The 475,996-nt window shown below is 59.0% G+C and overlaps 32 protein-coding genes and 3 long non-coding RNA genes across 89 annotated transcripts; 17 read left to right on the top strand and 18 right to left on the bottom strand.

The window, feature by feature from the left end:
* Window positions 1-9,311: 9,311 nt before the first annotated feature.
* EMC10 (ER membrane protein complex subunit 10) lies at window positions 9,312-13,411 on the bottom strand. Its single transcript, XM_037517116.2, is given in 9 exon segments — window positions 9,312-9,349; window positions 9,524-9,597; window positions 9,600-9,609; window positions 9,991-10,084; window positions 10,170-10,351; window positions 10,560-10,664; window positions 11,648-11,757; window positions 12,321-12,390; window positions 13,269-13,411. Coding segments are annotated over 8 exon segments (759 nt in total). The 5' UTR covers window positions 13,383-13,411; the 3' UTR covers window positions 9,312-9,349.
* A 270-nt stretch (window positions 13,412-13,681) lies between these two features.
* Window positions 13,682-18,488, top strand: GARIN5A (golgi associated RAB2 interactor 5A). 2 transcript variants are annotated; one of them, XM_037517122.2, is made up of 5 exons: window positions 13,682-13,766; window positions 13,926-14,044; window positions 14,547-14,677; window positions 17,499-17,775; window positions 18,280-18,485. In XM_037517122.2, the coding sequence occupies exons 1-5, from the start codon at window positions 13,709-13,711 to the stop codon at window positions 18,334-18,336; spliced, it is 642 nt and encodes a 213-aa protein (XP_037373019.1). In that variant the 5' UTR covers window positions 13,682-13,708; the 3' UTR covers window positions 18,337-18,485. The 2 variants fall into 2 exon arrangements, with proteins under 2 accessions (XP_037373019.1, XP_037373017.1); XM_037517120.2 differs by lacking the exon at window positions 13,682-13,766 and having other exon boundaries at window positions 13,817-14,044; window positions 18,280-18,488.
* A 442-nt stretch (window positions 18,489-18,930) lies between these two features.
* On the bottom strand, window positions 18,931-38,886 carry MYBPC2 (myosin binding protein C2). Its single transcript, XM_037517148.2, has 28 exons — window positions 38,856-38,886; window positions 37,744-37,836; window positions 37,166-37,252; window positions 36,863-37,011; window positions 36,308-36,425; window positions 35,582-35,630; window positions 35,344-35,403; window positions 32,913-33,109; window positions 32,549-32,681; window positions 31,371-31,495; window positions 31,160-31,265; window positions 29,983-30,155; window positions 29,547-29,712; window positions 27,766-27,872; window positions 27,457-27,486; window positions 27,102-27,241; window positions 25,946-26,105; window positions 25,762-25,866; window positions 25,200-25,388; window positions 24,916-25,050; window positions 23,114-23,281; window positions 22,846-22,934; window positions 22,569-22,764; window positions 22,213-22,352; window positions 21,076-21,235; window positions 20,818-20,954; window positions 19,383-19,569; window positions 18,931-18,972 (listed from the first exon to the last, which is right to left on the bottom strand). Exons 1-28 carry the CDS (start codon window positions 38,872-38,874, stop codon window positions 18,962-18,964), a joined length of 3,429 nt encoding a protein of 1,142 aa, XP_037373045.1. The 5' UTR covers window positions 38,875-38,886; the 3' UTR covers window positions 18,931-18,961.
* Window positions 38,887-42,075: 3,189 nt separating this feature from the next.
* On the bottom strand, window positions 42,076-46,557 carry SPIB (Spi-B transcription factor). Of its 3 annotated transcripts, none has more exons than XM_037517123.1 (6): window positions 46,535-46,557; window positions 45,687-45,714; window positions 44,418-44,490; window positions 43,943-44,157; window positions 43,652-43,802; window positions 42,076-42,374 (listed from the first exon to the last, which is right to left on the bottom strand). In XM_037517123.1, the coding sequence occupies exons 1-6, from the start codon at window positions 46,555-46,557 to the stop codon at window positions 42,076-42,078; spliced, it is 789 nt and encodes a 262-aa protein (XP_037373020.1). The 3 variants fall into 3 exon arrangements, with proteins under 3 accessions (XP_037373020.1, XP_037373021.1, XP_037373022.1); XM_037517125.1 differs by having other exon boundaries at window positions 42,322-42,374; window positions 43,656-43,802; XM_037517124.1 differs by lacking the exons at window positions 43,943-44,157; window positions 45,687-45,714; window positions 46,535-46,557 and having other exon boundaries at window positions 44,418-44,483.
* A 789-nt stretch (window positions 46,558-47,346) lies between these two features.
* POLD1 (DNA polymerase delta 1, catalytic subunit) lies at window positions 47,347-60,952 on the bottom strand. Of its 2 annotated transcripts, none has more exons than XM_037517035.1 (27): window positions 60,885-60,952; window positions 57,501-57,706; window positions 57,112-57,225; window positions 56,487-56,633; window positions 56,271-56,396; window positions 56,008-56,176; window positions 55,840-55,921; window positions 55,632-55,761; window positions 55,211-55,377; window positions 54,914-55,018; window positions 54,016-54,156; window positions 53,822-53,932; window positions 53,503-53,694; window positions 53,318-53,406; window positions 53,131-53,247; window positions 52,878-52,991; window positions 52,467-52,614; window positions 51,251-51,346; window positions 51,033-51,170; window positions 50,179-50,354; window positions 49,682-49,834; window positions 49,453-49,555; window positions 48,748-48,880; window positions 48,424-48,537; window positions 48,132-48,184; window positions 47,955-48,052; window positions 47,347-47,526 (listed from the first exon to the last, which is right to left on the bottom strand). In XM_037517035.1, the coding sequence occupies exons 2-27, from the start codon at window positions 57,700-57,702 to the stop codon at window positions 47,421-47,423; spliced, it is 3,324 nt and encodes a 1,107-aa protein (XP_037372932.1). In that variant the 5' UTR covers window positions 57,703-57,706; window positions 60,885-60,952; the 3' UTR covers window positions 47,347-47,420. The 2 variants fall into 2 exon arrangements, with proteins under 2 accessions (XP_037372932.1, XP_037372931.1); XM_037517034.1 differs by having other exon boundaries at window positions 57,501-57,703; window positions 60,885-60,938.
* Window positions 60,953-62,020: 1,068 nt separating this feature from the next.
* NR1H2 (nuclear receptor subfamily 1 group H member 2) lies at window positions 62,021-67,252 on the bottom strand. 5 transcript variants are annotated; one of them, XM_054697355.1, is made up of 10 exons: window positions 67,089-67,252; window positions 66,843-66,976; window positions 66,241-66,302; window positions 66,030-66,119; window positions 65,453-65,743; window positions 65,065-65,360; window positions 64,721-64,900; window positions 64,057-64,156; window positions 62,796-63,004; window positions 62,021-62,588 (listed from the first exon to the last, which is right to left on the bottom strand). In XM_054697355.1, exons 3-10 carry the CDS (start codon window positions 66,281-66,283, stop codon window positions 62,442-62,444), a joined length of 1,356 nt encoding a protein of 451 aa, XP_054553330.1. In that variant the 5' UTR covers window positions 66,284-66,302; window positions 66,843-66,976; window positions 67,089-67,252; the 3' UTR covers window positions 62,021-62,441. The 5 variants fall into 5 exon arrangements, with proteins under 5 accessions (XP_054553330.1, XP_037372985.1, XP_037372987.1 ...); XM_037517088.2 differs by having other exon boundaries at window positions 62,023-62,588; window positions 66,030-66,161; window positions 67,089-67,248; XM_037517090.2 differs by lacking the exons at window positions 66,843-66,976; window positions 67,089-67,252 and adding an exon at window positions 66,766-66,805 and having other exon boundaries at window positions 62,023-62,588; window positions 66,030-66,161.
* A 6,156-nt stretch (window positions 67,253-73,408) lies between these two features.
* Window positions 73,409-78,692, top strand: LOC119249667 (napsin-A-like). The gene is made up of 9 exons (XM_037517126.2): window positions 73,409-73,482; window positions 74,844-74,985; window positions 75,080-75,200; window positions 75,392-75,510; window positions 75,844-76,040; window positions 76,913-77,035; window positions 77,281-77,425; window positions 78,184-78,282; window positions 78,468-78,692. The coding sequence occupies exons 1-9, from the start codon at window positions 73,418-73,420 to the stop codon at window positions 78,687-78,689; spliced, it is 1,233 nt and encodes a 410-aa protein (XP_037373023.1). The 5' UTR covers window positions 73,409-73,417; the 3' UTR covers window positions 78,690-78,692.
* Window positions 78,693-81,867: 3,175 nt separating this feature from the next.
* Window positions 81,868-93,164, top strand: LOC119248679 (napsin-A-like). The gene is made up of 12 exons (XM_054697519.1): window positions 81,868-81,944; window positions 83,842-83,983; window positions 84,075-84,195; window positions 84,407-84,525; window positions 84,900-85,099; window positions 86,824-86,946; window positions 87,177-87,321; window positions 88,745-88,843; window positions 89,042-89,237; window positions 91,950-92,100; window positions 92,186-92,351; window positions 92,739-93,164. Exons 1-12 carry the CDS (start codon window positions 81,871-81,873, stop codon window positions 93,162-93,164), a joined length of 1,962 nt encoding a protein of 653 aa, XP_054553494.1. The 5' UTR covers window positions 81,868-81,870.
* Window positions 93,165-93,625: 461 nt separating this feature from the next.
* Window positions 93,626-101,048, top strand: KCNC3 (potassium voltage-gated channel subfamily C member 3). Its single transcript, XM_037517039.2, is given in 5 exon segments — window positions 93,626-94,279; window positions 98,149-99,256; window positions 100,515-100,706; window positions 100,939-100,965; window positions 100,968-101,048. Coding segments are annotated over 5 exon segments (2,040 nt in total). The 5' UTR covers window positions 93,626-93,640; the 3' UTR covers window positions 101,042-101,048.
* On the bottom strand, window positions 99,467-182,763 carry MYH14 (myosin heavy chain 14). Its single transcript, XM_054697311.1, has 42 exons — window positions 182,750-182,763; window positions 167,577-167,987; window positions 163,844-164,000; window positions 160,848-160,875; window positions 160,629-160,731; window positions 160,030-160,053; window positions 159,032-159,124; window positions 158,665-158,728; window positions 157,475-157,573; window positions 156,576-156,716; window positions 149,492-149,587; window positions 146,838-146,956; window positions 145,540-145,692; window positions 145,245-145,418; window positions 144,487-144,660; window positions 142,897-143,011; window positions 139,197-139,384; window positions 137,937-138,058; window positions 136,947-137,016; window positions 136,651-136,811; window positions 135,580-135,688; window positions 134,948-135,079; window positions 134,161-134,367; window positions 132,792-132,929; window positions 130,463-130,586; window positions 129,781-129,952; window positions 128,143-128,355; window positions 127,495-127,639; window positions 126,691-126,897; window positions 125,727-125,831; window positions 125,487-125,639; window positions 124,162-124,410; window positions 121,289-121,501; window positions 120,196-120,408; window positions 119,027-119,188; window positions 117,731-117,859; window positions 116,740-116,828; window positions 116,530-116,653; window positions 113,301-113,509; window positions 111,122-111,230; window positions 109,477-109,649; window positions 99,467-99,497 (listed from the first exon to the last, which is right to left on the bottom strand). The coding sequence occupies exons 2-42, from the start codon at window positions 167,982-167,984 to the stop codon at window positions 99,473-99,475; spliced, it is 5,889 nt and encodes a 1,962-aa protein (XP_054553286.1). The 5' UTR covers window positions 167,985-167,987; window positions 182,750-182,763; the 3' UTR covers window positions 99,467-99,472.
* Window positions 117,770-129,970, top strand: LOC129146101 (uncharacterized). The gene is made up of 5 exons (XR_008552577.1): window positions 117,770-117,879; window positions 119,576-119,807; window positions 120,158-120,421; window positions 123,678-123,787; window positions 129,948-129,970. It is a non-coding gene; the product is annotated as an uncharacterized LOC129146101 (long non-coding RNA).
* Window positions 174,858-199,065, top strand: LOC129146102 (uncharacterized). The gene is made up of 3 exons (XR_008552578.1): window positions 174,858-174,927; window positions 175,463-175,667; window positions 198,835-199,065. It is a non-coding gene; the product is annotated as an uncharacterized LOC129146102 (long non-coding RNA).
* A 1,757-nt stretch (window positions 199,066-200,822) lies between these two features.
* Window positions 200,823-205,036, top strand: IZUMO2 (IZUMO family member 2). Of its 3 annotated transcripts, none has more exons than XM_037517142.2 (4): window positions 200,823-201,054; window positions 201,204-201,278; window positions 202,847-202,921; window positions 204,821-204,857. In XM_037517142.2, the coding sequence occupies exons 1-3, from the start codon at window positions 200,823-200,825 to the stop codon at window positions 202,906-202,908; spliced, it is 369 nt and encodes a 122-aa protein (XP_037373039.1). In that variant the 3' UTR covers window positions 202,909-202,921; window positions 204,821-204,857. The 3 variants fall into 3 exon arrangements, with proteins under 3 accessions (XP_037373039.1, XP_037373038.1, XP_037373037.1); XM_037517141.2 differs by lacking the exon at window positions 204,821-204,857 and adding an exon at window positions 201,377-201,504 and having other exon boundaries at window positions 202,847-202,886; XM_037517140.1 differs by lacking the exon at window positions 202,847-202,921 and having other exon boundaries at window positions 204,821-205,036.
* A 1,781-nt stretch (window positions 205,037-206,817) lies between these two features.
* LOC119249691 (uncharacterized) lies at window positions 206,818-211,792 on the bottom strand. 2 transcript variants are annotated; one of them, XR_005126194.2, is made up of 4 exons: window positions 211,673-211,792; window positions 209,572-209,708; window positions 208,534-208,793; window positions 206,818-207,914 (listed from the first exon to the last, which is right to left on the bottom strand). It is a non-coding gene; the product is annotated as an uncharacterized LOC119249691 (long non-coding RNA). The 2 variants fall into 2 exon arrangements; XR_008552575.1 differs by lacking the exon at window positions 211,673-211,792 and adding an exon at window positions 210,389-210,428.
* Window positions 207,165-222,046, top strand: LOC119249615 (zinc finger protein 883-like). Of its 2 annotated transcripts, none has more exons than XM_037517043.2 (5): window positions 207,165-207,239; window positions 213,895-213,982; window positions 214,715-214,841; window positions 215,439-215,540; window positions 216,579-222,046. In XM_037517043.2, exons 1-5 carry the CDS (start codon window positions 207,214-207,216, stop codon window positions 218,426-218,428), a joined length of 2,193 nt encoding a protein of 730 aa, XP_037372940.1. In that variant the 5' UTR covers window positions 207,165-207,213; the 3' UTR covers window positions 218,429-222,046. The 2 variants fall into 2 exon arrangements, with proteins under 2 accessions (XP_037372940.1, XP_037372941.1); XM_037517044.2 differs by lacking the exon at window positions 207,165-207,239 and adding an exon at window positions 210,676-210,705.
* A 2,460-nt stretch (window positions 222,047-224,506) lies between these two features.
* ZNF473 (zinc finger protein 473) lies at window positions 224,507-235,160 on the bottom strand. Of its 2 annotated transcripts, XM_054697312.1 has the most exons (6): window positions 234,962-235,160; window positions 234,575-234,810; window positions 231,679-231,874; window positions 231,035-231,161; window positions 229,616-229,705; window positions 224,507-228,622 (listed from the first exon to the last, which is right to left on the bottom strand). In XM_054697312.1, exons 3-6 carry the CDS (start codon window positions 231,685-231,687, stop codon window positions 226,239-226,241), a joined length of 2,610 nt encoding a protein of 869 aa, XP_054553287.1. In that variant the 5' UTR covers window positions 231,688-231,874; window positions 234,575-234,810; window positions 234,962-235,160; the 3' UTR covers window positions 224,507-226,238. The 2 variants fall into 2 exon arrangements, with proteins under 2 accessions (XP_054553287.1, XP_037372934.1); XM_037517037.2 differs by having other exon boundaries at window positions 234,575-235,160.
* Window positions 234,791-260,959, top strand: VRK3 (VRK serine/threonine kinase 3). Of its 6 annotated transcripts, none has more exons than XM_037517094.2 (15): window positions 234,791-234,985; window positions 236,048-236,109; window positions 237,362-237,501; window positions 239,405-239,554; window positions 240,653-240,847; window positions 244,329-244,405; window positions 245,881-245,947; window positions 246,515-246,599; window positions 246,839-246,944; window positions 248,538-248,630; window positions 251,660-251,792; window positions 252,726-252,846; window positions 256,034-256,092; window positions 257,979-258,127; window positions 260,567-260,605. In XM_037517094.2, the coding sequence occupies exons 3-14, from the start codon at window positions 237,363-237,365 to the stop codon at window positions 258,125-258,127; spliced, it is 1,374 nt and encodes a 457-aa protein (XP_037372991.1). In that variant the 5' UTR covers window positions 234,791-234,985; window positions 236,048-236,109; window position 237,362; the 3' UTR covers window positions 260,567-260,605. The 6 variants fall into 6 exon arrangements, with proteins under 6 accessions (XP_037372991.1, XP_054553332.1, XP_037372994.1 ...); XM_037517093.2 differs by lacking the exon at window positions 234,791-234,985 and adding an exon at window positions 235,228-235,367; XM_037517096.2 differs by lacking the exon at window positions 234,791-234,985 and adding an exon at window positions 235,632-235,705.
* A 2,553-nt stretch (window positions 260,960-263,512) lies between these two features.
* On the top strand, window positions 263,513-298,227 carry NUP62 (nucleoporin 62). Of its 10 annotated transcripts, none has more exons than XR_008552569.1 (3): window positions 278,929-279,159; window positions 297,344-297,424; window positions 298,148-298,227. XR_008552569.1 is itself a non-coding variant. In XM_054697347.1 (2 exons), the coding sequence occupies exon 2, from the start codon at window positions 293,826-293,828 to the stop codon at window positions 295,404-295,406; it is 1,581 nt and encodes a 526-aa protein (XP_054553322.1). In that variant the 5' UTR covers window positions 263,513-263,834; window positions 293,765-293,825; the 3' UTR covers window positions 295,407-295,450. The 10 variants fall into 10 exon arrangements, 3 of the variants coding, with proteins under 3 accessions (XP_054553322.1, XP_037372979.1, XP_037372980.1); XR_005126181.2 differs by having other exon boundaries at window positions 278,931-279,159; window positions 298,165-298,227; XR_005126180.2 differs by having other exon boundaries at window positions 278,933-279,159; window positions 297,344-297,456.
* SIGLEC11 (sialic acid binding Ig like lectin 11) lies at window positions 264,072-270,413 on the bottom strand. Its single transcript, XM_054697518.1, has 10 exons — window positions 269,969-270,413; window positions 269,735-269,808; window positions 269,516-269,609; window positions 269,314-269,361; window positions 269,085-269,238; window positions 267,494-268,206; window positions 267,122-267,415; window positions 266,798-266,894; window positions 266,343-266,397; window positions 264,072-265,113 (listed from the first exon to the last, which is right to left on the bottom strand). Exons 1-10 carry the CDS (start codon window positions 270,411-270,413, stop codon window positions 264,931-264,933), a joined length of 2,157 nt encoding a protein of 718 aa, XP_054553493.1. The 3' UTR covers window positions 264,072-264,930.
* On the bottom strand, window positions 275,561-279,198 carry ATF5 (activating transcription factor 5). The gene is given in 5 exon segments (XM_037517106.2): window positions 275,561-276,396; window positions 276,399-276,686; window positions 276,689-276,757; window positions 277,578-277,874; window positions 279,085-279,198. Coding segments are annotated over 4 exon segments (825 nt in total). The 5' UTR covers window positions 277,756-277,874; window positions 279,085-279,198; the 3' UTR covers window positions 275,561-276,106.
* Window positions 298,228-298,275: 48 nt separating the features above from the next.
* IL4I1 (interleukin 4 induced 1) lies at window positions 298,276-306,565 on the top strand. Its single transcript, XM_037517063.2, is given in 9 exon segments — window positions 298,276-298,311; window positions 301,299-301,332; window positions 301,427-301,665; window positions 303,664-303,776; window positions 304,126-304,327; window positions 304,911-304,979; window positions 305,194-305,330; window positions 305,565-306,010; window positions 306,013-306,565. Coding segments are annotated over 8 exon segments (1,749 nt in total). The 5' UTR covers window positions 298,276-298,311; window positions 301,299-301,319; the 3' UTR covers window positions 306,543-306,565.
* A 518-nt stretch (window positions 306,566-307,083) lies between these two features.
* Window positions 307,084-316,100, bottom strand: TBC1D17 (TBC1 domain family member 17). Its single transcript, XM_037517030.2, has 17 exons — window positions 315,882-316,100; window positions 315,383-315,484; window positions 315,107-315,181; window positions 312,824-312,947; window positions 312,144-312,351; window positions 311,698-311,809; window positions 311,435-311,593; window positions 311,014-311,142; window positions 310,821-310,924; window positions 310,303-310,397; window positions 309,818-309,934; window positions 309,629-309,729; window positions 309,449-309,548; window positions 308,277-308,374; window positions 308,060-308,176; window positions 307,493-307,579; window positions 307,084-307,414 (listed from the first exon to the last, which is right to left on the bottom strand). The coding sequence occupies exons 1-17, from the start codon at window positions 315,900-315,902 to the stop codon at window positions 307,214-307,216; spliced, it is 1,950 nt and encodes a 649-aa protein (XP_037372927.1). The 5' UTR covers window positions 315,903-316,100; the 3' UTR covers window positions 307,084-307,213.
* Window positions 316,101-316,153: 53 nt separating this feature from the next.
* Window positions 316,154-323,317, top strand: AKT1S1 (AKT1 substrate 1). 2 transcript variants are annotated; one of them, XM_037517031.2, is made up of 5 exons: window positions 316,154-316,992; window positions 320,222-320,607; window positions 321,804-321,881; window positions 321,964-322,133; window positions 323,094-323,317. In XM_037517031.2, exons 1-5 carry the CDS (start codon window positions 316,940-316,942, stop codon window positions 323,235-323,237), a joined length of 831 nt encoding a protein of 276 aa, XP_037372928.1. In that variant the 5' UTR covers window positions 316,154-316,939; the 3' UTR covers window positions 323,238-323,317. The 2 variants fall into 2 exon arrangements, with proteins under 2 accessions (XP_037372928.1, XP_037372929.1); XM_037517032.1 differs by lacking the exon at window positions 316,154-316,992 and adding an exon at window positions 317,054-317,506 and having other exon boundaries at window positions 323,094-323,287.
* Window positions 323,318-324,816: 1,499 nt separating this feature from the next.
* Window positions 324,817-329,899, top strand: PNKP (polynucleotide kinase 3'-phosphatase). 3 transcript variants are annotated; one of them, XM_037517029.2, is made up of 17 exons: window positions 324,817-324,916; window positions 325,166-325,325; window positions 325,910-325,956; window positions 326,446-326,547; window positions 327,112-327,191; window positions 327,263-327,320; window positions 327,391-327,498; window positions 327,730-327,801; window positions 328,350-328,398; window positions 328,482-328,552; window positions 328,638-328,730; window positions 328,805-328,901; window positions 328,987-329,048; window positions 329,210-329,319; window positions 329,401-329,488; window positions 329,578-329,639; window positions 329,711-329,899. In XM_037517029.2, exons 2-17 carry the CDS (start codon window positions 325,175-325,177, stop codon window positions 329,826-329,828), a joined length of 1,368 nt encoding a protein of 455 aa, XP_037372926.1. In that variant the 5' UTR covers window positions 324,817-324,916; window positions 325,166-325,174; the 3' UTR covers window positions 329,829-329,899. The 3 variants fall into 3 exon arrangements, with proteins under 3 accessions (XP_037372926.1, XP_037372924.1, XP_037372925.1); XM_037517027.2 differs by having other exon boundaries at window positions 326,254-326,547; window positions 329,711-329,898; XM_037517028.2 differs by lacking the exon at window positions 324,817-324,916 and having other exon boundaries at window positions 325,145-325,325; window positions 326,254-326,547.
* Window positions 329,900-330,327: 428 nt separating this feature from the next.
* Window positions 330,328-336,205, bottom strand: PTOV1 (PTOV1 extended AT-hook containing adaptor protein). Its single transcript, XM_037517026.2, has 12 exons — window positions 335,876-336,205; window positions 333,805-333,942; window positions 333,592-333,674; window positions 333,467-333,524; window positions 333,285-333,392; window positions 332,120-332,275; window positions 331,907-331,996; window positions 331,756-331,829; window positions 331,627-331,684; window positions 331,326-331,430; window positions 330,524-330,721; window positions 330,328-330,400 (listed from the first exon to the last, which is right to left on the bottom strand). The coding sequence occupies exons 1-12, from the start codon at window positions 336,044-336,046 to the stop codon at window positions 330,389-330,391; spliced, it is 1,251 nt and encodes a 416-aa protein (XP_037372923.1). The 5' UTR covers window positions 336,047-336,205; the 3' UTR covers window positions 330,328-330,388.
* Window positions 336,206-342,707: 6,502 nt separating this feature from the next.
* On the bottom strand, window positions 342,708-360,214 carry MED25 (mediator complex subunit 25). 3 transcript variants are annotated; one of them, XM_037517023.2, is made up of 18 exons: window positions 360,023-360,214; window positions 359,886-359,931; window positions 359,079-359,203; window positions 353,039-353,137; window positions 352,634-352,754; window positions 352,216-352,378; window positions 351,973-352,103; window positions 351,638-351,725; window positions 351,345-351,538; window positions 350,918-351,046; window positions 350,576-350,661; window positions 350,437-350,494; window positions 350,221-350,328; window positions 348,236-348,427; window positions 347,619-347,690; window positions 347,289-347,507; window positions 346,836-347,016; window positions 342,708-344,850 (listed from the first exon to the last, which is right to left on the bottom strand). In XM_037517023.2, the coding sequence occupies exons 1-18, from the start codon at window positions 360,154-360,156 to the stop codon at window positions 344,606-344,608; spliced, it is 2,391 nt and encodes a 796-aa protein (XP_037372920.1). In that variant the 5' UTR covers window positions 360,157-360,214; the 3' UTR covers window positions 342,708-344,605. The 3 variants fall into 3 exon arrangements, with proteins under 3 accessions (XP_037372920.1, XP_037372921.1, XP_037372922.1); XM_037517024.2 differs by having other exon boundaries at window positions 351,973-352,043; window positions 360,023-360,196; XM_037517025.2 differs by lacking the exon at window positions 342,708-344,850 and adding an exon at window positions 346,260-346,391.
* Window positions 360,215-365,526: 5,312 nt separating this feature from the next.
* Window positions 365,527-370,218, top strand: FUZ (fuzzy planar cell polarity protein). 3 transcript variants are annotated; one of them, XM_037517021.2, is made up of 12 exons: window positions 365,846-365,960; window positions 366,208-366,329; window positions 366,582-366,666; window positions 366,835-366,903; window positions 367,085-367,189; window positions 367,832-368,029; window positions 368,222-368,317; window positions 368,568-368,674; window positions 368,747-368,811; window positions 368,888-368,962; window positions 369,092-369,197; window positions 369,747-369,782. In XM_037517021.2, the coding sequence occupies exons 1-11, from the start codon at window positions 365,850-365,852 to the stop codon at window positions 369,154-369,156; spliced, it is 1,098 nt and encodes a 365-aa protein (XP_037372918.1). In that variant the 5' UTR covers window positions 365,846-365,849; the 3' UTR covers window positions 369,157-369,197; window positions 369,747-369,782. The 3 variants fall into 3 exon arrangements, with proteins under 3 accessions (XP_037372919.1, XP_037372918.1, XP_037372917.1); XM_037517022.2 differs by lacking the exon at window positions 369,092-369,197 and having other exon boundaries at window positions 365,527-365,960; window positions 369,747-370,218; XM_037517020.2 differs by lacking the exon at window positions 369,747-369,782 and having other exon boundaries at window positions 369,092-369,739.
* Window positions 369,988-396,178, bottom strand: AP2A1 (adaptor related protein complex 2 subunit alpha 1). Of its 2 annotated transcripts, XM_054697310.1 has the most exons (24): window positions 396,003-396,178; window positions 385,853-385,921; window positions 385,590-385,732; window positions 385,258-385,451; window positions 379,452-379,581; window positions 378,618-378,719; window positions 377,191-377,299; window positions 376,031-376,181; window positions 375,619-375,787; window positions 375,337-375,474; window positions 375,050-375,232; window positions 374,594-374,691; window positions 374,094-374,325; window positions 373,838-374,005; window positions 373,598-373,761; window positions 373,224-373,289; window positions 372,830-372,886; window positions 372,646-372,728; window positions 372,462-372,550; window positions 371,343-371,467; window positions 371,149-371,265; window positions 370,984-371,053; window positions 370,633-370,767; window positions 369,988-370,432 (listed from the first exon to the last, which is right to left on the bottom strand). In XM_054697310.1, the coding sequence occupies exons 1-24, from the start codon at window positions 396,067-396,069 to the stop codon at window positions 370,355-370,357; spliced, it is 2,937 nt and encodes a 978-aa protein (XP_054553285.1). In that variant the 5' UTR covers window positions 396,070-396,178; the 3' UTR covers window positions 369,988-370,354. The 2 variants fall into 2 exon arrangements, with proteins under 2 accessions (XP_054553285.1, XP_054553284.1); XM_054697309.1 differs by lacking the exon at window positions 373,224-373,289.
* A 1,346-nt stretch (window positions 396,179-397,524) lies between these two features.
* TSKS (testis specific serine kinase substrate) lies at window positions 397,525-415,283 on the top strand. Of its 9 annotated transcripts, XM_037517013.2 has the most exons (12): window positions 397,525-397,798; window positions 402,698-402,798; window positions 403,714-403,939; window positions 410,338-410,433; window positions 410,597-410,680; window positions 410,926-411,036; window positions 411,578-411,864; window positions 412,330-412,524; window positions 412,877-413,050; window positions 413,659-413,794; window positions 414,854-414,978; window positions 415,108-415,283. In XM_037517013.2, exons 2-12 carry the CDS (start codon window positions 402,755-402,757, stop codon window positions 415,262-415,264), a joined length of 1,635 nt encoding a protein of 544 aa, XP_037372910.1. In that variant the 5' UTR covers window positions 397,525-397,798; window positions 402,698-402,754; the 3' UTR covers window positions 415,265-415,283. The 9 variants fall into 9 exon arrangements, with proteins under 9 accessions (XP_037372910.1, XP_037372914.1, XP_037372908.1 ...); XM_037517017.2 differs by lacking the exon at window positions 397,525-397,798 and having other exon boundaries at window positions 402,780-402,817; XM_037517011.2 differs by lacking the exons at window positions 397,525-397,798; window positions 402,698-402,798 and adding an exon at window positions 403,101-403,356 and having other exon boundaries at window positions 410,953-411,036.
* Window positions 415,284-418,931: 3,648 nt separating this feature from the next.
* CPT1C (carnitine palmitoyltransferase 1C) lies at window positions 418,932-435,308 on the bottom strand. 3 transcript variants are annotated; one of them, XM_037517007.2, is made up of 19 exons: window positions 435,099-435,308; window positions 434,339-434,602; window positions 431,560-431,699; window positions 429,376-429,547; window positions 429,086-429,187; window positions 428,861-428,998; window positions 425,546-425,623; window positions 425,202-425,309; window positions 425,023-425,107; window positions 424,552-424,747; window positions 424,250-424,432; window positions 423,442-423,547; window positions 422,259-422,375; window positions 421,490-421,654; window positions 421,147-421,281; window positions 420,390-420,542; window positions 419,893-420,006; window positions 419,691-419,783; window positions 418,932-419,276 (listed from the first exon to the last, which is right to left on the bottom strand). In XM_037517007.2, the coding sequence occupies exons 2-19, from the start codon at window positions 434,477-434,479 to the stop codon at window positions 419,091-419,093; spliced, it is 2,412 nt and encodes an 803-aa protein (XP_037372904.1). In that variant the 5' UTR covers window positions 434,480-434,602; window positions 435,099-435,308; the 3' UTR covers window positions 418,932-419,090. The 3 variants fall into 3 exon arrangements, with proteins under 3 accessions (XP_037372904.1, XP_037372903.1, XP_037372905.1); XM_037517006.2 differs by having other exon boundaries at window positions 434,339-434,485; XM_037517008.2 differs by lacking the exons at window positions 434,339-434,602; window positions 435,099-435,308 and adding an exon at window positions 431,828-433,052.
* Window positions 435,309-437,276: 1,968 nt separating this feature from the next.
* PRMT1 (protein arginine methyltransferase 1) lies at window positions 437,277-445,049 on the bottom strand. Of its 4 annotated transcripts, XM_037517002.2 has the most exons (11): window positions 444,891-444,995; window positions 442,669-442,722; window positions 442,020-442,121; window positions 441,126-441,281; window positions 440,911-440,974; window positions 440,188-440,330; window positions 439,650-439,737; window positions 439,442-439,557; window positions 438,835-438,985; window positions 438,642-438,763; window positions 437,277-437,616 (listed from the first exon to the last, which is right to left on the bottom strand). In XM_037517002.2, exons 1-11 carry the CDS (start codon window positions 444,924-444,926, stop codon window positions 437,533-437,535), a joined length of 1,116 nt encoding a protein of 371 aa, XP_037372899.1. In that variant the 5' UTR covers window positions 444,927-444,995; the 3' UTR covers window positions 437,277-437,532. The 4 variants fall into 4 exon arrangements, with proteins under 4 accessions (XP_037372899.1, XP_037372900.1, XP_037372901.1 ...); XM_037517003.2 differs by lacking the exon at window positions 442,669-442,722 and having other exon boundaries at window positions 437,278-437,616; window positions 444,891-445,049; XM_037517004.2 differs by lacking the exons at window positions 442,669-442,722; window positions 444,891-444,995 and adding an exon at window positions 442,349-442,463 and having other exon boundaries at window positions 437,278-437,616.
* Window positions 445,050-445,875: 826 nt separating this feature from the next.
* BCL2L12 (BCL2 like 12) lies at window positions 445,876-451,042 on the bottom strand. Of its 3 annotated transcripts, XM_037517001.2 has the most exons (7): window positions 451,022-451,042; window positions 450,312-450,594; window positions 449,966-450,108; window positions 449,074-449,160; window positions 448,894-448,985; window positions 447,865-448,152; window positions 445,981-446,284 (listed from the first exon to the last, which is right to left on the bottom strand). In XM_037517001.2, the coding sequence occupies exons 2-7, from the start codon at window positions 450,413-450,415 to the stop codon at window positions 446,234-446,236; spliced, it is 765 nt and encodes a 254-aa protein (XP_037372898.1). In that variant the 5' UTR covers window positions 450,416-450,594; window positions 451,022-451,042; the 3' UTR covers window positions 445,981-446,233. The 3 variants fall into 3 exon arrangements, with proteins under 3 accessions (XP_054553283.1, XP_037372898.1, XP_037372897.1); XM_037517000.2 differs by lacking the exon at window positions 451,022-451,042 and having other exon boundaries at window positions 450,312-450,920; XM_054697308.1 differs by lacking the exons at window positions 447,865-448,152; window positions 448,894-448,985; window positions 449,074-449,160; window positions 451,022-451,042 and having other exon boundaries at window positions 445,876-446,284; window positions 450,312-450,920.
* A 167-nt stretch (window positions 451,043-451,209) lies between these two features.
* On the top strand, window positions 451,210-457,172 carry IRF3 (interferon regulatory factor 3). Of its 5 annotated transcripts, none has more exons than XM_037516998.2 (8): window positions 451,210-451,423; window positions 452,299-452,471; window positions 453,352-453,523; window positions 453,609-453,679; window positions 454,186-454,363; window positions 454,477-454,857; window positions 455,402-455,517; window positions 455,951-457,172. In XM_037516998.2, the coding sequence occupies exons 2-8, from the start codon at window positions 452,307-452,309 to the stop codon at window positions 456,116-456,118; spliced, it is 1,251 nt and encodes a 416-aa protein (XP_037372895.1). In that variant the 5' UTR covers window positions 451,210-451,423; window positions 452,299-452,306; the 3' UTR covers window positions 456,119-457,172. The 5 variants fall into 5 exon arrangements, with proteins under 5 accessions (XP_037372895.1, XP_037372891.1, XP_037372894.1 ...); XM_037516994.2 differs by having other exon boundaries at window positions 451,210-451,463; XM_037516997.2 differs by having other exon boundaries at window positions 451,210-451,606.
* A 13-nt stretch (window positions 457,173-457,185) lies between these two features.
* On the bottom strand, window positions 457,186-470,351 carry SCAF1 (SR-related CTD associated factor 1). The gene is given in 13 exon segments (XM_054697307.1): window positions 457,186-457,598; window positions 457,834-457,962; window positions 459,765-459,983; window positions 460,203-460,285; window positions 460,875-462,122; window positions 462,125-463,687; window positions 466,003-466,118; window positions 466,217-466,317; window positions 466,635-466,729; window positions 467,379-467,436; window positions 467,663-467,776; window positions 467,851-467,886; window positions 470,339-470,351. Coding segments are annotated over 11 exon segments (3,912 nt in total). The 5' UTR covers window positions 467,771-467,776; window positions 467,851-467,886; window positions 470,339-470,351; the 3' UTR covers window positions 457,186-457,406.
* Window positions 470,352-471,978: 1,627 nt separating this feature from the next.
* On the top strand, window positions 471,979-475,642 carry RRAS (RAS related). Its single transcript, XM_037516992.2, has 6 exons — window positions 471,979-472,131; window positions 473,853-473,940; window positions 474,056-474,158; window positions 474,243-474,351; window positions 475,063-475,181; window positions 475,260-475,642. Exons 1-6 carry the CDS (start codon window positions 471,979-471,981, stop codon window positions 475,342-475,344), a joined length of 657 nt encoding a protein of 218 aa, XP_037372889.1. The 3' UTR covers window positions 475,345-475,642.
* Window positions 475,643-475,996: the final 354 nt, after the last annotated feature.

The following is a 475,996-nucleotide window of genomic DNA, read 5'->3' as shown; positions in this document are numbered from 1 at the left end:
CTGTGGGAGGAGCTCAGGGGAGGACAGGCCTGTCTTTCCTCAGCCTCCCCAGGAGCCTGCAGCCCCGCTCTCGGGCCAGAGGAAGACAGCGGGTTTGCGGGCTCCTGTGACGGGCCTTCATGGGGGTGGTCCCTGTGGGGCACTGTGGAGGTGACAGGAGCTGGGGACCCTATAGAAAGACCCAGAGAAGCCAGCTCTAGAAGCTGAGGGAAGCCCCAGAGGGCAGGGGGCGCTTTCAGAGGCGGAAGCTCCTCTGATGGGCCTGGCAGGTGAGGGGGACCTGCCTGCTCAGGTAGGCTGAGGGCCTGGGCTTATCCGGAAGCAGCAGGCCTAGGCCGGTACTGTGGGCCAGGAGGGCTTGAGGCCTGAGCCAGGACCCTGGGGACACAGGTGACAAAAAGAAGGGGGACAGCTCTGGGCCTGGCAGGTGGCAAGAGGGTGCTCGGGAGTCAGGCTGTGGGACCCCAGGGGGCCAGGGCCAACAAATGGGAGCAGAGGGTTGGGGGACCCGCCGCCTGGGGGTGTGGGGAGGGCATGGGCTGGTGGCATGGGAGGAGGGGAGCCAGCACAGGGCCCCAGATGGTTGGCGGCAGGGCTGTGTCAGGGCTGAAGGCAGAGAGGGGTCTGGGCAAAGCTGGGGTCTCTTTTTCGGCACCAGGCAGAAATGGGGGCCTAGTAACACAGGGAGGCTGTGGTGTGGAAGAGGAGAGGCCAGCCAGGTCCAGCTTGGGGCGTCTCCCCAACTCAGCTTCAGCAGGGCCGCACCCAGATGGTAAATTCGTCCCTGACACCCCAAGGAAGGCGGGGAGCAGGTGTGGGCCGGGACGCCCTTGTAAAAGCTGCCTGTGATGCAGGCCTTGGCACTGGCGGGTCCTGGGGCCCAGGGGTCAAAGGGCAGCTGGTAAAGGGGAAAGTTCGATAGCACTGGAGGGGGAACAGGTGGTCGGGACACCCCACCTCGAGGCACCCCGCCGCGTCCTTCTAGGGCCTCCCTCCTCGGTGCCCGCTCCCCTTCCTGGGCCCTGCCCTCTCCGCCTTTGTCCGCCTTTGTCCTTCTGAGTCTCTTTCTGGACATTCCTCTCAGCCTCTTCTCCTCTTCCTCAGGCCGCTGGGCCCCCCTCCGTCCCCCGAGCTGTCGAGCCGTGGCCTGTCCCCTGGAGACCAGACAGCCCGGCCCCGAGTGTTTCTATTCTGGGGCTGAGTGAGCTCCCCAGGTGCTGCACAGCTGTGGCCTAATATGGTCTCCCTGGGCCTGGGGCTTGGCAGGGCCCGGCCCGCTGCGGTGACAAGCAGGGGGGCTCCCCCCAGATGCATCGGGCTGCCCCTCACACAGCCCCTGCTCCCCCTCCGCCCCCCACCTGAGCACACCTGATCAGGGGTCCCTGCCTCAGGGCGTCCAGTCGGCTTGGCCCAGAGTTTCCAGTGGGGGGGCTTCAGGGACCCTGGTAGCCCTTGGGGGTGCCCAGGCAAACGGGGGGGGGGGGGGAGGGAGGGGCTGGCCGGGGCAGGTGGGAGACGAGGCCACAGCAGCCCTCCCCGCCGACAGCTGAGGCCCGATTTAGCTCTGGCGCAGGGCTGGCCGAATAAGGCAGGGGGCAGCTCCTGGCCCGCAGCCCTTAAATTGCCACAGGGGCCTGGGGAGCCGCCGCCAGCGCCGCCAGGTGAGACTGTGAGAAGGGGCCCGCCGTCCTCCACTCCCGACTCCCGCAGCTCCTGCTCCTCTGCCTCCCTCTCGGCCTGGCCTGCTCTCTCCTTCCCCCCTCCCGTCTCCCTGCCCCCTCTCTCCTCTCTCTCCTTCCGTCTCCCCCCTTCCATCTCCTTCCTCTCCCTGTCCCCCCACTTCCATCTCCCTCCTCGCCCGGCCCTCCTCGCCCTGTGCCCTGTTTCCATCTCCTTCTCTCTCCCCGGCCACCCCGCCCCTCGCCCCTGCACCCCATGTCCCCTCTGTGTCAGTCTTGGGTCTGTCATTTCTCTCCCCTTCCTCTCCCCAATCCACCCACCTCCGCCTCTGTCCTTGGTCTCTTCTCCCTCCCTCCCTCCTCCAGCCCCCCATCCACTCTGCTCCCCCACGGTGTCCTCCCGCTCCATCCCCTCCCATCCCTCCAGTGGCTCCATCTAGCCCCTGCCATCTGCCTTCGCTCCTCCCCTCCCTCCCTCTTCCTCCCCTCCTCCTCTTCTGCCCGTAGTGCTCCTCCTTCCGCTTCCCTTCCTCCTCGTCTCCTCTCCCCCTCTCCGCCCCTCTCCCCTGCTCCCTCCTCTCCTCCTCTGCTGCTCCCTCCTCCTCTCTCTCTCTCTCCTCCCTCCTCCTCTCCCTCCTCTCCCTCCTCTCTCCTCCTCCTCTCCCCTCCTGTCCTCCTCTTTCCTTCTCTTCATCCTCCTCCTCCCTCCTTCTCTCTCCTCCTCTCCCTCCTCATGCTCTCCTCTCCCCTCCTCTCCCTCTCTCTCCCTCCTCCTCTCCCTCTCCTCTCCCTCCTCCTCTCCCTCCTCCTCTCCCCTCCTGTCCCTCCTCTTTCCTTCTCTTCATCCTCCTCCTCTCCCTCCTCCTCTCCCTCCTCCTCTACCTCTTCCTCTCCCTCCTCCTCTCCCCCTCCTGTCCCTCCTCTTTCCTTCTCTTCATCCTCCTCCTCTCCCTCCTCCTCATCCCTCCTCCTCCCTCCTCCTCTCCTCCTCCTCTCCCCTCCTGTCCCTCCTCTTCCTTCTCTTCATCCTCCTCCTCTCCCTCCTCCTCTCCCTCCTCCTCTCCCTCCTACTCTCCTCCTCTTCATCCTGCTCTCCTTCCTCCTCTCCCTTTTCTTCCTTCATCTCCCTCGTGCTCTCTCCTCCTCCTCTCCCTCCTGCTCTCCTCTCCTCCTCCTCTTCCTCCTCCTCCTTTTCCTCCTCTTCTCCTCTCTCCTCATCCTCCCTCCCTCCTCCTCCTCTCTCTCCTCTCTCCTCGTCTCCCTCCTGCTCTCCTCTTCTCATCCTCCTCTCCTTCTTCCTCTCCCTCCTCCTTTCCTCCTCTCCTCCTCTCCCTCCTCCTCTCCTCCTCTTCATCCTCCTCTCCTTCCTCCTCCCTCCTCCTCTCCCTCCCTCCTCCCTCCTCCTCTCCTCCTTTCATCCTCCTCTCCTCTCCTCCTCCTCTCTCCTCCCCCTCCTCCTCCTCTCTCCTCCTCTCCCTCTTCCTCTCCCTCTTCCTCGCCCCTCCCTCCTCCTCTCCTCCTCCTCTCCTCCTCTCCCTCCTCCTCCTCTCCCTCCTCCTCCCTCCTCCTCTCCCTCCTCCTCTCCCTCTTCCTCTCCCTCTTCCTCGCCCTCCTCCTCCTCTCCCTCCTCCTTCCTCCTCTCCTCCTCCTTCCTCTTCTTCGCCCTCCTCCTCTCCCTCCTCCTCTCCTCCTCTCCCTCCTCCTCTCCCTCCTCCCCCCTCCTCCCCCCCTCTCTCTCCCCTACTCTCCAGCCCCCCAGGAGGCCGCCCCCTCCGCTGTTTCCTGCTGAATAAAGCCGTTTCTGTCCTCACCTCTCTGCTCTGGCCTCCTTCCCGCCTCACTCCTCTGCCTCTGCGCCCCGAGCCGAGCCGGGAGGGGGGCACCCGGACTGGGGCTGGGCCCCCCCCACCGCCAAAGACAGCGAGAAGCCGGGCTGGAGCCGGATGCAGAGGCGGGAGAGACGGCGGGCGCGGACCGGGGTCGTGGGCCGGGGTGCAGCGGGCCGTCAGAGGGCCGGTGGGGGGCGGGCGGGCGGCAGCCCTCCCCCAGCCAGGCGAGCGGCCGGGACAAAGGGTCCTTGTCCACCCGGCGGGACAGCTGGGGGTGCGCGGTGGGGGCGGGCGGGGCGCCCGCCCTGTGGCTCCTGGCGGTGGGGGAGCCCCCAGCCGCCCCCCCCCCCCGCATGCGCTCACGCCCCTCCTGCCCGCGCGCGGCTCCCCGCTGAGAGGAGAGGGGCGTTCTTAGGCCCCCCGGCTTTCCCCGGAGTCGGCCTCGCCCCCCAAGTCCTCGTGGCGCGGCGCGACTCCCCCGCTCTTCGGCCACCCCGCGCCCCTGTGCGCCGGCTCTGCCTTCTCCCTGCTCCGCCTGCTCTTTCTCGGGAAAGACCAGCGGTTATGGAGCACCTGCTGTATGCCCGGAGTCGCGTCTCGGTTCCTCCTGCTGCTTCCTCTCTGCCCAGCTGCTCCGCCGGCTTCTCCTTCCTCCCTGTTCTCTGGGGAAGAGTCGGGGCGTTTATTGAGCGCCTCCTGAATGCCCCTTGAGTTGCCTTCTCCATTCCACCCCACCACCTCCTCCGCAGCCACTTCCCGGCTTCCTCAGCTAATGCCTTTCCCCCCTTGTCCTTGTCGGCGCCTCCTTGTTCTCTGGTTCTCTCACCTCCAGGGAAGACGATGTGCATGTACTGAGTGCCTTCTGTATACCACCACTCGCCTGCCACCCTTCCACGGTCTCTCTTCTCCCTGGCTCCTCTCCGTCCGTGTGTCCCCCCAACCGACCGCCACCCTGCCAACCTTCTCCTGGGGGGAGGGGGAAGAAGCATGTATTGAGCGCCTGTTGTATGCTGCTCCTTCCTGTACATCCTCTGTCTGGCATCGCTTGCCTCACAGGCTCAGCTCTTTCTGGTCTCTTCCTCTCTGCTCACTTCCCTCCTATCTGCTTTCGCTGAATTCGCTTCAGGGAAGGGGAAGGGGCATTTATTAAACACCTGTTGTGTACTCACTCTTCACACATCTTGTCCCCTCTTCACAGCCTCTCCTGTTCATCCCTGTTGGGGGTTCCCCCAGTCCCCTCTCCTCCTCCTCGTCTTTCCTTCCTCCAGGGGAGAAGTGCTAACACCTACCAAGCACCAACTGTATGCCTGGTCCTTCCCACCCGTGGACCCCTCTGCTCCGGCCCTCTCTCCTGCCTGGTCTTTGCGGTGGAGTGGGGGGGTGGGTTGTCTTTCTGGCACCGACTGGCCACCTGCTGCGCCAGGCTGGTGATGACCAAGGCCACCCCCTGCTTTTCTTCTCCCTTGGCTGCCTTTCTTCTTCCCTTGGGAAAGGGAAGGGGCACTGATTGAGCACCAGCTGTGTACACACTGCGCCTCTTCCCCTTGGGCCCTGTTCTCCCCACCCTTTCTGTCTTTCCATCTCCCTATTCCGCGGTGGAAGCCCTGACTTTTGCGGATAGAAGGGGTCTGGGTGCCAAGGGCCAGAGCCTCCCCACCCCCATGCAGGGCACACCCAAACCACCAGATTTGCCCTGCAACTTGATTTCCTCGTGGGGCAGGTGTGGGTGCCCCTCCCCACTGCCTGGGGCGGGATGGCAGGGGCTGCAGGAGCCCAGGGGGAGACAGGACAGCAAGTGCTGGAAGGAGGCCAGGGCAGCACCTGCTGGAGTTTTGAGCTGCCACCTGGGAGAGCCTGCCAGAGAGGCGGACGAGGAAACTGAGGCTCAGAGGGGATGGAGAACCGAGTGCCTGCTGTGTACCCCGCCAGCTCTCCCCCCACCTCCGGTCTCTCCCGCCCTCCCTGGCAGCAGCAGGCTGTCTGTCTCTGTGCCTTCCCTGCTCTCCTCCTCCTCCTCCTCCCTCCTCCCTCCTCCCTCCTCTCTCCTCTCTCCTCTGGTCCCGCAGGCCTCTCCACTTCTGCCCTCTGGCCTGGCCTGCCCTGTGTCTGTCTCCCTGGCTCTGCCCCCTCCTCTGCCCACCTCCTGAGGGGCCTCTCTCCACCCTCCCACCTCCTTGGGCTTCTCTGCCTCTGGGCGCTCCTCTGCGGCTCTCCCTGTGGGGCAGGCTCTGCGGGGCTGCTGCTCCCCCTCCCTTCAGGCAGGGCCTCCCCGCAGGCTGCCAGGCCCCACACCCCGGCTCTTCAGGCCACCCCTTGCCCCCTGTGTTTCTCCCCTTCCCCCTTCACCCCCTTTCTCTGTCTCTCAATCTCTGCCTCTGCCTGGCACTCCTCAGCTCCTCCCAGTCTCCCCTTCCCACCCTCCTGACCAGGCCTTCCTCCTCCCCACCTAGTCTCCTCCTGGCCCCCGCCCCCCTTCACTGCTTAAGAAAATTCCTGCAGCTGCTGCCCCTGCAGCATCCCTGGCCATCGTCTGTCTGTCTGTCTGCTCTGGCTGCTGGGCCTGGGGGGCCTGAGGGGTACACAGGCCCTGCCCAGAGTGGAAGGGCCTGGAGCACAGGCCTGAGGGAAAGCAGCCTGAAGACCTCCCCTCGGGGCCCTGCCCGGCCTGGGCCAGCGCCGCCCTCCCCCCGCCCCCCCCATCTGTCCGTCTGTCTGTCTCCCTGGCCCTGCCTTCTCCAGTCCCAGCTGTCCTTTGCTGTCCCGAGCCCATGGGGTCACATGTCTGTCAGGGGGCACACCGAAGCAGGGGAGGCGTCCAGGATGTGCTCCCACTCGCTTTCCCCCCTTCCCTGGGTAGGACCCATCTGCTCCCACCTTCCAACAGCCTCCTCCCCAGGGGCTCCTCCCCAGGGCCTGCTCCCCAGGGCCTCCTCCATGCCATCCTCCCCAGGGCCTCCTCCCATGCCCTCCTCCCCAGGGCCTCCTCCCCAAGGCCCTCCTCCCCAAGGCCTCTTCCCATGTCCTCCTCCCCAGGGCCTCCTCCCCAGGGCCTCCTCCCCAAGGCCCTCCTCCCCAGGGCCTCCTCCCATGCCCTCCTCCCCAGGGCCTCCTCCCCAAGGCCCTCCTCCCCAAGGCCTCCTCCCATGTCCTCCTCCCAGGGCCTCCTCCCCAAGGCCCTCCTCCCCAGGGCCTCCTCCCATGTCCTCCTCCCCAGGGCCTCCTCCCTAGGGCCTCCTCCCCAAGGCCCTTCTCCCCAAGGCCCTCCTCTCCAGGGCCTCCTCCTCCCCAGGGCCCTCCTCCCCAGGGCCTCCTCCTGTCAGTCCCACCATCTGGACCCCAGCTCCCTGGGGTGACACCATAAACCCCCACTGGGGAGGGCGCAGGCGCCAGCCCCGTAGGCCCTTCCACTTGAACCTCTGGCCTCGTGCCCTCTGCTCTGCTGCCTTCCGCACACCCGGCTGGGCGGCGGCCTCCTCAATCCTGTGCTCTTCTCCGCCATGTCTCCCTCCCGCCCCTCAGCCTCACCCCCCAGTCTCCAGCCCTGCTCCCTGCCTCGCCCGCAGCTCTCCTCAGCAGTTCTCCTCCTCTCTGCTGCTCTCCCCTTCTCTCTCCTCCTCCTCCAGGCTTCCCTCCTTCCTGACCTCCTCTCTCTGCTCTCCTTCCCTCTCCTCTCCCCCTCCCTCCTTCCACCCTGCCACACCTCCTGCTGTCCCCCCTCTCCCCTCCAGTCCTGGAGGCCCAGCGCCCCCCCCTCCCCGCATCTCTCCCACCACCCCGGGATGGGTCTGGGCTGAGCTCCCCTTCTCCTCTGGGGGCTGAGGTTCCAGGCCTGGGCAGGAGGTGGGTGCCCCCCACTCCAGCTCCTTGGCAGGACGCTGTCCAGCCGGGAGCAGGCGTGCAGGGACCTTGGTGACACCCTTTTCTCTCTCGTCTGTCTGCCCCAAACTCTGGACACTGCCTGGAGGAAGCGGTCCCAGGAAGGAGGTGGCGGGAGCGCGTGGCTGGACCCCAGCACGTAAGTGGCAGGGCCGGGATGGGCAGGGCTCTGGCTGGCGGGCGCTGCTGCCCCAGGCTCTGGTCTGAGCCTGAGAAGGGCCCTGGCTTCCTGCTCAGTTCGCTCCTCTCCCAGCCTCCAAGGTCTCCTCCGGGCAGCATGGAGCACACCGGCGCTGGGAGGACCTGGCCCAATCCCCATTTCACAGCCGAGGACCAGCCTCTGCTCGGACCCAGGATTCCAGGGAGCCCCGGCCTTTCCCATGACCAACAATGCCCCCCACCCCTGCAGGACGCTTCTCTCCACCCAGAGGGACAGCGAGGGTCTGCCCGAGGCCTCAGTCAGACTGGGGGAGACGATCGCCACCTGCTGGCAGACGATGGAACGGCAGCCCGGGGCGGGGGAGGGGTCCCAACATGGAAGTATCAGAATGCGGGGGTGGGCGGGTGGCTATTTTGGGGGGGAGGATTTGCCACATTTTGTGAACATTAAAATGTTTACTCCTGGTCAAAGTGTAAACACCACGCTCTGGAGCTCCTCGGTATGACGACTTCAACCTCCTGCTTTGCGTTTTCATGTCATTCTGGCCAAGTGGCCCGTTCCCCACCCCCCCCCCCCCCCCCGCCCTGGGAAGTGCATCTGGGGTCGCCACGGGAAGGAAAGGACACGCAGTTTGGTTTCCGCAGCCTGCGTGGAGCCAACCCCAAGGAACTGGGCCCAATCAAGTGTGTTGCCTCGTTGCTGCACAACGTTTGTGAGGGGAAGGTGGGGGCAAAGGTGGGTGACTGACAGCTAAGCGTTGCCCCCCCATCCTCACGGAGGCGTCTCTGACCACCTAAAGGGGCCCGCAGAATCGCTTCCACAAGTTCCGAGCTACAGTGCACAATTTGGGGCAGAAAAGAGGCTTTAAAATACCGACATCAGCCTTAGGTGTTTTTTAAAAATCGTTTATCATAAACTTCTGTGCTGAGGACGCCCCAATGCCAGTGTGGAACCCCAGGCTGGGAGAGGGGCATTTCCTCGGTGCCAGGAAGTGGAGCTCTGGTGGCAAAGCAGGGCGTGGGGTGGGGTGGGGGGCAGGACCCTGAGGACAGTCCCCTCTGTGGGCAGCTCCCGGCAGGGGCTCTCCTTATGGGCCCAGAGGTCAGGGGCTGGGCTGAGGAGGAGGACGGGCCAAGGAGGTCTAAGCAGCAAAGGCCTCCAGGCCGGGGCAGGATTCTGTTGTCACCCCCGCCTTGACTCCCCCAAATGTTTAGTCTGTGTGACCTGACACTTCATCGCCCAAGTGCACGCCTCCCCCATGGGAAGGTCCCTCGGAGCCTCACAGGCTGGGACCCAGGGGCCCCCAAGGGCAGACAGACATGGGCACCCAGCGGCGGAGTCAGGGAGCCATCTTGGCCAGCGGGGGGCAGGCGGGTGAGGCCACAGACAGGCAGGAGGTTGCAGAGAACTTGGCTTGTTCCCGGACTCCCGGGGAGGGGACGAGGGGAGCAGACACACAGGTCAGGGCTGCCCCAAGACTGGGCTCAGCCTCCTGGTTGGGGGCCAGGAGAGGCCCGGCCCCGCCACCCTCCTCTGACCTGGGGGGTGGGGGAGGCGGGGCCTGGGGGGCCTCTGAGGAGGGCCTCTCCCCTCATGGACACAGGAGGCAGGAGGGCTGGCGGGTCCTCCGGGGTGACGGGGGAGCGGACGCTCGGGCAGGCGGCGGGGAAGGGCAGGGGCTGACCGCCGGCCTCAGCGGCCGCTGCCCCCACCACCCCCGCCGCCGCCCCCGCCCCCACCCTGGCCCCCGCGTCCTGCGCGCCGGACATCATGAAGAACAGCACGACGGGAATGATGTACATCCACTGCAGGCCGCGCGGAGCGACAGACAGACGGACAGACAGACAGAGAGGAGAAAGGAGGACGTGAGTGGCGGCCCGAGGCGGGGCAGGGCCGGCGCGAGGGAGGCTGCGGGAGGGGGGCCGGGTCCCCTACATCACTACGGGGGAGGGCGCGGGGCGCAGGGGGGCTGTCCTCACTCAGGCCTCCTGTGGCGGCGGCGCGGGCCCCGGGGCGGCAGGACGCAGGGCTGTGAGCAACACGGCCCCCCCAGGATGAGGTGCCACTGAGGAGGGAGGGCGCAGGTCAGGGGGCAGGCGGGCGAGGGGGCCCTGGCTCTCCGCTCGGGTCCCTGCAGCTCGGGCCCAGCCCCGCACACGCGCGCCCCAGCTTTCCGCCTCCGCGGCCCAGCGCCTGGGCAGCCCAGGGAAGCCCGGCCTGGGGGGCCGGCCCAGGAGCCCCACGGGCCGCTGCAGAGCCTGGGTCCCCTTGCAGCCCCCGCTGCCCCTCCTGTCCAGCCTGCCCCCCCCACCGCCCCTGCCCGCCCCGCCTGGTCGCCCCGGGACCCCGGGCAGGGGTGGGGTGGGCGCCACAGCCTCGCCTGTGGGGGGAGAGGGGAGCGGGGCGCGGGTGGGGTGGGGCGCGGGCGCGCGGCTGGCCCACTCACGTATTTGGCGAGGAAGGACTTCTGCTCCTGCGGGTTCTTGGCCTTCTGGGCCTGCTCCATCTCCAGGCGCTCGATGAAGGCCGCCGTCTCGGGGCTGGCAGGCGGGGAGGACACAGGGTGAGCGGCGGGGCCCGGCCCGGGGGCTGGGGAAGGAGGACCCCGCGGGGAGGACGCCTCACCCCGGCGCCGTGAGCGGCGGCTGCAGCTGCACCGAGGTGTTGAACAGCTCCAGGTCCACGTCCTCCACCTCGTGGCCGCGGCAGCCCCCGGGGTGCGTCACCACCGACACGCCCACCACGTTGCCTGCCACGTCCACGTGCAGGGTCAGCTGGTCCGAGAGGTGCGACTCCACCAGGGAGCACTGCGGGAGGGCGGGCGTGAGGGGTTCAAGGCCCAGCCCACGTCCTCCAGCCCCGGGGGGATGCCCTGCACCTCCCCTCGCAGCACCCACCACCCCGCTGGCCCACGGCACAGGACCCCGCGAGGGCAGGCCAGGTCTACGCGGGAAGGTAGGGGCGATCAGGGGAGGCCGGAGGAGCAAGGCCGGGCCCGTCCTGTCACTGACTCACCGCGGGGACAAAGGAGGAGACGTAGCCACCAGCATCTGGGCCCTCAGGGGCCCCCGGCCGTCGGGGCACCCGGACCCGGTACAGGCCATTCAGGGCTGCCACATCCTGCAGAGCAGGAGGGTGTGAGAGGGCTGGCGCCCCACCAGCTCCGAACCCCACAAAGGCCACAAAGGCCCTGCTCGCCCAGGGTACGCACCCAGCATCCTCCACCCCCCCGGCCAGGTCAAGCAGTCTCTGCCCAGGACCCCACGCACGGGGCAGCACAGCTGGTGGGTGAGGCCACAGCAGGAGGACAGAGCCCCGCCCGCCCAGCCATGGAGTCGCTGGGCCCCTGCTCAGAGCCTGGACCCCGTGCACCTGCTGCCTGCGCCAGACGGCAGATTTGCGGGGGGTGGCTGTGGCAGAGAATCGGGAAAGCTGCTGCCCCATGGAGGGAGGCTGCTGGGGCGGCTTCCGCCCTGACACCTCCCACTGACACCTCCCACAGGGACAGGACCCTGGGCCCGGGCTGCCAGGATAATGCCCAAGCCCCAGCCCCCCTCCAGCCGCAGCCGGCTGCACATGGGAGGAGACCAGCAGCTTTTGCAAGTTTCCCTACAAGGTGGCTGTTCCCTTGGCACCTCCTTTCCCCCTCCTCCAGCTGGTGGCCTAAAGCCCCACTGGGCTCTAGCGTCTCCTCTCGCTGCACCGCCTCTGCAGGGGGCTGAAGGGGGCCCTCGGGAGAGCCCTGGTGCGTGAGGAGCTAGGATCAGGGCTTCAGAAGTGGCCACTGCTGTCCTGGGGAACTTTCTCTTCATAAGCAAATCTCATCCCAAGGCTCCAGATCATGAAGAGGAGCCAGTCAGGTGGGAACGGTGAAGGGGGGAAGAGCATGTGCGGGCAGGGAACACAGGCAAAGGCCCCGAGGCCATGCCATGCTCCAGGGCACACAGACTGACAGGCAGCTGCAGCCTGGAGCGGCGACAACAGGGAGAGGAAGGCAGCAGGGAGCTGGGTTCCCCCGGACCTGCAGAGCTTGAGGACATCAGGCAGGGAAGCAACAGGCCAGGGAGCAACCTCCAATACCCCACCCCAGGGTCCCGCCTCACCCGCAGCCGGCCCCGCTCCTCCTCATTAAGCTGCCGCTGTGATAGGGACAAGGTGCCATCCTGCTGGTTCCAGAGGAGTGAGCCCCGCTTCCGGAAGTGGGCGCTGTCATCTGTGGGGAGCCTGGGCTCAGCCGCCACCACCACCCCCTTCAGTGCAGGGAGCGACCAGGTCGCTTCTCCATCCCCAGCTCCCATTTTTCTACCTGCAAATTGGGAGCACCCTCACCCGCCTCTGCAGCAAATGCCTGAACCCGACAGCTCCTGAGCTCAGGGGCCCAGTCACATAAGCTAAGCCTCAGTTTCCCCAAATGTAAAAGTCAAGGTCTGCAGAGCTCGAGTGCCAACCACGGGGCGTATCAGACTGGTAGGCCCTCCGGAGAGCAGAGGCTCAGGGGGGCTGGCCTTGTCCATGTTTGTGACAAGTGTGGGGGTCTGGGGCCTGACCTGGGGTCGGACCACGGGGAGCCCGCACTGTGAGCTGCGCTTTGGGTGGGTCCGGCCCTGCCATTCCCTTACAAGCCCTGAGCCTCATTTTCCTCTTCTGGAAAACCGCTGGACACTAACAGCTTCCCCATGGTGAGAATGTGGGCGTTAATGGCCACAGGGCACCTAACCAGCAGTGCAGGTCTCGGGAGGCTGGTGAGGAGTGCGGGAGAGAACGGTGTGGACTCACCGATCTCAAACGAGTGTTCCAACAGCAAGCCCACGGAGCTGCAGCCCTCACCCTCTCGGCCATCCCCAGCCTGCAGGAGAGATGAGGGCCCCCGTGAGGACCATGAGAACCCTTGGCACAGCAGGACCCACAGACCCCCGAAGCAGACAGACTAATTTGAGGAAGCAGTTTTATTTTCATATTCATATCCCCAAGGGGATCCATGCATGTGCTTTAATGAAAATGCCCCATCTGGCTGCTTTCCCGAAAACCAGGGCCTGCAAATCGGCCTAACTCCGTTTCCAAGGCAACTATTTCCAGGTCACTTTCCGTGCCCTGCATCATTAAAATTCATGGTTAGGTGCACCCCGCTTCCTTCCCAAGCTAATATCCAGTGGCCTCGTTTTCACCCAAAAGCCACGACGCCCGGCCTCCGGGTTCCGCCACGGGCCACTCTCCTCGCTTTCCGTCTCTCCAGCTCTGCAAGCCTCTCCTACTTCTGCAGCCTCCACTGTCCACCCCCGCACCCGCTCAACCTCGGTCCCCGCCGATTTCAATCGGCCGCTCGAAATCCGGCCGTCTCCTGCACAGTCAGGCTAGAAGCCCCCGCACGCCTGATGTGTCCAGGCTCCGGCCGGCCACACCTTCTCATGCACCTTCACGGAGCGGTGGCCAAGCGCTGGGACCTGGAGGCTGTTCCCCAACCTTCTTCGGGGGCCCTGTTTTCACCGTAGAGCGCCCCAGACGCCCCTGAGCCCCGTCTCTCGGGCATGGTCACGACTGACCCTCCCTAACTGGCCTCTGGCTGCCTCCTGGTGCGTGTGCTCGCCCGCAGCCTGCCCTGCCCGGCCCCTTCACCTCTTCTTCCGCCACGGCCCGGCGCTCGCTCGATCCCACCTTGACCGACCTTAAGGCCCGCGCCCCAAGATTTCCTTCGGCCCCGCCCCCTCGCAGTCAAGGCGCACTCACCCCCCGCGCAGCGGCCCCGGACCGGCAGCCACTGCCTCGGGCGCGGCTGGGGGCGGCTGCCGCCAGGAGCAAGAGCAGGAGCAACCGAGTCGCCCCGGGGCCCGCAGCCGCCATCTCGGCCCTTCCCCGCCCGCCCAGCGGCAGGTGCGAGCCGAGAGCGCGGAGCACGTCGGGAGAAAGGTGCACCCCCCCCCCGCCGCCCTTGCGCCTGCGCTGGATTCCCGAGCCTGCGCACTGGCGCCCGCCGGCCCCCGGGCCTGAGGCCCGCCCTCATCCGGGCTCGGGCCCTGCCTCCTGATGACGTCACCACACTGGGCGTGCGTCTCCCCGTGACGCGACAAACCCCGTTCGCCGCGTTGTGGCATCACAGAGGCCGCGGCCCCGCCCCCCCGTTTTCTGCCGGGGCGCGCTCCCCCGCCCGCCAAGGGTGGGGCGTGGCGATGAAGCGGGGGCGCGCGCCGAAGCCGGCCCTCGCGCGAGCAGGCGTGGCGGGACCAGGTGGGATGGCAGGTGAGAGGCGGGTGTGGACCCGGTGAGGGACCCGGTGAGGGATGGGGCCGGCCATGCCGAGGCCGGTGGCCCAGAACCCCCTTTCTTCGGAGCGCTGTTCCCTGGGCTCAGCCGCCTCGACTGGACCCCCGAACTTCGCCTCTCTAGACCGCCCCCTGGTGCCCGCCTGTCCCGCGGGCCGGCCCGGACGGCTCCAGCGCCACCTCCTGAGCGGCGAGTTCGACCAGCTGCGAGACTTCCCCATCTTTGAGAGCAACTTCGTGCAGGTGTGGAGCCCCGGGGCCCTCCTCAGCCTCCTGATTTGGAGAACCCCCGCTCCCCCTGCTTCGATCGCTCTCCAGTAACGTCCATCTCTCGGGACTCCGGACTGACCCCCCCCCAATACCTCTTGATTTTTTGTGTGTGTGTGTGTGGGACCCTCGCCTGTGGCTGGGGAACGAACCGGCGCGGCAGAGGCTGCCCGCAGCCTCACAGCCCAGCGCTCAACCGCTGCGCCACCAGGGGAGGCCCACCTCTTGATTTTTAACTTCCAGGAATCCCGGCTTCTGATTCCTTTGGCCAGGTTTTCCTGGCTTTACATCTATTTTATTCTTAACTTTTGACCCCAGGATTTCTAACCGCCCCCCCCCACACACACACCCAATTTTTGACTTTCTTGGTTCCCCACCCTTAACCCTACCGGGATGCCTTACCGGGATACCTGACGGTGACCCCTACCCAATCCTTGCCCCTTCCACCCCGCCTCTAACCTCTGACCCTTGGACCCAGGTGACCCGTTTAGGAGAAGTTGCCAACAAGGTCACCATGGGGGTGGCTGCCTCCAGTCCAGCCCTGGAGCTCCCGGACCTGTTGCTGCTGGCGGGCCCCGCCAAGGAGAACGGACGCCTGCAGCTCTTTGGGTGATTGCCCTAGATCTCCCTTCCCAGATCTGGCTGCTGGGCCCCCCAGTCCCTCCTGGCACCCAGACAACCCCCAGGCCAGGAGCCTTTGATGGCTGCCTGCCCACTCTGGGCTGCTGTGCAGCCAGGAGAAGTAGGACAGGGAAATTCCCAGGGGCCAGAAATCAGGGACTAGAAAGACATGGGAGGATAGTGAGCTCACCCCTGGAGAATGGCCATTACTGCAGCGCCTCCTGCCTGCCTGCTCTGGGCCACGCACATGGGCACAGCCCTCAGACTGTGAAGTGGTGGGACCCTTAGCCCCATCTTCCAGAGAGATAAATTGAGGTCCAGAGAGGCAAGTCCACAGTGGGTTCTGGTAGGGGTAGAGGACTGAATTGGGACCTCAGCTCTCATGATAGCCAGCCTCTCAGTTCTTGGGCTCCCGCTCCACACTGATTCTTCAGGCCTTTGAGTTTGATTTTCCCATGAAAAAGTAATGTAGGTGCCCCCCCCTCAAGTTATGAAACACACAAACTGCACCTTTCTCCCATCCCCGACCCCCCGACCCCCACCCCGCCTCCCAGTGCAGCTGCAAACACCAAAATGCATAGAGGTTGACAGAGACATCCTGCCGGTCCTTTGCACTTTTTGGACCACATTTCAATTAATGCCAAAAAGAGGGAGAGAGAAAAGAAAGGAGGAAGGAAAGGCGGGGGAAGCACTCACATCATGACTCACCCACAGGCCCACACTTTACCTGCAGTTCCAAAATCCAAAAAGTGGTGGCTGGATCGGGTCCCACCCAGAGTACCTCAGGCCACTTGCAGCCTTATCCACCCCCACCCCTCCAAGCTTAAAGCATTTTACAAAGCTGGGTTCTGGCACCTTATTGGACCCCTGGATATTTTCTCTTCCCAGTTCCTTATCCTTTAGGTGCTAATTGTGTCCCCCACTTCAGCCACTATTGGCGGAGTCATGGCTGCAGTTGTGGGGGGGGGGGCAAGGATGTAGTGCCGGTGCAGAAGGGTGGATGGCTCTGACCCCCACAATCCCTTCACCACACTCACGCCCCTGCCCCAAGCTAACATACCCTCCAAGTAAAAAGACTGGATTTGCTTTCAGATCTCAGCCTCCTCCAACCCACCCCAGGCCCCGTGTCCAGTCCTCGCCATTGGCACGTGGTGGGGGGTTTGCCCTTTTAAAAAGGGGCACAGGCTTCCTGATCATGTTCACCTCCAGTCAGCAGGATGCAGCCACCTTTCACAGACACTCAAACTGAACAAGCTCTGGCCCCTGGACACACAGCCTGCCTCCAGGACAGTGCAGTGTAGACAGCTTGGGTTCAAATCCTGGCTTCGGCTAACTTCCCTAACCGCCTGCACCTCAAGTGACCTCTCTGAGACAGGGGGATAAGAGGAGCTTCCACTTCAGGCTGCCGTTTATCCAAGGGGATAGATGGGGTATATGTTTATCAAGTTTGTTGGAGCCACATGGGGCACAGTAAGTGCTGAAACGGCTGAAACTCTTCTTTGGGGTAAGGTAACACCTGCAATGTGGCTGAGGGACGCGGCAGGGGGTGGGTGATAGCCAGTGTGGCCGGCAGGGGGTGTGCAGTGCCTCCCTAGATGGGTTTCCAGTGGGGACTGCTAAGCCCTGTTGGGGTTAAGCCCATGGATGACTTGGACTCACCTCCCGCGTGTCCCTGACCTGGGTTACCCACCCTCCCTGGATTGTTTCCTCCTGGAGTTGGTTGACTCTTGAATCAGACAGGCAGCCAAGACGTTTCCCATTCTCGGCAAGCATCTGTTGCGTGCCTGCGAGATGTCAGCTAGTACAGGGACAAGCAGGGAAGGAAAGCAGGCCCAAGCCTCCACCGGCCTAGTGGGAAGCAGGCCGAAGAGACGACAGTGGGTCCCGCGGGGAAGGTCTGTGGAGACGTGACAGGGAGGGTCATGGCACCATCTGCCAGGGTGGAGGTGGCTGTAAAGCAGCTGGGGAGGCCTCCCTGAGAAGGTGGCTCTGGGACTGAGCTGAAGGAGCCCAGCCGCGGGGGGCGGGGAGGTGAGGGAGGAAGACTCCAGGGAGAGGGAACAAGCCGGTGCCAAGGTCGGGAGGTAGGACCGGGACTGACAGGTTTATGGAACAGGTGGGGCCAGTGAGGCAGGAGCCACAGGAAGGGGGCCGGTTGGAGGTGAGGGTGGGAAGGGAACATGGGGCAGATCCTTTAGGGTGAGGGCCCTGCCGGGACACCCTGAAACAGCCAGAAAGGGCAGGGGGAGGGCCCGAGGAAAGCAGCAGAGGCAGCGGCGGGCCTGGAGGTCAAGTTGAGGACCTTGTTTTTCCCCGAGCCCAGGAGCGCCTCGCGCTAACTTAGGCGTCAGCCCGCGCCCCCTAGCGGCTGCGCGGGGAACAGACGGGCGAGGGCGGCAGCGGGGAGCCGGGGGACCGAGGGCTGGAGGCCCCCAGTAGCGAGCGGACGGTGAGTACACTTTACCTGAGCCAGGACTGGCAGCGCAAGTGGCAGGATGCGACACCAAGATTGTTGACCGAGCCGGGGCCACTAAGGTTTGGGGCGCAGGGAGCTCAGGTGTGCCCGACATCGACCCAACATCCAGATGCAAGCTGCAGGCAGGCAGCGGCGCCCTGGAGCCTGAGCTCGGGAGAGGCCCGCGGCGGACGCGAGCAGCCGGGTGGGTGGAAGTCGGGAAGAGTAAAAAAGTCACCCGAGGCCAAGAAAGGAAGCGTTTCTTCTGGCCGAGGGGGGGTGACCCGGACCCCGAGGGCGCCCGGCGGGGGAGCCAGAGAGTCAGACCCTGAGGCCGCCCCTTCCGCCCGCCAGGCTGTTCCCCTTGCAGTTCGTCCAGCTCTTCGTCCACGATGAAAGCCGCTGGCAGCTCAAGGTCAAGTTCCGCACGGGCCGCGCTTTCTACCTGCAGCTGCGGGCCGCGCCGGAGACCCGCGACCGCGAGTTCGGCCAGTGGGTGCGGCTGCTCTACCGCCTGCGCTTCCACTCGGCGCAGGGAGCCGTGCCCTTCACGCAGGACGACTGGGCGCTGGAGGACGGGGAGGACCCGGACGGGGAGCTGGACGACGCGGAGGAGCTGTTTGCGCGGGAGGTGAGCGCCGGGGCCCGGGGAGGCGGCGCGCGGGGGCGGGGCTGCGGCCTGGCTCGGGGTGGGCGGAGGGGCTGGGAGGGCCCGAGTCCAGAAAGCTGGGAGGAGGCCAGGGGACCTCCTGCGCCTGAGAGCGGAGGTGACCAGGGTCCCTGAATCTTGGGTACTATAAGCGGATTTAAAGTCTGTGGGGGCTGCTGTGCTAGCTCAGGCGCTAGCTAAGCTTCCCTAATTGTGCAGCCGCCCCCTCGCCCCACCTTCTGCCCCTTGACCTACAGCACTGGGATCTGGGGCGCGAACGCCCAGGCCCTAAGCGGGGGTCAGCTGGGCCAGATGCCCAGTTCCCTGTCAGGTCTGAGGGAGGGCAGGGTGCCTGGAACCCCGGGGGAGGGGCTCTTTTTGACATACCCTACCCCGCTTCTTCCCAGTAAGTACAAAGCCCCCCACCCCCCACCAAACTGCACACTTGGTGCCGTCAAAGCCCCTGAGACGACCCTCTCTACCCAGCTTCAAACCATGGAAGCAAGACTCAACCCTCAGTCCTCTGAGCTCTGGGGTCTCTGACCTCCCCAGCACCCCTTGAGGCCGACTGCGGACCAGAGAGCAAATACCCCACCCCAGGCGGACAAATGAGTTATTAAAGTTAATAAAGATCAGCCGCTTAAGGACCAGCAACCACAGCTCCCAACTGGACACAACTGCCCCTGCCAAGGGAGCCCTCTGGTTAGGCCACCGTGGGGGTTGTGGGCGCTTTCCTGGGGTACTTGGCGCCAGTTGTCTGTCTGGCTTCCTCAGCGCCATGGGGCCCTGGAGCCGAGCTCCCTCCCGGTGCTTCCAGTGCCACCTTGGGTCCAGCAGCAGCTGCAGGCTGCCTGCCTCCCCCCCACCCTAACCTGGAAGGTTTGGTGGTTGCCAGGGAACTCAGCGGCCCCAAAGTAGCCCCTCTGGGTGGAGGCCTGAGCCCCTCTGGGCGGTCTATCCCACCAGGGCTGCCTTATCTGGGTGCCAACCCAACCCTGCTGCCCCCCAGGAGACCCTCCGGGAGCGGAAGTGAGCCACGGAGTCAAGGACAGACACTCGCAAGTCCGACAAGACTGTTTTCTTCTCAGGATGACCCCCGAAACGGGAACATTGGGGAGCGGGTCTGAGCCAGAACTCGGCAGCCAGTTATCACGCAGATGGGAGTGTTTCACGTCGGCACTGTGGGGGGGTGGGAAAGAAAGGGGGTGAGTGGAGGCAGGGCCTGGGTTCTGGAAGCGCGAATGCCCCCTTCGCCGGCTGCATCCGCGTGACCGGCAGGGGGCGCCAGTTCACCTGCGCCGCCAGCTTGGGGGCGGCCTGTCAACCCAAGCTCCTAAGTGCCCTGATTCTGGCTCGCTGAACCCCAAAGCGGGGCGTTCTGATGGGGGTTATCTGAGCAGCTGCTGACCACTTGCCATCCCTGGGGTTCTGCAGTAGGCCGCGGGGAGCTGACGGGATCGCGCCTCTCCGCGGCAGCAGCGGGCGCCTGGCAGCTAGGGAGCGGCCTCCCCTCCCTGCCTTGCCTGGGGAGATGGAGGACTGGAGCCCCCGGCAGAAGAGAGGTGAGGAAGAACTGCCGACACGCTCACCTTTGACGTCCAGCCTGCACTCGGCCAGCGCCTCCCCCAGCTCGTTGACCGCCCGGCAGGAGTAAGTCCCCGAGTCGAACGGGGAGGGGCGGCGGATGCTCAGCGTCAGGACCCCCTGGTGGTTGGTCATCAGGTACTTGGGGTCCTCCCGGATTTCCATCTTGTTCTTCATCCAGACCACCTTGGGCTGTGAGGGTGCAGGAGAGGAAGCCAGCTCAAAGGCCTCCCCCCCAGGTGCTGGCCTGATGGGTCTGGGAAGGCCAACTTAGCTCCTAGTCCTGCCTGTGCCGCCTCCTAATTTGGTTGGATGGCCTCGGACTAGTCGCTTCCCTGCCCTGACCCTCAGCCTCTTCCTCAGGGGTGGGATGAGAGCTCCCGGTTGTCTTTCATAATAGAGCACCCCTCCTGGTGGGAGTGCAGAGCCCCTCGCCATGCCATTCGGGCGTCCCCTCGACCCTCACCTCCCTTCCTCTGCTCAGCCACGCCACCCCCTCAGCACTTTGCACTGGTTGTTCCCGCCTGCAACACTGCCCTTCCCACCTCTCCTCACCCAGTCAGTGCCCTTCTTTCGGGTCTCAGCTCATGTTACCCCCAGCGCCCCCGCAGGAACAGGAACGCCTCTTTGGCTCTCTCATAACTCCCCACCATGCCCGCCACCCTTGCAAATTTTATGGCGATTTGCGCAAACATCAGCCTCCCTGATGGAGAGGAACTTCGTGTCCAATTCACCCAGCACGGAGAAGGCCTCTACAGTGTGTGTCGGGAGTGAATCATGGAAGGAGGGAATGAATGAATGACGTGAATCGATGAACGAGGGGATGAATGATTCATATAAGCAAATGGAGCGAATGAATCAACCGAGTGGTGCATGAAAACGAAGGCCTGAGAGGAGTTAGTGAACGCAGAGGCTCGATGAGGGGGAGGAGTGAGCTGGGGGTGCAGGGCCCAGGCTAGCCATGGGTCGGCACTTGGCAAAGGCCCAGGGTCAGCAGTTTGGCTTCTCGGGCCTGTGGTCCTGCAGCCAAGGCCAGAGCGAGTGGGCGCGCACAGCCTGGGGCCCCAAAATGGTTCAGGGATGCAGGCGGCAGCAGGTGAGGCCCAGGGGCCGTCATGCACCCGGCCAGGTCTAGGCGAGTCACTGGCCGGGGCTGCCCACATCCGGTCCCTGCTGGTGCTCTGGAAACCTGGAGGGGGCAGGAAGACCTGGGCAGCCCCAGGTGGGAAGACTGTCCCCCCAGAATGTTTCCGAGGGACATCGGAGTGTGATTGTCTGAGACTGGGGCTCCAGGCAGCAGGAGAGACGGAAGGTGAGTGAAAAGGTAGCCAGGACCGTGCAATAGAGAAAGAATGCGCAGGGAAGGGGCTTCGCCTGGGAGATCTCCCTTGTGCATGCACATGGACGGACGCACACACACACACACACACACACACACACCCTTGGGTGGCCCCTGACGGCGCAGTTGAGAGCAGCAGAGTAGCCAGCCACCACCACCCGGTCTGGCAGCGGCGTCAGGAACTTGGGAGGCGTCCGGAAGTCGTGCTCCTTGTAGGCCAGGGGTTTGAAGGACAGATCTGGGAGTGGGGGGAAGTGCGCCCATCAGGCCACCCCTCCTGACAGTCCCCCTACCACCGTCCTCTGTCACTAGGTGCCATCAACTTTTGAATGGGGGGGAGGGTAGTGGGGGGGTCCCACCTGTCTTGAGGATCTTGGCCGTGTTCTTGGAGACCCCAGGGGTGTCGCTGAGCCCGCAGATGTTCTCGCTGAAGACGCGGAAGTAGTACTCGTTGCCCACAATGAGGTCAGACACGGTGCAGTGGGTGGGCCGGTTGTGTTCGTAGACGTTGAACCACTCCTAGCGTGGGGACACAGGCAACAAGGGTTGCCACCAGAGGGTGAGAGAAGCACACCCAGGCACGTGCCACACGGAGCAAACACACTATTCACAGCAGTGGAGCTCCCCACGCACCCCAAATGTCCTGCAAGGGATGGCTGGAGAAAAAAATAGAGTAGCTTCGCATTGTGGAGTATTACTCAGCCATGAAAAGGAATGAAGGGCTGATGTGTGTTCCAATGTGGAGGGACCTTGGAAGCAAGATGCTAAGTGACAGAAACTAGACACAAAAGGCTACATAGCACATAGCTCCATTTATATGAAATACACAGAAGACTCGAGTCCACAGAAAGGAAGCAGGTGCTGACTGCCTGGACTGGAGAGGGGCAGGGGCAGGGAGTGGCTGCTTGTTTCTCTTCGTATTTTTTAAAAAGATTTATTTATGCATTCAAGAGCTGGGGTACAGGCCGGAGATGCAGGGGGTGAGAGGATTCACTCACCAGAGACAGAATGTGGAACAGAACAGACTGACTGAAACAGGCAGACTGACTGAAACACACTGCTGAGGGGAGCAGCAGGGGGCAGGAGAGGTCTGCTGCCCCATGTGGGTAGCTCCCTGGCCGGGGACGGAACCCACGCTGCAGTGGCTGCGGACAGCTTCATAGTGCTGACACTTAGCCCCTGCGCCACCAGGGAGGCCCCTCTCCACGTTTTTATTTTTCCTTTTGGGGAGTGACTGAACACATCTGGCGTTTCCGAATGATGGCACTGCCCAGGAACTAGATGGAACATGCCACACCTTCAAGTGTTGCTGGTTTTGTTATACCAACTTTGCCACAATGTGAAAAAAAAAAAGAAAAATTCGCGCACCTCTCTCCACCCAAAGGCGATACCCCAGCGGTTCCCCCAGTCGCCATGCCTCTGGCTCCTGGCTATGGAATCAGGACACGCGCCCAGCTTTTCTCCCCCAGGCCCACCGCGGCCCGCCTGCCTCTCACCATGGTTTTCTTGTCGGCTTTCTGGATGAAATACCCGGTGACCTCGCTGTTGCCGTCATCCCTGGGGGGCTGCCACTCCACCAGCGCATTGGTGCCCCACACCTCCTTCACCATCACGTTCTCGGCCGGGCCCGCTTTCTCTGGCAGGTGGCATGGGGGGTGAGCGCAGGCCCAGACCCCCCCACCGTCCGCTTCATCGCCTCCTCGCCCCCCTCCGACCTCCCAGGCCTCCCAGGCGCCCACTTCCTCGCCTTCCGGCGCCAGGCCAGCCTCCGCGCCCCCTCCCAGGCCAGCCTCGCCCCACGCGGCCCACTGCCCGGCCCAGCCCAGCCCAGCCCAGGCCTCGGCGCGCGCACCCACGACGCGGATGCGGATGGTGGCCTCGTCCTTCATGTTCTCGATCTGCACGCTCAGCTCGTACTCGCCCGAGTCGGCGCGCGCGGCCTGGCGCACGAAGAACACGGTGTCCAGGTCTGTGGTCCGCACGTGCACGCGGCTCGCGTCCAGGGGCGCGCCCGCCTTGGTCCACACCACCTGCGGCCGGGGCTTCCCCTGCGCGGCAGCGGGGGCGGCTCAGCCGGGGTGACCGGCGGAAGCGCCCGGGCCCCGACCCCACCCGACCCCGCTCGGCACCTGGAAGGGGACCACGAGGTTGATGGGCTCCCCGACTTGGCGGATGTAAGTCTGGCGCAGGTGGCGGGGGAGGCGGATCTTGGGTTGCTCTGGGGGCGCAAACACAGGGGGCGGCTCAGCGGGGCCCGGGGGGGGGGGGGGAGGCACCCCAGGGAGGAAGAGAGGCGGCGGCCGAGGCCCTTGCGGGAGGACCGTATGGTGGCCAACAGGGCGGGTGGGGCGACGCCAGCTCGGTCTTTGGGCTAGCGGGGCGGGCCGGGGCGCGCACCCACAATCTCCCGGATGGTGACGGGCTGGGCCAGCGTGGCCGGCTCGCTGCGCCCCGCGATGTTGACCCCAACGACGCGGAAGGTGATTCTCGCTCCGGTGGGGAGGTTCTTGACGGTGAAGCCGCAGCGCTCCACGGGCTCCGTGTTCGCGGGAAGCCACTCCTCGGCTAGGAGAGAACAGCCGCCCGGCCTCGGTCTCCAGGGGCCGCCCCCTCCTGAGAGGGGCGAGGGCAGGAGGCGAGCGCAGGGGTGGGGCCGGACGAGCGCCTGCAGTCCCGCCTCTTGGGCAGGTCCTGCTGGGGGGGGCAGTGTGGGCGGGGCCGGTGGGGAGGCGAGTGTGGGGGTGTGGGCGGGGCCGGCATGGGCGGGGCCGGTGCGGGAGGGGCCGGTGTGGGAGGAGCAGGTGTGGGAGGAGCAGGTGTGGGAGGAGCAGGTGTGGGAGGGAGCCGTGTGGGAGGAGGGCCGGTGTGGGAGGAGCAGGTGTGGGAGGAGCCGGTGTGGGAGGAGCCGGTGTGGGAGGGCCGGTGTGGGAGGGCCGGTGTGGGAGGAGCCGGTGTGGGAGGGAGCCGGTGTGGGAGGAGCAGGTGTGGGAGGAGCCGGTGTGGGAGGAGCCGGTGTGGGAGGGGCCGGTGTGGGAGGGGCCGGTGTGGGAGGGGCCGGTGTGGGAGGGGCCGGTGTGGGAGGAGCAGGTGTAGGAGGGGCCGGTGTGGGAGGGGCCGGTGTGGGAGGAGGAGGTGTGGGAGGTGTGGGAGGAGCCGGTGTGGGAGGAGCCGGTGTGGGAGGGGCCGGTGTGGGAGGGGCCGGTGTGGGAGGGGCCGGTGTGGGAGGAGCCGGTGTGGGAGGGGCCGGTGTGGGAGGAGCAGGTGTAGGAGGGGCCGGTGTGGGAGGGGCCGGTGTGGGAGGAGCAGGTGTAGGAGGAGCCGGTGTGGGAGGGGCCGGTGTGGGAGGAGCCGGTGTGGGAGGAGCAGGTGCGGGAGGGGCCGGTGTGCGGGAGGGGCCGGTGTGGGAAGGGCCTGCCCAAGGCCGGCTCTCCAGGAGCGGGATCTGAGCCCTGGGGCTTGAGGGCGGGCGCTGAGGCTTGAGGGCCACAGGTGAAGGGAAGGAGCGGGGGAGTGGCCACCCCCATCGTGCCCTGCCTCGGCCTCTGCTCTGAGCGGAAGGCACTGCCCGGTCAGGCAGGGCCGAATCCGCATCTGTCTGGTGCGGCCCGGGGTGGGGAGGGGGGCGGTGTGGACCCGTCCCGGCTGTCCTCACGGCGCAGTGACCACGGCAGCCGTGTCCTCAGCCACAGCCCTCCCGCCCGCGGTTGTGGGGTGTGGGATACCCTGGAATACAGGGGGGCAGGCGGACATGCCATGGGGCGTGGGTACTGACAATGACTGGGCGGTCACCCAGGCGGAAGGCCGAGGTGAAGAAGTACAAATGGGTGATGAGAGGGTGGTGAGAGGGTGGTGAGAGGGTGCTCCCGGGTGGTAGTGGGATGATCTGAAAGGCTTCGGGGTCGAGGGGTGGTTGGCCGGATGGGCGTGAAGAAGGCGGGAGAAGGAACCCCGGAGAGAAAGGGAGGGAGGGAGGAGGGGCATGTGCGCAGCTGTGGGCAGAGATGGAAGATGGAGGGTGAAGGGGAGCGCCGTGGGAGGGGAGCGCAGGGGCGGCAGGAGGGCGAGGGAGGGGACAAGCACGTCAGGGCCTGGCTTGGTCCCCCGGGGAATCAGGTACCCTCTCGCCCTGGATCGCCCCGTGCCCCCTGGGGACCATCCCCGCTCGGGCCCACGGCTGCAGGCGCGGGCGAGGCACTCACAGCCCTCCAGGCAGTACTCCACCAGGTAGCCATCGATGCCGCCCGCCCCGATCCTGTCCGGGGGCCTCCACTTGAGGGTGGTGGTGGTGTCCGTCACGTCCTCCACCGTCAGGTGCTGGGGCCTGCTGGTCGGTGCTGCCGGGACCAGGACAGGGAGCGGGTGAGGAGGGTCGGCTGGCGGGGCAGGAGGCCGAAAGGGACGGGCGCGGGGAGCGGGCGGGCGGGGGCGCGGGGTGGGCGTGGGGAGCTGTGGGTGAGGGGACGGCGGGGCGCGGGCGGCCCACCGATGGGCATGAAGGGCTGGCTGTTGACGCTGGGCTGCGAGACGCCGATGGCGTTGACGGCGAAGACGCGCATCTCGTAGAGGACGCCCTCGATCATCTTGGTGGCCTCGTAGGTGGTCTCCGTGAACACCTCAAAGTTCAGCTTCATCCAGCGCTGAGAGCCTTTCTTCTTCCGCTCCACGAGGTACCCTGGATGCCCCCAAGTGGAGAGAAGCGGGGGGTCACAGGTCACAGGTCAGAAAGGGCATTGGGGGTCACATGACCCAGAAGAGGTCGAGAATCCTGGGCGATCGCAGGGTCACAGAGCGGTCATAGGCCCCTCCTCATAGGGTGGGGTAAAGCAGGGTCACAGGTCGGGGTCACAGAAAATGCCGCTGTTGACCACAGTGAGAGCTCCCGGTTGTTGGAGAGTAGGGAATGATGGGGGAGACCAAGAGGGTCATGAGCGGAGGCGGGTGGAAAACCAGGTCTCAGGGGAGGCTGAGACCCTGGCAGGTCAGGAGGTCGCAGGTCAGAGGGGTCAGAGGTCAGGGTTCATAGGATGCTGGCCCGGGGCGCTCACCTGTGACAGGCTGCCCCCCGTCGTACTTGGGCGGCTCCCAGACAAGGATGGCCCAGTCCTCTCCCACCGAGGTGACGCGCACGTTCTCCGGGGGGTCCGGGACGTCTGGGAAGGCAGGAGAGTCAGGGGGCCCCTCTCCACCTCGGGAGCCCTCACCTGGGCTCAGCCCTCACTCTCTGCTCACCCACAACCTTCAGGAAGAGGGAGGCCACGTCCTCGCCGGCAGGGTTGGTGACCTTGATGGTGTAGCGGCCCTCATCCCCCCGCTCGGCGCTCTCGATCACGAAGCTGCTGGTCTCCAGCCGCTGCTCTATGTGGGTCCTGCCCTCGGTGGCAGAGAACACCTGGACACAGCCCCCCATTGGCCTCTGCCCTCCCTGCTTGGCACCCCTGTGGTTCCCATCCCGGCCCACGGACAGGCCTTGATCCAGCCCAAGAAGATGCCAGATCTACCCCCGGCCTTGTCCTTCCTCCCGCCCACCTCACCCCCAACACCACCGTGTCCTGCCCAAGCCCCACTCCTCTCTCTGCTGTACTCCTACACATCCCTTAGCACCCGCGGAGAGGTCGCCTCTTCCAGGGAGCACTCCTGGATGCCCTCGGCTGACAGTGGTCGCCCATGCCCTGAAATCTCCTAGGCCCAGGACCTCCCTTTATCTCGGCCCCAGTCACCCTGCACTGTGTGGGTATGTGTCTGCCTCGCTCCAGATGTGAAGGCGTCTGGAAGGCAGGGCCTGCGTCTGATTCGTGGCTGTGTCCCGTGCACAGAGCCTGGCATGGGGGAACCTCAGAGTGTTTGCTGAGTGGAGGGGTGAGTGGCGGCTGTGTCAAGTCTATCCATTTTACAGAAGAGGAAACTGAAGCCCAGAGGAGAGAAGAAAAATTGAACTGTCCCCGGGCCTGGAACATACAAGGTGAAAATATCTGTTGGGCGGATGGATGGTGAGCGGGCGGGTGGATGGATGGATGGTGACAGGTAGGTCGAGTGATGGAGAAATGGACAGATTAATTATTGATGAGTGGATGGCTGCATTAATCAATCAAGTAATTGATGGGTGAATTAATTACTACTAGATGGCTGGCTTGGCCGAGTGGTTCGTTAGTGGACAATGAATGGAGGGATGGAGCGCCCCCACCCTCCACCCCCCGCCCCCTGTGCTAGGTCCCTACCGCGTGACAGACACATCATCTCCAGTCAGCAAAACAGGCCTCTGGAGAAGGAATCCTCATCCTCACTTTACAGACCGTGAAATGGAAGCCCAGAGAGGGGGAGCGACGTGCCCAAAGCCGCAGAGCAGAACGGAGAGGGAGAAAAGTCAAGGTACAGGGGCGCCCCATACCTCATCTCCCCTCAGCCAGGTGGCGACCGGAGGGGGTTCCCCTGTGATGGCCACGTCCAGCCTCAGCTTGTTTCCAGCCACAACCACAATAGAATTCTCGGTGGCCTTTCCCGAGCAATCCAGGTGTATCTTCGGTGGCTCTGATGGCAGCGAAGAGACACGGGGGAACGTGGGCGTGGGCACCTGGGCCGTCCAGTCCCAGCAGAGGGCTCCCTGAGATGCAGGCCTCCAACAGCAATACCCGCTCGGCCCGAGGTCCCCTCAGACCTGGGGGTCCAGGCCCCAGCTCCTCCCTCAGACCCGGGGGTCCAGGCCCCGCCTCTCCCTCAGACCCGGGGGCCCCCCCGGTGCTTACCTTGCTTAGGGACATACTCCACCTTGATTTCTGGAGGACAGAGAAGGCTGGAGGTTAGGTGCGCAGCCAGGAGGCCCCATATCCCACCCTCACACCCCAGCAGGAGAGGCTCAGGGGCGGTCTCAGGCCGTGAGTGTCCCCGTCCACGTGTCCCCGGAGAACATGGGGCTCCCTCTGTCTTCTCATCCGACCCCCGTGAGAGGGACAGATGCCGGCGGTCACCCCAATGCAGTTAGGGAAGGAAGCCCGAAGGGACGTCTGGCTGAGGGAGGCGGGTGCTAAGGCCCCGGGGGCCAGAGGGTTCTTCACCCAGGAAGTTGAGCTTGGCCGAGAGGGACAGGGCGTAGCCGTCGGGCACAAATGTGTAATCAGCCTCATCCTCGGGTCGCACGTCATCGATCACCAGCTTGTGGATCCTGAGGGGGGCGCGGGATCAGGCCGGGTGGTTCTGGGGACACCACGGAGGGGCGCCCTCCTTCCCCGCCCCTTTTTTTTTTAAAGATTTATTTTATTTATTTGTGCATAAGAGCTGAGGTGCAGGCCAGTGATGAAGAGGGTGAGAGGATTCCCCAGAGACAGAGTTGGGAGCAGAACAGGCGGATCTAATGAAACCCACTGCTGAGGGGAGCAGCGGGGAGACAGGAGAGGTCTGCTGCGCCATGTGGGTAGCTCCCTGGCCGGGGATCAAACTCATGCTGCAGAGGCTGCGGACAGCTTCATAGTGCTGAGACTTAACCCCTGCGCCACCAGGGAGGCCCCTCACCTGCCACTTTATTCCTGGTTTGGGAATGCTCTCACCCGGCTTCCGGTCTCCCTGCCGCCTGCTAGCTGTGTGACCGCGGGCAAGTCCCCTACCCTGTCTGTGCCTCAGTTCAGCTAGAGAGTCAGAATAGTGCCTATGTGGACTCTAAAGACACAAAACAAGGGAGCAAAAAAAGCAAACCAAACCCTTGAGATCTGAGGTCAGAATGGAGGCCACCTGTGGCGGGGGGTGACAAGCTGGGGGGGGCGCAACCCTGCAGTGGAGGGTCATGGGTGCTTTGATGATGGGCGTGGATAAAATGGGAGTGACAGTGACCCTGTGCGCCTGGGCGGTTGTGAACAACTGGAGAAGCCTTGGGCGCGTGGCATGGTATTAAGATTCACTAGGACCTTGCAGCCAACGACTTCCTCTACCTGGTAGAATGTGCCAGAAATGCTCCCAGCCCAGAATGTGCCAGAAATGCCTCCAACCCAGGCTGTGGCGGCCTCGTACATGTCCCCTCTCCCGGGACCCCTGCTTCTGCCAGGCGAGCATGTCAGGCAAGAGAGGGGGACAAGAGGGGCCACCCTGGTGGCACAAGGGGTTGAGCGCAGCGCTGTGAAACTATCAGCAGCCTCTGCAGCGTGGGTTCGGTCCTCGGCCAGGGAGCAACCCACACAGCACAGCAGACCTCTCCTGTCTCCCCACTGCTCCCCTCAGCAGTGTATTTCTGCTCCCCACTCTGTCTCTGGTGAGTCCTCTCACCTCTGGCCTGTACCCCAGTCCTTGTATGCATAAATAAATCTTTAAAAAAAAAGAGGTCACAGGGCCTCCCCTGGTGGCGCAGCGGTTGAGCGCTGGGTTGCGAGGCTGCCCGCAGCCTCTGCAGCGCCAGTTCGATCCCTGGCCACCGGCGAGGGGCCCACAAAAAAAAAAAAAAAGAGGTCACAAGGGCTGAAACAGGCATCCTGACTGCCCTGGGGGGTCCCGATGGCATCCAGGCAAGATGGGCAGGGCCAACGGGCAGCTGACCACAGTGGCAGGAGAGAGGCTGCTCCAATCAGCCGCCCCAACCACACCACAGATGAGATGCAACACGGGCAGGCGTGGCTCAGTGGTGTTTCGGCAGCATCATGCCACCCCTGTGACCAGTCCCCCCAGGCCGGGCCCCTCGCCCAGGTAGGAGGCGGTGCCACCATGTAACCACATGCAAGGACGCCGGCCTGGCAGTGGCGCTGCCTCACGGAAATTCCTCAGACTGTCCGTCATTAAGGGACACCCGAGTGTACGTCTTGGTCTGTGAAGCCCCCAGTCTGGGGTCATCAGCACGCAGGGTGCCCGCACCTACCTCCCCACGTGGGAGATGGTGATCCGCTTGCTTGGCCGCACCTCCACCCCATTCTTGTACCACTTGCCGGTCACCTTCTCGTCTGACACCTCGCACTTGAACACGGCCTGGTCGGAGGCCTTCACTGTCAGGTCCGCGATGTCCTGCAGCACCTCCAGCTGCTTCTCTGGGGATGGGGGGGGGGCTCTCACAACGCCAGCCAGTCGAGGGTAGTGAGCACCCTCCCTGTGCCCAGGACTATCCCAGGCGCTGGGGGTGCGCAGCCCCGCTGTCAATAGCCCAGAGACTGCACTGGCCTCTTGGAGCTCACGGGTAGTGGGGAGACATGGAACTGGTTTATCAGGGGGTGCAGCGGCATGTGCAGCAGCCCTGAGGAGGCCAGCATGAGCAGAGCAGGTGGCAGGGCAGGCGGGGGTGGGGGCTGTCGTGCCCCTACCTTCCACGATGAGCTCAGCCTCGCACTGGCCGCCGTTGGTCATGACCTGGAAGCGACCGCTGTCCTCCAGGGACACGTCCGAGTAGATGAGTATGTGGCGCTTGCCGTCCTTCTTGAAGCGGTACCGGGCCTTGTAGGAGTCCTCCCGGGTTATCTCCACCCCATCTTTCATCCTGGGGGGAGAGGGGGCAGTGAGGGGTCTCTTGGCCCGGGTCTGGGTTTCAGAGGGTGTCAGGGGCCGGACAGTCCAGAGAAGAGGTCAGGAGGGAGGTCATGGGTCATCGGTGAGGGTCAAGGAAAGAGGAGGAGAGGAAGTCACAGGTCTCAGAGGGGCCAGTTGGAGGTCGGGACACAAGAGGCCCCGGGGAGGGTCAGAGGATGGAGGAAGCTCAGTGCTCAGAGATGCCAGATGTCGTGGTGTGCCCCCCCGAGACTCCACCCACCCCACTTCCACCTCCTCATCACACAAACCTCAGCTCCATTGTGACCTCCTCTAGGAAGCCTCCCGAGGCCACGGCATTAGATACTGCCCGTCTGAAGTGCTGGTCCAAACAGAGTGTTTATCTGTGTTTGACTTGACTAGAGCCTGTCCCCACCTCCTCCATGAGCCCCAGCTGCGCCCACATCACGCGCTTCAGGCTGCTACATCTCTTCCCCGGTATCCCCACTGTGTGGAGAGCCGCCGCGCAGCAGGTGCTCGGAAAATAGTGTTGGGCGAGTGAACAGATGCAGGAATGAATGAGTGGGTGGTAGATGAGTGGGTGGGTGGGTGGATGATGGATGTGTGGATGGATGACGGATGGATAACGGTTGATGGATGGATGATGGATGGGTGGATGATGGATGGGTTGGTGAGTGGATGGATGATGGACAGGTGGGTAGATGATGGATGGATGATGGGTAAGTGAATGGATGATGGATGGATAAATGATTTAATAGATCTGAAATATCAGGGACCTGGAAAAGGACCCTGAAGAGGCTGTAGATTCTAGGAATTTGTAGAGAAGTTAGTGCCTTTAAGAGAAAAAAAATGTTTTTGAAATTCTAGGAAGAGCTCATAGGTGAAGGTAAAGTCTCCTGGTGCCTGCTGGGGCAGGTCAGAAAACTCCAAGAGACGCCGTAAAGATCACAGCCCAGGCCCCGGCCAACTGGAGGCCAGGGGTCAAGAGTCACTTACCACATGAGCTGGGCGCCCTCTTCTGACACCTCCACTGCCATTTCTACCCGGTCACCCACATACACCTGCTGGTCCTCAAGGGGCTTGACAATCAGGACTGGAGGTTCTGGAGGGTGATTGGGGGGTGGGGGGGTGGAAGGTCAGTAGCGGCAGAAACCCCCCTCCAGAGCTCCGTTCCCCAAGCTCAGGTCCAGATGAGTCCTGGCCTCACCTTTGACAAAGAGCTCAGTGAAACACTTCTCGTCCTTGACGGCGACCTCATAAGCAGAATCATCCGCCAGCGTGCACTTGTTGATGGTGAGAATTCGCTTCTTACCAACATTCTCAAACACGTACCTGTTGCACAAGGCTCCGCTCAACCCCGGGCTGCGGCAGATCCCAGCCCTGGGTGGGGCCCGAGCCCGGGGGTAGACCTGCCCAGCAGTTCTCAGGGAAGCCTTTCCTCCCGGAGCCGAATTGTGCAGGAACTGGCTCAACTGCTACTATCCTGGTAATCACGGAGGACACGCTAACTGTCCACCCTGTCCTGTCTGGCCGCGCACAGGGCTGCCCAGCTAGAGAACTACATTTCCCAGCCTCCTTTGCGGCGGTGGCCGCACGCTCTGCGTGGCCCAGGGCGGTGGGCGTGGACGTGAGGGTCGTGATGGCCGCTCCCTGCTGCCCCTGCCTGTCCAGCAGACACAGACACGCCCGACACCCGGCTTCAGTGATGCCCGTGAGGACAAAATATGGGACCTGGTCCCCCAAAGGCCCCGGCGAGGAGAGCCAGGCAGCCCGCCCGCACCAGGAGAAGGACGACCTCTAGCTGCTCCCGGTGGGGCCTCACAGTAAACACCTGCAGTGTGCGCCCTGGAGGTGCTGCACCCCGCGCCTGCTGGCGAATGGCGACCTGCCCTCAGGGAGCGCCTCTGTGCTGTGGCAGCATTTTGAAAAGTCTGCCCAGTCGAGGAGCAGAGACTATTGAGTTGCTGTGTCATCGTCACCATCGTCACAGCTGACCCTGAACAACACAGCGGGTGGGGTGCCAAGCCCCCCACGTAGTCCAAAACCCACGACTCTCCCAGAACTCAACTACGAGACCTGCTGTTGGCCGGAAGTGTCAGGGCCACCCCCATGGGTGAACAGCGACCCTGCAGGTCCCGTGGCACACACGCGCTGCGTGTGCTCTGTGCACGTGTCGTGAGACTACGCACAGCGAGGCCAGCCAGAGACGGGGCCGTCACAAGGCAATCAGAAGGAGGGACAGTGACAGCCTGGACTGGGCTGAGCGACACAGAAGCTGACCTGGCCCCACACGTCTTCCAGGACACAAAATGCCCTGGATGTCCATGTGTCTGACTCACCCTGGGCTTCAAAACGGAAAAGGCGACGTGACAGAGACATGCGTACTTGCTGCTCGGCTTGATCTCCTGGCCGTTCTTGTACCACTTGAGGGGAAGGTCTGGGTCGCTGATCTCCACCACCAACTTGACCTTGTTGCCCCTGTCCACTTGGTAAGCGGGGTCCAGCTTCTTTGTGAAGGCTAGAGATTGAGGGATGTGGCGGGGGTGGAGATGAGGGATGCTCCCTACCTGGGCCACCCCAGACCCACCAAGTCTCTCTTCCCGGACTCTCCAAGGTCAAGGCCAGGAAGCCTCCTATGAAGTTGGGGGTTCTTGAAAACGGGGCTCTATGACACCTCAGATTGGGGCCTCCAAAAGCTAGGTCCAGGGCCAGACAAAAGATACCCCTCTCCCCTCGGGCCAGCGCTGACCTGCACTCTTCTTGACCTCGACCTTGGCCTTCTTGAGCCGCTTGAGCATGCCCCGGAGGTCGGTGATGCCGTACTGGAAGGCGATCTTCTCATACTCGCTCTTCTTGGTGGCTCCTTTGAGGAGTTCCCAGATCTCAGGTGGGATGCCGAGGTCGTCTTCATCCTTCTTCTTCTTTTTCTCCTCCTCAACCACCTCCCTGAGGGTGAGAAGAGCAGGCCGCAGCCACCGTGGGGGTCTCCCTCTGCCTTCTGTGCCTGCTTGCTGTGTGACTTGTCCCGGTCACCTTTTTAGTACAGTGACCTCTCTGGGTCTGCACCATCTCTATCTTCTCCTGCCTGGACCATATCTATTCTCTCCTGCCTGGACCATCTCTATTCTCTCCTGCCTGGACCATCTCCCGAGCCTCCTCCATGGTCTCCATCCAGTGTCTTCTCTACCAGTGTGTCCCCTCACATGGCCCAAGTGGGGTAGTTCTGACACCCACATTAGCTGCCATCCGTTTCCTGCTCAAAACTCTTCCATGGCTCCCTAACCCTCAGGAAGCCCTGGTCACTTAGTCTGATAATCCCAGCCCCGTCCAGGTCCCATCACACCCCTGCAACCGTCCAAACCATGCTACTTGCCTTCCCCTGAACTCCCTGGGCTCTCTCCCTCCTCCCAGACTCTGCAAACAGTATTTCTCTGCCTGGACAACCCCTCCCATGTCTGCTTCCTGCTGGACTCCTCTCCATCTTACAAGACCTAGTGACAAAGCCCTCTCTTCTGGGGGTGGGGACACTCCTGTCTTCCCAGACAATGAATTCTCTCTCTCTCTCTTTGGGCTCTCGTGGCCCAGTGGGCCCCTCTCTGACCACGCGAGATGCTCCTGGTCTGTGTCCAAAACTGTTGAAACAGACCCATCTCACCAAGGCAATGCCCAATCGGTGTCAGGAATCCAGTCAAACTTCTCTGCCCCCTGATCTCAGCCCAGGGCCTCAGAAGTTGTTTGACAGGTGAGAGAGTGAGGAGACTTGAAAAATAGGAAAGAGGGATGGGGACCCCAGGGAGGATAGAGCAGTGGGTGAATTGGGGGGCACGTGGATATTTGGACTGAGAAAAATACAGATGGGGGGCTGATGAGCAGAGGGCTGGAGGGGTTGCTGGGCAGCTAGGCTGAGGGACAGGTGAGTGGAAAGATCAATGCATGGGTGGACGGGTGGGTGAAAATGTTGAGTGGTGGCTGGGAGAGTATGTTCATGGAAGATGGCTGCGTGACGACAAACAGATGACTCTAGAAATACGCAGAGTTGTGGGGATTTGCTGTGGGGTAGGTGAGTGAGAAGGAAGACTAACAGACAGTACATAGGTGTACGAGTAGACAAGCACCGCGAGGATGGCATGAAATGGCCAACGTCCAACCATGTTGACCTGCAGAAGGTCACTTTTGTGTGGATTCATCTATCGGGGTAGATGAATGTGGATTATTCTATCAGGGTGGACGAATGTGGATTAATCTAGCACGTGGAGGAATGTGGATTAATCTGTGGGTGGAAGAATGTGGATTAATCTATGGGGTGGACGAATGTGGATTAATCTATCGCATGGAGGAATGTGGATTAATCTGTTGGTGGAGGAATGTGGATTAATCTATCGCGTGGAGGAATGTGCATTAACCTGTGGGTGGAGGAATGTGGATGAGTCTATGGGGTGGACGGATGTGGATTACTCCGTCGGGTGGGAAGGTGTGTCACTGAAGAGGTGAGCAGTGGGTAGAGAAATGGGTGGCCGCTGAGCTCGGCTGGGGAGGGGTGCAGGTACGGATGGACAGACAGGTGGAAAGCGGGGGAGGGTGGCGGGCAGGCAGCGGGATGGCTGCCTCTGTAACGGGGAAGCGGAGGATCTGCGGGCGAGGGTGGCGGAGGCCCTCAGGAGCGGATGGCTGAGTGTAACGGCAAACGGGGAGACGATGCTGGGCAGACGTGCGGGGGTGTGGTAGAAGGACGGACAGACGGACAGGTCAGCGGGTGGATGGACTGGCAGGCGAATAAATAGGCAGCTGGTTGGAGGGATGGACGGTGCACAGAGTGATGGGTGGCAGGGTGGGCCAGTGGATGGAGGGATGGCTGGACAGATGGAAGGCTGGATGGTTGGAGGAGTGAAGAGCTGGGCGAGGAGGTGAGCCGGAGCCGGAGTAAACAGGAGAGCGGGTGTGAAGACACTGGGAGGGCGGGAGGGAGGGAGGGCGGGCAGGTGCATGGTGGGCAGATGGCGGGGGGTGAGTTTGTCACTAGGGGTCTGGGCGGGTGGGCACGTGAGTGGGTGGGCAGTGGGTGGAGGGTAAGCGGGCAGTCCTGCTGGCAGTGAGCAAGCAGCCAGGTCACAGGGCCTCCCCTCCCACCCCCTCTGCCTTGCGCTCCTCGTCCCCCGGCCACGCCAGCTGGCTGCGCTCACCTCTTCTTCAACAGGCTGCTGAAGTCCAGCTCACCCGCGTCTTCTGACTTCCCTTCATCCCTGTGGCCATGGAGAGAGGGGGTGAGCCCCAGTGAGATCTTGTCCCCGCAGACTCATCCTGGGTCCCCTCTCTTCGCTTCCCTGGCCCTCTTCTCCCCCTGCTCCCTCTCCCAAGGGAGCACCTCCCACAGTCTTTGGAGCTAGGAGGGACCCTCTGCCAGGGCGCAGGGCCACTTACGAGCGCCTGAAGCTTTCTAGACCCTGTCCAGAGGTGTCCTCACGGTGTGCTGGGAAAGACAATGTGGGGAGGGGTAGTGAGCTGTGGCAGGCCTGATCTAAGACCAGGAACACCCCTTCAGACCTGCACAACCTCCCCCAGACCTCTCTATCACCACCTCTTGAACCAGCACATCCTGTCAAGCCTGGACACTCTACTTCTAGACTAATTTTCATGGCTGCCAGGCATCACCCTCTCTCAGCAGCCCATAGCCCTTCACACATGGATCAGCCTGGACAATCTCGTTCCCTGTGCCCATGCTATTTAAGCCCCCACATATCCTGGGCTGCAGGTCCCTAGAACCTGTACACACTCATGGCTCCATATACATGGCCCCAAATCTGGGTCATCTCCTATTAATCCTCTATGCCCCTAAGCCCGCCCACCCTTGCTCTCTTAACCGGGACACTCTTACTTCCCAAGCTTTTACTGCTGCTTTCTCAAGCCTGGACACTGAGATCCTGGCATCCACATAATTCACCTCCTGATCCTTCTCATGCACTCCACAAAAAACTGAACCCTTTCATCCTCAACTTTGAATACCCTGAATCCTGAATCTGTACCCCTGCCTCCAAAAACCTGCGTCTGCCTCACGCCCACATCTATTCACTCTCCTACCCCTGGCTGATACATCCATCTCTCCCACCCCAGACCCAGACCACTCAGCCACCACCCCTGCCAGCACACCCTCCACATCGATGTTGAAGCCACAGCTGTCACAGACGTCCTTGGCTTTGACTTCGAGACGGTAATCCCCACGGTCCCCCAGTATCACCTTCCCAATTCTCAGCTCCAAGGTGTATACCTGGGGGTGAGAGCCAGGGGGGTGGGTGCACGTGACCACCGCCCAGTGCCACCCACCACCCCTGGAGCCCATGTCACAGCCTTCTGAGTCCTCCCCTCACACCTCAGGAGGGGCCACTGAGACCTAGAGTGAGGAACTAGAGATGGCGGCACCATCTTTCCCCAGGCCAGGACAGTCTTGACCACTGGAGGCCCTTGTCCCTGACCCTGAGACCTTTCTTAGAAGGCACACTCCATCCCCAAGAGCACCCTGCTCCAACCCAAACCTTCTCCCCTCCAGCCCATGCCCGCACCACCTCTACCAAGCAGCCCTGCACAAACTCCAGCCCCACCAGCTCCGGGTCCACTGCTATGCCTCAGACGACAGGGCTTGTGGGAAGAGAGCTGCACAACGTCCAGCCCCCGCCCTCATGCCTGGGGACCCCAGAGGGTTCTCACATTGCTGGCAGAGTCGTGAGACTCCTTGAAGGTGAACCGGGCCCCGCTCTTGCTGCCCAGCTCCAGCCACTTCCCCTTGAACCACTTGATGGTGGGTTTGCCTGGGAGCTCCTTCCCGTTGATTTTGGCCACAATCACTGCATCCTTTCCTGGGAGCGAGGGGATTTGAGAGAGCAGGGAGGGGTGAGAGCAGTGGTGGGGGGCCCTAGACTCGACCAAGAGGAGTGTGACTTCAGGGGCTCCCGGACGCCTCCCTCAGCCCCGGGAGTCCAGCCCCCGGCCCCTCCCTCAGGCCCCCATTACCAGCCTCCACCGACACAGAGTCCGGCTTCTTCAGGAACACGCCGGTGGGCTCTTCGGCAGTGGGGGACTGGTCCTCAGGCGGGGCTTCTGCTCGGGAGATAGGATTGGGGGACTGGGGCGGCTGGGAGGGGGGCGGTAGACCGTGTTGGGGACAGTGCCTAGAGCCAGTGAGTGACCTTCTGTTCAGAAGCCACAGACGGTGGAGAAAGTGGCGTTTCCTCCCCGGGAAAGGCCCGGATCACCAGGGGACGCGTGACTTGGGCAGGCTTCTCCCCCACACCTGCGGCCCTCAGTTTCCCCCTGTGAACTCGAGGGCGGTGGGCCGGCTGGTCTGGAGCGGGTCTTTGGAGTAGGAGAGGTGTGAGGACAAGCCGGGCTGTCAGAGCCGGGCAGGAGCGGGAGCTGGCCAGCCCGGGGCGGGGTCTGTCCTGGGGCACCCGGGAGCCGCAGAGGACCGTGAGCAGGGAGAGGAGGGTCAGCTCCGGGGCCTCCAGGAGGACGGGAAGGGTACAGATGAGCGAGGGAGCACGGAGGATGGGATGCCAGGTTCTGCTGGGCTCCGGGGAACTCCGGCTCACCTTTGGGGAGCTCTTCGGGGGCCTCCTTGGGGGCCTCTTCCTTGGGAGCTGGTTTGGCAGCCTCTTTGCCTTTGGGGGCCTTTTTGGCGGCCGCTGTGAGGCAGATGATCACAGCTCTGGTCTTCCAGACCCGGGGTCCAGCCCCCCAACTCCTCCCTCAGACCCGGGGTCCAGGCCCCCAGCCCCCCCTCCGCAGAACAGGAGTGCAGCCTTGTCCAGGTGTAAATTGACCTCTAATCCCGAGAGCCTGAGATCAGGTTTCCTCTGGGCAGCACGCTGTGCCCCATCCACGCAGGCCACCAGGCCTGACCTTTTGGGTCCTGGGGGTAAAATTAGCTCTTCCGCGGTGGCAACCACACGCTTCTCGCTGACACAGCATCTTCACCTGCCTTGCCTGCCGCCTCCTGCTCTGCTGAGGCCCCAGCCACAAAGGGGGGCTGAACCCCCACCCCATAGCCTGGTTGGCCTGGCCCAGGAGACTGCCCCCCAATGGGAGGAGGGGCCCCCCGGGGACTCGGTGTCTTTTGGGTTTACTTCCCCAAAGAGAGAAAACCCCATGTCCATATAAAGAAATACCCTCGGGCCCACGCAAACAAGCACCCCCAAACTGCACATAAATAAGACAGGCCAGCCCTGCTGAGAAGAAACTCTCATTCTTACAGGGGGGAAGCCCAGGCCCTGTAGAAGGGAGGGGCAGGGAAGAGCCCCCCTCACCCCTCATCTCTATGCACACAAGGGCCCTGACCCCCTATGAGAAAGGCCCAGCATTCACTCAGAGCCGGGGCCCCTATTCTACCCAGAACACCCTTTCCTGAATGTAGAGCACCCCACTCACCAGGCAGCTCCCCAACCTACACCAGGGGGCCCCATCCCCACCAAGAAATCTGTCACCCAGAAGCCCCATCAATATCCAGAGATAGGCGCCCCCAACTCCCTATACAGAAGGGAAGTCGCCCCACACAGGGAAGGCGATCCCTCAGCAGACAGCCCCACCCCACACAAGGAGGGAAGCCTTCCCCCCAGCCCCTCAACCCCTGGAGAGAGGCGCCCCGAGTCCCCATTCAGAAAAATCCCCTTTAAATCCCGCTCCTCCGCGGGGAGACCTGGCCCACCTGGTTTTGCCTCAGGCATGTCAGCACTGGCCTCTGTCCTCTGACCCTCTCGCCTGGGCCCGGGGAGGACAGGTGGGCCCCCAGGGGGGCCCTTTAAGGAGTCCAGAGACTCCCAGGAGGCTCTGGGAGGCATCAGAGTGCCTCCCCCACCTCCCCTGCTGCCCCACATTCCATTAGCAAGTTCTAAAGGGCGACAAATAACAGCTGGATGAGGCGCCAAGGCCCAATGCCAGGGCCTGAGGGGGGGTGGGGGCCTGGACTCCTGGTCTGCAGGACCAGGCCCAGGGCCTCCTGGACTCCAGGGGCTGAGGGAGGAGGCGGGAGGCCTGGACCCGGGTCTGAGAGAGGAGGAGGGCTGAGGGCTGGACTCCTGGACGTGGGGACCTGCGGCAGAGGGAGAAGGTGAGGGCCTGGGGGGGGGGAGGGGAGAGGGGGAGGCTCAGAGTCTGGGGGTCTGGAAGCGGGGAGGTCCGGGGAGGTCCGGGGAGGTCCGGCAGCCGGAGCGCTGGCGCGGGGCTGGGGGCAGGGTCTAGGAAGCCATTCTTAGCATCTGCGAGTCAGGAGTTTTCGGGAAACCAGAGCCTGGAGGGAGGGTCTGGTTTCCCAGGGCAGGCAGGTCGGCCGAGGGGGAGGTTTTCGTGCCCGCAGAGAGGACACTGGGGCTCCGGGCTCGCGCGCCCCGCCCCCCGAGTGGGCGCGCCCGGGGGTCACCGCGTCCCCGGGGCTCCAGCCACCTGGGGCCCGGGACTGGCCGCCGCGCCTCCTGGGACCGCGCCCGGCTCCTCGCGACGCTTCCCGGAGCGGGCACCGGCACAGGAGGGGGGTTGCCCCGGCGGGGACGGGCGGGGACGCCGGGAAGGCCCTGGAGGGCTGCCCGGATGCTGGCGCGCTTCCCGGCAGGGACCTGCGGCGCTCGGAGCCGGGTGGCCGGACGCGGGGGGCGGGGGGCGGTGGACTTGGGGGCGGGGGATGGGGCAGAGTCTCGGGGAGACCAGGTGTTCTGGGGAGAAGGGCGAGGTGAGTGTGAGCAGGCGGGATTAAGGAACGCTGGGTGAGGGACCCCACGGCAGGGAAACAAGTACCTCGGGGTTTTCTTCCCGCCTTCTCCGTCCCCCCTCTTTTCCAAAACCCCCTAGGAGCCGGAATCGCGCCCGCCCCCCGGGAGCGCCCAACCAACCCGGAGGCAGCGCCTGTGGGACGTCACGAGTTGCCAGGTGCACTCGCACGCCAGCCCGCGAGCCCCGGGTGGCCGGGGTGACAGCGGGGCGCCCCACCCGCCCTGGCAGCCCCAGGGCTGTATCCGGAGAGAGGGGGACAAGGACGCAGACCGGAAGGGGGGGGGAGGGTGGAGAAGAATGCCGGTGGTCAGGGAGATCAGAATTGGACCGAACCGCCCGTGCACGCGTCCCAAGCCGCTGTGCACGGCCTTCAAGGCGCGGCCCGCCGGCCTCATCGCCTCCCGTCTTGCCCTCCGCGCCCTTGTGTCTCTGAGGACCAGCAGCCCCCCGGGGCACGGCAGCACCCCGCCCCCACAAAGGGTCTTAGGAGGTGTGTTTACCTTGATTTGTTTATTTTATTCCACACATGGGTGATTATAATTTCTGCAAAAGGTGTGTTTGCAAGAGGAGGTCCTGAGGGGACCTTCCGTCCCTTCTTCGTGCCTCCTACCCTGCCCCCACCCTGGGGGGTCTGTCCCTAGAAGGCAGGCAGCCCGGGCTGTGAAGTCGTCGCTGGCTGTGTCCCCCACGAGGACCTCTTCCTTCTCCCGGTGCTTGGAGCTCCCTCTTCTCCCTCCTCCCAGCCACGGGGGGGGGGGGTAGATTTCAGGAGATGCGGCGAACGTCCAAAGAGATTTTGTGATCTTCCTCCTCTCCCCTTTCACAGAAGGGACAAACTAGTCTTTCACCCTAGATCCCAGCCACCCAGGCTGAAGGACCTGGGACTCCGGCGGCTTCAGATGCCCCCTCCCACAAGCCTCCCAGTCCATTCAGGCTTCACCTCCAGCTGAAGTTGGGGCAAAACCCTAAAGTTGGGGGACAAGTGGGCAACTGACAGGGTCTGGAAGTGAGAGAAGCCACGGGGGTGAGACAGGCAGGGGTAGCGGGCACTGGGCAGAGTGGAGAGTGGATGCCTTACTCCAGCCTCTCCACACCCCAAAGCTGGCCCATCCTTGCTGCATTGTGCAAAGTCTCCCTCTTTTGAAATGCCAGCTGTTAACTCGGATCCTCGGATCCCGGTCCAAAGGAACCAGTACAGTCAGAGAAAGCAAACACACCAGGGCCTGATTTACCCCAGGAGGTGTGAACCACCTCTCACTGGGCGCTCACCAGTTAGAAAGGTCAGGGGAGGGCTACCAAGATCACCCAGGAGCCAGCTGTGTGGCCAGAGCCATTCCCTGTCCTTCCCCCACCCCACAACCTGGAAGAGACCTCAGGAGAGGGAGTGTTTCTCCCGGACTGCGGGCTGCTGTGGGGTCTCAGAGGGAGCCAGATATGATAAGGCTCACTGAGATCACCCCCTCTCTGATAGGGGTGATTTTCAGACACGACAAAAGGATCCCAGAGGGGTCCTAGGTGTGATTGGAGTATCCAGACACGACAAAGTGACAGCAAGCTGGTCCTGCAGAATTGGGGGGGGGGGGGTCATCTCAAAAATGACAAGGGGCTGGGGAATAGATAGGACAAGGAAGTCACAGATGGATGCGGACATCTGAGACATGATAAGGGGTTGGGGGAGGCAGACATAACTAGGAGAGCTCAGATTTGACGGAAGGGACCCAAGACTGTACAGGACTTGGGGTTGCTGGCAGCACCTCCCCCCATCCTGTTGAGATGACCTGTGGGCTCCCCCAGATGAGAGGGAGGAATTGCAGAGAGGTCCCGGGCCTGGTTGGGGTATCTCAGACATCACAAGGAGATCCCAGAGAAGCTCTCGGGGTTCTGGAAGCCCTGCCCCGCCACGCTTTAGACAGGCGCCGGGTAGCAGTCTGTGGGTGGGTCCCCTGGCCCACGGCAGGGGGATCCGGGGGATCCTGGGCATGCGAGGAAATCCCAGAGGGGCCCGGCCCAGACCCGCCTGGGGGTCCCAGAGAGCCCCAGACAGGGCTTAGGGATGAAGGGGGCGCCCCTCCCCCACGTGGTGGGGCTCCCCGGGTCCTCTGACCGAGGGCGTGGGGGCGCGGCCGGCGCGGGCGCGGAGCCCCGAGAGCCCCGCCCTGGGCTCAGGCCCGGCGGGCGGCGGGCAGCAGCGCGCTGTCGAACTGGTAGGTGAGCTTGCGCTTCACCTTGCGGATCTCGCCGGTCTTGGCGTAGTTGCGCAGCGCGCGCGCCAGCTTCTGGTAGGTCATGCGCTTGCGGTTGCCCTTCTGCTGGCCCCAGCGCCGCGCCAGCAGCTCCTTGTGCTTCGACGAGAACTGGAAGACCCCGGCGCCCGGCTCCACCCACCACACGCACTCGCGCATGTCCCCGCGCGTCAGCAGCCCCAGCAGGAACTGGTACAGGCGCAGCTTCTTGCGGGCCCCTGCGGGGGATGGGGCGCGTCAGCGGCCACCCCCCCCCCCCCCCGCCCCCCAGCCCCCCGAGGAGCCAGGGCGCCGCGAGAGCCGAGCCGGGTGCAGTTGGATACACCCACCTGGCTCAGTCTGGCCCCGAAATCGGGGCAAATCCCCCCCAGCCCCTGCAGCGGTGGCCCCAGAAACCCCAACCCTCTTCCCTGCTTTCTTTTCCAGGATGGGCGCCTGACCTGGGCTCTGCTCTGTGCCCCGCACAGCAGTCCATGCCCATGCGGGGGAGAATCTGAGTGGGGCCCCTCAGAGGCTTCTTACAGAGACTGACTGCTGGAGAGGACCCCAGAGGGGGTTCAGAGCACCTGGCCAGTTTCTCCAGCTCCGGGCCTTCCAGCCTCCGTCCCAGGAGGGCTGGCGTCGGGGAGAGGTCAGTGGGTCTGACTCTTGGGCTCCTCCAAGCAGCCAGGGCCCCCACGGAGCCTGGGGAGGGTGTCAAGAAACGCACTCTGCCGGTTGCCAGCTGTGTGACCTCGGGGCGCTGACTTCACCTCTGGACTGTGAAGGAGGCCAGCGTGCGTGTGTTGTATTTTTACAAACCTTGGTGAGGCTCCGTGTCAGGGGCTGCCTCGGGAGCTTCACAGCTGTGAGCTCATTCCATGGTCATCTTAACCCCACAAGGGGGGGATGGTGAAAATGACGCCCTTTTTAAAGAAGGGAAACTGAGGCCAGATAGGAAAAGTCACCGACAAGCCCCACTGCCTGGGGTTGAGCACAGGGGTACAGGTGGAAGCACGGGGGGGGGGGTTGTGTGTGTGTGGATACGGGGCTGATGTGTGTGGCTCTGGGGTGGATGATGACAGTGCGCACCCTGTGCCCGGAAGCCCATCGTGTGTACACGGGTCTCCCTCGCCATCTTAAAGTGGCACGGGCCTATTTGGTATGATTAGGGGGGTCCCTTTTGGGGTGTGGGATTGTTCACAACTTTTTCCATAAACATGGAAGGCAGTAGCATTCCTGGACCTGGCAAAGTAATCCACCACATCATGCTTTCAGATAATGGGGGAAACCTGTGTCCTCTTACCTCCCCCATGCCCCAGGAGCCCCAGGAGGGCAGACATCACTGTGGTTCTCTTTGCACAGACAGGAAACCACAGCGCGCAGAGGCAGAGGCACTTGCCCCAGGTCGCACAGCCAGCAGGTGGCAGTCCTGAGAACTGCGGTTGGCCCTGGGTATGCAGTAGGTGCTTGGGAAGCGGTAGCTCCACTTGGGGTTCTCCCCAGCCCCACATACCTGCCTCAGATCCCCTCCCCTCGGGACCAGCCGTGAGGGCCTCATCTGACTCGCTGTCCGAGACCTCCAGGGCAGGACTGTCCAGCAGAAGATCCTCCTCCTCAGAGAGCACGGGGCTGGGGTACGGAGCATAGGTGGGGGGGCCCAGGGTCTGTGGAAGGTCAAGGTCACCTGTGATCCAGGCCCCTTTCTCTGCCCCCCCTGCCGCCGCCTCCTGCCCTGTTTGCAGCCTGCGCTCTGGACTAGGCTCTGGTCTCCTGACAGGACCAGGACTGGGGCCCCGCCCCTCACCTGGCTGGCGAAGTCTTCGGTGGGGTACGCTGGGAAGCCGGGCCCTGGGGCCTCTAGGCTGGGGATGGGGTCGAGACTCCCCGCAGCACTGTAGGTGGAGGGTCCGTAACAGAGCTGGATGCCCTGGGGGTGGCCGAAGGGAACAGCGGACGGGTCGAAGGCTTCATAGGAGGCCGCGGGCACGGGCGGGGCCTCGGTCCAGCCCCACAGGGAGTCTGGGGAGGGGCACTGAGTCAGGAGCCGGCGGGCTGGCCGCCCCTTCCCCCTGCAGCCTGCAGCCTGGGCACAGAGGGCCATTGTGGGGCGTGCAAATCTCTGACCCCAGGATTTGCATGGGAAAGCGGGGTGTGGGGAAGGGGGAGGGGAGGAGGCCTGTGCTCCCCCATCCTGCTGTGCGAGGGACAGCCTGCTCTGGGCCTCGGCTCCCCCAGCTGTGAAATGGGCCCAAGTGGGGGGGCGGGGCAGGATCACTCACCGGGAGCCCCCTCGGAGTCGGGGTAGCCGGGGTGCTTGCAGCTGTCCAGATCATAGAAGACTCCATCTGGGTACTGGTGGGAGGGGTTGGGGGGAGAGGTCATCTGGCTGCAGGGGCCTCTGAGAGGGCGTGGGGAGAGCAGTGAGGAAGAGAAAGAGGCGGATGCAGGAGCTAAAAGACACGGAGACGGTGAGAGAAAGACAGAGAGGGCATGACGGGGGCAGAGAGAGAGACAGGGACTGGCAAACACGACGCGGGTGGGCGCGGGTGGGCGTGCACGGGGACAGAGCTGGGGCGGGGAGGGGGCTGCTGCAGCGAGCGCCCAGACTGCAGGGGACCCCAGCACCGTGGGGCACACCCTCGCGGGTCACAGCGCCCCGTGGAGAGCCCCAGCCTGGCCTGCCCTGGGCGCGGGGTGAGAGGGCTGGGAGCATCCTGAGAGGCAGTCTCGGGGCATCTTTATCGGCCTCCATCTTGCTTCCATTGGCCCCCAGAGGGTGCCCAGGCCAGAGGCTCCTCCCCTGCAGCCTCTCTCCCCCTCTCCCTTGGCCAAACCCCCAAATAGCCTTATTCCAGAACAGTCAGAGTTGCCCTGTGAGGAGCCCCAGGCAGGAAGGCAACCAGCGCCCGCGGGAAGGAGACTTGGGGGGCCTGGGGGACGAAAATGTGTACATGGAGGCAAAAGCGCCTCGCCAGCCGCGGGCGGGTGTGGCTGGGAAGGGGCAGGAGGCAGCTTCCAGTTGTCTGGGACCGGGGTGCCTGGCTCAGGCGGGCGCACCCGGTGCTGCCCCGAGCTGCCCGTCGGAGTCCCACTGCTGCCTTGTGAGCAAGCACAGCACAACAGAACAGCAGGAGGGGCCCCATTTGGAGGGGCGCGTGGGGGGGCATCCGTGGGGGTGTCCTTCAAGCACCTGAGTGACGCTGGGGGTGTCCAGCCTGGGGCATACGCATCCCGTGTCTGAGATCTGCAGCTAATATTTCGCAAACATGAAGCAGAAATGGGGTGTGGGACCCACAGCTTGACTGCATGTGGGACGGATGCAGGAGGGACAAGTCAGCAGAACCCCCCAGCCCTCTCAGTGCAGGAAGTGAACGCAGAGCCTGAGGGAGGGAACCAGCTAATGAGAGAAGAAACCCGGGCGATGGAGCGGGGATGAGGTCGGGGGAGGGGCGCGTTGGAGAAAGTGACAGGGCAGAGAGGGAGAAACTGAGGCAGGGAGGCCCCAGGGGTCCCTGTGCCCGTTTCTGGCCCCTAGGACCCCGACTTACCAGGCAGCTGAAGTGCGGCCCGTCCAGCCTGCAGGGGGAGAGGCACAGGGGCATGTCAGGTGCCGCCGCCACCTGAGCGAGTGGTTGAGGGCCGCTGGGGGCGCCCGGGGGAGGCAGCTGCAGCTGTGACCACCGCAGCTGTGTGTCCGTGTGTGAGACCAGCCCCACCGCACTCCCCCACTGGGACAGGAAGTGAGGGGTCGGGGCCAGGCAAATGTCCCCCCTCCCCCGGGATTTGCATAGACCAGGGCTTGGGGGGCAGGGAAAGTGAGGGAGAGAAAGTCCCCAGGGAGGAGGTGTGGGCGCAGCGGGGCGGGCAGTGGGGGCAGGGAGGGCCTCCATTAGCCTGTGGGTGCAGCGGGTCCCCTAGGAAGGCCAGAGGCGAGCAGGGGGTACAGGAGTCCTCGCTGAGTCCCGGGATAGAGACGGATGGGGTGGGGAAGAGACAGGACGGGGGAAGGGGGGCAGAGGGGGACAGACACAGACTCGGGGCAGCAGCGAGAGGCAGACGACAGTGACCTAGAAGCCAAAAAAGAGGTGGCAGGAGTGGGGAGCCGCGGGGTGAGCGGGCTGAGTGTAAGATGCAGCGAAACTGGCGGGTGGAGAGCCAGCTGTCGGGGCACGCCCAGGGGGCCCGGCGAGCGCCTGCTGGGGAGCCCAGGATGGGATGGAGGGCGGAATGCCAGGTGGGAAGAGGAGGGTTCCTGGAGGAAGCAGGTAGCCGCCCCTCCCGCCTGCCTGCCAGTGCCTCCTGGGTGGGCCGCGGGCGCCCCCCAGCCTGTGGGGGCGGTGGGCAGAGGAGCTGTGGGGGGGTGGGGGTCCCCAGGCCACTGAGGGGCCCCACTTACTGTGCAGCCTCCAGGGCGAGCATGGTGGTGCCGACGGCTAGGCTGGGCTGGCCACAGCTGCAGCCACCAGCCCTATTTATACCTTGGCCCGGCCCCCTGGTGGGGGGGGGCAGGGGTGCAGGCAGCGGACTGGGCCCTCCTCAAAAATCCCCTCGGGGAGGGGGTCAGGGCAGGGGGCTGGATTGCACAACCCCTTGGTCACGTGGCAGGGAGGGCGGGTCCAGGGGCCAAATGGATTTGGGGATCCCCATGGTCAGGGGTGGGGGGTCTCACTGAGGAATGGACATGGGAGAGGAGCTGGATTTGGGGTGCACTCTGAAAGAGTAAAGGAGGGCTGAAGGAGTCCCGTGGTTAGTGAAGGGGGGTAAGTGGGATGTGGGGGCCCATACCCAGGGAGGAGCGGGTGCTGGAGCTGGAGGGCGGACTTGACACAAGGGTCCCCAGGGCTCTCGTGGACTGGGGGGGGGCCCTGAAGAAAACCAGGCCTGAGGGGGGTGAGGACCCCAGGTGGAAACATCGTGGGTGTGACTAGGAGGGGGCCCCCCTTGGGGTGCCAGGGAGGGGCTGCCCCAGGCCTGGAGGAAACAGGTGGGCACCCGGGAGGTGGGGCAGCCCCAGGAAGGCAGGGAGGCAGGAGCCGGCCTGAGGCGCCCCCCGGAGGGCCCGGGAGACTGAGGCGGGGCCGGCCTCTGTGTAGACAGACCAGGGAGCCGGGGCCTGCAGGGAGGGTGCCGAGGTCAGGTGTGTGGAGGTGACCCCACGGCCCACAACTGGGCAGCAGCCTTGTCCCCCCAGAGACCACAAAACGCCAGGTAGCAAAAGGTCTGAACTTTATTCATCGCCACCCCTGCCTGCCCTCGGGGAAGCTGCTCTGGGGGGGCTGGGGTCACCAGGCCTCGGGGCCAGGGGGCCCGAAGCGGCGCAGCAGCTTCTCCTGGTCCTCCAGGTCCTTGCGCACCTTCTTGCGCATGTAGAAGATGGGGCAGTCGCGGCTGCGGGGGGGGGGGGGGGGCAGGTGGGGGTCAGGGCCGTCCCCACGTCCCCTGCCCGCCCATGATGGGGTGGGGGCCATTCCCAGGACTTTGGCCCCTGCCCGCCGCCCACCCACCCCTCCCAAGGCGGGCTGTTTGCTCAGCGGGCACGGGGGAGCCGATAACAGCGGGTGCTGCCGCGGCGCAGGGCCGTATATCACCTGTCACCCGGCGTGGGAACCCGCCCCGCCCACCTGTTCCCTGGGGAAAGCCCGGCACGCCCTGGGGGAGGGGGCCAGGACTGCGGGCATATGTGTGTGTGTGGACAACGGGTGCCCCCCAATTCATTCAGCAGCCCACAGAGGACGTGGGGTGGCCCGGGGGGCCCGGAGCTAGGCTTTGGCCTCGGGCCAGGGGCCGGAGGGCAGGCGGGGCAGGAGGAGAGGCACCTGGTGCAGATGACGTCCTCGTGCAGGCTGCCCTGGCAGCGCTGGCACTGGGTCCAGAGGCGCGAGAAGCGCTCCTCCAGGGCATTCAAGTGTGACACCTGGGACAGCAGGACCGGGCTGAGCGCCTGGCCCAGCCCTGACCCTCCTTCCCCCCAACCCCCCGGCCCCGGGCCTCACCTCCTTCTGGTACAGCTCCGACTCCCGGGGCTGGCAGAACTTGCACACGGCTCCTGGGGGTCAGCACGGGGAGCTGGGGCCGAGCCAGGCCACCCCACCCCTGCCCCTTCCCCGCCCGCTGCCCAGCCCGCCTTCTGAAAGTCCCTGCGGGCCGGAGAACAAGGGAGCAAGTGTGCGGGGAAAATTCCCCGGGGAACCCCCGGGGCGGGGGGCCCGGGACCCTCGGTGGGGCTGCCTCGGGACAGGAGCCCCACTCGGGGGTGGCTGGCGGGGTGGCGGGGCCCAGGCTCACCCTGGTGGCTGAGGACGGTGCGGCAGCCGATGCAGCAGCTGCGGCGCTTGGCAAAAGCCAGCAGGCCGCCCACCTTGCCCGTGAGCACCGTCTTGCAGCGCGTGTGGTCCCCGCCTGCGGGCCGGGAGTGGGGGGGGGGTCAGTGCCATCCTGTCCAGGGGCACTCCTACCCTGGGGGCCCCGCCCGAGCACCTCTATGTACCTCGTGCCTGGACAGTGCCCCCTGTGCCCTTCCACCGCACCAGTGTACCCCATGACTAGGCAGCGCCCCCTGTGACCCTCCCCCAGCGCCCCGCCCAGGAGCCCTCTCCAGCACCCCCATACGTAGCAGCACGGCTTCCGCGCGGCCCTCGCCCAGGATGGGCTCAAAGATGCGCAGCAGCGGCTTGGCCAGCTGCTGCTCCAGGTAGTACTGCGTGTCGATGGGCAGGCTGTGCTCCAGCACGAACAGGGGGTCCTGCGGCAGAGGGGTGGGGTGTGGCCAACGCCCGCAGCCAAGGGGCTCAGCCCCACATGGGGGGCAGGGCCCTGCAGGGTTTGGCCTGGGCCACGGGTCTAGCATAGAATCAGAGGGCGGGGCATGGGACCCACTGGGGTCCACAGTTGGGGGCTGTGGGGTTGCCAAGGAAGGGTCAGAGTTCACGACGGGCCGTGAGGTCAGCGGGATGGCGGGAGGAGAGCAAGCAAGGGCCGGGGCTGTGGGAGAGTCGGGGCTCAGGTCACTGGCTGCCTGGGCAGCAGCGGGGGTGTGAATTCAGGGGAACCTGGGGCCCAGGAGACGGCGGCGGGGGACAGGCGAGCGGGCTGCACGGGGAGGCCCGGCCTCTGCAGGGGCAGGGAGGAGTCCCAGTAACGGGCCCTCCAGAGGGCGCTGGGAGGCCTGGGAGCGAGACGACTCCCAGGGGTGTGTTGGGGGCGGTTCTCGCCCCCCTGGGGCCCCGGAGGGAAACACCCTCCCCACCCGGCCTGGAAAGCAGAAGTGAGAGTCGGGGAGAGCTGGGCGGGCGCGGGCAGCCAGGTGGGCCTGACCTCGGACTTCATGTAGGCGGCCACGCCCTTGGCGGCACTGATGATCACGTAGGGGACGCGGTCACCCAGGCTGGGGGCGCTCCCGGGGTCCCGCTTCCTCATCCTGCGGGGAGACGGGGGGCGGCGGGGTGAGGCAGGTGGGGCGGCGGGGGCGGGGCACAGGAAGTGGCGGCCCAGCTGGCAGGAGCGGCTATTTCTGGACAGCCCCCCGCCCGCCGGCCCCGGCCACCTCTCGGCCAGCTCCACGTGGGCCTGCTTGCCGGCGTAGTCGGCGGCCGCGCGGGTCAGCTCCTTGGTGATGACCAGCTGCGAGATGTCGATGCGGTTGCACAGCAGGTCCGAGATGACTTCCTGCGCATGCGCCACGGCGCCATCCGGGTCTCTGCGGGGGCCGCAGGGTGGGCGTCACCCCGGGGCGCCGGGGCCAGGCTGACTTGCCCACCGGCCTCTGAGGCTGGGGGCGGCCGGGTGGAGGCTGGGGCAGGAGGCCGTGGATGGGGAGGGGCCTGCCCAGCCTCAGGCTGCGGCAGAGGCGGGGCCTGGGCCCACAGCTGCCCAACCCCACTCGGCAGCGCTCCGCTGCGGGAGGAAGAGCTGGTCGGACACCTGCGTCTCCAAGGGCGGGGGGCTGGGCCTGAGCCCCCGGCCTGACTGGGGAACTGGACTCCTGGCTCTGAGGAAGGAGGTTGGGGGCCTGGACTGTCTGGGGAGGAGGGTCCAGCTCACCTGTCAATTAGCAGGCGGCGCAAGGAGGCAGTGACCAGATTGGCCACTAGGGGGCAGTTGTCCCTGCGCACGGCCTCCAGGCCCTTGCAGTCCATGCGGTCGTGGGTGTCCGGCCGGGAGGAGAAGAGCAGGCCGGCATAGCGCTTCTTGCTGATGAGCAGGTAAGGGAAGTAGACCTGGGCGGGGGACCCAAGGCAGAGAACCCTGTGACTGTGGGGGCTGGTCCCCAATCTCAAGACCACTCCCAGAAATTGAGGACACCGGGTTGGCCCCCATGACACAGAATCCCAACGCTTGAGGAGAGGACCCCTGAGACCCTAAGGCCCAAGCCTGGCGACGCCTGAGGCGTTCCTGTACCCCCTGAGAGGAGACAGGCCCTGCGTGAGCCCTGTGGCAGGATGTCTTGAAAATGGGAGGCCCAAGCCTGAGAACTGGCATACCCCCCCTGCCCCTGCCTGCCCCAAGCTTGAGCTTGGGATAAAATATGGTACGGGAGGCCCGGATGATGGCGTCCCAATCCAGGACACTGTCCTGTCAAGGCCCCTAGGAAACCCCAGGCCAGCAGCGCTCAGAGGCTGACAGGGTTTTCAAGGAACAGAGCCCCGGGCTCCAAAGCCGGGTCCCCAGACTCAGGAGGATTCGGGCAGCAAAACCCCTTGAAACAGGGGCTTATGAGCCTGACGAGAACTGGGAGACAGTTCAGGGTACCCCAAAATGGAGAGACCCTGGGCAACACCGGGGTACCCCAGATGTGGGAACCCCACCTAGGTGCATCCTTAAACTCTGCGGACACCGGCGGAGCAGAGGCCACAGCCACCCGCTGCAGGCCCAGGCATGAGCAAGGCCCCACTCACCTTCTCGAACTCCAGCCGGATGGGGGCGGGGAAGTGGCCTGACACCCAGTCCGCGGCCTCCCGCCCCAGGGCCATGGCCTCGGCCACAGAGGTGACTCCGAATCGGCACATGACGGAGTCGGTGTCTCCATACACCACCTGGGAGGTGCGTGTGTGAGCGGGAAGCTGGGGGCTCCCCACCAGTACCCCCCATCCAGCGGTGGCGGCAGCCCCCAGACCTTGGCGTCCGAGCTGTAGCCTTTCTCTATGGTGTACTTGGCCTCCACCAGCTGCTTTGTCTGCTCAATCATCTGGCGTCCGAAGCCAGTCACGCTCTGTGGGGAGACTCCACAGTGGGCTGGCCGCACCCCCGGGGCTGCGTCCCCAGCCTGCCGGAGGGGCGGAGGCTGCCCCTCAGGGATGTGGGGGTGGGGGCAGCGTGCCCCTGGCTTGGTTGTTCGGAAGGGTCAGAAATCTGACTTTCAGTGTCATGGCTGATTTATTTGGGTCTAACCTGACTCCTCTGCTCCCCGCCTTCTATGCTGCCATCTTGCTCCCCTACTTCCAGAAGGCCTCAGTCATCCCACCCCGTCCCCTTAAGCTTGAGAGAAACAGCAGAGAAGAGAGGAACAGAATGGAGAGGCAGAGGGGGTGGTGGAGACAGGCTGAGACCAGGCTGGGGCAGCCCAACCGCCCCCCACCCCCTACTCTCTGCCTAGGGGCTGAGCCTGATACCCAGACACTGTTTTCTGCCCAGGCAGCTGGCGGGGCCCGGACCCAGAAGGCCAGGAAGGGGCCTGCCCGGCGACAAGCATCCTGTGCCTGACGAGTGTCTTCGCACCAGTGCCTGGACCCCAGGACCTGCACCGACCGTGACTCATGGCGGCCCTGAGCCTGAGCAGCCAAGGTCAGTCTGTGACTTGGGATCTCCGCCTCATGAAGGACCCTTCCCCAAACCCCAGCACCCCAGCTGGGTGAGCCTCCCTAGCGATGTTGCTGCTGGGAGAGGAAAGCCCCGTCTGCGCCTCCACAGGGAGGGACGAGGGGACACCCAGGCCTGGCCCCCCAACTGACCTAAGTCTCTGTCCTTCCTCTGTAATAAATCCCAACCGTGTGTGTGATGCCGTGAGTTCTGAGTCCTTCTAGTGCATCACTGGGTCTCAGGGTGGTCTTGGGGGACCCGCTCAAGCTGCAGGAGGTTATGAGGGTGTACCCCTCACTGCCATGAGGCATCCCCACCAGGGCCATTCTTCCCAGCCTTCTGCCTTGAGAGCCAGGCCCTCGTGGGAGGGAGCCCCCCATGGCTGGAGGGAGCCAAACCCCAGAGGAAGGGGATGGCTGGGGAGATTTTGCAAGGTCCCCTCAGCTCACGGGCAGAGGACAGAGTCCAGGCCTTGGCCTGCCAGAGGTGGCCGGTCTGCCCCCAGCTGCCTGCCACGGAGGCCGAGCACCCACCTGTGAGATCTCCAGGCACGGCAGCTTGCCCACCTGGGCACCGGTGAAGCCGTATACCGAGTTGGCGCTCACTTTTAGTGCCAGCTGCCGCCCGTCCAGGACCTGCCGCCGCAGGGGGTCTGTCTCCTTGGCCAGCTCAGCTTTGGCCCTGGAATGTCGGGGGACAGAGGTCACTCGGGTGCCATCCTAGGTCTCAGGGGGAGACTAGATGCCTGGGCACTGGTCAGGGTCTCTCTGGAAAAGGCCCTGTCCCGTCGTGCATGCTGCACACTGCACAAAGGGGTGGCAGCAGAGGGGTGGGAGCTGCCTGAGGGGGCGCCCTGTTCTGAGTCACGCAGGGGTTGGCCTGAGGTGACTAAAGGATGGGAAGGCGCCTTCGCCGGCCTGAGCTCTGAGGGGCTGAGGACCCGCCTCTTCCGGGCGCTGAGCAGGTTCTCTAGGATCTGGGGCAGCAGCCCCTTCCGCACCGACGCCTTCACGAACTCGTCCCCCGTGGGCGTCTTGATGAACTGATCCTCCGTCAGGCTGGGGAAGGGGAGCAGAGGGTGACACGGGGCCGGGCCTCCAGCGCCCCCACCTCTCCCGTCTCACCCATCACGACTGGGTCCCCAGCCCTAGCCCACCGAGGCCAGCCCCTGGGTGGTGCTGGAGGAAACCGCCGTACCCCAGCTTCTGGGCGGCCCCAGGCCGCAGGAGCGTGGTGTAGCACAGGTTGTGGGCCATCATGATGGACGGGTACAGCGAGGAGAAGTCCAGTGTGGCGATGGGGACGTCGTAGTATCTGCAGGGCAGGGGGGAGGGTCAGGGTGTGTGTGGAGGGCCCGACGAACCCCCCGGGCTCCGGGCCTCACCCTTTCAAGGGCTCGATGACGGTGGCTCCGGTGTAGTCCTCGCTGCCCTCCGTCTTCACCACAGGCATCAGCAGCCCCTCGCGCATGGCCTGGGGGCGGAAGGGGAGGCGGGGTGGGCGGAAGAGGGCGGTCAGCGCTCTACAGGGTCTTGCGTGCATGGGGCGGGGGGACCAGTGGCCACTGACCTGCCGCAGCAGCTGGGACACGACCTTGACCTGCTGGCCGCGGCTGAGCAGGTAGCCCAGGGGCACGCCAGTGACGCGCGCCATCTCCACGGCGTTCACCAGCACCATGAGGCGCTCGAGCAGCCGCAGCGGCAGGAAGGCGTCCTTGAGGCAGTACACGGCCAGGCGGCGGCGCGTCTGCTCGTTGCCGTTCTGGGGATGGCAGGGGAGTCAGGGCGGGGCGGCAGCCCAGGTCGGAGGCAGAGGGGTGAGGGCGGCTCCCGAGGCCCGCGGGGCCCGGTGGTCAGGGCGTGGGGGCGGGACGGGCGGGTGGCGGCACCTGCAGGTCGGTGATGATGCTGTGCTGCACGTCCTCCTTCTGCTCGCCCAGGAAGTGGAAGCTCACGGCGTTGAGCGTGTAGGAGCGCAGCTTGTGCTCGCGCAGCAGCACCTGGGGCGCAGGGCGGGGGGTGGTGGGCGCAGGCCGGAGGCGGGGTTGGCGCGGTGGGCAGAGCCGGCCCGGTGGGCCCCTACCTGCAGCATGTCCATCTGCACGCGGCCCACCATGCTGACCACCTTGCTGTCCCGCCGGCCCGTCTGCTTGGACTGGAAGGACGAGTCCCGGATGTTGGAGCGGAGGCCGGACACGCGGCCCAGGAAGGGAAACTTGTCCACCTGAGGATGCAGTGTGAGACCGTGCAGAGACCTGTAGGAGGGGGGTGGGGGACCCACAGCAGGGGAGGCCAGACTCCCCCAGGACGCCCCTCCCAGGCCCTGGGGGCAGCAGATCTGGGTGCAGGAAGACTCTGTGGGGCTGGTGGGTAGGCTGACTGAGGGGAGATGGGGGCGCTCAGGGTGCCCAGTGTCTGCTGGGCTGCACCGAGCTGGGGAGTAGTGGGCTTGGGGGTGATGCTGAGCTCAGCGAGGAGGGACCAGCCACACCGACGCTGAGCTCAGCCGGCACGGAAGGCACAAGGAAGGGGACAGCTCGACAAGCCCAGGGACAGCGAGGCTTCACAAGGCGCCCAACCTCAGCACCTGGGGGCAGGCTCCCCACAGCTCCTGTGCCCCCCACTCCTTGGGCCAGCGCCGAGCTTGGGGTTCTGCCTTATGCTTCAGGAAAGTCTCCTTTGCCCTCGTTCTTGCTGCCCCACCTTAAAGCCTAGAAGACCAGTCTCAGCACCCCCACATGCTCCCTTCCACACCTCGGGATTCACAAGACCCCACCACCACTGCCCTCCACGGCCCCTGCAGAAGGCCCAGCAGCCTCCTGGACTGGGAGCGGGGCAGGGACGGTTTTGGGGGTGGTCTCTGGAGCTGCTGGCACTGAGTAAGATGGGCCACCCCAGGAGACAGAGCTGCAGGGGGAGAGAGGAGGAGAGGCAGGGTAGCCGTCTGCACCCCGGGCCCAAGCACCCCCCTGCGCTCCCACCTTGAGGGTCTGGGCCCGGGAGATGAGGTAGGGCAGGTCGAAGTTCTGGATGTTGTAGCCAGTGATCACGTCGGGGTCCATGGCGCGGATGAAGGTGGACCAGGCCTGGGCGGGAGGGCACTCGGTCACCCTGTGCTCTCCCTGGTCACTCCCCAGCCTCAGCTCCCCATGGCTGCTGCCAGAACATTCCACGAGAGCGGCCCTAGAGCCCTCCAACCGGTGGGGAAAACGGGGTGCATGCAGGCACATGGAGGTTGGGGTGGGGTACTGAGGACAAGGGGGGTCTGGAAGGGTCACCTGGAGCAGCTCCTCCTCCCGCTCGTAGCTCTGCACCTGGGCGCCCAGGATGGGGGCACAAGGCTGTAGGGTGAGCGCCAGGCGCAGGAAGGGCTCCGGCTCACCCCAGCGCAGTCCCAGAGAGCAGATCTGGATCACGGGGTCCTTCTCGGGCTCGGGGAAGATGCCTGCACAAGGGAGGCAGCGTCACAGGGGACCTCACTCCTGCTCGTCCCTCCAGGTGGCTGCACCCTCAAATCCCCCAGGCCTGCAGACCCCGGCACCACTCCCCCATCCTGCTCCACTCCCCCATCCTCACAGGCAAGGCAGGGTCATCCTGCCCCAGGACCTTTGCTCTTGCTGCCAGGTTCTCCCCACTCCGCACCCCTTGACCTGCAGGAACACCCGGGGGCTTGGGATCTCAGCTCCCTGGGGGACAGACCTTTGCGGCCAGCGCACTCAATGTCAAAGCTGAGCACCCGCAGGGGTGCGATTCGCTGCCACGGCCCTTCCGGTGGGTGACTGATCACATCTGACCACCACACGTCCACTTCCAGCTGACACAGCGTGGCCTGCGGGCACCCGGCACATTGGGTGGCTGCAGCGGGGTCCCGGCTCCCCGCCACCCCACCCCGGGCCCTCGCCGGCACCTTCTCAGTCTGCCTCAGGAAGTACTTCCCCGCAGGGAGCTCCAGCCAGTTGCAGCCGACGATGTCCGTGTCCACCATGAACCTGGAGGGGGTGAGGGTCAGCGGGCCCACGGGGGAGGGGAGATTGGGGGCTGGAGAAGTGGGGGGGGGGTGCGGGGCAGGCAGTACCGGATCTCAAAGTCGATGTTGGCCTCATAGGGCGCGAAGCTGGGGGTGCCCAGGCCGGCCACGCGGATGCCCTGCTCCAGCAGGCGGCGGGCGGGGGCCACCAGGCGGGGCAGCGCCAGCGCGATGCGCAGGAACGGGGAGGGGCCGTGCCCGTGGTACCCGAACATGCCTGCAGGCCGAGGAGGCGGGCGGAGGAGGCTGGCCCCACCCTGCTCGCGCAGAGCCCCCCGCCCCCGCCCGGCCCAGCCCGGGGTCCCACTCACTCTCCCGGGAGCAGAGCAGAACGCCCAGCACCGCAGGCCCCGAGAGCTCCTTCCCGCCGCGCTGGTCCCGGCTGATGGCCGCGTTCAGCTCGCGCTGCAGGTCGGCCAGGTGCTCAGGCCTGAAACCTGAGTATGGGAGGGCTGGTCAGAGCTGCGGGTTGGGGGGCCTCCAGGCGGCCGGGGCAAGGAAGGGTCTTCCGCATTGGGGCCACTCACCAGGCGGGGCCAGGGTGTAGAAGTAGGGCGCGAAGCCGTGGATGTGACAGCAAACGGAGACGCCCTCGTCCGTGACCCCAAAGGCTCGGAGCACAGGCACGGAGTTGCAGGGCGATGGGGGCGCCCCAGGCAGGGGCCGAGCTGTACCTGGGGAGGCCGGGGGTCAAACAGGGTTGCCTCCCAGGTTTATCCCCCCAGGCCTGTCTTGCACTGGGGCACGGCCCTGCAGCTCCTGTGGCATACTCCTCAGCGCACTGACCCCTCACTGCTGCCCTCTTTATCCTGCCTCTGCTTCTTGAAGGGGAGCCCCTGAGAAGCCAGTGCAGACAGGTTGTTCCTGACTGACCAGATGGACGGATGGACAGGAATGGGTGTCAGAACACACCTCTCTCCGCTCTGCAAGAAGCCAGCTCTTTCTGCCTCTGGCTCTTAATTGGAAAATGTTCCCCTCCTCCAGGAAGTCCTCTTAGATGCCTGCCCTTGCCCTAGCCAGACTCCTTGCCACCCCCTACCCCATCCCTCCCTCTCATAGCCCTGGTCATCTGGGTGGGAACTGCTTACGTCCATCCCATCCCCACAGAGCCAGAGAGGTTGTCCTGTCTCAGCCTTTGACCCCCAAACTCACCCACATAATGGTCGATCTCCAACTGCTGGAAGATGAGGGGTTCTGTCAGGGGGTCCAGGGCGGGTGGGGAAGGTCGAAGCCAGCGGGGATCAATGGCTGTTGGGGAGAACAGCCCTGTGGGGAGAAGGGAAGTGGGGCTATATGGAGTCATGGCTCCTCCTGCAGACACAGGTGACATCTGGTTTGCAGGAAAGGCAGGCAGAGGTGGTGGCCTGGCTCATGGAGGAAGCTGAGGAGAAATCGGGGGTCAAGGTCAAATAGAAGCTGCAGGCCACAGACATCAGATATCTGCACGGGTTCAAGGTCAGCCCTTGGAGCTCAAACTGGGGGTGACAGGTTAGCTCTAGGCATGACGAGAGGGGTGCAGGGGTTCTGGCTCTGGGGCTCACCGTCTGCAGCCCCCTCCAGGGCAGGCTGCAGCTCCTCCTCCTCCTGTTCCTGCAGCCTGTGCTCCGCCTCCATCTCCTCCATCAAGGCCAGCTCCGCCTCGAACTGCGATGGCGGCGGACCGTCATCATCATCCCAGAGGCTCCCACGGGCCCGCTTGGGGGGTACCCCGGGCCCAGGGCCTGGCCGCCGCTTGCCGTCCATCCTGCTGGGTGAGTCAGGGTTGGAGAGGGTTCTGAGCAAGGGGACCCTCCCCAAACTGCTCCATGGTCTCCCAGGCACCCACCGTGACTGTGACTGTGGGCCTGTTCACCACACTGAGGGCTCCCAGATTCCTCTCCTCCCCATCACCCCTTCCTCACATGCTCCCCATCCCCTCGCTTGTTTCCTGCCCTGCATGCTCCCCCCCACCCTGTCTGCCCAGGTCGCCACAGCCCATCAGCCGGGAGGCACCTCCTGCAGACCAATCACTGTGTTGGGTCCCAGACACAGAGCTGACCAAGTGCCCCCGACTCAAAATACACCAGAGGCTTCCTCTGGCACTTAAAAGCCAAATGCAACCCCCAACTCTATTCTGAAATGCTTTAAGGCTCTACAGCTTCTGATTGCCTTCCTCTGGGGTCCCTAGTAGTGGACACAGTGCCACACTGGCTACCTCACCCCTCCCCAGCAGAGCCTGCATCCATATTATTTATCGTGACAAACCACTGGTGAGTGAGTGCAGACACTATGCCCCCGCCCTGCTTCAGCTAGAGAGAGTCCATGCTGGGGAACGCCGAGTGACTGCTGACAGGCATGGGGATCCCTTTTGGGGTGACACTAATGTTCTGGATCTAGAGGTATTAGCTGCCCGACGCAGTGAACGTACCAAATGCCACTGAATGATACAATTTAAAATGGCCAATTTTGCCTCAATTAAAAAGAAAAAGAGCACATATAGTATAATGCCGGCTATGCCATGTTCTAGTAATTTGGCTAGTGGCTGCTTCTGGGGTGGGAGATACTAATACCGGAGGGGGCACGAGCGACCTTTCTGGGGTGATGGAAATGGACTGTGTACACCTGTCTGCTTCACAAGACCTGCACATTTCCACTAGGGGTGAGTTACTGTTTGATTGAAAAAGGTGGAGAGGGCGCGATTCTACTGCCAGGGGTTTCTGCTGCAGAGACACTATCACATCAGAGAAACTGCCCTCACGAGGTTATTTCCGGCACCATTGTTTGCTATCACAAAAGACTGGAAACCACCTAAATGTCCTTCTGGGGGACATTTTTTGTTTAAGTAGATTACATTTATTCGGGTCTGTGGAATATTATGCAGCTGTATAAAGGAAAGAGGAAGCTCTCTATGTACTGATAGGGCGGGCTCTCAAAGACCTATTGTTCAGTGGGGAAGGTGAGATGCAGGTGGGGAGAGGCTCACAGAGCCTCTTTTGTATACTAAAGATAAAAGATGTGTAAGATGTCTAATGTGTATTCTCCTCACTAGGCTTGCAAAACTGCCCCTTCAGGAGTCTTCCAAACTGCCAATGCCATAAATGCGGAGAAAGGGAAAGCCAAGAAGCTGTTTTAAAGTACAGGCTACAGGGTCATGATGAAGAGATGATGCAGTGGGGAATTCAGATCTGATCCTGAATTCAAACACCGGCCATCACTATGAAGGGTACTCTCAGGACAGTTAGAATCAGGGCAGCCCACGAGGTAACAGTTCAGTAGCCTGATGGTGAGAATTAAACTGTGGTGACATGGTGGGATACCTGTTCTTAGAGCTATCTGCTGGCATTTCAGAGTCTCAGGAGGACTCTGATTTTGAAATAGGTCAGCCCCCCAAGAAAGATACCCGAGCATGTGTATAGCTGAGGCAATGGGTGAAGAAAGCAGCGAAGCAGGGCAACAGGTGGGCCAGGGTCCACTGTTACTGTCTTGTGACCTCTCTAAAGGCTTGAACCTTTCAAAATAAAAGCTGGGACCTGGGATATATACAAACAGAAAATAACTCTAGCCACCACTGTGTTGTCCCCCTTTCTCGGCCCTTCTGTGACAAACGCTAAACAATGACTGCAGTGGAGACATAAACATTGGGGCTCACTGGGACCAGACTCTTGTTTCTCTGGGACCTTCACTCTCACCCTCGTGCAGCTTTATTTTTATTTACTTATATATATATTTTTTATTTATTAAATTTTATTATTATTTTTAAAATTTATTTATTTATACAAGCACTGGGTACAGTCAGAAGCACGGGAGGGTGAGAGGATTCACCAGAGCCAGAGCGAGGAACAGAACAGGCAGAATGACGAAATACACTGCTGAGGGGTACAGCAGGCACAGCAGCAGAGGTCTGCATGCCATGTGGGACCCTCGCCGGGGGCCGGGGATCGAACCGGCACTGCAGAGGCTGTGGAAGCTTCACAGCCCAGTGCTCAACCGCTGCGCCACCAGGGGAGGCCCCTCTCTTGCAGCTTTAAATGTCGCCTCTGCCTGTGCGTCTCGGGCCCAGACCTCTCTGCAGAAGCCAGGCTGACAGAGTGACCAGCCCAGAGTGAGGCCATCACCAACCAGCCCAGACCCCAAGGTCCGGCTCCTGATGTCCCCCAAACCTGCTCCTTGCACTCCCCTCTCTAATTCAGTGCTTGGCAAGCTAACACCCTAGGAGTGCCCCCACTTCGGTCTTCCCTTCAGGCCACAGGTCTGCAAGCCCCATCAGCACTGGCTTCCAACAGGCCTGGGCCCTGAGCCCCGCCCACCCTGGGCCCAAATCGGCGGCTGTGGCTCCTTCCGTTTGGGCACTGCTGCCTGTCTGTCTCTCCTGCTGGAAATGAGATGGGGGTGTGTGGGGATCGAGCTGTGTGGGGTGCTGAAGTAGCCCTGAGCTCCACTATAGTGTCCGGCACATAGAAGACGCTTTAGAAAGCCTGTGGGATGACTGACTAGGCCCCCACCCCGGGAGGTGGGGGGGCGCGTTCAGGAGCTGGGGCCTTCTAACTTCTTGTGGGCGCACCAGATTCTCGAACAGTGGCGGGCAGGGAGTACTCAGCATGGAGTGAAAACCATGGCACCAAGCCTCCACGTGCAGCATCCAGTGCCCCAGTGCCCCGGATCCCGGGGCCCCAAGGGCCCCTCAGGGTGGAGTCCCCGCCACCGCTGCAACTCCAGTGGCGCTCAGCGCCTGCGCCCCCTGCGCGCCAAGGGGCCCCCACCGATCGCCTTCCCGCGCGCCCCTGCGCCCACGGGCCCTGGTCCCCTTCCGCGTGCGGAGGGGCACCCTCTCGCTGCCACGCCCCGCGCGATCGCCCAGCACCCTCTATCAGGTTGCGTGCCCGGCCCCTCCAGCCCCGCTCCCCGCCCGCCCGAGTCCCCGGGAACTCTAATCACCCCGCACTCACCCGCTTCAAACAGCGTTTCCCGCCACAGCCGACGCCACCGTGACCCCTGACTGCGGCGCGCGCAGGCCCAGAGTGGCGGCGCGGGAGCCTGGCCACGCCCCCTGTCCATGTAGGGCGAGGCCACGCCCAACAGCCCAAGCTCCCGCCCCATACCTCCATATAGGGGGAGACCACGCCCCTCTCCGTGATATGACCATGCCCCCTCGCTTACGCGTTCTCGCAAGCCCGCCCCCTTTGAGGCCGGGATAATAAGCCACGCCCCTCGCGCGGCTGTTTTTGTCGCCTCGTGCCCTCTGCGCGCGCAGCGCCCCGCCCCCTCCGCCCGCGCCCCGGGCGCTGCGCGCGCAGCGGCCAGTCTCCAGCCCCGGTCCTGTCGCGGGCCGGGTCGGGCGGGCCCGTGGGTGTTGTCCGTGTCGCCCTCTGAGCCGCGGAGGCCGGCTGCTGCGAGCCCGGGTCCCGGCCCGTTCTGTGAACTAGACTGCGCTGGTGGGCGCACTTGCGGGGCGCAGGTCCGCTGCTGGCACGGCCCCCCTTCTCCGCCCCAAGCACGCCTGCCCAGCCCAGCCCTCCAGCAGCCCCTGGCCGCGCTCCCCGGGAATGTCCGTCCAGGTCGCGGGGTGTCCCCTCGCAGCCGAGTATTCCTCACTCGGAGCTCTCGGGCTCTCTCGTCCTCCACGCCCGGCACAGCCCTTCCCTCAGCTTGGGGGGCCAGCCTGCTGGTTCTCATGGGTCAGGTCCCAGCTCCCCAGGCCTTCCCCGGTGCTGCCCCCACGAAACGAAATTCCCATCCCCTCATTCTGTCTGCATTCAGCCAGCCCGACCTTGGAAACCTCTGGGCAGGAACCTTCCCCTGCTCGCTGTTCCCCGCTTGCAACCGCCCGCGCCCAGCGCCCCCCAAGTGCTGGCTGGATCGGAACACGAGGCGCAGCGCTCGCGCAGTGGCTTCAGCACCTCCTGCCCGCCCAACGGAAGCCCGGGTGCCTCGCGCGGGTAAGTCTTCGCGTCCTTCCAGGGCGGCTCTGGCTGTGGGGAGGTGGCCTCGAGGGTGTCATGTCACACTGGGCCCGGGGGTCCGCGTCTGACCCCCCACCAGCCAGGGGCCTCTCGGAGGCCTGTCCACGCCAGGCCGCCCACCTCCGACTCACTCCGGCTCCGGGCAGGTTCTATCCGTATTTTATTTTCCTGTTTTTTTAATTTTTTTTTTTTAGTTTTTATTAAATAAAAGGAGCAGAGGGAGAGGGGGGCCTGTGGTCTCTCGGCTGGGCCGGGGGGAGAGCCAGGGAGCGCCCCTCCCTCCGTTCAAGGTGCATGGCGTGCTGGGCTGGAGGTGTAAGCTGGCAGGGAGGGCAGCTGGGAGTGCTTGGAGAAGTCAGAGGTCGGCCCCTGTGCCCACTCCCGCCCAGGAAGACTGCGTGGGCAGGGAGGGGGCCTCCTGTGCCGGGCAGGGGCTCTGAGTCACAGGGTGGTCCCCGACTGGCCGGCCCCTTCCCATCCAGGAGGAAGGGGCGAGTGTCCATTCATTGGAGGATGCAGGGCGTGGCCGGGGCCACGGGTCCCTCACTCGTGCACGTCCCAGATCTCCGACAACAGAGGCGGCAGCTTCTTGTCCTGGAGCCGCAGGGCGAAGACCTGCTCCGAGTGCACGGAGCTCAGCGTGCGTAGGCTCACCAGCTTCATGAGCATGCGCGGGAAGCGCAGCTGGTCCTGCGGGGAGAAGGGGCGAGCGTGCTGGTGGGCCTTGCTGGGCCAGACCAAGTCCTGGGCAGCTGACTAGGCCTGGCTCTGGTTGAGGGGCCAGAGCTGAGGGCCTGGGGTAGGGGGGAGTGGCGAGGAGGGGGGCTCGGCGGTGGGCTGGACCTCCTGTCCCCTCCAGGGCCTGCGGGCTCCATGGCTCCGCCTGGCCGGCCATACCTGCGGCCGCTTGATGCGCGTGTAGGACAGCAGCGCCTCCACGTAGGGCTGCTGCAGCGCCTCCACGCGGCCGGGCTCCTGCACGTTGGGCCGGTCGGCAGAAAAGATGTTGATGGCGATGAGGAGGGCGTACTCCGCGTCGTCCAGGCCCAGCCGCCGCATGGCCCGCGAGAACTCAAAGATGGGGTTGATGAACTCCACCTGCAGGCCTGGGGGTGGGGGACCGGCTGACAACTCCCCCGCCCTGCCCCCCATCAATGGGGGGAGGAAAAGCATTTCTGTTTGCCTCAGTGTCCTTTACTTGCCGCCTGGATGATGCAACGAGCCACAAGAGTGGACGTTTCCAGGATTTTCTACTCTCCCCTTGCCTCTCCTGCTCTCAGGCCACCTCGCCCCTTCAGAGAGGCAGAGACAGGCTTTAGACCTGGCTCACTGCCTCGTCAGGGCGTGTCACCCCGGCAATGGCTTCTCTCTCAAACATGCACTCGAAAGGGACCATCCACCCACTCCCCAAACCCACCCACTCATTCCTGTGCCCCCACCAGGCCGGTGGGGTGGTGTGCCAGACCAGGTTCCCTGGGTGCAACGTAGATTTGGGGTGCAGGGCACAGGTAGGAGAGAACACACAGGCGCCCAGCCTGTGAGGTTCGGAACGAGGGCGAGGCAAGGGTGAAGGGGCAGTAGAGAAGAGGGGCCTCGCTGTAGGGGGGTCTGAGCCAAGACCTGAGGGAGGAGGCCGGCGCACAGGGAAGGTGAGGGTGAGTTCCAGCACGTCCCAACGGCCAGTGTCCAGGCCTGGGGCTGCCTGGGGACTGTCAGGGTTAGAACTGGGAAGGGCAGTCACACCCCCTGGCTCCAGGCAGAAGGGCAAACCCACAAGGACTGAAGCATTGAGACTGCAGCTCAGGTTTGAGTGAGGAGATGGATGGAGAAGAGGGAGCGAAGGGAGAGGCGGGGCTGGGGCCAGACCCCATGGCAGGTGGGCCGTGGTGGGGACTCTGGGTTTTTCCCCAGTGAGCTGAGAGACAGCCCCCTCGAGTGAGATCAGGTTTGGGGGCTGGGGGGATCCTCTTCCTAACTCCACACAGCGGGCCTGTGTCTCGCCCTACACCGTGTCCCACCACCCAGAACCAGCGACTGCACGCTGCTCACACCTCCAGGCTGGCTCAGCCCTTACTTCGGAGATAAATGAACGGTCAGACAGGGACAAGAGGACCAAGAGCTGCTAGCAGGGGCCCTGCAGGACCACCCATGGGCGTACCTGCGCGGTGGAAGTCATCCTTGCTGTAGGTGAAGTCCTTCAGAAAGGTGATGCACTCGGTCTCATGGTTGTAGCGTCTGGCCGTCTCCAGCAGCATGATCTGCGTGTGGCAGAGGAGCACAGGGGTCTTTGACCCTTTGGGCACCTGTCCCTCCTCTCGGGCTCAAATGGAGGGCCTGGTCTCACTGGGACCGACCCTGTGCTCTTAGCCACAACAGCCTGTGGTCTGGACACTCCAGCTCGCCGCCTTCTGGGTCCAGCACACTCGCACTCCTGACCCGGGCCACTCCGGGTAGTCAGGAGGCCTGGGGGCGGGATTTCTGTCTGTCCCGTTCACTGCCACCTGCCAACCATTTAGAATGGGGTGCAGCATACAGCAGGCACTCAATACTTAATCATTGCCGTTATTTTGAGTCAAAATAGCTTGTTGGCAAAAGCACGCCCCTCCAGCCCATCCTCAATTATCCTCCACCTCAGCCAGTTTCCCTCCCTGTGGCTCATGGGAGGCTCTGACGATCTTGTTTACTGCTCTGACATTCCCAGCAGGTCACCTCCAGCAGGCAAGGGCCAGAGGGGGGGTGTGCATCGCCAGGCTCCCAGCCTATCTGGGGTTCCTGGTGGGCGGGAGGAAGGGGCTTGCTGAGGACGGTGGGCTGGCTGGTACCTCTATGGTGGATGCCTTCAGAAGGGCGATCTGGTCCTCGCGGCCCAGCTGCAGAAAGCCGGGCACCTGCTTGGCGAAGTCCACGATCTCCTGGACTGAGATGATGGCCAGCTCCGTGAAGTGGGCAAAACGCTGCTGGCGGGCGTCGCGGGACTGGGGGTCTGCACCCAGGGGCCAGGGCTGGGGACACAGGGGCCACGGTGACTCTCAGAACTCCTGTGAGCCCCAGGCACCCTGAGGCCAAGCCCACACCCAGCAGACACTCGTGTCCACACCCCTGCCCTTGGACCGCCTCCCTCCCCACGGGGGCTTCGGCCTCAGCGGGAGGCCACAGGAGGCAGTACCGTGACTTTGGGCTGGTCGGAAAAGGAGCGCTTGTTGCACTGCAGCTGGGCTGCCACGAGCTGCTGGATCATGAGTTCCTGGGCAGCTGTTAACTGCACGCCCTCACTGTCCCCGGAGCCCGGGCCGCCCACTTCGGAGCCTCCAGGGGAGGCTCCAGGCCCCGGGGCTGAGCTGCTGCCACTGCCGCTGCCACCCGGGGCCCCGGGTGATGACTGCTGCTGCTGCTGCTGCTGCTGCTGCTGCTGCTGCTGCTTTCTAATCTTCTTCTTCCGGATCTGTTCTTCAGAAAGGACACCTGGGGGGCGGGGAGGCACAGGCTTGAGTGGAGCCCCTGGGCCTGGGCAGCTGCCAGGCCAGCCCCACCCCTGTCCTGGTGCCGACACTCACACTGCTCCCTCATCCCGGCCTCCTTGCACTTGCGCAGCCGGCACTGCTGGCACTTGCGCCGCATGAAGGCGTCCATCTGGCACGTGCCACCGCCCCGGCAGGCGTAGCGCCCCGCCCCGCCGCGGACCACACTGCGGCGGAAGAAGCCCTTGCAGCCTTCGCAGCTGAGCACGTTGTAGTGGAAGCCGGAGGCCTTGTCCCCACACACGCGGCACAGCTCGTGGCCCAGCATCTTCGGAGCTGGGCCCTTCTTGCGCTTGCGCTCTGGCTCCTCGGCGGGGTCAGGAATGACTGGGGGGAGTGCACAGCCAACGTGAGGGCCAGAGCCACAGTGAGGACAGCAGCGAGAGCGACAGGCCCGAGGACAGAGGACGGAGGGTGAGCCCGGGACACAGGGATCCAGCGGGGAAGAGGTGTCAGCGGAGGAGCCCTCGAAGGAACGGGTGTCATGGAGGAATAGAAGAATATAATAAAGGAGAAGTCTGGACCTCCTCCCGTTTCGGTTCCTTCCCCCTTCCCTGATCTGACCCGAACCCTTCTCCCCAATAACAGCCCATGTCCCTAGACCCCTTCTCACCCATGCTGCTGGCTGAGTCCGTCCCATTAGTGCCTGGGACATCAGGGTCTGGACCCCCTGGCCACGGTTCAGGACCCTCCTCCTTTACAGCTGGTGAAGAAGAGGGGGTGCTGGTCTGAGGGGGGTCATTTCCTGGAGAAGGAGGCACGGTGAGTTTTTCCTGATGAGTATGTGATGGGAGAACGTTGGGGTGAGAAAAAGGGTCACTCACCAGGCAAGGGGGTGTCCAGGGAACTTGTGGTGGGGGTGGACATGGTGGGGTCACGGAGCAGCCTGCGAAATACAGGGGGACTGAAGGGAGAGCCTTGTGGAGTCAGAGAGGGTCAGCCATAGGCTTGCTGGGGGCACCTCTCCTCCATCTCTCCCAAATTCGTCTCCCCCTTCGTCCCTCCCACAGACACCTCGCTCAGTCCCGGCTAGCCTGCACCCCCACCACCAATTCCCACTGGGCCCTGCCTGTCTGCTCCAGGACAACCTTCAGCTTAGCCTCAGGTCCCGCCCCCTTTTAGGCTCCGCCCCAACTCCTCCCACCGGCTCTTCGCAGGTCTTGCCCTTTCAGCTTCATCCTTGCCCCTTCCCACTGTTTCATGATCAGATCCCACCCCATCCCACCCCATCTCCGCCCAGGAAGCACCCCACAATTCTCAGTCTGACCCCACCTACTCCGAATGCTCCGCCTCTCTTCTCCCTAGGTCCCGCCCCGTCCCTTTCGGCCCCTCCCTCACCCCGCCCATACCGTGCCGGCCCATCACTTGGCTACCTCCCTCCCAGCCCCGCCCCCACCTCCTCCCGCCCCTCAGGCCCCGCCCCCACCTCGCTCCAGGTCCCGCCCCTCTCCGAACACCAGTGGGGGGCGGGGCTCATGGCTGCGCGCGAGGGTCTCGTGGGCGGCCTCTCGCGGGGTCTCCTACTCCCGTTGCCCTGGAAACAGCCGGGGGCGGCGCGAGCTGGGGAGGGGAGGGGGTGGAAGGAGAGAAGGGGTACTGATCAGCAGCGCGGGGAACGCCGGGAAGACCCGGGCCCGGAGCTCCTCCCGCGTCTCCCCACACTCCAGTGCACCTGCCTCCGTCCCCTTGCTCTGCTTCTCTTCCTCCTCCTCTGTGTCCCCTGGCGCGCCACTGCTGCTCGGGTCCCCTCAAAAGTAACTTCGCCACTTCTTCCGGCAACCCCACCGTGCATCACTTCCGGAAAAGGGCGGGGAGTGAGAGGTGACGGATTTCCGGTTCATAGGGGCTCGCCGAATCCGTTGTCCCGTGCGGAAGTCCCACAGCCACCGGAAGTTTATCTTACCGGGTCGCTCCCCTGGAGGCTGGCACAAGGGTTCCGGGCCCGCGGGGGCCCGGGCTGGGCGAGGGGCGCGCTGGAGTGTCGTCACCTCCCTGCGCGCGCTGTGTGGCTCAGCGCATCCCCGTGCCTCTCAGGGCTGCAGCCAAGGGGGTGCTCGCCCTGAAACGCCCCAGCTCTAGCTCCCTTTCTCACGCAGCTGATTTGAGGCAGGCGTCTGCGTTCCGGGCGGCGGGAAGCCCGGGGCAAAAGCGGGAGGCTTGAGAGAGACAGGTGTGCTCCAGGAGTTCAGCTCCAGCCTCCAGGGAGGTAACGTTTAAGCATTGCTACCTTGGGGAAGGTGCTGGCAGTAAATTAAGGTAAATGAGGAGACTGGCTCTTCCCAATGACCAGAAAACTCGTCAGCGAGCACCGCCGATGGGCATCGTCGTGGGTAAAGTCAACCACTCAGTAGCCTGTGTACTCAAATTTTTTAAATTTCAGAAAAGTCATGAAGTTGTACTGTTTGGATTCATGTAGGATAGACTGCGTAGAAAATATTTTTCCGTAGTACCGAGAGGAGAGTAATTACAGAGCCTTGCGTTTGTAGTTAGTTGGTTTGTAGTTTGAGTAAATCGCGAATCTGCACTGGGAGAACGGGCCACACCACCCCCGTGTGGCTATTTAAGAATTTGCAGGGAAGACCCAGAAATCACTAAATTGCCCAAGAGGGACTAGGTGATGGGGAATCGGGGTGGGGGGATCCTGAGGGTTCAAGAGTGACTATGTCGGCTGCTGAGACACAAGAGGGGAAGATGCGGTGAGAGTTACTGTGGAGAAACAGGATTTCCTGTTGACTGTGTCAGGGAAACCCCCCAGACCAACGCATGCACGAACGGGTTCTTTAGAAATATTTATTGAGCATTTACAAGGTGCTAGGCACTCTCCTAGGTGCCGGGAACACGATGGCTAAGGAAGCAGACCAAGACCTCTGTCTTGGTGTAGGTTAGATTCTAATGGGGAAACAGGCAATCAAGGTAAAAGGTAAATTATCAATATAGACAATATCCCTGATTCTAAGATGCACGTGACACAGTGGCATCTTAGAGTTAATGAATGCAGCAGGAATGAGCGCTGTGGGGCAGGGAGAGATATCAGGGCAAAGGAGACTGGATATGCTGGGGGAGGATGGTTGCCTTGCTCAGTAGAGGGGTCAGGGTAGACTTCACCAAGAAGATCACATTTTTTAAAAAAGGTAACACTTAAGCAGAGATTTGAAGAAGGATTAAGGTGCCCTGGAGGAAATCTTGTGCAGGGAGCCTCCCTGGTGGCGCCAGAGCTTAAGTCTCAGCACTATGAAGCTATCAGCAGCCTCTGCAGCATGAGTTCAACCCCTGGCCAGGGAGCTGACCCACATGGCGCAGCAGACCTCTCCTGTCTCCCCGCTGCTCCCCTCAGCAGTGTGTTTCAGTCAGTCCACCTGGTCTGCTCCCCACTTTGTCTCTGGTGAGTCCTCTCACCACCACCCCCGTCCGGCACATCTGGCCTACACCCCAGTTCTTGTATGCATAAATAAATAATAAATTTATTTGAAAAATAGAACAGCTTGTGCAAAGGCCCTGAGGCAGAAGCGGGTTTGGAGTATGGAGTGGGTGAGGAGGCCTATGTGGCTGCAATGAAGGGAAAAGATGATGTCAGAGAAGGAATGATGTCCCAGCCTTAGGGTCTTTCCATTCTGTGATTCCATTGGTATCCCTGATCTTTTGCTGTAATTGTCCCCCCCCTTTTTTTTTCTTTTACATTTTCTCCTCCTCTAAACCCTTCCTTGACCAGTATAGTCTGTGGTCTCCACAACCATTGTCACAGCGCGTGCAACATGAGCTCCCTTGCTTTCTCCCTCAGTCATACTCTCCTGGCAAAATGAACTCCGCCTCTCTGCCTACTCACAGCCGCCAGGCCTGTGCGTGGACACATCTCACACGTGTGAGTGCAGGCCTGGAGGGACACGGACAACCAGCCTTCCATGGCTCACTTCTCCATTCTCTAACAAACTGCTTGGTTCCTTCCCTGTCAACACTCCAGCCTACGCCCCCTCTTCTTTCCCACTTCTCCTTTTGATGAATGAAGTGGAAGCAATCAGGAAATGGCCGTGTGCTCCCCCCGGACGCTGCTGGCTCATCGGCAGAGGTTCAGAGACATTGCTGCCCCCCACGTTTGCGCAATCTGTAAGAGGCCAAATCCTCCACTTGGGCACTGAATCTCCTCACCTCTCCCTACTTGAAACTTTTCCTCTTACAATGTTTCCTTCACTCTCTTGCATCATTATTTGTGCAACGCCTGAGTCTTTGTTCCTGTAGGATTCCCCTTCACTTAATGCCCACCTTTCCTCTTGGGGCTGCTGAAGGTGCTTCTTGAAACCTGGAAGTCACAGCCCCATCTCTCTGGCTGGGCCCTCGCAACTTCTTTGAAGATTCATTCCCTCCAGGGTCCACCTAAGGGACTTTCCTGTTACTACATCTCAAAGGGGAACTGAAGTTCAAGAGGGAGACCCTAGATTTCATCCAATGCCTTTTACTTATGGGGTGGGGCCACTACCTCCAGCCTCAGAGAGAGATTAGTCCTGGAATCTGCAGTCAGTCCAGAGAGGTTGTCCTGAAGACCCATAAAGGGCTGTGGGATTGGTGGACGCAATGATTGACAGGTGGAGGCGGGGCCGCTGGAAAGGCTTGGAGAAGAGAGGGGAGGGTTTTGCAAGCACTTTGATCCCCAGAAGATGGGGCCAGTTTTCTTGTAACAGAGGAGACAGACAAGAGGCAAGACAGGAACAGCGATTGAAAGTGAAGGCCAGCTCTGCGGCGCCGGTTCGATCCCCGGCTGCTCCCCGGCCACCGGAGGAGGATCCCACATGGTGCGCAGACCTCTCCTGCCGCCCGCTGCTCCCCTCAGCAGTGTGCTTCAGTCCCTCTGCCTGCTCTGCTCCCTACTCTGGCTCTGGTGAGTTCTCTCACCCTCCCGCGCTTCTGACTGTACCCAGTGCATGTATAAACAAAACAAACAAACAAACATAATAAATAAAAACATGCCTCTATAAAAAAAAAAAAAGAAAGAAAGTGAAGGCCAGGTAGCAGTCCATCTCCCCACCTCTGGCTGTGCAGGTGCTTCTTCTCACCAACTCTCTCCCTCCCCAGGGCAATGGCCTCCTGCCTGCCTGTGACCTGCACCTGCTGGGGCTTCTCCTCACTGACCCCCCCCTCAGTGGAGGCCGCTCTCCTCAAGGCTGCCCGCCTGAGACCATGCAGGCCTCTCTCAGCAAACCTGTCCCCTCCGGGCCAGCTCTTCCTGCCCTCTGGTGTCTCTGCAAGTGTCTTTCATTCTTCTGTCCCTTTCCCTAATAAACCTGTTTTTTAAATATATATATATATATATATATATATGTATATATATATATATAAAGAAAGAGAGGACAAAGAGGCACTTAGTGGAAATCTGGGACCCTAATTGACAGTTGAGAGGGTGAGTCTGCAGAGTGATTGATAGGTGATTGAATCCTTGTCTTGGAAGGGTAGGGCTTGGGCTGTGAAATTACAGTTCTTCAAAATACTGAAGGTGTGTCTTCACCAGACCCAGGTTATCCTAACCAGACTAGCTTCCTGGTCACCCGGATAGTTTACAATATCACGTGAGCATCCTAGCAGAGGGCAGTCAACAGTAATAGTTAGGATTTCCATTATCCCAGCAGGAAATAGAAGGAATTGAAATAACTGACCACATAGGAAAATATTTTCTATTTTTCTTTGTTTTTCAAAAATTTCTTCTTGTTTTGAAAATTACCTTTCTATGTGACTAAAATCACCATAAACATGATTAAGAATAAGGTGGCAACCTGAGAGAAAATATTTGCAACACATGGAACAGATGTTTAACAGTGCCTAGAGTTTGATTACCAAGTGAGACGTTCTCTTCGGACCTCAAAATCCACCCAACAGAAGTCGACCCCAGTTGTGGGGCTCTGAAGGAGATTGCAAACACAAGTGCAGTGCTGGACTCTGGGCAACCAGCCTCCAAAATGGCCCCCCACCACCCCTTTCTTCTGTGTTCACACATTGCGTTGTCTCTTCCTCGGGGTGAATCAGGATTCTGATTGTATCAAAATCTACAGCTCCGTGTGGTTATTGTAAAAGCAGTTGTAGTTCTCTGTGTGGACTGACAGATAGCATGGAGCAAGCACTCAGCACGTGCAGTCAGGACCAATTCTGCAGGGTCGTTTATCATACTGAAAACAGGGAACAACAGACATAGGACATCAGTTAGAGAGATAGTGTCACATTCCTACTCTGGAGTACTATACAGCTGTTTAAAAGACACTTGCTTCATTCCGAAGGTATCACTTGTCTGCAGCTTACTAGGAAGGCCAACAGACACCTGGAGAAATGTTCATCGTTGCTTTCAATGAATGAGATGGAGGTTAAAAGGACACCAAGATACCATCTCACACCCGTGAAATTGGCAGGTATTGAAAACATCCCCAGCAACAAGGGCTGGAGAGGGTGCGGAGGAAGAGAACCCTATGATGCTATTGGTGGGAGTGTGAACTGGTATTTTGAAATGTGATCTGGATGTACCTTAAAAAACTAAAAAAAAGTGAAAATGAAGTACGATCCAGCAATCTCATTCTTGAAACCATCCAAAGGATGTGAAACCAGCAAGCCAAAAAATGTACATTCTACATGGCGCGCAGACCTCTCCTGCCGCCCGCTGCTCCCCTCAGCAGTGTACTTCGGTCCTTCTGCCTGCTCTGCTCCCCGCTCTGGCTCTGGTGAATTCTCTCGCCCTCTCGCGCTTCTGACTGTACCCAGTGCATGTATAAAACAAACAAACAAACAAGTAAAATAAAATAAAATAAAAAGCATGCCTCTATAAAAAAAAAAAAAGCATTCTATAGCGTTTAATGCCGCGTTAGTTACAATGGTGAGGACTTTAATACATGGAGGAAGATTTCTGAGGTTAAGAGGGGGTGGGAGGAGGAAGGGTCAGGAGGAAGGCACTGCACATCGATGGTAAATACAGCATAGGAAAAAATATTCACCGCTTCATTGGGGAAGAAGGGCCAGATCAGTAGACGCTGGTTTAGTTTTTGGCCTTTTCTGTGAGGTAGGGCGGTGGGGGTGTGGATTTCAAGTGTTTTCCAATTAGAATAATGAGTAAGGGGTCCTCACCCTGGAGGCCCCACTAAAGCTGCCGGGGAGAGTGTCTGCTCTGACCCTCTCTCCCGCCAAACCCTTCACCTACTCCCCACCGGCCCCTTCACGGCATCTGGGAAGAGTGAAGTCATAATTGTAAGAGGGATACTAGCTGTGGAGTGTGCGTGTGGCAAGGGGTGGATGCTTCAGCTGAAGAGAACCCCAGAGCCACCACCCCAGGACCTGGAAGTGACAAGGGCCAGTCACGCAGAGCAACGCTTCTAGCCCCTTCCCTGCAAAATGCCCAGCCTCCCACTCCCCTGGCCTTGGCCCAGCCTCCCCCAGCCCAGGCCATCAGCTGAGACTCCAGGCCTCAGCACCCCCGTGTCGCTGTCCCCCCAGAGATCACGCAAACCCTAAGTGTTTCCACGATGAAACCAACAATGGCCCTGGTTGGGACAGGCAGGACACTGCACAGCCGGCAGGTGTGTGCGAAAGACACTCCAGCAGGTTATTCTCACTGCGGATGGGGCAGGGAGCGACAGTCACCCCACGTGTCCAGTAACTTTGCAAACGCGCCGCCCATCCCTTGTCTGGGCCGACGAGAGGCTGTGGTTAACGAGATTTGAAAAAGTGAAGTGAAAGTACTTAGTAAAAGCGATAGTAGCTAAAGGGTGGGGGAGGGGTTCTGGCTGAGGAGACCCCCCCTACCGCCACCCCCGATTTTGAGAGAGGAGGGACATGCACGGTAATACTTCTGGGGACCCTCCACCAATGTCTGTACATTCCTCTGCTGTCCCAGCCTCTTCCCTCTGCGTCTCACACCCACACACTCCAGCTCCTGGGTCACCTCCGAAGCCCAGGGGGAGGTGGTGAGCAGGGCGGAGTCTCGGGGTGAAAGAAAACCAGGCAGCAAACGCCTGGGTTGGCATCCGGGTCCCAGAGATGTCACCGGTACCTTTGCTGCTGCTGCTACTGACCCTGGACCCCACAGGGGCCTCGCTGATGCGGTAAAGGGGACCCCAACCCAACCTAGGAGGCCCTCCCCCCTTTCCTGTCATATCTGGAGCTCCCCAATTCAATGGCTCCCAAACCTGGCACCTTTGTATCCATGACTCCTATCTCGTGGGTCCCCAGATCTGCCACTGGGCTCATCCCTGAGGATGGCACCCCGATATCGGCTAAGACCCCAGTCCTTATAATGCTAGATCCTCTGACTCCTGATGGGGGCCCATCTCCCCACTGTCCAGATCTGGAGGGCCCTGCCAATCCCCCCTTAAGCTCTGACCATCTGGTACTGGGGTCTCCACACTTGGGGCCCTCTCCACGCAGATCTTAGAGACCCAGATTGTGGTGTTTAACCTGACTCCCTCAGAGTCACATCTTTCGGTCTCAAGAAACCAAATTTGGGGAACCCAATTATCTCCCCCTCTGTTGTCTTCCCTCAGTTTCTCCTCTCCTCTCTTCAGCCCCTGAAACTTTTGATAGGAGGAAGGGGGTACTCTCCCAGGAAGCTTTTTCCCAACTTACATTCCTGAGCTCTGGAGAAACTCAGAAGCAGAGAGCAGGCATTATTCCTGAGGTTTTTTTTTTTTTTTTTTGCCTTTTTAAAAGATTTTATTTTTGCACAGAAGAGCTGGGTGTAGGCCAGAGGTATGGGGTGGGGGGCGGGTGAGAGTGTTCACAGATCCACTGAAACATACTGCTGAGGGGAGCAGCGGGGAAACAGGAGAGGTCTGCTGCGCCATGTGGGTCGCTCCCTGGCCAGGGATCAAACTCCTGCAGCAGTGGCTGCCGATAATTTGATAGCACTGAGACTTAACCCTTGCGCCACCAGGGAGGCCATTATTTTACATATTTTTTACATATGTATTTATGCATACAAGAGCTGAGGTGTAGGTCAGAAGTGTGGGGGGTGAGATGAGTCACCAGAGACAGAGTGGGGAGCAGAACAGGCAGACTGACGAAATACACTGCTGAGGGGAGCAGCAGGGAGACAGGAGAGGTCTGCTGCGCCATGTGGGTAGCTCCCTGGCCAGCCGGAAATTGAACTTGTGTTGGAGTGGCTGCAGACAGCTTCATAGGTTGAGTCTTAACCCCTTGCGCCACCAGGGAGGCCCTACTTTACATAATTTTTAATGTCTCCTATTGAAAGGTTTGGGGAAGGTCTGTTGGGGATGGTTTGCTCAGTCTTTGGGGAAATTTGTCATGAGGGATTGGCATTTCCGGGAAGGTGAGTCTAGCCGGGAATTCAGCAGTGACTGCGTAGGGCCCTGAGGTGCCCGATGGGTCATGTGCCCCGCTGGGGACGTCTGCACAGAGCATGTCCCGGAAGGGCGGCTTCTGCCCGTCAGTATCCTCCTCCCCACAGGATCCGTCTTCACCGAGCCCACACTGGACGAGGGACCTTGAACCCACTGAGAGGATGGGGGAAGCCATCAGAGCCCCCCGGACTGGGCACCCCATCCCCTGGGGGCAAGCCCATCTCTGTGCCTCTCTCCAAGATATTCAACGTGAGTCCCAGCCCCACACAAGTTCCCCACAATCCACATTCCTTGGTCCTCATGCCCAGCTCCTCACTGACGCTGTGTTCTGTTTTGCCATCAGGCCCAGTATTACGGAGAAATCGGGCTCGGAACGCCCCCCCAGAACTTCACTGTCATCTTCGACTCTGGCTCGTCCAACCTCTGGGTCCCGTCCACGAAATGCCACTTCAGTCTGCCCTGCTGTGAGCTTCTGTGGGGGAGGACAGGGCTAGATGAGTGGGGTTAGGGCTAGATGGGGCGGGGGTAAAAGATGATGGGGGGGTTTGAGGCACTGCCCTCTCTGACATGCCCCCTCAGGTGAGAAGATCAGAGGGGTGGGAGATATTCTGCAGCTCCCCTGCCCCGGTGACACTTCCCTGACCTTCTGACCTAGGGTTCCACCGCCGCTTCAACTCCTCAGCCTCCAGCTCCTTCAAACCCAATGGGACCAAGTTTGCCATTCAGTATGGAACTGGGCTGCTGAAGGGCTTCCTGAGTGAGGACAAGCTGACCGTGCGTGACCTCTGACCCCAGGAGGGCTTGGGCCTGGGGGAACCCCCAAGTCTAAGATGACTTGTGTTAGGGAGCTGGTTTGAGGAGAAGAGGCTTTCTGGGGAAATGGATGAGGGGCGGGGCTTCCCTGGAGGGGCGGGGCTTCCACAAAGGCGGGGCTGCCGGTGGGGGCGGGGCCAAGGGGCGGGGCTTCTCAAGGCAGGCGGCTCTGCCCACCCCTGCAGTGGGCATTGTTTCTGGGCGCCCTCACCTGAGGTTCCTGCTTTGGGTTGGGGAAGCCCACGGGTAGGGATGTCCTTCCAGAAGTAACTTCCTGCTTCACTGTGTCCCCAGCTCGGAGGAGTCACAGGGGCGTCGGTGACCTTCGGGGAGGCTGTGTGGGAGTCCGTGCTTTTCACTGCCGCTTTAAGTGATGGGATATTGGGCCTCGGCTTCCCCACTCTGGCCGTGGGAGGAGTTCGGCCGCCGCTGGACGTGCTGGTGGACCAGGGGCTCCTGGATAAGCCTGTCTTCTCCGTCTACCTCAACAGGTAACGGGATGGGACTGCCTTCCTGCGCCCTGGTCCCCAAGGAGGGTGTTCTAGTCATCTTGAGAAAGTCCCTTCCCCCATAAAGGTTGTCGCCCCCTCCATTCAGGAAGTCACACAGCACCCCTCTGCACAGGACATCACCACCCGCCAGACGAAGGCCCAGTGCAGTCAGGAAGCCGCCTGAGCAGGATAAGAATCACCTGGGCCTTCTTTAGCAGTTTCGCTCCCTAAGCAGGGCTGAGGACATACGAAACTCACCGTCACTTAACCTCCATGTTTCCAGCTCAAACCAGGAAATGACATTTCCATTCCACTCCCACTGGGTAGGGGAGGGACTTCCCTGCCCCAACTCAGGAACCCTCAGTTCACCGTAAACACCCCACATTCCACTTGAGAACACACATTCGGAGTCAGCACTGCCAACCTATTCCCAGAAGCTCTGCCTCTGGCAGGAAGCTCACACCATCTGGGAAGTCCCCATGTCTCCCTGAGCCCCCCCAGGCACAGGCAGGAGTCCTGCGCCCCTCTGTCACTCCGCCTCACACCTGCTCAGGAGCCCTGCCACCTCGTAGTGGCTTCTGCCTCCTGCGCCTTCCATGGGGGGGACCCTGCCTCCCACACCTCCTGGAGTCCTGCCCCTCTGCCCCTCTTGGCCAAATCAGGAAGTCAGGTTCCCCTGACCGTGGAGACACCCCAGGAAGGCTGTTCACCTGGCGCCTTTCTTCCGCACCCAATATCAGCGCCCACTGATTCCTACCACCCCACTGAGAGTGCAACCCCATACACACACACTGGCAGGAGGCCCTTCCTCAGCCTCTGCCCTGCTGGCAAGGGACCCAACCCCAAGGCACTGACAGCCCTGTACCCTGCAGGGACCCCAAAGCGGCTGACGGAGGAGAGCTGGTTCTGGGTGGCTCAGACCCCGCGCACTACATCCCGCCCCTGACCTTCGTACCCGTCACAGTCCCTGCCTACTGGCAGGTCCGCATGGAGGGGTGAGGCGCCTCCTCTGGGCCGGGGGTGGGCTGGCCCTGATCCCGGTGTCTGGGAGGGGCTGGGACTCCGACTTCTGGTGAAGGATAGGCTTGGGCTCAGACACCTGAATTTGAGAAAGAAGCACTGGGGTCTGGACCCCTAGGTCTGAGGGAGGAGGCTGGGGGCCCTGGACCCCTGGGTCTGAGGGAGGCTGGGGGGCCTGGACTCCTGGGGTGCTGGCTCTGATGGCTGACGCCTTGCACAGGGTGAAGGTGGGCACAGGACTGACTCTCTGTGCCAGGGGCTGTGCTGCCGTCCTGGACACAGGCACACCAGTCATCACAGGACCCAGCGAGGAGATCCGGGCCCTGCACAAGGCCATTGGGGGACTCCCCTTTCTGGGTGGGGAGGTGAGGACCCTGTGTCTGCTGGGTGTGGGCTGGGGAGGCTGATGGGGGTGATGGTGGACACTGGGTTTGATGTTAGGCCTGAGAACATTAAAGGACAAAGTCACTGGGCATGGTCAGTGACGGTTGGGGTACAGGTGGGAAGTAAGGAACTCCCTGGGGTGCTCCCAGTGCTTGGTGGATGGGAGGGGATGATGAGGCAAGTTTATCAGGATTGGCTGATAGCGAGAAGCTTGGGGGTCTGGGGCTTCTGGAAGAGGCTCCAAGGGGGCCAGCAGTCAGCCATGGAGGAGGGGAACCCTCAGAGGTGGGCAGCCCCCATGGGGTGAAAGTGCAGACAGCTGGAGCAGCTGGAGGCCTGGGAAGAGCATCCCAGGGCCGCATAGACAGTTGAAGCCTAAAGTGGGACTTGGCCAGGGGCTCAAGAGCTGCCCCGCACCCCAGCACTCAGGAGGCCCTGCAGGGGTCTGGGGAGGGACTGTGTCCTTCAGGTGATTTCTGACCCCCCCATCACTGGGCCCTCTGGTGCTGCTGAGACGGTGGTGAAGACTCGGGGGTGAGGTTGTGAGCTGAAGCTGAGGGCGGTGACACCATCATGTGGGGATGTAGGCGAGTGGGAGGCTACAGAGGGCAGCAGAGCCGGAACACATGGCCCCGCGTACCCAGCTGCCCGCTTTGGACAGCCTCATGGCACCCGGGAGGCTCTGAAGCGAGTGCGCAGGCCAGGAACCTGCCATCACCACTGTGCTCTTCTCCCTCAGTACTTCATCCCATGCTCGCTAATCCCAAAGCTCCCCACAGTGTCCTTCCTCCTCGGGGACGTCTGGTTTAACCTCACGGCCGAGGATTACGTCATCCAGGTAGGTGGGCATCAGGGTGCCTTCGGAGGGAAGCCATAAAATGCAGCTGCAGAGGTGGAGCTGGGGGTGCCCCCTGCCTGGGAGGGAGGAGGGCCACAGACACCCCTCCAGAGCCCGGGCAGGGTCTGGATCTCTGGCTCCCAGTTGGGGGCCCGGTGGGCGTGACACCCCATGTGGCCTTGCAGTTTCCTCAAGGTGGCCTCCCTGTCTGCCTCTCCGGCTTCCGGGCAGTGGACGTGCCTCCGCCAGCGGGACCCTTCTGGATCCTCGGCGATGTCTTTCTGGGCGCCTACGTGGCCGTGTTCGACCGTGGGGACCCAAAGGGCGGCGCCCGGGTGGGACTGGCGCGTGCACGCTCTCGGGGTGCTGCCTCACAGGGCGATGCACAGGGGCAGCCGCGGGGGTGAAGGCCTGTGGGCCGCGTGGGCACTGGGTCATGCCACAGGTTCCCCCCTAAAACAAGCACTGGCAGTCCTCTCCCTCGCCCCTGCTCAGTAAAATTTTCTATTTCATTGAATCCTCCTGGGTCACTTTGTTCTTTTTTTTATTTTTATTTTTTTTATTTTTGGAAGTTATGGAACAACCCAGTTCCTTGTGTTTAATGTGCGCTTTTTGGGGAGAAGAGTCGATTCCCTCCCTTGGGCCTTCCTCCGGGGCTGGGGTGACGCTGGTGCAGGTACCCCAGTAGGCACCGCTGCTGGCCGCACTCCTGCAGTCACAGGGATGCCAAAGAGATGGGCTGAGGGTGGGGGCAGAATTCCTCAGGCTGGGCACTATTGATACTTTAATGGAGGGATGATTCCTGCTTGGAGGGGGTGTCTGGTGCATTGTAGGATGTTGAGCAACTTCCCCGGCTGCTGCCTGCTAGATGCCAGTTGTCACAACCACAAGTGTCTCTGGTGACCCATGTGCCCTGTAGGTGGGGGCAGAAGCCCCTCTGAGGACCCCATGGCTAGAGGTGGATGGAAGGGTGACCCCAAAAACACAGTGACCCAACGGCAGGGGCGGGGTGGGTGTCTGCGCACCAACAGAACGGTTCTGTCAGCTTTTTTGTTGTTGCATACAAGAACTGGGGTATAAGCCAGAGGTGCTGGGGTGAGAGGATTCACCAGGGACACAGTGGGGAGCAGAACAGGTGGATCCACTGAAGTACACTGCTAAGGGGAGCACTGGGAGACAGGAGAGGTCTGCTGCGCCCTGTGGGGAACGACCTCAGGCCTTTACAGTGAATAGTGCTTAGGGCCTCCCCGGTGGTGCAGCGGTTGAGCACTGGGTTGCGAAACTGCCTGCGGCCTCTGCAGTGCCGGTTCGATCCCCGGCTGCTCCCCGGCCACTGGAGGAGGGTCCCACATGGCGCGCAGACCTCTCCTGCCGCCCGCTGCTCCCCTCAGCAGTGTACTTAGGTCCTTCTGCCTACTCTGCTCCCCGCTCTGGCTCTGGTGAATTCTCTCACCCTCCCGCACTTCTGACTGTACCCAGTGCATGTATAATCAAACAAACAAACAAACAAATAAATAAAGCATGCCTCTATAAAAAAAAAAAAAAGTCTTACAGTGAATAGTGCTGAGACGTACCTACACCAACAAGGAGGCCCCGATTCTTTCAGCCTTGCTGTATGTTGGCTTTTTTTCATAATGAAATTTTTTTAATGTGCTATTCAAGAACAGGCAAAACTAACCTAGGAGTCAAGGTATTATCTTCCTTTGGGGGACACTGGCAGGAGATGGTGGGAGCAGGGAGTCACTGGCCACTCTGCATGTGGAAGAGTGTGCCAGACTGATGATGTAAAGATGTGCCCGGGTGTGAAGAATGTGACGTCTCCATCTTATTTGAATGATGCATGATAAAAATAGACGGGTCCTGGGTGGATAGTGGGTCGAGGTGTGATGAGGAAATTTCAGCAGAATAGATTAATTGTACAAATGGAGGTGGTAGCTAATGGGGACACACTATAAAATTATTTTTTTAGGATTTATTTATTTATGCATACAAGAGCTGGGGTGTGGGCCAGAGGTGTGGGGGGCGGAGAGGACTCACCAGAGACAGAGTGGGGAGCAGAACAGGAATATCTACTGAAATCCACTGCTGAGGGGAGCAGCGTGGAGACAGGAGAGGTCTGCTGTGCCGTGTGGATAGCTTCCTGGCCGTGGACTGAACTCGTGTTGCAGAGGCTGCGGATAGCTTCATAGTGCTGTGCTTAACCCCTTGCGCCACCAGGGAGGCCCCGGCACCCTATAAAATTCTTTCAATTTTTCTAGATGCTTGAATATCTTAATAATATCATGCTCAGGGATATAATGAAAACCAGGCCATGGAGCACATCAAAGTTGTTCCTGTTACTATATACACACATCATCTATTTCTTTTGAGCACTCCAAGGTATAAGGTTAAGGGAGGAAAAGTTGCAGATCAGTAAGTCAATTATGTTAATGTTGACTTAAAAATATACAGGTTGGGACCTTCCTGGTGGCCTAGGAGTTAAGTCTCAGTGCTATCATTGCTAAGGCCTGAGTTCCATCCCTTGCCAGGGAGCTACCCACATGGCACAGCAGACCTGTCCTGTCTCCCTGCTGCTCCCCTCAACAGTGTATTTCAGTAGATCCACCTGTTCTGCTCCCCACTCTGTCTCTGGTGACTCCTCTCACCCCCTGCACCTCTGGCTTACAATCCAGATCTTCCATACACACACACACACACACTCACACACACACTATGCAGGCGTCTAGTGACACATAACTGTAAGTTAAAAATCCAAAAAGATGGGGTTTCTCAGCAAAGTTAATGGCCGCATGATGGATGGGGTTGTTCAAAAATATGTGTTCTTGGGCTTCCCCTTTGGCGCAGTGGTTGAGCGCTGGGTTGCAGCCTCTGCAGCGCCGGTTCGATCCCCGGCCACTGGGCGAGGGTCCCACATGGCGCGCAGACCTGTCTTGCCACCCACTGCTCCCCTCAGCAGTGTACTTTGGTCCTTCTGCCTGCTCTGCTCCCCGCTCTGGCTCTGTACCCAGTGCTTGTATAAATAAATAAATAAACCTTAAAAAAAAAATATGTGTTCTTGGGCTTGGACTCTGGAGTCAGAAACTCATTACATTTGAGAAGCTTAATCAGGGGGCCAGGTGGCAGCTGAGACAGAGAGCCCGCAAGTGATTTTCAGGCTTCCCGAGGTGGTAGGTCTGGGGTGATGTGTATGTTTCAATATTTTTTTGAATACAGCAGTAGATCGGGGTCCTTACACTCTGGGAGCCCCACTTAAGCTGCTAGGGTGTGCTCTGACCTTCTCTCTTCCCCTTCACTGACTCCCCGCCCGCCCTTCACTGCTGAGCAAACACTTGTGGTGAATGAGTCTCGGAAAAGTGAAGTGAAAGTCAAGAGTAAAAGTGATGTAGCTGAAAGGTAGAGGGAGGGTGCTTGGCTGAGGAGACCCCGCAGCGCCACCCCGATTTTGAGTGAGGAGGGACATGCGGGGTAATACTTCTGGGGACCCTCCACCAATGTCTGTACATCCTTCAAATGTCCCAGCCTCTTCCCAGCACAGGGCGGAGTTTCGGGGTGAAACAAAGCACCTGGGTTCATACCCAGGCCCCAGAGATGTCGCTGCCACCTTTACTGCTGCTGCTGCTGCCGCTCCTGATCCTGGACCCTGCAGGGGCCTCGCTGATCAGGTACTGGGGACCCCACGCCATCCCTGGGATGACATTCCCCCTCTTGCCCTTCATATCTAGAGCTCCCCAGTTCAGTGGCTCCCAAACCTGGCACCCCTGGTTCATGACTCCTATCTTGTGGGTCCCCAGATCTGCCACTGGGCTCAGCCCTGAGGACAGCACCCCACATCAGCTAAGACGCAGTCCTTATAGTACTAGATCCTCCAACCCCAGACTCCTGATTGGGCCCATCTCCCCGCTTTCCAGATCTGGAGGACCCTGCCATTCCCCCCTTATGCACTGACCATCTGGTACTGGGGTCTCCACACTTGGGGCCCTATTCTCCGCACAGATCTTAGAGACTCAGATTGTGGCGTTTAACCTGACGCCTTCAGAGTCACATCTTTAGGTCTCAAGAAACTCATTTTGGGGTAACCCAATTATCTCCCCTTCCGGTTTCTTACAAAAGCTGGGATACAGACCAGAGATGCAGGCGGGGGAGGGTGTGTGTGTGTGTGTGTGTGTGTATTCACCAGAGACAGAGTGGGGAACAGAACAGGCAGACTGACTGAAGTACACTGCCAAGGGGAGCGGCAGGCAAGTCAGGAGAGGTCTGCTGCGCCATGTGGGTTGCTCCCTGGCCGGCTGGGGATTGAACTCCTGCTGCAGAGGCTGCGGATTGCTTCATAGTGCAGTGTTTAACCCCTTGTGCCACCAGGGAGGCCCCACCCCTTGAAGCTCTTGATAGGAGGAAGGGGGCACTCTCCCAGGAAGCCTTTTCCCCACTTACATTCCTGACTTCTCAAGGACTGAGTCAGGTGGGGTTGAGGTGACCAAGGAGCCGGGCTCCGGGAAGTGACAACAGCCAGGTCCAACCTGGCTGCAACCTGCTTTTGACATGTGACTTCTCGTGGCCATTTCCTGGGTCATTGCAAAGCTCTGACACCCCAAGTGTTGTCTCAAGAACAAATTACCAGTGAATGTGTTAGATGCAAATTCTCAGGCTCTCTCCCAGACCCACTCAAATGGAAACTAAGAGAGTTGAATGTTGTTTTTTTTATTTTTTTTTTTAATTTTTTTTTTATAGAGGCATGTTTATTTATTTATTTGTTTGTTGGTTTGTTTTGTTCATACATGCACTGGGTATAGTCAGAAGCGCGGGAGGGTGAGAGAATTCACCAGAGCCAGAGCAGGGAGCAGAGCAGGCAGAAGGACCGAAGTACACTGCTGAGGGGAGCAGCGGGCGGCAGGAGAGGTCTGCGCGCCATGTGGGACCCTCCTCTGGTGGCCGGGGAGCAGCCGGGGATCGAACCGGCGTCGCAGAGGCTGCGGGCAGCTTCGCAACCCAGCGCTCAACCGCTGTGCCACCGGGGAGGCCCGAATGTTGTTTTTTTTAAAGGTTTATTTATTTATGCATACAAGAACTGGGGTACAGGCCAGAGGTACAGGGGGCTAAGAGGATTCACCAGAAACAGAGTGGGGAACAGAACAGGCAGAGTGACTGAAATACACTGCTGAGGGGAGCAGCAGGTGAGTCAAGAGAGGTCTGCTGCGCCATGTGGGTAGCTCCCTGGGGGTTTGAGGAGGCTAGATTTTCTGTCATGGAAAAACTTGTGAATAATAGTTCCCTGGGGATAACTTATTTTACATTATTTTTATTTTTAAAGATTTATTTATTTATGCATACAAGAACTGGGGTACAGGCCAGAGCTGTGGGGGGGTAAGAGGAGTCACCAGAGACAGAGTGGGGAGCAAAACAGGCATTGGCGTTTCCAGGAAGGTGAGTCTAGCCGGGAATTCAGCAGTGACTGCGTAGGGCCCTGAGGTGCCCGATGGGTCATGTGCCCCGCTGGGGACGTCTGCACAGAGCGTGTCCCGGAAGGGTGGCTTCTGCCCGTCAGTATCCTCCTCCCCACAGGATCCGTCTTCACCGAGCCCACACTGGACAAGGGACCTTGAACCCACTGAGGGGATGGGGGAAGCCATCAGAGCCCCTGGGACTGGGCACCCCATCCCCTGGGGACAAGCCCTTCTCTGTGCCTCTCTCCAACTACATGAATGTGAGTCCCAGCCCACACAACCCTGCACAACCCACTGCCTCAACCCTCACATCCAGCTCCTCACTGACGCTGTGTTCTGTTTTGCCATCAGGCCCAGTATTACGGAGAAATCGGGCTCGGAACGCCCCCCCAGAACTTCACTGTGGTCTTCGACACTGGCTCGTCCAACCTCTGGGTCCCGTCCAGGAAATGCTACTTCACCCCGCCGTGCTGTGAGCTTCTGTGGGGAAGAACAGGCTGAGTGGGGCTAGGGCTAGATGAGGGGGGCTGGGGTGCTGGGGGGGCTTGAGGCAAGATGTGGGGGTGAGGCACAGTGAGGCACTGCCCTCTCTGACATGCCCCCACAGGTGAGAAGATCAGAGGGGTGGGAGATATTCCGCAGCTCCCCAGCCCCAGTGACACTTCCCTGACCTTCTGACCTAGGGTTCCACCGCCGCTTCAACTCCTCAGCCTCCAGCTCCTTCAAACCCAATGGGACCAAGTTTGCCTTGCAGTATGGAACTGGGCGGCTGAAGGGCTTCCTGAGTGAGGACAGGCTGACCGTGCGTGACCTCTGACCCCAGGAGGGCTTGGGCCTGGGAGAACCCCAAAGTCTGAGATAATCAGTTAGGGAGCTGGTTTGAGGAGGAGAGAATTCTAGGGACGCAGGAGGGGGAAGTGGATGAGGAGTGGAGCTTCACGTGGAGGGGTGGGGCTTCCCATGGAGGGGCGGGGCTTCAAACGGAGGGGCGGGGCTTCAAGCGGGGCGGACCTTCCTCTACAAAGGCGTGGGGCCGGGCTTCTCCAGGCAGGAGGCTCAGCTTCCCCTGCAGGGAGCATTGTTTCTGGACGCTGTCACCTGACGTTAGTGCTTTGGATTGGGAGAGCTCGCAGATAGGGGTGTCCTTCCAGAAGTAACGTTTGACTGTGTCCTTAGCTCGGAGGAGTCACAGCACAATCTGTGACCTTCGGGGAGGCTGTGTCGGAGCCCAGCCTGGTCTTCACTTTTGCTCGCTTTGATGGGATATTGGGCCTCGGCTTCCCCACTCTGGCTGTGGGAGGAGTTCGGCCGCCGCTGGACGTGCTGGTGGACCAGGGGCTCCTGGATAAGCCTGTCTTCTCCTTCTACCTCAAGAGGTACGGGGTGGGTCTGCCTTCCCGCGCCCCACTCCTTCGGAGGGTTCCACCTGACTTCGAGAAAGTCCGTTACCCCCCACCCTCCCCCCAATAATCCATGGAGGATGTCCCTCCTCCATTCGGGGAGTCACAGGGCTGTGTAAAGTGATGGGGTCTTAACAACAATTCATCTTACCCTCAAGGTGATCCAGTGAGTAGAGCTGTATGCTCCCCGAGTTTTTACAGATACACAATTGGTGTTAGTGGATTCTGCTTCTTCAGCTCAGCTCTCGACCAATTATATGTAAAATAGACTTTGTCAGCATCTTTTTATTTTTTCCCATTTTAAAAAAGGACAGGCTTATTAGCAATGGAAAGGACAAGATGTCAACGTGTGTATTTTTAATGTGCGCTGTGCGGGGGTGCTGATTCACATAGATTGGTCTTAATATCATCAACAGACTAAACATGTATTTTTAAAAATTATTTTTATTTATGCATACAAGAGCTGGGGTGTAGGCCAGAGATGGAGGGCGGGGGGGGGGTGAGAGGATTCACCAGAGACAGAGTGGGGAGAACAGGTGGATCCACTGAAATCCACTGCTGAGGGGAGCAGCGGGGAGACAGGAGAGGTCTGCTGTGCCATGTGGGTAGCTTCCTGGCCGTGGACTGAACTCGCGTTGCAGAGGCTGCGGATAGCTTCATAGTGCTGAGACTTAACACCTTGTACCACCAGGGAGGCCCTCTGAACACGTATTTTGGGGAAAAGGATCAGTGAACTTTTCAGAAGTGAATCTTTGACAAAAAAATGGATTCCTAGTTGATGCTAGGAATCACCCCACACAGGAAGCTCCTCCTGTGCTGAGGAAGCTGCTCTCCCAGTGTAAGAAACATGTCAAGCCCTGCTCACAGAGTGACATTGTGATGCATATGAGAGTCACCGTCCTTTAGATGCTCCCCGCTTGCACCTTAATGCAGTAAATGCCATCCCCCACCCAGCATTCGACTTCACAATCACCTCTTCATACACTGGCTACATTCCGTTTGGGAATACTCCTTGGGAGCCAGCCACAGCCTGGCTCCATAGACGAAGTCCTGCCCACATTTTAGGACACTCAAGCCCCAGCTGCTCCAGCCAGGAAGTCTCTGCTTTGCTACTGGAGGCCCTTCCCCTGCAGCACACCCTGTGCCAGTCAGCCGCTAGGAGGTCCAATGGCTCCCATTCCGGGCCCCCCCTCTTACTGGACTCAGCTCCCCACTCTGTGCAGGAAGTCAGGGTACTCAGGAGTCCCAGCCTTAGCAGATCCTACCCTCCTGTACCCTGAGAAGTGCCAGCCTTGTCTTCATTCCTACTCAGCCAATTCTGGAAATCAGATGCCTCAGAGCTTGGAGACACATTCAAGAAGTCTCAGCTGCTACCGGAAAGCCACGCATGACTACACAAAGACTTCCAGAGCCAGTGTACAAATCCCAACTGTCCACTTAAATTTCTCCAGCCAAATCAGAGTCTGTCACCACACCGGAAGGCCCCCCCCCCCATCCTAACTTCCTACCCTCTATCCCATTTCTTTTTACCTCACAGCTTGCTTCCAGTATCAACACCGGCCTCCCCACCCCAGATTCCCACATCCCATCTAGAGCACTTACCCACACCCCCCCACACACACATTGGCAGGAGGCCTTTCCTCAGCTTCTGCCTTGCTGGCAGGGGAACTCCAAGATGCTGACAGCACTGTGCCCTGCAGGGACCCCAAAGCTGCTGATGGAGGAGAGCTGGTTCTGGGCGGTTCAGACCCCACACACTACATCCCGCCCCTGACCTTCCTGCCTGTCACTGTCCCTGCCTACTGGCAGGTCCGCATGGAGGGGTGAGACGCCTCCTCTGGGCTGGGGGGTGGGGGCGGGTTCAGGCTGGCCCTGATCCCTGTGTCTGGGGGAGGGGCTGGGACTCGACTTCTGGTGGAGGATGGGCTTGGGGTCAGACACCTGAATGTGAGAAAGAAGCACTGGTGTCTGGACCCCCAGGTCTGAGGGAGGAGGCTGGCGGCCCTGGACTCCTGGGGTGCTGGCTCTGATGGCTGATGTCTTGCAATGACAGGGTGAAGGTGGGTGCAGAACTGACTGTTTGTGTCCAGGGCTGTGCTGCCATCCTGGACACAGGCACGTCCCTCATCACAGGACCCAGGGAGGAGATCTGGGCCCTGCACAAGGCCATAGGAGGAATTCCCTTTCTGGGTGGGCAGGTGAGGACCCTGTGTCTTATGGGTGTGGGCTGGGGAGGCTGATGGAGGTGTGATAGTGGAACTGGAGCAGGATGCTGGGGCCAGAGAGTGGTATCAGGCATCCTAGGATGGAAGGCACGAGAAGTGGTGACAGGCTGAGGTTGGAGGACACCGCTAGGGGTGTGCTCTGAGTGCTTGGATGGGAGGGGATGATGAGGCAGATTTCTCGGGACTGGCTGGGAGTGAGAAGCCTAGGGGTCTGGGGCTTCTGGAAAAGGTTCCAGGGACATTTAGGGACCAGCAATCTGCCCCGGAGGAGGGGAACCCTCCAGAGATGGAGCAGCTTAGCACTCAGGAGGCCCTGCAGTTTCTGGGGAGGGGCTGAGTCCTTCCAGGTGAATCTGTCCCTCCATTACTGGGCCCGTTGATGCTCCTGCGACAGTGAAGACTGAGCGTGGGCTGAAGGCCTACGTGTGGGCAGGGCCAGAGGTTGACAAGTCACTGAACATCCCTTTTCCTCAGTTTCCTCATGTCTGAAATAGAGGAACTAACACCACCACTAAGGTATGCTGTGAGGACTACTGGACTCATGCACTCACAGTGTGAGCAGTGCGGGGACGGCTGGGGTTGCTGCTGTCGCCCCTCCTTTCAAGAGTTAGACACTGTCGAACTCGTCACCGCTCCCTGGCCAGAGCCATCCCGCTGCTTTTCCAGGAAGCTACACTTTGGGGGTGTTATTCCTAGCAGTTTAATACTGTTTTCCAAGGTGCTTGGGAGTGATGGGATTGGAAGACACTGGACAGAGTGTCCCCAGCTCAGAAGGGCAGCTTCTGGCCACTCAGCTCCAGACAAGTATTGTCATGTAGCGAAAGCCAGTTCTGCCTGGCTGATTGGTGTACCTGAAAATAGTATTTCAAGCTCCTGGTTTGTAATCAACACTTGCGCTTCCTAAGTGTCAGGCATTCTTCCACGCTACTCATTTTTTTCTCACCCAATTCCCTATGAGGTCTATATTATGTTAGTCCACAGCTTCAGATTGGAAACTGAGGCACAGAGAGGTTAAGTTACTTGGCTGATGTTGCACAGCAGCAGACTCCATAGGATACAATCGGAGCATCTTGGTCTACAGTTGGTAATTAATTTTGAAAACAATTTCGACTCAGTTTAAGGCAAACTGAAGAACCTGTGGACCTACTGTGGCCTGTGGGCCACCAGTTCTTGATCTACTATTCAATAAAGAAGGGTTTGATGAAAGGAAGCCGAGGGCGGCGACACCCATCATGTGGGGGTGTAGGTGAGTGGGAGGCCAGAGGGCAGCAGAGCCTGAACACACGGCCCCGCGTACCCAGCTGCCCACTTTGGACAGCCTCATGGCACCTGGGAGGCTCTGAAGCGAGTGCGCAGGCCAGGAACCTGCCATCACCAATGTGCTCTTCTCCCTCAGTACTTCATCCCATGCTCGCTAATCCCAAAGCTCCCCACAGTGTCCTTCTTCCTCGGGGACGTCTGGTTTAACCTCACGGCCGAGGATTACGTCATCCAGGTAGGTGGGCATCAGGGTGCCTTCGGAGGGAAGCCATAAAATGCAGCTGCAGAGGTGGAGCTGGGGTGCACCCTGCTTAGGAGGGAGGAGGGCCACAGACACCCCTCCAGAGCCCGGGCAGGGTCTGGATCTCAGGCTCCCAGGCGCGAGGCGTCACGAGGGGGCGTGACACCCAGGGGGCGTCGTGTGTATTTGCAGATTGCACCGGTTGGCGCCTTCCTCTGCTTGTCAGGCTTCCAGGCTCTGGACGTTCCTCCGCCGGCGGGGCCCCTCTGGATCCTCGGCGATGTCTTCCTGGGCGCCTACGTGGCCGTGTTCGACCGCGGGAACTCGACGGGCGACGCCCGGGTGGGGCTGGCGCGAGCTCGCCCTTCCCCCGCGGGAGCGCCGGCGGGTGGGCTCGCGCAGGCGCAGTCCTCTAGTTGAGGTCCTGGCTAGGCGCATGCGCCCTGGGTGGTAGCAGTGCAAACCCCCCCCCCCGCCCCGCTACTAGTAAAATTGCGCTCTTTCCATTGAACATATCTGGGTTGCTTTTTTTTTTTAACGCGCACACTTTTGGGCGAGAAAAGGTTCTGTCCGCACGTCTGGAGTTAAGACACGGAGGCAAAGGTGATCACTTCCCTCCACGGCGCACACCGGCACGGGGCCGCACTAGCGACCGGGGAGCCCGCGCAGGCGCGCCGTCGTCACGACGCGGAGCATCACGGGCGTTGTAGTCCAGGCGGCGTTCACGCCCCGCTGGGGGCGGGCGTAGCCACAACATGCGTGGGAGGCGACAGGTCGCGACGCCAGCGACAGGTGGCTGTGGGGGGCGGCCGAAACCGTCAAGTGTTTTCCAACCCTTGTTCTAACGGAATAGGATATCATTCCTGCACACCTCGTCTCGAGTTCTTCCTCAACCCGTGGGATTTCTGGACCCCTGGGTCGGCCATAAAGGCGGGGCTTGAAGCCCCCGGGTAGGGGGGAGCCGTGCTGCCCCTCCTCCGGCGATGATGTCACTCCCCCCTCTGCAGCCTCCCGCTGTCCAGAGCTGCTGGGGTTGGGTCACCCCTCCCCCCACCGCCAGCCCCGGATTCCCCCAGCCCCGCCCCGCCTCGACTTGGGGTGAGTACGGGGTTGGGGGAGAAGGCTCAGGGTCCGGGGGCGGTAAAACAGCCTAGATCTCAATTTGGGAGTGGGAGATTCGGGAGACAGGGATCCAAAGATTACAGCGGAGGGACTCCCCTCAATAGCGAGCTTTGGGGGGAATATTGGTCAAGGTACTTGGAGATTCTGTGCAAGGATTGTAGGCAGAGTCCCCATATTTTTACCTTTAACTTTCATGTCATGGAGAGGCTTTTCCTGGGTTTGGGTCTGACAACAATGGGTGTGGAAGAACGAGGAAGGGGTCGTAGACGTCATGAGGAAGCCCCTTCCCCAATTCCAGGGCTTTGGGGTTGGGGGAGGGAGAATTGGGCATGGGTGCTGAAAAGGATGGAGATGGGAGTTTGGAGCTTTCAGGAATTTTGTGGTTTGAGGCCCTGGGAAAGGATAGATTGGGCAGGAGGAGGGATGAGAAAGGGTCTGAAAACATGGACAGAGGTTGGCTTCTTCCTCCTGGTGTCCCTGGCAGAAAACCAAGTCTACTTCTCCCTGGTCTATTTGCAGAGCTGGGTGTTCTGTCACCTTGCCTCTCTTGTCGCCCATGGGTGGAAAATTCAGGTTCACAGATCCCTCACATTCCCCAGTGGGGTCTGGAAGGGGCACAAGGAAGTGATGGCATCCAAATTTCCCAGGACCAGGCCCCATCCTATTACTCCTTGCTGGCTGCCCTCACCCTCCTCCCCAAGTCTCCAATCCTGAATCTCATCCCATAGTATCCACTATTCCAGCCTCCCCCTCCCAGCCCCCACTTTTGCTTCTATCTTTTGACCTCTGCAACAAATGCTGATGTGGTAATTTGATCCCCAGCTTGGCTGCTGTCAAAAGCACAAGAGAAAAGCAGAATGGAGGTGGGGGTGGAGGACACAAGGGGGGACAGTTCACTCTCTTACCCTAGTCCCTACTTCTGGACCCCAGTGCCACTCAATTCCTGCCCCAGCCTCCATCCACACCCTGGACTTGTCCAGACGCTTTAGTCAACCCAAACCCTCACCTCAGGATTCACTGCTTCTGCCTGGAGATACACCAGAATTGGGACAGAGAGGAATATGAAGTCCTGGTGTCTTTTTTCTGCCCTCCTGGTGCCCATCTGGGGCTTATGGACAGCGCGAGGACACTGGATCCAGAGCAGTGAGGGAGCCTGGGCCTGGGCAGTAAGGGCTACTACTTTCCTGGTCTGCAGGACAGGTCCCACTTCTGCAACTCTCTGCAGTGACGCAGCCTCCAGCCCTGGCCAGGATGAGAGTTAGAGGGGGTGAAGGGAGGGGGTGTGGAGAGCCTGAGAGAAAGGGAGAGAGAGTCAGAGAGGGACAGAGACCAAAGGACAGTGAGACGAGTCCCAAAGAAGTGGGGACGGGGCGCTCGAAAGAGGCGCACAGACTACTTAGAAGTGGGTGAAAAAGCCGGGGGGACTAGAGACCATGAAGAGACAGAGAGAAAGAGAAAGGGCAGAAAGAGAAAAGGCTGACAGAGTGGGGGAAGACCCCCAGATGAATGGGCAGAGACCCAGAGAGAGCAGGAACAGCTCCTGGGGGCGGGGAGTAGAGGACAGACACACACAGAGGAGGGACAGAGATGTTCAGGGGCAGAGACCCGAGAGAGAGTGGCAAAGAGCCGAGAAAAAGATACTGGGGCGAAGGAAGAAAGATTGGGATGGGGGGACTGAGGCTCAGCGGGAAGAGGAGCAAAGATTCAAAAGGGGCGCAGATTCCGAGGGCAATGGGACAGGCCCAGAGGGAGGGCCGAGACTTTGCAAAGAGGGGCAGAGACGGGGTGGGGTGGCGGGGGAGGACACGTCCTCAAAAGAGGGGAGAGAGACACCGGGACACAGACGGGGGCGGGGAGCGGGGTCGAGGGGGAGGTGCCGATACTAACCCGCCGCGCACCTGCAGAGGGAGGCGGCGGGCCAGGGAAGGTGCAGGGCCGGGACGCCCGCAGCCCTGACCCGCCCCCTTCGCTCCCACAGGCTCCGCCTCCTCCCGCCGCAGCCCGAGCCGCAGCCGCTGGCCCCGCCCCAGCCCCGCGCCTGCGCCCTGCGTCCCGGCGGCTAGCCCGGCCTCGGGGGCGGGGCCGGACCCGCTCCGGCCCTGTCCGCCAGGTTATGGCCCCGCCCCTTCGTTAGCCCCGCCCCAGCCAACTCTCCCCTCCCATTGGGCGTCCCTGAAACCCAATCCCGCCCCACTTCCCATTGGCCCCGCCTAGCTTCAGCCGGGCGGGCCCTCCCGCCTCCCTGCTCGCCCGTCCGCCCCTCCGCCGGGCCTCCGGCCTGCAGTTCCCCGTGATTTGGGCCCCGACCCCTGTCCCTCGCCTGTGGGAAGGGCTCGCGCTGCCCCCTAAGGCCCCGCCGGCCCTCCTGGCCCTCTCCCGGGTACTCTGGTCCCCAAGGGCTCCGCTCCAGGTCCACCCCCTCCTCGCGGCCCGCAGCACGGAACCCGGCGGGTGTCGCCTCTCCCGGTGGGCGCCTCCCTCGCTCCTCCAGCCTCTCCGCAGCCCGCCCCGCTGCCGCCCAGCTCGGCTGCTCTCAAGCCCGACCCTCCCTCAGTGTCGCCCCCCCCCCCGCCCAGTCAAGGTTTTCTGGAATTCGTGGCCCGCGCCCCCCCTCAGTCCCGGCCCCTCCAGCCTCACGCCCCGTCCCACGTCCCAGGCTCGTCCGCCAGGGCCTCGGCCCGGCTTCCCTCGCCTCCCCCGCGCCCTCCGCCCGTCTCCCGGGACTCGGTCTCTGTCCCCCTGACGCGTCCGCTTTCCGTCCGCCTAGTGCCGTTTCGCGCGAGTCCTCGAAGGTCCCCACTTCCAGTTCCCGCGCCTCGCCCGGCCCCGCCCCCCGCGCTCCCGGCCCAATCGGGGCCGCGCTCCTTTCCCGGGCCCGCCCCGTGTCAGGGCCGCCGCCTCGTGCGGGCTGCGCCGAGAGCGCGGCCCCGGCTCCTCCCGCCCCCCCGGGTCGGGCTCCGCTTGCCCGCGCCTTAGGGCCGGGCGGGGCTCGACTGTGTCGGATCAGGGCCAGCGCCCCTGCACTGTGGCCCCAGCCCTCCCCGCGCCCGTCACGGCCGGCCGGCGCGCCCTGGGGAGCGCAGACTCCACTCAGTGCCCGCGGAGCCTGTCCCGGCGCGGCCGCGCCCCCGGCCTCCTCGCGCGGCCGGGCCAGGCCAAGGGAGCGGCCCGCGCCGCCTCCTTTAACACCTAGCTCGGCCCCGCCCCTGTCTCGGAAAGAGCCAATCGGCGCGTTTCATCTGCGGCCCCGCCCCAGCCAGCCAGGCCCGTCCCAGCCCTTCTCCGCGCTTCCACCCCGCCCCAACTCCCCCGCGGCCAGTCGCGTCGGCTCGCCTCAGCGCGGCCCCGCCTCCTCCCTCCGTCGCCTCCTCCCGCCCAATCGCGCCCGGCGGTGCCCTGCGGCCCCGCCCCCTCCCGCCCCGCCCCTCCCGCCCCGCCCCCCGGCCAATGCTGAGCTCAGTCTGCGTCTCGTCCTTCCGCGGGCGCCAGGGGGCCGGCAAGCAGCAGCCGGCGCCGCCGCCGCAGCCGCCCGAGTCCCCGCCGCCGCCGCCCCCGCCGCCGCCGCCGCCTGCGCAGCCCGGCCCCGCCGCGTCCCCGGCGGGCCCCCCGGCACCTCGCGGGCCCGGGGGCCGGCGCGCCGAGCCATGCCCCGGGCTGCCGGCGGCGGCCATGGGGCGGCACGGCGGCGGCGGCGGCGACAGCGGCAAGATCGTGATCAACGTGGGCGGCGTGCGCCATGAGACGTACCGCTCGACGCTGCGCACCCTGCCGGGGACGCGGCTGGCCGGCCTGACGGAGCCCGAGGCGGCCGCGCGCTTCGACTACGACCCGGGCGCCGACGAGTTCTTCTTCGACCGGCACCCGGGCGTGTTCGCCTACGTGCTCAACTACTACCGCACGGGCAAGCTGCACTGCCCGGCCGACGTGTGCGGGCCGCTCTTCGAGGAGGAGCTGGGCTTCTGGGGCATCGACGAGACGGACGTGGAGGCCTGCTGCTGGATGACCTACCGCCAGCACCGCGACGCCGAGGAGGCGCTCGACTCCTTCGAGGCGCCCGACTCCTCGGGCGCCGCCGGCGCCGCCGCCGCCGCGGGCGCCCACGACGCGGGCCTGGACGACGAGGCGGGCGCGGGCGGCGGCGGCCTGGACGGCGCGGGCGGCGAGCTCAAGCGCCTCTGCTTCCAGGACGCGGGCGGCGCCGGGGGGCCGCCGGGGGGCGCGGGCGGCGCGGGCGGCACGTGGTGGCGCCGCTGGCAGCCCCGCGTGTGGGCGCTCTTCGAGGACCCCTACTCGTCGCGGGCCGCCAGGGTGAGCGCGCTCTCGGGGCCCCCATCCCCTCGCGTCCCCCAGCGCCCCCACCCGCGGGAGCCTCCTCATCCCGGCCCTCAGAGCCCCAGCCCGGCCGCGGCGCCTCTTCTCCGCCCCCGGCCCCTGCGCGGAGTCTCCCGTGCTCCTCCGAACACACCCCCCTGCCCGGCTGTCCCCAGATCCCCAGAAGATGTGTCTCCAGCCTTCAGAGCCCCCCAGATCCCTCCGAACCCCACTCTGCCTCTCTAGGCCCCCCTGGACGCGTAGAAGTTGCCTTCCCCACCTTGCCTGCTCCCCTCCCGAGCCCTTCCCCAGTGTAGTCTCGTGAGCCCTGCTCAAGCACGTTCTCCCGGCCGGCTGGCCAACCCTCAGAAGACCCCTCTCTAGCTCTCAGGGTCTGCACTGTCCCGGACACTCAGAACACACTCCCCTGTGCCCCAGCCCGGGGAACCTGCCGGTCCCCACACCCCTCCATCAGCCCCTCTCCTGGGCCAGCCTCTCCCAACCCAGACCAGAGTCTTCCTCTGGCCCCCTCCCCACCGCTGCCCTTTCTCCCAGTGTCCTGACTATTCTTGAGCACTTCTGTTTCTTCCAGCCTCAGAGTCTCAGAAGACACCCTCTCCCCCCCACCCCGCCCCACTCTGTGCCGCTTGGACCCTCTGATCCTCTAAGCCACTTGCTCTAGCTGCGACATTGCCCCCTCCCCTTCACTGCAACCCTGAGAGGCGTGGGTGCTCTTCCCTCCTGGGACCCTCCAGCACCCTCCGTGTTCCTGTCCCTGCTGCATCCTCCACACTAACTCCCAGCCCAGACTTTCCCGGAAAGCTCCAGACTTGTCCCAAGTCTTTTCCACTCCTCCTCAATGTCTCCAGCAGAGTCCTGAGCTCCCTCGATGTGCCTTTCCTCTGCCAGGCCTTCCACGGGTGCCCCAGAATTGCTTCTTCCTCACACAGCTTCTCCCTGCCATCCCTGGGGCTGCACAACCCACTCCCAGTCTCTCCAGAGCTTCCCAAGCCCCTTTCCTAATCAAACCACTTTCCCTCCTACTCCAGAATCCCACCTAGCCTCTACCCTTGGGACACCCCTCATGCTATCAGTTCCCCAGACTTCCTCCTTAAAATAGCTCCTAATTCTTTCTGTCCTGCCCTGGTATCTTTCCACACACCCCCCCCCCCCCCAACTTCCCCTTAACCCTCCAGTCCAGAGCCCAGGACAGGGCTCCTCTGCTCCCTGCCAAAGTGAGCCGAGAATCCCCCCCCTCCCTTGTCTCCCTCCAAATTACAGATTTCCCCCCAAAGCTTTCTTCACCTCACCTCAAAACTTTCCACAAACATTTGTAACTTCCCAAACCCAATAGGTACCCTCCCCTCTGATTCTGCCTTGAATCCCTTCCTCTTCCTAACTTCCTCCCAGAGTCAGAAGAGACAGTTCGAATAGGGGGAATTAGAAAGTTCGAAGTAGAAAGAGGAGCGATTGCAGGACCCCCCCCTGCCCCCCCAGCCTCCTGGGGACCCAAACACCCGGAGGAGCTGGTCGGCCCCCTCCCCCCACCGTGCCGCGTCCTGGGCCGGGAAGGACGCGGAGCCGCAGTGCCGCATTCGCGCCGGGGGAGGGAGCGAGGGGGGGGCCGGAGGCACCGCATAAAGTTTGGTCCCCGGGAAGCGCTGAGTTGGCGAGATTTGGGGTTGAGTGGGGGGGAGGTGGGAAGGAGGAGTTGCGGCAGGGACCTGATCCCAAATGCCCCCCGGGCCTTTGCGGTCCCCTTCTCCCATGACCCGGGGCGCCCTTCCCCCTCCTGACCCCCTTGAAGGGTGCTGGGGTGCAGCTTGGGGTCCGGGACAACTGTGGGGGGATTACTCATTTACTCCATAATTTATTTATTTATGTATTTATTTACTTATTTGTTTGTTTATTTGCGTGTCCATAGTATCCCAAGCGCTTTCTGGTCTCCGAGTGAGATGACTTGAGAGTCGGGCGCTGAGGCCAGAGAGAAGTGGAGGGTCCCCCCCTCGCCCCACCGCTCCCGGTGTCCTAACCTCTCCTCTCCTTCTTACAGGACTCCACGCTCTCACGCCCCTTCTACTTTTGCGCCATCTCAGAGCAAGGGGTTAAAGCAGCCCCCACGCTGTCCAGCCTCTGCAGCTGCAGCGGGCGCCCACCTTCCCGCTAGGCGCTGGGCGGCCGGGAGTTAACCGAGCTCCTGGCCCGCGGCCTTCCGCTGGGAGGCGGCAGCACTGCGGCTGCGCGCCGCCTGCTCGGCTCCGGCCGAGAAGGGGTTAAAACCGGTCCCAGCCACTGCGGCTGCGCGCTCCGGCGGGGGAGCTGTCCGCGGTGCTGGCCGGCCCGCGCCCCGCCCCCAGGCCCGGCCGGCCCGCCCCCACTGCGGTGCCGCAGCCTGAGCCTCGCGCCCGGCTCGGCGGGGCGGGGGAGCACCGGGCATGCGCTCTGCGGCGGCCCCTGGCCTCTTAAACCACTGCAGAGAAAGGAGGGGGGCAGGTCCGGAAGAGCCCGGGCTCACCCCGAGTTACTAGATCCTCTTTGCACCCTGGCCCTAGTCCCCGTCTCTTCTCAGTCCTAGACTTTTCCTCTGCTCACTGGAGTAAAGACTCCTCCTTGCCGGGACACCCATCCCCTGCTCTCCCGGGACCAACCCTCCGCTTCCCCGCTCACCACCACATGTTTGGTGAAGCCCGCTGTTGCCTGCAGGGGCCTGATCCCCACCCCCTCGAGGTTTCCACCAGAACCCGCACCACTTTGTGCAGTCCGCGGTCCTCTCCCATCCCGGAATCACCCAGGTGCCTCACCCCCGACTCCCTCCACCTCTGACTAACGCCCCTCATCTCTCTGTAGCCCTAGCCCTGCCCTGTCCTCATGTCCATACTCCTGAACCTCCCTTTCCTCATCTCTAGTTCCCCATTTTGAAATCTTGATCCTTTACTTTCCCCTTCCAGGTCCTAACACGTTCCCCATCTCCCCTCTTCCTGCCCCCTCCCCTCCTCCGCCCTCCCGTCCCCCTGGGTCCACTCTTGTGCCGTCCTCTGGGTGAGGGTCTTCCCCAGCCGTCTCCCTTTTCTGGGGCCTGGACATTGGCCTTGCATCCTTAAGCCCTGGCCCCTCCCTGAGGCCTTGCAAAAGAGCCCCACTAGCTGATGCCCCCACACCCTTTGGGTCCATCAAACCAGCCCTGACACTGTCCAGCCTCTAGAGCGCAGATCTCCTTGCTGAGTTCCAGACACCGAACCGAGCTCTTTGGCGATAGTTATCTGACTTAATACAACAATTCTGGAAAAAAGAAATCAAAACCCACAAAACCCCTGAGCTCTGGAAAGCTTCATCTCCTGACCCAAATTAGGGGAAAGTCGGGTCCAGACCCAGGCAGTCTTACTCTCAGCCACCTCGTGATTCTGCCTCGAGCCCATCTTCTCCCCAACTTCCCTCGGCTCCAAGCCTGGCCCCGACGCCTCCGAGGCACAGAGAGTGTATGTTCTTAGTCTTCCCTCCCTCCGTTAGCAGAACCCTTGGACCCTGCCAGTGAGCCGAGAGACAGGACACAGGAGCAGGAGGGTGCGTGAGGCGGTCTCCGAGGACAGGCCGCCGGAATGACTTTTCCTAGAAAAAGTTGCCTTTGCCCCATGTCCTGCTGCTGCTGGGGTCGGCTTCTAGTCAGGGGGGAGCTGCCTCTGGCCCGTTCCCTCTCTCTTTATGAGCTCTAGAGAGGAGAACAGGACGTGGGAAGTGATGAGGCCACTGGGTGGGGTCCCCTGGCTTCCCCCGGAGCTTGGGGCTGGGTAGGGAGGGGCTTGTGGAGGTGCCTCATCGACCAGATGTCTGGGTCACCTGTCGCCCCTCTCTTCCGCCCTGTCCTGCAGTATGTGGCCTTCGCCTCGCTCTTCTTCATCCTCATCTCCATCACCACCTTCTGCCTGGAGACCCATGAGGGCTTCATCCACATCAGCAACAAGACGGTGACCCAGGCCTCCCCGATCCCCGGGGCGCCGCCGGAGAACATCACCAACGTGGAGGTGGAGACGGAACCCTTCCTGACCTACGTGGAGGGCGTGTGCGTGGTCTGGTTCACCTTCGAGTTCCTCATGCGCATCACCTTCTGCCCGGACAAGGTGGAGTTCCTGAAGAGCAGCCTCAACATCATCGACTGCGTGGCCATCCTGCCCTTCTACCTGGAGGTGGGGCTCTCGGGCCTCAGCTCCAAGGCCGCCAAGGACGTGCTGGGCTTCCTGCGGGTCGTCCGCTTCGTCCGCATCCTGCGCATCTTCAAGCTCACGCGCCACTTCGTGGGGCTGCGGGTGCTGGGCCACACGCTCCGCGCCAGCACCAACGAGTTCCTGCTGCTCATCATCTTCCTGGCCCTGGGCGTGCTCATCTTCGCCACCATGATCTACTACGCCGAGCGCATCGGCGCCGACCCCGATGACATTCTGGGCTCCAACCACACCTACTTCAAGAACATCCCCATCGGCTTCTGGTGGGCCGTGGTCACCATGACGACGCTGGGCTACGGAGACATGTACCCCAAGACGTGGTCGGGGATGCTGGTCGGGGCGCTGTGTGCCCTGGCGGGGGTGCTCACCATCGCCATGCCCGTGCCCGTCATTGTCAACAACTTTGGCATGTACTACTCGCTGGCCATGGCCAAGCAGAAGCTGCCCAAGAAGAAGAACAAACACATCCCCCGGCCCCCCCAGCCCGGCTCGCCCAACTACTGCAAGCCCGAGCCACCCCCGCCGCCCCCACCGCCCCCTCACCATGGCAGCGGTGGCATCAGCCCCCCGCCGCCCATCACCCCGCCCTCCATGGGGGTGACTGTGGCCGGGGCCTACCCTCCGGGGCCGCACACGCACCCCGGGCTGCTCAGGGGCGGGGCGGGCGGGCTCGGGATCATGGGGCTGCCGCCTCTGCCGGCGCCCGGGGAGGCTTGCCCGCTGGCCCAGGAGGAGGTGATCGACATCAACCGGGCAGGTGAGGACGGTGAGCGGGGCGGGCAGGCGGGCGGCCTCGGAGGGGGGCGCCGCAGGATGTCGCCCGAGGGACAAGGTGGGCGGGCAGCGGGGAGGGCGAGGGAAGCCACAGGCGCACCGGAAGGGCCTGGCACCGAGAACCCGCGTTTGCTTGAAAGAGACAGTCTCGGGGAGACAGACTTGCCGCCGGGCTTTCGGGGGGACCAGGATGGCGGGGTCATCGGTTGGACGGTGAGCAGGCCCTAGAGACGGGGGAGAGAGGGGGCTTGCAGAGATGCGGGCGCAAAGGGGGTCTCCCCCGGGCTGGAGACCGAGGGCCGGTGGCGGCATCCGGCTCTCCCCGAGGCCATCCTGAGAAAGAGGTGGTCGCTGAGCGGAGAGGTGGGGGGCGCCCAGGGGACCGAAGCTCAGAGTCCAGGTTTTAGCAGACCCAGAAAGGGCTCGAAAGCTGCGAGCCAGGGCCAGCTGCCCCGGGAACAGCGGGGTCACTCGGGGCCCAGGGCCCCACGTGGTCTGGCAGCAGGACACGCGGCCAAGGGAGAGTTCGGGAAGCGAGGCGGGGAGGTGAGGAGGCTGGCGTGTGGCTGTCCGTGGGCCCCCCAGCCTGGGCCTCAGAGGCAGGGATTTGGGTGTCCAGGAGGAGGGAGAGGCTGGTGGGCCCCACCCCCATGCCGTAAGTAGGCCAAGAAAGGGAGCTGGCCCCCATCTTCTCCCTCAGCTGCTGACCCAGTTTCACACCAATTAAAAATAACTCGAGTCAGAGCCTGGGGGACCCCCACCTTCCCCCTCCCTCACCTGTCACCTTCCCAGCCCTTCCCCACCATGCCCTTTCCAGCGCTCGCGCCCCTCCCTGAACACCCAGCCCCAACCCCTGCGTCCCCTCCGGGCATCCCTCCGGACCCACCCCGGCCACCGCCACCCTGGCCCAGTTCTTCCTCCCCAGCACCCAGCTCCTGGCCCGACCGCCGCCCCGGGGCCTCCCCTGACGCACCTCTTCTCGTGGCCACCTTCCGGCCCCCGGCCCTGCCCTAGATGTCTCCCCGACACAGCCCGCCCCTGTGACCCCGGCCCCGGGCCCTGCAGCCACGTCCCCAGCACCTCGCCCCGAACTGTGCCCCTCTGCTGCCTCACCTGCTCCCAGCACCCTGCCCTCCGCGCCCAGGTGCCCCCGACACCCTCATCTCGCTGGTGGGGTCCCCACCGGGTGTTTGCCCACCTCACTCCCTCTTGTGTCTCTTTCTGGCCCCCTGGGGATGCAGATCCCCGCCCCAACGGGGACCCAGCAGCAGCTGCGCTTGCCCACGAGGATTGTCCGGCCATCGACCAGCCCGCCATCTCCCCCGAGGACAAGAGCCCCATCACCCCCGGGAGCCGGGGCCGCTACAGCCGGGACCGAGCCTGCTTCCTCCTCACCGACTACGCCCCTTCCCCTGACGGCTCCATTCGGAAAGGTGAGGAGCCTTCCGTAGGCCCCGGGGCCTTCCCCCCTGCCCCCCCTCTCCCGTGGGGAGGGGGGGGAGAGGGGAGTGGAGGGAGGCATCGGACTTCCCACCCCTCGGCCCCCAATTGCCTCTGTCCCAGAGCCCCCCCCCCAAAGTCTCCTCACCACTGACCCTTCACCTGTCTTTATTCCATCTCCATTCCCCCCCACCTGGACCCTCTGCCCTCTCCCCCCACCCCCAGCCACCGGTGCTCCCCCACTGCCCCCCCAGACTGGTGTAAGCCAGGTCCCCCAAGCTTCTTGCCCGACCTCAACGCCAACGCTGCAGCCTGGATATCCCCCTAGTGGACGAACCCCCTCCCCCCGGGGTAAGTAGCCCCCACCTCTGGTCCCCCATCCCTCCTGACTAACCCCTCTAAGAACATGCAGCCCCCACTGACCGAGACTCCCACCCCCTCACTATGAACAGCTCCATTCAGTTAACCCCCACTCCTGACACTGACCCCAGGACCTGCTGTGCCCCCCACTAACCCCCAGTACTAACCCCAGCCCTCCCCACTGTGTGCCGGACCTCCGTCCCCCACCCTCACGACTGACCCCCATCCTCATCCCCATGCACACCTCTCCCTGCCCCCCTCCCCTGCCTTGTGGATGAAATCCAAGCAAGAGAACTGGGTGGGCGCTTAGGACACTCATCAGGTGCAAGATGCGGGGAGAAAGCCTCAGCCCGATCCAGGCACGGGTGACGCGCCCACGCGTCGGGCATGGGCATTCAGCAAAGTCACACGCCCAGGAGCTCCCAGTTTGCTGGGAGACGCAGAGAGAGCCAGAAAGTCACTCCTGGAGGTGGTGCATGCTGGAAGGGAGGGAGCACAGGACATGCAGAAAGAGGGACATGCCGAGCTCCCCAGGGTGGCCTCCGCGAGGAACCCAGATCTGAGCTGTCCTGGCCATGAGCGAGGGAGTGATCTCATTAGACAGTGGCGCCGCAGGGGTCCCCCACCCCCAGCTAGGAGCAGGGGAGGGGCAGGAAGACTTTGTCCAGACCCCTGGCGGGACAGTCAGCTCTCTAGGCCCTGTGGGGACGGGCTGAGGCCCGGAGGACGGAGCAGGCGGGCAAGAGTCTCCATGAGCCTGGGTCGGGGCTGCAAGGATTGAAAGGAAGGAAGAGGCAGAGAGAGTCGGGGGTCAGGGGCCTAGAGGGGCGGGGCGTGGAGTGAAGAGGTAGTTGGCAGATGAGGACTTCCACAACCACGAGCGCGGAGATGGGCGCAGATTCCGCAGGCCTCGCGAAGGTCCGCTCACCCCTACTCGCGCTCGCGTGCGTTCACCCAGTCCTCAGTGAATCACCAAGGACTCGGCCCGGGCCCTGGAGGCCTGGCAGCGCGCAGAGCAGGAAGCAGCTCAGGCCTGACAGCCTCCAGCAGCGCGCAGCCCCGCGTCCATCTGCCCATCAGCTGCTGGTAACTCTTACCGGAACAGCCCCGGGGGAGAGTTGGCCCAGAGACGCGTGCTGCAGCCGTCCTGGTCGGAGACGGCGGAAGGCAGGCACATGTCGCTTCCTGCCAAGGGTTCTGAGAAATGCATCCTTGGGCACTTTGTCCTTGGGTGGACGCCAGGGAGTGTAATTGCACACACCTCGATGGTGCAGCCTGTCGGGGCCGTGGCTGGCCGGTCTAAGCGAAGCCTGACTGTAAACAAGTCGAAATAAATAAGTAAATAAAGAACAAGGTCGATACTATGGCCACTGCGGATAAGGGGGCCTGGGAAGGCCTTTTTGGAGAGGCAACATGAAATCTGAAAGGCCAATAGATCCAACCAGGTTGAAGGAACAGCGTGTGCTAAGGGCCTGGGGTCCTGAGGTAGGATGAGCTTGGTTAGTTAAAGGAATAGCAAGGAGGGAAGCCAGTGACCAAGAGGGGACGGGTGCCAGAAATCGGGGTGGGGAGGAAGGATCATACGGGATTTTTGGCCACAGTGACCACAGGCTGAGTTTTATCTTTAAGGTGAAGGGAAGCCAGCTGGAGGAATTTGAGCCATCACTTATTCATTCAACAAACCGGTAGATTTTTTTCCTTAGAAATACAGAGCTAGAATCTGAAGACCCCCTACCTACAGTCTTAAAAAATGGCATAGTAGAACTTAGGGTCCCTCAGGAGCCCCTCCCCATCTAAAACCCCCTTGTTTCACAGAAGTTGAGGGAAGGCCATGCCAACTCCAGGCCACAGAGCAGAGAGGGACTTGAACCCAGGCCTCTGGGCGCCTAGTGCAGAGGGGACTGTCTGTTTCTTCTCCTTCCATCCTACCCCCACCTCCTTGGTGACCCCCTACAGCACCCTCCATTCTCATCTCATTACCTCCCCTCCCTGCCCCCCTCTCTCCCTCCCCCTGCTTGCACCCAGCCCCATTCCCACCCTGTCCCCCCACCCCTATCTGGATGGGCCCCCATGGAACTGAGGGCTGTAGGTGTGGGGAGGATTTGGGAATGTGGGGGAGGGCGGGAGGGGGTCTCTGCTTCTCTTGCCTCAGATGCCAAAATCCATTCATTGAACTCAAATGATGGCCGGAGCTGATGGGGCTGACTGAGTTCTCTGCCCTGGAAGTCCCCGACCCTCCCTCCTCCTCCCTGCCCTCCGCCTCCAGGACCCACCCCTCCTCCCAAGGCCCTTCCCCCTGGCCTGTCCCCACCTTCCCTCACCTACCCCAGCCTTCTCCTTGCTTCCTTTGTCGCCCCCCCCCTCAGTCACCCCGGAAGCTCCTTCCATATTTGAAGTCTCTGGCCGCCCCCATTTCACTGCTCCCCTCCCCCGGAAAACACCAGAGAGGAGGAAGAGATCCCGGCGTTTCTCCGTCCCCCCAACAGTGAGGCTGTGTTGGGGGGTTCCCCCTGACCTCCCTTCCCCAGCCGTGACTCTGTGTATTTCTGTCCCCAGCTCTTGTCACCGCCTGAGACCTCGCGAGACCCTCGGTCCCCCCCTGCCCCTTCCCCCCAGGTTAGCAATCGGGAATGGCGGGGAGGGGGTGTCCCCAAGATACCGGCCTTCGGACTTCCCCAGGCCCTTTCTCCTCTGGTCCAGATGCCCTCGTCCACACAGGCCCCTTGGCACTGCCTAGAAGAGCCTAGAACTACCCCCCCCCCACCACCCAGGACAGGGGCTCAGGGAGCCTCAGACACGCATGCGCGCCCCAGCCCGCCCCGGCAGCTGTCAAGACGGATGACCTTCCCGGCCCCCTTCAGAGAGACCCCAGTAGAGCCTCCAGGGCGCGCCTGCCCCCTCACTTCTGGGAGCTCTCCTCCTGGCTCCCGGGGCACCCCTAACTTTTGCACCTCGCAGCCCTGCACCCCACCTTTCCTCTCCCTACATCTAGAGAGCCCTCGCCCTGCTCCCCTCCAAGCCCTCTCCCCGGCTGCTCCCCCACATGCATTCCACCTGAGCTCCCCCCATGCCCCTGCCGCCCACCATCCGCCTTGCTGCCCCCCACCTCTTGCCTCCGATGAGGGCGCCAGTGGGGGGAGGGGAGGGGGGCGGGCCGCGGTGGGGAGGGCTGGGGGGTGTGGTGGCGGCCACCTTCCTCCTAACCCCGAGTCTCTCCCCCTCCCCGTGTGTGCGCCCTTCTCCCGACGCCGACTGCCTGTCCGGTGGGTCCACTCTCTCCCCGCCCGGCCGCCGCTGCGCCCCCTCTGCCGCCGCCGGCCGCCTCGTCCGTGTTGGCGCCTGTCTCTCCCCCTGCCCCCCTCTGTCTCCGTCTCCTCCATCTGTCTCCCCCTTTCTCTCCCGCCTCCCTCTGTCTGGGGGCCTGTCTGTCGGCCCCCGCCCCCCGTTTCTATCTCCACGCTTCCCGCCCCCCCCCCCCAGGTTACGAGAAATCCCGCAGCCTGAGCAGCATCGCTGGCCTGAGCGGGGTGTCCCTGCGCCTCGCGCCCCTCGCCACGCCCCCCGGCTCTCCCAGGGCCGCCCGCCGCGCGCCCCCCACCCTGCCCTCCATCCTCTAGCGCTCCCCTCCCCCCTGTGGGGGGACTCGGGGGTGACAGGGAAGAAGGTCAAAGGAGCTGGGGGTGGGGGGTGGGGGAAAGGGTTTTTTAAAAAAAAACACAAAAAGTCATTAATAATATGCAACCGAGACGACGACGCCAGCAGACACCCCCGGGCCCCTCGCCCCCACCTGGGTCCCCAGGATGGAGGGGGAGGAGCCAAGCCCATCCCCGTCCCCCAACTGCACCCCGACAAAGACAAAGCCTTCTCAGGTCTCCACGAGCCATAGGACACGCCCCCCCGCCCCCTCGTGTAAATACGTCCCGATGATGCCAACCACATCTCGGGGCACCTCTCCTCCCTCTGCATGCGCCCCCCGACCCGGACCCCTCTAATTCCACCTCAGCAATAAGCCGCCGGGGCTGCATGCCAGGCGTCGGAGGGACCGGCGCTGGGGGGGCGGGGCCGCCGGGGGTCTCCGCGCCCCGCCCTTTGCCACCCCCGGAGGGCGACCCCGCGCGCCTTGATTAAAAAACAAAAATGAAGCGACCATGCGGGGGAAGGCGGAACAGCCGCCCCAGCCAGAAGCCAGAGCTGAGCTCAGATGGTGGAGCGGGAGGCAGGGGGGTGGGCTGCGGACAGCTGCTCCCCAGCCTCGGGGAGGCGCGCTCTGGTGAATTTCACTCTCCGCCCCCCGCCCCCTATCCCCCCCCCCCCCCCCCCCGGGATCTGCTGCCTCTCCTCTCGCTGCATGGACCCAGACCTCCCATCCTAGCCTTCCCGGGATGATCTGGCCCCAGCACCTATCAGCCCGCCCCCCGCACACTCCCAGGGCTTGAGACCTGCACCAGAACTCCCGACACCGACCCTGGCACCCCGCCCCCCCAGGGCCCCACACACTCCTAGGACTTAGCTCCACACTCAGATGCTGCCCGCCCAGGCCCACTCCCGCCCCTCTGGGCTGCATCCCAGCCCCTCTCACACCTCCAAGACTTGGCCCAAGCCCTCCAGCTCACTTTCAGCCTTTGGGATGCGCCAAATCCTCCCCACAACTCAGACATTTCCTGGACACCCCCCAGATCCTCAGGCCTGCGCCCCCCGCCCCCAGACATCCCCAAACCTCAGACATCCACCTCAGGTTCCCCTGACGCTAGACTTTCCAAGATGGGATCAACCTGTCTGCAATTCCAGGGAACCCGAACTTCCCAGGGCTCCCCATTTTCTTATGGCCAGCCCTGCCCCCGACCTCCGAGGGGTGCCCCAAAGGTGCCCTCTTCGTGGACACCAGTGTTTCCCGGAAGGTCTTATTTGTGCCCCTGGCGATGCGCTGGGTTTTAGGCCGCGCAAGTATAGACGCTTATTCTTAAGGTGTTGCCTTTCCTGGAATTTTTGCACATAAGCCGGTAAGTCCAGCTCCTGCTGCTGGGTCGGGACACACGTCTGCTTAGGGCGGACACGTTTCCCTTGGAAGCAGAGGCCGGGCGAGTGGAGGGACATGGATTCCGAGACGCTTGGGAAACTCCTCGGTGGCCCCCCGGGCTGGCACCTCAGCCTTCCCTCGCCTCGCCGCGCTCGCGGGCGGAAAATCAGCTCTCACGTCCCATCCTGATAGGATGCGCTACCTCCCCCAGGCCAGGGACCACACTGGTCCCAGAATCCTTGGAGGACTCCCTTTTGGAGCTGGGGGCCCTCGGAATTAGCCACCTCCCTCCCCCCGCGCTCCCGCGGCCTCAGGAACACCCCCACCCGAGGGCTGGGGTGTCACTGAGCACGATTCTTGATGCAACGATTCCTATGCAAGGGGCATTTTGAGCCCCCCCATCCTTCCCTGGACCCTAAACCCTGGCGAATCAGGGGTGAGGGGTGGGGTGGGTAACGGTGGGATTGGGGTGGGTCGGGGCAAAGGGCTAGGGGCTCCAGACACCAGGGTACGGGGGGTGGGGACCGATTATATTGCCAAAGGGTTTAACTACTTTAAAAAAAAAAAAAGCCCCCAGATTCCCCTGACCCTCACGGAAGCTGAACGGTTCAGGGAAAAAGGGGTGAGGGTCTTTTCCAAAGGGTACGGACCTCTTCCCAAGTCTCTCCCTGCTCGCCCACCTGCCATAAGTACCCAGCTTTTTAGTTAAGCTTTTAAAAATCACCACGATCATTATAAACCTCGACGACACGTGCTCCCCGGCCCCCCGCCCATCCCCCAAGTCATCAGCGTGGGATTCGGGGAGGGAGAGAGAGCCACAGGGGCTGCCCGTCCCGCGCCCCTTTTCCCCCCCCGGCCGCCAGGGTGCCCGCAACCGCACGCATGCGCTGCATGACGCGCCCCCCACACGCATGTCGCGCCCCGCCAGCGCTCCGGGAACGCACGGACACGGGGCGGGGGGCGGGGGGCGGGCGGTTGGGGAGGAAAGACAGGCGGGGGGGTCTTCCTGTGCTCAGCTCAGCGGCTCCTCCCCAACACACACAGCAATAAGTTTCACTCCAACGTGGGCGGGGCGGGCCCGGCCTGCCGTCGAGGGGGGCCGGGGGAGGGGCGTGGCGAGGGGGCGCTCTCAGGGATGGGGGCGGGGCCCGGAGTCAGTGTGGGGAGGGGAGGTCTGCAAATCGTCCAACTCTGGTGCTAACGGCGGGTCTTCTCAGCCCACCCCCAGGGCAGGGAGGGAGGGGTCGGCGCGGTCCCCCCCCCAGCCTCCCCCACGCCCACCCTGGGTGCATGAACCGCCCGATGCAGAAGCTGCCGCATGTCAACACCCCTCCCCAAAGAAAAAGTGTCATGTCCCCTCCCCACCCACCCCCACTCCCCCCCCAATAAAAGTTCCTTTTCATTTAAAAGTGGCTTCTCGTTTGTCCCCTGGGAAGGTCTGGGTCTCCCAGGGGTGTTTTGGGGGTTAACAGCAGGCTGCATCTTTAAGTATTCAAATGCCAAAGATGTGCACTTTGGGGGTTCAGGCAGATTGCCTTGATCGTGGCTCTCACCTGATGGGGGGCGAGTACCTGCCTCAGTCTCCAAGCTGTAAAGGCAGGGACCTCTGAGAGCACCTAGGTTCTGGGTTCCTAGTGAGGGTGACTAGTCGCAGGGGTGGGGTAAATGTAGCGGGGTCCCCAGTGTCCGCTCAGGGGCTAAGAACCCCACACCCCTCATTGATGATTCTGAAGCGAGGCTCGGCATGTCCAACTTCTCAGCACCTGTGTGTCCTTGGGCGGGTCTCTCGACCTCTCTGGACTCACTGCCACGGGGCTAAAAAGGGCGGATGGGGCGCTCGACCCCTTCTGCAACGATCTGAGCGCCAGCCAGGTGCGAGGCGCCAACTGCTCTGGAAAGCAACAGGCCCTTCCTCTCGGGCCGAGCAGCTGGACGCAGACACGTTTCCTGCAGCGCGGCACAAAGCCAGCAAGGGGCCGATCCTTTGCACTTTCACAAACACCTGCAGACTGGGCCCGAGGGCCGTGGCACCTCTCCGGGCGGCTGGGCGCAGGCTTGGCGCGGACACTGATGCTCCGAGCCTCGGTTTACTCACCTGTTTAATGGGGGGAATGCCTTGCCGGGAGGCTGGGGGGAGGGGAAGCGTCATTTCTCACGGAATGCATGGAACACAGGGGATCCCGCTACGGGTGCAGCCGGCATTGCAACCTGCAGGCTGAAGAGGCGGGTGTCCCTCCGGCCGCATCCCAGACGGCGCGCCCCGCCCCCGCCCCCCGCCTTGCAGAAATACACGTGGCCAGCAGGGGGAGCCCGTCGGGGTCCGACTTTATTCGGGCCTCCAGCTGGGAGTTGGGGGAACTCCTCCAACCGATTCTTCGGGAAACTCCAAATAAGCCGTGATCACACCAGTGCACCGAGAAGGTAGGGTGGCGCAGCGGGGGCGGGGGGAGCAGGGGCTGAGGTGGGTCCCCTCGCCCTGCCCCTCTGCAAGGTCAAAGGTGGCTGGAGCTTGGGCCTTAGGCTCCAAGTTGGCGGGTCAGGAGCTGAGTGGAGACACCAGGGCAAGGGGAAGCCATGGTGGGGGTGGGGAGGCGCGCTCCCTTCTTGATCAAGATCATCAACAACTGAAGGAAGGATGGGGAGCAGAGGGGACCACAGCTTGTGAACGACACCCCAATTTCCTCCCAAGCGACAGTCCCAGTCCGTGCCGCCCTACACCTGTTTAGGGGGTCACAGGGAAGTCTCCGGGTCCCCCTTGGGGCTGATAAGTGCCATAGTGCCAGAGGGTGGCACCGTCTCCAAAGTGCAAGCCAGAGGGCGGGTTTGTGGGGCGGGTGCCCTAGGGGCCAGGGAGGGCGGGGCTGGGCGGCGGGGGACAGGGTGGGGTCACTGAGGGGGCCCAGCGGCCGGCGGCCCCTCGGGGTCCAGGGACTGGGGCCCAGACCCCGGCTCCGCCTCCTCCGGCTCCTCGTCCGAGGCCACGCCCTCCTCCAGCCGGAACACCTGGCGCACCGTGCGGGTGGTGAAGGTGAGCGGGACGCGTCTGCGGAGACCCCGGGAGGCAGAGTAAGTGGAGGGAGCAGAGAGGGGTGAGGGAGACCGGACAGCAATGGGGCGACGGGCAGGTGCAGCCGCGGGAGCAGAGTGAGAGGGAGGCGGGGAGGCGGGGAGACGGGCCTGAAGGGCGCGGAGCTGGGGAGGGCGGGGCAAAATGGCGGTGCAGAGAGCACAGGGAAAGACACCTCGGGCCTGGCACACACAGCCCCCCCCACCCTCCCCGCATCCCTGCGGACCCCATTTTTTCCTTTTGCTGCTCGCGGCAACCCTGCCCTATTGCATCCCGGGGGGTGCTGGGGCGAAGCTGCACGTGGGCAGCGCGGTCATACCGGATCCGGTTCCTCAGCGTCGCCGCCTCCCGCTTCAAGGACTCATTGGACTCTGTGATATCATCCAGGTCCCGCTGCAGCCTCCTGCGGGCAGCGTTGGCCCGGGACGCTTCCTCCTCAGCCGCCTCCACCTGGCGCTTCAGCTGTTTCAGCCGGCTGGTCTCCTTCTCCAGCTTGAGGGAGCAGGGGGTGAGGTGTAAGGTCATCTCTGGGTTCCATCCTGGGCCCTCTTTACTCTGTCCCATGCCCCCTTCATGCTGTTCTCCTTTCCTGACACTCTCATACCAGCCACCAGCCCAGGGCCACCCCCACATGGACTCACAAAGGGCTTTGTAAGCTCATAGCTGACCCTGGCCTTCCCATCCTCAAAGCCTTCACAAGGCTCCCCAGTACCTACAGGGTGCTGCCCCAGAGCCTCACCAAGGTGTTCCAGGCCCTGCAGGGTCTCCCTCCCACAGACCCACTAGCAAGACTGTTTTCACCAAGACCCTTTCCAGACGCCGCCATCTCTTTTTTCAAGGAGGAGGCACACACATCATGCTTTCTGCAGCCCCTCTGACTTCATTTCCTGTCACTCACACCCCTACCTCATCCTTTTCTCTATCCATACATGCCTGCTTTTTGCTCCAAACTCACCAACTCTACTCCAGGGGAATTGCCATTCCCCATCTGCTTGATCTCACCCATCTGGTCTCAATTCAAATGTCACCTCCAGCCAGAGGCTTCCCCCAATCTAAAGACGATTCCCCAATCCTCAGGGTGCCCTTCCATCTTGGTTATCTTTTCTTCATAACCCTTGTCACAATCTGTAATTATGTTTGTTTGCATATAGGTTCATTGTCTTTGCCTGCACTGCAAATGTGAGGGCAAGGGTCTTTTCTACCTCCAATTCCTAGCACAATGCCTGGCAGACAGTAGCGGGGGTGTCAGTAAGTGTGTAATGAATGCAGAATAAAATGCAGTAGAGCTTTTAAGGGCACAGTAATTTGGTCCAGAGCTGATGACCTGGTATCTGATCCAGGCTCCTGACTCTATGACTTTGGTGCAAATTATATCCCCTTTTAAAATTTCCAGTTCCTCACCTGTAAAAGGGGGCTGGTGAGAGAATACAAGCACGTATTTTTTAAAGAGCACTAGTATAGAGCTTGGAACACAGTTAACTGCTCGATAAATATATAGGGCACTGACTGTGGCTGGAGTGCTAGTGTCTGAAACCAGTCTCAGTTTTCTCAGTTTCCCTTGAATAAGAGGGAAAATAATGGTACCTATCTCAGAGGGTTTTGATAAGAACTAACTATGCCACCCGTGTCTTTACTGCAGCACCTGGTGCACAGAAAGCACCCAAAAAACATCATCTGTGGTTATTTTAGACCTGGTCTAGCCTCTGACTAGGGTTTTACTTCTTCCCTCTCCTGGCTGTCTCAGTTTCCACCAGGGCTTTCCCAGATTCCAGAATTTATGGATCACAAAGTTACTGATTCTGCCTCTACACATGTGCCAAGGATACCCAGAATGGTATTTGCCCTCAGTTCCAGTCTAACCCCCAAGTGCCTCTTGTGATGGGAACTCGTTGCCTCACTACTCCTCCCCCCAGATGCCACGCGTTAGTCCTCAGCCAATGGTTCCCACGACACTAGCTGCTCACCTGGTCCCGGAGCTGGTCAGCCACTCTCCGCTCCTCTTCCACCTGCAGCACCAACTCCTTAAGCCGCTTTTCAGACTTGCGCATCAGCTTTCCAGAAAGGAGGCGCTCCCTGAAAAGAGACATCCAGAGGGGCGCTCACCCGAGGTGATGTCCCAGGACCTGGTCCAGTGGCCACTGACCTGTCCTTTGACTGACCTTTGCCCTCTTCTTACCTCATCTTATTCTTAGGTTCCTAGGGCCAGACACTGGACCCACCTATCCTTCCTGCCCTCCTCTGTGTCCTCATAGCCCTTAACCTCCAACTCAGGCCTTATCGTCCCCTCCTGGCCTGGAATTTTCCTTTTCTCTCTGTCCTTTCTTTCTCATCTTCCTTCTCTAGTGGTGTAGAGGTGTTTGGAACTCCCTGAAAGCCCAGAGCGCCATCCTCAATCATCTTTGTTGCTCTCTCTCCTTCTCACTCACCCTTCCTTGCGCAAGCTCATCTGTGCCCCAGGTTTCCATGACCAGGCTGGGATCTGCCACACCTGTCTCTTGAGCCCAGCCTGGCTCCACCTTCGTCCAGAAGACCCTGTGTGGCCCTGGACCCAGTCTCTCCTCCCAGGCCCAGTTCTCCCTTTGGATTCCCCATGATGCACCAGATCAGATGCTGGAGCCATCTTCTGTCTCCTGACAGTATCAGACACTAGCAGTAGCTCAGATCAGGCAGGGGCTCTCACTAGTCCATGACTTCCATGGGGCTAGGGGAGGGCAAGCAGTACACTCTTCATATATGCTTGCTAAGAACTGGAGGCAAAGGGAACTTTATACAACTTTGGATACAAGACAACACTTCACCAGATGACGGTATAGACACTGGTAAAGAGTCAGGCATCCTGGGTTTAAAGCCCATCTTTGCCTTCGTTTTCCTACATATAAAATAGGGGTGACAATGGTCCTCTCCGAAGGATGATGTGATATCAAATGTGTACAAGCAGTCGACATCCGACATATAGGAAGTCTCCAATACATGGGAACTGTTATTATTGTGACAAAATAGTATCGAGCAGAAGGAAAATCTGTTGTTAAGCTTGGTAGTATATATTTTTACAAGCACAGTGGTTCTTAACTGGGACTGTTGGGCAGAGTGTCCCTGGTTGTTTAAGACACTGGAGATGGAAACAGTTTCAGCCCTACAGTGCTGCTGCTTCCTGCTGATGAATAGGGATATAGGGTGTGATTTTGGGCAAAAGTGCAGTGATTTGTGTGACCACTAGGCAAGCGCAATGGAACAACGCCTAGGTTGACCCAGACTCCTGCCATCATTCAGCTGCCCAGCTCTGGGTTTCTCACATAAGAAAAATTTCTTGTGACAGAGCGATGCCTTGATTCTCACCCCTTCTGTATCTGGAACCTTGGCAATGTGACATTGCAGCTGCTCCCATCAAGACGTAAAAACTATCCATTCCCTTAAATCAGAGCTTCTACTTGCTCTACTTTTTTTTTTTTTTTTTAAGATCCATCTATTTATTTATTTATTTATTTATTTATTTATTTATACAAGACTGGGTAGAGCCAGAAGCGTGGAAGGGTGAGAGAATTCACCAGAGCCAGAGTTGGAGCAGAGCAGGCAGAAGGACCGAAGTACACTGCTGAGGGGAGCAGTGGGCGGCAGGAGAGGTCTGCGCGCCATGTGGGACCCTCGCCCAGGGGCCAGGGATCGAACCGGTGCTGCAGAGGCTGCAGGCAGGCTCACAACCCAGCGCTCAACCGCTGCGCCACCCGGGAGGCCCTACTTGCTCTAGTTAACAGAATGTAGCAGAAGTGACAATGGACCACTTCCAAGACGCATTCAACACCTTTCCTCACTTTTGGAGCCTTGATTCAATGATCCTGGGCCAGCCTGAAGCAGACCAGTTAGCCCGGTTGTCTTAGCTCAGGCCTTCAAAGTGAGAGCCAGACAACACCAACAGAGCCATCTGGCGGCCCACTGCTGAGCGAAGATGTCTGGGTGGGGCCTTCAAGCTTGGATCAGCAGAACCTACTTGCTGCCCAAAGCATCTTAAATGGGACAAGAAATCCTCAAGCATTAATACCACGGGGTCTTTTGGATGGTCCTCAGCTTGATGTTGAACTCAGATCCCCTTCATCTCACTGACCAAGGTGGGGGTGCCCCCCTACCCTGCTTTCCTTTTCTACCTACCTGGTCTCATGCTCCAGCTGCTCCTCAGCCTGGGCCAGCTTAGACTCAAGGCCAGCGATGGTCATCTTCTGCCGGGCCCGGGACCCTGCATCCTCCTCACCCAGCCGCCCCTGGAGCTCCTGGATCTGCCGCTCCAGCTGCTGCCGCCCGCTCTCCGCCTTAGCCGAGAAGCTGCGCTCTGCTGACAGCTCTGTGGTCAGTGTTTCCACCTGCAGCAAGTGGGGAAGGTGTCATGGTGGAGGCGCCAGGTAGAGCCACGTACCTCTCGCGATGAGGTGAGTTGATGATTACAAAATGCATCCCACAAAGCATGATCTACAGTGAATTTTCAACAGAGGTCCCCTTGGATTTTTTCTATGGGGCTCATCAGCCGACAGCAATGGCAGCTCAGGGTTTTAACCTTTTGGACAGGTTTTTGCTATTTTCGTACGTCCGCAAGACGGTCACAGACTCGGCTATAAATGCCACCTCTGCCTGTGAATGAGTCTATTCCGAGGGTTATCACACGCTCATCTGCACCAGGATCACCTGGGAGCTTATGAAAAAATTTGGACGGTGGGGCCTCACGCTCCCGAGGTTCAGAGTCAGCATTTCTAGAGCGGGGCCTAGGAATCTGCATCCTTAGCCAGCCTCTCCAGTGGTTCCGATCTGAGTGACATGCAGGTAGATTTGGAGAAAGGTTGGCTTAATAAACAGTAGCTACTACGGGAGCATGTGTAAACACAGCGCTAATAATAGCCCCTGTTTATCTATTCGCCTCCTGCTCTGGACTTGGCCCTGTGTCGGGGACACGGAAATGACTCAGTTCGGTCTGATTCATACTGTGCTTCATTTCGTCCTCACAGGAACACCTCGATGGTGTGGTGACTAGCATATGCTCTTAAATATTTTTGGAGGGGGGGTTAAAATAAAACGGTGACACAGAAAGTCAAAAGCTGATCCAATGTCTGGCTGAAGAAAAGGTCGACTCCACCATCACCCCCATCTAGGTCAAGAAACGGCTTTGAGCCGGCAGAAGTTCCTTCGAGCACCCACCTAATAACCCTACCCACAGTCTCTTCTGCCCACCACCCAAATGGCACATCACCCTGACATTCAGGGTAGTGAATTCGTTGCTCCTGCTTGGAGTTTTATTACTCAAGACTGCATCTCAAGGGCCTATTGTCGAATCCCAAGTGTTAAAAGTGTGTGTGTGTGTGTGTGTGTGTGCGCGCGTGTGCACGTCTCTTAAGTCTCTTTTAACCCATAGCTCCCCGCCTCCGCCCTTGTGTTTATTTTCTGGCAACATAGGCGTTGTCTGACCTGACTTTCTCCTCTTAGGGAACTCGTGGGCTATGCAGCAGGTTGCTCTGGGTTCTGTTTCCCTCCGACTGGCAGATGGGCCAGGCCCATCCTTTTTGTCCTTTACTTACAGATTTTCAGGGTTCCCTATCATCTTATGAAGGGGGCAGGCCTGGTGGAATAGTGTCCCTCCAAAAACTCACGTCTGGAAGCTCAGAACATGATGCCTGGGAAAGCGGGCATTTGTGGCTAGTGAGCTCGGTGAGAAAGGGGTCACGGGGGATCGGGGTGGCCCAGGGCTCCTGCAGCTGGCAACAGGCACACAGAGAGGACATAGCGGGGAGAAGCCACGAAGACAGCCTTGATCTGACAACATGTGCACACCAGGCAAGGTCAAGGACGGCACCCCCAGAAATGGGGAGAAGCTGGGGGCTGGTCTCCCTCAAAACGAACCAACTCTGCACCTTCCTTGATTCTGGACAACCGCCTTCCAGAAAAGAGAAAAACCGACACCGTTGTTTAAGCCACCCGGTGTGAAGTCATTTGTCTTGGCCATACTCGGAAACTAATACAGTGCCTGTCTCATATTTTTTTCTTTTTAAAGATTTATTTATTTATACAAGCACTGGGTACAGTCAGAAGCGCGGGAGGGTGAGAGAATTCACCAGAGCCAGAGCAGGGAACAGAACAGGCAGACTGACGGAGGACACTGCTGAGGGGAGCAACAGACACAACAGGAGAGGTCTGCGCGCCATGTGGGACCCTCGCCCGGCGGCCGGGGATCGAACCAGCGCTGCAGAGGCTGCGGGCAGCTTTGCAGCCCAGCGCTCAATCGCTGTGCCACCGGTTTAAAAAGATCATGGTGAGCTTGTGCACTCACACAGATTGGATGGATTTGAAGCAACTGCAGTGATTGTCCTGGCTGAAGCTTACATGGCTCCGTTTGTCCCCTAAAACACCAGCGGTATTGTAAACCAAGTGCCCTCAGTCGAAGTAGGCAGTTTAAAATAGGAAGAGCCAGGTGCTTGGCAAAAGTGAGCTTATCACTTCTATGTGTAAATAAATTGCTATTATTTGTCATCTCTCTCACTTTTCCTGTCTTGCTATGAGATGTCCGTATTAGCAAGGCCTCTCTTCTTTAAAAGAATCTTGATCAGGGCCTCCCTGGTGGCGCAGCTGGTTGAGCTCAGTGCTAGGAAACTATCTGCGGCCTTGGCAGCACTGGTTCAATTCCCGGCCGGCCAGGGAGATTCCCACATGGCACAGCAGACCTCTCCTGCCGCCTGCTGCTCCCCTGAGCAGTGTAATTCGGTCCTTCTGCCTGTTCTGTTCCCGGCTCTGACTCTGGTGAATCCTCTCACCCTTCCGCACCTCTGGCCTGTACCCCAGTGCTCGTATAAATAAATAAATCTTTAAAAAAAAAAAAGAATCACGATCACTGCTGATTCATTTTTCTCCCCCTATCTTTCAAGTGGCTCAAGTAACTTTAAAGACCCAGTCACCCATGGAACAAGAATTCTTACTTTTCGAATAGAGAATAAAATGAAAAGGAGAATGAATCTTAAGAAGAACCCAATAGAAGGCCTCCCTGGTGGCACAGGGGGTAAGCACAGCGCTGTGAAGCTATCTGCAGCCACTGCAGCACGAGATTGATCCCCGGCCAGGGAGCTACCCACAGGGCACAGCAGGCCTCTCCTGTCTCCCGGTGCTCCCCTCAGCAGTGGATTTCAGTAGATCTGGCAGCTTCCCATTGTCTCTGGTGAATCCTCTCTCTCTCACACACACCCACCCACCCACACCTCTGGCCGGCACCCCAGCTCTTGTATGCAAAGATCTAAAACAAAAAGGACCCAATAGAAACAAGTTGAAAAAATTGCTCCATTGAGCGTCTCCATGTCAAGTGCTCTTGACACCCACCCAGCTCCCTCTGGCATCGGGCCGCCCTCACCTGCAGGATCAGCTTGTTGTGGCGGTCGGTAAGCAGCTCCGTGTTGCTCTGCTCCTCCTCCAGCTCCTCCTCCATCTGTCCCAGGCGCCCCTCCAGCTGCCGCTTCTCCTCCAGAAGGGCCGTCCTGGGGAGACCGAGCGGGAGGTGAGGGGGAGCGGGAGGTGAGGCGGCTGGGGCCAAGGGTGCTAAGCACAGGGCGGGGCCCCTCACCGGCTCAGGTTGCCGCTGGCCAGCTCGTCGGCCATCTCGTCCCGCTCCTGCAGGGCCTGCCGGCGGGCGCGGTCCGCAGCCTCCAGCTCCTGCGAGGACAGACACGACGCGCGGGGTGAGGGCCAGGGCCTGGGCCGGCTCCCTGCCGCTCACACCTGGAGGCTTGGCCCTGCCACTGCGCCGGGCTGGCTGTCCCTGGGTCACCCTGGGCGGACAGCCCCGCATCCGTCTCCTGAGCCCGGAGCTGCGTCCGCCTTGCAGCCGCCCCTGCGGCCCAGGCCCCTCGCCCTCACCGCCTTCTCACTGAGCTCGGTGTCTCCGAATCTGGCCCTGCTCCGGGTCCCCCAGTCACTCGCCACACCCCCAGGTGTCTCCCGCCCCTCCGGCCCTCCCCACCCACACCCCTACCCTCCTGCCCCTTGACTCCGCCTTGCGCTCTCCTGAGTCCCCCCAGTCCGGCGCAGGCTCAGGCCTCATCCTTTCTCCCCAGCCTCCCCGCCTCCAGGCTCGCCCTCCAGCCCATGCTCAGGGCCCCAAAGCTGACCCCCAGCCTCCCCCGCTTAGAATCCTCCCGCAGGTCCCCAAAGCGCCCCAGGCCTCGAGGGTTCGCCCCGCCCACCTTCATCACCCATCCCCAGGGCCCCGCCCACCCGTCTCCCACCTCCAGGCCCCGCCCACCAGTCGCCTTTCCTCATGGCCCCGCCCACCGTCTCCCATTCCCCAGGGCCCCGCCCACCCAGCCTTCCACCTCCAGGCCCCGCCCACCCACCCTTCCATTCCCAAGACCCCGCCCACCCGCCGCCCTTCCTCATGGCCCCGCCCACCCCAGTCTCCCATTCCCCAGGGCCCCGCCCACCCATCTCCCACCCCTCCGAGGCCCCACCCACCCTGTCCTCCATTCCCCAGGGCCCCGCCCACCCGTCCCCCTTCCCCGGGGCCCCGCCCACTCTGGCCACGCCCACCCGCCTCCCCTCCCGGCCTCTGGACTCACTTCCTGCAGCCGCAGCAGCTCCGCCTCCAGCCACTTGAGGCGCTTCTCGCTTTCTTTGTTCTGGGATTTGGACTCCTCCCCCGAGGTGCGCACCTCCTCCACCTCCCGCCACACCTCCTTCAGCTGGGCCTGCGGAGCGGAGCATCCAGGTAGGCCCTGCCGCCCCTCCTGCCCCAGCCGCCGGCCTCCGCGCCTCCTCCCAACCCCCGGAGATGACAGGAGCCCAAGCGGGCGTCATGTCCGCGCCGCGCGGTGATGGCACTGAGGGCACCTGCAGGCTGCCGGCCGGGTCGGGAGGGCCCTTTCCCCTGCAGCTCACGTGGAGAAACTGAGGCACAGCCAGGACCAGCGGCATGTCCAGGTGGCCAGTGGCCTCGTGGGAACTTTATTTATCCAGCCACTTGGCCCCGCTGGCCTCTGGGGGATGGCAGTGTGCTCTCCAGGTGCTGAGACACGGGAAAACCCCGAAATCCCCACCATTAACCCCCCACTCGTGTCTTTACGGGGGAGTGGGGGGGCGGGGTTGCAGTTAAAAACATGAGGCTACAGCAAGCTTGGCTGTGAGAACACGCGCATCACTCTTACTCCTTATTATCATTTTATTAGCATTATTTTCTTGAGCTTTTTAGTGTAGGATTTTCTCTCTATGAAGACTGACAGTTTTTACTTTTCGGGGCGCCTCTTTGCCCACCCGTGCCCCCAAACAGTGTGTGGCTTGACATTTTCTAGGAGCCACGCGGAAAGGGGAAAAGGTGGGATTAGTTTGAACATAGATTTCACTTAGCCTAATGGATCCTAAATGCTATGACTTACTCCCGCCTGGAATCAATATTAAAATGATTAATGAGATATTTACTTTTCCTTTTTTTGACCCAGTTTCCAAATCCAGTATGCTGGTAGTCGCCCTAGTGGACAGTGCCGGCCTATACTTTTATTATTTTTTGATAGCCTTCATTTATTTTAATAGTTTTAGGTTCACAGAAATAGTGGGCAGAGGATACAGAGATTTACTGTACGCCCCCCATCAATGATCAACACCCCGATCGCAGCGGGGTATTTGTTACAACTGATGCACCTAACCTGAAACTTCATTATTATACAAAAAAAAAATAATGTTTAACAACTTTAATAGTGGGGGGCGGGCCCACTATTGTGTTTCCATTTCAAAAGATAAATGAAGGAACTGAACTTTAAAAAAGCATTTTAAAGAAAAAAATTTAAAGATACAAGAAACAAGTGAGCTCTAGGGCTTTAAAGGTGTGTGTAGGTCCCGAGGCTGTAGGCCCCGCGTCTCACCTGCAGCTTGCGCACGTGCTTGGCCGCCTCCTCCTTGCCCTGCCCTGCCGTCTCCACCTGGATCTTCAGCTCCTCCAGCTCCGCCTCCAGCTTCTTGCGCGCGGCCACCGCCAGGGCGCGCTGCTTGCGCTCCTCGTCCCGCTCCACCTCTGCATCCCTCAGCTGGGCGGTGGGGAAGACAGGAGGGTGGGCTCAGGGGACCCCCAAGACACAGCTGCGCACCGCCCTGCTCTCCAGCCCCTTGCCTCGCTCCACGCTAGTCCTCCTCCGATGCTCACAGCTCGGTCCTCATCTCCCTGCCACCCCCGGCCCCTGCCCCGCCTCCTCTCTCCGGTCTCCTTCCAGCCCAGTCCCCTTCCCTGCTGCTCTCTCTCTCCACTCAGGGCTGACCCTGCTCCTCTCCTGCTCAAGGGCCTCCTGTGGCTCCCCAGTGCCAGGGACAAAGTCTTGACACACACTTATGAGCGGATCAACAGGGATAGGGGAGATAAAACTAAAAACAGCCGGAGGACCGACCCCCACCCTTGGGTAACCTCATGTCTCTTGCAGGTCCCTCCGGCCAGCTTCCCTGTCTGGTCTGTTGCCGACAGGATCCAGAGGGGACGCTGACACTGAGTCAGACCCTGCCTGAGCCAATCCCCAGTGAGGCCCTGCCAGCTGCAGACCTTGGGGAGCACCTCCATAGAGGGAGTCCAGAGTGAAGGTGCACGAGGGGGTGAATGAGTAAAAGAGGGAGCAAGGCTGCGGATGAGGGGGTGCAGAGGCAGTCAGTGAGCTGCAGGTAGGTTGGGGGGTTGGAGGGTGGGGCTTGGGTCAATGGGGGAGTGGCTGGGTAGGGAGGGCAGGTTGCTTGGAAGGGGGGCTGGGTGGGAGAAAGGAGTCCATCAGGTGGTAGAGACGCCGTGTCTGGGAGGCTGGGGCAGATGGGTGGGCGAATGGTTTGGGTGTGGTGGTTGGTGTCGAGTCAGCACTGTGGGTTCAGGGTCTGTGGCTGGTGAGTTGGGGAGCAGGAGGGCTTTGTGGGAGGAGGTGGTTGGCTGGCAGGAGAGACCCTGGTAGAAATGCCGGGCAGCCGGCGGGTGGGTGAGACTGGCAGCCTCGCTGTATGTGTGCTGTATGTGTCCCACCCAGCTGGATGCGCCCCCATGGCACCCCCAGGCCTGCCCTACCTGCTTGGCCAGCTGCCGCCGCCTCTCCTCCCCAGCTTCGTCATGGCCCTGCAGGTCGCGCTCATGCTGGGCCTTGAGGGCCTGCACCGTCACCTCCAGGCGCAGCTTGGCATCCTCAGCGGCCGTGAGCTCATCCTCCAGCTCCGTCACCTGCGTCCGCAGGTCACTGGCTGTCTGTTCGGCCACCCGGCGGGCTCGTTCCAGCTCGTGCACCTGTGGGAGAAAAGTGAGTGCCTGGTTGCCGAGGCAGGAGGGTGGGCATTGGCCCAAGGACTCACAGGCACGTGGATACTCTGAGACTCAGCCAGGGCGGGCCTGTCCCAGCCGGTGCTCCCAAGATGTATGTATTGGGTGAATAAGGAAGTGGGGTGCAGTGGAGTGTGCAGAAGGCTGGGGCACTGACTGGGTGAGCAGGACCCCAGAACAGGCCTGAGGGACCCCTCGCAGGCCCTGTAGAGATGTGTGAGCCAGGGAAGACGGTGGCCTGGCAGGGGGCCTCTTGTAGTTCAAGGGCAGGGGTGACGAGGTGGAGTGGCAAGTGTGTGTGTGTGTGTGTGTGTGTGTGTCCATGTGGAGTCTGTGGTGTGTGTGACGTGTGCATGCTTGTGGTTTTGATATGCATGTGGCATGTCTGTGTGTCTATCTCTGTTGGGAAGTGTTTCTCAGGCTGTGTGCTGTGCTAAACTCCCTCTGTGTTCACTCCAGGTGCGTGCGAGGAGGTCCTGATGCTCTGTGCACACACACAAACACGTGTGAAGATGAAAGTGCCTTCTCACAGTCGTGTGTGCATGCGAACACTTATGTTCCATGAGCATATGTGTTCAATGGAAGCGTCTGTATGAATCCATGAATGTGCATTTTTCTGACTGCCTCTGCTTACGTTGTGTGCCTGCGTGTGTGCACATGCGTGCTGGCTGGAGGAGTCTCCTGCCACATTTGGGGAGAACTGCCCTGTCCTGTGCCTGTGCGTGAACTTGCTGTTCTGGTAGCCAGTTCCCTTCAAGCTGTGTGTGCACATGTGTGCATGTCTCCCGACACCACGCACCCATGCCGCTGCCCATGAGGGGCTTGAGGGGCTGGGAGCCCAACTCACACTCTTGCCCACATCATCCTTGCTGCTTAGCAGTTCCTCCAGCTCAGCCCGCAGGGCCCGGTTCTGTCGCTCCAGCTCCTCGCGCGCCTCCTTCTCCTCCTCCAGGGCCCGAGTCAGTGACAGGGTCCGAGCCTCGCGCTCCCGGCCCTCCGCCTCGGCCCGCTCACGTTCCTCCACGGCCCGCAGCACAGCGGCCTTCTCCTCTGCCAGGAGCTGCGGGTGGAGGGAGACGGGGTGGGGGGAAATAGATTAGCTAAGGGGTGTGTACAAGGGGGTGGGGAAAAAGGAGCAGCCAGGGAGACAGAGAGAGACAGAGGTAGGGATGCAAGAGGAGTGTAGAGGAATTGAAGTTGCAACCATTTGCCCAAACCGTTCAACTCTTCAGTCTACCAAACCAATCAGTCCCTCATTTGAGAGATACAACAAAGGAAAGGTTGTTTCTTCTTTGTGGGGTAATGGTTGGGAAAAAGGTATTTAAAATATACGTTGACATTTTTTTAAAAGACACAGTTACCGACAAGCAATAACACTTACAAGGAAAATGGAAGAAACCCAGAGTCATAGTCAAGAAAAAGATCAGTCTGTAAAGTAGACCCACAGATGACTGAGACGTTGGAGTCTCACTTAGAGGCTTGAGGTATGACACTTGCAGGACACAGTGGATACAACAGGTGAAGAGACAAAGTTATTCACAAGGAATTTGAAACTCTAAAGCTGAACCAAATAGAAATGCTGAAACTCAAAAATACATCATCTGAAATCAAAAGGTCACTGGATGACATTGATAGCAGAGCAGACACATTAGAAAAAGCAGGAATCCTGAAAATAGGTCAAGAGGGAATGATCTGAACAGAACAAAGAAAGAAAAGACTAGAAATATTGACCTTTAACAACCTGTGAGAACGTCAAGCAGGCTGACATCGCTGTATTTGCAGTCCCAGAGAAACGGTAAAAAGAAAGGAAAGGAAGAAGTCAAATTGTCTTTTATCACATGATGATAGTGGGAATCTACAAAACATCTCCTGGCACCAATAAGTGAGTTTAACTAGACTGTAGAATATAAGATCAGAATACAAAAATCTAATGTATACCTTTATATACTTGGTGTGAACATTTGGGTTCACTTATGTGTGAATTTTTGTCTTTCTGATGTCTAAGGTTGGTTGACTTCATGAATGTGGAACCTGGGGACACAGATGGTTGGTAGTAAGGGATTGGAGCATCCGTGAATTTTGATATGGGGGCTGTGTGTGGGTTCTGAAACCAAAGGATGACTGTGTTTAAGTTTTGGGGGTGTCAAAAGTTATATGCTGGGCCTCCCAGGTGGCTCAGCGGTTGAGCGCTGGGTTGCGAAGCTGCCCGCAGCCTCTGCAGCGCCGGTTCTAACCCAGGCTGCTCCCCGGCCACCGGAGGAAGGTCCCGCATGGCGCGCAGACCTCTCCTGCTGCCTGCTGCTCCCCTCAGCAGTGTACCCCGGTCCTTCTGCCTGCTCTGCTCCCCGCTCTGGCTCTGGTGGGTTCTCTCACCCTCCCACGCTTCTGACTGTACCCAGTGCTTGTATAAATAAATGAATGTTTAAAAAATAAAATAAAATAAAATAAATGGGCCTTCTTTAAAAAAAAAAAAAAGTTATATGCTGATGTTAGACTGCCCTGATCCTCTGTTCAAAGGTCAACTGTACCAGCAATCCAAAACTGGAATAAAAACAACATAATTAAAAATGGATCAAAACCATGAAATATTTAGAAAAGCTCATGAACAGGTGAATGTGATTTATCAATATAGGAGTAATACTCAGCAGTGAAAAGGGGAATGGATTAGTCAGACGTGCAAAATCATGGCTGAATCTCAAAAGAATTATTCTAAATGAAGAAGTAACTGAAACAAATTTACATAAAATTCTAGAAGAAACAAAAAAATTAATAGTGCCTTGGTGATCCATGGGACAGGATTAAGCAAACAAATACATATTTGGAGTCTGTTAAGGGGAAAGAGAAAATGGGGCAGAAAAATACTTGAAGAAATATGGCTGACATTTTCCACACTTGATCCTCATCAACCCAGAACTGCAGGAATCTTAGCAAACAAAAGCAAGTGCTATCCAGAACCCACAGCTGGCTAGGTCATAGCCAAACAGCTAATAATCAAAGACAAAAGAGAGAAAAATAGCTAGAAAACCACATCACATCATAAAATGGAACATTTGCAGACTACTGACTTTTCCTCTAAAGCTATGGCAGCAAGAGATCACGAAAGATCTCTTCAGAGTGCTGGGAAATGACACTGTTAACTTTGAATTCTGTATCCAGTGAAAGTAGCTTTGAAAAATGAATGTGAAATTTAAAAAAAAAAAAAAAGATTGTGAAATAACTGCTTCCCCACTTTCTAGATGAAGAGAACAAGGCTCAGAGGGGCTGATCCATCTGCCGGTGCCACACAGCCAGAGAGGAGCCGAGCTGGGACTCGAACCTCAGGGTTGCCTGATCTTAGTGCTCTGGGGTAAGTAGTTTTTATTTATCCTCAGATTGCTTGTTGCTTAATATTATTCCTGTTTCCTGGGTGGGTAAACCGAGCCTGAAATGGAAAAGGCAGCTTGCCTGAGGCGCAGTGAGTCAGGAGGAGAAGCAAGTAGTGATTTTTCATTCACTCCTGGTAAGCACCCTTTGACCCCTGGATCACTTTTGGGAGTCAAAGGGGGTGCTGTAGATAATAATTTGGGGACAAGAGACATAAGCCAGAGTGGATGCATGTCCTATGTCACAGAGGCTTAGAGGCAAGAAACATTTCGCCCCAGGACTCCCCCAAGTTCATATCTGAGCGGTGACCTCCCGCGTGACTGATTCCGCGCAGCTGGGCACCCCCAAGCACCCCACCTGGTCGAACTTGCGCTGCTTCTTCTCCAGCGTGCTCACGAGCTGCCGCTGCTGCTCCAGGTCCATGGTGGCGTCATCCAGCTCTTGCTGCAGCCGTCGGCGGCCCTGCTCCAGCCGCTCCACCACCTCAGTCTTCTCCACCAGGCGCTGGGTCAGGGCCTCGGCCTCGCGGGCTGCTCGGCGCCGAGCCTCCTCGCTGGCCTCCAGGGCCCCAGCCTCATCTTCCTGGCGTCGGCGCCACTCTGAGAGCTGGACAGAGGAGAGAGGGTGGGTGGTGGGCACACCTGTGGCCAAGGTGTGGGTCGGTGATGCACCTTGCCCAGAGAGGGAGACTGAGGCCCAAAGAGTGCATGGAAGGGCTCCCTCCACCATGCCTTTGTGTCTTAGAGTAGGCCTGAGGCTATGAGTTTTCTGAGTCCCAGGAGATCAAAATGATTCCTGCCCGGACAAAGAGATGAATCTGTACCCCCTTCTGAAGGGGAAGAACGGATATCACAGCCCAGGTGATGGAGACTAAGACAGAGGAAGGGTGGGAGTTGTGGGAATCTACAGGAGGGGCTTAGAAACTGCTTAGTACACTCAGGAGGGACTTCCTGGAGGAGGAGTATTTGAGATGGATCTTGATGTAGGCACAGGAGTTTGCCAGTTGAAAGAGGATATTTGCAAGATGCATTCATCACTCGTTCACTCAATAGGCATTGGTCAAGGCCTCCCATATGTCAGGGTCTTTGCTGGGCCTTGCTGGAGGCCCAGATCTAGCTCTCTGATGGGGAGCTTGCTTGCTCCCATGGTGGGGAGTCCCATGGTGAGATACTTCCAACCCAGGGTGACTAGTGGGACGAGGAAGGAAAAGAGTAACAGAAGCTCAGAGGTGGGCGTGCAGGAACTTCCCCAAGCAGGGCGGCTGATGCCAAGTCCTGAAGAAGGAGAAGGATTTTCTTATGTGAAGGGGGCAGGAGAGCTGAGTGACCGGTGTAGTTAACACAAAGGAAGAAGCAGATTGCAGGGCCTCTACGCCCAGCTGGGAGCTTGGGCTTTCATCTGGGGGAAGCTGGGGAGGCCAGGGAGGGGCAGAGTCAGCTCTGGACGGAGAAAGACCTTGTGGAGGATGAGCTGGAAGAGAGGCTGAAGGCTGGGAGGCTGGAAGGGGATGAAGCCTGAACAGGGCTGGGGCATGCGGATCAAGAGTCGGGGGGCGAGACAGAGGGCCCGGGCAGGAGGGGTACCCAGGGGTCTGCCCTATGACTGGATGGGTGGGGGGCTGCCCTACCTGAAGAGCCAGGAGCACGGGGCACCCCCTGAGGTCTCACTCCAGGGTTGCTCACCTGAGCCTGAGCCGTCAGCAGCTCGCGGCCAGCCCGCTCACGCGCGGCGGCCTCCTCCTCCAGCTGCTCGCGAAGCCCCGCGGCCTCAGCCTCCAGGTTTCGTGCCCGGGTCCCCAAAGCCAACTTCGCCCTGGTCTCCTCTTGCAGCAGCTCCTGTGCAGGGAGGGAGAATGGACGTCAGGTGTGGTCAGAGGGTGGGGAGATGTAGGGGGCTGGAGGTCCAGGGGTGCGCTAGGTCACCTGGGAGTCGTGTAGCTGGGCCTCTGCACTGCTCAGCTCCTTGCTCAGCCTGATGGCTCTGGACTCGGCCTCGCTCAGCGCCCCTGACACGTTGTCCAGCTCCGCCTGTGGGGAAGGGGCTCCTTCCACTAGATGCTTCCACCCAGCAACCCCTCTGCTCCTGCACCTCAAATCTCCACCACACGTGGATGGTGGGAATGTCAACTTGTGCGGCCTGGCTGTGCCTCAAATGGGCCAATGTGCAGTCGCCATGTCCCCCAGCAATTCCACTCCTGTGTGTGTGCCCGAGAGCACGGAACACAGACATTTAGGCAGAAGGGTGTCCAGAAATGGTCGCCACTGCCTCTTTCACGGCAAGTGGAAACAACCCACATGTCCATCAACCAAGGGAAGCTGAATGTGGCCTATCTGGACCACAAACCAGTGACAAGGGCTCAAGTCCTGCTCGGACGCACGGGGACAGCATCAGGCTACATGCACAACTGACGTGAAAGGGCCAATGATGTGGTTCCCCTCCCGTGGACGGTCTGGACGGGGGATGAAGGTAACAGATCTTTGGCTTTTTGCCAGGGAGAAGGGGCATGAGGCGGAACGATAGCTAGAGTATAGGATTTCTATTTGGGGTGATGAAAACGTCCTAAAAATAGATTATGTCAGGGTTGTACAAGTCTGTGAATGTACAGAAAACCACTGGATTGTACATTGTAAGTGGGAGAACTACATAGTCCGAGTTACGCCTCAATGCAGCTGGTCTCCCTCAGAGGAGTCGGGAGGATTGAGTACAACACACAGGCTGTTGGGTTGGTAGGAATTGCTCACCAAATACTAGCTACCTGTGCGTGAATATGTCAGAAAAGTCAGAAGGGGCAGAGGATTGATGCGGATCAAACAGAAACCCAGAGAGGGCAGGCGTCACACCCAAGGTCACACAGCAGAACCCAACTGGGCCCTGTTGCCCACTCACCTGGGTTCGCTGCAGCTTCTCAGTGGCCTCTACTCGAGCCCGTTCCCCATCACCAGCCCGGCCCTGCACCTCCTGCAACTGTAACTCCAGGCGGCGCCTCCGCTGCTCACCCTCCTGGCGTGCAGTCTGCAGGGTGCTTAGCTCTGCCCGGAGCTCGGAGACCTCAGCTTCCAGGGCCAGCCGTGTCTTTTCCCACACACCTTTTCCCTGGGGGACGGGGAAGGCAAAGATTTATGATCCCTTCCCTGCCCCCACCCCCACACATACTGCTCCATTCCAGGCTGGATACATTGCTGCCTTAGGGCCTTTGCATTGACTGTTCTCTCTGCCTGGAACACCCATCTCTCTGGTGTCCAAATGGCTCACCCCTCATACGTCCCTTAGTTTTTTACTCAGATATCATCTACTCACAGAGGCATTGCCTCTCTCCTGAAACCCCCCCACTCAGCACCCTGATACCCCTTCCCTGGTCATTATTTCCTTGCAGCACTTACTCTCCTGATACCCATTATAAAAGTGGTCATATTGTTTACTCTCCCACTAAACCATGAGAAATACAAGGGAAGGGACTGGAAGGAGATGTTGGCCAAATGTTCATAGCAGGGTCCCCAGGACCTTCCCTGGAACATAGTAGGTACTTAATAATGCTTGCTGGAGAGAAGATGGATGGAGGACATAAATACAGGAGCACAGAACCCCAGAGATAGGGGCCAGCGTAGAACCAGCCAGATGTTTCCTCCAGCCTAGCATCCTGCTCTCCCCTCCCCATGATCTCTGAGGCCTCTGGCTCCTACTCCAGCTCACCCTGCGGGCCTGCTCCAGCTGCTCTGTCAGTTCTCCCAGGGCCTGGCCATGGCGCTGCCTCAGCTCCTGCACAGCCACCTCATGAACACGCGTCTCCTCTTCCAGAGCCTTCTTCAACTCTGTTACCTCTTGTTCCCTCTTGGACCTTTTATGGGGGGAGGCAGGAAGAGAAAAGAATTAGAGAATAGAGGAAGGCAGGGACCTCGAGGGAGCCCTCTGAGAGCTGGTGTGCCTCCTATCACACCAGCTTCCCAAAGAAGAGGCTCACTCTAGATTACCCAGGGGATCTGGGCAGTGATGATGTAGTGAACTCCTACACATCCCTCAAAACCCTATTTAAAAAGCCTTTTCTCATGTAAGTCTTCCTGGACTGCTTCTGATAGACGTGGTTTAGGGACCTTCTCTTGTCATCCACAATGCCCAGTGCTACTCCATTAAAACATGCTTCCTGGATTCCCGATTCTGCTTCTCCCAGACCAGGAAGATGTTCCTGAGGATAATGCCTGCGTCTGACTCTTCTCTGCCTGCAGCTTGGCCTAAAGCTGGTGCTCCTTAAACTGGAGCGACAAAACCTCTGCATAGACTGAGGGTTCACCCCCAAGTCCACCTCCTCGCCCTCTCGCCACCCTGCACATGCCCGGGCCTCACCGGAGCTCCTGCTGAGCATTGGTGGAGTCTAGCGTATCCTCCAGCTCGCCCCGCAGAGCCTCCAGCTCCTCACTCAGGTCCCGGCGCTGCTTTTCCACTTTGGCTCTGGCCATGCGCTCAGCCTCCAGGTCCTCCTGGGCCTCGGCCAGTCCTGCTTGTGTCTCCCGCAGGGATTTGAGCAGTAGGGCCCTGGCCCCGCCTTCCTCCTCTGCCCTGGGGGTGGACAAGGACCCTGGGTTGATATGGAGGAGGCCCAGGCAGGGGTGATTTCTGGGGTCTGAAGTTCCCACCACCCTTAAGCACATGACTAGATGTACTGCCAAATGAGGACACAGGCCCAGAGTGGGTCACGCCGCCGGTGGGGTCAGGGCTGAGCCCAAGCTGGAGCCCAGCTCATAGAGCCCACGGGACGCAGCTCTGCCAGACCAAGCTGATCCAGGGCAGTGGGGCTGAGCATCTTCACGGGGGTTTGCAGCCTGAGCTCAGTCACCTGCCCTGGCCAGGGGCAGCCTCTCTGGGCTGTGGCCCTGGGTCTGTGAGACCCTCTGCCCCCCACAGGGCTTCTGTGATGGCGTCAATAACAAGAATGGGAGAACAAAAGGCTATGTGTGTGATGCTCATAGGTGAAAAGTCCAGAAAAGGCCAGTCCTATGTGGACAGAAAGTGGACTGCTGCTTGCTAGGGGCCGGGGAGGAGCAGGAGGGAGGGGAAATGGGGGAGAGGTGTCCAGGGGTACCCTGCTTCCTTTTGGGTGATAAGTGTTCCAGAACTAGACAGAAGTGATGATTAGTGCCGTGTGAATGGGCTAAGGGCCCCTGAATCGTGCACATTAAAAAGTGATTGATTTTATTAAGTGAATTCCAGCTCAGTCCAAAGAAAAAGAAAAACTGTGTCAGATCCCTCGCCCCCACCCCAGCACTGCTGGGGAGCCCAGGGCTGCAAGCGGGTCCGGAGCACATTCTATGTGATCCCACACGGAGCCCAGGAGGGGCTGTATAATCACTCCGGCTGAAGAAACAGGCTAGAAAGGGTCAGGTGACGGGGCACACCCAGGATTGGATGCCAGCCCTTAGACCCAAGGGGCGTGTTCTTACTGACCCCCCACCACACACTCCACCTACACGGACTGAATTGTGCACATTTGTTCACATTTTCACCTCTCTGCACCCTGTCCAGTTCGCTGTGGGGTATGGGGTAGAAATCATTTGCAATATCCCACATCGGGCACACAGTAGGTGCTCAGTCACTATGCATGACTGTCCTTGTCACCGTTATGATGCCGGAGGCGACCAGGCAGCTTAGACCGTTCGGGCTGTTTGTGTTTGGAGGGGCGGGAGGTGCCCCCCACTCAGGAAGCACCAAGCTGTGCAAGTCGCGACACACGCAGGACCCAGTTTCCCTTAACCAGATGGGCTTGGAACACCCCCTCCGTCCATTTTACAGAGCGGGGCACTGAGGCCCAGTGAGGCGCCCGAGGCTGGTCGGGGCTCAGCTCGAGCTGGACTCCTTCCTCTGCCAGCCTCAGGCCCTGCGCCCAAGCTGTGCCCTCCATGCCCCGCCCCCGCGCCTGGCCCCGCCCCGCTCCTGGCCCCGCCTCCACACCTGGCCCCGCCCGCACACCTGGCCCCGCCCGCACACCTGGCCAGGGCTGCCTGCAGCTCCTCCTCCTTGCGGCCCAGCTGGGCCCGCAGGTCCTCCGCCCGCTGCTGATGCTCCACCACCTGCTCCTGCAGCTCCGAGCTCTCGCCGTCCAGACGCCGCTTCATCTTCTCCAGCTCCTGGCGGCCCTTTTCCTCTTTCCTCAGGCGGTCTGGAGGCGGGAGTGGAGGCTGCCTGAGGGTCCCGGACCCACACCCCCCAGCGGCGCCCACAGAGCCCCGCGGCCGACGACGCGCGAGGGGTGAGTGACTGAGCTCCGCGCGTCCACTGCTGGCCGGCTTCCTCGCCTCAGGGCCACCGGCTGCCCCCAGGCCCTGGGTCACACCCCCGCCACCCCACCCCCTGCTGTCTCTGCTCCCAGCCCTCCTGTCAGCCCTGCCCGGTCCCCCCACCCCCATCTCCCGCCTCCTCCAGCGCTCTCGTCCCTCTGTTGCTGACACCAGTCAACAGCAAGGGATGGAGAGACGTGCGTCTGCAGCCGCAGGCCGGACAGGCACTGAGCACAGAGTGAGAGCACCGGTTGCAGGGACAGAAGCAGCACAGGCGAGCTGGGGGCCCACATGCCTGGTCGGCCATTCCTGGCCCCATTTAGCAGATTTGACGGAAGCCCTAGGGATGCCCTGTGTGTGTGTCGGGGGGGCTGCCTTCCCCACATGCTCACCCTCCATGTCTGCGATTGTGGCCTCATATTTGAGCCGCAGTTTATTGAGGCTCTTGATCTTCTCCTCCTCTTCAGCCGCCTGGGATGAAAACTCCGACAGACGCTCCTCCAGCAGCTTCCGCTCCTGCAGGGGGGACGTGGGGGGTCAGGAGTCAGGCCAGGGGTCATTCTACCTGTGTCTGCCGGTCTCCACCCTCCTGCTCTCAGCCCCTTTCCTCCCTTCTCCCACTCTCTGGGGGGGTCTGTAGCTGCCCCCACTGTGCTGAGAATCCCGTTACTTGAAGCAGCACCAGCCGTGTGTCCCTCACCTGACTGCTGCACGCTGCGGTTCATTAAGCCATTGGCTGCTATAAACTAAAAGCAACAAAGGAAAGGGTACCCCTCTCTCTGGGCTCATGAAGGGGTGCAAACCAGCACGCCCAGACACACTGGACTGGGTGGGTGGAGAAACTGCGTGAACAACAACAAAGTCGTTTCTGGGCAAGTGAAACTCCCAGTGCTGAGAAGATAAGGCTGCACACACATAGGCCTAATGTCAGCCCCCTCCTTGTCTCCCTCAAGGCACAGACATCAGACAGCTACAGTGACCCGTCCCCAGATTTTGTCTGTAAGATTCCTTGAAAATGTACAATGAGGGTCTCCCTGGTGGCGCAAGGGGTTAAGTGTCAGCACCAAGAAGCAATCACCAGCCACTGCAGCACAAGTTCGATCCCCGGCCAGGGCACTGACCCACATGACGCAGCAGACCTCTCCGGTCTCACCCGCTGCTCCTTTCAGCAGTGTATTTCAGTATATCTGCCTGCTCTGCCCCCACCGTCTGTGATGAATCCTCTCACCCACTGCACCTCTGGCCTGTTCCCAAGCTCTTGTATGCATAAATAAATCTTTTAAAAAATGTATAAAAAATTAAAAAGAAAATGTACAATGTTTTCCTTGCCATGTATAAAATTTTCCTGCAGAAGCTCAGGATTCAGACAGCTCTCCCAGAGCTCTCTGGACACTGTTCCCTGGCTCGAGCCCCCAGTCTGGAGACCTGTGTACACTCACTTATCTCTCAGCTGCCTCAGTGTATTGAAAGTGACAGTGTAAACCACACCACACCAAACATCCTCATCATGGGGGAGGTCTGGATTCCTGCTCAAAACCTGGTCTGCGGGCCCACAGCACCAGCATCCAGACCTCAGGCTGTACCCTACACCTGCTGGATTAGACTCTGCATCCTCAGAGCTTCCACCCACGGTTCGTGTGCACGCCAGCGTTTCAGAAACTCTGGCCCCCACCAGGGCTTCTCAGAAGCCACTGAGGCAGTGGGTGGGGACAGGCAGCACTCTGGACCCCCCCACCCTCACCCCTGGGCATCCCAGCTTTCTTTCCAAACCCTCCAACACCCCTGCTCTCTCTCTTCCTGGCCACTGCGCCAAGGAATATTCCAGAAAACCCCTCTGCATCCTTGTTCTCTCAACTCAGGCGTCGATCCTCACGGAAATCTTCCCCCAAACACCTCCAGAACAGATCAGGCCATCTCCCTTTCTGGTTCTGTTCTTTTCTGACAGTTGATAACTAAGTGACAGTGCGTGGTAATGTTTTTTTGGGGGCACCTCATCTAGTGTCCCTTTCCACCACTCCCTGGAAGTGGCATAAGTGGCTTTCTAGTTAGTTCTGTGTCATATCCTGAGCCTAGTCCGGTCCTATCTGCAGCAAACTAAAGAGGGCACCAGCTTTTCCACCATGTCCATGCATGTCCTCTTGACTCTGGGCTAACTGTGACCACTGTCAGCTCAGGGGGCTGCAAACCACGGCCTGCAGACCAAATGTGGTCCCCAGTTGTTCTTGTAAATAAAGTTTCATTGGATCACAGGCTGGATGCATGGCCCCCAAGCCTCAAATATTTCCCACCTGGCCTTTTAGAGAAACTCCCCACAGCTGATTGCCAGCATTCAGGGGAAGTGACGCAGCGTCATTTCCGGGTTTAAGCCATCCAGGGGCCAGTTTACTCCCGCTTCCCCTTCTCAGAGCCCGAGCTCCCAGGTGGGGACTGAAGCCCCACAGAGGTGGCAGAGATGGCAGCCCCCAGCCACCAGACCTGGGAGAACCACCGGGCAGCCAGAGGTGCAACCTAGCCTGGGACCATGGCTGTTTCCAGCCACTCCCCTCTGGGGTGTCTGGTGAGGCAGACACACAGGAGTTGCCCAATAAGTACCTGCTTGATTGTAGGTGTAGCCGAGGGAGGCAGGGAGAGAGAAAGTTTAAAGGGAGGCCCCAGGGGCCTAGCAGGCTGGGAGCAGACGCAGAGAGCCCCACGCTCCCGCATCCCCGCCCTGGCACCCACCTTGCTCAGCTTGGCGTTCTGATCTTCCAAGAGGACCAGGTCTTCCTGGTATTTCTTCATCTTGGCCTCCGTGGTCACCTTCTCCAGCTGCAGCTTCTGCCGAGCACCCTCTTCAGCCTCCAGGTGGGTTTCCAGCTCCTGGGGGGGGGGGAGAGGGAGGACTCAGGGGCTGGGGAGGAGGGTGGGGTTGGGGAGGATCTTCAGGGACCCCCAAGGCTGCGGCTCAGGCAGCTCCATACTGGCTGGGAAGGCTCAAGCCCTCGCTGGCCTTTCCTGTTTCGTTCATTTGCTCAGCAAGCATTTATTGAGTGCCATGTGTATGCCAGGTAGCAGGGAGGCACACAAAACTGTCCTGGCAGAAACTGTGTTGATGTATGTGAAGATTATAAACAGGAAACATATTGTTAATAACATAATAAATACATACAGGCTATAGGCGGGCACTGTCCATTCTGGGAGTGACCAGGCTCAAGTAAGACCGGACATTCAGGTGGAATAATACCTGCTGCGTTGACTCCTGGGAACACTGGGGGGGCCTCCAACGGCCAACCACAGCCCCCCAAGCCCATCACATTTCATTATAATGTTGATTAAAAATATTAATTCACAGCTGGGGCCGCTGTGCCTGAAGGCTGCCTGTTCTTCCCAGGCCTGCGTGGGTTTTTTCTGAAAACTCTGGTTTCCTCCCTCACCTCAGAGATGTGCATGTTGAGGGTGGGAATGGGCTTGATACGACCTTCCGTGGAAAGTTGTCCAGTCCACAGTCCGCTCCTTCCTTGTGACCTGGGCTGCCAGCATAAGCCTCGGCCTCCCGCCCCCACTTAACTGGAATAAGTTGGAAAATGAATGAATGGCTCTATGATGATAGTTTTATATTGGACGTGTTTGGGATCTTTATTTAGAAGTTGGGTGATGTTTTGTGACCAAAAGTCTGCTGTAGGCATGTTTATAGCCGTTCGTTTATAACTAGACCGGAAAATCGGTCTAGTTATGTGTTACTTTGCTTAAAGTCATAGTTTCCAAGAAAGTGACTGTCTGTCCCATCAAAATTTAACATCTGATGGAGAAGTTTCATAGGACACACACTGGATGTTGAGGGGCCCACGAATGTGGCGGCATAGCAGCAAATGGTGCCAGGAGACTCAGAGGCTGGGGCTATCGCTTCAGCACCTGGATCCAGCCATACCTGACGGTTGATTTCTGGAGCTTAGGCATGATTGCAACCAAAGAAAAATACCCGTTGGCTTCAGCCACTTGGAGCTGAGTTTTCTGCACACTCTTTGCCCAAATGGGCGTTATTTACAGGAGCAAAGCAGGATGGGGGAGAGAGAAGTGGGGGGCAGTGGCTGCAGGCATGTGGGGGCCAGACCTGTATATGCTGCTGCAGTCGCCTCTTCTCAGTTTGCAGCTGGCGGCTGCACTCTTCCTCCTCCCCCATGCGGGCCTCCAGCTCCGCCACCACCACTTCCAGCTCCTGCTTTCGGGCCGCCAACCGCCCCCGGGTCTCCTCGGCCTCCGCGCACAGCTCTGCTTCTGCTCGCAGTTGGTCTGTCAGGCGGGCGCGCTCCTCCTCTAGCTGGGGTTCGGTGGGGGGGGGGAGGTCAGAGGTGAGCAGGCAGTGCTCCGAGGAGGGCCCTGGGGAGCACCAGGTCCCTCCTGCCCCCTCATTTGTCTTGCCCTTTGAGGTCTGGGGGACAGGAGACATGGTGCCCCCAGACCTCACCTCCTCACCTTCCACAGCCCATTTGGCCCCAAAGTTCGCCCTCCACCCGGATTCCATCCGGACCTCAACAGGCCCTGGCTTCCTCCTCTCCCAGTGGACTCTGTCCAGCTTCCTCCCAGCTCCAGTGTCTCCTACAAAGTAGCTGGACCCCTGCCGGGTCCTGGAGCCCAGACCCCTGAGCATCTTACTCAGCAGACCCCAGCTGCACCCCCAAACCCTGGCTATAGCCCCAGCGTCCCTCTACCTGCACAGCATGGCTCAACCACATCACATAGTTTCAGCCCTTACTGAACCCCAGTGCACCCCAACTCTACACTTTCACCCCCACAGTCCTGCCTAGGGCACATCCAGGTCAGCCAAACCCCACTCCGCCCAATGGCTCCACCCTGTTCGGTGCAGCCAGGCCCCGCCCACACCAGACCCTGCCCCGCACCTGTGTCAAGCGCATCTGGAGCTCGCTCACTTCCCGGGCGCTCTGCTGCTGCAGCTCCTGCACTTTCTGCAGCTCCTGAGCCCGCGCCTGTAGCACCTCGTCCTGCCGGGTCACCTGCAGCAGTGGCTTCACCTGGAGCGAGGGGAAGGATGGTGGAAGACGCCCGTGGTGGAAGGTCCCCTGACCAGGAGCGTAGAGCTCACACTGCCGGCTCCAACGCCAGGGGTCCTGCCCGACTCCTCCAGTGACCTGGGGCGGGCACACCGGTGCCCTCGTCTATAAAATGGACACAATAGCCCCGACCTCGCTGCGTTTTCGGAATGAACGAATGAGCCTAGAATGATCAGAGATTAGCACCGTGCTCCTTTGCTAAGTGAACCTGCTTGGAAGAGACCCACTGAATGGGGGAAGGGGTCTTCTGGACCTGCAGCTCTGTCCTGGATCCAGCTGTACCTGAAGCTGGGGTTTAAGGCAGACTTTCAGCCACTTGTTCCCTGAAGAGTCCTGGCTAACAAAGGTTGGGTCGAGCAGTCCCGTTTTGCAGATGCAGAAAAACAAGGTTCACACAGAGGGAAACACCGACCCAAGCAGACCTGGCCCTGAAGGCCTGTCACCTCCCCAGGTGCCCTCACCTTGGTGAACAGGCGCCACCACTGCCAGTTTCTCAGCTTGAGGTAAGCTGCACAGTTCCGCTGCATCACCCTCAGCGCGCTCTGCTGTTGCTGCCGCCTCTGGAAGGCTCTGGGTGGGGAGACAGGCACGTGGGAGAGGGGAGACCCCTGCAGGCCTGTCCCCTTAGCAACAAGTGCAGCACCCAGCAGTCCTGCCCTCCACTCTGTCCCCACAGCCCCTCAGTTCAGATCTCCTTTCCGCACCCCCATCCCCAGACCCTCACCCCAGCCTCCCAGCCTCCACTCTCTCCCCTCCAGTCCACTCCTGACAGGTGACCAGACGGCTCATTTGACACCCAGAGCTGACCCTTCCCCCCAGGCCCCGCTCAAAGCCCTCCTGTGGCCCCCCAGTGTTCATGGACAAGGTCCTCGCCCTCAGCCTGATATTTGGGGAGCCCTCGCCTCTCAGATCTTTCCTCTGGGCCAGTTCCTAGGAGGAAGGGCACTTTCTGACAGAGCTCCTGCATTCCTGCAATGTTTCCAGCTCTCACATCCATCCCCGGGCCTCTGCACAGGGAGAACTTTCCATCCTCCTACATCTACATGGTCATCGAGTGAGACCTGGAGGGTGGCCTGGGGGGCATCCTGGTCTGCAGCAGGACTCCCACTGGATTTCCACCACCCCCATCAAAGGACAGTTAGTGTCCAGGTGTGTCCCTTCCTAGAGAGGAGTCCCGGAGGGCCTGGCACCCTCATCAGTTTGCCCAAAACTTTTTGGGCAAAGCTGTTTTATCACTGCCAGTCATGCATCCTGGTAACCTCTGATCCAGACAACCAGGACGGCCGTCAAATGACTGACTGAAGCTCTTCACTGAGACCCTGGACATGGCCTGCCTGGCATAGGGTGGCCGCAGGGCTGGAGAACCAACAAGCTAAGGCGTCAGGGAGCTCCATCTCATGTCTGACGTCTTTTACCATCTTGGAGGCCTGACGGCTGGGACATCTCTCGTCTAGCATCCTGGGCCATCTGGTCTGCCCTCTCTGCCCCAGCCTCGGTCAGCAGGACCCTAGAGAGCCAGTCCGGGGGCCCACCTGCGAGCCAGGTACCCCCGAGCAGCTGCCTGGAAGGACACGATGATGTCTGTGACCTTCAGGTCTCGCTCCTCTTCCAACTGGGCCAGCACCCCCGCCCGGAAAAAGATTTTGCTCTGTCCCACGCGGTAGAGGTTGGGATCCAGTTCCAGGGCCTGGATCTGTGAGGATTCGGGGATGGATGATAAGGGGTGCAATGAGGCAGAGGTCTCTCCTCCCCTCCTGGGACATACATACGCACATGCACACAACCCTGGCCCGCACCCCGCCTCTGCCCGGCCCCGCCTCACACTCACCATCTTCTCGCAGGCCTGCTTCCCGTCCATGAAGCCCTTGGGAATGGCATTGGGCGTCAGGATCTCATATCTGCAGTGGCAGGAGGGATGGGGAATCAGAGCAAGCCATCACCGGGCCCCTGCCACAGCCAGGCCACAGCCAGGCCAGGGCTCAGAGCCACGAGTACCAATAAGACGGTGACAGTATCCAAAAGAAGAAAAAGGAGGGCTCCCTGGTGGCACAAGGGGTTAAATCTCAGTACTATGAAGCTGTCCACAGCCTCTGCAGCGTGGGTTCGATTCACGGCCGGCCGGGGAGATTCCCACATGGCGCAGCAGACCTCTCCTGCCTCCCCACTGCTCCCCTCAGCAGTGGATTTCAGTCAATCTGCCTGTTCTGCTCCCCGCTCTGTCTGGTGAATCCTCTCACCCTCCCGTGCCTCTGGCCTGTACCCGGGTTCTTGTATAAAAATAAATAAATCTTAAAAAAGAATCCATATATTCCCGTCAGTACACATGCGTCCTCAGGGTCTGTCGCTTGCCCCTTCCCTGGACCTCAGCCCGGCATAGCACATCTCGGCGGACTCGCTCCTAAATGCAACTTACGCGAAGCATAATTTTTGTTAAAACATTTACCATACTTGCTGCTTACGCTCGACAGTTCCTGTTCTATCCTCTTCTACACTTACCCTTGAACACCTGGGCGGGGTCCAGGGGACCCTCACCATCCCCATGTGACTTGCAGCAGGCTCTGTACCTGCCACTCAGCCGATCAAGATGCGCGCTTGCTGGAATCCGTGGACGCGAACCCACAGGGCGTCAGTTCGAGCCGCGCTATCGGGCTGATGGCAGCCAAGCGCTCTTCGCCCTCTCGGCCGAGCACAGCGCTGCCCCACCCTGCTCCCACAGCTCAGAGAAGTCGTGACTCCGCAATCCTAAGGGACTTGCCCGGTGTGCCCGCCAGGCTGGCACCCAGGCCAAACCTGAGCCCCTCCCCATGGCGCCACTCACCGCTGCCTGAACTCCTGGAAGAGGATGCGGTTGGGGAAGCCCTGGCGACAGATGCGGATGCCCTCCAGCACCCCGTTGCAGCGCAGCTGGTCCAGCACCAGCTTCGGCTCCAGCTTCCCAGCCTGCAAGGGTGGGGGGGGGACTGGAGTCAGCGGCGGCCACATGGAGGGGCAGAGAGGACGAGGTAACATGCCTTATGCTAGCGGGCCAGGTGCCTGACTCGCCATGGCAAACAAGTTATACATTTGTTTACTGGGAGAAGCTAGGATGAACTCCGTGATGATGGACTGGGCTTGACATGCGGCGAACTCATGGTCTTCAATATATAAAGATTCCAATAGAAATAAATATGGAGGTCAACGCATGCGCACTTGTGCACATGTGTGTGTGCACGGGTGTGGTGACTGCGCCAGCTCTGTTGACTGAGGTCCTGGAGAGACAGCTGATGCCATCGAGCGCCCCCGCAGCCAGACCTCACACGCTAGGCCCCACGCTCCACGGAGGAGCGGCTGAGGCTAATACGGCGTCCCAGCTGGGCAACATCATGTTCTTGCACACCACCCACTAAACTCAATTTGCAGATGTAGGAAAGCAGACACACGCGTGCACACACACACACGCGGAGCCACCAGCCCAGCAACCACAGCCCCTCCTGCTGAGGACAGTGTACGTCTCCTTCCAGCACCTAACTTTGTGGCTTCCTTTTCTGCCCGCATTGACCCCACTCTATGGGGTCCATTCTCTGATTTTCTCAACTAGAAAAACTTTCGGTGGCCTGGGAAGCCAGGCTGGGTCTTCCCGCACTAGGTAACATGCCCAGGCCCGTGGCCGCCTTTCCATCCCAGTACCTGCCATGCTCTCAGCTACCACCGGGCCTTTGCACAAGCTGTCTGCAGCCTAGAATACCATACACCCTGCAGCGTTCTCTGGGGAGACTTCTGGGACTTCACTGACCCGATCCAACCTTATGTGATACAAAACCACCTACAAATTCAACTGGATGCTCACGTGGGGTGGCTAGTTAATGTTTGTGCTCCCTCGGAAGCTGTGAGGTCCTTGAGAATAGGGGTTGACTTTGCTTTTCTCCCTAGAGTAGTCCGAGGAGCTGCACTTAGTAGGTGCTCAATCAGTGCAAGTCCTGTAAATGAAGGAATTCTCCTAAAAGGGCACCGAATCTGGGAAGGGAAGCTGCTCTCTCAAGTCCCGTGACCCAGTCTGGACCGGCTACCAGGGCTGCCCCGCGCCCGCGCGGACACTCACCCTCTTCTCGTGGTTGGGGACGATACAGCGCACGAAGCTGGGGTTGGTGTTGCTGAGCGTGGCCATGAGGCGGCTCAGGGACTCCTTGTAGAGCTGCCCCACTGTGCGGAACATGCCCCGGCGGGGGCGGCCTCCGGGAGGGCCATCCCCCAGGCTGCTCACCTGCTCCAGCCCCACGATGCCCTCCACTGTGGGAAGAAGAAACAGGTGTAGAGAGAGGCAGAGGTCAGGGGTCAGGTGGAGGGGCTGGGCGGGCCAGTGAGCGGGCCTGGCTCTTCACGCAGGGAAACCTTGTGTAACCATCACACAGACGGGCACACTGAGGCGCGGGAAGGTGGAAGACCGGCCAGGCGCCCAGCGGAGAAACGCAAGACCCAGGGCGCGACCCGGGCAGTGTGCCCCCATCTCGAGCCCCCATCTCGGGCCCCTCCTGCTCATTCCCCCCCATAAATGATACGCCCTTTCTCTTCCAACTGGACTCTCGTCTAAAACGGACATTTGTTGTCAAGACGGCCACCTGATGAATCGTGAGACAGAAAGCTGGAATTTTTTCCCCCCATGGGCTCCCACTAATCAAGAGTGAATGAGACAAGAACTGAGATTCAGTGAAAAGGTGTGGGGTTCTCCTGCTGCACGAATCCTCTCCCGGCTCCCGCTGCAAGCACCAGCACCCAACTATGGGGGATTCCACCGGCTCTTCCCGAACCTCCCTTGTTCTGCACGTCTTCGTGGACCTGCAGCCGCAGCTTGAAAAAGTAACTTTCAGAGATTCTCTCTTCATCCCCCCGGCCCCTCCCCTGGTCCCTGGTCCCTTCCTCCCTCGGACTCGTCGACCCTGGTGACTTGTCCCCTTGAGATCTGTGAAGGGGGTAACACTGTTCCTTGCAGCTTCCACTTTCTTGGGGCCCTCCGAGCCCCCGCTCACTTTTCTGTTCCCCTAATGGGCAGTGGAGGAGGCCGCAGCCAACGCCCGCCCCGCGCCTGCTCGGCCTGGCTCCAGGCGATGCACCCTCCTGGCACACCGAGGGGCCGGTGAGAACGCCCCGCTTTGCAGGCGAGGAAACCAGCCCAGAGAGGGAAAGACGGTCCTGACCACGCAGCGGCTGTGTCTGGGGGAGCCCGAATCAGCGGCACGTTCAAAATATGAGCAAGCCTGGCTTCCAGGCGCAGTATTTGAAGTCAGGGCCACAGCCAGCATCTCCCAGGAAGCCCTGATTTCCGGGTAGCCCTGCCTTTTCTGTTGGCATCTGAGGCACCACTTCAGTGCTCCAGAACTACCCACGCCTGGGTCTTGGGGTCTATCCACCAAATCGTACCAAATCGCAGGTTTCTCAGGTACCCACAGCTGGGAGGGGTGGGGGGGTGGATCTGCTGCTCTGCAGTCCCCAACCACAGGTTGTCGGGGCTCAACCAGATAATCCACCAGGGGAGGACCTGGAGGTTGGGGGGCTGATATGTGGGGGGCCTCACATTCCCCGCCCCAAGTTCAACTCTCCCCCCAGCCACACCCCACTATCATCAAAGTGAGAAAGATCATTGATCCAATTCTTAGAGGCTCTGGGAGCCAATGTCTTGGGTTCAAGTCCCAGCTCTGCCATTCTCACCCCTGCCGGCTGTGTGATCTCAGGCAAGTGACCTCACCTCTCTGTGCTTCGGTTTCCTCCTCTGTATAATGCGGGTGCTAGTCCTAACACCTGCTTCACTAGGGTTCGCTCAGGGGAGCCTATGCACTAATAATCGTAAAAGGGCTTCCCACGGCCCGCGGCGTACAGTAGGTGCTCAATAAGTGCCAGTTGGGGTATCCCATTGTACGTACTCTCACCTACAGTTCAGTTAGAAGGAAACAGTCTGGAGGCCGACAACGAGGAGGAAGAAGCGCAGGAGATCTCCACGTGGAGCAGGGGACGTGGGTCAAAGCCAGGGTCCCGTCACTGGGACCCAAGCCCACCCTCCTCGCCCAGCAAAGCTCACCCGTTGACGCACAGCAACACCCACCCCCTGACGGAGCAATGGCAGAGCTGCGCCTCCCTGAAGATCCTGGGGGTGATGGTGGGAAGGAGCCAAGGAAAGGGAACTGCTGGAAGCCCCCATGTTCTGGGGGGATGAGGACAGATGGGGGAGGTGGCAAATGGCAGGAGGAATGCAAAGGAGCAGCATGAGAAGCGAGGAGGGGGAGAAGGTGGCAGGAAGAAAAAAAGAGGAGACAGGGTGTTAGTCAACAGCACAGGGCAAAGCAGGAGGGAAAAACCCACTGTTGACTACGAACTTTGAAAGCCAGGGAGACCATCTGGTTCACCCAAATGTCCTCAGTGAGGATTAGTGTCAGGGGAAAACAGATCTCTCTCCAAAGAGCTTGAATTTGTATCTGTTTTATTAGATATCCCTTTTTGCTTTGGCTACCAGGAAGCTCAAGGACTCACTTGATGCTCTTAGGCAGCTTGTTGTGTTGGCCACAAGGGCAGATAATGGATGTTGAAATGGCCCTTGCTACTCTCACCTCCCTGGGACCTATGTCCCCTTGAGTCTGGGCCAGCCTTGGAACTTGTTTTATTCAGAATTATGAAGGAAGGAACACTATTCCAGGCAGCTTCCACTTTCTCTCCTGGAACTCTTTGAGAAGCAGGCACATATTAGGGGGGTATGTGAGGGATTAGTAGAGGGCATCATGTGTCCACAAATGGGGCACAGGTTTTAAAGAAGTTGGGGGAGTGGAGATTTTGAAGGAGATGATTCTCAAAGCAGAATCTGGTTCTGTCAAACTTCAAACGCTGCTTTTCAATCCACCTCCTGCAAGCAATAGGAGGCACAAACATCCGATTCCTCTTTCTAAAATCGGGTCACAACATCGAGGCCTTTTTGTTCTGAGTTCCTTTTGGGAACTCACCTGGCTTATCTTGTTCTCTTGTCTGATTGCATGGGCTGGTGATCCTGCAAGCACGCTCCTCACTTCAGAAACAGACTAAGGCAAACCAAGTTCCAGAGCCTTGGAGTTGGGGGCGGGGGGCGGGGAAGAAGATGTAGATTCTGCCAGTTTTATCAAATCAGCTCTCAAACCAGCCTTCTCTGAAGACAGCGGGCAGCAGACAAGGCTGCAGAAAAGCCCCACCAAAGAGGCCTTTCTGCCCACACCTCCTACAGTGTTAATTTGATACAATGAATGGCCTTGTGGGAGCAGGAAAATTGAACAACTGGCCTTATGCTCCTTCCTTCGTCCCCAGGGCCTCAAAGCACACTATGTAAGAAGGCTAAGCCTGAAAGGTGATGAACGTGCAAAAACCCACCCTTTCCAGACCTTCTGATCTCATTAATTTGTTTTCAGCTGAAGCTCAGCTTCCATGAGGAAGCTCCATCATCTGCAATAACACCCTCATCTCTTGGACTCATAAACTCAGCACTTTTTCTGGCCAGATGGTGGAGGCTGGTATCTCCAAGCCAGTGCACAGCGGCCGTCTGTGTCTTGTTGCTGAGTAAGGGATGTTTTATCACACAAAAGCATGCTGCTGGCTTCAGAGAGCAATCAAGTGATCAATGGATCAATGGATCAATCGCAAATCAGGAGCACTATTTTAAAAGTGTGGGCTGCCACGCCAGCTCTGCATCTGCGCAGACGACGCAGGTTCAGAACTCAGCCTTCTAAATGAGGTGCTCCACGGTGGGCTGGGAGGGGACCCCGGAGCTCCCCGGCAGGCCTGAGGCTCACCATCCTTCCAGATCTCTGCAGTGAGTCTGTCAGTGCTCTGGTGAAGCAGGGTGGCGACGCTGTCATTCAGAGGGTCCATGTTTTTCATCAGCCACTCATTGGCCTTGTAGTCAACCTGAGTGAAACCAGACAGGAGGATGGGGAACTTGCGGGTTCACCAGGTCCCCCAGGTTATCCACGGAGTCTCCCAGAAGCTCCAGGGCACTTAGGATGAGAGCGCGTTGGTGCCACCTTGTGTCCACGTCCTGAACTGCACCCTCCGCCATCCTAGGCCCAGTGGGTTTTTCCACTTACCTGCCCGCCCCCAACCCCCCCACCGCCTCCAGGACCTACTATTCACTCAAGTTCAGCCACACTGGCCTCCTCACTGTGTCTCAAACACGCAAGCTTATTTCCCCTGCCGTTCCTGATGCAGGGGATGCCCTCATCGTGCAATGTCACATGGCCGCCTCCTTCCAAGTCCTCAAATCCTGCTTGAATCATGTCTTGCCCAGCACAATTCTCTACACATGGTCCCCTCTGGATGGAGGCTCCCTGGAGCCGGAGTTGGGTCTGACTAGTAGCCCAGCACAGGGCTGGGTGCAGGGGGGTGTTTGAAAATGTATGGGAAGTGAAAACTAGGTGCTGGCACAGAATATGAGGGACTACTGCCCCCTAGCCTTCATGTATGCTGTTCCCTCTGCCTGGAGAGCCCTTCCCAGCGCTCACCCGATCCTGGCTACCTGTCACCCACCAGTGAAACCAGGCATTGGCAAACTGCCACTCACAGGCCAAATCTACCTGCCACCTCTTTTTGTATATAATATTTTATTGGAATAGTCTTCATTTATTTTTTTATTCAAATATAACTCAATCTAGTCTCAAACTATTTGCAGAGATGGTGAGCTAGTCACAGGCTGTTGTTTCATATTTGCAAAAACTTCATTAAATGGTCAACTGGGGCATTTAGAGAGGAGCCTTAGCCCATTTCTGCAGTGCGACAGCCGTCATTTATATATTCACCGTGGAGTCAGTGCTGGGTGCTTTGGTGCCTCAGTGGCCAAACTGAGTATTTGTGAGGCATGTGACTTAGCCAACAAAGCTGACATTATTTACCATCTGGCATTTTACAGAAAATGTTTCCTGACCCTCGATTGAGGTATCAGATGAAGCATTCCCCTCTGGGGATTCCTCCTTTGGGTTTGACACGGCCCTTAGTTGCCCCTGTTAAAGCACCAATCTTATATCCTAACGGTCTGTTTTTGTCTCTTTCCCAGATAACAACTTGGTGAGGAAAGAAACCACGTCTGACTCTGTCCCCAGCTGTGCTCAGCACAGGGAAAAGCACACAAGAGGTATGAGTTAGCTGAATGAGTGAATAAAAGGTACATTGTGCTACTGATGAACTCTTATCCATCCTTCAAAACCCACTGCCAATGTTCCCACCTTGAAACAGCCTTTACTGACTTCATCAAACAATATCCTCACTCCTCCTTCTGCTTTCCTGGACCCTGCCTGGCTGCTTTGTTCCTTGCAGGGGAATCCCTGTTTTCCCTGCCATGTGTAGCCACCTGGTCCCCACTTCCCCCAAGGCTGGCCCAAGTCCCCTACCTTGCCTGCATAGTGCAGGACGCTGAAGTCGGCCTGATCCCGCAGCTGCCTGGGCCGCTGGAACTTGGGGTGACCGCCCTGCTCCTGGGCCACCTTCTCCACGAAGGACTTGTCTGTGGCCTTTGGGAACCAGCATTCCTCGTCCAGCAGGGCCAGAAGTCCTGGGGGGTTGGCCTGATTACCCACAGCAGGGAGAGACAAAGTCAGACCTCAAATATCAAACAGAGGTTCCTGCTAATTTGAGTTTTGTTTTGTTTTTTTTTTTAAGATTTATTTATTTTATGCATAGAAGAACTGGGGTGTAAGCCAGAGGTGTGGGGGAGTAAAAGGATGCACCAGAGACAGAGTGGGGAGCAGAACAGGCAGATCTACTGAAATACACTGCTGAGGGGAGCAGCGGGGAGACAGGAGAGTCTGCTGCACCATGTGGGTAGCTCCCTGGCCGGGGATTGAACTCATGCTGCAGTGGCTGGCAGACAGCTTGATAGCACTGAGTCTTTAACCCCTGCGCCTCCAGGGAGGCCCCTAATTTGAGTTCTTCTAAAGTGACACATGGACATACAACTGAGCGTGAGAACTGCCCACTGGCCCTGTGAATTGAGCAGCCCTGTGGCCAGCACAGTCAGCTCGTTATCAGGTCGGTGAGGCAGGTGGTGACGGTGCCCACTGACTGGACAAGGAGGCCGGAGCCAGGAGTGAGAAGTGGGACCCTGGTCATGGACCCGGGCGGGGTTGAGGGGAGGGGGCTCAGGGCTCACCGGCCGCTCGATGAGGTCGATGCAGGGCTGCAGGTCGAGGCCGAAGTCGAGGAAGGTCCAGGGGATGCCCTCACGCTGGTATTCCTCCTGTTCCAGCACGAACATGGTGTGGTTGAAGAGTTGCTGCAGCTTCTCGTTGGTGTAGTTGATGCACAGCTGCTCGAAGGAGTTCAGCTGCGGGGCGAAGGGACACGTGAGCGTGGGGACTGGTCCCAGGGAAGACAGGGCCCCAGAGAGAGGACAGGCCCAGGGAAAGGAGCCCTTTCAGGCCCCGGGCCCAGCCCAGAGCACAGACCTGGAAGATCTCGAAGCCAGCGATGTCCAGGATGCCCAGGAAGGAGGCCCCTTGGCGGGGGCTGCGGTCCAGAGCACGGTTGAGGCGCAGGACCAGCCAGCGGAAGAGGCGCTCGTAGGTGGCCTTGGCCAGAGCCTCCAGCGCAAAGTCAGCCTGCAGGGCAGGGCACACAGTGGGGATGTTCTTTTGGTTCCTCGATAACAGTCAACCATTACTGTAGCCTGACTGTACGCCAGGCTTCCTGTGAAGTGCTCAGGACACATCACTTCATTAATTCTTTCACCCCGGTCTGAGCCATCATTGTCTTTTGCCTGGAAGCAGCTTCCCCAGCCTTCCCTGTTCTGACTGTCCCCCCACCCCCCGAATTCTCCATACAGTAGACAACAGGATCTTTATAAAGGAAACTGAACCAAGTCCTTCCCTAGTTTAAAAAAGAAAAAAGAGTGCCTCACTGGCTTCCCGCTGCACTCTAAATAAAACTCACCTCCTTGCTGTGATACCTAAGACCCTGTATTATCTATCCCTTTCCCACGTCTTCTGATTATAGCTTCTGCCATCCTCTAGCTTCACCGGCCTCCTGAATGTTCCTAACTCTCCAAGCTTGTTTCAGTCACAGGGTCTTTACACGTGCTGTTCCCTCTGCGTTGAAATCTAGGTCTCAGCTCAAAATATCACCTCCTCAGAGAGGACTTTCCTGCTCCTCCTGACCCCTTCCTTCATGGTTCTTCCTCCTTTTCTTTCTGTATTTTAAAAAAATGTTTCCCTGCTAGCGCCTGAGCTCCATGAGGGCATGGTCTTCGTTTCCAAGACAGCTTTAGGGCCTCCTTGGTGGCGCAGGAGCTAAGCACTGCACTATGAAGCAATCCTCAGCCCTTGCAGCACGAGTTTGATGCCCGGCCGGCCAGGGAGCTGACCCACATGGCACAGCAGACCTCTCCTGACTCGCCTGCTGCTCCCCTCAGCAGTGTATTTCAGTCAATCTGCCTGTTTTGTCCCACACTCTGTCTCTGGTGAATCCTCTCACCCCCCACATCTGTGGCCTGTACCCCAGCTCTTGTATGCATAAATAAATAAATCTTTAAAAAAAAAGACTGCTTTTATACGCAGCAAGCACCTAGACCAGAACTGGAAGCAGGCAGGGTCAGCAAAGGTTTGTTGAGTGAATATGGGATGGGAAGGAGGCTGGGGAGTTGGGAGTGGGATTAGGGCATGAGGTGGGTACCAGCTTCAGCTCTTTAAGGTCCCAGGACCGTGGCGCCCACCCCTTCTCTTGGCCACCCACCCCCAGCCTGGCCCACCTGCTCCTTGGTCTGCGCTTTCTGCACGTAGTCTCGGCCGACTTTGATGCGAGGGGTGAGCAGGGCCCGGGAGAAATCCGTCACCCCCAGTCCCAGGAGGCGGCAGAGCTTCTGCGCGGCTGAGGGCAAGAGCAGGAGACCCCATGAGCACCGGGAAGGGGCGAGGGCCACGCCCCCCGCAGGTGGAACAGACGCCCCGCGGCCTTCCCCAAGAGCCCATTACAGGTTCCCAAAGCGTGATTCCCGGCCCGGCAGCTCTGCTGAGAACCCGAGCTGGCATAAAGACTTGGGGTCCAGGCTGTGGGACCCTTTATGTGCTAAATTTCAAGTGTGTGCATCTCACGGTAGTAGGCTTCACTCCAAATGTGAAAGAACTGCCAGCAAAGACGGGACGCCAGTGTGTGAGAAGCTGCCTCAGTGCCTGCAACTTTGAAACGTGTGACTGTATGGCGGGGGAAGCTAGGGAGATACCCCAAAAAGCAAGTGTAGTGAGACGTTCATGGTCAAATCTAGGTGTTGGTAGTTGATTATTTACTGTAAAATTCTTTCTATTTTCTTCTTGCCTTTTTTTTTTCTTGTAGGTTTTAAATGTTTGCATGTTAAAAGCGGTGTAATAAAATATTGGAAGGGGGGAGCTATTGGAATTAGGTTTCATTGTGGTGGCCAAGCTCAAAAGAAATATTTAAAAATGCATTGCTCCTCTGCATTGCAGAAAAGAGGAAAAAGCAAGCAAACAACTTGCTGTGCAACTACAGCAAAAGTACAAAGTCTAGAATGGAACCGCCATCAGGCAATGGAACCATTCAGCAAATGTGGAAACATGACGTGTTTCCAAAGAAATCCTCGGCTTTTCTACAAGTTGGGAAATGTTTATAAGAAAAAGCAGGGGGGGGTGGGGAGGGCTATGTTTGGAAATATCAAATAAAATAGAACAAAGCTTGCAGTCCACCGAAAGGAAAAAAACCCTCAGGCATAGGAAGCACACATCTTATCTGTGTAGGCAAAAAAAAAAATCTGCATAGAAAAAAAATGCCCTGATGCCAAAATGTTAACAGATGTTTTTGCTGGAGAGTGAGGGGTGGAGCCGTGGCAGGTGTGTTTCTCTTTCCACTCTGAATTAAAATGAAAATTCAGAAATGTTTCCAAGCATCTAACACTTCAGTAATGGAAAACAGTTACTCCAAACACTCTGCTCCAGCAGAAAAGGAAAACATGGAGGCGGAAACACACCAGCTTGTCAACAGAGGTCATTTCTGCAAGGGGAGGTGATGAGGATTTCAATTTTCCCTTTTTTGTGTGTGGGGAAGACCCCTGCAATCGCAGTCTCTAATCCTTCCGCAGTGCTCTTGCCATCTGTGGGGAGGGTTGGAGAACTAAAAACAATAGTGACTTGGGCCTCCTGGTGGCTCAGGGGTTTTAGACAGTGCTATCAAGCTATGGCCAGCCACTGCAGCATGAGTTCAATCCCTGGCTGGCCAGGGAGCAACCCACATGGAGCAGCAGACCTCTCCTGTCTCCCTGCTGCTTCCCTCAGCAGTGGATTTCAGTAGATCTGCCTGCTCTGCTCCCCGCTCACTCTGGTGAATCCTCTCACCCCCCACACCTCTGGTTCACACCCCAGTTCTTGTATGCATAAACAAATAAATCCTTAAAAAACAAACAGTGACTTGAAGAAACAGCTACCCACTAGCCATGGGGTGGTTTTATGGGATGTCGCACTTTGGCCCCCCCCCCAACTGCTTTTCTGATTCATTTTTGCAAATGCAGACAATGAAATAGCCAAGATTCCCTAGGCCAGTGATACTGACATCAGGGCTCTCCCCACAGAGCCCAGATGCCAAAACCTGGTAGAGTTCTAGTTCATGACCTTGAAAAGGTATCCCCGGTGCATTAAGGGACAAGAGCAGGTATCAAAGCCTTTGGTAAGGTCTGATCCCAATTTTGCAAATCAAGTGAACAAATCAGTGTGCACAGCCCACCCACTGGGTGTGTGAATGGCGCCCCCACTTGTACAGGTGATGCTTCTGATCAACAGCATCACAGGTGTGGGGGTGCTTCTTTCCTTCCTATTTTCTGTACCTCCTGCAAAATGAGTCCACAGGATTTAGTAATCAGGACAGGAGGGAAGGCGGTGGGAAGTAGGCTGCCATTCCTGTGCCAATGCTCCCCACACCAGTACAGATGCAGAACAAAGCCAGAGACAAATACCCCCCAATGTTCGAGGTAATTACCCCTCAGGAGTATGATTACGGGTAATTTCCCCTGCCTTTATGCTTTTCTGTCTTGCCAGATTTTTCGCCATCCAGCTTGTATGATTTTACAATAAGAAAGAGACAGAGTCACTTAGTTACATTTTGATAAAAAGGGATGAAACCTGCTCTGGGAAGGCAAGCCATGCAGAGAACCCAGGGCAGGGGGCGGGCTGCTCTCCCCAGGGAGCTGGGATGAAGCTGGGGGCATTCAAATATTCAGCAGGGCTCAGATGGTTTTACAATGAGGAAGAGAGTGGAAGGTGACAGAAGACCCAGCAAGGCAAGGACAGGCAATCAGGATGGCCCGGGAGTGGGAGGAAGTCTGGGCGGGGTGGATGTAGTGGGGTGCTGTATGTGGAGCAAGGAATTCAGGGGGCGCAGGGGCAGGCCAGGGAGCAGTACCTGTGTTGTCAGGCATGGAGGCCTGGTCGGTGTTCCTTTCACTCTTGATGCCGATGTTGCCAAACTGGAGCACAGCAGAGATCATCCGCAGCATGGCTAGGGAGGAGGGAGAGTCACGTGGCACCCCAGCCCCCCAGGCGGCCCAAACCCACCCCTCCGAGCTTTAAATGAGTGGTCAAAAAGGTGAGGTATAACTATGCGATGGAATACCATTCAGTCATAAGCAAAGAGGAGGTCTTGTCATTTGTGACAATGTAGATAGAACAGGAAGGGATGGTGCTCAGTGAATTAAGTCAGGAGATGATTTCACTCAGTTGTGGAATAGAAAGCAAAATCAGGGCCTCGCTGGTGGCGTGGGGGTTAGAGTCTCAGTACTATCAAGCTGTTGGCAGCCACTGTGGCACAAGTTCGATCCCCCGCCAGGGAGATGACCCACAGGGCACAGCAGACCTCTCCTGTCTCCCCGCTGCTCCCCTCAGCAGTGTATTTCAGTGCAGCCGCCTGTTCTGCTCCCCACGCTGTCTTAGGTGAATCCTCTCACCCCCCCCCCACCTCTGGCCTACACCCCAGTGCTTGTATGCATAAATAAATAAAACTAAATCTGAAAAAATTTTTTAAAAAAGAAAGCAAAATCAAACCAAGCAAATGAACAAATAAAACCAACACAGACTCTTGGAAATTGGCAACAGAATGGGAGGGTGCCAGAGAGGAAGGAAGGGGGAGAGAAGTAGAGGGGCCACTGATGTTGTAAACTAATGTTATCTCAACAAAACCTCACCCCTCTGCCTCGTCAGCACTCGAGCCCTGGGGCGAGGCAGAAGCCCAGGGCCGGTAAGTCACTTGTTGTGTTTGTCTCTGAGGTTCACCTCACCGCCATGTAGCTCTGCTCACGGGGTTCACTTATAGGGGGTGCATATAAGATTCCAAAGGACTCAGGGAAGCGAGGAAAGTCTACAGTGATGAGGACAGATCTCTGAAATCTCAGGTGAAAAGCGTGAGGTGCAGAATAGTGTCTGGCGATCCACTGTGTATTTAGAAAAGGCAGAAAACACAAAGGATGGAGGGTTCTTGTTATCATGGTCCTGTGCTCCTGAGTCGTCTCCAACCAGAATTAGTGAATATGAATTACTGCTCCTGGGAAGCTACCGGGTCTGATTCCTTCAAGCTCCGGGGCTCAATATTTTCATCAACTGATCAACACGGTCCCTTGTTCTCATTAAAGACGCTTTATCTACGGCACATGTATTTAAGACACTCTGAGCTCACTTTGCCCGGGGCTGGAACCCGCACCTGCGTGAGCTTGACCCGGCCTCTCTGCACTTAGGAACACCGGCGGATGCTTCAGCAACTCAACTCCAAAATTTCCCCCCTCTATGTATGATTTCAATGACCAGGAAAGCCCAGCAGTGCTGATTTGGGGGTTACGTATAAATTTGCAAATGCAGAAATTTCCAATAAGAAGGGGACTGTTAAAAACCTGTCATGTGGGGCCTCCCCGGTGGCGCAGCGGTTGAGCGCTGGGTTGCGAAGCTGCCTGCAGCCTCTGCGGCGCCGGTTCGATCCCCGGCTGCTCCCCGGCCACCGGAGGAGGGTCCCGCATGGCGCGCAGACCTCTCCTGCCGCCCGCTGCTCCCCTCAGCAGTGTCCTTCGGTCCTTCTGCCTGCTCTGCTCCCCGCTCTGGCTCTGGTGAATTCTCTCACCCTCCCGCGCTTCCGACTGTACCCAGTGCTTGTATAAATAAATAAAAAATAAATAAATCTTTAAAAAAAAAAACAAAACAAACCTGTCATGTGTGGACAAGGCTGCCCCCTAGCGGACATCTCAGGAACTCCTAGTCTGTTCCTAGAACTGCAGGCATAATAGCGGGGACACCCTCCAAAGCGGGGTGCTGCTGGTGTCACCAAGACTGGGAGGTGGGGAAGGGGGGCAGACACCCTTCTGCTCCACAATGAACGGCCATCTCCTGCATGACTCCCACGCGACCCTCAGCTCACCTCACACCAGCCTTCATCAGCCTGGGTTTGCATCTCCCGCTTTCTTGGGGTGCTGTGGGGCAGTGCAGTCGCCTAATAACCTCATCAACTGTTGGTTCCAGGAAAGTTTTCACCATTTTTGGATTGAAATGGATACTGATTTGTTTTCACTAGAGAGAGAGGTGAACTATCTGTGCCAGATCCTGTTCCAGAAGCTATGATATGTCTTAACCTTTTGTAACAACCCGATGGGGCAGTCCTGCAGTAACCTTTTACAGCTGGGCAAGGGAGAAAATGCCCACTTAACAGATGGGGAAACCGAGGCACCTCTGAATCACCAACAGGCCCAAGATCACTGAGTTTATCATAATTGGCATAATTCACGCTCATCCAGCTCGACAATTTTTTTACAAAGTGAACACGGGGGTGGGGCCAGCCCCTCAGAAGCCTCCTCCTGGCCCCCCACTGACCCTGCGCAATTTCACAATCACGGGACTCGGGGGAGGAAGCCAGACACGAAAGGGAACCAAAGTCCGTTGGGCTTGGCTCAGATGCCAGCTCAGGCTACATTCCTGCGTTGCTAGTGGGGTGAGGTGGGGTGGGGTGCTGGTGACAGGAGGGGGGTCCCTCGGCTGGGCTTCTTGGTGCTGCTGATACCAGATGGGGCCCCCAGCAGAGCCCCCGCCCCCCAGCTAAGCTGGGGCTTAGCGCCTGCACACACTACAGCACTTACACCCCATCTCACTCCACACACAAGTTACTTAGAAAAAGGGGGCTCGGGGAGGTACCCGTGTGGCACATCTCTGACCAAAATGCCTAACCTGAATGGGACCGCCAGGAAATACACCCAAGTTTAAGAGGAAACAACTGATCTGTCATCTCCGAAGTGCCAAGGTCACGGGCAATAAAGCCTGAGGAACAAAATGTTCCAGGGGAGGAAAGACATGAGAGGATCTGAATGCACAGGGGTGTGGACCTGGGAGAGTGCTGTGTGAGTGCGTGTGTGTTTGTGTGTGTGTGTGTATGTGTGAGTGTGTGTGTGAGACACAGGTTGGGAGCCTGTCCAGTGGCTCCCAACAAATAATCAGAGAGACAGGCCAGGAAGAAAGCAAGGGTGGCCAATTATTAGCAGTGGGGAGCCTTGTGGGGAGGAGCTTTTCCGTCAATCAAATCATGCAAAATAAAAGTTTAATACCAAATAAAAGCCAAAACCCACAACAAGGTGAAAACAGCGTCAGGAGGCCCTGCTCTGAAGGCCGCAAGGGTCCCGAGAGCAGAGGTGGCTCCAGGGACCTGGGCTGCAGGCGCGATTGTGGGGAAGGAGCCAGGGTTAGGAAGGCGGCGGCTTCCAGGGATGCGCTGCACAGAGTGGACACACTAGGGGCCAGGAGCCCGGCTGTGCCACAGCGAGGTGTGCGGACCTGTATCCTCACCCAAGAACAGCACATCAGAAAGGGTTGGGGACAGTCCCCAAAGACAGAATTTTCCTCCCCCACTCGGATCCCAGCCTTTGCGGAAAGTGCGCGTCTCTTACTCGTCGGCACGCATGCTGCATACAGTAAGCGCTCTATAAATGCTTTCAGAAAAGAACTTTGGATGGCCTGACCAGGGAAGAATTCCTCCCACCATCTTCACTACTTCTGGGATCTGATGCCGCTGAAGCTCCACCCACCCCCTCCAGTCCCTGGTCCCCCAAACTCCAACTGGCTGCAGTATGCCACCTGGAAGCTGTTCCCCCACCATCCTCTCCTGCCAGACCGCCCCCATGGGCCAAGCCATGCCTCCTCCAAGTTTGTCCCCCTTCAACCCCCAGCCCCTGCAAGGCACCAGGACTCCGAGGCACACCTGCACCCCCCCACTTTCCCCCAGTGCCTGCAGCGTTCTGGGTTGACGGAATGACTGTATGAAGCAGCGCAAAACTAAAGCGGATTAGTGGTGGCACAGGGTGACTTTGGGGAGCCCGGAGGGTACTGGGAGGGGCCAGGAAGACAGCTCTGGAAATACCGGGAGGTGAGGGACAGGGCAGCAGGACGCCCCCTCAAAGATGGATCAATGAGGTTCCTCCCCCCAAGCCATAGTCGTTGTCGTCCTTGACAAAACAGGGAGGGTTCATTCCCCAAGTCAGCCTTGAGGTTTCCCGCTAGCCTTTAAAATGGCCTTTGTCAGTTAGGGGCCCGCCTCCGTTCCAAGCTCCAGGGGCAGTCTGAGCCCGCGGAGCTGGCAGGTAGCTGGGCGGGTGACTTCAGATCTGGGATGGCAAGCGCCGCCTGCGGAGGTGGAGCCCGCCCTGGGGCAAGAGAATGTCTCCTTTTATAGGAAAATAACGTGTCTCACCCGACCAGTCTGAAATATTTCTAGATGGGGCGCTCAGGGGTGGGACCCCAGGGCTGGGGGCGGTGGGGAGACCTGGTTTCCCTAGTATGATCTTTTCTGGATTCAGATTACGTCACCGAAGCATCTGTCCCTTCAAACTTTTTGTTTTTGGAATTGCAAAAGTTGGGCCTGCAGCAGGGGCCGTTGGGAGGGTGACCTGAGGTGACACGTGTCAGGAGGCCAGGCGGGACCTGAGGGTGCAGGCGGGAGCCTCAGAGCGTCTCCAGCGTCCCCAGCGGCCAGGGAGCACAGCCCGTGGGAGGCCGCAGCCCGAGGTTGCGCAAACGCGATTGGGCAACCTCGAGGGTGGGGGTGGGGTGAGGAGGCTGGAGACCCTGTGTCAATATGACCTGTTTGCAGAGGCCTCGGCGGCCAAACTGGCACCCGGCTCTGCCCTCCGGATCCTGCTGCCTGGCCAACAATAGCTCGGGCCTCCCGCGGCGCCAGAGATCAGAGGGGAATGACACCCTGTCCTCCCGGTCCCTGCTGTTTCCAGGCCTTTCTCCAACAGCTGGTGGGTCCACTTTAGGTCCCTACAGGTTGTGTCCCCCCAATCCCAACACTACCCCCCAAAAAATACGTTGAAGTCCTAACTACCAGGAGTTCTTAGATTGTGACCTTATTTGGTGGCGGTACAAGGCAGATGTAATTATTTCAGTTAAGATGAGGTCATACTGGGGTGGGGTGACCTCTCATCCAAGATGCCCCGCAACCTTATATAAGATTAATTAATTAATTTATTTATATAAGCACTGGGTACAGTCAGAAGCGCGGGAGGGTGAGAGAATTCACCAGAGCCAGAGCGGGGAGCAGAACAGGCAGAAGGACCGAAGTACACTGCTGAGGGGAGCAGCGGGCGGCAGGAGAGGTCTGCGCGCCATGTGGGAGCCTCCTCCGGTGGCCGGGGAGCAGCCGGGGATCGAACTGGCGCTGCAGAGGCTGCGGGCAGCCTCGCAATCCAGCGCTCAACCGCTGTGCCACTGGGGAGGCCCACCCGCAACCTTATATAAAGGGGAATTTGTACAGAGACACCACGTGGAGGTGGGGTGCGCAGAGCGCCCTGTGAGCGCAAAAGCAGCCCACCCGAGGTGCCAGGAGCGCCAGGATCTCCTGGAAAGCGCCAGAAAGCCAGCGAGAGCTGGGGAGTGGACACACAGCCCTGCCCACACCTGCTCTCAGCTTTCCAAGCTCCTCAAGCGCCAGACCACCCATTTCTGCTGTTTTAAGGCTCTGGATGGCGCGCTGGGCGGCTCTTACCTAAGGAACATAAGGGCGCAGCCCAGTTCCTGTCCCAACATACTCTGTGTCCTTGGAGACGCGAGGCAGAAGTTCTCCCTAAGGCTGTGCATATCTCAAAGGCTGTACCTTATCATGTGAGAAGCCAATGTCATGTCAGTCCCCAAAGAAATAAGATAAATAGTCGTCTGAGAAAGGCTAATTGTTTTAACTAGTTCAGCTCACAGGATGATTTGAAAAGACAACTGTTCCAGGTAACAACCGCATCATAATTCAAGTCACACAGCACTAGATGGTCCCTAAAAATTCACTTAAAAGGGTCCTGGTTGCGCAAGGGGTTAAGCACAGCACTATAAAGCTATTTGCAGCCTCTGCAGCATGAGCTTGACCCCCAGCCAGCCAGGGAGCTACCCACATGGCGCAGCAGACCTCTCCTGTCTCCCCACTGCTCCCCTCAGCAGTGTATTTCAGTAGATCCCCCTGTTCTGCTCCCCACTCTGTCTCTGGTGAATCATCTCCCCCCTGCATCTCTGGTCTGTACCCCAGCTCTTGGATGCATAAATAAATGTCTTTTTTTTTTAAATTCACTTAAAAAAGTGGGAAGGCGGGATGGTGCTGTGGTCAACTGAGTTTATGAAACTGCATATTCTAATGTAAATAAATGAATAACTAAATAGTGTACGACCAGGTTTGGCTGGGTGGCTCTCCCTAGGGAAACAAAATATATCTTTCTCCAGCTATGTACAAATCAGTTCTAGGCAGATTGCAACTCTCACATACTGTCTAGTGCAAAACATGAGGGGAGCAAAGCAGGATAAATGTGGTGATGAGCTGAGTGTTTCACACTGAGGGCTTGAGAGGGCGAGAGGAGTTAGAATTTCAACAAATCTTAATTTTTTTGGAAGGGGGGGCACTCATCTTGAGGTCCAGCCCCAATCAACCTGAGCAGACCCAGACCCAGGGTTGGGGTCTCCCTGTCCCCCAGACTCGTCCCTAGTCCCCAGCCTGTTCTGCTCTAGTCTGTGGCCCCACGCAGCCCCAGAGGGGTCTCTCTCTGCTCCCAAAGCTAACCCAGGCCCCTGGTTTATTGCTGTCTCCTGGCCCCCCAACACTCCCAAATATAGCCCCATCTTCAGAGCCCCCACCTGCCTTTGCAGAGCTCCCTGCTGACTCCCCTCTGCCACCCACTACGCTGAGCCCACCACTGGAGACGTCTCAGTTTCTCAACATGCTTTTCCAGCCACAGGGCCTTTGCACAGGCTGTGAGAGCGCTACTCCCTCCCACCCCAGCACCAGTGCTCAGGCACCCTGACCTCCAGGCCCTGGCTCACACATCACCATCATGGTGTGCCCACCCTGGTCCCCATTCCGCGCTGTGCTCTCCTGCTCACCCCATCACCTCTTGCATTTGCAAATGGAGACACGGGTGGCTGCGTCGCCTGCATGCCCAGCGGTGGCACCCGCCCCCTACCCTTCAAAGGGAGGCTGGGGGCTCACTCACAGATGATTTCCTCTTGGGTGAATCCCAGGACCCGCAGGGACTCCAGGGTCTCCTGAAAGAGCTCACGCTCCTGGCCGGGAGAGGAAGACGCCCCGTTGGTGAGGAAGCGGTACCGGGAGCAGGGCTCCAGGAGCAGGTCAGCTGCAGAGGAAGGAGCAGGAGGCCAAGGTCAAGGGTGAGCTGTGGAGTCAGACTCACATCCAGGCTTCCTCGGTGGCCACCAGGGACACCAGGGCCACGTCCTCACTGGGGCCCTCAGGCTCCTCCGGCGCAGGTTGGGTGGGAAGATCCCGAGCCGGGCGGGAAGGCAGTGGGTGCTGAGCGCGCCCTAGTCTTTCCTCTTGCGTCGCGGCAGAGACTGACAGTCTGGCATTGCCAAGAGCGGGCAGGGGTGGCTGGCGAGAGGGCATGAGGGTTCGCATGGCCCAGTGAGCGGGAGCCCGGGCGAGGAGAGTCCAGGAGGCAGCCCAAGCTACCCGAGCAAGGAGCCAGGAGAGGGGCGCCAGGCCACGGGGCCACCCCCTGGCCTTAGACAGCAGGACTCGGGCAGGAGCGTGGCCGCGGGGGCCGCAGGCGCCACGAAGCTGCACAAACGAGGACCGCAGGGCCGGGGCGCCGCGGCTGCAGTGCGGGCGCAGGAAGCAGAGGCCGGAGTTGCCGGAGAGGAGAGAGCGTGAGGCCGGTGGGAGCGAGAGCCGGAGCCAGCGGAGCCAGACAGGACAGAGGAGCGAGCCGCGCGGCCGGGGTGCAGGAGGCTCTGCTTGGCGAAAGTGAGAGCAGAAAGTGGGGGCAGCAGGATCCAGGGGACGAAAGAATCCCCTCCCGCCCAGGAGCCACCTGGGACTTGACATGTGGCTCCCACCCCCACCCTGAGCTGACCAGGACACCCCAATACTGACCCTTGAGCTGCTCGCTGGCGCCCCCCAGCAGCTGGTAGAAGATGTGGAAGCTGCACTCGTCCTTGGCCTGGCGGATGGCCCGAGACTTCTCCAGCAGGTCTGGGAGGGGCCAGTCAAGGTGCCCCAGGGAGAAGAGGGGTCCCTACCAGCCCCTCCACCGGAGCTGCCCCCACCCCCGCCCTCCATGTAGCGCGGCGTACTCTGAGTCCACACCCGCCACTTCACCACCAACTACACAAACAGATGCAGCCTGAGGCACCTCACTTCTGTGCTGTGCCTCCGTCTCCTCCTCCGACTAGGGGTTTGAAAATCCCCTCCCCCCTGAGATGCTGCGAGGGTAAGTTATTGCTCTCTGTACCCCCAGAAACAGTGGGGCTTACGGCTCGCTAAAGGTAAGCATAGCAGCCGCCATGGTTTCTCTCTCAGCCTCAGTTTCCCCGGGTGGACACGGGGGCTGTCGGCCACTCCCCTTCTAGGAAAGTCCCAGGGCGGTCCACACCCCGACAGCTCACTGGTAAACTCGCTGTAACTCCGAGACCGGGCTCACGGCCCCAGCACCTGTTAGGCCTGAAGGTAGCAACCCGGGCCTGTGCTGGAGCTTTGCCCACGAAGGGCTGCAAACCGAGGCCCATGGCCTTGGGTGCTCACTTGCTCAGGTGAGATGGGGGAGCCCTCGGGGGAACCCCACAAGGCAGAGTGGGCAGAGGAGGCACACATAAACTAGACCATCCTGGGGGCCACAGCCCTACGCCTGGGGCTCCTCTCCTGTTAAATGAGACAGTGACTGCAGCTGCCTGGCCAGGGTGGCAGGGAAGGGAGGTGACAGGGAGAGGTCGGAGGGTGATGCCTGGCACATAGTAAATACTCCAGAGGTGCCGCTCGGGCTGTGTTGCTGAGGGGTCCGGCCGAGCAGGAGGCCCACCTCACTGGCTGGGGCATTGGCACCGGGACTGCCCAGCGGGCTGTGGCCCCAGCCCTGAGTTTTGAGAACCCCTATAAGCTGAAGCCTGGGGACCAGGACTAACAGGCCCCAAGATGCAGAAAAGCAATGGCCCCGAGGCCAGAGGGTGGTGACCAGGAAGCGCTCCCTACACACACAGACGCAGATTTCCTGTCTGTGGTGAGACCCTGGGGTGGCCTCCCCGACCCTGCCCATCTTCCCAGGCGCCCCTCGGGCTGTGGGAGGATACAGGTCTCGATGTTCGCACCCACGATGTACCCGGCAACATCGAAGTTGATCCGGATGAACTTGCCCTGGAGGGGGGAGCACAGAGGCTTCAACTGAGGGTCCTTGGCTGCACTCGGGCCTGAGGAGCACCCCAGCCGTCGCCCACCCCACCCAGAGCCAGGACTGTCTCTCCACTTTCTCCTCCAACCCCACTCTTGAGATCCCGAGTGGGGGGTTCCTTGGGGAACTCAAAGTCCATGCCCCTTTGACTTCTCTCCTCAGGACCCAGGCTCCAGCTCCTTCTCCCTCAGACCCTCACATCCTGCCTCCCCCCATCACCCTCCAACACGTTCCCACGCACACAGCCAGCCACTGCCCCCATCACTCACGAAGCGGGAGGAGTTGTCGTTCTTCACAGTCTTGGCGTTGCCGAAGGCCTCCAGGATGGGGTTGGCCTGAAGGAGCTGCCTCTCCAGCTCACCCTGCCAGGTGTGGGAGAGAATGGGGGAAGCTGACTCAACTGGGGGGAGGGGGGTGGATGTTAGCAGCTGGTGGGGTGTCCATGTGGGAGGGGCCTTTGTGTGTATCTAGGTGTGCACCCACCACCCTGCATGCAGGTCTCGCCTGTCCTACTGTGGAGGAGACACCTCAAAAGACATTACTGGGTGTGCAGAAAACAAAACAAGATGCAGAACATTATCTATAAGGTGATCCCATGCATAAACAATGAATTAAGAAAAAAAACACCACAAAACAAGACTGTCATTTCTACATGTTTGTTTTACAAACATTTCTAAATGTTTGTAAACATTTGGAGAAAGGTCTGCAAGGGGCCACACCAATCTGTCAACATTGTAAGCCACTCCAAGGGGAGTGAGAGGAGGAGGAAAGAATTTCACTTCATCTGATTTTGTTGTTACAGTGCACATAGTAGGTCTGTAATAACTGGACATGTGGGTGTCTGGGTGATGTGGCTTCACAGTGCCTGTTGGTCCTTTCTATACACACTCAGAAGTGTGGCAACAAGTGATAGTTTCAGTCTCTGGGTTTTTTCATGTGGTTATCTGGGGTCAGTATGTACAGACTCATGAACACAGTAGGGCTAATAGAAAGGGCAGTGGGGCAGCACTCACACAGTCGGACCATGGCGGCATGACCCAGGTGTGTACACAGAGTAGGGCTAACATAAACAACAGGGGTGGGGGGATTGTGTTTACAGAGTGGGGTTGCACTGAATAACAGTGGGGGTTGTTGTGTGCATAGTAGGACCACCCTGAGTGGCAGCATGGCTCTCTGGCAGGTGTGACCAACGGCTGCCTTGAGCTCTGTTAGTTGGGAACAGCAGGGGTTGGGGTGACCAGACTGGAGATGATGCCCTGCTACTCACATAAGACATGGTGCCGGCGGAGCCCTGAGGAAGTCACGAGACACGAGACACGGACCAGGACAGGGACCAGGACACAGCACATGGAACATGGACAGACACAGGTGAGCCAGAGTTTCACAAGTGGACGGGGCGGGAGGGGAGCCGAGGGGCTGGAGAAACCCTCGGGTTTGGATCTGCTCTTGCCTTTCCTGGGTGTGTGACCTCCATCAACCAGCTCACCCAACCGAGCCAAGGGGTTCTCCTCTTTAACATGGGGAAATCACATAGTATTGAGTTCATGTGAGTTAAGAAATTGACACTCTGTAAGTGTCAGCACGGGCATTGCAGGTACCTAAATCCCACCAAGCACACAGTAGGTGTGCAGGAATGGAAGCACCTACTATGTGCCAGGCAGGAGAATTGGCCCCTGTGCTTCTGTGTTCACCCTGCCTCTACCCCTTGCCCTATATTGGACACACAGTGGGTGCACAGCTGCCCTGGGCAGTCAGGAGAAGGCCCAGTGCCCATGGCCCTCCCCGTGGGGAGGGGAGGAGAGGGAGGAAGGGGAGTCTGAGGGGGTGTGGCAGGGCCCAGAGTACATCCTGGCGCTGGTCACTTACAGGGACACCCGGCTCCTTCCTGCCCTTGGGTGACGATGCCACGTGGGCGAGGTACTGGATGACCTTCTTGGTGTTCTCTGTCTTCCCGGCCCCAGACTCCCCACTTGGGGGGACAAGGGGAAGCAAAAAGGGTCAGCAATGAAGATGCCAGGTAAGCCCCACCCGTTCCGAGCCCAGCCATACCCAGCCTCCTCCAGGAAGTTCCTCCAAATTACTCACGTGCAGAGAATGGACTGATCCTCACGATCTGTAGGGACAGAGTGGGGTCTTGTCACCCAAGGGGTCTCTCGAGCAGGACCCCAGTCCCTTACACTGGCCACCTCTTTTTCAAAATCACTCCCGAGGGGTAAGGAACAGCTTAAGTTGGGTGTGTGACTCTCCTAGACTCTAAAACCACACTCTGATTAAGCCTCTGGCTGGCCATGTGGCCCTGGGAAAGCAGCTCTCCCACTCTGAGCCTCCACTTCCCACCCATCAAGGGGACAAGAAACCTCAACTCAACAGAATGTAATTCACTCACTTACCTTTTCGTGAGCCCCCGCTTGTGCAGGGTGTGCGAGAACCAGACATGAGAGCGAGACCCTGGATGACAGGACTCAGCCTCTGATATAAAAACAGGTCCCCAAATGGCTGTGGGGGTGATCAGTGCCCACTAGGGGTTTCCTCTGCCCAACAAGGGCAGAGAGCACAGCTCAGCTCCTGATGTCTTCCCTGGCGTCCCCTTGAGCCTGACACACCTTCAACAAATGCACTGCCTAAGGGCAGTGAGAATGGGCCAAGGCCCCTGCCCTCACGGAGCTTCCACTTGGGAGCTTCCCCTTGGGAGGGGGGCAAAAGTCATGTGCTCGAAAACCAAAGTTGGACACACAGTCCACCAGTTGGCAGTTGGCAGTGTCTGGACCATCCCTACAGGCATCTGGTGGGCGCGGCCCAGGGATGCTGCTTAACATCCCTCAGTCTCTGAAGACTGAGCCCAGAGGCCAGTAGAGCCAGGACCGAGAAACCCTGGTCTAGAGTAATAAGGACCAGGCCTCCCCAGTGGCCTAGGGGTCAAGTCTCAGCGCAATCAACGCTATGGCTTGAGTTCAATCCCCGGCCACGGAGCTGACCTACATGGCTCAGCAGACCTCTCCTATCTCACCCACTGCTCCCCTCAGCAGTGGATTTCAGTGGATCCACCCATTCTGCTCCCCACTCTGTCTCTGGGGAGTCCTCTCTCTCTCTCTCTCTCTCTCTCTCTCTCTCTCTCTCTCTCTTTCTTCCCCTTCCCCCATCACCAAAGAGGCAGAGCACCCAGTCAGTGCATAATGCCCTGCGGTAGAGCCAAGTGGGAGATGTTTGAGAGGCAGAAAGGACACCAGTGAGCCTGGGGGGAGGGCAGGGCTGTAGATGGTGGAGATGTGCTTGGAGGCCATAATTAAGAGGCCTGGATAGTTTTTAAGCAGGCGGCTGGAGGCCTCTGAGTAGTTTTAAGCCAGAGAGCCGCATTCAGTAGAACTTTTGAGCAAGCGGACTGATGTGGGGGCCGCGTGGCCATGGGTTCAAGGTCCTGTTGCCTGTCAGCCTCGCTGTATAACTCTGGGTGAGTTTGCTCCGTGCCTCAGTTTCCCCATCTGAAAAGAGGAATTCAAAACAGCCCCTCCCTCTCCAGGCTGCAGTCAGAATTCAGTGAGAATGTTCACAGAGGCTTCATAACCAACTAGTACAGAACTAACCTCTGTGGCCGGGTTTGTCACACACTCCGCACTAGTGGCACCTAGGAGGGGCTCACATTGACTGTTGTTCAGTTGGAGCTACTTGTCCCCATTTTACAGGCGAAGAATTGGAGACTCAGAGTGGGACAACCACTTCCCCCAGGTCACACAGCCAGCCAGAGCTTGAGAGCCGGGGCAAGAATGTCACATATCAAAACTCATAGCCCCTGGCCCTGGATGAGGGCCTGCCACACAGTGACAGGCACTGGCCGGGGGCCCTGGGTCTAGGTGCCACCCGGGCCACCCAGCGACATTGTGCCGTGCCTCAGTTTCCCCATATGGAAACCCTCTACCTCAGGGGATGGCTGTGAGGTTGCATGTGCTAATTCACAGAAAGTGTTTGGCACTCACCCCTACTTACTGTACTTTTATTTGTATGCTATAATAACTAGTTTATAATAAGAGCTGAAAAGCATTCTAAAAATAAGCATACAACAAATCAGACTCAGTAGCTCAAGTCAAACAAGCGTTACCTATGATTAGTGTGACTGTAAAACCATTCCACCTATGTATGTTGGACCCTGCCTCTCAGCGTGAGCCTGGACCTGAATCCCTGGAGCCTGGGGACCTCGTGAAAACATGTGTACAGAGCCTCCACCAGTGCCCTGACTCAGCAAGTCTGGGTGGGGCCCCAATCTGTATTTCTGACAAGTTCCCAGGTGACGCTGAAGCTGCTGACGAGGGGACCACACTCTGCGATTAATCAAATCTCAAATTCATTAAATCGCTCCTTCCTCAGATAATGGGAAGTGAGGGTTTAATTGAAACTCCAGCAATTATGGGCTCCTCCCCTGAGAATCTCTGCATTACACGGTATATATATAATTACAAATACAATGTAAACGCAGCATGTATTAAATAAGGCGAGTATTTAAGTACTATAATACACAGCTGCTATGTTATGCCATAGGATAGAAAGAGATATACATTTAAAAACATTCGATGTGTATTTTAACATGCACAATATTTATTAAAGATGATATAAAAAAGTATATCATCACACTTGTGTAATTACATGTGAATTACATTATTGTGCCAGGACCGATCCACATTGTCAGGAGTGAACGTCCGCTGCTTAGCCCCATGCCCTTGTTCAGTGTGCAACCTGCCCAACCGTACATAGCGACCCGATGCTGCCATCTTCTAAGGGGCTGCCATTCACTTGATCACAATGTGGATCAAGTCGGCAACAGATATGTAAAATGAATGAACAGGGTAGGAATCACAGTGTCAAGAGAAGTTTTTGCAGAAGCCTGGCACCAGCTGACTCCCAAATGACACTTATTGAGAGAAGAGACAAACACAGAGACAGGCAAGAAAGTCCTGTGTGGCAGAGCCAGCACCTTGCCCATTCAGTCCTTCTTTGGTGTTCTTCCCTGCCCCACAGAGTGGCTTCCCATTATGAAGTCCTTGACCTGTTATCTGATCCTGAACCCCCGAGCAGGAGCCATGTCCACTCACCCTGCAGCATACTCCGGTAGGCTCCCTCGGTCACTGCATACACGTGGGGTGGCACTTCGTGGCGCTTCTTGCCCCGGTACATCTCCACAATGGCCTCCGTGTAGATGGGAAGCTGCTTGTATGGGTTGATGACCACACAGAAAAGGCCAGAGTACGTCTGCATTGGGCAAGAGAAGAAGGGCCTCAGCTGCCTGCTTGCTGCTGAGCACAACTGGGCAGGTTGTGCACTGCCCAAGGATGTCCATCAAAGGGGCGGCCATTTACACCGGGACCATGTCGATTTGAACATTCGCTATAAGCATTTTCAGGCTGATGGTATCAGAGACTCAGTCCAAATTGCACAAAGGTGCTATATGGGTGAGAATTGGCCCTGAGAGAGAGAGTATGTAGCTGTGACAGTCTGCCACAGCCTGGATCCACATGGGTATCAAATGAGCATGTGCAAGTTCATCTGTTGCAGAGAGGACTGGAAAGCTTGTTCGCAGGGTGGATTCTTGGGTGTACAGAGGTGGAACTATTGCCAAAACATTATAACCGAGAGGAAGTGGAGTGAGCACTGTTTGCTCAGGAAAGGGTGGAAGAGGGATAATATTAGATATTGTTGTATATTGTTAGGACATTGTCAGAGATTCCCCCGACTGTGCAGACAATATGTGCAGCACATGCAGCCACTGGCCCCCGATAAAGGTACCTGCGGCCCTGCACGCTGACTTTGTGCCCCGCGCTTACTGGAGAAAAGGCTAAATTTCACATTCCAGCTTCATGAAAGACGATCTTTTTTTCCTTTTGCAGTCAAGTTCAAGGGCCCCCTGAATTTATCCATGTCCCCCAGTACGCCTGGTTTCAGGACCCTGAAATAAGAACTGTGAAGAACTGTTCCATTCGGGCCACGCAGGGGCAGTTAGACAGATAGAGACTCGCTGGTCACCTGGCTAAACCAACCCAGAGAGCTAACTGGATGAGCCGGTTGGAGTTAGTAAACTAAGCGAGCCAGAGTTGGCTGCTTCGTGGCCTAGCTAGCAAACGATCAAACGAGTTAGCTACACAGGCAGCTGCCTGGCTAGTTAGCTGGCGAGGAGGTCACGCAGCTGGTTAGTAACAGGCCTGTTGTAAGCACTCAGCCGGCTCAAGCTCCCCCAGTAGGGTGTGGCCTGCACCAGCTGCCCAGCTCTGGTGCCAGCCTTTTAACGGTGGGAGGGTGGGTGGCCAGCCTGGAGCAGAACAACCGGTTTGCTGGGTGTCTGCCCTCCCAGCCTGGAAGACTGCTCCCCCTCTCAGGGGTGGGGCAGGCGGGCCACATTCCCTGCGAGGGTATCTCATGGCGGCTGGCGCCCTGGCCTCCACTCCTGGCAGGAGGAGAAACCCACTCCTCGCGCCACCCTCCCACCCCAGGTTCCTCCCTCCAGCCACACCTTGTCCCAAGGGAGATGAGCTGGCTGTCAAGGCCAGAGAGCAAAGGGCAAAGGCTGGTACCCCCAGAGACTGCTGGGGACGCTCGGGTTGCTTGGGCACAGCTGAGGAAGCAGCGACAGACCCTCCCCCTTCAACATCTCTTTCCCTTCCCCCCCCTCCAGTTCCAATGCCCTCCTCCACCTCTCCTCAACCCATCCAAGCTCCCCAGACTCACAGCTTCCTCCTTGAGAAACCAGGGGCACACCCCACTTCATTATGGGAGCCTGGGGATTAAGGCAGTTAATGAATAAAAACTACAAGCAAGGTGCGGCCTCAAAGGCACTCCAAATATGGGTCCTGGGAGTCTCAGGTTACCCGGCTCATCCGGGAGCTGAGAGCCTGCTCAGACTTCAAAGCCAAGCCATGCCAGTTCAGATTCTAACAAGGCATCTTCTAGCTGCTCACAGGGTGACACCCCTCTGGACCCCAGCCTCCACCCCAGGAAAATGGGCCTGTCAAGCCCGGATCCCTAACAGGACCAGGAGAGAAAAAGGCACTGCATGGAGCATCATGGGTGTTGGACAAACGGCCCCCTTTGGGCTCTTGCACCTCAGAAGAGAGCCCCAGACCCTGAGCCACTCAAGGTCAAAGAACCTATGAATGGCAGAAACTGGGTTTCTGGAGCCAGGGACACCCCACTTTCCACTTCCCCTCTACTAGTCGGTCAGTCCACCTGTCTTTGTAAATCCTGGGTAGGAGACAAGCAGAACGGGGCACACCGCTAGCATCTAGCTGGATGGCTACTTTTGGGGTTTCTCATCCTCATCAGAGGGGACAGAACAGCCATCCAAGAGCCCATGTTCTTTCCATGTCACTTCCACCGGTCATGTCTCAAGTTGCTGGCTAACTGGCAACAGATTTAGCTCGTTTTTCCCTGACAGTCCTACCTGGTAGCCTTCCTAGTCTAGTGGTGAGCAGGTGGGGTCTGGAGTGGCGAGGAGAGGACCTGAGTTCGAATCCCGACTTTCGTGCTTCATGAGTTAAAGTTGTTTTTGTATTTTTTTTTAATGTAAAACCTGAACTATTCCTTTTAAGGCTTTAGCTAAGTATTTCATGGTTTTGTGGCCAATTTAAATGAGCCGCAAGACCTCTGAGCTGTGTTTGGAGCGAGTCTCTGGGGCTCAATGCCCCCATAACTTCTTCATGGCTGTGACCTGGGCTCAAGTCTCTTCACATTCCTGAATGTCAGGTGATAACAGTCCCTGGCCCAGGGGTGAGCTGATAACCCACCCTCAGCATTCAGAACAGTCCTTGGCACATCACGAGTGCTCAGTAAATATTTGCTAACCACCCATTATTATTATTTTTCGTTATTGTTGTTGACATTCTTTGTCAATCTCTCTAATCCTGTTTTCTCTGAATAATCCTCTGACTGCCCATTAGAGCCACCCTAGAAGCGTATTAAAAATACCAATGCCATCACCCCAACCCTCCAGAACCTGATTTAAATGGGTCCGGGGTGGGGCTTGGGTGCTGGTATTTTTTAAAAATTCCCCAGGTGATTCTGACAAGAAAGGAGGTTTCAGAACTGCCCTGCTCTGTGCATTAGTTGTAAAGACTAAATAACTGCCATCAAATGCTGGAACAGAAACTAGACCACCATAGTCAACCTCACTATCATCAACCCCATTTTAATCCCAGAAGCCTGCGCAGCAAAGTGGGGGGCAGGGCCGTGAGCCAGACCACCCAGGTCTGCCCAGTCCAACTGGATGACCTTGGCCAAGGCACTTGACCTTCCTGTGCCTCAGTTTCTTTATGTGTGGAATGGGGACAAAATGCTGTATGATGTGAAAAGGTACTGAGATGATAAATTTTAGGGTGCCTACTACAAGCTTCGCGGATAGTTTTTCTTCTTATTAAATCTCTCTGAGCCTCAGTTTCCTTTCAGATAAAATGGGGATAATAATAGACTCCACCCCGCCTAAGGTGAAATGAGATAAGTTCTTCTTTGAAAGGCATGTAGCACAGAGCCCGCAGGTTTTCATGGTTCTCATCGATTTTTACTACAGACACAGAGCCCCTTCTTGAAAGCTTGTGGAGGGTTATAGCTGAGAATCCAGAATTTTTATACTTTCGGAAATGGTAAAGTGCCCCCACGGTTAGGTGCCACCCCCTCGGGCCTGAGGCAGTCCTGGTAATGGGCTCACTTGTAGTTTGACAACCAAGTGTGGAAACAGTCCACCCTGCGGGATAAACTACAAATAGTCTCCAGTCGATTGAATGGGGTGCTGGCACCAGCCCCCCCACCCGCAATGCCCTGGCGGGGCAGGAGGCCACTCACGTAGATGAGGCCGGAGTAGTATCTCTCTCGGAGGTTGTGCAGCACCGAGGCCTCGTTGAGACAGGTCAGCTCGGCCATGTCCTCGGCCTTGCTGAACTTGGGCGGGTTCATGCGCTGGATCTGGTCCCTCGGCAGACGCACACGCCGCCCGCTCTCGGCCAGTTCCACCTCGGCCTCTTCCCCACTCTCATCCCGGAGCGCCGCCGCCTCGAACCCGTGCACCTCCGAGGGGACCCACACCAGGCGCCGCGCCGTCCACTCCACCTGCGGGGACATGGCCGAGCCCGCGGGCCCGCCACCCACGCCAGGCCCGGGGGGAGTGAAGAGGAAAGGCTGGGCGGCCTCCGGCACTGGACCCGGCCTGAGAGGCCCCTTCCTCCCGGGCACGCTCACGGTCACTGCTGCCATGGTCTGCAGGGGAGAGAAGAGGGTGGAGGTCAGGAGTGGTTCCCTCCAGCCTTTCTGCACCAGACCTTTCTACGCTTCTGCAAAAATGGGTGGAGGAGTCTCCCTTACTTGTTCCATTCATTTACTTCTCTAGCCAGCCATTCATTCACTAAGTATTTAATAAAGCGAGGCGGGGAGCCAGGCACAGCAAAGAACACTCCAGAGAGAGATGCAGGCCTTCCTAAGGTGTTTACATTCTAGCCCGTGCTTGGACATACCGGAGCCTCCCCCTCTTGTCTCAGCCGCCAGCTCCCCACCCACCAGACCCAGCCTGCGCGTTCCCCACCCCACACGGGGGTTACTGGGTGCTTGAAGTGGAAACCCCAACCTGAGATGCAGTTCTGAGTTGCGATACACACCCAATTTCAAAGACTTAGTGCAACAAAAGGCTGGTTCGTATTTTTATATCTGGTGACATGCAGCGATCTACCGAGTTAAGTAAAATCTGTCCCCTCCATGAATGTCACCTGTTCCTTTTTGCTTTTTGAATTTTTGGTGTGGCTACTGGAAAATTTTAAATTACACACTTGGGCCCGTGTTACATTTCTATCGGACAGCACGGTTCTAGCCCTGGGAGACAGATAAAAAGATAAAAGAGCAAATTACACAGTGAGTTAAATGGTGAGAAATACCAAGGAGAAAAATAAAGCCGGGGATAGGGAATGTTAGGGTTGAGTCCAGGTTTTAATTGGGGTGGCTGAGGAAACTCTCTGATGTGGCATTTGAACAAAGACCAGAGGGAGATGAAGGGAGAGAGTCATGGGAAAGTAGACAGGAAAAGCTCTCCAGGCTGGGAAAACAGCCAGTGCAAAGGCCCTGGGGCAGGAGTGTGCCCGTGACTGTGGCACTGCGAGGGGCCAGAGTGGCTGCAGCCAAATGATGGAGGCAGGTAAGGGGTCAGACTGGGTCCTGGTGGGGACTTTGACCTGTTAGATATGAGCCCTCAGAGGCTAGCCCTCAGGCTCCCTGGCCACTTGAGTCTACCCGCTTGAATGTTGTCCCTCAGTTAATAGATCATCCTCTCCCTTCCCTGAGACCTGGCTTCTTTCTATTATATCGGGGAGACGGGTCCATTGATTCACCCCTCCGTTCAGTCAATACTCCCTGAAGGCATTCAAGTACAAGGCTCATCATCATGAGGTGAGTCTGCGGCCCAAATGTGGGGGCAAGCCTGCTTTGATGGGTCCGGTACGGGGTGATCCGCTTCTCGGCTCAGACTCTCACAAGCCAAAGTGGGTTAGGGGCTTTCACGGAGGCGCTGGGTGAGCCAGAACAGTATCAGATGCCTCCCAGCCCTCCAAGGAGCCACAGACAGCAACGCCAGAGCCACCGAAGCATCGCAGTCTAGAAAAAATAGGCTCCCGGCCCCTCACTGCTTGGCTGCCGAAGGAGTCAGCCTCCAAGCCCCCCACTGCCTCATGTCCCCACCATTGATGACCACCCCCGCCACACCTGTCTCCCCCACTGCATGGTTGCTCCTGGAGGCACCCCTGGCTGGAGCAGTCCCTCCAAACACCCAGCTCTCCTGGAGACACCCCAGATCAGGTTCCAGCAGGCTCCTCTCTTCCCCTTAGATCTCTCACTCCAGAAACGAGCCACTGCCACTGGGACCCTCTCCTCACAGGCCCCAGCATGCAGGCTTGGGCCCCAGGGATGCAGATGCGCTGAGAGTTCAAACCCTGGGCCCCCAAACTCTCAAAGTGTAGGGCTCTACCACCATGGGATGGCATTTCTCCACCTTCCAGGCCCCAAATTACCAAGGCTCACCCCAGGCTGCCAGTGTGGCCTTGATCCACCCACAGCCAAGCTCTATACCCAGGACTTTACCCCCACCTCACCCCACCCCACCCCACCCACTTCCTCTGCAGCTCAGCCTTTGACCAGGAAGGGTTTGGTACTTTTTGCAATCACCCAGCCCCAGGCTTCCCCTCTCCCAGTCGGACTCTGGTCCTGTAGCACCCCCCCCCACCCGGCCCCCAAACGCAGGAGTCTAGGCCACCAGCACCCTAAAATTCCAGGACCAGGGAATCTGAACCCCCAGGCCCTCCCTTGGACCCACAAGTCAAGGGGTGGGTCACCTCACTGTGACCAGCTAGTAGGAGGATACCCAGGATATCCCAGACTCCGGGCCACACAGCCCAGCAGGAGGCCGAGCCCTTCCGCAGCCCCACCCGCCCGCGCGCACAGGGCGCCTCTGCCAGTCTCCGGCTGCCATGGGCAGGCACTTTCACCTTTCCTGGGGGAGGCAGAGGCTGCCGGGCTGGAAAGGAAAAAGGGCCAGGGACCCGCCCCACGCCAGGAGTTGGAGCCCTTGGCATCCAGCCCTCTGCCCTCAGCCTCGCGCTAGGATTCAGGAGTTCCCTGCCCCCCCCCCCATCTGAAATCGAGGGGACCCGGGAGTCTGGATCCCCACTCCCTCCCGCCTCGGACGCGGGAGTTCAGACCCAGCCCTCCTCCCCGGGCCCCTGGAGTCTCGCCTCCCAGCCCTGCCTCCCTGCAGACCCAGGAGCCGCACCCCCACGCGGTGCTGGCCCCAGAGCTGTCCTCCCTCGAGGCGGAGAGTCTCCGTTCGGACCCGGGATCCGGCCCCCGGTCCCCAACTCCCCTTCTCGAGTTCAGGCACCCGAGCGTCCACGCCCATCCCCAGAGACCCACACGGCGCCGACCCGGCCCCCTCCACCGGCGATCCAGCTACCTGGGGCCCGGCCCGTGCGGGGAGCGGGGAGCGGGGAGATGGGGCGGGGGCGCGGGATTCCCGGGTCCGCAGGCGAGCTCTCAGGTGTGGCTGCCTCCTCCTCGGTCCAGGCGGGGCGGGGCCACGGCGCGTCCCCGGACAGAGCCGGCTCTGATGTCACCCACACCTGCCCGGCTCGCGGAGGGGGCGGGTCGAGGCGCTCCCGGGCACCAGACGAGGGGCGGGGGCAGCGGCAGCGGGTGAGCCCCGGGCCAGGTGGGCGGCGGGCGGCGACAGCGCCAGGGGCGCCTCCTCCCCCTGCAGGACCCGCCAGCCCTGAGGGCTGAGGGACTGTGGGTTCGACTCCTGCTCAAGGTTTCCTGGCCTCAATTTTCCTCTCAGCGAATCAAATTCTGCGGGAGAAAGTCTAGCCCAGCGCTTGAACAAGCAAAGCCTCCCGACATCACTTAATCTCTCTGGGCCTCAGTTTCCCCAGTCTGCAAATGAAACAATACAAGGCACAGAGGGTGCTTGGGAGGACCAGGGAGGTGACACTTCGGTCCCTAAAGGGTGATGAGCGCACCTACTGTGCTCCGAGGGTTCTCTCTGCTCTTGGACCAGTTTTAACTCATGGAATACCCCACAACCAAGGAGAGAGGAGAAAGGAATGATCAGCGTCTACCTTTCTCCGATGGGGAAAGTGAGACATGGAGAGCCGAGGTACTGCCCCAAGGTCACATGATCGGTAGGAAGGGGAGCTGGGATTTAGCCGAGACCTTAGCTGCCATTCTAAAAAAGGGAGTTGGAAGGAACGTAGTAGGTCCTCAGAGATGTCTTTTCCTCCTCCCAGTTGGCAACTCTCGGACCTTGCTGCCCAGTTTATGCCAAGGGACCATGGCCTTCTTTAGGGCCTCTGTCGGGTCACACAGGTTAAAGGACATAGCACGTCACTCGTCTCCTAAGTGTTATTCGCAGCCCAGTCTCCCTGCTACGCTCCCTCTGTCCAGTCTGTTTTCCCTTCTCTGTAAAATGGGTACAATATAATTCACCTCTTGCAAATCGAATTAAATTATTTAGCTACGAAAATAAAAGCGCCCAATCAGGAGCTCAAATATGTGTTTCCCCCTCCCGGCCACCCCCTCCGTGCCTCCGCCAGTCGCGACCCCTCTCTCTCCTCCGCAATTTTTGCAAGTGAAAAGAGACACCTTCCTCCAGGGGGCGGGGGGTGGAAGACGATGACTCAGGTATTAAGGCGTGCTGGGTCCCAAAGCGAACCTCAGCTACCGCATCTACGGAACAGGGCTGAGGCCTCGAGCGCGGACCCGGACCCCGGCTCGCACACAGTAGGCTCTGCTTGCACACAGTAGGAGGAGTGTGGCGAGGGGTCGGGCGCCCCGCCGCCGTCGGCTGCGCGCCCAAGGTGAGCGGTCGAGTCGTCGGCCCTCCCCCGCCGCCCGCGCCGGCCCCCGGGGCCCGGGCCGCAGCCCCCGGACTCCAGCCTTCCCCGGTCCAGTCCCGCTCGGCCGACCCCGGCGGGCGGCGGGCCGCGATCACTCACCGGCTTCCAGGGCCGTCCGGAGGCTGAGGCCTGGGGAGAACGAGGGGCGGGCCGGCCGGCACAGCCCCGCCCACACGAGCACAGCAGGGGCCTATCGGCGGCCTCTGCGGCAAGTGACGGCCCCGCCCATGGGGGGACGCGGCCGCCAATCAAGGAGAGCGGCTTTAGGGTGGAGCCAATCAGAAGTTGCCGGAGCGTGCCAGCCGTGGGAAAAGAATGGAGCCGCGCGCAGGGCCCGGCAGCGCGGTCGTGGGCGGACCGATCCCGGGGCTGACGGGCAGGGGGTGCCACCACTGGCGAGGCGCGGGGGGCGGCCGGCGGCGGGAGGCCCAAGGGGCCGGGGTGAATGGGCCGCTTTGTGCGAGGGGCATGAATGGGGGCCTTTGTGAGGACCGGCATGGGGTGGGGGGGCGATGGGAGGCCGGAATGCCTGGGTCCCTCGGGAGCCGGCGGACAGAAGAGTCGGAAGAGAGAATTCACTTTTGTGGAACGGCGACCGCGTACCAGGCTCTCACCCTCCGGGAGGTGTGGGCAATGCCATTGTAACAGGGTGGTCCCCAGGAAAGGTTCCAGGTCTCCTCTGCAGCTTCTTCTCTCCCTGCTCAGCTCCACCCTACTCTTGGGTGGGGTAGGAGGCCTGGAACCTCCCCCCTCTCCTGGGGACCACCCTGTTATATTATCAGCAATAATAATGGTCATTATGGAGTGCCTGGTATAAGCCAGCAGCTGTTCTAAAGGCGGTACCTGCACAAACTCATTTAATCCTTGCCACTATCCCTTGGAATTGATGCCCTTAAGATCGTCATCCTCCAGGGCCTCCCCGGTGGCGCAGCGGTTGAGCGCTGGGTTGCGAAGCTGCCCCGCAGCCTCTGCAGCGCTGGTTCGATCCCCGGCTGGCGCGCAGACCTCTCCTGCCGCCCGCTGCTCCCCTCAGCAGTGTACTTCGGTCCTTCTGCCTGCTCTGCTCCCCGCTCTGGCTCTGGTGAATTCTCTCGCCCTCCCGCGCTTCTGACTGTACCCAGTGCTTGTATAAATAAATAAATAAATAAATAAATAAATAAATGTTTAAAAAAAAAAAATCGTCATCCTCCAGATGAAGTAAACCCAAGTTGAGAAAGACCAAGTTAATTACTTCGAAGTCCTAGCACTGGCTAGCGGCAGAGAAGAGACCAGGGTCCAACCCAATCTGACTCCAGAACTCGTGCTCCTAAGCGCCATGCCAGACCCAAAGGTAGGTTAAGGCTTCCCAGTTTACTGGTGGGAAAACTGAAGCCCTAGAGAGGCAGGAGACTTCCCAAGGCGACACTGATGGAGGCTGAGAGTAGAAAATTTAGGATGGAGGTGTCGCAAGACCAGGAGCTGCAGGCGGGATAGACGTGGGGAACAGAGATGTTAAACAAATGAGAAGTCTTTGGGCGCCCACAGCTATGGCAAGAATCAGGCTGCTAAAAAGGGTGTCTGGAGGTGGAGGCCATTGTAGAGAATCCCTGGTTCTATAAAACAACCTAGCCACACCCTAGAAGTAGTTAATTTAACAGTAGTTCACAATTAGTTCACAATTCCACAAAGGAATGGACCCTCCCAAAAAGAAGACTGTATCAGTGCAATCTCTGCCCTGCCCAGAGGCAGCTCTCCTGCCCTCCTGTGTCTCTGCTCGTGACCTTTCCTTTCCTTTCCTTTCCTTTTTATTTCTTTTAAAGATTTACTTATTTGTTTATACAAGCACTGGGTACAGTCAGAAGCACGGGAGGGTGAGAGAATTCACCAGAGCCAGAGCCAGGAACAGAACAGGCAGACTGACAAAGAACTACGCTGCTGAGGGGAGCAGCGGCGCGGCAGGAGAGGTCTGTTGCGCCATGTGGGACCCTCTACGGTGGCCGGGCATCGAACTGGCGCTGCAGACGCTACGGGCAGCTTCTCAGCCCAGCGCTCAACCGCTGCAACACCAGGGGAGGCCTTCCTTTCCTTTTTAATATAATGCACCTTCCCTTTTGGATATAACTAAACGTGTTTGCTTCGTGGGGAAATTCGCCATGTGCTGCTGAAAGGGGATTTCTGGGACACTCTTCTCGGGGGTAACCGGAGGGCCCCATTCTCTGAAACCAACACCTCTCCAAAATGACATCACCTGCGTCCATGGCTAGCTTGCGGGCAGACCCCACATCATTGATCTCTGAGCTGCATCCCCATCTTCCAGATGTACACTGAGACCCCAGACGGGGTGATCAACTGCGGTGGGGTCAGAGAGCTACCTGGAGGTGGCCACTGCCCACTTCCTCAAAAATGGGCAACCTGATCCCATGAAGGGGGAGCAGTGATAAACAGCTCACATTTATGAGGCCTGACTGCACCTATGAGTGCATCCTCAAGCCAGGCTATGAGGTTGGCAATGTCATTATATCGGGGGAACAGTACGTCCTGAATGAACTCCGCCCACTGATGTTTTACACACTCCATTCCACCTACATGCCAAAGATGCCAAGCGCCGAGGACTACAACTCCCATAATGCCAGAGACCTGCCGCGACGCTTGACTTCTTGGCGTGGGGGTTGCTGGGAACTCAGGGCGGAGCTAAGCGGCCATACTTGGTCAAGGCCGGACACAGTGGACCTGCCGGCCCGGACCTGCCTGCCCTCAGCGCGCGCCGGGGTCGCCGCTCAGACGCGTGACAGGTAGGACGTATTCACCAACTTAGCTCTTTATATTGCTCTCTCTGCGTGCTCCCCTCTTCCATCCCCTCGGAAATAAGCCTTTTATTTACCTTTCTCTGTGTGCCTGCCCTCGGGTCTTGTCCTGAGTTTTGCTTTGAGCGCGCGGTGAGGACTCCCACCCAGGCCACCCCGTTTCCCTTTGGGGCTGTCCTGTAACACCAGGGTACCGCAGTGAACAGGCGGCTTGCGTTTGAGGCCTAACCGTCTGCACCTGTCAGCGCATCCTCATGCCTGAGAGGTTGGCACTAGTTACCCGACTTCCTCGACCAGCTGCGTGCCCAGGGGCTCCTGGCTGCTGCTGGTGGTGGCAGAGCTTCCAGTGGGCCAGAACCTCGGGGTCGATGCCCTTCACCAGGACGCAGCCCACGGGCCCCACCACTCCCACCGAGCGAATTCCTTGGAAGCACCCCCACCTGTGCTGGTCGCTATGTGTCTTGTATCCTGAACTCACTGGATTCTCTCAATAATTGGTATTTTTATTATCCCCATTTGACAGACAGAAAGCTGGGGTTGAGATGACGGTCCCACGCCCGAGAGCGCCAGGAAAGAGCGTGGGCTGGGACACCACAGAACCTGCAGCAGGAAGGAAAGCGGGGGCCATAATCTGCCTGGTAACTGGTGACGTCACCAATCCCAGACCACCTTCAATCTACCTGGCAACCAGTGATGTCATCATTCCCGACCGGCATCATGTCACCCAGGTTAGTAGCGACTTCATTAATTCTGCTGTTAACGGGATATTGGTGACATCACCAAATGATGTAATGCACTTCCTTTTGCTGAGAGTGTACCATGAACTGGATGCCTATGCTGAGCACTTTAATAATTGGCTGATATATATCAACTGCTTCATATGTGCTAAGCCCTGCTCTCTCCCTATATCTATTAAATCCCATAGTCCTCCTGGTAACTCTTAAGTGAGAGGTTCTAGTTTTAGACCCACTTTGCATTGAGGGCTCCATCCAGTTTGCACAGCTGGAAGCATCCCAGCTGGGATATGAAACCAGGCAGCAGGCTTCCAAGACTTTGGCATGCAGACCGCTCTATGTACCCGAACAATGGCTAGATCTAGAAAGCCAAATCCAAAAAAGCCCTCTGCCCCCACCTCAGAGCCCTCCGCCTATCCACCATCCAAGCGTGCCATGAGGGTCTTCAGGATAAAGCCCCAGACTCATCCCCTTGCTGGTCAAGACCTGCCTGCCATGCCTTCTTTTCTTCAGCCCAGGATTTTCCTCATCATTAATTCATAACTACCTGATTATGCAGAATCTGTGTAATGGGTGGCGCAGGTGCAGGGACGAGTCAGCAGGGAGCTACATTACCGTACAAAATAAAATGTTGGAGCAGAAAGGAGAGGCAAGAAGACTGTGAGTGTTGGGAAATTTTTGAGCAAGGAAAAAGTTGGGGTAGGAGCTCCTGTGTCCAGTGAGGACTTAAGGGGCCTAAGTCTGAACAGAGAATAAAAGAGGAAGCAAGAGCACACTAAGTTTCACTGCAGGTCCTGACTCTTCTGCTACCTGGACCTTCTCCCTGTGGCAGAGATTTGAATGAGGCCCGTATTTTATTTTTGGCCACTGGGCACCATTCTGCATGCGGCTTGGCACTGGGGCTGACTCCAGGAAAAGCAAGCCAGTGGCCGTCTGTGGGGTACGGGTGAGTGATGGACTCAGCTCTGTGGCCATAAATATGTACCGAGGGCCTCCCTGATGGCGCAGCGGTTGAGCACTGGGTTGCGAGGCTGCCTGCAGCCTGTGCAGTGCCGGTTCGATCCCCGGCTGCTCTCCGGCCACTGGAGGAGGGTCCCGCATGGCGCGCGGACCTCTCCTGCCCCCCGCTGCTCCCCTCAGCAGTGTACTTTGGTCCTTCTGCCTGCTGTGCTCCCCGCTCTGGCTCTGGTGAATTCTCTCACCCTCCCGCGCTTCTGACTATACCCAGTGCTTGAATAAATAAATAAATCTTTAAAAATAAATAAATAAATAAATATGTACCGAGTGCCTACTAGATACTGTTTTAGACCAGGAATCAGCAAATGTTTCTTTAAAAGGCTAGATAGGAAATGTTCTCAGCTTTGCAGGCCAGAGGGTCCCTGCACTGAATGCTCCACTCCAGTAGCAGGAAAGCAGTCACAGACGTTATGGTAGTGAATGGCTGCTGTGGCGTTTCAATACAATGTTATTTGCACAAATAGGAATAGCATAGTTTGACCCGGTGCCATAGCTTGCAGACCCCTGATCTGAATGCTGACAAAACCTGGGAAACAAAAATAATCCCAGCCCTTACAAAACTGTATGGCAGGCAGTGTCCATCCCTGGCTTTGGTCTCCCTCAGAGTTAAAGCAAAGTCCTATCTTCCCTGGCCTCATTTGCCCTCGCTTCTCTCTCTTCCCATCATCTCCCCCTTGCTTACTCTGCTCTAGGCCCCCTGGCCTCCTTAATGCTTCTCAAACACAGCAGACTCGGTCCTGCCTCAGGACCTTTGCACATGCCATTCTTGCTACTACAATACTCTTCCCCTAGATAGTCACATGCCCCCTCATCTCCTTCCAGTCTTTGCTCAAATATCACCTCCTCTGAAGCTTTTTCTGAGTACCCTTTTCCCTAGATTCCTGATACCCCTCAGCCTGCTCTGACTTTTCCTTTGCCAGCTCTCATCATCCTCCAGTTGCCAATGATTCACTTAATACGTTTATTGTTTATTGTCTGATGCCCCCAACTAGAATGTCAGGTGGGGATCTGTGTCTGTCTTGTCCCCTGCTGTTTCCCCAGTGTCTACAGCAGAGCCTGGTGCACAGTGGGTACTCAGCAAGTAATACTTGCCAAAGCAATGAATGCATACTGGAGGCAGACACAGCCTGGACAAGTGAAAACATAATCATAGAGCATAGTGCAACTTGCAATAAGTGTTAGGAAGAAAAAAAGTAACGGAGGTTAGAGATAACTGGGTTTTCCTTTTATAAAGGGGGGGACAGGGGCCTCCCTGGTGGAGCAAGGGGTTAAGACACAATCTATGAAACTCTTTGCAGCCACTGCAACATGAGTTCGATTCCCTGCCAGGGAGTTACCCACATGGTGCTGCAGACCTCTCCTGCCTCACCCACTGCTCCCCTCAGCAGTGTATTTCAGCCAGTCTGCCTGTTCTGTTCCCCACTCTGTCTCTGGTGGGTCCTCTCACCCCCCACACCTCTGGCCTATACCAGTTATTGAATGCATGAATAAATAAATCTTTTTTAAAATGGGGGGCCAGGGGAAGTCTTTCTGAGCATGTGGCATTTGGACTGGAAGAACAGTTGATATAGGTAAAAAATAAGTGAATGTTAAATTGATGGAATTAATGGTGAGTAGGTAAACAAAGGGGTGAATGAGGGAAGAGATGATGGGTGAATGGATGGAGTGGATGGATAATGAATAAGCAAGTGAGGGGGGGGGCCTCGCTGATGCACAGCACTATGAAGCTATCCGCAGCCTCTGCAGCACGAGTTCGATTCCCAGCCAGGGAGCAACCTACATGGCGCATAAGACCTTTCCTGTCTCGCCCGCTGTTTCCCTCAGCAGTGTATTTCAGTCACTCTGCCTGTTCTGTTCCCCACGCTGTCTCTGGTGAATCCTCTCACCCCTCAAACCTCTAGCCTGTACCCCAGTTCTTGCCTGCATAAATAAATCTTTTAAAAAAAATAAAACAAGTGGGCAGAAGGATGGAAGAATTAACCAATACATAAATGGGTGGAGTGACAGGTGGATGGATAGATGGACAAACTAATAGATGGATGGATGATAGATGGATGGGTTTGTGGAAGGAAGGATGGGTGGACGATGGATGGATGGATAGACAACGGACAGATTGATAAACAGCCTTTCATGCATCCATACCTTTGCACTTGCTGTGTCTCCTGCTTGTTACTCCCTCCCCCTGCTCTACTCCCAGGAAACCCCACTCCCCAAGGCCACCTCTGCACTGAGTGTGTAGAGAGCTCCCTGGCCTCACTTTGCCCCCATGCTGTGCCCCACCACAGTCTCCTACTGATGCTCCAGTCACACTGGGATTGTGATGAGCTCATCTGAAGGAGCTCTGGGTGGTGAGAACAGGCTCTAACTTAACATCTGGTCCCTGCGCTCCCCAACATCGAGCCATGTGTGCCAGAGTCTGCAGGAAGCCACGGCTTATCGACGACCACATTGCTCTGCTACCTAGCCCTCATCCTCTCTGGGAGACAGTGCTAATTATAGTTGCCCTCTGCTGGCTCTATGTACCCGGACTCATTCGGATGTATAAGCCCTAGGAAGAAAGAACTGTCGATAGTCCCTATCACAGATGGAGAAATCATAGCTGGGAGAATTTAGGGTGTCGCCCCAGGTCACACACCCCAGCTAAGATTCCAGCAGGGGAATCTCTCAATCATCAGTGCTTTACTTCTGAGAGGTCCCCAGAGGCCTATCATGGTCACCTCGGGATCCGTAGTGCTCAGTTTTCACCTGGGCAGGTGCTTGGACCCACCCGGAAGTGTCAACTGCATAGACATAGGGAAGGTCTGGGAATCTGCATTTTGACAAGTTCCCAGGTGATCAGGTGGCAGGTGGTTCTTGATCAGACTTGGACCAAAACATGCTTCATCTATGCTTTCTTTTTTCTCCTCACCTCCTGCTGATTGATGGGCCTCCAGTCCATCAGCCAGTATTGTCAACTTGACCCTCAAAGAGTCTCAGATCCTGATCCCTTGTTGCCACCCCCAGTGCTACACTTACATCCCTCCTCAACAGCTCTCCTGTGTCTCCCATCTCATTCCAAATACACACAAAATTGCCACTGAAAATGCAAGACCCTGCAGGTTATGGCCCCCTACGTCCCCACCTTGACCTCACCTCCCTCCCTCTCCCCCTCACTCACTGCTGCAGCCTCACCACCCTCCTCACTGTTCCTGAACATACCCAGCATGCTCCCACCTCAGGACCTTTGCACAGGCTGGTCTCCCTTCTGCCTAAAAAGCTCTTCCTCCCAGGCATCTCCAAGACTCACCTCCTCCTCCCCATTCCATTCTTGGCTTAAATGTTACCTTGGCAACGAGAACTCTGACTGCCCTGTTTCATATCACAGCTAGCCCCAAGGCATCCCTCTCCCCTTCTTTTGCTCCCTTGTTTGTGTCTTTCCACAGCATTTGTAACCTTTTCTCATCTTATATCATTTACTTCTTTGCTGTGCTTGTTATTTATCATCTGTCTCTTGGATCACAGACTATCAGCCCTGTAGAGGGTGGGACAGCACCCTCTCTCTCCAGCACCTAGGACAGTTCCTTGCACACAGTAAGTGCTCTGTAAATATCTGTGACAGAAAACCTTTTAGGAATTCTGCTCCAGATTCTGCTCCACCTGGTTGGATGGGGAACTTTTACTTCTTCCTTATTTGTATATGCCACGGGCATTTTCTAAAGCAACAGTTACCTTATCATCAGAAAGTGGAGGGGGGAAGGCCCCCAAAGCTATTTATTAAAATATGAATTTCTTCTCAAATTAACACAATTTTAATTATAAAAGGTGGAGAAAGGTCAAACAAGAGGGTAATAGTTCCTTTGACCAGTACCTCATTTCTCACTTCTCCAACCAGCTGTACTCCTGATAATATTTTGGTGTGGAATCTTCCAAAATAGTTACTATTTATTTACGTCAGGGGTCAGCAAAGGACAGGCTCCAGTAATATCTGGCCCACTGCCTGTGTTTGTCAATAAAGTTTTATTGGCACACAGCCATACCCATTGGTTCATGTATGGTCTGTGCTGCTTCACAGCACAAGAGCAGAGTGGAGAAGTCATGATGAGACTGTATTATGCTCAACATTGAAAAAATTTCATATTTGAGACTTTACTGAAAAATTTATCAAGCTCTTATATAAAAAGATGAATTACTGGGGCCTCCTTGGTGTTCTAGGGGTTAAGTCTCTGTGCTATCACTGCTGCTGCCTGAGTTTGATCCCCCGCCAGGGAGGTGACCTACATGGCGCAGCAGACCTCTCCTGTCTCACCCGCTGCTTCCCTCAGCAGTGTGTTTCAGTAGATCTGCCTGTTCTGCTCCCCATTCTGTCTCTGATGAATCCTCTCACCCTTCACATCTCTGGTCTATACCCCAGTTCTTGTATGCATAAATAAATAAAAATAAATAAATGAAAGTCTCTTTCATTAAAAAAAGGGACTTTTTAATGAACTACTGAAAAAACTTCCTTATGATATCTGGTGTTTAAGAAACAGAATCATATTCGGTGTTTTTAACTGCAATTTGTTTTTCTTAGTTAACCATATGTCTTGAGGAACTTTCTTTGCTTCCACATTGAAATTATCTCCATCTTTTCCACACCTGCATAGTATTCCAGTCAGTCTATGCAGTCATGCATTGCTTAACAATGAGGGTATTTTCTGAAAAATGCATTGTTAGGCAGTGCTGTCATTGTGCCCGTGTCATCAAGTCTCATTATGGTAGACCCTGCTTCACTTCTTCCAGATACAAGTGCCACTGTGTTTGTGGTCTGTCATTGACCAAACATCATTATGCAGTGCATGACTGTGATACCTCTGACCCCTGCCCTATTAATGGAGCACTTAGTGATTTTCCATTTTTCACTTTTACAAATAACAATCCAGAGAACATTCTTCCTACTTCCACATAGGAATATAGCTGGATTAAGGAGTATGAGTATATAAAAGCAGTTGAGCTTTCAATAGATGTCACCAAACCACAGCAGTGCTATTTTCCTTTTCAAGAAAGAAAATGAAAAGGAAACCAGTCCCACCAAGGATTTATTATCCTGTGAGAGGCTCCATTCCTCAGAGAGGTGTGCCTATAATCTCCGGATGCCAGGACATACTCTGGACTTTCTGAGCTGTCTGTACTGGCTCTTCCCTCTCCAGCTTTCTCGACCTTGAAAAATGCAGCTAGGGCCTCAGAGCTACCTTAGATGACTGGGTAGAATAGTCTGACATCAGCTATGTACATAACTTGCAGTACATTTGCAAGTAGGAACCCACAGGGAGGTGCGGTTAGTGTTCCCTGACCACACCCAGAACGTCCAAGGCAGCATGAGGGGTGGGAGTGGAAGCATTAGGCCACTAACATGGATGAGTGGGTCCGGTACTGGGGGGCTGGGTATGGAAACGGGAATGGACTCTGCCCCTGGTGTTCTAGAACTAATAAATCAGAGAACAAGGAGACACCCTCAAATACTGAGTGTAAGGATTATTGCCTATCTTTCCTATGGATTTAGAAGATATGGTTATACGAAGCAACACTCTGTTCTGCTGGGTGACCCCCATGGAGAATGCATGCATGTCAGATGTGTTCTGCTTTGTCCATGGGTGCTGGGGAAGAAAAGGAGCCAGGCTGAGGGATTAAAGGCAAGAAGAAAAAAGAAAGCAAAGTAGGGATGTGGACAAAGGGTAGAGAGATGAGAACAGAGAGACACAACTCTGAGCGCCTAACTCCACCCTCTGCAAAGAACATGGCCTGGTGTATCAGCTCTCCAAAGGCCTCCCAGCCCTCCATCTTTTTCCAGCCAGAACTTTAATCCTGCGCTTACCACAATGATTTGAGCACACTGAAAACACTCAACAAATAAAAGCTGTTAGTGATACCATTATTAAAATCACTATTATTTTTGAGATTGGCCTTGGGATAGTAGGATAGACTGCCCCCACCCCATGTCTCCTCCCTCAGGAAGACTTCCTTGATTTCTAGTAGGAAGTGCTGCAAGCACCCCTAGCTCCTCCAATATAGCCTCTTCCCTGGTATGGGCACCACCTGCTCACCTGTCTGTCCCTCAGGCTGAGTCTGGAACTCCTCGAGGACCAAGGTTGACTCGCCTTGGGTTCCCCCGATTCTGGCATAGTGGCTGGTGTGCTTCGGACCTCCGGCGCCGTCTGCCCACCTGAATGGCGCACGGCCTGGGAGGGCAGATAAGGCAGGTATATAATTAACGAATATATGGCAGGCTGTTTACGATAACAGCCTATGCGCCTAGTGACTGGGTAGAAGCTATTTACGCTGAGTCCCAATCTGGTTTCAGCACACCTCCTGTCTCCTCCTCCTGCACCACTCCCCTGCCTATACCTTGCGGCCACCTCCTGTTTAGCTCACCTGTCTAGGATCCATCTCTGAGCCTTGCAGCACCCTCTCCTTCGAAGGTCCTGCCTTCCCCTCTTCACAAGGCAGCAGGGGGCACCGAGGGGCACCGCACACCTCCCCCAAAGAATCCTTCCCTCTGTCTGGATCCTTTGGCATCTAATAAAACCGACAGACTCCTCAGAATGGTCAGGTCGATTGCAGGATAGTTTACATGCACCAGTCTTATGCATTTTTCTAGACTGGGTGCAATTCACCCTTTCTTGAGACAGTTTTGTGTTTTGATTTGGGTGCAGGACAGAAGCACCATCTCTGAAAAGTACCAGTTGGCTGGTACTTTCCCCTGCATCCAAGCACAGGTCCTTAAAAAACTTGCTGTTGATACATCCGAATCTTATTAAAATTAAAGCCCAGGGCCTCCCTGGTGGCGCAGCGGTTGAGCGCTGGGTTGTGAAGCTGCCTGCAGCCTCTGCAGCGCCGGTTCGATCCCCAGCTGCTCCCCGGCCACCAGGTGAGGGTCCCACATGGCGCGCAGACCTCTCCTGCCGCCCGCTGCTCCCCTCAGCAGTGTACTTCGGTCCTTCTGCCTGCTCTGCTCTCCGCTCTGGCTCTGGTGAATTCTCTCACCCTCCCGCGCTTCTGACTGTACCCAGTGCATGTATAAATAAATAAATAAATAAATCTTTAAAAATAAATAAAATTAAAGCCCAAATAATGCACGAAATTCCGTACCATGAATGCATCCCCATTAATTTGCCACTATCTGTCATGGATCGGGACCGCAATTATCCGCAGTGGTCTGCTGTTACACCAGGAAGTCGGAAAGACGCCCGTCCCACTATCTGCCTGCTTTGAACACAGGGCCATTGTTTTTCTGGAAGCTGGACACTGGTGAGCAGGACAGCTGGAGCGTAGGGGGTGGGCATTGTTCCCTGCTCTTACTCTGAAACATCTCCAGCGAGTAGCAGTGTTGGGGGAAAGTATCCGACGAAGCCAGGAGTGGCCAAGGGCTAGATTTTACAATTTCTCTATATTTATTTTGCTTTTATTTACTATTTTTTAAAGATTTATTTATGCATACAAGAACTGGGTACTGGCCAGAGGTGTGGGGGGTGAGAGGATTCACCCGAGACAGAGTGGGGAGCAGAATAGGCAGACAGACCGAAATACACTGCTGAGGGGAGACAGGAGAGGTCTGCTGCGCCATGTGGGGAGCTCCCTGACCGGCCGGGATCAAACTCATGCTGCAGTGGCTGCAGATAGCTTCTTAGGTTGCGTCTTAACCCCTTGTGCCACCAGGGAGGCCCTCTCTGTATTTATTTTATTGCAAGTGCATCTTTCTCTCAAGAGCCCCAATTCCGAACCGGGGGCCTATCAGGCAATGCCTGAAACAGACTTTTTGTTTATGGTCCCAGGCTCGGAAGGGGTGTAGGCACACATCTAATGTCCACCAGGCAGGCAGCCCGGCCCCACAAAGAATGGTCTGACCCCAAATGTCAATGACGCCAAATTGAGAAAGCCCGAGGCTTGCACGTTCATTGGGAACGTTTGTAAACATCAGTACTTCAGGCCTAATCACTCCATCACACACATCGTTAGCCAGTGTTTGTTATTTTTTATGGCTCACTTTGGAGAGGGGGAGGAAATTTGCAGACGATGAACTGCACAGTACTCAGCATACCACTGAAGCGTTTTGATAAATTTAGACCCAACTAAGCAAAAAATAGAGGACGTTGCCATACCCCGGAGAGTGACCTCAGGGTTCCTCCCGTCGGTCGCCAGCCCCAGCCCAGGCAGCTACACTCTTTCATCACCATGGGTTAGTTTTGTCTGTTCTAGACTGTTTCGATAACTAGAAGCTATAGTAGGTGATCTTTTGTGTCTGCTTCCCCTCATGCTCTTGATGGCCACCCGTGTCACTGCATGCATCAGCAGTCTGCTCCCTTGATCGCTGCATACTATTCCACTGCAGTGAGCGGCCAGTTCTCCTGGTGAGACACATCTGGTGTATTTCCAGTTTGGGGCTTTTGTGAGGAGGGCAACCAGTGATATTCTTGTCCCAGCCATCTTGGGTGTTTTCATTTCTTTTGAATTAAAACCTAAGCGTGGAATTTCTGAGTCATAAGTAAGCTTAACTTTAGTTTGCAAGAAAATAGCGGACCTTTCCCCCCACTGGCGATTATAACCTCGCCACTGCTGTCGCAATGCATTGCTACAAGCTGGGTGGCTTTGAAACAGCACAAATGTTTTCTGTTTCTGGGGGTCAGATGTCCCCATATGGGCCTTAGGAGGCTAAAATCAAATTGTGAACAGAGCTGTGTTCCTTCTGGGGCTTTCGGGGCGAATTCCTGTGTGTCCCTTTTGCAGTTTTTTTTTTTAAAGATTTATTTTTTTATACAAGAACTGGGGTACAGGCCAGAGGTGCGGGCGTGAGAGGATTCATCAGAGACAGAGTGGGGAGCAGAACAGGCAGATTTACTGAAACACACTGCTGAGGGGAGCAGCAGGGGAGACAGGAGAGGTCTGCTGCGCCATGTGGGTCAGCTCCCTGGCCAGCTGGGGATCGAACTGGTGCTGAAGAGGATGTGGACAGATGCACAGCGCTGCGTTCAACCCGCTGCGCCACCAGGGAGGCCCCCCTTTTGCAGTTTTAGTTTTAGCTTCTCTACCGCTCCATCGACATCTGTCCGTCCTCAGTATTTGCCGTTGTGGTGGCCACGTTGGATCTCTTGGTTTCAGAACTTCCCTGATGACTAATGATACTGAGCCTCTTTATTTCCCATGTGCTCAGTGGCCGTTTGTATTCGTCCTTCATGAAGTGTCCGTGCAGCACATTGCCCGTGTTTGAATTGGGTTGTTTGTCTTACTCAGAGTTGGGAGGGATGTGTGCCCCTTGGATTCATTGATTAATTTAATTCACACACCCTTCATCCAGGTTGAAAATTCCCATTTTTGCCCCTCATTTTATTCTCTTTTCTCCCTTCCCCAGCCCTTCGCCCTCTCTCCTCTTCCTTCCCTGCCTATCTCTAAGGTCCTTGAGGCTTTCTCCCTTTTGGGGTAACATGATGAATGTTCACACTTTTTTTTAAAAGATTTGTTTATTTATGCATACAAGAGGTGTGAGGGGGGTGAGAAGATTCCCCAGAGACAGAGTGGGGAGCAGAACAGGCAGATCTACTGAAACACTGCTGAGGGGAGCAGCAGGGAGACAGGAGAGGTCTGCTGCACCATGTGAGTAGCTCCCTGGCCGCAGATTGAACTCATGCTGCAGAGGCTGTGGACAGCTTCATAGTGCTGAGACTTAACCCCTCTGCCACCAGGGAGTTCCCAAATTTTCACACTTCTTGGGGAGTACACTTACTTTTAGAACTGTATCATGTTAGTGACCAACATGGCAACCACTAACCACTCAAGATCATTTAAATTTAAACAGATTCTAATTCAGTAAGATTGCAAATTCAGTCCCTCCATCCCGCTAGCCACATTTCCAGGACACAATAGACACACGAGGCTGATGGCTGCTGTATTGGTGGCACAGTCATGCAACATTGTTGTCATTGCAGAAAATTCTAGAAGCTGCAGGGAAACCAACTCATCTCTGCAGGAGTGACAACCCCTCCTATGACTACACAGATGTTTGTGGTGCCAAACAACTACCTTCCCATGGGGGGGTGTGGAAAGGAAGGAAGAAAGGAGAGGTGAAGATGAGAAAAGCCAATGATCCATATTAATTATCTCGCACTTTGTAAGCACTCATTACACTTAAAAAAATACACACGTAACTACCTCCTAATGAGTATTCATTGAGTGCCAGGTACTTTCTTGGCTGTGTCATCTGCCATGTGTTTATCTCCAGAAAAATAGGAGGCGCAGGAGAGAAAGGCACTCTGGTCAACTTCTTTTTTTGCCAAATCACACAAAGCATTAATTCTTCAAGCCTCTATACCACCTAAGGCCGCCCCCCCCCCTCCCCCGGAGGGAGCTCTCTCTGCAGTGTGCCATGCGCTCCTGCTGTTGATAAAGCGGGGCACTGAGCTCCCAGTCCTGGGGACAGAGCCTGAGACCAAGGTATCCGCAGGACCCTGCAGCCTCTGAAATCTGTGGGATTGAACACCCCTTGGCCGGCCCCTGACCAGGGCTGCGGCGCTCTTTGGTGGTCTTGCTTCCAGCTGACCTCCCCGTCTCCATCTCTCTGGGCCTCTGTTTATCTGTGTTTCCACATGATACTCCTTTTTTCCCCCTAAGATTTATTTATGTATGCATACGAGAGCTGGGAGCAGGCCAGAGATGCGGGGGATAAGAAGATTCACTAGAGACAGAGCGGGGAACAGAACAGGCAGACTGACTGAAATACACTGTTGAGGGGAGCAGCGGGCGAGCCAGGAGAGGTCTGCTGCGCCATGTGGGTTTCTCCCTGGCTGGCCTGGGATCGAACTCGTGCTGCAGAGGCCACAGCTTGCTTCATAGTGCAATGCTTAACCCCTTGCACCCAGGGAGGCCCTCCACATGATACTCTTTAGAAGGATGCCAGCCCTGTGGATTACGGACCCTGCCACAGTCTGAGCTCATCTTAACTAACTTCGTCTGCTGTGATCCTGCTTCCAAATAAGGCGATAATTCCGACGTACCCGGGGTTAGGACATCAACACACCCTTTTGTATATGAGGGCACACACTTCAACCCATAATACACTCTAAGGTGAAAGCAAATCTGAGAGGGGTTCAGGGAGTGGTGGGGCAGGGGCCTGGGAAGGAGGCCACGGCCGGGAGACGGGGTATGGTCAAGACTCCCGTGAGCAGCCAGTGCGAATTTCAGTGCCTGGCATTTAGGACATCTCCCTTGGCATCTCAGAAGTGTTTAATTATTCCCCCCCTTGTTCATTTCCTTGTTTGAAAATGGTGAGATAAAAAGGGGGTAGAGCCCCAGAGGCGTGTTTCTCCTAAGAATCTGAGAATTTTTCCATGTCGAATTCATTTGATCAGCAGCACTGAGAAGCCCCAGCAGCTGTGAGGCTGAAAAATGGTCAGATACCAATGCCAGCGAGAAGTGGAGGGGGTGCCCCCGCCCCCCAGCCATGTGCTTGAGTTACTGGAACAGGTCTCAGACTGCCACAGCCAACGCCCCTGCCAGCTTTATTTAGAAAACATGTACACAAAAGAGACTCAGTTCCTAAGTGTACAACCCAGCTAATGATGACAGCACACCCAGGAAGCCAGATGAAAAAGCAGAAACCCCAGCTGCCCCAGCAAGCCCTCTTTGTACCCCTTCTTCCAAGGGTCACCACCATCCTCACTTCTGCCATCATAGATTCATTCTCTTGTTCTCACATTTCATGTAAAAGCCATGGGCAGCCTGCCCGCCCGCCATCCACAGAGCACAGTAGGCCCGGGCTCTGTGCTGGGAGGTGTTCTCTTCCTTGTTGAACGGCTGGTCTGATAAAGGACAAGCTGAGGGCCTGACCCACCCCTTGCCTGTTTGTATAAATAAAGTTTTATTGGAACACAGCTTCTCCCATCCACTTACGGTCGCTGTGTGTGTGTGCCCTGCAATGGCAGCCTTGCAGGCCTGGCCCCCAGAAACCGAAAACATTTTCTCTCCGGCTCTTCACAGAGAAAGTCTGTCAATCCCTGCCAGATGACATTCCATTATACAAATATAACAGTATCTATTCATTCTTCTGACCGTGAATGGGTGTTTGTGTAGTTTCTAGCTTGGGGTTATTAGCAGAGGGCTGCTAAGAACATCCTAGTACTTATTTCTGTAAAGCGTCAGACAGTAAATATTTTAGGTTTTGTAGACCACATATGATCACTTGTCACAATCTTTTTTTTTCTTTTAGAAGATTTTTTTAAAACCACAAAAATCTTAAAAACCACAAGCATCCGACAGTGACTGTATGTTATTTCCAGGCTGTGGTTTGACAAACCCTGTATCACTATGTGAATATGGGGTAACATATGTGCACACTGGTATTGAGTGTGCCAGGGTCCCTCCTTTTTTTAAAGATTTGTTTATGCATACAGGAGCTGGGGTACAGGCCAGAGGTGAGAGGAGGGGGTGAGAGGATTCACCAGAGACGGAGTGGGGGAACAGAACAGGCAGACTGACTGAAATACACTGTTGAGGGGAGCAGCGGGGAGACAGGAGAGGTCTGCTGCGCCATGTGGGTAGCTCCCTGGCTGGGGATAGCTTCATAGTGCTGTGCTTAACCCCTTGTGCCACCAGGGAGGTCCTTTGGTCTGAATGTTTTTCAATGCACTTGTTGAGATCTTAATCCCAAGGTGATAGTATTAGGAGGTGGGGTTCTTAGGTCACTGAGGTGAAGCCTTCATGAGTGGGATTAGTGCCCTCACAAAGGATGTACCACAGAGCTCTGTTACACCTTCTGCCTTGTGCGCACACACCAGAAATCTGCAGCCCGGAAAAGGGGCCTCACCTGCCACTGTTGACACCCTGCTCTCTGGATTTTGGCCTCCAGAGTGTTGAGAGATAATACCTGCTGTCTTTAGGCCACCCAGGCTGCACCCTAACCCTAACCCATTTTGCTAGCAGCCTGAGAGGACTAGGACATTTGTCATGCCCGGCAGGGGTACTGCTGGGTCTCACCAGACACACCCACACAGCAGAATGGTCAGGCCCCAGCATCCTCACTCCTGAAGTGTGACTCAGTCCTGGAAGCTTAAAGAAATTTAGAATCTCGGTCCCACCCCAGACCTTGTCAATCAGAATCTGCATGTGAACAGCACCCTAAAGGAACTAGGTGCTCATTAAGTTTGGGGACCTCAGACCTAGGCAACATTGGGAAGTGGCCGGGCATGGGCAATGCACCTGCCATAACAGCAGCAGCTGGAAAGCTTGGTGACTTGGTGATGTGAATTATCAACTCACAAGTCACATGGACTTTATGTCAGAGGTGGGGGTTTTCCAAAATGGTGATCAGCTCCTGCTGATGGTCCCAGCACAACGGAATACAAGCTTCTCAATCGAACTGACAGTCATACCACGGGAACAGTTGGTGTCAGCTCAGACTGAACAGGAAATATTTTGTGTTTACATGGAAAACAAAACTAGTTTCCAGGCTCAGATAATTATAAACAGGGCTTTCATCTGCCCAGATTATCTTCTGCACTCTCCAGGGAGGCCATGAGCCTGAGGCCCAAGACAGTGATGGTTCCTGCCCAAGGCCACAGAGCGAACTTGAACTCATGCTTCAGTGGCTACGGACAGCTTCACAGTGCTGAGACTTAACCCCTCAAGCCCCCAGGGAGGCCCTGACACTTTACTCTTGTCTCCAAAGGACAAACACGTGCTGGCTGCTTTGCTAATGCGTTCACTCACTCATTCATGTGTTCATTCATTCATTCATCATTCATCCAATAAATAGGCCTGTGAGCATCTGTTGTGTGCCTGATAAACTAAATAGAAGTTCTTCCTGCTCCTTTTGCCCCAACTCTATCTTTCTCTAGAACCACACTGTCCAGTAAAATGCTAAGAATGCGGTGGCCTCCCTGGTGGCCTAGGGGTTAAGTCTCAGCACTATCTCCCTATCACTGCTATCTATGGCCTGAGTTCGATCTCTGGCCAGGGAGTGACCCACATGGCACAGCAGCTGCCCCTCAGCAGTGTATTTCAGTCAGTCAGTCTGCCTGTTCTGCTCCCCACTCTGTCTCTGGTGAATCCTTTCACCGCCCCGCACCTCTGCCCTGTACCCCAGTTCTTATATGCATAAATAAATAAATCTTTAAAAAAAGAAATTAAGGAAGTTTTGAAATTGAGGTATGATTGACAAGTGATGTCACATTCCATGCAGAAGTGCAGTGTGAGGGTTCAGTGTCTCCACGCACCGTGAGCGCTCCCGGGGCTGGGAACACCCTCCAGTGCCCACTCACATGGCTGTTTTCTTGGGGTGAGAACTTTGAAGCTTTGCTCTCTTGGCAGCTTTCAAACACTGTGCTGTTTGGCACCCGTGCAGTGTTGACTTAATCCCTGGGAGTTCTGTTCCTTTTAACCCCTTCACCTGTTTCCTCACCCCCAACCCCTGGCAAGCACCAATCTGTCCTCATATCTGTGAGCTCATTGTTTTTGTTTTCCTTTTAAATTCCACATATAAGTGAGATCATTCGGTATTTATCTGTCTCTGTCAGACTTCTTTCGCTTAGCTTCATGCCCTGAGGGTTATTCCATGTTGTCACAAATGCCAAGGTCCTTAATTCAATCAGCGCTGCCAAGTCCCTCTTACCATGTAAGGGCACATACAGATTGGGGATTAGGACCTGGAATCTAGGGTGGGGGGGGCTTATAATTCAGCCCACCACACCCTTCCCGCCCTACCCCTCCTGTCTTCTGGGATCCTTTGGTTTCTCTCACATTTCGCATCAACTTGTCAGCAGATTCCATAGTCTCCACCTTCAACATGGGGCCCAGTTCCCTCCCCCCTCGATACCCACTTGTGAGCACCCTGGTCCCAGATTCCATCACCCTCTCACCCTTCTCATCCCTCCTCCCCAGCTCTCTGTCCTGCCCTTGGTCTCTGCACAGCCTGACGCCACCCAGCAGCCGGAGGACCTTGTGAAAACCTGCCAGATCTCACCCCCCTCTGCCCCAGACTCCATTATGGACTAAGCGTGTCCCTCCCAAATTCATCTTCTGAGCCCTGACCCTCAATGTGCTGGTGTTAGGAGGTGAGATCATGAGAATGGAGCCTCTTGACGGGGCTGGTTCCTCCTTGGAGAGGGGGACAGACCAGAGCTCATGCTCCATCCACCCTAGGAATGAGGGAGAAGGTGGTGTCTGCAAGCTGGGAAGAGCCCTCATGGGGAATGAATCTGCTGACACTTGATCTTGGGCTTCTGGCCCCCAGGCTATGAGAGAGGAACTCCTGTTTCTTTCTCTGTAGTATTTTGTTAGGGCAACCTGAGCAGACTAGTGTCTCTCCACTCACTCTCCCCTCAATCAGATTCAAAATGAGTGATCTTGGGCCTCTCTGGTGCAGCAGGAGTTGAAGACACAGCACTACTGAGCTATCTCTAGCCACTGCCACATGAGTTCGACCCCTGGCCAGGGAGCTACCCACATGGCACAGCAGACCTCTCCTGTCTCCCCGCTGCTCCCCTCAGCAGTGGATTTCAGTAGATCCGCCTGTTTTGCTCCCCACTCTGTCTCTGGTGACTCCTCTCACCCCCCCACAGCTCTGGCCTGTACCCCAGTTCTTGTACACATAAATAAATAAATCTTTTTAAAAATAAATAAATAATAAAAGTGAGTGATCACCATGCACCATCAGCTCTGTCATCCGCCCCATGACCCCTCTGACCCTGTGAAGTCTTCTACTGTCCCCCATGCTCTTAGCTGCCATCACACTGGTCTTTTTATTTCTCAAAAATTGCCAGGCAGGGCCTCCCTGGTGGCATAAGGCATTAAGACACAACCTATGAAGCTATCCGCAGCCTCTGCAGCGCAAGTTCGATCCCCGGCCAGGGAGCAACCCACATGGCGTAGCAGACCTCTCCTGTCTCCCCGCTGCTCCCCTCAGCAGTGTGTTTCAGTAGATCTGCCTGTTCTGTTTCCCACTCTGTCTCTGATGAATCCTCTCATGCACACACCCCCCCTCTACACCTATGGCCTGTACCCCAGTTCCTGTATGCATAATAAAAAAATACATGTTTTTAAAAAAATGCAAGGTACCCCCCCACCCTCCAACCCAGCCTTTTGCACTTGCAGCTCCCATGACTCCCTCATCTCCTTCCAGACCTCACCTTCTCAAAGAAACCCTAGCAGAACCACAGAAATGAGCACCCCCTCCCTGTCACCTCCTGTCCTCCCTGCTTAGTGTTCTTCAGTGCACAAGATCATCTTTGGGTCATACAGTCAGACGTCACTTTCAGGGTCTCCCATAGGACCCTGAGCAAGGTATGTGGGCGGCTGTACCATCTAGGTGTGTGTCATCACACCCCATGGTGTGTGCACAACCATGAAATAGCCTAAAGACACACCCCTGTCACCAGGCATCGAGTGATTGTCCTTTTAACCTGTTTGTTTATAGCTCATCTCCCCCTTTAGAACATGAGCTCAGGGTTTGTGTCTGTGCTGGTCACAGTGTCTCAGTGTCTACAATGGTGCCTGACATACACCAGGTACACGTGCCAACCCTGGGAATGAGTGAGTGAACGAATGAGTGAAGGAATTCAAGGAATATTTCTTCTGTGCTCCTGGAACATGTATGGAGACTGGATTGTGGAGCCCCATGTAGCTCAGACCAGGCTCCTGCCCTAGGGAAGCTCTTTCAGGACTGGTGATGGGAGGGTTTAATATCGAAAGAGAAACTGATATCACGGGTGGTCGGAGAGCTGAAGATTGAAAAAGAAACTGATTTTACAGTGCAGTCTGATAAGGACTATAGAAAGAAGCATTCAGAGGTTGAAGGGCACAAAAAGCCTGGATTAATAAACAGCTAAACCTCTTTGACGTCTAATGCAGGAATGTGCTCCAATAAAGTTTTCATTCCAATAAAATGCATCATTCATTGATGCACTGTGACCACTTTTCTGGTAAAATAGCTGAGTTGAGACTTTGACACAGAAACTATGAGTCCTTCAAAACCAATAAAATGGACTATTTGGCCCTGTACAGAATTTTCCATATCTTCCCTGATATTAAAAGCAAACATTTTCTGAATGCTCATTTTATGCCATATATGTGGGGGGGGGTGTGTGTGTGCGTGTGTGTGCGTGTTTGTCCCCATTTAATCCTCAGTGCAACCGTTGGAAGTATGGATTTCCCATTTTGTAGATGAGGAAATGGAGATTCAGAGAGATGAGGCATTTTCCTTAGGTCACACAGCAAGGGGGGAGGGGAAGAGCACAGGGTACCCCATTTGCACCTTCATTTTTCTCTTCTTGAAGAGGATTCCATCTGTCAGGGTGTGTCTCTGTCACATTCATCTATTTAGCAGCCCCGAGGGATTTATCTGACTCACCCTCCCCATGAACCCTGGGGTTATTTTGCCCTTGGCTGTGAGATGTGTGCAGCTCTTTGAACGCAGGTATGAGTATTATCTTAAGACTAAATTCCTAGATTTGGAGTTTCTGGGTCAAAGGGCACATGCCAGGCTGTGACTACAGCATGGAATTGAGTTCACTGGGCAGGTGGAGAAGGAGGGGTCTGCGTGGACAAGGGCACTGAGATGTCAATCAGGTTCTCCCCCAGTGTTCGAGTGTCACAGTAAAGGTGATGCCAGGTATACCCTGGAGAGTCTGGCCAATGCCAAGCCCTGCTGTCTCCCATGGCAGGCTGGATTCTGTCCTGGGGCCACCAGGAAGCTCTGGAAGGACTCTGAACAAGGGAGGGGCAGGGGCTCTGCAGGGAATGGGCTGGAGGTGGGGAGTGACAGGAAGCAGGGAGGAGACCAGGAAGGAGGCTGAGGCTAAAGGTGCCAGAAGCATGAGGGCTGAATTTCTGAGTGGGCCACACAGGGCTCCTCTCCTGCTCCTGCTGTTATAGGACAGGGAGAGGGGCAGCCCAAAACCCCGCAAACCTGCCTATTCTACATGGGTTCTGCCATCCGCCACATCAACACAAAACATAGGAGACTTTAATGGGAAGGAACTTTAATTAAACTAGGACACAACACAGGTAAGGCAAAGAGTCTAGTTTCTAAATGAAGCATCCAGAGTTACCCGTCCCCTCGTGGGTAAAAGTCCATCCAAATGGGATTGGCCCAGAGCAAGGCCCCAAAGCCTGCCCCAAGTCTAAAGCACCTTCCAGTAGGGACCCACAGAAAAGGGCCAGAAACAACCAGACAAGCCCGGAAGGAAAAGAGCAAAATCAACATCAAGATAAAAGCTGCCACTGTCACCTCCCCACGGGTCTCACCCACATCTGTGTCACCCCGTCCACGACCAAAAGACAAGCGCAGTTTCTTCACGTGTCTCTAGGCTCCACGCGCCTCCTCCAGGTCTCCTGGCTCCATCCTGCTTCCTTCCTCAGTCTCTTCTGCAGCTTCTCCTCTTCCTGCTCAGCTCCACCCTCCCTTGGGTGGGGCAGGGAACCTCCCCCTTTCCTGGGGACCACCCTGTTGCTCTGCCAGCTCCCCTTTGTGGGATAACGCCTGTGCCAAGGACTTTAACTATGTCACCCCAGTCCCTTCTCACCACCACAGCATCTGAGCAATCCTCACATGCTCTCCTTTTACAGATGAGGGCGCTGCGGAAGGGGGTGGGGGTGGGGGGTTGCTCTGACAGCCTGAGCTAGTTTTATGGGTTTCTTTTTCACACCTCCACCTTTGTCCTCACCATCCCCTCTCTTTTCCTGCCCTGACAGTAACACTGTTGTCATGATTACTGGGTCTTCCTTGGCTTGTCAGTGTTCTACACATCGGGTATTTTTGTGTGTGATGCATACATTTTATTTATTTATTTTTTAAAATATCAGATGAGGGCCTCCCCTGGTGGCGCAGTGGTTGAGCCCTGGGCTGCGAAGCTGCCCCGCAGCCTCTGCAGCGCCAGTTCGATCCCCGGCCCCCAGGTGAGGGTCCCACATGGCGCGGAGACCTCTCCTGCCACCTGCTGCTCCCCTCAGCAGTGTATTTCGTCAGTCTGCCTGTTCTGTTCCCTACTCTGGCTCTGGTGAATTCTCTCACCCTCCCGCGCTTCTGACTGTACCCAGTGCTTGTATAAATATATCAGATGATTTCACTTATAGGAGAAAGGGGAATTTTTTTTTAAGATTTATTTATTTATGCAGACAAGAACTGGGGTACAGGCCAGAGGTGCGGGGGGAGAGAGGATTCACCAGAGACCGAGAGGGGAACAGAATAGGCAGACTGACTGAAATACACTGCGGAGGGGAGCACCTGGGAGACAGGAGAGGTCTGCTGCGCCATATGGGTTAGCTCCCTGGCGGGGGATAGCTTCATAGGTTGCATCTTAGCCCCTTGCACCACCAGGGAGGCCCTGATGCGTACATTTTAAATTGACCTCAACAGTACTGGGTTGTCGATATCACCCTTATTTTTTTTTTCCACTGAGATTCATTTTGCCACTGCAAACATGTAAAATTTTCTGGGGAACCCTCTCACCCCCAGGCCTCCCCCAGATCTCACAGGCAAGAGAGCAGAGCCATCTGCAGAGACTTGAAGTCTGAAACAGGCCTACAAAATCGGGTGCAGGTAAAGCCAGCCTTTTCACCCCACGCTCCCTCTTGGTGACCCAGGAGCAGATAAAAATTTAACAGCCAGTCCCCAGCCTCTGCGGTTCTCAGGGCACCCCTGAGAAAGGGAGAGATGAAATCCTACACGGCTTTCCTCTCATCAGACACCTTTAGGTCAAGACAACTTAGAACTGTCAAGAATAATTGCATTTGGGGGCCTCTCCTGGTGGCGCAGTGGTTGAGCACTGGGCTGCAGCCTCTGCAGCGCTGGTTCGATCCCCGGCCACTGGCGAGGGTCCCACATGGTGCACAGACCTCTCCTGCTACCCGCTGCTCCCCTCAGCAGTGTGCTTCGTCAGTCTGCCTGTTCTGTTCTTTGCCCTGGCTCTGGTGAATTCTCTCACCCTCCTGCGCTTCTGACTGTACCTAGTGCTTGAATTAATAAATTAAAAAAAAAAAAAAAGAATAATTACATTTGTAGTTTCCATGACTCACTGTTTCTGCTTCTAGAAACTCAACTCAAACTTGTATTTATTGGAACAGTTCTCACAGGTACAATCTGTCAGGCTGCTTCCCGGCGCAAATCCTCACTTTGATGATCTAATAAAGTCTTTGTTCAACTGGGGGAGATTTGATGTTAACACTGCTTTGCAGACAATCGAGCATGTGCCTTCCTGCGCCTGCTGAATTCTCCGCCCTGGACACCCAGGGCCTGATTCGCCCTGCACCTGCTGGGACGCTAGCTGCTGTGTGAGCTGCGCAGACTTCATTTCAGGACGGTTTACCAGATAACATTTCAGAGAGGCTCAGGGATTAGAGAAAGAAAACCGGTTCTTCTTCCGGATTCTTGCAGCTTCACACCTGGGCCCAGCTTTGGGGCTTAGACTCAGAGGAATGTGCAACCTTTGTTTGTCCACCTTTGTTTTCTGTAACATTTCTTTGTTTTCTGACACTTCTTAGACAAACAAAAGCTCCTACAATGTCTGCTTAGGGAAGAGGAGAAGGTCCCACAAGTTTCTACCTGAGTTCCTGTCTCGAAGTAGGCTCTCCACGGCCTGAGCTACTGTGATGAGTGGCTTTTCTGGAGTGGCAGGTGGGACGCCAAGGTTGGCTGTAGCTTAGAAAAGCAGGCAGAATTTCACTCGGGCGCGATCGCCCTCTTGTGGCCTAACGGCGCCATTGCAACCTAAGGGAATCAGACTACTTCCCCCGTAATTAAATCCTGTGTAATTAAATCAGACGATCTGAATTGAGCTGTGTACTAAAGCAGCAGCAACATCCAATCGAAATATAATGGGAGCCCCAGATCTAATTTCAAACTTTCCATTAGTCACATTTTAAAAATAAGAAGAGACAGGTAATATTAATAGTGTTATTTAACTATATATCCAAAATAATATCATTTCAACACACAATAGTTACTTAAAATAATTACTTCCGTACTATACTTTTTTTTTAAAAGATTTATTTATTTGTACAAGAACTGGGGTACAGGCCAGATGCGTGGGAGGGTGAGAGGATTCAGCAGAAACAGAGCAGGGAACAGAACAGGCAGACTGGCGAAATACACTGCTGAGGGGAGCAGCAGGGGAGACAGGAGAGGTCTGCTGGGCCGTTTGGGATTCTCGCCGGCTGGCCGGGATCGAACCCATGCTGAAGAGGCTACAGACAGCTTCACACTGCGGCGCTCAGCCACCTGCGCCACCAGGGAGGCCCCGTACTATACTTATTTGGTACTAAGTCTTCGAAATGCTCAGCGCCACTTGTATCAATTCAGACACTAACATTTCCCTGAAATACTTGATCTTTGTTTAGATTTCATAAGACTTAGAGCTGGAGAATCACATTCAGGAACTCACACTAATCCAATCACCTTTAAAGCGTACCCAGTAACTGAGTCAAGGGTTCACATTTTGATTCTTTTTTAAAAATTCATTAAATTTTTCAGGTTTTAAAAAAAAGATTTATTTATTTATTTCTGCATACAAGAACTGAGATATGGGCCAGAGGAGATGGGGTGTGTGTGTGTGTGAGAGGATTCACCAGAGACAGAGTGGGGAACAGAACAGGCAGACTGACTGAAATCCACTGCTGAGGGGAGCAGTGGGAAGACAGGAGAGGTCTGCCGTACCACGTGGGTGGCTCCCTGGCTAACTCAGGCCATTGTAGTGATAGGGTGATAGCACTGAGACTTTTATCCCACCAGGGAGGCCCAAATTTTTCACTTTAAATAAATTACAAATAAAAGGAAAAGTTCAGTTCCCTGTCTCACCACACATGATGCCCAGCTTGCAGAACAGTTAGTGCAAACAGTGGCTTGTGCCCATCTTACCTTTGGGAGAAGGTCATTATGTTATTATCCCCATTTTACTGAGAAGGAAACTGAGGCTCAGAAAGAGATACTGACTTTTTTCACTTGACAGATATTCATTGAGTACCTCTCTCCTGTATGCCACGTCCTTTCCTAACTATAGATGAGGAAACTGGAGGTTTCCTGAGGCACAAGGAGGTTAAACAGAACATAGTGGTGAGCAACACACCTGGTTCCTGGCTTCAAGAGGTTTTGGGATGGTATGGGGAGAGATTTTTAAAAAAGAATTTTTGGTCTCCCTGGTTGGCACAACAGGTTGAGCGCAGCACTGTGAAGCTGTCCGCAGCCTCTCCAGCATGGGTTTGATTCCCGGCCGGCCAAGGAGCTGACCCACATGGCGCAGCAGACCTCGCAGACCTCTCCTGTCTCCCCGTTTCTCCCCTCAGCAGTGTATTTCATCAGTCTGCCTGTTCTGCTCCCTGCTCTGTTTCTGGTGAATCCTCTCACCCTCCTGTGCTTCTGACCTGTACCCCAGTTCTTGTATAAATAAAAAAATAAAATCTTTAATAAATAAATAAAAATAGGGCCTCCCCGGTGGCGCAGTGGTTGAGCGCTGGGTTGCGAAGCTGCCCACAGCCTCTGCAGCGCCAGTTCGATCCCAGCTGCTCCCCGGCCACGGCCACCAGAGGAGGGTCCCACATGGCGCGCAGACCCCTCCTGCCGCCCGCTGTTCCCCTCAGCAGTGTATTTCGGTCCTTCTGCCTGCTCTGCTCCCCGCTCTGGGTCTGGTGAATTCTCTCACCCTCCCGTGCTTCTGACTGTACCCAGTGCTTGTATGTACAAATAAATAAATAAATCTTTAAAAAAAAAAAAAAAAAAAATAAAATCTTAAATAAATAAATAAAAATAAAGAATTATTGTCCATCTTAATTAGTGCTGTGTTGGAAACCGGCAGGATAAATGAGTTGAAGTTAATGATAGTATCTTCAAACTAAGAATGGTTTTTACATTCCTAGATGGTTGAAAAAAGTCAAAAGAAGAATAATAGTTTGTCATATGAAAATTGCATGAAATTCAAATTTCACTGTCCGTAAGTAAGTTCATTGGAACACAGCAATGTGCATTCATTTCCATATTATCTAGGGTTGCTTTCCTGCTACAACAGCTGTGGAGAACTGTGTGTCACAGAAGTTTGAATAGTTACAACCCGACCCTTTACAGAGAGTGTTTGCCAATCCCTAAAACAAAGACTAACAAAGGAAGACATGCTTTTACAATGGGGGCAATCTGGGAGGACTTCTTGGAGGAGGTGATATGAAGCAGAGTAGCGTTAGGCATTTAGGAAAGTCTGAATATGCTTGAGCTCATCAAACCTGTGTGAAGTATTCTGAGAGTAGTTTCAACTACCCTAGGTACTCTAGATACTGCTTGTAAATGGAATCATACAGTACTTGTCTTTTTGTGACTGGCTTGTTTAATTTAACATAATGACCTCAGGGTTCATCCATATGGTAGCATATATCAGAATTTCCCTCCTTTGGAAGAACAGATAGTCCGGCATTTCTTTACCTACTAAGCACCTGGTACGTGCCCGGTGGGAACCACATCCCCCTTCTCGCCTGGCTCAAGCCTGCCGGGACCTCTCATCATATCCCACTGTTTCTTTGCTTCCCAGAACTTTCCACATACAGGTCTGTGGCCCCAACAGGCTGCACCATGCAAGCCAGGAGTGTGGGAGGCTGCCCACCTCGGTGCCTGTAATTACACTGCATGCTGTTCTCACCAGGAGGGAATCACCCAGCGAGGCATTACTCAGAACATGGCCACTTAAGGGACGCCTGACTATCTGTATATACTGAAGTTTACCGAGACTGACATTTCTCTCCACCCCTGCTAGATTGAATTCCACCAGGAGGACTGTGTTCATCTTACCTAGTCTATCTCCTGTGCTTGGCACACAGTAGGTGCTCCCTTGACATTCATATGTCTACAGCACTTGTTGAACAAATCTGGATGAGAAGAGGCTGTCTCTGCCCCAGTTCTATATCCGGCGGCATAGAGGGTTGGGCACACAGGTGCGCAGTGAATACCTGTTGAAATAATGATTTTAAGTGCTGACAGGGATCGCCTGTTTTTTTCAGCTCTACCTCTCTCTCCTAGCACCCGCCTTAGCACATAGTAGGTGCTTAGCAAACACGTGTCTGCCCTGAGCGACCACACAGTAGGTGCTCAAGAAACACGTGACTCGCCCCAGCGGGGGGCGGGGCGGCCAGCTGCTCTTGTGACGCCACAAAGGTCCGGCCATGCCTCCGGCCTTGGCCCTCCTGCTGCTGCTGGGCCTGGGCGCCCGCGGAGGCGGGGGCTGCCTGCAGTGCGAGGTCACGGTGGTGGATGCCCTGAAGCAGCTCCGCGGGGCCCTCATCCCCCAGCGCTTCCACCTGCAGGAGCTGCGCACCCGCGCGCAGGTCCTGCTGTTGGCCATGGAGGGGCCTTTCTTCCGGGACTACTCGCTGCACGCGTTTGTGGGGAAAGTGGGTGCGTGCAGGGAACAGCCCTGACGGGAAGGACTCGTGTGGGGGTCGCTCCGAGCTTGGGGGGAACACCACGCCCCCAAGAGGGGAGGGCGGGAGCCAGGGCTGAAGAAAGATGGGGGGTCACTTGCCTCCTCCCCTCTCCCTCCCCAGGCTTAGATCCTCTGGAACAGGTGGTGACCTTCCTCAGGAATGAAACGAACACCGTGCAGCGGAGTTCTCTGAGAGGTAGGAGCCGAGGGGGGACCTCCCCGCCATGGCCACCCGCCTCCTCTTGCTGTAAAACGAAAGCCAGCTCAGGAGCGCCTTGGCTGTTTGCCTGGCAGGGGTCAAAGTGCCTTGTGCAGAAAGTCTCCGACAGTCCATTGTGGGGGCACCTTGGTGCCCCCCTTTACAGAGGGGGAGAGACTGAGGCTCAGAGAGGTTAGGCGCCATGCCCAAAGTCACACCGCTGGTGAGTAATACCTCAGAGGATCTGAGCCCAGAATACCTGGCCCAAACTCCTGACCATCGCCCCGCGGCCTGTCTTTCTGGTTTGGTGTTGGGGGCTCCCGGCCCCGGTTCCCCCGGGCGTGTTAGTAGGTGGAGACTTGCCCGGTGACCACCGCAGGTTCCCGGCAGAGGGCGGTAGAGGACTCTGGACTGGCGCCCCCGCCCCAAACGCCTAGCCTTGCTGTGAGGGGTGGGGCTGGAAGGACTCCCCAAAGAGCCCACCTTTTTGGGAAGATGTGAAACATGCGTGTGCTTTGTATAAGGGGATGCCCGGAAGGGGGGCCGCCAAGGCGCTGAAGCCCAGGCCCTGGTGTAAAGGGACCGGTCAGCGATGTTTGCTCCCTCCCCTGTGCTCGTCCAAGTCTGATCGTTTTCCAGCCCTTTCCTTTCTCCCCAGGCCTTGGGTCATAGAATCAGAAATGGTAATCATTGTAATTATGTAAAAAAAACAATCATCGCATTTTTTAGAATTACTCTTCCATTTAATGAACAGGAAAATATTTTAGTTTTTTTTTTTAAGATTTGCTTATTTGTGCATACAAGAGCTGGGGTGCAGCCCAGATGTGCTGGATTTGGGGGGTGAGAGGATTCACCAGAGACAGAGTGGGGAGCAGAACAGACAGACTGACTGAAATCCACTGCTGAGGGGAGCAGCCGGGAGACAGGAGAGGTCTGCTGCGCTATGTGGGTAGCTCCCTGGCCAGGGATCAAACTCGTGCTGCAGAGGCTGGGAATAGCGTCACAGTGCTTTGCTTAACCCCTTGCTCCACTAGAGAGGCCAATTTTTTAAGTATGCTTTCTGAAGTAGTGAATATTCTAAGTTGGTTGTGGTGAGAGTTACACAACGCTGAATTGTACACTTTAAATGGGTGCATTGCAGTGCCTCCTCGGTGGTGCAGCGGGTTGAGCGCAGCGCTGTGAAACTGTCTGCAGCCTCTGCAGCACAGGTTCAATTCCCGGCCAGCCAGGGAGATTCCCACATGACATGGCAGACCTCTCCTGTCTCGCCCACTGATCCCCTCAGCAGTGTATTTCGATCCATCTGCCTGTTCTGCTCCCCACTCTGTCTCTGGTGAATCCTCTCACCCTCCTGTACCTCTGGCCTGTACCCCAGATCTTGTATAAAAACAAATACATCTTTAAAAAAAAAATGGATGCATTGGATAGTAAGTTAATTATATCACGATAAAGCTGTCAAGAGAAAAGACCCACATATGTAGTCCCCTGTGATCCGACTCCTCGGGAAATGAAATAGAATTAACCACCAGATCATGTTTCTCAGGGAGGCTGGGTTCTCATTTCAGCCCTTGGACAACAGTGTGGAAGGTGGAGGGGAGGCCCCAAGGGTCAGTTCCTCTGGGTTTGATGCCTGGCCAACGGTAAGCAAGCTGTTTAACCACCTCGTGCCTCAGTTTCTTCATCTTTAAAATGGGAATAACAGCTCTCATGGCATAGTTACCTAGAAGTGTTTGTGAACATGCACTGACAGCAAAGTCTGCACCCAGGAAGTGCCCCCAAGTGTCAGCTTGATGATGGTGATGCTGGGTCTTGCCTCTAGACGGGGACAAAATGCAACCTCTGGTTTTTGTAAATAAAGTTTTATTGGCACATTACCACACCCGTTCACTTAGAATTGCCTGTGGGGCTGCTTTTGCTCTCCAAGCAGAGCCCAGCTGGGGTCAGGGATATGTACCCCCCAAAGCTGACCGTGTGGATGACGTGGACCCTAAACAGAAAGCATTTAAAGTAGCGGGTTTCGAATGAGGCCCCACATAAGGAATCACCTGGGGTAGCATGTAAAACAGGCAGAAGGCAGCTCGACCAGTTAAATCAGCATCTTGGGGTTTGGGCCTGAATAGCAGTAATGTTTAAAGCTCTCCCCCTGAAAAGGGAGAATTTTATATTTGAAAAAATTCAAATGAGAAGTTATAAGAATAGTACAATATAACTTCTCATTTGAATTTTTTCAAAAGCTGCCTAACAACAAGGATATTCTTGTACACAATGAAGCAACCTCCAGGACTCTGATTTAACTGGCTCTATAAATCAGTGAGCGCAACGGGGTCATTTAACACTGATTCCGCACTATCACCCCATCAGTCCTCTGCAGATCCCCCATCATCCCCAGCTGCCTTTTGAGCCTCGATCTGTCCTGATCTGTGATTTCACATTCCCTTCAATTGTCTATTACGAAAGTCACACTTTTGAAGAAATGATTATTAATGGGGCTCAGTTACACAGGCAGGCAGTGCTTGAGGGACTGACCTTACCCAGTCCCCCTCAGCCCCTCCAGAGACCAAACTGCTGCCTTGTGCCCCCCTCCCGCCCCCCGTGTATCTCATTGTTGGTGTAGATTCTCGGTGTGGCGCAAGGCTCCAAAGTACAGAAACACTCTCCACACTGGCCATTCCAAAGCCTGGAAGGTCACCTCCAGGAGCCGGGCAGGAGCCAACTCTTTGTGGAATGTGTAGCCAACTCTTTCTGGGCAGCTCAGAACCGCTGAGTTAATCCTTGGCTGCACAGTATAAGAAATCAAATGGGAACAAAGACTATGGAGGAAAAATAAAGCAGAGACCAGGGGATAGGAGGTGCTAGGAGTAGGGTGGGGTGTGCACTTTAAAATAGGGCAGCCAAGACGTCACTGCAAAGTCAGCTTGTGAAACCTGAAAATGGGGTGGGGGGCCTCCCCGGTGGCGCAGCGGTTGAGCTCTGGGTTGCGAGGCTGCCCGCAGCCTCTGCAGCACCGGTTCCATCCCATGCTGCTCCCCGGCCACCGGAGGAGGGTCCCACATGGCGCGCTGCCCAGTGCATGTATAAATAAATAAATAAATAAATAAATAAATAAATAAATAAATCTTTAAAAAAAAAAAAAAGAAAATGGGGTGGGGGGCAGCCACAAGGGGGTCTGTGGTGGAAGCTGGCAGAAAGAACAGTCCATGCAATCCCTGACTTGGGACTGTGTTTGGCCTATTTGCAGAACTCAGGTTGGCAGGGTCTGCCAGAGTGGAGAGAGAGGGGAGGTGTGGAAGATGAGGTCGGGGGACCTCAGGGGAGGATGGGTAGCTCAGGTAGGACGTTGGCACATTGGTCCCAGGTCACATGGCAAGGTTCTGAGTGATATGAGTGAGCGGATGGGTTTCCGTCGCATCCCTCTGGCTGTGGGGATGAGCAGGGCGAGGGGGCAGGCTGGTGTAGCAACCACCGGGGAAGAGACTGTGGTAGCAGCAGAGAGGATGAGAAGGAATTGGATTCCTGGATCTATATTGACTATTAAACAGGATTTTCTGACATGCAAGTTGCATCTCCCATGAGAGGTGAGAAAGAGAAAGGAGCAAAATACCAAGATTTGGGGACTAAGAAAAGAGAATCCCGGCCCCGCCTTCTGCTATGCTGGAGAAGACTCTGGAGCTGGAAGAGCGCTGACAAGAGAATATCAGAGGTGCAGTGTGGCATTTATTGAGTGTGCCTTGCAAGTGGAGATCCTGAGTGGACAGGTGCATAAATGAATCTGAACTTGAATGACAGGTCTGGGCTAGGGATAGAAACTTCAGAAAGCATCAGCGTGTAAGATAGTGCTGTGCAGTGGAAATCAGATGAGCCACAAGTGAAAGCCACGTATGTCATGGGAAACTTTTTAGTAGCCAAATGTTTTAGGTGAAATGCACAGTAATATATTTTATTTAACCCAATATCTAAAATATGGCGTTTTCACATGCAATCAACACAAAAATTATTGAGCTCTTTTTAGGTTTTTTTTTCATGCTATAGCTTTATAATCTAACATATACTTTACACAAACAGTACAGCTCAATTCAGACCAGCCATTTCCAGCACCCAGTGACCTTGTGGCACTGCCAGCCACCCTGTTGGGCAGGGCAGGTCTAGGTATAGACCCGTGGGACTGGATGAAAGTATGAAGGAGCGAGCGTAGACAGTGAAAAGAGGCGGAGCGGGGAGTAGAGGGAAGGACAGAGGTTCTGGAGTCCACTCCCTTAGCACTAACCAGATGAGGAAACTGAGGCCAAGGGAGGACAGCTTAGCCCGGGGCCCCACAGGGGATCTGAAGCCAGAGTAGGCCCTCCCAGGCCATGGATTTGGCCAGCAGACCAGTTGAAAAGGAGCTTTCCCACCCCTTCTCTTTGAAACTGCAGATGGGAGGGCTTGTGGAGCGCCTCCCATCCACAAGGGTCTCTCTCTCCTCAGATGTGCCTCTCATGGAGGAGCTGGTGGCTCTTAGGGAGAGGGTGCTCAAGAGGCTCAAGAAAGCTTTAATATCATATGAATTTAAAGGTGCTCATCGCTCCCCCAACTAGCCCCTTCTTGTCTCGCCTCTACTCCATCCCCTTCATCCACTTTCCCTCCCAGACTCCTTCCCCATTGCCCTCTCCAATAATCTAATCCGACTTCTCATCCTCTCCCTCCTTCCCTAGACTCACCGCTCCCTCCCGCTCCTAGTCCCTTCCCCTGAAGCTCTCAGGTTGCTGTGCCAACTGAACTCACACCAGCTCTTTTCTCTTGCAGCCTGCGACCCTAAAACCTGCCGTGAGTCGTGGATTGATTCTCTGTCTCTCCCTTCTCTGCCCTCCTACCTCTTTAACCCACTTCCCCAAATTAAACTCCATATCACACCTACTCCATGCAGTGGTTGCCAAGCCCGAAGCTAGAATGCCTCAAAGAGCTGATTTTTGAGGGTGTATGAAAATGGTTGCAACCTGCAAAAATAATTGGGAGGGATGGATGTCATGTTAACAAATACCCCTCAATATTTCAGTATTTTAACAAAAGTTGGTTTCTCGCTAATGCAGATTCCACCGAGAGTTGAGCATTTCTTCCAAGTGGTGGGTGACTTAGGAATCCAGGCCCCACCTTTGTGTGTTTTCTTTGCTAACTTCATAAGGGATAGAAAGTAGGACACTTATGGTCAGGCTTGGAAGTCGCAGCCATTCCATTGGCTATAATTCGGTCACATGGTTGTAACCTGCTGCAAAGGAGCCTGGGAAATGTAGTCTTCCCGTGTGCACAGGAAGAGGAGGAGAGGCGTGCGCATCCTCCAGCCCCTTCCAGCCTGAGCTGCAAAATGGGAGTAAAGAAGTGCAAACAGAATTTATAAATGTTTACCAGCAGGATGTTGGGTCAGCTGGACAACTGCCGCTCAGCCCATTCTTCCATGATATAGAAAGTGTTTTCAGGGCCTCCCCGGTGGCGCAGCGGTTGAGCGCTGGGTTGCGAAGCTGCCCGCAGCCTCTGTAGCGCCGGTTCGATCCCCGGACGCCGGGCGAGGGTCCCACATGGCGGGCAGACCTCTCCTGCCACCCACTGCTCCCCTCAGCAGTGTACCTCGGTCCATCAGCCTGTTCTGCTCCTGGCTCTGGCTCTGGTGAATTCTCTCACCCTCCCGCACTTCTGACTGTACCCAGTGCTTGTATAAATAAATAAACAAACAAATAAATCTTTTTTTTAAAAAAGTGTTTTCAGCGTGAATCATCAGCACCTTTCATCCTGCATGCACTGCGCAAACTCAGAAGGGCTGGGGACTTCTCTTCCCTCTCTGCCTCTCTGCCCCTTGCCAGTCCTCTGCCATTTGCCCTCATCTCACTTCTCCCTTCCCCTCCCCAGACTTCCTAAAAGAAGAGGTCATGGACTGTCTACGTTGCCAGAAGATCAGCCCACAATGCATCAAAAAAAAGTACTGCTTCAGTAAGTACCTGGGGCTGGAGAAGACCTGGGACAGGTTGGTGAGAGATGAAAAGTCGTGTCCCATGGGTTGTGGAGTTTGGGGACCCCAGGCAGCCTGGAATCCTGCCCTTCACAGTTACTGTGTGGTTCAGAAGCCGTTTGGACATTCTGAAATGCCCTTGCCCTCTAGCAAGGTCTAGAACCCCACCTGCCATAGAGAGTTTTAGGAGCAGATGGACAGCCAGACGCCAGGAGAGGTCAGGGGTCAAGTAGGTAGTTGAGGGACCCTACCTGTGCCCAGGTCGCCCCGGTGGGGGGGGTGGCCATGGATGGGTGCTGATTTGGGGGGTCTGTGTGGTCTCCCCTGCTGGCCCAGTGGACGGGCAACCCCGCATGGCCCTGCACTACAGGACAGAGAGAAAGATGCGGAACTCGGCCCTGCTCGGCAGCATTGCCGTCGTGTGTCTGGCTGCCTTGTTCTTGGGGGTCATCTTGGTTTCGTGAGTCATCCTTGCCCTCTCCTAAGGTCTCCAGATGTCCCTCTGGGCCCCTCAAAATTGGCAGGTCCCTGGATCGGTCACCATGTCCTTTAGGCTATCCCCATCAATTCATGTCTCTCTCTCTCTTTCCCTCTCCCCCCATCCCCGACCTCGTCGTCTTTCCCAAGTCTTCAGTACTTTCCGCCTTTGTGGGTCTCTTCCTCCGTAGAGCAGCCAAAACAACAAAGAACAGAAAAACCAAACATCACGTTTCATGGCTGTGCTGGTGTCAAGTCCTGCATAACCCAAACTGGACTTTCTCATTATCTGTGCCTCTTTCATTATCTGTACATTTATTTCCTTCTGCTCTTCATAGCATTTTAAATCAGGACCTTTCCCTGGGCCCCTGCACCCCCTCTCTGTTTCTGAGGGTTTCTCCCAACCCCTGTCTACCTGTCACCCCATTCACTCATCCCCTCTCCAGCTCCCCTCCTCTCCTATCATGCTTCATTTCTATCCATCTCTCCTGCCTCCTCCAGTCATCCTAGTGTCCCGTTGCTTCCTATTCAAAGTGGGGGCGACCCCTACCTCCTGCTCAGGTGAGCATTACCTGCCCTCAGTGCCAAGGCTCACTGTGAAGTGTGCTGTGCCCCCCCTTCTCTCTTTCCCTAAAACAGTCTCCCTCCCCCTTTTTCTCCCGGGGGCTTTCTCCTCCCCTGCCCTGTCCTGTCCCAGTATGTCATACATCACCTTCCTTCCAACCGGGACCCTCACTCCTGCCCCACCTCGTGCCTCCCCCATTGAGTGTGGGTGACTCCCAGGGACTCTCTCCCCACCTGTCGGTCCCTCTCTGCTAAGTCAGATCTCTCCTCTGGTCTGCCTTTTCCGGAGCATTCTGCACCTGAGGCGTTTTCATTTCTGTGGCTGAGTCAATCATTTCCTCCCCACCTCCAGTTTCTGGCCTTGCGGTGCCTTCATCACTTCCACTTGTAGGGCCGCCAGTCTTTGATGTAGGGTCCAGCCTGAATCCAGGGTCATCTCATCTCACCTCCACTGGAGACCTCTGCAGAGATTTGACCTTCCGGAATCATGTCCCCTGCACAGGCACTGGGGGTTAGGATGTGGTTACAGCTTTAGGGGAACACAGTTCAACCCAGCCTGCTGCCTGCTGCTTCTCTCTCCTCACTTATCTCGCTGCCTCCGGCTTTTTTTGAGTCTGTCGTCCTGTATCTCTGCCCCACCTGGCTTGCTTCCACCTTTCACCCTCCCCTGCACATTTTACCCTCACTCCCCACCCCACTGGTCTCTACGCGTACGCCAAGATGGATTGGCTGAGGCCCCCGGAAAGCTGCCCAGAGACCCATGACGTCACTGACGTCCATCTAAGCCAGTGATTGGAGGGAAGTTGGCTGGGGGCGGGCCCTGGACGCGGACCTGGCGGGGCTGAGCTTTGTCTTCTAACCTCCGCGCTCTCTCTAACCAGGGCTGTCACATACAGGCAAAACCGGAAACTCTTGCTGCAGTGAGATGGTGGTTTTGGAGTGTGTAAGGGGAAAGGAAAAGAAGTTTGATAAAGTCTATGACAAATTCAGCGACTTCATCCTTTTCTGGGGGGACGCGCCCCTCAACTGCCCGGCTGGGTGCTTCTCAAGGTTTGGGACCAGGTCCCGCTCATCTGTAGAGACAAATCACTCCGATTCAAAGTAGAAGCCACCTTCAAGAGGGATGGGCAACCTGCGGGGGGAGGGGTGCTTGAAGGGCCCACGGTAGGTTCCTGGCCGGGGAAGGGAGCATCCTGTAAAGACACTGCGGGGGGACCCTCGGGACACAGAGGGACCCAGCGGTCATGTGGAGAATGCAGGGGGCCTCCCTACCTGAACGCTTCCATCTTCACCCTCGGAGTTCCTGAATAGGTTTGGGTGGCATTCATGTAAATCTCTCGCTGCCCGAATTCTTGGTACAAGTTGATCCAAACCGCTAATATCCCTTTCCGGATTTCAACGATAAGTGCCTGGGAAGGAGGGGGCGGGGGTGATAAGGCGGAGTTTAACCGGAGATGCGGTGCCCAGCACTCTGCTGGGCCCAGAGCAGACCCTTGGAAGACATTTGTTGCGTGAATGGGCATGGCGGTGGTGGAGGCAAAAACCACGAAGTCGGCCTTGACGCCTGCACGCAAGGGCTTTAAAGGCCAGCGGCAGGGGCTTGCAGGTTTTCCCAGGGTGTGGGATTGAAACCTCCCATTTTTCATGGGCCCCTGTAGGTAAAGTGAACAACTGCAGGTCCCGCTCAAAAAAGGGAGGAAATCCTCCACTCCAGCCTCAGCACCTTCAGAGCGTCGTATTTTTCAATAGAACCCCAAACTTGCGAGTTTTTGGTGAAGTCTCTCCTTAAGTAGTGTGGTATCTAGTTTATTTCCCAAACGGCTAGCAGACCAAGATGCATTCTGCAATCATTGCGGAGTGACTATAGAATTGAGAGTACCAGAGGGAAGAGGGGAGGACAAAGTGGGGAGCACAGCAGCCTAGGGTGGAGGACTAGGGTGTCTTCGTGGTGGGTGCAGTGTGGTAACAATAACTGAACGGGGTGATCCTGTACCTCTAGATCGTACAGTGTTGGAAATCAGTGTTACCTCAATAAAAATAAATTTAGAAGACCGTGGGCTTGGATGGGTTAAATGGACTATGTCGTCACCTTCGGTGAGAGTCAGTGAAGACTGGTTGACATGGGGATCTTCGCGGTGCCGAGGCAGCCAGACACTTCCCAAAGACCAGGTTTCCTTCAGCTGCAAAGATGCTGTGAATTTAGAACGCGTTCTACTGCCTCTACCCTGCTGCCGGACTTCATTTCCCAGCGTTCCGTCGCCCTCAGAGGCGTTAGGCTGAGAAGAGCGTGTGCGCAATGGTTTCTGGGAAGTGTAGTCCAGCCTAGCAACAGCATTTAAAGGTCCGGGACAGCGAGTGCGCAGGCGCATTCCGCGGCCCGCGGGCGGTGCAGGCCTGGCAGCTCAGGTGAGTCCTGGCTGCCTCGGGGAGCCCGAGCCCGAACCCGAGCGGGAGCGGGTGGGTGCGGGCGGTCGGGCAGGCGGGTGCTCGGGCGAGCCCCGTCGGCCTGGACAGGAGGGCAGCGAGCAGGGAGCCGCCCCCGCCCCCTCCTGCCACCCTGCTGGTGGGCGCAAGCCCCAGCTCCGGGAGCGGGGCGCCCTTGTGAGCCGGAGTCCGCGAGCCCCCGGGGGGAGTGTGTGCCTTCCTCGCCTCCCAGGGAAAGGAACGGCTGGGACCCCGCCCGCAGCGCCTCCCTGGTCACAGAGCGTGGGAGCCGCGGACTTGGGGGGGTCACACGCTGGGGAGTCTCACGGGAAAGCTTCAGCTGCCCTGCGCAGTGACGCCCCCGGCCTCTGGCCCCTTACCCTGAGCATCGTCCCTGTCTCTCGGTCTCCCTGTGATCTCCCCCTACCCTCCCAACCATCATTAGTCCCCCCTCTCTCTGGGTCCCTGTCCCCCTCTTTCTAGGCCCCTGTCCCCCTTCTCTCTGCATCTCTGTTCCCCGTTTTCTGGGTCTCTGTGCTCCAGTCTTTTTTTTCCCCCTAAAGTCAAGGTCATTCTCGTCCTTAATGATCACAGTTAGAAAGTTAGCACTGAGGGCCTCCCTGGTGGTGCAGGCGGTTGAGCGCAGCCCTGTGAGGCTGACCTGTGGCCTCTGCAGTGCAGGTTCTATCCCCGCCGCCCAGGGAGATGCCCACATAGTGGGGCAGACCTGTCCTGTCTCACCTGCTGCTCCCCTCAGCAGTGTATTTCAGTCAGTCTGCCTGTTCTGCTCCCCACTCTGTCTCTAGTGAATCTTCTCTCTCTCTCTCTCACTCACACACACCCACACACACACACAGAGCCCCCACACATCTGGCCTGTACCCCAGCTCTTGTATGAATAAATAAATCTTAAAAAAAAAGGAAGTTAGCACTGATAAATATCAGCTCACCTGCAGACCTCCTCCAAACTCTGCTCACTGCCCAACACCGTCCTCACTGGCAAAAGAAAGTGCTGGCGCAGCCCACTCAGCCTGAGCTGATAGGTCTTGTCTGCCTCCTTTAAGCTGGAACAGCCCTCAGTCCCGCTTTTACCTGATCTTGGCAGTTTTGAAGGTTACAGAACATTTCCTTCCAGAACGTCCCTCCGCTGTTTGCTCACAATGAGACTTAGGTTGTAGGCTGTTGGCAGGAGGACCCCAAGAGCCATGCCTCGTCCTTCTCTGTTTGCCTCATCACTGGTCACCTCAGCCTTGACCTCTTGGCTAAGGCAGTGTCTGCCAGGGCCCTCCCCTCTATAAAGTTAGCCTCTTCTTTCTGGGATTAATACGCGACTGGAGGGGAGCTAGTTAAGACTCTGTACGGCTCTGTTCCTCGTTTCCTCACCAAGACAACACCCGCTGGATACAGCTTCCAGAGCTGGTACCCCATGGAATTTGTCCCACTCAGGCCAGGCACAGAGTCTTCTTACTCCTGGAATGTATCAGGGTCTTGCTGCTGCTGTAACGAAGGACCATGATCTCAGTGGTGTAAACCACTGGGCTGAAGTCAAGGTTTCAGCGGAGCCAGCCTCCTTCTGGAGGCACCCAGACATCCCAGCTGCTGTGGCTGCCTGCATGGCTTAGGTAGTGGCCCCATCCTTTGCCTTCAGCACCCGGGGGACAGTGACTTTGCGTTCCGACTCTGCTTTTCCTCCTCCTGTCACATGGCTGCCTCCTCTGGTCAAGCCTCCTTCCACCCCGCTCTGTTAAGGACACCTGGGATTTAGGGCTCTTCCAGGCCAATCCGGGATCATCTTCCCATTGAAAGATGCTTGACTTAGTCCCATCACAGCTTCCTAGGATATCTTTCGGGGTCCTTATTCAGCCCCCACCTGGTCAGTGTCCAGATCTGTCTCCCTCACCAGTCAGGGAAGCTCGGGAAGGCTAAGCCAGGTTGCTCTCACCTTTCTGGCCCCTAACCCTGCCTGGATGGAGCCTCTCACTCCAGCATACTCTGAGTGTGTCTGATGAATGATGAATGAATGAACGACCCCTCCACTTCTCATTGGCAAGTTTATTTCAGCAGGTGGAACATCTTAAGCAGGTGTCCAGGATACTTAAGCAGGAGGAGGGGACAGAACGACAGACAGAAGGAACTCTGGAGAGTGGGTCTCTCCGTCGGGTGGGCTAGCATTCAGCCATGAAAGCAGGGACACTTGCTGTCACGTGGAAGACCCCCTTTGTGTCAGATGTTGTAGGACCCCACTTCTGGGAAATGTCCTGAGGAGGCAGATCCAGAGAAGCAGACGAGTAGACTGGGGGTCGGGCCTGGAGGAATGACTGCTGAGTGGGTGGAGATTGTCCTTTTGCGGTGACGGTGAAATTGTACTGGAACTAGAAAGCGGTGATCGTACTTCATGTTTAACTGCTTCTCCCTAAGCAGTTAAAATGGTCCACTTTATGGTATGTGTCTTTTCCCATAACTAGGTTTAAATGGTTAAGAGGGCAAATATTATAGTATGTGGATTTTTCCACAAAAATACATAGAGCAGGGGCCTCCCTGGTGGCGCAGCGGTTGAGCGCTGGGTTGCGAAGCTGCCCGCAGCGTCTGAAGCACCGGTTCGATCCCCGGCTGCTCCCCGGCCACCGGAGGAGGGTCCCACATGGCGCGCAGACCTCTCCTGCCACCTGCTGCTCCCCTCAGCAGTGTACTTCGACAGTCTGCCTGTTCTGCTCCCTGTTCTGGCTCTGGTTAATTCTCTCGCCCTCCCGCGCTTCTGACTGTACCCAGTGCTTGTATAAATAAATAACTAAATAAATAAAAATCGTAAAAAAAAAATACATAGAGCAAATATGTATTTTTTTTAAATATAAGAAAAAAGAGAGGCTGGGTTGGCTCTCTGACCAGACCTTGAGCTCAGTCCCTCCCTGACACTTGGTGTCCCTGTGACCTTGAGCGAGTGCCTTGACCCCTTGTGCCCTGATTTCCTCCTCCGTGGATAACTGAAGTTCCTGTCCTGAGAACTGTGGGTGCAGGGAGCAGAACCCCATGATTGCTGGTTGGTACAGAATGGGGTTCCGCAGCAGGCAGCCGGTCCTGAGCCCGCAGCCAGGGCCCTCTCTGTCTCTGTCTTTAGGGACAGTGTGTCTGTCTGTCGGCCAGAACTGACCCTCCCTCCTCCATTCTCCTCCAGCTGCACAGACTCAGGCCTGGACATTCCTCCAGACGTGCGAGTTGGGACCTCAGCAATGGCCTCCAGGGCCCTGGAGGCCAAGGACCAGGTGAGCCGGGCTCCCTCTTCCCTGTCCCCGTGTGCAGCCTGAAGAGCTTTTGCACTGCTCCCCGGTACTGGGGCGGCCCTGAGGGGAGGAGCTCAGGGCTGGGGGAGAGGAGCCCAGGGTCAGGGCGTGTTGATGTGAATCCTCTGGGGTGACCTCAGAATCCGTCCCCTGGCGCTGGGGGGCAGCAGAACCCTGGGGCAAGGTGGTGGATGTGTGCCCACATTGAGGAGTGGAGCTGTGACCCTGGCACTTAGATGATGCTTAGTGACCAATCCATGCAGGTTTCATTTTTAAAATAAATAATACGAATCAACCTCTAATGCTCAACAGCCTATTTGTTAAAAAAAAGCACTGCCAGGTACAGGTGTGCAGGCTGCGCACTGCACCAACTGCCCCACCTCAGCTGCACGCCCATGTCGCAGGCCTCCTGCGTGGGTGTGAGATGGCAGCTGCACGCAGAGAGCAGTCAGCGTCTCCTACTGAAGGGATTGCTCTATTTGAAGGGTTTCCAGCCGGTGGCCCTGAGGAGGCATGTGAAGGGGGGCCTTGTTTTACTTTCTGCCAAGGTCCCTCAACCTTTCCGTACTCCATGGTCACTTGGATCCAGTCCTGTCACATCTGATTCAGAATGTTCCAGGTGGTTCCACTACCAGCAGGTGGAGGCTCTTCATTCTCCTGCCCCCAAGTTCTCGAAGGATGTACCCCTCCAGCATTTGAAATTGGCCTTTGCAGGGATCGGTGACTTTCATGGATGTGGCCGTGGACTTCACCCGGGAGGAGTGGGGCCAGCTGGGCCCCGGCCAGAGGAAGCTATATCGGGACGTGATGCTGGAGAACTACCAGAACCTTCTCTCGCTGGGTGAGGCCCCACTCCCGCCTCCCCAGGAAGCAACACACACACACACACACCCCCCACCCCCCACCCCCGTAGGCCCTCGTCTCTACTGTGCCCAACTCCTGCTGACCCCCCGGTGTCACTCACTGGGGTCAAGGTGCCTCTTTCTTTCCTCAGGACCCTCCTGCGTGGCCTCTGTCTGTTTCCCTGTTGGCTTCCCCAAGGGCCCTGAGTCCTCAGCCTGTCCCAGAAGGTCTTCAGCCTGTGCCCCCAACCTCTTCTCGTGCCTCTGTCTCCACACGTGGTAACCTCCCCTGACCCATGGCCTCAGGCTGCTCACAGCATCTGGTGTCTTGGCTCCAGGAGGTCACTGGTCTTCTCAGTCCACGGAACTTCCTTCCCAAAGCACATGGCTTTTTGCTCTAAATGTGCCCCCAGTACTATGCTCACCCACCTACCAGCCTCCTGTCCATCCAGGCCCCTCACAGTCGCTACACCCCACTCTGAACTCCTCCACCTGTTCTTCAGGTCCCCTTCTCTGCTTGGCAACGCCCCTCAGCCCCACATAGCGGAGCCCCTGGGCTCCATCCTCACCTGTGCTAAGTCTCCTGCCTTTTCCAGGGACAGGGCTCCTGGGGCCTACACCGGATGTGATCTCATACCTGGAGAGAGGGGAAGAGCCCAAGATGGAGGAGAGAGGAAGCCAGCGAGCAACCCAAGCAGGTGGGTGCGGCCCGGCAGGGTCTAGTCTTCTTAGCCACCTGCTGTGCCCAGTGCCCGCCAGTCTGGCCATCACTGTGGGCCTCTGGCCCCAAGTCCAGCCCCACCGCCTCTGGGCTGGCAGACCATTGGGCAAGTCACTGAGCTGTGCTGTGCCTCAGTTTCCTCACCTGCAAAATGGGGTGAGTATCCCTAGGGTTGGGAGGACTTAGTGAGCTAAGACACAGCATACCCCTGAGCCTGGTGCAGTCACAGTAGGCCACGAGGGTTATCACTGTGGTTATTTCGTGGGAGCTGCCAGGAAAAGGCCAAGGAGTGGGGAGGCCTGGCCTGACTTGTTGGGGAAATGGAAGAAACCAGATTTTTGCACATGTACGCACACATACACACACACACACACACACACCCCACCATGGCCTGAACTCCAACAGGGCAGGACTAAAGCATCTTTGTCTCCTGCCACTATTCACCCCACCCTGTGACCAGGCCTTATCCCCCATCACCCACCACAGCCATCAGGTCCTGGCCCTGGCTGTCCAGCCCTGTGAACTCTCCCCTTGCACACTCCCTCCAGCCTGGCGGGAATGCCCCCGCTACAACACTGGTCAACTCTGGTTATTTTTGCCGTTTTTAAGATTTTCTTGCGTAAAGGTGTTAGACGACACCATAGTTGATTATTTAGACCGGTACCGGCGTCAAACGTCTTTTCACACACTGGTCAGCCCCTTGATTTCCTTCTGTGGATTGTTGAGTGATATTCTTCACTGTCTACTAGATTTTTCTCTCTCGCTGATTTGTAAACATTTATTATATACTGTGGCTAATAAAGCTGTGTGCGCATAAACTGTTTTGCAACTCGGTTCTTTTCATTTTTAGAATACACTGAGGCTTTCCTTCCATGACACAGTGTGACTGTATCTCCCTCACACCTCTCCAAAGAGCAACAGAAACTTTGAAACTGTTTAAGTGCACAATGCAGGTGCTGCAGTCGGCGCCCTGTGTCCCGGAGTATACGACTTTCATGTTTTCCATCTCTTTCAGACTTGGCGTCAAGCTCTGCGTCTGCTCAGGAGACTTGTCCAAAAAAGAGTATTTCTGAAGAGGCAGCTTCCCAGCTGGGGAAGGTGGAGGGAATTTTGAGGGCTGTACTTGGAGATGCCAAGTGGGGATGTTCCAGGCTGGGCCCCTGTCTGTCAGAGGACCAGGGAAGTCAAGAGAGGCATATGGGATGTTTGTTTGCCCCTCCCAAGGAAAACACCTGTGGGGAGAGAAGCCTTAGCTATAAAGAACTTGGGAGAAGCCTCCGGCGTGTCTCTGCCTTCGTGAGGAAGCAGAGAGTGCTGGGTGGAGAGAGGCCTCTGAAGAGGAAGAGGCCAAGAAAGAGCTTGAAATGCCACTGGACCTTTGTGGAAAAGAAGCCATTTAGCTGCGCAGAATGCAGGAAGGCCTTCGTGTACCACGCAGACTATGTGCTCCACCAGAGAATTCACACCGGGGAGAAACCCTACAAGTGTCAGGATTGTGGGAAAGCCTTCAGTAACAGCTCGTACTTCATTCAGCACCACATCATCCACACCGGGGAGAAGCCATACACGTGCAGCGAGTGTGGCAAGACCTTCACCCAGAGCTCGTCGCTCACCGAGCACCAGAGGATCCACACCGGAGAGAAGCCATACAAGTGCACGGAGTGCGGAAAGGCCTTCACCCAGAGCTCCTCCCTCATCAAACACCAGCGCTGCCACACCGGGGAGAAGCCCTATAAGTGCAGTCAGTGTGGGAAGTTCTACTCGCAGGTCTCCCATCTCACCCGCCACCAGAAGATCCACACAGGGGAGAAGCCCTACAAGTGTGGGGAGTGTGGCAAGGCTTTCTGCCACACCTCCTCACTGGGGCAGCATCAGACCATCCACACCGGGGAGAAGCCCTACAAATGTAATGAATGTGGGAAAACCTTCAGCCACAGCTCCTCCCTCACCCAGCACCAGCGTGTTCACACTGGAGAGAAACCCTACGAGTGCCCTGAGTGCGGCAAAGCCTTCAGCCACAGCTCCTCCCTGACTCAGCACCAGAGGATTCACACTGGTGAGAAGCCCTTCTGCTGCAATGAGTGCGGGAAAGCTTACACACAAATCTCCCACCTCATGCGGCACCAGAGCATTCACATGGGGGAGAAGCCCTATGTCTGCCACGAGTGTGGAAAGGCTTTCAGCCACACTTCATCCTTCACTCAGCATCAGACAATTCACACCGGCGAAAAGCCCTACAAATGTAATGAGTGTGGCAAAACCTTTAGCCAGAACTCCTCTCTGACGCGCCACCAGAGGATTCACACAGGGGAGAAGCCCTATGAGTGTAAAGTCTGTGGGAAGGCCTACACGCAGATTTCCCACCTCATTCAACACCAGAGGGTTCACACCGGAGAGAAGCCATATGAGTGTGGTGAGTGTAGGAAAGCCTTCGGCCGGAGCACCCACCTCGTTGAGCATCAGAAAATCCACACATGCGAGAAACCCTATAAGTGTGGGGAATGCGGGAAAATGTTCAGTCACAAGTCCTCCCTGACGCAGCATCAGAGAATTCACACTGGTGAGAAACCCTATGCCTGTCAGGAGTGTGGGAAAGCCTTCAACCAGAGCATTCACCTTATCCAGCATCAGAGAATTCATTCTGGGGAGAAGCCCTATAGATGCAACTGTGGGAAGACCTATGCCCAGATCTCACACCTTATACAACACCAGAAAGTTCATCTGGGTGACAAACACTATGTGTGTAGAGAATGTGGAGAGGCTTTCAACTGGAGTTCACACCTAACTGAACATCGCAGACTTCACACTGTGCAGAATGCCTGTGTCTGCAATGAAGCTGAGGAGGCCTTTGCTTGGCACCTGTAGCTTGCTGACTGTCAGATGACTCCCGCTGTCTAGCAGGCCTGAGGGTTACATACTGGCTGTTCTGTCAGGTTCTGGTCAGCTGTCACTCATGCTAGTGACTTCCTCCTGGGGTGGGGGGGAACTCTACAACACACTGAAAAGTTGGTTTCTCTGTTTCCTAGAGGAAGGATGGTGCCAGCTGGGACAGCTTCTTTTCAATTTCGGAGCTTCCTCCATGGATTTGTCAACCCTGAAACACCCCCAAATAGTGGGGTGCCTAGGGGCTGGTCTAAATGGGAGGTGTCTTCATCTGTGATTTTTTTTTTTTTTAAGATTGATTTATTTATGGAGACAAGAACTGGAGTACAGGCCAGAGGTGTGGGGGGTGAGAGGATTTACCAGAGATAGAGTGGGGAGCAGAACAGTCCGATCTACTGAAACACACTACTGAGGGGAGCTGCAGGGAGACAGGAGAGGTCTGCTGTGCCATGTGGGTAGCTCCCTGGCCAGGGATCAAACTTGTGCTGCAGTGGCTACAGGTAGCTTCACAGTTTGTGTCTTAACTCCTTGCACCCCCAGGGAGGCCTTTCATCTGTGAACTTTAATAAGAAGTGGTCTCTCTGAGTCGCTTTCATTTATCAACCATTCATTAAATTGGAGCCTGAAAGTTCCCCGGAAAACCATAGCTGTGAAGATTCCAGTAAAAACTTCAGATAGGCATAACTGAACAAAAATAACTGCCTGATTTTAGTTTCTTTTTTTTTTTTTAAAGATTTATTTATTTATGTATACAAGAACTGGGGTACAGGCCAAAGGTGCAGGGGGTGAAAAGATTCACCAGAGACAGAGTGGGGAGCAGAACAGGCAGACTGACAGAAACACACTGCTGAGGGGAGCAGCGGGCGAGACAGGAGAGGTCTGCTGCACTATGTGTGTCAGCTCCCTGGCCAGGGATCGAACTCAGCTTGCAGTGGCTAAGGATAGCTTGATAGTGCTGAATTTAACCCCTGCGCCACGGGATTTTTATATATTGACCTTTGGGGATTAAAAAAAAAAGTGAATGTCTCTACCTACAACTAGGTCACCCTCAGTAGACCTGTTTTTATTTTTTCATGTTTCCATCCAAATATTTGAAATGTTATTTTATTTAATTGTGATCAGTGTAGAAACAATGTTGGCTTCTCTTTCCTTCATCATGCCATGAGCACTGCCCTCGTCCCCACACACACCTCATACTCATCGATGGCTGTGGAATGGCTTATAAATCCACCCTCCATTTAGACTTTGTACCCGACTGCTACAGGGTGTACATGAATTTTCGCAACTATGAATGTTACTATGAGCATTTCTGTGCTTCCTCTCTCCATTTTTTTTTTTTTTTTTTTTGTGGGACCCTCGCCGGTGGCCCGGGAACGAACCAGCGCTGCAGAGGCTGCAGGCAGCCTCGCAGCCCAGCACTCAACCGCTGAGCCACCAGGGGAGGCCCTCCTCTCTCCTTTTGAGGGGATTCTTTCTCTAAGTCACATCCTCAGGGTAAGAATGACAGAATCTACACGCTGACCATCTTCCTGCTTCCTGAAACACGTTGTCTTACTGCCTTCCAAGGGCTGGACCTAATCTGCCTGCCAGACTCGGGGTGAGCCCCCAGACCCACTGCGCCAATCACATCATCTCTTCATGTGTCACATAAAGTGACTGGTTCTTTTTGGATCTTGCTTGGCTCTCTTCTCAACCCTTGGCCCATGTGAACTACTTTCACTCTCTCAACAACCCTGGTGTTCTGGGTGTAGAAATAATGTTGGTTTCACCCCTTCAGTACACCATGAGCACTGTTCCATTTCATAGGTGAGGACACTGAGGCACAGGAAGTGGCCAAAGTCTTAGGGCTATGAGGTGGCTTAGACTGCATTTAAGCCCTAGGAGTCTGGCTCCAGAAGTTTCGCTCTGGACCCTCTGCACGCTTCAGGTGACTATGTTCCATATATGTAACACACATGAAATGTCTCTGTGACCCCTGTGTGGGGCCAGTGCTTTCCCAGAAATTCTGTGTCAGTTAGCAATTTGATTGGCTCTGGCTGTGGCTCGCCAGCATCATCCGTGTAACTATTAATAGGCCTGAAGGTCTTAACCAGGTTATTTCCACTAATCTTCTATGACGGCTTTTTTAAAGATTTATTTTATTTATGCATGTAAGAACTGGGGTACAGGCCAGAGGTGTGGGAGGTGAGTGGACTCACCAGAGACAGAGTGGGGAACAGAACAGGCAGATGGACTGAAATCCACTGCTGAGGGGAGCAGCAGGTGGATCAGGAGAGGTCTGCTGCGCCATCTGGGTCAGCTCCCTGGCCAGGGATCAAACTCAGGCCACAGTGGTTTCCTATAGCTTGATAGTACTGAGACAACCCCTGCGCCACCATTCTGTGGTGGTTTTTGAGGCTGAAGTAATACTCATTTGTTGTGAATAATTGAGACAACAGAACATGAAGAAACCTACAGCTCTATAAATCTCCATCCCAAAGATTCTAAACTTTATTCTATGAATGTGAACCTCCCTTTTTGTTTTTATAAAACTGATGTTCCGTATATAAATATATAAGCTTTGTAGTACAAATCAAGTGCATCCGTCAGATTTTAGAAGTCACTTTTCATTTGACATCATGTGAACATATTCTTATGACAACATAAAAAACGTTTCATACATGGTGTAAAAATAGGTGCTGTGGATGGGAAGTGTCTTCATCTGTGATCTTTATTTTTTTAAGATTTATTTATTTTTGTAGACTCTTAAGAACCAGAGTATAGGCCAGAGGTGTGGGGAGTGAGAGGATTCACCAGAGACAGAGTGGGGAACGAAACAGGCAGATTGACCGAAGTACACTGCTGAGGGGAGCTGCAGGGAGACAGGAGAATCATTTAATAATTGCATACCATTTCATGCTAGGCTAGGGTTTAAATTTTTTTAATTAATCTCTATTAATGGAAATTTAGGTGGTTTTGTTTTCTTTTCCATCATTGGACATTGAATTTCTACATGAATTCCTAGAAATTAACTCATGCGATCATAAATGTCCATGTTTAAAATTTTAATAAACACTCTCCCCCCAAAAGCAGTGAACCTGCATGACTCTGGAGGCATTATGAGTACCTGTTTCTCTGTTCCTCCACTTCCTTCACAGATACTTGGTATTAGTGTTCTTCTCTTTTTTACATTTCTGATCAGACAGGTTAAAATTGTGAAATGAATTAACTTTTTATGAGTTTATTGATGTTTTGTCTTCTGTGGGTTGCGTTTTCATGCATTTTGCCCATTTTTCACTGGGCTGCCTTTTTGTATAAACAAACAGGCAGGTGTTTGTACATATAAACACATTCTCCCAGCTTTTTATTTCCTTCTCAATTTTGTGATATACTCTGCTATACAGAATTTTTTAATTTTTAGATATTCAGGGCCTCCCTGGTGACGCAAGGGGTTAAGCACCGCACTATGAAGCAATCCGTAGCCTTTGCAGCATTTCAATCCCCGGCTGGCCAGGGAGCAACCCGCATGGCGCAGCAGACCTCTCCTGTCTCGCCCACTGCTCCCCTCAGCAGTGTAATTCAGTCTGCCTGTTTTGCTCCCCACTCTGTCTCTGGTGAATCCTTTCACCCCCCCCCACACCTCTGGCCTGTACCCCAGCTCTTGTATGCCTAAATAAATTTTAAAAAAATTTTAGATATTCAGATCTGTTCGTATGTTCTTTTTTTTTTTTTTTTAAGATTTATTTATTTATTTATACATACATACATACAAGCACTGGGTACAGTCAAGCGCGGGAGGGTGAGAGAATTCACCAGAGCCAGAGCGGGGAGCAGAACAGGCAGAGGGACCGAAGTACACTGCTGAGGGGAGCAGCGGGCGGCAGGAGAAGTCTGCGCACCATGTGGGACCCTCCTCCGGTGGCCGGGGAGCAGCCGGGGATGGAACCGGCGCTGCAGAGGCTGCGGGCAGCTTCGCAACCCAGCGCTCAACCGCTGCGCCACCGGGGAGGCCCTGTTCGTATGTTCTTTTATAGCAATCAGATTTACTAACATGCTGGAAAAGGCTTTCCTCAGCCCTGAGATTATTTATTTTCTGAACTTTTTAATTTTTAGCATCTTTTAAAATTTAATTTTTAAAATCTTACCCCATCGGGGCCTCCCCGGTGGCGCAGCGGTTGAGCGCTGGGTTGCAAAGCTGCCCGCAGCCTCTGTAGCGCCGGTTCGATCCCCGGCTGCTCCCCGGCCACCAGAGGAAGGTCCCACATGGCGCGCAGACCTCTCCTGCCGCCCGCTGCTCCCCTCAGCAGTGTACTTCGGTCCTTCTGCCTGCTCTGCTCCCCGCTCTGGCTCTGGTGAATTCTCTCACCCTCCCGCGCTTCTGACTGTACCCAGTGCTTGTATAAACAAAACAAACAAATAAATAAATAAGTAAAACATGCGTCTATATAAAAAAAAAAAAAATAAAATAAAATAAAATAAAATAAAATCTTACCCCATCTGTGCTTTTTTTATGGTTTGTGGTATGAAGTAGGTATTTATTATCAGCCAAGAGTTTTCTGCTTGCTTAAGAAACAGAGAATTTTACAGACTTCAATTATGGAATTGAAGTGTTCCTGCCTCAGGAACAGCTGTATCCAGGTGACCTGTCAGTTCTGCTATCTTTTGGTTAAGCTCATTCCAAGGCAGGTTCTCCCCTTATGGTGGCTCCAGCAACGTGGCCCTCCTTGCTGCTTCTCTACTGCACTAGGTCCATCTCAGTACCTTCACTTCTGCTGTTTCCTCTGCCTGGAACTCTTCTCACAGATATGCTTGTTACACATTTCCTTCTTTTGGGGCTCTATTCATTCATCTCAGAAGGGCTGTTCCTTAGCCCCCCCCCTTCTTTTTTTTAAAGATTGATTTATTTTTATAGAATTGCTGGGGTATAGGCCAGAGGTACGGGAGGGTGAGAGGATTCACCAGAGACAGAGTGGGGAGCAGAAAAGGCAGACAACAGAAATACACTGCTGAGGGGAGCAGCGGATGTGACAGGAGAGGTCTACTGCGCCATGTGAGATTCTCGATGACCGGCCAGGATTGAACCCGCACTGCTGAAGCTGCAGACTGCTTCACAGCACTCAACTGGCTGTGCCACCGGGGAGGCCCAGCCCCTCTCTTCAATTAGCAGTCCCCCTTATCCTGAACCTCTGTAGCCCATTCCCTGCTTTCTTGTTCTCCCTAAGGTGTATCTGGGATCCTGTGTTTCACCTATTACGTATTGTCTGTCTCTTCTCCAACTGAAATGTGAACTCCTCAGGGGTGGTTTGACTCCTGACTCCATCCCCAGCACTTTGGACAGTGCCTGCACCTGGTAGACCCTCAGTGTGCATTTGTTCAATGACAGAAAATAAAATGCTTGAAGATCAGACACCTGTCATTTAAAAACTTAATGTTGTTTGAACAGCCCTGTGATACTGGGCAATTTGGTTCGTGGCAGATCTGGTGTGCACAATGGGCCCTGTGCATGGCCCAGGTGGGCAGCACCATCTACTCCTTTGGATCACACCCCACAACTTCGTACAACGATAAAACGACCGCTCAGGTGTCCTGTAGTTTAGCAGCACATTACTGGCTAGTCTGCAGGGGCTGCCCTGACAATCCCTGTCTGGCAGCTGCATTTTCTCACTGCTCCAGAGGCTGCAGGTGTGAGGTGCAGCTGTGGGTGGGGTCAGCTTCCCCTGAGGCCCCTCTCCTGTCAGTGAAGGGGGGGAAAACAGGAGAGGATTTAAATAACCATCCACAGGAAAATAATTGTTCCAGCTGCAATTAATGCCCAAGCCTGGCTGCGTCTGAGTGGGGAGCGGACAACACACCATCCATGGGGTCTCCTGCCACAGGGACAATGCCAGAAGCGTGTCCTGATGCCCCATCTCAGGGCCAGCTGAATGGCGGCCCATGTTCCACCCAGACTCCAGGGCAACAGGCTGACCTGCCCCTCATGGGGCACTTTTCCCAGTGCAAGCACCCGCACCCCAACAGGGACACTCGTGGCAGGCAGGGACTGGGCTAGCCAGCATCTGCCCATGTATTTGGCGTGAGCTCAAAGAAGCAACCTGTTTTTAGATTCAAAACTTTAATCAGAGAACAAACACGCGTACAAGAGCATTTCTTCATTGTAGACACGGAGGGCAGCTCTACACCAACCCACAGCGACGTAAGGCACAAACAACAGACCTCTGTCTCCCACCTCTGCCCCTGGCTGTCAATTTCCCACCAGCCTTCACCTCTATTTTAGGGTATCAAAACATACTGAACATAGACTTATCAAATTGAGCCCCTCCTCTGCCTGATCCCACCCCACTTGCCACACAGCAGGTCAGTCACCCGACGGGCGGGCGGTTAAATGTTGGGTCACTGCACAACTAGCTGGCACCCTACTGTGAGCCCAATATGTTCCCAGTTTCAACAAAACTAAGCAGGTGTGAGGCTGACAAAGCCGGGGTACATGCCCCTAAAACATCTTCAGCACCAAAGTCAGGAAGCAGTCCAGGTGTCAGTGTCTGCGTCTTCACAAGGTCTGTGTTCCAGCAGCGTGACCAGCTCCCTGGGCGGAGAGGACGCAGGAACCTGAGTGAGGAGGCGCCATTGAGGGGGAGCTGCTCTCGGGGTTCTTGAGGTGACTCAGCATGGCCAAGGTGAGTGGTGGGTCCCAGGGCTCCAGTAACAGGGTTTCCACATGGGGTCCTAGAACTTGCTGTGATGTGAGCAGTGTGCTACTCCAAGATGTTATTAGTGCACGGACATGGATCCTCTGAAAATGGGGTCACTGATTTCCCTTCAGTGAGAGAAACTTCAAGGCAGAGGCAGGATTGTATTCCCAGCCCTGGGATCTAGCAAAGCCCCAGCAAGCGGCCAGATTAGTTAAACGAGGAGGAACATCCCAGCAAGTTTCCACGTCACGAACTGTGCCAGCGAGTGCCTCTGCGGACTGTGTTAACTGAGGCGCCCCCAACTGACTCCAGACTCATCCATCATCAAACCCAGTCCCGCGCTGCATGACAACTTGAGGGGGGAGATTTAAGAGGGGGCATGTGAATGTGGAAGGGGTTCCTTCCGAGTGAGAGGTTTTGGAATAGAAAATTCTAGCCATTTGACATTAGTTTAAAAGCTTTCCTTGGCTTTCTGAGGGTTAATGAAGCAAAAAAGTAGAAGAGATGGAGGGAAGGAAGAAAAGGCTCAACATAAAAAGAAATTGGAACTGAATTAAGCAAAGGGCATTTTGGAGAAAAACGTCAGAAGCTGCAGCGAACATTAATAAGAACATTAACCACAGAAAGTCGAGACAGGAGCTACTTCTTCCCTTCAAACTGCAAGGCCATTTCTGTCACACCCAACGCTACCTGCAGCCACCCTTGCGGAGTGCTGTGCACTGGGTGCTCATCCTCAGCACCTTACGTTTCTGCATGACATCATCAAACAGCCCTGAGGTAGGTGAAGTGTTAGCACGCCCATTTTACAGATGAGGACACCGAGGCTCAGGGGATCTGCGACTCTTTCCCAGGCCGTCTAGGGAGCAGATTTAGTTAGGATTTAGCTCAGCAGACACTAGCGTCTCTACCTCTGCAGTCCGACCCACTAGATCCTCGCCACTCTGTTCCCGTTGTCCTGACGAAACTGTGAAACCTGTCATCAACCTTTATTAGTACAGATACACCTGTTCAGGGAGGGGAAGCTTGCCATGTAATGATCTCAACTTCCGGCCTTAGCTGACTACTTCCTCCGGTGTCTGAGATTCCCCCCCGCCCCCTGGCAGCCACAGGCAGGGCCCAGAGGCCTACTTTTGAGTGTGGACCCGTTGGTGTCGGCTGAGACCAGAGCAGCTCCGGAAGGCCTTCTGGCAGTGCTGGCACCGGTACGGCTTCTCCTGGGTATGGATCCTCCGGTGCTGAATGAGATGGGCGCTGAGGCTGAAGGCTCTGCCACACACGTCGCAGACGTAAGGCCTCTCCCCAGTGTGCATCCTCTCGTGCTGTGTCAGATTTGCCTTCTGGGTAAAGGCTTTCCCACACTCGGCACACAGGTAGGGCTTCTCCCCAGTGTGGATTCTCAGGTGGACAGCAAGGCATGAGCTCTGACTGAAGGCCTTTCCGCATTCCTGACAGACGTAAGGCTTGACTCTGGTGTGGACCCGCTGGTGCCGGGTGAGCTGGGTGCCTAGACTGAAGGTTTTTCCACAGTCGCCACACACGTGGGGCTTCTCACCCGTGTGAATTCTCTGATGCTTAGCAAGGCACGAGTTCCGCTGGAATGTTTTCCCGCATTCTTGACATTCACAAGTCTTTGCAGCATGATTCTTCTGGTGCTGAATGAGGTAGTGGCTGTGGGCAAAGACCTTGTCGCACTCACTGCACTTAACGGGTTTCTCTGTGGTGTGAACTACCTGATGCTCCAACAGGAGGGCGCTTTGCCTGAAGGTCTGTCCGCACTCGCCGCACTTCAAGGGGCGCTCGCCGGTGTGGACAGCCTGATGCTTGGCGAGGGCGGTGCTGCGCACGAAGGCTTTCCCGCAGGCCCCACACGCGTGCGGCCTAAGCCTGGAGTGGGTCCTCTGGTGGCCAACGAGCTGTGCGCTCTGCCCAAAGGCTTTCCCGCACTGATGACACTTGAAGGGCTTCACCCTGGCATGAATCCTCTCGTGTTGAGTGAGGTATTTTTGGCAGGTGAAGGTTTTCTCGCATTTCTTGCACTTAAAGCGCTTTTCATCGATCCTTGGGTGCTCCCTCTGTTCTGGGGTCTGACTCGAGACACCCCCGCCCTCATCACTTCCTTGTTTCTCTCTGGTGTGAAGGCTCTGGTGGCAGGTCAGGGTCGAGCGGCAGATGAAGCGCTCCCCACACTCCTGGCACTCATAGGGGGTCTCCACAGCGTGGATCTTCTGGTGCTGAGCCAGGTGCTCGCTGCGGCTGAAGGTCTCCTTGCACCTGGGGCAGCCGTAGGGCCCCTCCGCGGCGTGGGTGGACTGGTGTCGCATCAGGTGGGAGGGCCGGCTGAAGCTCTTGACGCACCTGTGACACTGGTGGGGCCGGTAGCCCGTGTGGATCCTCCGGTGCTCGTTGAGGTGTGTGACCCGGAAGAAGGCCTTCCCGCACTCGCCGCACCGGTAGGGCTTCTCCCTGCTGTGAACCCTCTGGTGGATCTTCAGAGTTGAGGCGTGGCGGAAGGTTTTCCCACACTCGGCACACTTATGAGGCTTCCCTGGCGCCGACGGGTCCGTGCCGCGCGACAAGCCCCGCCCCGAGGCCGTTCCCAAATCCCGGCGCCCAGAGGTGGCCTGCGCAGCGTGGGTCTTCTGGTGCAGGAGGAGGTGCTTACGGAAGCCGAACGTGGCCTTGCACTTGGCACACGCATAGCGTGGCCGAGTGTGGGTCTTCTGGTGCTGCCTGAGACGAAAGGCCCGGCCGAAACTCTTCCCGCACTCGCCACACTGGTAGGTCCGGCCTGGCTGCGTTTTCTGGGGCTCTGCAGGCAGCGGGCTGTGCCCTGAGGCGTGCTCACTGCGGCTGCTCTTCGGGGGTGTTTCTCCAGAGTGAGCTTTCTCTGGCCTCAGTTGTGTACCCTGACCGGGGTCCTGCCCACGTCGGCTAGACACACAGGCTCTGAAGCCCACGTGAGCCCCGGGCACGGAGAGGCAGGGACTCTGGCTGAGACCATCCTGGCACTCCTGGCGCAGGGCGGGGCCCTCCCGAGTGTGAGAGACCCAGTGCTGGATGAGATGGTAACTGTGGCCGAAGCTCACCCCGCACTCACTACATTTATAGGGTTTCTCCCCGCGGGACGGCTGGGCCGCCTCCTGCCGGGCCTGATCTGAGCAGTGGCCAAAGTCACTGCTACATCCCTGAGACCGGGCCGGTGCGGGGCTCTCATCAGGGAGACCGTGCAGCATGAAGTCCTCGCCTGTGAAAAGGAGGGACTCAGGACTCGGGGCTCTCTGGAATTTGTGACTCTTGCGTTCCGTGGGGCTTTCCTTGTTGGTGACAACGTCAAAGTGCAGAACACTTTCTGGATCTTCTAGGAAACTGTTTAACCAGCTCTCGCCCATGCTGGCTTCCCCCAGACTGGGGTTCATGAGGCCATCCGTGGAAAATGTCTCCACAATCTCCAGGGAGAGTCCTTCTTCCAAAAAGTCCTGTGGCAGGGAGGTCTTGGCCTCAGCTGCATCTGAAAGAAAAGAAAGTTCCAATGGCTCCTGTCGCCCGGGGTGAAAAGACAGAAGTGGGAGAGTGCGAACCCAGACGGGAACAGATGGGTCCTGAGTTCAGCCCGTCCGTCAAGGGGACAAAGGAGAAAGTGCACAGTGTGACCTGGCTGTGGCACCCCAAGGAACAGAGCTGTGTTCAGGAGGGCTGCTGGCCACCACGGGCCCAGGGAGGTACCTCTCTGTGGGGACTCAGCGCTGCTCAAGGGGCGGAGCGACTAGTAGTGGACACATCTGGTTGCCACTGAGTGTGGCCGCCCACATGTCCAGGTGGAGGAGACAGAGACCCCAGCTGCTGCAGACGAGTGTGCTCAAGGGGAGGGTGGTGAGGCACACGCCCTAGGGAGGCAAGCCCGGGACTGTGTGCAGTGGCGGGGGTGGGGGGGGCAGTGGGGCTGAGAGGCGCTGTCAGTCGGTGCTGCATGGCCTCCCAGTAAAGGCCCTTCCCGCATGCTAGTGACCTAGTGATGCCCATCACTGGTTTCTCCCATGGGGGCCGTCCGGACCAGGGGAATGCCTGGACTCCTCACTCCCTAACTTGAGCCTCCAGGAAGGCTGTGGCCTGGGAGAGGGCAGTCAGGCCTAGGCATGAGTTAACAGATGTGGCCATCTCCTGTATCCTGTGGGCCAGAGGGGAGACTGGATGACGCAAGTGGGGAACAATGCGCAGAGGGCGCAGGGAGAAGGTGAGGCGCCTCTCCCCACCCCACCACCAACGCCGAGTCTGGCAGGGTTGAAGAGGGAGCAGAGAAAAGGCACTGAGACGGCCACATGCTGAAGGCTGTGGGGAATGGCCAAGCAGGCATGCAGCTGTGCTGGGGACAAGAGGACAGAAGCCGGTGAGCATGAACCCCAGAACGCGAGTGTTGCAACATCTGGTTGGAAGTTCTGAGGAGAAAGTGCACACAAAGGACCCGCACTCTCAGCCCAGTGGCTGGCGGCCCCCCCCACCTCACCTGGGCCCGTGGCTTCCAGGCTTCCTCTCTGCTGAGCCTCCAGCTCATCCCCACCATCCGGGTGGGCCATGAGACTGGGCCTGGTGGGGTCTGCAGGGAGAGAACAGCATTTTCATCAATCAGGATGTGGCGGCCCATCCAGCAGGAACATTCTGGTCTCCCGACAGCAGATGCTTCCTCGGGAGCCCACCGCTAAGAGCCAGTGCTGCACTGGGCCGGCCCAGGATGCCAGCCCTAAGGGCTCCTGGTCCGGTGGAGGAGGGACTGAGGCATACCAGGGCGGGCAGAGCTATGACAGCCGGGGCTGGGGACACAAGGACCTGCAGGGCCCCTTAAGCGACAAGCATTCTGCCAGCCGGAGGCACATGCTCAGTCACGCACACCCACCCACTCGGTGGCGGGTGCACTCACCCCAGCTCCGAGGCCAGGCCCTGTGACGGCGGAGCTTCCTCCAGCAAGGGCCGAGTCATCACCAGGGCCACGGCCATGGGGAGGACGAGCCCCGGTGGGCTGAGGATGAGGGCTGGAGCCAACCGTGGAGGCAGGCACCTGACCTTGAGAAACCAGATCCTCTCCCTGAGCGTCACCCGCCAACACCCTGATTTTGCCCCCTCAGACCCATTTCACACTGGTGACCCCCAACGGTCAGGATAAATGTGCCTCGTTTCAAGTGTCTGTTCAAACGCAACGGCGCGCGTGGAGGCAGCATTAGGAGCCCGGGGCAGTTATACGCCGCGTCACTGAGTTTCGTCACTGAGTTTCCGGCCAGGGTGACCTGGGACTCGTAGGTGGCGCTGACAGGCTGCACCTGGGTCTGTGCGGCCACGTACTGATGTGCGCCCCGCCAGTCCCGTCATCACAGGACCTTGACCGCGTCACTCGTATGTGCTCACACGTATGCAGGGAGGAGGGCAAATGTGTTTCTACCATGGACGGTGGTTCAAAAATCCGAAAGCCACCAAGGTCAGATCCCCCCCAGACCTGCGTCCGTGGTGCGCTCAGCAGTTGGGAGAAAACCAGCCCCAGCGTGAAGTCACATCAACAAAGAGCTTCAAGTATACAGATTTTCTTTTTATCTTTTGAAACTATTCTCTGCTTGTGGAAAAGAAAGAACTGAGGAACTACAGAAGGGAAATGAATCAACCAGGTTGAGGGGACATGAATGTGGAGCTGGGCCTTGTGGCCCTGGAGCTGCCCGGGACCCATGCCGGCGTTCACGCCCAGTGAGAGGGTCCACACGGCAGGCTCACAGGTTAATACAGTTGCAAGGCTGGCGTCTGGGAACCCCAATTTCATATCCCGAAGTCTATTCCTGCTATTCCCTAACTGCTAAGAGGGGTGCCTTGTGTGATGGGAGCCATGGGTGGCCGTGACGCAGGGCAGCGACCGCCCGACCCCAGGCTGAGGGTGGACACTCACTCAGCAGGAAGAGATTCTGGTAGTTGTCCAGTGCCGTGTCCCAGAACAGGTGCCCCTGATCCAGTCCCAGCTGCTCCCAGTCCTCCAAGGTGAAGTCCATGGCCACGTCCTTTAGGGTCACAAGTTCCTGAAATGCAACGCCCTGTCAGGCACTTCAGGGCAGGGTGCAGCTCACTCCGCGTCCCCTCCCACCCGCAGTCAAGGTGCCAGGTCTTTGGCAAAGATCATCTAGCGAGAGCCCTGACTCCTATGAGTGGACAGCCCTGTGTTTTATAGGTCAGGACAGTCTTGGAGAGAGGACATGATGGTCCCCAAGGCCCCCTCGGCAAGACTGAAATCCAGACTGGCTGATCCGAAAACCCGTCTGTGCTGGCTTTGCTTGACTTAAGTGATTGCTCATGACTAAATAGGATGGACATTTTCAAACACAGGCGAGTACAGATACACGTAACAGACCCCACGTCTCCATCACCCAATTTCCAGTCCTACTAACCCTTGTCCATTTTATAAAGTCTCTTCCCTCCCCTTTCTTTTTTACTGAAACTTTTCCCAGTTAATCCCAGGCACCACCTGACTCCACCTGAAACCCGAGACCGCACTAGCCTTTGGGGACCATGGGTTAGGACAGAGGACCCTAGACTCACCTCAGTCATAGCCAACTGGGGGGCGGGGGCTGGAGTCTTGGCTTAAGCTCCCCCTCCTTCCCCGCCACGCTTCCGGCCAGCAGGGCTGCAAGAAGGAGAAGAGAGCTGGGGAAAAGCCTCTCCTCCTCGTAGAGCGGACTCCCTGGCCATGCTGGATGAGCCTCCAAAGTGTCCAGAGGTAGAAAGGCCAAGATTCCTGCAAGAATTACAACTGCATTTACTGAAATGACCCCAGGCTCACATTTCCACTGGCGGAGCCCGCCAGCAACAAGTGTTCTCGGCGCTGCCAGTCAGTGTGCTCGCTGGGAGTTGGGCCACAACGCTTTAGCATCCCTGAGGGACCTTGTCTTGCTCGCCACTGTCTCAGCACAGCACAGTACCCAGCGCACAGTAGGTGCTTTTTATATTATTTTTTTCTCTACCTTTTTTTTTTTTTAAAGATTTATTTTTTATACAAGCACTGAGTATAGTCAGAAGCGCAGGAGGGTGAGAGAATTCACCAGAGCCAGAGCGGGGAGCAGAACAGGCAGATGGACAGAGGTACACTGCTGAGGGGAGCAGCGGGCGGCAGGAGAGGTCTGCACGCCATGTGGGACTCTCACCCTGTGGTTGGGGATCGAACTGGCGCTACAGAGGCGGCGGGCAGCTTCGCAGCCCAGTGCTCAACCGCTGTGCCACCAGGGAGGCCCCAGTAGGCGCTTTTTAAATATCTGTTAACAGAACAAAGCGTCTTTCTAAAGGAAAGGCCATGCACCTGGCTTTCTGATCATCATCTCTAGGATTTCAACCCCAGTCAGCTTCCAAACTTCTATTTCTACCACATGAGAGTTTGTTAGCTTTTCTTTAAAAAAATATCATGACCCCCCAGTAATGAAGGGAATCTCTATCACCAGGACTCCTCATGCACAAATGTAACAAAACAAAAGCTCCCTGAGACAACGCTCCCCAATCTCACTAAGCAGAAGGCAGTGAGCAGCTTCCCATTCTGGTCTCTTTTGCTTTTACTTCATGAAAAGAAAAAAATGGTCTCTGCCAAGTGAGTCATATCTCTACTGTAACACGCAGCATTTACTGCATGTATTTATAAAAGCCAAAGCACCGCGCCATGGGTTTTTCCCCGCACATTTGTAGCCTCCGTATTTCCCAAGTAGTCTGGAGTGTTCAGAGCCTCCCGTCATGAAGCAGCAAGCACACGGTCCCACAATGCTTAAGCCTCTGGGGCAGATGTAATTTGAAATTCAGAAAATGTCCCGATTTTGAAAAAGCAACCCACGTGGTCGCTTGGTGTATTTCACTGCAATCACAGTGAGAAAAATGTTTAGACTCTAAGACCAAATAAGTGTATACCAGTAGGGAAGAGGGTAGAGGGTGGGTAAGCCAAGTAAAAGGAGTCCATTGTATGAGGGTGTGTATACAGACGTGTGTATGACGTGAAATTTTAGTGGTGAAGATAACGCAGTCTCAACAGATGTTGATTTACACAATGTTACTGCAGTAAAAAATATGAACAAGATCCCGGTGCAGTGTGGGGCTGGGAGTATTTTGCAACTGAACCGGTTGGTATTTCTAGAGCATAGGGAGGATAATTAAAGGTTATATATCACAGCAGTTTGACCAGGTGCATGTAAAAAATGTTTGATTTTGGGAGTTTTCAAGATTTTGTGATTGCTGATAAGGGAAGATGCTAAGCCTAGACCAAGTCTACCTTACTCATCAATTTTAACTGGCCCCCTGCTGGCAGAAAGGATGTTTAGAAAGAAGATTCTCTGAAGTATCTCCGAACTTGAAAACTGGGAACTTTCATCTACAAATTTTATTTCCCATCTATGAAAAATTCTACAACTTGGCAGCACTGGGGATGCATTCCCATGACATTAGATAGTTGAGCCCATTTAAAGCTACCCCCTTGGATGGGGAAAGTGCTCCCCAATATCCTCATTGCCCTCACCCTCAGCAGATTCTATTCTTCACCCTGAATTAAGACCTGTCTAATTGGGTCCACTTCCCATACACTCCCAGCCCTGGGAGAAGAAATTGGAATGAAGCTCAAGGTCACCCAGTCTGACCTCAGCTCAAAAAATAATGAGCTGAAAACCCTGGTTCCTGGAGTCGGCATTTTTGCCTCTTAGGGTGACCCTCTTTGCACTTCAGTTACCATAGGTCCAAAAGGGGCAAATAAACAGATCTGCAATTCTCAAAGCCAAAATGCTCTGGAATCCAGAACTTAATCCATAAACTAGAGGCAAAACTTAACCTACATTTAGCCACAGGGTAGGGACAGTCTTGATTCCCTCCAATGTGAATATTCACACCTTTCTTGAGAAACTGATCTCCAAGAGCTGTCCCAGATCGCCCTTCAGAGGGTGCCTGATTACGAGCTATGTGCCCGATTGACATTCTAAAATCTAAAAAACTCTTGATTTCCCAGTAGACCCTGGTGCCAAGGGGTACCCACTAATACGGAGGGGCTGTACTTAGTGTTCTCCGCTGCCGCCCAGGCTAAGTCAGAAAATACGAGAACAAGGCGGGCGTGGCGCACAGTGTGCGCTCCAATAAATACCTGTCACATGCTTGGACCCCCCCCCCAAGGGCTGCCATTCGTCCCCGCCCAGCTGTGCCAACCACTTCAGGCAACTCAGCCCCTCTCAGCCTCAGTGTCCTCAACCCTGAAGAACATAAATCGAGTCCCCTCCGGGCTGCGGGTGAGGCTGGAAACCCCCCGGTGGGAGCCAGGCCCACGACGGGCAGGGGTGCAAGGCTTCGCCCGCAGCCCCCCGCCACCCCACGCGACGCGCCCTTTGCCCAAGTCGCCCCCTTGGCGTCGCGTCACCCCCACGACGGATGGAGCGCCCCAGCCTCAGAGTCCTCGGCGACCCCAGCCTCGGCGTCGCCTCACCTCCGGGCCGTCGTCCGCCGGATTAACAGGCGCGACCCCGCCCCGAGGGAGCCGATCACCCAAAACCGCTCACAGGCGCCTCCGCGCAGCCACTGGCGAGAGCGCGCGAATCTCCTCCCAGGAGCCTCCGCCACGCCCCCGGGAGTCTCCGCGCCTGCGCCAGGACTCCGCTTCCCAGGGGGCTGTGCGGCCGCCTGCCCTTCGCTTCCTTGTTCTTAGAGGTCCCGCTGAGCACTCTGGGAAACAGAGTAAAAAGACTCGAAGTTAGGGGGCGCCTGGGTTTCGTGGTCCAGCTTTTACCCTGAAGGACAACCTAAACGGCATCTTTTGCCTTTTCTAGAAGACTGGGCGGCTTTTCCATGGCTGATGGAGACAAGTGGAGGTTACCAGAGAAACGCTTTGAGGCGAAAGGTGAATTCCTGAGGAGGCGCTCGGGAGCAAGGGGCGGAGTTGAGGCCGGAGAAACGAAAATAAGGCCTCTGTCCGATTGGCGCAGAGATGCCGCAAAGTTTATCCCTGCTTACGATTGGCTCCTCTGTCGCACATGCGCAGTAGAACCAAGCAGCGTCCCAATGGAGATGGGCGATGATGGCATAATCCCTCCTCCGGCTACGAGTCCGAAGGGGCGGGGCTGCCGCGCGGGCGTCTGGGAGATGTAGTTCCAATGTAAGGCACAGCCCGGGGACCGTCGGGAGAGTGCGGCGTCTGCGCGGGCGCAGTCCTGCCACTGGGCCGAGGATGCGCGCGCAGCACTCCCCGCCCCAGCGGAAGTTTCCGCGGGGCAACCGAGAAGGTGAGTCCCAGTCCCCGCGGAGGATCTGAGGATCTGGCCGCCGACACCGGGGTCACCTCCCTGCTCACCTAGTCCGGGGGCGAGGGGAGGAGCAGGGGGAGGTCCGTTCCGCCAGCCGCGTGGTGACGTCAGCCACCCCTTGCGGGAGGCGGGGCCTGGGGCGCGGGTCTAGGGAGGGACGAGTCAGGCCGCGCCGGCCGCTGTGGGCCGCGGGGGGCTCGGGGCGGGCTCGCGGGGAGACGGGCGGGGCTTGGGAGCGTTTGACGTCCTGCGGGGAATCCAGGATGAAGGAGAAACACTGTTGTGAATGTGTCGGGTGTAAGCCCGGAACGAGCCAGGTGACCTTAGACAGGAGACTTCAGCACCAGGTGTCTCCCTGCTTTCTTCCACCCCCATTTATGGAGCGTTTATGGTGGCCCTGCTCCTCCTGACCTATTAAACAGTTACTCGGTCCTCTGTGTGTTGTCTTGTTTTCCCCCACGGGCATGGGCCCATCCTGTGTTTTGTCCTTTGCTGCTGTATGGCCAGTGCCTGACATAGGCTGGTTTAGTGAATAGTTATTGAATAAATGAACTTAGCACATGTAGGTCACATAGCTAGTGCTCACTAAACATTAACTGTTGTCTTTCATGTGCAGGGGATGCACCTGAGTCAGCCTCTCCACCTTCCTTCTCTTGCAGGTCGCTGTTAAGATGGAGTTGCCAGCACAGTGAATCCAAGGTCCAGCTGAGACCCCATAAAGGTACTGTTTCCCCGACCTTCACACACACCCCTAACATCCTGTTCCCTCCAACAGCCTGCTCCTCTGGCTTGCTACTACCAGACTTCATTCCCAGGAGTAACTGAAACTGAGCAGACCCCCAGGGAAATGACCCAATTGGTGGGTCCTTACTCAGGCTCTTATGACTACAGGACACAACAGGAAAATAGGCACAGTATGAAATAATAATAACGGTATTTACACAGGAAGTGAGAAAAAGAGAAACTATTTACTGGCTGGCACATGGCCCAGTGTCATCTGCCTTGCCCCAGATAGCATCCACTGAGCAGAGACTGGGGTCCAAGCCAGAGTTGTGAGCAACAAGCAGTGGCTTCTCTAGTGCCACCACCAGAGGCCCCAGCAATTTAATTGCTAGCTCATTGCTGATTCTGTGATGGGTATGGTTTCTCAACCTGACTTTCCATGACCTCAAGCCACTCCACATTCTCCTGTGAGGCCTGCAGTTTCAGTTTGTTCTGCTTTGGGCCTACCCTGGTGGCTAGAGGCTCAGAATATGGATAGCAACTCACTTTTTTTTTTTTTAATTTCTTTTTTTTTTTTTAAGATTTTATTTATTTATTAATACAAGCACTGGGTACAGTCAGAAGCGCAAGAGGGTGGGAGAATTCACCAGAGCCAGAGCGGGGAACAGAACAGGCAGAGGGACCGAAGTACACTGCTGAGGGGAGCAGCGGGTGGCAGGAGAGGTCTGTGCGCCATGTGGGACCCTCACCCGGCGGCCGGGGATCGAACTGGTGCTGCAGAGGCTGCGGGCAGCTTTGCAACCCAGCATTCAACTGCTGCGCCACTGGAGAGGCCCTAAGATTTATTTCTTTATGCATACAAGAGTTGGAGTACAGGCCAGAGATGCGGGAGGTGAGAGGATCCACCAGAGACAAAGTGGGAAACAGAAAAGGCAGATTGACTGAAGTACACTGCTGAGGGGAGCAGCAGGAGAGTCAGGAGAGGTCTGTTGCGCCATGTGGGTTGCTCCCTTGCCCAGGATCGAACTCATGCTGCAGAGGCTGAGGATTGCTTCATAGTGTGGTGCTTAATCCCTTGTGCCACCAGGGAGGCCCAGCAACTCACTTTAGAAGCGTGTTCAGGTCACGGCTTACTTTCCTCCGTTTTGCAGTCTCTCCATCCTGGGGGACCTGGGTGGCTAATCTGCTACAGTGGATTACATCTTGTTTTTCTCAGCTTACTATCTCCCCCACCCCCTTCTGTTTTCTAGCATGATTACCTTCTGTCCAAACTGTGGCAAAAATATCAAAGCAGCATTCAAATTCTGCCCTTACTGTGGGAAACCTCTGCCTACAGAGGAGCATGAGGGGGCCCAGACCTCCGTCAAGCCCCGTGTGTCATCTTGCCAAGGTAAGAACCAGAGATTTGCTTGCTTGGTGTCTACTGGATGTCCTGTCGGCATCTGCACATCCCAGAACTGAGTTCCCGAAATGACTGCTGCCCCCACCTGCCCTCCCATAGATCTCCCTATCCCCCACGGCCACATCATTTATCCAGTTTCTCAGACCAAACTTTAGAGTCATCCTTAAGTCCTCATCACACCCTCCCAGCCACACACACACATACAGACACACAACTCCAGGCCACAGAAAACCTCGTTAGCCCTCCCTTTAAAATCACTGCTGACTTGACCCACTTCCTGCCACCTCCTCTCCCCTCACCCTGCTCCACCCCACCCTCCACTCTCACTAATGTTTTTGCAGAACCTTCTCCTGGCCTCCCCACTGCGTCTATGTCCTTGTAAGTGTCGATATTAAACACAGTGTTTTACTTCAATAATGCTTCTCCTCCTTATGCTCGATAAGGACAGGAGTGTACCGTGGTTTGTAAGTTGTGTTGATTGTGGTTTGGGACCTGCAATTCGAACAGCACCCAGGACCGCGCCTACACACAGCTGGGTGCTGGAAACTTTATTGATGGACTGAGTCAAGGAATGAAGTGTCAACAGGAGGTCCTGGCCAGTGGAAACCTAGGCACAGAAGTTTCATTGATAAATGAAATCACGCTCACTTTCCTGGGGACCCAAAAAAATTACTCCAAAGAGAAAATTGTTGGAAACATTTGTCTCTATCTCAACCTTAGTTGAAAATGCCCTCCTGAGAATTCTTAACCAAGAAAAAGAACTCACATTATCACCAGTTAGGGCCAGAGTTCATCCTCATCTGTGTGGCCTCACAAAAACCCAGAGTTAATGTTAGTTAATGTAAAGTGATAAGATGTGGGTGCCACTCCCCAGCAGAAGCCAATCTTTTCTTGGAGAACACTCTTTAAAGAGATCTTAGAGAGGGCCTCCCCGGTGGCGCAGCAGTTGAGTGCTGGGTTGCGAAGCTGCCCGCAGCCTCTGCAGCGCTGGTTCGATCCCCGGCTACTCCCCGGCCACCAGAGGAGGGTCCCACATGGCGCGCAGACTTCTGCCGCCCGCTGCTCCCCTCAGCAGTGTCCTTCGGTCCTTCTGCCTGCTCTGCTCCCCGCTCTGGCTCTGGTGAATTCTCTCACCCTCCCGCGCTTCTGACTGTACCCAGTGCTTGTATAAATAAATAAATCTTAAAAAAAAAAAAAAAAAAAAAGAGATCTTAGAGAATTCCCACAGGCATGTGAGCTCCCAGCCAATCAGCAAAGATACCAGAAGCAATGAAGCAGTGAGCTGCAGAATCAGGCTGCAATGACTGGAGACCTTGGCGCAAACAAGAATCTGTGAAGGACCCATTTTACAAGTTTAAAGATATAAAAACTAAAAAATAGGGCTTCTCCGGTGGTGCAGCGGTTGAGCGCTGGGTTGTGAGGCTGCCCTCAACCTCTGCTGCACTGATTCGATCCCCGGCTGCTCCCCGGCCACCGGAGGAGGGTCCCACATGGCACGCAGACCTCTCCTGCCGCCCGCTGCTCCCCTCAGCAGTGTACTTCGGTCCTTCTGCCTGCTCTGCTCCCCGCTCTGGCTCTGGTGAATTCTCTCGCCCTCCCGCGCTTCTGACCGTACCCAGTGCTTGTATAAATAAATAAATAAATAAATAAATCTTTAAAAAAAAAACTAAAAAATATAATGAAGAAACAAAAGTTAGTCATAAGTGATCAGGCAGATTTGAGTTTGGAAAGAATTAAAGGAAGGAAAGCTTTGCTCAGAGATTTAGATGACGGGAGAAACAAGACTTGGCTGTGCAGGCCAAAGGGAAGGGAGTGGTTGAATATGCCCTCGAGGTGTCAGAATTAAGGTTCCTTTTTAAATCCAGTCTGCATTGGGTCTGCCTTTCTCTAGGCTCAAGGAGAACGCTGAAGGCTGATTCTGAGGTCTCTCCCAAGAATATGAAGTGGCCTGGCGCTGTCTTTTCTCCCCCGCCACCCCTCTTCACAGACTGTGACAGTTCTGTGGCCAAGGAGACTTTGAGTTCCTGTGAGAAACCCAAAGGTAGGAGCTGGGATTGGTCTGGTCTGACGCTTCTTGGGGAAGAGGTCATACATCTGACAACTCGGGGGAATTCATTCCTTCTACCAGGATAAAAAGGCATCACCTCCCCTTACCTGGACCCTCACCCCCAGCCGCCTCCTAGCTTCCAGGCTTCCGCTTCACCCATGGCCTGAGCCGACCCCAACCCTCCCGGCTCACAGCCCTATCCTGGGCCTATCACCCACAGTCTCAGCTCTCCGGCCTGGCCTCTCTCACATGGTGGTCTGCTTCCTGTTTGAGCTCACCACAACCTTGCATGCAGAAAACTCCATTTTTGAAAATATTTTTTCAAGTTTTGCCTCTGTTCTTTGCAAAGCCTGTTCCCTCGGCCCAGGGCACTTTCATCTTCCCCCTTTGCCTGGTGTGGTGCCGTCTTCCCCACACTCAGGGTTCAGGGCCCAGGCAGACCCAACTGCATGCCCTGCCCCATGCCCACCAGCGCGTGTGGGAGGCTTCTGGCTGAGTCTGTTTCCCCACCGCCAGCCCTTTGATCTGAAGTGGTGGCCTCTTTGTCATCCTTCGGGCCACACATCCCCTGGCCACCCTGTGTCCAAGCCTGTCTCCTCACTGCACCCACCTCCCTGTCTTGCCAGCAGGGCCTCAGTCTAACATAAATTTCAGGGCTCTCTTCACACACAGGACAAGGCCCGGTCCTGTTTCAGGGTGTTTTTGGTTGCATGTCTGGAATGTCTTTTTTTGCTCCCAGCAAAGTTCTCTTCATCCAGTAAGTCCCAGCTTGACTGTTCCCTCCTTCAGGAAGCCTCCCTGACTTCTCCAGGGGCAGGCTCTCTCATATCTCTGTATACTGCCTTTTCTCAGACTCAGCTCTGATTGGTTGTGTCCAGGTCAAACTACCCTGCTAAATTAGGGGCTTCTCAGGGTAGGTGCTGGTTCTGACTTATGGCTGGGACCCCAGCTTTGTCACGCAAAGACCTGACCAAGTAAAGGCCTCAGGAAGCATTTGTTAGCGGAATAAGTGAACAGTATCATGAGTGTTGTCTCATTCCCCATCCACCTTTTCTCTCCTGGATGCCACTTTTTTATTCTGACATCCTGCAGGGTCCTGGAGCCGGTCCCCAACCCCCAAAAGCAGCCCACAGACGACCAAGCGAAGCCCTCAGACATTGAAGCGGAGCCGGGTGACCTCCTCCCTCGAGGCTTTGCCCTCGGGCATGGTGGTGACAGACAAGAGTGGGCAGCTCTGGAAGCTGGGATTTCTCCAGGGCAGGGATGACCAGGGCATTCTCTATGAAGGTACTCTCTGTCTGCAGACCTTTTTTTTCAGCATCAGGGATCAGGGTGAGGGTAAAATGACCCCTTCTGAAAATGGGAATGGAAGCCATATCCCAGCTGCATACCTGCCTCTAGACAATTCTCTTAGATTTAGGATTGAAAACCTACCTACCTGCAGGGAAGGTAAAGGAGTAAGGCAATTTGGAGTATTGGGGACTGTGGCTAATTGCATAGCATGCATCCTAAGAGGACCCTTTTTTTCAGCTCTACCTACTGTTGTCATACAGAGGTGCAGACCTGGTGTGGCTGAGTGGTAAGGATACCATGCAGTAGCTACTTTGCAGAATTTGAATGGCTGCTCCTCTCCCCACAAAAAAAAAAAAATGACTTGGATGTCAGGACTAATGACAATCTCACACAGACCCGGAGGGTATGAAAGGTCTATTGCTTACATAATTGAAGCTTCTGAGAACAGGTTTGAAATGCCCTGAGAAAGAAAGGGAAGGAATCGGGTGGGGCAGGGGTGTGGATTCCAGCACATGGCAGAGCTGGGGTTCAAATCCTGGCTGTCTGGCTTCTCAGCCATTATGCCAAAAGAGAGTGGGAGAAGGGGGAATGGAAGGAATCTGGAATGAGAGGAAAAGGAAGTGAGAGGAAGAGGAAGTGAGAGGGGCCAAACCCAGCAGCTGGGGTTTGGTCATTACCCCGGCCGGATGGCCTTGACCTCCCACCGGTTTGTCCCAGTCCAGACGACGTGGTACTTCACATCCTGTTCACAACAGTGATGGGGAGACAGCGGCCACTGGGGTTAAGATTCCATGGCAGCAGCTGTCATTTAGCCCCTCTGGCCCATCTGAAGTCCTACACATCTGTTAACGCATCTCGTCCCATGGCAGCCCGAGGGCTTGCCACTCTTTTCCGTGGTCACGTACTGAACTTTACCATCATCCCCCGCCTCCCCGGAGCATTTGAGAGAACCATTATCTGAGCAACTGCAGCCGCCCGCACCACCCACTGCTGTGAGGTGCAGGTGGAGTTCAAGTCCAGACCTGCGCTCCCGGTCTGGGCCCTCCTGCATGGAGTTTGGGGCCTTGTATCGGTGTCCTGTGGCCACCACTAACACCGGGCTTCAGACGGCAAACTCTGACCCTGACGGTTCTGGGGGTCAGAAGTCTGGAACCAACTTCACGGGGTGGAGTTAGGTGTGAGCAGGGCCGTTAGAGTCCAGGGGAGGCGCTCCACCCTTCAGAGCCACCCACATTCCCCAGGTCTCCTCTAGCTCCACAGCACATCACCCCATCCCCTCTCCTCTGAGTCAGATCTCTCCCGCCCCCCTAGTTCCAGAGGCACTGGACCAAGGACAGCCTCTGCCCTTCAGGATCCTTCACTTAATCCTGTCCACCCAGATCCACGTTGCTTCTCTCCCCCTGCGGCCCCTCACACATGCGGGTCCCTCCCTGTGGCAGCCCCAGAACCTCTCCTTCTCCCTCAGCTTCAGCTGCTCTGGGAGAATGGCCCCCCCAACCCTGGGATTCCCTAGTGTCAGATTTACATAAGCCAGTTGCCCTCATACATACGGACTCGGCCTTGGCGCCACTGGCACCAGAACGGGGTAATTCTACTTGGGGGGACCCCTGGCCCCTGCCCACTAGGTGCAGTAGCACGCCTCCCTTCCCCCAGTTGTGACTACCAAACTGTCTCCATCTAGGCCACGGCTGTTCACCTCGAACATGCCTCCAGGAGGCTGCCCAACTGGGGGCCATCAGGTGGTGCCCCTAGCTTTACGCACTGCCTTTCCAGCGACCACGATGAAGCAGTCGGGCAGTGAGTGCCTCCAGAGGGGCGGCAGACCCAGCAGGAAGTGGGGCATTCTGGTGTTGCCAGCAGGGAGCAGAGGGAGCTGGGGCCTGGAGGCCCCAGAGAGGCTTGGGGAGACAGGGAAGCCCACCTCTTACCCCACCGTCTGCTCATCTGACCTTGTTCACTGACATTGTGACTTTATGCCTCAGTTTCCTCACCTGCAAAGTGGAGATCTTGATAGCACTGACCCTCAGGGTTTGGAGGGGGTAAGCTGCGCCTTCCAAGTGCGTCCTGTGCCTCTGATGCTCATGGGCCCCAGAAGAGCATCCCCGCTCCACTCTCAGTGCCCCCCGCTCAGTGCCAGTCTCCTGTCTGGGGTCTTCACCGGGCTGCTCTTGGCGTCTAGCAGGGGCCTGTATGGCTAAGCCCTTGGCCATGCCCCCTGCCCTTCCTGGGCTTCCGGTGGCACCTCTTTCATGGGAAGGGCCTGCTGTGGGTGGGAGGGCCAGTCGGAAGAGTGGGAGAAACAGGGGCGCCTGTTTAAGTTCTGCGCAGCTTTTACCTCCCGCATTGAGTGACCTCGCTCAGCTTCAGTCCCTCGTATTCTCATCCATGCAGGGGGCTCAGGGTGATAGCAGCAGTGAGAACGGCATAGTGGCCTGCTTCCTGGGCCGTTGTCAGGGAAACGATGCGGTGAAGGCCACGCTGCTGAGCTCAGGGCCAGAGATGTGGCAGGGTTTGTGACTAAGCAGAGCTGGACCGGCTCACCAGCCCACACAAGGAAGCGCCCCGTGGCCATCAGTACCCAGAGGGGCAGTGGACATGCACTGTGATGTGGCCACAGTGGCCCCAGTAGGTCCAAGGAGCAGGAGTGGCCCCTCAGCATGGGCCCATGTTGGGCCATGGGGCTTTCCCTCTTCCCGTCATGCGGGCTGCCCTGGGATGTGCAGATGAGGGGTCTCCGAGGGGCCGAAAGCTGCCAGCAACGGCCCTCCTGAGGTGCGGCAGGGCCGGGGTCACAAGTGCATCCTTGAAGGGGAGTCTGCGGCTAGCCCATATATGCAGACAGTGCATATCACTGGGGGACCCAGCGTGCAGTCCTCGTGGCTGTGACTCTCCACAGTGTGGTCAGCCTGGGGAGACCAGCCCCAGTTCCCCGAATCTTTTCCTGTGGCTTTGCATGGACACACTCAATCCCCAGCCACTGGGTGGGACAACACATGTGACCTGTTTCTCCCTAGGAAGCTCGCCAGAGCTGAGTTTTCACTGAGTAATATCACATAGGCCCCCTCTGCCTGGCATGCACCCCAGAGTCCAGACGTGGCAGAAGGGAAGGGAAGTTCAGCAGAAACCATGTTTGCAGGGTTAAGGTCTGGGCCCTGTCTTCTTGCTTAGGGAATGCCAAACCCTCCCAAAACACAGGTTCCAAGATGCCAACCGAGGGCCAGCCCTGCTGGCGGGTCTTTGCAAGGAGAGCCTGGCCAGGCCATCTGCTTCCCTGTCTTTCATAGTTGGATGTTAACAGAGGGAGGGAGTAAAGTCAAGGGGGAAAGAGAACCAAATTTGAAAATAGGAAAGAGCAGGTCTTGAAAGCCACAGGTGCACTTGTCCTGGGGAGTGAGGGAGCCAGAGCTGCTGCTGCTTGAGACGTGACCCCCATCCCCCCGCATGTGATAACCGTGCTCATTTTGCCCATCCACAGCTGAACCTGCCTCCGCCTCCGCCTCCACCTCCGCCTGCAACTCGAATCCCAAGATACAGAGATTCTCACTCAAACTAGTGAGTGGGCACGGGACAGAAGGAGAGGGAGGGCCGTCCTGAGTGGGAGTCTGGGGCTTTGGCCGATGCACCCTTGACCTCCAGCCCCTGTGTGGGCTGGGGCAGGCCGCAGAGCAAAGCCTTGGACTGCAGGAGCTGTTTGACCTTGGCTGGTGCAGGTCTCCCTCTGGGCCGAGGTTCTTCATCACATCAAACCCCTCAGGAGCTGCAGTCGCTCGAGCCTGGCTGGAGCTGCCTCTGGCTGGCAAGCTCCCCACAGAGCCCAGTTCCACACGCGTGCGGTGGCGCCCGTGATACCCACAGCACAGCCCACCTGCCTGCTCGTTGTCTGCCTGCCTCAGAGCAGTTGTTCACTAAGCACCCATGTGTAGGCAGGGCCAGGTATTGGGGACCAGTGAGTCACGTCTGACCTTAGCAGATGGGAGCCATGCACTCGAGGGGGGCTTGGAGGAAAAAGTGATGAACAGCCAGGCTGCCCCCCGCTCCCCCAATTCAGAAAACCAGGACACCCGGACTGGTACCGGCTGCCCTCACTCAGTGCTAGGTGGCGGCTGTGTGTGGTTCAGAACCAGGGTTCTGGAGCCCAGGCTCACGCAGAGGACTAGCACCTGCTTGTCAAGAGCCTGTTCTGGCCCTGGCCTGAGCGCTTCCCACAAGCCTGCGGGGTCGCCGCTGTGTTCCCTGTGTAACAGATGCGGAAATGGGAGCATGCAACCCTTGCAACCCTGGGCAACCAGCATGCAGGTTGCTTTGCGCATTGCTGGATCCTGAGTACCCCAGAACAACAGTCAGCACCGAAGAGGTGCTTTGGAAAAAGAATGCAGTAACAGTGGATCTTTGACTCTGTGCTCGTAAGAACCAGATGTTCTCACTGTGTTTCATGAAAATATTTGGTCTGATTGTTAGGGAAAAAATGACCTGGTATTAACAATAGAATAAGTAAAAATTACATTTTACTTGTAAATAATATCTAAATAAGCCAGGGGCAGAGGTTCAGGACTGAAAGGATGGAGGCCCACTTTCCCTCTCCTTTGTCACTCCAACATCCTCAGCCATAACCTCCCCCTCATGGACAGAGGTGGCTGCGCCATCTCCCACCGTCACATCTGCATTCCAGTCAACTGGAACAGAAAAGTGAAAGGAGAGCCAGCCCAAGCAAGCCACTTAAATGCAGAACCTGGAAGACGCCCACCTTCTCTACCGTATCCCATTGGCCAGAACTCAGTCATGTGGTCATACCTCGCTGCAAGGGAGGCTGGAAAATGTAGTTTTTGCTGAAGACTGCGTGTCCAGGGAACACACATGGATCCTGTCAGAAGAATGAAAAGGGCAGGGAGAGACAACTTCCCCTCTCTGATAGGTGTTCATGTGCAGCACCCTAGGGAATTTGGTCCTGAGGTGTGAGGCCTGACACCTTGTCTTAGACACCTTGTCACATCTGGCTTAGCGTGACAGCCTTCTCCACCCCCCACTAGGACGCCAAGGATGGGCGCTTGTTCAATGAGCAGAACTTCTTCCAGCGGGCCGCCAAGCCTTTGCAAGGTATCCTCAGGGATGCAGGCAAGGGGAGAGAACTTGGGGGTGCCACTGGGTCAAAACAGTTAGCTTCTCCCAGCAGGGGTGCAAAGGATGGGAATTAAGGGCCTAGATTTGCTCTGTCAGACCTCAGGCCTCAGGACAGACAACGTGGGCTGGGGCCGGCCTGTACCTGCCCCTCATTTCACTGCTGGATCCACCCCATCCAACTGGGGTCCTGACACATGGACAGGCCCCTTGTGGCACAGGGGCCAGTGTGGACACTGCCTGAGCTAATCTACGAATTCAGAAGTGATTCTGTCTTTGCTCCTTTCACTCGCCCCTACTTTGATGCGCCTTCTTGCATGTCCCATGTTCTGCCCTTGTCACCAGCAGACAGATCACAGACATGCAGGGTTCACCCTGCTGCACCCCCTCACCATCATCCCCGGCAGGGATGCCATCTCCACATTGGGGAGCAGGTTGACCAGCCCGGGCAGCCCGGCAGCCTGTGCTTCTGGTCTGAGAACAGGCCCTTGTGCCCGTGGGCCTGGGACTAGGTGAGCTAACCTCTGCAGCCCCTGCCTCCCACAGTGAACAAGTGGAAGAAGCTGTACTCAACCCCCCTACTGGCCATCCCCACCTGTGTCGGTTTTGGCGTCCACCAGGACAGGTACAGGTGAGCCGCCTCACGCCGCCCACCTCCGTGGCCCTCTGCTCTCTCCTGGGCACAGCTGGGGCCCCGGAGCCTTGGCTGGATTGGTAGCGTCCTTGCCTCACCAGTTTGAGCCAGCTGGAGCCCTTAATCTTGCCAGGGGCTGGGATCTGTAGCTGCCCAGCCACGGCCCATCCTTGGCCGGTGCTCTGTGCCCTTCCCTGGTCACCTCGCCCACCTCATGGGGTCTCCGTGTCTTCCAGGTTCTTGGTGTTCCCCAGCCTGGGGAGGAGCCTTCAGTCGGCCCTGGATGACAGCCCAAAACACGTGATGTCGGTGAGGTCTGCGTTCCAGGTGGCCTTCCGACTGGTGTGTGCCTGCAGCTGCTCTGTGCCCATCTCGGGTTCGGGGCTCTGGGTCCTGGTTACTGTGGGCTTATACATCAGCATGCCCGCCCCGCGCCCCCTCTGGGGACCCTGCTGGCACGCTGACTGACGCGGGTCTCAGAGCAGACATGAGCATTACCGCAGTGGCATTCAGGGGAGCACAGAGCTGGAAAGGACCCCAGCGTCAAACTGAGGGTTCAATTGGGTTTTCTATTGGAAGCAGGTTCTCAAGCCGAGGCTTGTGGGGTGAGTGGGAAGTGGCAAAACACCGAGTGGATCAGCAGTGGGCATAGGTGGGGAGAGCGTTCCAGGCCCACAGTTCAGCTTGGGCAAAAGTGGAGAGGAACACCTTGCAGTTGTTCCTCCCTCACGCATCCTTTCATTCAACATCTGCTCCCTGCTGGGGGTTACTGTCCCGGGGTGGGGGCACAGACGTGGCTCCTGTGTCCAGTGGGAAAGGTGATATTAAACATTTGCACAGATGGCGAATATGCGCAGAATAGAAAAGTCCCCTGCCGTGACAGAGAAGAGCAGCAATTTAAATTGCTGCCAAGAGAGGGGCATGGCAGGGGCACCAGAGTGTCTGCAGTTATACGTGGAAAGGGAGCGGGTCAGAGGCGGTTGGTGTGGAGAGATCAGCAGAGACCAGATGGTGCAGCTCCTCAGACACTGAGCTCAGACTCTGGGCTGTGGATCTGCATGGCCCTGGGAGGACGGACAACAGTGGAGGGGGAGGGCTGGGAGGACCCCATGGCCCCTGTGGGAGTTTGCATGGGGGTGGCATGGGGGGGTGGACAGTGGAGTTTGTAGAACCAGCAGAACATGGTAGACAGTAAAGTCTTGGGCTCAGGCTGGGGCTGGGATATAGCTGGCACTGAGGCAGTTCAATATATGAGTCTAGAACTCAGTAGGGAGTCGGTATAAAATATAGTGAAATGTGTGACTTGGTTAATGAAAGGTATTTTAGCTCCACGGGGGAAAAAAGAATAAACTGATATATAAGGTGGTTCAGTTATTTTGGCAGGTGGGCAGTAGGCAGCCAACTTGTTTCCCTCCTGAGTTTGCAATCAACTAAGAACTAGATAAAAGACACACATGAGAAAAAGATTTATTTATGCATACAAGATCTGGGGTACAGGCCAGAGGTGTGGGGGGTGAGAGAGCCCACCAAAGACAGAGTGGGGAACAGAACAGGCAGACTGATTGAAATAGGCTGTTGACGGGAGCAGTGGGGAGACAGGAGAGGTCTGCCGTGCCATGTGGAGCAGCTCCCTGGCCGGCTGGGGAATCGAACTTGTGCTGCAGTGACTGGCGATAGCTGATAGTGCTGTCTTTAATCCCTGCACCACCAGGGAGGCCCCTAATGCTCAATTTTTAAGAAGATTAATTATGAGATGTGCTTAGGTGTGCCATCAGGGTGGACTTCTAATGCTTCACCCAGAATTAGTCCGGGTTAGCCCCCCAGCCATAGGGCCTGATGAGGCCAGGCTCACCAGTGAGGCCTCCTTCACTGGACCCTGCATCAGACTCTGTGTTATTCATGCTCTTCATGGAGGTGCTTCCTTTCTTCCTTCAGCTGGATGCCCTGGAATTCCTCCATGAGAACGAGTATGTGCATGGAAATGTGACAACTGAGAATATCTATGTGAATCCAGAGGACCTGTGCCAGGTAAGAACCTGTGCTTCCTACCCCAGGGGCTCTCTAGGCTCAGGATCTCATCTATCTGCAAACCTACATTTATTTTTTTTTAAGATTTATTTATTTATGCATGCAGGATCTGGAGTACAGGCCAGAGGTGTGAGGGGTGAGAGGATTCACCGGAGACAGAGTGGGGAGCAGAAAAGGCAGATTGACTGAAATACACTGCTGAGGGGAATAGAGGGCAAGTCAGGAGAGGTGTGCTGTGCCATGTGGGTAGCTCCCTGGCTGGCGATCAAACTCATGCTGCAATGGCTGTGTATAGCTTCATAGGTTGTGTCTTAACTCCTTGTGCCACCAGGGAGGCCCTCCAAACCTACATTTAATTCACAATGCCTATTGCAGACAAAGAATTATTATCCATCACATATAAAGAGCTCCTTTGAATAAATAAATGTAGCAATTTGTAAAAAAAAATGGACAAAGGATAGAAAAAGAAATCCATGGGTTAGTTAAATACATGAAAAGGTGCTCAACTTCCCTGATAATTATAGAAATGAAAATGAAAGTGTGCTGTTTTTCATTCTTTGGGGTGACAGAATTAAAAAGCATGATATCTATTGCTTGTAAGGATGTAAGGTAACAGAAATTTTTTATATACTGTTGGAAATGTAAATTTGGTAACCTTTTTGGCAGGTAATTTGGATACAGCAGTCAAAATTTTAAATACTTTTTTAATCCACCCATTTATCTATTTTAGGAATGCATCCCAGCTATAAATTCTAAGATTTATGTGCCTATTCAAAGATACATATACAAAAGGTTCCAATGACATTGACAGCAGATTAAAATGAGAAACACTTTAAATATATGCTCCTGGTAGGGTGCTGATGAAGTAGATTTTTAAAGTAAATTCTGATTATTCTTTCAATTGCAAGTGAGAGCCCCAATTGAACATTGCTTAGTTAAAAAAACAAAAGCCTTAAAAAGCAGTGGGTGCAGGGCCGCCCCTGGTGGCGCAGTGGTTGAGCGCTGGGCTGTGCCTCTGCAGTGCTGGTTCATTCCCAGCCGCCTGCAAGGGACCCACAAAAAAAAGAAAAGCAGGGGGTTCAAGTTACTGTTCCATGGCAGGGAACATTCAGGACTTCTGGCCTTCATGCATGGCTGAATCTCAGGACTCAAGCCCTGACAGGGGATCCAGCTCTTGCAGCCTTTGCATTGCTCACTCACTGTCAGGAAGTCTCTCTTCCCTCATGGTGACAGAATCACTGCCAGCAAGTTAAGCTAAAATTCCCTTAGTTTAGAAATGCCAGTGGAAACGGATCAGGTGTTCCATGACTCAAATATATGGACTAAGAGGTAGAGATCGAGATCGCAGAGAAAATTCCTGAAATTATAAAGCAAAGCTCTCAAGGATTTCCCTGTGTGTCCATACAGAAGAAGAATCACTCTAAGGAAGTGGTTCTCATGATGACGGAGGCCAGGAGCCCCAAGAGCTTAGAGTAGTTGCTAAGCTGGAGATCCGGGCGAGCTCGAGTGTGCCTCTAGTCCCAGTCCAGGGCCTGAAAATCAGGGGAGATTCATTGTAAGTTCTGGTCTGAGATCTCGCAGGCAGGAGACCAAGAGGGGCCAGTGTTTCAATTTGAATCAAAGGCAGAAAAAGACCAGCCGTCCTGCTCAAGCAGCCTTCCCTTCACTTGGCCTCCCTGCTCTACCCAGGCCAGCAACTGGCTGAGGCCACCCACCTCTGGGGACGATTTAAATGTTAACCTCATCCAGAAACGTCCACACACACATACCCAGCATAACATCTGGCCAAAGTCCAGGCGCCCCATCACCTGTCACAAACTGACCAGGAGACGGGTAAAGGCCTCGCACAGATAGCCCACAGTCTCCAGCATCCATGCGCTCAGCAGGTGTTGCAGCCATGGAAAAGCAGGTGTGGTTGACTTTGTGGGACTGGCAGATAAGCACTTTATCTTTTAAATTCTGTTAAGCCCTGCTAGGTGGGAGCTGTTGCTGTCATCATTTTACAAATGGAGAAATCAAGACGTGGAAAATTTCATGATTATGAAAAGGGCCGTGAAAGGGGCGCTGATGTGCACCTGGGCTCTCTGGGTCCAGAGCCACTACCCTGAACCACAGTGAAAGTGCAAAGATCTGGTGTCCAACGGGAAGTGCCCTGTCACCCTCTCTGGAAAGTAGACCTTTTCCAGACACGCGTATTTATCAATTATTTAAAGAAAATAAGTTAAAACTATGCATAAGAGGGCCTCCCTGATGGCGCAGGCAGTTGAGCACCGCACTGTGAAGCTGTCCGCAGCCTCTGCAGTATGGGTTAAATCCCGGCCGGCAGGCAAGAATCCCACATGGCGCGGCAGACCTCTCCTGTCTCGCCCACTGCTCCCCTCAGCAGTGTATTTCATCAGTCTGCCTCTTTTGTTCCCCGCTCTGTCTCTGGTGAATCCTTTCACCCTCCCGCGCATCTGGCCTGTGCCCCAGTTCTTCCATAAATAAATAAATCTTAAAAAAAAAAAAAAACAGGGCCTCCCCGGTTGCGCAGCGGTTGAGCGCTGGGCTGCGAAGCTGCCCACAGCCTCTGCAGTGCCATTTTGATCCCCAGCCGCCGAGCAAGGGTCCCACATGGCACACAGACCTCTCCTGCCGCCCGCTGCTCCCCTGAGCAGTGTACTTCGTCAGTCTGCCTGTTCTGCTCCCCGATCTGGCTCTGGTGAATTCTCTCACCCTCCTGTGCTTCTGACTGTACCCAGTGCTTGTATAAATAAATAAAATAAATCTTTTTAAAAAAAAAAAAAAACTCTGCATAAGAAACTTACTAGTAGTTACTTCTGGGAAGTAGGTTTTTTGGGGGGTTTTTTGTTTGTTTTTTTTGTTTAGATTTAGGGAGCCCAGGCACTAGCTGACTCATGTTCTTTTCACTTCATACCCTTCCATTTGGCACTGGGTTAGTTCAAATTGCACCCACGATTGAAATCTTCAACGTCGGCAGCTGAGCTCCTGTCCTCCGAGCCGTACAGCTTCTCCCCATGTCCACACAGGTGACCCTGGCAGGCTATGGCTTCACCTTCCGCTATTCCCCAGGCGGCAAACACGTGGCTTACACTGAAGGCAGCAGGACCCCACATGAGGGGGACCTCGAGTTCATTAGCATGGACCTGCACAAGGGATGTGGTAAGAGGCAGGGAAGGGATACAGGGCCATGAGGACATACTTCTCACACAAGGGTAGCGCTAGGTTTTCACAGCCACGACAGCAGATGGCCAGACAGGAGTGACAGCTTGATTTGGGTTCAGAACCATGAACAGGGTTTAGATTCAGCATCTGGTTTAGACGTGAAGGTGAGAGTTGCCCCGGAGTAACTCAGGAAAGGCTGAGGAGGCCATTGCTGTCCATGTCTAGAGCACAGGAGGAAGGAAACTCTAGATGGAGGTGCCTGTGTATCTTAGTGGTCCTCAGCTAAAGCCCGTGTGCCTACCCACATACTCCCCGAGACTGGGCTTTCCCAGGTGTGGATGGTACCTGTGCCTCCAGCATCAGGGGGCAGGGCTGGCACAGCACACTCTCAGTGGTGGTTGAATATCTACACAAATTGTTGTCTAAATCATATGATTCAGGAAGCATAAGAAAAACCCATGGTCTCCTTTGACTCCCCACTAGCTGGGTTCAGTGTCCACCCTTCTGGGCCCTCTCACGCCCTGTCCCATCTCCTCTGTAGCTTTGGTAACCCCACTTACTCCCCATTGAACTCTCAAAAGCTGGGACCCGACCAGACTCATGTCTGGGACTGAATGTGGGTCAGGGCTTCGTGCAGCATGTGCTGAGGACTCATTGAATGCACGGGTGTGTGGATGAGTGACAAGGAGGTAAGGCAGTGACAGTGAAAGAGATAACGAGAGAGGAGGTAAAAGGATTGCCGGGGGTGGAGAGCGATTGAGAGACTCCTGAGTGAGATCAGGCAAAGCAAAAGGACACGGATGAGACCCTGTGTTTCCACGGCTGAGTGCGGGAGAGCTCGTTTGAGTCAGTGAGAGAAAGGGAAGGGGCTGATGTGTCAGCCAGTGGCACTTCCACACTGAGCCAGCACCTTTTTCCCTCCCCCGCCAGCACCCTCCCGCCGCAGCGACCTCCAGTCCCTGGGCTACTGTATGCTGAAGTGGCTCTATGGGTTCCTGCCATGGACAAAATGCCTCCCCAACACCGAGGATATCATGAAGCTGAAACAGAAGTGAGTCTGGGGATAAGCAGAGCCAGCATTAGCCTGGCATGCCTCTGGGTGGGGCAGAAGCTCAGACCCAACAGGAAGAGGAAGGAGGGGCGCTGGTGCTGGCAGAGCAGGGCCTCTGTGCTTCCCAGGTATGTCAAGAGTGTGGGCTCTGAGGCCACGCTGCCTGGGGACTCTTGTCCCACCACACCCCACACGACAGGGTGTAGTGTGTGCAGCTCAGCCTCCTCACACCACAGTGTCCTCCATGAGGTGGAATCCTGATGGCACCAACTTGAGAGCAGTGAAAGGATGTGAAGAGTTAGGCACGCATCTGTGTATGGTGCTCTTCTGGCCTGTGGGAAATGCTCTCTGTGCACAGGAAACCACTTATCCCCTCATAAACCACTTATCCCCTCATAAACACATGGGGAGCCTGAGCAGGCAAGACATGGGCCAGGCTCGGCCTCAGGCCACACCAGCCCCCGGTGTCCACACTCCTCTGCCCATAAAATCACCTGGTCCTGCTGGCTGTTTTAAGCGTTCAGCACCAAGGACAGGTGATCACTGGCTCAATGGGTTTGCGTTTCAGCACCAAGGACAGGTGCCCAGCGTGCTGCTTCAGCACCAGGAACAGCAGAACAGCTGGGTGCAAAGGGAGGCGCTGGAGTGTGGTTCAGCACTGCGGACTGTGGACAGCCGGCGTAGGGTAGCCCTGCAAGTCCAAAGGCAGCTGTAGACCTGGAGGGCGAGAGTTGCCCAGGAGTCATCCTGGTGGGGCTGTCCAGGAAATGGTTGGCTGTCCATGCCTGAAGTGCAGGAACGGGTTAGTTTATTTTTGAAGATTTATCTATGCATACAAGAGCTGGGGTGCAGGCCAGAGGCACAGGGGGTGAGAGCATTCACCAGAGACAGAGTGGAGAGCAGAACAGGCACATCTACAGAAATACACTGCAGTGGGGAGCAGCGGGGAGACAGGAGAGGTCTGCTGTGCCCTGTGGGTCAGCTCCCTGGCCTGGGATCAAATTCGTGCTGCAGTGGCTGCTGATAGCTTCATAGTGCTGAGATTCTTTGTCTGAAAAGTAGGTATGACCTAAGCTGGTTTCCTTTGACGTGTCTGTATCCTTGACAGAGTCCGTGTTGTTGGGTGTTGAATTGGTCTGATGGTGCCTTGCCCTGAGTCTCACCTTCCTTCAGGTTTTGACTTAATGGTCACTCCCCAGGAAGCCCTGCCCTCACCCCCACTGCGTCATTTCTCTTGCTTGCCCATACTCAGGAAGTCTTCTGTCCCTGCCACACCGGCCTACACGTGATGGCTTCCATATGCTTGTCTGCTCTCAGCACTGCGCCCAGGGCTTCCAGAGTTACCCTCAGAGCAGCTCTGAGGTGGCGCTCTTCTAACCTGAGGTGCAGAACTACCAAGTCGTAGAGCTACCAAGTAAGAGCTTTTGGATTCAGTCCCATGTTCTTCAACTGCAGGGACGTCCCCTTTTGATGCCAGCGTCCGCCAGCATCCCCCAGCCTCCCCAGGACTTACGTAGGTGGACTGTGGCTCTTGGACTCAGCTTTCCTTCACTCAACAAATACCTGCTGGGTGCCTGTGTGCCAGGCTCCATTCTGGCCCCAGGGGCACTGGAATAACTAAGACAAGCCTCCCTGCCCTAAGGGAACTCACATTCTAGGGGGGAGACAGAGTAAAGAGAGAGTGAACCACACAGCAGGTAAGCAGGCAGGCTGTTGAGGGTTCTGTGCAGAGCCTGTCAGGGTGGGCACCCCACCAGGGCAGGCGTCATGCTAGTGATAAAGACGGTGGTGGAGACTCGGGCGCATCTGCAGAGGGTCCCTCCAGCTCCCCACTCTTTCATCAGTGAGACCACCCACTGAGGCTCTGTTAGGTTGAATCCTTCCTCTCCTACTTCTTCTGACTCCTAAGAGCAGGCCAGCCTCACTTCTCTACCTGACCTTCCCCTCAGCTCGAGATAACCCGTGAATGAGATGAACCTCATTTGGAGGCCTGCACTCTCCAAGTGCCGGTAGCGATCCTAGTGATCACCTTACATTGATGATTTCGGTATGAGTAACAGTTTGTTCCAGAGCCCCAACTCCTGACCACCGCCCCCGAGGGCTGGGCAGGTCAAGGTGCTCCAAGGGGTGTTGGTGTTGCCCTCACTGCCACAGGCGCTGTCCCAGCCGCTCTGCAGTGATCGAGGCAGCAACCAAAGGCACCACGAGAGGGCGCCGTTGCGCCGCACACATTTGTGACCCTAGTTGTGGCCACGAGGGGGCGATGTCGCCCCGTGCACATTTCTGAACCCTCGCTTGTGCTCTGGAATGACTGGTGTGCATGGTATTTTGCATTTCGTTTACCCTGTATCTTTTTTTAATGTGCATGATGGAACGAATGACTAAAAGAAAGAGGACAGAATTTGATTCCCCAGACCTTTAGGCGTGCAGAGCCCTCAGCTGGGACAGCACAGACAGGAGAAGGATTTGGTCCCTGTTCTCCCTGGAACCCACAGTGCAGGCTATGGTGGGAGAATCGCTCACAGGATGTGCCCCCCAATGGCACAGCACTTGTGGGATGGCTGAGGGGATGGTCAGATCTTGTCCTCTCTGGATCTGCAAGCGGCCTTTGCCCACTCTCTGGCATCTGGATACCCACCGACCTTCACAGTCAAAGTTTTGAGCTTCTGGATCCCAGGGTGGTTCTCTCCCGCTCCTGGATGAGGCTGCCTTTGCAGGTGTTTGCAGAATCGCCCGCGGCTGCATGGCCACTCAAGCGTTGGACAGCTCTAGTTCTACCCCAGCTACAGCCTCCTTTTCCACATTGTCATGCTTTCTACTGGTGATTACTTTCCTCAAAAGTTCGGCACAAAACTAGGGTCCTAAGCGCAGCGGGCTGTGGAGAGGGGCCTATGTCAGAGCGAGTTTCCGCACTGTTGACCGCGAGCTCAGCGAGCACAAGTCAACGTCCTGTCAGGTGAGGTGTCTGAGTGAGACGCGCACAGAGCAAGGTGGTATCGTGGCCAGCAGATGAGTATTGTGGCTGCAGGCTCCGGGGACCCCATGCTGTGTTCCCAGAAAGTGCAGGTCCCGATTCACTTGTCCAGGTCCCGGGGACAGAGCAGGACACAGAGAGTGGGACAAGGCGCGTGTTCCCTAAGTTTGCGCCCCGCAAGGAAGCTCCTTCACATCTGCTCTGTCCCGTCAGGTTTCTTGACAGCCCGGAGGCCCTCGTGGGACAGTGCAGCCGCTGGATCAGCCCCTCAGGTATGTCCTGTAGTGGCGCAACTGGGCTGTTCTCTTGGGGTTACCTCCCTCTCCACCCCTTGGCTTTGTCCAGTGAGTTTTCCAAATTGCATGTGTCTCTGTGTCACCACGGAAAAACAGAAACCTTCTCCCAAAATGCAGAAGCGTCCCTGAACGGGGCCAGAACCAGCCTCACACCGCACCAACCATGTATGAAGCGGGTTGTTTAGTGGAACCACATTGTCTAGAATATATCGGTACAGGTTGCTTTTTTGTTTGCTTTTTTTTTTTTAAGATTTATTTATTTATGCAGATAAGAGCTGGGGTACAGGCCAGAGGTGGCGGGGTGGTGAGAGGATCCACCAGAGACAGACAGAGCAGGGAACAGAACAGGCAGATTGACTGAAATACACTGCTGAGGGGAGCAGTGGGTGAGACAGGAGAGGTCTGCCTTGCCATGTGGGTTTCTTCTTGGCTGGCTGGGAATCGAACTCGTGCTGCAGAGGCTGCGGATTGCTTCATAGTGCGTTGCTTAACCCCTTGCACCACCAGCGAGGCCCTGCTTTTTTGTTTTCATTTACAAAGAGGGTGGCTTGGAAATATTCTGTGTCATTGCTTATAAGATTTCATCAGTTTCTTCTTAAATTGTGGTTACTCAGAATCCCTGTATTTTTAAACTACCATCGTGACTTCTTGTCATGCAGTCAGTTGAATAGCCAAGAATGGGAGGTACGTTTCGTGTTTATTACTCTGCTGTCACTGACATATGACATTATATTGGTTTCAGCTGTCAATATAGTGACTTGATATTTATGAGGTTTTTTTCCTTAGGATGGACAATTTTTTTTTATTCCCCATACAATTCCCACCCCCCCATTTTGACAGTAATACCTCCTCCCCTCACCCCCACCCCCGTAGTGTGTCTCTGGTTTATAGTTGCTGGTTGATTTTGGTTTTTACTTTATTATAATTAGTCTTTTTCCTGGTCCCTTATTTAGGTTTTCTAAATTCCTGCTGTGAAGGACAATTTTAAGATCTACTCTCAATGGCTTTTATTTTTACAATATTGGTCCTAAAATTCCATTGTACATCAGCATGAATTTTTTAATTTAATTTTTTTTTAAAGATGTATTTATTTATGCATACAAGAACTGAGGTGCAGGCCAGAGGTGCCGGGTGTGAGAGGATTCACCAGAGACAGAGTGGGGAACAGAACAGGCAGATTGACTGAAATACACTGCTGAGGGGAGCAGCGGGGGAGTCAAGAGAGGTCTGCTGTGCCATGTGGGTCACCTCCTTGGCCAGGGATCGAACTCGTGGTACAGTGGCTGCCATTGCTTCATAGTGCTGTGTCTTAACCCGTTGCACCACCAGGGAGGCCCCTAATTTAATTTTTAATTTTTATTTTGCAGTTACCTTTTTCCTCTTCTACGTGTGCACATGTCCGGCTAAGTTTTTTTCAATAATAGAAAGTTGCAGAAGTTAAGGAAGTGCCTGTGAGATCATTGTTTCGGGAATGTGTGTGCGTAGGTGGCAGCGGGTTACAATGTAAAATATATTTCTAATTATGTCTCAGTTTCAAATGCTTGCAAAGCTTTTTAGCAGACCCCACCGCAACAATCATTGCTCAAGCCAGGCCTGTTAGAAATGGGGTTGTTGGTATCTTAACTGGCACTTTTTAAAATGGGACAATGGTGTGGTGCTTATTTTGGGGAAAACCAAAACATGTTTGATGTTTCCCAAGAATTTAAGTTTCAAAAACAAGCTCAAGTGTCTCTGGCAGTGCCAAGCACAGGAGCACCCAGCTGATGGGCACCATGCCTGAGGTCTCTGAGCCAGGCCCCCAGGCCCTGGCTTGGGGGCCTCTCTCAGGCCTCTCCCATGGTTGGGGGGTATCTTGACCACAGAGACCCTGCAGGAGTACCTGAAGGTGGTGATGGCCCTCAAGTATGAGGAGAAGCCGCCCTACACCCTCCTGAGGAACAATCTAGAAGCCCTGCTTCAGGACCTCCGGGTCTCACCCTACGACCCCATAGACCTCGAGATGGTGCCATAGGTGGGTTCCGGTGGGAAAAGTGTGCACCCTAAACTTTCTCCCTGCCCCACCCCAGCCCCAGGTGCCCCTGGATGTTTCCTCCAACTTCCCAGGAGACCCTGGCTTCTCCCACAGAGTTCCCTTTTCAAACCCCAGGAATGGCAAGTAGCAGAAGCCTGACTCAAGGTGGTTCTGATCAGTTCCTGTAACTGGAAACTTCCAGGGGAGGGGTGCTCTGGGAATGACTGGACTTGGGCTCTGGAAAATGCCCTCCACACGCTGTCTGCCTCTCTTGCCCCTTCCTCCGTCCCATCCCCGGCGGTCTCAGCTTTCCTTTGGGCTGCTCCCTGGAGTCCCCGCACACACTCACTCTTGCGCCCTGGGCGGCCTCTGCTGTCTTCACTTCATGCTCTGTCTCGCGCCTTTTCTGTCAACGCAGAAGGTGCCCACCCTGGATGGCACCAAGTGGTGCAGGGCTCACCTTAGACAACCGGCAGGTGGGCTCCTGCCGGCTTTCCTGGGTACGCCCTTGTGCGCTGCGCCTCTGGGTGGCCTTCTCACTTCAGAAGCGATACTGAGATGGCTCTCCGCCTGGGCTGGGCCTGCTTCCGTCCCGGCGCTGCCTGAGCGTCTCCCGGACCTTTCGGGTCAGAAGCAAACTCAGCGCCTTTTCGGCGAGTTCTGGCCACACGGATGTGCAGAGCTGCTTGTGCCCGGGCTGCCCTCTGCTCTGTGGAGATGTCGTCTGTCACGCGCCTGAGACCAAACTCAGGATTGTCTCCTCAGCTTCTCCGCAGAGGCGATGTTGTCTCAAGGGGGGCCGGCGGTAGCTGGCGGGGCCGGGGGGGGGGGCCCACTCTGGCTGTGGCGTCTGAAGGGTGGAGGCCCACAGCGCCCAGGACGAGACCGTGATGTCGGCAGAGCTGCAGATGAGGAGGCTGAGCCCAGCACGCCTTGGGGTGTCCTGAGGTGGACTTCTTCCTGCCAGCATGTGGTTGCAAGTGCTCCCCCTTCCTGAGATCGCTCCTTAGCGCCCAGGGCCAAAGCCCGATAATACAATATGGACATGAAGCTCTTGGCACCACCCCTTCAGGGCGCTCTCAAAATGCCAGCCTGTGGGGGTGGCAGGCTCTCCAGCGCACCAGTGACACCCTCCAGAAGTGAAGGGTGGTGACCTCCTCCTCCCAGCACTCTGTCTTGGTCCCCCCCACACCCCGCCCCCTCCTCCCATCCCTCCAGGTGCTGCCAGGACCCTTCTCATCCATCTCTAGGTCTCATCTCCATCCTCTTCCCGAGAGGCCCCGGAGGTGGCAGCTGTGGGGTGGGCTCCGTGAGGGCAGGGGCCTCTCTGTGTCCCCACAGCCCAGCCTGGCCTGACACGTGCGTGCATCAGTCCATTTGTACCCAGAAGGCCCCCGCGTCATCCCCTGCATGCCGGCCTGACTGGTGCCTCCCTGTACACCCTGCACGGTAGAAGCCCGAAACCTGACCGCCCCTCTCAGATCGTCAGTTTCAGGTCTGCTCGCTCTGGACAACACTGACTCACAGCAGATTTGTCCCTGGGTTAGAACATGACAAGGAGATGCGATTTAAGGAGCCAGTGACCTGGAGTTCCAGAAGATCACTGTGCCTCTCTTTTATTTGTTTATTTATTTTTTAAATGTCTTTTCCACTTTTTTTTTTTTTAAAGATTTATTTATTTATTTATACAAGCACTGGGTACAGTCAGAAGCGCGGGAGGGTGAGAGAATTCACCAGAGCCAAAGTGGGGAGCAGAGCAGGCAGACCGACGAAGTACACTGCTGAGCTGCTAAGGGGAGCAGCGGGCGGCAGGAGAGGTTTGCGCGCCATGTGGGACCCTCTCCCGGTGGCCGGGGATCGAACCGGCGCTGCAGAGGCTGCGGGCAGCTTCGCAACCCAGCGCTCAACCGCTGCGCTACTGGGGAGGCCCATGCCTCTGTTTTAAAGTGGCTCCTTGCCTCGACCTACACAGCTGACCTTCAGCCTCCTCACCCACCCCCCAGTCCACTCTGCCCACCGCAATGTCCTCCCTTTAAGTTCTGGACCAGGCTGAGCTCGATCACACCTCAGGGCCTTTGCACCTGCTGTTCCCACAGTCTGGAACACTTGTCCCTTCGGTTGGCTTTGTGGGGCTTTTTTTGTATATCTGGCTCCTTGTCATTGGCTCTTAGACCCTGAGGTCCTCCCTGATGGCCCAGTGAGGCTCCGCTCCTCCTGCTGTCTTAGCACTTCACCCGTTTCCTGCAGGGTCCCTGTCCCCATCGTTTCAGTTTATAGCATATCCACTCCCCTCGCCCAAGTTGTAAGGCCAGCCAGGGTTTCCTGTTCCCCTTATTCAGGGTGGTATCCCGAGCCCCTCGAAGATGCCTGTCATGTATTAGCAGCTGACAGAGTGATCCTGGAATTAAGACACTAACACTTCATTTTCTTGTTTTCCAGAACTTCCAACTGGCATTCTGAAGAAAAAAAAAAAAAAAGGAGAGAAAAATGTGACATGTAGCCTGCTGTAGAATCACAGATAAGCTTCTAGAAAGATCCCTCCAGTGTGCATTCCTGGCTCTTCTTTAGGCACTTCTGCTCGTCAGCACCGCTAGTGCCAGCGAACCTCGCGGTTCAGCTCCGACAATGTGAACGTCTCTTTCAGCTGTCCCGGCCCCTCCCCGCAGCTGTCACCTGCACCAGCCGCTGGAGCGGAGGGTGGAGACTCCCGCTCAGGGACAGGGCCTGGGCTGCCCCCCAGTAGGACGCTCCCTACTGTGGCCACACTGTGCTTTGGTAATAAATGGTTTCATTGGCGCGTGGAGAGTCCAGTGTCCGCAGAAGAAGTTCCCTTTCGAAGTTGAGCTCCTTTCTCGATCCATCCTCCCCATCAACCTGTCATCCAGACACTGCCCTCCCCTCGCATCCCCATCCATCATGCTTCCCATCCCCGCCCTCCGTCTCTTCTGGCTGCCATCCTTCCCCCTCCCTCTTTGACCTCTGCTTTCATCTGGACACACCATCAGCGTCAGCCATGCTCCTGTTTGCCCGTCCACCACCCGCCGCCCACCACCCGCCGCCCAGCCTTCCGTACCCTTGTCTGTCCATCCATCTGTGTGTCTGTCCTTCCACCCCTTCCCACCCCCTTCATGATCTCAGCCATCCCTCCACGGGTCCTCTTTTCATCCACCGGGTCACAGGGAACCCGGTGTCTGCGGAGCAGGGAGAGTGGAGTGCGCCCCCTACCTGACCTCCGCACCCACCTTTGCCTCCTGAGCCAGGTGCTTCTGAGGCCCATTCCCAGCACCCCCCACCCCCTGGTGTTGTCCTGGAATCAGATGAGACTCTCACGGCCCACAGGACCAGGAGTGACACACCCCATGCTATGCAGTTGTAGGGGCTGGAGCCATCTGTGTTGCCTCTACCCGGCCCCCGCCCGCGGCTAAACCCCGGCTTATGGTGAACTGGGTGTTTGTGACGATGATGATGGGGGTGTTTGTTTTTTTTTAAGGATTCATTTTTACTGCAGAACACCCCGAGCCTTCGGTCGATGCAGGTGTGGGGCACATCTCCGCACGCGACCCCGTGGGCAGCCGGGAAAGACAGATGATTTTCCGTTGCTGGTAGAATACTTTCCTTGTGAAAAAGACGTGCTTCTAAGGCTACCGTCGGTAAAATCCCTCAGCACTGAGACCTCAGCAGCAGTCATAAATGCTTGCAAAGCTCTCACTGAGTTGGAAGTTCATGAGAACACTTTCACTACTTTGCGAGTGTTTGTAAATTTGATCCCACAGCACAAATTTGGATGGATGCTTGTGGAAGGAGAAGCATGGGCTGAGTGGGGCTGTGGAAGGCATCGCTTACTACATGAGGCTGCTCAGAGCCTGCTGGCAGCTTCTCTCTTTGTTATAGGACAGGGAGAGGGGCAGCCCAAACCCCGCAAACCTGCCTATTCTACATGGGTTCTGCCATCCGCCGCATCAACACAAAACATAGGAGACTTTAATGGGAAGGAACTTTAATAAAACTAGGAAACAATACAGGTAAGGCAAAGAGTCTAGTTTCTAAATGAAGCATCCAGAGTTACCCGTCCCCTCGTGGGTAAAAGTCCATCCAAATGGGATTGGCCCAGAGCAAGGCCCCAAAGCCTGCCACAAGTCTAAGGCATCTTCCAGTGGGGACCCACAGAAAAGGGCCAGAAACAACCAGACAAGCCCGGAAGGAAAAGAGCAAAATCAACATCAAGATAAAAGCTGCCATTGTCACCTCCCCATGGGTCTCACCCACATCTGTGTCACCCAGTCCACGACCAAAAGACAAGCGCAGTTTCTTCACGTGTCTCCTGGCTCCATCCTGCCTCCTTCCTCAGTCTCTTCTGCAGCTTCTCCTCTCCCTGCTCAGCTCCACCCTCCCTTGGGTGGGGCAGGGAACCTGGAACCTCCCCCTTTCCTGGGGACCACCCTGTTACATGTTCACTTGGAAGTTGTGGGGAAGCTGTACCCCCAACTTCATGTTTTTAAAGGATTTGTACAATTCTGTGGTCTTTCGGTTCTTCGGTAAAACTCAGTAGGTCTCGTGAACAAAGGAGGTGGAGAAAACTCTCCGTGTATATATTTGAGGCACTGACATCATACTTTAGTTGTGGACTTTGTATAATTTTCCACCATCTGCTTAGCAATAGGATGATGCAAATTGAAAGAGCAAAAGTGTTCAGGGCTCTTTTGCTTCCAAGGACTCATTGATAATGTTAAAGGGTTAATGAAAAATAAATCTCTAAATGTCGAGGCGATTCTTCAAAGGGACATGACTCAAAACTAATCATCTTGAAACAGATGATTAGTGCGGCTTTCTTGTGGCATAATGATCTCTTGAAAACGGTTTTTAGCCCTTGAAGATGGTTACTCTCTTAGATCGGTGTTTTTAAATACTTCTGCCAACACAGAGGCAGGTGTGCTGTTGAAGTGTTGAAGAAGGGAATGGAAAATGACAGCAAGGCTCCTTTTTGGTCAGGGACACCTTTTAAAAGTTCTTGATCAAGGGCCTCCCCGGTGGTGCAGCGGTTGAGCGCTGGGTTGCGAAGCTGCCCGCGGCCTCTGCGGTGCCGGTTCGATCCCCGGCTGCTCCCCGGCCACCGGAGGAGGGTCCCACATGGCGCGCAGACCTCCCCTGCCGCCCGCTGCTCCCCTCCGCAGTGTACCTCAGTCCTTCTGCCTGCTCTGCTCCCCGCTCTGGCTCTGGGGAATTCTCTCGCCCTCCCGCGCTTCTGACTGTGCCCAGTGCATGTATAGACAAAACAAACAAACAAACCAGCAAACAGGTGAATAAAGCATGCCTCTATAAAAAAAAAAAAAGTTCTTGATCAAGAGCTACAACATAATCCTGAATAATGGCAAAATAAGTTGTGCCGTGAAAGATGGAATTGAGAGTTTCAACAAATCAGACTTGAAGAGCAGTTACCGGCATTGTTAAATTCATGCGAACACGTCATCAAAAGATAGGCTCATCATGCCAGTGTTGGGCATGTGTCCTTATTAATGGGGGGGACAGAACTCAGTGGAAGTTGAATTAGAGAAGAGAACACAGTAAGTTGGATGTGAATACTATTAAAACTACGTTACGATGTCAGTGGAACATAGGCCGTGCCTGCAAGGGACTCTGAAAGCAAATTCTGCAAAAAAGCAAGTGTGAAGGAGAATCAAAACATCGGGACCTAGGAGTGAAGAGAAAGGTATGTGATTCGATAAATGATCATTTATTTCGGATAATCAGTGAAAATATCTTGGTGTGGCCAAACAAGCGCATAGGTCGGGTTTCCAAGAAGTGGGCTCTGAGAGACCAGCATCCTGGGTGTTCAGCAAGTGTCCCCGGGGTGGTGTCTGCAGAGGGGGTGCAGAAGGAGCTTTTGGGCAGCCCAGCGGCGGCCACAGCTGGCCTCTGGGGAGCTCTGGAGCTGGGACAGCCCTCCAGAGCGGGGACCCTTGCGTCACTGAGCGGAGGGCCTGCTGCCCCGTGTGCAAGCGGCTGAGACCATGGCATCCGGTTTTGTGAAAAGTTTTATTGCAAGTCAGCTGGCAAGGAGATAGGAGGAAACTCAAACCTGCCTCCCTGTCCTGCAGAGGGAAGGGGTTGACACTGATCTGGGGGGGAGTGGGGTCGAGAACGAAGGAGTTAAACTTTGTTGGTGACATGGGGATCTCAGGGCAAACAAACGCAGTTGTGGCTGAAGTTCATTGGCGAGCGACTGTGGTTCACATGGAGGGGTTAGAGGAGGCTTTTCTTCAGAGAACTGGAGTTTTGGATTTCTGTGGATGGGACCCTCGCTTCACGTGGCCCCTGCGCCCCCTCACCCCCGCCTGACCCGGGCACGGAGGACTTGGCTCGCTGGAGGTTCGTGGTAGTGCGCATGCTCAGCTGAGTCCTTTCAGGCAGCCTGGGCCACCGTGGAAGCAAGTCTCACAGAAAAGTGTAGATAAGTTCTTTTTATTTTCTTTTGCGCTCTAGGGTCTGAGCAATTTAATCCTTTAACTTCGGTTTCTTTCACACCCGCCGGGCAGGGGGCGGGACCGGGCAGGTGCTCTCTGCGCAGACTCCCCAGGACTGTTCCTTCCACCTTGACTCTGGCAACCCTGTTAGGGTTATTGTGTCCATCTTGCGGGGGAGGCTGAGAAGGAAAGTGGCCTGAGATGGGGCTGAAATCCAAGCACAGCTCTGCCCACCCTGGCGCAGGGGGCACTATGCCCGGGGGCATCCTGCTGGCACAGAAAGCGCTGCTCCCCTGCTGTTCCCCTTCCCTGAGAGGCCAAGGCTGCTGTGGCTGGGGGTCGTCATTTGTGGGTCAGTATCTCCGAGTACTCGGTGGTGCTGGTGGCATCCTGGTCTGGCGGCTGCTGGGGCCTCAGGCTGAGGAAGCTGAGGGAAGCGTAATGGAGCTCCTGCTCCTCCGCCTCGCGGGGGGCGGGCGCTGGCACGTCTGTGGCGCCGCCAGGCTGGCACTCAAGCTGGTGACCCTGCGCGGAGGGGACACAGGGGTCAGGTCAGGATGACGGGGCTGGGAAAGAACCTGGAAACAGAGTGTTTTGTCTTGATTCGTCCACGAACAAGGGCCGGGCCGGGGGCTCCGACCCACAAGGTCCCTCAGCAGACACTTGAGTGTGGTGATGCTTGGTCCTTGGGGGGCATGGCCAGGCGCCCAGATTCCTCATGACAGTGCACGGGGGCCACTCCGCTTATCAGATGGGGAAGCTGCGGCCAGGCAGATGCCCCAAGATCGCACTCTGAGCGGTGGGCCCCTCGGCCCAGCCCCCCGCCTGTGGCGCAGCGCCCGCAGGGTCGCCGCCTGCCGCAGCTGAGATGGGCCAGCAGAGCGAGCTGGCCGGGGCGGGCGCCTGCTCGGGCCTGGACTGCCCTGGACACTGGGGCGTCCCGGCAGACGTGGTCACCAAGCTGTGTTGTGAGCGCTAAATTCAAGGGATTGGCGTGGTGAAGGCTAAGTTGCCTGGCGGAAAGTTTGACCTTTGAGCCCAAAGCTGGTGGGACCCTCTACAGCCCAGAATGTCCTTCTCTCGGGGGTGTCTGCTCACCGGGGCCTGGGCAACCCCCCGGGAGCCTGCGCCGCCCGGGACTCGCGGTGGGGCCCTGGGCCCCGAGGTGGCAGCTCGGCCCCTGGAGCCTGAGGCCGGCCATCTCGCGGGCTCCCCGCCTCCGTGAAGGGCTCCTAAAATCCCGACACCCCAGCTGGCTGAGCCTCCGCGGTGGCAGTGCTGCGGGCCCGCACCACACGTCACGGCGGGGAGAGGAAGCCCAGTGTGCGCCTCTCCTGGCACCCCACCCCCCGCTGACCTTAGTCTCCAGCCTCTCCCTGCAATAAACCCTAACTGTGAGCGGGACCCCCTGGGTTCTGAGTCCTTCCTGTGAGTGGGTGAACCTGACACCGCCTGGGGCACCCCTGAACTTGCGCTTGGAGACCCCCGGCCTTTGTGGGGACGGTGATTATGCTGGGGCGAGCGCGCTGGGGCCTGCGTGGGGGAGGCGAGGGGACTGGAGTGGGGCTGCCTAGAGACGTGAGGAGGCCAGGGCGGGAGGGTGGAGCGGGCACTGAACCCCTGGCTCGGGAGAGATGGGGAGCAGCCGAGTCTTCCGGGTCGCCACGCTAGGGCATGGGGTTGTCGGGGACCCAAGAGCAGGACCCGAGGGAGGTGGCCAGATGGGGTCCCATGGACAGAGGCTCATCGCTCACCCAGGCGGTAGGAGCCGGTGTGGAGGGGGCGGCGGCCTTCTTGCCGGTCTTCACCCTGGGTGGGCGGGGAGGGAGGCTGGGCCTTCAGCGGTGGCTCCGGGCCAAGGGGTGTGCTCCCCCCACCCCACCCCGCCCCCCCCCCCCCCCCCGCTGAGTCTGCAAGGCCAGCAGGGTGCCGGCGCCGGGAGGGGTGTCTGCCCCGGGCGTTCTCGTGGGAACAGGCACCCACACACACACACACACACACACACACACGGACGGCTGGGCCGGGACAGACCCCCCCCCCCACCCCCCCCACCCCCGTGCTGCCCCACCCAGGCCCGAGCCTCGCCGCCTCTGCTCTGTGCAAGGCCGCCCTGTCTGGGGTTCCAGGACTAGCCCTGCTGACCCCCCACACCCCACTGACTCCTGCACAGACACCCCCCCCACCCCCCCCCCGCCCCGGTGACACTCACAGGAAGAAGACGAGGCCCAGACAGAGGGTGAGCAGGCCGGCCACACCGGCTCCCCCGACGGCCCCCAGGACAAATTCTCTCCCAAGCCCTGGTTTGTCTGCAAATGAGTGGGGTTTCGGGTGACTCCCCTCCAGGCCCCGGCCCCCTGTACCCCTCATCCCACATCCCAGGGAATTGGCGCCCTCATTCTCAGCCCCACCAACCCAAGACCAGATTCTGCCTCCTTCTCTCCCTCTGCTCCGGGCCAGACCCCCTCAGCCGTCAAGCTCCATCTTCTCCGGGATGGGGACCTTTTCTCCCTCAGCCCGCTCCGCGGCCCCTGACCTGCTCTCCTGGGCAGCAGCAGGAGGGTGGCGCTGCGGGTCCCCTGGGGGTTCCCCGCCTCACAGCTGAGTCTGAGGGCGGTGCTGAGCCCCCCGCTGAGGCGCAGGGAGCTGTTGGCCCAGAGCCCCGAGGGGCTGAAGGTGACCTCCACGGAGGCATTGCTGCTGTTCCCCTCCAGCAGCCGCTCCCCCAGCCGCCAGCGCAGGGAGGGGGCCGGCCAGGCTCGGGCAGCGCAGAGGCAGAGCAGACCCTCGTCCTCCGGGGAGCAGGAGGGACCCAGCAGCTGCGGGGGTGCTGTGGGAGGGAGGAGGGGGGGTCAGCGGTGCCTTCCCCTCCCCAGGACCCAGGGGGCCTCCCTCCTCCCCCACTCACTCTGCACAGAGAGCTGCAGGGAGATGTGCAGGGAGCCCCGAGGGTGCTGAGCATGGCAGGTGAATTCGCCTTCATGCCCCAGCTCCACCCGGGGCAGCTCCAGGACCCCTGGGCTGGGGGGCTGGGAGGGACTCGGGGCCCCGCGCCCCCAGGCCCAGCTCAGCCTGGCAGGTGGGTTGCTGTCGATGGCACAGAGCAGACGCAGGGACTCCCCTTCCAGGACTGAAAAGGATGAGCCGTTTCCCAGGTACTTGGGTTCTGGAAGAGACGGAGGGCAGAGAGAGACAGGCAGGAAGAGGGCGCCGCTGGCATGAGGCAGGCGTGGGCATCTGGCAGCCGAACACATGGAGGCGGGAGGGGATTCAGAAGGGCAGGGCGTTCCCTGGCGCCCCACCCCCGCGGCAGATGTCGACGGACAGCTTCCTGCGCGTTCCCCCAGAGCCATGTAAAATGCACACGGGGCGCTGGAAAGGGACGTCCCTGCCCACGATTTTGCTCCTGGACACAGAACCGAGAGACGTTCGAGCTGTGGCCGGCAGCCCTGGGCACCCGCCGGGACTGGCTGATCCGCGGACCTCACACCTGCCCCGTGGCCTCCCGGCTCAGAAGCTGCATGGTCACAAGACCCTGAGGAAATGGACCCGAGGAAATGGAAGGCGCAGGGGCTGCACCAGACATCTCCACCCCCGCCAGCGGCCCCCGTGAGCACGGCCCTGCCTCCACCCCCCACGTTCACGCAGGGCAGACGCCCTCCTGCTGCGCTCCGCAGAAGCCCCCTCCATCGCCAGGGCGCCGCGAGCAGGATAGCCACATCGCGCGTGGGGGGCAGGCACCCCACAAAGGTCAAGGAGGCCCTGACCTTGCAGATGCACTCCAGGGTTCAGACCCCCCAAAGTCCAGCAGCTGGGACTCAAACAGACACTTGCATGGGGGTGTTCAGAACACGTCACAAAGCCCCGAGGGGGAGGTCCCCAGCCCCCAGCGTTCAAGACACGGACACCAACAGTGGCCGCGCTGCTCAATGGAATAGTATGCAGCCGTGAACAGGATGGCAGCCCCGGCCCAGGTTACCACGCGAGGGCCTTGGGCACGTGACGCGAGAGAAAGCAGCCAGCCGGGGGGGTGGGTGGGCGGCCCTGGGCCGCTCGGCGCTGCGGCGTGGACACGAGCACATGAAGCCGGAAAGCGGATGATGGCGGCCGGCGTGGAAGGGCAGGGCTTCTGGGGGGATGAAGATGTTCTGGAACCAGATCGATCGGGTGGTGGCACAGCCTGGTGAAGCCTCGGTCAGCTGGAGGGAGGGCTCGCGAGCTGGGCGCAGCCGCCCTCCAGCGTGTCCCTGCAGCAAGTTGAAGCGCCAGCCGCGCGGGGCCTCGTGACTGTGGCCAGTGACCGGGCCCCGTGCCACCGAGCCCGGCGGGACCGGCTCTCCCAGGGGCGGGTGGCCCTTCTCATGACGCCCCCACAAGGGCGTGTCCCCCCTCGTGTGTGGTGGGTGACGCGTGGCGACGTGGAATTTATCCATCGATGACAGCTCCCTCGAAAATAAGGAGCCACCAGGTGCATTTAAGGGCTGACAGCACCCCCTTACCGAGGCGGCTCCCCTGAGGCTAGATGGGGGGGCTGGCCCTGGGGGTTCAGGGCTCCACTCTGGCCACGCTGCCCCCCCCGTGCCGCCATCTCCCCGGAGCCCACCTCTCCTCGGCCGCCCGTCCTCGCCAGAATGCCCGGCCTGTAGGGCGCGTCTGTGGAGAACCCGGGGCTTCCGTCCGTGCCCCCCACCCCCGCCTGTGCCCACAGCCCGGGCCAGGCCGTCCTACCTGCGCAGTGTCCTCGGAAGAGGCGGACGGTCAGGTTCTGTGGGGCGTCTAGGACGGAGAGGCGCTGTGAGGCGCGGGGACCCGGTCGTGACCGCCTCTGCCGCCCACTTCAAGGGACAGAAGGGACGCGAGGAGCCGCCCTCAGCCCATGACAGCACCCCCCGCCGCGCCCGGCCCCGCGCCCGGCCCCCCGCGCACTCACAGGTCACGTTGAGCGTGAGCGTCCTCGCCCTGCAAGCCCTGCACGGGGCGGGCCAGGGGCGGCCCACCCAGCACGTGAGCTCCGTGCTGTGGTCCTGCGGGCGCGGGGTGAGCAGGAGCTCGGGGGAGGTGTACCACGGCGGTCCCAGCCCCGGGGCCCGAGGGCAGCCCCGGTCCAGAAGATGGCCAGGGGAGGCGCCCCGCCACAGGCCCCCGGCACGGAGCAGGACAGGCGGCTGGGGCGGCCGGCCTCCAGGGGCTCCTCGAGGGCGATGTCGGGGGTCAGCGTCAGCGCTGGAGGGGAGAGGGGCCCTGTGGGCCTCCGAGAAAGACACTCCAGCCCTGAGCCGGCCCGCGCCCCTGTGCCCCCTAACGGCGGGGGCCGGAGGGGCCCTCCCGACCCCGAGGACAGGCCCCCGCTCACCCCTGGGGTCTGCTCCGGGCCGCCCCGTACCTGTCACCGTCACGTTGAGCAGCTGGCCGCTGCGGGTGTAGCTGTGCTTGATCTTGCCCCTCTCCACCTGGAAATAGTAGGTCCCGCTGTCCTCCCTCCGGGGGCGGGTGATGTTCAGGGCACAGCTGCCCGCCGCGGGGTCCCCGAGGTGGAATGAGAGTTTGCTGCTCTTCTGCACTCTCTGGTCCGGCTTGCTCGTGGCCACGAGGACATCCGGCGGGCCTTTCCGGAACCAGTGGCCGTACACGGGGCTCGAGTCTGTCTGTTTACCCCAGCGGTAGGAGAACGTGCAGGGCACGAGCACGCACAGCCCCTCCTGCACCGTCACGGGCAGCTGCATGCGCAGCTCGGGCTGGGCGCCCCCCTGCGGGGAGCCTGGGGGGACACGGGCCGGCGCCCCCACGCACTCACCGGCCCACACCAGGGGCAGCAGCAGCAGCAGCATCTCGGGTCGAGGGGCTGGGCCTGTCCTGGGACCAGCGGGTGTCTGCGGGGCCCGAATCTGCAGGAGACGCCAGCAGGAAGCTTCTGGGGCGGCGGGAACGGGGACCGTCCCCAAAAGGGAAACTTGGAACCACAGATGTCCCCAGTGATCCCCTCTTCCCACTTCTTTCATGGGCGCAAAGAGCACGGCAGAGAAAAGTTGCAGGACTTTCCCCAAACCAGGAAGGAGCCACCCCCTCACCCCAGCCTGGGGAGGAGGGTGCCCCACAAGTGGCGCTCTCAGGGGAAATAAGCAAATAAGGGCTCTCTGGGTGAGGTGCCAGGAACAGGCTTCCATTTATGCATCCATTGGTCCGCCGTCCCCCAGCCACCCATTCAGCCGTTCCCTTGGCCGTCCACCCTCCACCCACTCACCATCCATTCATTTTTTATTCACTTATTCATTCTTCCATCTGCCAAGCAAGCACCTGCTCCAGGGGCTGGGGCTAAGAGGCAAGCAGATCATTCAAGTCCTGCCGTCTGGGCCCTCCCCCCCAAGCCCAGTGCCCTCTAGAGGCTCTCCAAGGGCACTGAGCCCCCGGTTCCGGTCTTGGGACCTGGCCTGAGGCTCCTGCTTCCACAGTGAAAAATGGGGGCAACTGCAGAAGCAGTTGCCTCAGAAGGGCCTCACAATGGAGGTGTGTTGCTCTGAGATTGCCACCTGGAAATTTTTAATAATTTTATCTTCTAATTTTTTAAGCTTTATTTTTATTTATTTATGCATACAAGAGCTGGGGTGTAGTCCAGAGTTGCGGTGGGTGAGAGGACTCACCAAAGACTGAGCGGGGAGCAGAACAGGCGGATCTACTGAAATACACTGCTGAGGGGAGCAGCAGGAGACAGGAGGGGTCTGCTGTGCCTTGTGGTTCAGCTTCCTGGATAGGCAGCTGCCAATAGCTTCATGGTGCTGAGACTTGCACCACCCTTGCATCACCAGGGAGGCCCCTCCCCCCGTTATATTTCATCTCCCTCCACTGCTTAACCTGAGAGCCCTCAGGGTGTTTATTAATGTCCACTGGCTTTTGAAAGTGTTCCGTGTTATGAAATGGCTTGCCTTATTTTTTTTTTATCATATTGACTTACTTTGCTATACAGAATTCTTTGATTCCCTCTATTTTGTTGAAAAGGGCTGCATTGCATCCTTTCTTATGGCTGTATAGTATTCCATGGTGTGAATATACCTCATCTTCTTGATCCATTTTTTCTGGGCATTTAGGCTGCATCCATATCCCAGCTGTTGTCAGTAATGTTGCAGTGAACCTGGTGGAACGTACTGGTGTGTGTTGATGGTTTCATATTCTGTGGGTAGATGGCCAAGAGGGTCTTGTCCTACTATGTTCTATTTTTTTTTGTGTGTGTATAGAAGAATTGGGGTGTAGGCCAGAGGTGCAGGGGGGTGGTGGTGAGAAGGTTCACCAAAGACAGAATAGGTGGATCTGAAATACCCTGCTGAGGGGAGCAGCGGGGGAGACAGGAGAGGTCTGCTGCGCCATGTGGGTCAGCTCCCTGGCCGGGGATCGAACTCTGTGCTGCAGTGTCTGTGGATAGCTTCATAGTGCTGAGACTTAACCCTTTGTACCACCAGGGAGGCCCTTATTGGATTATTTGAATTGTTGAATTGTATGAGTGTTTTGTTTATCTTTGATATTAATCCTTTATCAATTATATATTGTGTGACTGTCTTCTCCCATTCCATAGGGTGTCTCATTGGCTTGTGTTTTCTTTGGCTGTATAGTAACTTTGTCACTTGAGGTAATCCCAGTTTTTTCATTTTGCTTTTAATTCTCTTGCCGTAAAGTCACCAAAATTATCTTTATTGTTTGATGTTTTCTTGAGAGTTTATATCTTAGAAAAGAAGGGAATGTAGGGCCTCCCCGGTGGCGCAGCGGTTGAGCACTGGATTCCGAAGCTGCCCGCAGCCTCTGTGGCGCCGGTTCAATCCCCGGCTGCTCCCCGGCCACCGGAGGAGGGTCCCACATGGCGCGCAGACCCCTCCTGCCGCCCGCTGCTCCCCTCAGCAGTGTACTTCGGTCCTTCTGCCTGCTCTGCTCCCCGCTCTGGTGAATTCTCTCACCCTCTTGTGCTTCTGACTGTACCCAGTGTTTGTATGAATAAATAAATAAATAAATCTTAAAAAAAAAAAAGAAAAAGAAAAGAAGGGAATGTAGTGTAGAAATCAGTGTTTCAAAAGAGAAAAAAGAGAGAGGAAAAATAAGAGAGAATAAAGAGAAAAGGGCGTCACCGCTTTATGTCACACAGAACAGCGATCCAACAGGACGTGATATCTGACGTGGGTTTCTGGCTTCCATTCGCAGGCTCTGAATGAACCACCTCCGTTGTTCTCACTCAGGCACCGTCTGCACATCGAGGGAGGCAGTCCCGGGGGTAGCTAACCTTGACCTTAACCTGCTAGGAGATTCATGGCTGGGGACGCGTTTTGATCTTCCTGTAACCGCCAGCTCGTTTGCAGCAGGCCGGGGAGGTGACTGGTTTCATTTCCTCCCAGGCACGTGGGTTTTTCTGCAGAAACCCTTCGAGGCGCAGGGCCGGCCTCACTTAGGTAGGGGTTCCGACTTCCTCCCAGAGTCAGGCCAGGAGGGGGTCCCCACAGGCCATGTCTGTCAGGTCTCACTGTTGTTTTTACATCCGCCCAAGTCTCTGTTCCCATGAGCTCCCAGGTCATCTAGGCTGGAAATTTGCTGACCAGGAAAATTGTGCTGAGTATCACAAATACATAAAAGGAAACAGGCCCAGCGCAATCTGGGCTGCGCAGGGAAGTATCACTTCCTTCTCTCTGTACCCAGTTCCTCCCTTTACTTTCTAGTCACGTCTCTCAAACATGAGACGACTTATCCCTTCTAACTACATGGTCCAGGGGGTACCCCAGGATGCCTCACAGCTTCCGCAGAGCGTGCCCCCGACATGTGGCATGTCCGCCCATGGTCACTACATCCCTGCCTGTCCTCTTCTCGCCATCACTACTCTGTCAGCCACAGCCGACCTGGATCCCTTTGGACAGCAGCCCTCAAAGGGGGCTGGGACAGGCTCTGTGGAGGGGGCACCCGCATTTCTGTCAGTGACTCACTCTTCCTTGTCAGTTTGAATCCATTTTTCAATTCAGCACAATTGCAAAACGGGTCCCCTAAACTTCCCTTCTTTCAAATCAAGTAATCTTGTTTAACAGGCAGCCAGCACGCATGGAGGAGGTGATCCCGGGGACCCAGGGCCACCTGGCATTGACATAGAGGGGTGCTAGGACCAAGGAGTCACCCCAAAGTCAGGGAGGGTCGGGCAGAACTCGGAACCTCCATCCTCTCTTCTGCAGACAGCATTGTCTCCGGGTCTCCTTGGCCTGAAAACCAGGTCCAGTAGCCTGGATGCAGGGGTCACCCTTCCTGGGATAGTAGGCTGGGGAGCCCCAGAACTCACAATGAAAAGCACCCCAGTGTGCATGTCAGCTTGTGTGTGTGTGTGTGTTGTAAAAATGGAGGTTGGTATTTCACCCAACACTGTCTTATTTTGACTTAAAACTAATTACTGGGTGACAAGAGCTGGTTTTCAACTCAAGTTTTTTCTAGATCTACACAAGGCTCCCCCCCGCCTTTTTCTTCTCTCCCTGGTAGCCAAGTGCATTTTGAGCAAAACCTATGAAACTGCAGGCAGCCTTAGTGCTGCCCGGCTGCCCTTGGGGACCCCCGCTCAGACACGCGCGCCCCCTGGCGGCGGAGTCCTGCTAAGACCTTGCCGCGGGAAGACTCCAGAATCCTTTGCTTTGGGTGAGGTGGATCAGGCACAAAGGGAGCTGATACAAGGGTACTGATGAGCAGTCCAGTTCATGATTTAGTTCTCTTGTTCAAGCAGGAGTTGGGGCAGCTCATCCTACCGGCTCGCAGTTTCTTTTGCTTAGGCTGTCTCACCACCTTGACAATGCGGTTATTGCCTCAAGGCAACACCCATTCCCAATCCTTTAGCCTCCACTCTAAATGCTGAGACAGCCAAATGCCTGTATCCCCAGCCACCCTTGCAGCTAGGAATACACCTCCTCTAGACAACGAGATATAAGCAGAATCCACCACAATCTGCTGGGAAAGTTTTGATCACCTGTGCGGAATTCAGATGCAGTGCCCGGAGCTGTGGCCTCCATCTTGAGACCATGAGGAAAAGGAGCAAGAGAATCAGAGGTTTTGTCTCCCTCCACTGCTTAACCTGAGAGCCCTCAGGGTGTTTATTAATGTCCACTGGCTTTTGAAAGTGTTCTGTTATGAAATGGCTGGCCTTATGTTTTTTTAAATCATTTTTTACTTACTTTGCTATACAAAATTCTTTTAGATTCCCTCTATTTGTTGAAAAGGGCTGCATTGCATCCCTGAACTTGAACCATGCCAGCAGTCCCCTCCCTCTAGATTTTTTAATCTAGAAAAATTAACTTCCTGTGTGCATGCCACTGATGGCCAATGGTTGTTGCAGCCAAAAGCATTTGTAACTGATACAGTTGCCAGACACCTGCCAGTATGTAACTTTCATGGTGGCAGAAAACTTTGTATACACTGTATGACCAGTCCCTCCCCTTCTAGCCCGAGCCTGGCACATCACACAATGGGAAGAACAATCCCTTCCTCTTGTATTAACTGAAATAATCATCCAAAGTGCTTACAGTTGCTTGTGCCACACACTGAGCCCTGAAGAGATGGAGCACATTGTCTTGGCCATGGCTACCAGGCTACCTCCTGCTTCCCCCAGCACAGGGCACCCCACAAGATGTGTGGCAGCCATCCAGCCCCTAGTTTCAACATCCTTCTGAGTGTGTGGCAAGCACCATGTGGAGCCAACACCTGGGCTAGTCTTCATCTTCGCCAGTAAATGGGCCCTGCCTCTCTACCATTTGGCTCCGTCCTGCCTTGACCTCGGCAGTGTGCCCAGCGTGTGTGCTGGGCCAGTACTGGCATTTCTATTATTCTATTGCCCTTGGCCTAAGACTGACTACTCCCCAACGTCTCTGAAAGACAAGATACATGGGCCAGAGGAAATTCTTCATTTTATTTCCACTCACAATTCCGGCAGCCCACCCCCCTCGACACCCCCCACCTTGTTGCAGCCCCTCCCCTGACACCTTCACAAAACACTGATTTCCTCCCAGAGCTAAAATGAACACCAGTCACCAACTATGGCCATCCCCGCCCTGCCCACCTCCCCACTTGCCTGCATATCCACCTGCTCTGTGAACTTGGCCATCTTTTGGATCCCCGCCCCCAAACCTCCCCCAAGGTCACTTGGCTTGCTTTTCTGCTTCTATGATACGGGTCCCTTTCCTCATTCCCCCCCAGAAGGCTCTCTGGACTCATTTGCATAGTCATTTGCATAGGCATACCTGGCCTCACTTCCCCGGTAAAGACCAGGTTTCCAAGCTCTCCCCTGCTCCCCAAGCTCCCTGTGGGCCTCCGTCCCTCAGCTGTTACTTGAGGGGTGTAGCTGTCGATGAGGCCAAACATTCTATGATTCTGGGGAGGAGGAGGACAGGAGCAAATTCAGAAATGGGTAAGAGAAGGACAAAGGTAAACAGAGAGAGAGCGCGCGCCTGAGGTTTGCAACGAGGCTGGAGTCAGAGGATGAGGGGCGGGGAGTGGGGACCGACCCGCCCTCCGGGAGCCCTGCCGGTCAGCTGCTGCGGCTCCTCTGGCTGCGCGCCTTGTACACCTCGATGAGCAGGTCCTTGACGTACTGGATCTCGCGCTCCACTGACTCGGCCCTCTCCCTCAGCTCCCTGTTGCGCGCCTCCAGCCCCTGGCACTCGCCCTCCAGGGCCTCGCCCTCCGCCCGCTTCCTCTGGCGGTACCTCAGAGCCGCTGACTTGTTCTGGTCTCTCTTCTTTTGCTTGCGGTCCCCACGGCTGGTGGCAGGATGGGGGTAGGGGGCAGGGCGAGAGGGCTGAGGTGGGGGCGGGGGGGCGGCTGGGGCAGCAGTGCCAGCCCAGCATCTCCCTGCCCGGCCTCGCTGCGGCAGTAAATGGCCAGCAAGTCGAGGGTGTCCAGGGCAGGGGGCTGGGGGAGCTCGAAGGTGGGGAGAGGGAGGGGGAGGGATGGAGCTGCTGGAGGCGGTGGCGGAGCGGGGGAGGACGGTGGGAGGAGAGGGGCATCAAGGAAGAAGTCTTCCATCTGCTCCAGCTCCTTTTTGAGGAGGGAGGCCATGGCTTCCAGGTCAGGGGGGGGTGGGGAAGGCGGGGGGAGGGCACCTGGGGCAGGGGTGGCTCCAGAGGGAGGAGAGCTGTAAAGTCAACCCGCTCGGTCATCCAGTCAGAGAAGCCGTCACCTGGAGGATGGGAGGGGGACAGTAAGTTCCTAGAGTTCCAGATCCTCAACCCAGCCAAGCGCTAGCTCCCATCTGCCCTGTTCATGGAGTAAAACCACCAGCCAATCAGCAGATGAAGCAATGAATCAACCAAGCACTATAGCAGCCAGCTGCCTAAACACCCAGCCAGCTGCATGAGTTGGTCATCCTACCCATGAGCCTGTGAACCCCCCAATGAATCAGCCAACCAGCCAATGACCTAACCAAGAAAAGAGCCAACCACTGTATCCTCCATCCCTGTGGTTTCTCTGCCTTTATCTCATTGCTAAAGAGCAATCTTATTCACACTCGTTACTGAAATCTATAATGTGCCAAGCAGCTGGGACACACAAATGAAATAAGTAATTCCTGTCTCAGGGCCTTTGCATATGCTGTTCCCTCCACCTGAAAAGCTCTTCTCTTGGGTTTTTTCATGGCTCATTCCTTTCCATCCTTTAGGCCTCTGCCAAAATGCTATGTATTTAAAGGCTCCTTGGTTACCCACTTTTTTTTTGGTTACCCACTCTTAAGTCCCTGCTGTCATATTGTCACTCAGCTGCTAAGTGAGTCTCACTTATCCCAATATAGCACCTGTCTGTCTCCCCACCAAAGTAAGAGTCCAGAAGGACAGGGATCATGTTAGTCTTGTTCCCAGCTGTGTCCTCAGTACCTGAAACAGCGCCTGGCACATTATAGGCACTCTGTGAATACACATGGAGTGCATGGATGCCATCTCTCTGCCACCACCGCCTCTGTTGCCCACCCCCAGCTCATCCCATCCCCATGCACCACCTGCCCTTACCTGCCAGGGGCTCTCCCCCCCCTGGAAGCCCGCCCTCCAGGGCTCCCCCAAGGACCTCATAGGGACCCAGGGGGGCAGGGGCCAGGGGGAGTTTCCCATAGTCTACGAGCCAGCCCAGCCCGCTAGCTGGGAGCAGGGCCCTGTCCAGCTCCAGCCCCAGGGTCGCCAGGAGAGACATGGCTGCAGCGGCGGTGCTGGGCGCCGATGGTGGTGAAGGACGCTGCACAGACAGCTGGGAGGATGCTCTGGAGGCTGCTCAGCTGGGCGATGACAGGCACCAGGGTGAAAGTGGAGGACCTACAGTTGTGAAACAAGTGGATGGGGTCAGAGGCCAGCCTCACCACGTCACAGGGAGGCCAAGGCACAGGCTCCTCCTCCTCCATGTGGGGCTAAGTCCTGCCCTCTCCCCGCCTTCCCAGTAGCTCAGCCTCACCTACTCCCAGGGGAATTCTTTTCCCACCTGACTCACTTTGCTTCACAGCTCCCAGCCTCCGTCCTCCCCTATGCGGACACCTCATGGTCTCCCCAGGGAATTTCTCCACGTCCCTCCCTCCTACCCCGTGCGATTCCCCTTTGTTTAAAAAACGAAAACCTCCATCCCAGGGAATTTTACCCCAGTCACAACCCTTCCTCTCTAAGTATCTTCCTGCCCCACTGCCCCTCTAGATGCCATCTCAAATCAGTCCCAGGGGAATTCCCGCCCCCTGCGGAGCCCCTTCCTCAAGGCTGTGCACGCAAATCCCACGCTTCCCCTCGAACTCTGCTCGGCCCTCCAGGCCACGCCCTCACTGTCTCGTAGCCCCGCCCACTCCCAGAGTCCCCGCCCCTTTCTCCGTTCGAAACCCCACCCCCTCATCAAACGGCTCCCTTAAGCCCACCCCGTCGTAAGCCCCGCCCCAAGCCCCACCCATCGCGATGGCTACGGGCCTAGCCCCACCCCCTGTAAGCCCCGCCCCCATCCTGTCACTCTTAATCAGCCCCCGCCCGGGCAGGGTCCTGAACCAGAGGGAGGGAAGCGGCGCAGTGCGCCGGCGTCATGTGCAGCGAGGAGGGTGGGGGTGGCCTGCGCAGGACCGCCTCCTATCTCCCACCCTTCCAAGGCGGGTGTCCCGCGGAGGACCAAAGCGCATGTTCGTCACAAACGTGCTCCAAAGGCTCCCCCAAGCCCACACCCTCCTGGGCGCTAGTGCGCATGTGCGCCTGCTTGCGTTCCTCCCCTCCCCATAAATAAGGGCTCCGGGGCAATGATGCGCATGCGCGATCGCAACCGCGCGCTGACCATTGTTCAGGGAAAATCTGCCCCCCCCGCAAGAATGCACCCTCCCCTGCCCCACCGGGTCGAACGCGCATGCTCGCTCGCGCGGCGCCAGCCGCCTTCCCTCTTCTGCGCCTGCGCGACCGTGATTCTTCATTCCGGCCTCCCCACCCCCAGGCCCGCTCGAGAGGGCCGCGAGCTTCGAAAGCGCGGGAAAGGCGGTTGGCCAGGGAGGGGCGAGCGGTTACTCACTCCATGGCTGCGGAGAGGAGAGGCGGCGGCGGCCTCGGCTGAAGACGGACGGCGGGAGCGGAGAGCGCAGGCGCGGTGAGCGCGGAGACGGGTCGGGGCTCGGGGTCGCGGCTACAGGGCCATGGCGGGCTGCGCGGCGGGCGGCGGCGGCGTGGGCGGTCGGGCTCTGAGCGCGGGGACTGCGGCGCCCGGGGACGGGGCTCGGATATACCGGGGGCGGCGCAGCACGGCCCGCTCGGATCCTTCCGCGCCCGCCCCGCCCCGCGCGGCCCCAGCGGGAGGCGGGCCTGCCCCCACCTCCCGGGGCCCGGGGGCTCGGCCTCCCTCCGCTCGGAGCTGGGGGCCCCGTCCCTGGCTCCCTCCGACCCCGGGCTCCTGCCCCCCCCCGACCTCGAGGTCTGATGTCCCGTCTGATTCTGGGAGCTCGCCCCCTCCGGTCCCCTGAGACCCGCACCCGTCGCGCTCGCTTCCTCCCCTTCTGCGCGGGTTTCCGGTGAGCCACGCGCTCGGCGGCCTCTACCAACTGCTGCTCTGAGAACCTTCGGGGCTGGAATCTCACGCGAGTCCCCGACGCGCTCCAGGGGCCTGTGCCTGCGGCGCGGCCCGGGGCGGAGTCCACCGGCTCGCTGCCCGTGGACGGGGCCCTGGTTCGGGGAGGCCAACCACCACCCCCACCCCAGCTGGCCGGTGCCGGGAAGCCCAGAGGCCAACCCCACGTGCCTGTCCTGCCTGTTTTATTACTGGTAGAGCTCAGGGCGCGTTAGGGAACGTTCCCTCCTTCCTGGGGTTCTGGCAGGAGCCCCAGACGCTTGACCACCCAAGCCCCGCTGATAGATCATTCTTGGGCCTCCTCTGCTCCCAGATCTCGCTCTCCAGCATTCCCACCACCCCATGCCAGATAATGAACACACGGCCCCCTCCTGGTGCAGCAGGCCCAGCCTCACGGGCCCCAGCCTTTCAGCAGCCCCTGCGCGCACCCAGCCTCTCTGGCCACTGGTTCATCCTGTGCCTTTCAACTGTTCCTTTTTCAGCCTCTGTCCAGCCCAGGTCCACCCCGCCTTCCCCTCCCCCTATCAGTTGCCCAGCTCTGCCAAAAATGGGGCTGTCTACACTCATTAAATGAGGGCGCTTTGCAGCTATCCCGTCTCTGTGCCCTGGCCTCTGTCAGACAGCATGGCCGTGGTCCTTTGCTCTGCTGCCCCCTCTCCAGTCAGGTGGGGGAGCCCTGACTTGAGTGTTATCTGGAATGAAGATTCCCTGTCTCTTTAGTCCCTCCCCTCCTTGTTGCAGGCTGGAAGTCCTTCCAGGACCTCACTCCCCTGACCTGGAGCACTTCACTGTCGTCTGCACTTGCCCTGCGTGTCCTCGGGCTTGTAGGAGCTCCACCAGCACCCTGGCAGCATGGAGTCATGGTTAAAAGCACAGACTGTGGGGCCAGGTTTTGTGGGCTTATATCCTGGCTGCACCCCACTTCCTAGCTGTGTGTCTGGTGATTTCCCTGGCTTCCCTGGGCCTGGTTTCCTCTACTATGAAGAGACCATTATTAGCCCTGCTTCTGGTGGCTGTGAGGAGGGTTAAATAAGTTCCTGAATCTGGCCCTTAGACTGGCCCAGCATGCAGATGGTAGTTGCAGATGGTGGTGGCGGTTGTTGAGGTGGGTGTGTTTTATCTCCTGCTGGAGTGAGTGCTTTCAAATTACGCCTTATCTTCCACCTGTTAAGGGAGACTTAAGGATTAGCGTAGACAGACGGCTGTCAGTGAGGTGGCACAGTCACCCCATGCCCCCTAGTCATCTTCTTAGGTCTGCGTTATGTCCAGGGACTAGGTTTGTTTAGTTGCTTTTTTTTTTTTTTTTAAGATTTTATTTATTTATTTATACAAGCACTGGGTACAGTCAGAAGTGTGGGAGGGGGAGAGAATTCGCCAGAGCCAGAGCGGGAAGCAGAACAAGCAGAAGGACCAAAGTACACTGCTGAGGGGAGCAGCGGGTGGCAGGAGAGGTCTGTGCGCCATGTGGGACCCTCGCCGGTGGCCGGGGATCGAACCGGCGCTGCAGAGGCTGCGGGCAGCCTCGCAACCCAGCGCTCAACCGCTGCGCCACCGGGGAGGCCCTGTTTAGTTGTTTTTTTAAAGATTTATTTTTATCCATAGAGGAGCTGGGATGCAGGCCAGAGGTGTGGGGAGTGGGAGGATTCACCAGAGACAGAGTGGGGAGCAGAACAGGCAAATCTATTGAAATCCACTGCTGAGGGGAGCAGCGGGGAAACGGGAGAGGTCTGCCGTGCCATGTGGGAATCTCCCTGGCCAGCCGGGAATGAACCCGCGCTGCGGAACCTGTGGACAGCTTCACCTTGCTGCGTTCAACCCACTGCGCCACTGGCGAGGCCCCTTTGTTGTTTGTTTTTTTAACAAACTATGTTTTGGAATAACACTCAGTTTCCCCCATCGTGGAACCCCTCCGTTCTGGGGTGCTCTCTCCTCACGGCTAGGAAACCAGCATTGGTGCAGCCACCTCTGTGCGGATTTCACTGCTTGTCCTCTGAGGCCCTGTCTGGCCTGGACACCCTCCCCTGTTCCCTTAGCTGTCCTGTCTCCTGCCTCCTTGAGCCTGTGATGTTCTCAGACTTCCCCGGGCCTGACGGCTTTGGAGAGCGCTGGTTGGGCATTTCAGTTTGGATTTGTCTGGTAGACCGGGTGTGGGGTTTGAGGAGGTGACTTGGCAGGATATTTTTTAATAACCAGATACAAACTTGCCTAGTACGAGAGTCACGACTGCATGAGGCGCCCTGATGGGCAGGTACTGGGCCGCTTCCCTGGGTGGCAGCCCCCTGTGCTTATTTCTCTGGATTTTGGCTCCCACCGAGTCCAGGCCTGGTGCCAGCAGCCCCACCCCAGCCCTGACTCAGTCCCCGTGGTGGGTGCCAGTTTCCACACTGGCCTTCCCAGCATATCCTAACTTGCAGCCTGTGGGTCATCAGCGGCTGCCTGCGAGCCCATGTCTTGGCACCCTCATCCCGCTCCCATGCCTGCCCCGAGCTGAATTTGTGGCCCCTAGAGCTCAGATGCCTCCTCTTCCTCCCACTCTGCAGAGGTCTGCCAGGGCCAGGGCCTGGCTGCTGGGCTGGGGCTGGGGCTGGGCCTGGGGCCTGGGTGAGGCTGCTAGGGACTTTTTTCCAGTGCGGAGGGGCCAGGCGTTGGAAGTGAGGCGGCTGTTGCAGGCAGGTTGCATCACCCTGGCCCTCTGTGGGGAGGGGGAGCAGGAGGGCTCTCTGGGGGCACTGGCACACCTGGCAACAGCTCCTGCTTAGAGGAGTCTTGGATCCAGCACAGCCAGGGAGCACTTGGGGAAGGGGAGGGGGGCAGCACCTGTGCGGGAGCAGGAGGGAGGGCAGGAATGAGGCCAGAGCGCAGGGGCTTTGTTCACCCACGCTGCTCCTTAGAGCCCAGGCCTCCATGCCACATACAGGTGGAGACTGTCTCGGATCGATGGGGTCCCTGATCCACAGCCCAGGGCGTAGCCTGCTAGGAGGCCACCAGGCCTAGACTTCCACCTCGTGTTTACTCTGCTTACAATGGCCAGACTGTTGATTCTGACCTGCGCCCCATCCTGCCCTAGGGGGTCCCCACACACACCTGTGCTGCTGCAGCAGCCTCTCCCTGGCTCCCCTGCCTCATGGGAATGCAGCAGGGTCCGCGTGATGGACCCGGTTTCTGGCCCGAGCCCACACCGCCTAGCCCCTCGCTGATGCGGCCTTGGAAGGCGCGGGGCCCAGTGTGGGCTCGGGAACCCCCTGCTGGCTCACATCCCAACTCCACTTGGTCTGGGGCAGGGTCTCTGTGACTCAGGTTTCGCATCCTCGAAACCGGTAAAGAGCCCCCCTCACCAGGCTGTCGGGGAACCACGCAGGTAAATGGTCGTGAAGTTCCCGGAGCAGGGCGGGTGGGCACCAGCGACTGCGCGAGGCAGCAGAGGTAAACCCGGGCCTCCCCGAGAACTCCGCAGCCTGGGCGCGCCGTTCCTCCTCCTGGCCCCTCCGCACCTGGTTCTCCTTTCATAGTCTCCTCGCAGCCAGATGTCTGCGTCCCTGTTTCCGGGCGCTGAGAGCAAGGGCGGGACCCTCCCTGTTCCCAGAACCCGACCCCACAGCCCTCCGCAGGCGCCAGGCCATCTTCAGGGGCGTTGCTCCCGCACGGGCTGGGGAACTCCAGGCCGTGGTCATGCTGGCCGGCGGGGCAGGGGCCGGGGGTGGGCACGCTGGCACACGGGGCAGGGAGGTCAAGGCCAGCGGGGGTGAGGAAAGGGCAGTGCAGGGGCGCCCAGAGCACAGGGCCGCCGCGTGGCCAGCGGCTCAGAGTCCTCCTGGCCCCTTCCCCCTCCCTCCTGCCACCCCTTCCTGAGCGCAGAGGGCAGGAAGAGCCGGTGTTCCCCGCTTTGCCCCGGGGTCTCTGCAGCTGGGGGTGCTGACGGCCCTGGACTGGATTTGAGTCTGGAAGGTGCTGGAGATGACACCCGATGTCATTAGAGAATGGTCAGGGGTTACAAGTATGACAGGATTGTGGGGGGGGGTCCACACTGGGGAGGCTGCAGCTCAGCTTTGGGGCCAGCTGGGGTCAGTACTGCCCGCCTGTGCCACTCGCCGCACGCTGCCATTGCAGTCCTTCTCTGGGCTCCGGTTTGCTCGTCTGCAAACGGATGCACTGACGGGCCCCCCTTGTTCCGCAGGAGCCGTGCGAATAGCTCTGAGCGGGGCCTGCCCGGCACATGGTAACTGTCCAGCGATGTTGGGGGGGGGGGCTGTGGTCAGTTCCACTTCTCAGAACCAGTGCTACTCGGCCCCACCTCTGGCAGCCCTCACTGCTTCCCGAGAAGCCATGTCCGTGGCAGCGGTGCTCACCAGCCTGCGCTGACCCTGCCTCCCTCCCCACTGACAGCACGCTGTGCCCCGGGGGCCAGTGCCCGTGCCCTGCGTGCACCTGCTGTGCTCTCAGCCCCACACCTCAGCTGCAGGTGGCCTTTCCCCTGGAGGCCCCTGACGTCCTCACCACCCACTGGAGTGGTTCAGCTGTGCCCCACTCCGGCCCCTTCTCAGCCAGCTCTGTTGGCAGCACCTCCTGGGGACAAGGCCTGCTGCCGTGACTCTATCGCCTGGGGTGAGGCCAGGACTGGGCTGGCTCCATCGCTTCTGTGCCTCAACCCTTCCTGGCACCACATGCTGGGTTGGTTGGTTTAATGACTTTTGGGGGTAACTGCCTAGTTCACGCCTGCTTCTTAAAGTGTACAACTCAGTGGTCTTTTTTTTTTTTTAAAGATTTATTTATGCATACAAGAACTGGGGTACAGGGCCTCCCCTGGTGGCGCAGGCAGTTGAGTGCAGTGCTGTGAAGCTGGCCGCAGCCTCTGCAGCTCCGGTTTGATCCCGGCCAGTCAGCAAGGGTCCCACATGGTGCTACAGACCTCACCTGTCGCGCCCACTGCTCCCCTCAGCAGTGTATTTCCTCAGTCTGCCTGTTCTGTTCCCCGCTCTGTCTCTGGTGAATCCTCTTACCCTCCTGCGCATCTGGCCTGTACCTCGGTTCTTGTATAAATAAATAAATCTTAAAAAAAAAAAAAAAAGCTGTGGTACAGGCCAGAGGTGGTGGTGATGAGAGGAGTCATTAGAGACAGAGCAGGGAACAGAATAGGCAGACTGACTGAAATACACTGCTGAGGGGAGCAGCGGGGAGACAAGAAAGGTCTGCCGCGCCATGTGGGTAGCTCCCTGGGCGGGGATCAAACTCGTGCTGCAGAGGCTGCGGATAACTTCATAGGTTGCATCTTAACCCCTTGCGCCACCAGGGAGGTCCCTCAGTTCTCTTTATTACAGTCTTACCCTTGCCACAGTCTAGTTCTAGAGCATTTTCTTTGTCCTGAAAAGCAGCCCCAGGTCCCACTCCCCAGGATCTAGTTCCTGTTTAACCTTTTGAGGAACTGCCAGTTTCCAGAGTGGCTGAGCCACTTACATTCCCAGCAGCAGTGAGTGAGGGGTTCCAGGTCTCTGCATCCTCACTGACAGCCAGTGCCCCTTTTTATCCTCACCCCAGTGGGTGTGGACCCTTTCTCCTTGTGGTTTTGTACTGTTTCCCGGCAGCAGCGGTGCTGAGCGCCCCCAGAACCACCCCGCCAAGTCTCCTGTGACCTCTCCTGCTCTTAGCGCAGGCGGGCCTCGCTCCGGGCGCGCCCTCTGAGCTTGCTGGACATCTCCTTCCTCCTCTTGGGGCCCTCACCCATCCCCAGGGCAGAGTTAATCACCACCGCCCCTGGGCTTCCAGTAGCTCCTAACAAAGCTGCTTCAGAATCCACTTTGTGCTATGTTTTATTTTTGTGGCTTCAGTGAACTGTTTTGAGTGCTGGGACCTTGTCTCATTCAACCAGATTTTGACTTTTATGTTGAAATTGGACAAGTTACTTAACTCAAAGGGATGTTCCTGGTGTCTGCCTCGTGGTAGCGGGAACTTGAGAGCTAAATGAGTCAGTTCCCCCAAAAGTCCTTAGCAAAGTACCTGGCACAGAGCAAGCCCTGGGTCCATTTATTCCACTGATGAGCATTTACTGAGTGCCTGGGGTGGCCAGCCATTGTTATAGACATTGGGGTGCAGATAAAAATCCTGCCCTTGGGGAAGTGTTTTGGATGGTGCTAAGTCCTAAGGACAGCTAGGGAAGAAACCCCTGAGTAGGTGATGTTTTAGCAAATACCTGAAGGGGATAGAAGCGAGCCCTGGGGACACTGGGGCCGGGAGTGGGAACAGCAAGTGCACAGGCCCTGAGGCAAGAGTGTTTTAGGCAAGTCTGAAGGCCCCCGGGGCCTGGAGTGGAATGATGGCCGCCAAGACTGGTAGGAGATGACAGCACCACTGGCTCCTGGGAATGAGGGTGTGAGCCTTTGTGCAAATGTTTCTGTTTGAGTAACTGCTTTCCATTCCGATTCCGGTAGCTTTTCCTTTATCATATTTAAATAGAATTTTGGATTCGAGGAAGGTGGTGGCCAGACCATATTGTGTGTTTGCTCACCCCAGGCCCTATTCTGTCCTGAGTCTCAGAGGGTGTTTGTTGACTGAAGGAATGAGGTGCGCTGGTAAATTACCCAACACGTACTGGCACACAGTGGGTACTGAATGGTTAGTGCTTCTATCGATATTTTTTTTTTTTAATTTTTTTTTTTTTATTAATAGAGGCATGTTTTATTTATTTATTTGTTTGTTTTGTTTATACATGCACTGGGTACAGTCAGAAGCACGGGAGGGTGAGAGAATTCACCAGAGCCAGAGCGGGGAGAAGGACCGAAGCACACTGCTGAGGGGAGCAGCAGGCGGCAGGAGAGGTCTGTGCGCCATGTGGGACCCTCCTCTGGTGGCCTGGGAGCAGCCGGGGATCGAACCGGCGCTGCAGAGGCCGCGGGCAGCTTCGCAACCCAGTGCTCAACCGCTGCGCCACCGGGGAGGCCCTCTATCGATATTTTTAATAGATGCAGTTAGTACTTCAGCTGGCAAAGGTTTCCTGATCTTGGGCACTGGCGGGCTGTAGGGAAATTGTTCTCTCTGGCACTACTGGATAGGTTAAAAACAGGTGTGGGGGCCTCCCCAGTGGCGCAGCGGTTGAGCGCTGGGTTGCAAAGCTGCCCGCAGCCTCTGCAGCGCCGGTTCGATCCCCGGCCACCGGGAGAAGGTCCCACGTGGCACGCAGACCTCTCCTGCGGCCCGCTGCTCCCCTCAGCAGTGTACTTCGGTCCTTCTGCCTGTTCTGCTCCCCGCTCTGGCTCTGGTGAATTCTCTCACCCTCCCGCGCTTCTGACTGTACCCAGTGCTTGTATAAATAAATAAATAAACAAACAAACAAAAAAAACAGGTGTGAGCGGACTGGAGGGCGAGTGGGTAATCCCTGGCAAAACCATCGCGTGAGTACCCTCGGCCTGCATGTCTTCTGGGGGCTCTGCCCCAGGGATACGTCTGCATCTGCCCAAGAAGGCTGGCAGGCGCCTTTGTAGCAGCGTGCTCATGAGAGAGAAAAGTCGCCTCCTGAATACCCATCCGTGGAGGCGTGGGGAGCAGCAGCTGGAGGCAAGTTGTGCAGTGATGCAGCACTGAGTGATGGGGTGGTAGGGAAGCCAGGGGCGCTTAAAAACATCCCCTCGGGCTGTGGGGCCAAGATAGGGATCCCTGAACGCAGCCTTCCGTGACTGTCACCACAGGGGGCTCTCAAGGGGTCGGTGATTAGTTGTGCAGTTAGACTGTAAGTGTTGAAGATACAGTTGAGACACAGTTCTTTCAACTAGAGCGGAAGGAAGGAGCCTATCTTGGCGCGGGGGAGGGGCCCAGCACTGCCGCCTTCCTGGGTCTTCTGGGATCCCATTGTTCCTGTTAGAGGGGTCGTTCTAGAATCCTCTGACAATCTGCTCTTCTGGTGGTTTCCTGCCTTCCCTTCCAGCACTTCTTACCCGCTTGCTTTCCCCTGAGAGCTGCTGTTTGTCCCACCACCTGCTCCCGGGAGCCCCTCCAGGCCTCAGGAGCAGGGAGGCGAATGTAGTTGCTAATTAGGGGTGAAGTCACTTCTTAGAGATAGTACTTTCCAGGGAAGCAAGACCCAGGAAAGCCTGAGAACTGTGGCTCCGAGAAGCACTCAGGTACCAATGTGAGGCAGCAGGGGTGCAGGCAGCCCCCCTCAGTCCAGTGAGGATGGTCAGCCCGCTGCAGTGAGCTCAGGTCCGGGCATGGAGAAGGAACTGCAGTACGCGGAGCCATTTGTGTCAAAGGGAGAGGGTGCAAACCTTGCGATGGCTTAAAGGCGCTAGAAACCTCTGGAAAGAGGCACAGGAGACCTACGGCCTGGCCCCAGGGAAGAGAGCGGTGCATGCTGGGCGGTGAGGCTCTCCACGGCCCCCCAGCAGCTGGCGGCTTACAGACCTCAGACTCCCCGAAGTCCGCTCTACCAGGCCCCGAAGGGCTAGGGAGGAGCAGGCAGGAGGAAGTCAGGGCCACAGTCCTTCGACCCAACGGGGTGGAGGGCATAGGTAACAAACAGGTCAGGTGGGTGACACCTGTGTGCGGGAGCAAACTGGCCTTTGCGGGTGCAACTTGGCTTGGAAAGGCGCTCTGCTCTCTGGCGGGGTGTGCGGCTGCCCTGCCGTCGGGGTGGCCTGGCGTCTCCAAGAGTGTCCTCCCCCCGCGCCCCGGGTGAGTCCTCCGGCGCGGGCCAGCGGCTGACCCTGCACCTCCCGTGGCCCCTGCCGCGCTCTGGTCCTGCCACGGGGCCTTGCCTTCACGGCTGAGGTCTGGCAGCTGCGTCCTCGCTGCTTACGAGCTGGTTTCCATGCGGGGGTGGTGGGCGGGGGGTTGCAGGACGCCGGGTTCTGTGTTCTGTTGGCTGTGTCGGAGAGACGGCCCGGTGGAGAGGCTGGGGACCAGCGGGGCAGGGGAGCGGGCGGTGTTCTGACCCCCAGGCCCCAGATCCCGGCAGCTCCGTGGGCCACGGGACTCAGACTTCAGCTGGGCCAGGGACAGAGGGTGGTCAGGGGCCAAGGGCCCCTCCGCTCCCCTTGCTCTGGTCGCAGCCCTGGGTGGCACCTCCTCCAAGTCTTACCAATTCAGAGGGGGCCCCAGGCGCTTCCCCAAGGATGCTCCCGCCCGCCCTTCCTGGGCTCGGCCTTGTCGGCAGCGCCACCAGGTGGCCGCGGGCTGAATGCCAGGAGCCCCGGCGGAGAGTCCGTCCCCAGAACTCGCTGGCACGAGAAGCTGGCATTCCCCGGGCCTGATGTGGATCAAACCATTTCATATTCGCAAAGACGCTGGGGTTCTCAAGCCGGCCTCCCAATTTTTCTTATGAGGAAATTGAAGCTCAGGGGATGAACATAGAAGCTAAGACGCCACGGCCGGGGGCGGAGGTCATGAGCTCTGGCTGTGGGCAGCAGCACCTGCTCCCCCTGGCTGGCCTGGGTCCGGCCAGGCGACCCAAGGAAAAGGCCCCGGTCATCAGTGCGCTGTGATGTGGGCTCCGGGGGCCTTGCGGGCCTGCTTGCCCGGCCCCTGGCCTTCGGTAGGCCTGGAGTGGGGCTCTCTGGGCACGCTTACTGCTGCCCCAGATGAATGTGCGTTTCCAGGGAGGACAGCCTGTCAGCCCCAGGAGATGCGTGTGGAGGACCACTCAGGCTTCCCGGGGGAGAGGACCAAGGGCAGACACGGGTTTGGGAAGAGAAACGGAGTCCCAGCTTGGTCTGCAGTGGACAGGCTGGCTCGGTGTCCGCCTCCGGGCCCCGGTGTGGCTCCAGGGGCGCTGGCCTGTGCGTGTCACTGCATCCGTTCCTCAAGACTGATTTCTTCTGTCTCCTCCCTGCCCTAGAAGGTCTGGAGTCCCCCCTGAGACAGCATGTGCTGCTGCGTGCCCTTGGGGACGCTCCGTCCAGCTCTGAGCTGGTTCCCTCCAGGCAGGGTGACGCAGGCAGCGCTTACCAGCCCGTGCGCCGGGTGCTGCTCTGGGAGCTGGGATACGCCATCGCCGGCGTGCCCCCGTCTGCTGTACACAGATGGCCATCCTTGCTGGGGGTCACCGCACCCACCGTCCATGGGGTGGCCCGGCTGCAGGCCCCCCCCAAAAAAAACCTACCCGCCCTCTCCGCCCCTCCCCCGCGCAGGCTGTCCTGCAGCTTATCATGCTTGTTTCCCTCCCGTTCCTTGTTTCCAGTCTCATCCTTGTGTTGGTTTCCTGTTGCTGTTGTAACAAGTTATCACAAACTTACTGACTCAGTACAGATTTATCCTCAGGGTTCTGGGGGTCAGAAGTCTGAGGGGGGCCCTAGGGGCTCCATTTCTTCTGCAGACACTGAGTGACGGGGTGGTAGGGGGGTGGTAGGGAAGCCGGGGCGCTTAAAAACATCCCCTCGGGCTGTGGGGCCAAGAAAGGGATCCCTGAATGCAGCCTTCTCTGTGACTCACCACAGGGGGCTCTCAACAGTCAGGGTCGCTGAACCCAGTGTTATCTTCCCAGCCGAGGGCGCCCTCGCGCCCCTCTGCCCTCTTCCTTCTCCCCATTCCATGCAGGTCCCCCTTGATCAGGGCCCACGCACACCTCGGGCAGTCCCCACGCCAGCGTCCCTGATGTGCGAGGTCACGCTGTCACAGTTGTGGGATTCAGGCGGGGACATGTCTGGGGGCCACACACAACCCCCCATATCCTTCCTAATCTTTCCTGTCCTCTTGGCCCAAGACTGAGCTGCCCCATATTAGTTCCCAGACAAACGCCCCTGTTCCGGGAGTCTGGGGAAAGGGCTGAGAGGGAGGGGAGAGCGCCTCGGTTCCTCATGGGGCTGCCCTGCCCCCTCCGGCCCGCGGGGTTAGGCCCTTCGCCCTGAGTCAGTGCCGCTCCTCTCGCCGCGCTGCTTTCTCTTCCTCCCGGGACGCTTGGCCTCGTCTCGCTGCGGTCTCCTTGTCTGGTGAGGCTCGTTTCCGAGCTCCGCGGGCGCAGGGGCTCCCTCTGCTCGCCGCCCGCTCCCCCGCCGCCCAGAAGGTCCTCCTGGCCTCTAGGCCAGGCCCTTGCCGCAGCCCCGGCTCAGCCGCCGCAAGTCTGCCGGGCCTCCGGCGGCCTGCGTGGGCCTCGCCTCCTTCTCTGGAATGGACCCGCCGCGGTGTTCGAGCTCGGGGCTGAGGCAGTGCTCCGCGCGTGTCCCCCTTGTTACTAGACCCCGGCCCGGGAGGGGCTTGCTAGACCGGCAGCCTGGAGCCGGCAGCCCCCACAGAGGGGGCGGAGGCAGTGGATGTAGCGACAGAGCCTTGTACCGCCGCGCTCCTGGGAGACTTGGCCGCCTCTTATTCAGAGCAGAAGGTTCTTGGGCTGAGGTGTCGCGCGCCGACACACGCAGGTGCGGCTGCTGGGAAGGTTCGGCTGCCGGTGAGGACCGGCCCCGCTCGAGGCGGCCGCGTGGGGAGCGGTGCGGGCGGTGGCGAGAGTAGGCACAGCCATCTCTGAAGCTTCCCGAAAGCTCGGTGAGAACACCAAGGCCTGGGTCCCACCCCCAGGAACACCACTTCGTGGCTGTGCAGTGGTGTCCGTCCGCTGTCCCGGATCAGGCCCGCAGGCAGCCGGTCAGGGTCCACGGCCTAGGCCAAGCCCACCCCCGCGGGAGCACCTTGCGGCATCTCCCGGAAGCACATGCTGTGAGGGCAGGAGACCAATGAAAGCGTGTCTGTGAGGAAGGCAGAGGGGGCACAGCAGGTAGGAGGGGGGCTCCCTGCGGGCACACAGAAACAGACTGGGCCTCGCGGGAGGTGGCAGGTGCCTTCTCTGGGCCAAGACTTGGCTTCTGGTTAATTCTTCACAGTGGGAGGCAGTTGGCCTCGTTTCGGGTGGGGAAACTGAGGCAGAGAAGGGTTCAGGAGTAACTTGCTGAGGGATCCACAGCTAGTAAGTGGCAGAAGCAGTTTTGATCCAGGACTTTTCTTTACATCTGGAGACCAGCTTTGCGCCCGAAAGCAGGAGGGGGCTGGCTGCTGTTTCAGCTGAGGGGCAGGGCTCTGAGCGGGCAGAGTGGCCACATGCCCCCGCGGGGCGGCGTAGCAGTAGCGAGGGGTTTGCAGTCCAGCCCCGGGCCCGGATCTCGGGATAAGAACTGACCAGTATTTCCATCTAAGCCTCTTGTCCCGTCCATGTGCCATACCCGACTGCCTCAAGGGCGCGATGAGTCAGCTGGGGGCGGGCCGGCGAATGTGCTCCTCAGCACCTGGGGCTGGTGCGCAGCGGCAGCCCCACCGCAAGTTCCCTTTAAATTTGAGGTCAGCCGCAGGTTCTTCATCGGAACTTCTTGGCAGCCCGGTGGGGTATTCATAGCCCCTCCGGGCGGCCTCCTCTTCCTTCCTCAGTGACTTCCAGAGACCTCCCCAGTGTAAAAGTGCAGCTGTGGCTGCAGCGAAAGCCGGCACCTGGACTCCCCTGGGCTGCCCAGCTGCACCACCCCACTCCCCTGATGAGGGGGCGGCCTCAGAGAGGCTGGCTGCCCCTTGTTCGGGGATCACCGGGCCACACTCTCAGCTGGCAGACACTCTGTGCCCAGCAGCTTTGTCCTGGGACTGCTTGCACGAGTGACCACAAACTTGGTGGCTTAAAACGGTACAGACCCTCTTGCTGCTTGGGGGACCAGAAGTCCAAAATGGGGCTCAAGTCAAGGTGTGGGCACCCCTGGCTCCTTCCAGAAGCTTCCTGGCCTTTTCCAGTGTCTAGAGTCACCTGCGTTCCTCAGCTTGCATCCCTGTCCTCTTGTCCCCAAGTTCAAAGGGCGTCACTCCAGTCCGGCTTCTGTGGTCCTCTGAAGGCTGAGGTCTCCTCCTGCTCTTGTCTGGAACGTAGGCCTCTCGGGCCCGGTGTTTCACCCAGGACACGCGTCCCGATCGGAAAGGGCCCTTTGTCACGTGCAGGAACACAGTCCTAAGTTTGAGGCAGGGCGTGGGCGTCCTTGGGGGGTCCGTGTCTTTGGTGTGGCCTCCCACCCCAACTCCACTGGAAGCCTTATAGGGCCCCCGCCTGTGGGGAGACAGGGCTCTCCAGCACGGTATTGCTGGCCGGTGTCAGCTCCCGCACTGCCTCTAGCCCGGCCTGTGGCCCCTGCCCTGTCGCCACTCACCTTCAGGACCAGACAAGGTCTCAGCCACCCCCGGGGAGGCTTGTTTTATTCGCTAGCGATGTGTCCCTGTGCTTCTGAGGGCTGCTGCCGCCACTCCCTGCCGCCTCAGGGTGGAGTCACTCCCTTGCGAGGTTTCTCTCCAAAACCCAGCGCGTCCGTCCGTGTCTGCACTGCACAGGCAGGACGAGTGTGCGGGAGCGGCTGCCCGCTAGCAGGGAGAGCCCTCGCGCAGGCCCTGTCCACACCTAGGTGTGTTGCTTTCCGGGCCGCTCGCCACGGTTCTGGCTGTCCACGTTGCGCTAGTGCATTTGCGTGCTGCTCACACACACACCCCCCCTTCATTTCCTGTCCCGCCGTCTCTGGGCACAGCGCTGTCTTCCCTGCATTGCTGCCTCACCGACTCCCGGGCGTGTGCAGGGAGGGCTCTGCATGGCTCCTGGACGGGGCGGGAGGTTCAGGGGTCTACCCGCTCTTGCTATCTGGGCCCCCTGGGTGAGGTTCTCAGCCATCTGAGCCCAGGTCCCTCATCTGCAGCTCAGGGCCGAGCCCCTGCCTCCAGGCTGCGATGCCAGTTACCTTGGAAGCCACTCCCAGACCTCCCCTTGCCAACTCATGCCTTCTGGGGACGAGATCCTCTGCGCGCTCCCTGCTCTGCCCTTGTCTCTGGGAGCAACTCGTCTTGTGGTGCAGGTGGCCAAGAGGCCAGCGGGACCCCGGGTGCATGTTCTACACCCTGTAACTGCAAGTGAGGGAGGCAGCCGCCCCTTGAGTGCCTGGGGAGAACAGGGGAGCTCTCTGGTAGACACCGACAGGACATTTGGGCCTCGCACCCACCCCTGACGAGGCTCCAGCAAGCACCCCGTCTTCCCACATGTTAAGGAGTGTCACGCATGGAGGCCTGTGGTAGCTCAGGCCCTGCCCTGCAGCTCTCTGGGTCTCTGAGGTTCAGCCCCTCCAGGCCCTGCTCAGTCCTACATCCGGGGCGCCTTTTCCGCAACTGCCACTGACCTTGTCACCCCCTCTGCTTGTCGCTCCCCAAGGTCGCACACGCCAGCGGACTTGCTAGGACCCTGAGCCGCCGCTGCCGCCAGAGCTGGAGCCATGAGCGGGTTTAACTTTGGAGGCACCGGCGCCCCCACAGGCGGGTTCACGTTTGGCACTGCAAAGACAGCGACCACCTCGGCTGCGACGGGGTTTTCTTTCTCTACATCTTCCACTGGCGGGTTTAATTTTGGGGCTTCCTCCCAAGCAGCGGCCAGCACCCCATCTACTGGGCTGTTCTCACTCACCACATCTGCTCCAGCCACACAGACCCTGGGCTTCAGCTTTGGAACCACAGCGCCTGCGACGGGGGGCACTGGATTTTCCTTAGGGGTTGGCGCGCCGAAGCTAAACCTGAGCAGCACTGCTGCACCCCCCGCTGCCACGGCGCCGCCCAGCGGCTTTGGGCTGGGCAGCAGCACCCTCACCAATGCCATCTCGAGCACCGTCACCTCCAGCCAGGCTGCGGGGCCCTCCGGCTTTGTGTTCGGCTCCACCACCACCACCGCCGCCCCCTCCACCACCCCCGGGGGCTTCTCGTTCACTGGAGGCAGCGCAGCCCAGACCGGGACCTCCAGCTTCAGCATCGGCTCCCTGGGCACTTCGGCCCCATCCACAGCCCTGGCCGGGCTGCCCTTCACTGCAGCCACACCAGCCACCACTGGGGTGGGAGCCACACAGCCAGCTGCTCCCGCAGCCACTGCAGCTGCCACCAGTGCTGGGCCCACGCACTTTGCCTCCATAGCAACTGCTCCAGCCTCGTCCGCTGCCACCGGGCTCTCCCTGTGTGCGCCGGCCACCACTGCTGCTGCCTCTGGGGCAGGGACGCTGGGCTTCAGCTTGAAGGCCCCCGGAGCAGCTTCCGCCGCCTCCACAGCAGCAGCCACCCCCACAGCCACGGCCGCGGCTACTGCCACTACCTCCGCGTCCTCCACGGGCTTTGCCCTGAATCTGAAACCACCGGCCCCTGCCGGCATCACCAACAACGTGCCAGCCTCGGTGACGGCTCCCCCTGGCTCCACTGCTGGCCCCGTGGCGTCCGTGAGCCCCGCCATGACCTACGCCCAGCTGGAGGGCCTCATCAACAAGTGGAGCCTGGAGCTGGAGGACCAGGAGCGGCACTTCCTGCAGCAGGCCACGCAGGTCAACGCCTGGGACCGCACGCTCATCGAGAACGGGGAGAAGATCACCACCCTGCACCGTGAGGTGGAGAAGGTGAAGCTGGACCAGAAGAGGCTGGACCAGGAGCTCGACTTCATCCTGTCGCAGCAGAAGGAGCTGGAGGACCTGCTGAGCCCCCTGGAGGAGTCGGTCAAGGAGCAGAGCGGCACAGTGTACCTGCAGCACGCCGACGAGGAGCGCGAGAAGACCTACAAGCTGGCCGAGAACATCGACGCGCAGCTCAAGCGCATGGCCCAGGACCTCAAGGACATCATCGAACACCTGAACACGTCCGGGGGCCCCGCCGACACCAGCGACCCCCTGCAGCAGATCTGCAAGATCCTCAACGCGCACATGGACTCGCTGCAGTGGATCGACCAGAACTCGGCCCTGCTGCAGCGGAAGGTGGAGGAGGTGACCAAGGTGTGCGAGGGCCGGCGCAAGGAGCAGGAGCGCAGCTTCCGCATCACCTTCGACTAGGCGGGCGCTGCCTTCAGGGCGGGCGGGGTGGGAGGGGGATTATCTAGGTTTGGTTGCAATGAAATACTTGTTCTTTCTGTCGATGACTGCTGTGGAGGGAGCGTTCTCGGCCCTGACTTCTGCGCTCCCAAGCAGGAAGCCTTCTGTGCAGCCCGGCGGGTGCGGTCTCTGCGCCACGTGTGCCCGGCCCACCTCCACCTGCTGCCGCCACCCACCTCATCTTCCTCAGGCCCGGCCCGGCCCGGCCCGGCCAGGGAGCCTTCGGTGAGACCATCTGGCTCCTGCCCGGCGCGCTGGGCGGCCGTTCTGCAGTCACAGGCGCAGGAGGTGGAGAACATCACCCGCAGCCGATGTGCAGCGCGGGGCAGGGGGTTGCAACCGGGAAGTGGTTTGTGCGCAGGACAGACAGCGGGCGTTTCAGAGGAGGAAGGGGCAGACCTCCAGGGGCGGGTTAGGAGGTCTCGAGGACGGGGCCCCATCCGAGCAGCCTGGCCGCCGCACCTTGTCCCCCAGGCGCCGCATCCGGGCCTCAGCTCCTCCCGGAAGCCCTCGTCACGCCCGGAGCTGGGTCAGCTGCCCCCACTGCTCTGAGCAGGCGCCTCAAGGAACGCTCGCGGGCTGTGCTTGCCTCTGGTTTGCTTCCCACGCTGAGAGCGCCAGCCCCTGTCACTTAGCAGAGCGTGAACAGGGGAGACGAAACCTGGTGTGAAGCCTCCTCAAGGCTCCGAGATGGTGGCCGGAGGCAGCGGCTGCCCCGTGCTGGGTCCTGACCTTCCCCGGCCACGTCAGACGTGGTCAGTGACAGCGCCGTACAGCAGTCGCCAGCCGGTGTCCCAGGTGTCCTACGTGTTTACCTGTGTCCTTCGCTGCACTTTCTGAAAGGCCTCTGGCTGTCTGTCGCTCTCTTCAATAAAACCTGTGAACCAAGAGCTGCTGCTAACGTGGTTCTCTTAGAGAAAGCATAAATGGCCGTCTCCAGAGACTGGTTCAGGGGGGTGCCATTTGTCTGAGACTCAGAAACAAGCAAGACTGAGCATGCTGCTCAGGCACATGCCGACACACACACACACACACACACACACACACACACACACACACACACACGCTGTGTTTAGGGGAGCACAGATTCACACCGTGATCCCCTGGCGCTGGCGGCAAGAGAGGCACGTGGAAGCCCCGACGCAGGTGATCTCTGGCTGCGTGCTGGAAATCACACAAATGCCAAGTCTGTCACCACCCCTGGCTCAGTCGCTGGGAGTCAGAGCGTTCCCCTCCTGTCCATGGGAGTGAGAGGGGTGGGGCGTGGCGGTGCTTCCATTGCGGGGTGCCAGGTTTTCAGGGGGCTTCCAGATTGCAGCCCAGGTTCCGCCTCCACTCCAACTCCTGCAGGCACCAGTGATGCCCCTTCCTGGGGCGGTGGGGGCGGGGGGCCTGCCTCTTCAGCCTTCCTCAGCCTATCCCCCAAAGTCAGGCTACAAAGTTTACCTGAGAAATCTGGCTTCCCAAAGTGACCTTGGAGCACCTTGGATCACCTTGAACTTCCAAGGACAAGTATCCTGTTCAAACAAACCACTTGGAGGGGGTGGGGACACTGGAGGAGAACCACCCCGCCGCCCCCCGCCCCCCCCATTGCTGGTCTGAACATTGCTGGAGGCTGGTTGGCACCACCTGAGCCCTGCCCCGAGGACCCCTCTGCATGGAGAGCTTTCCTGTCCTGCCCGCCAGTCAATCTCTTGCTTTTCTGTAAAAAATAAAGAACAAACAGTCCCCACAAACGGGGTGGTGCCGCCCAGGATGGGCTCTGGCACTCCGACACGAGGGGTCCTGGCCCAGCAGGCGTGCAGGGGGCCTCAGGGAGGGCTCCCGAGGTGGCGGCTGGATCGGCGCCCGGCCCGGCCCAGGGGCAGGCTCCGTTGTAATTGCAGTTTTCCTTTCAGGAAGAAAACACCACCGTGCCGTGCCAGTCCAGACAAACCCTGCCTAAGTTCCTCTTCATTAATATGAAGACGACTAATGTGGTAACTAAGTTTGGAATCAGAGGCTCTTAAAGGTGAATCACCTGGGTCAGCTGGGGTCGGGGCTCCCCAGCAGTGGCGTGCTGGTAGAGGCTCCCGGGAGGAGCCTTCCCCTGGCATGGACCCCGCCCTGGTGGGGTCACCCGGCAGGGGTCTGGGAAGTCAGCCCCCACCTATGGGTGCAGCGATCGCCCCTGGGGAGCGTATCGTTACAAGATGCAGTCAGCGTCGTGAGAAAGGGGTGAGCTCTGAGTATGAGCTTTGTCATAAGATCACTCGTACGTATGTACGTTCTTACTGATGATGTGCAGAGCAAACCCCCCCAAAAAAAAGATCCAGGAAAATCAAACCGTTGACGCTCAGGACCAGCTCTCAACCACCACCACCCCCCACCCCCTAGGCGCACCGCTGCACCCGCATTTTCAGTCTGTCTGCGCTTTGACAGGGCAGCGGCCCCCTGAGGGACCTCTCCGGGGGCCCTCCGACCAGGCTTCCCTGACCCTCCCGCGTGCAGGCAACAGGCGGTGTGGCCCTGCAGATTCAGCCACACCCTGCAGCATCCACCCGCACAGGAATTAGAGGGTTTGCCTCGGAGCCGGGGGTGGGACAGGACAGCAGGAGGTGGCGCGAGCCGGGACCTTGTCCCGCCACTGCTGTTCTGGACACTGGACACGTGCTCTAATAAAGCGTGCTGACCAGGAGGCCCGCGCCCCACACCCCCAACAGCTGTGACTCTTCACCAGGACCCTGACATCTTTGGTCTGACAAGGGGATCAGGACAAAGCCAGCATCACTCGCCCCAGTTCCTCACCCACCGGACGATGACGTCTATCCCGGGCTGACTGGAAGGGCCATGGGCGCTGGGAGAGGCCCCCAGAGCCAGCCGTGCAGTGAGTGCCCTGGGTGCGCTGGAGACGGGGAAGGGCTCAGGGAGAGGGCCCTGTCCAGGGGCCAGGCCCGAGATCAGGCCCTCTGCTTCCCGTACCCCCGCCTCTCAAGGTCTGCACCCCCTGACTTCCACCTGGACCACCCCCCCCCCCCCCCCCCGTCCCCTATACTGGCCCCACCCCCTCTGGGACCCCAGTGAAAGTTTGAATACCGACCACATGGGGTCTTTGGGGAGAACGGAAGAGAGGTGCAGGCCTGCCCCTCACACTTGCGCCACCCCTCACACCTGCGTCGCCCCTCACTACTCGCTGTCCTGAAGGGATCCCCACCCACAGCTCAGAAAATCTAATCCAAGCCCTGCTTTCCTGACGAGTCCACCCAAACCTATGCCTTAAGCCCCTGGCATCATCAGGAGCGTGGGGAAGGCTGTCACCCCACCAGCGGGGACAAACCACAGACTGGGAGAGCCCTGTCTGTGCTGAGTGCGGGGGCCCGGATGTGTTGCCGCAAACAACTTCCACTGCCGACTTGGATGGTTGAAGTAGCGCAGGCCGAGTGCGGACCGCACGCAAAGCCCGGGGGAGAGACTTCCCCAGTGACCTTAACCTCCTCACCCCAAAACCACCGCTGCCACGGGGGCCATCCAGCATTTCTTTTCCTGCCCACTGGGCGCCAGTCCTGGCCTGGACCCCATCAGTCAGCGCCCGGGAGGTCCACCCGCTAGCAGCCTGGCCCTGCGGATCTCCGCCAGGGCGTCGCCTCCACTTCCCCAGGAGGGAATGGCACAATCTGGAGCCCTTTGTGGTGGTACAGGCCTGGGGGTGTCTCTGGAGGGCATCTTGGGGGTGGAGGCCAGCGATGTTGTGCAGTCCCAGAGTGCCGGGACACCCCCACGTGTGCACAGTGCCCGGGTGGCCGGGCCTGGCCCTCCCAACCAAGGGGCCTGAGCTGCTCCTGCTAGGCCAGGTCTAGGCCAGCAGCTCAGTCAGCCACCTCCCAGCTGCTGCCTTCCCTGGGCCTCCGTCTTCTCTGCTGTCCCATTGGGGACCCTTGTCAGAGGGTCACCGAGGTGACTGAAGTGACCCGGCACAGGGTGGGATGGCGCCTGTGGGCGTTGAGCCAGAGCCAGGACACCCCCGGGCCGGTTCAACAGAGCCCTGCTCTCCCGGCCAGGCGGGCCCCGGGCGCAGGTAGCCACTCGCCTCGCCCGATTCCTGGACCGGACTTCAGGGTGAGCTGGGCCCTTCCCTTCTCTTCCCGAGGGCCTAGGAGCTGAGCTGGTGTGTGCAGTCGGGGGCTTGGCACAGCAGCCCGAGCCGGGAGACCAGGAGTTCAGCTGGGGACCGGCCCTCCTCCTAGCTGGGGCCTGGCAGCCCTCGGCTCTGTCTTCTCCTTTGGTGTGAAGGAGGCCGCCGGGCGCTGTCGAGGGAAGGCCTCTGGCTCTGAGGTCCCCATTTCCTTCCTCTGTCCGGCTCGGGCCTTGGGAGTGAGAGGCGCCGAGCACGCAGATGCCTGTGATGCTCCCGCCCTTGCAGCCGCCCCTCCAGGGCTGTCAGTTTCCTTGGCCACGGCCTCCACCCTCCCACCTCACGTGCGCCCTGACTCACTCACAGCCCCCTGCCCCCCCGCCCCCCCAGTCACTACACATCCTTCTGCGGGGCTTTCCCACCTTGCTGCGGAGAACCTGCACCCCAGCGAGCCTCCTCGCCAGCCCTGGTGCCCTCTCACGACCCCAGGAGAAAGCCCCCAAATTGCCTCTCTGCCCCCACCCGCTTCGGGGAACCTGCCACATGTCCCCTTGGGTAAATCCTCAAAATCCTGAGATCCTGGGCAGCCTGGCAGGAGAAACCCTGGAACCAGGCCCCTAGGCCTCACTGCCACCAGCCCCTCAGAGAAGTACCAGGGCCACAGGCAGAGGCACTGGGTGGGCGCCCAGGGCAGGGTGGGGGGGAGCGGAGCCCTGGCACAGCCGCACCCATTCACAGTGTCTGACCTGGGCTCACAGTGGAACCCCCACCGACATCTCAGTGGCCCCTGTTTGATGGCTGCAGACTGGAGCCCCAGAAAGAAGCGGCCTTGTCCTGCATCTCCCTGCTGGGCGGGCAGGTGCCAGGCCAGCCCCGGGCAGACTGGCCCAGAGCCCTCGGCCCTGACCGTGCTGCTGTTGGGCGCCCCACCGCTGTGCCCGCTGCACGGAGTGGGGGACTGAGGTCGGGGAGGAAACGGGGCCGGCGAGGGCTCTTTAGGGTCTGGGCACAGACAGTGGGCACAGAGGCCCCATAGGCTGTCCTAGGCTGGGAGCAGCCAGACCCCAGGCCAGAGGTCCCCCCTCCCCTGCCTCAAGAATCAAGGAAGCAGAGAAAGTGGCAGAGCCCTGTGAGGGCAGGGGCTGGCGGGTGGGGCTGGGCAGCGCCGGCAGGGGCAGCCCCGCCTGGCAGTTACCTGGGCACTTATTTCTGGCCCCCAGCTGCCCCAGTGCTATTTGGGGCAAGAGGCAGAAAATAGATGGATTTGCATCCTCCCGCCCCCGGCTTCCCCGCGCCCCTCGGGCTCCAGTCAAGGCCATCTGACCCGCGGCCCGGGAAAGCGGTTTCGTTTCCCGTCAGGTTCCCCCGCGGGCGGAGGCTGGGGCTGGGCCGGTTTAAAGGCCGAGGAGAGAGAGGGCCGGGGCCAGCCCGCTGCCAGTGGCGAGCCAGGTGGAGAGGCCGGGAGGGACCGGGCCAGGGACGGGAGAGGGAGGAGAGCGGCAGAGGCGGGGGTGGCGGAGGAGGAAGACGGGCCTGGCCGAGAGAACTGAGGGGAGAGCGGGGCTGGGAGCAGGGAAGGGGCCGGGAGAGGCCGCGGGCTGGGGGAGGAGGGCAGGCAGGGAACAGGGCGCTAGAGCAGTGGCGCGGGGGTGAGGGGAGCGGCAGCGGGACCCCCTGAAGGGAATCGGGCCGGGCTGAGACACGCACCCGTCACAGTGGCTCTTGTTCCGCCTCCTCCCCAGACACCGCGTCCCCCCAGAGTCATGTCCCCGTTGGGTAAGTAAGGAGGGGTGGGGTCACCGGGATGGGGGACCAGGACTGGCTTTCCTCCCCCAACCCGGCCACCTGCCCACTGCCCCTCGCCCCCCAGCCTGGCGCCTCCTCACCCTGGTGACCGTCCTCCTGGGCCTGGCGTCCTGCCTCGAGTGGAAGGCCGCCCACGGCCAGGACCCCTTCGAGAGGTGCATGCACGACCCCGACTATGAGCAGCTGCTCAAGGTCGTGACCCTGGGCCTCAACCGGACCTTGAGGCCCAGGAGGGTGATCGTGGTCGGCGCTGGCGTGGCCGGGCTGGTGGCGGCCAAGGTGCTCAGCGACGCGGGACACAAGGTGAGAGCGGCCGCCGTCCACCCTGCCTGCGGCCCGCGCCGGGGCCCGGGGCCGTCCTGGGCGGTCGGGGTGGAGGGGAAGTTGGGGGGCTTGAAACCCCCTCGCTAAGGAAATACTGGACAGTCCCTGCCCTGCATCCTCACCCCGGGGGCTTCCTCCAACCCCCGGGGGAATTTGCGTTGGTGGCCGCGGCGCTCCGCCCAAGCCCTAGGGGAAGTGCCCCCAAGGCCTCACCGCGGTCCCTCTCAGTGCAATCTAAGAATGAGAACGGGCTTCTCTGAAGGCTGCCCAGCCCCCAGGCTGGAAGGGGTCCGTGCCGGCTTGCCAGGACTTACTGTGCCCCCCTCCCAGCCACCTCCCCACAGGAACAGACCGTCCGGGGTGCAGGGGGTGCCGCGCACGTGTGCTCTGCTCTGCCCTCGCACCATTCCACTCACACCCTGGGCTAGGGTTTTGGGGTGGGGGACAAAGGAAGGGGCCACCCTGGGGCTGGGGGTACCAGCTCCCTGCTATCTGGGAACCACTTCCAGAGAGAGATGGGGGCTGGCTTCTGGGGAGGGGTCTCCCTCCCACCGGGAGGGCTGTCACTGTGAAATGACCCCCAGTGTTCCTCCTCATGAGCTTTCCAGACTTTGCCAGGTGGCCCCATGACAGAAGTCGGAAGGGGGTCAGAGTCCTCCCAGGAAAACCCAGGGAGGGGGCGGCGAGCAAGGAAGGTGGCTTCTCAGGGGGGAGAGGGACTTGGGGAACGGCAGGCGCTAGCCCGTCCCTCTGACTCACAGCCCAGAACTGCCTTGATTACAAATGCAGCGCGTCCCGCGTTCCCCGTGTCCCGGGGTAACTTCCCAGGAGCCCCCACTCATGGGTGCAGGCCTCCCCGCATGGCCACTGCTCCCTTGGGGGGAATGTCCCAGCCGAGGGCTCAAGCGGCCATCTGAGGCGCTGGGACCCACTTTCTCCCTTCTCGAAGGCCTGCAAAGCTGTGTGTGTGTGTGTGTGTGTGTGTGTGTGTGAAAGGGGGGGTGGGCTCCTTCCTCTCCCATCCCATCTGGAGGGGCTCCCCTTCCATAAGCAGTCCTGTGCCCCGGGGGGGGGGGAGGTGCTGCCTCTGGGGTGTCCAGCAAGCGGCCTCCGATCCCTCCTCCACATGCTAAGGACCGTGTGATGTGGAGGGAGCGGGAGGGGAAGCCCAGAGGGCGCCCATCTGGGGAAGGGTGTGGCTGCAGCCCTGGGATTCCCCGGGGCCTGGGAGAGACCCCAGGATTCTCCCCCTGCTGCCCAGAGCCCAGCCAGAGCCCCTGTCGGGATGAGTTGTGGGTTGCCTTTGAAGTGATGAAGGGCCTTTGAGAGTGTGTGTGTGTGCACTGAGCCCCGCGTCTCCGGGCAGAGATCCCACGATGTTCACAGGGTCCAAGGTCCTGGGGCAGGCGGGGCTGGGAGCCCTGCAGAGGGGACCGCAGCTCACCCCAAGACCAGGGGGCGGGGAGGGGGGGTTGCTTGATCTTTCTTTGGGCGCTTCTTCCGCGCCCCCCAGCAGTTTCCGTCGGAGGGCAGGGAGAGTGTGGGGTGCCTTTCTCCTCCCCCTGGGCTGTCACCCTCCCCGGGCCGCGGGGCCGCCTTTCCCCCGCCCACCCTACGGGGCGCTCCGGCAGGAGTGTTGTGGGGGGCAGGGACGCCCCTCCCCTGGCCCTGCGCTCTGAGCGCTGCGGCGGGGTCCGGCCGGCTTTCCTCTCCCCGCTCCTTTGCGGATCTCGGCGGCTGGGGCTGCCCCCTAGAGGGGGACGCGGGAATGTTTCCTCTACCTGCTGTGAACCCACTCTGGGGGCGCGCGGAGGAGGAAACAGACTGTTTTTAAGCCAAGTTAAAGCACGAGCCACGCGCGCAGAGGGGCCTTTCTCGAGGAGGCCGGGTCTCAGCCACTGTGGGGATTGGGGGGCTGGCCCGTGGGGGGCTGGGGAGGGAGCTGAGGTGCCCGCTTCCCGCACCCTCTTCCCTCAGGTCACCATCCTGGAGGCCGACAACAGGATCGGGGGCCGCATCTTGACCTTCCGGGACGGGAAGACGGGCTGGATCGGGGAGCTGGGGGCCATGCGCATGCCCAGCTCGCACAGGTGAGGCCCGAGCCGGCGCCGCCCCGCCCCGCCCCGCCGGGCCACGCTCGCTCCCCCCGCGGCGCCAGCCCGGACCCCACTCCGACCCGGAGGCGAGCCCCCCAGGGCAGTCTGGGCGAGCCCCGATGCAGCCCCTCCTGTCTGCAGCCCTGCCGGGGGCGCCCGCCCTCCAGCCCGCCCCGGGGTCCCCTCCCGCCGCCCGCCCCCCCGCCACGGCCCGCCGAGCCGCGCCGCCCGCTCCCCGCGTCGCCCCCAGTGGGAGCCGCCGGCTGCGTCCCGAGCCCGACCCCCCAGCCCGGCCGCCCCCCGGCGCCCTCGCGCACCCAGCCTCCCCCCGCGGCGCCCGCAGGATCCTCCACGAGCTGTGCAAGAGCCTGGGGCTCAACCTGACCAAGTTCACCCAGTACGACGAGAACACGTGGACCGAGGTGAACGAGGTGAAGCTGCGCAACTACGTGGTGGAGAAGATGCCCGAGAAGCTGGGCTACCGGCTGCTGCCCCGGGAGCGGGGCCGCTCACCCGAGGAGATCTACCAGATGGCGCTCAGCAAGGTGGGGCCCCGCCGGCCCCTCGCGCCCCTCCCCGCGCTGCCCAGCCCGCCCGCTGTACCTGCCTGGCCGCGTGTCACTTCGGTCGCCCGCGTTGCTCGTCCTTCCTTCCCCATGAACACTGCCGGCCGGTGCCCAGAGTGCCAGGGCCCTAGGACCCGCCCGGCCACCCCCCTGGCCTGGACAACCCCGCCTTTGCACACCTCCGCTTTCAGCCTGGATCGGCCGCTGCTCTGACCCATGTCCGCGCACCCAGACCTGTGTCCGTCTTGACCGTCCCGGGCAGGGACAGCCCCTCAGCACTCGCGCGCGGTCAGGACCGCAGGTGGCAGAGGCAGCCCCGCTGCCCGCGCCCCCGGCGATGCGGGACGGTTACCCCTGGGGGCCTGAGAAGGCCGCCGCGCCCCGGGGCTCACAGGCTGGGACAGAGGCGGCGCGTCGCCCCCAGCGTGACCGCGGCCAGATGCGGGCGGGGGCGGGGGGCGGGGTGGCAGGGTGTCCCGCAGAGCGGGGTGCCTCAAGCAAGGGTGCTAATGGCCCGCAGAGCCTCCCGCCGGCAGCTCAGCCTCACCGCTGCTCCCCACAGGCCGTCAGAGACGTGAAGACCCTGGGCTGCAGGAAGGCCATGAGGAAGTTTGAAAGGCACACGCTGCTGGTGAGTGCGTCCGGGGCGAGCCCGGGCACCGGCGGTGGCCCCGGGCTGTTTCCCTCCTCTGCCGCGGGAAGGGGGCGCCGGACGGCAACCGCAGAGCCCAGGGCTGCGTCCCGGCGCCGAACCGCGAGCCTCAGCGGGGACCCGCGAGCCTCAGCGGGGACGGGCCCCCACGGCCGCCTGCCCGGGCCTGACCGGGCCCGCGCCCCGCCCCCAGGAATACCTCCTCGGGGAGGGCAACATGAGCCAGCCGGCCGCGCGGCTGCTGGGAGACGTGATGTCCAAGGACGGCTTCTTCTACCTCAGCTTCGCCGAGGCGCTGCGGGCGCACAGCTGCCTCAGCGACCAGCTCCGGTGAGGCGGGCCGGGGCGCGGCCACGGGGCCGGCAGGGCGCGGGGCGGGAGGTTCCCGGGGAAGGGCGGGGTCCAGGCAGGAGGCGGGGTGCCCGGGTCTCCTTGTTCTCTGCTCCCCGGGGCTCGGGGGCCGTCAGGGCCAGGCGAGGGGCGGGCCGGGCGGCCGGAAAGGGGAGCCCGCGCCGGGGCGCCGCCGCGGGGCCGGGCCGAGCCCGTCACGCTCCCGCCCCGCAGGTACAGCCGCATCGCGGGCGGCTGGGACCTGCTGCCGCGCGCGCTGCTGAGCTCGCTGTCGGGCCCGGTGCTGCTGCACGCGCCGGTCGTGGCGCTGACGCAGGGCAGGCGCGAGGTGCGCGTGCACATCGCCAACTCGCGCGGCGCGCGGACCCTGAAGGCCCTGAGCGCCGACGTGGCGGTGATGACGGCCAGCGGGCCCGCGCTGCAGCGCGTCGCCTTCACGCCGCCGCTGCCGCGCCAGAGGCAGGAGGCGCTGCGCGCGCTGCACTACGTGCCGGCCACCAAGGTGTTCCTCAGCTTCCGCCGGCCCTTCTGGAACGACGAGCACATCGAGGGCGGCCACTCGAGCACCGACCGCCCGTCGCGCATCATCTTCTACCCGCCGCCCGGCGAGGGCGCGCTGCTGCTGGCCGCGTACACCTGGTCGGACGCGACGGCCGCGTTCGCGGGCTGAGCCTGGAGGACGCGCTGCGCCTGGCGCTGGACGACGTGGCGGCGCTGCACGGCCCGATCGTGTACCGGCTGTGGGACGGCAGCGGCGTGGTCAAGCGCTGGGCGGAGGACCCGCACAGCCAGGGCGGCTTCGTGGTGCAGCCGCCGACGCTCTGGCACACGCCCGGGGACGAGCGGCACGCCTACGACTGGGCCGTGCCCTACGGCCGCGTCTACTTCGCGGGGGAGCACACGGCCTACCCGCACGGCTGGGTGGAGACCGCCGTGAAGTCGGCGCTGCGCGCCGCGTTGCTCATCAACAACCGGGAGTGGGAGCAGGAGCAGGAGCAGGAGCGCGGGCACAAGCACAAGCACGAGCACCCGCACGAGCACGAGCACCAGCACCGGGCGTCGGGCGGCGAGGAGGTGCTCGGCCAAGCGTCCACCAGCCACTTCCGCTCCGAGTTAGACAGGGGCGCCACCTACCTCCCGTTCCTGCAGCTGACCTCCCAGCAGCCCACGCACCAGAGGACCCCGCATTAAAGTATTTCGGAAACAGCTGTGTGGTCCTGCCCCTCCCTGCTCACAGCCATGAGCGCCCGGGCGCCCCGTGTCCCCGCAGAGGAGCTCCGTGGCCGAGGGGCGGGGGGGAAAACAGGACGACCGCGCCGGGCACCACTGCTGGATGGGAATCGCAGCGCCCACCCCACCACCACCACGACCCAGGCGGTCCCCAAGCAAGTCCCAGAAGGCCCCGCCCACAGTAGCTTAAACGCAAGTTTATTTCTCTCCGGCGGACAAGCTGGTAGACAGCCCCAGCCCAAGCAACCCTGCCACGTGGGTGCCGTCGGGGACACGTGGCCCCAACCCACTCTCTTCCTGGGGGGCACCCATTCCTTGCTCCTCTCAAGGCCCCAAACTCAGAGAGGGGAGAGGGCCCAGAAGCCCGCCCCCAGGGCCTCCTCAGGCTCCTTGGCTGAAATGGAGTCAAGCTCAGCAGGGGGGACCACCTGTGCCCCCTGCCCATCTGCGTCCAAACGGAAGGGGCCACCTCCTTCCTCCACCTACTCGGGGCTGGCCGGACAGTGTCAGTTTAAAGAAACCAGTTAATCAGGAGGCACGCTGGGGGCGCCCTGCCCAGAACCCAGCCTCCAGGAGGGGCGGGTGGTGGGGCCAGAGCCTGATAAAGTGCCAGTGCTGGGCACCTGAGTCGGCTAGGAGTCTCCGCCTTCCTCCTCCTCCTCGGGCAGGATCTCCAAGCTGCTGTCTGGCTGGGGGGCTGTGTCCACGGGGGGCGGAGGGGCAGGCGGGGCCCGTGTGGGTGACAATGGCAGAGGAGATGCGGGGGGTGAGGGGCTGTGAGGCTCTGTGGGGGGCGCCAGACCAAGGACCTCCTGCACGTTGTGGGGCAGCTCCTGGAGGGCGGAGTGGAGGCTGGAGTCAGAGGTCTGATGGGGAGTAAGGGGAGGCTGCTGGGGGGACTGGGGACTCACCGTGCAAGCTGTCAGCTGCCGGTAGAGGGCCTCGGCCCGGGTCAGCACGTCCTCCACGCTCAGCTTCATGGTCAGCTCGTTGATGTGCTGCGGGAGGGGGTGGGTGAGGCCTGCCTGCCTGCACAACCTCCACCACCACCGCCCGAGCGCCTACTCTGTGCCTGGTGCTGGGGACACAATGGAGGGAAGACAGACTGGGCTGGCCCCTTCGGGGCTGACGGTGGAACTGGGGTTCAGGGGAGGTCACGCGCTCTCATGCTGCCGGCCAGATGCAGGCCACAGTGAAGGCAGAGGCCCCGGGACGGGCCGCTGCCCATTCATGCATGGACCACATGCTCTGCGAGGACACTGCTGGGAGCCGGGACCAGGAGGCTGTGAGGACAGCAGCCCCACGCCCTCAGTGCCCACAGCCTACGGGCCACACGCGGCACTCCAATCCTGAGAACCTTCTCCTGCAAGGACGGCAGCACGGGCCACCCTCCACGCTCACAGCCAGCTGGTGCTTCAGGTCAGCCAAGGCAGGACCAGCAGGAAGAGGGTGGGGGCCGGGAGGAGGAGGGGCCTCACCTTGAGGATCTCATTGGAGCCGAAGCCGGAGAGCATGAGGGCGTCACGCTCCATGTCCAGGATGGCGCAGGCCACCAGCAGGTGCAGATTGCGGCCGGGGAGCCCGGTCCACAGCACCTGGGGTGCCAGGGGGAGGGGGTCACGGCCCAGGTCGGCCCCACCCCCTGCCCGCCTTCCCCCAACCACCCAGTCCTCCCACCCAGACTGGCCGGCCCACCTCCCACAGCCGGAGGACGTCGGGGAAGGGGAACTCCCTCTTGAACCAGATGAGCAGCCACCGGAAGCAGAAGCAGAGAGAGCCAGAGTCCTGGGAGTCTGGGGGGGTCGGGGGGCGTGGAGAGCAGCTTAGCAAAGAGCAAGCAAAACACAAACCCACACCCGCTTCCACTTCAGCGTGCCGGTGGGCGGACCGGGTTCCCCAGGAGTCTGGCCGAGCGCCCCGCCACGCCGGACCGGTAACTTCAGCCAGTGTGGGCGGCCGGGCCACGGGCCCTCCCCATCCTGGCCCTGGACTGCACGCGCGGTGACCAGCTCCACGCTGGCCACCCAAGGAGAAACCACTCCATACCCACGGCTGCTGGCTGCGTGAGGAGCTGGCACTCGGCCTCTGCGCGCAAAACGCACGCTGGCCTGACTTTTCAGGAAAGCAGCGATGGGGATGAACGTTACAAAAGCTGCGAAAAAGTAGGGATTGGCCTGGACAATTTCACCCCGTGGACCTAGAGCTACAGAAATCACACGGCGTGCGCGCGCCACGGCGAGAAACACTAACTACCTAGACGGTCGCCGGGTTAGGTCAAACGCTCGCACGTCCTTAACACGGGGACACGCGGCCCCCGCAGGGGTGGTCACGAAGCTGTGCGTGCCAGAGCAGCCCGCGTCCGAGCCCCGTCGGGAGTGGCAGGTGCGCCCTAAGCCTTGGTTCCCTCTTGGTGGCCGAGGCCATCTCTGGCTCCCTCCCCAGGGTCCTCGATGTCAGCGAAGAAACACCCACGAGCGCGCGGCAGTCTCCCGGAGGGTAACGGCAGCAGCGTCTTTCTTTATCTGAACCCCCTGGCCTTTTCCACCGGACGAGATGAAAAACAGTAGCCGGCCTGCAGCAGCCTCAGGCCCTGGAGCCCAGAGACCCGCTTCCTACCCCAGCCCCAGGTAAGAGGAGGTCAGGCCATGCCCGGTCCTCCACCCGGAGAGAAGGGGCGCTGGGCACTGGCTCCCCGCGCACTTGTGCGTGCTGCGGTTTGCTCCCCACTGCAATTCTGCTTTTCCATGTCGAGTTGGGGTCTGGGCTATGCAGGAGCAGGGATATCTCTCCGGTTTGGCTCAGGGCCTCCCCCTCAGGAGCCACGGCCGAGCAAGGCCCCACTGCCCCTGCTGCCACCAGACACGTACCCAGGAAGTCACAGAGTGGGGGGTCCAGCACCCGCAGGAGCAGCAGGAGTTGGCCCAGCTGCCGCTTCATCGTCTCCTGACTCTCCTCGAAGTTCCCGTGCTGCGGAGGGCGGGAGGCCGCGTGAGGAGCCAGGTCCCGGCCGCTGGCGGGGTGGCCCTGCCCCCCGGCCCCGAGCCTACCACCAGCTCCATGAAGCCACAGAAACACCAGAAGGCATCCACCTCGTTTTGAGTGACGTAGAGGATCGGGGAGAGCAGGTCGCTCATGCCCTGGACATAACCTGCGGGGACACAGTCAGGCCCAGCCCAGGCCCATGCCCCCCAGGGAAGGCCTGCCCCCCCGCCCCCCGCCCCGCACCGGCGCCGCACCCAGGTCGAAGTGGTACATGCAGTAGGTGAGCAGGATGTCATTGAGCAGCCCCAATCCCGGGTTCTCGGGCCCCTCGTAGAACTTGTTGGTCCGATCGGTGCGGCTCACGTCCCTCTCTGCAAGTGCAGGGCAGGCGTGGCACTGAGGAGGCCCCAGCACCAGCCCCGCCGCTTGCCGGCGGCCTGTGCCGCTGTAGTGCCCCCAGAAATCCCCGGGGAAGGCTCCCCTGAGCGCAGTGCCCCACACTCCCAGCTCGCCACCCGCCTACTGCACCCGCTGCTCACTGCAGCCGGCCAATGATGGGAAGACTAAGGCCCAGGGACAGGGCCCCACTGGCCGAGAAGCCTCGGTGAGCAGATGGCAGGGCTGGGGGGCGCACCCTGGGAGCCGGCCCCCTTGCCCCCGCCCCGCCAGCCCCGGAGAGGACCTTGTCCCTTCCCTCGGGAAGGCAGGGGCGCCCCCCAGCCCACCCGCCAGTGCCCACCGATGAGGCTGCGGTATCCGTGCAGCAGCGAGTTCCTCCGCTCCTGCTCGGGGCTCACGGACTTCCACTGCAGCTTCATGCGGAAGTACTCGTCCCTGCGGCGGGACCGAGGACGGAGGTCCTAGGCACCCAGGCCAGGGAACCTCTCTGCCCCCCAGGGCCACCCTGCCTGGCCGGCCAGCCCCCAGGTCCCCGCCTCAGAGCCTTCCCTGTCAGGCAGCCTGAGGCGGGCCGCCCTTGCCTCCCCCGGCGCGCCCTAGTAGGCTGTCACCCCCACCGGATGGAGCGCGAGGAGGGTAGAGACCCGGACACAGGAGAGGGGCCCACGGGGCTAGGAAGCTGCCTGCAAGGGCGGGTGGGGAGGATGATGGTGGGAGGCGGGCTGCGTGGGTGCACGGGCAGGTGGCAGGGGCTGTCCCCGCCAGGAACTCGCTGTTGACTCAAGGCCCCCAAATGACTCAGGGGGCCAGGGAAGTCGCACATGGGGCCTGCCGGAAGGGGCCCCGGCACTGACTCACGTTTTCTTGCGCACATGGGCCTTGTGCTCCTCGGCAGACTGCTCCCAGCTGAGGTAGCCCAGGAGAAACTTCCAGGCCTCCCGCCTCAGGCCAGGGCTCAGGCCCTGGGGGCAGAGCGGTCAGCAGCTCAGCGGGGCTGCCCCCAGGCTGCCTGGGGCCCTGCCCCACCCGCCCCATCCACGTGGCACCTCACCCCTGAGAAGATGCGGGCCTTCAGCTCGGGGACCTGCTGCAGGCGGCCCTCAGGGCTCACATGGCGGGCCCACTCCTCCTCCGTGACCGGAGGCGTCCGCTCCACGGCCGGCCGCGGCCCCAGCTCCACCTGGGGCAGCAGGTGAGTGAGTCTGGGGCCCCCGTCCCTGGGGGAGGCCTTCTCAGCTCGAGGGACAGTTACGGTTCAGGGTAGGAAACGTCTCCTTCCCGGAGCCCATGACCGTCACCCCCACGTCAGCAGCGAGCACCAGCGCCAGGTGGTTTGTAAAAGCTCTTTCTGTGAGGGGCTCGTGCAACCTGATGGGGGTGGGGCCGCTATCACGGCTTTGGCCAAGGAGGAAACTGAGGCTGAGGGAGCTGCAAGCAGCTGCGAGGCCGGAGGCAGGGGTCCCGATACTCACACAAGAAATGACCTCAAACCCAGGCTCTGGCTCATCGTCGGGGGGTGGGGGCAGGTCGGGGGAGGCCCCCTCTGCGTGGGGCTGCAGAGCTCCCCGGAAGAAGTTGGTGACGCGGGAGAAGCTGCTGAAGGTGGTGGAGTAGGGATCCTGGAGGAAGCGCTGGTGGGGGAGGGGGGAGAGAGTGCTCAGGGCTCTACCACCCCTGCAAGCCGGTCCCAGCCGTCCCCCACCGCCCTCCAGCCGCCAGGTGGAGGGGGACTCACAGACACCACGTTGGAGCTGTTCTGGTCAAAGAGCTGGAGGTGGTGGAAGGAGTTGGAGAGCGCGGAGGAGTCATGGGGGAAGACCAGGTAGAGGCGGGAGTCCTGTGGGGAGCTGGGGGCACAGAGATGGGGCCCGGGTACCAGGCTGCCTGGGCAAGCCCGGCACGCGCCCCCCCCCCCCCCCCGGTCCAGCCGCAGGGTCCTGACTGCCTAGGGGCATCCCTCAACCCTACCACAGTGGCCGAGGTGGGTCCCTGGCCCCAAGAGGCAGCTCTGTGGCCCCAGAGAATGGCGCTACCTTGGAAAAGGAGCAACGCTTTCGAAAGCGCGAGTCAAGCCAGCCTTGAATTTGAAGTCCTACGTCCAGCCCAATCTCCTGCCCCCCTGTAGCCGAGCAAGCAGGTCCCCGCCCGGCCCGGCACACAACCCAGGCAGGGGCGGCTCACCTGGCCAGGAGCAAGTAGCGGCTCAGGACACGGAGCAGAGCGCGGGTGCCCCCGTGGTGGAAGTGCAGGGCGGGCAGGGAGCCTCCGGCCTGGGTCACCAGGACCAGGTAGGCCCAGCTGAGGCCTGGCTTGGACCGGCGGATGGACTTGAGCTCCCCCAGACTCACGGAGAAGGCCCAGGAGTCCCGGGAGGAGCTGGGCTCTGCACCTAGGGCAGTGTCCGGCGCCAGAGGCGACACAGTCATCACCCCACCTTTCCTCGGGAGCACAGCTGAGACGGGAAGGGAGCCCCGCGGCCAGCTCCCCCAGGTCTGGCCCCTGCCCATCTCGCCCCCAGCCCTCGCCACTCCAGACGCAGGGATGGCGCGGTCTGCAGGCACCCCAAGCCCCGCGCAGGCTCCCGCGGCGCCTCTCCCGGAGTGCTCCGTGCCGTCCCCACCCCCCCCCCCCCCCCCCCCCCCCGCCAGGCACTCCAGGGTCAGGTGCTCTTCTGGGAACCCGGCCCGCGTGGCTGTGGGACAGCCCGGCCCTGAGCCACCCTGGCCTGGAACCTCAGGCCAGCCGCCGGAGCATGAATGGAGGTGCTGGCCATGCTGACCCTGGACGGGACCGTCTTGCCCCCACGCAGCAGTGAGGCCTGGGGAGCCACAACAGCGAGGTAAGCCGTGCGCTCGGCCTACCTCTCCCGGGCTCCGAGCGGCGCGGCCGCGGGCGCACGGTGCTGATGACAGCCCAGTCGGGTTCGTAGCCGGGGTCGAAGGTCGGCTCCTCCTCAGAGGTGCAGGTGCCGGCCCCACCGGTGTCCTTGTGGAGCGAAGGGAAACGAGTCAGGGCTCGCGGATTCGCTTTCTGCCTCTGAGCCTCAAGGCCATCCTGGAGAATCGCCCCAGTGAACAAAGAGGGAAACTGAGGCGCAGAAGACACAGTATTCCCCCAGGTCACCCAGCACAGCCAGGGACCGGGACTGGGCCAGGACTCAAAGACCAGACCACCGAGGTCACGGCCCTTAAAATAGCAGTCGTCGGGGCGACTCGAATCAAAAGCTGTGATCAGATCGCACCCCCTGGGACCACGAGCGGCAAGGGCAGGCGGGGCCTGGCGTGGGGGAAGGCGAGAGGTGCGGGGACCCGCCAAGCACTGGGGCGGGCAGAGGGAGCTAAGGGCGGCTCTGGCTGAGGGGCCGGGAGGACACTGTCTCTCACTTCTTTGGCAACGGGTGCCACGGCTGTGTCACTTCCAGGACGGGCCCTTTGCCCCCCCGAGGCCAGACGCTTGGGCACTTTCTCTGCCACGAAGAATGGCCGTGGCGGTGCTCGAGCAACACGCGTGAGTGATGGTGCTGAGCGAGCACCTCGGCCACCCTCCAGCACGCGGGGAGAGAGTGAAGACAGCCTAAAAGGTGGGCGCTCCCGCAGCCTCTTCGCCCCACGAGGCAGCCGTGACGATGGCTACCATGCGTTGAGGACGGCAGCGCACATGGACGGAGACGGGTCCTTGAGGGCACGTGCGCGTGTGCGCTGACGCCCAGGCTTTCTGGAGGGAGGGCGACGCGCTCCTGTCTTGCTCAGGCAGCTGCTCTTCCTGCTTCTACTCCGCGCAGCCAACCCAAGTGCTAATGATGCAGATGAGCTGGGAGTGCGCCTGCTTTTCGTGGTGCAAGCACATCGGGGCACATGGGCCCCCATCCTCCTGCTGTCACTCAAAGGCCACCAGGGCGAGCCCCATGGAGCCTCACGATCCAGGCCCTTACGTCATCCACCTGGCCGGTGTCTTGCCGGAGGAGAAAGACAAACTGTACCTGCTCGTCATCAGCTGGCTCTGTGTTCCTTGGAGCTGAGCACACTGAACGTGTTTGTGCCCTTTCTGCCCGAGTCCACCCCAGCGCACGCCTGGCCTTGGAAATGAGAACACCGAGGACAGCGATGTTCTTGAGAGAGGCCCCGAGAGCGCCTGCGAGCTTGCTGGTAAGTGCGAATCTCAGCTGCCGCTTCTTCAATGGGGTGAAGGCAACTCCAGATGTGGACCGTCCACGCACACCACCCCTCACCTCTGCTCATTCAAAACCCCAGCGAAGGCGCCTCCCTCTCTCCCGGGCCCATTGCAGCTGCCTCCTCCGACTCCCCAGCCTCCAACCTCCGTTCAGTCCTTCTGTCCAGCTCTCTGGGGCCCCCCCCAGGTGGGGCTTTCCATGCCCACACCTGCGTGCCCCCAGGTTGGAGTCCAAGCTGCTCAGCCGGGCACGCAGGCCCAGACGCTTTAAAGTGTCCCCTGTGTTCTGAAGCACACCTCCTCCTGCCATCTGGAAATACTCCTGCTCTGGTGCCTCCGGGCGCTCATGACTCATCCCGAGTCACGGCCCAAATGTCTGCTCCCCCAGGAAAAGGCACTGAGAGCAGTGTCTGGACTCAAACCCAAGTCCAACTCTTCCAGGTTTTTGCTGCTGAAAAGGTTCTCTCGTCTCACAGTGCCGCAGTTACTGGGTTCTCGACAGTGTGGACTGAGGACTGGGGCAGCGGTGGGTGGCTCTCATCTTTGATCCAGCACCGTCCAGCAAAGGCCCGGCCCCCAGAAGCCCCAGCAGAAGAGGTAAGGAGAGGGGACAGGCCCACATGGGCCGGGGAGGGATGCAGCACTCTGAAGCGGATGTGGGGTCTCGGCCAGAGTCAGGGTCACCCCACACTTCCCGCAGTTCTGACCAGCCAGTGGCCAGTGAACCCGAATGTACAGGCTGAACTGTCCCCTGGCACCAGAGGCCACACTCTTGCGAGAAGCGCCCGACAGCCATGCCTCCCCGCCTGCGTCCTTCCCAACCCCAGTGCGCGGAAGGGAGGAAACCCAGGTCAGAGCGGCCCCACAGCCAGATCAGGGTCACACGTGGCCTGAAGGTAGATCTGAGTTGGCACCCGCCTTCCACGGCCGCTGCCAGGAAGAGGCCAGTGGAGGCGGGGGCAGAGGACACCTACCTTCTTGGAAAAGACGATTTGCGTGGAGTCCCCGGTCTCCTCCACAGGGGCCCAGTGCAGGAGCACGTCATTGTCCTGCAAGAGGAGCAGGGCTGAGAGGGCGATCTCCAAGCGCCCTAACCACTTCGCCAGTTTCCCCCGTCTTCGTGGGTCCGAGCCCTTGGCCTAACAAGCCCCGCGAGTCCCCACCCGGCCTCCACCCAGCCTCCGCAGGTCCCGGCCCGGAGCGGCTCACCACCCTCCAGCGGGGCCGCCGAGCCCGCGCCGCCCGCCCACCTTCTCCACCACCACTCTGATGACGCCGGCGATGAGGGAGTCGGGGTTCTGGTGCCTCTTGGCGCTGGTGTGCAGGTACACGCCCCCCTTCTCAAACACCACCTGCGGGGGGGGGGGGGGGGGGAGTGAACGGCCCCGCGGGAGCCAATGGGCGGGGCGCGCGCAGGGGGCGGGGCCGGGCCCCCCAGAGAGGACGGGGCGGGGAGGTGAGGCCCAAAGCCCAGGCAGGCGGCCCGGGGGCTGACACGAGCGGGGGGCCCTGGGGGCGGGGGGCCCTGGGGGCGGGGCCCAGAGGGGCGTCGCAGCCGCCCAGGAGGCGGGGCCGGGGCCTGCGCCGGGACGGCGGCGGGGAGGAGCACAGCGCGTTTAGGAGGCAATGGCGTGTTGGGAAAAGCTCTGCCGAGCCCCCGGCGCCCCGGCACGGCCGGCGGGAGAGGCAGGCCGCCGGGGGGACCCCTCGCACGGACGGACGGGGGCGAAGGCGCCCTCGAGTGCTTACCCTGTGGCCGGTCCCCTCCATAGCCGCGGCCCCACTGCCCGGCCTCCTCCGTTTCCGGGTCAACGTGCTGTCACATCCGGAGAGGAGAAGCCCCCTCAAACCCCGACAGTGGTAGCGCCCTCGCCTGAGCTCGGGCGGCGGCGGGTGTGACCATCGCTAAAGCAGGGTGGTTCAGCTGGAACCGCGAGAGCCCGAGTCACGTGGCGCAAACGATAAAGGCGGAGCCGGCCAGCGAGAGTGCGCAGGCGCAGTGCTGCCGTCCTCGCCACGAAGTAAACAAGGGGGCGGACCCCAGAGCTCCACCCTCGGGCCCGCCTGCTCCGGTCTCCATGTTGTGCACTGGCATCGAAGCCAAACAGGTGCCATTTTGCTCGAGGGCAGGGCCAAAGCCGTTCATTTGCGGCCATGTTAATGCGGGGCAGTCGTCTCTGCGGGGCGCGCCTGCGAGGTGCTGGAAAAGCGAAACAGATAAAGGGGGTGAGAAGAGCTGTTCGCAAGAAGTGCTAGGGACGCAGGTTAACGGGACGAACCTTCAGTATCCCCGGGAACATTCAGTCCCAGACTAAATCCTTAGTCACTATGGAGAGAAAGCTGTCTCAGCCGCCATATTGAAGCCGGGCACATCGAAGCAAACAAGGCGACCATGTTGGATTTTTGCCAGCCTACGTGGAGAAGGAGGCTAGGTTGGAGGGAAGGAGAGCCGCATACATTATGGGCAAAAGATGCCAGGCTGGCTACCATGTCATTAACAGACACTACTTTCCTCCACTTCTGCGGAATACGTTGGTTTTGGGTGAGGGACGTCAGTTTGTCTAAGTTCATTGTGGCCCAGAATGTGTAGGCAAGGACATACTTCTTGGACATAAGCTAGGTGGTCTAAACTGGCTTGCGCGCAGGCGCAAGCCTTTCACCATCTTTCTTATGGGCACCGCGCTGTCGCTGTTGCCCGGCTGAAGCCTCTTAGGCCGACATCTTTGTCTCGGGCGGCTGGTATCGGGGAGGCGGAGTGTGCAGCGTGGAGGTGGGCCGATCGCGAGGAAGTGACGCGATGCGCCGCCATGTCTTTTGAGGGCGGCGACGGCGCCGGGCCGGCCATGCTGGCTACGGGCACGTGAGTGGAGGTGGCGAGTAAACCGCGGTGTGGGGAGGATTTGGCCGTGGGGCGGAGAGGGGCGCCGGGCGGTCGAGCCGGTCGCGGGAGGGGTATGGTCTGCATAGATCACAGGGCAGAGAGCGTGCAGCGACCCACGCTGAACGCTGGGAAGGGGTCGCCCGCGGGAACCGTCGTGCCTGACCCGAAACAAAGCCTAGACAGTTCTGTTCCTCCGCCCTCCGGACCCATCAGAATCCTCACCTTGACCGTGGGCCGTGTCCACAGGGTCGGGGGGTCGCTCGGGGGGGCCTCTGGGCGCCCCTCACCCGTCCAGAGGCGGGACTTCCGGTCCAGGCCCCCATCTGGGCGGGATTTCCTGTTTTTCCCTTGGAGAAGAGGGTCTTCCCGAAGAAGCAGTGGGAAGGTCTCTGAGCGGTGGAGGAAGACCCCGGACCTCTACCCCGCCCCCGGCTTCCGGGCGCTTCGGCGAGCTCCTCACCCCTCCGGGCAGCGGGCACTGCCAGCTTGACAGGTGGCTGGAGGGGGGCTCCACTTGCATCCCTCCTGCCCTGGGGGCCTTCCCCTCCCTCCTCACCGAATTGCAAGAGCAGCCCCCTGACCTCTCCCCTAGCCCTCCCCAGTCACAGACTGCCCCTTTGGGAGGCAGGGGCTTCCTCCATCGCAACTCCTAGGAGGATACTGGGCTTCCCCCACAAGCTGAAGGGGCGGGCGACACCCCAGGCTTGGCTACTCGCCTGGGTGACCAGCTCCAGACTTTGGCAGAGAGGTCTGCGTGAGTCACCCCGTCTTTTTTGCACAGGGCTCTACCTTGAAGTAGGGGGACCCTCACACCCAGCTCCCCCACTTTCACTCTTCTCAGCCCTGTGGCTGCTCTCAGATATCGGGCAGACAGGAATTTAATCCTGTCCAAGGTAGCAGTGCCCCGGGGCTAGCGCTGCCTGACTTTGTGACCTTGGACCAGTCATTTCCCCTCCTGTGCTTGTTTCCTCTGTTATGAAGTGATCCAAAGAGTGGGAGCCTTTGGGCACCTCCCCGTTCTGTGGGTTTGGGTGTCTGGCAGACGGCAGCTTCAGCCCTACTTCTCCCTTATCAAGCTGGGTGCCGTCTGTCCAGTGCCTTAAGCTCTCTGAACCTCGCTCCCCATCTGCACTGGAGCGCGATACACTTTCCTTGAGGTAGAAAGAGCGGCACTTGGGATTAAGTCCCAGCTCTCCCCCCCACCTTGTGACCCCTGTCGAGATGCTGGATCTCCCTGGACCTGGCTTGGCAGCTGTAAAGTGGGTTGGTGCGAGCCCTGCCCTCCATGTCTGTGGGACGAGAACGTCCATGATGCCCGAGACCCCGCCTGTGGTGGGCAGGGCGGGACAGTCTCGCTGCTGGGTCTGTCCGGGGCAGTACTAGCTGTGTTCTCTGTGTGTGGCTTCTGGGGGGGGGGGGAGGGCTGCGGTTGTCTCCCCTGACACCTTGGTGGGCAGGTAGAGTCCCTGCACGGTGGGTGCTCACAGGCGCGGATTGAGCGCCTAGGACTGTGAACTGCAAAGGGCCCACAAAGCGAAATCAAACTACTAGGAGCACAGTCGGCTTGAACCCTCCCGGGACAAGCGGCTCCCTGCCCAGCGAGGATTCTCCTGGGTGCCTCCGCTCCCCAGCTGCCCAGCCGCCCTGCTCAGCCGTGGTCGTTCACAAGGGGAGGACCAGCAAGTTTTCCGGGTGTCCCTGATCCAAAACAAACACAGAAGACCCTGGGCTTCCACCCCGCCCAGCCCGGGCCCCTGGGTGCTCCCTCGAGCACCTCACCCCTTTGGGCAGTGGGCACTGCCAGTCTACTTGCTGGCTGGAGCTTTGAGACGCTCTGGGCAGGAAGCCAGCCTCGGACTCTTGCCCTTCTCGCCTCCCAGGAGGTATGTGCAGAAGGTGGTCCGCGTGGGGCAGACCGGCCTGGGCAGAGCCCTGTCTGCAGGACTCAGCCTCATGGAGGCAAACAGGTGGACCTGCCAGCTAGAGTGGCATGGACTGTAGTGGAGGTTGCCCAGAGCTTCATGCGTCTACCTCTGATTACTCTGAGGGGTCAGGGAAGACTTTGGAGCCACTGCCAAGACAGTCAGAGGACATGCGGAGCCTTGCCTGGCGGCTTCCCAGCCGGAGAGCAGCCTGCGCACTGTCTGGCTCGTCGTGAGCGAGGCCGGTGGCTGCAGGGTGGACCCATGAGGGCTCCCTGCCTGGTTGGGAGGTGCTGGGGTGGATCCAGACACCGCTCCCTAGGGGGAGCCATGCTGGAGCGAGGGTTGCTCAGACAATGGCAGAGCCCAATAAGGGCGCTCGCCCCAACCAGCCTAGGGTCGGGTAGCACTGCGCCCCGCTGGGGTGAGGGGAAGATGGACCCAGGAATAGGGTGGCCACCAGGGAGGCTGTGCGACCCCGGACACGCCAGGCAGGTCCCCGATGCCGGGCAGAAAGGCTGTGATCCGGTGCCAGGCCCCCTGCCACCCTCTCCAGGCCATGTGTGGCTGGGCTAGGATTTTCTGTCATCCCCAATTGAAAAAGCCCCTGTAGATGAAATGCCCCGTTATTATTAGCCAGTCCATCTGGAACACCCCTTCGGCACACAGTCAACATTGGGTTGCTGCTCAGATGCCTTTTAAAAAAAAAAACATTTATTCATGCATACAAGAACCGGGGTGCAGGCCAGATGTGCGGGAGGGTGAGAGGATTCACCAGAGACAGAGCGGGGAACAGAAGAGGCAGACTGACGAAATGCACTGCTGAGGGGAGCAGCGGGCGAGACAGGAGAGGTCTGCCGCGTCATGTGGGATTCTCGCTGGCCGGGATCGAACTGGCGCTGCAGAGGCTGCAGGCAGCTTCACAGCCTGTGCTCAACCCCCTGCGCCACCAGGGAGGCCCTGCTGAGATGCTTTTCTATGTACTTTTTTGTACTCAGTCTTCAAACCCAAGCACCTCTCTCTCTGGACCCGCCACATCTCAAGGGCCCCTTAGTCACCCGAGGCTGGTGGCTCCCGCATTGGGCAGGACTGGGCTGTGGGGACGAGGTTGGACAGGAGGGCGGGGGCAGATGGGAAAGCCCCCGGGAGTAATGGGTTGGAAGGAAGAGGCTGAGCTCACGGTGGGGGCTGGGGGAATGAGCTCCAGAGCCAGGTTGGCGCACAGGGCGGGGCGTGGCCAGTGAGGTCTGCCAAGCCTCAGCCCCCCATCCTGCTGTGTCCCGCAGGGCGCGGATGGCGTCGGGGCGCCCCGAAGAGCTGTGGGAGGCCGTGGTGGGGGCAGCCGAGCGCTTCCGGGCCCGGACGGGCACGGAGCTGGTGCTGCTGACCGCTGCGCCGCCACCCCCGCCCCGGCCAGGCCCCTGCGCCTATGCTGCCCATGGCCGCGGGGCCCTGGCTGAGGCTGCCCGCCGCTGCCTCCACGACATCGCCGCGGCCCACAGGGCTGCCGCCGCAGCCCGGCCACCCGCGCCCCCGCCAGCGCCCGAGCCTCCCAGTCCCGCCCGGAGCCCGCCTCGGCACCCCCTCGCCAGGGATGACGATGAGGACGATGAGGACGAGCCCACAGAGACAGAGACCTCCGGGGAGCGGCTGGGTGTCAGCGATGATGGAGGTGAGAGGGCGAGGGGTGGCATGCTCCGGCTGGCCACGTTGCCGCTGAAGTGGGGCTTCCTGGGGGACGAGATATGCTGAATTCTGAGCCCCGATATTCTACCAAAGCAGCCGTCTCAAATTGCTGGGGCCCAGGCTGTGTGACCTCAAGCGAGCCATTTCCCCTCAGCCTAGATTTCCTTACACTGTCCTTGGGCCAGCTCTGCCCACAGGTGCCGGGCACAGACCAGACATGGACCCTCTTGCTAAGGGACTTTCAATGTGGCCAGGGAACTGGGGTCCTGTCATGGGTCCATGTGCTGAAGAGGCTGTCGGGCGGCAGTTGCCTCATGAGCTGGGCAGAGAGCAGGTGTTTGCATGTGTGCGGGGCTGGAGCCTCGGAGAACAGGCAGCTGAGGAGCCCTGGCGAGGGAGCCACTGGCTACTGTAGGGGAAATATGGAGGTTTGATGCTTCCCAGAGGCTGGACTGTAATATTGGGGTTTTGAAGAGTAAGTAGGAGTTTTCTAGAACTCAGTAAACGGGAGTTACTCATTTGTTGGGGTACTAACATGGTTGGCTTCCTCATGGTCACTGGAGGCGAGTCTGAGGACATAGGCTTGAGCCTGGCGACCTGGATTCCAGTCCCAACGACACCACTTGGTAGCTGAGGGACTGCGGACACGTCCCTTTACTTCTCTGTTCCTCCAGCTCCCTATTTGTGTGTTTGTTTGTTTATTTGTTTAGTTTTTAAGCATTTAATTTACTTATGCATACAAGAGGACTCACCAGAGGTGTGGGGATGAGAGGACTCACCAGAGACAGAGCAGGGAACAGAACAGGCAGATCTACTGAAATCCACTGGTGAGGGGAGCAGCGGGGAGACAGGAGAGGTCTGCCGCGGCATGTGGGTCAGCTCCCTGGCCGGGGATCGAACTTGTGCTGCAGTGGCTGGTGATAGCTTCATAGTGCTGAGACTTAACTCTTGCGCCACCAGGGAGGCCCCATCTCTTGGCCTGTTTTTTGGGTCCGCTTTTCCCCAGCCGATCTTACAGATTTCACATTAATGCAGCCAATTGCTTTCACCCCAGGGTGTCACAGATGGACAGAAACCAGATCTGTTTCTGAGAGAGACCAGGCAGATCACCAGGGCGAGGGCATTCATAGCTGTAGCTGAGCTGCGAGAGCCTAACGCCCTGGTCTCTCACCCCATCCCCAGGGCTCTTTGTGATGGACGAGGACGCCACACTCCAGGACCTGCCCCCCTTCTGTGAATCGGACCCTGAGAGCACAGACGGTAAGTGCCCTCCACTGTGCCCATCCCCAGCTGGGGGCAGGGGCGAGGCAGTGACAGAGGGTGAAGTTCCTATCTCTTCCAGATGGCAGCCTGAGCGAGGAGACCCCCGCTGGCCCCGCAGCCTACTCTGTGCCCCCAGCCTCAGCCCTGCCCACACAGCAGTACGCCAAGTCCCTGCCCGTGTCCGTGCCCGTGTGGGCCTTCAAAGAGAAGAGGACAGAAGCGCGGTCCTCGGATGAGGAGAATGGGCCGGTGAGGGGCACATGAGACGGTGGGGGGAGGGAGGGAGAACTCAGAGCTACCTCCTCCAGGAAGCCTTCAGGCCTGGAGCTTTGCAGGATTGATCTTCCAGTCCACCCAGGCCAGCTCCTGGGCCAGAGCCCCACCTTCCTCATCCAGCCTCATGATGTGAGCCTGTGCTGTAAAGAGAAGCCAGGCCTTGTGCTGAACAGGGCGGGGCACCAGAGTCTGCTGTAACCTCCAGTTGAGGCTGAGGGGTGTGGTTCTCCGGTCCTCCCCCAGGTGCTGCCCCTGGGGGAGACTGAATTGGGGGGGTGCTCTTCGCTCAGGGCTGAGACTGAGGCAGAGGAGAAACCGGGGCACTGGAATACATTTGACTTTCCTGAGGCCTCGGGCCAGAGCTGAGGTGGGGAAAGGAGGAGGCTTTGGTGCCCTGGCTCCCCTTCCCCGTGGCGCCGCTTCTGGGCCTGCACTCACAGGCGGGCTTGCTGTGGTCCTGTCCGTAGTGTGGAGGCACAGCTCATGGATGGGATGTTTAAGGCCCTCAGAGCTGGGCCCTCGGCTGGTGGGCTCTCTGGTTCTTCCCTGGGGTCTGGCCCAGCTCAGGGGCACAGGTTAGTATGAAGGTAACTGCAGGCAGAGGGACAGGACCTTTTTTTCTGGAAAAGCCTGGGGCAGTGACCTCTGGTTGACATTTAGCTAGTGCATGAGAAGGAAGTAGGACGGTGATGGGACTGGGCAATGCCTGCATATAGGGCAGGCCAAGAAGGGCAGAAGGGCTGGAAGGCTTCCTGGAGGAGGTGGTGTCTGAGTGGGGTGGAAGAACCCCACACGGAGCAGAGCAGGGTGGAGGGCATTCCTGGCAGTGGGCATAGCATAGACAGAAGTGTTCGGAGGGCGCAGGCGCTGACCTGCAGGTTGGACGGGTGCAGCGGCAGCCCTTGACCCGTCTGCCTGCGGCCCTCTCCCCAGCCCTCCTCGCCGGACCTGGACCGCATCGCGGCGAGCATGCGCGCGCTCGTGCTGCGGGAGGCCGAGGACACGCAGGTCTTCGGGGACCTGCCGAGGCCGCGGCTAAACACCAGCGACTTCCAGAAGCTGAAGCGGAAATACTGAGACCCTGGGAGGGCGCCTCCCGGCCCGGTGTCCGCCCGCCCCACACTACACCCCCGCCCCGCCCCGCCCCCGGGGCCCGCCAATCCGCGCCCTGTCCGGGACCGGCCTCTCCCGCGCCGGGCCCAGGACTGACGGCCCCCGCCAACCCCTGGCTCCTAGCGGCCCACGACCTCCCCCTCTCGTGCCAAGGGGCGGGCCCGACACGGTCCCCGACTGGGTCTGTCGCCTTTTTTCTGCCCAGCGACAGATTTTGTACATTAAGGGATTGGCTCGCTCCCTGGTCGGGGCGTGGCTGTTTCTAAACCTTGACTGGGTCCGCCCCGTCCTTTTCTGCCTAGCGACAAGGCATTGCTCGCATGGTATTGGCCTAAAATGCCTTGAAAGAACACTGCCGAGGCCCAGGATTGGGTGGTGGCGCGCCACTTCGGCTGAGACTGGGCGACTTCATCATCTGATTGGCTTGAACCCAAAGGGCTTAACCAATCTCAGAGAGTCACTACCGGCCCTTGTTGAGCGCTCCCGCCTGATTGGCTCCGGCCTCTGGAGGCGGGGCCAAGCCCTCCTCCTGCTCCCGGGATTGGCCTGTGGCCTTAAGTTGACGTTCTTTACACTACTGGGTTGGGGTCAGCTTTGTGCCCTAGTCCTGACCGCGTGTCCCTGGCCCCCGCCTCAGGGATGGCCCAGCCCTTGCCCGCGTCTCACGTCCTCCCACTGGGCCCGTCCCTCCAGCCTGCCAATCGAAGCCCGTCCTTGCGTCGAGGACGGTACCAGCCCCCGCCCCTCGCCCCCACTCCCACAGGTGCCTTAAAGGGCTCTCGTCCGCCCACGTGGGGCCCGGGGCCCTCGCTCTCCGGCCCTGGCGGTGGGGACGAGCGCGGGGCAGGGGCCGGGAGTCGGGAGGGGCTCTCCGAGATTAAAGAGTTTTACCTCTGACCTGCGTGTGAGGTGCGTCCTGGGTGTTCATTCAACACCGCTGCAGCCGCGCGAGCAAACCTGCCAGCTGGAGTCACCCCCATTCTGTCAGGTCGCTAGGTGGGAGGGGGGTTTCCGTCCTGTGCGACCCCGGGGGCCCCAGCCGCGGGGGGTGTGGGGATCCCCGAGATCTTTGGAGAGTGAGTCTCCGGAGTCCGCGGTCGCCGGCGGAGGCTGGTGTCCCGCCGTGAGGGCACCAGCCGCCCCGCCCAGGCCGGGTGAGTCGCGGAAGGCGGCGGCGGCGGGGCCGGCTCACGGGGCGAGTGACCCACGCGCGCGCTCTCTCCCCGCGACAGGGCACGGCGACCCCCGCCTCACACAGGAGAAAGCCAGGGTTAAGGGTTAGGGGCGCTGTCGGGGGCAGGATGTCTTCAACTGGTAAAGATCACCCAAGGAAAGACGGGGTCCCCCGCTGTAACTCCCGGCCGAGCCAGCGGCAGTTTAAAGCCCCAAGGGGACTCGGCAGGGGCGCCCCTGCTGGCCGGCGCCTCTCACTGCAGCAGGGACCCGACGGCCGCGGTGCCCCGGAGCGCACCTCGGGGGCGGGGCCTCGGCGGGGCGGGGGCGGGGCCGGCCCAGCTCGCCCCGGGGGAAGTCACTTCCGCCTGCCCCGGAACGGAGGAAGCGGCCGACGGACTGCGAGCCGGACTCCCCCGCCAGCGCCTCCCTGAACGGGAGTTGCGAGTCAGCCCGAGCGGCGGGCAGGGGTGAGCATGGGGCCGAGGCAGGGGCGCGCGAGTTTTCGGCCTTTGCCCTGGAAAGTTGGGGGTCTCGGCGGGAAGGAGCGGGGCACTGTCGCCTGGGAAACGGCGCGGGCCCGAGCGGGGCGAGTGGCGGGGACTTCCGGAGCCCCTAGCGGAAGGAGGGGTTCCTGGGCCGGGGCGAGAAGAGGCGGGACTTCCTGGAGCCGCCGGGCAGCGCGGCGCGCCAGCCTGTTACCTGTCTGCCCCCGGCAGGCGCCCAGGATGGCCGAGGCGGGGGCCCAGGGCCGCCTGTGGCTCGAGAGCCCCGAGGGAGGGGCGTCCCCCATCTTCCTGCCGTCGGACGGACGAGCCCTAATTCTGGGCCGGGGGCCGCTGACCCGGGTCACCGACCGGAAGTGCTCCAGGAGCCAAGGTGGGCGGGGCGGGGCTGCCCCTGGGCGCGGCCTCGGTGGGGCGGAGGCCGGTGCGCGCGGCGAGGTCCTCTTTGCTCCCAGGCGAACTGAGTGGCGCGGTCGTGGCGTCGGTCGTGGCCTTCTGGGGAGCGCAGAGCCTGTGTCTGACCTGGAACTTGCTAGATACCCGCCCTTACGGGCAGGAGATGGAGCCAGTCCCGAGACCATCGTCTCGGGGCAGAGGATGCTGCTCACGGGCCGCCGTGCAGGCCGCGGGCAGGCCGGGCCCTTGTCACAGAGGGAGCCGGGCCTCTGGAGAAGGTGCACGTTGCCCGGCGGGCGTGGGCGGGGCGGTCACGCCGAGGGGGCGTGGGCAGCGCCCCCCCTGGAAGCCGGCGCTGTGCAGCGCGGGGCCCGCCCGACGCCCCGCGGCCCCAAGGCTTTGCGCTGGCTCTGGCTTGTCGCGCAGTAGCTAAACCCATTGGGAAATAAACAGCCTCCTCCCAAGCGGACGCTGTGCCCCGCCCCGTGGCCGTGCTCCCCGGTGGTGAGGGGCGCGGCCCCCCAGAGATGCCCATCCTGACTCCCCTCCCTCGGCCCTCAGTGGAGCTGGTCGCAGACCTTGAGACTCGGACCGTGACGGTGAAACAGGTACCAGATTCCGAGTCGGCGGCAACGCCTAGGGGTGGGGCCCGGCAGCACCCCAGCCCGGCTCCTGGGGACGCTGGTCGGGAGGGAAAGGGGGCGCGGCTAGTCAAGTGAGGGTTCGGGGTCCACCAGCCCCATCCTCGTTTGAACGGGTAGGACTGCGCGCCTGTGTCGTTTCCAGAGTCCCGATTGGTGGGTCTCTGATTGGCAGGTGGGGAAAGGCACGCTCCCTGGGCTGATTGGAGGAGGTTGCCGGTGGGGCGGAGCCAGCCCCAGCCCCGCCTTCTCTCCCCTCTGCAGCTGGGCGTTAACCCTTCCACTGCCGGGACCCGGGAACTGCACCCCGGGCTGGAAGGCCCCCTGGGGGTGGGAGACACGCTGTATTTGGTCAACGGCCTCCACCCCCTGACTCTGCGCTGGGAAGAGTTGCGCGCCCCAGAATCCCAGCCAGACACTCCACCGGGCACCCCTCCCCCGGCCCCTGATGAGCAGGTTGAGCCCCCGAGCAAGCGCGCGCGGACGCCCTCCCCGGGCTGGGAGCGTCTGGAGAAGCTGCTGGTGTTCACGGCGCCCGGCGTGAGGCCCCGGGCCAAGGTGAGGGCCGCGCCCGCTGCGGTCGGGGACTCGGCCCCGAGCGTGTTGTGCGCCGCGGGCAGGTCACGCCACCTCTTAGCCGTCGCGGCCCGGTGACCCGGTCCCGGTGACCCAGTCGGGTGGGCAGCGGCGGCGGCGGCCGCCCCGAGCCTGCAGCAGCGGCCGGCGCTGGGCGCGGGAGCGGGCGTGAGGGTTGCTGAGGCCCAGAGGGCCGCAGGGCATCGCTGTCACCAGCGCTCCCTGAGCCCGGGAGCCCGGGAACCTCGGCCTCGCGCTTGCCACCCAAGGAAACCTTCGTTCCTCTTTCATTTTTCGGGCTAGCAGCCCTTTGGGGCGGAGCAGGGTGGACAAGATTCCCTCCCCGTTCTCGCGACTGGAGCGAGGGTCCTGGGGAGGAGCAGGAGCCGGGAGCGCTCCGGCTGGCCGAGTCCTGGGGGATGTGTGTCTGGGCGGGCTCCGCGGAAAGGGCAGGTGGGGCCGCCCGTGCCCCGGGGACCTTGGCGTCCAGCCCGCGGTGAGTGAGGTTGAGGGGTGACAGCGCGGTCCTCTTCTGGGTGACACCAGGTGGCCGGCTTTGATCTGGATGGGACCCTCATCACCACGCGCAGCGGGAAGGTCTTTCCCACTGGCCCCACTGACTGGAGGTGAGAGGCGAGAGGTGGGAGGGAGCCGAGCCGGGCCCTGCGGGCTCACCTGCCGCCTCCCCGTCGCCCAGGATCCTGTACCTGGAGATTCCGCGGAAGCTCCGGGAGCTGCACGCGCAGGGCTACAAGGTGCGTGTGCGCCCTGGCCGGGCAGGGCTGGCAGTGACCAGGCGCCGTGTGACCCGCGTCTGCTCCGCAGCTGGTGATCTTCACCAACCAGATGGGCATCGGGCGTGGGAAGCTGCCCGCAGAGGAGTTCAAGGCCAAGGTGGAGGCTGTGGTAGAGAAGCTAGGGGTGCCCTTCCAGGTATGGGTGCACGGCAGGCTGAAGGGCTCGCGGGGGTAACAGACCTGCAAGGGCCGGCGGGCTCAGGGAGAAGGCGTAAGAGCGAGCTGGGGAGGGAGCGACAGGGGCCCTGGGGGCCGGGATGGGGCGATGCTGGCAGAAACCCGGCACAAGCTGCCTATCTGGGGAGCTGGGAGCTCTCCTTGGGCGCCAGGGGAGAGCCGGGGTGGCGTCTGACCGCCCTGTGTGCAGGTGCTGGTGGCCACACACGCGGGCCTGTACCGGAAGCCGGTGATCGGCATGTGGGACCATCTGCGGGAGCAGGTGAGCTGTGGCTTCCCTGCCCGGCCTGGTGCTGCCGGTGAGCCCTTAAGCACAGCCCCAGAATCCGGAGACTGAGGTGTCTGGGGAAGGCGTGGAGGACGAACTGAAGGTGGGGTCTGTTTAGGGTGGTCAGGGAGGCCGCTCCGAGGTCGAGTTGGAGGGGAGATCTAGAGGGCAGGAGGGCCCATGTGGGTAGCCAGGGGGGAGCCGGCCAGGCCGGGCAAGAGAAGAACCCCCCAGGGTAGGCCTGGCGGAGGAGGCGCCATCTGGGTGAGGCTGTGTGGCCCCGTCGTGACTTGCCGTTCGCCCTGGGGTGGCGCCCCCTGGCGGCCCTGTAGGCATAGGCGCCGGCGGGGCCTGACCCTGGGTACCAGCCTGGAAGCGCCAGACCCGTCGTCCGGCACCGAGCCCGGCGGCCAGGGTGGGGGCGGCGGCGGCACGGGGAGTGGAACGGGATGTGGGGCGGCCCACGGGGCTTGCCGAGGGCCGGGTGTGGGACACGAGGGGTGGGCGATGGGGCAGGCCCCTCACGCCGTCGCTGCCCCCAGGCCAACGCGGGCGTGCCCATCTCCATCGGGGACAGCGTCTTTGTGGGAGGTAAGGGCCGCGGTGGGGGCCGGGAGGGCCCCCGGGGCTGTCTCCAGAGTCTCCGGTGGAGACGGGGTGTCCGTGTGTTCCAGATGCGGCTGGGCGCCCCGCCAACTGGGCCCCGGGGCGCAAGAAGAAGGACTTCTCTTGTGCCGACCGCCTGGTGAGGGCCCGCCCCTGTCCCTGGGCAGCCCCCCCGCCCCCTCCCCGCCCCCCTCCGCGCCCCAGCTGACCCTCCCCGTCCGCAGTTCGCCCTCAACCTCGGCCTGCCCTTCGCCACGCCCGAGGAGTACTTTCTCCAGTGGCCCGCGGCCGCCTTCGAGCTCCCGGCCTTTGACCCGGTGAGCCCGCGGGGCGCGGGGGGGGGGCTCAGGGGTAGGGTGAGGGTCTCACTCAGACCAACCCCCCCCCCCAGAGGACCGTCTCCCCCTCGGGGCCGCTCTTCCTCCCCGAGTCCAGCTCCCTCTTGAGCTCCAGCCCCGAGGTGGTCGTCGCAGTGGGATTTCCGGGGGGTGAGTCGCCCCGACCCCGCCGTCCGGAAGCCCCCATTCCGCTCTGGGCCCGGGGCAGCTACTGACCCTGCGCCCCGCTTCCTAGCTGGGAAGTCCACCTTCCTGCAGGAGCACCTGGTGTCCGCGGGCTACGTCCATGTCAGCCGGGTAGGCCCCGCCCCGCGCCCGCCCCGCCCCGCCGTCCCGCCCCGCCCCGCCCCGCCGTCCCGCCCCGCCCCGCCCGCCCCGCCCGCCCCGCCCCGCCCCTCCCGCCCCGCCGTCCCGCCCGCGCCGCCCGGCCCTGAGCGCTGCCCGCCCGCCCCCCGCAGGACACGCTGGGCTCGTGGCAGCGCTGCGTGGGCGCCTGCGAGGCGGCGCTGAAGCAGAGGCAGCGCGTGGTGATCGACAACACCAACGCCGACCCCCCGAGCCGGGCCAGGTAGCAGGGCGGGGCCTGGGGGGCCCCCCCGCGGGCCAGGACGGGCCCCCTCAGCGGCCTGGCACCTTCCCGCCCGCGCAGGTACGTCCAGTGCGCCCGAGACGCGGGCGTGCCCTGCCGCTGCTTCCTCTTCGGCGCGGGCCTGGAGCAGGCGCGCCACAACAACCGGGTGAGCCCCGCCGCCGCCTCCCCCCGCACCCCGCCCCCGGCCGGCGCCCCCAGCCGGCGCCCGGCCTGACCCGCCGCCCCCGCCCGCAGTTCCGGGAGCTGGCCGGCCTGCCGCACGCGCCCGTGTCCGACGTGGTGCTGTTCAGCTACAGGTAGGTGGGGGGGGGGGGCCGCTGGGGTGTCCTCGGAGCCTCCGCACCCCTCACCGCGCTCTGCCTGCCAGGAAGCAGTTCGAGGCCCCCACCCTCGCGGAAGGCTTCTCGGAGATCCTGGAGATCCCCTTCCGCCTGCGCCTGGAGCCGCGGCTCGAGCGGCTGTACCGCCAGTTCTCCGAGGGCTGACTCCCCCAATAAACGCTGCTTTTCCTCAAGCGCCCGCGGCATCTTGCTGGGAATGGGGGCGGTCGGGTCGAGGGCCCCCAGGTCGAGCAGGCCTGCCGCGTTGGGGCGCCCACTGCCCGCTGGAGGCCCGGGACTCCCCGGGGGAGCAGGGGGGGCCGCCGCGGAGGCTTCAGGGAGGAAGCCCCTGTGGCCTGGGCTTCTGCCCTCCAGGAGGGCCCCCCTTGGGGCTGCCTCCCCCCCTCCCGCCCAGTCGGGCCTCTGGACAAGGACGACTCCAAGGAGAGCTTTTAAAAGTCTTTATTGGGGAATCATACAGGGGCGGGGTCGTCCTTGGGGCGCGCCGGGGCGCACCTCTGGCTCGCTGGCAGCCGCCGTCTCCAGGGCCCGCGCAGAGCATCGACCTGCGGGCACAAGTGGGGGGCGGGTGGGACTCCTGGCAGGTGCTGGGCCCTGGGACGGCGGCGACCCCCGCCCCCCTCCCCCGTGTCCCCGGGGCTACTTACCGGTCTGGGCGGGGGCCTCGTCTGCAACTCCTGGAGGGGCCCGGTCCTTGGGGTCCACTACCCCCCCATCTACAGGGAGAAAGAGACGGGAGGGGTCAGCGGTAGGGTGGGGGAAAGCCGCCTCCCCCCTCCCCCCCAATCCCCCCCACCCGACCCCCCTCGACTTCCACCACCCCCACGCTGCCCCCTCACCCCCCGCTGCTGCTGCTCCTGCTCCAGGCTCCGCTGCAGAGCCTGCTGCTGGGTGGCGAGCACGCGGCGGATGCCGCTGACGAAGCCGCCCTGGTCGTGGGGGATGAGGCCGATGAAGATCTTCTTCTCCGAGGAGTAGAGCAGCATGAGCACGCGCACCTCGCACGCCGCCTTGTAGGAGAAGTGCACGCAGCCGGCCTGCGCGCCCGCCCGTCACCGCCGTGGCCGCGCCCCCTGGCGGCCGGGCCGGGCGCTCGCGCGTGGACGGGAGGCGGCGGCCTGGGGCGGCTTGGAGCTGCCGCCGGCCCCCCCCCCACCCGTGCCACCCTCAGGGCGGGCGGGATGTGCAGCCTCCAGCTAACGGGGCTCCGAGGGCCAGCTGTCCCAGGGACCCCATGCTGCCCCTCACCTGGGGGCCGTGAAGACCCCGGCAAGACACTGGGCCGCCAGCGCCCCGCACCCCGAGGCGCTTGGAGCCCTCGCTGGCACAGGTGGAGAAACTGAGGCCAGGACCCAGCCCAGACCCCAGGGGTGACCACACACCCCAGGGTGTGTAAGGGGCGGGCTGGAAGCAGGCAGAGCCCACTGCCTGGCAGGGACCCTGGGGGGAGTGACCCAGCACTGAGCCTGGGCACCAAACTATGGTCAGGTCCAGGCCTGGCACTGGCTGGCACTCCTGAGCCTCAGTTTCCCCATCTGTCATGGGGCGGGGTAGCCCAGAGCTCCTGGAGTCTCAGGGGCCAGGACGTCTGGGCCGGACAGGGTCACCCAAGGCGCCCCCCGCGGCCTCCGCCCCACTCACAAAGCCGTTGTCCATGATCCGGCACAAGCTCTTGAGCGTCTCCAGGTCCTTGGTGAAGTGGAACTGCACCAGGCGGGAGTTCCGGAACAGCGGCACCAGCGTGGTCTGCGGGGAGGGGGCCGCTCTGGGCACAGCTCCGGCCACCCCCCTCCACCTGCCGCCCGCCCCCCGTCCTGGCCACGGGGTGCAGCGGCTGCCCGCGGCATCCCCGCCTCCCGGCCCCCCCCACCCCCGCCCAGGCCTGCCCGCGGCCCGGGGCCCCAGCGCCCGCCAGGTCCAGCGCGCGCCCGCCCCCTCTCACCAGCAGCTGCTGCGGGATGAGCTGCATGTACAGCTTCCGCGGCCACTGCTCGGTCCGCCTGCGGGCAGGAGGGGCGGGGTCAGGAGCCCGGTCTCGGGGAGACGCCCCGCCGCCCCGCCCCACACTCACAGGATCTCCCCTTGGTTCACGTAGACATGGGACGGCAGCCACCGCTTGGACCGGCTGTTGGGCTCAGGCCTGGGCTTTGGGGGAGAGGGGGCCGTCAGGGGCGCCCGAGGCGGGGCGGGAAAGCTGGTCCCGCAGCCCGCCCGGGGCTCACCTCCTGCCACTCCATGACCCCGCTCCACGCCAGGAACTTGTTGTTGACGATCTGCACGGGGCCGGCGTGGACGCCCCCGGGGCCCACTGCCTGCGGGGCAGCAGCGGCAGGTGTCGGGGGGCTGCCGCAGGCCCGGCCCCGCCCCGCCGCTCCCCAGCGAGCCGCAGCCCCCGGGGCCTGCCCCCGCCCCCGGCCCGGCCCGCGCAGGCGCACCTGCTTGCGGGTGGTGATGACCTGCCGGATGGCGTTGACGAAGCCGCTCTGGTCGTAGGGGATGAGGCCCATGAAGATCTTCTTCTTGGACGAGTACAGCAGCATGAGCACGCGCACCTCGCACGGGGAGATGTGGGGGAAGAGCATGCAGCCCGCCTAGGGGGGAAGAGGGGTTCAATGACCCCGGGCACAGCGCAGGGAGCCGGACACCCCTCCACGGCCCCCCGCAGACCGGCCGAACCCCCAGAAACAACACTGAGTCCCCAGGGACCCGCACTCCATGTCCCCTCACCCAGGAATCCCAGTCAGAACAAACGAGCCTGGGACCTCAGTTCGGGGGGGTGGGGTGTGGGTTCTAGACGGCACAGCCCCTTCACCCCCCTCCTGATGCCAGCCCTGCCCGAGGAGCTGGCCCTTGTGGCTCGGCCCGAGCAGCCATCAGGCCAGGCTTGGGGGCGCAGCCGGGGGCCAGCCCAGCTCTGAAACCTGAAAGGCCCCCTGTTCCTGCCCTGCGTCTCCCGGCCTGGGCCAGCCTACCAGCGGCGCGCGTGTTAAACACCCTGAAACGTCACCCACACCAGATGCCAGTGTCTCCTTGTGGGACCAGGAACCAAGGGCCCCTTCACGCCCCAGGAAAACAGCCCCGTCCCCAACTGGCGCCTCTGGCCTGAGGAGCCCCAAGCGGACTAGCTCAGGGGCCCTGTTCCCAGTCTCCTGGGAGCCACTGCGGGAGCAGCGGGGGGTCTGGCGCAAAGGCTGGGTGCCACCAGGGGGTGCCCGCAGGAGGGGCAGGCCCCCACCCCAGTCACCAGCCTCAGGGGAAAGGGGACCCACCTGGACCTCACGCACCCACAGCGCCCCCTGGAGGTGGGCAAGGGCTGTCCCAAAGGGTAGCAGGGACTAGCGGCACCCCAGGCCCGCCCTCTGGCACCTGAGGCCAGCAGCACCTGCCAACCACCCCCCCCATCCCGCTGCCCCTCTGGGCCCAGCCTCGGCTGCAGGCGCCACATCAGTGCTGCTGCTGCTCTCGGACCCCAGCACCGGCTCGCAGCCCTGGGTCACCGCCCCCCCAGTCCCAGCAGGCGCCACCCTCACCACCCCCCCCCCGCCCCCATGTAGGGGGGCACCCCCGCCCCGGCCTGCCCCCAGCCCGGCCGCCACTCACGAAGCCGTTGCCCATGATGCGGCAGAGCCCCTTGAGCGAGTCGCAGTCCCTGTCCGAGAAGTGGAACTGCGCCAGCTGCGAGTTGCGGAACAGCGGGCCCAGGGTGGTCTGCGGGCACAAGGGCGGCCGGTCACGGCTGGGGGCGCCCGCACGGAGCGGGCGGGGGCGGGGGCGGGGCTCACCAGCAGCTGCTGCGGGATGAGCTGCATGATCAACTTCTGGGGCCACTGGTCCGTCTCCCTGTGGGAGGAGAGTGTCAGGGGGCCCAGCACCACCCCCCCGCCGCTGCCCGCCGCCCGCCACTCACAGGTTCTCGCCCTGGTTCACGTAGGCCTGGCAGGGGAGCGCCCGCTTCAGCTTGGCCGCGGAGTCCGAGTAGGGCCTGCGCTTCTGGGGCGGGAAGGCAAGGTCACCGGACTGGACAGGGACACTCCCCGACCCTGCGCCCCTGGGCCAGCCCCAGAACCACCACCCCCCCCCACCCCCGCCCGTCCCCCGGGGCCCCCAGGGCCAGGCTCACCTCCTGCCACTCGAGGACGCCGCTCCAGGCCAGCAGCTTGTTGCTGAGGCGATGCTCGCCCACAGCCAGGCCCCCGAGGGCGAGCACAGGGGAAGAGGGCCCGATGGGACCCAGCGCCCCGAAGACGCGAGCACCTGGCTGTGGCAAAGAAGGGTGGGAAATTGAGGCGAGGGGACCCACGAGGTGGGCTGTCCCCCACCTTCCCCAGAGGGGCAAACCTGAGGCCCAGATCCATGTGTCCCCCCAGCCACCTCCAAGGCCCTCATCCCAGGGGTCAAGCAAGACCCCACATCCATTTTGTGCTGCTTCCCCAGGACCCAAACCCCTGTCACCCCGACACTGGCCCACACAAGGTCTCAAGAAGCCACCAGCTCACTTCCTGTCCCAGCTGCACTCGGGACAAGGCCACCCAGCTCACCTCCCGCCCCTCGAGTCTGGTCCCGACCTCTCTGGGCCCTTTGAGGATCCTCCCTGGCCGGGGCCTCCTCAAAACCCCCCAAAGTTCCTCTGGCCCCCAATCTTTCCAAGTGGTCTAACCATCCTGCCCTCCTCCTCACACCCCAGGTCGCCGCCACAGGCAGAGGTGGCAGAGGAAGCGCCCAGACGGGTGGGGGGCACCTGGAGGGTGGCACACGGGGGCAGGCGGGGGTCTGCAGAGCACCGGAACATTCCAGCAGTAAAGCCACGGCAGCCCCCCCCACCCCGACTTTCTTAAACCAAAAAAACGCTCAGAGCCAACAGGGGAAGCCGGAGCCCTCGCAGGCCAGAGGCGCTGGGCAGGAGCCCAACTACCTGCACTCGGGGTCACCGCGGGGGAGGCGGACACAGCGGCGGGGGAGGGGCTGTCACCGGGAAGAGGCAACGAAGCAGCTGGAAGGAGCCTCTGGCCAGAGGCGGAGGTGGGGCCGGAGCCTCTGGCCAGAGGTGCGGGAGGTGGGGCCGCCTGCGCTGGCCAGAGGGGCCGCCCGAGCCGGGAGGGGGCGGCCACACAGGGGCGCTCGGCGCACGGGCAGTTAAAAAGCGGGGCGGGCCCCCTGGAGGGCCGGTCGGCCCAGCTCTGGGACCGCGTCCTGCAGGCGGACACCAGGGCTTCGGGCCCAGCGTCCAGACCAGGCCCGGCCTCCGTGAAGCCCCAGGGCGCGGACTCCTTGGCGAGCGCCACTCCCGGCGCCCCAGAGACTTCAGACCCCGAAGGGGCACAAGGTGGCATCGTGCCCGTTCAACACGAACTTAACGAGGGGGGGGGCTCAGAACCACGTGTGACCCTGAAGAAGGGGGGAAGGCAGCGGAGCCGGGAAGGTGCTCAGGGCCCGGGACCCCCGTGCAGGAGCGCGGAGGGCGCGCGTGGAGCTCAGTCCTCGCGCCCCGGCGGCCTGTCCGCTGGACGAGGGCAGCGCGGGGCACGGGGCCACCCGCCGGCCAGGCACAGCCGGGCTGCGCGCGAGCGGCGGGGTGCGCGGGGTGCGCGGCGCTCCCGCTCCCGCGCCGCACACGCCTTATTTAGACGTCTGTGTTACGGGAGGTGGAGACTTCGGGCCGGGAAGCGCGAGCAGCTCAGCGTCCCCGCGGCGCCGGGCGATGGTGTCCAGGGCCGGGGTGGCCATCACCGCCCCCCACGGCGGGGCGGGCGCGCCAATGCGGGGCCCCACGCCGCGGGCCCGCGCGGGAGGACGCCCCCGGGGCGCGAGCGCTCGACGCGGCCCCCCCAGCCCCGGGCTTCTCGCCCGGGGGGACCAACTTTGCAATCGGAGAAACTAGAGCGCGCGCCGGCCCCGGGCCGCCGCCCCCCACCCACCCCCACCCCGTGCGGCCCTGGGGCCGCGGAGTCAGCAGTAATTTGAGCCCTCGCCGCCCCCGTACCCCACCCCCGCCGCCCCGGCCCGAGCGCGCAACAAAGGGGCGAGCCCGGCGCGAGCCGGCCCGGGATCCACCGGGGCCCCGGCCCGGGCCGCGACCCCTCCCCGCCGCAGGGGCCCGGGGAGGGCGGGGGCGCGGACAAAGACGCGACTCGGAGGCGGGGCCGGCGGGGGCGGGGCGGTGGAAGGCTCTGGAAGCAGGGCGGGGGGCTCACCATGGGCGGGGCCGAGCGGGCCCGGATCCGCGGCGGCTGCGGGCCCCGGGGGCTGGCGGGCCAGGAGCGCGAGCGGGCGGCGCGCGGCAGCAGGGGCCGCGGGGGGCGGCCGCGACCCCCGAGGGGCCCCCCGGCGCCGGAGCGGTGCGGGGCGCGGCGCGGACGGACCATGGCGGGCGCGGGTCGAGCGGGCGGGGGCTGCCGCGGGCCGCACGGGGGGCTGCGGGCTCCACCGACTGAGGGGCGCGGGCGCGCGGCTCGGGGGAGTCGGGCCGGGCTGTACCAAGCGCGGGGGACGCGCCGCCGAGGGGTCGCCGCGGCCGAACCACTGCGACGGGCGGGGGAGCGCGGCGCGTCGCAGCTGCGTGCGCGGGGGGGCGTGTCCGGAGCGAACCACGGCGGGCGGGGGGCGGCCACGGGACGGCGCCGGGGCCGCTGGGGGCGGGCGAGGACCCGCCCCGGGGGGCGGGGCGAGGCGGGAGGGAGGGGGACGCCGAGGACGACGACGACGACGACGACGACGCCAGGCGGGCGGGGGGGCCTCACCGCGACGCTCGGGCCCGCGGAGCCGGGAAACTACACCCCAAAAGTGGGAGCAAGGAATCGTGGGCCAGAAACGAGGGCACCGACTTAGGGGTTCGGGCGGCGGGCTGTACCATGCACTAGGGAGGCCTTGAGGCTTGTGGGCAGTGACGTGGCCAGGCGACCTGGGAACCACAACTCCCAGCGGCCCTCGCGCGCTCTGGGCGGGGCCGGAGCCCCTGCCAATCACAGCTGCGCGCCTGCTGGCCACGCCCACGCCTCTTTCTGTGGGAGTCCCGGGGCCGTTCATTGATTCCCGGGGCCGTTCATTGATTCCCCGATTCACGCCGCTCTTCGGTGGCTGCGCGGGCGCTCCCCAGGGGCCGTGTCGGTTGTCTGGACGTGAGTTTCTCTGTTTTTCAGCTGTGGGTTATGACTAACCCTACGGGGGTTATGAGGATCAAATGACTTCAAGTGTCGGATAGGGACTTGGACTGTGACTACTTAAATATTAGCTCTTGTTTTGAAGGTTTGGTTTCTTTTAAATCCTCATCACCGGCCCCTTCCCTTCCAATGAGCCTACTGTGGTGACCAAAACACACGCGTCTCACTGCGCCCGCCGTCCACGGAGGAACACAGACCGGCAGCCTGCGATGGCGTCCATCAGAGCACACGCCCCCGCCCCTGCGACCCTGAGAAGTCAGGGGTGGGGGTCCGAGCGCGGGAGGAGGGAGCTGAAGTGAGGCAGGGGCAGCACAGGGCTGGGGGGCGAGGCTAGGGCGGCGGGAGCGGCGGGAGCCCAGCGAGTGGGGAGGGGCAAGCGTTGCCAGCACGCACCTGCTCCTACCGGGCCTTGGGATGGAATTTGGGCTTCGGCCCCATTTCGCTGGGGAACCACTTGCATGGTTTTAGCCAGGGACTGGCATCGTCTCGTTTACATTTTAACACGCCATTTTGCAAAAGGGAGCAGGGGGGCGGGGCATGGGGTGGGAACCCCCAGTTCATCCAGTTATGCATGAAGTTGGAGACGCTGACTCAGCAGTGCAGATGGAGGAGTCTGAAACTGTGACTTCAGGAGGCCTCGGCATTTGAGTGGGGTGACTGTACAGTGGTCAGAGGCTGGGTCATTCCATTCCTCTGAAAATCAGGGCCATGAGGGGCACGCAGCTAGAGATGGAGTAAGTAGGGAAAGCCCAGGGTGGGCATATTTCCTGTCTTTGCATGTCCCTCCCACTAAGCCAGCCCAAAGGCTTCCCAGGGCTGAGGGGACCCTCGCCCTGAGCCCCAAGTCTGATTTAGGTTGTGGTGAAATAGACATTCCATGATCTCTTGACCCAGCCTGCAAGTTAGGTATCAACAGGTACCTGACAATCACCCATACAGGGACACCCACTGCTGGCAGCAGGAGGGAGTCAGCACAGGGACAGAAGCCTCCTTAACCTCCCGAAATCCTCATTGCCCAACACTCTCATTGGTCCAGGCCATCACCTCTTCCTTGGATGACAGCCTCCCAATTCTTGTTGCTTTCTTTCTCTCTCTCTCTCTCCCCCCAATCTAAACATCCAAATGGCTTCCCAATGCCCTTGGAATGAAATACAAATTCTTCCTCTAATATCCTGCCTCATGCAACCCCTGCTGTTGTCTCCAAGACTGACCTCTTCTGCGTACTTCCTGCTCTTGACCTAATTGATGCGTTCCTGTCCTTCAACTCCCTTCTGGACACAAAGTGTGGATACGAGCATATGGGATTGTATAATCAAGGAGAAACCTGTGCCAGGATACACTCCAGCATGTGCAAAATGAAAGGCATATGAGAATGTGAGATGAAAAAATAGGCTGAAATTTGACTAGTGATAGTCCAGTAAAGCTCTCCGCAACCATCTGGCTTCGCCAGGGTGCCAGTTTGAAAGACACTGTCCATTTCACCTGCTAGCAGGTTATTATGACTAAACAATCCTATTCCCGTCTATAAAACTGCACACTTCCTGAGCAGTAGCGTGTATTACCAGACCTGTTTGTGCCACTTGTACTTAATAACTTAATCCTATCAAACTAATGAAAGACTGATCCATGAGTTATTTATTTGCAAACCAGGCTGCCTACATTGGAAAGAATAAAAATGAGGTGTTTAAAAGTTTGGCAGCTTAAATAGGCTGCTGAATCAGTTGCAAGAAAAGCAACTTTAGGGCCTCCCAGGTGGCGCAGCAGTTGAGCGCTGGGTTGCGAAGCTGCCCGCGGCTGAGGCGCCGGTTCAATCCCCGGCTGCTCCCCGGCCACCAGAGGAGGGTCCCACATGGCGCGCAGACCTCTCCTGCCGCCCGCTGCTCCCCTCAGCAGTGTCCTTTGGTCCTTCTGCCTGCTGTGCTCCCCGCTCTGGCTCTGGTGAATTCTCTCACCCTCCCGCGCTTCTGACTGTACCCAGTGCATGTATAAACAAACAAACTAAATAAATAAATAAATAAAAAACATGCCTCTAAAAAAAAAAAAAAAGAACACAATCATTAAAAAAAAAGAAAAGCAACTTTAGTAAATGACTGAAAACTCCAGAAAAATCCAAGAAGAGTCAACCTTCCCTTTGCTCAGTATATGCCTTTGTGTTCTCAAGTCACTTAAAACAACAATCACTAGGAAGCATGGATGACTCATGGCGTATGGGTATAGTTTATGCAGGAATGTTCAGTTACATACCTGGGGACAAATACTTACAGGAAGGGCTTGGTCCTACTTACAAGAGGTGGATGGCTGTGCACATGTTCTTGGTTAAGAGAAAACAGTTACCGTGTTTAGATTCACCAGTGTGATCTGCTGTACACCCTAACTCCGTCTGCCCAGCATTTCACAAGATCGCACACCTGTCCCATCAGGGTCTAGTGGGATCAAGTGATTCATTCTACTGAATGAGATAGAAGCAAAAATGATGGGTGGGGGGCCTCCCTGGTGGCGCAGGGGTTAAGTCTCAGCACTATCAAGCTGTCTGCAGCCACTGCAGCACGGGTTCGATCCCCGGCCAGGGAGTTGACCCACATGGCGCAGGAGACCTCTCCTGTCTCCCCGCTGCTCCCCTCAGCAGTGAATTTCACTCGATCTGCCTGTTCTATTCCCTACTCTGTCTCTGGTGAATCCTCTCACCCCCTGCACCTCTGGCCTGCACTTCAGTTCTACACAAAAATAAATATTTAAAAACAAACAAACAAAACATCAGAGGCAGGAGGAGTGAACAACTCACCTTTCTGTCCCTTCTGCCCAAGGCCTGCCCCAGTCATTAACAGGGGAGCAGGACCCCCCACATACTCATCACCAAAGCGCCGCCCATCTGCCTCTTGGCCACTTCCTGCACTCCAGTGCACACTGCTCCAAAAGTTCCCAGACTATAAAAACACAGACCTCCCTGACCCCAGGCCCAGGGGCAAGATGCACAGGGATGGCCATGTTCTGCTAGCCTCTGGCCATACAGTGTGATCCCCCACCCCCCACCTCAGTGAATTGGTGAGAAACCAGTCAATACCATTGTTGGCTTGCCAGATGCTTTTTTGGAGGGGTCAACTGGACAGTTCTGCCGTAGTTTAAAATGGGCACCACAAGCCTCCCCGGTGGCGCAGCGGTTGAGCACTGGGTTGCGAAGCTGCCCGCGGCCTCTGTGGCGCCGGTTTGATCCCCGGCTGCTCCCCGGCCACCGGAGGAGGGTCCCACATGGCGTGCAGACCTCTCCTGCCGCCCGCTGCTCCCCTCAGCAGTGTACTTCGGTCCTTCTGCCTGCTCTGCTCCCCGCTCTGGCTCTGGTGAATTCTCTCACCCTCCCATGCTTCTGACTGTACCCAGCGCATGTAAAAACAAAACAAACAAATAAAATAAATAAATAAAACATGCCTCTATAAAAAAAAAAAAAATAAAAAAATAAAATGGGCACCACAAAAGGTCAGAAACATCCTACCTGGCATCCCTAACCAGGACGAGGATTGAGTAAGAAAACGGCATTCACATGTGAGAATACTAGGCAGCCACCAAAAAGAACCTGGAGCAGAGCGCAAGGTAAGTGGTCAGATGGAAAAAGTCATGTACAGAATAAAGCAGGCTGAGAAAGTTGTAGTGATCTGCTGTACAACATGGTGCTTATAATTAGAAATACTCTATGGTACACTTCAATAGAAGACGGAAGAGCTCACGAAATGTTCCCACCATACACGCGCACACTCACGCATGCGTGCACACGCGTGGGACCTCAGGGAACTCTAGGGGGTGATGTCTGCTACCTACCTTGTTTGCAGTGATGCTCTTAGGGGTGCATGTCTGTGTCCAGACTCATCCCCTTGTATACGTGAAGAAACATGCAGCTTTTTGTGTGTCTATGGTACCTCAACAAAGCTGCTTCAAAAAACACTTCCACTGGGTAGAAGAGGCAGAAAATGCAGGCCTTTCTGTCAGCTTGTCTCTGCTTCAGAGGGGGTAGGACAGCCTCTGCCCTGGCTTGACCTGGGAACCTCTGGAGTGTGAAGGTTTCCTGTCTGCAACAAAATGCTTCAGAAGAGTCAGGTGAATGAAAATGAAATGGGCATGCTCGGTTTTGAAAATTTAATGGTAGGGATGCACGCACAAGTCAGGGGAAGATCTGTCTGTCCGTCTGTCCATCCACGTGCACACACAAGCACACACACACACACACCCTCTGCAATGTCTTCGGTGCCGGTGACCAGCCCCCCAGGCAGGGGCAAGCAGCCCCGTGCCCCCCTCCTGCTCTTGCTCTCTCTGCTTCACAGCTGTGGGGACCAGTGACTTCCAACGAGCAGAACGTGGCAAAAGCGACAGTCTGGGCTGCCTCTACCACGACGGGGCCACAAGGGGGCATCTTTGGGCTCCATCTCGGGGTCCCGCTCTCCTGTCTGGGGAAGCTGGCCCATGGGGAGCTGCCCAGCAGAGCAACCTCCCCGGGAGGAACTGAGGCATCAGGGAGGGAGCGGCACAGCCAGCCCAGGCCGAAGGCTGCCCAGGACTGTGAGGCAGGAGGGTGTGCTGAGCCCCTGCCTGGTGGGCCTCGTGTGGGCCAGGGAGCTTCTGTAGCCTGAGCTTCGTGGAACCTGACAGAACCTCTTTAGTGGACAGCCCCGGGGGACGAGGGCCATGCCAGCCACCGTGGGCAGGTGGCCATGCTCAACTGACACACAGACTGACCTCACTGTGAAGCAAAAACACGCCCAGATGCGTGCCCAAGCCAACGCCAGCAGCCGTCTTGGGGCGCATGGGGGTGCTTCCCCCTCCTGCCACACGCTTCGGCCACCTGCCTCGCCTCTAGCGACCGTAATGGGCGCGAACCCAGTAAGTCATGATTAATCTTCCAAGAGCCCAAGATGGAAACAGGGAGCAGCGAGTCTTGCTCGCCCGGAGACGAGCACCCACTCGAGGGCTTTCCTCAGACTTTTCTTTAGAGGTGGCGGGCGAGTGTTGGCCTCCACCCCACACAGCTCTCAACTACGCACGTGTGGGTGCTGCGGGATTTCTGCCTTCGCCTCCCCACACGCCCCGTTGTTTTGGGAGAATTCTCCTGCCATCTTCCCGCCTTTGCTCCTAGCGGGCCGGTCAGAAATGCAGGCTCCGCACCGGCCACAGCCCAAGGCCCGCCAGGCGGTGTTTGCCGGCTGGCTATGTTGTTAGAGGCAGTTTTGCCCTGAGTGGCAGCAGCGGCCGAGGGCGGCTGCCGAGCGAGCCTGCCAGTGCGGCCCTATGGGCTCCTGCCTCTCCCTACCCCGCATCCCGGCCCTCCCTCCCTGACCTGACTGGGGGAGATGCAGCTTGCGGGACCTGCCCAAGGCCAGGAGCTCAGGGCGCGGGAGCAGGGGTGACGCCTGTGCTGGGAGGGGGTGGCTCTCCTCAGAGGGGCGCATCAGGCACGGACGCCTACTGTCTAGGCTGCACCCCGGGGAGGCCCATGTCCAGAGCTTTCTTAACCTAACCTGCAGGCTTCCTCCGGCCCCCGCCTGTGCGCCTCTAACCCGCCACCGGCCCTGCGCTTCATCTAACGGGGTGTTAAGGTCAAGAGGGCAGCATCGGCCCGCCCCAGCCAGGCCAGCAGCCAGCACCGGTACGTGTCCCCGGCCCAAACCTGTTTCCTGCAGGGAGCTGTCTGCCCGACGCCAACAGTACTGGCTGGCTCTGCTCATCTTCCGCCCCCTTCAGCAGCTTCCGACAGTCGATCACTCTCTGGACAACTCTCTCAGCTTCCAGAGCACCACACGGGGCCTCCTGGCCTCTGGCTCCCTGCCCCACCCTTCCACGTGGGTCTTTCTCAGGGCTGTCCTTGTCCTCGTGTCTTCTCCTTCTTCCAGAGGTCGCAAGATGGCGGTCCGGGGGCCTCATGAGACCCACAAGCAGATTTTGTTTGGTCCTCACAGTGTGTTTTGGTGGTAATTTGAATGCCATTGCGCGGGGCAAGCGCTCTCCAAGTTCGCCACAGTCCCCATCATGCCCTGACGTCTTACACCCGTCCGTGTCACGCATTTCCATCACCTGCCTGGTCCCTGAAGTCATCTGAGTTTTGAAAAACTCCTGCTAAACGCCTGCCTGGGACACCTCACCCATTTGCTCTCACTTCCTCCACCGCCACCAGCTCCGTTTTTCATCATTTTCACGACAATCACCGCCGGGCGTGTAGAAAACGCCCATCCCCAGCCACCCTCCTTTTCCTGTCGACAGCTGGAGGGCAGGGCCGGCAAACTCAAATGCCTACAGGAGCCAGGCGGGTCACACAAATGGGTGAAGGAGCCAGGTATAAGAAAAGTCGAGGGCCAGAGATATCATCAAATTGCATCTTTACTGAACTACAGTGAATGCACGGAACAGAATACAAACAGGTAGGATACTGGCGTTTATATTTCAAAGTCAAAATTGAAAAAATACAAATTGAAAAATAGAAATATTTAATTATTAAAATTTTTCTCTTTTGGAATTCTTTCCGCTCCTCTGCCTTCAGGCCGGAAGGCTGACGCCCACCCTTCTGGTGCGGAGATGCCAACGTCACCCCCGCCCCGGCGGGGCACGGTGGGATGTGCCCTTAGAATCTGACCTCGCCTCCGGCACCGGCACCGGGAGCGGGATTGAATTTGATTCAGTTTTGTAACGGAAAACAGCTGTTCACAGGCGCGGGGCCTCCCAACACGGGGGTTCAGGACAACTGCTGAGGCAACTCAGGGTTCTGCGCTCCCAGCAGAATCACGCTGGGGACCCAGCCCCCTATTGCACTGGAGTTCAGAAACTGCTGTTTGTGGTCTGCATTCACGTGGTTGACGTGGACCCGCTGGGGCCGACGGGACAGTGTTAGTTCATGTTCACAGTCTGGCTGGAGGAAGCCTTTGGGGGTGGGGGAACACGGTCCTTCACCCCACAATCTGGGGGAAATCAGTTCGTGTTGCAGCAAGGAAAGGGAATCCGGGTGCTCCTCACCCATGGCTCCCCCACTTTTGTCCAATAGGATCATACATTCAAGTAGCTGTTTGTGAAAGTCTTTGCAGAAAAATGAGTGTTCAGAAGGGTCACCACCTTGACCGAGGCTCTGACTGACCTACGCGGGGGAGCCCAGGGGGGGTTTTCACTCACGCGCAATGAACCGGGAGCCTGATGTCAGCGGAATTCTTCCACCCCATCCCGGGACATGCAGGCCAGACACTGGTCAGCTACCCGGGGCCAGGGGTCCAGGTCACCGTCAACCGCGGAGGCTGAAGGGCAGGGGCGTGTGCTGGGTGTTTCTGGGGGCCTCCATTTCATTTCCTTGCTCCGCTAAATTCCTGGGGAGGGACTGGGCGAGCCGACCTCTCCTCGCCCCGGGGCTGCGGCCTTGGCTGTGGTGCTGACCCGCTCACGGTTCTCCTGCTGCGTGAGGTGCCTCCTCCCCCGGGGTGACCTGCCCCGGCCTCAGCCCCGCCTCCCAGGCTTCCTCAGTCACATCAAACGTCTCACAGCACAAATAAATAAAGCTAACCGGGCGGCGACAGGTCACAAGCAGCGAGAAAAGGCCACGAAGGATTCGACTCTTTCAAGCAACCGGGAAACTCCATTTCTCTTGGCCCCCGCCTGGGACGCGAAGGCCGGGAGCCCGAAGTCACGGTCTAAGAGGCGTTTTTGCTCAGGGCGTGTCTTTCCTCTCCTTTCTAAACTCGCCGTCCATAGGTTTCTAATGCCCAGAAACTTCCTCCCGCGTCTCTCCGGAAGGGCGAGCCTCCCCTACTGACACTTGAGCCCCTTCTTCAGCTCGCTGAGGATGGCGTCCCGCGTCTGCTCCGTGTACTGGTCGTAGCTCTTGCTGTGCTTGGACTCATAGTGGCGCCTCAGGTTGTACTCTTTCAGCACAGACACGATTTTTTTGCATATGAGACACGTGGGCAGGCTCTTCACTTCCACAAAGAAGTAGGCTCGCTCCCACTTCTCTCGAAACGCGCTGCCCTCTCGTTCTCGCTTTCGTTTTGCCACTTGTGATAGAGACATGGGTACAAGACAGGTTTCACTTTCCTCTGAACGCTGCCCCAGGGACCACCACAGTGCAAGCCCGGGGACCGAGGCCATGGCCCTCCGCCGCACGGTGGGGGAGCAGGAGGGAGTGGTGGGGACTGTGGCGAACCAGAGAGCACATGCCCCAAGCAAAGGGGCAGCTCCAGCCCGCTGTTGCTAGGCAGAAGGGCGGCCCAGGGGTGCCAGATCTTCTGACTTGTCAAGAGGAACCAAGACTGCAGATTGTGTGTGGTTGTGTGTGTGTGAATTATCCTGATGTTTACAACTAACTCGGTGGAAGAGAAATGCCACGTTATGCTAACACGGGGAAGGCCAAACAAAACTCATCTGCAGAGTGGCCCACGGGCCACCAGGTTGCAACCTCTCTCCAGGGACAGGGCCCGGGAATCTAACGTCGACCAGCGACCCAAACGGCGAGGTGCTGGCGGTCCAGGTGTGGACCACGCTCTGACAACTGCCTCTCGCCTCTGGCGGGACGGCTCCCGCCTCCGGAGCCTGCTGCCCCTGCACGCCGAGGCCGTCCTCCAGGGCGCTGACCTCACATCTCCTACCTGTTCGCTGCCAGCGCTGTCCTCTCCACCCTCGGAAGGCGGGTCTCCGGGGGGGACCCCGGCCTGCCCTCTCCAGTCTCATCTACTCCTGCGGCGTCCACCACCCACTGCGCACCGCGCCTGACACGTTCTGAGCTCCGCTGCGGCGCCCGCGGGTGGACGGACCTTAGCGCCATGACCGGCTCCTCCTCTAGCCAGACCCCAGGGCTGGCCTATACCCCAAGTCCTTTGCGTGGTGTGCGGCCCCCAGCTCACCCCTCCTGTCCTCTGGTCTCTCCTCTCCCCGCTCCGCCCTGCCTCTCGCCTCGCCCCCTTGTACCCGCAGACCAGCGGGGTTTGACACTAAGTCAACCCGGGTCTACCCCCTGACCTTGGCTTCCTGCATCCCCGGGACAGACCTGCAGCTGCTCGGAGCCCCCTCTCGAGAGCCCCCACTCACGCTCATGCTCTGGAAGCATCGCTCCCTTGCGCTCCGCCCCACCCGAGCTCCCCACCTGCCAGCCGCCTACCTCCCTGCCTAGACCGCACCTCACCCCCTCCTCCCCACCTCCCTGGCTCCCGCTGCTCTCCCAAGACTCTGCTGAGCCCAGCTGGGTCAGCGGCCGATTCCGGGCTCGCTCGGCACCCCCGCCTCCGTGAGAGCGCGTGGTCCCACGAGCGCTGCCTGCCTGCCTCCACGGCGCCCCCCGGAGAGAGGCCGATGCCGTGGCGCCACCAGCCCGGGGTCTCGGGGGCTGTGCTGAAGCCCGAGCCAGGGCAGAGGTGGACCCCGGTCTCCTGCCCAGGCCTGGGGGACGTCAGTGACGGGAGCCGGGGCGTGTGTTAAAAGGAACTTTATTGGGTGTCGGGGTTTCAGATGAGGTCCATGAGGATGTCGTCCTCCATGACGCTGGGCTGCAGGCCCGGCTGGGGGACCGGGCCCCGGGGACCCCCGTTCAGCAGCATCTGACCTGGGGGGCAGTGGGGAAGGGACTGCATCTCCCAGTAGTCCCTGGGGCCCGGCTGGGCCCTGGGCTGCTTCCTCCCTCCTCCTCTGGGGCCCGACGCACCGTGTTCTCGATGTCACGGGGACATCAGAGGCGCCTTCCGACCCCTTCTGGCCACGCACCGGGTCTCCCGGGACTCTCTGGGAGCCCACCCGCCTCAAATCGCCTCTCTGGCCCTAGGACTATGTTCCCCAACAACCCCGCGAGAACACACAGAAGGGGAACGGTGGAAAGAGACCTCACCCTCCTAAGGCCTCGGTCCTCTGGGATGTATTCCCAGGAGCCCTCGGACGCCCCCATCAGCCCTCGGGGACCCGCTCTTCTGGAATCCCAGAACCTCGTTTCCCAGGAGCCCTGAGTCTGGGGGACACTAGTCCAGACCCCTGCCCTCCCCAGGGACCCCCTTACCTGGCAGCGGCGCCCGTGGGGGAAGCTGAGCAGGCCAAGGCTGGGTGGGCGGCGGGTGCAGGAGGGGAGGCCCCAGCTGCGGCTGCCCCAGGCCCTGGTGCGGTGGGGGTAGCAGGGCAGGGGCCCCTGGTGGCTGCAAGTGGTGGAGGGAGGCCTGGGGGGGAGGTACCCCCGTCTGGGGCTGAGAGAACAAAGAGAGTGGCTCAGAGGCCCCGCCAGAGACCCCCCCAGCCCCGAGCTGCTCTGAGGACATCGCACAGGGCCTCCTCCTTCCAGGGCAACTCAGCAGAAGCCCATGGGGGAGACGGAGAAGGGCCAGGAGGCCCGGGGCCTGGCCCCTTGGGGGCTCTACCCACATCCACCGACCCAGCCAGCCTCCCTTCCCCGGAGGTAAGGGCCGCAGGGTCAGGGCCCAGGACCGAGGGCTCTACCTGTCCCAGCCCTGAATCTCACCGGAGGGGGGTTGAGGAGGAGGCTCCGCAGCTGGGGGTTGGCCCCAGGGTTCTGGGGCCGCAGGATGGGTCCGGGAGGGGGTGGGCCAGGGGCTGCTCCAGGAGGGCCTTGGGGGCCGCCTGGGGGCGCCTGGGCAGCACTTTGGGGCTGGGGCTGCCCTGAAGCTGCAGAGGCCCCCACGGTGCCCTGAGGCTGGGGCTGCGGTGGGCGGAGCTGGAGCTGGTGGGAGAGACAGGGGTGAGGGGGTGGCTCCCGGGCCCCCTGACCTCCAAGATGGGGTTACGATGGCTGCGTCCTTTGGGGTCTCTCCCGCCCTGGCCCTGTCCTCACCAGATTCTGTGAGGGCCTCGTCTGGTCCTCCAGAATGGGGCCCAGGCCAGGGGGTGCCTGCTGTGCCCCCATCTGCATGGGAAGAGAGAGCAAGCAGGTCAGTGATGGCTGCAGAGGGGTCCCTGTATCAGGGAGGCCCTGAGCCCCGGAGGGAAATCTGGAAGGAGCTGGAAACTTCCTTTGTGGGGTGGGTGGCCTGGGAAGGAAAAGCCCCAGTCCCGGGCCCCCCCAAGGGGCGGTGTCATGGAGATTTGACGAGGATGCCGAAGGGAAAGGTCACGAGGAAGTGTGGGGACGAGGCCTTCTGCCTCGGTGCACCCGACAAAGCTGGACAGGGCACCTGCAGCTCCGGGAGTCACTGAGGAAGCCTGCCCTGGGTTCTCTCCTGCCGTGGTGCTCAAACCGGTCGGTCTGACCAGAGCGACGGCCTCACCACCCAACACCGAGCCCCATCAGTCCGCAAAGGGTGGACGTAGCTGACGAAACGGCCACGACACCACCCACGCGGAGAGCTCGCGGGCTCTGGGCGCACAGCACGAACGTAGGACTTCAGGGGCAGGACTGAACTTGGTGACCACACCCCGGGAGCCCAGGGGCAGGGGTGCAGCATCACTCACCCCCCGCTGCTGCTGCTCCAGCTTCTGCTGCTGGACCTGCTTGTGGTTGGTGATGACCTGCCGGATGCCATTGACGAAGCCGCTCTGGTCGTAGGGGATGAGGCCCATGAAGATCTTCTTCTTGGACGAGTACAGCAGCATGAGCACGCGCACCTCGCACGGCGCCGTGTGCGGGAAGTGCACGCAGCCGGCCTGGGGGAGAACAAGTCACAGCATGGGCGGGCAGCCCAGCCCTCCTGGCCTAGGAGCCCGGGGTGGCAAGGCTTCTGTTGCCACAGGTGGACAGGGGAGGACACAGCAGAGGGGCAGAGCTCCCCAAGGGACCAGGGGAAGCTGGTTCTGCAGCGGGGAGAGCCGGCCAAGAGCATGAACCCAGTTCTCCAACCCTGACCCGCTGCACCCACCTTGTTGGCTCACCCTCCCCCAAGGGCTGCTGGGAGTGTTTGTGGCTGAGGGGAGGGGTCTGACATGGAGCTGGCACCCAAAAGTGGTGACCTAACTCGCAAGGGGGCCTATCTGCAGTGGGCGGCAGCGCCAACGTGGCTGGGCTGCATGTCCAGGGCATGTGCATCTGGCAGCGCCCTGCCCGTAGCCACAGGCACAGGGAGTGCCTGGGGAACATCAACAACCGACCGAGGCAGAGACCAGAAGGGTCACAACAGGGGCTCCCGACACCCTCCTCTTCTGCAGGGACAGCCCCTGCCGATTACCCACCCAGCACCCAGGTGCCGTCTGTCCTGCACACAGAACCCCAATTCTGCTCAGCCCAACGTACCCATGAGTGTCTGTTCCCTCATGGCCTCCCCTGCAGCTAGGGGTGACCCTGCAGCCTGGGAGATGAGGGGACCTGCCTGGGGCCATGGGAACAGCTACTCTCCCAAAGACCCATACTCACACGGCTGATGCCACGCTGCTGCCCGGCCAGGCCACCTCAGGCCGCGTGAGGTGCCCAGAACCGAGAGACTGTGTGAGTACAAGGGGCCATAGGGACACAGAGTGGGGCTAGCTGGCCAAGCCCAGGCCCCCACCTCTGGACAGAAGCTGGTACAAGGTGCCCTCCTGGACCAGGCTGTGAGGAGGCCGAGCCTCCGGGGTGGCAGCAGCAGCCCCCTACCCCCAGCACCAGCGCCTGCAAGGGGATCTCGACCCTGCAGCCCTGCGAGGCTTCAGCAGACCATGGCCTCGGCCTGAGGGCCACGCCACGAGTGGAAGTGAGGCTCGCCCAGCTGCGCCCAGTCAGCCCCAGGCTGTGAGAGGCAGTGAGGTGTCCTCAGAGGCCCCCCAACAATCACTGCTTTGCTCGGACAACTCTGCATGTGAGGTCATCACTCGCAGCTCAGGACTGGCTTCTCGGGAGGGCACTCTTGGGCGTTCCGTGAGGCGAGCCCCCCGGAAGTTCTGTGACACGAGCTGCCCCTCTCGAGAGGGTCTTGTCTGGCGAGGACAGGACCGTGTCCTCCAAGTGACGCCAGCGGCAACCCCCCACCACCCCGCACCTGTGGCCTTATTTGGAAACGGGGCTTGGCAGAGCAAACAGGCCGAGGCCACTGGAGCAGGCCCGAGTCCAGCGTGACCGGTGTCTGGATAAGGGGGACGCGGAGCCGCGGGGAGGCCGCTGAGGCTGGACAGGGAGGGAGCCCCTCTGCCTAAGCCCAAGGTCGGGGCTCCCAGCGGCCCTCGACACGGGGTCAGACTTCCTGCCCCAGAACTGCCCTCTGCCCAGGAAGAAAGGCCCCAGGTGAGCTGTGGCGCCCACGCGCCCTCCCAGCGGCTGCGGTCACACGTCAGCGGGGAACGAGCCGCCATTGGGGCACGTTAAAGCCGCGGCCAGAGTTCAAGCTCTAGGAGGAAGCCGAGGGGCCCAAGGTCCCCAGGCGCACCCCGCCCCACACAGCGCTCAGGCCCATCGCCCCGGGGTGCCTGGAGAAGGCCTGCGAAAGGGAGGACAGGGCCGGCACCCGGGCCGCGCGGCGCCCAGGACTCACGAAGCCGTTGCCCATGATGCGGTAGAGGCCCTTGAGCGACTCCAGGTCCTTGTTGGTGAAGTGGAACTGGACCATCCTCGAGTTCCGGAACAGGGGGCCCAGGGTGGTCTGGGGGAGACACCGGAGGGGCGAGCTGGGTGAGGCGGAGCCAGCAGGTGGGAGCGCGCAGCGCAGGGGCGAGAGGTGCACCGAGCCCACCCCCTCCCCCCGGCTCACCAGCAGCTGCTGCGGGATGAGCTGCATGATCAGCTTCTGGGGCCACTGCTCCGTCTTCCTGGGGGTGGTGGGAGAGGGATGGGTGTTGGGAGGATGGGAACCCCAGCCCGCCCCACTAGCCCGCCCCCCGGGCACCTACAGGTTCTCGCCGTGGTTCACATAGACCTGGCAGGGCAGGGACCGGGTCAGCTTGGTGTTGGCATCCACGGAGGCGGGCTTGGGCTTCTGAGGCGGAGACAAGGGTGTGTCCCTGCACCCCCCACCCCGCCTGCCCCCACTGCCCCAGTTCAAGTCCCCCCAGCCCTGGGCGTCTCCCTCCAGACCACCAATCCCACAATTCTCGGGCTTTCCAATTCTACTGTTGGGGGTCTTCCCCTTGGAGGGTCCTCCCCAATCCGCGACCCTCTGTCCTTCGGAAGCCACGAAGCTCGGACCCCTCTGACCCTGAATCTGAGCCTCCCGGGCGGCTCGAGCCACTCACCTCCTGCCACTCGAGGACCCCGCTCCAGGCCAGGAGCTTGTTGGAGACTGACTGCTGCCCCCCGAGGGCTGGGGCCCCTAGCTGGGCTGGGGACGGCCCACTCACCCCTCCTGCGGCCACCGTGCCCGTCTGTGGGGGAGGAGGGGCAACAGGATGGGGGTCAGACCTGTGCCGAGGGGCTGTCCAGATCCCCACTCCATCGGCCGCCAGCCTGTGGGACCCGACACCCGCCAGGATCCCTTGGGCTCCTCAGAAGGGCGGCCCCCGCCAGGCCACGGGCCACATGCAGTCCCCAGACGCGCTCGTCTCAGCGCCGGCACAACACAGGGCCTGTGGCCTCAGCCCTCGTGGGGACGGCAATTCTGTCCCCTGCACCTCAGCCCGGGGCTCTGGCAGGCGGCAGGCTGGGAGGCGGGTTGATACGTACCATGGGTGGCGCCCCAGGCTGCGACGGGGGAGCCAGGCCTGGGCCAGGGGCCACTGTGGAGACCAGACTGGGCTGGGATGCAGGGGGCGGCTTAGGGGCACCCGGGGGTCCAGGGGTCAGCTGGGGAGTTGCAGCCTGGCTGAAGGGGGGCCCCACCCCTGACGCGGCTTGCTGGAGGGGGTTGATGGGCGAGACTGCAGGAGAAGACAGGAAAGAGGTGGGAACAAACAGGTGTGAGGCGCGCGGAGGGAGGCCCGGCCAGCCCGACCCCCGCGGCCTCGCCCGGCACTCACAGCGCGGGCCCAGCCCAGCCTTCTGGTTCTTGGCAGCCTCCACCGCGTTCTGGGCCGCCACCTGCGCTGCGCTCAGGTTCCCTGGCACCTGGGGGGGTGGGGAGGGCAGGGCTGGTGACGCTCATGCACCCCAGTCTTGGGGTCACACAAAGTCATGCCAGCCACACATCCACAGGGCAAAGCCACTCCTTGGGCGTAGTTGCGATTCCCAATTCCAGAGACCCACCCCCTGATGTTCACCCCCAGGGAGATGCCCATCACCCCCTAGGCCAAAGCTCCAATGAGCTCTCTCCCGAGCAGCCCAGGCTCCTGTGGGGCCCCCGGAGCTCCCATACCTGGTACTGCTGGGGGACGGGAGGCAGAGGCTGCTGGGGGGCTGCTGAGAGCGTGGCACCCGAGGGTGGAGCTGGAGGCAGAGGGACAGGCTGCTTTGGCTGGAGGGGACCTGGGGCTGAGCCACCCCCGACTGAGTCAAGGAGGAGCCCCACGAGAAGCGGCATGAGAGGGGAAGGGAGAGAATCCAAGTTAGAGGGAGTCGGGGAGAACCCCCCGATCTCCCGCCCGCGCGCAGGCCTCACCTGGCAGCACGAGCCCCCGCACCAGCACCATGTGCCTCGGGTCCTGGCTCACGTCCGAGGGCGGCTGCAGCGGCTCCAACAAGGCTGGGGGCGCTGCCTTCTCAAACAGAAGCCGCAGGGCCGGCAGCTTGCGGGGGGACACAATGGAGAAGTGGATCCCCTGCTGCAGGAGGAGGGGGACGAGCAGTCAGGACATGGCCACGGGGCCGACCCTGGGCAACGGCCCCTGCTGGGGAGCTGGACGGCCCAGCCCTAAAACCAAGCTCCCAGCAGGTTCTGGGACCGGGGGCTGCTGGCCCCAGCACCAGCTGCCCCAGAGGATCCTGGGAGTCAACAGGGTTCGCACCAACTGTGCAACTCATCTGTTTTCTAGGAGCCCCACCCCCAGGCCCTCTGCCCTCAGGCTAGGGGTGCTCACCTCCCCTATCTTCTGCACGAGACTCTCCGTGGTGTACCCCGAGTAGGTGGTGCTCTCGACGGCAGGCAGCAGGTACGGGGGCGAGTTGCAGATAAGGAGACAGACGCGGTGCGTCTGGCCACTGCCAGGGACAAGGAAAGATGTGCAGTGGGTAGCGCAGGGGCCCTCCTCCAGCATCAAAAATTGGGTGGCAAGCCCTCTGCCCCAGAAGAAATCAGTAGTAGCCCCCCTCCCCCCAGTGTGGGAGCTCCCTGACTTGCTTGGGGTCCCAGGAGGCGGCCCAGAGCTGACTCCCTCTCCCAATGAGGAGACCAGACATTGGCTGATGGGGTCACAGACAGACCAAACACGTCACCCCAGCTGGAAAGAGACCCCCCATGGGGGTCACACCCAGGGCACACTCACATCTGCTCCCGCATCTTCTTGAAGTCGTCAAACAGCTGCAGGGCTGTGCTGAGGCCTTCGGCGATGAGGCTGCAGCTCTCGCCACCCCCGCCCATGAACCTGCAGGGGCCAGGTGGTCAGCCCTGGGTCCACAGGGCCACCCCACCTCCACGGGGTGGGGAGAGGCCCAGTGCCCCTCTTCCCCCCGCTATCAGAACCAGCTCGCCAGCTTCCGAGCTCCTCGGGTTTCCCCATTTGCAGACATGGGGTGTGGCATGCGCAAGGCCTTGACTTAGGCGCCGCTGTTGCCACCAGGAAAGGCTGTGCGGTGGTCAGCCTGACCCTGCCACAAGGGACACCTGTGGAGATGGGCCCCCTGGTCCTCTGCATGTGTGCACCCGCCTCCCCTACAAGCAGGGTTGGGGGCTGAGTCCTCTCTGCCCCCTTCCCCTATCTGCCCTCAGTCGGGCACCGGGGAGAAAGGCTAGGCCCGCTGGCGGCCAGCTGATCAGGAGTGGTGGCACGTCCATGCCGGAACACCGCTCAGACGTGAGACGCAGCGCTTGGTGGCAAGATGCAAGCAGCTTGTGGGAGTGGCGTGGGGGGAAGCAGGTCAGACCACATGAGCATTGGACACCGACAGGGCAGATTCGACAAGCACGCGCGGGCAGACACGGCTAAGCCAAGGGAGGTGTCTGAGGCTCGAAGGGGGACAGAGAAAGGGGCAGTGACTGCGAGGGGCGGTGTGAGGAAGCAGGAATGGCGACTCATCCAAGCCATCCACCGAGGCCAGAACAAAGCCCTCAGCCAGGCGTCCAGGGGACCCCTCCTAGGACCCTATTTTGGGGACAAGCCCACCAGAGCAGCTCCCCTGTCCCTGGTTATCATCACCTGCACAAATCCAGGCCTCTGCACGTCCTGTCTGGCCACACTGAACCCCACTTCCAGCCCAGGGGGATACCTTGCTCACCTAGCCTCTAGCCCTCCTGGGACGAAGCCCCATATCCCCTCCTCCGGGAAGCCTTCCCGCCTGCCATCTGTCTCAGGGCCCACACTCCAACAACTTACATGTCCCCTGACAAGCACACAGCCGGCTCCCCTTCACAGCCCACTGGCCCCCACAGCAAGGGCGGCCAAGTCGTCTGAGCCACCGCAGGACATGTCCCGGTGCCCGAGGACAGAGGGCAACACCTGCTGCAGGAGCGGGCGGGGGCCCACTGGTTTCTTCCCAGCTGCAGGCATCCGCCGCGGCTCCCACCCACCCCATGAGTTCACTTGTGAGCCCCAAACCTGCCTTTTCCCTCAGGACACCCCCTATCTACCACACTCTCAGGCCACCCCCCACTTCCTCACATGCAGAGTTTTCTGCCCAGGAATCTTAAGGCCAAGAACTGGAGGGCAGAGCCGGATGGATGACCCAGCCCTGGATCCTCCCTGCCGCCAGCGTCCAGTCCCACAAAAAAATCAAACCTCTCCTCATGGGTCTGAGACCAGAGGTAAAAGCACCCTGGCTGGGGGCCGGGGCCTGAGCGGGCTGCGGAACGGGGGGCAGTTGCTTCACATGGTGGAGTCTTGTGTGTTCTAGAACTAGCTAGAGGTGGTGCCGGCACAACACAGGGAGTGCACAAGAGGCTGGTGAATTGTCTGCTCAAGCGTGTTAGTCGCGTCAGGTAAATTTCACCTTGGTTTTTACATAGCAATTGAGGAAAAGTGTGATCTGCGGACCACGCTGAGCCCCTAAAACTTTTTTTTTTTTAACTGAACCCTGAACATGAACCATTGGCTGAGCTCAGAGGGGGCCTTGGACAAGCCCTGTCTGAGAAAGGAGAAAAACTTCAAAGTGGGGGCCTCCCCAGTGGCGCAGTGGTTGAGCGCTGGGTTGCGAAGCTGCCCGCGGCCTCTGCAGCGCCGGTTCCATCCCCGGCTGCTCCCCGGACACGGGAGGAGGGTCCCGCATGGCGCGCAGACCTCTCCTGCCGCCCGCTGCTCCCCTCAGCAGTGTACTTCATCGTCTGCCTCTTCTGCTCCCCGCTCTGGCTCTGGTGAATTCTCTCACCCTCCCGCGCTTGACTGCACCCAGTGCTTGTATAAATAATAAATCTTAAAAAAAAAAAAAAAAAAAACAACCTCCAAAGTGGGATGTGGGGGAGAAAACACGGCTGGTGGCAAAGCACGTCTTAAGTCCCATAAGGTTTAGGATACACCTTCGCTCCAGACAAGCCCCTTCACATGGTCACCGGCAAATGAAACCCCACGTTTGCCCACCAGCTAAATGGTCCGCCTCAAGTCTCAGCGCCCACTTTCCCTGGCAAATTGGTCCCAGGAGGCCCCAGGGGGCCCTGTCAGAGTGAATGAGTGTGAAGAGCAGCCAGCTGTGGCTGAGGACTCCCACATGCCAGGCAACCCCTCGTCCCGCCCCACAAACACCAGCCCCAAGAAGGCCAGGCCTGGGCGGGCCTCAAGAACCCTGACTCCCCGGGGCCTGGGACAGTTTGCTCCTCAGACCACGGCGGAATGAATGAGCGAACAGATGAAAAGACTGTCCCTGGGTTGTGGGAGACACGGCCGCTCCTCCTGATGCGGGTCGGCGGCGCAGGAGCGCACGTGCAGCTTCAGACGGGAACCCAAGGACACTTCAAACAAGTGTCACACTGCTGGCTTTGTCCCTGGCTTAGGGATGTTTGAGAAGATAAGATTTTCTCCCAAGTGTGAACCGAACTTGCTAATTTTCTGCAGAATCTGTTACATTGCCACCCGGAAGGGCCCTGAAACTGCAATTATCTTATTATTTTTCTTTTTTTAGTGTAGAAAATCTGGGGTGTAGGTCAGAGGTGCAGGGACTGAGAGGATTCATCAGAGACAGAGTGGGGAACAGAACAGGCAGATCCACTGAAATCCACTGCTGAGGGGAGCAGCAGGGAGACAGGAGAGGTCTGCTGCGCCCTGTGGGTCAGCTCCCTGGCCGGGGATTGAACTCAGGTCATCAAGGTGGCAGCACTAATGGCACAGGCGGTTGAGCGCTGCACTGTGAAGCTGTCCACAGCCTCTGCAGTGTGGGTTTGATGCTGGCCAGCCGGCGAGAATCCCACATGGCACAGCAGACCTCTCCTGTCTCGCCTGCTGCTCCCCTCAGCAGTGTATTTCACTCCGTCTGCTGATCTGTTCCCCGCTCTGTCTCTGGTGAATCCTCTCACCCTTCCGCGCATCTAGCCTGTACCCCAATTCTTGTATAAATAAATAAATCTTTTTTTTTTTTTAATTTTTATTTATTTATTTATACAAGCACTGGGTACAGTCAGAAGCGCGGGTGGGTGAGAGAATTCACCAGAGCCAGAGCGGGGAGCAGAGCAGGCAGAAGGACCAAAGCACACTGCTGAGGGGAGCAGCGGGCGGCAGGAGAGGTCTGCGTGCCATGTGGGACCCTCCCTCAGGTGGCTGGGGAGCAGCCGGGGATCAAACCGGCGCTGCAGAGGCTGCAGGCAGCTTCACAGCCCGGCGCTCAACCGCTGCGCCACCAGGGGAGGCCCTAAATAAATAAATCTTAAAAAAAAAAAAGTGACAGTGCTGAGCTTTAATTCCTAGGGCACTGGGGAGGCCCCCAGACACTGAACTAGGTGGTGACTAGGTGGTGACAGAGGCGCTGGAGGGATAATAAGGGCCGTGAATGCCAAATAATGGATCCAAATCCTCATGGGGCATGGCTTTCAGGAGCCCCCACCCCCCCAGCAGAGTACCGCATGCAATCTTCTTTGAGTAAAGACACATTATATTCTGTGGTGATTAGGAAACATGCAGGGGGCCTCCCTGGTGGCACAAGGGGTTAAGTACCGCACTATGAAGCAATTTGCAGCCTCTGCAACATGAGTTCGATCCCCGGCTGGCCAGGGAGCAACCCACATGGCGCAACAGACCTCTCCTGACTCGCCCGCTGCTCCCCTCAGCAGTGTATTTCAGTCAGTCTGCCTGTTCTGTTCCCCACTCTGTCTCTGGTGGATCTTCTCACCCCCCCCCATCTCTAGCTCTTGTATGCATAAATAAATAAATCTTTAAAGAAGGGAAAAGAAAAGAAAAGAAAAGAAAAGAAAAGAAAAGAAAAGAAAAGAAAAGAAACAGGCAGGGCTGAAAACACAATAAAGAGTTCAAAAAGTTTTTTGCTTACTTTTCCTAGAACTTCTAAAATAAGAGGGTTTAACTGCTTTTCTTGGTACTTGGTTTCTTAGTGATTTGGTTTCTTGGCAATTACCTTCCCCAAAGTTTACACCAGCTCATTTATTCCACCACCATATTCCTGAGGCGTCTTGCTAGACGGAAACACCCAGGCAGGAGAACCACCCCGGGGCCTGGACTTTCAGACCAGAGGTGTGGGCTGTTCCAGGGGACACCTGGGAGTAACAGGGGCAGAGGAGGGAGCAACTGGTTGCTTGCCAGAATCAGGAGGGACTCTGAGGTTGGGTCTTGATGGTTACACAGGAGTTTTCCTGGGAGAATCTGGACATTCATTCACTTATTCATTCAGCAAAGCTTTCTTTGGGTTTCATTTCTGGACTGGATGCGAAGTACTTGAGGGGTGTCAAACTTGGACTGGGGCTCAGAAAGCCCCACTGGCCTTGATACAAGTCTTAGCACAATCTAACCCAGCCGGTCTTGCGGCTTAGGCAACAGTCAACATTAGGAGATGTGTCACAACTTGGAGGGGAGGGCCCAACTACTGCCATCTGGTGGGGAGTGCGCAGGGATGCTACTGAACATCCCCCAGTGCCCAGGTTGGCCCCCCATTTCACCCCAAACAAGGAATGATCAGGCAGAAGCCTCAGTGGTGCAGAGGTTGAGAAACTACTTTATCCTGACCTTTCATTCCACAGATGCTCCAGGAGAAAGCAAACCTTGGCAGCGCGAATGTCGCCAGTGGCAGCCATGAGAGGGTGCCCTTCAATGTACTCTGATCAGCAGCCTCGGCTGCTACCCACTTGTAAACCAAACCCACCCCACAGCGAACACTTCCACAGCACTGAGACGCTGGTTTAAATGCACAGCCAGTCACCTCATCCCCAAGTTTCCCTAGGATGTCCCCGCAGCCAGGCCCCCGCCGACCCCCCACCTCCTCTTACTCATGCAGGCTTCACACACTGACCAGGACTGGCGTGTGCGCTAGACACAACGTGGCAGAAGGGACGGCATGTGACTTCCAATTTGATCATAAAAACCTTGGGGCTTCCTCTCTGCTCTCACTGTAGGGCTGCAGGGCCTGAGGAAAGCGCTGCCACACAGAGGGCACTCAAGAGCCGGAGGGAGGATCTGTGGCAAGCAGCCAACAGCCAGAGGGTAGCCACCTGGGAGCTGGAACTCCTGGCCCAACCACACCCCAGTTACCCACAGGGTAACTGCTGCCAAAGATGACGTGAGAACTGCCAGAACCACCCAGCGATGCCTCTCCTGAGTTCTTTCCCCACAGAAAGGAAACTGCATGAGGTAAACCTCTAAGCTGCTAAGTCTGGGAGGAAGCTGACAGGCAGCGATGGCTGAGTCGCTGGATAACAACTACAGCGTGCTATTAATAGCCGGGCAGCAGCGATCAGCTACATGAGGAGGAGCAGCAAGGGCACCTGGGCCCGGGAGGTCCATCGTGGGCCAGCTGTGACTTGACCCTGGCTGGCTGGACCGACAAGAGCTTGCAATGTCGGATCAAGATCCGATCCAAGCAAGGATTGATCGTGGCCTTTCTCCACGACCCTTGAACACAGGCTTCAATGCCCCTGAGAGGGAGAAGGCGAGTTGGAGCAGAGATGTAGCACACAAAGGAGGGAATGACAGGGAGGAGGAGCCGGGTGCCTGCTCCAGGGACTCCTGGACGGAAAGTTTCTACCTCCAAACAGAATGGCAACCAGCCTCCAAGCACACTGAGCCACCACAGAGGGGCCGATGGGCAGTAGCAGCCCTCCTCATGGTCCTTTCTAGCACTCAAGGTGAGGGAAGGTTTTCAGGGCCTTGAACTTTACAAACCACCCGTTGCCCACCCTCCCCCACAGGGTCCCCAATCTGCCCGAGGGGGAAGGGAGCTCACTTAATGCCATCGAGCCAGGTGACAAACTCGTAGGCGCTGCTGGTTGGAGCGTGACACTGTACGTAGGACTCGGGAGCGCAGTCCACCGTGTTGAACACCACGAGGCTGTACTGGGTCCCTCCATACTGGGAGGGGAGGATGGATGAGCTTTGTAACTGGGATCCCAGCTCCCTCTTTCTGACAAGGAGTCGGGGGTCCCAGCTCCCCTCCCTCAGACCCGGGGGTGCAGACCCCCGAAACCCTCCCTCAGACCCGGGGGTCCAGCCCCCGGCCCCTCCCTCAGACCCTGGGGTCCAGCCCCAGAAACCCTCCCTCAGACCCGGGGGTCCAGCCCCCGAACCCCTCCCTCAGACCCGGGGGTCCAGCCCCCTGCCCCTCCCTCAGACCCTGGGGTCCAGCCCCCGAAACCCTCCCTCAGACCCGGGGGTCCAGCCCCCGAACCCCTCCCTCAGACCCGGGGGTCCAGCCCCCGAAACCCTCCCTCAGACCCTGGGGTCCAGCCCCCGGCCCCTCCCTCAGACCCTGGGGTCCAGCCCCGAAACCCTCCCTCAGACCCGGGGGTCCAGCCCCCGAAACCCTCCCTCAGACCCGGGGGTCCAGCCCCCGGCCCCTCCCTCAGACCCTGGGGTCCAGCCCCCGGCCCCTCCCTCAGACCTGGGGGTCCAGCCCCCGGCCCCTCCCTCAGACCCTGGGGTCCAGCCCCGAAACCCTCCCTCAGACCCGGGGGTCCAGCCCCCGGCCCCTCCCTCAGACGCGCGGGGGCAGGCCCAGGGCCCCTCCCTCAGCCTCAAGAGTCCCGAGACTCACGTCTCCCCCGAAGTCCGTCTCGGCAGGAGGACCACCGTTAAAGTACCTGTAACGGCAGGAGGAGCAAGGTCGGGCCGGGCGGGAGGCCCGAGAAAGCGACCGCGGAGGGCGTGGTGGGAGCCGGGAACGGCACTCACTCGATGGCCGGCAGCAGGTAGTGCTTGCGGAGGGCCTCGAAGTAGGGCCCCAAGTTGGCCGTGCCCTCGATCACAAACACCACGTCAGCCACGAGACCCCCGGCGCGGGCCGGGCCCTCCGACCCGGGGACCATACCCCGAGAGGCGCCCGCCACCACCGCGGCCGCCACCGCCGCTGCGGCCACCGCGGAAGAAGCGCAGCGGCGCCTGCGCAGTGCACGCAGCCGCGCGGGGCCGCCTCGCGCCGCCGCCGACGCGCCCGCCGCCATGTTTGTGCGGGGCGCCCGGGCCCGTTGGGCTCTAGCTCTGTGCTCGTTCGCACCCAGAGCGTGAAAGTCCCGGAGGGGGCACAGGGATTCCCCCTCGGGGACCTGATGTGGAAAATGGAATTATTAGCAGCACCGACGAGAGGGAAATAGATTGCAAACTGCTGGGTCGGCCGCCATCTTTGAGCGTGGCACGCGTTTCCGACTCTCGTCTCCCAGGGAGGGTCGGGGCACCCAGTTGCTATGCAACGTGTACGCGGCCCTTGTTTTCCAACAAGACAGATTAAGTTTCTAGGGATAGTCTTTCTGGCAAGGGGGAGGGTCGTGGGAAGGGTCCAATCACAGCGTCCGAGACTGGGTAACTAGGCAACGCATCAGGGTTGCAGTCAACTCCGAAAGGGGCGCAGCTGGTTTTTTTCCTCGCCCCCCCCCCCAAAGAAGCCGAATTCCAGCCCCAGTGGAGGTTGCTAGGCAACACCTGATCGTTGTTTTCTGGGAGAGGGGCCAAAACTGGCCCAGAACGTAAATTCCAGGTGGTTTAAATGTAAATGCGACCGATGACACCATAAAAAAGAAACACATCCAGGAACTCTGAAAACTGGAAAACGACTTGCTACCATTGCAGCCTAACCGGAAAAACTTAAAATATCGGTCAATTTGTGCTCCCTAAACCTCATGAAGCCCAGTTTTCTTTTCTTTTGTTTTGGGACGGAGATAAACCAGGGAAGTCACTGTAACATTTGTTGACAGAAATGTCCTACGCAAATACGTCTTTCCGATCCATTCAAATTTTAGGAATTTTAAATACTTTATTATTTTTTACCGTGAAGGGATCTGAGCAGCTTCCCCCCGACACGCAAACTTTTAAATGACAAACGTCTGAAAACTCTTTATATTAATAAGTGCTAACAGCATGTCCAACGCCACCGCATTTTATCTTTGTGATGTTAATTTATACTGAAAAGAATAGTGTTCTCAAGGATGGGAGGGGTTTGGGTGAAATGAACAGGTTCAGACACAATTAGTGGGGGGCATAAAATAGGATAACTTTCTCCATTGCAGTTTGAGAATAAATTTCAAGGTAACAGAGGGCACTGTCTCCACACAGCCGAATCACAGTTTTGTCATGTTAACTCTTCCACCCCTTTTTTTCTTTTGTTTTCTTTTCTGAACCTTTTACGACAAACCCCTCACATATCATTTTACCTCTCTGTATGCTTGGCAGTCATCTCTAAAAACCTAAGGACATTTCTTAACATATCACTAGGTCATTATCTCCTCTAAATTTTTTTTTTTCTGGGTATCATCTAACACTAAATCAATAATCAGGACCTCGTCGGTGGCGCAGCGGATTGAGCACAGCTCTGTGGAGCTGTCTGTGGCCTCTGCGACGCTGGTTCGATTCCCGGCCGGCCTGGGAGATACCCACACAGCGCAACAGACCTCTCCTCTCTGGCCTGCTGCTCCCCACAGCAGTGTATTTCAGTCAGTCGGCCTGTTCTGTTCCCCACTCTGTCTCTGGTGAATCCTCTCACACACACCCCCCCCCCCCCTGCATCTGGCCTGTACTGTAAGATATTGAAGGACTAAACATAGCAAGACAGCAGCCATTTTAAGGAAGAGGACCATTTTGAAGAGCACAGCTGAGCCCAAGTTTCGTTTCAGGGTAAAACCACAACTTCCACAAGGCAAGGATAAACAAAACTTAAAGGTTGCCAAAGAAAGATACACAATCAGATTGAACTTGGTCCCTGTTGTGAAAGGTCCCCTTTTTCTGATATGAAAGGTCCCCTTTTTCTGCTGTCAACAGAGTATAAAAAACAGCTTGTCACCCTTAAAGGGGTCCTTCTCTCAACCTGATGAGACTGCAGAGTCGGAGCCTAGCTTAAGCTAGCAATAAAGCCTTTTTGCTTTTGCATCTCTGGCTCCCTGTAGTTTTTGGGAACCCTGGACGGAGTTGAGGCGCCAACTCCTAACAGTACCCCGGTTCTTGTATAAATAAATAAATCTTTTAAAAAAATAAAGTTTAGGGCCTCCCCGATGGCGCAGCGGTTGAGCGCTGGGTTGCAAAGCTGCCCTCAGCCTCTGCAGTGCTGGTTCTATCCCCGGCTGCTCCCCGGCCACCGGAGGAGGGTCCCGCATGGCGCACAGACCTCTCCTGCCACCCGCTGATCCCCTCAGCAGTGTACTTCGGTCCTTCTGCCTGCTCTGCTCCCCGCTCTGGCTCTGGTGAATTTTCTCACCCTCCCGCGCTTCTGACTGTACCTAGCTTGTATAAATAAATAAATAAATCTTTAAAAAAAATAAACTTTTAAAAATTTAAAAATATATAATCAAATTTCCCCAGTTGTCCCAAAATGTTTTCCAGTTGTTTTACTTGAATCAAGATCCAAAGACTACACAGGCAGATTTAAACATCATATCTTGGGGCCTCCCTGGTGGTACTGCGGTTGAGCGCTGGGTTGCGAAGCTGCCCGCAGCCTCTGCAGTGCCTGTTCGATCCCCGGCTGCTCCCCGGCCACTGGAGGAGGGTCCCACATGGCGCGCAGACCTCTCCTGCCGCCCGCTGCTCCCCTCAGCAGTGTCCTTCGGTCCTTCTGCCTGCTCTGCTCCCCGCTCTGGCTCTGGTGGATTCTCTCACCCTCCCGCACTTGTGACTGTACCCAGTGCTTGTATAAATAAATAAATACTAATAAAATAAAATAAATCTTAAAAAAAAGACACGTACAATGCTTAAAAAAAAAATAAACATCATATCTCTTAGACTTGTTCTAATCTAAACCAGTCCCACCCTTTTCTATGCCCATGTAAATAACTTTGTAATCAAACTGTAGAGGAAATCAGAGAACAGAAAAATGATCAACAGGTAAGATTAAAATGGTACATAACATTATAATCTGCCCTGTTAACCATGAAAGGCAGATTAAATAAGGAAACTTGTTTCAGATAAGTTGAATGTACTATAGTTGTATTAACTGATAATTAACCATTTCCACTAATGTATTACAAAAGGTAAGCAGTTAGATTTTTAGAGGGAACTCCAGTTTCTGGCATTATTACTATTTCATAGTGGTGCGTCTTAACCTTTTGCGCCACCAGGGAGGCCCCTTTACCATTATTTTTCTTTATCATGTATTAGTAATGTTATAGAGCAACCCCGATATTAAACGGGTTCCTGGCTGTGGGTCCTCACCCGCGCGCTTTAAAGGGACTTATGAATACTCTACTACAGACACACGCAAAAGGGTTAATAAAAGGTTTATTTACAAGAGAAAAAGAAATAAGGAAAATATACAACTCAGGGAGAAAATAGGGAAATAAAGTCTTTAATGCGTCCTACCCGATCCGACGACCTGGAAACCCAAAGTCACTCTCAGAGCTGGACGCTGCGAGCTGGCGGAGAGCCAAAAATGGAGAGCCCCCCCCAAAGCCCACGTGTCTGCCTTTTGTACATAAGTTGAACCATTTTAACATTTTTTCCCTGTGATTTTGATATATTTGCTATCTTGTTTTAGCCAATGCTCCAAATTTTTTCTTTTGGCTTGCATAATGGACTATTTTTAAGTAATAAAACTCATACTGGACATTCATGGACAATGCTGCTGACTAATTGTTGCTTCTCTTACACACATTGTAACCCTGAAAAAAGACTGTCTCCTAAGATTACACCCTGAGATCTGTGCCACCATAGATATGGTGGAATAAAAATTAAAAGGGGGGATTGTAACAGGGTGGTCCCCAGGAAAGGGGGAGGTTCCCTGCCCCTCTCAAGGGAGGGTGGAGCTGAGCAGGAAGAGGAGAAGCGGCAGAAGAGACTGAGGAAGGAAGGAAGCAGGATGGAGCCTGGAGACCTGGAGGAGGCGCATGGAGCCTAGAGACACGTGAAGAAACTGCGCTTGTCTTTTGGTTGTGGACGGGGTGACACAGATGTGGGTGAGACCCGTGGGGAGGTGACAGTGGCAGCTTTTATCTTGATGATGATTTTGCTCTTTTCCTTCCGGGCTTGTCTGGTTGTTTCTGACACTTTTCTGTGGGTCCCCACTGGAAGGTGCTTTAGACTCATGGCAGGCTTTGGGGCCTTGCTCTGGGCCAATCCCATTTGGATGGACTTTTACCCACGAGGGGACGGGTAACTCTGGATGCTTCACTTAGAAACTAGACTCTTTGCCTTACCTGTATTGTTTCCTAGTTTTATTAAAGTTCCTTCCCATTAAAGTCTCCTATGTTTTGTGTTGATGCGGCGGATGGCAGAACCCATGTAGAATAGGCAGGTTTGCGGGGTTTGGGCTGCCCCTCTCCCTGCCCTATAACAGTAATAGAGTCCAGAATGCAAGCAAAACATGTTTTCAAAGGAACAGGTGTTTAAAATATTACTATGTATTTTGAAAATGTTTGGATGGAGGAAGGCAACTGTTCTCAAAAAAGAGAAAGAGATTCACGTGGTTCAAATGATAACCAAAGAACCTTTTTACTTTATCATTTTTAACACACACACACACACATCCCAGAGAGAACCCAATCTATGCCAATACAGGGTTGATGAAATCCATCCTGTTATATCCATAATGCAGATTATGGATGGTGTAGATTTACATCGTTCGATGAAGAAAAGAAAGTTTGAAAATAGCGTTGGCGCAATGATCAAATTTGCGAAAACACGTATAAATATTCGGGAATACGCTGCCAACTTTTCGTTTGAGGAAAAAGCTTTTGGGAAGTGTATTTACACATTCTGCATGGTACAGCATCACGTATAAATTTATTACAAAAATATCATTATCATGATTGTGGAAAATAAAGACTGTCCTCTTTTTCTGGTAACAAAAAAACCATCGCCGAGCGTGGTTACTAGGCAACGCTCGCGGGACCAAACCATCCTCGAGGTTGAAGGGGGAGGTCGTGTTTTTTTCTCAATTTCCCTCTAAGTAAGGGAGTCGGAACTTCGCCTGCGGCCATTTTTGAGCGGGTCACTGCTGTGTTCAGCCTCGGACTAGACATTGTCCCGTCCAATGGTGGTTGCTAGGCAACGCAACGGCTGCGGCGCCATCTTTGAGCCGGGCAAAGTGTTTATTATAAAATGTGGCTCTGGGGTGGAATTTGGTTTCTAGGCAACGCTTCGGCACCCTCGCCATTTTTGAACGGGACACAGTTGTTTACCAATTTAGAATGTAAAGCGGCGTACCCTCCGTGACGGTTTCTAGGCAACGCCCTGGCACATTCACCCACTTCTGTCCGTCCTCTTCGTTCTCTTCGTTAATACATGGAATCAGAACCCTTGAGGACGAGCTGCGAAGCTTTGCCCTTACAGCCGGCCGCCATCTTTGTTAAGGGTGTCGTGACTTCCTTCTGGGGCGGAAGAGGGCCTGGGGGCGGGGCTAGAATAGGGACTGAGGGTCTATTTGCGTTGGAAGAGGAAGGCGGGAATCGGATCCTCTTCCAGTCCCCTCCCCATTCTCGCCCTCTGGCGGCATCGGACTGCAGCTCGATTTAGTGGATCCATCGTCACGCTGCAAGGCCGACTCTGATCATCCCCACGTGGGGGACGTGGGGGGGGGTCCCAAATGGGGGAGGAGGGGGCTGAAGGCACCGTCCATCTGTTGTGCCTCACGGCCTCCAGTGGCGTCCCCCTGTTCTGCAGGAGCAGCCGCAGCGGCGCCGCCGCCCGCCAGCAGGTGGGGCCCTGAGTGCCTGGATCTCCGAATTTAGAAGGGAATTAGGGGCTTGGCTCTGGGTTGTAAAGGGAGTAGTGGGTGGCAGATGTTTTAGTGTTGTCTAGAGGGGGTGTAGTGAACCAGTAATTCTGGTTCCCTGAAGAGGAGGGCCCAGGCGATCTAGAAGGAGGGGGCTGGGACCCCACTTTTGGCCCCCAAGGGGGAGAGTTTTGGAGACTGCTGTCTAATGGCCTGAACCTTTCCCCAGCTCCCGTTCTCTGTCATCGGCTCCCTCAATGGAGTCCACATGTTTGGGCAGAATCTCGAGGTGCAGCTGAGCTCTGCGAGGACCGAGGACACCACCGTGGTGTGGAAAAGCTTCCATGACAGGTTTCCAAGCCGTAGCTTGTAGGGCCTGGGTCCCGGTGACAGTCCTAGCTGACGATGACCCCAGGGCCTTCAGTTCTCCGAGGCCAGCTGCTTATTTCTCGGCGGGATCTGTGACAAGCTAGTGACCCTCTCTGATCCCTGATTCTCCGTATCAGAGGCCGGCTGGGCTGGGGGAGACATCCGGATCAGGGACCACTCCGCTAGGCTGATTGCCCCGTTTCCATCCTTCCTTCTCACCTTCCATTCCCACAGCATCACCCTCATTGTCCTGTCATCTGAGGAGGGCACCTCGGAGCTGAGGCTGGAGAGACTACTCCAGATGGTTTTTGGGGCCATGGTGAGACTCCCCCACCTTTTTCCCAAACCCAGAAAATCAGCACCCTCCTCCCTAGGACTAGAGTCCAGACCCCCAACCCCTCCTCCTTCAGACCCAGGTGTCTGAGTCTCAGCCCCTTTTCTAAAACCAGCTGTGAAATGTCCTTGCTCTCCTATTGGGCTCTTCTAGGTTCTTCTCGTGGGGCTTGAAGAACTGACCAATATCCGCAATGTAGAGAGACTGAAGAAGGAGTTGAGGGTGAGGCTTCAGCCCATGAGAATGGGACATTGGGGTGCCTGGACACTGCCCCTCCCAGCAGCCCCTAGGACAGCCGCTTGACCTTGTTGTTTGTGGACAACTTGGTTTTGAGGGGACGCAGCAGATCTGGGTGTTAAGGGACACACCCAAATCCTAGGCACCTCCCTTCTTCCTCTGCTAGACCAGTTACCGCCTCATCGACAGCTTCCTGGGGGACCCAGAGCTCATCGGGGACCTGACTCAGTGTGTGGACTGCGTGGTTTCTCCAGAGGGGTCCCTCCTTCAGGTACTGGGGATGCCTTGGGAGCTCCTGAACCTGTCCCTCTGGCCCCAGTTCAGTCCTCATCCTCTTCCCCTCAACTGCCCCCCCCCCCGCATCTTTCATGCTCTTGGCTTCCATTTGGCCCCCAAGGATTACCCAAGCTGACCATGCCCGTCTGTGCACAGCCCTGCCACGGATTCCTTTGCCCCCTCCGCCTGGTGTTTGAGGACCCATGGAATCTGACACCCACCAACCCGCTTTCCTCTGCCCTGCTAACTCCATGATTCGCCTTTGCCAGCTACCTCAAGGGTCTCACTAATCCCAGCCACTTACCAGCCCTCCTGATTTTAGCACATGCTGTTCCCTCAGCCTTTCCCTAAACACCACTTGGTGATTCCCTTGGCCTGGCCCCAAGCATCACTCTCAGCAAGTGACTTGAGCTCTGAGCTGGAGTAGGTCGTGATGAGCCTACCTGGCGCGTAGTGGGTCTCAATGAGCCCAAGCTGCAGCGAGGTAGCAGACACCTTACCTGTGCATTTTACTTCACAGTGGGGCTTGGGGGAGCGTGCCCGTGTGAAGATGCAAGAACCCCCTCCCCGAGAGGGTGAGCCTGTTACCTAGGCAAGCTCTGAACCCGCTGCCCTCTCTCCCGCCTCCCTCGCCCAGGAAGCTCTCTCGGGCTTCGCGGAGGCAGCTGGCACGGCCTTCGTCAGCCTGGTCGTATCGGGCCGGGTGGTGGCGGCAACGGAAAGCTGGTGGCGGCTGGGGACGCCAGAGGCCGTGCTGCTTCCCTGGCTGGTGGGGTCCCTGCCGCCGCAGGCCGCCCGCGACTACCCGGTGTACCTGCCACACGGGAGCCCGACGGTGAGTGGGTGGGGCCGGCCGCGGGGGCGGGGCCTGGCGAGCAGGGGCGGGGCCTAGTCGCGGGGCGGGGCCTGGTGTGCAGGGGCGGGGCCGAGTTGCGGGGCGGGGCCTGGCGGGCAGGGGCGGGGCCGGGCCGCTGGGTGGGGCCCCTCGGGGCGGGCTCCAGCCACAGGGATCCGCGCTGGGCTTCAGGTGCCGCACCGGCTGCTCACCCTGACGCTGCTCCCGGGCTTGGAGCTGTGTCTGCTGTGCGGGCCGCGCCCTCCCCTCAGCCAGCTGGATCCACAGGTGACTCCGGGCTGCGTCCCGCTCGCCCCCGTCACCCCGGCCACCGCGACCCGGCCCTCAGCCGGCCCCGCCCCGCCGGCCACTGTCCGCTCCAATCCCCGTCACCCCGGCCCCGCGCCTCCTGCCGGGGGACCCCAGCCTTCGGGTCTCGCTGCCCGCCCAGCTCCCTCCGCCCTTGTCCTGTCGGTCCCGCCCCGCCCGCCTGGCCACCCCCCGCGGCGGCGCCCTCCGCTGACCGCGCCCCCCGCAGCTCCTGGACCGCTGGTGGCAGCCGCTGCTGGACCCGCTGCGGGCCTGCCTGCCGCTGGGGCCCCGAGCGCTGCCCGCAGGCTTCTCTCTCCACGCGGACATCCTCGGGTAGGGCTCGGAGCGGGCAGTGGCTTGGGGCGCCTTATCCCCTTCGCTGGCCCTGACGCCCCCTTCCCCCAGGCTGCTGCTGCTCCACCTGGAACTGAAGCGCTGCCTCTTCACCGTGGCGCCCTCGGGGGATAGAGGTGACTGGGGTGGGGGATGTGGCCGGGAGGGGCATGGGCTGTGGAGAGGCGCTGTCACCCTCTCTCCCTCTTCCAGAGCCTTCCCCTGAGCGGCGAAGGCGTCTCCTCCGCTCCTTCTACACCCTGGTGACCGCCACGCACTTCCCACCAGGTCAGTGGCGGGCACAGTGGCCCTCACCATGCACTGGCCACAGCGCTGCTTGAGCACTGGGTGTGGACACACGGGAAGGAAGGGGCGGGGAGGGGCAGCCTGCCGTTTCAGAACCTCCTGCTCACCCAGATCTTAACACCAACACCTCATCTTGGCGAGGTGCTTGTGTGTCACCACTCACTTCATCCTCCTGAGTGAAGGCACCTCCCGTGACAGCCTCATTCCCGCATCACAGGTGGGGAAACTGAGGCTCAGCTAACAGGCATCAGAGCCATGATTCAAACCCGTGTAGCCCATCTCACACATTGCGGGGGCGGTTCTGGGGACAATGTTAGGAAGGGAAAGCGTCAAAGAAACCAGCCCGCCCAGGGGCTGGGTGGAGCAACCATCCCAGTGAAGATCCTGGGAAGCCACAGAGAGCTCCCCTGGGCAGGGCTGGCCTTCCTGGCTGTCCCACCGCCGCCACAGGTCAAGTGGGCCAGGGCGCACAGGCAGGGTAAGGAGCTGAGCCTGGCCCCTAGCGGCTGGCGTGCAGCAAACATCAGTGCGTGTCTGCCTGCACTGCCGCATGGACCACCTGGGGCTGCACTCGGCACCCCCAGGAACCAGGGAGCCAAGCGAGAAGGTGCTGGGCTCATCTTCGGTCACATACAGGCAGGCACGTGAGCCGTGTGCCCATCAGGAGGCAGGGTTGTAGGCCCAAGGTGGAGTATGGCTTCCGTGGGCCAGTGTCATCGTTGTCTAGGCCTCAGTGGTCACCTCAGCCCTCCCGTCCTTCCTCCAGAGCCAGGGCCACCGGAGGAGAAGGCGGAAGACGCTGCCCAGCAGGCCCACGTGCCTCGAGCCTGCTACCTGGTGTCGGGGACAGAGGAGCCAGGCCTGGGGTGGCGGCTGGTGGCGCTCCAGGTGGGGCCACGGCGGCTGCTGCTGCTGCTGTCAGCCCAGAGCCCCATCCACGGGCTGCGGGGCCTGGCCACCCACACGCTGCACGCCCTCACGCCACTCCTCTGACACTGGCAGTGGACACGGGGCTGTTAGCGTCTCTGTTTATTCGCTCACAATAATACAAGACCCCCGGGCGGGGAGGAGGCGGGAGGGGCTACGACGAGTGGGGCAGGGTGGGAGGGGAGGAGGCACCTACTTCCCTGGTTCCTCTCCCCTCTGTGCTTGGGGGGGGAAGGGAGGGAGGGGGCTCCCCCTGACCCCCCAGAATGTAAACAGCAGCAGATGAACAAAAATAAAAATACAAAAGGCCGGAGGAAGGTCCCAGGCATCCCCCCACCCCTGGGGTCTTCCCTGTCACCAGTGGAGGTCCCCTCGCCGCCCCATCCAAAGCTGCCTCAGTCCTAGGGGCCGCCCGGCACCAGCCACACCCCGGGCAGAGTCCAGGGCTCAGAACTGCTGGGCCAACAGCTCACACAGGTGGCGGGAGACGGTCTCCTTGCTGGTGCGCAGGGTCAGCCTGTACATCTGGGGGGACACGGGGACAAAGGCTCAGGGAGGATGCCGCAGGGGATGGAAGATGAGAGGATGCAGGGACAGAAGGGGCGGGAGGGAGGAATGAAGGCGGCAGGGGCAGGAAAGAAGAAAGGACAGGAGCAGGGAGGGGCGCGCCAGGAAGGATGGGGGAGCCATAGGAGGGCGACAGGGCTTCTCAGGCCCCCACTCACCTGAGCCTGGGCATTGGGCTCCAGCCGGAGCAGACAGCCCACCTGCAGGGCTTTAGTCTGGATGATTCCAGCCCCCACGAAGTTCTCAGGGTTGGGGTCCACGTTGTCCAGAAGGGCAGAGCCAAATCCCAGGAGCTAGGGAGAAGGGGGTGGCAGTCAAAGGGCCAGCTCCACACCCGCACTGAAAACCCCTGGAGTGACAACTGCCCCGCTTTACAGATGGGAAAATAGAGACTCGGCAGTCAAGCAGCCAGTGCTCCCCAAAACCTAGAGGTAGGCAGGGCTGGGATCTAGCCCAGGGACACCTCTCTAGCCCAGGGACACCACATCACACTGCACCCCTTTTCTCACCTTGGCCTTGGTAACTTCTGAGTCCATGGGATGGTTGGCTTTGAAGATTTTCTGCGCCTCCTGTTGGGGGCTGGAAGCAGGGAGAGGTTGTGTTAGGGACCTGGATGCCCTGCCCCGCCCACCCCGGACCCCAGCCTCGGCTCTGCGCCCAGCCCCGCCGCTCACAGGCTCAGCTGCTTCCAGCGCTGGAAGAAGTCCTGGGCCGCCATCTCTGTGGGCTGGAAGAACTTGTTGATGGTCACCGGGAGCTTCAGGGTGATGGACTGGGGGGCACCCTCATACCTGGGGGAGAAGAAGGAGGGCTCAGGCCCCACCCCCACACAGAAGCCCCGCCCCACCGGCCGGTCCAGTGGACTCACCAGAAACGCACGGACAGGAGTGGGGGCGTCAGGAAGTCCCGCAGACACTCGATGTTGAGCACTTGCTGCACCTGCGCCCCGCCATACACCTGCGCCCCCACGCGCTTGGTCTGCACGGCCAGCTGTGCGCGCCTCGTCAAGGAAGGCAGAGAAATGGGGGGCGCGCCAGGGGTGCATATGGGGGCAAGTCTCAGCCCGCTGCGAGGCCCTGGTGGTTCAGAACACCCCAGCAGGCCTGGCCCTCCATCCCTGCCTCATCCCACAAGGCCAAGCTACAAAGTCCCTAAGCAAAACCTCTGCCCACCACTTAAGCACCCCCTCTGGCCTTCCGCAGGGGGCAGGGCAGGAGCCTGGCAGGGCACACATCACACTGCACCTAGAAGAGCGAGTCCACTGACTCTGAAGAGTGGGGACCCCAGCTCGCAGCGTGGGCGACTGGGCAAGCTCACCTAAAAAAATGGACCATGTCCCCTGCTGTGTGTCAGCGGGGCGGCCACACTAAGACAGTGCCTACCTGGAGGTCTGCAACCCCAGCGAGGCTTGCGGCCCTGCCCAGCACAACATGCGGCCCACAGGCCACCTCTGGAAATGCTGATGATGCAAGCAGGAAGGAGCAGGCCCACCATGTGTGGGGGTCTCAGCTGGCTAACCGCGCAGGTGTAGAAACCCGGGCCCGGCAGAGGGGGAGGGCGGGAGTGGCCCAGGCACGTCCTCTGTGCCAGTCAGGCTTGCCTTCCCACAGGGAGGAGGTGGAGCGCAGCAGAGGGCCTGGGCGGCCTCACCGGGGCAAGGTGACCAGCCCCGTCTACACAGAAGGTCCTGGCCAGCACCGAGACCCACAGGCCTGGCCCTCACAGGAGAAGCTGGACTGGGGGCCATGGAGGCCAATGAAGCACACGAGGTCAGGACCCAGGAGGGACAGCCTGGGGCTAACCCAGGCCTAGGGCAGGGGAGAACACCCCCACAGGCCTGTGACCACCGCCGCCATCCCTGTTCTGGGGGACAGAACGCACAGATGTGGCTGTGCCCGGCTCTCCAGCCAGGAAGCAGGACAAGGATCTGCACCCGGCAGACAGGAAGCAGACCCGCGGGGCAGGGCTGGGCCAGGCTGAGGATATGGGTCTGGAGGTCTCCAGGGTGGACAACGGTGGGTGAGAAGTTCTGGAACTGCATGGAAGTCTTGTTGCCATAGAAGAGATACATGCGGCCTGTGGGGGAGTGGGAGGCATGTCTCCACCCCAGTTCCTGAGCCCCCTCCCCTGCCGCCTCCCAAGTCCCCGTCCCCAGAGGACCCCGGGCGCACCCAAGTTCTGCCGGAACTCTGACTTGACTCCAATCTGCAGCAGCTGGTTCTCAAACAGGACCCCGTTGTTCTTGCAAACGAACCTGAGGGCAGTGGGGAGCTCAGGATATCAGGGGTGCCTGTCTGAGCCCTGTGCCATGCTCCCCGCCTAGCCCTACCCCGCCCCGCCTCTCCCGGGACTCACTTATTCAGCAGTTCATCGGCTTCGGGGATGGGGGGGCCGACATCCTCGGGACCTGGGCTGAAGGAGCAAAGCGGTGAGATGGGGGGTGGGGGGCTCAGCAGGCTAGAGACAAAGGCCAGAGCTAAGGGGGGGAGGCAGGAAGAACTGAAAGGAACCCCAGACACACACTCAGATTCCCCCAAAGAACCTCAGAGAAGCCAAGAATCAGACTGACAGTCGCCACCAACGGGAACAGGACCCTGGCAAGTCCGCTATCCCTGCCCCCCTGCATCAGAGGACCCCCAACTCTCACGCCTCTGCAGCTCATCAGGAACCCCTTGACGAGAGTTCCCAGTCCCCAAACCCTCCCTGGGGACATCAGAGTCTGCCCCCCAGCCCCGAGGCCGCCCCTTACTCAGCAGCTGGAGCCGGGTCAGCCAGCAAAGTCATGGGGCTCTCAGGGGCAGGCGGCTCCAGCTCGCTGGGCCGTCCAATCCCAGAGCAGACAAGAGAAGACAGGCGTGGCGGGCAGCCAATCCCAGAGAGGCAGCAAGAGGGCCGAAGAGAGAGACAGAGAGAGAGAGAGAGAGAGAGAGGGAAGAGGGAAGGAGAGAAGGGAGAGCAGGCTGAGACCCGGCGGCGGGAAGGACGACGAAGGGCGGCCAGGGTCAGCAGAGAGGCCAGAGCGGCCAGAGGGAGGGAGAGGCAGTGGCAGGGGACAGAGGACAGGGACAGGAGGGCGCAGTGAGTGGAGGGGCGGCCCGGGGCAGGGCCCGGGGCGGTTGGCACCTGAGGAAGGCCTCCTCTGGGGTGGGCCCCAGGCTGGGCTGGGCAGCAGGGCCATCGGAGAAGACGTCCACCAGCAGGTTCCCCGCACCCGAGGGAGCTGGGGGTGCGGCTGGGGGAGGGGCTGCCCGCAGCCCCAGGAGGTCAGCGGAGGGCGAGGGTGTCGACTGCAGGACAGGCAGGTGACAGTGAGAAAAGGTGAGGCCCCGGCCGGCCCGCCCCTGTGGCCGCCGGGGGCCTCACCACGGTGCTGGGGGTGGGCTCCACGCCCCCGTTGATGTCGTTGCTGCTGGGGTCCCTGCGGCCGTCATCCAGGGCGCTGCCGGCCCCGGGGCCCTTCTTGCGCTTCAGCTTGGCCAGGATGGACGACTCGCGCTCGGGGAAGGGCGGCATCTCCTCCAGCACCGTGGCCTGCGGGGCGGGCGGCAGCGGTCAGGGCACGGCCAGGCTGCGGCCAGGCGCGGGTGCGGCGGGGAGAGGTGCGGGGACGGAGCCTGACCAGGACGTCGGTGCTGGCCACCGAGCTGAGGGTGAGGTACTCGACGGCGCGCTGCTGCAGCTCCACGTCGGCGTTGCGCAGCTGGGAGCCGGCCCGCAGCACGCCCTGGATGGTGGCCTTGGTCTCGGGGAAGAGGTTGATGAACTTGATGTAGGTGGACAGCAGCAGGGCCCGTGTGGCGACGCTGCACAGGTGGAACTTGGAATGCAGCAGGGAGAACTGCACCGGGGGGCTGTGGGGGCAGGGGCGTCAGCGGGCAGCCCCACGGCCCCGGCCCCAGCAGACACGGTGCCGCCCTCGGAGGCCCCCGGGAGCCCTAGCCGACCCCGGGGCTGTGGGGGTCACCATGCCATGTCCCCCAGGCTCTAGGGAGCTGGGATGGTTGGTAACTAGTCGGGGTGGGGGTAAGGGTATTCCTTGGTGCCCCACCATCACCAGCCCAGTGATAACTGGGGTCCCCCAAACCCTGGACCCCTCAGAAGTGTGTGTTTACTCCTCACCTGGAGCGGGGGTCCCCAGCAATCAGGTTCCCAAACTCCCCAAGGATGTAGCCGCCGACTTTCACCATGTTCTCGTGGCAGGCTGGGGCCTGGAGCGCCTGGGGGACGGGGTGGGTGAAGCCTGGCTGAGGGGTGCTCGGGGCTGCCCAGCCCGCGACTCCTGTCACCATGTGGAAGGCTCAGACTATGAGGTGGTGGTTTATAGGTGGGGAAACCAAGGCACAGTGGCTGTGTGACTGGCATCTGCTCACGCTGGGAGTAAAATGGGTGGACAGACCCCCTTTTCTGGGGCAGAGGGAAAGGAGAGCTGCCGGGTTGGGGGCCAGTAACCAGTACTGGGCACCCCAACCAAGCCATGCAGCCCTCCCCTGGGAGGCCCAGGCCGGGCTCTGAGGAGAAGGAAGCAGGACAGTGGCAGGAGTGACCGGCCGCCCAGCGTGGGGGAGGGGTGCTGACCTCGAAGACAGTCTTGGCGGCGTAGCCCTGGACGTCGTCGCGGTTGGTGACGATCTGCAGCACGCGGTACCACACCTCCTCGCTCACGTAGTCGCCCGCGATGCGGATGAGGTTGAGGATGGTGTCCACGTACCAGCTGTAGTCCACGGCGTACTTCTCGGCCAGGATGGCCACCTTCAACACCTGCGGCCGGGAGGGGCAGCTGTGGCTGTGCCCACGGGAGACGTGGGCTTGCGGGATCGGGTCCCGCCAGCAGACCCCCAGTGTGGCCGCCCCTCCGGACTCACGATCTCCTCCCGGATGGCGTAGTCGGCCGTCTCCAGGTACCGCAGCATCTCCGACACGATCTGCTTGGCGTTGCTGCGGTCGCACATGGCGTACAGCAGGTCTGCCGCCCGCTGCCGCACGCTGACGTCCCGCTCCGTCTATGGGAGGAGCAGGTAGGGGGTGTTGTAGGTCCCATCCCGCACAGGGCTGGCCACCCAAGGGCCTCTGAGCTCCAGCCCTTCTGAGGGGGCAAAGGACACAGGCTGGGAGGGCGCAGGGGCCAGGCGATGCTGAGGGGGCACCTTGAGGGCGTTGATGACGGTGTCGATGTGGGTCTTGACGGCCTCGTGGGAGAACTCAGAGCTGGCCAGTGTGCACATGCTCTCCAGGGCCAGGTAGCGCAAGTTGGTCTCCCGGTGCTGCAGGAACTGGCCCAGCTGGTTGCAGGCGCGCACCAGGAGGTTGGGCTCGCTGCAGCGGGAGGGACACAGGTGGGTGTGACTGGGGGCAGCACCCCACACCTGCCGCAGGGCCCAGGTCCCAATGCATGCCTTCTATTCGAGTCAGGCCCGCGCCTGCTGACCCAGACTCTGGGGCACTGAGCCCGAATGACAACATGCAGCCTCAGCCCCGGGGGTCCAGGCCCCTAGACCCTCCCTCAGCCCCAAGAGTCCAGGCCTCCCCCAGCGTGCCCCTCCTGGGCCTGGGCGCCACCTGTCATAGTGGATGATGAGGCTGATGGTCTCGAAGAGGATGGCGTTCTTGGCATTGGAGTGCTGGACCTTCTTGGACTTGGGCGGCTCCTGGGCCTTGTTGAGCACGGTTTCCAGACACTCCACCAGGCGCCCCTTCACGGCAGCATCCTCTGCGGAAATGCAGCCCCACTGAGCTCTCCACCCACCACCTGTGGTGTGGGGCCGCAGCCCTGCTCCCAGCTTCCTGGGAAGGGCGTTAGCTCTGCAGTGAGGGGCCGGGTTGCGCTCCCCAGTCTTCCCAGGCAGGTCCCAGACTTGGGCTCTGAGCTCTGACCCCACTGGGCAAGAGGATCCACCCCATGAGCCTCAGTTTCCCCTTCTGAGGCACCAATGTTCTAAGGTTTCCCACAGAGCAAAGAAAGCTTTAAGACTCTTTCCTAGAGACATCCCGAAACCAGGCTAAGGGCCAAGTCCCCCTGCCAGAAGAAAACAATGGCTACCAGTACCCTCTCAGCCAAAGACCACCACCTACACACATGGTGGGGCTCCTGGGCTGGGGGTGGGGATTCAACAGCCACAACTCAGCCCCCACCGACAGATGCCAGGCAGAAGCTCCCGCCAGCCCCATCACTGCTGCTCCCGGAATGCGCAGCGACACCACGCAGACAGAACAGCCTGGTGTGTTCCAGCAAAGAGCTGCACCAAATCCACCAGGAAACCCACAAGACAGAGAAAGAAGCCAGAATGTGGGGCCCCCTTCAGTTCAAACTCTCATGGTTTCTCCAAAACCCACAACCAGGGACACGGGAAGCCCTAATAGAGCTCGGCCAAGTGAAGCAGGATGGTGGGAATCGCCCCTGGGCCTACAGGGTAACCTTGGGCAAGAGGTCCCCTCTCCCAGCCTCGGTACCCCCATTGGGTAAACAGGTGACCACAGCCCCAAGGTCACACAGCAGCCTTGCAGGGGCCTGGGCCCACAGCAGGGGACCAAGACCTCAGTGATCTGATTCTCTGGGCCCTGCAGGCTGGGGGCAGCTCCCCACACTCCCATGCTCCTGCCTCCAGCTGCGCGCCTGCAGAGCCATTCTGCACTGACCAGGGCTCAGAGCTCCTGACACAGGCACCGCCTGCCAGTAGAGGAAGCCCGCGCCCAGGCCCTACCCGTGGGCTTGGTGGTACCTGGCGGGGGGTAGCACTGCAGCAGCCTCAGGAGCTTCACCGAAAGCCAGGGTGCGGGGACGAAATAGTAGGTGTAGTCCTGGAGGTCAGTGGAGGCAGAGGACACGATCTGGGGGCAGAAAATAGGGGGTAAGGTGTGGGCTGGGGCACAGGCAGGTGGCCGTATAGGGCACCGGCACTGGATGACCTCCAAAGGGGGTGCAGTCCACGTGAATGCTCTTCTTGGTCCAGGAAGCAGAGGCCGAGGAAGGAGAGAGGAGGCCTGGGACCCGCGGCGCCACTGCAGCCGGCCCGCACTGTGGGTGACTGTGTCAGTGCTGGGGCAGGACGCCTCTGCTCCCGCTCTGTGCCTGAGCAACCCGGGCCACCTCCGCTGCAGCACAGGCCTTCCTGGCTCACTGCAGACGGGTTCCTTGTGGCTGGCCCCAAGCCTGGGTGCCCTCAGGGGCTGGAACTGGTTCTGACCCTTTTCTGGAACCCCTGGCCTAATTAACACAAGGCCAGTTACAAGCAGGACTCAGGGAATAGGTGGGGAATTAAATTAATGAGAGCACAGGACTGTTTTGCCTCCTAGCAAACTCCTACTCAACTGTAAAAACCCCTTCTCTGGGAAGCATACCCATTGTGCTCTGATCCACCTCTGGACAGTAAACTGCCTGATCCCACTAAGCCTGTCTGTGTCTCCCTCACCGGCCAGCACACAGCTGTGTGGTGAGTGAATGAAACATGAGAGAATGGAAGGGCTGGTGTGTGGTTCTCCATGGTTACCTGCCCAGAAAACATTCCCATTTATTCCAAGTCTCAGTTGAGGAATCACCTCCTCCCCCAGGAAGACTTCCCAGATTTCCAGGCTAGGGTAACTGCCTGTCTGGGGGGCCCATGGGCCCCAAGTTACCTGCACAGCAGCACAAGCCACCCCTCTTAGGACAATGTGACTGGGGGGTGGAACAGCCACACAACCCTCCTGCCAAGAGGAAAGGAGGCCCAGGGGGCACGCTCACCCCAGCGCCCTGCACCTGCCCACACAGCCAGGGTCAAGGGAGGCCTCGGCGTGTTCCCAGGACAGGGCAGGGGGCCGGGAGAGCAGGAGGAAGGCATGAAAGGGAGGTGCACGGGAGCAGGAGGAAGAAAGAGGTGGAGGGGGTCTGGAGCAATCAGGTGGGTGTCAGGGCAGAGTGGGGGGCCCTGGTCATCTGGGTAGGTATCACAGAAGGTCAGGACAGCCGCTCTTCCTCCCAGGGTGTCCGCAGGCCAGGCCCTGTTCCACCCCTCAGCCCAGCAGCCCTGCTACGTTCCAGCCCCACTGAACAGACAGTGAAAGGAAACCACCTGCCCAGGGCCACACAGCCAGGAAGTGGCCAAGCCGGGGGACACTAACCCAGGGCCTTTCAGAGAGCATGGGGTACCCAGGGAATAGAGCCACTCACCCGGCTCAGGCGAGACACGGCCAGGGAGATGCACGTCTTGAAGTCGTCTGGGTTCTTCTTGCAGAGACAGGTGATGAGGCTGACAGCGGCTGTGACCACGCCCTGCAGGGGCAGCGAGCAGGGTCACGTGGGAAGTAGACTGTGGGTCTGAGTAGACTGAGAAGCGGGTACAGGTGTGCAAGGGGTGTCAGTGGGCGTTTCAGAGCCCATGGACATGGTGGCACTGGCCTGGGGGTCTAGAGAGGCCCTGGGAGGGCTCACGAATCTGGGGGAGCCCTGAGGGTGGGGACTGAGAGGGGCTTGGAGTATTGGGGACGGCACTGGCTGGGCCCACAGTGGGCTTTGTGGCGATCTCTGGGTGCCAGAGACAGAGGCTGGGATTTTCTGAGCAGTCAGGTGGGCGCTGGGGACTCTGGATAAGATCCCTGGACAGCCAGGTGGGCGTCAGGGAAGGAAGGAGGTTCTGCACGGCTGGGTGGATACTGGGGACACTGGACCAGGGTCTCGAGGTCCCTGGGTGAAGACGGAGAAAGACGCGGGGTCTGGAGCAATCAGGTGGGTGTCAGGGCAGAGTGGGGAGCCCCGGTCATCTGGGTGGGTATCAAAAGAATGGGGAGCCCCGGGCCTGCAGCCAGGGGAGACCGAGTGGCGGGGCTGGCGTAGGGCAGCAGCCCTCAGTGCAAATTCTCACGGCTCCTTCAAAACCCACAACAACCAAGGGGGACATGAGAAGCCCTAAGACAGCTCTGCCAAGTGAAGCAGGATGGTGGGAATCGCCCCGGGGCCTGCGGGGTAACTGTGGGCAAGGAGTCCCCTCTCCCAGCACCGGCTCACCATGTGCTGGTCGTTGAGCAGGTGCACCACGCGGGCCGTCCACTCGCCCATGGGCACCAGGTCAGGCGAGGCCTTGTAGAGCCGCAGCAGGCACAGGGCCGCGCTCTGCTTCACGCTGTCCATGCTGTCCCTGTGGGGGCACAAGGCGGGGGAGCGCTCAGTGCCACCCTGGACCGGCACGCCCCCCCCCACTCCCTGCTCCACGAGCAGGGCTGCGGAGCCAGGGCCCAGGCTCAGCTGCTTCGTCCTCCACACGGGCGCATCTCCATGGCCTCGCGGTCTACGGGCAGGGCCTGGCAGCGCACCCAGCCAGGCCGTGACCGCGGGGGACTGAACACTTACTGGCGCTGCTGGGCGCCGGGCGCTGTGGACAGAGCAGGGGACGTGTTGGTCCGAATGTCTGTCCTCAATGAGCTGACGTTCAAGCCAGGCAGTCAGCCCCTGCAGGCGCTCACGCCAGATACTACTGGGGCGGCTATGGCGCAAACAGGGCAGGCGGGTATGCAGGCAGCAGGCACGCTGTTCCAGAGAAAGGCCTCTCTGATGAGGGACCCAAAGTGGGTAACTTAGTGAGAAAACACCCGAGAATCTCTGCTCAGAATATCCTGGGCAGAGGGGACAGCCCGTCTGCGGGCCCCAGGGCAGGAGGCACCGGTGGTGGGGTGGGAGGTCAGCGTGGCTGCAGCCAGAGGGTCGAGGGCTGGAAGAACAGAAGAGGGTGAGCCGGGCAGAGCCTCTGGGCTTCTGTGCAGAGGGGAGACGGAGTTGCTGGGGGACAAGCCGGGAGGCCCAGTCCTCTTGGACAGCAGCGAGCCCGGCTCGTTTACTGTCTTCACGACAAGCTGCAAAAATCGGCGCTGTCCTGGGTCACCTGACCCAGGCTGCGTCCCTCTGTGGCCACGTGAAGAGGTCAGAGGGGGCAGGTCAATTAGCTGGGTGGCCACAAGGGCAAGAACACAGCCCGCGTGAGAGGCTTTATTTGCTTTTGGAGCCTAGAACACTAAGGCGACCCGCGCCGGCGAAGCAGAAGCCACTAGCCCTAGAGCTGAGCTCTCAGGGCTGCCCTGGCAGGGATACCCCAAGTACAGGGGCTGCTTAGGGGCACAGGGCCCACCCTGAGATTCAAAACTCCAACCATCTGAGAAGAGCCTCCTCCCTGCTGTGGACGCCCATGATTGCCACTCAGCTGCGCCACATCACACTTCCTTGCCCTCAGCCCGCAAAACGTACTGCTTCGTTCTCTATCCTCGACTCCCGTCCCCAAAACCAACACATCCTCATCCCTTTGATCGGGAGGCAGTTTATCTTCTACTTTCTCACCAAGTGACTTGTAACCAAACCCTGGGGTCATGCTATACCGGGTCACGCATGTTGGGCAGTGAGTGGGTCCGTTCCAGGACCTTTTTGGCCAAAACAAGCTGCCATGAGTTGATGTGGGCTGAGGAGGGGAGACACAAGGGAACCCTCCAGACTCTGACTTGAGGGACATGGTGAGTGGCAACACCCTTTGCTGTGTGGGGGCCCAGAGCAAGAAAAGGGGGCACTGACTGCGAGTCCAAGATCAACACCAGACGTATGGAGTTGACATGCTAATGAGACACCGGGGGAGACGCTGCCTGGGGCCCTGGGCCCACAAGGCCAGATCGTTGCTGGAGCCCCAGGTTATGTGGCCTCTGGCAAATCCCAGGTTATGTGGCCTCTGGCAAATCCCCGACCTCCTACGAGCCCCCATAGTGTTCCTAGAGTGGAAACCCAGCTGCCCTCTGCAGAGAGACGATGCCTGGGGAGGCTGAACAGCAGCCTCCAGAGGCGCCCACATCCTAATGCCCAGAAACTGTGACGATGCTCCCCGACATCCAAAGGGAACTTCAAAGATTTGATTACATGAAGGGGTCTGAGACGATTCTGAGCTGTCGAGAACACCCAGGCTGTGGCCTCCAGACAGAGGTCTTCCCAGGAAGGACAGGTTTTTGCTTCTCACTGGTGACTGGGGGCAGGGCCTTCACCTTGAACGCGACCCTGTGCTTTGCCCCAGGCGGGTCTGCAGGAGCGGAACTGTCCGTCACGGTCAGTCCTCATTCCTCGTCGCAGCTGCAGCAACCCAACCGGAGGCGACCGAGTGGCTCTTTCCTCGCACCGGCCTGGCAGACGGAGCCCTCAGGCTGCAGCCACAGGTGGACGGGGCCGGGCCACCTCGGGCCACCTCCGGGCAGGCCGCCTCTGGGAGGACGTGGGGTGAGGCCGAGCACGGCCAGCAATTCTGCGCCCGCACGCCCACCTGGGGCAAGGCGCAGAGATGGGTTTGAGGTGCCGGCCCTGCCCTGTGGCCGTCGGGTTAGAGGCAGAAACCGGCAGGTCTGACCACGAGATGATGCTCTAGGAGCGGCAGCCGCCTCCCCACCATCCCCATGCCTGGCCTGCAAGCTCCAGGCCGGGCTGCTCCAGGCACTTCTGCCTGTCCAGGCCGAGCCCTCGCCACAGCCCTGCGAGGAGGTGGGGCCCGTCACGTCTCCTGTTACAGGTAAGGAAGCGTCCGACAAACATCAAAGGAAGGAACGAGAGCTGTTTATCAACGTGGTTGCATTAAACAAAGACTGTGCGACTCTTTAGATCAAGTCCAAAACCACATAATAGAGGGGCGTGTGCCCAGACCAAAAGGGCAAGAGCCGCCTCGGAAACGCATCATCAAGTTTGGGGGGCCCAGGAGGGAGGAGGGGAAGGGCGGGCACGAAAGGGGCGGGAACTCAACCGAAACCGTTTCCCTTTTTGTTTTTCCGAAGCCAGGATGCGCGCTGGCTCGGGCCGTGCGGCGCGAGGCCGGACTGACGGCAGCGGCGGGGCGGCCACTGCCAGGGGAGGCCGCGAAACCTCGCGGAGCATTCAGAGAAATAACAAGGAGGTGAAAATTAAAGAGCCAGGACACCACGTGACCTGGCGATGCCGCGCCTAGGATGGGCGCGAGGGCTGCAGACAGTTCCCACCAAGCCAGGCGGTGGGGCGGTCCCCGTGAGTGGGCCCGTGGAATGTGGCCGCCCAGACACGGGCTGTTATTGTTAATATCACTCCTGGGGGCCATGAAAGGGAAGGCGGCCATGTCCCAGGCTGTGACACGGACAGACGTCAAAGACATGACGCTGAGTGAGCCTGGTCACACACAAAGGCCACGCAGTGCGCGATGCCATCGATAAGACACGGGGGACAGGCCAGCCCAGTGATGGCAGGCGGGTTAGTGGCTGCCTGAAGCTGGGAGAGAGTGTGGGGAGACTGCTAATGGGCACGGGGTTTCATTTTGGGCTGACGAGAACATTCTGGAATTAGCAGTAGTGGTTATGTAACATCGTGACTATAGCAAAAACCATTGAATTGTATATACTTCCAAACAGCTGAAATGCTGAACTTTACGTGACTTTTATCTCGCATTTTATCTCAGTTTAAAAATGTATAGCATGGGGGTGGAAGGAAAAAAGTATCTGCTCATAAGAAAGCTTCCTCGGTGCCCCAGTCACTGCCAAGGCCACTCCCAGGGTCCGGAGCACTTCTACCTCGACCCTGCTTGGAGTGCCCAGGGACCCTGGTCCGACTTAGGTCAGTGGCGATGACCGTCCTATCTGGAAGTGTCAATAGCACAGCCGTGGCTGGCCCCGCGTCTCCTCCCCAGGAAGGCCTGGCACACTGGAACATCCCAGGGCTCAGACTCGTGTCGCCTCCCTTCTCTGCTCATCTCCTCTCCTCTCCTCCCCGAGGGACTTCACGTGAGTGACCCATGTCCTCCGGCACAGAGGCCCTGGGCCACGGCTGCCCCCCAACCCCCACCCCGTGAGCCCGAGGAGCGAGGTGACACGTGTGTAAATTACACCTCAGGTTACGCCAGCTCGGGGCTCACCATCAGGGGCCCAGGGGCACAGATGGAAACACCTTGGCCAGGCGGGCACTGAAATAGGTAAATAAGTTTCCTGTGTTGCTTTGAAAAGTGGAAAGTTCCAATGCACCTGCACTGTTCTTAGGGTCCAGGGCACATCCTCTCTCTCTGGCCCCGACTCCCTGCCGTCCAACCCCACGGTCCGCTCAGACCAAGCCCGACACGGCCCACACCAACGCCGGTGTCTCGACACCCACCCCACCCCGCCCCCGCCCCGGTCCTGCCCGTCGTCCCCCCTCGGCACCCGCCCCGCCAGGTCACCTCCGCTCCTGTTGCGTCGCACATGTCAAGTGAAATCTGTCCGGTCGGCCTGGCCTGAAGACGGCCCCCTCTCCCGACTATCTCTGCAGCTCCGTCCCGAGCCTCGGGCTGCAGCAGGCCTCTCGACGGCCTCCTGCTTCCGCCCTGCCCCGCCAGGCTCGGTTTCTGGCTGGGATCTGGGAGCCGCCTGAACTGAGCGCCAGCCCCGTGCATGGCTTCTGGGGCCTTCCCAGCGTCACCTGTTCAGCAGCGCCTCCGCCGCGTCTCTCCCCCCTCCTTCCGGACGCTGCGTCGCGGGGCATCACTTTCTCTGGGCGCCCTTGGAAATCTTCCCTCTTCTGTCCTCTGGGCCGCCCGCGCGTTCCTTTCTCCCCCTCAGCTACCGGCCTCCTAGCGCTGGCTCTGGCCGTCTGGTCCGCCACAGCAGGTGCTTCGCGCCTTCAGCTCTCAGGGCGGCCGGCCACGCCCGCGCAGGGCCGCTGCCGTCTTACTCCTCTTTTTCAAAGTGTCCTCTCGTTTCGGGACAGCCGTGGACACAGCATGGAAACTCAGTCGACGGCTCGTTCCCCTGTCCTGTTGGCTGCTCCTCCCTCGTAGCGTCTCCCGGCCCGGGTGGAGTAATTTTCGGCCGGGAGCTACTCGGGAGACGGGGAGCTCTGGCCATGGCAGCCGCCGAGGCCTGCGGGACGGTGGGTTTCTCTGGGAAGGGCTGGCTCGCCCCTGTCAGGCATGGGCACTACCAGTTTGGTTTCAGGATCTGGGGACCCGCCAGGTAGCACAACTCAGGCTGAAAACCAGTATGTGGGCTGCCAGTTCAAAACAGGTCATTTTGCTTCTAGCTCCCAGGGCGGTTTATTTCTAGGTCACCCTCACTTTGAAGTGGGGCCTCCGGAGCCTCTCGCTTGACACGCTTTGTCTTCTGTCCGCAGAAGCGGTTCCCAAAGTGACGCCCCAGGTCCCTCAGGCCGGCACAAGCCCTCTCAGCAGACCCCAGCTTGGGCACTCTGCTCATCTCCGGGTGCCGCCGGTGTCCCCCCAGCCTGTGGCTTGTGAGCATGTGACTCCCCGCTTGCTGGTGAAAACATAAACGCCGTTTCCTTCCCGCTTTCACCCACACTGACGGCGGGTTTCAGCCAGAGCTGTCGGGAACATAGTCCATCGCGTGGCCGGGGCACAAGCCTACCATCAGCCACGCCAGGTGTGGCCATCCTTGAAAACGGCAGAGCCAACCTTGCCCCCGCTGGCTCTCACCACAAGCGCTGCCCCTCGCTCCCCACACTGCAGCTGCAGAGACTCGCTCCCAAAGGCCACGCCTGCATCAGGGCCGTGCCCTTCTGGACGGTCACACCTGGCCGCGGCTACCTCCCCGCCTCCAGCGCATGGCACAGAGCAGATGCCCAGGACCAAGATGGATGAATGGATGGGCACCCTCGGGTACAGCCCACCCACATCTCTGTGGGGAGGCTGCCTCAGAGGGTGGCCCTAAAAGCACACAGATTCCAAGCCCATCGGCCTCACGTCCTGCTGGGAGACCCTGCGTAGGTGACACAACCTTTCTGAGCCTCCAACTTGCCTGAGCCTTGTCTCCCCACTCCCCCGCACACACCCGGGGCTCCAAGGTCTCACCCAGCCACCAAGATGCGAGGGATGTCGGAGGCAAAGGCCTCGCCCATCTCCCGGCTGCCCACGTTGGCGATGCAGTGCAGGGCCAGACACATGAAGGTGGGGTTGCGGCTGGCCAGGTCATTCTTGATGGCGTTGTTGATGAGGCGGATCAGTTCGGAGTTGGAGTTCACCAGAACGGAGATGAACAGGTAACCCTGGATGGGGAAGGATGAAAGGGGGGGCTGGGAGCCTCGTGGCTAATTAGACCCAGGCCCCAAACCTCACCCTGCACTGCAACCCCCTCCGCTCTCAGACATGGAGTCCAGGCCCCCAGACCCTCCTCCCAGACTCACTATTTGCTTCTCTGTATACTTGTTGGAGCTAAGCAGGTTCACGGCCTCCATATGCCCAAAGTCAATGTCATGGCCAAGCAGGAAGATGAAGAGCAATTTACACACATATTTTTTCTTACTGTAGCCATCCAAGGCCTTGTCCCCTGAGGGCAGAGGAAGGAGGAAAGGAGAGGCAAAATGAGGAAGGATCACATGTAGCAACCCCAGGGATCTCAGGCCCAGGTCCCTCCCCTCTCAGACCAGGAATCCAGTCCCCAGCCCACCTTTGAACTTGGAGCGGATGTTGGCCAGTTCCTTGTTGATTCTCTTAATCTCTGCCTCCTTGCTCTTACCTGGGGAGGAGAAGACAGGGCAGGTGGTGAGGGTTGGAGGATTTAAGCCACCTGCTCTCACGTTCCTTGGGTAGGATCCTCACCCCGAAAGGGCAGACTCTCCCTGGGAGCTTCAGGGAGGCGAGAACCATGGCTCCTGGTGTCTGACCCCACACACACTCCAGAAACACCTCATTCCTCCCTCCAGGGTCTCTAAACTGTTCTTTCCATGGGCACTCCTGTTCCCACCCATAGCTCTGACGAGTGCACCAGCCCCCAGCACTGCTGGCCTAGCCAGAAATAAGTCACCAATGGATGAATAAACAAATGCATGCCAAAGCGAATGAACGCATGAATGAGCGAGGGTTATGTGCTCCCCTGTTTAGAGGTCCTTCCTCAGCTCCTATTCCCAAGTTCCAGGGAAGCTCCCTCAAGCTCAGCTGTCACCTCCTCCAAGAAGCTCCCTCTGATTACCATCTGTCTTCTGCAGAGTCTGTTTCTTTCTACTTAAAAAAAAAAAAAAACGTAGCTACTGTAGAAAATCACCCCTCTCACTCACAATACATGCCCAGAAGACAGAGCAGTTCTAGGGCCACCCTTGGGCTCCCACCTGGTCTGTCACCTCCACCTGAGCTCCTGCCTTCCAGACCACTCCAGAAGCTCTGTGAGGACAGTGCCAGGGCCTGCCTTTTTTTTTTAAGATTTTATTTGTGGGGCCTCCCCTGGTGGCGCAGCAGTTGAGCGCTGGGCTGCGAAGCTGCCTGCAGACTCTGCAGCGCCGGTTCGATCCCAGGCCTCTCCTGCGGTCCGCTGCTCCCCTCAGCAGTGTACTTTGTCTGCCTGTTCTGTTCTCCGCTCTGGCTCTGGTGAATTCTCTCATCCTCCCATGCTTCTGACTGTGCCCAGTACTTGTATAAATAAATAAATAAATCTAAAAAAAAAAAAAAAGATTTTATTTATGCATACAAGAACTGGGGTGTAGGCCAGAGGTGTAGAGTGAAAGGATTAACCAGACAGAGTAGGGAGCGGAACAGGCAGATCTACTGAGATACACTGCTAGGGGAGCAGCGGGGAGACAAGAGAGGTCTGCTGAGCCATGTGGGTCAGCGCTCTGGCTGGGGAGCGAACCTGGGCAGCAGTGGCTGGTGAAAGGTTGATAGTGCTGAGACTTAAACCCCTGCAGCACCAGGGAGGCCCAAGGGCCTGCCACTTTTTCTGGGTGGCAAGTCCACACTCCAAGGGCTGAGTGCCCGAGCTCAATGAAGGCAGGAAACACCCTTAAGAGGGTGGGCCTCCCTGGTGGCCTAGGGGTTAAGTGTCAATGCTACCACCTTGACAGTCCTTCATGGCAAAGTGGCCTATTACTCCCTGCACCTCTGCTCTTCTTACTCCAAAAAAAATAAGTACTTGTCCTTAGGAAGGGGCGGAGGGCCTGGGGTCCAGCACGGGGTGTCTGATGAAGTGAGTCCCTAGTGAGCAGCCTGAACCGGCCCATGTGGCCCCAGAGGTCATCTGATCCTTCATTTATTAATTACACGGGCCCAGAGGCCCTGTCCGCTGGGTCTGAGCCGAGCCATGCCTGGCACCCGGGACCCAGGCCAACTATTACCTCTGATCGGATCCGGCTCCTGCCCGGGCAGGGGCAGGGGCCAGACTGTCCCCACACCTGAGCAAGAGCTGCTGATAGAGGTCGCCCAGGAACAACGTGGGCCTTGGTGGGGGCTGCAGGAGGAGGGACACCTGAAGACCATGAAAGATGAGGAGGGTTCATGGGCGAGAATGCTTGAGGGGGGCTGAGGGGGCCAGGATTCCCTCTGGGAGCAGGGCAGGAGTGGGAGTTAGAGAGGGGCTTCAGGCCCATCCGAGTCCGAGCTCTGTTCTAAATTGCTCCAAAGACTTGTTGTGAAACTACTCTGTAGGCACCCAAGAGACAAAACCCAAAACATCTTTTAGAAATGGACTGTGAACCACACCCAGCAGCCGGACTTCCCAGATGGGTGGACAGCCGCGTGGCGGGTAAGGCGCTGGGGCCAGAGACCCTCGGAGCCCCAGTTAAACCTCTGCTAAAAGCTTTGAGAAACAGCCAAACCAATCTACGATGCTGCGTGACCCAGCAGAGGGGTGGGGACGAGGGGAGCGGGGGTGGGGGCGGCTGGGAGACAGGGATGCTGTTCCTGCCTCTGGGGGCCTGGTTGGCAGCTGTGGGCAGGCCGAGAAAATCCGGCGAGCTCATTACTTGTGGCCTGTGGGCTTCTCCGAAGAGCTGCTATTTCCACACACATAAATGCATCTCCATAAAGTAATAGCCTGGGATATAAATATATTCTAATAGGGAAGTAAACCAATTACACAGAAGACAGCATCAGAGAGGGACCATTTAAAGGCCACTTAAAACATGTATTTTCTTCCTTAAACAGACTTTTACTTACCCACCTCCCTCTGATGCTATCTTCATCACAGAAAAGAATTCGCAGAGCATCAGGTCTCCAAAAGAGAAGGGATGTGGGCCTAGAGGGAGGGCAGCCTGTCCGAAGGCAAAGCCACTGCCGAGGTCTAGAGGCCAAAAACGGGCTGGGTGCCCGGGACGGCACTCGGGGCTTGAGGGAGAAGGGCACTGGAGCCGCTGGGCAGAACCAGCCAAGGGTCCCCAGGGGCCGCCTGCACAGGGATGAGCTCCCCATCATGGGAAGCATGCAAGCATGCTTTTAAAGCATTTTAAAGCATCTCCTTACCCTCAAACATTCCCTGGGCCAGACTCAGGGAGGCCTCACACCTGCCTTGCTCTTGGGGAGCTCCTGGACCGGAGCAGAGGCCAACAGGGGCCATGACGAGTACTTGGTCAGAGGTAAACGCAACAGGGCTGAAAGACTTCCTGGTGCAGGGTTCCTGGGATCTGAGGATCCACAGATGAGGCCGAAAAGGACCAACCAGCAGCCAGAAGGCGCGCTCTGTGCAGGCAACGGCGGGCATGGGACTGTAGGCCAGAGCCACTGGGAGCCAGAGCCGCACCTCCCTATGAGCCTGGGAGGCGCAGACCCCTCCAGAGCTGCTGGGCATCCTGAGGGGTGGGTGCAAAGGAGACCACCCCCCAGCTATAGGGAGGAACTGGCAACGCTAAGGACCTACCCGACCCCAAAGCTCTGGCTGGGGATAGCCCAGCCTGGCATCAGGGTAGTCACCCCATAAACCATTTCACAGGGGTGACACGGGCAATGGCATTTCCTCATTACAAGACCTGTGACTGTGCAGACACCACCACGCACAACGCAAGGGGCTGAAGATGCCCACCCCGAACGGGGCACAATGTAACGTGTCTCCTACACAAGCCCCTCCTGCCTGGGGCCTCACAGGGGGCGCTGGGAGGTGATGCTGGCTGGCCCGGCACCAGGGTCAGGTTCAGCCCTGGCCCCTCACTGTCCAGCATGGCAGAGGGGCGAATTCCTCACTTCCTTTCATAAACTAAAACTTAAAAATTGCTCCTCCATTTAGGTCCTGGAAAAAGTATGTTTGGAGAACCTTGGGCAACTCATGAATCTAATTTTTCTACCAGAATGTTCCATACTCTTGGTACACAGCAAGCGCTGCTGAAGAAAATAATGCCTGTGGGGCCTCCCTGCTGGCCTAGGAGTTGAGTCTCAGCACTATCACCACTGCAGCTGAGTTCGATCCCTGGCCAGGGATCTGACCCACACAGCTCAGCAGACCTCTCCTGTCTCCCCGCTGCTCCCTCAGCAATGGATTTCAGCAGATCCATCTGTTCTGCTCACTGCTGTCTCTGGTGAGTTCTCTCACTCCCCGCAACTCTGTACCCCAGCTCTTCTACACAAAAATAAAGTCGTTATTTTTTTTAAAGGTCTATTTTTTATGCATACAAAAACTGGGGTGTAGGCCAGAGGTGGGGGGTGAGAGGATTCACCAGAGACAGAGTGGATCTACTGAAATACTCTGCTGAGAGGAGCAGTGGGCGAGACAGGAGAGGTCTGTTGTGCCCTGTGGGTCAGCTCCCTGGCAGGTGATGGAACTCAGGCCGCAGTGGCTGCCCATAAGCTTCATAGTGCTGAGACTTTAACCCCTGCACCACCAGGGAGGCCCAAGAAATCTTTAAAAAAAAAAGAAAATAACGCCTCTGAGTGGAGATGGGCATCAACAACCACACTCATCATTTTAAAAGCACTGATTATGTAGGCCTCCTCAGTAGCGCAACGGGTTGAGCTCAGTGCTGTGAAGCTGTCCACAGCCTCTGCAGCGCAGGTGATTCCCCGCCGGCCAGGGAGATTCCCACATGGTGTGGCAGACCTCTCCTGCCTCACCTGCTGCTCCCCTCAGCAGTGGATTTCAGTCAGTCTGCCTGCTCTGTTCCCGGCTCTGTCTCTGGTGAATCCTCTCACCCCCCGCACATCCGGCCTGTACCCTGGTTCTTGTATAAAATAAATAAAATAAAATAAATTTTTTAAAAAGCATGGATTACATGTGGGAAATGATGGCCTGGATGCCTGGATGCTCTGGGGTAAACAGGTAACATTCAAATTAATTTCACTAGTTTGGTTTGCTCTTTGTATAGCAAGGCTGCTGGAAAATCTGAACTTCCAGTCGCGGCTGCATGAGGGCGCTGGGGGATAGGGCTTCTATTATCTGGAGTCACCACCCCTGAAAACATCTTATCAGCTCCACTCAGGCCCACACCAGCCCCCTGCAGCACAGCCCTGGGGCTGATCCCTGTGCCCTCAGCCCCATCACAAAGGCAGCCCAGGGCAGGGAGGCACATCTGCAGGGTCTGGAGCAGAGCTGGCGGGTGTGGAAAGCCCACTGAGGCGGAGGGGACATGGCTAGCAGTGGGGCGGGCCTGGATCTGTCTGTCACCAGTGCCTGGTGGCAGGCAACTCAAGACTGAAGCAGAAGCCGTGGGGGGAGTGGGTGGTGGTAAGGGAGTCAAGGCCACGCGCTTGCTGGAGACTCTCCAAGCGATAACTACTCTTTCTGGTCTCTCTATAGCTGTGAGGAGGCGCCGGTGAACCCCAGAGTTGAATCCTCTCCCCCCGTCTGGCTCTAGGAAAAGCTAAGTTGTCCCCTGGCCCGCCAGGCCTTGCACCATCCAGTCCTCCAATTCCCTACTGCTCACCCTGCACCCCTTTCATAGTTCCTCCTGCCCTCCAAGCAAAGTCCTGCCTCAGAGCCGATGCACAGGCCTTCCCAGTGCCTGGAATGTTCTCCTCCAGAACTGTGCAGCCAGGGCTCACCCACTCCACCATTCCAGAGTCTCTGCCCACAAGTTTATTTTATTTTATTTATTTATTTTTTTTAATGGAAAGCTGACCCCCGCAACTGACATCTGTTTCTTTTTTTTTTTAGAGGCATGAATTTTTATTTATTTATTTGTTTGTTCGTTTATACATGCACTGAGTACAGTCAGAAGCGCGGGAGGGTGAGAGAATTCACCAGAGCCAGAGCAGGGAGCAGAGCAGGCAGAAGGACCGAAGTACACTGCTGAGGGGAGCAGCGGGCGGCAGGAGAGGTCTGCGCGCCATGTGGGACCCTCCTGCGGTGGCTGGGGAGCAGCCGGGGATCGAACCGGCGCCGCAGAGGCCGCAGAGGCTTCGCAACCCAGCGCTCAACCGCTGCGCCACCTGGGAGGCCCTCTGCCCACAAGTTTAAAAGCACCATCCCCAACTTTGTCCCCACACCCCCTCCCTGCTGCGTCCTCCCAGCACTAAGTGCCCCACCCGGATGCCCAGACGCTAGGTGCATGTCCTTGTGTGTGAGGGTCTCCCTGCAAGGAAACACATGTGCGCTCCCGGGGCTGGGGCATCGCAGGCTTGGCACTCACAGTGCCAGGCCCTCGAAGGGTGCACAGCGAGGGTGGGCACAGTCAGTCACCACCTTCCTGCCACCAGCAAACATCTCCCAGGACTCCGGTGGGCCGGGTCCTGCAGAGGAAGGAGCCAGGGAGCAGGGACAGGTCACATGGGACCTGTGCGCCAGGGGCTGGGGGAGATCTCACAAAGGATAAAGGTCAAAATGGGGTGAGCGCTAGGAAAGGTGACAGCCCAGACACCCTTCCGTTCCCTCACTCACACTCTCCTCCAGCAGGGAGGCGCTGGGGCCCAGGAGAGGAAGCGCCCCAGCCACAGCCCTGGGGAGCTGCAGTCAGATAAAGGCCAGGAGGCAGGATTCCACTAGACAGGGCAGACCACACCCTCAAGCTGGGCCCAGTCTCAACCTCTCCCCTTCTTATCTGTAGAATTTGCCCTTCGGAGCCCTCCTTCTGGAAGCTTGCCTTTTACCTCCTTCTGGATCCTTCTCCTGGCCTCTGTGGACTTCAGATCCTCCAGCAGGATGGCTCCACACGCACATATCTGCTTTCTCTGGGCACTGCCCCAGCCACCTCCCTCATCCCTTCATTCCCCCTCACTCCTGCTCAAGTCCCTCTCCAGAGCACTAGGGACCAAACCTAGCTGACCTCTGCCGGCACCCCCAACCTCAGACCCCATCCCTCTCCACCCCAGCCCCATGGGCCTGCGCTGAGTCTAGACCAGACCTCAGGACCTTTGCACTTGCTGTCCTCGGCCTCCACAGATCTTCCGCACCTCCCCGGCCCAGCTCACTCCTCCATGTGGTCTGAGCAGTCACACAGGACAGAGCGGCCATTGTGGCCCTCTCCCCCACTGCGCTTCAGAGCTCTCCAATTTTTTTCCACGTAAAAAAAAAATATTGAGATACAGCCCACACACCATAATTCACCCTTTTAAAGCACACGATTCAGAGGGGTTTAGTATTTTCACAATGTTGTGCAACCATTGCCAATACCTAATTCCAGAACATTTTCACCAACCTCCCCCAAAAAATAAGAAAAACACCCTGTACTCATTAAGTCACTCCACATTCCGTCCCCACCCCCCGGGCAACCACTAATCCGCTTCCGGTCTCTATGGATTTGCTGTTCTGGACCTTTCATAGAAAAGGAAACCTAGGGCCTCCCTGGTGGCGCAGGGGTTAAAGACTCAGCACTATCAAGCTGTTGCCAGCCACTGCGGCCTGAGTTCAATCCCCGGCCAGGGAGCTACCCACATGGCACAGCTGACCTGTCCTGCCTCACCCGCTGCTCCCCTCAGCAGTGTATTTCAGTAGATCTGCCTGTTCTGCTCCCCACTCTGTCTCTGGTAAATCCTCTTACCCCCTACACCTCTGGCCTACACCCCAGTTATCTGCATAAACAAGCAAATCTTTTTTTCTTTTCTTTTTTTTTTTTAAAAGGGAATCCGACAATCTGGCCTCTGGGGTCTGGTCTCTCACTTAGCATGAGGTTTTCAAGGTTCAACCATACATATCAGAACACCATTCTTTTTCACAGCCAAATAATATTCCACCGTGGGGCTAGACCGCATCTGTTTATCTGTCCATCTGCTGGTAGTGATCTGATTGTTCCCATTTGGGGGCTACCATGGACAATGCTGACATAAACATGGGTTTACAAGCGTGAGAGGGACAGCTGGTACTTTGGGCTGTACCAGCCCCCTCACAGGGAGGGGAGCAACACACACTTGCTGTGCAAAGAAAGGACGAGGAATGAATCCCTGAGTCCAGCCCCAATTCATCTGCCAGAACTACCTCCACGCGCCCCAGCCCGAGTCTCTCCTCTGTCCTGTGGCTTTCCTCTGGGGTCCTGGGGTGACCCCACCCTGGTGTCTCTTCCCTTCTCACCCGTCCCGCCATCCAATCCCTCTGCAAATCCTTCCAAACGTGTCCCCAATCCAGCCACATCTCACCATTCCCTCCTCCCTCAAATCAAGCCAGCACTGTATGTCACCTGCAAGCCTGCAGCAGCCCCCCACGAGATCACCCGCTTCCGCTCCTACTGCTTGAGGCTGCTGCCTTCACAGCAGCCAGAGGAATTATTTTAAACCACTGGTCAGCTCCTGCCCCTCCCGTGCGCACAACCTCCCTGCTGCCTCGCTTCCATGGACGAGCACAGCTCAAAGCCCCACTCCACCCTCGGGCCCCTCTGGCCCCATCTCCTGCCTCTCCCGCCGTGTTTGTTCTCTCGCCTCCCTCCTGGGCTCCAGCCACTTGCGTCCCCCCAGACCTCTATCTGAGCACACACACGCTGAGCTGAACGTGCTGCAGCCTCAGGCCCACGCTGCCCTTTCCCAGATCTGGCCTCCTCTCGCCGCCCAGATCCACAGGGTTCACTTTCGCACTCCATTCCACTGTCGCCTCCTCACTAAGATCATCGCAGGCACCCTAGTGTCCTGGTCCCCAGCTCTGGTTTCCTTCCTGAATGTTTCTCACAGCACCAACCATTGGCTGACACTGTACCAGCTACGGGGGTTCCGTGTTTACTTTCCATCACCCGCACAGCACGGGAGAGCCAGGGGGCGGGATTCTTGTTCCCTGGTGTAGCCCCAGCGTAGGGAACAGTCTGGTACACTGCAGCGATCAAAAAGTATGCGTGGAATGAATGAATGCACGAATGAATGAGGCTTCTGAGGCAAGATGTGCTCATCAGCGGGGCTTGAGCTGACAAAACCTGCCTCAGAGAGGATGAGGGACTTGCCTGGAGCCTCTTTGCTTTTGTAGATATCAGAGGCCGTGCACACCTATTCCTGACACCCCCTCCACCCGAAGCCAAAGTCTCCAGAGCTCCACCCCTTTCCTACCAACCATAACAGTGCTCATAGGACTCAACAGTTTCTATGCCTGCTGCTCACTGAGCAGCTACTGTGGGCAGATCCTGCCAGCCCCACTAAATTTCAAGGTAATCATTGGGGACCCAGCAGAGACAGCTCCTGAGCTGCAGTGGAATAACCACAGTAGCCGAGATGGGTCTGCTGCCTGGAATGTGAGAAAGCCTCCCTCCCCTACGTTCTATTACTACCACCTCTTCAGGAAGGTGCCAGCAGCGGAGCTTCCTGACAGATGAGGAAACTGAGAGAAGTCCCTCATTCAAGGTCACACGGCTAGGAAGTGACGAGGCTCAAACTCAAACCCAGGGCTGACTGACCCCAGAGCCCACGCAGATGCGGCCACCGAAGCTCTCAGCAGCTGCAAACACCAACACCCGCTCCCAGGAGTTGTGAGCTGACTTGGTGCCAGACCCCTCATGGTCACGACAATCCTCTCCTGCTGGTGATCACTGTCCCCGTATTGATGTGGTCAGACGGGAAAAGGGTTCCAGACTCAGGAATGGCTGGCTCCCTGGCCCCTATCTGGGACCAGGTTTTCCCCACCCCCAGAACGCAGCTTTCCAGATCTCTCTCCCAAGGCCCTCACTGACCCCTTCTTTGAGCTCTGGGCTCTCCCCCTTCTGGCACACTCCCCAAGCCCCCACATTATCACGTGCCCGCCTTTCCAGCCACCCCCTGTGTCTCAGGCTCACCCAAGCCTCTCCACCTGCAGCTGCATAGCCCCTGGAATCCCATCCCCTCGTAACCCCTCCAGCCCCCATCTCTAGTGGTTTCCATGCCGCCTAAACAATCCTCCCTGGCAGAGCCCCTCTCCCCCTCACCAGGGTCCTCCTACAGCCCTCCACCTGCCCGGGCCTCCTCCCCAAGCTACTGGACTCTCCATGGCTCCGAGGACCCGGAGCACTAGCCAGAGCCTGGGGACCTATCTAGGCCCTTCCCCGCTATGACACCCCCTCACCCAAGACCTCGGCCCGGCCCCAGCAGGCTTCCTGTGTTTCACGTCCTCCCGGTCCCCTCTGGCCTCCTTCCACTATCTCTCCACAGGGGACTCCCCACCCATGCACCTCCTTCCCTCTCCACCGACAGCAGGATTCCTCCGACTCCGTCTTTCACACGACCCCCCGCCCCGCCATTCCATCATTCCCAGGGGACACCCCTACGCCCCCATTCCCAGGACCCCCCCAGCCTCCTCTCCTTTAAGACCCTCCCGGACGCCCCAGCCACCCATGTCGTCACCTCGGAGCCACTCCATGACACCCTCAGCCCGTCCATTCCCCCCACCCCCAAGTTCCCCTGGGGGCCTCTCTTTCCCTTCCCCCTGCGACCGCAACAGCTTTCTCCGCCCAGGGCCCCTCGGTAGCCCCCGAGCCCCTCCATTCCACGCTCCCCCCGCCTCCGGTGTCCCCCGGCCGCGCTCTCACAGTTCCGGATGTCGGAGATGAACACCGCGAGCCCCCGCATCCCATCGCCCTTGGACACGGCCGGCATGATGGCGGTGGTGTCGGCTCCAGGCCCGGCCGGGCAGGGCACAGCGCAGCGGGGGCTGGCAGGCGGGGACCGGGAGGAAAGGACCCCAGGCAGCGCCGAGGAGCCGAGCCGGCCAGGGGGGGAGGGCGGGCGGGCGGGCGGGCTGGCAGGCCTCAGCACCACCCCCTAGCCCCTCCTTTTTTCTCCACCGCCTCGCGTTCTCAGTCGTCCATTGGCTGGGCTGCCCGCCGCTCAGACCGGGGCCCACCCCCGCTCCCTTTCTCATTGGTCGCTGCACAAAGGCACGCCGTCGCCATTGGTCCAGCGCTCCGCTATTTCCGTTCGGGAGCGGGGGAAGGGGGACGTTGCTCCAGAGACGGGCGGAGTTCGCCGACGTCCTGTAGGACCGCCCCCGCGGCCGGGCCAGGTCCGATGGTGATTGGATCTGGCCGTCCTCCTAGAAGGGCGGGATTGACGTGAGGGAAGGCGGGGGAGCGGGTGTGAGGAGGCGGGACTTGAGTTGACTGGGGCCAATGGACAGCAAGATCGCCCCCGCAGGCGCCGCGGATTCGCCGGATTCATCCTACTCCTCCCCCCGATTGGGCGGTTGTGGGAGCGGGAGGCGGGCGATGAGTGGAGCCGAGGCACGCTGAGGGGGGGCTGTCACTCAGCTGGGCAGGGATAGGTGGAGCGACGCCTGCAATTCCCTGCTGCAGAGAAGGGGCTGGGAGGGGCAAGCGAGCGGGAGGTGTTTACTGCGCAAGCGTTTCTCTGTTCCCCTTTCTCCCTCCTCTCCACCCCCGAAATCCTTAAATCCTCTTCCAGGAAGACACCCAACCCCTCCCCCGCCAGCCGCCGAGCCGTGGGGACCCGAGTTACAGGAGCCCCGGGATGTCAGCGCAGGAGCTGCGGTGCAGAGGCTGAAAGGGAGGTCCGGCGAGGGTGGATAACTTGTCCAAGGTCACAGAGCTCGGACGAGACGAAACTGGGAGTTAAACTACACTTGGGGTTTTAACCACCTTTCAATTTGTATTTTCACCAAAAATCCCTAATTAGCACCTCAGGCAACCACCGCTTACAGCAAATACCAAATCAAAATTGTGAGTCAAGAGCAAGGGTGGGACCTAGTATAGGAGAACGCTGGGCAAAGGCAAGGACCAGGCTTTCGCCACCGCCCCCCTGCACCCCACAAGCCCGCTGGCCTGGCCGACTGCCTCGGGGAAAGCAAGGCCGCTGAAGCCCCAGCGCCCCGGGCTATTGAGAAATTTGGGGCAAAGGGTACTGGAAGAGTCCATTTCTGTTGTCTGAAGGCATCAAACCACCGCATGATCCTGTTCTAATCTCAGAAGCATAGATAGCATCCTCGGAATGAGCCTTGGGGGTGCCCTGGGTCCTGGGAACTCCACGTGAACCTGCCGGGTGGGGCAAGGACAAGGGCGAGAAGCGCCCACCTTCCTGGTTCAATGGATTCGTCCATTTGGGTTTCCAGGAATGGGGCTCGGGAAAGTCCATTGAGGATTCTAGGAGGAGACATGCTCGGCTGTTTTAGTTTCAGGGAAGCCATTTTCTAATATGGGGGGGGTGCTCTCCGCCCCTAAAGAACATAGCCCCATTACAAATAGAATTGTTAGGTTGGGGAGTTGAAAAAGGTCCGTTTAATGCAAAGATACAATAAATAGTCCAAGGACTGGAGGAATCCACTGGCGATATGGGGAGGGAGCAGTGTCACCCTGAAGATAACGCCATGAGGGTAAGTTTGGGTTCGAACTAGTCATCCTGAGGGATGCTAAGGAGAAACTTCGAGAGTCCCAAGAACAGGAAAAGTTTGTCTCTAAGTAGCAGGAGGAAAGCCAGCCTCTCCCCGGCCCCACCCGCCAACCTCAGACCTTCACTCGGGGTTCTCAGTATTGGCGGGTGGGATAGGGAGAAAGTCTTGATTCTTGGTCCTCTAATGGTTAGGTGGGGGGTCTCAGTCCTTCCCCGCCCCAAACCGCCCCCCCAACATGACTTTTTTTTTTTTTAAGATTTATTTATTTACAGCTATAAAAGCTGGGTGTAGCGCGGGGTGGGGGGCGTAAGAGAGGATTTGTTGTAGAGCAACCCCGATACAAAACGGACATCCTTTCCCCCTAACAGATTCACCAGAGACAGAGCGGGGAGCAGAACAGGCAGACTGACGAAACACACTGCTGAGGGGAGCAGCAGGAGACAGGAGAGGTCTGCTGCGCCTTGTGGGTAGCTCCCTGGCCAGGTGGCTGCCAATAGCTTCATAGTCTTGAGACTTAACCCCTTGTACCACCAGGGAGGCCTCCTGACCCGACTTTAAAAATTCATATCGAGCCTCCCTTGTGGGGCAAGTGGTTAAGACGCAACCAGTGAAGCTGTCTGCAGCCTCTGCTGCACGAGTTACATACCTGGCCAGCCAGGGAGCTGACCCACATAGCACAGCAGACCTCTCCTGTTTCCCTGCTGCTCCCCTCAGCAGTGTTTACTTTGGTTGATCTGCCTGCTCTGTTCCCCACTCTGTCTCTGGTGAATCCCCCTCACACTTCTGGCCTGTACCCCAGCTCTTGTATGCATAAATAAATCTTTTTAAAAAATAAATAAATAAATAAATAAATAAATAAAAATTCATATCAAGGACTGAGCCTGAAGCAAAGGCATTCTGAGGTCCAAGGAGGGGCAAAGGCTGTCAGCCTTCTAGACAACCTGGTACTGCTGGTCCAGCCAAGTCTAGACCCTGGACAGGCCCTGGCTGACTCTACTTGAGCTGGAGCAGTATTTCTCAATAGAAATGCAGTGAATGTCACCAATATAATTTTCGGTTCACTCATGTCATGTTTAAAGAACAAAAGACAGAGTGAATTTCAATTATTATTTTATTTAACTCAATATATCCAATATTATCATTTCAACATAGGTGACATTGTATTGTCTTTGAAATCCAGTCTTTCATACTTAAGGTTCAGACTAGCCATGGGGCCAGTGGGTCTGATAGTGGCTATGAAATTGGTAGGCACAGAATCATAGGCCTGGATTTGAACCAAGACCACTTGGGGGTTCAGGGTCTCAGGTGTCATTAAGTTTTAAGAGCAGGTCATGGACAAATCCATACTTGAAGGCCTAGATGTAGTCTGGGTAAGATTTGATTGATTTTAAGATGGAGCATTAAGAAGAGGAAACTCCTTGGGGGGCCTCCCCTGTGGCCTAGGGGTTAGGTCTCAGTGCTGTATCACTATGGCCCGAGTTCAATCCCAGCCAAGGAGCTGACCCACATGGTGCAGCAGACCTCTCCTGTCTTGCCAGCTACTCCCCTTAGCAGTGTATTTTCAGCAAATCTGCCTGTTTTGTTCCCCATTCTGTCTCTGGTGAATACTCTCACTCCCCACGTCTCTAGCCTACACCCTAGTTCTTCTGCGCAAAAATAAATAAACCAGGGGGGGAGGAAAAAAAGAGGAAACCCTTGGGAAATCACGTGTTGCACCACTAAGAGCTTCTAAGACTCTGACCTAAACAAATTAACTTTTGATTTTTTGCACCGCAAAAGCTGGACTCATGGCCAGTCTTCCCTTTTGACAAATGGGCCCCCCATTATTCATAGAACACCTCTCTTTTGCCCATACCAAACCCAGGCTGGAAGGCATCCCACATCACCGCTGTATCCCCTGATGCAGGCCACCACCACCATCACCTCCTGCCGGGAGCTGCGTGGCACTGCTTGCCAGTCTCCCTGCCTCCTACCTGGTTACCCACATGCACCCGGAGTGATCTTTACATCAACCAGCCTCATCCTTCCCCAGCTTAAATGCTGCAGCCACACTGGCCTCTTGGCCTTTCAGACCCTCCATACTCATCTCTGCCTCGGGCCCCACCCCAGGGCATCAATTTTCCCCATGACTGGCTCCCCCTCAGGACTCAGCTCAACTTCTCTTTGGAGAGAACTTCTGAACTTAGGGACTTAAAGTATCCCCTCCCGACTCTTCATACGGTGTTTATTCGGACTGACCACAAGCCAAAGCAATGAGTTATTCCAGCAACATGCAGAGTATATTTGGAAATAAACAATAACAGGGCCTCCCTGATGGCGCAAGGAGTTAAGATGCAACCTATGAAGCTATCTGCAGCTACTGCAGCACGAGTTCCATCCCCGGCCAGGGAGCTACCCACATGGCGCAGCAGACCTCTTCTGAGTCGCCCGATGCTCCCCTCAGCAGTGTATTTCAGTCAGTCTGCTTGTTCTGCTCCCCACTCTGTCTCTGGTGAATTCTCTCACCCCCTGCCTCTTGTATGCATAAATAAATCTTTAAAATTAAAAAAGGAAAAAGAAAAAGAAATAAACAATAGCAGAAAGGGTAGATTAGAGAGTATATTCATGGGAAGTTCACGTGCACCTCCCGGAATCCAAAGCTAACAAGCCCCTAAGATCACCTGCAGGGAAGCTCCCCCTTTGCTCTAGGGGAGGAGGAAACAGCATCTTTTCTGAAGCGACACACAGGCATGTTTGGTCCTGTAGTTTGCTGACTGCACATGCGCAGTCAGTCTTCTCTGTGCCTCATGTATATAGAGCATTCAATGTGAATTTCACATTCGCAAACATGTTATCCGCTATTAAAAAAAATTATTATAGGGCCTCCCTGGTGGCGCAAGGAGTTAAACACAGGACTACGAAGCTATCCACAGCCTTTGCAGCACGAGTTCAATCCCCGGGCCGGCCAGGGAGCTACCCACATGGCGCAGCAGACCTCTCCTGTCTCCCCGCTGTTCCCTCAGCAGTATATTTCAGTCAGTCTGCCTGTTCTGTTCCCCACTCTGTCTCTTGTGAATTCTCTCACACCCTACACCTCTGTCCTGTACCCCAGTTCTTGTATGCATAAATAACGCTTTAAAAAACTATTATAAACATTTTCAAATATACCTCAAAGCAGAGTGGGTGAATACACCCCCCCAACACAGCGCCAACAATGATTAAACACCATCTTTACTGTTCCATCTATAACTCCCTCCGTTTTCACTCCCAAACCCCCACTGTATTATTTTAAAGCAAGCTCCCTGCCTCATTGTACCATTTCATCCCCATCACCTGTTTTTTTCTCCAACATTTCACTATGGAAATTGCCAAATATTCAGGAAATTGAAACAACTATGTAATGAAACTCATATTACGCACCCCCCCAACTCAGCCATTACCACTTATTCCACTTGCTTTGTCACATACTTGTCCTTCCTGCCATCCATCCGTCAATCCATCTTGTGGTTTTGCTACATTCAAAGTAAGCTGCAGATAACAGTACACTCCATCCCTCTTGTGGACTGCACTGTGTCACCCCCTACCCAACAATGGAATCCTAGTTCCTCATACCAATGAATCTGACCTTATTTGGAAAGAAAGTCCTCACAGATTATCAGGATAGAATGAGATCATGTGCCTACTTACCAGTCAGGATCAATACAAGCAGTCGATAAGACTGGAGAGCAAAAAAAAGATGAGGCGACTTGGGTGGCCATAATCCAATATGATTGGTGCCCTTAAAGGAAGGTGAGGGATTTGGACACAGAGAGAAGACATCTGAGGACATAGGGAAAAGGTTGCCATTATAATCCAAGGAACTCCTGAGGCTGCCTGAAGCTGGGAGAAAGGGTTGGAATGATTCTCCTTCACAACCTTAGAAGGAACTGAAATGAACCACATCCATGGAAAGGGGTTCACCAAGATGGTGGGTCTTCACTGTGTGCTTATGACTGTAGGTCATGACTCAGCAGACATGCAGAGAGAGACAGTAACAGGATGAGAAAAGAAAAAGAGAGAGGGAGAGGCTGGCCTGTAACCAGAAGCCATAGTTCCTACCCCAGACAGCATCCACTGAGCAGAGACTGAGCAGCTTCTCCATGACAGCTTCTCCCTCCTTGCCCGTGGTTAACTGCCAAAACACTAGCTCTACCCCTATTTCTCATCAGCACCTGCTCAGAAGGTGGAGTCCTTTAAGCTCCATTATCTACCATCAAGTGGCTATGAGCCCCACTCACTGACATGGAGATTGCTCCTTACTGTTCCTCTTATAGAATAAACCCTGCCTATCAAGCCTGAAGCTTGACTTCTGGCCTTCAGAACTGTAAGCAATCAATTTCTGTTGTTTAAGATGCCCAGTGGATCTTTATTATGAAAACCCCAGGAAACAAATACAATACCCAAATATTTCAACACGCATATCGTTGCCTATAGTTCAATATTGAGACTTTGAATAGGTCAAAATTCACAATCAATGAGCTCCGACAAAGGCACACACCACTAAGAGTGGTTGCCTCTAATATTCTTTTTTTGTTAAAGATTTATTTTATTTATGCATACAAGAAGTGGGGTACAGGCCAGAGGTGTGGGGGGTGAGAGGATCACCAGAGAGAGTGGGGAGCAGAACAGGCAGATCTACTGAAATACACTGCTGAGGGGAGCAGCAGGCGAGTCAGGAGAGGTCTGCTGCGCCATATGGGTTGCTCCCTGGCTGGCTGGGGATCAAACTCATGCTGCAGTGGCTGCCAAGAGCTTAATAAGGCTGTCTTTAACTTCTGCACCCCTAGGGAGGCCCCTGCTTCTAATATTCTTTATATTACTCCTGACATCTGGTATTTTTCGTTCCTGTTGGTTTCTGTCTAGGGCTCCTTCCCAGCCCCCCACAGAATGTGAGGTCCTCCAGGCTGGCACTCAATCCTCATGCGCCACTGTCTCCCGGATCCCAGGGCAGTGTCAAGTCCAGGGTACTGCATGAAGAATCAAGTATGAAGGGGGGCAGGGACTGGTGACCCCACAGTTTGTCTCAGGGAGTTGGATGATGGACCCCTCCTGAGACCCCAGTGGGCTCCTCCTTTGTGTGCTCCAGACTGGAGTGAACACACATGGAGGTTCTGAAGGGGAAGACATAGAGTGGTTTGGACCTAGAATCCTGGGCAGGAAGAGTTCACTAAGAAGCCCTGGGGGAGCCAGCCCATCTCCGGATCCCTGTGCCCCCCCCCCATTTACTGGGGCCCAGTGGTTGGGTCCTTTATGAGGCAGGCTGGGGTGGGCAGGGGACTCTGAGGGTGAGCGGTCAGAATAGGTGGAGAGTCTCAGAGGAAGGAGCCTCTGGGAGCAGGGCCCCCACACGCCATGGCGAGCGTGGTGGTGAAGACAATCTGGCAGTCCAAAGAGATCCATGAGGCTGGCGACCCCCCTGCGGGGGTCGAGAGCCGCTCCCAGCTGGTCCCTGAGGCTCCCGGGGGGGTGACCAGCCCGGCCAAGGGGATCGCAAAGAAAAAGAAGGCCGTGTCGTTCCACGGGTGGGTTCGCTGCACTCTGTCGGGGACGGTCCTAGCGCCCAGGACCACCTCCACAGGACAGGAGTCCCGCCTGGGTGCTGAAGAGGCCGGGGCAAGAAGGAGGGGGCAGGAAGGGGGCACTGGGGGCGAGGGAGGAAGAGCATGGGAGGGAGAGAAGATGGCGGGATGCAGGGAGGGAGGAAAGGCAGGAGGAGAGGGAACTAGTGGGGGTGGAATTAGGCAGCAGGGATGGCGGGGGGATGAAGAAGCGGGAGGGGAGGCTGGAGTCGGTGGAGGGGTGTGAAGACAGGGGGCAGGAAGGGCCATCCTCCAAAATCGGGGCTGGATTTTCACCTCCCGCCCATTTCTCCTTGCCAGGGTGGAGCCTCGGATGTCCCACGAGCCAATGCACTGGTGCCTGAACCTCAAACGGTCCTCGGCCTGCACCAACGTGTCACTGCTCAACCTGGCCGCCATGGAGCCCACGGACTCCTCCGGCACAGACTCGACCACAGAAGACAGTGGCCAGCTCGCACTGCCTGGGCCTCCTGCCTCCCCCACGCCACCCTGGGCGCCAGATGACCCAGACATCACGGAAATACTGGTGAGAGGCCCCTGGCTGGGGAAGACAAGCATCCTCACCCTTGCGGTAGGCAAATACTGAGGAGGGGGGGGAGAGGAAAGGCTTCTTGATTGGGAAGAAGTTTCTGGTCACTCTCCGAGGCCCAGGGAACTGCCTTCTACTCTGTTCCATGAGGGTGAATGCTGTTTCCTCTCTGAGAGTTTCAACTGGGTTCAAAACTACAAGTCAGTCCAGGTCCGTACCCTGGGTGAGCTCCCAGTCTGCTGGGGACAACAGACACAGGATAGGAATGAGAAACGCCACAGTGAAGGTCACACTGGAGGGCTCAGAGAAGGGCCTCTCAAGCCAGGTTGGGTGTATCCAGGAAAGCTTCCTGGAGGAGGCAGTTTTGGAACTGGGTTCTGATGGAGAAATAGACGCTCCCTGAGTGGAATCACTGAAGAATCTGTGGTCAAACAGGGGAGGCAGACAAGATGGAGAGGAATGTAGAGGATTCCTGGCTCTAACAGTGATATAGCTTGGTCCTTTAACTCCTCTGTCAAACTCCACCCTACTCCACCCCCATCAGGCTGCCCCTCGGGCCAAGCCCAGCGCTGGGTTTGACGAAGATACTGAGAATGACAACATCCATGGTCACGATGGTGCTAGAAAGACTCGCTAGTATTTCCATGTTCTGGGAGCTTCAGTTTCCTCACCCATAACAAGGAGATGCTTTTGCTCTTTCCACAAACACTTCTTAAATGCCTACTATGTGCGAGGCATATAGCAGGACCTCAGAAAATTCTGGATGTAACTGTTCATACTTCACAAGGTCATCGTGACAACGGTGCATTCATAGAAGTGTTTAGCACGGTGACCAGTCTTAGGTACAGACTAAGCATGGGTGGTTATTGTGGTGATTTATTCCCACTTCACAGATGAAGACACAAGGTCCTGAAAGGTTGCATAGCATACTCAAGGGGCCAAAGCTTGTAAGTAGCGAAGCCAGGCTTAGGAATCGGGGAAGGGGTCCCCGGCACTGACAGGGCACGTGTGCAAGGGGTTAAGCAAGGGGTTAAGACACAACCCATGAGGCTACCCACAGCCACTGCAGCATGAGTTTGATCCCCGGCCAGGGAGCTACCCACATGGCGCAGCAGACCTCTCCTGACTCACCCGCTGCTCCCCTCAGCAGTGTATTTCAGTCAGTCTGCCTGTTCTGCTCCCCACTCTGTCCCTGGTGAATCCTCTCACCCCCACCCTTCTGGCGGGTACCCTAGTTCTTGTATGCATAAATAAATAAATCTTTAAAAAAAAAAAGGCAACCCCAAGCTGGATCTCGGTGAGGAAGGCATTCCCAGGCAGAGCAGGGAAGGGTGTTCCAGTTGAAAAGGACAGAGGTTGAAAAGACCCCATGGGCAGGAGGACCTGGCAGCTGGCACCTGTGGATTGTGAGCTGAAGCAGGAGGGGAGAGGGCACAGGCCACAGGGTTGGAGCAGGGAGAAACATGGGTGATGGGGAGCCAGTCTGGGTACGTGGACAGGGGCGATAGCGAACGCCCCTGGGGGTTGAGCTCCAGCCCCATCTACGGAGCACCGCTATGGGCCAGGCACTGTGCCAGCCGCACCCGTCCAGGAGATAGAGGCCATCACTTAACCTCTTCCGGGTCTACGCGTGACCCCACGCACGACAGGGGTCCCCATGGGCGACCCCATGCAGCCCAGGTGTGGGGGGGGCCGCGACCCCGCTGCCTGTAATTACACCCCGTGATGCTCACACATCGCCAAAACCACCCAGCGACCCAGTTCCCACGCCGGAACCCGCCATTAGGTGACGCGTGACTGTAATTAGGTTTAAAGACAGAAAAAGAAAACAGGCAGGGGATGGCGTGGCCCCTGCACGGCCGCAGAGCTGGGCCGGGACTCGGGTCCAGAGGGCTTGATGCGCAGGCAAAAGTGCTTCCTCTGGCTGGAAATGCCCCTGGGGCCGGGAGGAGCTGCCTGGAGGGGAGAGACAGAGGCAGGGAGGCCGGAGAGGAGGCCGGGCGCGAGTCCAGGGAGGAGGGCCAGAGGGGCAGCGAGGGAGCAGGCCAGGGAGCCATGTCCTCCCCCGCAGAAGGGCCCCCCCTCTCGGCAGCGGGCGGGGCGGCTGCAGCGGCTGCCTCCCACCAGAGCCAGCTCTGAGTCATGTCCCCCAGCGCATGATGCCGCCTGAGAAAGAGCCCTGGGCAGCTGGGAGAAGGCTGACAGGGCGACGAGCTGGCTTTGGGGTTCAGGTTGCTTCTCTAAAGTGGAAAAAGGGATGACAGCCAACACCGTGGTGCAGCAGGAGGCGTGAGGGGGGGCGGCGGGAGGACACCCCACTCAGCCCCTGAGCTCCACTGGGGAGAAGACCGGACAGAGAGGAGGGGTGGAGGACCCCGAGAGACAGGGGGACAGAGACCAGGGCAGAGAGTGGAAGGCAGAGACTCAAAGCAAGGGAGACCAGGACTCGCTGCTCCGGGAGACAGAGACAAGCAGAGACACTTGGGGCACGGGAGAGCACTGCGGGACAGGGCCAGGGGACCGTGGGGGCGGGGAGCAGGTAGTTTGGGCGCTTATCATCAGCTCTGACATCCTGATGAGGCCATAGGCTCAGACCGAAAGGCCTTCTGGAAGGTCAGTGAGTCAGCGCAGAGAGCGCCCGGGCAGGCCCACGCCCCGCACGCACTGAGGCTGCTAAGAGGGCTTGGCCCTGAGCGCCTTCAGGGTAGACCCTGCCCTGTCCTTACTTTCAACGACGCTTACTGAAGGGCCCTCCCTGACCCCCGTCAGTGCCATCTGGGGATCGTCAGTCCCAATTCACGAGACAGGGAAGTGAGTGAGGACAGGTGCAGAGACTGGGACTACGGCGTTACGTGGCCAGTGGGTGACCCAGGAGGGGCCTGACCCTGCAGCGCTCGCCAGAGTGGGCAGCAGAACAGGCGGATCCACTGAAATACACTGCTGAGGGGAGCAGCGGGGAGACAGGCGAAGTCTGCTGCGCCATGTGGGTTGCTCCCTGGCCGGGGATCGAACTCAGGCTTCAGTGGCTGGCGACAGCTTGACAGTGCTGAAACTTTAACCCTTGCACCATCAGGGAGGCCTGAAAAGTCTCTTTTCTTTCTTTCTTTTTTTTTTTTTTTTAAGATTTATTTATTTATACAAGCACTGGGCACAGTCAGAAGCGTGGGAGGGAGAGAGAATTCACCAGAGCCAGAGTGGGGAGCAGAGCAGGCAGAAGGCCCGAAGTACACTGCTGAGGGGAGCAGCGGGCAGCAGGAGAGGTCTGCACAACATGTGGGACCCTCGCCCGGCGGCCGGGGATCAAACCAGTGCTGCAGAGGCTGTGGGCAGCTTCGCAACCCAGTGCTCAACCGCTGCACCACCAGGGGAGGCCCTAAAAGTCCCTTTTTGATGCCTCACAAGAGTTGTATTCCTTGGGCCTCCCTGATGGCGCAGGGGGTTAAGACACAACCTATGATACTGTTTGCAGCCTCTGCAGCACGAGTTTGATCTTGGTGGCATATGGGCCTCCCCGGTGGCGCAGCGGGTTGAGTGCCGTGCTGTGAAGATGTCCGCAGCCTCTGCAGCGCGGGTTCGATACCCAGCCAGCCAGGGAGAGACCCACATGGCAAAGCAGACCTCACCTGTCTCACCCGCTGCTCCCCTCAGCAGTGCTTTCGGTCCGTCTGCCTGTTCTGTTCCCTGCTCTGTTTCTGGTGAATCCTCTCACCCTCCTATGCCTCTGGACTGAACCCCAGCTTTGGTATAAATAAATAAATCTTAAAAAAAAAATAGGGGCCTCTCTGGTGGCATAAGGGGTTAAGACGCAACCTATGAAGCTGTCCACAGCTACTGCAGCACAATTTTGATCCCCCTATGGATAGGGGGGTGACTCACATGGCGCAGCAGACCTTTCCTGTCTCCCCACTGCTCCCCTCAGCAGTGTACTTTGGCCAATCTGCCTGTTCTGTTCCCCACTCTGTCTCTGGTGAATCCTCTCACTCCCCACATCTCTGGCCTGTCCCCCAGCTCTTGTATGCATAAATAAATAAATCTTTAAAAAATGAAATAAAATAAAATAAAATTTCTCATACTACTCCCTTCTAATTATTTTCCATTCCCTAGTATTGTAGCCATGGTCCCCTCCTTCCTTCCGCATTTTGGTGATTGGAGTTTTCTCTTTTTCATAGTTCATCTAGCTAAGGATTTGTCAGTTTTGATGATCTTTTCAAAAATCCAACTTCTGCTTTTGTTGCTTTTATCTGTTTTTGTATGCTCATTCTTCCTCCCCTTCCACTCCTGTCTGTATTATTTCCTTCCTCTGCTAGCTTTGGATTTAGTGTGTTCTTCTGGGGTGTGCATGTTTTTGTTTTTAAACCCTTTATTCTAGTTTCTTAAGGTAGAAGGTAACTGATTATCAGTTCTTTTCTGATGCATTTTCAGCTCTGAAATACCCTCAAAGTATTGTTTCCACTACATGCCAAATGTTTTCATTTTTCTTTACCCAAAAATAATTTTTTTTTAAAGGCATGTTTTATTTATTTATTTGTTTGTTTGTTTGTTTATACAAGCACTGGGTACAGTCAGAAGTGCGGGAGGGTGAGAGAATTCACCAGAGCCAGAGCGGGGAGCAGAGCAGGCAGAAGGACCGAAGTACACTGCTGAGGGGAGCAGCGGGCGGCAGGAGAGGTCTGAGCGCCATGTGGGACCCTCCTCTGGTGGCCGGGGAGCAGCCGGGGATCGAACCGGTGCCGCAGAGACCGCAGGCAGCTTCGCAACCCAGCGCTCAACCGCTGCGCCAGCGGGGAGGCCCCAAAAATAATTTTTTTCAAATATTTATTTATGCATACAAGAACAGGGGTACAAGCCAGAGGTGTGAGGGGTGAGAGGAGTCACCTGAGACAGAGTGAGGAGCAGAACAGGCAGACTGACTGAAATACACTGCTGAGGGGAGCAGCGGGGAGACAGGAGAGGTCTGCTGTGCCTTGTGGGTCACCTCCCTGGCCAGGGATTGAACTCGTGCTGCAGAGGCTGCGGATTGCCTCATAGTGCGATGCTTAACCTCCTGCGCCACCAGGGAGGCCCAACCTTAGAAGAATATTTCTTAACACAGTTGCTCTCCAGAACAATCATGCAAGAAATGTGATGTCCCCACTTACGATGGAGGAAACTTGTTTTCTCTTTTCTGTTTGTATAGTGACCTTCAAAGGAACCAAAATAACTGGTTTAAGCAGAATCGCTCCTCACATAAAAGTGTCAACAAGTGTGGCAGGTTTGTTGGAGCGCAGTTTACAGGCTCCTGTGTTCCGGATGCACAGTCACTGCGAGCTTGTCAATCACTGCCTTCCAGTCAGGGGAAGGGAAACCGGAAGAGGGAGGACCAGGCCTTCACTTTCATGGCACAATCCTGTGCCCACATCTTGCCCACTTTTCTCCCACTGGCCGGAACTGATCAAGGGGGCTCTTTAGGTCTCCCTTCAACTGTGACATAGGAATAAAAATTATACTAATGATGTCACAAGTTTGACTACAATAAAAACACACAATAACATAATTTACACAAGGTAGAAAATACAGGGCCTCCCTGGTGGCGCATGTGGTTAAGACGCAACCTATGAAGGTGTCCACAGCTACTGCAGCACAAGTTTGATCCCCGGCCAGGGGTGTGACCCACAGGGCGCAGCAGACCTCTCCTGTCTCCCCGCTGCTCCCCTCAGCAGTGTATTTCATCAGTCTGCCTCTTCTGCTCCCCGCTCTGCCTCTGGTGAATCCTCTTACCCTCCCATGCATCTGGCCTGTACCCCGGTTCTTGTATAAATAAATAAATAAATATTTAATAAATAAATAAATAAACCAAGCTTCTGGGTTTAAGTTCTGATGAGGCCACTTCATATGCTGTAAACCCGGGAGTACAAGCAACACCCTTCCTGAGCCTCTAAATGGCACAAATATCCTCAACGAGAGGTGGCTGTGAGGAACAAGAGAGAAAACGCTTACGTGCTCAGCCTTGCACCATGTGTCCGCTCCCATCTGGAGAGTGAGTTGTCTTAAGATTTCCCCAGTGCCTGGAGGGAGATACTGCATTTTAAAAGTTTGTGTCATTGATGTGTGAGGACCTCAAGGATGTTTGTCTCAGTGTTTGCTTAAGATTATCCTTTCACATGTCTAAGGCGCCCATCCCCCACTTCCTTCTGGATCCTTCTTTTTCTTCCCATCCACCAAGCAGAATCTATCCTTGGTTTTAGTGAGGATTACCAGAATCAAAGAGGCACAGGCCTGGCCCCAAGTCACGCAGCCATTCCAGTGCAGAATCGTGCTGTAAAAACCTAGCTTCCTCCCACTTCTACAGCCTGGGACGGGTCTGTGTTTTTCCTGGACTTCATGCCCTCAGCCACCCCTTTCTGCTCCTTCTCCAGAGTGGGGTCAACAGTGGATTGGTTCGCGCCAAAGACTCCATCACCAGCTTGAAGGAAAAGACCACCCGGGTTAATCAGCACGTGCAGACGCTGCAGGTACGAGGCACCCCCTTCCTCCTGGGCCAGGTTCCCTTCTTAGAGCCTCCCACGGACTCAAAGCCCATAGCCCTGTTGGGGAGCTTATGAGGCAGAGGGAAAAGGCCTCTCCCCAGGCCCAGCTTTCCCTTGCATGGAAGCTAACCCGTCTCCCCTGCTCCAGAGTGAGTGTTCCGTGCTGAGCGAGAATCTGGAGAGGAGACGGCAAGAGGCAGAAGAACTGGAGGGGTACTGCAGTCAACTCAAGGTGAGTGGCTGGGGGGCAGGAGTGGGGTGTGGGGAGGAGGAATTAGAAGGAGGGTAGAAGGAAAAGTGAGGAGGGATGGACAGGAGGTGGGAGGACAGGAAGGTAGTACAGAAGTTGAACTGGCAGCTACCCTGACACTCGAGGGGGAGGTTGTGCAGGGGGGCGGGTGTATCTTGTGGGAGGGACAGGAGCCTGTAGGGAAGAGGTGCTAGGGGTCGGGAGGCGGAACTGGAATGGGAAGGCAGGGGCCCTGCCCTGGTATCCTGACCCAGGAGAACTGCAGGAAGGTGACCCGGTCCGTGGAAGATGCTGAGATCAAAACCAATGTCCTGAAGCAGAACTCTGCCCTGCTGGAGGTAAGGGTGGGGCCCAGCACTGCGGAAAGAGCCTGTGGCGGGGAAGGTGCTTAGGTAGACTTGAGGTGGGACTTTCCACCCTGTCACTACCGCGTCACCACAGCCACTACCCCACGGCCCTTCGTGTTCACTATCATATTTCTCCAAGCACAGACACATTTAGCTCCCAGAGCAGGACTGAGTGTCTCCTCACATACCCACTCATTTCCCAGCAAAGTGTGGGAAAAGTTTCGGTTGTTCATCCAAGATGGGAGGGCTGGGATTTCACCCCTCGGAGCCGTGAAATGGGGGTGGCGGGCTGGACAGGGGTTGCATTGGGGGTTAAAGTGAATTGTTCTCCACTAGATTTGAAATGGGAATCCTCACCTCCGTACGGCAAGGGGGGAGCCATTCAGACATCACAGGGAACTTCCCAACATCTTGTGCTCACATCCATACTTTCCAATCTCAGGGACGCACTGGGAATGCGGGGGTGAGGTGGGGTGGAGGTGCCTGCAGGAGGCCAGGGACGGACGCTGGAAACCGCCCTCGTCCCGCGCAGGAGAAATTGCGCTACCTTCAGCAGCAACTGCAGGATGAGACGCCGCGGAGGCAGGAGGCCGAGCTGCAGGAGCTGGAGCAGAAGCTGGAGGCCGGCCTCTCCCGGCATGGCCTGGGCCCCCCCAGTCTGCCCCAGGGCGGCTCCGGGCCCCCTGGGAGCCCTGAAGATCCCCCGCGGTCACGGAGCCTGGCTTCCGGGGGCTGGGGAATGGGCCCCCGGGCGGGGGAGGGTCCCCTGGCGAGTGAGCAGGAGTTGCAGAAGGTCTCCGCTGGCCTGGAAGAATTAAGGTGGGTGGGATCGGGGGGTGGGCCCTCAAAGTACCTAGGTGGGAGCTTTGGGGGGGCACCTGAAAGGGCCTCACTTGGAGGGGGTCACACAATTGAGTGTGACCTGGAAAGGATGCACTTCGAAGAGGTGATTTTTGAGGCCGGGGCTGAGGGAGGAAGATCCGCTCTGGTGAATGGAGGTGGGCGGGTGTTGGGGGGGGTGGGGGGGCAGGTCATCTGAGGCTCTACGTCCAGTGGGGCAGGGTGAGAGCCCGCTTGCCTTCAGGAGGCCAGATCGGGAAGAGCTGATGTGGGACTGGGAGGCAGGAAGAGGGAGGGCTCAGGATGTCTGATAATGAAATAGAGGGGGGATAGGGGAGGATTCCAAGAAATGGACCGGACAGAATTTAGGGCCTGGGCGGTTCTGGGGACATGGGTGGGGCGTGCCCACACCTCGCTCTGACCTTGTGGCCTCTGCCCGTCTAGGAGGGAGGTATCCTCGCTGACCGCCCGGTGGCATCAAGAGGAAGGGGCGGTGCAAGAGGCCTTACGGCTGCTGGGGGGCCTGGGCGGCAGGCTGGATGGCTTCCTGGGCCAGTGGGAGCGAGCTCAGCGGGAGCAGGCGCAGACGGCGCGGGGTCTGCAGGAGCTGCGGGGCCGAGCCGACGAGCTGTGCACCATGTGAGGACCGGGGCGCGTGGGCCAATCAGCAGTGGACCTGACATCAGGACCCTCCAATTGGAGTGGGGAGGGGCGTGGCTTGCCTAATAAGGACTGGTGGGCGGAGCCAAGTGGAGAAGCATGTGCTCAATACTTTAAATGGACAATGGGCGGAGCCAAGGTGTCAGGGAAAGCCAATCAGAGAGCAGGGTGGGGCATTCCAGTCCTTAAAGCACAAAAGGGCAGCGCCAATCAGCGGAGGGGTGAGGTGTTATGGACTGGTGGAGGTGCTGGAGTTAAAATGGGGGGATCCTTGCTAGAACTTTGCCCTTAGAGAGGGGACCCCTCAGCTATGGTTACTCTCACGCCCCAGGGTGGAGCGGTCAGCAGTGTCTATGGCTTCACTGAGGAGTGAACTGGAGGGGCTGGGCCCAGTGAAACCGATTCTAGAGGAGCTGGGGCGGCAGTTTCAGAGCTCTCGGAGAGGGTCTGACCTCTCCATGAGCTTGGATCGGAGCCCCCAAGGCTCCTGTGCCCGCTGTGCCAGGTAAGGGGGAGCAGCCTGACTTGGAGTGCATCGTGGGTCTGATGAGGACAGAACCTTGAAGGAGAGGGGACACTGGGAGAGTGAGGGTAGAGGGATCCCCGTGGGCATTGTAGGCCGGCTAGTCCTGTTACATTATGGGGGCCAAGCTTTTCCTCAAAGGGAACCTTGTGCCTTGTGGAACACAAAGACTCGAGACCTTTCACATCCTAGGTTTCCAGTGCATGGTAGGAAGGCTAGGAGGTAGCACTTGGGTTTCTGTGTATTGTGGGAAGGTGAGATCTTGGCATATTTCTGAGCCCGGAGAGACCATGCTTGATTCAGATTAGGAAGACCAGTGTGTGGGGTGGAGAAAGGATCTTCCAATACAACCAATGCATTGTGGGAAATGTGCATCTTGAAGTGAGACCCATCTCCTGAGCTTTGGACCTGGGAATCCCCCTTGCTGTGAGCCAAAGGCTCTCTGATGCACTGTAGGTTGAACCCAGTGCATAGTGAGAAGGTTGCCTGGGTGGAAATAGGATGGGGGAGGTGTGAGCAGGTGCACACAGAGCATCCTGGGAAGGGAGCTGGTACTGGGCCTTTCACCTGGTGACTACTCTCTCCCCCAGCCAGGGGCAGCAGCTGTCCACAGAGTCCCTGCAGCAGCTGCTGGAGCGAGCACTGACCCCGCTGGTGGATGAGGTGAAGCAGAGGGGCCTGGCTCCTGCCTGCCCCAGCTGTCAGCGGCTACACAAGAAGATTCTGGTACCAGGAACCATGGGCCACCATGCCCCACTTTTCTGTCAGAGCAGAGGGAGGGGAGCCCTGGGCAGAAGCATACAGCTGGGGTGTGGAAGGATGGGACAGGTTGAGCTGTGGGCTGCAGATATTGGGGAAAACACTTGATGCTAATGCATCTTGGTGGGGGAGGGACAAGCTGTTTGGGGGTTCATGAGTCACAGCTCAGTGACAATAGAACCTTGGGTGATAGACTCGGGCCCCAGCATGGTAGGACTTTGGTTCTGGTGCATTGTGGGACAACAGGAGACAGATACCAATCTACAGCGTCAAGGAATATAAGCCTGGACCTTAAGATGGGTGGTGCATGGTATGGGGTCATTGAGGTCAGACAGGGGACCCAGCAGAAGAAGGGCATCTTGGGACAAGGAACCACAGCCTGAGTGGGGACTTGCTCCAGACTGAAGTCCACCAGCTAATGCAACTCGAGGCCTGTGTGGTACATTTGGAAACAGAGAGCTCATATATTATGGGATGTTGGTCTAAAGTCTGATGGGATATATGTTGTAGTGGGTGAGACTGACAGGTGAGGCAGCATGGGAAGTGAATGTCTCAGAGCATTGCTAAAGACATGGGGCTTGGTGCACTGTGGGATAAAGGCAACCAGAGCGCAAGGACTACTAATGTGGCAGAGATGATGGTCTAATCAGTAAGGAGATGTGAGGACCAGAGAATTCTGGGATTCAGAAGGTCACCCATGACAGGACACTGGGACCCAGTCACATACCAAATGCATGATGGGTCATGGGCATTAGGGGACAAGATGATAGCTGCTGATTGGATGCTTCCTGGGACATAGAAGGCCCGTGCTTTAGGGGACAGACATGTGTTTCATGCACTGTGGAGTTTGGAAGGCCAGTGAATTGTGGGATGCTGGACTCAGTCTCGGGCTTGAGGCGTGAAGGGCTGCCTCGGGGAGGAACATGGGCCCCTTGGGACCCTGCCCCTTGCCATCCGCGATCCAGCTCCCCCTCCACCCCCAGCGCAGTCCTGCAAGCCCAGCTGCGCCTACGCTCCTCTCCCCAGGAGCTGGAGCGCCAGGCCTTGGCCAAACACGTCAGGGCAGAGGCCCTGAGCTCCACCCTCCGGCTGGCCCAAGACGAAGCCTTGAGGGCCAAGAACCTGCTGCTGACAGACAAGATGAAGCCGGAGTGAGGAAGGAGGCTGAGGGCATGGGAGGAGGGTGAGATCTTGGGGACAGGGCCTGAGTCACCCCCTCCTTCCATGCCAGCCCCGTGGCGTCTAGCCCCGTCAGCACCAACTCTCCGCTCTCCTTACAGGGAGAAGGTGGCCGCTCTAGACTATATGCATTTGAAGATGTGTTCCCTCCACGATCAACTCAGCAGCCTGCCACTTGAGGGGTCCACGGGGACAATGGGGGGAGGAAGTGGTGGGGGGGCTCCCCCAAAACGTGGGGGCCCAGCCCCTGAACAATAAATGGCCCCTCATGCTGGCATGAATTCCTTCTCTTTTTTGATACTGAAAGAGGATTAATAAACTGCAAAAAAAAAAAAAAAGAAATCGCACACATGTGAGTGTGTGCACCACAGTGGACTGTGGGGGGACTGTGGGTGCTTCGGTGGGCAGAAATCCTATGCTGTCAAAATACCAACAAGGGTGTAAAACAATGGTAACTTCACTAAAAAAATTTTTAAAGATGTATTTTTTTTTGTGTGTGTGTGGTGGGGGTACCCTCGCCAGTGGCCAGGGAACGAACTGGTGCTACAGAGGCTGTGGGCAGCCTCGCAGCCCAGCACTCAACCGCTGCGCCACCAGGGAAGGCCCAAAGATGTATTTATTTTTATGCAAGAACTGGGGTACAGGCCAGATGTGCGGGAGGGTGAGAGGATTACCGGAGACAGAGCGGGGAACAAAACAGGTGGACTGACGAAATACACTGCTGAGAGGAGCAGCGGGCTAGACAGAAGTCTGCTTCGCCACATGGGATTCTCACCTGCCAGCCTAGATCGAACCCGTGCTGCAGAGGCTGCGGACAGCTTCACGGTGCAGCGCTCAACTGCCTGTGCCACCAGAGAGGCCCTTCATTAAAATATTTTTAAAATAAATATTTTAAAATTAATTGGATCTCCTGTGTTTAGCCACTGAATACAACTGAATTTTCTCAATCCCCATCCTTGAGAATCTGCATCCCACGGCAGGAATCTGCAGATTCCTGTAGACAGAAATCACACCAGTTACCTTGGCAGACACGTTTTTGTATACGGAGATAGTACTTAGGCATAAAGCACTGGTTAACTAAGTAACCGAAAGGGAAAAGGAGAACCTTATAATATTCAGGTTGGGTGAGAGGGGTACTTGGGTGCCCCTGATAAATTTCAGCTGAGTCCCCCTTTTAGCAGCATATAGCGAGTTTATTAGGGAAAAGGGACATGTCTGCATAGATGCAGACAGACACTTCTTAATAGCAAAAGATGTGTTTTTAATTATTTTTTGTATAGCAGAACTGGGGTGTAAGTCAGAGGTGTGGGGGGGGGTGGTGGTGAGAAGATTCACCAGAGACAGAGTGGGGAGCAAAACAGACAGATCCACTGAAAATACACTGCTGAGGGGAGCAGCAGGGAGACAGGAGAGATCTGCTGTTTCACGTGGTTCAGCCTCCCTGGCGGGGGATTGAACTCGTGCTGCAGAGGTTGCAGATACTTCCATAGGTTGTGTCTTAAGCCCTTGCGCCCCCAGGGAGGCCCTGTTGTGGAATCATTTCTCAGGTCTGCTTGGTTAATTGCTATGGACTGGTGATCCTCTTAGTAATGACCGAAATTTCTCCATGTCCCCACATCCGGCTTCCATCCTTGCCGGTTTAACAACTCATTTATCATTTCTATCCCCACCTCCGGTTTCTGGGCTTGCGAAACTTCCATCCTCAATTTTTGCCACTAAGCTTCCAGCAAATCACAGTGGGTGATAACTGCAGGAAGTAGTCACCACCCGCTCCCCTGGGCAGGAAAAACAAAAGATAAAGGTTAGAATTATTGGAAACAAAGGCCTGGATGAAACTCAGACAAGGAGCGGGCGCTGGTCAGCTCAGAGGACCAGGGAGCGGGACCTGCCAGGACACTAGCGAAATAGCGGGGCATCTCTGAGCGTGTGCACAACTTGGAAAATTACACTGAGCAGCTGCAGCAGGAAAGAACTGCCTGAGCCAGGATGAAGAACTGCTGCTGATGCTGATGGGAAGAAAAAAACAACAAACAGGAAGTCCTTGTGCTGCTTCCAAGGGCTCCGCGGGACTCTTTGGTGTCCCCTGCTGGCCACACACGACACAGGCGTTGGGTAGAGCGGAAGTCTGGCTCAGAGTCCAGGTCCCAGATTCCCAAAGCCCTGTCTTGGCGGCTTGGATTTGAAGCCGGGAAAATAACAGCACACATAATTGCCAAGGACCAGCAATCACGAGTAAGCCAATTCCGTACTTAGATGCGTGAAAGGCTGATGATTTCCCTGGATAGTTAGCCTAGATGTTGCATCGATATCAGTTCTATCCAAATAATATCTTGTTTTTAATGCACATCCAATCAAAATCCCGGTGGAGTTGGGGCCTCCCTGGTGGCGCAAGGGGTTAAGAGCAACTATGAAGCTATCCACAGCCACTGCAGCATGAGAGTTTGATCCCCGTGCAGGGAGCTACTCACATGGTGCAGCAGACCTCTCCTGTCTCGCCCGCTGCATCTTCTCACCCCGCCCCTCACCTCTGGTCTACACCCCAGTTCTTGAATGCATAAAAAAAATAAAAAAGAAATCTTAAAAAAAAAAAAGAAAGCAAGCCACCAAGAGTTGCCCCAAAGGGCCACCCCCAGCATCACTCCCTGCGCAAGTACCCCCCTTCCGTCTGGCCTCCTAACTTGCTTCAACCAACAGAACAGAATGTGGTGGAAGTTAGGTTGTGAGGGTTCCAGATCCCAGCTTGAGAAGGGCTGGTAGCTCCATTACTGCCTCGGAAGCCTTGAGCTGCCATAAAACCCATCAAGGCGAGAGCTCATGAAGACACCCTGGAGTGATGGCCATGCAACATCCCAGCCGACCCCCAGCTCCAGGCATCCACACCAGCCACCTCCGCCACACAAGGAGCCCCCCTAACACCACTGCTGAGTCACGACAAATTCAATGATTGGCACATTAAATGGTGGGAAAACACGAGTAGCATAAAATTTGCCACTTTGGGCCTCCCTGGTGGTGCAGCGGTTGAGCGCTGGGTTGCGAAGCTGCCCGCAGCCTCCGCGGCGCAGGTTCAATCCCCGGCTGCTCCCAGGCCACCAGAGGAGGGTCCCACATGGCGCGCAGACCTCTCCTGCCGCCCGCTGCTCCCCTCAGCAGTGTACTTAGGTCCCTCTGCCTGCTCTGCTCCCCGCTCTGGCTCTGGTGAATTCTCTCACCCTCCCGCGCTTCTGACTGTACCCAGTGCTTATGTAACCATGACCCCGGTCTATTGTCCCAGAAGGTTCCATCATCCCATTAAGCAAAACCTCCCCATACCCCATTCCTTCCTCCTCCCAGCGCCTGGCAACCACCAGGGATCTCTCTTCTTGTGTTCAGTGGAGTGGGGCTGTGGTCAAGCTACGTGCTGCTTAACGCCGGAACTCGGGGTTCTGCTCCGTTTCGGGTGGTGGTGGAGATCTGATGGGAGGCTTGGTGGGGTTGGTGGAGTCAGGGTTGGGTATTTCCGCAGGGCTGGGATCGTGGCTGCAGTCAGGGTGATGGGCGTTAGGTGGCGCTTTTCCCAGCCATGAGGGCTGAAGCCGTGGTTGCAGTGGAGGTGGGAATGGGTGCCGCTGAGCCATAGGCATCTAGAGGGGCTCTCTTGGAACGTGTCAATGGCGGTAGGTGGACTAACGCCAGATCTTTAGGTTGGGAGCTGATTTTGGGGTGGGCTGTTGGAGTTGGGGTCTGATGAGAACATGTGGGGTTGCTAGGTTGGGACTGTCCTCGGATGGTTGGGGTGGGTGTGGCTGAAGCGGGGAATGATGCAAACGGGCAGGTGTTGGGGGGTTGTAGCTGAAGCTGTGATTGTAACTGGGGATTCACAGCTGAGCCCAGAGATGGAGAGGCTCGTGCCTCTTCCTCACCTGATCCGCTCCTCTCCCGCCCTGCCCAGCTCGGTGGCACAGTGCACACCACACACCAGCTCCCGCACCTTTATTGGACAGACGTGGGATTTCCAAACTCAAACAGGCTGTCTCTGTCCTGCACCAGCCCAGCCACAGCGACCATTCCCTTAGTTCCCAGGGAGACCAGCTCCCCACTGGAAGGCTCAAGTGCTGCTGGATGTCGTGGCTGGCCTGGAGGCGCTGATGTGGTAAGGGAGAGAGTTACACCTGTGTCCCGAGCTCTCCTCCCTTAGCCCTCTGAACCCACGAGTAAGACGCTGTCCCTCCTGGAACAAGGAAGCCACGTCCAGCAAGGCGTCCTCGATGTGCTGCCCCAGCCGGTGTGAGTCCTAGAGGGAGAGACGCATCAGGCCTCAGGCTGCTGGGAGAGGCTCGGGGCTGAAAGACAACAGGGCTGTGGGCCCGGATGGCTGGGTCTGGGGTAGGAGAGCCGGGGGGCCTGGAATTCGGGAGTGAGGGAGGGGCTGGGGGCCGAAAGTCTCCAGGACTGAGGGAGGAGGCCCTGGAGGCCCCCTTTGCTCTGCATTACCCTCCCTTCTCCGTGGCTCCCCACTTCTGTCTCTGACTCTTTCCCTGCACCTCCACCCATCCCACCACACTCCTTCCCTATGGCTCCGTCCTCTCTGCCCCTTTTTCTTCTTCCCATCTCCCAGGCTTCCTCCTTGCTGACGCCCTCTTTGTCTAATCACCCTGAATTCCTGGGTCTGAGGGAGAAGACAAGGCTGTACTGACGTGTGTCTCACCGTTTTTGTGCTTGATTTTTTGCTGGAGATGTGGAAGGTGATCATGTCATCCCCCATGAAGATATAAGAAACCCCGTAACCGTGGTCGTCAGCCTGGAAGGGAGGGAGAGAGGACCCAGGCAGCCTCCAGCCCTCTGCTCCCCCACTACCCGGGAGCGCAGATCCCCAGCCCCACCTCCCTCCAGGCTTCAGCCCCACTCACGGGCCCGAATCCACCGCCGGAGGAGACGTAGTCGGGGAAGTTGTGGAAGTCAAACAGGTGCGTCTGCTGCACAGGGATCTGGCTGGTGGCCAGACGCCACTGCTCGGACTGAACCTGCCGGACAGGAGGCGGGCCCGCGTCCAGGAAAGACACACAGACCCGCAGGTCCACGCCACCCTGGCCCAACCCCACTCCATGCAGCCGTGGCCCTTCCTGACCTCCTCCCGGCCGGCCCCTAAAGGTGCCAGGTCTGCGGTGGGGCTTTTCCCCTCAGGTAACCACACCCTCGTCGGCCCCGCCCCTTCCGAAGGACCACGCCCATCCGACCACGCCCCTCCCGTGGCCACGCCCTCTCCACCCCTTTTTCTCCTGTCCAGTCTCCCAGGCTTCCTCCTCGCTGCCGCCCCATTTGTCCAACTTTACCATCCTTGCCCTTCCGAGCCTCCCTTCTCCGTGGTTCCCCATTTCTGTCTCTAACTCTTTCCCTGCACCCCAACCTGGGCCAGGAAGGGCGACTGCAGGTGCAGGAGTTGGGACACAATGTAGAGTGCGAAGAGGTGGCGGTCGACCCCCTGGCCGCTCATCGCTGCCTTCAGCAGGGCCTGGTGCTTGTCCACCGCCATGCGGAACAGGGCGAGGCACTGTGGGATCTGGGGTCCCCGCGGGAAGTCACAGGTCATGGAAAGACAGGAAGTGGGCTTACTGCTGGGGCCTGTCACACCCCTGGCCTCCACCCAGCCTGCAACATCCCTGCAAGGCAGAGATAGAGGCTCTATTGTACAGAGAGAAAACCCGAGGCTCAGAGAGGGAAATTCACTTGCCCAGGGGCACACAGCAAGATAGAACCAGCTGGACCCCCAGGTCTAACTCCAGAGTCCAAGCTCCTTCTACTGAATCACAATGCCTCATAGGTAGTGCCTGAGAGGGAAAAGAGGTGTTGGGGTGGGGCGGAGTAGGGGGGTGGTTCTGAGCAGAAAGGGCACATGAAGAATTGTACAAAGGGAAGTCACACTTGGAGGTTAAAGAATCAAAGAGAGCTTCCTTGTGCAATCGCGGATCCTTCTCGGGTGCTGCCCCATGGAGACTAAGCTGAACTCCCTCTGTCTCCCCACATTAGCGAGCTCCTTAAGATGAGAGACCAGGCCTGGCTCCCCCCTATCCCTAATATCCACGTGGCCCTGGCCATCAGTACATGCTCCACCAATGCCTGAGAATGTGCAAATAAGGAAAGCCTCAGAGCAGGCCCTCACCCACCGTTTTTTCTCTGTCCTCCATGGCTCGCACGAAGTTGCAGGCTTCCCTCGTGCAGGATCGCACTGTCTCCGTCCGGCCTTCCAGGAACAAGCGAGTCATGGTCGACTCATAAGTCAAGCAGAATTGACCCCTGTCCTGGTGGATAAGGAGGAGAGGACCTGTCACGGGGCTCGGGAGGTCTGCACAGATCTGAGCCACCTCTGTCCAGACATCCAGCCTCCTCCCAAAAGGGCGGACCCACAATGGCAATGACCAAGAAGCGTCACTGAAAGGATGGAAGAGGCAAGTCTTGGGGTCCCAGAGTGGCTGAGGTCCTGTGAGGGGGACTGGGAGCCCGACTGACCCGAAAGTAGGCCAGCTGCAAGGCCATCTGGATGAAGCTGTCTGAGGAGAGGTGGCAGTGTTTGATGAAGCTCTTGCCGAAGTGGGAGAAGGGGAAGACATGGCAGTCGATGCTTCCAGACAAGGTCTGGGCTCCCCTCAGGGCCAGAGAGATGGATGGATGGATCTGCCGGAGAAGGGAGTGAGGAATGAGGGGCGAGGATTGGGAGTGGTCCTGGAGGCAGAGGGCGTGGAGCTTGGGCTGGGGTGGAATGTGGACATGCATGCATCAGACAAGAGAATGGAGCCGGAGGGCTGGGCTCTAGGTGGCAGTAATGATGGCAGTGAAGGTGGCATGCAGTAGGGGCCGGATGGGCATGGTGTTGGGTATACGGACCAGATTGGAGTTGGGGAAGAGGCTGGGGTTGGAGCACGGGATGGGGTTGGGGGTTGGATGGGTTGGGGATGGGATTCATTGGGTTGCGGATGGAGTTAGGGTTGGAGATGGGATTGAATTAACTATGGTAATGGTGTTGGGGATGGAGATGAGTCTGGGGCAGGAACGAATTTGGGGTTTGAGTGGGATAGGCTGGGTTGACGTGGGGGGGGTTAAGGATGGGATTGGGGGTAGGGCTAGGGTTAGAGTCAGGGCTGGGGATGAGTTTGGCTTGATAGGCAGTGGGGTATGGGTTTGCAGTGGGGTGGATTTTGAGCTTGGAGGTGGCAATGAATTTTACATCAAAGTTTGGAATTTGGGGACTTGGAAGAGCAGACCAGAGACCTGGCCTTACCTTGTCTGGAAGGTCCCAGTGCAGGCGCTGCGGCTGGGGCAGCGTGGGCTCCAGGAGGCCTTTGCAGTGGCCGTCTGCTGAGTAGCCGAGCTGAAAGCACTCTGTGGCCAGGGTGAACTAGGCAGGAGCAAAGGCTGTCAGATTCCTCCCCAAGACCGAGGGCCTCTAGCCAGGCACCTCCCTTCCTGAGTCCCTGGGGGCGGAGGCAGCCCCTGAGCACTGTTATGTGGACATGAATGGGCCTGAAGGGTTGAGGTTCCACTGAGTTGGGAGTTTCTTGTGCATAAATCCTCAAAGGGAGAAAACAAAACCCATTTTACAAATGAGACACAGGCAGGGAGGAGTCACGGCTTAGCTGGGTCATCCTCAGATATGCTGACCCCCACCCACCCCAAGTCCCATCCCAACCCCCCAGGCAGCACCACGGAAGAATAGGACCCCCGGGGGTGCAGACACCATCCCCTGTGTTTGGGGGGCTAAAGAGAATAGAGGTGCTTAGGACTGGAAGGGAGCTTCAAGGTAAGGGCAGGTTCAATTCTTCACCTGAAGAAGCTGAGACTCAGAGAAGGAGAGTCACTCGCCCGAGGTCACACAGCGAATCAGCGCTGGCAGAGCACGCTGACTTACTGTGGTGCGGGTGCCAGGCCTCACCCTGGACCTCAAACATTCTGGATTCATGGCCTCATTCTAAGGCGCAGCTGTGACGCTGGGGAAATCACTTCCTTACTCTGAGCCCCAACTGCCTGTTTGTCAAAGGAAGGTCTCTGCCTCGCTGAGTCTTCCTTTTTCTTTTGGCCTTAACACCCTGAGAGGAAGGTCTTGAGAATGGGGAGGGTGGCCCCTGAAGGGTTTTGGTTTTTTTGTTTATGTTTTTTTGGTTTTTTTTTTTTCAGATTTATTTATGCAAACAAGAACCGGGGTACAGGCCAGAGGTGCAGGGTGGGGGTGAGAGGATTCAACAGAGACAGAGTGGGGAACAGAACGGGCAGATCTACTGAAATCCACTGCTGAGGGGAGCAGCGGGGGAGACAGGAGAGATCTGCTGTGCCATGTGTGTCACCTCCCTGACCAGGGATCAAACTCCTGTTGCAGAGGCTGTGGATAGCTTCATAGTGCTGTGACTTAACCCTTGCACCACCAGGGAGGTCCCTGGATGGGGTTTTGGGGGTACTGACTACCCTACCTCCCACATGTGTCCTGAGATGGGGCAGTCGGCCCACGAGTGTTCCACGCTGAGACCCAGCTTCCCGTTGGAGAAGACGATTAGGGTGAAGGATTTGTCAAACCATCTGTAGAAGGATTTGCCAAACCACAGTGAGAACCGAAGAGCGAGGTCAGGAATGAACTCTGGGTCCTCTGGGGGGGACATGCAGGGACTTCAGCTTGGGAAGATCTGGGAATTAGGGCTGGGGTCGTGGAGTGGGATCTCTCAGAGGCTGGGAGTTTCTGGGTGGTCTCAGAGATGTCACTAGGGTTTGGAGAGTTGGTGGACTTTGAGAGAACCTTCAGAGAAAAGTTCAAGGTTTACAGGGTGCTGGAGATTAGGGGGAGTCTCCTAGGGACCTCAGAAATCAGAATGATGCCTGGTGGGCCTCCAGGAAGTTGTCTGAGGGCCTCATGGTCTGGGGGTCCTGGATCTGGGGTCCTGGGCCTGGAACACTTGCATTCAGGTCCAACGATTCCATGTTTCCCAGCCTGGGGTTGTGGTAGGGGGAGGGGGTGATTCTGGATCTGAGGATCTAGGTGTAGCGGTTTGGTGGTGATCAGAGCTGGTGTCCCAGGGTCTGAGGTGCAGGGCCTGGGGGATTCTCTGGGTCCCAGGTCTCAGAAGCCTTGGACCTGGGGTTCTCTGATCTGGGGAGACCCTGGATCTGGAAACTGCCCAGGTCTTGGGGTTCAGGGGCTGCTTGTCAGGTAACCAGTATCCCAGGTCTAGATATTGTGTTCTGGGGTCTCAGGACCAGGAGGAGTCCACGCTCTTGCAAACTCACCGGTCGTGGCCCCTGCCAGCCAAGAGGGCGTGGGCATAGGCATCCAGAGATGCTGCGGGGTCCTCCTTGCTGAGCCCTGCAGGCTCACAGTCCAGTGAGACGAAGAACGCAGCCCCTTCCACCGCCTCCAGGGCATCCTGGGCCTGGCTCTTCAGCGAACTCCGCACCTGGGCCCACATGTCCCTGTCGGGGGACGTGCCTGAGCCAGGTGGCCCTCCACCGGCCCGCCTCCACCACCTGCCCCCTCTGGCCTCCCCACTCAGCGCTGGCTGCCTCCGGGCCCGCTGCCCTCGGGCGCTCACCTGGGAGCTGCGGTCAAGGCCGCCAGATGCTCCTCGTGGGGGCAGGCAGGGGAGGGGTCATCCAGGATTCGCTGAAACTGCTGCTCCAGGGCTCGCGGGGAGAGCAGGCTGCCCTGGGAGTGGGTCCCCACGCGGAAGAATCGGCCCCGGTGGAAGACGGCCACGTGTCTGCTGTCTCCGAGGTGGCGGATGTGGTCTGGGGGCGGCGTTAGCAGAGGTGTGGGGGCGCGGGCCGGACACCCGGGAATGCGAATGATGACCACCCACTGGGCATTCCCCGTGTGGCTTACACCCGTCTAAGCAGTCACTTAGAGGTGAGGAAGCTGAGGCTCAGAAGGGTAATAATCAGCCCAAGGTCACACAGCTCGGGAGCCGTGGAGCGGGATGCTAACCCGGGTGGCTGGCTCAGGAGCGCACAGTGTCAGTCAGTTCACTGTTGGGCCTCTGTCAGAGAGAGGGAGCGGGTCTCACCTTTCTGGACGCCAGGAATGCGGGTGGTATTGAATATCTTCTCATACTGGGCAGAGCATAAGGGCCGCATCCCCATCAGCAGAGTCTGCAGGATGTGTGGGCTCGTGAACTGCCTCCAGGGCCACGTGGCCCCCCAGCCTCCCCTCCAGCCCCCGGGCGGGGCAGCGGGGGGCTCTTACTGGCAGAATCTCCTGGCGGTTCAGGTGGTGGCGGTACAGGAGGAGGGCATGGACGGCGTTCCCCGCCCGAGCGGCCTGAAGCGGCGTGGGGGTGACGTACAGGAAATCCTAGAGGCCAGGCCAGGGGAGAGAAAAATGCTGGGGATCAGGTTCGTTCCTGATGGGGGAGACATTGACCTCAAACACAGGCCCTGGCCCCTACAGAAGGCCGGATGTTGAGTTTCAGACAGTGACTCAGGCCATAGTCACAAATCCTGCATTCTACCCAGATGCCTCAACGCTCAGCCTGGGGAACTATGAACCCCACCCCTCCCGAGTCTTTCACTCCTTTCTCCCCTTCTCACCATCATATAATAGTTGCTGTTCACCATCAGCGAGTTCCGGGATCGCAGGTACACAAATTCTTCCCACCAGTCACTGACCTGTAAGTGGGGCAGAAAGACACACAGCTGGGATAGCTGGGGGAGAATGGGAAGAAGGTAGTGGAAGTTGTGAGTCCCCCAAGACCTTGCTGTGTCGAACAGAAAGGGTGGGGTTCGGTAAAGAAGGCCATCATGATCAGTAACTGGCAAAAACCTAGAGGTTCATCAATAGATCAGTTACTTAGCTAAACCCCAAGAATGGAGGTTATGGAATAGTATACGGCTGTTAAAAAGAACAACTGCCACAGAGTGAGTGCCAAGACAAGCTGTCAAGTGAAAAACATGCAACAATCCCATCTGAGACTTAAAAAACTACAATCATCTAAATGTCCATGAGCAGGGGCCTCCCTGGTGGCGCAAGGGGTTAAGTCTCCACACTATGAAGCTATCCACAGCCACTGGAGCACGAGTTCTATTCCCAGCCAGGGAGGTGGCCATCAGGGCACAGCAGACCTCTCCTGTCTTGCCTGCTGCTCCCCTCAGCAGCGTATTTCAGTAGATCTGCCTGTTCTGCCTCCCACTCTGTCTCTGGTGAATCTTCTCACCCCCCACCCATCTGGCCTGTACCCCTGTTCTCATATGCATAAATAAATAAATCTTTAAAATAAATAAATGTCCATGAGCAGACCAATGGATAACCAAAATGTGTTCTGTCCATAGAATGCAATGTTAATAGCAATGTAAAAAAGAATGAAGCTCTGATGCAGGTTACAATGTGGAGGAAACACAAAAACATTGTGCTAAATGACAGGGGTTAGACACAAGAAGATAGTGTATGATTCCACTGAGATCATTCGCATAAATGGTGAAGTGACAAATTTTGTTTTGCACGTTTTACTGTAATAAAAAATGAAATCTCTAAAATGATGCTACCCTCTCACCCAGCATTCCCGCTTTGATATCTAGCTAGAGAATAGGAAACCAACAACTCAAAAAATTACATGCTCCATGATGTCTGCTGGAGCATCCTTTACAGCAGCCGGGACTGGACACAATCTAAGTAAGCAGAAAATACCAGCCTCCTGCACTTAGCCTCTAGGCAGCTGCCAGCTGTCTCTCTGGGGGTCACTGAAAACAGCAAAATAAACCAAGAGCCCCAAGATGCAAACAATGTGAAACTAAACAGATAGCATATAGGACACTGGTTGACAGTGTGAGAATTAAAACAAGGGGCAAGAAACACTTTCTTCCACCTCAGCTTGGAATTTATCAGTCAGCTGGAATATTCTGTGCTCTGCGTGTGTACACGATGAGCAGGAACCAGCCAGAGGGTTGACTTGGGGGCTCCACATACATTTTAGCGAGCAGGCAAACAGGCAAATCCGGAATCCACAAATAACGAGGATCGACCTATATAAAAAGTCTAAGTGATAATGAAGTGCTGTGTTGGAAGACAAGCTGGGCTCAGCTTTTTTTTCTTTCTTTTTGGACTCAAGATAATGGTGTATGTTATAAATGTCAGTGCCTTAGAGGTACCAACATAGATAAATGAGCTAGACAGATAGTGATATAAATACACTATATATAGTATGTGTATATATATATATACATATGTGTACATATAAAGTATGTGTGTATGCACTTTTAAAAAATCAGTTTCTGGGCCTCCCCGGTGGCGCAGCGGTTGAGCGCTGGGTTGCGAAGCTGCGCGCGGCCTCTGCGGCGCCGGTTCGATCCCCGGCTGCTCCCCGGCCACCAGAGGAGGGTCCCACATGGCGCGCAGACCTCTCCTGCCGCCCGCTGCTCCCCTCAGCAGTGTACTTCGGTCCTTCTGCCTGCTCTGCTCCCCACTCTGGCTCTGGTGAATTCTCTCGCCCTCCCGCGCTTCTGACTGTACCCAGTGCATGTATAAACAAAAAACAAACAAACAAACCAGCAAACAAATAAATAAAGCATGCCTCTATAAAAAAAAAAAAAAAAAAAAAAAAAAAAAAATCAGTTTCTTAAAGATTTATTTTTATTTATGCATACAATAACTGTGGTGTAGGCCAGAGGTGTGGGGGCTAAGAGTATTCCCCAGAGACAGAGTGGGGAGCAGAACAGGCAGATCTACTAAAACACACTGCTGAGGGGAGCAGCAGGTGAGACAGGAGAGGTCTGCTTCGCCCTGAGCGTCACCTCCCTGGCTGGGGATCGAACTCATAGTGCAGTAGCTGCCAACAGCTTGGTAGTGCTGACTTTAAACCCTGCACCACCAGGGAGGCTCCTAAAAATTTTAATTTTTGAAAGAGCTCTCACTCCTCCTTCCTGCCAACTAGGCAGTTTCAATTTCCCTCCAACCCTCCAGGCTCAGCTCTAATACTTTTTTCCTCCTGAAACCCAGATTCTCTCATGCAGCACAAGCCCCCTCTGACCCACCCCATCAGTCCCCTCCAACTCATCACAAGCTCCCACGGAATAGGGGGTCTTTAAGGCCCGGTCTGGGTAAATCCCCACCTGGAGATCTGTGTCTTCGTTTCCAAAGGACCTCAGCTCAGCTCAACAATCAAGGGCTTCGCTCCTGAACTTTGATTAGAAGTCCATTTGGAGGTGTCGTGAGGGAGGAGTAGAACTATTCTGTGGGCAGGCTGACTGACAGGGCTGAGACTCAGAGGCTGGCTGCCCCCTGGATTTCTGGTTCAAATACCTGGAGGTTGGGACGGGGCTCTGGAGGTGGGCGGGCCCTGGAGGCGGAGTTTACATTAGTAGAAAGTGGGCTCCAAAAGCTAGAGCCTGGTGGGCGGGGTTCAAAATGTAGGCAGGTGATGAAAGGTTTGAGAACATTGGGGAGTAAGGAGGAAGTCGGAATATCGTCGCATCTGGTGGCGCTGGGGTTAAGACGCAACCAATGAAGCTACCTGCAGCCACTGCAGCACGAGTTCGATCCCCGGCCAGGGAGCTACCCACATGGCGCGGCAGACCTCTCCTGGCTCACCGGCTGCTCCCCTCAGCAGTGATTTCAGTACATTTGCCTGCTCTGCTCCCGCCTCTCTTTGGTGAATCCTCTCACCCCCTCACACCTCTGGCCTGCACCCCAGTTCTTGTATGCATAAATAAATAAATCTTTAAAATAAATAAATAAATAAAAGGGAGTGAGAGGGCGGGGCTCAGCGCAAGGAGCGGGGGGCGGGGCTCAGCGTGGGTACGCCAGCGGCGAAGACCAATCGCGGCAGGGCTCGCGGCCGTGGGCGTGTCGAGGGGCGGGGCAGGCCTCGGAGGGCGGGCTCAGAACCTTGGCCTTCCTGGAGGGACACTCACGTAATTGGACGCCCACCAGGACTTGAGCCGCAGGTACCACTGCAGCAGCGAGGCCTGCAGCCTCAGGAACTCCTGCGCCAGGAAGGCCGTCCAGTCGAAGTCCTCGTCTGAGAGGATGGGCCGGACAGACTCCAGGTACTGCGGGGCGACGCCGGGGAGAGGGTAGGTCAGCAGCCCCCGCCTCGGGGCTCGGGCCCTGCCCCATCCCCGGGACACGGAGCCCACCTTGTGCACAGTGTCCTGCACGGAAGGCACGGGCTGCCGCGGCAGGGAGCGCTGATAACCGAAGAGCATGGGGTGGCGGCCAGAGAAGATGCGGACCAGGGCCTGCACGGAAGCCAAAACGTGGAGATCAGCAAACCCCTCGCTGGGGCTGAGGCCTGGGGCCAGGCGGTGTGTGGCCACCCACCGGGACAACGGGACAGCGAGGGAGAGAGAGGGGGCGCAGAGATGGAAGAGGGGAGGTGGAAACCCAGAGCGAGGGAGACCCGACTCAGGCTCTGCCTCCCGCATACCAGCCAGGTCTTGGTGGGTGAGGACATGGTTCCATGGGGCTCAAGGAGCCAGCCGTGGTAAGACAGAAGAAGCCGCAGGGCCACGTGAAGTGTGAAAATCAGGGCTCCCCAAAGACAAGATGCAAACAGTGCTGCTGCCAGGACCCCTCGGAGCCTGTGGTGCTGTCCGCCCCTGTGGGAAGAGATAGGATGGGCCTGGGCCTCAGCCTCCGCCTCAGAACCCAACCCCCCTTCAGCCCCCACCCAGCCCTGCCTTTCCTAATATCCCCCGACCCTGGTCTTTTGGTTGTCAGAGGCATAGCTTGTGGAATTAGAGGCAGTCAGGGAAGTTCAGTTTCCTCTCTGTGAAGTAGGCGGGATCTGTCAGCCCACCACCAGGACTGTGGGAACACTGAGCTTCTAAAGACACTTCCCATGGAAATTGGTAGGAGTGGAAGCTGGTATTTCCTCCACTCCTAGAGAGCACATTATACTCCAAGGCAGTGCTTTGCAAAGTGGAGCCTGTAACTGGGAGTCAGCTGAGAATGCAAATTCCCAGGTCCCACGCAGACCTACTAAGACCACCTGGGGAGGAGCCCCGCAGTCAGTGTTTCAGCAAGCCCTCCAGTGATTCCAACACAAACTCCAGTGTAGGAAACGTTGGTCTAAAGTTACACTGAATGAACATGGTTGCAAAGCTGCACTCAGATAAATATGAGCAAATCCCACTTAGAGGATGTTGGCCCTTCACCGCCCCTCTGTAGAATAAGTACATCCAACCCCCTGGAGATTTCTACCTCTGATCCTGGATCTGCCCTTTGGAGCTGTCTGCACAGATCTGAAAGTCCTTCTCCAGGAGGACTAACCCCTGAGTAAGAAACTGTCACTTCACCTGCACTTGGTTTCCAATCCTTTCCCAAAAATGAGAGCCACTACTGCAATTATACAACCACTCCCACTTAGTGGCCCCCAGTACCATACTGAATATCCCACCTACATGATTTTGTTTAATTCTTCCAGGGCCTCCCTGGTGGCGCAAGGGGTTAAGACGCAACCTATGAAGTTATCCACAGCCACTGCAGCATGAGTTCGATCCCTGGCCAGGGAGCTACCCACATGGCACAGCAGACCTCGCCTGACTCACCCGCTCCTCTCCTGACTCGCCCGCTGCTCTCCACAGCAGTGTATTTCAGCAGTGTATTTCTTTTTTTTTTATTTCTTTTTTTAAATTTTTTTATTTTTTAAAGATTTATTTATTTATTTATACAAGCACTGGGTACAGTCAGAAGCGCGGGAGGGTGAGAGAATTCACCAGAGCCAGAGCGGGGAGCAGAGCAGGCAGAAGGACCGAAGTACACTGCTGAGGGGAGCAGTGGGCGGCAGGAGAGGTCTGTGTGCCATGTGGGACCCTCCTCCAGTGGCCAGGGAGCAGCCGGGGATCGAACTGGCTCTGTAGAGGCCGCGGGCGGCTTTTAAAGCTAGCGCTCAACCGCTGCGCCACTGGGGAGGCCCTCAGCAGTGTATTTCAGTAAATAAATCTTTAACTCTTCCAACCATCCTAAGAAGCAATTATTATTATTATTTTTTAAAGATTCATCCACTTATGCGTATAAGAACTGGGGCACAGGCCAGAGGTGCGGGGGGTGAGAGGATTCACCAGAGACAGAGTGGGGAACAGAACAGGAGGAATGACTGAAACACACTGCTGAGGGGAGCAGCGGGCGAGTCAGGAGAGGTCTGCTGCGCCATGTGGGCTGCTCCTTGGCCGGCCAGGGATTGAACTCATGCTACAGAGGTTGCGGATTGCTTCATAGTGTGGTGCTTAACCCCTTGTGCCACCATGGAGGCCCAGAAGCAATTATTATTACCCCAATTTTACAGATGAAGATCGTGACACGAAGAATGATAAAGTATCTTGCCATTCTTGCTTACACAGCTAGATGCTGGCAGAGCTTATACTTTTGCTATTATTTCCTAGGTTGTAACCATCCCTCTCAGCAAGAAGCAGCTGGGATGGGAAATTATGCAAATAGAAGGGAGATCATCACCTCCTTTTTTTACCAATGCTATAACTTTGTTAATCTGACCCAAACTAAGTCTCCAAAATTAACTTTCTTTTATCATGCATGCCACACTGATGGAGAAGTTTACTGGGTTGAGGGAGAGTAGCTAGAGGGGTCACTGGGCTGAAGTGTGGGAGCTCACCAGTCAGGCAGCAATTCTTTGATCTTTTCCATCAGTCCTAGGGAAGGATCCAGTTGGAGGAACCAGGCAAGCTGGATTGCACTGAAGAGGAAGAGCCAGCTGAGAGGGCTAGCGGGGAACACACCAGTGAGGAAGTCATTCTGCAGGGAGGAAAGGGCAGCCATCCAATCATTCATCCCCTCCACTAGGCCCTGTTCTTAGACATTTATTGAACGTTTATCGAACATCTTGAGCTGGGTGCTCAAGATCCAGTGGGGAACAGACAGACCTGGGTTCTGCCATCAGGGAGGTTAGTGCAGAGTGAAACAAATGGTAATGGTGGTAGGACAAGGCCCAGGAGTCCAGTGATGGCAGGTTGCTTAGCATGAGGGAGTCAAGGAGAGCTCCCTGGAGGAGGTTACTCTTCAGGTGGGACAAGGACCCTGAAATTAAAATGATTCCCCATGTACAGCCAGGTCTGAAGCTTGGCAGACCTTCTAGAACTCCATAGCCATGGAATAAATAAAAGTGCTAGGTCACTAACTACAGTCTCAGCGATGTGAGCTACAGATGACTTTTTTTTTAAAGATTTATTCCATTTATTTATGCATTCAAGAGCTGGGATGTAGGCCAGAGGTATGTGGGGTGAGAGGATTCACCAGAGGTAGAGTGGGGAGCAGAGTCACTGAAATCCACTGCTGAGGGGAGCAGCGGGGAGACAGGAGAGGTCTGCTGCGCCATGTGGGTAGCTCCCTGGCCGGGGATCGAACTGGTGCTGCAGTGGCTGCTGATAGCTTCATAGTGCTGAGACTTAACCCCTGCGCCACCAGGGAGGCCCTTCTCACATTGAGTGAATGGAAGACCTTGGAGACCATGGTTTTGAACTTGAGCTCTGGAGCCCACACTGTGGACTCATCTCTTCTCTGTCACTAACTACCCGAGTGACTTCTCCTTTCTGTTTCTCACTTTCCTCCATGTGTATGTGTATGTTAAACCTTTAGATGCTGGGTTGGCCGGAGGCCTGGGGGCCCCATGGGCAAGGCTGGAGGGGCTCTTTGGGGCTCTGGGGTGGTGGTTCTTTACCCACTGGATGAGATGGCTGTATTTTGTCAACCAATATGGTGATCGAGGTGCCCATCAGCCCGCTCAGCTGCCGCAGGGAAAGAATCCCTGAGCCTGGGCTGGTCCTTCATTTACTCCAAGCCCCCAGCGCCCTCTTCCTGCCGCCTCCTTGTTCTCCGAGCCTGCATCACCATCTCACACACTGCACGTCTGCTTGTTTATCTTCACTGCCGAGCAGGATTCTGTCTCTCTTGCTCCCTGCCATGTCCACAGAGCCCCCAACAGTGGGGGGTCCTTACATGCTCCCTAGATAGTCATTGAATGAATGAAGCACTGACACTTATTCAGCCCTTGCCACTGGCCAGGCTTGGTTAGTGCTCACGTGCAGGAACGTGTTGAATTGTTAGGGGGAAAAGGCTGTCCCAAAGCAAATTCCATACAGGCTTTGTGGACTCCACCCCCACCCCAGGTCAAAGCCAAAGACACTGGGAACTCCAAATCCCATCACCACCAAAGGGAAGGTGGCTGGGACCTGAGGGTGGGGTTAAGCAGCCAGGTGGATACAAAAGGCAGACACGTGGGCTTTGGGGGCTCTCTCCATTTTTTGGGCTCTTGGCCAGCAGCAGCGTCCGGTCAGCTCTGAGAGTGACTTTGGGGTTTCCAGGTCATCGGATCGGGTAGGACGCATTAAAGACTTTATTTCCCTATTTTCTCCCTGAGTTGTACATTTTCCTTATTTCCTTTTCTCTTGTAAATAAACCTTTTATTAACCTTTTGCGTGTGTCTGTAGTAGAGTATTCATAAGTCCCTTTAAAGCGTGCGGGTGAGGACCCACAGCCAGGAACCCGTTTAATATCGGGGTTGCTCTATAACAGAATCTTTTTGATCATCCTTGAGGATGGTACTGTCTTCACCCCCTCCTACCTGTGGGGAAACTGAGGCTGCTTGTCCAAGGCTACACAGCCAGCAAATGCGGAGCAGGATTCAAACTCAGTCCTGACAGACCCCACAGGGGTTCAAGACCTCTATCAAGAGAGGCTGTGACCAGCGGGGATACTCCAGAGAGAGATGGAACCGGAGTCCAGAGCCCGGGACACCTGTGCGGACACAGGCGGGGCAGATGCTGGATGCACGCATTCGGGAGCACAGAGCAGGAATCTGGCTTTTCCAGATTCCTGGAAGGCGGCAGGTTGGCAAATGAAGGCAGGATACTCAGCTTGGAAAAGTAGGGAGGCTACCATGTACCCCGCAGAGGAGGACTGTGGGTTCTGGAGCAGGGGCAAGGAGGGCCTTCTCAGACCCAGTGAGCGAGGGCCGGGGAAAGGAGAGACCTTCAGGATTTGGGGTGTAGGCTACTCAAGATCTTGATCGAGTCTTGTGGTTCTGCAAATGGAGCAACGAGCTTAGAATCTAAAGATTAAGCTTAAGGTAACAGGTGCATGTGAAGGGAAGGGGAAGGCATTGCAGAAATTGGGGTGGAAGTTGTGTTTGGTGGTGTGGGAAAAGGAGGTGGGTTGTCCAGGTATTGGGTGCAAGAGGTTAAATAGGGGTTCCCCATAGGTGAGGTTGAGGATACTGAAAGCGAGCCCCAGAGAATCCAGGAAGGGCTCTAAGGGGACCTGGAAGTAGACGCTGAAATTCCTGGGGGGCGTGGGGTGGTGATAGGGTCTCAGACATCAGGATGCCGAATATAGGCTCCTGGCACCCAGGGAGAAAACCAGGCCGCAGCCCTCCTCACCCAGAAACGGGAGAGATGCCTCTTCCAGGAGCGCAGTCCGGAGAGGTAGATCTCCTGCAGCACCGGGGCACTGAGCTCCGCTTCTGCCCCGTCCGAGGTCAGCGAGGAAGGGAACCCCTCGGCCTGGCGCGCTTCAGCCATGACGCTCTGGGGGGCAGGGCGAGAGTCATCCTCCAGGCCCCCGGTGCCCTCCTCCCGCAGACCCGGGAATGGAGGACCCCGGCTCCCCCTTCCCTAAGCACCGGAGACGTCAATTGGGGACCTCTGTGAACGCATAGAGAGGGAGGAGGGAGAAGTCGCGTAAAGCTCTTTTTTCTGACTGGGCTAAGAACAGGGTGCGGGGGCAGTGCCTCCCCTGCAGGGGACTTTCAGGGTCCGGGGGTGGTGGCGGAAACCGGTCCTGGGCGAGTTGTGGGGTCCCGAGACCAGCGCTATCCCAGGCCCATTGGAAACGAACACCTGCCGGACGCTGGCACTGCCGCCCTATTTCCGCTTCCCATTCCGAGCGGTGGCGGGTGGGGGCAGGGATCGGAGGGAGGTTGTCCTTAAATTCATCCCCTCCGGGGTGGCCCGGCCTCCCCTCCCCCCCGCCTGGGGCTGGAGGGGGAGGGAAGCGCCCCACTGCGCATGCCTCGCCGTCAGGGATGCTGAGGCTGTGCGGGGAGCAGCGAGGCCGGGTGATGGAGGGGCCCGCGCGCCCAGCCCCAGACCCCGCTCTCGGCCCCACGCCGGAGCTCGGGCCCTGCGGCCCGGTACTCACCACTCTGGACCCGAAGACCGAGCCCGAGAACACGCCCCGATCCCCGACTTAGAGCGCCGGGCCCCAAGGCTCCCACTCGCATGTGTCCAGCTCTAGTGCAACGAGCCCGGGACTTGGTCGCTGAGCCCGCGGGGCTCCGGCGCGCCCCCGATTGTCCAACAGCCAGGAACCCCGGTTTCTTGCTCGCGCTGTCCTCGCCGGGTATCAAGCCCCGCCTCCTTCCAAAATCTCGGCCCCTTGTCCCCGCCCCTCCTAATCTCCGCGCTCCTCCCGCCCCCCGGAGTCCCCGTGGCCAATCCCCGCCCGCCCCGCACCCCAGCCCCGCCCGCTCCCCCCGGCGTCCCGGAGCTAAGCAGCCTCCCGCCCCCGAGTCCCCGGCGCCGGGCTTCCCAGTTCGCTCGTGTCTCTTTCTCTCACGGAACCAGGCCCAGCTCGGAGCCCGCAGCCCACTCTGGGTGACGTGAAGCCACGCGCTCGGGGCACCCGGGCCCTCGGCCCCGCCACGCGGGAGGGCGGGCTGTGTGCTCGGGGCCGCCCACCCACGCCGCGCTCGGCGGCCGCAGCTGCGGGCTTCGGGCTGCCGCGAAGGCGCCGCCGCAGTGACTGGTCAAGCGGGCGGCCCGGCGGATCCTCCCGGGAGATGCTGGGCCGAGGGGAGACCGTGCCGGAGCGCGGCCGGGACGGGCAGGGACGGAAATAAGAGCCCCCTCGATGCGGCTCCGAGCGCGGGTCCGTGCGCGCTGGGCCCCGCTCCGCGCGGCCCGGCGGTGGGGAGGGCCCCGGGCGAGCCCAGCAAGGGGAGTCCGGGCACAGGAGACGCGGGGTCGAGGCTCCAGTACACAGACGGGTTAGCTGAGACCCGGGGGGGGGGGGGCGGAGACGTGCCCGGGCCACCCAGTGAGCTGGGCACTGCGCTGCCTTCCTCGACGCTGCCCGGGGCAGAGAGGGAGTCTGGCCCGGGGCCCATAGCTGGGGGTGCTGGGGCTCGTGACCACCTCTCCCGCAGAGCTCCTTGGCGGGGCGGGGCAGAGCCAGTATGAACTCTGAGGGTGCGCCTGGCGCCTGCCGCGGGGACACAGGTGCCCGGCAGGTGAGAAAGGCCGGTGGCCCTGGGGAGGGAGCGTGGCCTGCTGGAGCCCAGGCCCCGCAGGACGCGGCAGCCGGGTCGCACGCTCAGCCCACCTCCCCACACCACTCATGTGGGCGCCACTGGCCTTTCTCACCTGCCCGCGCAGCCCTGGTCCCCTAGGTCGGAGGCCGGGAGAAATGGAGGCGAGACGTGCGTGGCCATTGCGGGGAGCCCGGTGCGGCCCCGCCCCCTTTCCGAGTTGGAGCGCCTGAGTCAGGCGCCCACGCCGCAGGTGGGGAAAACTGAGGCCAGAGTCTAGGCCTGTCACTCGACCGGCAAGATCATATCCTGGCCCCTTCCCCTCCCCCTGCAAAGAGGCCACCGCACAGTCGCCTGGCGGTGCGCTTGGGTCTACACCCGGCAGCTCTCTGGATGCGCGCAGGCTGGCACCGGGCTGAGGCGACACCACCAGCTTCCAGGAAAGGAGCAGGGCCGGGAGTCTCGGGCACTAGATGACTTACGGGCACGTGGGCCACATACAGGGACTGTGGGCAGTAGCTCAAGAGCAGGTGTGGGCAAGTGTTGAGGCTGTGCCAGGGCGTCATGATGCCTGGTGGACAGTGCCCTGCAGGTCCTGCGCCGGGCTCTGTGAACGGGCCACTGGAGACGCGCAGAAGGGCTGCCCAGAGCTGAGGGGCAGCCATCTTTTCACAAGACCCCCACCCACCTCTCCCCAACTGGCAAGTCATGCTGTGGTAGGGAGCAGGCACGCCCAACACCTGCACCCCTAGACTCAGCCTTCCCCAGGGGCAGAGGCAGGGCAAGGCCGTGCCAGTAGTGCTGGCCAAGCCTTGGAGTTAGGGACAGGAAACCACTCAAAGAGAATCCATGTGGGCTGGGCGGCGGGGGAGCCAGCTTTCCGGGAAATGTAAGGGCCCAGCTGCGCTGGAACCCACACCCACCCCTCTCCAGCCCAGCAGGGCAGCCAGGAGCAGGAACCCTGCCCAGTGGGACAAAAGGGAACAGGGCCCGGGGGCAGGGCACACAAGAGGGAAGTGAGGGGCCTGCATGAGCCATTCCAGGGCTCCTGGCTGCCGTCTCAGCACGGGCTGAAGAAGCCCCAACACACCCCTTGGCCCCCAGGAAGCTGAGCCGACTCAGCTGAGGATTTATTGGCGTAAATGTAACCATATAAAAACATAAGTTATGAAAAAACACAGTCACGATGTGCCCTCCCCCCCAGCCCAGGCCCCTAAAATCCCCTTCTGCAAGAGGGAGAGGAAGGGGGAGCCCCAAAACCACCTAAGGCCGCAGCCCCTGGGCCCGTGCAGGGCCGGCCCGGCCGGGGGAGAAGCCGGCGCCGCCTCAGCGCATCCGGTAGTCGGTGGAGCAGGAGAGCTCGCACAGCTGGCCCTTGAAGTCCAGGTCGATGGTGAAGTCCAGGTCACGCTGTGGGGAGAAGGGACGCCAGGGGGACGTGAAGGGGAGGGTGGGTGGGCAGGCAGAGCCAGCACCTGAGGGGGAGGCCCAGCCCTGCGCCCTCCTGCTGTCTGTACCTCCTGCCCCCAGGCCCAGTGGGGTCCTGCTCTCAATCCGCATCCAGGCTGGGGACCCCACAATGGGTCCACATCCAGAACTGCCCTGAACCCAGACAGCTGGTGACAGCACCCAGGACATCCTCACGCCCACGTGGGCCCCGGCCCAGAGAGCTCAGTGGGGTGACACAGGAGACCCTGCCCACCAGCTCAAGGGCCACTTCCTCCTTTTCTAAGAACCCCTCTTGAGCACACTTCCCCTCCAAATTAACCTGACAGCAGAACTTGAGCATCCCGCCCCTCGAGTCCCACTTCCCCTCCTTCTAGGATTCCTGGCGGACAACCCTCCTCAGCCCCATCCTCAAGGACTCCTGCCAAGTCCTCCCTTCACCCAGCACCCCCATCCTTCCTCTCAGGTTGTCTCTCTGTTGCTTTAGTTGGGGGATCTCCACCTCTGCGCTGTTCACATTTGGGGCATTTGTTGTTCTGTGCTGTGGGATACGTGGCAACCCCAACCCCTAAATGCCAGTGGCACCCCTTCCCCCAGTTATGACTACCCAGAATGTCTCTGATGTTGATGGGGGGGCTGGAAAGCTGCCTCTGCTCATACTGCCCCCCATCTCCCTGACTTGGGTCGCAGAGGCCACTGGAGACTCAGTCTCCTTGGCTCCACTCCAGAACTTTCTCTGCCCGCCTGCTCAGGGAATGGGAAGCTCAACAGCGCCCCCAGCAGCCGCTCCACACCCGGCTGCCTGCCCTTCCCAGCCTGCCCCTGCATCATCTGAGCTGACAAGCCTGTGACCAAGTCCAGGCAGGAAGTCAGGGTGGAGGTGGTCTGGCCGTAGCTGGGTCCCGGGGCCCAGCACAGACCCCGAGGGCCCGCGAGCAGAGGCCGGGGCAGGCAGGCCCCAGAGCGGGCAGCGGGGCCCCGCGGCTCACGTTGTTCTTGGCGTTGGGCCGCATGCCGATGGTGCCGAAGATCTCCTCGCCCGTCTTCACCGTCAGGTAGTCCTCCATGTAGAACACGGTCTGCTTCCAGTGCGTGTAGGGGGACTCGGGGCCTGGGGGCGGGGGGTGCACGTCAGCGCCCGGCGGGCCCTAACCCTCCCCCACACCGGGCAGCGGCACTCACTGGTGGAGAAGCCGGTCCGCTTGTGGCAGCGGGTGAACTCGATGTTGAAGTAGGCCACCAGCGCGTGCACGTAGTCATTGCGCTTCACTTGCAGGCAGAAAGGGGAGGTGAAGGTCAGGTCTTCCACCTTGACGGTGTAGATGTCCACTTCCTGTGGGACAGGCCATGAGTCCGCGCTGCCCAGCCGGGCGTTTAGCCAGAGCTCAGGGCGCCGAAGCTCCCGGCTCTGCACGCCTCCGCTCTGCACCCAGACCCCGGCAGACTCGCTGAGTGCGCCCCAGCCAGCCACCTCTCCTCGTGTAGCGCCCGACAGGGCTCCCCACCCCTCCCCAACTTTCCTTACTTGATGGATCACCAATGAGAACATTTTAAGAGCGTTAGTGGGGTCACAGCAAAGTCCTGCCAGCTCCCCTCGGGGGCCTGGCCGCCTCATCCCCCGCCTCACTCGCTGCAGACACTTCCCTGGCCAGCTCTGCCTGTGACCTCGAGTCTCCCCCCCAGGTCCCAGGGCAGCCCTAGGTATAAACTCGCTGGCCCCGGGTACAGTACTGGATGCAGTGGGGTGTCAGTCACCAGCCTCAGACGAACTCCAGACGCGCCCCCTCACCTTTATGAGGCAGGCGTTGGTAACCAGCTGCTTTGGGTCGACCACGTCCACCAGGGGCTCCTTGATAGCCACATCTTTGATGCAGGACATGTCAAAGCCGTACACGTTCTCCCACCCTGGGAGGCAGGAGGGAAGAGGGGTGAGCCCAACAGTGGGTACAGGTGGAGCCCCCACCTCCAGCCCTGAGAGCCCCAGGGGTGCCACTCACAGTGGATCTTGTAGTCTTTGTACTGCCGGTCCTCGATGGCCGTCACGTACAGCGTGGCTCGGTCTGGGAAAATGAGGCCATCGGGAGCCTGTGGAGGGGTGAAGCCAGGAGCCACTAAGAGCGGGGGTCTGGGCCACACCATCGCCAACCTCTGGGCCCGCCCACGTAGACTCCAGCATCAGCCTCTTCAAGGGTCCTGACCTCCGCCCTTGTCAATCCCAACTCTGCTCCCTCCTGCTCTTCCGGCGCACACAGAGCCAGAGCACCCCTGCCCCAGGACCAGCGCCCTAGCCACTGTCTCAGCCCAGCAGCCTCTTCCCTTCCAGAGCCCGGGCGGCTCCTTCCCACATTCCTTCAGGTCTCAGTGGCGCCTGCCCCAGGCGGGCAGAGCAGCTGGCCCCTGCCTATGCCTCGGGCTGTGCTTTCCCTCCTGGCAGTCTGCTCATCCCCGCACAGCCTCGGGGGCCTGCGGACCCAGCCCCTGTATTGAGCCCCCGGGGTGATGCAGGCGCAAGCGGCCCCGCCCGCCAGGCCTCACCAGCCACTTGTCGCGGGCGTAGAGCACGGTGTTGAGCATGGACTCGTAGAAGAGGCAGTAGCCCATCCACTCGCTGATGATGATGTCCACCTTCTCTACCGGGAGCTCCACCTCCTCCACCTTCCCCTTGATGATGGTCACCACTGCGGGGCAGACGGCACATGGGAGCTGGGCCTGGGACAGCCCAGCTCAACCCCGCGGGGTCCAGAGACCAGGGGCCCCAACAGGACAGCCCTCCTTAGAGACGAAAAGTTGGCGGCTGCCTCTGAGCTCCATGAGCTGAAGTGACACCTGGGTAGCTGAGCCTCAAAACCCGCCACCACCATGGGTGATTTCTGAGGCTGTGACAGGGGCTCTGCGTGATGGGGCCGGGGGAGGCGGAAGCCCGTGTTCTCTGGACGCCTCAGCAGGCGCCAGCGCTGTGCACAGCAGGGCTCGCGGAGCATGGTGTCGGCTCAGAATGTGAAATGACAGGTGCCCAGGTCCTCTCACTCTAGTGGCGGGAATCCGAGGAGCCCTTACATCCGTAACCCCTACCATCTCCCCGACTGTCTTGCTGGGGGAACCTGACGTCATTCATCGCCCCAACATAAAATTTTGGCACAAGCCCAAAGGGAGGTAGGGCTGAAATTATGTTCAGCAGCCCTCACCCCTTGTCAAGGGCCCTGGGGACGGGGGAAGCAGCCACGCCATCCCTCAAACCTATGTTCACTCAGGGCTCACCGTGGTCTAACTTGTTGGCTTTGACAATCTTCACCGCATAATCAGAAATGCTGGAACACTCGATCTGGAGTCCAAGGAAGAAGGGTGAGAACGCACCCCCAGGCCACTTAGCCCCCAACCCCCTCCCCCTCCATCCAGTCCCTGAGCCCCCAGGGAGCCCCTCTCCAACCTCCAGGCCAAAGTCCAAAGCCCGCCTGGCTGCCCAGAAGACTCACCCCAATGACCTTGCGGGCACCAGCCTTGGCGGCAAACATGCAGAGAATCCCTGTGCCCGAGCCCACGTCCAGCACCACCTTGTCTTTGAAGAGGTGCCGGTTGTGAAACATGGAATTGCGGTACGTGAGGGTGCGTACCTCATCTTTCAGCATCTCCTGGGGGAGGAGGGACACAGGACAAAGGTAACATGAGGGGGCCCACGCCCGCAGCAGAAAGCGAGCTCCTGTCACCCACTGTTTGCAGCACCAGCGCTTGGCTGTCTACCTGCTTTCTCGTCCCCCGGAACAAGTGACTTCCCTTCTATGCACCCGCCCCCCTATTCTGTAACACTGGACTGTTCAAACTAAATCTCCTTCCGGGCCAGGTCCCATCACTGTCTTCCAAGCCTCTGTGATCCCTTTCAAGAGTCCACAATAACTAATGCCACTTTAGGTGCACCTAAAAGTGGTTAAGTTTTATGCTATGTATATTTTACATGTTAAAAAAGAAGGTCAGGATTCCACCCCAACCGCTGCCTGGGACCTCCTCCAGGTACGAAAGTCCAGAAACATCTGCACACCAGGCACGAGGGGTAGTGCCACCGCCGGTCACTAGAGGGCAGCAGAGACCGAGCAACCACGCATGCGGGCAGAAGTCTCCAAACGCATGCGCGCTGCCACTCCTGCCTCCCCAGAGTGGCCCCGCAGACCTGCTAGGCTAACCTCGGTCTCCAAGGCAACCAGCACGGAGAGGTGACCCCAGCGTGTATACCTCCCCTTGCCAGCAGAGAGGGGCAGCAGGCTGGCTGCAGGGGAAAGCAGTGCAAGGCAGTGCGCATGCGTGGGAAATCCAGCACAGCCCCTCCCTCCCCAACATAAAAGCCCCCTGGATTCCTCAACCTTGTGCACACTCACCTCGTGGATGCCGAAGTGAGCATAGGAGTCGAAGTAGTAATCTTTGGACGTCATGTCCTCGGCGTTGGGCTTCTCCGTGCTTTCTGCCTGGCCACAGGAGACCTGGAAGGGGTTGGATGGGAGCGTGGGTCAAAGGGGGGCTCCCCACAGCCTCTGCACCTCAGGCCCTACATCTCCTAGGAGAGTCTAGACCCTCCCTCCAGACCATACCATGGCACCCCTACGGCCCGCCTGCCATCTTACCTCCCTGAGGAACCCCAAAACATCGTAACCCCATTTTCCTCATACAGGACCCCCCCAGAACACCATCCAGGGCAGTTTCCAGATACCTCAGCCACGCCTACCATCTCTCCAGTTTCTCTGCCCCCGTCACTAGCTCAGCCCACAGCTGGGGAGGGGAGGGGAAGGCAGAACTGGGGCAGACACGGGGACGGGCCAGGGGGGCTGGAGATGGAGTTAAGGAAGTAGCCACAGCAGTGGGGGAGGCCAGATGGGGGCCACAAAGCTGGAGGGCGCTGTACCAGGAGTTTCGGGGGGCAGTGGTCAACTGGTTTGAAGCAAGAGGGAGGGATCACGTCAGAGGCTAGAAAGGGCCTGATGTGTGGCAAGATATGTTTATGTGGGGAGGGTCTCACAAAAGGATATTTACTTCTTCAAGAGGCGGCTGGAGGCTCATCCCATTAGCCAAGGTGGCTACAAAATTCTAGGAGAGAGTAACAGGGAGAAAGGATTAGCTACTGTGAGCGCCAGGGGAGGGCCCGGCCAGGACCTGGGCTCTTGGGGGGAGGGCAGGTGGTGTGTTTCTTGCAGTTTTCTTTTTCCTTGGTGGGGGTGGTGGCAGGGAGCGGAGTGAGGAGGCAGGGCTGTTTTTCAAAGGGGTAGAAGTGGGGGAGAGAAGGAAAGGGGGGTCTGTCCCAGCTGAGCCTGGAGAGATGGTGGCCCACCCCACATTGCCCCTCTGGCCAGGCACCTGACCACACACCTCCCCTATCCAGGTCAGAGGCACTGGCACTCTCAGGGCACATGGCACTGCCAGCTGTCGCTCCCCTTCATCATCTAATCCCCCCAGATTAGGTGACACTTCCTGACACACTTCTCCATCCTGGGGTGCCATGAGCTGGGGGAGGGAGGCTGGCAGGGTGTACCCACCAGGCCTCTGCCACCCCTGCAAACCACTCTCCAGCCCGAGAGAATGCCAGAAAAGAGGTGTGACACACAGCACACCCCCCAGAGGTGGAACCCCAGCCTCTAGCTCCTGTCTTGGGTTCTCAAGTACCTAGCTATCCAGTTGGTACCGACACCCTCGCTTCTGCCCCTCTAGCCAGGAAGACAGAGGACTGTGAGTTTCTGGGCCTCGGCTCTCCTATCCCTGACGCAGAGGCCCATCCATCCAGGCCTGCAGCACCCTGGGTGCGGGGCCTCGTCCTGAGGCAACCTCTGGGGAACATTTCCTCAACCCCTACAGGCCTTGGTCCAGGAGAGAGCCAAGGGGGATGGGAGTGACCCCAGGAGCTGAGCACAGTAGGCAGCTTGGGGGCAGCGGACCTCCCACTCCAGAGGAGGTGACGAGGTAAGGGGAGGGCTTGGGGGACTGCTGGCACCATCAGATTACATCTCCTCCAGATGTGCCCACGCTCTGGGAGCCAAGAAGCAGGAAGTCACGGGCATGATCCATCCACTAGGCCCGGAGCCCCACCCCCCACCCTCCCAAGTCACTCAGGAGGCCCATGAAGCAGGGCCGCGGGTAAGGGGGATTTCCCACTGGGGCCTTTGCTCAGTTCCATGATCCAGCGCCCGACATGCCCCAGGGAGGGCTTGACCTACAGCATGGGAGCCACCCCCACAAGCCTGTACAAGAACCAAACCTCACTGGAAACCATTTCAGGCAGCAGCAGGGGGGGATCATCCCCCACCCTCATTAATGCGCGGAGGAGAGAAAAGACTCCAGTGGGGACTCACGCTCTCAGCCCAAATCCCATCACATCCCCTCTCCAGCCGACTCTCCCTCCCCTCGCCCATGAGGACTCCATGGAGGGGAGGGGGGGCTTTGAGACACGCCCCATGAAAAGATGTCCCTCCCACACACCCAGAAACGGCCACAAGGGGGTGCACGGCACCTTATCGGGAAGGATCTCCTTCAGCGAGAGATGCCCCCCCAACACCCAGAGGGAGGTCACAGGGGCATGCCCCATCCCCCAGGTTCTGAAGCCCCGGGCGGAGGAGAATCCAGGGACAGGAAACTAAGGGGCCCGCCGGGAACCAATTCTTCGTCTTCTTCCAATCCCCACCCAAGAGTGCACGAAACCTGGACCGATGCCTAAGCAGATGCTTCGGGCCCCAGATCGGGGTTCTAGAGGGTCGGCCGACACTGCCCCTCCCAAGGCACTCCTTCCTCCGCTGAGGGCCCCAAGTCAGCCCCACCCCTCAGTGTGCGTCGCGGGCCCCAGGGAGCAGGGCTGGGGGCCTCTGAGGGAGGGTCGGAGCCTCCTCCCCGCCCCCCCGGGGCGCCCCTCCCCCGGCCGGGGCGGGGCCTTTGTCCCGCACGTGGAGCCCACGGGGCCACCGGCACGGCACACCCCCTCCCCAACTACCGCGCCGCGGCCACGTGGGGGCCAGGCCGGAAGCGCCCCCAGCCCTCCTCCACGCGGGAGGGGGCACGAGACCCTCGGCTCGACAGGATGCCGCAGGCCCCGAAAACGAGGTAATCCGCATCCCAAGCGGAACCCCAGATCCGGAGCAGGCGGCGGCCCCTCCGCACGCCTGGTGGCCTCCAGCCCCAATCGGTCGACTCCGAGACCCTTTCCCACGACGGAGTCTTAAAATACCGACCCCACACCACCCCCCACCCCCGGCGGCACTCCAGGAGCTCACCTCCATGATGCAGTTCGCGGCCTCGGCTGCCGCCATCTTCACCCGCACCTACTCCTCCTCCGGCCGCCGAGACCCCCCCCTTTCTCCGCACTCCCCCGGGACTGCTTTATACCGGAGGGTCCACGGCCCGCCCACCGCAACCCCGCCAAGAGATCTCATTGGCAGGGGAGGCGGTCCGTCCGGGAGGATCGTTTGGTAATTGGGGGAAGTAGACGCCCATTAAAGCGTAGGGACCCGCCCAGTCTGGCGTGTCGAGCCCCGCCCCCTCGAGTCGACTGGGATGGGAAAGACTGGCCGTCTATCGCAAGAATTGAGGCTACTGATTGGATAAAGTCAACCATGACCTCCCGCCCATTCCCCCGCAGCACCGCCTCAAAGCTTCCCGGCGGGCCCCGCGCTAGGCGGACATCTTGAAAGAGAGCTGTCCATCACCTAAACGACCCGCCCCTGAACAGCTGCTATTGGTTTATCCAAAAAAGGACGTCACGAGGCTCTTGGCCAGCCCTCGCCCGGCGGACTCAAGGAGAACGCGGCGACTGGACTATGAGAGGAGGAAAGCCCGGCTTTCCCTTCCCACGATTGGCTCAAGGAAACTGTCACTCATCGTCCATTAGGTAAATTCCCCCCGCAGCGAGGTGCTCAGGAGCCGCGAGAAAGCTTGTGCCCATTTACCTAAGGGGAAACCTGAAGCAAGGAGAAACCCAAAGAGCAGGATTGTCAGGGATCCCGAGGCATGGCAGGGGTAGGACGCAGGCTTCTGGGCATTTATTTTATTTTTTTAATGCACAGAACTGGGGGTGCAGGCCAGAGGTGCAGGGGGTGAGAGGACTCAACAGGGTGGGGAGCAGAACAAGACAGATCCACTGGAATCCACTGCTGAGGGAGCAGCGGGGAGACAGGAGAGGTCTCTGCGCCATGTGGGGAGCTCCCTGGCCGGGGATCGGGCTCACGCCGCAGTGGCTGGCCATAGCTTGATAGCGCTGAGACTTAACCCCTGCGCCACCAGGGAGGCCCTAAATTGTGTTTTTAACACCTCAAATAATGCTGTGTGTCCAGGCGACAGACACTTGTAGATGATCTCAATAAAAAATTCTAGAATGAATGAATGAGTTCTTCCCTTCTTCCATAAACCAGAGGTTTCTGAACAAATATCCCCGACTTAGAATGTTGGTTCTCGAGTGAAAGGCAAACACTCCATACTTGAAATAGTATTTAATATGAAAACATATGAAATTGGTTTCTTTTTGGCAAACACGGGGAGGATGGCTACTCCCCCACAGCCCTGAGTGGGATAGAAGCATAGGAACATGAGGTCCAATCGGTAGCAGCTTCTGAGGAAGATCTCAGTCCAGGGGTAAGTTCAAGTCCACGGGGGAAACAGCTAAGATGCCCGCCTGAGGAGAAAAAGGCAGAGTCCGTGATCAGGGAGGAGTCTGTCCTCACAGTGGGTCCGCACCACTGAGCACAGAGATGGGGAAGGCAGAGGGGGAGGGGACAGAGACTCTAGAGACTGGAGGTACAGACACAGAAAAGGGGGGCCAGAGGACAGGTGCATTAACGATTTATAGCCCCGGTGTGTCAACATCGGGGCTCCCATCCCCTCTTAGCCCCCTTAAGAAGGGATCATAACCGAGTCCCGTAAGGCTGTGCGGTTTATTTATCATTGTAAAAAACAATTTTCCAGATAAAAGCGCTGCTCCGCTGAACTCCACTTAAGTCCACTCTGCCCTCCTCTCGGGAGACGTTTCATCAGCAGCGCTGTCTGAAGGGTGATTAGATCGCCTCGAATCATCTCTGACTCTTTCTGAAACTGCGCCCTCCAGCCCCAGTTCCCCATCTGGGGAACATGAGATGGAGCCCCTGGCCTTAACCTTGACCCCTTCCACTCAGTCCCCACATTCAGTCCACTAGAAAAAACTGTCAGTCCTACCTCCTAATTAAATGCAGAATCCTTTACTACCCCCAGCCCGGCGGGATCCATCCTCAACTCTGGACCAGAGCGGTCCCCTCCTCCCGGTTCTCTGCTTCCGCCCTCGCCCTGTGTTTCCCCGGCGGCCCGCAGAGGGCGCTGGTTAACACTGAATGTCCATCAGGTCTGTCTGGCGCTAGGCTCACCCCAATCAAAGTTCAGCTTCCACTAGGTTCTGTGTGATCTGGCCTCTCCTGTTGCTCTCCGCTCCCCCTCACCTCGCTCCAGTCCTCTTTCCCTCTTCCTTCCCACCCCTCAAACATCTGGCCAGCACTCGCCATCTGTGAGGCAACAGTTACAGTCAGAGCCTGGCATGTGTCCTTCTCTCACTAAATCCCCATGGGCAAGAGGCAGGTAAGTGAGCAGGTGCCTAATGTAGGGGGCGGGGGGTAGCAGGCTGGTGATCTGGACTGTGGGGCCAGTGGCCAAGGTCACATCACATCACGGGAGCCGAAACGCGCGCTGAGCCAGGTGCTGGATTTAAAGCAGGGAGGGACCGAGCAAGGTACAGACTCCTTGTTCTGATATATCAGGGTCGGAAGAAGACAGCTAACAAAAACATAAGAAGGAAAACAAGTCATTGCGACCATCTGTGACACAGGTGTGGAGAATGGAAGGAAGCAAAGCAGTGAAGAGGGAAGGGGAGAGGGTGGCAGAGTGTGGAGGCGGCTGTGGTCCTAAATGGGGACCAGGGAAGGCCTCACTGGAGGTGATACCTAAGGGGACTAGAGAATCAGAGGAAGCCAGGCAGGGGGACCTACCCCGCCTGGGAAGGGCTAGCGCTGGTTTCCAACTGTTAGTGTCAGAGTGCGCCAGAGGTTTAACTGGGCATCGCGTCTGCACTGATCAGCGCCGTGCCTGGTGCACAGCAGATGCTCAGTTAACACCTAACTGGGGGCTCCCGTGGGCACCTGCTAGAACTCGTACGTCAGAAAGGAGCCACACCACCTCCACACACAATGCCAGATGGTTCAAGGGAGGCCCTGAGGGGCCCTGGCAGCTCACCCAGCCCCCGTGGGCCTGGATCCAGGGTGCGAAGCTGTGCACGTGCTCCACGCTGAGCCCAGCAAGGGTGCCTCCCAGCCCTGCCACGCGTCGGCTCAGCTCCATGGCCAGGGCCAGGCGGGCCAGGGGCTCCGGGGAGGGCGGCGGGGGACCGGGACACGGCAAGGACTGCCGGGCACGGCCCGGGCCAGGGCTGCCCTCCCGGCTGGAGAAAAGCTCTACCAGGCGGGCGAAGGAGCCAGCCGAGAGCCGGGCCAGCTTGCGGCGCAGGGCGGGGTCCGAGGCGAGCTGTGGGGAAGGGAGGGAAAGAGGCAGGCCCCGCCTCAGTCATGCCCAGCCAATAGGAGGCTGGGAAGTGTTCTAAGCCACGCCCTACCCACCACATCAGCCAATCATAAGCCGGACTCCGTGGTCTCTGCCAAAAGACTCGAAGGAAGGAGGAGGGGCTAGAAGCCAAGATGGTCGGCTAAATCCTACTTTAGGAGAATACTAGAAAGCTAATCTGCTGGCCACATCCCCACGGGTTTCCAGAGAGTCCCCGAGGCCAGGCGAGGGTCTACCACCATCTAGCCTTCTGCCGTACAATTTAATATTCTAGGGTAATGGTGCATGAACTTTGCCCATGCTCCCGAGTCAATCAGATTCTGACTGTCACAAGCCTCAGATTCTGGACTGTCACAAGCCACACCCCTCCAGCAGTCCGTCCCAATCGGGTTCAGATTTTGGACAACTCCTACCAGACCCACTGGCCCCTAACATAATTCCCAAACTTTATTTCACCTCAATATTTCTCCTAGATATACTTCGGTGGCCACACGCCCTACCGGTAGGGCATGCCCCTCGAGGGAGCTCTGAAAGTTAAATTACTGAACTGGGCATCCCCGTGTCACTCAACCCTCCACGGAAGCCTTGTCCCACCCTCTCCCCAACTGGACATCCTGGAAGAACACAGACCCAGCTTCTGAACCCGGTGCCCACGCATCCTGCAATGCCTGTTCTAGCTAAGGGGTGGAACAGACTGTCCATCACCTTCTGGTTGATGACTTCTGCTTCCTCCTCCAGCAAGGCCACCAGCCTCCGCAGCAGGGCTTCCTTCTCTGTAGGCGGGGAGCCTTGCAACTCTGGAGAGCAGAAGAGAATGTGGCTGGGGCCTCAGAACCCTGCCTACCCTCTACTTTCCACCTTCTCCAGGGCCCCTCTGCACCTCACCTGGGCTAGGTGGGGATCTCAGTTGCTCTTGGACCAGTTGTTCCAGCCGCTCGGCCACCAGGGCATAGAAGTCTGGAGTAGCAGGGCCTGGGATGGAAAGAGGCCTGGGATGATAGGTCTCCAGGACACTAGGACCTAACAGACTCTCTCCTCCCCAAAATCTCGTCAGGTAGCAATGATTTTCATTTTAGAATGACATTCATTGAAGTGAACTTGGTAAAAAAAAAAAAAAAAACTTTCCATTTTTATCATGTCTTCCAAACTGGTGGATGTTAGCACTGAATTGGACGTTCCCACCCAAGGAGGCACCAGCCACGGTGGCCCTGCTAGTCCTTTCCATTTCAGGCATCATCGATTGATCACAAAATTCTCCCCAGCTGCAAAATCCTTTCCAAGTTAGCATTCCCAGTAGTTTATCCAGGCTTACATAGGCGATACGAGTCCTGTTGGTCACTCTCGATCAAGTCCAACAGCCACCCCATTCCTACTTGGCTACTGGAGAAAGATGGCAGCAGGGAAGAACAGGATTTCCCTAGAGTCATGTAACTAAACCACCAGGGAGTTGTGATTGAAAATCAGGCCCCCAGCCTCCCTATTGGGGGTGGGGGTACTGAGGGTTACTAAAGTTCTAGAGCAGGGACGCATGAATGGAAGGACAGTGATGACAAATAGAAAGGAACCAAACCCCTTCCAGAAGCCAGCTCACAATAGACAGCAAGCTACTAGGCAGGTGTGTGTGGTGGTGGTGGTGGTGGGGTACATAATGGAGAGGGTTGGCGCTGGAGACTCCACAGAGCAACCCTGAGTGATCTTGAACTGGGACTTTACCCAGCCTATGCCTTAAGAATCAAGGTTCCTGCCAGTTCATGGATGACCTAGGGAAATCTCTTACCAGGCTCTGAACCATAGCAGTGGCGGAGGGGCAGGGAGCAAGGCCGAGGGGACTCCGGGGGAACTGCTCCTCGCCCCAGGGGACAGGGAAGACATCTTCGAAGGCGGCTCAGGAAGTCTGCTGGCTCCTCCTGGGTGGCGCTCCTGGTGAAGGGGACCTTACAATGTAACCCCTTGCAAGTAGTCCCCTTCTCTTCCCACCGAAGGTCTCTCCATGCAACCCCAGAAACAAGGAATAAAGCCAGATAGAGAAAGGGGGAAAGAGATTGACTGAGCCCAGAGGCACGACCCTGAGAGGGTCCCACCCCAAATGGAAGGCCCTGAGGAAGGAAGGCAACTTCTCTTACCTGGGTGGGGTAATGGGACCTGTGGCAGCCTCACCCCGCCTGAGGAAGGCAGCTAGGACCCTCAGTGTGTCCTCCCGGAGCCCCAGCTCTTCAGAGCCGGCCATGGAGGCACCTGTGAAAGAGGGGGCTGGGGATGGACTCCAAGGTTCAGCGGGAAGGCTTGGGACCCAAACTCCTAGTTCTTGAATGAGGGCCAGGACTGGTGAGTTCCCGAGGGATGAAGCGGCTGAGGGGCTGGGCTCCTACATCCTTTAGCATAGCTGGAGTGTGACGTCCCAGACTCCTAGTCCCCGGAGGAAGAAGAGGTATGAGGATGAAGAAGGCGATCCTGGGACAGAAGGCGGCTGGGGACACGGATTCTAAGGTCTAAGGGAAGAGGGAGCTGGGGGTTTGAACTCCTGAGTGTCAGAAATGGGGACCCTTGGCTCCCTGAGGGAGAGGAGGGCTGAGGCCCCGACTTCCAGATTCTGAAAGCAAAAGCCAAACTATTCAAACCCACAGAGGATTCGGAACTACAAATCCCAGCCGGCTTCAAATCAAACAGTCCCCTCGGCCCACACTTTTTTCGCCGCGCAGCATGCTGGGAGATGTAGTTCAGCATCCGAGGCTGGCCTCGGAGACGGGGGGCGCCTGGCTGTCGGAGCCGGATACCCGCTCCCGGCATCGTCCTGTCCTTTCCCCACCCTAGGCCTCGCTCATGCTCCACTCACCTGGTCCAGGGCCCCGCCGCCACCGCCGCCGCCACCGCCGCCGCCACCCCCACCCCTGAACAAGTTTCAACTTCTTTTTTCCAGTTCAACTTTCCCGCGCCTGCGCACTGGGCCGGATCGGTGCCGGCCCTCCCTTAGAAGGGGCGGGGCACTGGCTGCTAACGTCATTTACATGCGCCGTTCCCAGCATGCCCTAGCCGGAAGACCTAAAAAGGACATGGGGGCGACAGTTCGCGCTCGAGGGAACCGCCCCTTTGGGTCTGGTGTTTGTCACCCAAATAAGAAAGTTGTTTTTATTTCGAGAAATCGATAGTAGAGAAAGCTCCGCCGCTCTAAAGCCCGGCTGGACAGGAAGGGGCGTGCAGCTTCGAGTCCGAGAGCTACCGGAACCTAAAGACCCGGGTGGGCCCCCAAACCCTGCGCGCCCCGACCCTCTGCCTAGGTAACACGGAAGAGCCGAGGATATCCGGGCGTGAGGAGCGGCGGAAAGAATGGGTCCGCTCGCGAGTGCAGAGGGGGGTTGTGTGCGCTCCGGAAAGTGAAGCAAGGACCGGGGCCAGAGCAAAGCAATAGCCGGCGCTGGAGGTCTGCTGTGAGAGCACAACTTAGAAAAAACAGGGGGGATGGGGAAAGAGAAGGGGTCCCCTTACAGGGTCTAGGCAAGAGAAGGGTGAACTCTGCAGATGGGAACAGTCCAGTCTCGGAAAGTGGGCGCGCGCCCTGGAGGGTGGCGGCTGAGGGTTGGGGCGGGGGGGGGGGTGGGGAGCGGGGTTGTGAAAGGTCTGCGCTGGAAATGCGGGAGGGGGCCTCCCTGGGGGCACAAGGGGTAAGCACAGCGCTGTGGAAAGCGGTGAGGGGAGCGTCCCTGGGGGAGCTGTGGAAGACGGTCTACTTTGCGGTAAGTGCAGGAGGTAGAGGTGTACACCCGAAAAGCGTCTGAAGTAACTGGAGGGAAGGCGCTCCCTCAGAAACAGGGGTACCTGCATTGGGAGGTGTACGGGAGGCGGGGTTTACGGTGGAAGATGCAGGGTCTACAGGGGCGGAATTGAGGAGGTAGAGGGTCAGCACAGAACCTGGGGAGAGGGTGGTCTCAAGTAGATTGACAGGGAGTCTCAGCGGAACTGGGGAGCCTCTCTGGCGAACGGGAGGTCTCCGCGTACCCCAAGACGACATGGGTGTGGGACCTATGCCGCGGCCCCGTGAGAGGGAGGGCTGGGTGTGGACACCTCGGGCCGGCTGGTCGTCGCCTACAGCCAGGAACTGCTCCCTGCGCGCAGACCGGACGATGGGAACCCCAAAGCCTCGGATCCTGCCCTGGCTGGTGTCGATGCTGGACCGGGGGCACTATGAGGGCGTGGCCTGGCTGGACGAGAACCGCACGCGCTTCCGCATCCCTTGGAAGCATGGCTTGCGGCAGGATGCCCAGCAGGAGGATTTCGGTATCTTTCGGGTGCGTGCGCGCCTGGGACGCGGGAAACCCTGAGCGGCGCGGGGCAGGGGGTCTCAGAAGGGGGCGAGCGCCCGGGGGCGGCGGGGATGGCGCTGGTGGGGCGGGGCTAGCAGGTGGCACCCTGGCTTGGCGGAGCAGTCGGGTTGGAGCTGCCAGGTGGAACCGGGAAACAGGGCGAGAAAGCAACGGAAATGCACCCTGACCTTCAGTGCTCGCCGGGGGCGGGGTCCTGGGCCTCAGAATTCTGGAGGCGGGTCTTGAATGGTTGAGACTGAGCCCCGAAGTTAGGTTACTTAGCATCAAATCTCGAGGACACCCCAGTGGTAGAGCGAGTTGGAGCTCGAGGGGCGGGGCTGCTAGAGGGTCTCTGGGGCAAGCTGGGGCAAGGTTAGACGCCCAGCAGCACTTGGAAGTCCGCCTTAGAAAGCGGAGGCCCTGGTGGCGCAGGCGGTTGAGCGCGGCGCTGGGAAGCTGTCTGCAGCCTCTGCAGCAAAGGTTCGATCCCCGCCGGCGGGCGAGGGACCCACATGACGCGGCAGACCTCTCCTGCCGCGCCCAAAGCTCCCCTCAGCAGTGTATTTCCTCAGTCTGCCTGTTCTGTTCCCCGCTCTCTCTCTGGTAAATCCTCTCACCCTCTCGCGCACCTGGCCTGTACCCTGGTTCTTGTATTAAAAAAAAAAAAAGAAAGAAAAGAAAGCGGAGGCCTGAAAGGAGGTGGCTGGGGACTTGGGAAGCAGAGTTTGGAGAGCTTGGGGCTGGACCCTTGCCGAGCTAGGACTGGGCGGGAGGAGAGGCCCATGCTGGCTGAGAAGCAGCAGGGCTGGAACCCCGGGGCCGAGTCTCAGTTACCCTCCCCGCCACCCTGTTACCTGTCCCACAGGGCTGGGCTGAGGCCAGCGGCTCCTACAAGACTGGGAAGGATAAGCCGGACCTACCCACCTGGAAGAGGAATTTCCGGGCTGCCCTGAACCGGAAGGAAGTGGTGCGGTTAGTTGAGGACCGGAGCAAGGATCCCCAAGACCCACACAAGGTCTTCGAGTTTGCGACCCCAGGTGTGCCAGAAGTGGGCTCTGAGTGGAGGGCTGGGTGTTCCAGGGCCGCCAGCACCCTCATTCCACTCACCACCTTTCTCCACAGGAGGGGGGAGCCTGCCGGAGCTGGACACCTCCCCAGACACCAGTGACACAGGCAACACCTCTGACACCCAGGTAAGCACGCGCCCGACCGCGCCGGCCACCCCCCGCATTCAGGCCTCATGTTCTCCCTGGACCATTACCTCAGCCACATCGACCTCTTCTCACCCTTACAGTCTGCCCCCCACCTGACCCAGAGAGGGCCCCCTGCTCACAGCCCACCCGTGGTCCCCAGCATCTTCAGTTGTCAACAGGCGTTTGGTGTCCTACCTTTCCTGGCTTGACTGGACACCCTCAGCCTCTTGGGAACTGAGACCCTCCCTACCCTTGATCTTGCTGATGTCTGTGCCAGAGCGAGTCCCCCCAGACTCCACCCAGCCTGGAGCACAGAGCCGGACCCTTGGGCTGGCAGCCCCTGGCGCGGAGCCAAGCATGGACGTTGCTCTGTTCCAAGGCCTTCCCTTGCTCAGACAGGAAGCCCCTTTCTTAGCTGGGCCCCCGCATTGCAGAGCTCTGGCCTGATGAATGCGGACTTCCCAGAAAAGGCTGTGGAAATGCCAGCATCTCTTCCCCCTCTCCAGGAAGACATTCTGGAGGAATTACTGAAGGACATGCTCTTGGCTCCATCTCCCAAGCTAGCCGAAGCCCCTGAACACCCCCCTCCGCACTTGTTGAGCCCCAACTTAGATACCCCTGCACTTAGCCCGAGCATGGAACCCCCTGAAAACTCACTGAGGCCGCTGCTGGAGCCCGAAGGAGGTGAGTGCCAGCCACAGGGGCGGGGGGCGGGGGGGGGGGGCAGCACCGCAGCAGCAGGCCCCCTGACACTTTCCGTCTCTCCCCCACTTCACGTCGCTGCTTCCGTGGCTCAGAGTGGGAATTCGAGGTGACCGCCTTCTACCGGGGCCGCCAAGTCTTCCAGCAGACCGTTTTCAGCCAGGGGGGCCTGCGGCTGGTGGGCTCAGCCGCAGAGGCCGGGACATTCCCTGGGCAGCCGGTCATACTGCCAGACCCCGAGGCCTTCCTCACAGACAGGGGTGTGAAAGACCTGGTGCAGCGCGTGCTGAGCTACCTGGGCGGGGGCCTGGCTCTGTGGAGGGCCGGCCAGCAGCTCTACGCCCAGAGACTGGGGCACTGCCGCACGTACTGGGCGGTGGGCGAGGAGCTCCTCCCCGACAGCGGCCACGGGCACGACGGCGAGGTCCCGAAGGACCGGGAAGGAAGCGTGCTGGACCTGAGGCCCTTCGTGGCAGGTGAGACAGAGCCGGCTGGAAGGCTGGGGTCAGGTGGCGCGGGATGGCCTCAGCCCCTGCTGCTGCGCCTTTCAGGGGGAGCCCAGGGCAGAGGCACAGAGCAGCACCCAGTAGCCAGCGGCAGGGGCTAGCCGTGGGGCCCTTAGCTGAGGAAGCCAGGCTTCATTTGCTGTATTTTACTTAATGACTGGAGGTAAAATGGCCACCCGTGGGCGCGGGCTGCTATCAGGAGCTGCTCTTAGGGCATGAAAGAGCAGTGAGCCCTCTACCCGGGAATCACTGCACATGCTTGGGGGGGGGGGTGGACTTCTTGCAGCTGGTTTCCCCTTCCCAAAAGGCAGGGGGGGAGCGCTAGGGCAGGAAAGGCAGCAGGTCTGGCCCCCCTGGGATGGGAGGCGGGAGGGCGGGATGCAGGCTTTTGTCCCAGCAGCCCCCGTGACAGTGGTGCGGCTGTAGGTCACGGGAAAGGTAAGGGTGTTGCTTAGGCTGAGGGGTGGTGGGGAAAGGGCCTTCTTCCCACGCTGATGGGCTCCTGGGCCCCCAGATCTGATCGCCTTCATTGACGGAAGCCGACACGCACCACGCTACACCCTCTGGTTCTGTGTGGGGGAGTCGTGGCCTCAGGATCAGCCTTGGACCAAGAGACTCATGATGGTCAAGGTGCCTGCCGGCTGAGCCCCAGGGACTGGGGGGGGGGGGGGTGGCTCTCCCGCAGCTGGGGCTGCTCCCAGAACACCTCCCAGAAGCCTGAGAAGCTCCAACTTTCAAGTCTCGGCAACCACCAGTTTCTCGTCCCCAGGAGTTTCTGGGTGTCCCTCTCATGGCCTCACCCCTGAGCCTGTTTTGAGCTCCTTAGGGGACCATGTGTCCTAGCAGCTCTCAGAGGTCCTGCTTCAGGGACCCGTTCCAGCAGCCTCAGCCCTTGGCACCTCCCCAGCCCCTTGACTGTCCTATGGAGTGCCTATAGCTCCCGCAGTGCCAGGCCTGGTGCTTCATCTCGGGGGGCTGCGACTGTAGGGAGCAGTAGTCCATTAACCCCAGTGGGCAGCTTAGGGGGCAGACTCCCTGACCCGAGTTTCTCCACCCCCTGTAGGTGGTTCCCATGTGCCTCAAGATCCTGCTAGAGATGGCACGATCTGGGGGTGCCTCGTCCCTCGAAAACAGCGTGGACCTGCACATCTCCAATGGCCACACGCTCTCCCTCTCCTCGGACCAGTACAAGACCTGCCTCCAGGACCTGCTCGAGGACATGGAGCTCTAGGCTGGGGGTGCAGGCCCCGGCCGCACAGCGTGACTAATAAACTGCCTTTAGCTGCGCCACCACCATGTCTGACACTTGCTGTCCCCAGGCCCGCCCGAGCAGTAGTCCTTTCGAGGTCCTCGGTTCCCCATTTGTGCAAGCCCCCCACACCCCAGCAGCTCGCTGCAGGCGGGCCCCGAGCTGTGCTGTCTGTTACCCCCAACCTCATCCCAGGGATTAGGTGAGGAGGGACTGGTCACCCCATCTTACAGACCAGGACAAGGAGGTGCAAAGGACGCGAGAAGGAAAGACAGATCAGAATCCAGGGGGACCTCGGGGCTGCTGCTCTAGGGGCCTGGGGCTGAATCCAGAACCCCAGTCTCGCCTACGGTCTGGACCAACGTCTAGTAAGCAGGGAGCCTTTTGTCTGGACCAGCCTGGGGACACTGAGTCCCCTGCCAACTCCTGGGTGACTGCATCCAAGTTCAACCTCCTGAGCTGTGGACACTCTCTTCCCTCCATTTGGGGTTCCAACGGGTGGGTGTGAAGGAGCTTGCTTTGCACCCCATCCCTGCAGCCCACCTGCCGCAAGACCCCACCGCTCCTTCCTGCACCCAGCTTCTGGGCAATGAGGACAGGCTGGCAGAACCCAGACGTACCATGCAGCCCTTGCTGCTCTGTGCCTCAGTTTCCCTCTCCACCTCAGGGGAGTGAATTTGATCACTCCAGTCTCTCAGGACCGATAAAAAGAGAACCCGAGTTACTAGGGACAAAGGTCTGGTTCCCAGGGCGAGTCCAAGGTAAATGAGCAGCACCTGGGTGCCCAGAAGGTACAGGGGCCTCTGCCCCCCTCACTGTGACACAGCACCACACGGCAGGCTTCGGGGTGCCAGCAGGGCTTCTAGGCAGTGGGGGCGTGGCCTGCCTCACCCCACACCCGCTTCACAGACAGGGCACAGGGCCCACATGGGGAAGGCTGGCCCCAAGTCCAAGGCTGGTCTCCCCGAGACTGCCCCCCGGGACCCCTGCCCTCCTTTTCTAAACTGGTCTCCGAAAACAAGGGCTGCTCTTGGGGCTCAAGGGTAACATTTCATGAAATCTTTAATGAAACTGGGGGCACGAAAGGGAGGGGCGGCAGGGACAGGTCTGGGGAAGGGGGCGGGGCGGGGCTGGGCCGGGCAGGGGGCTCTCCTAGTCCAGCAGCAGCCCTCCCCCACTCATCCCACTGGCGGGGGAGGGAAGTGGGGAGGCGGAGCCATAAATACGTCCAGAATTCTGAGGCAACGGAGGGCAGGGGTGGCCAGGGGTCTCAGAGAGGGGGCAGGGGTAGACCCGGGCCACCCTTGTCGGGGGGCCCCGGCTCCTTGGGCGGCCGTGGGGGGCCTGGGGGGTCCCCTGGCTTGCGGCCGTGCTTGCGGAAGTAGCGGTAGCGTTGGACGTAGGCCCGCACCAGGTTGCTCACCTTCACCGGGTTGATCTCCCCGCTTTTGCTGTGGCAGATCTGGGGAGCGAGGGGCAGCTGTGGTCACCCCAGCCTCCCGACCCACGAAGCCTGGGATGGGGAAGAACTGTTCCCCAGGCCGGCGGCCCGGCTTTCCTGGAGGTCAGCAGGACAGGCCTGGGGGCTACAGGACGCTCACCACACTCCTCAGTCGCCCCCTCCGTACATGTGCGCCCTGACATCTGGCCGGAGGCGGCCACCTCGCCCCACCGCCGCCCGTCTCCCTCCGGCCCACCTTGTGGACGGCCTTCCTCAGAATGTCCTTGTACTCCTCCTTGGTGATGTCCTTCTTCTGGTAGTAGGGCTTGATGGCCAGCTTTACCTCCTCCACCGCCCGCTCCTGCGTGTGCAGCTTCTTCAGGTACTGGCGGCGGCACGGGGCAGGGAGGGACAGTGGAGTGAGTTCCCCGGAAGCCTGGCTTCCACCCCACTACCTGCCAGCCCCCCCCCCACCCCTGCCACGCCCTGAGACAAGTTCTGCGGAGGGTCTGCCCTCGGTGCGTGTCTGTGGTCACCCCAAACCACTGCCCGGGCAGGTCCTATGAAGGACACTGAGCGTGTCCTCCAGGCAGAGGTGCCCAGGCTGCCGCAGGCGGCCGGGACCAGAACACATGCCCCCTGCCCTGGCAAGTTCACGGTCTGGCAGGGAGACAGACACTAGCTGAGCAACTTTGACGACGCCCATTAGATACCATGGGGTTCGTTCTAACCACAGGGGAGCCGTGCGGCCCTCCAGTGGGGCGTGGGGAGGCGCCACGGCTCTCACGACACTGCCCTGCACAGCCTGTGGGGCTGGGGGCACAGGTGCCGGCACCAGGTCGGAGCCGAGCTCTGTGAGGCTGAAATCCAGGGGGCAGGTGGGGGGCAGAGGGCACGTGCACACCGGACCCCTGGGCTGACCCCTCCACGACTTGGGTGGGGAATGAAGCCCCTGGTGGCCCACTTGTGAAACAGGGACAATACCTGCCGGGAGGCCGGCGGCAATATGCGTGGAGGTCACAGCAGTGAGCCGACAGGGGGGCTGTGGCTGTTCTGAGCGTGATGGCCATGGGGACGAGCACAAGGGACAGGACAGGGAGAAGCTAAGAGGCCCCAGGCCTGCTGTGCTGGAATGGCGGCACTCCCTGCTTCCAGTGAGATTTTCACTAAAGCTAACAGAAAGGAAATAGCCAGCAGGAGGATGAACTGAGGCCAGAGCCCGGCCCCATCATGGCACCTGCCCCACTGTGAGGGAGTCGCCTGAGAAGCAACTCCTGAGGAGGCCGCCTACCCGAGTCAGCTCATGATTCCCTAGGACCAGGCTGAGGGGAGACAGGACGGCAAACTAGGCCAGAAGGGTAGGGCATCTGACAGGTGAGGTAACCGGAGCCAGCTGAAGCGCTAGTGAGCATTTTGGGGGCCCCATGAGCTACAATCTTGAGGCTCCTGGGGCCCAGAAGAAAGTGGGTTTTTAAAGAGACGTGGCCAGACAAAGGCCATGTCCCACACCACCACCACAGACGAGGCAAAGTGGGTGGCGGCAGAGGGCAGCCTCTCTCGTCACGGGGCCTCACTGTGCACAAGTGAGCATTAAAATGATAACTCTCGTGGGGCCTTTTTTAGGAGGGGTTATTTGGCTTGACCCCCACACTGCACCAGGGTGTGTGAGGGGCAAGCAAGGTCATCTTCTGGGAACTGGTTATCAAATCACAACAAAAACTGACCAGTACTAACAAAGGGACCAGAACTGACTTGAGGCCTGAAAACAGGAACAGGGGCAGAAGCTGGGCCGACCGGTTTGCATTTGCCCTGTGCCCACCTTTCCATGCTTCCTTCCTGCGTGGAGCAATGGATCCTAGGTTTTTCCTGTAAGCCACCTACCCTCACCCCCAGAGACGGGGAACCTGGGGTAGACCGTGGGGATGTGCGCAAATGCGCAGGTGTCGCTAGCTGGGCACGTTAAAGAACAGGCAGGTAGGTAGGAGGAGCAGAGGTGGGTAGGCACTGACAAGGGTGCTGCCCCCCACTTCTCCAGTCAGTGCAGGTTTGGCCCCTACGGCTGATCTGCCATAATCGAGTCCCCAGCTGCTGGCACAGCCTCTGCCATGCTCCTCGGCCCTGCCTCTCTGCACCCGTTCCGTCTGCAAAGCCGTCACCACCAAGCCACCTGCCCCAGGCCCCGCTCACCTTGTCTGTGTCCCCTCGTCCCTCAGAGCTGCTGCTGCCTTCCCTCTTGTCAGATGCTGCAGCCAGCCCGGTGGGGGTGGGGGGGGTAGAGCCACAGCCCCCCAGGGGGAGGCTTCCGGGGAGCAGGTAGCTGGAAGGGCCAGGGGGCAGACCCAGAGAGGTGGGCATAGGAGCTGGTGTCACCCCCAGACTTGAGGGTGGCTTTCTGTGGCTGAGGATCTGTGAGAAGAGAGACGGCGGGAGGATGAGCAAACTTGGGAGGCAGAACGCGCGCCTCTATCATTCCCATTCTGATGTCCCAACAGTCCCAGGAGCAACAGGCTCCTCTTCTTCGGGCTGGTAACTTGTCCCAAAGCCTGCAGGGAATTGTAGTTCCTCATCTAAGCCTAAGCAGAGACAAAAGAAGGACCTACAGGGCTTTTCCCCAGGGAAGCCCACCTGGTTGGTGGCCTGGATCAGCTCCTGGGCCTTCACTCTGCTCGCCAGATTGGCTTCCTCCATCTTGAAGAGAAGTGCAGTCACTGCAGCAGGCGGAGAGGTGACGACAGGGAGACGGGGGGTCGACACAAGAGAAGACAGTGAGCCTCACGAGCCACCGGCTGCCTCCCACCTGGGGCGCCAGGACTGGCCAAACGGCCTCAGAACTGGGGAACAGGGGCCTCGGCCACCCAACCCCGTCACTCCACAAGTGCTTGGGGCTCCAGGTGTGTGCTGGGCTGGGGACCAGGGTCACTCAAAGCCCAAGTCGTGATGGCAGCATGTCTCCTGAGCCCCCGGAAGCCTACCGCCGCCCCCTACAGGTCATCCCTGCCTGCTCACCCCATTCTTTCTGGTTCCTCCACCGAGCCTATCCTGGCCCATCTCTAGGCAGACCCCAGACGCGTGGCTGCCTGTGTGGGGCTGGCTGCCACTGCTCCCGGCTCACCTCCATCTAGGCGCCTCTGCACGGATCCCAACCAGGCCACACCCACCTGAGGTCCTCCGGGTCCAGGTCACTACAGACCTACTCGAGGTGGCCCCACTGCTGCCAAGTCTGTCTCCCCATGGCTGCATCCTCCCCAGACCTTTCTCTCTACCCCGGCCTGCCCAGCCCCCCGGAGGGACACTCACAGGCCAGGACGCCACTGGTGGTGCAGTCCACACCAGCAGGCAGGCTCCACGGCATGGGTGGGGGCAGCGTGGGCAGCTGAGAGACCCGAGTGGCCGGTCCGTCCTCTGCCCCCGAGTCACCAGCCGTGGACCCTGCGCTCGGGGCAGCACTTGGGGCGGCTGCAGCTGTGCTGGTGGCCGTGGTGGTGGCCGGCTGCTGTTCCTCCTCCTCCTCCTCCTCTTCCTCCTCCTCTTCCTCCTCCTCCTCCTCCTCAGCCCCACCTCGGCCCCCCGCCTCCTCGGTGGCCTCTTCGGGCAAGAAGGAGACTTCGGGGGTCTTACAGCTGCTGTCCACAGTCTGCGAGTCCGGCGTGAGCGCAGGGGCTGGGGGGGCGGCCTTGGGGGGCGGGGTGCTAGGGGCCTTGGCCGCCCGCTCTTCCCCGGACCAGGAAGTCTCCTCGGCGCCCTTGGCCCCAGCGGGCTGGCTGCAGCTGTCTGCCTTGGACTTCTTGAGCGTCACGGGGCCCCCGCCACCCCCGCCGCCCGCGCCGCCGCGGACCTTCTTCCTGGTCTTGGATGGCTTGGTCTTCCCCTTGGTCCCCTTAGCTTTCTTGGCCCCGGCCTTGGCCTTGACCTTGGTCTTTTTGGGCTTGGTGCTGCCCGGCGCCGCTTTGGCCACCTCAGCAGGGGCCCGCTCATCCGGCTTGAGGAAGGGGGAGCGGCTCTCCCGGTCACGGCTGAACTTGACCCCGATGGAGCCCAGGCCGGCGGACGCGGCCTCCTTGGCCGGCGTGGTGCTGCTGACGCCCTCGCGGATCAGCACCGCCACCTTGGACTGCAGCTTCACCTTCCGGGAGGACGACGACGACGACGAGGACGAGGAGCCCGAGCCGCTGCTGACCGCGGGCTTGGGCGGGGGCCCCGAGGGCACCGAGTCCTTGGGCGGCCGGGCCTTCTTGGACGACCTGTCCCGGTCCCGGTCCCGGTCCCTGTCCCGGTCCCCCCCATCCAGCGCTTTCCGCCGCGATCCCTTTTCCCGGGAGGACGAGGAGGCGGCCCCCGAGCGGCGCCGGTCCTTCTCGCTGCTCTTGCCGCCCCGCTCCTCGGCGCTCAGCCCCTCGGAGTCGTACAGGACCTCGCGCTTGGGCGACGCGGCCGGGGCCGGGGAGGCGCCGCGGGGGTCCGGCTTGTCGGGCCGGCCCACGGTGATGGTCCGCTTGATGGCGAAGAGGTCGTGGTCCGTGAGGTCCTGGATGGAGGGCGGCACGGCCCCCGGCGGCGGCTGTCCCGCTCCCCCGCCAAGGACACGGAGCCGGGGGGCGGCGCGGCCGCGGCCGGGGCCTTCTCGCTGTCCCCCGACCGCTTCTCGCCCCGGGACCGGGAGCGCTTCTTCTTCTTCTTGCTGCCGCCGCCGTCCCGGTGCTTGCCGCGGTGCCGCTCCCGCCGGGAGGACGACGACGAGGAGGTGGCGGGGGGCGGCGAGGCCGAGCGCCGCCGCCGCCTGCGCTTCTCCCGGGAGCGCGAGCGGCGGCTGCCCCCGCGGCGGCGGTCGGTGCTGCGGGAGCGGCGGCGCGCGGAGCGGGAGCGCGAGCGCGAGCGCGAGCGGGAGCGGCGGCGGGCGGAGGCCGAGGCGTGCGCGCCGGGCTTGCGGTCCCGGGAGCGGTGCTTCTTGGAGTCCCAGGGGGAGGCGGGCGCCGGCGCCGCGGGCTGCGCGCCGCAGGACGAGGAGGCCGCCTCCTTGGGCTCGCCGCCGCCGCTCCTCTTGCGCTCGCGCCGGGACTTCTTGCGCGCGGGCGGGCCGGCGGGGGCGGGCGCGGCCGCGGCGGGGGACGGGGAGCGCTGGCGGTAGCGCTCGCGCCGCTGGGTGAGGATCTTGCGGCGCAGGTCCAGGCCGCCCCAGCGCGTGTCCGCGGCCGGCGGGGCGGGCGCCGGCTCCCCCAGGTCCACCTGCAGCGCGCCCTCCCCATCCGACTCCGCGTGCAGGGACAAGAAGTCGTCGCCCTCCGGGGCCCGGGGGGCGGGCGGCGGGGGCTGGGCCGCGGGGGTGGCGGGGGCGGCCGGAGCGGGGCGGGCGGCGCGGCCCCCCGCCCGGAAGAGGGACACGGCCACCCGGGGCTCCTCCTCCGGCTGGACGATCTCGCCCTCCTCGATCTCCGAGTCGCCAGGCGCCAGCAGGGGCGGCGGGAGAGAGGCTCCCCCTGCAGTCACCACCTCCACCGAGACCTTGCCTTCCCGACAGGCTTCTGCCTCGGTCCCCACCACAAAGACACGCCGGCGGGTGGCTCCTTCTACCCGTGTGGAGTCCGCCTGGGGCGGGGTCCCAGGAGCCGGAGCCGGCTGCGGGGGCTGGGGGTCCTGGCAGGGGCTCTCGTCACCTGGGAAGTCCTGGCTCAGGCTGTTGTCATCATAGATGCCCGCCAGCGTCTCCGAGATGCGGCTGATGCTCTGAGACAGGCCTTCCTCCTCCTCCTCCTCCTCTTCCTCCTCCTCCTCTTCCTCCTCCTCCTCCGGCGAAGGGGTCCCCGCCGATGAGCTGGGGTTGGAGCCAGTGGGCTCGAAGGGGTCGTACTTCTGCTCCGGAGCCGGCGGTGGGGAGTAGGCCTCGTCGGTGGGGTGGAAGGGGTCATAGATGTCAAACCGGGGGGCAGGTGGGGCTGGAGGGGCTGGAGGGGGTGGAGGGGGCGGAGGGGAAGGAGAGGACGATGAAGGGGAAGGGGAAGGGGAAGAAGATGCAGAAGAGGGGGCAGGGGGCGGGGCGGGGCCCCCATCTCCAGTGCCCAAGGTGAGGAGGTGACGGGCACAGGCAGGTCGAGAAGAGTGAGACTGTGGAGAAACTGCAAAGGAAGTGGGGGACAGAGCCGGGCTCAGGTGCACGCTCCTTCCTCCCACCCCGCACCCAGCAGAGGGGGCTGAGGACAGACCAGCATGCCCTGAGCCAGGCCCTCCTCGCTCAGCTGCCCTCCTGCCCCAGCAGGCACTGGGCCCAGTGCACTGTACGTCAGCTCATCGGACGCTCCGACAGCCGCGCGCAGGAGGTACTACGACTCCCGGGCCTAGGAGAAAACTGAGGCACAGGCATTGCAGCAGCTGCCCCAAGGACACAGTCAGGGGGGAGAAGCCTATTTGGCCCCCAAGTGTGCACTCCCATATCTGGAGACCTACACTGCACTGAAGCCCTGACCCAAAATGGTGGCCAGGCTGGGGCGGAAGAGCGGGGGCCACGCCTTAGTGCAGCTGCAAAGCAAAAGCTACCTTAGCTGTCTCCTGAGGAACTTATCCCTTTTGTAGACGGTTCACATGAGACTTGAGAAGGTGACCGTCCCTCCCAGAGCCAGGGAGCGACTGCAGGTGAGCCCTGATGGCCCTGGGGGCCCATCCAAGGGCTGCCTCTGCTCAGGACTGGGAGACACCAGTGCCCAGTGACAGCAACAACCACGCCACTCCCTCCCTGAGACCCTGCCAAGCACAACAGCCTCAAGGCCACAGTCACACACACAGACACCACCGTCAGGGTCCGGAGGCTGTCTCCCAAGCACTCGTCTGCGAAGAGTCTGTGGGCTGGTGCAGACAGGGTCAGGCAGCGGGGAGTCAGGGGGTGGCGGGGGAGCTGCATCCTGACCCAGATCCCAGACCTCACCTGAGATGTGCCCTCAGACAAGTGACTCAACCTCTGTCTGCCTCGGTTCCGCTATAACACGAGCAAGACGGGCCTCATGCGTGCACTCAGCACTCGTTCATTCACTCTTCAATCGCCTATCCGTGTCAACGCCATTCAGGACATGGAGACCGGAATGGTCTCCAGACTGACCAAGACCCTGATTTCAAGGAGTTCACGCGCGAGTGGGGAGAGGCTGAGCGAAGCCCGTCAGCTTCCGGGGGCTCCAGGGGGAACAATGAGGAGACCACTCGGCCCTCAAGTGGCGAGCGCCACACAGAAAGGACAGCAGCTACTGTGACAGGACTGGGGGCAGGCGCTCACCCCGGGCACTGTCAGCACCGCAGGCCGTAAAATGCTCCAGGCCGCAGCGGTCTGGGGACAGAGACAACTGCCGTATAATTTTCACATGGGGTAGGGTTATGGCCAAGTTTTCTTTTTCCAACATTCTAAATGCTTCCCAGATGGAGCCTAGAGTAAGACCTGGAGACACACAACCCCAGAACCCCCACAAAACAACTGAGCAGTTCAAGGTACATCCACATTATCGGGACCTGCCTGCTGCATTTGAAAATGAACAATCACTGGAACACACCCCCCCTCACCCCCCCCACCCCCGCCACCCCTTGACTCCGAGCTGCCTGGTCCTGTCTGCACCAGCCCACCCCCCTCCCACCCCTTGTTTACTGATCCTCTAGGGCTTCCAATTCTAAAAGAAAAGTCCCTCCCAGCCAGGGGCCTAGGCAAGTGTCCCTGGTCACGGGCAGGGCGGCCCTAGCGCTGGTGAGGGGCAGGCCTGGCAGACCTGGTGCTGTCCAAGGCTGACTATGCTCTCCCCGGCCCACCCCTGCCAAAAACATGCAAACAGAAGGGAGTCCGAACCTGGGGCTCATCAGGGCCCAAGGGCTGAGCAGCAACGGCATCACCTGGACGCTGGTGAGTAATGCACATTCTCAGGCCCCGTGCCAGACCTGGCAACAGGCCTGGTGACCTGGGCAATCCATGTCCCCCTTGTCTGTGAGGCCCATCATGTCTGAGGACCATGACCTACTCGCGGGACCACCAGGCAGACCAGGGAGCACTTTCACCCGGCAGGTGCACAGCGCAGACCCAGGCGGACCTGGGCGGGGGCCCAGCGGCACCCCTGCAGCACCCCTGCACAACTGGCTGTGCCTCCCCGAGCCAGGGCCTCCCTCTTTCCTTTTCTCCTCTGGAAGGTGAAGGTGTTCAGAGCCACCCTCCTTTGTCTGGCAGACAAAGAGCCCTTAACACCAGGGCCCTCACACACACTAACAGCTGCAGCGTCCTCATGCTCACGTCAGCTTGCACTGTACCCGTGTGTGCACGCACATGTGGGCCATACCGCCGTCTGACAGAAAACGTCACGGTTGAGATTGTCTCTAAACACAGGGATCGTCGCTACCGCCACTTCTAAGAACTGACCACCACACGACTCCACGCCCCGCTGCCCAGCTCTGTCCTGCCCCCACATACCCGTTTTGCCTCTCCTCCAGGCCCTGAGACGGGGCAGCAGGCTGGGTACGGGCAGAGGGATCGGATCCCGGTCCCCGATCCGGACCTCAGCCACCAGCTCCAGCATATCCTCGCTTCTGCAAGGCAGAAGGGGTGAGTGAGTCTCAGAGGTGCTTCTGGCTCCCAGGCCGGGGGAACCGCTCCCACTCCAGCTTCCAGCTGCCCCACTACTCACTCGCCAGGCCGCAAGTCCAGGTGGCTGGGAACCCAGGTGTCTGGGGGATCCAGGACGCTCACCAGCCCCGCAAGGAAGCTGTCTGCGGCCATGTCCAACACCTAGAAGAGGCCAGGAGGGCTCCACCCTGTCCTGCTGATGCCAAGCCCCCAGTCCCATTTGCCCAGGCCCTAACCTCTCAGGAACCCAGACATCTGAGATGCCAAGGAGACAAGGGGATCTATCAATTCCATCATCCAGAACACTCGCAGGACCCCATCTTCATACCCAGGGATCAGACCCCCAGGCCCTTCAACGTCGCCCCTGAAATCCAACCCCAACCCCAGAAATCCAGGCCCCAAGCCCCCCCTCAAGGGTCCAGTGATTTTCCTCCCCTAGCCCCACAAGTCCGGGCCCACAGTCCCCTCTTCTTACTCACAGTAGCTGTGTCAGTCCCCCCTGATTCCTGGGAACGGGGCTCTGACCGTGGGCTGCGGCAGCGCCTCCATCGAAGGCCATGACAGCGAGAACCATCTGGGGAGAGACGTGCATGGGGGCTGGAGACCTGCACCAGACGCAGAGGAGAGAGGAGCCCGCCCTGGCTCCTGACAGGGAACAAGCCCCTGCCTGCGCCTCAGCCGCCCCACACTATCACCCAACTGAGCCCCAGAGGGACTTCCCCACACCTTTCTGAGGTACCAGCTCTCGCCCCATTTGTCCTCTGAACTGCCCTCAAGGTGAGGTGCAGACCAGCCAACCTGGCATCCGAGCCTGACTGTAACCTAGTCCCTCCCGCTCGCACCCTCAGTCCCGAAGAAGCGCCTCCTGAGTCCTGACCCCGCCGCTGTGCTGGTGTCTGCCTCAGCTTCTGCCTGTTGGGCTTTCCTCTACGCCAGACAACCCAGGATGTCCTTAGAGACCCAGTTCTAAGGGCCGTCACCTTCTCTAGGAAGCCCTTCTAGGCCCCACCTCCCTCCACGCTTGCTCAGCTGGGCTGCCCTCTCACAGTGCCTCGGGCCACCCGTGTGATGTGACGTCTCCCCTCCACCTGACTGTGAGCCCCTCCCAGGCAACTACGGGGTCCCCCCATCGCGGGCTCCCCATGAAGCCTCCACAAAGTGGATGTGAATGAAGAGGCTGAAGAAGCAGAGCTGGGGCTCAGAGGAAGCAGGGTCCACCATACCTTTGTCGTTTGGCAGGTCCCCCTGCAGGGAGCTCCCCACGGCCTGCTGAATGGCCCGCTAAGAAAAAGGGGGGGGGGCAGAGAGGTGAGAGAGAGGCATCAGGGGGGACATGCAAACAGGGGCCAGCTCGGCTCATGAGGGACGGACTTCTCGGACATTCGATCACCAGACTCCAACCCTTCAGAGAAGCCAGCCTTCCCCTTGGGGCCCGGTGTCTGCCTGGGACCCAGGATTGCTCACTCCCAACCCAGCCTCCCTCAGCCCAGGTCTCTGGCAGCCTCACCAGGATAAAGGCAGAAGGAGGAAGCGTGGGGTCTCTGTCAGGCGGCCCGTCAGCCCGGTCCTCGCCTGACTCCTCTGCTTTCCCTCGGGACTCATCTTCTTCCTCCATGTTCACCTGGGGGAGAGGGGGTGACGCAGGGCATGGACACAGAGACCCCACGGGCGCCAACAATCTCTCTTCCAGCTCACCCCAGTCTCAGGGCCAGCACCAGGCCCACAGCAGACCTGCCAGGGACAAGAGCGATTCTCTTCCCTCATCTGGGTTCCAGTTGCCTCCTTCGTCTGAGGGAGCTTTCCCCACCTCCTGTTTAAGCACCCCACACCCAGTTCCCACAGCTTCCCCCAAAATTTTAAGACCCCATTGCTCATGCTCAGGGAAGCCAACCCCATGCCAAGATTGGTTTTGATCAAACTGTGATTTCAAATACTGTGTTCCAGAGTCGCAGGAACTCAGCCTCCCCAGGCCAGGGATGTGCCAGTGTGCGCCTCAACACCAGACACATTCCTAAAAGCACCGACTTTCCTCCATGTCGAGGGACCCCAAACACTTACTTCTATACCTAACTTAGAACTATGATAGAATGAACCACAAAACCAACATGCCACTCTCAGAATGAAACAGGGCCCTAGTTCAGGAAGGCAGAACATGCCCCAGGCCCCAAAAGGGGCATCGCCGACTGCCCATCTGTCCAGTGTCTGGATGCACAGGCAACGTCACAGAAATTCTTATATCATCCTAATGCCGAACGATCGTCCTTCAGACGGGTGGGTGTTTTGAAGCGGGCTTCGGAAAACAACGGTGCTGTGAGAAATTTCCCCATGACTGTCAAATCCACTACACAGATAACCATATCCAGTCTCAAAATTCCTACAAGGGCTCAAAATCCCTAACCCCCAACTCCAGCTCTGTGTGCTTATCTGTAAGTGGGCACCACAGGATCTATCCCGAGATGGGCTGTGAAAACTGGACTGGCTTCCGCCCCATGCACTCAACACTCACAACACTTGTTAGCCTTTAATGCCAGGTTTTCCCAATCTGTGGCCCTCACTCACCCCGCTGCACCCCTGCAAAGAACAGACCATGGTGATGGTCTCCCTCCTACCACAGATTTTCATGCTCTGCCTAAGCTCCCATAGGCCACTTCCCTCTCCAAGAGGTGGCAGATCTAGCCAACTTCCACAGCCAGATCCGACCCGATCGCCCAGTTCCAAGCCCGGGAGCTGCTCTCCAGCACCTCCAGGGGGAAGCAAGTGTTAACAGTGACTGCCACAAAATAGAAGCTTAACAGATATCTGCTCGCTGCAGACCCCCAGGTCTCTAAAGCCTCTGTGGGTAGAAAGTGGCTCCTCTGCTCATTCAGACATGCCGCAGGCTTTGCAGACACACCCGGGGCTCCTTAGAGTTTGGACACAAGAAAGCTCTGCAGACACTGCTAGGTTTCTCCTCCAGATCTGTGTTTCCCAAACTACAGTATGATAGCAGTTTAGTGTTTCACAGATAGCTTGGTATAAAAAGCAAATCAAACATGGTAGAAAATTCTTCACAGTACAACACAAGTGAGAGGAAGCATTAATTCAAGGGGCTTGGGTATTAGTTAAATAGGTATGTCGGAATGTAGTGGGTCTCAACGGCAATGTTTTTCTTACTGTAGATCAAGGTCAAGAGAGCTTGAAAAGCGCTGTGCTAGATGAGTCCAGATGACCCCATAAACTTGCCAGATCAATGTGGACTCATTCTAATTCTATCACCCCAGAGCAATGCAGAACTTGAAGACGCCTTCCTCTGAATTACTATCTAGAGGGCAAGTGCATCTGAGCTGGACAAATTTTCCAGTACTCTTCTTTGTCTCAGTCTCCATGCGATTACCCGGCTCCAAAAGGCATTTGCATTTGGTCCGAGCATTAAGACTACGCTCTTGCAGTCACCCTCCATGCCACCTAGATGGTTCCAGGTCCTTGGAACCACCCCCAGCCTTCCTGTCACCCAGCTTAGATACTCCCACACAGAAGACCCATCCAGATGACCTCTCCGCACATCTCAACATTTGCCTCTCTTCCTTGGTGGGCACATCCCATCCCTCTGGGTGGCCCTCATAGACTTTCTAGTGCTGGAACAGTTCTTCCAGGTCTGCTAAATGGCCCCAGACCCATGTAAGTGAGTCGCATCCTCAGGTCAAGCCATGCAGACACTTCCCTGCCCTAACAGACATACCCCAAGCGCTATGGATGGCTCTGCAGATATTCCTCAGGTCTTGCAGACCTTCTTCACCCCTGGGACATATCTCCAGATCTCAAGATGGCCCCAGAACCCACTAAACAGACCCTAGCCTCCGGTCAGCCCATAACGACGATCAACAGTGCCCACAGAAACAACCCAGGCCAGCTCTGTGATGGAAGGTAGGCTCCAGTCTCGGTCCAGGCCCTGTAGACGCCCCCAGTTCTCTCGGGGATGCCCCGCAGATGCCCCCCGGCACCCACAGACGCGTCCCCGGGCCTTGAGAAGGCCCCCCACTCGGAGCCAGGTTCCGCCGCCGATGCCGGGTCCGAGGCCGCCCCGCTAAACCCCCCAGGCCCCTCGGCGTGTAGGAAGGACCCCGGGACAACTAGCGACCCGACTCCGCCCCGCCCACCCCAATAGGCCCGAGCCCCGCGGCCCGGGCCGCCGCCGCCATCTTACCCCGCCGCTCGGGCTGCGGCTCCGGCCCCGGCGCGGGGCGGGGCGGGCTGGGGCGGGGCTCGTGAGAGAGGGAGGGGAGGGGCGGAGCTAAGACGCCGCCGAGCTTGCCGGGACTTCAAGTACCGAGCACGGGAGCGTGAAGGCTGGTGGGAAGGCTCCGGACTCGGTTTCCCAGCAGCCAGCGGGGCACACGCGCGGGGGTGAGCGCGACGCACGCCGGGAGGCGTAGTCCGCGCGTCGCCTCCGTCCCGCGGGGACAGCAAGGGGGTGAGAGGTGAAGTCGGTGGGATTGCGATAGCCCGCGATGAGGCCCCACAGTGCCCTGCGCGCGCGCGGAAAGTGCGACGGATCCGGAAGTGACGTTAGGCGCTCAGCCTGACATGCTAGGGAATTGTAGTTCGGGCGAGTGGGCAATGGAGGGGGGTGGGGGGGAGGCAGGTCTGGCTGTGAGCGGCCCCGCCCACATTCTGGGGATCCCAGAATCCAGATCCCCCGTCCCCTCTAAATTTAGCACCGGAGATCTCGCCCTACAGCCTGCTCATTTAGGACAGAGAAATTCAAACACCAATTCCTCTCGGAGCAGAGGCGTTAGGACTCCCATTTTCCTCTTCGCTCGGAATCAGACGTCTTCATCTTCCTCCCTCAGACCATGTCTGGCGTCAGGCTCGCACATTACACCAACACAAACGTTCCAGTTCTCCATTCCGATTCCCTCGGATCCAGAATTCCGTGTCCCTCTAACCCCCTAGCCCCGGGAGCCAAGGGCCCGCGCCGCCCACCCCCTCCTTTCGGAACCTAATAGCGAGAAGCCCCTCCTGCCGGGCACCCAGGGGTCCCGGCCTCCGCCCCAGTCTCTCCTCGGGACCCTGTTCCTCGTCCTTCCCCAGACCTGGCGATCCTGGCCCTAGGCCCTTCATGACCCAGGGTCCCGGCTAGGGCGAGCTGGCTCATGGACTAGGAATGCAGTGATCTCACGGCCCCTCCCTGCCCCGTTGCCCGGCTCTCCCCAGCCAGGGCCCCATGACTGCCTTCCGCTTGGCGGGGACGGCGGGAACCGGAAGCCTGGGTCCCTCAGCGGGAGGAGACTCCAGTATCCAGCCCAGACGCCCGGGCCCGGAGCTTGGCTGGGATCCCGGGAGGGAGGTGGAGCCTCCCCTCCGGACCCGCTCCGCGCGCAGAGCGCGCCTATATACGGCCGCGCGCGAGCCGCGCGCCCCGCCCCGTGGGACGAGACCTCGGGGTTGGTGGCCTGGGGGCCCCCGGCTTCCAGAGCGCGGCTCTTCGGCGTTGCCCCTCCCCTAAGGAGCTTCCCCGACCGTCCGCGGAAAGAATGAGAGGGTCATTAGCATAGCCCCGCCCCCAGGCGGCCAGCCCGCCGAGAGCGCGTGGCGCGGTGCGGGGAGAGCGAAGTTCTCTCATTAGCATATTCCCGCCCCATTCGGAATTCCCCCGCGCCGCGAACGCAGTTCCCGGGCCCTTATTAGCATAGCTCCTCCTCCTCCCCGCCCGGCCTCCTGTGAGTGCCCCGAGACGGCAGCCCGCGAGCCCGAGCTCATGAATATGCAGTGCCTCATTAACGCGCCCGCCCGAGGCCCCGCCCGGCTCCCCCCCAGGCGGTAGAGGCGGCGGCGGCTGGCGACATGAGCAGCGGGGCGGCGTCCGGGACAGGGCGGGGGCGGCCCCGGGGCGGGGGGCCTGGGCCCGGGGACCCCCCACCCAGCGAGACACACAAGTTGGTGGTCGTGGGCGGCGGCGGCGTGGGCAAGAGCGCGCTGACCATCCAGTTCATCCAGGTAGTGGGCCCTCACCCGGGAGGGTGTCCCCGGGACCCAGAGCCAGCCCTTTGGGGGACTCCTTGAGACCCCGATTTTCCCTCGATCCATCACTGAGACCCTCTTCGGAGGCCCTCTCGTCTAAAAAATTCCTCTCAGATTGTGACCCGAGTCCCCAAGGACCTCCACCGGCTGGCTACAGGAGCAATCCTTCCTTATGCCCACACCCTGAGCCCCACCTCCCCTCCCAGCAGTGTCCAAATCCCCGCTCCCCTCTCACCTAACCCTGAGCACCTCCTGGGAGCACTTCAGTCCAGAAGAGTCAGCCCGCTCAGCCCCTAAGCCCTCTCATGGGCTCCCACCCCACGAGGTTCCACCTGCCCCCACCGGCTGTCCCATCTCCCCTCATCCCAGACCCCAGCTTCTCTCTGAGCCTCTCAGAGTCTAGCGGAGAGAATGCCTGTGCCCCCCGTCCCGTCTTTGCCCCTGACTACCCAGTCCTGAGAGGCTCCCTGATACCCAAGAGATTTTAGTAAGATCCTGCCCTTAGCCATTCCAGAGCACTACAAGACCCTGAGTCTGGAATTCCCCCCATTCCACCAGACCCAGACCTTCCCCAAGGAAAACATTGAGTTTTCCTCCACAAGTCTCTGAACTCCTTTCAAAAACCCTGGCTAGCCCGCAGATCATCTCTGTGAAAGAAACCCCCAGATTCTTGACCCCCCCGCCCCAACGCACTCCATGGGAGTGTCTCAAATCTTGTAAATGTGTTTGGGGTGTTTAAGGCTCTCCAGATACACACCTATGTTCTATGACAGACCTCCCAAGAGCGCCCAAGTCACCTCAAGGCTGTCCCAGTTCTCACTCCTGAGCTTCCCCATGTGCTCAGACGTCACACCCCTAATCCCCCCAGAGCCTGGCCCCTACACCCTTCCTCTAGTACAAGCCCTCACCAAGGACTCCTCTAAACAGACAGATGCAGCCCTCAGCACCCCCAGCTGCTAAGTCGCCCCTTCTCTCCCGAAAAGCCAACCCTGCCCAGGAAAGGTCTCCTCCTTCACAAGGGAAACCCACTCACTTTAGGGAAACCCTAGAAAGGCAGCCACCCCCAAGATGCTGCTATGGAGGCCCCTGGGCCCCGGACCCCTCAAGAGATGCCCGCCAGTGCCTCGATGGGAGCCCCTGCCTGTGCAGGGGAAAGCCCCAGCCCTGGGCCCCCGCACCCAGGGGCTGACCAGAGCTGGCCAAAGGCCTGGCTGGAGGCGGGGCGGGACCCAAGCAGGAAGGGAGGGGCCCGGCCAGCTGGTGGGGCAGTTTCTCCACAACAGGATTGGAACCAGGTCCTTCCCCTGGGAGGAGACACTGTAAGCCTCCTGGGGAGGGGGGCGGGGGGAGGCGGGAGGGGGAAAAGGAGGGAGGGACTAGACTGGAAATACGCTGGACCAGTGTTCCCAGTAACTGCACCTACTCCGTCCAGGCAGAGTGTGCAACACATAGCGGGAATTTTCCCTGAATCGCACAAATGCTGGATGAAGTGAGGTGCTATTTTTATCCTCCTTTTCCAAATGAGGAAACAGTTTCGGAGAAGGGAAGTGATTTGTTCAATGTCACACAGCCAGGACCTCCCCACACTGTGGGAGATGTGCTTTCTACCAAGAGAGGACCAAGGCGGGCAGAGAGGGGGCAGAGAAAGGTGGGGTTCAGGGTGCTGTGGTAACACTCTCCTCTTCCCACCCCGCCAGTCTTACTTTGTGTCTGACTACGACCCCACCATCGAAGACTCCTACACCAAGATTTGCACTGTGGATGGCATCCCAGCCCGGCTGGACAGTGAGGGCGGCAGGGAGTGGGTGGGGGGTGGCGGTGGTGGCAGCACCCACAGGGCTCCTGAGGGTGGGTGGTGGGGACCTGGTCCCCAAGGCAGCCCCTCTCCCGGTCTCTGCAGTCCTGGACACCGCCGGCCAGGAGGAGTTTGGTGCCATGCGGGAGCAATACATGCGTGCCGGCCACGGCTTCCTGCTGGTGTTTGCCATCAACGACAGGCAGAGGTGACAGGGGCAGCAGAGGTGAAGCGAGCGGGACAGGGCCTGGGGCTTGCCAGACCTCACCCGCTTCCCCTGCTTGCCCCGCAGTTTCAATGAGGTGGGCAAGCTCTTCACACAGATCCTCCGCGTCAAGGACCGGGATGATTTTCCCATCGTGTTGATCGGGAACAAGGCTGATCTGGAGGCACAGCGTCAGGTCTGGGGTACCCCACCCTCACCCCAGGTCGGCCTGGGGGATGCCTTCCCACGCCAGGATCCTCCTCTGACTGCTCCTGTAGTCCCATGGGCTCACTAGAGGTGTTGTCCGACCCCACATCGGACCTTCAGGGTCCCCTGCCTTGCATACAGGACCCCAGGAGAGGTGGCTGGGTGGTAAAAAGGAAACGTGCCACCTCCTACCCTGCCACCAGCCCCAACTGTCTGCCCTGTCCCTGCCTCTTGTTCCCACTTGGATGCTCCTCCCAGCCTTGCAACCTCTGCCCTCCAGTCAGCCCTCCACTTGGCCCCCTCCTCTGCCCTTACCTCTCCCCTGCTTCTAGTCCCTTCTTTGCTCCCTAGCACCCCCCAGCTCTTTGTGGTACCAGCATGATCCCCCTTTTCTCTACTCTCGCCGCCCACAGACATGCAGTCCCGTGATTTCCCTCCAGAACTCATCTTTTAGATGAAGCCTGCGGGGATTTCCAAACGTCCACACTTTGCTCAGTCCTCTCCCTGAAAATCTCATTTCTTTGCCCAAGGAATGTACTGACTCCCCTCCCCCAACCTTCCCCACCATCTTTCTGGAATTTTCCTTCTGGAGTCCCCACTATCTGTAACCCCCATTGGCACCGTGTGTCCCTCTGCTTCCCTGGCAGGGAAAGCCGAGTGTAAGAATATGATCCCCCCTCCTGTGCATCCCCTCACCCAGGTCTCTCGATCTGAAGCCAGTGCCTTCAGCGCGTCCCATCACGTGACTTACTTCGAGGCCTCGGCCAAACTGCGCCTCAACGTGGACGAGGCCTTCGAGCAGCTGGTGCGGGCCGTGCGGTAAGCAGAGCCCCCTTCTCAGCTGCCCTGAGCCCCAGCTCCAGCCCTGCAGCCTAATGCACCAGCTTCTCCCTACAGTAAGTACCAGGAGCAAGAGCTCCCACCCAGCCCGCCCAGTGCCCCCAGGAAGAAGGACGGAGGCTGTCCCTGTGTCCTCCTGTAACGGGCGTGAAGAGCAACCAGCACAAGCTCTCGGGACCAGCTGCCCTCGCCGAACCTCAGTTTCTCCGTCTGGGTCTCCCAGGATACACTACACCCTCCCTTGATTCCTGGCCGTCTCTGGGCCTCCGCCACTGTGTGCCTTCTGCAACACTTCTGTTCCCCACCCGAACCCCTAGTCGGGGTAAGGAGCTCCCAGGCGTTCGGGTCACTGCTGTATATAACTCTCATTATCCAGAGAAATAAATGCCACTGCCAAAGTTGGGAGATGCTTCTGAAAGATGGAGGGCTCCCAGGGTTGGTGGGGGTGGGTGAACTTGGGGCACACCCACCAGACCTGCTCCACCTGGAACTATGGAGTCTAGAACCCTATGAGGGAGAGAGAACAGGCTGAGTCCAGCGTCTGAAGTGGACACTCATAACAGGGCAATCCCACTGGGTTCTGTTTTGGTGGGATAAGGTTTAATGTCTAAATTTCTTTTTCTGGAATGTCCAGAACATCACTACCCAGTATGGCAGTGAAAGGCCACACCTGGATAGTTAAGTGAAATTTAAATTTGGTTCACAGCACTGGTCACATTTCAAGAGCGCAATGTTCACGTGTGTTAATAGTTACCCTAATGGACAAGGCAAAAAGATAGCACTTTGTTGCAGAA

Source organism: Talpa occidentalis, unplaced genomic scaffold (genome assembly GCF_014898055.3).
Source record: "Talpa occidentalis isolate TD23 unplaced genomic scaffold, MPIMG_talOcc4v2.1 talOcc4.17, whole genome shotgun sequence".
Classification (NCBI taxonomy): domain Eukaryota; kingdom Metazoa; phylum Chordata; class Mammalia; order Eulipotyphla; family Talpidae; genus Talpa; species Talpa occidentalis.
Note: the sequence above shows the minus strand (reverse complement) of the source record. Positions and strands in the feature narration are given on the sequence as shown.

Excerpts from the sequence above, each read along its gene's own strand:
- LOC119249615 (XM_037517043.2), top strand. The coding sequence starts at position 207,214 with ATGCATCAAAAAAAAGTACTGCTTCA. Across the intron at positions 207,240-213,894 it reads CAAAAAAAAGTACTGCTTCA|CTGCACAGACTCAGGCCTGG; the intron begins GTAAGTACCTGG and ends ATTCTCCTCCAG. Across the intron at positions 215,541-216,578 it reads CCAGCGAGCAACCCAAGCAG|ACTTGGCGTCAAGCTCTGCG; the intron begins GTGGGTGCGGCC and ends CATCTCTTTCAG.
- SPIB (XM_037517123.1), bottom strand. The coding sequence starts at position 46,557 with ATGCTCGCCCTGGAGGCTGCACA. Across the intron at positions 44,491-45,686 it reads GGCCGCACTTCAGCTGCCTG|TACCCAGATGGAGTCTTCTA; the intron begins GTAAGTCGGGGT and ends CCCTCCCACCAG. Across the intron at positions 44,158-44,417 it reads CGACTCCGAGGGGGCTCCCG|ACTCCCTGTGGGGCTGGACC; the intron begins GTGAGTGATCCT and ends GCCCCTCCCCAG.
- GARIN5A (XM_037517120.2), top strand. The coding sequence starts at position 13,820 with ATGGGGCCGGCCATGCCGAGGCCGGTGGCCCAGAACCCCCTTTCTTCG. Across the intron at positions 14,045-14,546 it reads TTGAGAGCAACTTCGTGCAG|GTGACCCGTTTAGGAGAAGT; the intron begins GTGTGGAGCCCC and ends CCTTGGACCCAG. Across the intron at positions 17,776-18,279 it reads AGGAGCTGTTTGCGCGGGAG|CTTCAAACCATGGAAGCAAG; the intron begins GTGAGCGCCGGG and ends CTCTCTACCCAG.
- NUP62 (XM_054697347.1), top strand. The coding sequence starts at position 293,826 with ATGAGCGGGTTTAACTTTGGAGGCACCGGCGCCCCCACAGGCGGGTTC.
- MYBPC2 (XM_037517148.2), bottom strand. Across the intron at positions 27,242-27,456 it reads GGAGTATGTCCCTAAGCAAG|AGCCACCGAAGATACACCTG; the intron begins GTAAGCACCGGG and ends CGCTGCCATCAG. Across the intron at positions 25,867-25,945 it reads CCTCTTCCTGAAGGTTGTGG|ACGTCCCGGACCCCCCGGAG; the intron begins GTGAGCAGAGAG and ends CTGCCTTCCCAG.
- VRK3 (XM_037517094.2), top strand. The coding sequence starts at position 237,363 with ATGATTACCTTCTGTCCAAACTGTGGCAAAAATATCAAAGCAGCATTC. Across the intron at positions 251,793-252,725 it reads GGACCTGCACAAGGGATGTG|CACCCTCCCGCCGCAGCGAC; the intron begins GTAAGAGGCAGG and ends CTCCCCCGCCAG. Across the intron at positions 252,847-256,033 it reads ATCATGAAGCTGAAACAGAA|GTTTCTTGACAGCCCGGAGG; the intron begins GTGAGTCTGGGG and ends CTGTCCCGTCAG.
- POLD1 (XM_037517035.1), bottom strand. The coding sequence starts at position 57,702 with ATGGACGGCAAGCGGCGGCCAGGCCCTGGGCCCGGGGTACCCCCCAAG. Across the intron at positions 53,248-53,317 it reads GTCATCGAGCCCTTGAAAGG|ATACTACGACGTCCCCATCG; the intron begins GTGAGGCCCGGA and ends CCTGCCCTGCAG. Across the intron at positions 48,881-49,452 it reads CCGCCTACATGAAGTCCGAG|GACCCCCTGTTCGTGCTGGA; the intron begins GTCAGGCCCACC and ends CCTCTGCCGCAG.
- MYH14 (XM_054697311.1), bottom strand. The coding sequence starts at position 167,984 with ATGGCAGCAGTGACCGTGAGCGTGCCCGGGAGGAAGGGGCCTCTCAGG. Across the intron at positions 149,588-156,575 it reads CACCCAAGAGGAAATCATCT|CCATGCTGCGGATGATCTCT; the intron begins GTGAGTGAGCCC and ends CCTCCTCCCTAG. Across the intron at positions 137,017-137,936 it reads TTCCAGGAGTTCAGGCAGCG|ATATGAGATCCTGACGCCCA; the intron begins GTGAGTGGCGCC and ends CTGCCACTGCAG.
- CPT1C (XM_037517007.2), bottom strand. The coding sequence starts at position 434,479 with ATGGCTGAAGCGCGCCAGGCCGAGGGGTTCCCTTCCTCGCTGACCTCG. Across the intron at positions 428,999-429,085 it reads TGCAGGACACTGTGCACAAG|TACCTGGAGTCTGTCCGGCC; the intron begins GTGGGCTCCGTG and ends GTCGCCCCGCAG. Across the intron at positions 421,655-422,258 it reads ACTGGGACCTTCCAGACAAG|ATCCATCCATCCATCTCTCT; the intron begins GTAAGGCCAGGT and ends CTTCTCCGGCAG.
- TSKS (XM_037517010.2), top strand. The coding sequence starts at position 403,187 with ATGGCGAGCGTGGTGGTGAAGACAATCTGGCAGTCCAAAGAGATCCAT. Across the intron at positions 411,865-412,329 it reads GCTGGCCTGGAAGAATTAAG|GAGGGAGGTATCCTCGCTGA; the intron begins GTGGGTGGGATC and ends CTGCCCGTCTAG. Across the intron at positions 414,979-415,107 it reads ACAGACAAGATGAAGCCGGA|GGAGAAGGTGGCCGCTCTAG; the intron begins GTGAGGAAGGAG and ends CTCTCCTTACAG.
- ZNF473 (XM_037517037.2), bottom strand. Across the intron at positions 229,706-231,034 it reads CCAGAATCTCTTCCTGCTGA|ACCCCACCAGGCCCAGTCTC; the intron begins GTGAGTGTCCAC and ends CTCTCCCTGCAG. Across the intron at positions 228,623-229,615 it reads CCTGGAAGCCACGGGCCCAG|ATGCAGCTGAGGCCAAGACC; the intron begins GTGAGGTGGGGG and ends CTTTTCTTTCAG.
- NR1H2 (XM_037517088.2), bottom strand. The coding sequence starts at position 66,283 with ATGTCCACCCCCACCACAAGTTCCCTGGACACCCCCTTGCCTG. Across the intron at positions 66,162-66,240 it reads CCTGGACACCCCCTTGCCTG|GAAATGACCCCCCTCAGACC; the intron begins GTGAGTGACCCT and ends CTCCTTCTCCAG. Across the intron at positions 64,901-65,064 it reads CCGACCAGCCCAAAGTCACG|CCCTGGCCCCTGGGTGCAGA; the intron begins GTACTGCCTCCT and ends CTGTGTCCCCAG.
- BCL2L12 (XM_037517001.2), bottom strand. The coding sequence starts at position 450,415 with ATGGCCGGCTCTGAAGAGCTGGGGCTCCGGGAGGACACACTGAGGGTC. Across the intron at positions 448,986-449,073 it reads GAGATCCCCACCTAGCCCAG|AGTTGCAAGGCTCCCCGCCT; the intron begins GTGAGGTGCAGA and ends TCTGCTCTCCAG. Across the intron at positions 448,153-448,893 it reads CAGAAGTCATCAACCAGAAG|CTCGCCTCGGACCCCGCCCT; the intron begins GTGATGGACAGT and ends CCTTCCCCACAG.
- TBC1D17 (XM_037517030.2), bottom strand. The coding sequence starts at position 315,902 with ATGGAGGGGACCGGCCACAGG. Across the intron at positions 312,948-315,106 it reads AAATCGTCTTTTCCAAGAAG|GACACCGGTGGGGCCGGCAC; the intron begins GTAGGTGTCCTC and ends TCGCTCCACAAG. Across the intron at positions 308,177-308,276 it reads ACGTCCTCCGGCTGTGGGAG|GTGCTGTGGACCGGGCTCCC; the intron begins GTGGGCCGGCCA and ends CTGGCACCCCAG.
- LOC119248679 (XM_054697519.1), top strand. The coding sequence starts at position 81,871 with ATGTCGCTGCCACCTTTACTGCTGCTGCTGCTGCCGCTCCTGATCCTG. Across the intron at positions 84,526-84,899 it reads TGAGTGAGGACAGGCTGACC|CTCGGAGGAGTCACAGCACA; the intron begins GTGCGTGACCTC and ends CTGTGTCCTTAG. Across the intron at positions 86,947-87,176 it reads TGGCAGGTCCGCATGGAGGG|GGTGAAGGTGGGTGCAGAAC; the intron begins GTGAGACGCCTC and ends TTGCAATGACAG.
- IRF3 (XM_037516998.2), top strand. The coding sequence starts at position 452,307 with ATGGGAACCCCAAAGCCTCGGATCCTGCCCTGGCTGGTGTCGATGCTG. Across the intron at positions 453,524-453,608 it reads CTTCGAGTTTGCGACCCCAG|GAGGGGGGAGCCTGCCGGAG; the intron begins GTGTGCCAGAAG and ends CTTTCTCCACAG. Across the intron at positions 455,518-455,950 it reads AGAGACTCATGATGGTCAAG|GTGGTTCCCATGTGCCTCAA; the intron begins GTGCCTGCCGGC and ends CACCCCCTGTAG.
- MED25 (XM_037517023.2), bottom strand. The coding sequence starts at position 360,156 with ATGGTCCCCGGGTCGGAGGGCCCGGCCCGCGCCGGGGGTCTCGTGGCT. Across the intron at positions 359,204-359,885 it reads AGACGGACTTCGGGGGAGAC|TATGGAGGGACCCAGTACAG; the intron begins GTGAGTCTCGGG and ends CTCCCCTCCCAG. Across the intron at positions 348,428-350,220 it reads GCATCATGGGCAACGGCTTC|GCCGGCTGCGTGCACTTCCC; the intron begins GTGAGTCCTGGG and ends GTTCTCCCCCAG.
- IZUMO2 (XM_037517140.1), top strand. The coding sequence starts at position 200,823 with ATGCCTCCGGCCTTGGCCCTCCTGCTGCTGCTGGGCCTGGGCGCCCGC. Across the intron at positions 201,055-201,203 it reads CGCGTTTGTGGGGAAAGTGG|GCTTAGATCCTCTGGAACAG; the intron begins GTGCGTGCAGGG and ends CTCCCTCCCCAG. Across the intron at positions 201,279-204,820 it reads GCAGCGGAGTTCTCTGAGAG|GATTTTCTGACATGCAAGTT; the intron begins GTAGGAGCCGAG and ends ACTATTAAACAG.
- RRAS (XM_037516992.2), top strand. The coding sequence starts at position 471,979 with ATGAGCAGCGGGGCGGCGTCCGGGACAGGGCGGGGGCGGCCCCGGGGC. Across the intron at positions 474,159-474,242 it reads GCCATCAACGACAGGCAGAG|TTTCAATGAGGTGGGCAAGC; the intron begins GTGACAGGGGCA and ends CTTGCCCCGCAG. Across the intron at positions 475,182-475,259 it reads CAGCTGGTGCGGGCCGTGCG|TAAGTACCAGGAGCAAGAGC; the intron begins GTAAGCAGAGCC and ends TTCTCCCTACAG.
- PRMT1 (XM_037517002.2), bottom strand. The coding sequence starts at position 444,926 with ATGGCGGCAGCCGAGGCCGCGAACTGCATCATGGAG. Across the intron at positions 442,723-444,890 it reads CCGCGAACTGCATCATGGAG|AATTTTGTAGCCACCTTGGC; the intron begins GTGAGCTCCTGG and ends ACTCTCTCCTAG. Across the intron at positions 440,975-441,125 it reads GTGCCCGCAAGGTCATTGGG|ATCGAGTGTTCCAGCATTTC; the intron begins GTGAGTCTTCTG and ends CTTGGACTCCAG.
- PTOV1 (XM_037517026.2), bottom strand. The coding sequence starts at position 336,046 with ATGGTCCGTCCGCGCCGCGCCCCGCACCGCTCCGGCGCCGGGGGGCCC. Across the intron at positions 333,393-333,466 it reads TCATCCCGCAGCAGCTGCTG|ACCACCCTGGGCCCGCTGTT; the intron begins GTGAGCCCCGCC and ends TTGTGCCCGCAG. Across the intron at positions 330,722-331,325 it reads GGATCATGGACAACGGCTTT|GCCGGCTGCGTGCACTTCTC; the intron begins GTGAGTGGGGCG and ends GCGGGCGCGCAG.
- FUZ (XM_037517022.2), top strand. The coding sequence starts at position 365,850 with ATGGGGGAGGAGGGGGCTGAAGGCACCGTCCATCTGTTGTGCCTCACG. Across the intron at positions 368,318-368,567 it reads TCAGCCAGCTGGATCCACAG|CTCCTGGACCGCTGGTGGCA; the intron begins GTGACTCCGGGC and ends CGCCCCCCGCAG. Across the intron at positions 368,963-369,746 it reads CGCCACGCACTTCCCACCAG|AGCCAGGGCCACCGGAGGAG; the intron begins GTCAGTGGCGGG and ends TCCTTCCTCCAG.
- AKT1S1 (XM_037517031.2), top strand. The coding sequence starts at position 316,940 with ATGTCTTTTGAGGGCGGCGACGGCGCCGGGCCGGCCATGCTGGCTACG. Across the intron at positions 320,608-321,803 it reads GGGTGTCAGCGATGATGGAG|GGCTCTTTGTGATGGACGAG; the intron begins GTGAGAGGGCGA and ends CCCCATCCCCAG. Across the intron at positions 321,882-321,963 it reads GGACCCTGAGAGCACAGACG|ATGGCAGCCTGAGCGAGGAG; the intron begins GTAAGTGCCCTC and ends TATCTCTTCCAG.
- SIGLEC11 (XM_054697518.1), bottom strand. The coding sequence starts at position 270,413 with ATGCTGCTGCTGCTGCTGCCCCTGGTGTGGGCCGGTGAGTGCGTGGGG. Across the intron at positions 269,362-269,515 it reads GCTCACGCTCAACGTGACCT|ACGCCCCACAGAACCTGACC; the intron begins GTGAGTGCGCGG and ends TCTCCGTCCTAG. Across the intron at positions 268,207-269,084 it reads GCCTCAGGGGAGCCGCCTCG|GGCCGTGCTCACGGGGGCCG; the intron begins GTAAGGGGGTGC and ends GGGTGGAGGCAG.
- AP2A1 (XM_054697310.1), bottom strand. The coding sequence starts at position 396,069 with ATGCCGGCCGTGTCCAAGGGCGATGGGATGCGGGGGCTCGCGGTGTTC. Across the intron at positions 376,182-377,190 it reads GCAGTGCTACCCCCCGCCAG|AGGATGCTGCCGTGAAGGGG; the intron begins GTACCACCAAGC and ends GCATTTCCGCAG. Across the intron at positions 370,768-370,983 it reads CAGAAGTTACCAAGGCCAAG|CTCCTGGGATTTGGCTCTGC; the intron begins GTGAGAAAAGGG and ends CCTTCTCCCTAG.
- PNKP (XM_037517028.2), top strand. The coding sequence starts at position 325,175 with ATGGCCGAGGCGGGGGCCCAGGGCCGCCTGTGGCTCGAGAGCCCCGAG. Across the intron at positions 325,326-325,909 it reads GAAGTGCTCCAGGAGCCAAG|TGGAGCTGGTCGCAGACCTT; the intron begins GTGGGCGGGGCG and ends CTCGGCCCTCAG. Across the intron at positions 329,049-329,209 it reads GCTACGTCCATGTCAGCCGG|GACACGCTGGGCTCGTGGCA; the intron begins GTAGGCCCCGCC and ends CGCCCCCCGCAG.
- LOC119249667 (XM_037517126.2), top strand. The coding sequence starts at position 73,418 with ATGTCACCGGTACCTTTGCTGCTGCTGCTACTGACCCTGGACCCCACA. Across the intron at positions 77,036-77,280 it reads TGGCAGGTCCGCATGGAGGG|GGTGAAGGTGGGCACAGGAC; the intron begins GTGAGGCGCCTC and ends CGCCTTGCACAG. Across the intron at positions 77,426-78,183 it reads TCCCCTTTCTGGGTGGGGAG|TACTTCATCCCATGCTCGCT; the intron begins GTGAGGACCCTG and ends CTTCTCCCTCAG.